This window comes from Camelus bactrianus, chromosome 12 (genome assembly GCF_048773025.1).
Source record: "Camelus bactrianus isolate YW-2024 breed Bactrian camel chromosome 12, ASM4877302v1, whole genome shotgun sequence".
Taxonomy (NCBI): domain Eukaryota; kingdom Metazoa; phylum Chordata; class Mammalia; order Artiodactyla; family Camelidae; genus Camelus; species Camelus bactrianus.
The window spans coordinates 35,227,513-35,716,510 of NC_133550.1; the positions used below are offsets into that span (position 1 = coordinate 35,227,513).

General features: G+C 36.5%; 7 protein-coding genes, 1 long non-coding RNA gene, 2 other non-coding genes and 1 pseudogene across 22 annotated transcripts; 5 read left to right on the forward strand and 6 right to left on the reverse strand.

Moving 5' to 3' along the window:
- Positions 1 to 5,825: 5,825 nt before the first annotated feature.
- Positions 5,826 to 5,932, reverse strand: LOC123619015 (U6 spliceosomal RNA). The gene has a single exon (XR_006727531.1). It is a non-coding gene; the product is annotated as a U6 spliceosomal RNA (small nuclear RNA).
- Positions 5,933 to 22,170: 16,238 nt separating this feature from the next.
- Positions 22,171 to 50,019, forward strand: LOC141579419 (uncharacterized). The gene is made up of 3 exons (XR_012510714.1): positions 22,171 to 23,415; positions 23,499 to 23,591; positions 48,350 to 50,019. It is a non-coding gene; the product is annotated as an uncharacterized LOC141579419 (long non-coding RNA).
- Positions 50,020 to 50,027: 8 nt separating this feature from the next.
- GAS2L3 (growth arrest specific 2 like 3) lies at positions 50,028 to 84,744 on the reverse strand. Of its 2 annotated transcripts, none has more exons than XM_010962780.3 (10): positions 84,593 to 84,744; positions 75,395 to 75,478; positions 74,439 to 74,486; positions 69,369 to 69,537; positions 68,117 to 68,232; positions 66,115 to 66,256; positions 61,884 to 61,947; positions 61,074 to 61,212; positions 57,330 to 57,437; positions 50,028 to 55,814 (listed from the first exon to the last, which is right to left on the reverse strand). In XM_010962780.3, exons 3-10 carry the CDS (start codon positions 74,460 to 74,462, stop codon positions 54,483 to 54,485), a joined length of 2,094 nt encoding a protein of 697 aa, XP_010961082.1. In that variant the 5' UTR covers positions 74,463 to 74,486; positions 75,395 to 75,478; positions 84,593 to 84,744; the 3' UTR covers positions 50,028 to 54,482. The 2 variants fall into 2 exon arrangements, with proteins under 2 accessions (XP_010961082.1, XP_074231332.1); XM_074375231.1 differs by lacking the exon at positions 84,593 to 84,744 and adding an exon at positions 84,379 to 84,520.
- A 3,143-nt stretch (positions 84,745 to 87,887) lies between these two features.
- Positions 87,888 to 152,806, reverse strand: NR1H4 (nuclear receptor subfamily 1 group H member 4). 5 transcript variants are annotated; one of them, XM_074375233.1, is made up of 11 exons: positions 152,591 to 152,806; positions 140,229 to 140,393; positions 139,472 to 139,597; positions 125,668 to 126,033; positions 110,078 to 110,230; positions 108,022 to 108,155; positions 106,245 to 106,343; positions 105,631 to 105,730; positions 102,258 to 102,404; positions 92,365 to 92,478; positions 87,888 to 90,770 (listed from the first exon to the last, which is right to left on the reverse strand). In XM_074375233.1, the coding sequence occupies exons 3-11, from the start codon at positions 139,548 to 139,550 to the stop codon at positions 90,532 to 90,534; spliced, it is 1,431 nt and encodes a 476-aa protein (XP_074231334.1). In that variant the 5' UTR covers positions 139,551 to 139,597; positions 140,229 to 140,393; positions 152,591 to 152,806; the 3' UTR covers positions 87,888 to 90,531. The 5 variants fall into 5 exon arrangements, with proteins under 5 accessions (XP_074231334.1, XP_074231335.1, XP_074231336.1 ...); XM_074375234.1 differs by having other exon boundaries at positions 152,539 to 152,806; XM_074375235.1 differs by having other exon boundaries at positions 110,090 to 110,230; positions 152,591 to 152,805.
- Positions 152,807 to 198,402: 45,596 nt separating this feature from the next.
- On the reverse strand, positions 198,403 to 256,545 carry SLC17A8 (solute carrier family 17 member 8). Of its 2 annotated transcripts, none has more exons than XM_010962778.3 (12): positions 243,614 to 256,545; positions 227,221 to 227,473; positions 221,459 to 221,577; positions 219,542 to 219,656; positions 218,045 to 218,132; positions 214,090 to 214,176; positions 213,589 to 213,728; positions 213,307 to 213,456; positions 212,204 to 212,336; positions 206,880 to 206,990; positions 202,349 to 202,476; positions 198,403 to 200,947 (listed from the first exon to the last, which is right to left on the reverse strand). In XM_010962778.3, the coding sequence occupies exons 1-12, from the start codon at positions 243,712 to 243,714 to the stop codon at positions 200,603 to 200,605; spliced, it is 1,770 nt and encodes a 589-aa protein (XP_010961080.2). In that variant the 5' UTR covers positions 243,715 to 256,545; the 3' UTR covers positions 198,403 to 200,602. The 2 variants fall into 2 exon arrangements, with proteins under 2 accessions (XP_010961080.2, XP_074231342.1); XM_074375241.1 differs by lacking the exon at positions 243,614 to 256,545 and adding an exon at positions 228,913 to 236,407 and having other exon boundaries at positions 198,404 to 200,947.
- A 131-nt stretch (positions 256,546 to 256,676) lies between these two features.
- On the reverse strand, positions 256,677 to 312,450 carry SCYL2 (SCY1 like pseudokinase 2). 4 transcript variants are annotated; one of them, XM_074375240.1, is made up of 18 exons: positions 312,235 to 312,450; positions 298,786 to 298,990; positions 290,236 to 290,393; positions 285,995 to 286,139; positions 281,530 to 281,679; positions 280,137 to 280,358; positions 279,579 to 279,695; positions 278,762 to 278,887; positions 277,661 to 277,837; positions 275,935 to 276,057; positions 272,661 to 272,774; positions 271,485 to 271,617; positions 269,561 to 269,679; positions 264,919 to 265,019; positions 263,438 to 263,504; positions 263,204 to 263,296; positions 262,095 to 262,214; positions 256,677 to 259,895 (listed from the first exon to the last, which is right to left on the reverse strand). In XM_074375240.1, exons 2-18 carry the CDS (start codon positions 298,960 to 298,962, stop codon positions 259,251 to 259,253), a joined length of 2,787 nt encoding a protein of 928 aa, XP_074231341.1. In that variant the 5' UTR covers positions 298,963 to 298,990; positions 312,235 to 312,450; the 3' UTR covers positions 256,677 to 259,250. The 4 variants fall into 4 exon arrangements, with proteins under 4 accessions (XP_074231341.1, XP_074231337.1, XP_074231340.1 ...); XM_074375236.1 differs by having other exon boundaries at positions 263,204 to 263,299; positions 312,235 to 312,448; XM_074375239.1 differs by having other exon boundaries at positions 263,204 to 263,299; positions 312,131 to 312,448.
- On the forward strand, positions 305,224 to 305,771 carry LOC141579321 (translation machinery-associated protein 7-like; annotated as a pseudogene).
- A 95-nt stretch (positions 312,451 to 312,545) lies between the features above and the next one.
- Positions 312,546 to 338,093, forward strand: DEPDC4 (DEP domain containing 4). Its single transcript, XM_045522460.2, is given in 10 exon segments — positions 312,546 to 312,722; positions 314,660 to 315,071; positions 315,647 to 315,792; positions 321,195 to 321,381; positions 323,618 to 323,694; positions 323,697 to 323,840; positions 324,479 to 324,621; positions 324,711 to 324,833; positions 327,639 to 327,717; positions 335,553 to 338,093. Coding segments are annotated over 10 exon segments (1,479 nt in total). The 5' UTR covers positions 312,546 to 312,598; the 3' UTR covers positions 335,597 to 338,093.
- A 1,316-nt stretch (positions 338,094 to 339,409) lies between these two features.
- ACTR6 (actin related protein 6) lies at positions 339,410 to 356,472 on the reverse strand. Of its 2 annotated transcripts, none has more exons than XM_010962775.3 (11): positions 356,315 to 356,472; positions 354,605 to 354,722; positions 353,584 to 353,652; positions 352,598 to 352,721; positions 351,012 to 351,147; positions 350,863 to 350,919; positions 348,140 to 348,238; positions 347,966 to 348,044; positions 343,355 to 343,526; positions 341,771 to 341,909; positions 339,410 to 340,099 (listed from the first exon to the last, which is right to left on the reverse strand). In XM_010962775.3, the coding sequence occupies exons 1-11, from the start codon at positions 356,380 to 356,382 to the stop codon at positions 339,970 to 339,972; spliced, it is 1,191 nt and encodes a 396-aa protein (XP_010961077.1). In that variant the 5' UTR covers positions 356,383 to 356,472; the 3' UTR covers positions 339,410 to 339,969. The 2 variants fall into 2 exon arrangements, with proteins under 2 accessions (XP_010961077.1, XP_074231343.1); XM_074375242.1 differs by having other exon boundaries at positions 354,605 to 354,698; positions 356,315 to 356,457.
- A 4,662-nt stretch (positions 356,473 to 361,134) lies between these two features.
- On the forward strand, positions 361,135 to 456,259 carry BLTP3B (bridge-like lipid transfer protein family member 3B). 3 transcript variants are annotated; one of them, XM_045522458.2, is made up of 22 exons: positions 361,140 to 361,420; positions 369,490 to 369,636; positions 400,473 to 400,635; positions 401,864 to 401,902; positions 403,012 to 403,103; positions 406,562 to 406,751; positions 407,296 to 407,436; positions 408,740 to 408,910; positions 413,311 to 413,491; positions 416,686 to 416,769; positions 418,212 to 418,394; positions 418,838 to 418,956; positions 421,557 to 421,698; positions 425,355 to 425,548; positions 426,900 to 428,401; positions 428,712 to 428,887; positions 432,586 to 432,728; positions 433,452 to 433,602; positions 436,931 to 437,184; positions 437,483 to 437,591; positions 448,888 to 449,081; positions 450,777 to 456,259. In XM_045522458.2, exons 3-22 carry the CDS (start codon positions 400,573 to 400,575, stop codon positions 450,894 to 450,896), a joined length of 4,248 nt encoding a protein of 1,415 aa, XP_045378414.1. In that variant the 5' UTR covers positions 361,140 to 361,420; positions 369,490 to 369,636; positions 400,473 to 400,572; the 3' UTR covers positions 450,897 to 456,259. The 3 variants fall into 3 exon arrangements, with proteins under 3 accessions (XP_074231344.1, XP_045378414.1, XP_010961075.1); XM_010962773.3 differs by lacking the exon at positions 369,490 to 369,636; XM_074375243.1 differs by lacking the exons at positions 369,490 to 369,636; positions 425,355 to 425,548; positions 428,712 to 428,887; ... (4 more) ...; positions 448,888 to 449,081; positions 450,777 to 456,259 and having other exon boundaries at positions 361,135 to 361,420; positions 426,900 to 427,061.
- On the forward strand, positions 423,035 to 423,137 carry LOC123619017 (U6 spliceosomal RNA). The gene has a single exon (XR_006727533.1). It is a non-coding gene; the product is annotated as a U6 spliceosomal RNA (small nuclear RNA).
- Positions 456,260 to 488,998: the final 32,739 nt, after the last annotated feature.

The following is a 488,998-nucleotide window of genomic DNA, read 5'->3' on the forward strand; positions in this document are numbered from 1 at the left end:
GAAAGCATGCCTAGTTTAATGCTTCTATAGGTCTGAGTGGTCTAAGGATAAATTCATCCTCCCTGGGTAGTGCTTGACTGAGATATTCAAATTTAAGTCAGTCAGCTCATGGCATTCCACTAGTCATGAGATAATTTGTTTAAGAATGAAGATATAGTTTTTAATTTCTTTAAAAGATAACTGTTTTCAGTAAAAAGAATAGCAAAGTATTATAAGATTTATAAAATGTATAGATATAAAATATATAATAACAATAGAAGACAAATGGAGATTAGTAGAATATAAAGTATTGATAAGTTCTTACATTGTATGTGAAGAGGTATATTATTAATTTATGCTGTTATATGATGAGTTCAAGAAAGTGCTAATCCTTAAGCAACCAAAGTACAACAAAGAGTTACAGTTAATAAACCAAATAGTGGAGATAAAATAAAATTCAAAAAATAATACTCAATCCAAAAGAATGCAGGAAACAAAAAGAAAAGGGAAACAACAACGACAACAAAACAGGTTGAACAAATAGCAAGAAAGTAGAATTAAATTCAGCAATATAATTACATTAACTGTATAAATGATTTATACATGCCAATTAAAGGGAGGAGATTTTTTTAGACTAAATAAAAAGGCAAGATCCAAGTATATACTGTTTGTATATGTGCTTTAAATATAAATGTGCTTTAAATATAAAAACACAGATAGGTTAAAAGAAAAAGAGTGAGAAAAATATAACATGAAAACATTAGTAATAGAAAAGGTAGATAAGGTATATATTAACATAGAAAAAGTAGACTATAAAACAAGGAGTGTTGTTAATAATAAAGATGGACATTTTCTGTTAAAAGGATCTATTCATCAAAAGAACATACCAATCCTAAATGTTTATGCACCTGGTAACACAGCTTCAAAATACATGAAACAAAAACTGACAGAACTAAAGAAATAAATGAATAAATCCACAATTACAGGTGACTTTTTTAACACACCTCCTCAATAATTGATAGAACAAGTAGAAAAAAAGTTTTTGGTAAGATTATTATATATTTGAAAACACTATGAATCACTTTGACCTAAGTGACACTTATAAAACACTTCATCAGACAATAACAGAAAGCACATCCTTTTCAGTTGCACACAAAACATTCACTAAGATAGACTGTATTTATGCAATAAACAAGTCTCAACAAATTTAAAAGGATTGGATCTTACAGAGTATTTGCCTCATTCACAAAAGAGTTAAATTAGAAATCAACAGCAAATAGATAATTGGAAAATCCCAAAATACTTGGAAGTGAAACATACACTTCTAAATAACCCACAGATCAAAGACAAATAACAGAGAAATTAGAAAATATTTTGAACTGAATTGAAGTTAAAAAAAATCATATCAAAATTTGTAGGGTACAGCTAAATCAACACTTCAAGGGAAACTTATACCTTTACCTGCTTATATTAGAAAGAAAGAAATGTTGCAAATCAAAACTACAGTGAGGTATCACCTCACACCAGTCAGAATGGCCATCATTCAAAAGTTCACAAATGAAAATTGCTGGAGAGACTGTGGAGAAAAGGGAACCCTCCTACACTGCTGGTGGGAATGCAGTTTGGTGCAGCCACTGTGGATAACAGTATGGAGATTCCTCAAAAGACTAGGAATACACTTGCCATATGATCCAGTAATCCCGCTCCTGGGCATATATCCAGAAGGAACCCTACTTCAAAAAGACACATGCACCCCAGTGTTCATAGCAGCACTATTTACAATAGCCAAGACATGGAAACAGCCTAAATGTCCATCAACAGATGACTGGATAAAGAAGATGTGGTATATTTATACAATGGAATACTATTCAGCCATAAAAATGACAACAAAATGCCATTTGCAGCAACATGGATGTCCCTGGAGAATGTCATTCTAAGTGAAGTAAGCCAGAGAGAGAAAGAAAAATACTGTATGAGATTGCTCATATGTGGAATCTTAAAAAAAAAAAAAAAGTAAAAGAAAGAAAAGGACAAATGAACATAAATACAAAACAGAAACAGACTCATAGACGTAGAATATAAACTTGTGGTTGCCAAGAGGGGAGGGGGATTGGAAAGGACAGACTGGGAGTTCAAAATTTGTAGATACTGACAGGTATATATAGAATAGATAAATAAGATTTTACTGTATAGCATAGGGAAATATATACAAGATCTTGTGGTAGTTCATGGTGAAAAAGTATGCAACAATGAATATATGTATGTTCATGTATAACTGAAAAATTGTATTCTACACTGGAAATTGACACAACATTGTAAACTGACTATAGCTCAATTAAATAAAATTAAAAAAAAGAAATGTCTCAAATCAATAATCCAAGTTTCTGCTTGAAGATACAACAAAAGAAGAATAAATCACACCCAAAGCAAGTAGAAGGGAGGAAATAATAAAGATACCAATTGAAACCAAAGAAATAGAAATATTTAAGGTTTAAGTGGTAAAGCCAATAGTTGTTTCTTTGAAAAGACAGATATAATTGAAGTCATCTAGATAAACTGATCAAGAAAAAAATGAAAGAAGACACCAATTACCAATATTAGGAATGAAAGGAGGGACATTACTGTAGATCTTACAGATATTAAAAGGATAAAAAGAGAATATTATCACTTCATGCCAATAAATTTGATAACCAAAGTGAAATATACAAATTACTTTAAAGACACAAATTACCAAAGCTGAATAAAAATTAATTCTATTTCCATACACTAGCAATGATTTTTTATTCCATTTACAATAGCATAAAAAACACTTAAGAACAGATTCAGTGAAAGTTATGCAAAAATCTGTATTCTTAAAATTAGAAGACATTGCTGAAAGAAGGTAAAGGAGACTTAAATAAGTGGTAAGATATATTATGTTTGTGGATTGGAAGGCTCAGTTGTTGAGATGTCAGTTTTCCCCAAATTGAACCATAGGTTAAATGTAGTCTATGTGAAAAATCCCAGCAGGGATTTTTTTTTAAAGAAATTAACAAGCTATTTCTGAAAATTTTACAGAAATACAAAGGACCTAGAAAAGCCAAAACAATTTTAAAAGGGAAAAACCATCTTGGAAGATGTACACTATCTGATTCAAGATTTATTCTTTAAAAAAAAGAAAGAAAGAAAGAACGAAAGAAAAAGACATTCTAAAGCTACAGAATCCAGATAGTGTGGTATTGGCATAAGCACAGACACAGAGACCAATGGGACAGAATAGAGCATCTAGAAATAGGTCCACACGTATTTGATCAACTGATCTTCAACAAAGATGCCAAGGTAATTCGATGTCAATGAGGAAAGACAGTCTTGTCAAAAATGGTGCTGGAATGTTTGGGCATTCATATGCGAGAGAAAAAAAGAAGAAAGGAAGGGAAGAAGAAAGAAAGAAAGAAAGAATCCTGACTTATCTCACATCAAACACAAAATTTAATTTGAAGTGACTCATAGCCGTAAATGTAGGAGCTAAAACAATAAAATTTCCAGTAAAAAGTATAGGAGATAATCTTTGTGATCTTGAGTTAAGTAACAATTTCTAAAATGAAACAAAAATTATGAACCATTTGGAATACTGATAAATTAGACTTTACCAAAACTATAAAATTTGTTATTCAAAAGACACTATTAAGAAAAGGAAAAAGGCAAGCCCCAGAATGAAAGAAAATATTCACAATACTCATATCTGACAGAAGACTTGTATCTAGAATATATAAAGAACTCTCACAACTCAATAAGACTAACAATTTCCCCTCCCAAAAAAAGGGAGGGGCAAAATATTTAAACAAACATTTCAAGTTAGTGCGGCACCAGTTCCATTCATAACGTGATAAATGATAAAATTCTTCTTCCAGCTGCCTCTCCTTGTCTATCCTCCTTAACCTCATTCTCATTATCAAACTGGCCTGTAAATTGACTGCTCTCACCAAATGCATCATTTGAAGTTGGAACATGACTTCATTTGTCCAGATTTAGGGAGGTGCTAGTTTGTTCCAGGCACACTGTCACTGCATATCTGTATATAAACCCATCTTGGACAGTGCACCAGATGGTCATCAGGGTTGAAACAAATAAACACATATAACTGTGTCATAAATAATATGAGGTTTTCTTTTTTACTTTTCTATGGTTTTCAAGTTTTCTATGAAGAACAGAATTTGAAAATACACTGAATTTTTAGAGATATGAAGGCTAAACAATTTAAAGATATTAGAGCAAAGATTCAGTGAAGAGGAGAATTATATAAGTAATAGAAATGTCCTACAAGTCAAATAGTTATATTTGTTTCACCCAGGACAAACGTATAATTAATTAACTTTAAGTAGTATTTAAAATAAAAATAGAATGAAAACCACATACTTAGGTTGTAATTTCAGACAAAGATAGTTTAAGACCATATAAATGAGAAAAAGCTCAGACAGATACTTGCACAGCTTTCACGATTTTATCTAGTTTTGAAGATGGATAATTTTTGCAGAATCAGGGTCCAAAAGCTCACGCTGCGGGCATCTCCCTAAGAAACTACTGAGGTATGGCCTATTTTATAATGCACACCTCAGGACTCTAAGATCTATTTATATTCTGCTTAAGCTCCTGATGTAGTTTGAATCTTTTCTAAAACTTAGAATTATATTGTGAATTTGGGGACAAAGAATTTCAGCAAATTACAACTGAACTCTTCAACAGATTCCAGGATGTACTTTTCACTAAACATAAATGTGGTTTCAGAGAATCAAAGCAATTTTATAGGAATCTCTGTTACAGTCTGCAGTTGCCAGTAAATCATATTACCATGACATTGTTCCAGCAAAAATTTCTTCATGACTAAGTGTAACATTTCTAAGTTTTACCACAAGTATTTCTCAGTATAGTGTAAGCTTACATGGAGAGAACATTGTGGACACCTCTCTGAAGTTTGTTGTGATGTATTTTGACCTCCACTATGTTCACCACCACATTTATTACTCCTCTCATTTTTCCCATGAAGAAAAAAGTCAGTGGATCCAAGACATAAACATCAATAACATTCCTGGCCTTGCCTCTCGGAGCAGATTGTGTGGGTTGCCTTCCCATTATACTCTCTCTCTACTTTCCCTTACTAATAGAATCCTGACTGTGCCCAGGCTGGAAAGGTGCCCCACTAAATTCTAATTTCCCAGCTTCCACTGTAGCTAGATGCAGGCCACATGCAGTCCTAGCCAATGAGACTTAAATCCAGGGTTTGCTCATACTGATGGTCTGCTGGGCATCTGCTGGAACTTCCTAGTCCCCACTCCTTCCTCCTTCTTCTTGCCTCGACTGCAAGCACAATGACTGGAATTCCTGTAACCATTTGGGGACAATGAAGGAAAGGCCAAAAGAATCTCAGGGAGAAGATCTTAGACACTGTTGAGCTCATAAACCAACACCAGCAACCATCTGTTTCCTGACTTCGTTTTATATGAGAAAAATTAATTCCCATTTGTTTACCACTGAAGTTATGTATTTTATCACCTTCAGCAACAACATTCCTGTTGGTTACCCCTCCTTAGTCTAGTCTTTTTTGTGTAATCAGGTAGGTAACAAAGCTTTTCTCTAATCCTTAACAGAAGTCAAGGATGGGGATTCCTAAGACATTAATGAGAGCAGCTGTCCTTGCACCTGTCCCACTAATGAGCTGCTCCAGAAGGTTTTTTGCTATCAAGCATAAAATCATCACTCAAACAAGCAATAATTTATTTTTTTCCCCTCTACTCCAGGAGTAGAGTTTTTATTTGTTTAATAAAAAACAACTATTTTGCAACACAAAAACAAAAATTAACGTGAAGAGTGAAAGTATGGAACGCTTCATGAATTTGCGTGTCATCCTTGCGCAGGGGCCATGCTAAACTTCTCCGTATCATTCCAATTTTAGTATATGTGCTGCCGAAGCGAGCACACAAGCAATAATTTATATTATTCAAAAGACCACCCTATTCGCAAACCTCACACACCTACATCTGCCTGAAATCGTCATCCATTTGAGATGGGCTTGTGTGAATGACAGACGCTTCCCTCAATTCTTCATGCTGCTGCTATGGCTCTAGTCTGAGCATTAAGGACAAATTGGCTGTGAAAGGAAATTACACAGGGGGGAAACACTAAGGGCAAGATTATTCCAGATGATTAAATGAAAGCTCAGGTGGTTACAAAGGTCTAAGCTCCAAGGAGTAGAGGTGTATTAAACACGAGATGCAATTTCTTCAGAAGGACAAACCATAGGATATTTAGGAAGGTAAGCAATACTATCTCCCATTCTCATAAAATAAGAGTTTAAAACTGTGACGTACACTCTAAACAATCTTTTAGTTAGAATTGAAGATGAATATACAAAATGAAACTAAGAATGGCTAATGATAATAATTCCAATGAACTTTTATGAAGCACAGTACTTTGCAGTCACTTTTCTTGTCTATACCCTCATGACCATACCACATGGAAGTCACTATTAGCATCTCCATTTTAGATGAGGAAACAAAGATTTGGGGAGGTTATGCATCTTGCCTGAACTTATGCAGCTAGTGAGAAGCAGAGTAAGGACTCCAACCCAAGTCTATCTGGTGCCAAAAGCCATGTTCTCAGCACTGTTCCTTAACCACTGGCTGTACTGCCCCTGCCGTGGACCAAAGGATGTCAGACCTGACAGACTGTGAGTGGGCATCCAGCCCAGTGGCTCCCAGTATTTTCAAGCATGAAGACCCCTACTATCGATCATTTTTTCAAAATTTACTGGTTGAAAACATACATAGTAACAAAAGTAGCTGTAAATTCAATAATGCTCTTAAATGACTCTACATTATATTTATCATCTATATTCATTTGGAAAGTAACCATTCATAGAAATGTGAGACCTAGGATTTATAGGCTCTAAAGACATTGCTTGTTGAACATGGAATTTCTGGACCCTTTGAAATTTTTCCTGTTCCCTCCTACCCAGGTAGGAAGTTGTCAGTTCTGGTCCTCTGAGTAGCAGATGTCAAGGCTGGATTAGATGTGCAGAAGATTTACTGAAGGAAATATCTGTGGGAGGAGAAATAGGATGTGGGCAGGAGCAGGCAGGGAGAGCCTTCCAATTACAATGCAGGTCCTGGGAAGGGATCTGGAAGGGAAGACTGGACAGGAAGAGCCTAGGATTTCAGTGCAGTCTTGGACAGCTGATGGGGAGTCCCTGAGCCAAATCTGCCCATTATAGGAAGCCCCCACTAGGCCAGTACCAGTGTCCCTGCCATGCTCAGTCACTGACTGGGACCTGCCTGGTATAAGTGTGACCTCAGATTCATGGGGACAGTAGCTGGGGGCTGTAGTCAACCAACCATGTTCCCCACAGCAGCTTGTTTTGTTGAGACGGGACAGCACTGGTTAGGAATCATGGGTAAGGTCCAATATTCTCACTTTATAGCTGAGGAAAATGAGGCCCAATTACATTGTCACATAATCAGGATGAAAATTTACTTGACCCAACTCTCAGGTAGGCAGAGTGCTTAAACAGTGTGACTCTGAAATTCACCTGCAAAATGCAGGACCTTGGGCAAGTGATTTAATCTCCCTTAGCTTCATTGTCTTTCTAAGGAGATGTTGTTTAAGGATACAAACTTGCAACTGGTAGATAAATAAGTCCTACAGAGCTAAAACACAGTACGGTGATTATAGACACAAAAACTGTATTATCAACATTAAACCTGCTGAGAGACTAGATCTTTAATTGTTCCCCCCACAAAAAGAAATGATAATTATGTGATGTAATAGAGGTGTTAGCTAAAACTACAATGGCAATCATATTGCAATATAAATGTATCAAATCAGTAGTATACACCTTAAACTTACATAATGTTATATGTCAAATATATCTCAATTAAAAATGATAATAGCATCTAATTCATAAGATTGTTGTAATTTTAAAAGAGAAAACACAGGTAAAAATGCTTAGCACAGGCTCTGGAACATACTAACTACTTAATAAATGGTAGCAATTAGTTTCCAATGCAATGTTTTTCTTCTAGATATAGATAAACTAAAAACATCTTACTATGTCCTTATATTTTCTCTCCAATTTATCCTCTCACAGGTACTCATAGAAAAGTAATCCAGTCACATGGAAATTATTCCTAAATTACCCTCGATGTCTGCAAAAATCTCCAACGTTTAAGAATATTATCAGCATTCCAAATCTCATAAGTGGCCTCTGTGCTCAGAAGAGACAATTAAAATAGTTTTCAGGAGACTTAACAAATATTTAGAGTTGAATCATTTAGTGCTTCCAATATTAATTCAGGTAAGTTTAATTCAGGATAAAAATAAGCCTCTGATATTTAAAATCCAATTCAGTGCCTTAAAATATTTACTAAAGTGGAGAACAAATCAATGCTGCAAGGTCAGGGAGAAATGTGCACATTCTTGGAGAGTCACCGCTGCTCCCAAGAGCGCATCTCAGGCCTTTCATAGAGTTTGGCAAAGGGGAGTGAGCCTCGGTCCAGCGGGGCTGCCGCCTTTGGGCTGCTGGCATGATCATGAGAGATAAGAGTCTTACTAAAGGCCAGGAGCTCTTGATTCCAGGGAGGGCACAACTTTTTTCCTCCCTGACTTGAAGACTACTCTTCACCCTATCTTTAAAAAAAAGAAAAAAGAAAAAAGAGTGTAATGGGACAACAATGGGGATATAGTTGACTCTATTGACTATACATATAAAAATAGTTAAGATGGTTAAAAAAAAAAGGCAATGGGGAACTCTGTGTTGGGGGCAGGGAAAGACAGTATGGGAAATCTACTTTCTGCTTGATTTTCCTATACACTAAAACTGTTTTTAAAAATAAAATTCATTAATTAAAAAAAGAAAGAATAAAAGCCCATATTATGCTAGGTGAAAGAAGCCAGAAACAAAAGGCTATATGTTTGATTCTACTTATATGAAGTGCCCAGAGCAGACAAATCTGGGACAGAAGTTAGTGTGGGTTTTTTTGGGGGGTGGAAGGAGGTGATAGGATAAGCAGATAAATAGAACACAGAGGATTTTTAGGGCAGTGAAAATACTCTGTATGATATTATAACAATGGATGTGTGTCATTATATACTTGTCCAAACCCACAGAATACACATCACCAAGAGTGAGCCCTAAGGTGAACTATGTAAACCACGGACTTTGGATGATTATGATGTGTCAGTGTGGGTTCATCCCTGGTTAAAAAAAGGACAAAAAGGACCATTCTGGTGAGTGATGTTGATAATGCCTGTGTCGGGGCAGGAAGCATATGGGAAGTGGGAAATCTCTATATTCCTTTTAATTTTGTTACAAACCTAAATTTTCTCTGAAAAAATAAGGGCTTTAAAACAAAAAAAACTAGACAGTGGTTGCCAAGGGCTTGGGAGGTAGAAGGAATGGGGAGTGACTGCAGTGGGTTTGGGGGTTTGGGGTGATGGAACTGTGCTGGAATTGATATTTGCCTGTCTCTGACTATACTAAAAGCCACTGAATTGTATGCTTTAATGGGACCAATTTTATAGTATATGAATGACATATCAATTAAAAAAAGAAAAACGTGTCCTGAGTATAATGAAGATCCCATCTTTTTTCATTTGACCAGGAGACTGGTGGATAGATTACGGGAGAGTGGGGTGTAGAGGGAAGAGAACCTGCAAAGGCATTTCTCTCTCCTGCCTTGGCACCTTGCCCTTCACCCGCTGATGACCTGTGTGGCAAGGCCCCTGCTGAACCCACTGTCAGTAATCTCACCCCTTCATAGCCTCTGTGGTTATGTCTGTTGAAAGGGCCACGTGGTCCTCTACTGTAAATAGCTTCTTCTGTGTGCTTTTATTTCTCCTTTTCTTACTTTATCCTCTAACAACATCTATTATCTCTTGATTTCTCTTTTCTCTCCTTCCTATTCAGTGCAGACTCCTTCTACTTCTCCTTCATCTAGTGTCCCTACAGATAGATAGAAACACAGATAGATAAAAGCCCCTCTAACTGGCTTATCCATCCTTCCAACTACTCATTTATCCATCTCTCTGTCTAACCATCTATCCATTATCTGTCTCAGGAATCCCCATCCTTTTGGAAGGAAAAGGCTCAGTTCCTGACAACACCAACAGAAACCCCCCACCCCCCCAAGGAAAGAACCACTGTTATATCCCAGCTTCTGTGAACAGGAATTAGTGAGTTTCTTCACTTCATATTTCTAGCTGCTACCACAGAAAAAGGAATGAAGTAACTGTTCCATCAAGGCCACAGTCTGTCCAGCTGACTCACAGAAATATTGTTTTAGCATTTTGACAATGGCTATTTACAGAGGATGGTTAGTTCACTGTTTATATGGTGATGAAGAAAGTTGAAACAAATTGCTTAAGTATTGTCTTGGCAAACCTATGAATTTCAGTTTATTGACAGACACTTATTGGCAAATACATATAGGCAAAACCAGAAGTTTCCTACCCCCAAATTCTTCCCCTACAATTTTACCAATTGCAGAGTTATGGAAAGAAGTGTACAGAAAGCAATTTGGTAAGTAAATTATTATTTATAATTTCAAATACCTCTTTGGAGGGATACATTTATTAGTGATTCAAATATTAGTATCAATTAATTTAATAATATCTACACCTGGATATAATCACCCTAGATTGAAGCTTTATCTATGAAAGAGGAAAGAACTGACCTAGGATTGGGTCATCCTTTGGTATCTTTAAGAAAGTTTCACCATGGAGGCCTTAACACCCTTGTACTTACCCACCCACTAAATCTTCTTCTTTCAGGTCTGAATTCAAGAGCCTCTTGGAAAATGTGTTTTTTCATATCTCTAGTTTGGGATTATTTTATTTCCCCTGTCCACCAATAGCACCCTGTACAAGACACAGACTAGGAGAAAATATTAGCGATACATGTACTTGACAAAGAATCTGCATCAAGAATATCCATAAAGAGCTCTTACAATAACAAGGCAAATAACCTATCTTTTTAAATGGGCAAAAATATGAAAAGGACATATGTAAATAGCCAATGAGCACGTGAAAATATGCTAAAAAATTAGTTATCAAGGAAATGCAAATCAAGATACCATCAGAATGTCTACAATTAAAAGACTAATGATACCAAGTGAGGGTGAGGATGTGGAGTAACTAAAACTCTCATTTGTTGCCAGGGGGGATGTAGAATAGTACAAATACTTCAGAGGACAGTTTGGCAGTTTCTTATAAAGTTAAACACATGTTTACATATGACACAGAAATTCCACTCCTAGGTATTTATCCAAGAGAAATGAAAATATATGCCCACACAAAACTTGTACATAAATGTTCATAGCAACTTTATTTATAGTAGCCCTAAACTGTAAACAGCTCAAATGTCAATCAATATGTGAATAGATAAACAAATTGCTGTACATCCAGACAGAGGATAAATAAAAAAGAACTGACTGCTGCTATAAACAACATGCTGAGTGAAGGAAGCATGACACGATGTGCGAATACTGCATGATTCCATTTACGTAAAACTGACAGGAAAGTTCAATTTAATTTATAGGGTCAGAATGTAGATCAGTGGTTGCCTAAGTTCAGAAATGGGAAGATGCAAAAAGGGAAACTTTGGGGATGATGGAAATATCTTATATCTTGATAGTGCTGGTGGCAGGCATGTACACATTTATCAAAACACTTCAAACCGTACATTTTAAATGGGTGCATTTGATTGTTTATAAATTATACCTCAAACAAGTTGATTTAAAAATATATGAATTCTTCAATGAAATTAGAACTCTCCCTCACAACAGATACAAAAATAAACTCAAAAATGGTTTAAAGATCTAAATATAAGACATGATACCACAAATCACCTAGAAGAGAACATAGGCAAAACATTCTAGGACATGAATTGTAGCAATATTTTCTTAGTCTCCCAAGGCAAAAGAATTAAAAGCAAAATTAAACAAATGGGACCTAATCAAAGCTTTTTCACAGTGAAGGAAACCATAAACAAAATGAAAAGATAACCTATGGAGTGGGAGAAAATATTTGCAAATGATGCAACCAACAGGAGTTAATACCCCAAGTATACAAACAGTTGATACATATCAATATAAAAAAAAAAAAACCCACAACCCAATCAAAAATGAGACAGAAGACCTAAATAGACATTTCTCCAAAGAAGACATACAGATGGCCAACAGGCACATGAAAAGATGGTCAGCATCACTAATTATTAGAGAAATGCAAATTAAAACCTAAGTGAGGTATCACTGCACACTGGTCAGAATATTATTATTAAAAAGTCTACAAAAAATAAATGTTGGAGAAGGTGTGGAGAAAAAGGAATCTTCCTACACTGTTCCTTAAAAAGACAGCTTGGCGTTTTCTTAAAAAACTAAAAATAGAGGTACCATATGATCCAGCAATCCCACTCCTGGGCTATATCCAGAAAAGACAAAAACTCTAATTTGAAAAGATACATGCACTCTCAATGAATCATAGCAGCACTGCTTATAATAGCCAAGATATGGAAACAACCCAAGTGCCCATCAACAGACAACTAGTTTAAGAAGATACTATTTTATATACACACACAGTGGAATATTACTCATCCATAAAAAAGAATGAAATATTGCCATTTGCAACAACACAGAATGACCTAAAGATGATCATACTAAGTGAAGTAAGTCAGGCAGAGAAAGATAAATATTGTAACACTTACACATAAAATCTTTAAAAAAAATACAAATGGCTCTATATACAAAATAGAAAAATACTCACAGACATAGAAAACAAACTTATGGTAACCAAAGGCTATAAATTAGGAGGGGAGGGATCAATTAGGGGAGGGATAAATTAGGAGTACAGGATTAACAGATACAAACTACTATACATAAAATAGATAAGCAACAAGGGTTTACTATATAACACAGGGAACTATATTCAATGTCTTATTATAATCTATAATGAAAAATAATCTGAAAAAACTATATATATAACTGAATCACTTTGCTGTAGATCTGAAACTAACACAATATTGTAAATCAACTATACTTCAATTAAAAAAAATATGAATCCACCTGCATCCAACTGTTAATCTCCTACAGTGTACCTGCACCTTATATCTTCTCTGTCATAATTATTTTATACCCTGGCAGTTACCCTTGTAACCTTCAAATCTGTTCCACAGAAATTCTGAGACCTCAAGTACTTCATTCCCTGGGGTCAGTGCTTACCTTTAGATAGTACCTATGGTTAGTCACTTTGACCTCAGCTTCAGTCAAGGGGATAACCCAGAGGGTAGGTGTTTTGCATCCTTCATGAGAAATCCTGAGTCATCCAATCCCCTCCATTTCCAACTGTATGTGCATTTTTGGCATGATTTCTGAGGATTGTTCTAATGGAGACACAATATTCTTTCTTCCTGCCCGTGAGTGAAAGTGGTTTGTGGACTAGAGATGTGAGCTCTCTCTCACCTTACTTCTTCGAGAAGGTGATTTTCAGATCAATAGGGAAGCTGCTGAGGCTCTTTCCAGACCCCCATCCCCACCCCCAGTTTGCTTCGCTGACTTCATTTGTGGACAGAGCACATTCATCTTTCTCTTTACTTAAGATCATGTTGACAGAAGGCCAATTTGATTCCTTGCAGAGCCATTTTATTTCAACTAAGGAGAATGATCCTTATTTTCCAAAAATCTTTCTCTGGGTCACAGTGTGAAAGGGTTGACTATTCTGCATTTGCCCAGCAGTAACTCCAATAATTCAACTCCTCTTGCATTTAAGGTTTGGTTTGCTAAGATTCTTAGCAGGGAACCTTTTAAGGAAAACGGCTGGACTTAGCAAGCATTCCAGATATTGGGGAGAGTTGAAGTTTCTTTCTGAATAAAAAGACATAAAAGCAAAAATTCAAAACCACAGAAGTAGCCAAGTGAACAGACCCATCAGACTGTGATGTTTCATAGCTGCTCCACCAGCCTTCATTTCCATCTCAGAGCTCCTTTTAGGCATAACTGTAAGCAGAAAACAAGTCAGGCTTTATGTGACAAATGTGGACTTCTGAGAATACTTATTAAACGATTATGAAGATGTTACAAGCTGCCCTTAGCTGGTGTTAATAATCTTCTACATGAAATATTCTGCTCGAGGTTTCTAACAGCATCAGACAAGATAGTTCATGCATATAATTGCAGGTACTCCCAAATTTTCCAGATTAGTAAGACAATCTTTGAAACTGTTCTGGTTCAACAGTGCTGTCCTTATTCCTTCTGAGGTTTTCAAAATCTTTTAGGATCAAAAAGATGACTTCTGAAAGTCTTTTGTAAATGCCAATGTTATAAATAGAATTCCATGATTATTAGAATGTGCATTAAAAACCAACCAGACAGAAAAAGATACACAAGAGGCCTTTTAAATATATTAATAATGCTCAATTTCACTCATAATAAGAGAAATGTAAATTAAAAGTGCACTGAGATACCACTTCTCAACTATCTGATTAGCAAAAACATCAAGACTTGATGATACATTTTATGACCAGACTCTGAGGAAAAAAGGACTTTCATATGTTGCTGGTGGGAAAGCAAAATGGTACAGCCATATGGAGGAAAATTTGGCATTTTCTAGAAAACTATGTGTGCATTAACCCTTTGACCCATCAATTCCACTTCTAGAAATTAACCCAGAAAATACACCTTCACAAATACAAAGAACAAAAGTACAAGTTATTCATTTCATATTTGTAATAATAAAATATTACAAACAACTCATGTGCCTATCCATAGGGCATTAGGAATAAATTATAGTATATTTGCACAACAGAATACTATGCAGCCATTAAAAAGAATGAGGATGATAAATCTCCTAGAAGAAAACATAGGCAAAATATTCTCTGACATAAATCTTAGCAATGTTCTCCTAGGGCAGTCTAGCCAGGCAATAGAAATAAGAGCAAACATAAACAAATGGGACCTAATTAAACTTATAAGCTTTTGCACAGCAAAGGAAACTATAAGCAAAACAAAATGACAGCCTACAGAAAGGGAGAAAATATTTGCAAACGATGTGACTGACAAAGGCTTAATTTCCAGGATATATAAACAGCTTATACAACTTAATAAGGAAAAAACAACCCAATCCCAAAATGAGCAGAAGACCTAAACAAGCAATTTTCCAAAGAAGACATACAAATGGCCAATAGCATATGAAAAAATGCTCAGTAACACTAATTACCAGAAAAATGCAAATCAACATTACAATGAGGTATCACCCCACACCAGTGAGAATGGCCATAATTCAAAAATCCACGAATGATAAATGCTGGAGAGGCTGTAGAGAAAAGGGAACCCTCCTACACTACTGGTTGGAATGTAGTTTGGAGCAGCCATTATGGAAAACAGTATGGAGACTCCTCAAAAAACTAAAAATGGACTTACTATATGATCCAGCAGTCCCACTCCTGGGTATATATCTGGAGGGAACTCTAATTTGAAAAGATACATGCACCCCAGTGCTCACCCAAAAGATATATGCAGCACTATTTACAATAGCCAAGACATGGAAGCAACCTAAATGTCCATCAACAGATGACTGGATAAAGATGTTGTGGTATATTTCTACAATAGAATAGTTCTCAGCCATAAAAAAGAATAAAATAATGCCATTTGCAGTAACATGGATCATCATTCTAAGTGAAGTAAGTCAGAAAGAGAAAGAAAAATACCATATTATATCATTCATATGTGGAATCTAAAAAAAAAAGAAAGAGAAAGAGAAGAATACTATGAACTCATCTACAAAACAGAAACAGACTCACAGATATAGTAAACAATCTTATGGCTACCAGGGAAAGGGAGTGGGAAGGGATAAATTTGGGAGTTTGAGATTTACAAATGTTAGCCACTATATATAAAAATATATTTTAAGAAACCCCAAATTTCTTCTGTATAGCACAGGAGACTATGTTCAATATCTTGTAATAACCTTTAATGAAAAGAAAATGAAAACAAATATATGTATGTATATGCATGACTGGGACATTGTGCTGTCCACCAGAAATTGATACATTGTAACTGACTATACTTTAATTAAAAAAAAGAATGAGGAAGATCTCCATGAAGTAATATGTAGTAATTTACAGAACATACTATCAAGTGATAAAAATCAAAGTATAAAAGAGTACTCATAGTAAGCTTTTTTGTATAAGAAAGAAGAGGAAATAAAAACATATATATTTCCTTATTTTTGTGAGAAGAATGTCAGGAATGATAAATCAGAAACTAATGAATATAGCTGCATATGGGGAGGGTGAGTGGGGGATGGTAATAGGGGTGCAAGTAAGACTTCTCTGATTAAATTTTTTACTAGTTTTAACTATTAAGCTATATAATTATTTTATATATTCAAACAAAATTAAACAAAAAGATAAAATAAAATCTTAACATTAAACACAGAAAGTGGATATTACTGTACACTAGATAGATAACAGCCACACAGCAAAATGAATTCAAACAACTTTTAAATATAATACTAAGATGGTACATCCTTAATAGAATATATCTTAAGACCAAAAGAATTGCAAAGACATCTTGAACTTTACTTAATAGATTCATAATTAATAGTGTTATTGGTTGTTGTGTTTCTGAAACTATAGTGTATTTATTGTATGACAGTATAAACAAGTAAATATATTGCTGTCAGAGACCAAGGCTTTCACTGTGGGATAAGGAAAATACATACATGGAATGGGGGAACAGTTTGGGGCTGTTTTTTGTTTGAAATGTGGAATCATTATGAATTCAACATTTAGTTTTTTTTCTAGCTCTGTCTATAAAAAGGGCCAGAAGCAATGCTACTCCAGTAGTAATGCGCCTACCTCACCCTCAGTTCTTTGTTTCTAAATAGTATTTCCCACTCAAAGAAACCAGGGCTTCTTGCAAACATAGCTGGCTCCCAGTCTGGGGCAGGGGAAATAACAGATAATAATGGAAACATCCTGTGCCAGACAGCAAGGAAGTGCTCAAAGATGATGAAGGGGGCTATGTCAAAAGGACAAAGAAGCATTGATTACAAACAAATAAACAAACGAACAAACCCATGAGTCCATAGTGACACTCAAAGAAGAAGGAGGGGCGAGACCCTCACTCTCCAATACCTCCCCGTAAATGTCTCCAGTTCTGTCCCTGAGAAGCACTAAGCTACCACCAGAAAAAGAGAAGCTACAGAGGAGTGTGGGGTTTGTGATTTGACCTTGGGTGTAATAAAACAGATTCAAAACAAGTGAGCTGGATCAAAAACACGAGAACCTTGTTAACAGATTCTCTCAGGGAGCAGAGAGATGTGAAGGAGGACAGAGCTGAGTCAAAACATCCCCCTTACATGACGCCAGGACTGGGGCTCAGGTGAGGGGGATTCTGGGAGGGGGGTGATGGCCTCATTTTGCTCACGTGGAGAACCTTGGCTCTCAGTCTCACCCTGGGGCCCCCAGGACTGGCATCTGTATTCTACAAAGCTGAAAACCTTCTTTGGCTCAGGAATTTGTATAGTTAACAAAATGATTTATTGAGCGTAACTGAACCCACTCTGTCAGGAGAACTATTAATAGCTGTGGCATAAACTCACCGTCCACACACTACAAAGGATGTACAGTGGGTTCCAATAAGAGTTTCCAGCCTTCCTCCTACGGATGTGGTAAGAGAACCTTCTTGGGGATAGGTTTTATCCAAATTCTCGTCTCTGTCCTGCATTGCCTTGACACCACAGATACTTTAGATAAGGCTCTTAGTCTTTCCTCCAGCACTTGCTCAAATTACAGCCCTTACTGTATCCACTGATTACAGGAGAAAGCGTTAGTGTCCCTCCAGCATCCCCTGCAAGATGCCATGGACTGTGACAATAGAGCTTCCACCTTGTCCCTTCCCCACCTTTCTCTCCCCCTCGCCCTCTCCCTCTTACCCTCCCTCTCTTCCCCTATCCTCTCACTCACCCAACTGCTTCAGTCCTGCTTCCCTCTGCAGAACTACCTTCCCTCAGCTCCAGGGACGGTATTGTGAGCATTTGAAAGTCTTACCAGAAGAGTTACCTGCTATTTGTGACCTCCCTGAAAATGGATCTCTCATCAGAAACAGGGGAGCCATGACACTTGCTATGTAGCTCTATTAATATTCCTCCGAGGCCGGAGGTCAAACGGTTTCTCTTTAATCACTTCATGCCCAACATCCTGTGGGCTCCCCAGGTGTTCTGCTTGCTCTGGAATGCTGTTATCCTAATTAGACCCAAAGCCATACAACTGGGATGTTCGAAGAGGCATGTGGAGCCATCCTGCAGTTTGCTTGAAGCGTCTTCTCTTAGGCTCAGCTGAGTATATTTGAGAAGTATGCTGGAGCTCGCTTATATGGGCTCACAAAGCAGACCGTTAAATTTTCATGAATTTTGCATGTCACTTGTAGAACTGTTGGTAGCTTGAAATTGGCCTGGTTGGAATATTTACACTAAGGACATTGGCAAACATCAAAGATCAAGGTCCTTTCTCCGGGCTCCAGCTGGCCGTTAAATCTTTACCAGCATGCTACTGTCAGTAACGGTCACCCCCACAGTCTATATAATGGATAAGCACATATAATCAGGCTGATTTGAACTAGAATTCTAGCTTTACATTTATATTACTTATCTTTAGTTCCCCGAGGTAAAATTGAGATTTAAAATAATACTATGTCGGGTAACACTAATTTCCCATTCCTCACTTTTCCATTTGGAGAACTTCCATTAGTCACACTCTTGGCTTTTCTCTGATCCCCAAGGGAGGAGTAGAAGCAGCTCAGCATGTGTGACTGCCATCATAGCATGTGGCGTCAAACATCACCAAGACAGTTGCTTGAGCATCTAAAGGTCTGCCTCAAATTCCAGTGTGGGGGTGGGTCTCCACACTGCCAAGTAGTTCTCGGACACCAGCCACATGTCCTACAATTCAGCTCAATTCTGAAAACATCTACCAGGAGAGAGCATCAGATTCCACAGGATAAGGGCGCAATCCCACAAGACTGCCCTCCGCATCAGAGGCCAGTGCCAAGTGCAAAGTGAAACCTGTGCTTCTGACTGACTGGCTATAAATCAGGTTCCCACGACCCCCTCCTTGAGTTCAATTAATTTGCTCACAGAACTCAGAGAAACATTTTGCTTACTAGATTACCTTTTTATTGTAAAAGGATATAACCCAAGAACAGCCCAATATAAAATATGCATAGGGCAAGTTACAGGGACGGGGGTTCAGAGCTTCCATGCTCTCCAAGCATGCCACTCTACTAGCCCCTCCATGTATTCACCTGAAAGCTCTCCAAACCTGCACACACATGAATAATTTCCAAACCTTGTCCTTTGGAGGCTTCATTATGCAGGCATGACCGATTATATCACTGGACATTGGTGATTGATTCAACCTCCAGCCCCTCTCCCCTCTCCCCTCTCCTGAAGTCAGGGAAGTGGGAATGAAAGTTCCAACACTTGCCCCTGATTTATAGATGCCTCTAAAAGTCACCTCACTGACATAACAAAAGATTTCTTAATCACTCTTATCACTTAGGAAATTCCAAGGGTTTTAGGAGTTCTGTACCATTAATGAGAACAAAGACCAAATATGTATTTCTTCTTATAATCACAACATCACGGCATCCTTGTCTACAAATACAGCCAGCAATAAGGAGGCAGCATCAAGATGGACAGGCCTCCTTCCTTTAAGGACACTTCCTAAATATTACACATGACACATGTTTATATCCCATTGGCCAGAATTTAACCATATGGCCAACCCAACTGCAAGGGAAGCTGGGAATTTTTTTACTCCAGCAAGCTGCATGCCCCCCTAAAAGCCAGGATTTCTTTTAATATGGGAGAAATAAATAACAGATACTGGGGGAAAATTAATAGTCTCTGCACAGCATACAAGCATTGGACACAGAACTTTGCTCACAGTAAGCAGTCAGTGAATATTACCTATAGTTATTGTCTTATTAAAAGCATCTAGTTTATTCTGTGTCTCTGTGTCTATAATTGTATGGAAAGTTAGAAGCCAAAATATTCCTTTACCTTAAGGTTTTTATTATTATCTTCTAGAGTTCTCTGTTTAAAATCAAAATACCCCTTAGAAGGGGCAACTCACTAAAAGGGAGAATTACTTGTGCCCCACAGGAAGCAGGGAAGGAGGTGAGACCTGTCAACCAAGCGTGACTAGAGTCACAGATGTGGGGCAGACACTGTCCAAGGCATGGATGCACAGAGGGCACTGGAGGGGGGGGCATGAGGGAACCTGGAGGGACAGGGGGCTGGACATTGAAAGGGGAGTAGGGTGGTGCTAATGGCAAACATCTTCCAATTCCTCATTTTGCAAAAAGCTGACCCTGAATTTTTTAATGAAACATAATCTGAACATTTCCCTATAAAATGAAGCTTTCCCTCATATGCCTCTCCTTCTATTCAGCTAAGACATTTTCTAGGTGAGTTTCTTGACTCACCCCCTACCAGCTGGGCTGGATCCTTTACTGCAGGGAGGATCGACCATATGCTATCTGTGTGAACTTGGTTTGTAAATATCTGTGTGCCTCTGTTTTCCAAAATGCAAATGGAGGCAATAACACTATCTATCTTATAAAGCTGTTGTGAGGATTAAATGATTAAAACATGCAAACCACTTAAAACAGAGCCTAGTACATATCAAGTACCACATACATTTTGTTATTATACTTAACTCGGGCCCATATCACACAGCACTATAATTTTCTAAAGGCAGGATTTTTTATCTCTTATCTAAAGAGGGATATCAAAATGATAGGTGGTCATTTTAATACTTTCTCCCAGGAGGTTCTGAGGGTTATTCATGTATAGGTCACCACCAATATGACATAAATGCATTAAGTATGACTCTGAAAGTTCCCGGGATTATCTGTGTCCATTTTAAGTTCTATAGCATTCTACTACAGCATTATATAGAGAAAGGAAACAATTCACTTCTTTGTTCATTCAACAAACACTATGCTAGTGTTAAAGATATACTAGTATATATGGGACAAGACATGATCCTTCTTTAAGAAACCCACAGTTTACATTATCTATCTGTCTCTGTCTCTCTCTCATCTATCAATCATGTAACAGCGAGAAAGGGTCTATTTAATAGAATACTCCCTGTTGCAAATGACTGAAACCCAACTCAAACTAGCTTAAATGACAGGGAGAATTTTATTGGTCATTCATTATTTAACAAGAAATTGCTGAATTATCTACAGGTAAATTTTTCAAACATTTCAAAGCTGGGTCTGCATGTTTAGAAATCTCTCTCTCTCTCTTTCTCTCCCTGCCCATGGCTCTGCTTTCCTCTGGCAGGCTCTCCTCACATAAGCCAACTGAACCCCAGGTTTGTCTGCTAGCTTAGCAACCTCAGCTAAATAGGGAGCCTCTTTCTCAACAGCTCTGGCAAAAGTAATAAAGCTGGTTCTCAGCGGTCTGGGTAAATCATGTGCCCATCCCGGAGCTGCACACAGAACTCTGAACTGGGACTGTAAGCTCAAGTACCCACTCTGTGGTGGAGCTGGAGGTGGGATCAGTCCCACCCAAACCTTATGGCTGAAAAGTGAGAGGACTGACTTCCTCAATGGAAAGTGGGGTGCTATTACCAAAAGAAAGGAGGCCGGACACTGAGAAGGCAGAAACAAAAGGCACCCACAACTACAGATCAGCTCTTGACCCAAGAGGATGATATAGGGGGAGGGGAGTTCAGGGAAAACCTCATAAAAGAGTTGATGTGTGAAATAAGCTTTGAAGGGTATTTGGAATTCAGCTGACAGACCAGAGAATTCAAAGCAAAGGGAAGAATGTGTACAAAGACCTAAGGATATGAGGGCTTAGAGAAACAAGTAGGGTTAGGATATGATTTGAGGGAAAAACAGTCCATGAGGCAGGGAAGATAGGCAAACATGAAGCTAGCACGGAGGTCTCTGTGTGCTCAAATGAAGATAATTTGGGCACACGTGTCTTCATACTTACAGAGATTCTTCCATGCTATTTCATTGACGTAAAAGAAACTGATTTGACACAGGAAACACAATAAGGGAAGAAAGAGGGAAGTGGAAGCAGACAATAGAAGGTTCTTTATCAAGACAGGTAACTGTGGGCCACTGGAGCACAATCCTCCTAGGAGTCTCTGAGAGCCAGTGAGAAAATGCCCCTCTGTTCCCTCCCACCCAAGGAGCAAGGGAGCTAGGGTATGGATACACCAACTCTATCAGTCTTGGGTTAAAGGCTGCTGGGGGCTGTGCTGGGATGGGGAATGGGCATGCTCCCCAGCACTTCTGGCCTCCTCCAGTGGCCAGGGACACAGATGGAGACCCTGGCAGTGCCCACTGGAATGGTGACATGGGGTGGGTGCTGACTTAGCTCTGTAAGCAGCAGTTTCCCCATATGTAAAGTGGAATAATGATGGCACCCCACAGGGTGGTTATGAAGATTAAATGAGATGATGTTTGTAACTACATGGCACACGAGTACACAGAGTTCGTACACGTGAGCACGTGAAAGAGACAAAGAGGGAAGCACATGGAAAGCCCAAGAAGAATGAGCAGGGAGAAGTAGGAGGTAGTGAACAGAAAAAAAAAAATAGTAACTTTTATGAATTAAAAATACACATTCCAAGAGCAAAGATGTTCCTGCAAAGGACTTTCAAGAGACTTGATTCTTGAGAGTCAAGAAGACACAGTGACAAGATCCTCCATTCCCTGAAGGTTGGTAAATGCAGTGACTTGAAAGGGCAAAAAATGGAGAAGATCTATTTTTGTGAAATTATCCTTCTACCTTATTGTCTTTACCAGTGAGGCGGGTAATTAGTTCTTTCAACATGACAGGCATACAAGTTTCTGCCTTTTTTAAGGAGGAAAGAAAATTAGTTCATAAAGGTATTAGCTCTATTTTTAAAAATGAAATGAAATAAAAGCTCTTTTTAAAATTTTAAATTAATTTACTTTTTATTAATTATTTTTAATAGGGCTGGGCTCTGATTTTTTTTTTTTTTTTTTCCTTTCCAACAAGTCCTATAGCTCTACCTCCTTAGGTGGGGGGGAGGGGAAGAGAAGAGAAACAATAGACAATTCATCAAATGTGAGTCCAAAAGTACCAAGTGCTGGAGAAAAAACAAAGGGCCTCAGCTGTTTGGAGGCGGGTTTGTTATTTTCTTTGAGGGTGGGAGAGAAGGCTCTCTGGCAAGGAGACATTTGAGCAGAGACTTGAAGGAAGTGAGTCAGCCAGCAAATGTGTGGAGAAGAGTATTAAACGGCAAGTACAAAGGGCCTCAGGCAGGAAAGTGCCTGTGTGTTTGGATTACACAAAGGAAGCCTCTGTGGCTGGAGTGGATAGAGCCTGAACACAGTTGAAGACGCCCTCGCAGAGGCTGAGGTGAGCGTAAGGGGAGGTAAGGGAGAGGGAGCAGAGGGGAGAAGAGTGAGTTGAGGAGTGATGCAATCAGACTCACATTTTAGCAGGATCTCCTGGCTGCTGTTTTGAGAATAGGCTGTCCAGAAGCAAAGGTGGAAACCGGAAGCCCTGGCAGGGAGGCTCTTGGAGTAATCCAGGTAAGTGATGATGTGGCCTGGACCAGGGTGGCCGTGGTGAAGGTTGTAAGAACTAGTTGTGTTCTGGATCTATTGTGAACAGAGAGCCAACAGAATTTGCAGATGAATTGGATGTAGGGTGTGAGAGAGTCAAGAGGAATCAAGGAAGACTCAATTTATTCAGTAAAACAACCTATACTACTTTCACTGTCCTGAAACAAAAATTTTTGCCTTCGTGAAGGTTTTCTCTAGTGGGGAAAACTGACCATAAAAAATATAAATATTAAGTATGTTGGATGGTGATTAAGTGCTAAGAATAAAACCAAAACAAGGATAGGGAATGTCAGGGATAGGGACTGCAATTATAAAAGAGGGTTTCAGGGAAGGCAGGACTGAAATACAAACATGAAGGAGGTAAGGGAGTGAACCATGTGGTTATCCTGAGGGGACAGCATTTTCAGAAAAGGAAACAGCAAATGCAAAGGCCCTGAGGTTAAAACACACTGATTTTGTGATGCCAATTAGACATCCAAGCAGGGTTGTCAAGTGGGTAGCTGGATGCATATTACTGAGAAGACCTTCTAAGTGATTCTCTTGGCTTTGGGCCCACCCTCTTCCAAGTAGGGTGACCAATTGTCCTGGTTTCCCTGGGACTCATGGGTTTTCCAGGACACAGAACTTTCAGTGCTAAAACCAGGACAGCCCTGGGTAACAGCTGTTCACCCTAATTCCAGGTCATTCTGCATCTTGCTATCAGGGGGATGCTTCTAAAATATAATCCTAAAAAACAGGTCCTAAAAATCCTTCAATTGTTTCTTCTAGCATGAAGGATCAAAGTTAAAGTTCTGTAGAACTCAGCACAGAAGTCCCACCTACACTGGCCCCAACACCTCTCCTGCCCCTCTCTCACCAGCACCCCGTTATCAACCAGCTGCCCCCACAGCCAACGCAGCTTTCAACAACCATCCAGCACTATGGCATCATTGCTTCCTGAATAAGTTGAGATCTTTTAAATCCTCCACACCAGCTTTGACACATTCCACTCTCTTTGCCTGTCCCATCCGGTGCCCTCCACTTCTTTGGGTAGCTAAATTACTTCTCTTGCTTAAGTCTCATTTCAAGCACTACCTCCTGGTGGCTTTCCTAGCTGATAGAGATGTTGCATCTGCACATCCATGAAGCTCACCGTATCCTGCTAAGGGCTAACTCTCGGCCTGATGGGTCCCAAAGCTTATATAATTTGAGGGTACTCTTTAAGAAAAATAATACAAAATTACAAATACAGATTTAGGTATAAGAGTGAATACTTATTTAGAAGAGACACATACAAATGAGGGGTCCTGAAGCTTAAAAGTCACAGTAAATTGCCCTCTGATCCCATCTTGTTCATCTTGTGCAGAAATGGAAGGTTCCCTTGTCTGTCTCCCTCCCTTGACTGTGAGATCCCTGTGGGCGGAGAGCTTACCTGATGGGTCTTTGCATCCCTGGTGCCTGGTATGTAGAAACAGCTCAGCGATGTTTGTTGACTGACAAAATGGTTAGGTTGGTGGTAACAAGGAACACTGGTCTTGGAGTCAGATCCTGGTTTTAGTGACACCTGCCACTGACCAGTTGTATCACCTGAAGACAAAGAACAAGGAACTTAACCTCCCAGAGATGAAAGATGAGCTACTTGTGTGAAACAGCTGGCCAGAAAAGGGGCTTAATAAATCCTTGTTTCTCCTCTTTCCCTATCCTTGGGTTCTGTTTGCTATCCATCAGTCACAGGCCCCCAGGGCTGGGACACAAGCCAGAAATAAGCTGCTGTCTGTTAATACATGAACTTATTTAGCTCCACTGTCTTATATCTCAGAATGAAGATCAATGTTTCGGCTGAAATATTTTCCCTGCCGCTGACGAGTTAAGATTATTTAATTGATCTTTTAACCCTCATATTTGTCTGCAGGTCAGCAGGTAAGCCTATATGTGCCATCGTGCACTTCAACTTAGTCTAGGGTCTGTAAATAAGGAAGGGAGAGTGCTGTTTCTGCTATTTAAGCCAATCAATGTTATTGTTGCAAAGGAACCAATTTCCTTCTTTGTAAACCCAAGCATATGATAAATAAATAATTCAGGTCCCTGAAATATTTATTATAGGCAGGTAGCTCTCTGCTCTCTGAGAAAAGCAAGTTGTCTAAGAATTGGATGCCGTTGGGTTTCAGCGCCTCCCCTCCACTAGTCGCAGCGACTCTGTGTCTGTTGCTTTCCGTCATTTGTCTAATGCCCACAGCAACCTTGGGAGTTAGGAAGAGAGTCTCCATTTTAAAGACGAAGAAACACAAGAGGCATTAAATAAGTTTTACAGGGCCAAAAAGTCTGGGAGATAGTATTCCACCTGGTCTCTTTTGGGGACGCCTCTATTCTCTGTGCAGGGGAGAAATTGCAATCTGGTGTCAGTTCTTATAAAGAACGACAATTACTGGGATTTCTTTCCAGATGAGCCATTCTGCTTCCTCTGTACTTCCTGGATTTATTATACCGTGCATCATGACCGACTCCCTGTCCCCCTGTCAGCAGCCAGCATCCCAAACCAGTCTCTGGTCTCTAAGGCTGAGTCATGTTTGGACTGATAAAGATCTTTTTTTTTTTTTTTTAACATTTTTTTTTATTGAGTAATAGTCATTTTACAATGTTTTGTCAAATTCCAGTGTAGAGCACAATTTTTCAGTTATACATGAACATACATATATTCATTGTCACATTTTTTTTCTCTGTAAGCTACCACAAGATCTTATATATATTTCCCTGTGCTATACAGTATAATCTTGTTTATCTGTTCTACATTTTGAAATCCCAGTCTGTCCCTTCCAACCCCCTGCCCCCTTGGCAACCACAAGTTTGTATTCTATGTCTATGAGTCTGTTTCTGTTTTGTATTTATGTTTTTTTGGGTTTTTTTTTTTGTTTTTTAGATTCCACATATGAGTGATCTCATATGGTATTTTTCTTTCTCTTTCTGGCTTACTTCACTTAGAATGACATTCTCCAGGGACATCCATGTTGCTGTAAATGGCGTTATGTTGTCAGTTTTATGGCTGAATAGTATCCCATTGTATAAATATACCACATCTTCTTTATCCAGTCATCTGTTGATGGACATTTAGGCTGTTTCCATGTCTTGGCTATTGCAAATAGTATTGCTATGAACATTGGGATGCAGGTGTTGTTTTGAAGTAGGGTTCCTTCTGGACCGATAAAGATCTTCATATGACATCCCTGTGCATTTCTTTTTGAAATCTCTGCTTTTGAGATGACCTGGCTCACCTTGCTGTTTGCTAAATGTTATTCAATTGGCTGTAATAGTCAGTCATTGCTTTTTCTTGGATGGAAATCACCTATCGGTGATGATGATGGTTGAAGCTGTCATTAATCCAGTACTCACTACATGCCAAGGACTGTGCTAACAGCTTTAGAAAATGCCATTTAATTCTTAGAACAACCCTTTGAGGTGGATGTTAATGTCCACATTTTTTAACTGAGATATTTGAGGCCTAAGAAGTTGCAGGAAATAACTGGTTCTAGACCACACAGGAAATAAGTAACCAGCATGGTCAGGATTCAAACTGGGGTCTTGCCAAGCATACAATAGTTGCCCTTAGCCACTATGATACCTCCAGTGGGAAAAGAGTCAGTATTTGCCATCCACTAGCATAACCTCTCATCATATTTAGAAGATATCTTTATTTCTAGGCAAAGTGGATCCATTCATCCATCCACTCATCCATCTAGCCATCCACCCATCCATCCATCCATTCCCTCACTCACATAGACTATTCCCTTTACCTGGGACGTTGCTCTGCTCTTCCTGTAATCAGGGAGCTAAACTCCTTCTCATCCTTTAAGTTTCATTTTTAAGTTTGCCCTCCTCCTGGAAGCCTTCCAAGCCTGACATCTTGTCCCATCTCTGTGACCCCATGGTGGTCTGCATGTCCTACTCAGGGGTGGGTCCAGATTTTGTGGGGCCTGAGCTACAAGGTACAGTCAAGGAGAATGACTTACAGGGTGACCAAGGGTCAAAATTCCGATTAAACAGGGCAACTAGACCTTAACTTCATTTCCTCTTCAAATTTTGCTTTTTCTGGATACTCATTGTATCATAATCGCGGCCCTTTACAGCTTAACATTTAATCCAAGTGTTAGAGTTTTATTTCTCTAAGGCATTGAACCATCTCACCTCCAGACAGACTAAGGTTCAAAGGACTTAAAGCTATAATTGTTGTGATTCAGGTTTAAGTTGCTGAGCCTTATATTCAGATCCTCCAAAGCTGCAGCCAATATAAAAGTGAGAGCAAACAGTGCTGACCTAACCTGAGGCCCCAAGTGCCAACATCTGTCATGATCATGTCAGTGGTCAGCTTAATTTGCAACGTGTGTTTATCAGAGCTATTTTTGCTCTACAGACTTTGTTAAAATCAAGTCACAATAAATATAATAGTGTTAATAACTCATGCGGAAACTTAGGGATGTTTATCTCTTACACACAATCATAGGAACTCAGAGAATGTTATTACCCACATTTTACCAGTATGGGAGCTGAATCTGAAGGGTGTGATCTGATCTCCTTAAGGTCACACAAGCTAGTAAAAACTATAGCAAACCAGGTCATGATTACAATGTCAATGTCCTTTGTACGGTGCTATAATGAATCTCCCAAGAACCCAATTAGAAAATGCAACTTCCTGGCTTCAGCAAGTATATTATAGATTTACACTTCTGTGTGCAAATTAGTCTCACTAGAGAATGACAGATGTACAGGGGCGAGCCAAGATAGTCAATATTTCTGCAAGTGCCTGTATTGGAGCCACCTCAGTAATAGTCCCTTTCGTTTACTTCACGCTGTTGTAATTATGGAATTACCCCACCACTGAGACTTGTGAGTAGATGATGCCCTGAAATCTTAGTTCGATTTAGACGTGACCATCTCTGTTGTTACTACTTCAGCTCAAACCTTCTCCCAAGAATCTTTCTTATAAATCCCTAGACATTTCTATAGCTAACTCTAGACTCTTGGCATGCAGAGGTGAGCTGATCTTCAGAAGTTCTTCTGGGATTCCCTGAAGCTGTCCAGAGCACCAGCGCACCAGATCAGGCTCCCTCCAAATTCTGCTTCTCTACCAATTCAGTGAAACAACCCTGTGTCCTTTCTCGTTTCTCCTTTTCCGTAGAAGAGTTTATCATCGGAATAAGTGGACTTGATATTACAGGTGGAGCCCAGTCCCCCCTCCTTCCTCCACCCCAGGCCACACTTCTGGGAGTAAAAAGGTTAACGATGGGGTTACATTTACAGCAACAAATCATATTTCTCTACATCTCTCCCCTGTTCCCCTGTCCCACCATGTTTCCCCCAATTACTTCTGGAAAGCCTGGGGTGGAGATTCGTGGTCTCACCAATACAGGAGCCTGGGCTCTTTTCTACCAGGCACCACTTCAGCCCTATCTTCAAGTCTCTGCCCAGGTCAAACCACATGGAGCCGGCCCAGTGTGGTACTTCCTCTAGTGTCCAGTAGAGGGCACTGTTTCCCATCACATCACTGCCTGCCTTTGCCCCTGGAGGCTCTGGGCCCCTCACTGTGGTGACCTCTGCTGCCACCATCCTTCATGCTTTCTGCTTTGATCCCTTCAAGTGTCACTGTGACATCACTACTGCTCTCCAAAGCTGGACCCATAGCAGGGCTGACTTTGTTCCAGACACTCAGAGATGTGTGAGAGCAGCTCTTGGGTTTTTACATGCGGCTTCTCCTGTAGGACTCTGAGGGGAGTGCTGGGAGATGGCCTGCGCTGTATTCAAACCACTCCTGCCTCAGGCTGAATGTGTGTGCCTACCCCTGATCTACTGGCCCCTCAAGCAAAGAGGATCCTGCTGGGCCCACCCACCAGTCTTTCCCTATGCAAGTGAATCCAAGTAGCAAAAAGAGGTGTGCTCAAATCACCTGCTTCTAGACCTGGGGTTACCAGCACTCAACTCCAAAACATGCAGGAAGTTGCTGGGAAACTGAGTTGGTTGACTCCACAAAGCCAGCCCTGCAGATTCTCCCCACTTGAGGCCAATTTTTCAGGTGTGAAGGTCATCGCTGCACCCTTGGCCCCTACTCGAAACACATCATGGACTGGGCGGAAAGTCCACACAGGCCACAAACTCATGCCATGGGACAGCCGACTTCAGCCAGCTCTTCTGTGTCACCTCCACTGACCTTCTGGCCTAAAGTCAGTCAGGACTACGGCTTGCTCCCACCTGAGGTGCCCCCTTCTTAGCAGTTGCTAAGGTACTTGGTGCAGGAGTCCAGAAAATGCAGCAATTATGAGAGTCTTTGCAATTCTGGAATCCCCGTGATGTGCCTGAGTTGTGAAGGTACTTACATAAGCCTCATGATTTCTTATCAGGAGAGTTTGCTTTTCTGAAAGACCCTTTGCAACTGGCCCCTTGACAACAACAAACACGAGGATACTGTGGGCTCTGACAGAACAAACTTCCTCCTGGAAACAGTTGCAGAAAGAAGACAAATGAGGCCAAGAGGAATAAAAAGGGTAGCCCCTAAAACATACCGACTCCAATGTTCCTTTTTCCCTGACCCCTAAGCTCCAACTCCAGTGCGTGTGGGGAATACCTGCTGCCAAAAACATCAGTGCAGTTCCGTTCTGCTTAGCCTCGCCCATGGCTTCTCTCTCACCAGGAACAATAATCACCTGACAGACGCCGAACACCCTCAAGACATAGTCAATGCTCTGTTTGTGTTCCTGCACTTATAGGACAAATGGAGAGGCTCTAACCAAGACGTTGATGGTGAATGATGACTATGACCTAGGCGAGCACTGTTCTCAGCACAATCTGGCTTAGTCTGGGCAGAGTGAGGGGAGATTCAACGGCACAGAGCCAACGACAGAAGCTTTTAGAGGTCCGGAGACTTCTGTACACGGCTCTAGCAATCATTGACTCCCTAATCTGAGCCAGGAACTATGAAGTGCTTGCTTAGTTCCCCCCTTAATCTGCACAACAGGTACCCGTGAAGTAGATGTTATCATCCCTGCTAATAGCCCAGGAACCTGGGACTCTTTCATGACTTGTCATGGTTTCCACAACGGCCAAGAAAAATATCCCAGAGATTCCAACCAAGTCCTTAAATCATGATTGCATTACTCAAAACTCAGCTGCAAGAGACAGAAACCCAACTCAAACTAGCTGAAGGGAAGAAGGGAAAAAAAAGAAATTTATAGGTGATCTAACTTCAGGCATGGCTAGATCCAGGGACTAACATATGTCACAATGAACCAACTCTGTCTCTTTTTATTGATCTTTCTGTCTCCACTTGCCACTGCTTTGTTTTGTGTGTGCGAACTTTATTCTCCTAAAGAGTTCCCTCCAAGATCAGAAAGATGACCATAAATGGTTCCAATCAACATTCTCATTTATCTCATGATTCCAGAGGAAGAGAGGTCCTTCTCTTTCAGAATCCATGTGTAACCTCTCAGAGAAGAAGCTGGCTCTGTTCGGGTTACATCCTGCTTATCCTTGAACCAATCACCAGGGTGGAGAGGTTAAGTCCCATGACTGACAGCTGACCAAGGCCACATGGAGAGGGATGTCTGGTTGCTCTTTGAAAGAAAGGTTCCTGTACAAACAACGCAGGTGTCCATCAGAAACAAAACTTCATTGAACTAGTAGGGACTTTACTTAGATGTAATCCTTTATGAACTTGTAGTTGCCAGTTTTCATCATATGATTTCCTTTTGTTTTACATGCTCTCCATTATCTGTGGTATACTTATGAACACAGGATCAGAACTGACAGAGGAGGAAGCACCAATAAGGTTTCTGAGGATGTGTTTTAAAATTAATTTAAGAGCCAGTAATTAGTGGTTTTCCTTCTAGAACAAAAAGCATATTGTTATAATAGAGTTGCTGGAATCTTTTAAAAGCTGTTTTAAGAGAATGCAGCATCATCTTGTGGTGTTCTTGCCAAAAATGTTTAACCAAAATTTAATCATGAAAGAAGAATCAGACAAATGCAAAAAATTGGCTTGGACGCTCCAAAAATGTCAATTACATAAAAGACCCCTTCCCCCCGGGCTCCCCCCACAGAGGCTGAGGAACCACTCCAGATTAAGTGACTCAAGAGTCATGACAATTAAACAATTAGATACAGTGTGATCTTTGATGAGATCCTGGTTTTAAAAAAAAATTATAAGTGGCATTATCAGGACAGAATGCAATAGTAAGATCTATATATATTAGTTAATGATGTCATTATCAACATTACATTTTCTGAGTGTGATTGTGGTTATGCAGAAAAATGTCCTTGTTTTTAGGAGAACATAAGGATTTATTTAGGGGTGAAGAGTCAGGATAATGCAACTAATTTTCAAATGGTTCAGGGGGGAAAATGTACACATAGGTGGGGAGAGGCAGAGATGGGGGAGTGCGGGAGTATAAGCATGACCATGAGGCAAAACGTTAAGAATTGGTCAATCTAGGTGAAAGGCATATGGGTGCAATTATGTATATTGTATTATTCTTATACTTTTTCCCTAGGTTTCAAATTTTCCCAAATAAAATATTGCTGAGAAGGGAAAAAATTAAGGTACAGCCTCATAACAATCTAAAATCTAACTCCCCAACCCATAGTACAGAAAGTGAAACCCAAAAACTCAGCCGTCTAAGTACGGGGTCATTATCACCAGCTTAGGTAAATGACAGGTGAGTTTTAACAGCCAGAGCTGGGATCCAAATCTGTTCACGTCCGGTCTTCTGAGGTTGGCGCCACCTGGTGGCAGTTGTCTGCTTCAGCTTCAATTAGGATGGTGACTGTTCTAGGTCCAGTGATTCCAGGAATCTCCAGGTAGTAGCATCACTTCCTTGACCCGATTCAGGAGAGTGTCCAGGAGTGTTCTGGGAACTAGGTGACCATATCTTGGGCAGAGGTCAAGGTGAAGGCAATCTGGATCCAGTCCACATGGGAAGTGCTGGCATCCAGAGGCTGCCTGGATGTGATAGTGGACAGCAGGCTTAGCTGCTCTCTGCCTGCAACAAGGTCCCTGGTTACAGGAACCTAATGTCCATCTCTGCAATAGGGAAGTAGCTGAAGAGTTTGACACAGCTCCTGGCTCAGAAGGGGGCATCATATATCCAGAGGAAACTCTGAATTCGAAAAGATACATACACCCCAATGTTCATAGTAGCACTGTTTACAACAGCCAAGACATGGAAACAACCTAAATGTCCATTGATAGATGACTGGATAAAGAAGCTGTGGTACATTTACACAATGGAATACTACATAAAAAAGGAAAAAATAATGCCATTTACAGTAACATGGTTGGACCTGGAGATCATCATTCTAAGTGAAGTAAGCCAGAAAGAAAAAGAAAAATACCATATGATATCAGTCATGTGTGGAATCTAAAAAAAGAAGACACTAATGAATTTATCTACAAAACAGAAACAGATTCACAGACATAGTAAACAGTCTTATGGTTACCAGTGGGAAAGAGGGTGGGAAGGGGTAATTTGGGAGTTTGAGATTTGCAAATATTACCTAGTATATATAAAATAGATGAACAAGTTTCTTCTATATAGCACAGAGAACTATATTCAATACCTTGTAGTAACCTATAATAAAAAATATGAAAATGAGTATATGTATGTACATGTATGACTGAAACATGCTGTACACCAGAAATTGACACATTGTAACTGACTATACTTAAAAAAAAAGAAACCACATTATTTAGGATGCTTTGAGCTACAAGGTAACAGAGGCTTAAAGAATAAATGCATTTAATAATAAAAATCAAAAATCAAAAAAGTTTATGTGAAGCAATAAACAAAGGTAAATATAGAATAACTTCCAAGAAGCAGCACTAATGTTGTTGGTGAGGAAGACAAATGTTGGTAAAGACTCTCACATGGTAGAAGATTCTAAGGCAGTATTTGAGAGAGTGTGGTAATCTTTCAGAACAGACAGATCACTGGACTAGAATAAACATAAAAGATGTAGATCCTATTACATATAAGAATTTAATAGATGATTTTCCACAAAGGCACTGCCAAATAATGCAGAGGAGAAAATAATTCAATCAACCATACTAAGATACTTGGTTAGCAATTTGGCAGAGAAATATTTATTTAGATCCTTATCTCACACATGCATCCCCATAAGTTTCAAGTGGACTAAGTCTTTATATACAAAACTGAGACTATTTTTTAAAAAGTAAAATAAAATAAATATTTATCAAACTTTTGGGGGCACTGCAACTTTCCCAACTTGGAGTAATTGAAGAAATCACAAGAGTGAGAGATTTCACGGCCACAATTTTAAAAGTTCTTCACGTAAAAAATATAACCAAGCAAAAGACAAGTCACTGAAAAAAATATCTGTACAACCAGGACAAAGACAGGGGTTAATATTTTTCCCTTTATGTCTTAACATTTATGCAAATTAGCAAGAAGACCACTAAGACTGTTGGGGATAAAAATGAGCAAAGGACCTTAACAGGAGAAATTTTTCCAGCCTTAGTAGTAGTCAAATAAATAAGAAGGAAAAACAATGAACAAGCATTTTTCAGTAAATGAGTAAAACTTTAGGGGAAGAAAGATTACTATCCAGATCTGGGAAGGGAGAGAAGTGATGGAGAAGGTATGTTCTGATCCCTCTGGTGGTGCTTGGAACCAAGAAAATTTGTTTGAAAAGTTGTTGGTGATATTTATCATGAAGTATAAAAATGTTTGTTAACACCGACCAGTAATCCTCATAAAATTAACGTGATTTCTGACAAATCAAAATATTTTTAGATTAGTTGCACTAAAGGGGTCTTCTTTTGTTTGCAGCCACTAGCACCTAATTAAAGTTGATGTGCAACTTTTTAGATATCAAGGAAAAAAATCCCTGTGCCTGGAAGTACTGTTCCCTACAGCCCAACGTCTTTGTTCTCTATGTGAATGCATTTGCGGGGTATCCTAAGCCTGATGGTTCATTAGAGTAACTAGTAAATCTCAGGGTGGCTCAGAGTTCTTCCCTCACTAATGTGACCAGTTTTTCATCTAGCAAGTATTTATTAAGCACAATCTGTATGCACACCACTGGATGACATAGATTAGTAAGACCTAGTTTGTGCCCCCAGGAAGTTTGGAGGCTGGTAGAAGAGTATATAAGTCATTTTTGGAGCATTCAGGTAAAAATCCGAAGTGGAAAAGAAAAAAAGTCACTATGAGAAGTATGAAATGCTTTGTAACACTTGTATTTTGAGATATCTACTATATGCACATCACAGCATCTTCAATGCAGTTTTCTAGAATGATGTACAGTGATGGTGTCATATTACTTCCTTAGTAACTGAAAAAGCAACAGAAACTCGGTAGAGATGAGCATCCTGGGGTGAACATCCTTGTCAGAGGCTCAGACGTAGTGAGCGAAAGATGAGCTGTGGACCACATAGGCTTACAGTTCCAGAAGCGAAGCAGGAGAGGTGGGAAGATCCAGAGAGATGCTGAAGTGCTCCTTTCCCTGTGGGTTTGGCTGTGTGATATCTATTCTGACCCAAGCGGAGATGTGTTAGGTGTTCTAATGCACGAATCCACAATCCACGAGAACCAGGACCTGCACATACACATTCATAGGCTCGCCAGCCCTGGTCCAAAAATAGAGGAACTTCTTTCTCATGGTAAATTCAGCTTCACTCCCAATTCAGAAGTTTGCTAAACTTCTTCCTTCAATAAGGAGCCACACTCTGCTTTTACCCAGGTATTTGTGTCTAGTACACAGTAAACACTTCTTTTTAAAGGTTGACTAGATAAGGTTAATCTCGGCAGGCTGCATCAAAGAGGTGAATTACATAATGCTTTCTAAGAAAAGAAGTTCATGTATAAGGCAATTTTATAAAAAATTTTTTCCCCCAAAGCTTAGTGCTTCACCTTAACATTCGTTTCTGATGCTATTTCCTAGAACCACTGCATGCTTGGTATACACTGATTTTATTTTTGTTTCCAGAGACTTAGGCAGTGAATAGAGATTAATTTGTTATCTGGTCCATTGATTTTTCTCCTAAGAGAACAGATTTCATTTTCAGCATTCCCTTCTATCAATTGCTACTCATACTTAAGTGGATTCTCCAAGCTAATTTCTGTTGACGTCTAATGTATTTTCTGAGTCATGCAATATTTCTGTGGTTTTGCAGTATTCAGTCATGACTGATCCTACACTTCATTCTGATTTCCAGACTCCCAAGAGTATTGCAGGCATGTGGGAAGTCTCCAGGGGAACCCCCTCCAAAAAAGTAACCCTATTCTTTGCCCAGGCTCTGAGCAAGTTGAGAAATAAAGCTAAGCATAGAAATCAAAATATCAATGTTATTCATAATAGAAGCTAGAGGGGAGGGTAAAGTTTCGGGTATTAACCAAATGGGCCTGCTGACTGGATTCTGCAAATTTAAGCACCAAATTCCAGGCAGAAATGATCCAGCAAAGCTTCCTGACTCTCACCCACCCACCTAATCCTGTACTCTCTAGAATTGCAGAGCAGAGTAAACTTTGCTCTGGGCAGACAGACTCCCTCACAAAAGAAATAAGGGGAGAATTCTTCCTCAATTTACCAATCAGGTAAATTACTAGCTCCCTGGGGTGGAGTGAGGAATGGGAGAGAGACCAGGTGTTAAACTGATTGAGTGCCTTTCATGGGAAGGAAATGTCAAAAGATGAGAAAAAGGGTTCTCCACTAGTAAGTTGTATATTGAGAAGTAATAATAAGAAAGGGGAAGAGCAAGGACATGGAAATCAAAATATTTGCCATATTTTCTAGCCAAGAAAACTTGAGCAAATAATAGCATCTCCCCAAGTCTCAGCTTTCTCATCATAAAATGGAGATAACATCTGTTCTTCTTACCCTCCAAAGTTTTTACTAGATGACACAAAATAATGCAACATAAAAAGAACAGTAAGCATGAGGATATGATATTAGCAGACAAAAACTTACACAAATCCCAACTAGGATCAAGAGTTTGATCTCTTAGTGGATGGCTTCTTTCAGTTTTCAAGCAGTGTGGCTAATTTTACACTTGTTTCTTACAATGCTTCTAAGTTCTTTCACCTTCCTTCTATGCATTTATTACTGTCGCTCTCAGGTGACAAGAGGTCCTCAGGGACCTCTTGGCCATTTCTGCCTCAGGGCCCCCATCTCACTCCCTGGACTGTGTGAGCACTTGATTTCCCCCCAGACACGCTTCAGATGAAAGCTCTGAATTGGTTCGTCTATGGAGCAAATGAGTAGCTCTTGGGAGGCTTGTTATACCTGATCCCTCACAATACCTTGATTCTCCTTAATTGATGGGCAGGAAGTCTGAAGCAAACCTGGTCCTCCTCCAAGGACCCTGTCTCCACAAGTAGCAGCAGCAACTTCTCAGCAGCTAAACCAGAAATCCCGGCTTCCTTGCTGGTTCCTCCAGCATCCTCCACGTCCCACGTGAAAATAATAGTTATTATTTATTGACATTTTCTATGAGTTAGATGCTCTTTTAAATGCTTTGTGTGTCTGGTCTCTTTTAATTCTCAGTATGATCTCATGAGTTATGTCCTACTTTTATCACTAGTTTACAGGCGAGGAAGTTACGTGCCAGAGGTCAAATAACTTGAGCGATTTCCACAGCTGGTCAGTGATCTTACTGGCATTTGATCTTCCATATTCTATCAACTGCCAAGTCCTATATATTTGATCTCCTAACTGTTTTTCAAATCTATTCCCATCTCTTCACTCCTACCATCTTTGTCTCATGGAGGCATCTCTCTGCCAGACTACTGCAGCTTGTAACTGCAAGACCCTTTCCTCTTTCCTTGGCCTCTGCCTATATCCTCAAATACACCTTCTCTAGCGCAACTCACCCCACATCTTCCATTCATCTCGAGTTGTTTTCAAGTCCCAGAATATAATTTATCGTGTCCAGTTTCCATGTCTTGAAAAGTGGTTTTCCACTTTTTCCAACATTTCCATTTGGCAAACTCCTACTCAATCCTCAAGACCCAGTTCAAGTGTCTTCTCTACAAAGACTTCCCAGCCATCCCAAACATAATCAGTCCCTTCTTTACGTTTTATAAAGTGTTTGTGAACTGAAGTACTTATTTACCTGTTTGTCTTCCCGAAGTGACATGATTTCTATGATGACAGTTGATTGATCGTGTTAATAGTAATCACAGCTGCTCCTATTTGTTAGATGCCTACAATGTACCAGATACTCTGCTAGTCACTTTATAATCATCATGTCTGCTCTTTACAACGAGCTGGTACAGTATATACCATGATACCCATTTTACAGATGAAAAAACTAAGACTTACTGGTCTTAGTATAACTACACTTGGAATACTTCTGGGCAGAGGCAGTCAATAATTATTGAATTCAAAAAAGAAATGAATGACTTCACAATCTTCAATTAGTTATTTTGGAAAAACACTGCACTTAAACATGCATAATCCTAACAGAGATAGAAACTTTGGTTCACATAGAAATGTTCTGGAGCTACAATCTATCTATTGTTTCATTGTGTCCTATTTATTTAACCCTACCAACACATTTGATTTATTTTTCTGCTTTATCTTTCCTCTCAGTATTTGATTTTTAAAAATCAAATAAATTGGTTTCTAGTCACAATAGAGAAGTAAGAGCACATGGAACCTTTTCTTTCCAACCCAGATACATCAAAATGACAGTTACATATTTTTTAATTTAAACATCTATACTCACAATTTTTTAAAAAGTTTCTATAGAACAGGATAGGAGTCATCCAAAGTAATAAGTGAGGGCTGAGGCCATGAGCTTACAAACTAATAAGGTCATCCAAAGCCACAAAATATATCCAATAAACCAAACAAACAGGAAACTACATAGTCAAGGAAATATAAATACAATAATTCCCAAAAGACTTTTAATTATGTTTAAAATCTTAAAAGAGATAAAAGATGGAGGTTATAATCAAAAACAAAGAATTATGAAAAACTACCAATAAAAAAATCATTGACATAAAAAATATATAAACAGTCGACTGGATTCAGTTAAAGAATCAGCAATTAAAAGTGAGGATGTGATCCAAAACACAGCACAGAAAGATGAAGTTAGAAAAAATATGAAAATGAAGTTGAGGCATGATTGCAATGCTCTGATGCAACTTTTCAGAATAAAAAGGTACATCAAAGGTATATAAAAAGGTATATCAAAGTATATCAAGCAGGAGAACTTTTTAAAAATTTTCCACTCTGAAATAACTTGTAGAAGTAGAACTGCAGAAGATCAAGAAAGAGAAAATTTTTAATAGCTACTAGAGAGAAAGTCCAAAGAATGATAATCAGACTGATGCAAAATTTCTAAGCAGCGAAATGCCAGGATAAATGGAGTTATATCTTCAAAGTGCCAAAGAAAAGCCACACTCAATCTAGAATTCTATACCCAACTAAAATAATACTTAACTTGAATTTTGTATCATGTGAAAGTATTCCTTATATGCAAAAGTCAGTATAATGTAAAAAGAGAGAGAGAAAGAATAAGATGGATAATTTCAGGCAAAGACTAGTTTGTTATCCAGAAATCTTCCCTGACAAAACTACCAAAGGAACAAGAATAATAAATCTATGAGGAAGGTAAAGGATGCACATTATTACTATAAAATAGAAATAATGACTGGCTGCAAAAATAGAAATAATATTTTTTCTTATTTAGAGACAAGATGGACATAAAATTCTAGATAATGACATGAAAGGTGGTAACAGTGAGATTAAGAGGGAAGATAAACATGCTAAGTTCCTTGTTTTCTTTGAGAGTGGTATTCTACATGTGTGTTAAAATTTTTAATATAACCATAAAAGAATAGAAATAGAATGTTTGCAAACTGATAGAAGAAGGAGGGGAAGTGAAGAGAAGTCAGGAAAGGAGGAAAAAAAGAGAAAATATGAAAAGAGAAACTCAGACTAAAATAGTAGAGATACTCCAAATCCATCGGTAATCACAATAAATATAGATAAGACTAAATTCATATAATAGACTTCTAGAGTGAATAAAACAAGCAAAATATTTGCATGTGACCCACTGAAGTGGAAACATTTTATTTCTTCTGAGCTAAGAGTGTGTGCGTGTGTGTGTACACGTTGTGTGTGTGTGTGTACGTTGTGTGTGTGTGTTTTGTGGAAGGAGGTAGAGACAGGTCAATTCAATCTAAATGCTCTTTGCAACAGATTTTGGTGGCACATAAAAGTTTTCGTTGAGCCCAGTAGCACAATTTTAACTTTTGCATACATTCTTTTACGAGGTGTAATTCAATTAATTAAAATGTTTTTTCACTGAAATTTCTTCATCTGAAAAGTGCAAAATACTACTATAAAGCAGATCATAGTGAATATTCAAAAGGGTGACATCTCTGAGAATGAGTAAGAGACACCCCAAAATATCAGCTGGTTTATTTACTCTGTGAGAAATAGGTCAACATCACCATTTTATTCAAAATGCAGCCACTAAAATCTCAAGGAGAAAAAATTTCACATATCACTGATTATTCATTTGACAATTTTAGCCAGAAGCTCTTCATTCTTTCCTGGGGCCTGTGAAAATCAGTTGTAACAAACTGTGCAATTATCATTCTTGCAACTGACTGCTTGTGGCAGATTTAAATTCCATTTTGCAAGAGAGCCAAAAACTCTCCTTTGCCTCCTAAGCTCAAAAGCCTTCTAGAAAGCAGCTGAAAGATGGTCACTGCTTTGTTCTTGAAGAGAGCTAATTACACAGTTGTCTGACAGGATGGGCTCTGTAGTCAGTGTGTAAATAGGAATAATTAGAGCTCATTTCAAGCAGACATTACTGCTAAAAAAGGAAACAGAACTTCAGATTTTAATTACTCTCATAGGAATTGTTACATTAAACAAAACCTGATCATTTTTTGCCTCGCACTTCAGTTCAACCAACATGACAATTGTCTGTCACAAGAATGTTCTAATTTTAACGTTTCTACAGATGGTTTGGTGGGAAAGTGAAGTTTATTCCTCCCTTCTTTCCTCACTAGATTTATTTGAATCCTACATCACAGTTTCAGATAATTTGCATAGTATTGAAATACATATGTTTTGTTCTCACACCTTTTTAGAATCATTATTTTTTCATGTAAGAAAATTCAACTAATCAATCATTTATTAAGCCCTACATAGATTTTCTAAGCATTGCACTTAATGCTTTGAAACATTTTCTTGCTTAGTCCTCATATTCACCTTAGGAGTGTTATTCTCATTTTAGGGTTGAGGAAATTGAAGTGTGGTTACTTGACTAAGGTCACACAGCTAGTGAGTGACGGAGCTGTGATTTAAATCTAGCCAGCTTCCACAGCAAGTTATCCAGGTTCACAGTTATGGGAACCAGGACTGGGAGGGTATCTCAGTGGTGAGAGTGGAGAGAGAACCAGTTCAAAGAAACAGCTCAGCTGAGGAAGCCCATGGTCTTGGCAGTTTTTAGGTTATATAGTCCAAGATCAAATGACTGACGTTTCTCCAAGATCTGTAAAGCTTATGGAGAGATGCCTGTTTTGAGATGCTCCTTCATTTTCTCATTTATTTTTACGGTGTCCATGTTCTGAACCTGACCATACTGCTTTATCTCATGACCTTCCCCTCCTCTCTGTTCTAAGAGTATTTATTACCCATAGCACACAAGTCAGTGGTTCATTATATATTGTTTTAGACTCTGTTTACTTTTTTCCAGAGTCACACACTTCTGCTCAGATGGAGTCATCTGATCTCCTTGAATGACTCATTTGGTGGGAACCACAAAACCACATGCCAGAATGTTCTCTAACCCACAAAATCCCTCTCTGGGAAGAAAAATTGTATCATTTTATTATTGTACCCTAAAAATTAATCAGTGGTTCTTTTTTTCTTTTGCATTATATAGACCTAGAATTTTATGTAGCATATAGGGATGAGATTTAAAAATCACCTGGGATACAAGGAGGGGTAGGCGGGTACTAAAGAAAAACATGGAGGCATGGGAGTTATTTTTACAATTTAACTGTGATCTCAGTCTCTCTCCCTCTTTCTTCTTTTTCTTTCTTTCTTTCTTTTTTTTTTTGAAGGACGGTGTCACATTCCTCTGGAAAAAAGACTTTGGGGTGGAGATTTGAATGCATCATGTCTACTGGGGAATGCTCTCAGGTCAACACCTGTAAGGGAAGGGAAGGAGGCAGGATTGGGCAGAAGTAGGTGGGCTGTGATGCTATCACAGCAGACATCTCAGCTGATCCTACGGGGAGCTCTGGAGCCTGGATGGCCGTTTGGAAGGGTCCCGGATTGAGTGAGGGATGACCCTTTACACCCACATGTCAAGCAGTCATTGACTGCAGGCATCCCCCAGCGATGAATGAAGTGGATCCATTCAAACAAAGGCAATTAGGAGTCAGGGAAGTTCAAAACTCAAGTAACAGTAAGATGATGAACCTGTCAGCTCTCAGACGGAGTGAGGGCTTCAGTCCTACAAGCTGGGGGTAAATCTGGGTGGCACACCGCAGTATCTATTTATAGGAGTTTTTTGTTTGTTTGTTTTGTCTTTTTCTTAATTATGAAATATTTCCGATACACAAATGGAGAATAATATAACAAACAGCCACCTACTTAAAATTCAGTTTATGAAATATAACCTTATGAATTCAACTGTATTTCATTATACCCAGTGTACCTTTACTCAAGCCCATTTCCTTCCCTTCCTCAAGAAGTAACCACCATTCTAAGCCTGATGTTTCTCTTCTTCAGGTAATGCAACCAGTCATCTTGGTTTGCCTGGAAATGGGAGATTTCTAGGATGTGGAACTTTCAGTGGGAAAATAATGAAAGTTCTAGGAAAACTGAGATGGTTGGTCACTCTATCAGGCATATTTTATACTTTTACTACTTTTATATCAATTCACAGATCTTGTATGATATTCTATGCTTAAACTTTGTATAAATAGGATCGTTGTGTATTATTATTCTACAACTTGCTTTTTCTAAGCTCAATGTCACATTTGTGAGACTGAGTCATGTGTATAATTATACCTCAAGTTCATTCATTTCACAGCTCTGGAAGATTTCCCCATTGGGATACAACCACAGTTTATTTATCCATTCTACTGTTGCTAAGACATGTGGGTTGTTTCTAGCTGTTCATTTCCAACTGCACTGCCATTAGCACTATTGTTTCTGTCTCCACGCACATGAATTGAGATCTTTTCTGTGTAGAAGAACCGCTGGACTGCCTTGTACACCCATCTTTACTTTTACTAGGTAACTGGAGAACTGCCCTCCAACGTGATTGGACCAATTTCCCTCCCCACTAGCTGTGTTTGAGGGTTGCTGTTATGCCACACCTTTACCAGAGTTTGGTATCATCAGAATTTGGAAACGTTGAATTCTAAGGAATGTGAAATTCTTGTCTTTTTTAAACAAAAATCTATTTGTACTGTCCCCTGATAATGTTTATGTGTATTAAAATGTAAATCTTCACCAGACTATGATTCTGTAGGAAAATGATCTCGTTCTGCGAACTCCTTGAGGATGGAATCCAGGTGTGATTATTTTTAGAACACATGGAAATCACCACAAAGCTTGTCACAGAGAAGTCACTCACTATATGCTTGTTGGCTTAATGAATGATCAAATTAATTATGTTCTACTTCTTTTTTTTAAGAAGATATGTATCTTTTAAATTTTTTAATTTTAATTTTTTGGACATACTGGGGATTGAACCCAGGATAATTATCATTCTTGATAATGTTTTCTTTCTTAAATATTAATGAAGGGCCTAATAATTATTTATTCATTCAGCAAATGTTTATCAAGTACCTACCATGTTCCAAGAACCATTCCAAGTATGGGAATATAGCAGTGAAACAGACAAAATCTCTGCCCTCCTGAGGCTCATATTCTGATCTTATGTACTTAGCTTCAAACCACAGTAGATGAAGACACAGAGGCTCAGTTAGCCATGAAGTGGTCAGCAGAGGCTGCAGGAGGGAGATGAGGCTGGGTTAGCCTCAGAGGATGCTTCACTGAAGGCATCAAGAGGGAAGATTCAAGGACACTGAGATTGAAAAGACAGCAATGAAAAGAGGAGTATTCAGCTTGAGTAGAAGGATTTAAAGTGGGAACCAGAGAGTAGACCCAACAAAGGGCCTTGGAAGGAAGCTCAGAAATTCTTATTTGTGGAGTAAGAAACACTGACTAAGTTTTGGATCAAGGAAGCAACACGGCAAAAGATCTGTTCAAGGAAGATAGGTGTCTGCTTGTCACCCACAGAGTGTATTTAGTATGAAAAGTCTGGAGTCTGGGGGTCGAATAGAGGCTGCTGCAAAAAGCCAGAAGCATGGGAGCCTCCTAGATCACCCACACCCAACACACAGCTGCATCCAGGGAGTGGCCAAGTTGCATCAATCTAGTCTCTTTAGTAGCTCCTGGAGTCACAATGATGTTAGATGGTTTTCCTAAAAGGCAAACCCAGTCATGTCACTTCTCTGTCTCACATCCATCAGCCACCTCCATAGGCCTCACAATAAAATCTGAGCTCCAAAACATGGTTCAGGAGGCCTCACATGACCGAGCTTTGCCCACCTCTTCCCATGCCCTCAGAGCTCTGCATGCCCAGCTGTGGATGATGTTTCCTGTTTCCAAACCTCAGCATCCTGCCACTCCTTCTACTCAAAACATGTTTCCCCAAATGTCTGGAAATGCTTGTTCTACCCTCGAGGTCCAGCTACTGCACGAGCTTCTTAGAGAAGCGTTCCTGGGACACCTGGAAGGACCACCGCTCCTTCCCAGTGAACATCTCCACACACTCATCATGCTGTGTCCGCAGGCTTGCTTGCCAGCTTGTCTCCCTGCCGAACAGGCCCACTGTGGCTTCAGTTTCCTGAGATGGAAAGAGAAGGATGGAGGATGGAGGAAGAAGGAAGAAGGAAGAAGGAAGGAAGGGTTTCTTTGTTGAGCCCCAGATCATTTTCTTCTTGAAGCAATAAGACATGCCTTCTGCAGTTCTCATCCATGTGAGCCAATATATTCTCTGTTAAAATGTTAAGCCATTTTGGCTTGAGTTTTCCCACTATTAGTAACAAATAGTGTTTATTAATTTATTCCCTCAAATGAAAAGTAACTTCTCACTCATCACAGAGGTGAAAGAAAAACTATCCTTAAATCACTAAATGGTAGAAGATGCCACTTGGTGTAGGAGACATGTGGAAGTTCAGAAGAGAGAGGGTGACTCCCATCAGGACATGTGCAGGCGTCCACCAAGGCATCTGGCCTCTATTCAGGTTGGAACGGAAGCCCAGGAAGGTTTCTGAGCAGTGGTGTGTCAGGAGTCAAGTTGAGCTCTAGTCAGATTACTGTGGACGCAGTGTGGGCCTGCAGGGCCACTACACAACTACAGGGGGCGCCATTCACCTAGAATACATTGTGAGTGGTGCTCCCAGAGCTGTACTGTGTGCAGCTTCGTGCCATGCAGAGAGGCTGAAAGTGTGGTCAAAGAGCTATTGGGAGGCTGCTATCTTCCAGGAGGAAGTTGAAAAGGCCATGAACTTGGGGAGTAACACTAGGAGGGGAGGGATTTGAGACACATTCTACAATTATTGGACCTTTTCAATGTGGAGAGAGGAAGGGAAGACAACAGAAGCAGAGGCAGCAGGAGAAAGAGTAGATTTGGTGGAGATGGAAAATTTCTTTTCAGGTAGTAATGGGAGAAGCCTGGTGGCTACTGACAATGGAACTGGAGCTCAGGGAAACAGGGCTGGAAATAAAGAGCTGGAAATCATTCCTACAGAAATGGCACTGAAAACTGGTTTGGAAGAAATGGCCAAGAAAGAAAATATTTTTTGTTAGAAGAGGACCATGGAAGAGTCCTTAGGAATAGCTACATGGAAAGGACAGAGAAGGAACACAAGTTAGAACAAGGAGTGAGGGCTCAGAGAATCATGAGAAAAATCAGACTCACATCAGGAAGACCAAGGGGGGGAGTTTCAAAAAGGAGGGTCTGGCCAGTCTCACACCCCCTCCTCCCTGCCACGGTGTTTGTCAAGATGGCACGTCCATCAGCCTTGGTCCCCAAGCTACTAAGATGAGCAGAGCCCTAGGTGGCCCTGATGGGCATCTAGCATGAGTGAGAAGTAACCTTTGTTGCTTAAACCATGAAGAGTGTTTTTTCTTTTGTGCACAAAGGCCTAGTGCATCCTGACTGGCATGGGGTTGCCGCTTGAGGATGACAGAGTGGGGAGAAAAAGAACAGAGAAAGTAGGATTAAAGTGGGGGAAAAAAAAAGAGAAATTGGATGTAAGAGGGAGCTATAGTTGGTTAGTCTTGGCTCCAGGAGAGGCCAAGGGCTGTGTTACTTCTGTACACACCGGATTACCGCAGATCAGACAGACCGGAGAGGGAGCCAACACACCTAACTAGGAGACATTTGTGACAGGCAACAACAGCACACTTTTCTACCAGGGAATCACTTCTGGAGAAAGCGAAAGAGCTGATGATCAAGTATTTGAGATGATTTAGTGCCAGAACTTCTTATTTAGTATACAGAGAAATGGAAGAAACATCTTCTCAGTGCCTCTGTTTTCTCATCTATAAAATGGGGATAGTAACAGAATCTACCTCACAGAGTTGTAAAAATTAAATGAGTTACAACATGTAAAACATTGAGAACAGCGTCTGGCACAGAGTGAGTTCAATTTAAGTGTTATTTCAGAACCCCTTCAGGTTTTAGGATAAAGCTCTAAATATGGTGGTGAAATTGGCTAATAGTTTTTTTTGGGGGTGCTGAGCAATCACTTACTTAGACAAAAAGGAAGAATAGAAAGGAGCAGCAAAATTCTGCTGTCCAAGAAGGCAAATAGGCACGGTAAGAAACATCTTAACATGTTTCAAAACAAGTGTTATTGAATAAAAACAATCTTAATTTATCTTATACTGCCATGCCATTTCATCAAATAGGAATTTCTTGGAAAAAAAACAAAGACAGCACAGATAAAAGCCCTTGAACACTTTCAAGGAGTCACTGAAAGTCATATGGGGACAGAATTTTCAGGGATAGAAATGATTGTGGCTGATAAAATACACTCTGGGCATCTGAGATGGTGTCTACAAAGTACCAGAACTATCAGCAGAAAAAGTCAAACAGTCTGTTGTTTTATTTCCGTGATTCACAAATGCTAGCTTGACTGATAGCATCAATGAGCAGATTAAATCAGTAGCTTGTTTTGACACTGCAGTGTTAAGGGTTGGAGTGGCTTTTCTAAAATTGGGAAGTGAGGGTCTAGAACATTCTCTGTCCCACTCATACAATAGGTTTGGAAGATCCCCAAGTAAGGCAATTCAGGGACGATTGGTGAGTCCAATCTCCTCAAAGTCCCCAAGACCTAGGGATGAAACAAACCTTGCTGATTTGAACATTATTCATACCCATCCTCAATCACATCTGTGTATTTGAGCATTTCCAGCCATCAAAAGCCACCAGATTTGGATTTGGGAGGACACAGGGGACATATCTGCATTATATCGGCCTCAATGATCTTGAAAGAAAAGGCCAATGCTGGAAATTGAAGGTTCCTTGATGCAAGAGACCTCCCTAGGTAACTCAGACAAAATTCAACCAAACTCTGGATTTGTTTACCAAAACTAGACAAATCAGTCATGCCCAGACTTTTAAGGAAAACTGGCTGTGGCTTCTGCCAAGACAAGTGAACCAAGCTATTCCTTACATCAAAGTAGCCATGCTCTAGACCACACAGCCTATCTGTTCACCACACAGGTTGAACAAAGAGGATTGTTATGAAGGACAGCCAACTTACTGGTTTGCTAGTGACCTATGCAGAAGCCTGAAGCAAAGAACTGTCCCCTAAAAGAAAAATGGTAATAAACTAAGCCATTCAGATTCCCTCTTGAGACTCTGAACTGACAAATGGCATCGGGTAGTTTTTGTTCATGGCAGAGCACCAGAGTAAAGGGGGGAACTTGGGCTGCAGAAGGGAGATAAGCTGACCTGTCTCTAGAGCTCCCTACATTTCTCGAAGTGACTCCAGTTCCACTTTCTGTGAGGCTCACTGAACAGATATTTCTGGGTTACTGCCAGATTCCTGTTGTCATTTTGGTTCTGTGTCTCCATAAAACAACCCAGGACTAGAGAAAACTGAAGTGAATCTGTTTCTTGTAACCAAGAGCAGACCTAACACACCAAGTCTTCTCAGGATGCCTACTGGTCCCATGGGGCTACAAGCCAGCCATGGAGATGTGCCAAGGCCCAGTTGTTCTTCCGTGAGTCAGCAATACATTTTACAGGACAAATTTCCTCTGTCATCTGCTGGAGCAGCAGGAGGAAGCACTGAGATGTCAAATCACAGGGAGCATATGCTTGGAGCTGTGTTCCTCTGACGCAACTGAGGTGGTCACACATGCAGCTGGTTTGAGATCCCATCTCTGTTACATGGAATACTTGTTAAGACTGAGGGCGGTGTCCATGGAGCAGTCAAGGCAGAAAATCAATCCCCAGTGTCACAGGAAATATTCTACAGAGTTAGAAGAGCATCCTCATATTAGAGCTGTGTGCTTCTTGATTTTTAAGGAATGGCTTGCCCAAAGAAAGCTCAGATTCCTTTCTACTTCCAGTCCTGCGTTCAGGACTTGATTCTTACTGCTTTATTTTGTGAGTCATAGTTGGTGGTAAGTGACTCTTATCCTTAAGGCTCAGATACAAATACCAGTTTTTCACTTTCTTTTAGAAACTCCTGATCTGAAGCAAGAAGAGAAAAGACAAGCTGTTCTCATCAAGATATCTTATCCTAGAAGAACTGAACTGGCTACAGTCAAAAAGAACACCATACTTTTTTTTTTTTTTTTAAAGCCACTTGAATGAAGATTGTTATCTGGAGAGCAGTGACCTGTCTTACCATTGTATCCCTAGCAGCCATCTTAGGGTCTGCCATGGAGGAGACACTCAGAAAAACTGTGTTAAATGAGCAAATGAATGAATTGGTGTTTCACTGCCTTGTGGTCAAGTAGATTGCTCTGGAACCCATCATAAATACAAATACAAGGAATCTGCCAGCCTGGACGCAATGCATTTAGGACCCATTGAAGGGGCCAGTGATCAGGGTGATTTCACAGAGGCCCCTGGGACGATTACCTCTACCATTTTGACTTCACTCTGCTGCTCATAGGTTGGTCTGAATCCAGTAGCTAACAGGCTCTATCAATGAACTCCTTGGCCTGAGTTTCCTCATCTGTTCACTGTGAGGATTGAATCTGGTAGTAGCAGGACCCTCACTAATCTAAGTCTATATGTTATACTAAGTATCCTCTCTCAACCCTGAAAATAAGTATTTTAAAACAAAAACCTGGATGGTAAGTTAGGAAGTTTCTAACATTTCTCTTCTGTAAAAGTGCAGCATTTTCTGTTTTGTTATGTAACAAAAGAAATCCATAGAAGAAAATATAGGCAAAACATTATCTGACATAAATCTTGAAAATGTTCCCTTAGGGCAGTCTACCCAGGCAATAGAAATAAAATAAAAAATAAACAAATGGGACCTAATTAAACTTACAAGCTTTTGCACAGCAAAGGAAACCATAAGCAAAACAAAATGACAACATACAGAATGGCAGAAAATATTTGCAAATGATGCGACTGACAAAGGCTTAATTTCCAGAATATATAAACAGCTCCTATAACTTAATAACAAGCAACTCAATCCAAAAATGGGCAGAAAACCTAAACAAGCAATCCTCCAATGAAGACATACAAATGGCCAATAGGCACATGAAAAAGTGCTCAGTATCGCTAATTACCAGTGAAATGCAAATCAAAACTACAATGAGGTATCACCTCACACCAGTCAGAATGGCCATCATTCAAAAGTCCACAAACGATAAATGCTGGAGAGGCTGCGGAGAAAAGGGAACCCTCCTACACTGTTGGTGGGAGTGTAGTTTGGAGCAGCCATTATGGAAAACAGTATGGAGATTCCTAAAAAGACTAAAAATAGACTTACCATATGATCCAGCAATCCCACTCCTGGGCATATATCCAGAGGGAAATCAAATTTGAAAAGATATATGCACCTCAACATCCACAGGAGCACTATATACAATAGTCAAGACATGCAAGAAACCTAAAGGTCCATCGACAGATGACTGGATAAAGAAGCCATGGTATATTTATACAATGGAATACTACTCAGCCATAAAAAATTAAAATGCCATTTGCAGCAACATGGATGGACCCAGAGATTGTCATTCTAGGTGAAGTAAGCCAGAAAGAGAAAGAAATATACCATATGATATCACTTGCATGTGAAATCTAAAAAAAAAAAAAAGACAAATGAACTTATTTACAAAACAGAAACAGACTCAGACATAGAAAACAAACTTATGGTTACAGGGGGGTGGGGGGAGGGGGGAGGAAGGGATAAATTGGGAGTTTGAGATTTTCAGATACTAGCTAATACATATAAAATAGATAAACAGTAAGTTCATACTATATAGCACAGGGAACTATGTTCAATATCTTGTAGTAACTTATGGTGAAAAAGAATATGAAAACGAATATATGTATGCTCCTATATGACTGACACATTATGCTGTACACCAGAAATTGACACAACATTGTAAACTGACTATACTTCAATAAAAAATATATATATACACATATACATACATATATACATATATATATAGAGAGAGAGAGAGAGAGAGAGAGAAATCCATAACTTCAAGTCCTCTCTTATAACTGTCCCCTTCTCTCCTCTCCATTTCTCTCCAGAAATAAGCAGGTCATATTTGCAGGCTTCTTCAAACTTTACTATGACATTTTCCCAGGGAAAAAATCCTTCCACAGTAGGTTTATCAACAGTATTAAACTAGAGGCTCACTTTACACATACTGGTGCTTATGTCCATCCGTAAGAGAATATTTCCTTCCCTCTGTCCTTTCTTCCACGTTTAGGCATTAAATGCAGGAGATGTAATCGTGAACAAGTGAGACACAGTGGCCCCACCAGGTGTGGTAAGGGATTTAGACAAATGAATGGGAAATCAGTGTTAGGTGACACTGTGACGACAGGAAACATGAAGGCAGGAAGTAAGTACAAGGGGCATCCAACCAGCCTTGGCGGGTCTGGAAGTTTCTAAGTGATGTTTAAGCGGTGAAGTGAAGGAGGGTAAAGTAAGAAGAACAGCACCTCCCAACTCCTGCTACATCCTCTGAAGACTCCCAACTCTTCTTGCTTAACTTCCCCTTTGAGCTTCATTGATTTCAAAGGCTGTCATCCTCAGCAGTGTTTTGTTTAATCATTAAGGAGACCTGGCACTTCCAGAACTTCAAAAATTGTTTTTGCTGATGATTCAGGTAAATGGAAACTACTACAAATTGCTGTTTAAAGACACTTGCTCCATTTGACCTCCGGGCTCAGGATTAAAATAAAAAATGTCACGTTCCTCTCCTCTTCCAATACACACGCACCACAATCTGGCCTCTTCCATGGCCGTTTACTGGATTCCCCAGCACCTAGCACAACGCAATGGATCACTGAAGGGATCTACAGGACACCACTTTGTACTGCAGTTTCAGGGCTGTGTGAGAGAAATTTAAATTTATTCATTTATTCCTCTTGGAACTTCTCGCATATGAAACATGTTCACTCGAAGGACAATTATTTATTTTAAATGTTTTTTAAAATGGAGGCTCTAGGGCCACTTGGGGAACAAATACTGTTACTTAATGGCAAAACTTTATAGTTTCCTGGAAGCAGTGAAATAAATTCCACAATGAGAAGAACATTTTAAAAAACAATAAAATTAAAGCTATTCTCAAATTATGAATGCTTCATATGTGCAATTTCTCACATGAATCAAGTGATTCGAATGTATTAAGAACACCCAAAAAAGCAAACGGAGAACTTGATATATATGTTTAAATTTTAATGCTTGAGAAAATACAAGTTAAAATTTGATACAAACACTGCTGGCACAAGAAAACATACACAAATTTGGATTCAGATAGAGTCAGTATGTAAACCTAGATGTAAGAATGTATCATAAACAATACGTTACTGAAACCTTTTAAAGAAGTAATAGATTTTTAAGTCAGACAGAGACAGACTGCAGAAGGAATAGTAATTTTTTTTTCTCAAAAAATTTCCCTTAACTAAACTCAGTGTGGAGAGGAAAGTTAGAGATCATCTAATTTACCAAGGCATTTTGAAGATATAAGCCTGAAAGACAACACTGTAAGTCCAAACAATGTAAAAATAATCAGCATTTCATTTTCCTCTGAAGATTAATTTGGTATGCTTGTCATGTTAACAAATTATAGCAATGAAAAATAAAAACTTACTCCATTCTTTCCTGAAAGCAGACATTATTTCTTCTTCCAGATATTTCAGTAATTGAAGCTCAATATTCATTTTATTAAGTATTAAAAAGAAACTTTAAAAATCTCACACTATTATTAAGAAGAAATGAAAACTTCCTTCCAACTTCAACAATGTATTTTTAAAATTGTGAAAACTGGATATACCAGCTCTTTAACAGCATTTCAAAATATATTGAATAAAGTATCTCTCAGCCATTGTTTATTTTAAAAAAATACTTTATGTTGGAAGAGAAAGCTATATAGAAATAAAAATTCATCCAATGTGAATATAATTGGAGAATTTCCCTGATCATGAATATAGGATAAAATGAGTATTTCAAAAATATTCTCACCATATCAAAGTGTAAAATCAAAACAGAATAACAGGAATTGGAAATTCGTACTATCAGTAGCCTGATGAAGAATAGGGCTACTTATAAATTAACTTCCAATTTTCAAAAAAAAACAATTCCTGGAATTTGTGTCAGATGATACTTTGATTCCTGATTACTCTCAACACAAAAGTTACTGTTTACAGTTTTGTGAAATCTACTTGGAATCAGTTACATCCATTTACCTTTTTTTTTTTTTAAGTTGTAGAATTTACTGATAACAGAAGTATTGTTTGGTCTTACAAAGGAATAAACTCCTTCTTGAAATTAAAATTCTTCCTCTTTAAAGATACATTAAATATTTCTTGTCACTAAAAATGTAAAACTTCCAGTACTTCTTGAACATTGACTCACCTTCCAAAGATGTAAATATTACCTCAATGCCCAGATCAACAGTGGAACTAAACTAAGTATTTAGGTACTGTCTCTCTCTTTTTTGCTGTTGTTATTTTTGGAGGGGGGGAGTAATTTGGTTTCTTTATGTATTTTTTAATTAATTTTTTATTTTATTTTTTTAGTGGAGGTACCTAGGATTGAACCCAGGACCTTGTGCATGCTAAGCATGCACTCTACCACAAAGCTATACCCTCCTCTGGGACTGTCTCTTTTAAGAAGAGAAGCATCAATTATTTCAAAAACTAGCCTGCATATAGCTTTGATTTTAACTGTATTCCTCAGACAAAAGATCACTTAGTTTTATACAAAGGTTTCTTGTTTTATAATCTATCAACATTAGTAGTCAGCTTAAGATGCTTATTCTATGATTACACATTTGTGTGAACCATTATTTTTCTTTAGAAAACACTTTTAGTTTGAAATAGAGAAATACAAACCTTAATAGTGAATATAACAACCTGTGATAACTGATAATACTGTAAAGTTATTAAACATATCCCTAAAACTTTTGAGAGTACATTAATCATTTTAAAATAGTTACAATCTCTTAAAAAACAAATTATTTACAAGTATCATCTTAGATTGATGAGGTCTATGTAGTCATTACATGATCTGGGTAAGTTCCTTGGAGAATCTGCCTACAGAACAGAAAACGATGCATATATACTATCCATTTGCCATTGGAAAACTGAAGCATGACTTTATTAAAGAAAGTTAACATAATTGGGAGAATCTAATTAAAATTGGTATTGTGCTCACTAAAGAAAAATTACAACCACATGATAGAATTTTTATATAGCAGCGCTTTAAGATTCTTTAATATCACACCTTAATTTTGAGATGGTTAAAACATAATTTTGATGTTAAACAGCATTATTTTAGTGTAAAAACTGGTATCTTCACTCACAGAAAATTACATTATTTTAAAAATATTTCTAATATGCTAAAAACTACCAAATCATTTCCGTTTTCACATTGCACAATGTCCATCTAAAATACAAGGTATACATTCTTATAAATAATATGAAAAATATTTTTTACAAATTTCAATTTATATGTCAATACCTTAATTGGTTTTACTTTTTTACCAAAAATATTGGTAACAAAATATTACCAATGTTAATGTGAGTCAGTTAAAAAAATCAGTTCCTTCTAATTTGGAAAGCTTAAAAAAAAATTTAGTAACAGTCCAACCAAAGCCAGAGCAACAGCAAGCTAATCAGCAGCAGCAGCCGTCGGTACCTGGTACTGTCCCATCAGGCTACCCTGGTCAGGAAACTGAATTAGGTGCCTTTTGTAAGACAAGTGCTGAACCGTTGCTTTTAAACTAAAATGCAGTAACTTACATTAAGAGCACCTCTGTTACTATTAGCAGGTAACAACCTCCATATTTAATACATATTCAAAACATAGCAACTATAGTTATAACTCTAGTAGTGTTATTTAACTTTATATTTCCCTTCATGGACAGACATTAACAGACAATAAATGTCTATCATTAATGACAGCCTCGTGGTAATTTCACAACCGTCTGCCTAAAAGGGGACCTTCTGGTGAATTCTGATGAGCCCTCTCATCACCCCAACCTCTACCCTCATCTTACTGTATTTAATGTCTGAACCCAAATGGATAAACACAATTAGGAGAAACTTAAGATGTGAAGCTAACACATTCCCTCTCTTTCTTTCCTCTGTTTTCTTAAAATGACATGTTATATTTATTTTCTAGGTTTCTTACTTCCAGTCATAACAAAATAATGGTCATCTTCCTTTTTCTTTGCAGGAGATTTTTTATCTCCACTAACTGCCTCCTTGCCAGAGGAAGGTGGTTTCCTGGTTGAGGCTGGGGCTTTGTCACTTTTTGGAGGCCCTTTGGCTGAGTCCTGGCTCCTGGTGGCAGTCTGTGTTGACTTTGGGTCTGGTTGTGTTCTGGCAGAAGACTGGGGAACACTCATGATGGACAGTGGGGTGCGGCCAGGGGACCTGGAGGCGCTGGTTCCTGTCTTCTGGGATGTGCTTTTATTCTGAGGCTGCTTTTTGGCAACTGAAACAGTATTTTTATCTTTCGATTTCTGTGCAGCTTTTGTAGGAGCAACTGAGGCTACAGAAAGTGGCTGGTTTAAATTCCAGGCTGACTTAGGTTTCGGGGCTGGCATTGCCCCCGCTTGCGGGGCTCTGTCACATGGCTCAGACCGTGTTTCCGGACCCGTGGTCGTGGTTTTGGAACCGGATGCCATCACTTTTGGAGGGGACCAGATAGAAGGAGAGGGGTTAGGCCTTACATGTAGATTTGCCTTAGGTGGCTTTGGACACTTTGATGATGAATTTAAACATGCAGCTGAGTGACACGTTGCATTATCCCTGGAAGATACATGACTGTGTTTCAAATGCTTTGGTTCAGTTTTTCCTGAACGCTTATCTGGCAAAAGTGTAGACTCATGCATCTCTCTTGACTCCTTGGCTGGAACAAACTTGGCCTTAGGAGTTTTGGGTGATAGGACACATTTTCTTAATGACTCAGACACACAAGGTGCAGTTCTTGATAAAGCTGGTGAAGCAGGGCTTTTACCTACGGGCTTTAGACAAGCAGGTGAAGATGTCACATTGTTTGAAGGAGCCTGTGGTTTCTTTGTTATGCCTTTTGAAGATTTGAGTTTAAGGTGAGAAGATGCAGCTGGAGAATTTGGAAGTTTAGAACGGACTGACCTGGAGGCTAGATCACCTCCTTTCAGGGAAGATGCTGGCAGCAACACAGCTGGTGAACATACCTGCTTCTCTTTGCTCCTTGGAAGACCAATGGGTGTGCCAGGTTTTGAATCCTGTTTCTGAAACATGCTAACTGCTGACAAAGGATTCATTTCAGGAGGCTGAGGTGTTCTGGCACACGAATCAGGCACACTTTCATTAGACACTCCTTTCTGAAATGCTAGAATTTTCTGTTCTAGTGTAGCAAACTGTAATATTCGACAGGGATCATACTTAAGCAAAAATCCTTGAAGAGTATCCCAGCCTCCACCGACACGGACCATGACATGTTTTCCATGAAGCATCTTTCCCCCAAAAGAAAGTAAAAAATAAAGCTGTAAAACTGTAAGGTGTAGTTACAATTCATTAGCACTCACAATTTGTGATGCCTGTGACCTGTGAATTCAGTTCAGTGTGTTTGCTAACAGCTTCACTAGAAATCGACAGTCTCTTTCTTATGTTATTAAAATAATAAATTTAATTCATACTGAATCATGCAACTAACAATAGAGAGTCCTCCATTACTAACATACAAAACTGTAAGGACAATATTGTTCAATAAAGAATTGAATATTGAAGGAAGATAGGAGAGAAGAGAAGGAAGGAGAGGGAGAGGAGAAATGGGACTTACAGAAAAAAGTCTCATAATAAAGAAAAAAATGACAGCAGAAAGAAAAAAATGACCAAAACTCATACTTTAGAATTTAATAAATCACGTTCATATATATCATATCAATTTTATGTTCAAAAATTTTGATACAACTTATTACTAGTTTTTCTTTGCAGATGAGAAAATTATGGTTCTCAGAGACTAAGGAAACTGTCCCAAATCACACAGCTTGGCCCAGCCCTAAACACACCAGGCTGCTCCAACCCAAATGGCGCTTTTGTGCAGATAAGACACATCCTGGGTCTACCAGCACAGCCCGAGCTGGACTTCAGGCCCCTATTCATTCAGTAAGCAAATTTGCACAATTGTATGAGGTTCCTCTGCAAATTTTAACTCTAATCCCACAATCTATGCACCATCACTGTATCATACTGCCTTTAAGAAAAGAAAGCTAATTAAAAGATGGAACATGCACATTTGTGTTTCTGTGTGAGTTCAGGAGGTGTGAGAAGGTAATGATAATATATGAAATGAAAGAAAATAAGGGTAGTGAAATATTTTTCATACTTTTATATTATATTCTTAAATTGGGAATAAAACAGCTCTTGCATCAGAAGTGGGCAGAATTCTGAACAGGTAAAACTTCCATCTCATCAGCAAATGATTAATCAACTGCAAATTGCAGATGGGACAAAGGAAGAAAATGAACATGTATGCTGGCATACTGATGCTGTGTCAAGGAAAAAAAAAAGGCTTTATTCTTAAGACCCAAAGTATATATTATCATAAAGTGCAATGTTTCTATTTATTTTTCTTCTTACCGATTGATATTTAATTTTATTAGATGCATTTGGTTTGCCTTTTTCTTCTTATGATGCAAAATTATTCCATTTTAGAAATCTGAGAAATGGAATAAGTTACCTGAGGTATACGGATTCTTTTTCCCCCCAATTATATTCAATGCCTAAATAGCCTTACTATCCTGTAGTTAGTTGTTTGCTATATTAAAGGTGTTTACCTAAACTCATTGTATATATACTCTTGAAAGTAAGTATTCCATATTTTCCCTAAAGAGTGAAGTTCTTCCATTAATAACATCCTCTATTCCAATTTTTTAAAAAGTAAAAGGAGAGCGAAAGAAGTTTGGTAAAGCAATAAATTCAATTCCAAAATGAGATCTCAATGTAAGTAGGATGTAATGGTGACTTACTCTTATAAAGAGTATTTTATCTCCTAGTCGGTACCGTCCTTCAGATAAGTACTCGATAGAAAATCGATGAGAACAACTACAAGGAGGGTCTTCTGCAATATGTTTAACCTAAAATGAAAAATAAAAGACAAAATTTAGTGCTTGTGACAAAAACTATTTTGTTTAATGTTAAAATGCAAGGTTATTTGATAGCTGGTAAAAGCAAACTCAAAGATAAAAATTTAAAGACAGTGCAACTATTTATTACCTCTTCTCTTTTACTTGTTGACAAATATTCAGATTGGACAGTAGCTAATCTAATAAAAGCTATCAGTGATGAAGTCTTGAGTCAGTTTCTCTCTGCCCAAGTGCAATCAAGCTGACTACTCACAGTAGTACACTCACTGACCACTAGAGGAGGCCTGTGCATGTGTACAAGAGTGAAGTCAATTCAAAACACATTCATTAAGGCACAGGAAACGTGTGAGTTCATTATTAAGCCTGAATTGTTTCAAGACCGGATTAATATATCTGTCAAACCAAAGGTCGGCCAGTCAGATAAAGTTTAACCAGGAATTTTCACTTGCCCCTTACCGTTATGCTAAAGTAATACAGATTTGTTCCAAATTTACTGTTAAAACAGAGACATTTATATCTAGTCGCCCCAGACCGGGTAAATTCAAATAATTTCAATTCAAGAGGCTTTTTTCTAAAAGTGCCACTTTGTTTCAATAGTCTATTAAGGAGATGAAAGTTGAGGGGAAAATTCTACCTCTATTCCTCAAGGGGCTTACAGAATTTTTAACTGTAGTAAATATCCAAAACATGGTAAAAACTGGAATAAATACAAAAATTCAGGAATTCTATATTTAAAACTATGGAAATTAAAATAAACCGATTAAATGAAAATATTTGCTGAGATAGGTTTGATTTGAAAAAAGAAGTCACATATCAGCCACTACAGAAAATACTTTGTTTTCCTAAAATCACATTTTTGAAAAAGCAAGGCCATATATATTTCTTTCAACTACTTGTCACACAGAGTATATCTGAACAAATTCATTTAATTGAATTTAGGGATGATGGATAAAGAAAGTCTCTTCAGATATACCCAGTTTATTTAGCTGAACATTAATAGAAATTTATGATTTTCTTAATTATCTAACCCAAAATTAATGCACACATGTAGATTCACCTGGGCCTGATCAGAAGGGTCTGGATTTATCTCCCTATATCATTCATTTAGCAAAATAACATGATCATAAATAGAACTGACATTCAATCAAGTTTATCTTGTTTACCTCCTGGGTATATGTGCACACTACACACACATTCATACACACACACATACACACACCACATGCAAAAAGTGGCTAAAAATAATCTGAACCTGGGTAAGGAATTTACAATTATTTAAAACATTTACACATTAGTTAACAAAGTAATTGGAAAGCAGATATATATTTCAGTCATTATTTTCCATCCATTACAGTTTCTTAAGTACACAGAACTACAGTTGTATACTTAATAGTACTCTAAATAATGAATCAGATAATAATTGTTCCTTACTTAAACATGACTCTAAGATCTCTGTAGATCATGTATGTAGAGGTGGACATTGAATATATTTATATAGCACAGATATATTTAAAGAAATGTGTTCCTTTTAGTTCTCATAACAAGAATGCAGACATGAAAAGTCACTTATTTTCTTTGTTTAAAATATACAAGAACCACTTATATTCAGCAGTACAAATCAGCACTAACCCACCATCTAAGGAAAGTGGTGAGGCTAAAAGAAGAGCTGTAAATAAAAAATGTTCTCTTCTGGCTTATCTATTGCATAATTAACATTACAACACTAAAGGAAATAGCTGAAGAAATTAAAATCATTTGTAAAGGCACTACTATCAATTATTTTCATTCTCCTTGTTCTGATACACACTTTTCACAAAATAAACATTTTTCTTGTTGCTACATGGTCTTCATAATGATTACATAAAATTATTATTCTGTTAAGATAATGACTCCTACTTTACCTAGCCACTGCCCTATTTGGGATTATTTAGATTGCTTCCAATTTTTCACCCTTATAAATAATAATGCAATAAACACTTTCATTCATGCTACCTTTTTCTCTCTTCAAATACAATTAAAAAAAAAAAGAGGAGGAAAGGTATAGCTCAAGTGGTAGAGCACATGCTCAGCACCCAAGAGGTCAGGGGTTCAATCTCCAATACTTCTTCCAAGTGAAAATCAATGAAGAAACTTAATTACTCCCCCCTCATAAAAACAAACAAGCCAAAAAAAAAAAAAAGAGGAACATTTTCGTGGCTGTTGATATCCATTCGTCAAGGCTGTTTTTCAGAAGTTTACATCGTTTTCCACTGCAAACAGCAATCTCTGAGTAGAGTTCTACCAGAATTTATCAGCACCAAGTTTCATAATTTTAAAAAATGTTGTTGATGTGACAAATCATATATCTGATTTCCTTGATTATCAGCAAATTTCAACATTGTATTTTCTTCTTATGTGAACAGTCAGTTACCTACTGGAAATGTTTTCCTTATCAAACTGTATATGGTCCTTATATAATAGGAAAATTAACATATTGTATTTCCTATTTAATAAAAAATGTTTTCCTTTTTATTTAATTACCATTATTTTAGGTTATATGAGATTTAAAATCAAGTTTTTACCTACTACATTATCACTGCATTGCATACTGATATTCATAGGCATCATATAAATCAGTAATATAATGCAGTAATATAATATTCAGGCCTGATAAAGAGTTGTTCAGGCTGACATTTTCTTAACCTGTCTTGCAAGGCTATCCACATGTTTTACTGTGGACTTTTATCATATTAAACAAAACAATCAAAACAACAGTTTATTAGTAATGACTTATTTATTATTTCTTGAATAATTTTGTACATTAAGCACTTTCATAAAATACTACAATGCAAAAAAAGACTCAATTCTAAGCAACAGTCTAAGCAGAAAAAAATGTTTTGAGGCTCAGTTCACCTCCATCACTTATCATACTGCAGTCACGGCAGAAGACACACAGCCTAAGCAACTGTAATCCTATTAACTTCTACCTAATGATGTACTGGTAAAGTTTTGAAGACTTTTCATTTGAGACCCATCATCTAGCAAGTCTGCAAATACTCTGTCAGGGGGAACAGTCAGAAAAATCCCATCAATTTGCTCTCACAACTTTTCCTCTTCCTATATTCCTCAATTATCAGTGTACCATTGACTTGAAACCTTGGAAATTCTCCTAGATTTTTTCCCCTCCCTATTAGAATTAGTATTCCTGTCAATTCTCTTAAATATGTCTTACATTACATTTGTTTCTTTTGCTCCTTACCTACTGTTGCTGCTCAAGTTCAGGTTCCCAGCATCCTTTGCCTGGATTATATAACCTCTACAAGACCAGAGTAATCCTTGTGATTTACAAATCAGATTACAGCACTATCAAATTTAAAAAGGAACCAGTGAATTCTTTGGCCTACAGAACACTTCATGATGGGTTCCAGTCTATTTGCCCCACTCATCCTCAAGTACACTCCCATTCCTCATCACACACAGGCAACAGCAAGTCACCTTTAACATACGACGCTCTGAACCCACCAGAGAATGGAAATCAGTACTGGTGTATATTCTGAATAAGAACATTTTCTTTTAAACATAGCATCGCCTGTGGCAAACTATGAGACTGAGGCATCACAGTTGAAAGATAGTATAGCAAGTACTTACAGCTTCATGCAGCTCTTCATGCTGACAGCACGATTTTGGAATGCTGATGGAATCTTCAAGTCCAGAAGTATTAAGTAAGGTCTCCTCTAGCTCAATTTCTTTCTCAAGTTTTACTAATACTGGGGGCTCAACCCCATATCTGAAAACCAATTATGAAATCTCATCAAGCAAGTGAAGTCTGACCCAAGCACTTCCCTGCATATCACAATAGGTTATACTTTATTTTAAAATAAAGTCCGTCTGACTCTCTTCTACCAGTTATTTCACTGGGACATCTGGAAATCATTTTTAATGTCCCACAGATTGCCAAAAATTCATATTATCATCTTTACATCACAGCATATATATTTGGGTTACTGGATGCTCCTAGTATTCAATCAAGGATCCTAAAAGGTGCCTTCAAATAAGCAGCTTGTGAGTGAAGATGGTTCTGAGCTAGGTACGGAGGATACCAAGCCTCGGCCTTATTACTACATCCTCTTTGTGTTCAAAGGACTTGCCTCGCCTTGAACTGCTAAAAGACTGCATACTCTTACTCTGCTCTTAATTAAAAAATTTAAGTATCCACTTTTACAGTGTAATATTAAATGAAGACAAGATATATTGAGCAAGTAAATGTTAACACATGACATGGCTCACATGAACAGAACAAAGTTAATAAAGAAACAAAAAGAAAGAAAAAATTGTAAATTAAGTTACTTCATTTCAATCAAAAATTATTTTCACTTATTAAAAAGTGTTCTAGCTAAAATAAAGTAGCCTAAAAACTGTTTATGACATTGAAATTCTGAAATATTGTGGAATACATACCTTGACACAATTCGACCAATTTCAAGAAGACAAAGATACACCTGTCTTGGATCTTTGTGCAAAACTGTGAAAAAATAAGACCACATATTTTAAGGGGCAAATTAAACAGGCAAATATATTTCTGGCATGGAAGAAGTAAAATAAAAGAATGATTAATACAGTAAGTTTACTTGTTTGGAGCCTTAGAAAAGATTTTTGTTTTCTCTACATATTATCATCTTCCTTAAATTAAAAAAGAAACAAAACTGTATAACAAGAAGACGAAAACCTACCATGGATGACCATTATATGCATAGTGTTTTAGGTCTAAAAAACTAAGGGCTTAGTACTATTACATTAATATTTCAGATCTCTCAACAGGAGATTCTATTTGAAGAGATGTATCACCTCAATTTTATTCTAAACAATCTTTAGCATAGGACTATGTGTGACTAGCCTTCTTAAACTCTTCCAAATGTAGGAGGGAGCACTTCCTAACTTATTCTATGAGGCCTATATTACCCTGATACCAAAGTCAGACAAAGACATCACAAGAAAACTAAAGACAAATATCCTTAATGAATATAGATGTACAAAATTCTCAATGAAATACTAAATCCAGCAGCAAGTAAGATTTAGCCGAGTAATGCAAAGTTGGTTCAATAAATGAAAATCAATCAATACACTATATTGAAAGTATAAATGAAAAGAATTATCTCAGTAGACACAGAAAAAGCTTTTGATAAAACCAAACATCCTTTCATGACAAAAAGGACTCAACAAACTAGAAATAGAATGGAACTTTAAAAATATGAAAATAGGCATCTCTGAAAAACTCACAGCTAACATCTTTATCAATGGTAAAAGACTGAATGTCTTCCTTCTAAGGCTAGGGAAAATAAGGATGTCCACTCTTACAACTTCTATTCAGCATTGTACTGGAGGTTTAGCCAGGGTGTTTACATAAGAAAAACAAATAAAAAGCATCCCAGGAATGGAAAAAAGGAAAACTATCTCTATTCACAGATAACATGGTCCTTTGCTTAGAAAACTCTAAAGAGTCTATAAAAAAAACTAATAGGGCTAATTAGCAAGTTCACTAAAGTTGCAGGATACAAGATTAATAAATATACAGAAATCACTGCACTTTGTAGATTACAATCTGAAAACAATCTAAAATATAATTAAGAAAATAATTACATTTACAACAGCTTCAAGAAGAATAAAATACTTAGGAATAAATTTACCAAAGAATTATAAGACTTGTATCCTGAAAACTATAAAATATTGTTAAAAGGTATTAAATTACATATAAATAAGTGGAAAGACATTCTATGCTCATGGATTGGAAGACATAATATTGTTATTATAATACTCTCCAAGCTGACTTACAGATTCAGTACATTTCCAGTCAAAATCCCAACAGCCTTTTTTTTTTTCCAGAAATGGACAAGCTGATGATAAAATTCATATGGAATTGAAAGAGACATAGAATATCTAAAATAAGAACAAAGTTGGAAGACTCATACTTCCCAATTTCAAAACTTACTACAAAGCTACAGTAATAAAGACAGTGTTTACTGGCATAAGGACAGACATACAGACCAATGCACTAGATTGAATGTCCAGAAATAAACCCACATGCTTATGTTCAATTGAATTTCAACAAGTGTGGCAAGACAACTCAAAGGGGGAAGAACAGTCTTTTCAATAAATGCTGCTAAGATAACTGGATATCTCCATACAAAAGGAAAAATTTAGACTCCTTCTTCACATCATATACAAAAAATTACTCAAAACTCAAGGACCTAAATCTAAAAGCTAAAACTGTAAAGCTCTTAGGAGGAAACATTGGTGAAATTCTGTGTGATCTTGGATTAAGCAATGGTTTTTTAGATATGACATCAAAAGCATAAGCAAAGAAAAGATAAACTGAACTTCATCAAAATTAAAAACTTTTATGCATCAAAGGACACTATCAAGAAAGAAAAGACAATCCAAAGATCAGGATAAAATATTTGCAAATCATATATCCAATGGCCTAGAATCCAGAATATAACTCTTAACAAGTCTACAAAAAAAGACAATTGACCCCTCCTAAAAAATGAGCAGATTTGAATAGCATCTCTCCAAAGACGATATGCAAATGGCCAATAAGCCCATGAAAAAAAGCTCAACAATATTAGTCATTATGGAAATTCAAATCAAAACCACAATGAGATAGCACTTCACACCCACTAGGATGGTTAATCGGTTGGCCCTTGAACAACATGGGTTTGAACTATATGGGTCCACTTAACACACGGATTTTTTTCAATAAATACAGACTACAGTATTACAAGATCTGCAGTTGGTTGAATCTGTGGATGCAGAACCATGGATACACAGGGCTGACTGTAAAGTTGTATGCAGATTTTCCACTGTAGGGGTTGGGGGTTCACTGCCCCTAGTCCCTGCATTGTTCAAGGGTCAATTGTACTTTTAAAAAATAACAAGTGTTGGCAAAGATATAAAGAAACTGGAACCTTTGTGCATTGCTGGTGGGAATGTAAAATGGTGTGGCCACTGTGAAAACAGTCTGGTAGTTCCTCAGATAAACACAGAATTATCATATGACCCAATAATTCCACTCCTAAGTATATCCCTGAATTAAAAACATGTGTTCACTCAAAAACTAGTACATAAACATTCATAGCAGCATAATTCATAATAATAATATTATTAAATAATAAAAGTAAGAACAATCAAAATGTCCATCAGCTGATAATGGATTAAAAAAATTGGTATACTCATACAAAAAAATACCATTCATCCATAAAAAGGAATGGAGTACTGTCAGATGCTACAGCATAAATGAACCATAATGTGAACTGAAACTAGCCAGACACAAAAGCCACATATTGTATGCTTCTATTTATATGAAAAGTACGCCAATCATAGGAAGAGAAAGTAGACTGGTGGTCGCCAGAGAATGGTAACTTGGTCCAATTGCAAGTAGGTACAGGTTTTCTTTTAGGAGTGATGGAAATTCTGGAATTAATAAGTGGTGATATCTGCACAACAAAGTGAATATACTAAAAACCACTGAAGTGTACATTTTGAAAAGACAAATTTTATGTATGTGAAACATATCTCAATTTTTCAAAATGCTACAACTAAAAAGAAATCTAATATGCTTAATGATCAGCACACCTGGATTAAAGCAGGGTACAAATTGGTGGGTAAAACAGCAATCCATTATTTTTAATTCTATACTGGATGGGAATCTCTAGAGGCATACTAAACAGGTAATAGTGGGAATAGCTACCCTGTTTGCAGACAACAGGGTGTGCATGGTCAGTAGAAATATTTAAAACAACAGTAACTTGAAACAATAATAAAACCAACTAACAGTTGGTTTGCTTTTTATTACCACCACGAACCAGCAATTCTGAGCAATGCCAGTGATAAAATACTTGTCTCTATCAGAGCAGACTACTACTTCCACGACCCCCGCACTTAGTATGCTACTGCTCCTAACAAAAAGTTATAAATTCTGTGTGTGGTGGTGTGTGTGTGTGTGTGTGTGTGTCTCTGTGTGTGTGTGTGTGTGTCTCTGTGTGTGTGTGTGTGTGTGTGTGTCTCTGTGTGTGTGTGTGTGTGTGTGTGTCTGTGTGTCTGTGTGTCTGTGTGTCTGTGTGTATATACATAAATACTTCGAGGAAACTTCGATGGTTTTCACTTTGGTCACTGCACAGATGCTTCTGTTGACTTAAAGTGAGAAAATACATCAGTAATTCTTTAGTAGAGTATGATCTTTTAAAACATTAAGTCAAAAACATTACTCCACTTAGATAACCAAGTTGGCAGCTGCTGTTTATGAGGTAAATCTAAGCACTGTGAGCATACAACATTTGGCCTTCTGTTATTTCTGTAATTACCTAAAGACAAATTACTCTACCAAGTAATTCTTGATGAAAACATTAATTAGTTAAGCATTATTAGTCCAGAACCTTCCGGTAGCCAACTCATTTAGGAAGTAAAATATGTCTAGGCCACTCTAGATATTTAGGATCTGTAACTATAAATGAAAAGCTTAATCATATATTTAATTCAGAATCTGATTCTCCAATTGTTTCACGTGTATTTCGAGTATAAATTTTTCTAGGGAAATGAGATGTGGCATTTGAGCCCTTATTTGGAGAAAAATATTCTACTGAGTTATATGAAAAATATCCTAATAAGCATTAAACACAACAACAATAACACTTACCTAAACCTTCAGATTCAAAGAGGTAAGTCTCATCCACTCCAATGTGCCTGCACCAGTGAAGGAAGTTCGCAGTGTTGTCTCTAGCAAAGAATGAACCTGACGCAGCATCTTTCTTACAGGGCACTTTTCTCATTGGAAAATTCTGGAAAAGACAAAAGACTAATTTCATACATGCATCAAGGATATTTTCATTAGATGTCCATTTTAACATTATTAAATAAATAGTCACTGCATCGAATGTTAACAAAAAAGTGCACAATACAGGGGGAAAGGCAGGCATCTTTGAAAATATTTTATTTTGCTTTTTTTATGTATATTCCAGAAAATGACTCCTAGGAAAACAATCTGGTCAAAATTAGAAGTAGGATCATGCATCTCTAACCTCTTTATTTTTAAAATAACACAAGAGTCTTAATTAAAATGAAAAATGACAGTCTAATAATTCCAAAGCGTATCTTTATAGGATGTCTCTCCATACATAGTTCAATACAAACACAAAATTACTGCTATGTTAAAGGTTTACAAACACACTTATTTTTGTTTACTTCCTTATTTGCAGATTCATAAATATGGTTGTGAGTTTCTTGAGGAGACTTTAAAATAAGGAAGTAGTAGCCCATTCTTAATTCAAGTTCTTTGAAAACTGACAATCTAAGTTTTACAGAATCCTTTTTTTTTTTTAATATTTGGACAAGAGTATTCAGATAATCATGCTGAGGCTGAGGGGTTTTTAGTTTTAAATTTTCACTTGAATAAGAAATTCACGCATATGATTTTTTTAAATGCACTAACACAGTGAAGTATAAGTCTTTCTCCCCCCTTTATCCCTCAGTTCCTCTCTCTTCCTAGAGATAACCACTGTTACCAGTTCCTTATATTTCCTTCCTGTTGCTATTATTTCCCAGAATTAAAATAGCTTTGTGAGTTTTTCTAATTGTATACAGAAAAAAAATCCAACACAGCCAAATACAAAGATAGTTAGTATCAAATGAAATCTTCTCATCCACATTTTATTAAGACATCTCTATACACAAGTATACCTGTACCTACAGAATGCCACAAGAACACACTATTCTGAACTCTGATTTCTGTGTGCATGTATGCATACACACTTAATGACAGGTTGCAAGCAACTTTTGGGGTAAAAAAAAAACATTAAAATAGTCATTTTTAATGAATAGATAATATTCTACTGTTAGGTACCATAATTAATTTTAAACAACTTCTCTACTGATGAGCATTTAGGTTATTCTTAATTTTTTTTGCACAATCATTTTTGTAAGTTTGTGGTTATTTTCTTAGAATAAATTCCTCAAAGTAGAATTATGTTATGTATTAAAGTTTCTGCTTTATTTTCAATGTGATATATATTACCCACTGTCCCCCAGAAAGATGGTACTATTATACTTCCACCAGCACTATGTTAATGTTCAGACCCTGAGAACACCCACAGACCTAAGGGCCTACAAGTGAAAACATCCATATTTGATGAAAAGAGAGGAGACTTTATCTACTTCAAATCATAACTTCAGGGTCAATGAAGGAAAACTGTCCTAAAAAAGAACTATTTATTCAACTAATATTTACAGAATTTACCACCAAGACAATATATAAAGAAGAAGAGGAAGAAGATGATAGCTCCTAACTGTGTACCAGGAACCATCACAAGCTCTTTTCTCATTCATCTCTCACAACAAGTCTATATTGTTCTCAGTGAGAGCTAGCTACTAGATACTTACTAGGCACCAGGCACTAATCCATCTATATATTATCCCATTTGATTCTGCTGAATCCTTGAAAATATATCCTACAAGGTAAATGTTAGTTTCTCCATTTTGCAAGTGAGAATATTTTTCCAGATGCTCAAAATCATTAAGTAAACTACCCAAGGTCTTACAGAATAGTTTGGGTGGAAGTTTATAACCTTGCAGAGATGATAAGAAACGTACATAAATCAGTATGTACCAAGGTATAAAATCACTACTGTCAAACATTTTCTTACCCTTGGTTCTTCAGAGTTGCATGTTTTCACCATGTTTTGAAGAACATTAATCAGCTGGCATAATAGTACTCCATTATCAAGTTCTTCCAATAATCTCTCTGCCTTAATTTCAATACCTAAAAACATATTTCAGACCTAAGATTCTTCTAGAAACAGTAAATTCAAACAATATGGTTAAAGTTGAATTAAATATAATCAGATTATAACTGAAACACTAGACAAATATTAGATCAGACTCCAAGTATTTATTCTTAGAGGATACACTTAGAACAGCAGATGTCAAATTAAGTGAAAGATAACTGGAAAAAAAAAAAACTTAAATACAGAAAAAATAAAATATCTACTTTATTTCATTTAAAAAACACCGAAGTGTTTTTTATATTTCAGTGTTCGCTATTAAGGTTAAGTTTTGACTCACAGCATATTACTACTGCTTGCACACAGAAAAAGATTCTCTATAAAAAAGATGGACTTTGTTGCAATTTAGAAATTAGAGATAACAACATAATAAGCACTCAGGAAACACCAACTTTTCACCTCTAAAATTCCTTCTTTAGAAGCATTGTCATTATAAATAAACTTTAAAAAACTATCCAAATCTTTAAACTAATATAAGGTAGAGTATTTACTGTGTTTTTAATGATCTTGAAAGGCCACAGATAAGCTTTATACATATATATTCCTTTTCATGAAAACCTTGGAATGCTACATGAAATTCTGCTTTTAAAAGAGAATTTTTTTTCTGGGGAAAGAGTTCAGAGCACTCATATCCTCTAAGTGAGTAAAGAAATATGATGTCATACATTGTCCAACCTGATTCTTCCTCCTAGGTTTCATATGCCTCTGCCCCTCAATGTCTCACAAACAGTAATCATTTTAACTACAGTATATATTCCATCAAAATCTTGTGCCACAAGATTAAGGGGAAAAAATCAGCAAAATATAGATCCCCAGTTAGACCTATACACATAAAAAAACCCACTAACAATGAAAATGTTGATTATTCACAGCTTTTACTACTGACTTCATCTGTTAAGCCTCAGACTAGCTTACTATTCAAGCCCCGAGGGTCAGGTGAATCAGAATATCTTCCCAACTAGAATGTAAGCTTGGTGAGAAAAGGGACATCAAATATTTCATTCATTAGAGGGTCCCCAGCCTTTGGAACAATCATTCCGTGTCAAAGAGTAAGAATCTAAATAAACATTACTGAATAACAGAATACAATTTTGAGTCACTTTGCAAGCCTTACCTAATAAACCAGATAACCAGATTGACAGATCCTCTTGCATGGGCAACAGGGTGGCTTCGTGCCTCACAGCTATCCACTCGTCATACTGACAAACATCAGCCAAACCTGGCCCATGTCTAGGGGTCAGCGGACTCCGTGGACTTAGAGGCAGGTCTTCTCCAAACCATACCTAGAGAAAACACCAACCAACTGAATGGATGTGACCTTGTTAAAAGTCAGCATGCCCAACATTTACATTTAAGTCATGAATTATAGACCATATATTTAATATACACACATACAAAACTGCAGCAGAAAAGTAATAAACTAAAAGCAAACTATTAGCCTAGATAATTGAAACTTTTTCCATATTTAATTTAGTGATAAATGTAAGTAAATGCCTAATTAATAAATGAATTCTACTATCGAACCAAGAAGATAAAAGTCAACAAATAATATTTTTCCTTCACTTGGAAAGTTAGCTGCGTAAGTTTAACAAGTTGCTTAACCAGAGTCTCAGTATCCTGGCTGTAAAATGAGTTAATGATACCTGCCTTACAAGATACATCTTTGGAGCATCTAGCATTGGGCCTGGTAACATTTATTGAATAATGGATAAATGAGTGAATGAATGCATAAATGGCATTTTGTAAACTTTAAAACATATTATCAGTGTTATCTGAAAAAACTAAATAATCTGGTCTGTCACATGATTTTGCATGGCCCACAAGCTAAGAATGCTTTTTACATTTTAAAACAGTAGTTATATAAGTACCTTCATAATTGCTTCAATTTTGCCTACTGACTCACAAAACCAAAAATATTTACTAACTGGTCAATCTCTGGTTTAGAATAAAAATTAACATAAATGTGCTATCAACCAACACTTACAAAATTTTGAAATACAATTAAATACACTTTTAATATAAGATTATTTAGAGAAAAGACTGTATCAAATCTCAATTAAGGAAGAAGTATTAGAGACCAAATGAAGTGACGAAGGGGTTCCCACAGGAGGGGAGCTTGAAATGGAGGATCAGAGCTTGAGTGAGGTGGGCATCCATACATGGGGACAGCCCTGTGCAGTGTCAGACCCTGAGTAGGACAAGGAGGGTGTCCACTGGGGCTAATGGGGGGAACGTCCCAGTACATGGTGTCAGAGCCCAAGTGAGCTGAGAAAGGCATCAGCTCACAGAGGGGTGGCAGCAACAACAGGAGACTGGTTACATACACAGGCATTTATCAGATGGGAGCCAGGTTTCTCACTGCCAAAGAAGAGACATACAACTATGGAATGAGAGGAAAACGAGAATGAACCCTATGGTGCTGGGCTGGAGTATCTTTTACCAGAAAGCAAAGAAGTGCTCAAAGAATGATGGGGACATGCAAAAGGACACAGAAGTCGGCTTGAAGGGACTTGTACTGGCTAAATTAAGAACAATTTAAGCATCAAAATAATGATATAAATGGATTATAACACATGAATAAAATAAACTGGAATTTCCATGAGGAAAAAGATTTTTATACAGTTTCAAAGTATTTCCCACAAAATACTCATTACAAAGAGAAAAAAAGAGTAATTTTACAGTAAAGAAACTCGTCAGGCAGCAACTTAACCAAGTGACATAGGTGAACATGGTTGATAATGGAACAAATCAAAATCATATGCCACCTGATAGGATGCAGTGAGACAACGCAGCATCCCTCTGTGATACTCCTACCAAGATGAATAACCTGAATCTAATCATAGAGAAGAATATCAGGCAAATCTAAACTGAGGGGCACTCTAAAAGATAATCAGTCTGTAATATTCAAAAGTGTCAAGGTCCATAAAGAAAGCAAAGATGAAGATACTGCTCTAGATTGATAAAGACTAAGAAACGGGACAACTAAACTCAACAGGTGATTCTGAACTGGACATTACTGAGACAACTGGCAATATTTGAATATGGTCTAAGTCTTAGATGGTAGTACTGTACTAATGTTAATATCCTTATTCTGATCACTTCACTGTGGTTGTGCAGGAAGAAGTTCTTGTATGCGAGAAATGTACCAAAGTATCAGAGGTATGGGGCATTAGATTGGCAACTTACTCTTAAATTGTCCAGCAAACAAGTATCTCTGTTTTATACTTAACAACTACTGTGCAGGTTTGTGATAACTTTAAAATAAAAATTTTAAAGCTTTTTTTTTAAAAAAAAAAAAGAGGCATAAGTATAGGTAATATGAAGTGAATCTAGTTCTTTCTTGATTTTTAAATGTAGATAACTTAATTTGAGGTTTCTTTGAGGCAAGTCTTACTGTACCAAATCAAAAGCCACAACAACACCATCGTTAATCCAGACAAACCTGGAGATGGGAAAAAAGCTGCTTCCAATCTCCTGTGATGAGAAATAAACATGTTTTTTAAAAATCTCAAAGGGAAAGAAAAAAAATGAATATATACCACAAGAGGCAAGCTGGAGTAATAAAACTTAATAAAAGTCACCAAAGACAAAGAGGAACATAGTTATTTGAGCAGCATTATTTCAGGTATAAATTGGGGAATGAATTCCTAAATATACGAGGATCCTATAAAGTTGTATGAAAAAGACAAGATGTTTATTTCCCTGAATTCTCTTAGAATTATTTCAAAAGGAGAACAGCAAAGATTTACTATCTAAGTCTTCCCTTTATAAGCTTTGTTTCTGTTTGTAATCCCAGTCTTCCCTTTGTTTCTGTTTGTAATCCCAGGACTCAGTATGAGACCTAGCACATGGGATGCAGTCAAAAATATTTGTTGAATAGTTGAGGAATAGGTATTAGTAAATGACTCTTTGTACCATCAAAATCAAGATGCATCTTACAATCAATGGTATTTTACAGTCAATAGAATGTTATTTGTCCTTTGCCCATTTGGCTGAGCCTACAAAAGGCAGAGAAGATGCAAATGTTTGACAAAAAAAATGTGAATTCATTAGAAAGGTGGTTTTGAGAAAATCCTGTGTGAAAATGTAGAAGCTAATATTAACAAAAGTCATTCTCATTTCTTGCCACGTTAGGGAGAAGAGTACTTGGATTTTCCTATAGTTGCAAGCAGAAGACCACAAAAACCTGGGCTAGTCAGTAACATATTAATGTTGTTAAAAGTTAGATGTTAACAACAAAACCTGCATGTATAAAGATTGTTCTCAAACATGCTGAAAGCTGTCATACTGTAGAGATTCATAACCACAGGTAGTCTATAGATGAACTTGAGTCAGTATATAAACTTACCGTACATTTAAACAAAATTTTATGCCTGTGGACAAACGGGCCTTTTCTCAAGACAGTTCGTAGCTTTTGTCAGATTCTCAAAGGGGACTATGACCCAAAAGAGATTAGGAACTATAGTTCATTGGTTTTTAGGCTGTATGCTTATTTACTAATCAGAATCAGGGATATAAAAAGGGGCAAGGAAGATCTTAATGTATTAAATTAATAAGAAACCAACTGAAAACAACTAAGTACTGGCTGTCTCCTCTCTTCAAGGCACTTATGAATAATGAAGCCTAATTAGCAAAGAGGTGAAAACCCTAGAAAGTTCTCACATTCACCAGGGAGAGAAGCAAAAACTTCATAAGAGACGTCAAGAGTGCACTCGAAGAAGACTCAATAGAGCTGCACCTGTGGAATCTAGATGAGAGAAGGGTTCATGGAACTAGAAGACAAAACTATGGGAAAAAAATCAATCAGTTAAGAAAATATTAATGGCCATTAGGATAGAAATGAGAAAAACACGGTAAATGTGGCAATGATATAAAACACTCTGTAAGGAATCAAGAAAATATAATCAACATGAAACGACATTTCTGAGACCTGGATAAAAAGAGACTAATAGAAGTAATCAGATAAAACGTGGTTTTGAGAAATAAAGGAGTTCTGAGCATACTCAGTGTGGATTTGAGAGGACCCACGGGGGAAGAATAAGACCTTCTGGGAGACTGCCATGGACTCCCAGTCCCAAAAGGAGAACAGTATGAAAGTGGTCTTTGTTAGTAGAGTAGGAGATACAGCTGCATAGCATAGTGGGGAGAAGACAGTATCACACTGAGTTGTTCTTAACCATTTGATAAATAAGCTATCCTCTCTAGGCTATTATTATCCACTGTTATCTTGATAAGACTTCTTTCTTAGTTAGAAAAAAACAGTAAAAAGACTTTCATGACACAGGAATAATCTCCAGTTTTACATCTGGATTATGGTGTTGAACCAATGACACAACCAAACTTCTGAAGTGCCTCCTATGTAACGTGTTATTTCATGGATTCCTCACAACCACCCTGAAAAACAAGTGCTATGATCTTCACCCAGAAGCAAGGAAGTGGAGACTCAGACAGCTAAGATAACTTGCCAGAATCTCACAATCAGAGTGGCAGAACTAAAATCAGAAACAAAATCTGATTGACTCGAAAGTTCTCACTTTCCAAGGCAAGTTTTATTATCAGCTGTTTGCATCTTCTAGGTAGACCTTCAATGTGATTTTTATCTTTAAGATCAAAAATTCAATCATGCTCCACTTATATCAAAAGAAAGAAAGGATGTAAGAATAACTGCCAACTCTGGAAATCATTCAAATGTAAGATTATTCTGGTTTCTCTGATTATTTCCATCTTGCCTCCCCTCACCCCAAACACAAACTAACCAAAAACCATTCTTTAAAGTTTTAATGTCAGGTTATTTACAGACATTACAAGGCACATGTACAGTTATCTAAAATTAAAAATCTGTATTCGTTTTCAAAGAAAGCTCTTTTAACTACAAATACATACTAGATAGTAACAAGAAGAAAATCACAAAATATTCCAATTCTTTTCCCAGGATAGTAAAAATAAGATGAACCCACCAATCCTAAGGTATTTTTGATTCTTACAAACATTCAATATAAATGAAAGCTTAAAATTAAAAACTTTTCAGAATTAGACAAAATGTAGTATTCCTGTTATTATAATTTGATGCTTAACAAAGGTACAATAAACACATTGTGCAGTAATTTTAGTATTTTACTACTTATTATAATCTTATTATATTAATCTCAATGTAAATATATACTTTTCCAAGAAAACCACTTACTTGAATTGCAGGCTGCATGGTCATCTATATTGAAATGAAATTGCTGTTCTGAAAATAGAACAAAACATTAATATGCAGACAACAGTAGTTTTCCTAGTTCCTAAATCCTCAAATTACAAAGAATCTGCTTTACTCTCCTACTTGACTGAAAACCTAAAACTTTTTCTTCTAGTTAAAATAATGTGACTATAGGAGAATTCAATAATACTCCTAGCTCCTGACTTCATAAAAGTACTCCTCATTGGAAAGAGGAAAACCTGCAATACACTTTAAAATGTAGTTTCTGGCACTAATATCAGAGTAATTCTTGAAGCATCTGACTAGAAAAATAAAATTAACAATAAAACTTAGCTCATATAAAAGTGTCCCAGAATTTCTCCCTATAAACACAATGCAAATATAATGTAAATCAAATATCACAGCAACTTAACTGAAAGTTAAGTATGTCTTAACTGATCTTTAGAAAGAGATCATACAAGTTCATCTGAACTTTGTATAAATTCACAAGCTTAACCACATAAGCTGCTTCCACCTGATAATAAGGTAATAAACATGAACTTTAACTATGAAACAATACTCAGTGCTTTTCTATAATAATTTTTCATAAGTTATCTTCTCCATGAGGCACTAAAGACAAAAAAAACCCAGCAATTTTAATTTTAAAGTACTATTCTTGAAATTTGCAAGAAAAAAACCCCAATTTTAATTAAGTTACATTAGTACAATTCCTTAATGTAGTTATAGAGGAAAAAGAATGAAGAGCTTAAAAACACCCAGAATAGACTATAAGACCTAGGACTTCAGATTACTTACAGTAGCATAATATTCTAGTCTATTTTTTATTGTAAAGCACAATTAAAACATTGTAAGAAAAAATATAAAATGGTTTATAAGGCTATAATGCTATCAATTTCCAAAGAAAAGTTTATTTTCTCCTCTAAGTTATACAAACATACCTCATGCACAGGGCCAACTACACACTCCACTTTGCTCTCAGGAACAGTTTTTCTGGTACCAGTGCTGAAGAGGGGTAACCCTAACTGAAAAGAAAAGTCTGATATTACATCTCACATTGTCTTTGCAAGAAGGCAAAGGACAGCAGAACTCCCTTCCTGATGTCATTTTTCCTTCTCTCTACCCTCGCAAAAGGCCAAACTACAACTGAGCATTACTAATGAACTTGTTATGCTTCCCACGAGCTAATTCAGTGGGGAATACATTTTCCTTTAGCATAAATAATCCTTTGTCCCCAACAAAGATCCACAGTAAGAAGCTTCTGAGACCATTTTTTTAAAATGCAGCAAAGAAGCTGCTCCCATTAAAATAAGAAGACCCACATAATCAGACAAGAGCTTTAACAGTTGGAGCTGCCAACCCAAAACAAAAGAAGGCCTAAATTATAAGGAGTGTGCAAATCAAGAACAGTGACACATTCACAAAGAAACTAACACAGGAATGTTTAGTAGTTGCACTTTTTATGGAAAATTCAGCAAAATTAGTTTTATAAAAGAAATGAAGAATTTGTGCACAACCTTCAGTCATAGAACTTTAGCAGAAGAATCTTATATACATATATTTATCTTATAAATATATATATATATATTTCCACATTATTCTTCTTACGTAATGGAAAGAACTGCCTTTAAGGTGACAAAACTATAGCCATCCAGATTACCTTTAAAAACAAATTATTTAATAAGTGGTACTCAGGTAAGATACTCATGTATCTTTATATGAGAAAAACTGTCATGCACACAAATATATGCTTTTATTGGAAAACATTTATAAACTGGTGAGACTGTATTAGTGAATCATCAGTTAATTCCTGAATATTCATTGTGTCCCAGATACTAAGAGCCAGTTATTGGTATTTTCTAGTCTTTCACTATTCTCTTTCTAAACCATTTTTGGGTCTCAGGCATTTAATTCCAATAGCAGCTTCTTTTCCATAGTTAGCCCAGTCCCCAGTCTGCATCACAATTGCAATTCTTGCCTCTTCCTCATTTTATTACCTACTTTTTCCTCTTATCTGTCTTTCCCTAAAAGTCTCAGTCTCTACACTTTTCCCCCCACATAAACCAATTATACTGAATCAGCAATTCTTCATTTCTGAAGCTGCATCCTAGTTAGCAATGTTTTGGTTTTGTTTTGTTTTTGTCTTTCTGTCTTTCTGTCTTTCTGAGAAGACTACTTTAATTCTTTGCCATTTTGAGGAGGTCTTTTCCCTTAGATTTAGGGGAAAAAAGAGCTCTCATGTGACCAAGTCCAAACTTTATGCTAACCCTGCTTGGAATCTTTCACAAGACAAACAGCTTATGCAGAGGTCGTAAGTAAAGAATAACATACTTAATCTTTAAAATCTGTAGAAAATGTTAAACGCACAGAATTCGTCCACCCACCAGAAACTTGAACAGGATTTGGGTCTAACCCACTTAACTTAAAACCAGTTTCAGCTATGAGGTCCTCAAGATTATTTACGGTAAAGCTCTTTGCACCAATTTGACTTCAGATCATGATGGGGAAAAAATGCCAACCTGTGGAGCTGCTCCTTTATCCTGCAGCTGGAGGCTCTGAAAATGAGTGCACTTTCATTCCTAACCTGCATCATAAGACACGGAGGGGAAAGCACAAGGTAGCCTGCCTCAGTCCAGGTACAAATCGGGGCACATTTGTAAAAGAATGGCAAAGAAACAAAGAAATAAGGTAAGTTTCTTCAGAAAAATAATAACATTAACTGCCACTGCCACTGCCACAGATACACATTCAGCACCCAGCCACCAGATTACCGCCAAGATCCGCCAGCTGCTGGGATACGATAAACGCCCAGGTTGGCACAGTGGTTACTGCTGAGCAGGGGGAAGATCGGGGAGGAACGCACAGAGGCCTTCCACTGTACCAAGAAGACTGTATTTAGATACGTGGTGAGAACACAGGTGTTATTATACTAGTCTGTATGCCCTTCTGCATGTCAAAAAACATTTTATCATTTTTTAATCCTTCATTTAGATACACAGTTGAAGAAGATATCCTCTCTGATTTGTTCAGGAAAAAAATCCAACTTTCTCAATTTTAAAATTTGAATTAAATATTCCCTAATTGCCTAATAGAGAAAGAACAAATGCTACATCCATACTAAACATATTTCATTTTTTTCAAATGTATACTAAAATAACTAACCATAAAGGCTCCAATGTGGTAGTAGAAAGTAGCAGGGGACTACTGTAAGCCTTAGACTGAGTGGTTTAGAAATGGTTTTGCTGGAGGAAAAACGTGAATTTGAAGGATGGTGGGAATTAGCCAGGGAGAGAGAAGAGGAAGAGTTCTATGCATAGAGAATAATTTTCGTGAAGACTCTGAACAGAGCAAGAATTTGGCACAGTCGAGAACTGAAAGGAGCCAGGATGGCTGAAGCATAGAGCACATGTGGTTTAGGATGGGGTGGAAAGTTAGGCAGTAGCCCCATCACAAGAGGCCAGGTTTAGGAAATTACATTTTACTCTAAGTGCAGTGGGAAGCCACGGAAGAGTTTTAACCAAGGGGGAGACATAATTTAATTCATAGATTTAACAGAGCTCCCTGAGGGGGCTAGGGAAACAGGGGAGTGAAATAGTGATGGGTTTAACAGAGAAAGCAGAGGAGAAAACAGCAGGAGAGGTGCATAGAGATGTGGGGGAAAGAATTAGGGGAAACAGTGAGAGAGGGAGAAGCAGAGAGTAGAAACAGTGAGAGCAAAGGAAACTGAGCACTCAGGAAACGAGATGGAGAGGAGCCTGGAAGGAGAAAAGGAGAGAACCCACTGAGCAGAACTGACGTCTCCACTGGAGAGAAGTGGATGGATGTGACGTACATTTTGGGGTTAGACTCAAGACTTGATGATGGTTAGAGATGGAGGGTGAAGGAGAGGGATGTAAGGGCAAAATGAAGTGTCAAGGACGACTCCTGGGTTTCCAGCTTAAGCAACCGAGCAAATAGAGAGTGGCGGCATTTCCTGAGATGAGGATGGCGGGAGTCTAAACAGATTGAAGCAGGGATGACACAGACAGGGCAAAAGTGCCGGGCTTCAGTCATGTTTAATTTGAGAAGTCTTTAAAGACACTCAAGTGGAAGTGTCAGGTTGGCCGTTGGAAATACTAATCTAGAGCTAAGAAGTTCAGGAGATAGAAATTGTCAGAAAATACTTAGGAGATAAAGCCACTGGAAAGAATGAGATCATCTGAAAAAGAAATGGAGAAAGAGCTGATAAGGGTCAAGTCCTGTAGAAATCCAATATTTAGACACAGGAGAAAGAGTCAGCAGAGGATCCCTCAACTCGACTAACCCAGGTTTCTAACTCTTGATTTACCTCCTCCCAGTAGCTCTTCCTGATTGGCCTGACTTAGTTCTGCTTACATGAGTAGCTCTTAAATTCACAGAGCATTTCTCCCAATTACTTGTCTTTCCTGTGCCTTGCACTATTTTCTGTTAGTTCCGTATTATCGTTTGACCAAGTATATTATAAGTTCCTGGACTGCTGCTCAAAGTAGTGTTGAGAGAAGTATTCAAGCTGAAAGCTGAGGAACTCTTTTGGTGGGAGATACATGAACATCCCTAGGAAAAACTGGGTGTTTCTGCCATAGGTGAAATATTACAGCAAAGCTTGGAAGCAGCCACACAGCAAACAAGTATCTGACAAGAGACCTTTTATTGGTATTATTTATTACTTTCACTTTTATTTATTATGTGACCTGAATTGAGAAATAATTTTGCCTCTCACTGAATACCTCACCAAATATGAAGGTGAAGTATGAGAGTAGTTACTAGTCAAGGTATCAGCAGGTCAAGTGAGCCGCCTGATACAGCAGAGGAATCACTGATAAAAAAAAAAAAAAAGACTAAAACTGATGTGTATTGGGCAGAGGGTCCAAATTAACAGAGTAGCTGTGCCAATGGGCAAGGACTCTGGGAGCAATGTGCTACTGAGGAATCCACACGGCTGCCTGGTGGACAGGTACAGTTCTATTACATATTTTAAATAAACTCCATTTGTGGTAGATGGCCTAATGATCCCCAAAGAAGTCTATGTCCTAATCCCCAGAATCTGTGAATAGACTGCCTTCCTGGGCAAAATGGACCTTGTAGATTGAGTAAATTAAGTGCCCAAGGAAATGGGAGATTATCCTGGTGGGCTCATTGTAATCACAAGAGTCCTTATAAGGTGGGGTGCAGAAAGATCAGAGTCAGAGAAGGTGATGTGAGAACAAGCAGAGAGAGAGAAGGAGATGACAGAAGAGGTAGAGAAAGAGAGAGAGAGGTTTGAGTTGTTACACTGCTGGCTTTGGAGAGGAAGGAGCCAAGAAATGTAGGTGTTCTCTAGAAGCTGGAAAAGGGGAAAAAATGGACTCTCCCCTGAAGCCTCTAGAAGGAATGCACCCTACCAACATCTTTTTTTTTTTTTTTAGCTTTTTTCAGATTTTTGAATTCCCAACTGTAAATAATACATTTATGTTGTTTTTAAACCACTAAGTTTGTGGTTATTTGTTCTAGCAGTAATAGGAAATTAATAAATATCTTAAGTGAAGGAAGATTTGCACAGAGGGTCAAGACATTTGACCTAGAGAAAGCAATATGTATCTAAAACATGAAGACATAGCAAGGCCAACATGTTGAAGCAATGAGAAAAGGGGCACCAGCTGCATATAGATGCTTAAAAAAAGAAGATGCAAAATTTATAGGTAGAACCCTTTGTGAGTGCTGTGCATTATTATTTATTATTTTTGCTTCTATTTATTGTGTGACCTGAATTGCTAAATAATTTTGCTATCATCATCAACAACAAATGGCCCTGTGTTTGTATATCTGAGATCATTCATTCACTCATTTAAATATTTAAAAGGTTCCTGGTGTTTACTATCTCAGGGAACAATACCAACATTCACCAACCTACTGGGCCACCCTGATTCCATCCTCTCTTTTTTCTTTTTTCCTTCTTTTCTCTTACCTCCACCTGCTCCCCAGGTCCCCACCTTACCTCAGCCAAAACAATCAATGGCCATTATCTTGTTGTCTCTACCTTTAAATGTTCTCTTCAATACCTATGACCACTCCTCTAATTCAAGCCACCATCATCCTTCTCCACGTTGACTGAAACAGTCTCCAACCAGTCACCCCTTCTCCATCCTTGCATGCCTCCCACCTGCTCTACATGTACTGCAGTCAGAATGATCCTTTACAAATTCTCATCCAAGGATGTTACTACTTCTACTTCACTGCTTAAAACCCTTAATGGCTCTCCACTGCCTTCAGGATAAAGCCTAAACTGCTTAACAAAGTTATTAAACCCTTATAGGATCCCCTCCAACCTCATCTCCTGACCCTTCCCCTCTTGCCATATTGAACTCCTTTTAGCCCCTTCAAGTGCCAAGTTTTCTCATCTCTGTGATCCACCTCCAGGGAATGCTCTCCCTCCTCTCTTCCAGACTCACTCCTACCTATTCTTCCGATTCAGCTCCTCTAAAAATCCTCCTCCCCAATTTAGGTTGTATAGCACTACATGCTTCTATTTTACTGTACTATATACTTACAAAAAAAAAAAAAAAATCCATGAGAGGGTAACATTCTCCATCTACTTCTATGTAGAACTCAGTACTAACATTAGTACCAGAATTACCCCTAAACAATAAATGCTGTATTTATTACTGAAGGAAATATGAAACAATAATAAAAATAACTCTGTGTTATTCTTTTAAGATAAAGGCAGCTTCTAAAGCAGGTGAAGACTTTTAAAAGAAAAGAGTAAGATTTTTATCATTTAATAAAACATCACATGCTATTTGCAAAATACAGAGGCTCTTCATTTGTTGGGAGTCTTTGCTTTTTTATTTTAAAATTTCCTTTTGCAATGTTTGGCAGAGATCCAACTTCAATAAGTTAATTTTATATTAGAATTATCAGTTTGTCATAACATTTTGTGGGACACAAAAATTTTTTTAAAAAACTTAAAAATCAGTTTGCCTTTCTATATGATAGACTAAAAGGCTATATGGAAAACAGACACATATACAAACACTAACATAAAGAAATGTAAAACATTAAGTGTTTATTAACAGGAAATGGCTAAAATAGCTTATGAGACATTCACACAGTGGATTCATTCAACCACTTGAAAGAGTAAGATAGAGCTGTGTCTACTGAATGAAAAGATGTCTATTATATGTCATGCAACCAAAAGCAACCTGCAGGACAGTATATAATTATGTTGCTGGGATTACAGTGTTTTTTAAACTGTGTGTGTGTGTAAAAAAGAAGAACTTCTGAACACAGTTAAATAATTTTTTCAACAATTTTTTTCATGTATCAAAAATATTAACAAGTCATCCATCAAGGAAAAACAAAAGTCATAATGTTTAAAACTCTATATAAAGTGAGTCTTTCACCATAGCTTATACTTTCTTACAGAAAAGTTTATGTTTTGTGAGAGTAGGCAGAAGTCTCTACCAGTCAGCGTGTCAGCAATATCTAGCATGTGACTGATAGTCATAACATTGTAAATTTCCATGACACTTTCAGCAACAAAGATGAAATTACATTTACTATATCTGCTATATTTTATTACATTCTTTGGAAATTAGTAATTCACTTATGAAATACATGGCAACTTCCTGTTAAAATAATCTACTCTAATAATGTAATATCATGAGAAAACTTTTTGAGTTTGTAGAAGGGCTACAATTATAATTATTGCCTATATCTTTTAAACATTACTTCTGAGGCATTTCTCTCTATGGCAGTTAAATTTCAATTAAAATAGGGCAATTCAAAGTGAGACAACTGACTGACAGACTCAAGTTTCTTTTCTCTCAAATTCTATGTACATCACATGGTTCATTAAGGGTGTAAAGGTATATCTGATATCAAAGTACAAGCAGCAACAAGTAATAGGAAGAAAGTAAGACAAACACACATACATACAGAGTCAGGTTACCGTAAGAAAGTAAAATATAACAGTATACATTAACCTTAACCCCTTACTTTCCTCATCAACAGTAAGCCTTTAAAAAGTATTGAAATAACTGAACTTTCATTCTCATCTCCAAACTTAAATTGAAATTGACAGGAAAGAAAAAAGTGCTGCTTAGTAAAAATATAGTAAATAAGGAAAAACTAAATGGGAAAATACAAATTAGGAAACATTACTTCTAAACTGACCAATTCTCCAAACATCATTGGACTCATATAGGTTTTAGTAATAGCATGTACACTGTTGATACTACTCTCTTATCACACACTTTGATTTACTATCACAAGTTATTACTCATTATTTTTAATGAAGTATTCAAAATAAACCCATACCCACTGCAGAAATGAACTTCTCTGTGCAGAGAAGTTGTTTAATGCTGGGAATATAAATGCAAGAGTAGTGTGATACAAAAAAAGAGGCTGGACAGTCTAGACTGATTCTGGGTGGACCTTAGTAGCTTAATTCCTTTCTCTGAGCTTGGGTTTCCTCATCTATAACATGGAGAAAACACCAACTACAATGCAGGTTTACTAAGAGGTTTAACAGTAATATAAGTAAAGCACTAAACACAGCACCTGACACATTCTGGGTAATAATGTATTCGATGAATAGAAATGAATGTTTAGTATGTGCCAGATACGATTTTAAGTGCTTTACATATGTGAACGTAAGCAATGAATGGTAACTACCACTACCCCTGGCACTGCCTTCATCTTCTGCTCCTCTCTGCTCTTTGGGGATAGCTTGAAACTTCTGATTCAAATTAAACAGCACAGAAATAGTAATAGCTAAGTGTCAGGTACTGTACTAAACTAGTTATATGGATAATTTCATTTGATCCTCACAACCTTCTCATCCATAAGGTAGGAACTGTTATTAACCTCCTTTTACAGAGTAGGAAATTTAGGCTTAGAAAGATTAAATAGGTCACACAATAAAGTCTGACTTCAGAGCCCCAATGCTTAGCAAATCTGTTACACTAAAAAGAAATATTACTTTTAATTCATTAGTGTCAAGATAGCAGAGATACCTATTATTCAAAGTCCGTTGGTTTTTACTGACTTTTTGAAACAGATGAGTCAGAGAAGCAACAATCTATCAGGATCTACGCTAGACGGCCACCAGAGTTTCCACTTTTTCTTTCAAACCCATTTCCATCGCCTCTAAAGGGGAATATGCGGTGGTGAGAATTCCAATTTCTAATCATTTAAGTGCCAAGTGAAGTGATTAGATAGCAGTTCACAAACTGCTCATTTTCTAAGAGAATAGTTGTTAGCACTCTCCATATAAAAGAAGCAAAGCCCAAACTCTGACCTAGACTGGTCCTGTGAAAAAAAATCGCTTTGCTTAATAACGACTAATCACCTTCTCCACTAGACGTACCACAAAGCACTCTAAATCCATAAAATTCAATCCCTTGGTTTGAAAAGATTAGTTAAGAACTAGGAGTGACTGCATGGAAAAGCACGCCGTCCAAAACTTTCCTCCGACTTCCAAAGCAATCTACAAGCTCCCCCGCAACGCAGTCCTTCAAACCGAGGGGTGTGGGTGGGAAAAGCATCGCGCAGAGCCTCCCGTTACAGCCCCTTGTTCCGGCCATCTGGGCTATGTGGGTGGGCCTTGCGTGGACTGGAGGGAACAACAGGGAAGAGACTGTAAACTCCGCCTGAGGGCAAAATGACTGTATTCTTTCAAGGTCAGTGACTTCAACAATACTTCTCAACGTTGAGGAATCAAGTGACCCTGTTATGTGCGAGGTGCTTGGAAATGAGGAGAGGCGACACTACTTCAGGCTCATCCCTCTTTGGATTCTGAGGCAGCGCGGCAGCGGGTCGATACCTCCTCCCCAGCCTAGCGCACCCACACCTGAGAGCCCCCGCCCCAGCACACCTGTAGCCCCTCACATAGCACGGGGTGGGAAGGGGAAGGCAGGCCTAACGTCACCTTGTCGGGCCCAAGGGCCAATCAGAGCACGCGACTCCCGCAGGGGGCCAATCGCACGGCGTCTTGGATCCCGCGGCTCGCGGCCCCGACCGAACCGCCGCTTCGACTCCGCTGAGCTTGAGGGGCTTATGGAACGCAAGCTGAGGCGCGGCAGCCCCGGGAAGGCTAGTAAAAGTTCTCGAAGATAAGAGAAGGCAAACAGGGAAGTACTCACCCGCCCAGGCGCAGGAGGGTCACGTCTCCCTGCGGGGCCACATCTCGCTCAATCTCTGCCTCGCCGGCACGCCCCTAACCAACCGCCGCCGCCGCCGCCGCCGCCTCTGCAGCCTGGGCCTCAGGGTTCTCGGCGGTTCGCCGCCGCCTGTTTCGAAGGAACCAATCAGAAAGCGGAGAGGGGCGTGGCCGTGTGCCCCGCCCCCAGGCCGCCCCGGGAGCACGCGACCTGCGCGCGTCTCAGGCAAGGGGCGCCCTGCCTTCCACCTCCTGGAGTCTCACAATCCTAAGGGCCAAGCCCCTTTTTTTCATTGAAAACGGCTTGGTCACAGGGCACGTCCTCTGATCTGGCCCCTCAGCGACAACAACAAACCCTCCCGTTTGTCTCTATTGGCAGGAGAAATAAATCGGCCTCTCTAAGCATCCTGAAATGTTGTGGGGTAGAGTTGCCCTGAGTTTTATCCTGATCTGTTAAGAGCCCGTCTCAGTCCTAAATCCACCCAAGATCTGGCTGTACTGAGGGCGCCACGGGTTTCCGGATGCAAACTGTCACCCTGAAGGCATGGGAGTCCTGTGAGCAGTGTGGGAAGAGAGACGGAGAGGAATCTAGCTCCAGGCCACAACTGAAAGCAAAAAGAGGATGTTGCCTTTTCCTTCTGGAAACCCCAGAGCAGGGCGTGGGGGGTGGGGGGAGGATTAACCTCAACATAGTGAGAGATGTTTGCTAGCTCCCAAGGTTGAGGTAAAGTGGGGACTGGTCTTGACTGTAACAAAAGATAGATCTGTGATAACTAAATGTGACTTGTTAATATGGGGGATGGGGGGGCGGGAATCAGTGCCAACAGCCTGGAAGTCCAAGCCCTTCCCCTCTTCTTAGTTTTATTTTGTCAAATCATGTCACCTCTCTGGGCCTCAGTTTCCCATTTGTAAAGAGTGGAATCGACCTGGAATGATGCTGTCTAGCATTTATTCCTTCCTTCATTCATCAAAAACACTGAGGAGGAACTGTTGCTCCCTGAAAAGACTAAAGTGAAGAAGACAGTCCTTGCCTTCAAAGTGCTCAGCAGCATGGCAAAGACTCAGTGGAAGGCTGTGAAAGGAACACCTCACAGGCTTGGAGGGTGATGGTCAGAGGCTTGAAAGGTTGAATTTTAAAGGATGAACAGGAGTCTGCCAAGAGAGAGGATAATTAGGAGGAAGGAGTGCTTGCTACGCAGAGAGAACAACCAGCTTCCAAGGGATGTGAGAGCACCTGCAGTGTTCTGGGAATAGTAGTTTTGAATGACTAAAGTTTGGGGATTCAGAGGTAGATCAGGCTGAAGGAGTAAGCACAGATTAAAGCCCTGGTAGTCACTAAGAAATTTATATTTTTCCTGCAAGCAATTGTGATATTTGTGTTTTAGGGGAAAAAAATCATTTTGGAGGATTTTTGAAGACTGGCAGCAATTGTAAAACTTAAAAGATGACAATTATGTAAAGTAGCTCAGAGTGGATAGTGAGAAAGAGGTGTCTGGAAATACCTAAGAGGCTTATTTACCTGGACTTAGTATCTTGTAACAGTGATGCCAGTCTAAGGAACACAGGGAAAACAACTATAGGGGAAAGAATAATGCATTTGGGTGTGTGGGTGTGTTAACTTTGAAATGTGAGAGGAACATGAAGGTAGAAGTGTCCAGAAGATGGTTGGAAAGTTAGGTCTGAAGCTGGTTGAATTAGTCTGTGCAAGAGATACAGATGTCAGAAGTTAATTCAAAACTGTTAAGCACTTTCTCTGCACCAGACTCCATCCTAAGCACAGGGGTCCTGTTCTCAGAGAGCTTACCTTCTGGGTTAGGTGAAGATGGTCATCAAAAAGTTGACATTTAAGTGCTAATTGAACCTGATGCTCAATAGTGGTTGCTCCTTTTTTCACTGATGTCTATCCCAGAACCTGTTGCTGCCCATGACTACAATAGACCTATTTTCACAGGACCGGTTGTTCAAATCAACCTGTTTTAAAATGCTTCTATGTGAAACTAAAGGGCAATTGGTCATACCATTTCATTTAGCCAAATTTCAAGTGGAGTTGTGACTTTAAATTGGATTAGTTGAGCCCTAATATCAAAATATGTACACTTCTTTGTAAAACCTTAAGTAAATTGTTATACAGATCTTGTTTGAGTCAGTAAACAGTTCCTTTAGTTTCTTACATGCATCTATATACCTAAATATTTTAATACCACTTACTAAAAATTGAAACTATGCTATATAAAGTATGTACACATCCTCTCTCCCTCTAACGTGTGCATGCGCGCACACTCACACAAACACACCACTTAATATTTCTCTAAACCATTTGCTGAAACTTTGGCAGCAGGGTATTTTTATGGTTGCTTTCTTTTTACTCTCATTGTCTATTTGATTTGTCTTGGTAACTCCTCTACCTTATAAAGGTATAGGACAGTGTATCTGGAAAGTGAATCTGGAGTCAGGAAATCTGTGCAAATCACTTGTAAGTCCATCTTCCTCACTGGTTAAACATGGGGACTGGGTGAGAAGTTCCCTTCTAGATGCTTTGATTCTTCTAATTCCCTTCTAGTTGCTTTTCCCTAATGTGTAAAAAAGAAAAAAGTTCTTGTTGCTCTCTCAACCTCACTTTTACTTGAATTCCCAGTTAGTACCCCACTCACTAAGCCACTCATCATCTTACTCACCTTGATTTTAACACTGCAATTAGTAATTGAGGGTTTCACCTAATAAGCTGCAATCTACTTTGATGTGTAGATTTTCTAATTGGTGGTTAGGTTAATACCAATGTTTTAGATGGTCTCATTTAAAATTGGCATGGTTGTAAAATGCAAAGCAAGCCTTACCAGTTTGCTTCCATCAGATAAAGTATTTTAGTTCTGACATTCTCAAAATTGTGATGATGTGCCTCACTTTAACAAAGCATCATGTTTGGAAATCTAAATTTTTAAACATATCACATTAGGAATATCCATTCACCTGACTAAACATCTCTATAAAATGCAGAAGTCTCTCATAATCATATAATCCTTGGATATTGAAATATGATTTGGGTTCTTCACAGCCCTACAAGAAAGCTCTATTGCTTTAAATATACTGTAGTTGTTCGAGGTGTTTTGTTTTTGTTTTCACTTTTGATTGGTTTATTAGTTATTTTGTTCTGTATTTTGTAGTTTCTGCTGTTGCTGTTTTTAATGCTTTGAAATTATGGACTATCAGTCTATGGATTTTGCCTTGTGTGAACTACTGGGTGAAATTTGGGGGCAATAGAGATCTTGATTCATTCACAATTAAACTACTCATTCAGCAGATAATTTATTGAGAGCCAACTACATTAAAAACAATACTAAGTTCTATCTTAAAGGAATGTTACTGATTTACATTAACAAATATTATCTGTAAGTAATTCAATGATATAAAATTTTTTAACAACAGTTGTGATTAATACTAAAATGTTACATCTATATAGTGGATTGAATATTGTCTCCTCCAAAATTCATGTCCACCTGGAACCTCAGAATGTGCCCTTATTTGGAATTAAGATCTTTGCAGATGACCCCCTTTTCAGGTTCAGTAATGTGCTAGATGGCTCACAGAATTCGGGACAGCAGTTAACTATTACCAGTTTATTGTAAAAGCTACATCTCAGCAACAGTCAAATGGAAAAGACACATGGCATAGGGAGGAGGGCATGGAGTTCACCTCTTAGCACCTCACTATGTTCACCAACCCAGAAGCTCCCCAAATGCTATCATTTGGGGGTTTATATGGAATCTCCATTACATGAGCACGATAGATTAAATCATTGGCCAATGGCAACTGACCTAAATCTCTGGGCTCTTCTCCCCTCCCCAGAGGTCTAGAGACAGGACTGAGAGTTTTAATGCTCTAATCACATGGCTGGTTTCTCTGGGAGCCATTCCCCACCCTGAAGCATCTAGGGGCCCACCAAGAGTCACCTTATTAGCATAAACTCAGGTATGGTTGAAAGGGGTTTGTTATGAGTAAAGAAAGATGCTCCTATCACTTAGGAAATTCCAAGAGTTTTAGAAGCTTTATGTCAGGAACTGGGGGCAAAGACCAAATATCTATTTCTTATTATATCACAACTAGTTTTCCACATGAGAAGCATTATTTGCTATTACAAGGCCTTAACCACTTGAATAAACCCATACCTACAAGATTAACTCCTAACTCTGCCTACTGTACCCCCTCAGTTCCAGCTCATTTCCCACCACCTTTTCTACAGATGCCTTAGGATCTGGAAACACCAAACCACACTCAGGTCCCTAAACAGGCTCTACTCCTTCAGGCATTCAGAAATTTACTTCTCTCTCTCTTAAACGTCCTTTCCCCACCACCCTCTTCCCTGGTGGGTCTAACTTCCGATTTGCTGTTCATTCATCAGCTAAAATCCCTTTACAGTGGATACTGATACCTTCGTTCTGCAGTGATGAAACCAAGGCTTAGCAAGGCACTGGGCACCCTCTCCCCTCGTCCCCCACCCTCGCCGCTCTGAGACTGCTTGTGGTCTCTAACATCAGCACAACTCCCCCACCTCCCTCCTTTCGCTCCTGTCACCCCTTTCACCTTTAATCCCCTTCCCTCTTACCGTGACCCATGGAGTCCTGACTATTCTTCCAAGCCCTGGGAAAAGGCAACCTCCTCTGTGATATTTTCCCAGGTGAGCCCAAAGCACTTTCCGCTGCTCGTCTTTGTAAGCCCCTCTAGGCAGTTACTGTGTCAATCATCTTTGTATCTCCCAAGGAATTTAGCACAAGGATCTTATACTTAGAGAGACTCAAGTCTTTTTTGTTGTTGTAGCAAATGGAATCCAGCTGATTTTAGCCCCAACTCACTTCCTTTTCTACTGACTAGCCTTTATTAGGACTTAAGGGTTGCCCTAGTATTTAATTTTAAAAAAGAAATAACAACAAAAAAACCCCAAAAACCTCTTTGCTTGCTAAGCAGGCTCAGTTTTGCATGATTTCAGGAGAAAGGGAGCCCATTATTTATAGAAGGTAATCACCAAAGGATAATGGGGATAGTAATGCAACAGTATGACAATGAAGGAAGGAAATGAACTAACTCCTGCTTTGGGGGTAAGTATACAGCAGCTGTGCATCCAGCTGAAGGAGTGTTTTCCAAAAGCAAAACAAACAAAAAAGATTAATTACATGCACTGAAGCCAATAGGGAGCACTTTTAAGAGAGAAAAGGGAATGTCCCATTGCTGGAGTTATCTGCATACTATGAATTTGTAAATGCTGCCTCAAGACCCTAACTTGGGAAAGCGTTTGCTTGAGCAAGGAATAATTTATTTTAGAATCATTAACTTTTCTGTATGCTACTCTCCTTGAACTTCAAAGAAAAGGAAATAATCAGGGGGCTATTACGAATGAATGACTATTTACCAGGGCTTCCAGGAAGGAGAAAAACACCATTTATGTTGGAAGAGTTTATCTTTTTGTAAATTACCCCCTCAGACTCAATAGGATGTCATTCATCATTTAAAGAAATAAGTTTGCATATGTTTCAAATCTTATTCCCAAAGAAAAGCCTATTGCCATTATGTTCAGTTTATTGCCAAAATTGAACACAACTCTTAATAAAATATATGCAATATGGTAAGATGAAGAGCAAAATGAGATTTTCCCTATTTCAGCAGATAGACTTGAAGTAATGATCACTTTAAATAGATAAACAGGGCATGCCAATTCAAATGATAGATTCCCTGAAGCCTTGTAAAATATAGTGTAGAGGAGGTATTTCTACCTGGCCCCATATTTACAATTGTGGAAGTTATAGAACTACTATATAAATATTGATGAAAATTCTTGTGTGAAACCAGGTACAAATGAAATAAAGGAAAGTTATATATAAGATTTATATTAGGAAGAAACTGAAGAGCTAGACCTTGCCCCTGCAATGCTCATCACTGCACGTCCCAGATTTCACAGAGAAGCGGGGTAAACTTGTGGTCATTCACTCTCCATGACATAAGCATTTCTGCATGGTGATGGTTGAATGTCCGCAACTCAGTTAGGCGACCCAGGAGACAGGCAAAATGTTGAGGATTTTCAGGCTGGTGAATCTTGCACAACTTTTGTAGAACATCAAGCAGTGGTTCTTGAAGCTTCTCTATGGCCTCTCTGTCCTTTATATATTGTCTATCTGTTTTGAGTTTAAAATAAAATGACCAAAAAAAAAGTCATCATTTGGAATAACTACAAGAATGTTAATTTTTTTAAGTGTAACTTATAAATATTGTACACTTAAAATGTACAAATTAAGTGTTCAAACTGATGAATTTTTATATATGTATAAGTGTTTTATATACATATACATAAATGAATATATATGAATCTATACATATATATTCATGTAATCACAACTAGATCAAGCTATAGAACATTTACTGCCCCCAAGAAGCCTCCCTAAATTCTCCTTCCAATCAGTGAATCCAAGGACCTCTATGATAGACGTAAGCATCATTTTTAGTGGGTACATTCTGAGAAGTGGAATTGCTGGGTCATAGGGGATATACACATGTAACTTTAGTATGTACTGCTGAAAAGTTTTTCTTTTTTTAACTGTAATTTCTTATGGTAAAACAAACTAACAACTAGCTCCTGCCTCAGTATCATGTATAAAATTCATTTAAGGCTAACATTGTAAGGGGGTGGGGGGTGGGAAGAGATAGACTGGGATTTCAAAACTGTAGAATAGATAAACAAGATTATACTGTATAGCACAGGGAAATATATACAAAATCTTATGGTAGCTCACAGAGAAAGGAATGTGACAATGAATATACATATGATCATGTATAATTGAAAAATTGTGCTCTACACTGGAATTTGACACAACATTGTAAAATGATTATAAATCAATAAAAAGTGTTTAAATAATAAATTAAAAGCCAAATTTAAAAAAAATTTAAAAATTAAAAAAAAAGGCTAACATTGTAATTAAGCCTTACAAATCATGAACACAGATGGCATCAGTTACTTCCAAATAATTAAAGTAATCAAAAAATACAGATTTTATGTACATAGGTTTTCATTTCAACATTGTTTAAAACAACAACAACAACAAAAGTTGGAAGCATCCTAAATATCCAAACATGGTAATAACTGAGTAAATGATTGTACATCAACACAATAGAATATGATGCACATATTACAACAAACTTTTACCAACATAATTTTTAATCACATGAGTAAAGTAAACTTAAAGTCAGTGTGTTCTTTATTATGTTAAAGAAAAAGTATGTAATTTCATTTATGTCCTTGCTCAGATTTCAACCCCTTAGAAAAGCCTTCCCTGACCACTGATTATAACAGCATTTTGCTGCTACTTTCTTTCCTTATACCCTCATCTTTCTTTTTTTTGCAGCACTACCACCTCCAGAAAATTATTTTCATTTGTTGCTTCATTTATTGTCTTTCTCACCCTAGTAGAATGGAAGCTCTATGTAGCTGTATCCTCCCTGTTCCATTGCTGCTGTATCTCCCAATACCTAGAACCATGTATAGTGTGTATAAGGTGTTCAAGGTGCAATTACTGAATGAATGAGTGTGATGCTTGGAAAAAGGCTGAGAGGAACTATACTGAAATATTAATGGATCAATTTGAGTGATGGAATTATAAGCTATTTTGCTTTTTCTTTATGTTTCTGTTTTGCAGATTTTTAGTGTTACTACTATACTTGGGGGGGAAGAAACCAACAGAAGGCATAAACATAAAAATGTAACGTTGAAATTACCTGGAGAGAGGATAACAATTGCTGTAAGCAGAGCATACTCTTCTTGAGTCATTTTCAATTCTGCAACACTTTTATAAAAACTAAACATAGGTGTTATATATTCATCAGAGATGCCTATGGAGGAAAGTTAAAAAATTGCAAAGGCATAGTAAAATTTTTGAATGACTGAAAAGTATAAAACTACACGTTATATACACAAACACATATTAGTATTTATACCCATATGCACACATTTAAGTACTGACTATATATTAAATGTCCCAGCCAAAAGCAAGGCATTGCAGAGAAGATCAGTTAACCAAATCCTCAAAGTATGACCTAATCAATGATTTGTATGTCTTTGATTTTGGCAGTGCCATTGTTTGAGTCACTACTGCGTGACAATAAATAGTAATCTTCATGAATTGCCAAAAGAATCTCTGGACTTCACTATGTTCTAAATGGGCCTTAGTTCAATCTTTTTAATATTACTACCTATAATCAAGGCAGAGATAGCATCTTAACCGACAAATAGAAGTATAAACAACTCTATTTCACTCCAGAAGTGTAAACAACTCTACTTAATACATTGGCTAGGGTTCTTATCAGAGTTCTGATTTCTCTCTGAAATACCAAAACTGTTTATCCATTGCCTACTAAGCAATGGTACTTGGCTATTCTCCAAACTCAGTGTATCCAAAATCAAAGATATCATGTATGGAGCTAAATTCTTCATCTTCCTCAAAATCCACTCCTTTCCTGCTGTTCACGTTCTCAGTGATTGGTGTCCTTGCCAACCCAATTGTCCCCACCTGCCCCAAGATTCAGTCTCCCTCTAATTCAGTCAGGTGCCAAATCCTGTGGATTTGAACCCTCTTCACCACGCCTTGACTTGGTTTAAGTCTTTATTTCATCTGGTTTATCGCAATTGCCTCCTCTTTGGTCTTCTTGTCTTCAGTGTGTTCCACTTCAATCCATCCTAGAATCACCTTGCTAAAATTCAGACCACACCCTGTCTCCCCCAATTCTAAGTATAAATAAATATAAACCTTCAAAAACTCTTTGTGGCTTTTGACATAAATGTTTTTCCTTTTTACACAGGAAACTCTATGACTTATCCACTGCCTTTCCTACCTCCCACTACTCACCCACATGGTAACAATAGGAGTTTACCTCTATTGAGTACTCATTATGTAGAAGGCACTGTTCTAAGCACTTCTTATGAACTCATTTAATCCACTCTATTATGTAGGTACAGAGAAGTTACATTAACTTACAGCTGGTGAGAGGTGGAACCAGGATTCAAACCAAAGCCAGTAGGCTTCAGGGTCTGGTTCTTAGCTGTGACTAAGAGGTACCATTTTTCTATTACACAGCCTTTACTCCAACCATGTTAAGGTCTTGGGAGTTCCCTACAAAATTCTCATTGCCCAGTTTTGTACATGTTGTTCTCTCTACTTGGAATACCTTCCTTCTCCTGTATAATTCACTCCTCTTCATAATTTAAGATTTCTTTCTGCCACTTCCTCCATTCATTCAATGACTATCAGTTTGGTGCCTGTTCTGTGCATGGCTCCACTCCAGAAGGGCTTTGACTAGGGAATTGTGGAGACAGAAAAAAAAAAAAAAAAGATGATGATATGACATATGGATGAATTAAGATGAGAATGAGTTCCTCAGAATTGGTCCACAGGAGAAAAGACTACTCCATTCCATCCCAAACCAGACCTAGAACCTTAGAGCTTTGGTTGAACCACATCAGAATAAAATAGGACTCCAGATGGTAAAAAGTATAATTATCACTTAATATTACACTTCACGGAATCACAAAGTCTGAATCCTCATCTTTAGACAAATCTAAATAATCTTCTTAAACAGAATCCTTGGCCTTTCTCTCGAGTCAAAATTGCACATTTCTCTCCCCTTTGATGTTCAATTCTTTAATTGACCCAGTGGGCTCTCTCAACAACAGGGTCTTTTTTTGAGCAAACTGGGGATGACATCACGTGGAAGATTGCTCTCTATCCAGCTGTTACAGATTAAACTGAATACCCATGACCAAACTAGATACAACTTAAAATGAAGAAAGTTGGAGTATGTGACTCTGGGACTACTAGTCCCGATTTCCAACAAACATGCTGGTTTGGAGGTAGTGAGCTTGAGTTTAAAATCTCACCTATGACTTGATCTTGGGCACATTTCTTAAACTCTTTAAGCCTCAGTTTTCTCATCTGTGCAATGTGAGTTATAACAATTGTACCATATAATATATGTAGACTGCCTAGCACCGTGCCTGGCTCATTGTAAACCTTCAATAAATGTTAGAGCAAATAATCATAATAAGAACTATTATTACTGTTATTCAAGACATTTGAGTCAACACTTTAGTTCCATCTTAATCTCCAATTAAGGTCATTTACTTTTGGGTTTACAAAGCTCTCTTTTTGTTTTGTTTTTACATTCTGCAGCTTCCTAGGGATATATATAAATTGGCTGATTGGTGATTTGCCTCAGTATTTTTCTAGGTATTAAAGCTAAGCTAAGGTCTGTATTTCTTGAGAAGGCTATTCTTTTTTAATCTTCAAATTTCAGTATTCAGGTACTATGTGCATTAGTTATGGTTATGTAAAATAATAATTCATGACTTTAAATAGTATATGAGGATTTGAAGATTAAAGGCAACTGATTCGAAAATATTTATGAATTCATCTTTGACTACCTCATGTCCTATTTTGTCTTTCTATATCCCCTCTCACCCTCCAAAGATCAATCTCCATTAGCTATCTAGTTGCAGTTCATAATTTTTAGAAAAAAAATAAGCTAAAATGTTTATTACAATTGGTCATCTTGTGCATGTTGTAAAGACCAACAGTGAATACAGAAAAAATACAGAAAATAAGTAATAGAGTTTTTAAAAAATTATTTTCCTACAGCATAGATAAAATATAAACCTGCTTTTGAATTAAGAGTCAATAAACAGAATTAACCACGCCAGCATAAACAAAGGGGTGTTTTTTAAGTGTTTATGAGCCAGCAGTTTCTAACGTAAGACGTGTAACAATAGCATCATCCTGAAGGGGCAGTCTTTTCCTGCTTTCCTGCTTCCTCCTTTCTGAAACTTGCTCTTTTGGCACAGTAGTTGACTTTTGGTCACAAGAGGGCGCTGTTTTCTAACTTAATCACAAAGACTCATGGAAAAGTTCAAAGTTGTAAAAAATCATTGTTTCTGCTTCTCTGTTTACTGTTTTCCTTAAAAAAAAAAAAAAAGAGGTCTGTGATTGATAAATTAATTGTCCAATGATAAGAAATATTCTGAGAGAATAACCATGTGATAGGATTAACCACTATGCTGTTTTAAGTTATTTTAAATGTAAAGTAACTTTTATTTTATTTATTTTCTTTTATTTCCTAATTAACTTTTTTGTTTTAATTGGGGACAAAAACAGAGCAGAGGTGGGTGTGTGTGTGTGTGTGTGTGTGTGTGTGTATGTGTGCATGTGTATTATACACACGTGTGCATATTACACAAGGTATCCTTGTTAGGTTAGGACACCTTACCCATGTTTTAAGGCCAAGTTCAAATTTTGCTTTCTCTGTGGAGCTTTCCTTGTAACCATGAAGCAGAATTACTTGATCCCTTCTGTATGTTCAGTTCTATTGTACCTATCATAATTCATATCTCTCCCTCCATTAGAGTGTGAAATACTGTACACATTTTATGAAAGGAAGAGTCAGCTGCTGTATCCCCAGTGCCTGGCACACTGCCTGGCACACTGCCTGGCCAATAAAAATGTTTCTTATTCATCTCTGTATCCTTAGTAACTAGTATCCTGCTGGAGACACAGCAGGAGATTAATGAATGCTTGTCAAATTATGCAATATTATGTTTTGTTAGTTCTTTGCAATGAAGGTGACATAGCTGTGAGATGTGCTAGGGAAAAGGATGCCATTAAGACAGTAGAAACATTCTCGTGGTGCTAAGAAATTAGACCTTGGCCTCTATGTCAATGGCTAACCTCTACTCAGTGAGTCATTTGTGCCATTCTGTTGGCCTTGAGTCAAAAGCTGCCATCATATTAACAATTCAAAAAATAACCACTTTCAATGTAAAATACTTAATTTAAGATATTTAATAAATAAGATATTTTCTGCTAGTATGAGTGGCTAAAAGTTATCTTAGGATAATGCTGCTCAGTAGTTGCCAGGGTTTGGGCTGTCAAGTTACAGATTCATCTCAATAAAATTCACCAAATTTTGTTGGTCTCATCTGTGCCAGAAACTGTGGCAATGGTGGGAATAATCCTCAGGCAGTTTATAGATGAAAGGGGGAGGATAAGTACACAATGTCCCAGACTGGACAAGTATGAAAGGCTTGGGGAGCACAGCTGAGAGGCAATGGAAAACTGACATCTGTATTAGTTTACTACTTGCTCCTGTTTTGAAGAGGTTCCTTCCTATAATTTGACCCCAAATTTTTCCATGCTGAAATTGAGGCGGGAAGCCCCATAAAAAGACCAGCAGGACCCCTAGTCAGGGCTGCTGCTCTCCTCCCACTAGCATCGGGTTCCCTGGCCCAGAGGCTCTATCTCACTTTTTGCCTCTAAAGTGGCTTACACCTAGAATTCTATTGGTTCCCTGAGCTCACTTCTGATTGGTTATTTCCTATTGGTTATTACTCTCACTCCTGATTGGTTATTACTCTCACTTCTGATTGGTTATTACTCTCACTTCTGATTGGCCCACTTCCCTAACTTCTGATTGGCCCATTTGTAGTACTTCATTTGCACAGAGCTCACTCCTGATTGGTCTATTGCTACAAAGCTTGTTCCTGGTTGGTCAACTTCTGTTGTACTTTATTTGCATATGATGTTGCAAAGTGTAAAACTGGCAGCCTATAAAAGGGCTGTGTAAACCTACAGACGGGGTCCAGAGTTTGAGGTGTTAACTCCTCTGGGCCTGCTGGCGTAATAAACCTAAGTTCTCCAACTCTCCGAGTGCCGCTTGGTCTCTTGCCCGCATCCAGGTTGCTGTCACAACTGAGCTGTAACACATTTTTCCGCAACAAAATTATCATGTGACCCCTTTAAAAGCAACACGAGAGGTGGTGAGAATTCTAAAGTTCAAGAATTAACCTTCCTTAGAAATCTTCAGTCATTTTTTTCTGTCCATTTCCAACCTTTCTTTCAAAGACAGACGATGAACTGATCATCAGCGTACATCTCCTTCATGAGGAAACTTAGTTCTTATCAGTGTTTTCATTCGTGCAAGCTGCCAAGGTTAAAGCAGCAAACTCGTATATATTTAAAGAGCAGGAAAAAAATAAGCACAGTATTCGACGTAGAATACAGTTTGCTACCATAACCTAGCTACAACTCCAGCACTCTAAGAAGAATCTCTCTTTCCTCTGACCTCCTTGTCTCTATTCATTTTATCATTTGCTTAAAAGCAATTTCAAATCACTAGCTGCTGCTTATGTTTTCTCACTCAACCAAAAGCCAGGAACCATGTCTTACTGGGTCTTTAAATTCCCTACGAGCTGATAGTTGGGCAAATATTAGATCTTAGCGAGTGACAGGTGCAATGTATACAAACAGTTCTGGGCTTTGAGTAGAACATTGTGTCCATCTTCTGGCTGATTAGCTGTATGACCCTGGGCGGGTCATCTAACCTATCTGAGCCTGTTTCCCCAGCTATAAGGTAGAAGCAGAGCACTCACTTTTAGGGGCCACTGGAAGTACTAACAAGATGATGCATGTCACAGCAAACCATTGCAAAATCACAAGATATATTGTCATCCTGATAAATACTTACTAAATTGAATATTTCACTTATGTCTGTTGTAGAGAATCAAACAAGGCCAAAAAATACTATAAATTTCAGAGGTTATTTGTCTTTGAAGTGAACAGAACAAGTCTGTGGGAAGTTATTGCTAATTTCTTAATGTGAAAAATATAAACCCATTCAGTGTTATTAAGCCTTTTTCAGTTCTATCATATTTTATGGTATCAAATGATTATTCCTATTTTTATTAAAAATTTTCAGTTTATAAATGTATTTTGCATAATACCACATTAGGAATAAAAAAATTGATGCACTATAATTATGTAGAAACAACTCAACCACAGGTTGTGTCAGATACAGGTTCTGAGGCCTCAATTATCATAAAGAAACACTGTAACCCTCATTACGTAAATGTATCTCAGGAGACAGCATCTTTGTGTACATGAAGGGATTTTATAATAGCAAACAAAAGAGTATGAATTTGAAGAACAAGAAAATAAATTTCACACTATACTCTCTAAAGAGTTCTCTAGGCTTAAACAGAATAACTTTGAGACGTTGTATTACTCTGGAATTAAACGTACAATAGAAATAAGAATGTGCTATATTTGCATAAAAATAAAAAGTTATTCTGAAAGGTCATCTTGCAAGATCAGGTTTTTGTATGGTGTGGAAGAGGCAATGTTCTGAGAATCCACTGGGAGAAGCAAATTCATAAATATTAATAAATGGAAGCATCATAAATATTAATAAATGGAAGAATCATAGATAATAAAATACAAAGCAGCATGTGACTTTGGATGGTTTTCATTGTCACAATATGTGGTTGATGTTTGGGTAAAGTATCTTATTATGAGCTGGAGGCATGCATATTTACTTATACAGATTGTATTCTGCAAAACTTCATTTTTGAACTTTTTTAAACTCGTAGCATCACAAGTTCTGAAACTTGTGTTATTAAACAAGGGGTTTTTTTGGTCTTTGATCACTACATATTCTTAACCTGCAAGACTCTCATTATTCCTCACCTAGTTGTTGTTGCCTTGGTCTCTTTACAGAGACCTGCTTCTTGTCTCAATTCCTCCAAACCTTCCTTCATATTTCTGCTAGAAAAATCTTTCTATAGTACTGCTATGGTCATGTCACATCTGCTCAGAATATTAGCAAGACTCTGCATTATATAAGAACTAAATTAAGCTACTTTTGTGGCATTCAATATCCCAAATAATCTAGCACTTACTACATTTTCAGCTCCACAAATATTATTTTCCAGCAATATCAAGGTATTTGTGAGTCCTCTACAGGGATACTCTCGTTTCTCTACATCTTTGCATTTGCAATTTTTATACTACTATATTGTAATGGCTTTATCTCTTGGAATACATTTGTCAGACAAGTTCCTAATTATCCTCTATGATTCAACTGTCAACTTTGCATGCGTTTTCCTATTCACCAAGTAGACTCACAAGAAGGCAGACACATCTTTATGCTTCAATTTCATTTACATACACATTCCTTAAAGTCGCTGTTACACCGCACATTGATTTGGAATCATTTGCTTGTACACCTTCCCCATTAGTCTGTGAGTTCCTGGAGAAAAAGATCATACATTCTCATCTCCACACCCTCAATATATCTTTACAGTGCCTGGCACAAAGTAAGTATCCAATGCATGTTTGTTGACTAGAAAGATCTCCTATAAAGTGCCTGTTGATTAGTAACTCTGCATTTCCTCCTCCTAATCAACAGGCATAAAGTTTCACGTAAGCAAGACGAATAAGCTCTAGAGATCTGTGTTCAACATTGTACCTACAGTCAACAGTACTGTGTCGTATGCTTAAAATTTTGTTAAGAGAGTAGATCTCCCATGAAGTGTTCTTAACACAATTAAAAAACAAAACAAAACCAGGACAGTTCCATAGTTCATGAGTGACTGGCTAAACCAATCGGAAATACTGAATCAGTTAAGAGAAGAAAAGTAGACTTGTAAAACTGAATGGTATCTTGGAGGTTACCTGATTCAATCCTTCTACCTTACCCCTAGCCTCCTGGACACGGACACACACACACACACACACACACACACACAAACAAACATTAAGGCCTAGAAGAGGTAAGTAATAAAATCTTTCCAGGACTAGAATCCACATTTCTCAACAATATACTGTCTTTCAAAGAGTGAAAAGCTGCAACAACATATTTCTCAAATTTTTCCCCTTCTCTCCATTTGTTCCTGGCAGCAAGTCCTTGAAATTTCTTGCCCCCTAACAGGTGTCTCCTATCGTGGCTTGTCCTAACATTGCTGCAAGATCTGTAAAGTATAAATTTGATGTTTTTCCTCCCCTGCTTAAAACTCTTCAATGTCTCCCCATTACTTAGGAAATGAAGAATAAAATCTTTAACCCAACATTCAAGCACCCACCCAGCATTCAACCATTTGATTCTGATTTTTAATTTTTTCCCTTTAATGTAATATTTAATCTGATCAAATTCAACAATTCAACTAATTGATTTTCCTTTGTGTCTCAATCCTTTGCTCTGCTGGTCCTTGATGATATGGACATCAAATATCATTCAAGACCTAGCTCAAATGCCAATGAAACCTTTCCAGAGCCCTCCCAGTAGAAGTCATCTCTCACTTCTTCTCTTCCATGTTTTATTACAACTATTTATGTACATAGTTCACCTCTTCCCATTAGACTGTAAGCTTCCTGGGGGAAGGAACATGCTTGATTCCTCATCATAGTACCTTGCCCTTCAATATTTGTTAAACCAACAAGTCAATGGATATACAAGAATACTGTGTCTTTTTAAAATGTCTATTTAAAAAATCTACCAATGATGTTACTTATGCTTTCAGTTTTTAACTAAGAGGAGAAAACATAATGACTATGGAAAGGCTGCTTTAAAGGGAATTTTTAATTTTTCAGTTATTTTACCTATATCACATTTGCAGAACTGCTGAAAAACTTTTCTTCAAATCTCTATTCTAAAATACTGGTTTTATAAGTATCTAAACTTGTTACAGTAAATTATGGAATGATAATACTTTAGGAAGAAAAGTTTGGAAAGTCATTTCATTTCATCTCATTCCCTCCCCTCCCAACCCATATATGAAAAGTCTCAAAACAAACTTACGGTTACCAGGGAGTAAAGGGGGTAAGAAGGGATAAACTGGGAGTTTGAAAGTTGCACCTCTTGGAGAGTGATGGAAATGTTAGGTATCTTGATTGTGATGGTGGTTTCAAAGGTGTATACATTTATCAAAACTCACCATGTTGTACATCTGAAATACGTGTAGTTTACTGTACAGAAATTGTACCACAATAAAGTTGTTTATTTAAAGGTTTCAGGAAAATAAGAACTTACTCTATTTTAAGGATCTCCAAGATAAATTACACAGAATTCCTGGTAATTCATTCTATCTCTTTGCCCTCTCTGTCACAGTATTCTTCCATAGTTAGTTAAACCATATTATTTATGCAATTATTTCATTTTATCTCTTGAGAAGCAATGTAGTATAGTGATTAAGACACATGACTTCTGAAGTCAGACTTCTTGTCTGCTTGGAAGAGTTATTTAACCACTCTCTTACTCAGTTTTCTCATCTATATAATGGGAATAATAATAGTATGTATTTAATAAGGTTTTTGTGAGAAGTTGATGAAATAATATAAAGTATTTAGAACAGTATCTGAAACCTAATAAATGATGTATAAATGTTGCTATTAGTATTATTTCTTCTTATTTTGCTCTGAATAGAGATGGATAATAGTTTAATAGTCATTCATACCTGAAGGTTTTGAATAAATGAATCTTTTTCTAGACTGAATAATTCCAGCTCCTTTATGCTATTTTAAAAGTCAGACTAATTTTCAATCTTTTAAAAATTCCTCCTTTGGTCCTTCATCTTAGCGTAGTGAAGAGTATTTTTGGCATTTTGCTATTACAAGAATTTTTGAACTAAGTCTCTAAGTCCCACCTATTTAACACTTTTCTTTTTAGTGCCATCCTTCATGCTAGTCACAATGGGCACATAACTGCATAAGATAGGCAAGAGGCCTGCCTCCATGGAATGTACAAATTCTTACTTACAGGAACAAACTCTTTTTACCATTAACCAAATTACTTACCACTCTTTCGAATTCTTTCTTCCAATAGGTCAGCATGTCCGGGTGGAAGTTTCTTATTGAAAATCTCAGCTGAACGGAGGAACATAGCTTCAACTGCAGATCCTTTCAACAAAGCAATCTGATCTTCATGGTCCAATGTCTGAAATCCTGAATGAAAATGATAATCAAATCAGTATCAAAAACTATGAATGTCACATAACAGTATTTATCATCACCATCATCCCCACTGATAAAACATTACCATAAAGTAATTTTGTAGTTATTTTAAAATTGAGTAGTCAAGTTGAGTCAGTAATTATCTATTGTACTCCTCCAAATAGAAGCTACTTTTATCTTCATTGAGCAGGATTTGTTGGACAAGCTGGGCAAAAGAGGATATCAAGTCCACTCCCAAATACATTTATTTACATATTATGGCAGAGATAGGCTGATTCAGATGAAATAATCCTCAGAAAGTGGAGGCAAAGTAGATTCTCTTTGAGCCATTATTTTAGTCACATCTAGTCACATTAGAGAGGGTCAACTCTTAGAATGGAATCATCCACAAGCCAGAAAAAAATTTACATGTTCTCAGAGGTTTAAATGAATATTTGGCCAACTCATGAATCTTTAATCAGTGTGAAGAATGGGTAACATTCCCCCCATCCCCAGACAAAAAAAAACCACCTAACGAGGGCCATGTTGAGGTTATCTGCTTTGAGCTCAGCTCTGCACATGCAGGGTAGGGAAAAATCAGATAAATATGGGAAGGAATTGATGACCAGAAAGAATATAACATTGCCTGGAAAAATTCAAAGTCCTTATGCAGGCTTATATGCTACAGTCTCCAGCACCCTCTGACCTTGTTTTCTCCTTCATCACCTCCTCCTCAATCATGGTGCTCCAGTCACTCTGACCCCTGGCTCTGCTGTAAACACACAAGTCTGATTTTGCCTCAGGGTATACACTCATCCCCAGCTATCTCCATGCCTCACTCCTCACTGTATGCAAGCGTCTGCTTCAGGGTGACCCTACCTAAAATAGTACTTCTCGGTACTCACCAGTCCCTACCTGCTTTATTTTTGTCCACAGAACTTACCACTATCTGACATGATATTATAGGTTTATTTGCTTATTTGCTAATTGTCTGCCACCTCTCCTGGAGTATAAACTTCTTGGGGACAGAGATTTTGCCTATTCTATTCACTTTTGAACCCCAAGTGCCTGGCATATGATTGGTATCCAAGCATTGTTTGTTGAATAATTTAACAATGACTAAATGAATGAATGGGAAACAAATACAAACTCACTTGCATATATGTTCACACACACACACAAACACAAATGAGATAAACTAACGCTATCAGGGTCTAAATGCCCTGGGAAAGCATTAAATAGTGATGGGAGTTTAGAGAAGAGAGTAATGTTAAAGGATTACAAGTCATTATCTTAGAGAATTTGAGAGCTCCTTTGAGGGCAGGAGCCCTGCTGAGTCTCCAGCACCCTGGACAGTGCCTGGCAAAGGTTGTGCTCAACGAACTACTGAAAGGAATTACTCAACTGAGTCACAGAATACCCTTTCACATTGGTAATACATCACTATTATTACTACATATGCTAATGTTGTCATTTTATAATTATTGTTAAAATGAATTTTTTCTTTCCCAAGGTTTTTTTGCCTTTTATTTCCCGTTGAATTTCTTGTTTTTTCCTTCTACTTTACTCATTAAACATGCATTAATTGTACTCTTTCTCTCCCTCAGGAACTCAGTTAGGTACTGGAAATGAAGAGGTGTGTAAGATATTGCCATTGCTTTCAGAGAATCTGCCTCCTTATGAATAAGATTTTTTTTTGTCTTCAATTGTTTCTTGGTTCAATACCAACTGACCATTTGAACTGAAAAACTTCTCATAAACAACCAAGAACATCATATTCTCTCTTTCCAAATTCTTCCCCCAACATTTTTCACCCTTGTGCAATCTCATTTTTGATCAAGATTGCCTTCAGCTAAATGAGCATATAACAAATTAAGTTCCTCTTTCATTGTTAATAAAGAAATGAGAGAATATTACTGTTTCAATGATAACAAGAACTTTCTCCCAATGTTTTATGACTTTTTTTAAGCTTATATCTATTCATGACACATTTAATAAAATAATAGCATAATGTGGGCAAATTAAACTGTCTAATTAAAATCCTACATCAGAAGTCACCTTCTGTAATTTAGTATTACAGTGTTATGCTGCTATGCAAGGTATTTGTTATACTCTACTAGACCATGGGGTTCTAATGTGCTAACATATTTTTTAAAGAATTGAAACAACTTAAATCTATGGCTTAGATAGCACTGAAAAAGTGACTTGAAAGAATTGGTGGGGGTTGGGGGGGCAGCGCTGGGAGATAAGAATCTTGAATTTCAGTTTCTATATTGATACCATCTGAATGACTATGGATAAGTACCTCTCCCTCATCTCACACCTATAATTGTTGACCAAGCTCTACAATTTTTGAATCTCTCTTCATTTTGTTTCCTCTTCTCCCTCTTGCTATTGCTTTATTTCAAGCCCTCTGCCCAGACTGGCGCAGTAGGATACTAACTAATCCTCCGTGCCTCCAGTACCTTCTGGTTCAAATCCATCTTATACAAACTCAATAAAACTCTATAGCATAAATCTCATCATGTTTCTATCAAAAAAAATTTAAAAAGCCACTCAAAACTCTTTACCATTCAGGGGATAAGGGTTAAATTCCTCATTTAGGTCCTTATCAGTCTGGTGCCAACTTACGTTATGTCCAACCAAGGAGCCCACCACAGACGTTATACTACAGCCACACAGAATTTTCTCCCCCATCTCTAATAATCCTATTCTTGTTCATGCCTCATTACATTTTCACAAGCAAATCTTTTGATTTAGAATGCCCCTTCTCTTTCATACCACCCAGAAAACTCCTTTTTTTTCTTTTAAACCCAACTCAAATATTATTCTTTCTGAAGCCTCTCCATCTTTCTCAGATATAATTAGGAACCAATTTCTCTCTGTTCAAACAGCACTTTGTGTATTTTTTTCTTTTATTTTAGCCTTTAATCACTCTCCTTGAAAGTAATTGCTAGGTATTTAGTATATAGTAGGTACCAAAAAATGCTTACTAAATGAATATAAGAGATACATGACAATTTTGCAAAGTCTCAATTTTTTAATCTATCAATTTGGAGAATTATTATAAACAATTAAAATATCCTGTCTGGCTCTAATATTTCATGTCTATAGTAATTAGACACATTCATTTAAAGCAGATGTGAGATGATTTCCACTTTAAAATGAACAGAGTTGCCTCTCAATGTCACAAGAATATTGCTCAGTGTAGCAGGGAAGTGACCACATGTAAAAATACCTGGCAGTTTTTTTGTGAATTCTACGAGAATCTGTACATGACTGGTAGCCATTTCAGTTAAAATGAGAAAATTTTCTTCTGCACTGAATTCTTCTTTTAACTAAATTTTAAGAAAAAAGAGCAAATGATTAATAAGCAGGTAGAAGGAGAAATCAATATAAAATTATTAGAGCATAGAATCATATTTAGATAATAAAATTTCAGACCCAGCTCATGTTTTTCAGATCCTTGGAGAACAATTACTATTACCAAGCTAGACATGAGACTTCTTACTCTTTGTTTAATGTGCCAAAAGTTTAAATGTATAACATAAATTCTAAGCCCTAATCATTTTAAAGTAAGATATTCATATAAAAATTTCATCTTGTGGAGGGTATAGCTCAAGTGGTGGAGTGCATGCTTAGGATGCTCGAGGTCCTGGGTTCAATCCCCAGTTTCTTCCATAATAATAAATAAACCTAATTACCTCCTCCCTCCCCTTGCCAAAATAAAATAATTAAATAATACAAGAATAAATAAATAAATAAAATATTTTAAAAATTTCATCTCCAAAGTAGTAAAAGCTCTAGCAAATACTGACTTTCAGCCCATGTATTTTCAGCTATTGTACATACAATTTTATTTGTTATTTCCTGAGGCATCCTCTGCTTGCTATATGAATCCATAATATAATGAAGAAGATTCTGTTGATCTGGGGTGAGTTCAGTTTTCTCCTACACTGGCAAAAAAATAAAAGATGTTAGGGAGGGTGGTTATAAGGCATTTTTTCTATATGTACACTCATCTGGAGTAAACCACTAGCAGAAATTGTTGAAAAAAGCCATAAATATGGCAGAAACTATGTGCTCTGTTATAATTTGTAATTGTTTTCTCTGGGTCCTTGTTCCAGCCATATCACATTTTACTAAATTTGTCCCAAGTAGCTAATTTTCCTATCTATAAAGTAGGAATAACAAAATATTCCTCTCATGTATCTCTTGTGAATAAATAATAAGCTAAATATGAAGCCTATTGGACCCATTCACAGAGAAGTTAGTGAAAGTTCAAGGTTTAAACATAACTAAAGACAAGTTCCCACATAAAAAATGGAGAATCCATGTAAGTATGGTCATGTGGAACACAAGTCAACCAAATGCAGCCTAAGAGCCAACTCCACCTGGTTTTGCAAACTTTTTACAATACAACCACACTCATTGTTCACGTATTATCTATGCTGCTTTTGCAGTAACATGGCAGAGTTGAGCAGTTCTCATAGAGACCATGTGGCCAAGGCCTAAAATATCTGGCCCTTTACAGAAAAAAGTTTGCCAACCCCTGAAGTAGTGAGTCATCAATCTGGACAATTCAGACCCAAACACCTCTTTCACCCTTACTAGCATCTTTTGACGCATGTGAATAATTGTGTCAACTTTTTGCTTCCTTTACCAGTGTTATCGATGAAGAAATATGGCAAAATAATGCAGTCGACCCTTGAACAACCTGGGATTTGAACTGCATGGGTCTGCTTATATGTGACTTTGTTTCACCAAAAATGTACTACTACACTATAGGGTCCACGGTTGGTTGAATCCGCAGAACTGAGTTTACTGGAGGGCCAGTCTGAGAAGTTATATTTCAGCTGTATGAGGGTGGGCACCTCTAGCACCCCGCCCTTCCTCCTGTTGCTCAAGGGCCAACTGCACTTTTTCTATAAAATTATTTTTTTCTGAAGTGAATACAAAATAACATATTTGCAAAACTAAATGTGAATGAAGTTTTCTCTGTCAGTAGTATAATGAATATTGAGAAGGGTGTCACTTGAACAATCATGGACTATTGGTTTTTCAACTAATGGCAAATTAAAATTCCTCCAAATGTCCTATGCATTATCACAATGTGTTTAGCTAAACCTCCAAGATGCTGTTCCTCTATTTTGTCCCAAGTAGCTCAAAGGATTTCTTGAGTGATCTGCAACCTCAGTGGGCAAGGCCTTTCTTATTGACCTGCAAATGTGTATCCATCCTGTTTCATCCCCTGATAATGACTAATCCAAAAGCCTCTATTGAGTCCACATCCTTTCCAGTCTGAGCCTCCCTTCTCAATGACAGGGAAAAAATGGTCATTAAAACTCAGTTTGAAAAGTTCGCTTTATACCCCAAATGACTCCACTGGTTAACCCTGGGCATCAGGAATGGAGTAGAGTCAGGATGATGAAGATACGTGTTTGAATTTTTACAATGCAGCAGGTATTATTCTCTTGATGAAAAAGCAAAGAAGAAACCCACTTAATGCACACTTGAAATGAAACTCTGCTTGTGGCGGTGGCCCTAGTATGAAAGCCCCCTGCCCATGTCACTATATTCTAGATGCTCAGCGGCCCTGGCTTTGGCAGATACCATAGCCCGTCATTACCCTGCATGACTTAGTTGTCGAGGTCACTTGCCGCAAGTCACGTCCTTCACTGTCCTCATTAATGGTCTGGTCTGCATGCTGCTTCACGTTTTTCCTCAGTCGCTTAGACTTACACTGAATTTCAGTTAACAAGCCTGAAAAAACAGAGAGACTTCACTAACCACAGAAAGTCCTGCTGGGGGTGTGATCACGAGGCTGCTGAAGTGGAGTCGGCTCAGAAGGGCTCCCTTGCCATTTGGCACAGAGCTAATTCTAGCCCGACTGACATTTTAAGATTTGGCCTTGAACAAGAAACATATCCTCTGTGAGTCTCAGTTTCTTCATTGGTAAAATGGGAATAGTATTTACCCCACAGAGTTTTGTGTAGATTAAATGTCATCAGGTTACTTTATTAAAATGAGCTTTATGCATAGAATTTGTAACAGAAAAGCATTGTACAAATGCAAGGTATTCAATAAAAAAGATGAATGACACAATCCCTCTTCCTAGTCTACGGGATCTTGAAAGCTAGTGCTTCAAAACATAGAATTAATATTATTTTTCACTGATGTTTACATAACTGTACCATAAGAAGTATATTCAATTTCACATTAAACACAAGAGTAAGCGTGTTGGGTAAAATGATGTCAATATTCTTCAGAGAAAATGTTAAGTCTTGTTAATTTTCAGCACTGTATAAATTATTGAGAATCTAGTTAAAGATGAAAATAACTCAAGGGGACTTTGTAATTTTCTTTTGAATAATCATACAATATCATTGTGAATTTACACTTAAATAGAACTACTGAATAACGTGCAATAATCTCCCATGTTCCCATTTAACTTCCTCATTCTCTCAATGTCAGTGAAACTAAGTTTCAGGAATTTCTTTGTCTAGGGCATTTATTTTATAGGACCATACAAAAGCTCCTGTATCTGTTACTACATGAGTTTGTGTTCATAAATAATATTATAGACTCTTATAGGAGGAGTCACGAAGAATGTCCTCAGGGCTTTGCTGGAACAGGTTCATATTTAAGTGGTAAGGAACATGACCCACCCAGGATGGAGTAAGGGTTTCCACTGCCAGATTGGATTCCAGTCGTAGCCCCTACTTCAGTCTCTTGTTTCATAGATGCTAAGAGGAGATTGTGATCGGCCGCTATAAAACTTTCATCCATCCAGAGCTGGATTATTTACACTGACCTATTTTTTTCCCCCTCCTGCACGCATTATTTCTTTGGGTCCATCCCAGTTGCCTGCAGTTCGGGAACAATAGAACTGGAGTCACCTTCCAGAGGCTTTTATTTCATGTGGCATTCCCTCTCTGAATGTTATCATCTCCTTGGTGACGTTTGTTTGTCTATTTGTGTTTTGAGGAGGAACAGGACATATCTCAGAATCTGAGTGGTCTGTAGAATTTGCAGAATAAAAAATTAATATGTTATATACTAGCATGCATTCCAAACTTTGATGAAGATTACGGTTTCTCACAAAGCCAGCAGTTAATACAGTGTCTCTTTATCTGATTGAAGGACCAAATTATATTAAAACTCGGAGTAGTTAATTTCCTGTGTAAACCTATACAGATTGGTTCAAAGCTGCACCAAGAGAAGGAATCTTAATAAAATGACTTGGTTTAAAAATCTATTTAGACAATTCAGAGGCAGTTATACCTTATAAAGCATTCTTAATTTTTCCCACAACTGAATTTTTATGCTAATTGAACAGTAATTAAGAAGGATATTAAATCATGCTTGGGGGAAACTTTTGGACTGTCATTCTTTGTAGCTTATTAAAACACATTATTTCAGCTGTATATTAATGTCATTTCACTTCACATATAATTCATTGCAACAATGAACAACAAAACACAGCTGTTTTTTTTTCAGGTAACTAAAATGCTCTTTAGCTGACAGTTGGGACAATTTCAGTGGTTCATTACCCTTTTCAAGAACATAGATGACTTAGTAAGTCCCTTCTTTAATACATGACATACCATTCTAATCGTGTGAATTACCTGACGTCTGCCTCCTTAAGAGATTTTTAGTGGTATTTAATTGCTTGATGCGAATACCTGTATACATACATTCAGCCAACATTCCCATCTCTTTGCATTTCCTGAGTCGACACTCTTGGCACTTCCTTCTCATGTACATGTCCATCACACAGTTGCCTCCATTTTTACACTTGTACACGGCGTTTTTGGTAATGCTCCTCCTGAAGAAACCTGTGGAACATAGAAAAGAAGCCTCCTAACAACTTCTCAGAAAAACACACTAGGATTGAGAGATGCCAGATCATCTTCTCACGAACCCCTCAGGGCACCCTGGCCACTCTTGAGCATACTGGTGACAAAGGTACTTTTACCTGCCCTGCATGGTCCGGATGTCTGCTGGTTTTAATTTACCTCTCAAAAATAAAGACACATTTGAATTACAGCCTCTCTTAGGAAAGATCGTAATTTGTTCTTAAAGATAGATGGCTTTCACTCATGTATCTTTATTGGGAGACAATTATGTGCTAATGAGCTCTAGGTGCTGGTGGTGCAGAGGTGAATAAATCATTCCTTGTCCTCTTACAGTTTACAGATTGGTTCAGGACAAAGAGATGCAAACAACCAGACAAGTGAAATTCCATGTTCTGGGGCTGCGCTGGGGCAGAGAGGCTGACTGAATGATCAGTTCTGGATGCAGAGGTTAGACTCGGAAGTGAATGTTGAGCCACATCTCAGGAAACAAGCAGCTGTTTTTCAGGCAGACAGGGAGAGGTCACATTTAAGATTTCAATTCAGTACTTATACCCAGTTTGGTATAATGATAAAAATGCCAACCTTGGTTTAAGAGCAAACATCTTCCTGAGAGGATGTAGCCACAACTACAGCTGCTACAGTTCAGCTCTCTAGAGCTAGGGAGGAGACTGGCTTCCTTTCTGCTTCTCCTCTTCCTCCCTTGTCCGTGGAACTACGTGGCCATAGTTCCTGACACTTCCAGAGTCAAGGTGGAGTGGTGAAAAAGGAGAGGATTGTCAGGGGCAGGGGAAGAAGTGATAGGAAACCCCTCACGTAACCGAGCAGGACCCTGCAGGGCTTTTCCCAGCACACCCTTCCCGCATATCCTCTGCTTTAGCTCCCCAGAAGTACCTAGATCTTAAGTACTGATCTGATGCACATTTCCTGAGTCATTGTATGGAATGTGAAAACCCCCACCAAATGGAAGACGTTAGCTACTTGATGACCATGAGCACAAAGCAACCCACCCCCTCCACCAAGGACTGATAACGTTAACCCCTGTGACACCGCCTTGTTACCTCACCAATCAGAGAATTCAGCACGCGCTGATCACATACCTTCCCCTTACTCACCTGGCCTTTAAAAATGCTTTGGTGAAACCCTCAGCAGGGAGTTCGGGTTTTAGAGCACAAGTGAACCTCCTTTACAATAAATGCTGCATTTTCCTTCACCACAACCCGGTGTCAATAGATTGGCTTTATTGCACATGGGCAAGCAGACCCAAGTTTGGTTTGTAACATTTACTTGCTTGGTGTTGTTAGAAGCTGGTTTGTACCTAGCAAGTTTCTGAAATTTCTCCCATGGGTTGGGTTCTTTTGAAAGCTCCGCCCACCACTGGGATACTTTCCTCCGCAGTTCCTTGATGAGGCCCATGGCTTGTATCTCCTTCAGTATCTGAATATTTGGCAATTGACCTCCATCCTCTTTATTCCGGAGGTACCTCCATGTGGCCCTCTTGGCGTGGACTTAACCCCATGTTGCCTTTCTCTGGTCCAACAAACTCAGAGAAAACTCCCACTTATCCATGAGCAGTCATCCACCCTCCCTCCTGCCTTTTCAACATCTCAGGTGAAAGTCAGTCACTAATCTCCCGTGCCCCTCAGTTGCAGGTGATACATATCAGTCTTCTTGAGTGATTCTGTTGAAGACACCTCCATGGGCCTGTGGCTGCAGGGCCTCCTTAGTGTACAGATTTTATCTGGGGAACAGGGACACCTTTTTCTAACTCTCCAGTGGTGGCCCCAAGGGACAGACACCCACACCCCTCACCCCTCCCTGTGCAATGAGGATATGGGATTCCTAGCACCCTAGTTACATGTTCCAATCCCTTTAAAGACTGCTCTCTAATTTCGAATTCCTGCCCACTTCATGGCCTCAAAGTAGGTGAGGTATTTAACTAGTTCTTGACTGCCCACCACAAGATGGGCTCTCTGGAAAATAGGATTTACTGTCTCCATGCCTCTGCCAAATTTGAGACAGCAGTGTCCTTCCTATTTTAACAGCCTGTTGGAATAAAAGCTGACATTAATTAAGAATCTACCAGCTGTTGTTCTAACCACTTTACCTGCATTTAGTTATGTAATCTTCACATCAATTTTATCATGAAGATAATACTATGTGTCCCATATTATAGATGAAGAAAAAAGGTACAGAGAGGTTAAGTACTTTGTTCATGGTCACATGGTTAATTAGTGGACTAGAAAGATTCAAATCCAGGTAGCCATGCACCAAAGTCCACACTTTTAACCACCATGCTGTAATTGCCTGCCCTGGGGCACAAGAGAGTAGAGTAACCTAATATTAACTACCTACTATCTGAAAGCTGCATTCTCTGATCGGGGAGACAGCAAAGTGAAGAACACATTCCTTGTCCTCAGAGCTTCCAACTTAGTGGGAAGACAAGTTAATTCACAGCATAATACAAGATAGAATGATAGGACAGTTAATTATTTAATAAATTATTGGAATGTAGATGAAAAGGTGATCATTTCATGGTCATGCTAAATGCTTGTGAAGGTTGTTCCATGTTAAATGGGAGACAGCAATTCCATCACAGACTTGGAGATCTGCACATTTGTTATGCCAGTTTTCCCAGCAGAAGGCAATAAAAAGTGTTCTAGTAAAATAAGTATACTATGACAGTTTCCCAACAGCTAGAAGTCTAGTGTCTTGACAAAAGGGCATTATATGGGCTGAGGATGACCCTGATTAATTCCAAGTAGAGGGAATCAGAGAAGAATTAACAACGGAAGTAAAATTTGAGTTGAATCTTAGAGAATAAGTAGGTTTTTGAAACATGGATTGTGAGGAAGGAAGGACATTCTGGGAAATGAGCAAAGGCACGGAGTTATGGAAATTTCAAGGAAGAGTAGAGAATACACCGTGATGGGAGGGGAGAGTGTGGGGAGAATTAGCAGTAGATGGATGAGGGTGTGTAGTGGGACAGAATAGGGTTAAATGCCCTTGAACACCAAGCAAAGGAGTTGAGTCTTTACCGAACAGAGAGAGAGAGAGAGATTTTAGAAGGTTTTGACCTAACCAGCATGTTGGGAAGGATTCTTGGTGCAAAGTCAAGAAAGGTGGGACAGGGAGACTCACAACTAGAGGCAGGGGACTGTTACCAGCCAGAGGTGATCAATGCTTGAACTAGATAGGTAAGAGGAAGGAAGGTGAGAACAGGGAGGAGGAAACAAAGGATCATTCAGGACTTGATAACTAACTCAATATGAAAACAAAGGCAGAAAAAAAAGTTAGAGATGACAAGGTTCAAAAAGTCATAGACTTGCTTGTGAATTTGTCAGCTGGTGTAACTTTCAGTGGGAAAGATATTACCGTTTTCCTAAATGTCAAATCCAACCACATCAAGTGTAAAAAGAAAAAGACTGTGCTTCAGATCAGTGTTGATGTTGGGAGTGCAAATAGCAAATCATGCATTTCAAAAGAAACTACTGGCGAAAAAAGAAAAATTATTTTCCCGGTACCAAATCATTGAGCTCAATGACCACTTTAGCCTATCTCAGTCAATCTTTCCGCTAATCTTCAGCCTCTCCCAGGAACAATTCCCTTTAAAACCATGATAGATACTGATAGCTTAATAATTAACGGAAATAAAATTCCTTATTCCAAGATGAGTCAAAGGAACAGCATTAGGACAATTCTGCATGGTTTTTTCTACTCTGGTATTAACTGAGAAAGAAATCATTATCATCTCAATAGCTGAATTAATTAGCATTCACTCGGAGATGGCAACACAATATTATCACTATATCACTTAAATATGGGTACATATACCGTGTTTATACTTATGCAAATCCATCCATCACATACCTCTGCCTCTATCTTGTGCATATTCAACAATGCCTGTATCAGAAAAGTCATTTGAAAATGAATGGAAAGGAAATTCACTAAGGAACAGAGGCTCCCTGGTTATAAAAGATGAGTAGACAGGGCTGGCACTGCCATCCTAGGCTTGTGTAGCACTAGGATTCCTGGGGTGGCAGGCGAATAGCTATCGGGTGGTACAATGAAGCTGTCAATTATGCAGAATATTGCACATCCTGCTTTTCTGCTTCTTTATACGGATAGAACCCATGTACAACACTCTATTCCCAACTCATACATACAAATGTGTGTGTGTGCTCACGTGCACACACAAACACACACGCACACACCAGACTCCAGAGACTGGCAATAGACTACCTATTACTTTGAAATCAATAAAATGTTGGTTTGTGTTTACACCTTTAAGGGTCTCCTTGCTGTTTAAACAGTAACCAACACACAGAGCTGAGCAACTTTATGTCCAACATGAACTAGATTCAACTTTTAGTTCTGCCTCAGCACATCGTAGGATAAAAAGGACTCTACCACCCACTTATATGACTTAACTTCGTATTAGGCACTTTTAAACACTTCGCACATGGCGTTTCACCTAACATTCATAACAATCCTATGAGGTAGAGCTTATTCTTATCTCCCTCTTACAGATAAGGAGACAGAGTTACACAGAAATTAAGTAATTTGCTCAAGGTCCTACAGATAGTAAATGATAGAACTCAGATTTGAACTCTGATAGGCTCAGTTCCAAACTCTATGCTCTATATCACTGGATTATGCTGTCCTTCTAGTAAGGAGCTTACATTCCTAAAAACTGTCTTTCAACACTCATCTCCCCAAACCCCATACTGCATGTGAAGTGCTCCACAGTTTCTTCTCTATCTCCAAAACTTCTTCAGAAACATCCCACCCTCACTCCCCACCCCCAGCTGTCTTTTCCACCTCTGTGTCACAGATAGAAAGCTGCAAAGTAGCCCAAACTGAAGAGCAGGGCTGCCAATAGTAAACCAGGTAAGCTTTGGCCCCCACTGCACATTTCTTAGACTTTAGGATCTCAATTCTTCTCCTTGAGTTGCTTGCTGAAAATTTTTAGAACTTGATAATAGACTCCTGATCACTTGGTAGGAGCTGTTTTAGATGGTTGTTTTTGAAAAAGCAAACTTCCAAACTTTTGAAATGCAGTTGATGAAATTTATCCTGACTATTCTTACTAATTGTTGCTTTTAGGTTTTTTTCTTCTTAATCTCTTAGGGAGCCACAAAAAAATGTCTACCTGACTTTTTCAGCACTTACTTTTGCCACTACAGTGTCTATGGTGGAAACTGTCCAGCCTATAACAGAGAATCATTATCTTCCCTAGTTTGAGTCCATGAATGTGTATTTTTTTCAACAATTTTAGGAATTTTAATGTGAAAGGATGATTTATCAAGCAATTCATGTGTGCTCTGTACTGGCTCCTATTGTTCTTTTCTTTTTGCCTTTCTTTCCCATCCCAGGAGGGTAACCACCTTCTTATGCTCAAGCGCTAAGACAAAAGCTGAAGTTGTCCAGATAAAGATGTCTAGATAAAGGTAACTCTTGTATAAGGCTTTTGTTTTCATTGAAAGGGTTACACTGTATCATCTCAAAGATGATGGAGGTAGAGGTCAACGCTTTTAGAGTTGGGGGAGCAGAGGGAGCTTAGCTGGAAAGAGGTATGGGGAACTTCCTCAGAGCCTGAGAATGGGATGAGTCTCACAGGTTCTGTGAGCATTGGACCAGTACCCACAAAGTACCTCTAGAGAAGTGACAGATCTTTAATGGGATGGCTCTGACATGGGAACAGGAAGATACCAACAACTATGACTTTGGAAACCTTGGGATAAAATACCCATGTCAAGAGGTGGCTGAGTTCTCCACTCTCAAGGGACCATTTCAAAGTCGGACAAGGAGCATATCAACTGATACCGAAACACTCCACCCTGTGTAAGACCCCAAAGAGTTGTGCATGTTCCTGCGGAAAAGAGCATCCCCAAACATAACCCCAGTGGAATTTCTCATCAGCCAGGGAGGCTATGAGCCTGGGAAAGATTAAATTTGATTAGAGAAATACAGAAATATAATATGTCTTACACTTAGTCCTACCTGTTTTAGTAACAAAGCATTTCTGAAAGGTTACACATAAAGTAAATCTAAGGTATAGAGGTGACTACAAAAGGAAGAAAGTAAAAATTAGCTAAATGAAAATGAAATACAACTGATCAAAATTTGTAGGATATAGCAAAAGCAGTGCTTAGAGGTAAAATTCATAGCATTAATTGCATATATTGGAAAAGAAGAAATACCTAAAATCCATAATCTAAGTTTCACCTTAGGAAATCAGAAAAGAGCAAATTAAATCCAAAGTAAGCTGAAGAAGAGAAAATAATAAAAAGTCAGAGCAGGAATCAATAAAATTAAAAATAGGAAAACAATAGTGAAAGTCAGGGAAACCAAAGCTGGTTCTTTGAAAAGATTAATAAAATTGAAAAATCTCCAGCAAGGCTATCCATAAAAAAAGAGAGAAGACACAAATTACTAGCATCAGAAATAAAAGAGGGCTATGACTACTAATCCCATGAATATTAAAAGCATAATAAAGGAATCTTAGTAAAAAAACTGTATCCTTCTCAACATTTAATTCTGTTTGTAAGGCAGGGAGATGGTTCTGTGGAAAGACTATCCTAAGTACCAAAAACCAAAATGCAAAACACAAAAAGCAAAAACACAAGTAGTTACCAGTGGTTGCCTCTGGGGAGCAGAATTCAAGGTGGAAATGGTTGGACAGGGGCCTTTCTACCATTTGACTTTTGAATCACATGTACTCATTGTTTTGACAAAATGTTTTAAATGATGAAGTTGTCTAAAGGAGTTGAAAGAAAAAAATCCACTGTCACCCTCACCCCCTACCCTGGCCCTGGGCTGTCTTTGGGAGAATGAAGATAGGGGTAATGTTGTTTTGCAGGAGTTTGGCTTTGCAGGTGTTTAAACTCCCAGGCAGGCAAACTCCCCAGAACTAGAGGCTTATACCAACTAGAGTTTCCTTTAGTCATTACTTTCATATTTATATATCGCTTATATTTAGTTTATACATTTTTTCTTATTAAATCTAATTTTTACTGTCTTCACTATGTCTTACATCATTGCCCTATATTTATTTGAAATATCAATTTTTATCCACTGGAAATCACCCTTTTATCATTTTTTTCCTTTACATTCTTTTAGATACAATTTTATTGCTTTTGTATTTTTTAATCTTTTTTGTTTGTTGTACTGATTTTTCTTTTTGTCTGTTTTAGCTCAGTTGTGTAAACCATTTTCCTGGTGACTGTGAGAGCAGGAATTTCATCTGTTTTGTTCACCACTGCATCTCTTATGCTTAGAATAGCATCTGGTATACAGTCAGTACTTAATAATATTTGCTGAAAAAAAAACTGAATTAATTATTCAAACTCCCAGGAGCTAGAGGCTTAATTAGTTAATTAATAAGAAGACAGATAGTTTTAAAGATACCACATGATCCAAATCAAGGAGGCTGGATGAACAGAAGAATAACAATAATAATAAAAATAATAAAGATTCATCAATGAAATAACAATAGCTAATGCTTATTGAGCACTCAAGTGTGCCAGGTACAGAGCTAGATGATTTAAAAACAATGTCTCATTTTTTTCTTTATGGAAACCCAATGATAATAGTAATAATAGCAGACATTTACTGAGAGTTTCCCATTGGCAAGTATTATGTTAATTGCTTTACACACATGACCTTATTTAAATCTCCCTCAAAGAGTTTTTTTCCTTCAGATTTGTTTATACATTTTTTAGTTATATATGTCTATACTACATGAAAATAAGTTTGAAAAGACATACATCAAACACTAAGATTGGTTATCTCTGGGACAAAGGGTTTTCTTGAAGATGAAATGAGTTAGTACATGTAAAGTCTCCAGAAAAAAACTGCACAGAATAATCACATGATGTATGTTATTTATCTGTTATCATCACGTTGCCAATATCATCATCTCACCCTCCTCCTCCTCATCTTTACCATTATCCTCACTTTACAGGTAAGGAGCCTGAAGCCCAGAGACATTGAGGCACTTGGAAGAGTTGGGAAGAGAACCAGCTGGGTTGGAATCTACGTTGTCTGCCTCAGAGTCCTACTCTCCCCAAAATTTTCGTAACACTTATTACAAAAGGCTTCCAATGCAGTGAAATAGTTTCAACCCCAACTCTTGTACCCCACTCTAAGATGATTTGACCTATAGAGTTCATTAGGATCGTTATTATATTTTATAAAACAGACGTCAAAATCAAATAGGATTTCTGTAAGTTTATACATGAGTCTGACTCATAAACAAAAGGCCCACTGGAAACACTCTACATCTATTTTACACACCAGAATTATTTCAATAATTCTAGAATCTTTTCTAAAGCTTCAGAACTAAATTTAATGCTGGTTCGCTACCTTACATAAACATATATTCAAAAGGATGAAACATTACCCATTTACTCATAAAATGCCTTTTACAGATGCTACCATTCTCTTCTGACAGGGGTATACTCTCCTGGCATGGAGACAATTGTGAGTGACACTGACCTATTTGGGAATGCAGCCATTTCAAATATCCAGCTAGTCAGATGCAGATCAGTTTTGCGAGCTGAGGTCTGAGGTTTGAATCAAAATTCATCCAGACATCAGCACATTTCCATATGCTCCACTGATAACTGAGGGGGAGGGAAAGCTCTCGATTTAATCTAGCGCCGAGGAAACGGCAGTCATTGTCACCCAGCATTATGCTTGTGTTCTGCAGTCGTTACTTAAGAAAAATCAGAATTTACCTCATAATACCATAAATACCTATGACAAATAAAACATTCAGAAAAATTAAAATATTTCTAACAAACAGATACAGAGATCGGTGAAATCAGGAAGTTTAACCATGATCTTTATTTGGTTTTTAAGTTCTAAAAAAATTTTCTCATGTGTGTGTATCACATTTATGAGAGAGCTGCAGTAAAATCCTAAGGTAAGAGGGGTACCAGGATCTTTACACATAAAAATTTTACTGAATCCTCACAAAGGCCCTGTGAAATAGATACTATCCTTAACTTGCAGATTGGAGGCTCAGGGAAGTTATGCACTCTGTCAACTAAGGATTGGCTGGCTGGATGTGTGCATCCTCTACTGCAAAGGCAGGACAACTGAACACAATCTTTCCCAGATTCCCTTGCCACTAACATTGTGGATGTGACTTCAGCTCTGCCAAACAGATGCTCTTGTAAGATACTTGAAAAGTGGAAGTGAAGCAAGAGCTGTGCTTCTGTTGTTTCTGCTGCAGGACTATGGAGTTTTGCTGTGGCAGCATCCTGGTTTCCAGTTGCCAGCTTCCAGGGCACTGAGAGACTAGACACAGGGCACTGAGAGACTAGACACAGGGCATTCATTTTTTACGTGGACAGATTTAGCAGGCATACCACGGCTCTGGAGCCTGTAGTGAAGGTACCTTGCAGTGAAGGTAGCTTTCTGATCCCTAAATGGCAGCTAAGGTGCCATCTTCCCAGAGTCAACAGTTCCTGTGTTAGCTTCCTGACCCCATATCTTCTTGAATAACAACTGCCCTGGCAAGCCAAGTTCTGCAGTGTGGCTCTGAACATCCTCTTGGAGACTCAGTACAGAACCTGCTCCTCTGTCCTTCCAACGTCTCCGGTATTAATTCCTCACTGCTTGAAATTTGGTTTCTGCTTTATTTTGTTCAACTTTGGCTACTACAGTAAGTGACTTGCTTACCCAGCCAAGAAGTACAGAGCCTAGATTCAATGCATGCCTGTTAAATGCCAGAGCCCACACTCCGTGATGGAAAGTTATGGAGTGAAATTCGTTTTGCATCTGGTTAAGTGCACATATCCATGTGGTGTGGGGCTGGGGAACCAAGTTGGCCAAGCTGTTAGGCCTGCCTAGCCCGGGACACTGGTTCTTTTACTTGTACTCTGCCCTCTTCTGTGCACCTCCTTCTCATTCTCTAAGCTGATTTTCATTTGTTTTCTTTGGAGAACATATAAAAAGCACAAAGAAGCCAAGTATTGGCTTTTCAGTCACCAAAGCCTAAGCCTCAGGATTGCCGACACCAACAAAATTTCCCCAAGTTGGGAGAGGCAATCAAAGAGCTAAGACATGTTAAGTATCTGAGAAGGTCCTGAGCTCTACCCCTCCCACCTCTAATCCTCAGACTGAGTCCTAGGATTGGGTTCTGTAGAAACTCCATTTGGAAATCCTAGAATAGAGGAATTCTTGGAATCTTTCCTGGAGAGGCCCTCAGGATTCCCTGCACCCAGCGAGGCATAGGAGCAGATGAAATGGCCACATGGTTTCTCTGGGCAGCCAGGCATTTCACTGAGACACAGCAGCAGCATCAGGAACCCACCTACCCAAGCAGCAGGGAAGAAGGCGGGGCCAGACAGGAAGGAGGAGTGTGCTCGGGAAGCCAGGATGGTGCTTCAGAGACCTTTCCCATCAGTGACTGAAGACCAGAGAGGGCAGCACCCAACAAATGCCAGACTGTGTCAACAGCACCAAGAACCAGAGCCCCACCCCCAGGGCCCAATCCCTCCAGACGCTACATAATCTGGAACTCAAACAAAACCTCAGAAGAACTGAGTAGAGTAATACTGAATTGATGAAACAAAGTTTCCACCACGGCTTGAAATTGAATTAAATCCAGTTATATAAAATAAGGTTATTTTTCTCACGCACCACACCCTGAGTGGTGGGCTCTCCACTACAGTCTCCAGTCAATTCTGACACTAACCCCCGAGAGTCACTGGCCTAGAACAGGGGTCTGTCTGTCCCATTGCCTATTTTTTATTTTCCTGCCTATTTTTGTAGGCTAAATAAAGCCACAGCCAGGCCCCTTTCTTATGTGGCTGAGTTTGCAGAGTTGTGTAATTCCAACAAAGACCTCTACGGTGCAAAGCCTACAGTATTTACTACCCATCTCTTTACCAAAAAGCATTGCCAACCGGTGATGTAGAACATGGGCTCTGCCTACTTCCGTCTCCTCTCCTCTCTTGCACTCTTGTCATTTTGCTGTCATTATGGGGGCAAAGTCTCAAATCAAAATCAATGAAAAAGCTCTGCCTTTCTCTGCTCTTAAAAATGTACCTATGTCCACAGCCAGCTTTTCCTCCCTGAACTCCCCAGAGGATCGGTTACCCTTTGACCTGTTTTCTGTACCCTTGTCTTGTGACTCTGCACTTGTCTAGTGGCCTCCTCTGACTTCTGTATCCTCCATGGGCTTCTCCTCCCTTGCCTGCCTTTAGAGTCGTTGTTTCTTAGGGTTGTCCTTGGGACTCTGCTCTCCCTCTATTTACCCTGCCAGGGATTCTGTTCAGGAGGATCAGTTTTCACCCCAGTGTTCACCTTTAAGGAGGTGAGCTGGCCCAGGTTACTGACAGCAGGGTTTTATTCCCTTGGCTTGGACCATATCAATAGCTTAACACCTCAGTGGAGCACTTGATTCTCTTAGGTTGGCCACCAAGTTAGTCCATATTAGCCTTGAACGAAGAGCTCAAAGAGTAGAATGATCACTTAATGGTTAATAATAGAGACTCTGGAGTTAGATTTAGAATAGGTAGATTTGAAGCTACACCCCCTTTTAGCTAGCAAGCCTTGAGAAAGTTGATAAACCTCTTGTGCTTCACTTTCTTCATCTATAAAATGGGGATAAGGTATGAGAATTAGTAAGTTTTCTACCGAAGTGTAGTTAATACATCATATAAGCTATTAGCCCTGGCCTCTAAATCTCAGCTTCTTTTTGAAATGATATGCTTATTCCTTACCATGAACACATTAATACCTACTTTCCATAGCTGCTGTAAAGACCCAAGAAAATGTTCATAGAATGTCTGCCTTAAGAATTGGCATGCCATGGGCACTGAAAATTGTAGATTCAAAAGTGTTTATAATAGGATCTTTCTTTTGAACCAGATTTTCAGAATAAACTATGCATGTTCTTTCCTATTTCTCTCTAAGCAGGAAACATGAATTATATTAGACTTTGTGTCTTTCTAGACGTACTTTTTTAATCTATTGAATTTTCCTTTTGATGACCTATGGAGAAAGCACTGCCACCCTTGAAAATTTCACAATCACAATACACAACCAAGCTGCTTAACCAGATGAGTCCCTTCAGGTGCCTTTTTGCATGTAATTTACACCAGTAGTTCTCAAACTTTAGCAATGAGGGCTTGTTAAATCACAGATTCCTGGGTCCCTTTCCCAGAAATTCTGGTTCAGTAGGGCTGGGTGGGGCCCTCAAATTTGCATTTCCTACAATTTTCCAAGTAATGCTGATACCGCTGGTCCAGGGACCACACTTTGAGTAGCACTAGTCTATACAGACAAGGTGAAGAGGCCTTTGGTAACCTGGGTCACTAGCAAATAGAATAGATCTTGTCAAACAGCTGATAAAGGGTAGGGCATCAACATTTACCAAGATGAGCAGAAAATAGTCCCATTGCCACTATGCTTTATGTTAGTAGATTCTAAGACCATAACGATAATAATGATAAGCATTTATTAAGTTTTGACTATGTACCAGACTTTTTTCTAAGTCCATCACACATACTAAATTTATTCTTACATTTTTATCTTATGAATGTCTTTAAAAATTAATACTGTCATTCTCTGGATCATCTCTATGACCATCTTATACTGCCATTCAAACTAATTGCCCTCATTTTAATTTGTGTCATGATCTCATTAACAGCAATAAGTATGATTTATTTGTCAAGAGCCAGGAGAAAATGGCAAAGGTAAACTTCATATGCATGAGGTGTATTCAGCTCAGGGATGGCCAGATGGAGCTCTAGACGAACCAAGGTTTGGATGAACCAACTGTTTGAACAAAGAAAAGTAGTGGGGAATTGAGGCCTCACATGCCATGTGCTATAGGCATACAAACTCAAAAGAACCTATGCTTTAGTAACATTTTGAGCAATAAAATAATGGACTATTTATAATCTATATAGTAGATTAGTTTATTTATTTTGTAGTTTTGTTTACATTTCATTTTGAAAATTTGTTTATGTTCCTGTGTTGTACTAAAAATAGCATCAGGAATTTGATAAAAGCAATTTGAATCAACATTAGAGACACAAGAAATGGCTTCCTTCAAGAAAGCTCAATACATAACAAGTTTGAGAAATTCTGTACTATAATAGTACTTTTAACTGAACAGTCTATATCCGTGGTTCTTGATGATGTGATTTTGCCCCCACCCCAGGGGACATTTAGCAATGTCTGCAGACATTTTTCATTGCCACAATTAGGGGGTTGCTACTGGCATCTAGTGGGTAGAAGACAGGGAGACTGCTAAACACTGTACAATGTATTTAAGACATGTCCCCACAACAAAGCATTATCTGGTCCAAAATGTCAGTAGTATGTGATTCAGAAACCTTGATCTAACATTCTCTTTCATCAATTTGTAGCAATAGGAGGGGCGAGATGAACTATACATATTTTTTGACTTATGCAATACAAACTAGGTTGGAAGACAAGGCACAGAGACATGAAATAACTAGAACATTATAAACTATGGTTCTATAGATTCAGAAGACTTAAAGAATGTCAGAGGCCAATCAGTACAGTTTCCCTTACAATGCAGGAACTTCCTGTATGAGGACTCAAGAGGTTCATCTAACCTCTTTTTGAATTCCTATAATAACAAAGAGCTCATTATCACCGGAGGCAGGAAGCCGCCAATCTCACTGTTGGAAGACTTCTTGTGTTAGAAAATTATTTCTTGAATTAAGCCCAAAATACACCAGTCTATAAGCTTCATCTTTTGGTCCTCACTTTGCCCTCCAGAGTAATGATCCAGCCACTTTTTGACTAAGAACTACTACAAAGTTCTACTTCTTTTATGTAGGTCAGCAGTTGCTTTCTCAACCCTATATGTAGAAATTATTTTTTACTTTAATCCAACTCTCAGGCTAGTCATTTTGAAACCATTTTACTTTTTCTAACCAATAAGCAATCCCTTCCTGCTTTATTTTCACCCTTTTTTCAAAAAAAACTCTCACATAAACAGATTTTCATCTCCGTAAGTCCTGCTCAAAATAAAAATTGTCACAACTGTCACTAAATATGAGGGTTGGTTGAAGTGTAGTATTTACTTTTATCATTTGGAGGTGGGGAAGAATATTGCAAAATTGCAAATATCATAAAAAATTGTGAATGTATTTTTATAAGGTAGAGTTATATATACTAAGTATCATTGATAAGCATGGATTTTCACTATTTTCATAATCCCATTTATTCCACATTTACTACCTACCAGACACTGTGTTAGAGGAGGAGCTATGAGGAGCAATAGTCGTAGAAGACATAATCTATGCCTTCAAAGAATATATGTTTTTTTACCTATACAAACTTTTCTCTCCACTGAAAAGGATGTATATTTTGAAGGCCATAAATAAGATCTCTTAAATTTTCTTTATAGATCTGTTTTAATTTTTAATTTGGGGGCATAAATACTACTTTGCTCTTTAAAAATCTAATGAACTCATACCAAATTTTTAAGAGGTGACTAATACAGTTTTATACAATCTGATCATGTGAACTTCCAAAGGCTTGAAATGTCCTAGAGCCATGCTCATGTGGCTGGGTCCTCTGTTTCTTTTTACGGCAAACACTGGCATCTGGGAACACCAAATTGACACACTGTTCAACAAATTCTGCTCAAGGGACAGTTCGTAATCAGTTTTCAATGTCCTAGAAGCTAACAGAGTGCCTAATACATGGTAGCCATCCCATAAATATTTGTTGAATGAACAAATACAAAATTAAATAGGTGAACCTCCTAGTCCACTATGTTTTTTCCTCTGAAATTTTACGAACTTATCATCTGTGCCCTTATTGGGAAAATGATCATATAGGACTTTATATAGAGCCATTTTCATATTTCACATGTTATATTTTACCCACCCTAAATGGATTGCAATTTCATTGATTTCCCTACAGCATTCATTGCTCACAGATCTATGTTCCTGCTAAGTGAAGTATTTGTTGAATATAGATAATTATTACTTCCTTTTTTGTTTCCTTTTGTTTTTCTTCCTCTTTTCTTTCTCAATTAACTAGAGTATTTAAAATGTATTTTAAAATATTTATTGAATAAAGTCTTAATCTCCTTGACCTTAATTTTAAGACATGAGTTCAACAATTTCTGTTTTTTAAAAACAACCAAAACAAAATCCACATCATAAATTCCTTCTAATTATGTGTGAGATTGTGAATAGGAAAAAGGTTACTTATATCCAAGATAAATACTCTAAAAAGCTTTTCCAAGAAATCTATGAATTCCCAAGAAAATAAAGAGATAGGAAGAAGTAGGAGCAGAGGATGAGAAAATGGGAAGTTATTTAGGAAAAGAGAAGAATCCAATTTGAGGGATTTCAGCAACCAATATAGAAAAACATTACTAAGGATAAACCTACCAATCCAAAGATGCTTACCTTTGCACCCTTCACAGGTCAGTGCATTGTAATGGTATCCAGATGCTCTGTCTCCACAAACCACACATAGCTCATCCCCTTTTATTCTTCCTGCTGATGTGCCCAGTCGGGCCTTCTTTGTTACAGGAATCTCCACTACCTCAGTCTCTCCTTGGTAGAGAGTCTCAGTGGGCATTCGCCTGAGTTCATATATTCCAGGAGAGTACCACTCTTCAGGCTGCTGGGGGTAGAAACCCAGGTTGGAATAATAGGAAGATGAGGAAATCTGTGGTTGAACTTGGGGAAATTGAACATTGTTGTATTGTGAGTATGGTTCCACTTCTAGATTCTGTCCCAGAGGACCTGTTGTTTGTTCTGTTAGCACACCTGAACAAAAGTGACAACAAAACTGGAATTAATGTCATCATTCTATAAATAAAAGAGGTAGTTTACCATATGGTTAGGAGTGTGAGCTTTAAGAAAAGACTGAAATATTTAACCAAATAAAAATTAACATTTTAATAGTAAAAAAAACTATGAAAAAGATAAAATTAAAAGCTCAGAAAAATAGCTGCAACATAGAGGACATACAAAACACTCATATCATTAATATGTAAAGAGCTTTTGCAAACCAATAAGAAAACATTCAACATGGGGAAAAAAGGAAGACAAACAGGAATGTTTAAAAGAAAAAGGAAAACCGAAAGGAATGTTAAAAAAACATTCAACATGGAAAACATTTGACAACCTATGGAAAAAAGGATAAAGGATGGGCACATACACAAGTGCTATCCTTTGTCATTTGTGTCTCACAAAAGCCTGTGAGGTGGGTAACAGTATGATCCCCACTTACAAATGATTAATCTGAGGAACAGAGAAGTTAGGCAACTTTACTCCTACCCACCTAGTAGCTGAGATAGGAACTTTGGGTCTGACTTCAAAGCCCATGTGATAACTTCAGATGTGTGAAACTTTAAAGCATGATAGTAAAACCTTTTCTCTTTCTCCCTCTGTACTTGAGTTCTTTAGTTTCTTCAAAGCCTCCGCTTGCAGGTGACCCATAACTATGACTGAAAGACTCTGTATGACCCTACCTTTTCTTTCTTTTCCAGCCATTTCCTAAGTTCTAACTTCCATATTCCTTGAATGTGCTTTGTTGCTTCCAGACTCAGCACCTTTCCCACATGCTGCTTCCTGAGTCTGGAACCTTCCTCAACACAACCATCTCCTCTGAGAGTGCCATCTCACTATTCTCCACTTATCTCTAAATTTCCTTTTAGGTAGAGCTTCTCTTGGGAAGTCTTCTCTGACCCCAGGTCCCTAGGCATCCTGGCCCTGAACCTAGTGATACGGTACTTATTACCCTGCCTGACTCTCCCTTTGCTCATCTGTAAAGAGAAGACTCCTTGTTGGAAGATCTTATAGATCTTCCTTACATCTAAACCTCTACAAGTATATGACTTAATGGGCATTAAAATTCAGGGCCTTTCTACAATAGCAAAGTGGAAAATACGTATATTAAATGTTTATTGAAAAAAATGTTTTCTGCATTGATCCAGGAAATGATTGATGGAACACAAAATATCCAATATCTGTGCAAAATCACTTTCCTCTCTTTCATGCCCAACTTATCCATATAAAACCAGCAATGAGTCAGTATATCTGGCAGACAAAAAGTTCTGGCAATGATGCTTTGTCTTATGACTACAAAATGGAAGAATATAAAAATATGGAATTATTACAGAAAAAATAAAAGATAAACTATAAGCAAAATCCTGATTTAATAACTAAATATGATTAAAATTCATGGAGTGAATACAATTAAAAAGAACTAAAGGCATTAAGAGCATTAGTTTCACTTATAACTAGATTTTATCCTCTAAGCCATCTTACCCCTCACTCAATTCCCTGTCCCCACCCCCAGCCCCAGATTCTCCCCACCTACAGGTCCCATAATGTTAAGTAACATGCCTAAGGTCAAATAATCAATTAATGACAATCTAGCTTCTGCAGAATCTAAGGAAATGTGCAACTGTTTTCTCCTTACGTGACAATTCTATGATCTTTGAGCATTATTTCAATGAAATAAATCTTTTAAAAACCAAGGGATACACTGGAGTCCCAACTCAAGTCAAATCATGTTATCAGTGTCATATCAATCTCTGGAATCATCTCAATTAAAATGAAAGCTTTCACAAAGACATTAATTCTACTAGATAAGAACAACAAAACATGGTAAGAATACATGATCAGTATACAATATTACTAAATAATGCCTCTGTTCCCAAAGCACATCCTCTTTTGAGTATTTCACAGTATCCCCACCAAATCTCCACAGAGACAATATACAGGCAACTTACAATTTAAAAAACCAGCATAGTGGGACTAGAATTACTTCTACCTTGAGCTGACTGTGAGACCTTGAACAACTGCCTAACATTTTTCAGTTTCAGTTTCTTCCGTAAAATGGGGTTACTAACACCCAGCCTTGCTATCTCATAAGGTAGTTCTGAGTATAATATAAAGTTGTTGAGAAAAAGTTTTGATAAGTTGAGTGCCAGAAAAAGACATGATTGTTTCCTGAAGAACCTAGCAAAATCTTGATTCTAATCATAACTAACTAATAGTTACTTAATAACTATTAATACATATCAGTCTGTTTTGATGATATGTTATAGGATACTTGTTTTACTTATATATATATTGAACACTTACTATTTGCCATACTCTGTGCTAGGTTCTGAGGATACAACAGTGAATAAGACAGATAGAAAACAGATAGATGAGGTCCCAGACTTTTTCTTGTTTGTGTGCTTGGGGTGGGGAGGGGTGAGGGTATGTCAAGGGCTGGGATAAAACCAAGTAAACAAATACAGAATTTTCTGACAGAGCATAAGATGTGGAGAGGACAGAGGTAAACTTTAGAGTGTACCTTCTGAAAATGTAAACCTAGTTCTACTTTTTTTTTAAAGAATGAGACAGATTTGTGGAACAGTATCAAAGCACACATTTTGCTTTGTTTGTTTTATGAGGGGGAGGTAATTAGGTTTATTCATTTATTTATGTTTGGAGGAGGTACTGGGGATTAAACCCAGGACCTCGGTCATGCTAAGCATGCACTCTACCACTTGAGCTATACCCTCCCCCCTAGTTCTACTTTAATACATTGTAAAGGGAAAACACATATATTTGAATTTATGAGTGATTCTTATGAATCAGAATATTTTTCAAGAATATTTATCAAGAAATAAGAGAATTTGGATTTCTTTATAACAGAAAATTCTCCATGAGAGTTTAGGGAAGAATTCTCAAACAGGAACTCTTGAATGACTCCGGGAGAGTCTGAGATCCCCTGCAAATGGAAGCAAAATTCTTCTGGGTAGAGAGTCTCTAGCATTTAATAGTTTCTCTAAAGTACCATTTAAGGTAACTTTCTGTGGAAGTGTTCTATATCTTCCAATATGGTAGCCACTTAACCATACGAAATATTGAACATTTGAACCACACCAATGATAATGAGGAAATAAAGTTTTCATTTTATGTAACTTTAATTAAAATTTAAAACTAAACAGATATATGTGGCTAATATTAGACATATTAAGACAGCACAGCTCTAAGGTATTTGTGACCAGAACTACTATGTACCCAAATGGGACAGTCGGGTTCATGTAACAAGGACGGCACTTTCCCATGAAACTACAGTTAGTTTCTGATGAGCCTGATAAAGGGTTCAGATTATATCCAGTTTTTCATCCCTGTCACAAAGCTGACCCTAGTAAACGTTTCATGAATGTTTGCTGAATGTTTTATGAATGGAAAAATTGCCTTCTATGCCTTCCTTTATTTCCTAATCCATGGTTTCTTAATAGATGAGACGACTTGGTCTGTGAAGTTGTTTCCCATTTGTGGTGCCAGGCCTTTGCAATGTTGGTGTTTCTCCCTGGCTGGCTTCTCAACCCATTGCCTCCTCTGTGAGGCATGTCCCTGTTTCCCTTATATACCCTCTGAATACACTTCTACTGCAGCACTTAGAAGCACGTACCAATATTTTTGTTGGTTTACAGGCTTATCTTTCACACTATACCATTTGAGGTGGTAGGACACACTCATTACAAGAGTCCTACTGCGTAGACAAATCTGGATTCAGCTCATCTGCAACTTGCTGGATGTGTGAACTTGAGAAAGACATTGAACTTCTTTAAGTGTCTGTTCTCTATAAAGCTGGGATAATATAGTAATTGAAACAGAATATAGTACCGAGGTGACAGGTTGTAATAAACTAAGACAAGGAATGTAAATGGAATAGTGCCTGAATACACATAAACCTTCAGTACGTTTTTGTTATTGTTGTGGTTAGTCTGTGAACTCTTTGGGGGACTACACTAGATTACTATATATTACATTCCCTTTTTATCTTCATTCCTGGCACCTTACACAAGCCTGACACAATGTAAATCTTTAATAAAGGTTTATTAAGTTGAAATAATGGAAAATTTACTTCTCCAGCCTTCCCACTAATTTCTATTTCTAAATACAGTGCTGATCAGTCATTTTTAAACATCACATCTCAACAAAACAATACACTGCCAAGTCTACAACCAAAAATACCTTCAAATTGTAGTTATTGTAGAAATGATTAGTTTTTCTTTTAGCTGGAAATTCAAAAGGTAAGATTCCATTTTGAAAAAAAATCTTAAAGCAGTCAATACTCTATTATACTGTCTATATTTAATTATAATCTGTATTTTACTTTACCAAAGACAAACAGCCTAGGCTTAAAGCTGAACTCTTTACTCACCTGATTTTCCATTGACTATTGGGAGAATCTGCTGTGAAACTAGTTCAGTAAATTAGTGTTTTTCTTGATTTAAAAAAAATGTTTCTCACCACAACTTACAGTTTGAAATACATCTCATATCATGACCTCTGCACACAATTATATACATGTGTCTAAGTAACTGAAGCAAAATTTCCATGAAATAACACTACCCCTTACCTCTTGATATACATTCTGATATTTCTATTCTATTCTACTTCTCTATTCTATCCTATTCTAGGTCCTAATGCTGGTCACAAGCCACAAAATAGACTTCATGACCCAGTGGGATTTGAAACTTGCCATTTTAAAAACACTACATTAAATAATGTACTGTAAATTTTTTTCTAGTGTCCACAAGCATTAATATTAGAACTGCCTAATGTTTAACTTGGAAGAGTGGTGTTAATTTTATGTAATACCCAGGGAAGAAGTATAGGAAAAACACACTTGTATTTAATCTTAATGAGATACTCACCTGCATGGAAACCCTATAAAAATCACCCCACCCCAACTTCTCACCCCAGTCTTCTGGTTCTGCTTGAGCCATCGTTGACAGAGATCTGTAACTGTAATCTCAAGCAAAAGTCCCCCATGTTCCTCAGTCCAGTGGCAGAAGCTTCACCACGAGCACCCGTGAACAGTCTCTTACCTTTAGCAGGCTTCACGCTCATCATTTCCATGGCAAATCCTGACGACATGGGGCTATGACAAGGTCTAATTTGAATTGGATTTTCTAACTCCTGAAACTGCATTACCATTCTTAGCTTACTCACAGCAACTGAAAATGAGACTAGGTAAGGAGTGACAGAGGCCAGAGGTTGTGTGGTTTACTGATTAACTTCATTACAGAGCAGAATATTTGTAAATGTTTATGAGAAAAGTCCTCGATGCCAAATTGCCTAGTAAGCTGGAAACAAGTCTCTTAGATAAACATTTTGGGGGAGTACTTTCCAGTTTAAGAACTTTTAGAGGACAGATTTCTGTTCAGGGCACTCAAAGTGGATCTGGGGGTCAAGTACTGTGTCCTAGGTCTTGACATTTGTTCCTCTCAAAAGGGTACAGAATGGTATGATTTTGTAATGTCAGGAATCATTAAAGCATAATGCTTAACAGCATGAGGCCAATTAATCTGGGTTTATATCCAGTGTTATGGGCGTAATTGTGTCCTCCCTCCCAAAAATTAGTGTGTTAAAGTTCTAACTCCCAGGATCTCAGCGTGTGGAGACAGGGTCTTCATAGAGGCAATCAAGTTAAAATGAGGTCATTAGGTTGGTTCCTAATCCCATATGACCAGTATCCTTATACAAATGGGAAAACTGTATTTCAGAGTCAGAAAGTCATTGAGAAAAGACCATGTGAAGAGACACAAGGAAAAAGTCACCTGCAAGCCAAAGAGAGAGACCAGGAACAGATCCTTCCCTCTCAGATTTCAGAGAGAACCAACCCTGTCAACACCTTGATTTTGGACTTCTAGCCTCCAGAATGGTGACACAATAGATTTCTGTCATTTAAGCCACCAAATTTGTGTTTGTTTTATTACAGCAGCTTTAGCAAACTATACCTGCAGGCTTCTTAGCACTCACTAGCAATGTGAACCAGGGACAAATTCCTGAACCATTTTCTGCCTCAATTTCCTCATCTGTACATTGGGACTGATCATCACACAACCTCCTAGAGTTATACTGAGGATCAAATAACAGAATATTTATAAAATGCTTAGGACCATGGGTGGCTCCCCACCTTCATTATACTGATATCATGATTATTCAGTTTTGGGCTCATGTTGTAGGGTGGCTTGCTCACTGAGCAGGAATAATTTCTGCCGCATAACTTGTAGATACCAAATTGTGGCTGTTGGTTATTTTTTTTGCAAGGGAGGGCTTCGGAATAGGACTCAGTAGGTCCAGGGTTGGGCTCAGGAATAATGCAGCCAGACACACTGTGTAACCTTAGGCCAGACTCTCAGCTTCTGTGGACCTCATTTGTCTCCATCAACAGATGGTAAAACATGGATAATAATTCCTGCTCTATCTCCCTCGTGGACCTGTTGTGAGGATAAAATGACATAATAAATATGAAAGCAGTTTTAAAGGGCAAAAGTGATCTATAGAAACATGATAATCACTGCTCAGCCATTTCTACAGCCTTTACAGGTTTATAAAGTAGTTCCACATGCATTAGCTCGTTTGCTGTTGACTTGCACCCTTTGAGGAAGGTACTCTTTATGATGCCCACTATCTTTCACCCTATTTTACAGCCTTGGAAAGGCAACTCAGTGAAGTTAAAGGATTTGTCTAAAGTCAGCCAGCTTATGATGGATAAAGCGAAGGCTTTAACCAACATCTTCTGACTCATAAACTTGTGGTTGAAAAAACCAAAGCACACTTGCCCTATTTGCCAAGAAAGAGGAAAGAGTGATGGTTCCTGGGTGTAGTTCAGTTTGGAACACTCAATCATGGATTACCATCTGCAAAACTATTCTCAGTCCTCAATCCTTCTGACCTCATTCTCCTCTCCTCACAACCAGAGAGCTATCCTTGCCTTCAGGGAATCTTAGGTGGAAGAGCTTTGAACCAAAGGCTATGAACCAGGACAAACTATCTTTGAATTTTACCTTTCAAGAATTCTCTACTAAGTTTTTTACTGGTCAAACAAATGGGCTTATCTGTTGCCCTCAGAAACTTCAATACTAAGAAGGAAATAAGCAGGATAATTTAGCTGATCCAGGAAACCCTTGTTGCTGAGTGAGGTTCACACAGGATGTTCTCATAATAAGACTGAATGGATCCTTTTGCTTCTCCTTCAGTGATGACCAACTGCCTCATGCTATTTTTCTTTCCCTAAAATACATTTTTCCCCTGTGGTCTGTGCTGTCTGAGGCAGTAGCCACTAGCCATATATGGCTACTTAAATTTAAATTAATTAAAATGAAATAAATGTAGAATAAATTCCTCAGTTACACTAGTCACATTGTAAGTGATCAGTAGTGATACGTGGATAGTGATCACTGCATTAGACAAAGCAGATCTAGAATATTTTCATCATCACAGAAAGTTCTATTGGACAGCACGGCAGTAGAGGGTACTTGGGAGCAATGTGAGTGATATGCCAGTCATGGCAAGTGGGAGCATCAGCCATGAAGCCATTTAAAAAAGGGACATCCTTTTTAAAAGCAAATGCTTTTCTGAGAACTCTCCTTGAGAAGAAAGAGACTCGAATGACATAATCTCATTGGAAACACTTTCTCCACTGAGAAGGTGAACAGTAATGTCCTCTTAGCCTGAGTGCTAAGGGATTGAATCCAGAGTCTGCTAACAAACCTAAAATGTACTTTGCAGGACACCTGACATGTAGAAAGCACTCAAGAAATGGTGGCTATGATTATCACAATTCCTTTTATTGCTGTAAATGTATAAAATTGCAGTCTGATCTCCACACCCTGGATAGCAATGGATTTGCCTACCAGCTAGCTGATTTGTCTATAATCCTTCACCTCAAAGTATGCCTTTCCCAAACTATGCATGCCTTATCTAAAAGAAGCAGTAACCTATTTTGTAATAAGGAAAGGCTCCGCTGATATTTCTTTGCCTTCTTCCATTTCCTAACTCCACTAACAACAGTCCCAGACCTGAGAATCCTCAGAGAGCAAAACCAAAGCCACAGTGAATTAATAAAAATCTTAGAGACTGCTTAAATCTGTGGGAGAGATATAGATAAGAAATGGTAGTGACAAAATATTTAAATTAAGCTAAAACAAACCTCCACTTTGTCTGAGCCAATGGTATCCTTCCATCTTCTGGAAACTTTCAGCTTTGAATCACCCATTAAGTCAGAACTACATTCACTTGCATTAAACTCAGTGAGATGGAAACACACTTGAAATCAATGTCAGAAATATTCCACAACACTGCATCTCAAGACCTTTAATTATATTTTAAAACATCTGGCTGATTCTGAAACATCTGAAAGATTCTTTTAAGTTAAGCAAAAGATATAGGCAAGAACCAGATTCCAAGAAAAATAAAGCTACCCGGAGAAAATAAGTATAGACAGCTAAGAAAAGCATATGTAATGAGAACTAGCTAAAGGAAATGAAATGTAAGTGGATAGGATTATATAGGATATGCCTCCTGCCACTTGCTGAGCTTCATTCAGGATGGGGCTTTGTTATTAGATACACTAACAAAAATAATACAAAAATGTGGATTTTATAGTTGTTGTTAGCAATGCTATAATGCCAAGATGAGATCAAACATATGTTTCCTGCCTTACAGCACCCAGAAATTTATTTCCATCCTATTGGTTTTTGTTGGCTCCTTGAAAATTCTTTGCACTCAACAATATTAAGGTCAATAGAACTTTCTCCCCTCTCTCACTTTAATGAGGAGAGTAGTGTTTCTCATTTCAACAGTTTAAATAATAATAGCTACATTCCAACCCTGGATTAATTATTCTGTTTTATGATGCCTTGAGGTTTACAGAACACTTTCCCACACAGCCATTCAATCCTCCCAATAAGCTGTGAAATGTCATTATTATCCCTGTTTTATAGAAAAGAAAACTTAATTTCAAAGAGTCTCATTTGCCTCTGAGACTTTATTTCTTTCAATTTTTTGCTTATTTCCATTCACATTTATTGAACATTTCCAGTATCAACAAGCTAAAGAAACAGGACTTATTGTTCTGGAAACATTCAGTATTGGAATTTAAGACTGTACCTTAATACTCTTGCTTATTCTGCGCTGTTATTAGAATGCCTTCCTATCTACTTAGTCTTTGAAATTCTGTGATTTTTTTTCAAGTTCTTAAGCCACTATTTGCTAAAAGAACACGTAGATTTTAATTAACATGCCACCTCCTACCCTATTCACTATGTCAAACTATGGGAAGCTGTGGACTTTGTCATTATTACCTTTTATTATGCACTAATTGCATAAAGACCCTGCCTTCTTCATTCATCAGAGAAGACCTTTCTTAACCCACTAAATTAATCTTTGACCAAAGATTTCCTGGCTTTCGGGATCTTCCAAAAGGAAGGAGACTTATCTTTCCTAGTTCACCACATCCTTCCATCATGAGTCCTGCATGTGGACTGAGTTACCAATGAGCTAGATTCCCATCTGGATTTGTTATGGATGCTTGGCAGCAGAATAAATGAAAGGACCTCACGAGGTGATTCCAGCCTCATCTCTATAATTCTATTCTGCCCAAGCTTCTTTCCTTCTTTTCCACCAGGGCCAGCTTAAGAAAACAGAGCTATAGAGTAAATCTGCTCCATTTACACCCCCACACCCTACATCTTAGCTTTCCTTTGAGTATTCCAATTGACTCTGGGGAGAAATCACACTGATACTGCGTGGCAGACCCCTCTGGTGACGGTGCACATCCTTGTGCCAACGTCTCATTTCAGCTGTAGCTGTAGCAGACGTGATCACACGTGAGCTAAGACCCACCTCACCTTGGCAGCCAGTCATTTCAGAGCATGCTGCTCAGCTTTCTGCTTTCTGCCCAGAACTTCCCCGATACCACAGGAGACCACATGGCTAGATTCCACTGGGAGTAGCAAAAGCACAGCCCAGAAGTGCAGGGCTCCAGCGGCGACCCCTCAAACAGTGGGAGCCAGGGGTCACTTAATAACTCCCCAGTCCCTAGGGCCTCAGTGGACAGTTTTCTGTGCTACTCCTAGGGGGCCCACAGCAGTGATCTTCATAACTCATCTCATCTTGGTCTTCCCTCCCTGTCAAATCACCTAGTCTTTCACTCCTGCTCCCCAGGATCACCTCTCAGACTGCCTGTACACAAGTCCTCACCTCAGGCTCTGCTTTTCAAGGTAACCAGTTATAGGGGTGAGATGCTTACCCCTTACCTTGAGCAAAGCCTCTAGGGTGTGAGGGGTCCACAGTCCTCTTTACAAGAAGCTGGAAGTCCTCACTCAAGAGGTTTATTAGTGTCTCCATTGCCCACTAGTGAGTGCTCATCAGTATTTGTTGAATAATCTTTATGGCACTTTCTCAATATCTTAAATTAAATCCGATGTTTTGGGATTTAATTATAGCCTTTAGCGTAACCTGCAGGAAGAGGGGCCATGCCCAGGACCACCTTAAAAGTCACGTCATGTGTCAGGTGAGTACCACTGAGTCCAAGTCACCGCTTCCTAATACAACAACTGTAGCAATTTGTGGACTCAAATATTAGATGTCCTAGAATTCCCAGCCTGGTAATCTCCTTTTACCAAAACCAGTTAATTGAAATATGGGTCCAGAGCCAGTTCTCTAGACTCTCCCGTCTTTCCTAAATAAAAACAAGAAAACAAAGTCCTTCCAAGTCATTCTAGACTTTGGGCCTTTGCATTTGTTATGCCCTCCACCTAGAATGTTCTATTTGGCTTGTCTTTCGGTCTCAGCTTAGTTTTCAACTCCCCAGAGTCCTCCCCTGACCACATTAGTTGCTCATTCTTCTATGACATCACCCTGTTTTGTTGTTTCCATAGCACTTACCACTACCTGATATTATTTCATTTATTTATTCCTTTGCATGTCCCATGTGAATCTACCCTCCACTAGGATCTTTCCTGTCTTATTCCCAGCTTTTTTCCAACACCCAGCATAGGTCAGTGCTCAACATTTAGATGGAAGAATGACAGCTATCCATATGCAGTACCATACACCTCACCTGCCCTTGTTATAACAACATGACAGCTGGTTTTGATTACACAGTTAGACCATTGGAAAAAAAAGTCCAGGTCTCCAACTAGTTGAGCCCGAGAGTTAACACTTCTGAATCTCTGGCATATCTCAAAAAGGAAGATGGGCAGGAGGAATAAAGGAGTCAAAATGCTCTTCATTCTCCACTTTGGAGGACCTTTAGCTCAGGTATATTGAATGGAGTGAGGCCAAGGTGCTGGGGGAAAGAGATGTGGAAAAGTGCTTAGAACTGGCTCTAGAACTTAATGGGGAAGAGGACAAGGAGTCCCAATAGACATGCACAGCTCAGATTAGTTTACTAAGGGACCAGATAAAGACTTGAAGAAATTGCTCTAGCCAGGAATAACAGCTACACATTGCATCTTGTGCTATATATTCTCAGAAACCTTAAACAAAGTCTTAAAAGACCAGATAAGAATGTAGTCCAGCAAAGGAGAGATGAGGGAAGAACAACATTGAAAGAAAGCATGAATCACAGTGCTTCCTTTGCAATCCTTTTCAGATGCTTCTAACTTGACAGCTCCTTCACAACTCTCTCTGCCTACTCACATCTTTCTCACTTCACAGCCACTGTGGTCAATTTTCAACCTGATGGGCTTGCTTAAGGTAGACTAGTTTATAAGAAAAAACTTACACTTTCCTCTTGATCTATATACAAATTAGAGCTAAATGGATTTGTTTAATATTGATGACACCAAAGTTTAGATGTGCAGATCTTAACATACAGTCATAAAAATTCAGAGCAGGAAATGGAGTTCATATGTGAAAAAAAAAATCATCTTAAGTGGAATTTTCCTTAGTTTATGATATGCACCTACAGTCCTAATCATCCTGTAAGTTCTGATAGGTTGACCAAAAATTATAAAGATGAATGAAAAAGAATATGAAAGAATATATATGTATAACTGAAACACTATGCTGTACACTAGAAATTAACACAACATTGTAAATCAACTATACTTCAATTAAAAAATAAAATAAAAAAATTACAAAGATGTCTAATATTGATTTTTTTTAAGGACCCATAGAAGAGTAGGACAGAAGCAAATGTCAAATGTCCAGACATGGAGGCAGATGTCCCACCACCCTTGACTATATCCACAGGATGAAGAAAAGCCAGCTGGAAGGAATAAGATGCAGCAAGTATGTCTGAGAACTGGCATTTCATAAATAATTACTGCTGCCTTTGGTCTCTCTGAGAGTTACTGATAAACATCTCTTTTTTCCCTAAACGTCTTTTCTCTTTTCCTTCTATAATTTATTACTTGATTCTTATTTATCAAGTGCATACTAGGATTAATAAAATACAGACACTGCCCTTGGATGCTCTTATACTGAGTGGGGGCAGTTAGACATGTAAATAGGGAATAAAATAATGATTCCCTCCTTGGAAATGACCTGATAAGCCACTACACATTAATGCTAAAGACTGGTAGGTAATACTGTAATATCTCCCAGGGATTTCTGCAACCAAATAGGGGATGGTGCCTTGACACACTGAATTTTGTAGAGTTTCAAGTGTTCGCATTTTCACCATCATCATCTATCATGGCTCATATACTAACATAGAGTAAAAAAAAACGGAGTATCCAAGCCTCCCAGCAGACCTATAATGCAGAAGGGAATTATTTAAAGAGTGGCAGAAAGCTGCCCTGCCCCACCCAAAGTATTGCCCCTGCTGACTTTTTGCTGATGTTCTCAATTCAAACTCTTTATAATGGGATATTTTTAATAAATGCATAAAGTGAAGCAATCGATCATTTTATGGTATCATCTAGTTACAGATCTACTGAAAACAACCTAGTACAGTTTGTCCCTAATCCAGTTTAAATGACTAATCCTGACACTGTGCCATATTTCCCCAGCACCAGAATAATGGTGGAAAGGAAATCTACTGCAGAGCTATAACCTACGTAACCTCAGCCTTTAATAGGTATAATATTAAACCATAGAATCATGATTTCATGCTTTAGTACCTGCTATAATAATATTAAAATTAGCCCTAGAACAGGAATCCATTTCTACTCCCAGCTCTGTTAATTATCTAGCCTCACGGCCTTGGACAAGTCACAAAGCTCTCTGAGTCTTGCAGTTCTCATCTATAAAAAAGAAGACCATTAGGTTCAATGAATCCAAGGTCCGATCTACCTCTAACCTTGCATAGTAGCTAACGTCTATTGAGTCTTCAGGAGGAACAAAAACATTTTCTGGACTCTCTGTTGGGCTTATCATCTAGGCTTTTTTATGTATTTCCAAACTGCAGTTTGTTTTTATTTATATTCCAAAGAACTTGACAACTTACCAAATAAATTGTCAGAAAGAGAAAATTCATCCGTGGCAGGTAAGTGGGAGTGCTCAATGAGATTCATTTTTGATCCCATCCAAACTTTTCTATTTGAAAAGTTATGGTGGTCTTCAGAAAAATCCTCTGAAAGGTAAATAAATACACAGTATGTTCGGGGAAGATGGGGCACAAGCTAATTTTAAAAAGCACAGGTGGCTCCCTCTGTAGATATCTTATCATAGCCTTTCTATACATATTTTTTCTCAATACTTACCATTTCTATAACTCACTTGGACTTATAAATGTCCAAGATACATACTTTTAGAACAGATACTCTAATTTATCTGGGAAAACACCATACGTTTTCATTTGTTTCAGCACTTGGGAGATTTGAGCAAGATATGATGATATTTTGGTTATGCCTTTACTTCTTTTACATGTAGGGAAAAAAAGAAACAAATATAAAGGCCTGGATTAAAAATGGGATTAATTGATGATTTATTATCTTAAATTTTATTCTAAATTTGAACAAGTCTTTGCAAAGACACGCAAGTCATTCAAGACCACTTCCTGCAGGAATTTTCTTAAAGTTGAGTAGGCACACCATGCCAGCAGATAAAAAAGTTCAGAAAGTGTTCACCTAAGATCTTTATTTTTGCCTTTTAGAGGACATTTCAGGGGCTTGCATTTTCACTCTCATGGTCTAACTTGGTCATAAATATTTATCTAAGGTAAAAGAAATTATGGTAAAAAGAAAAATAGTGGTAAATCTCACCAAAATGTCTGAAGTTTCATCCTGAGGAGATGTCTAGAAGGCATCCAAGAACCCAAGAGATGCAGTGTTCACTTTTAGCATACTTCTAGGTCTTCTTTTCTTCCTTGCTTCCTTCCTTCTTTCCTTTCTCCTTCGTTCTATGTCTTCTAGTTCTTGAAGAAGTAACTAGAAAAATTGAATAATGAAAAGATACGCTATCAGAGACTTTTTTCCAAGGCTGTTTTCTGAGGATGATTTTCAAACCTTTACTCCTATCTCCATCAAGAAATCATGTCATTTCCAAATAACTTTATATTTGCTACTCAGGAAGAGAATACAGGGTTTTTGTTGGATAAATATTTATTTCATTAGAACTTTCTTACTATTCATATCTCTATTTCTTTACTCCTTACTCAGCAAAATGCCCCAGATCAAGCAGAAGTAACAGCTCAAGCAGACATTTGGCTGCTGGTAAGTTGGTCCACCAGACCACATTTACTGCATTCACTCATTTATTCATGCTGTTAACAAATATGTACTGAGAACTTACTCTGAATGAAGTTCTGTGCTGGATCTTTGGAAATAAAATGGTAAAAGGAGGGGGGAGTACCTCTAATCAATGACATCAAACTTAATGAGGAATAGACTTCTTAAAAAGTAACCATACGAATACATAGATGAGTATATATTACCATGAAAGCTGTTGATGAAGGCAAAGATGAGGATATTTTAACAGAGAGGTCTGATATGAAAAGGAATCGAGATAGTGAAGTAGCTGAAGGATGATGTGGTTTTGAGGGTAATTTTTAAAGGTAGGCAGTACTAGGTCACATTTGAATTGAGAAGACACCAAAGAGATTGAAGAAATAAGAAAGAGAGAGCAGCTCCTGTGAAATGATAAAAGCTGTGTCCACTGAGGAAATGAAGACATTTCTGGGCCCATCTGCTAAACCAATGGCCTGGCCCTACCAAAGTCTACCAGTAAGTCAAAAGGCTTGTTAGGAGAAAACCCATCCTGAAGTCAGAAGGAACCAGGAACCATGACATTCACCTCAAAGTAAAGCGTCAGTCATTAGAGGATTGTGTACCTGTCAATATGGCACAGTGTTTGACCTACCCGTACTAGATTCAAGAGGACTTCTTGCCACCCTGAGGTAAGAAAGGAGGGGGCTGTAAGTGAAAATGAATCTGGAAACACTTAAGTATAAGGTGGACCTTCCAACAGAATGCAACAAGTAGGAGAAAGAGTTCATTTCAACTCCACCCTCACCCTCAAAAGCTCTGCCACATATCACAGTGGAACTTTGACTCCAAGAGAACTCAGGGCCTTTCTGGGGCAATTGTAAAACAGCAGCACCACTCCAGGGATCACCGTAACCCACAGAGAAGTGCCTGGCAGAGGAACCGTGACCACTGGTTGGGCACGACTGTCCCCTCTGGACACAAAAAGTAGTGGAAGAAGTGGCCAGAGTAGACTTGATTATGAACAAACACAAAATGACCCCAAGGCATTCCCGAAATATTTGCAGGGGAGGAGGGCTCCGATAGGGGACACAAGGTCCTAAGGAATAAGCCAGTAAAAGTTGAGTAGTCACCATTGATGGAACCTCATTCATACTCATAAGCTTGTAGAGAATTGGGGAAATTAACTTTCAATATGTGTGTGTGAATTGTGTGTATATATTCAATGTGTATATATTAATATATATATGAATTATGTATAGTAATTGTATATATGTGTCTGCATATTGTATAATAATTAGGTTGGAAATCTTCCCCAAATTCAGGCAACTATGGTTTTAGATAGAGTTTCTCCTAACTGTGGAGTAAGAAATTCCTTAGTTTCCCTTGATTATAATTTCCAGTAATTCACAAATGAGCAAAGTCAGGAATTTTTCCTAATATTCAATTCAAACTGTCATTTGAAACCCATTCGCTTTGGTCTTTAAAAAAATAGATGTCAGCTCTATGACTCTTTAGCTTTACCTCAGTGCTTTTTCTCACATTTGTCTTTTTTAACATTCCATCATGGTTACCAAGCTCCCCATATTCCATAGCATATTATAGCTCTAACATTTTTCAGCTACACTCATCTTCACTTTGGGATTCTTACACTACATTTTCCTCTATATGTGCAAAGAAATTTGGCACCTTCAATTCAAGTGCCTGGCACACAAGATGCCCTCAAGAAATGTTGGCTCAATCAAATGATCTGTATTAATTTCTTTTACTGATTCATGGTACCAAATTCCCTGACACTTGGCATGCTCTTCCTGGAGAAATAGCACAGGAAAAGGATTTTATTCTCCTATTGGCAAAGGGATATAATTTGCCACTTTATCACCCAAATGATCTTCTGTTTACATATTGTCTATGGCTGTTTTCACACAACAATGGCAGAGTTAAGTAGTTGAAATACAGTCCACATGGTGTGCAAAGCCTAAAATATCCACTCTCTGGCCTTCATAGAAAAAGCTTATGATCCCTGTCTAACCTATAGAGACATGCATGGAAGTGTTGAACCCACATTCAGAATAGTGGTACAGAATGACTGGGCAGTACATACTGAACTTCCATAGCTTCTGTAATGCCCTCCTTCTTAAGCTGGGGGTAAATATAAGGAAGATGATGACATTACTTAATGGTTTGCATGTTAGAAATCTTTCATAATGAAAAAGATTGAATGAAATGATGTATGTGAAAAGCATCCTCATCTGTAAACTCATAACAGGGATTCTCTGTTTCACACTCTTACACCCACCCACACACACATTCTTAAGGTTTTAAGGAGAAGGTAATGCCCTCTCATAAAATGTTTGGGAACTCTAGTGGTGTTCAAAGAGGTGCTATTGGAAAACTTGAGTGGAACAATGAAATCTATGTTCAAGAAGATTACTCTAATGAGAAGGTGGGATAAGGCAGATAAGCAGTAAAAGAAGGAGGAAAGTTCAGGAAATTCTCATTCAGGAAGTGAGATGATTAGGTGTACATTAGGGTGTTTTCTGTAGGATGCAAAGGAAGGGACTTGAGTAGAGTGTATACGGAGGAGGAGGAAGGACAAAAAGAAACCTGATGATACAAAGTTTAAGCCTTGGGTATTGGGGGAAGCAGGGACAAAATGTTTATTTTACTTTATGTTTATTTGTCCTATGATGCAATGTAAGCCTTACGACCCAGGAATAATTCCAGCAGTGCTAAGTATTGTTTGTTTTTAATGTGATAAGACACATAGTGACTGGTAGCTTGGACTCCTACTTTCTGTTTATCAGTTTGTACTTGTTTAGATACCGTGTGTCACAGGGAGTTCATGGTGTATGGAGAGCTCTGATTTGGCACAAACCATATGCAAATAGAGACCCTGGAAAGACCTTGCTCCAATTAAATAGCTTTGACTCTGAATCTCAGCTCTCAGAAGATGAAGATAAAACCAATTACCTATGTTGGTTCCCTATGAACTCTCCACACCCCAAGTCACCATTCTTGGTGACATTTTTCTCAGATGAACCTAGGTGTTGGTGGCAAAGCATGCATTTTGTTGGACATCTATGTCATCCATTCTTCAAGGGCAAGAAAAAAGTGAACTCTTTTTAGCTATTATCGTTTCACGCCCAGAGGATGCCCTGGATTCAGCCCAAGGCTGGAAGAATGTTCCTAAAGGAAAAGAGAAAGGAGCTGTAGGGAAAAAAAATATTTTATCTTTCCAGGGAGTTGATCTTCCCAGAAGCACTGAAACTGAAGTAATTCTCTCCAGGGCGAAAACACAGATTTAAGATAAATACATTCTTTTCAAAGTCCAGAGATTTAAAGGACAACATGTGGCCAGTAGTGACCACAGGTCAGGCAGGACAGCCTCCGGCCAATATGGCCATTGTGACCATATTATTCTGAGGGTGGTGCCCTTTAAGAACCAGACAGCCTTTCCTTCTATCATAATAACCATTATTTTTTTTGGTGTGTGTGGGGGAGATAAATTAAAATAATATCTACCATTTTATTTGTACTTAGTATGTGGCAGCTTTTGTGCCATGTTATTTTATTTAGTCTTTAAGAAGTCAAGTAAGTATTAATAATACACACTTTATAGACGAGAAAACTGAGGCTCAAAGAGATTAAGCAGACTTTCCAACGTTACACCACTGGTAAGAAACAGAGTGGGGATGTAAACCCACGTCTAACTCTAAATTCATGCTTTCTCAGGCAACTCTCCCACTGAAGCTCTCACTAACTACTTACCAGTGCCTACTGACGATGAAGTGGCATTCCTGTGAGGTCACTTCTGTCCAAGGCATTTCAACATTAGCTGTTCATATACACAATTCAGTAAGCCTGTATAGGGTTTGCCTGTTATATTGTTTTGTGTCTTTTCAAACTTCTTTTGCTGTTTCTAAAGTCTCCATTTAAAGGTATACTTTCTTCAGGTGTTGTACACCAAAAATACTAAGCCTACCAGACCTCTATAGCTTTTTGAGCATCTCTACTCTGGAAAGCCTACAATGGGGCCCAAAGAGTGGCTGGTCTTTATTTTCAACTAGATGTAAAAGAAGTCCCTGGAGTAGAGGCCCCTAGAGCCAAACCTGAGAGTAAGGACTCCTTCTATTTTGCACCCTAGGTATCTTGTTGGTCTCACTCTAGTGCCTGGCCTGTTTCTCAACCTCCTCGACCAGCAGCAATCTCTAGCAGATTTTCATAGTACCAAGTGCTTGTCTTCTTTGAGCACTTGTCAGTTATAATACTCCCTTTGTTTTTGTGGTGATGTGGCTGTCTGTCTCCCCCATTGGACTATCAGCACCAGAAGAGCTTGCCCTGGATCTCTGGTGACTAACAGCCTGCCAAGTACATATTTGATTCACAATCAATACTTGTCAACTGAATGAATGAAATGAATGAATAAACTAACTAAATACATAAATGAATGAATGAATAATATACATTATTAGATAACCATTTTTAGAATCAGTCTTGTTTAGGCTATAGGATCAATAGTAAATAGACAATAAGTTAGGCACATGAAAAAATGCTCAATATTGGTAATTATCATAGAAATGCAAATCAAAACAACAATGAGGTATCACCTCACATCAGTCAGAATGGCCATCATTCAAAACTCCACAAACAACAAATGCTTGAGAGGGTGTGGAGAAAAGGGAACCCTCCTGCGTTACTGGTGGGACTGTACTTTGGTGCAGTCATTATGGAAAACAGTACGGAGAGTCCTCAAAAAACTAAAAACAGACTTACCATATGATCCAGCAATCCCACTCCTGGGCATATATCTGGAGGGAACTCTAATTTGAAAAGATACATGCACCCCAGTATTCATAGAAACACTATATACCATAGCCAAGACATGGAAACAACCTAAATGTCCATTGACAGATGACTGGATAAAGAAGTTGTGGTATGTTTATACAAAGGAATACTACTCAGCCATAAAAAAGAATAACATAATGCCATTTGCAACAACATAGGTGGATCTGGAGAGCATCAATCTGAGTGAAGTAAGCCAGAAAGAGAAAGAAAAATACCAGATGGTATCACTTATATGTGGAACCTAAAAAAACGACACAAATGAACTTATATACCAAACAGAAACAGACTCACAGACATAGAAAACAAACTTATGGTTGGTTACCAGGAAGGAAACAGGGTGGGAAAGGATAAATTGGAAGTCCAAGATTTGCAGATACTAACTATTATATATAAAATAGATAAACAAGGTCCTACTGTACAGCACAGGGAACTATATTCAATATCTTGTAGTAACCTGTAATGAACAAGAATATGAAAAGGAATATAGATATGTATGTACATGTAACTGAATCACTATGCTGTATACAAGAAATTGACATAACATTGTAAACCAATTATACTTTAACAAAATAAATAAATAATATTTTTAAAAATAATAGACATGTAGAACAGCACACATAAGAGCTGAAGGATTCATCTTTTTTAGTCACACAAGAAACCTGACAACTAAACCTTCCCCACAATGCAGTCCTAATGAATAAACTGAATCCATTTTCTTGGAAATCTCTAAAGGAGTGAGCCCACACATCTCCCACGGGAACCATTTCATATATGAATTGGCCACCACAGGAAATAATTTTAATAATCATCCCAAATCTCCCTTTGTTAATTTCTCTTTGTTTAGAACCACCAGGAAGAGTTTTTGGTCTTCTTAATGTTTTCTCTTTATAGTCAGGAAAGCTTTTCCCCATTATCAGCTATAGTCAAAATGGTCAAGAAGTTGGAGAAAGTTATGCTTTCTCTATGACTGATTTGTCATTTAAAAAAAATAATTCATTGGATCTCCTGAAATTTTATGACTATTATTTACATAATTATTTGTTATTTGCAAAAGTGGTCACCACAACTTCTTCCATTCCACATGCCCTTTTGAAATGATAGTTTGCCACTACTCATCAATAGATAAAGGTTATTTCCTCAGCTTTTGAACCTGAACTGGTCTGGTGACTTCCTAGACCAATAGAATGGTGGAAGTTACATTGTGAGACTTCTGATCTAGGCCTTACGAGGTCTTGCAGTTTCTGTTTCCCCCATTTAGGAATGCTGCCCTGAGACTGGCACACTATTTGTACATGCCCCAGATACAAAACTAATGGAGAGAGAAGTCAGCTATCCAAATTGTCCCAGTTGAGAGCCACATCAAGACTCTAGACATGGGTGGGCCCATCTTGGACCTTCTGTTCCATTTGATTGTCCATCTGAACGAGTTACATGAGTGAGCCCAGGCAAAACCAGCAGAGAAACTGCTCAGCTGATTCACAGAAATTCGAGCATTAATGAATCATTACTCTTTTAAGTCACTAAGCTTTGGGGTAGTTGTTACAAAGAAATAAATAATTGCCAAAGAAGTCAGTACCTAGAACAGGGATGCTGTTTTATAAAAAGAAGGTTAAAACACATGACTGGGATTGGGAGGTACGCAGAACTTGAAAGGGCAGTTAGGAAACGGCTAGTGAAAACTGCAAGAGCAGTGAGGAAATTACTACAGGAAGCTGGAAAAGGAATGGGTCATGTTTTGCAGTCACAAAATAATTGGCAAAACTGTCACCTGTGGTAATTTGGAACACAGAAAGTTTCCTAATGAACTTGAGGATCTGATTAAGGAGATTTCCAAGTAGTATGGTGAATGTGTCAGGTGGCCTTTTTAGCTGTGCATAAGATACATAAAGAAAAAGATAAATTAAGGAAGAAATGGTTCATTTTGCAAGCAGAATTTAGAGTGAATATGAAAGATCCAGGATGTACTGGATTGAAAAATAAGACTGTTGTGCATTTTTTATCTATCTGGCATAGGAGTCTCAAAGAAAGAAATGACCCCAAGGTAAATATCAAGTCATGAGTATGGCTATAGGATCCCTTGTTAAGAGCTCAAAAAACATAAGAAGGTGCCAAGTAGACCCTCACATGTAGATAAAAGGGCTTCTAAGAATGTCAGGGGCATTTCTCACAACATAGTTTCACAATAGCTTGACACGTCCAAAGTAGAAAGAAGTCTGTCTCAAAAAAATTATGGATGTAGGTTTGCAGGCATGGAGTGAGTCCTGAGAAGACTTACAAGAAGGCCACCAAGTGTTTGAGCAAATTGATTAAGTGAGAGAAATGCCATTTTGAACCAAAAGCTGACTTTGCAATTCCTCCCATCAATAAGTGAAGTCTATTTCCCCATCCCTTGAATGAGCCGTTACTATGACTTGTTTTGACCAATAGAATTGTTATGTTTCTGGGGAGTAGACCTCAAGAGACTGATTTCTGTTTTCACCCTCCTGGAATGATGTCCTGAAACCACCATGAAGTAGCCAGGAAAGAAATACTCTAGGAGAAAGAGACTCAGCCATTCCAAATATCACAATCAACAACCAGCACTAAGGCCCCAGTCATGGGAGTGAGACTTAGTTGAGCCTCCAGTTCGTATCAGTTGCATGATTGAGCCCAGAAAAAACCAGCAAAGAGTCACCTAGCCAACCAAAAGAATCAAGAAATAATATATCTATCCTTTTAAGTCATTAAGTTTTGGGGTGGCTTGTTATATAGCACTAGATAACAGATACAAATCACTCAAAATGGACAATATGGTATGTTGGTTTTTGCCTTATTGGGTCTAAAGAAGTGAGAATTTTCTTAAAAGTACTGTATTTTCTCTTTAAAAACAGCATCTCAATGTCAATTTCCAATGTCAATGCCAAGTGAATTCATTCACTCACATATTTATTTAGTCATTATACGTTTATTGACTCTGTGTCAGGCACTGGACAGATAGATTAAAAAAAAATCATGATCCTTCAAGAGTCTTAGTGGAAAATTTAGCTGAGGACAATTCAGTTAAAACAGTGTGGGGATCACTACGATAGAGGAAAGCACAAGTCGCTTCAGGAGCACAAGCAAGGACATTCATTCATTCAACATTCATTATTTCTTCACTGTGTGTCAGGCTTTGATCTAGGTCTTGGAAATAGAGTGACGGATAAGACAGAAAAAAAAAATCCCTGTCTTCATGGGGCTTACATTCTAATGAGAGAGATGGATAATTTGCAAGTAAACAAGTAATAAGACTTTCAATGATAAAAAGAAATAAACAAGATAAAGAATAGAGTGATGCGGTTGGACATTATTTTGGAGAGGGTGCTCCGGGAAGAGCTCTCTGAAGAGTGGACATTAGAATTGAGGTGTAGAGAAGAAGGAGTAAACCACAAGCAGGAAATAAGTCCAGGCAGAGGGGTCAGCAAGTGCCAAGGGCCTGGGCTTGTGGTGCTGGATGGACAGTAAAAGCCCAATGGAGCTGGAGATGAGTGAGCTAAGGGGGAGTGTGGGAGATGAGGTCTGAAAAAGCTAGCTCTCTATGGCCTATTGACTATGATAAAGAGTTTGGATCTATTCCAAATGGGAGTCACTGGAGGGTGTGAAGCATGGATGTGACTAGGACAATAAAGAAAGTCTTCCTGATGGTGGAGGGCTGGTTCTTGAATATAATCTCGAAGCAGTGGGCATTAGACTAGGCAAAAGACATGGCTATAGGAAAGAGAGAGCACACTGTGTTCTGAGCAGCCATACCTGATCCTCTATGCTGTAGCCAGTGGATTCAGCTCAAATCTGTGGAGGAAGGCTGGCCCATTCAAGAAATAGCACCAAGAAAAATGACTGTTACTTTGTGGGAAAAAATGAAAGAGTTCTATCTTGTATCATTCTTGAAAATAAGCCTCAGGTGGAATCAAGACTTTAAAAATAATAAATTCATTGGTACAAAATACAGAAAAAAACACATTTATGCTCTTTATGGATTTAGGGATTGAGAATGACTTCTTAAACAAGAAATAAATAAGAAAAGAATCAATTTGACTACATTAAAATTAAAAAGACAGAAGTCAAGACATCATAAACAAAGCTAACTATATGAAACAAACTGGGAGAAAATGTTTACAACATAAACGACAGCTTAAAATTAGTATAAATAATACATAACTCCTATAAATAAAAACAGAAAAGATAAACAATCCAAGGGAGAAACTGGCAAAGAATGTAAAGAGGAAATTCACCCAAAGGGAAATACAAGTGGCCAATGAATATACAAAACATCTGAACCTGATTCATAATTATAAAAATGCAAATTAGTATAACTGGATATCATTTCCATCTATCAGATTATCAGCATTTTTTTGTTTGATAATATTAAAAGTTGAAGAAGTGTGGAAATATGTATTCTCACACACTATTAGTGGATATGTAGTTTTTAGCCTTATTGGAGGACTCTAGCAGTATAGATTAAAAACAAAATGCAATTCTCATTCTTGGGTATCTTCCCTAGATAAACCTTTGCCCATATGCACAAGAATGTTCATTGTAGGATTGCTTCTATTTAAAGTGGGAACTAAAATCTTGAAGTTTTATTAGGATTTTATCTTGAAAAATGAAAATTAGTAAAAATTCATTTTATAGCCACTCCTATTAATTTTGGTCACCAGAACTCTGTTGTAATTCTTAGACCTAACAAAGAAAAACAAAATTACGTTTTCCTGTGCAATACTTCCCTTTGCAAATCAGGTTGCATTATGTTAGCTTTGTATTGACACAAATTTACAAAGAGGAGAGAGAGTAAAAATAGCAGACATTCTTTTATGGCCAATATTGGAAAGGGGCAAACTGAGAGAGAAAATTACTCACTATGGAGGGCAAGGGGGTTTGAGGGCTGCAGACCGGGATGAGAGAAAAGGGAGGTGGGAGAGAGGAGGGAAGGATGGATATTTTCAGGTAAAGATGACTTCGGCCTCTCCTTGCAGCTGGGAGACTAAGGATACTCTTAGAGTGATGCCTTGTAGCTACATCTCTGCTGGTAGAAAATAGTGCAGCAGCAAGAAATACCTGGGAAGAAGAAAAGTGTTTCTATTTCTTTTAGTCCTTCATGATCTATGTTGCTAGGATTTAAGAGAAAAAGGAGACTGTGAGCAAAATGAAGGGGAAACACTCCCTCTCAAGAAAAGAACATAAACCTTCATTCTTTCCTTTATCCACTCACCTAATGACAATACAAGCCTCTTAAAATCTATCATATGGTGCTGTTATTCTCCTGGTGTTCATAACCCGAAGCTTCTGGGCACCACAGCAGTTCTGAGCGCCTCCCAGAAGTCCTCGATCACACCACCAGGGTGGGTTCACCGAGTCTTTAATTAAGATGCTGATAACTGAAGTCTCCAACCAGCTCTCCTAGACTGACCTCTAAGTTAAAGCAAACAGTGCTGAAAACTTTCCACTTCCCCTGTTCCTGGTGCAGTTTTTAGAAAATAACCCTAAGAGGTTTTGGGAATCTTCAAATTGTACTGAGGCTTAACAAGTCACCCCTGTCAAACTGAGACATTTGCAGGCTAGTCTGCCTGCTCTGCCATCATTCCAGACTTCAAGTTCTCCCAGCCTCCCACATCAGGGTAGCAAGGGAAGGACTCTGGAGTCAGAAAGATCTACCCTCGTATTCAGATCCTACTACCTCTGAACTGTGTGACTGTGGACAGGTTACTTGTTCTCTTTGGGCCTCAATTTCTTCATCTGTAAAATGAGTATAAGAAATTCCTTGCAGGGTTATTGTGAGAAGGAAACAGGCCATTTAGGCAAAGTCTGTGACGCACTCATGCACACACACAGTTCCCTTCTTTTCCTTCTAAAGTACTCAGGGCCTCACAACTATTGGGTGTTCCATTCCCATGTGGCCAGATTTTGGAGGTCAGAGGAAGGACAGAGATCACATTACTTTTCTTCTCCAAATGCGGAGGGGAGGGCAGAGGTGTGTGATGGAAAAACAAAGCTGCAAACCGTGAGGAAGGGTCTCAGGACAAGAGAGCGTCCTCCCAGGACAGTATTTTATCAGCTAACTTGGAGTTGCATCAGCCATATTGCAACATTCTCAGCAAAACAGAAAAGTCCACGGTACACATGGCACAGGTCCATAATTTGGGGGGGGGGGTGATTCAGAGATCAAGGCATCTATCATTTTTATAAAGTCACAGCTAGACCCGCCAGTGACAGCTTCCCAGACATCTTTCTCTATCCCTCTTGTGGATACTGCTGAGGTGGTTCTGAGGCAGCACCAGTGGCAACAGCAGATTTCTTTAAAGCTCAGGTGAGTTTTTCAGACAAAGAATCAGCAGGAGTCATTTGCAACCCCCTCCCCCGCCCCTCCCTTCTAAATAAAAACTCAATTAAGAGAAATGATCTAGGCTCCCCTCAGAGTTGTCTAACTCACTACGGCAGCAAGCAGACAAGGAGATACCTTATCTGCATATTCAGATCTTGGACATATTTAAAAATAAAGTTCTTCCTAACATTTTCCATCTTATTTTAATATTTCCAACTAATATTAATATGAGAAATGGAAAGCAATAGAAGAGTTTACAATAGAAGTCAGAAGAGAACGCTTCTACTCTTCCTTTCCTTCTCCTAGGAAAAATCTCGGTTTCAATTAAGCATAGCTGAAATGTCATCCCAGTCCAAGATCCCAAGTCACCTGATGTGAGTAATCCCCAACTCACATCAGGATTTGATCAATTATAGCACAAATTCCAGCATACTATACAGGTGAAGTTGCCTATGGAATCAGAATAGGACATTTTCAAAATTTCTGCCTCCAGTGATTCTTCTGGGTGACCATAATGTTTAAAAGATAGTTCTAAATCATTTTTCAATAAGGAAAGCAACCCATTTTTTTCAATAACATAAAGTTAGATCCATTAACTTCAAGAGTTTCACATCAAACTCCACTAGAACTTAGAATTCATTCATCGGCCAAAATGTTAAAGAGAAACTTCAAATGACGACTTACCCGCTTTTGCCTTGAGATAGACAGCCTTCTCCCAGAGAAATTAGGTACTCACCCGGATTGTCTTAGTTTGGAGGGGAGCTTTCAAGGCCCAGGGAGGGTTCTGAATCAGTCTTCCTCCCCCAAACCTGGTGATTTTGCTACTGATGCTCAGAATCTGAATTCGTGTTGGGGTGAGTCCAGGAGACAGTGGGGTGAGGAGGAGGAGGAGGGAATTCCAGCAAGAGCCGTGGATGATCACAGGCGGCCTTCCGTCCCAGCAGAAGCATCTCTGCCTTGGCTCCGTGCCTCATGGACAGAGATTAGTCATTAACAATCCTTTCCCTGCTAAATGATATAAACAGAGAAAGGAACCTTGGGATAGCCTTGAGACTTCCAGGACAAACTCCCAGAACCCCAGGGTAGGGACTGTGACAAAGCTGAGGAGCCCTGAAGCTCGCCTTTTAAAACACTTCTTTGCAGGCTGCAATTTTTAGGGTTCTGAGTACCCAGATTTCTGCACACATCATCTAAAACTGAACTGTCATCTTCTCTCCCTCTCTCCAATTTCTTTTAATAGCTCCACCACCTCCAGGGGACTGAAGTTAGCAACTCTGAGGCTTCTTGACCCTTCCTTCCCCGAGCCTTTCTCTATCAAGTAATAACAGTGGATTCTATCTTTGGGATGTCTCTTGACTTCCAACCCACCTTTTTCCTCTACTAATTTTGGCCTACCACAGCTTCCCTTCTGAAGAGCAATGTTGGCTCTATAACTCTTGTTTCCTTTTTCTGCCTTCCAAATTGCATAGCAGAATAAAGCGTGGGGCTCTGGTCAGATACCCATTCACTTGTCACAACCTTGGGCAGGACACAGACTCTCTGAGTCTTGGTTTCCTCGTCTGCAAGATGGGGATAGTCCAACCCTCTTATGTGCTGCGGTGAGAATTACATGCATGGTTGAAAATGTGTAAAATGTTTAGAAAAGTGCCTGGCATACAGCAAGCACTCAATAAATTTTAGGCATTATTATTTCTTTCCTTTATCAGTTGAACAGATATTGACTGCACACTATGTACCCAGCATCCTATCCTGGTAGATGTTCTCCTAATCAAAAATCCACAGTGGATTCCCATGGCCTAAAAAATAAACTTAAAATGCTATGGACTGACCCCCTCCACCTGCTGACAGCCCTAACCTATCTTTCTAGCATTTTCTCACATCCTGTCTCTTCAGAGACCCCAACTTCTTGCCCACCTGTGCCGAGCTCTCCTCCCTCCACATCATTGCCCCAACTCTTCCCTTTACCTAAACTGCCTTCCTTTCTTATCCAAATATCTTCCTGGCCTATCTCAAATGCTGAGTTCTCCCTGAAAGTCAACCCCATTTCTCGTCTGCCCCTACTATGCCCACCAAACTCCCCTCATCCTTTATTATAGTTCTCTCATTATCCCTTCATTCCTCTGACCTTGTATATTATAGTTATCTACTTATCTCTTTAACATTTCAAGAACATTTTTCAAGGACAAGCATGGTAGGAGACCTGCCTCTGTATCTATCCCTGGTCTTATTACAGTGCTTCTCATGGAAAAAGCCTCATGTAAACCTTAAAACCTATTTAAAACCTAAAAGTATTGCTTTTTCGTCATAAAAAAAGACAGTTGGGATTCACTTTTAATGGTGAAAGTGTTCACCATTAAAGAATAAGATGCATTAAAATCAGTCCTATTTTCTGAATATGGGGTTTTTATTGTGTACCAACTGTATCTGGAATAAAATGGCTACTTCAATCTGGATGCTACCTTTTTTTACTCAATTTTCAATAAAAAGATAATTGAGAGAGCCTGGAAGAAAAGCATCACATAACCATTTTTTAACTGAATCAATGAGTGAGCTGAGAAAATGATAACTTTCAAAAGTATCGTGCCTGTGCACGCACATGGGTGTGTGTGTGTGTGTGCGTGCCAATGTTCCCCATTGTAAAGTAAGTGGGAGGCCGGCACTCAAATCTGTTAGGAAAGCTCGCTTTTACTTCTCTGATTAAATGCAATCTACAGGTCTTATAGGCTCACACTCCCTCCCCCCGTGGGAGTACTGAAGCACAGCCCTCCACATTCTTTACCACCAGGAACAGGAGAACCCAGCCCCTGAAAATGCTCCCTTGCCCATTTGAAGAATCTCAGCCTTGACACTCACCGGGCTCTGCAGCTCTGGGCCACCCAAGGGACTCCTGAGTGACTCCCAGACCAATTCTTCTTGGATGGCAAGACCCTATATTGTGATTTCATTCTCTTCATCAGCCATGGAAGGTGATGGTTGAGGACACGGACTCTGAAGTCTACCACCTCTGCCACTTGTGAGCTCTGTGACTTTAGACCATAGGCTTTAACTTAACATCTCAATGTCTCAATTTTCTCATCTGTGAAATGGAAATATAATTACTACCTATTTCATGGAGTTATTATAAGGATTAAATGAATGAATATATACAAGGTGCTGATACACACAGAGTATCTGATATGCTGAAATGCTACATAACCATTAGCTGTTATTGTTTTCTCTGAGCATTTCACAGTAACTCTCATATTGACGCAACTGGACTGGAGCTGAAGGACCTAGAAGAGTGAAAGGTACTGAGGAGGAGAAAAGGGAGCAGGTCAGGGTAAGGGAAGGCTCTGGGGCAGGAGGTAGCTTGGAGAATCCCATGAAGTAAAGAGAAGGCCATTGTTTCTCAATTAAGAGCATGGAGAATCCACAAAGAAATAGGGGTAGGATGGGTGGGGGCAGTGGTGTGTTGGGAAATGTTTAATAACCAGCTATTAGAGTAGGGGAGGGGGGTACCTACACACATGTACACTTACATGTTTCTTTAAATTTTTCTGATATAATAGATGTGTAACACAAGTTTTACAAATAATAATATAATACACAATTTTGTGTATTATAAATTCCATGTAGCAAATTGATTCTCACAGGATGCTTTTGTTGAGTTTTGCTAAACTCTTGTATTGGTAGCCAATTTCTGGTTGCATTTCAACTGTGATTTGACAAATGGAACTGCATTCCAGTCCACTAACTCCTTCCCAATATAGTTATTGTCCTGAAATCTCACATGTGACGCACTGTTGAACTGTTAGTCTCACACAAACTATATTCATTAAACTGAATGCTCTTTCAGCTCCTATGCTACGTATGTTGGATTTCACTCACTCATCAGAGATGTGAAGAGCTTCTTTGCTGAATCAAATAATAGTTTCAAACACTGGAAGAACATTTCCTCAATTTTCTGTGTGCTTCACAATGTAAATACTCTGTATTATTAACATCTTCTCTACCACTTAGACCAGAGGTCAGCAAACTTTTTCTCTAAAGGGCCAAAAAGGAAATATTTTAGGTTTTGTGGCCACATCTGATCTCTGTCATATTTTTCATCCTTTGAAAAATATAAAACCTCTTCTTAGCTTTTAGGCTGTACAAAAACAGCCACAGGCCAAATTTTGTCTACTGGCCTTAGTTTGCCAGCCCCTTAGACTGGTGGCTCTTAATAGGGAGAAAAAGAGGCAATTTTGTCCAGCAGGGGATATTGGGCAAGACCTGGAGACAGTTGTGATTGTCATCACTTGGAGGGAGCGCTAGTGGCATCTAGTAGGTAGAGACCAGAGACGCTGCTAAACATCCTACAACGTACAGCACATCCCTCTACAACAAAGAATTATCCAGCCCCAAATGTCAATTGTGCTGAAATTAAGAAACACTCTGTTGGACAATCAAAAAAGCAGTAAATGGAGCACAAATTTGTAGATTTTACTCATTTCCATGGTGCAAATATTCTCACTGCGGCCTATTTCAAACTAAGAGCATGATGTCACTGAACAGAGCTGGGAAGAGATGTACAGAGGCAAACCATTACTTAGGATTTCCATCATTCAGATCCAATAGGCATGAATAGCCTATTTTTTTTTTAGACAGTTGACAAATTTCTTTTACTTTTTTTGTATCCACATGATTGTAAAAAAGCAAACAATGCTAATGGCCACTTTGGTAAAAACAAACAGTGTTTAAACCTAAGGAGGATTACATTCTTTGGACAGGCTTTATTCCCAGGATAGCAAACCCCTTGGCCACGACAGCACCTACTGCTTCGCACAACAGCATAAGTCACATGTTCGTGAAAGCACAGATAATTGTAAAATGTAGTAAAATAATTAGGATGTTATCAGTTTTAAGTATTTATTGCCTTTGTTTTAAAAATGTATTTAATTATAAGCTTATATAATTTAATTTTTAATAGTGGCTACATTTACAACTAGCTCAAATTACAAAATTGGCTCTTGTGACCCAGAGCAAGCTGACTCAGCACACCATTGGGGGAATGAGGACTTCTTACATATTATCCTTACAATTTAGGAGCTAAGAAGTATTTCTCCATTTTTTAAATGAGGAAACTAAGATTTAGATATTCAATGACTCAACAAAACAAGAAAGCTGGGCTTTAAACTTAAGTTCATTTTCTCCAAAGCTGATATATTTTTTCTCCTATACTTTGTTCCACTATCAACTCAGGCAAAGTGAGATCAAAATATTTATTCTATGAAATGCTTATCAGTACTGAGTTATTTTAATTAATTGCTGAATGGAATATAAATGAAGGAAGTCATTAACATATTGTTAGTGACCAACTCTGGTATGGTATTCTCTGTAGTAGGAAAGCCATTCTGCCAAAAAAGATGTCCATTCATCGACATTATTTCTTGATTAATGAGTTGGCTTCATATCTTCTCCACAATCCCTCTCTTTTTTGAAAATTTCTCCCCTCAACCCTAACGAATGAGTTCATCCCAGACCAGGGACTATAAAAGATCCTGAAGCAAATGGGTAAACAGGTAAACTTTGAATGTTGGTGTAGCAGGGGGGTGCAACCTAGCCAAGGACTGAGAGGCTTGGGTGATCACCACAGTCAGAGAACAGAGCCAAGGCACTCATGTTCACAGGGTGCTGACCACAGGGGACACTGAAATGCACAAAGGAAGGAAAGGAGGAAAAGCCTGGATAATCAAGCTGGCTTCTTTCCCTATTGGCTCAGGCCTGGTTGTGAGAATAAATCTCTGCCCCCACATTGAATCAATCTATCAGAAAGTGTCTGCAGTGGTCCTTACGCTATAGCCTTGAATAATGTCTTTTCTCTGGTTAGGCACACAACGCTCAAGAAGCTGTGCTTTCAGAAGGTTTCCAAGACTTAGGGCAACATGGTAGGGGTAGTGCTGAAAACACAGGTGTTAAAGACAGGGGCCTGGGTTTAAGTCCTAAATTGTCTTGCCATATAGCCTGAGCAAGTCAATCTCTGGGTCTTAATTTTCTCCCCCCTCCCCCACCCAAATAATAAAATAATGGGAAAAGAATGCCTACCTCATAGGGCTATTGTGAAGATCAACATGAAGTGTCACATGAAAATGTATGGTATAAAAACATCAAAGGGAAGCATCTGGCAGTCCCCACAGGATGTGAAATCTTCCAGAAGCTAGAAACCCTACAGGGACTCCACCCATCTCTGCATTCAGCTATTCTAGGTGACTCATTGAAGGTCACTGGGTCTACACGGAAGAGATAATCCTCCTATAGATGTTGAAGAATGCAACTGAAGCTTCATCTGAACTTGGATGGCCAATCTTAATGATCAAACTTTTTAAAAAGAAAGTATTTACAACCTGTTTTATGGAATATGTAACCCATAAGATAAAACACTACCATATTTTACTTAGGAAGGCTCAAATGAGTTTCTCCACTCATCCTAGATCAAATTCACTTTGCTCTCTGTATCTTCCTTGCCCCTCTCTTTTTTAGAGGAGTCCTTTGTTGTTGTTGTTGTTGTTGTTGTTTTTAATAACACAAGTAATAATGGTTACTGCAGAAAAGATAAAGAAGAAAATAAAACTCATCTATATTCCTATAATCCCATAGATTCATAGACTATGCTATCAAAACTTTGATGTTTTCTTCCAAACTTTTTAATGAAAAATAGATACATCCAAGTCTTCTCTTTTCATTAAAAAATGGTATCATGAGGTATATACTGCTTTGAATTTGCTTTTCTCATTTAATGCATCATAAATATTTTGATATTACTAAATATTTCATTACATGTATAAAATTTAATGGCAGTGTACTACTCCAGTTCATAGATATATGCCCTTGTTTAACCAATCCTACTGTTTAACTTTTGAATTGTTTCTAATTTTCCTCCATTATAAATGATTTTACAATGATCATCCCCTTTAGCTAAATCTTTGGCTTATCTATGATTATTTCCTTGGCTAGGTTTTCTAGAGGTGGAATTACTGAGTCAGAGTGAACATATATTTAAGATTCTAGCAAATTGCTTTCAGAAAGACTGTGCCAATTTGTATATCCCCAGTAGGATCCAAATGTGTCTATTTCCTGCCTATTTGCCAGCACATGGTGGCCTTAGTCGTTCTTTTCTCTAGAGAAGATTTCCTCAGAGGTGCCTCCACTCCTCACCTACCCTTCCCAGGAGAGAAGCAACATGGGCATTCAAGCAGGGTTTTCTGAACTGTGTGGTATGATCCATCGTGGTTCATGAAATCAATTTAGTTGGTCACGATCAACATTTGTTTCTTTTCAGTGAAATAGTATATATGTGTGTGTATATATATATATAAATGTATATATATATATATGTAATAGCATAACAAATATTTCCTTTGCAAGTAGAAAGGTAAGTACTGATTAATGTACTTAAGCACATTAAGTAGTTCTTGTTTCACTTATGTATGTGTGTATTGATGAAATCCAGATTTCAGTATAACACAGTTGTCAGGTCAAAGTTTAGAAAGTTTGAAAAGCACCAATCAGTCAAAAAGATCAATGAATCAGTGCCCACGGACTTAGATTCTCCACATAATTTGGTGGAGAAGGAAACCAAGGGAAAAAAGAATGGACACACATCCCATTTAGTTTCTCTAGTGGAAAAATGTTGATGGGAATGTGGTAAAACTCTCATAGGTACACAAAATTAGCTACTAAAATAGTGGAATGTAAGTCACGGTTTTACAGTAGGGGAAAGGTATAAATTTGGGGGCATGACAAGTAATCTGGACCTCTCTTCTGCACGTATTTTAGTCATATTATGTCTATGATTATAGGTCTGGTTCTGCCTCTGTCCAGTTATGTTTGGCACTTAATCAACTCCATCTCTTTAAGCCTCAGTATCCCTACATGTAAGATGAGGATATTAAACCAGATGAGAGCCAAGCTTCCTTCCACATCTGTGGTTCCAAGGGTCTGATGGAGGGATTAGCTGTGCTGTGCTGAGCCACTGTAGTGTCCTGCAGTCCGTTAACGGGGCTGCTTCATGGGCATGGGACCTGTTCAGTCACACAGGGACCTTCACTTAGAAGACTCTATGTTTTATTTAAAACTCTGCCATCATTCTTTGGAAAGTCTTAATTTTTTTTAGGAAAAAAAGGTCCTTATATTTTCATTTGCCACTGAGCCCCACAAAGTCTGTAGCTGGTCCAGTCTATGAATTCAGACAACGTGAACTCTTCCTGATAAGAAAGTGGAATTCTTTCCTTTGGCACTGCTGAGAGCTGAAGTGGTGACTCTCAGCCTCGGTGGATAAAGTACAAGCTGCTTAGAGGGTTTATGACATACAGCATTTCAAAAGTCGGCCATGCACCAGAACAATACATAAGAGAATCTGTTTAGAACTTTTGTTCTGCCCAAGGCTTGTGCTCAATTGTTCCAGCCCCAGCTGGAGTGGATTGTCCAAACTGCATTCAATTCATAAAAAATGGTCTTAAAATAGGATGACCCATTTAATGCCGTGTGCTACTATACGGGTTAATTAGATGTGAAATATTCACAGCAGGTTCTCAATAAAGGAAATAAAAGATACAATAGAAAGATGAAGGTCAGTGTTGGACCTGAGTGTTATATTATGTCCAACCTGCATTTAAAACCCAGAGGTTGCTAAAAAAGATTATTAGTGGTAGAACAAAGGATCACATTTGGGGACGAGGTCCACATTATATTTGGAAAAGCCTCCTTCTGTTTGGGAAATTTAGCTGATAGTTCAATGGTAAGCTATCTGTCTTCAATGGAGACAAAGCTACTTGCCATCAGGAAGGTATATTTATAGAGCTTTACAGTGGTGGTGTTTCAGGGGCTAGATACAGGTCATGACCATGGAATAGAATCACATATGACGAAATCATAATGCTGGTTTTCTTCAAAATGAGTCTGAAACAGAGGAGTCAACCAGGTATTTAAAACATCCATCTTTACACATAGAACAAGCATTTATTAAGCATCTGCTACTCAAAGGCTTTGTACACCCTTTGCAGATCCCTAATCAGACACAGTCTACATGAATATTATCTCTCCTCTGTCCCTTCAAAGCACCCTATGCTCACTCCCTCAAAGCACTGTTCATTCTTCATTGCAATGGTTTATGTCTTTAATCTGTCTTCTTCACTAGTCTGTAGACTCCTTGAAGGTTTAAGTACTGAGATTGTTTTCAAACTCTGTATCCCTAGTCCTAGCACAGCACCAAGGCTGCTGTAGGTAACCAATAAATCTCTACAGTTTAAAAGAATGAATGTCATATGATAACATGAAGAACTCCTACAAATCAATAAGAAAAGGATCAACGACACAAAAGAAAAATGGGTAAAGCATACAAAAAGATGGACAATAAAAAAGGAAACAGATGATCATTACACACGTAAAAAGACATTCAAACTCACTCATAATAGAAATGCCAATTAAAACCATACTGAGATATCATTTTTCACCCAACAGACGGGTAAAGCTAAAAAGTTCACTAACATATCATGTCAGTGAGGGTGAAGAAACAAGCACTTTTGTCATTGTTGATGGGGTGTAAATAGGTACAACCTCCAAGTAGGACAAATTGCAAGTGTGCATAAGTTTTACCTAGCAATTCTACTTCCAGGAATTCATTCTAAAAGATATATGCACAGATGTGTGAAATGATGTTTGAACACAGCTAAATTCCCCTGGTATGCTCCAGAACTGCTGTACAGATTGTTAAAATATTGAAATTATTACTTACTCATTGGTAAACACTGCTGACCTAAGCCTGCTAGGTATCCTACTGCTGCCCTGTCATCCAGCCCCTACCCCCAAATCTCCAGACCTTGCTGCAACCCGGCACCTCGGGAGGTAACGCTTAATACTGCAAGGGCCCCAGGATCACACTTCAGCACTATGGCTAGCCTTGTTCTGACTGGCCAGCACTTGTGCTGTAAGCGTTGTTAAATATTTGGACATCACTCCTAAGTTCAAGGTTATTCACTGCAGCATAGAATGCAATAGCAAAACTTGGGAAACAACTCAATCAACAACTAACATTTATTAAGAGCTTACCATGTGCCACACATTATTCTAAGTACTTTACATTGATTAACACATTTAATCCTCACAACAACACTAGGAAGGAGGTACTATTGTAATTCCTATTTTACAGATGAGAAAACAGAGGCACAGAGAAGTAAGTTGCCAAACATTACATAGCTAATAATTCTAGTAAGAATTCTACCAAAGTAGTCTGATTCTAAAGCTTCTCCTCTTAAAATCAAATGTCCTTTAGCAGGGATTGGTGAAATCAATTAGGGTACAGCCATAGAATGGAATATTATGCAGCCATAAATAAGATGGGGGAGGCTCTTTATTAGCTCATAATGGAAGGGTATCTGAGCTATATTACTAATTGAAAAGAAAGTACAGGAAAATGTGTGTAGTTGTTAAACACATATGATCACAAATTAGATACACAGGCTATGTCTGGAATTATATATATGAAACTGATAACACAGGTTGCCTGCATCTGAGGAACAAGGTATTGGGAAAATGTTTTCTCTGTGTGCCTTTTGTATATTATGTGCATGTACTGCCTATTTTAAAAATTAAACTGCAAATTAAATTTTTTAATAAATGATGTATGTACACAAAGATTCTGAGGCAGAAATAGAGAGAAACAGAAAAGGTATGCAGCTGGCCAGAGGTGCGGGAGAGTCCATCCTCCTGGTCATCAGGAAGGGCTGAGCCTTTGAGCAGTGCCTTTAAAGATGGGGAAGTTGTGAGGATATTTGGAGAATGGGGTAAGGGCATTACAAGGAGAGAGGCAGAGGTACAGAGACTGGGACAAATTTTAACACAAAATGAAATGAAGGTCACTAGAAGTCTGGGTGTCCTCTGCAGTTGTGAGCAGACACATAGGAAGCTAAGATCTGGGTGTGGAGGGATCTGGGAGGGGCTGTAAGGGGTTACTGAGGCTGACTGCAGGTTAGGAGTCAGCCATGTGATGCTCATTTTAGAGAAATTAAAAGGAACATAAACTAGAAGTGCCGGAACTTCACCCTGTCCCACATCCATTGCTGGTAAGGAGTTAAGATGTGGAGCTGTCCTCAAAGGACTGGGCAAGAAACAAAGAACTAATTGAAGGGTTGGGGGAAAATAGGACCAAGGAAAAATAGTTCAAGGAGCTGAGATTGTCATTTCTGAAGCAGGACAATTACTGTCCCCTCCTTGACGACGCATCATTGTCAGTGGGATGGTGACCAGCTGTTCTCTGCAGCCACAAAGGAGACAAAGAGAAAAAGGGCTTCAACTGCCACATGAGCAATTTAAATTAGATTCAGAGAAAAACTTTCCATCAGAAAAAAAGTTAAGTTGTTAAAAGATTCTGAGGGGAGATAGAGTATTGCTATCCTTCCCTCTAAATTAGACCTGATGATGCAGAAATCAACTTGAATTCAAATCAGTCATGTTTTCTGCATCCCAGACTTCATCTTAAGCTGTGGGTAATACCAACCTCACAAAGTTGTTACAAAGGTTGAAAGAGATTCTGTGTGTAAAAAAAATTAGAACAGGACCTAACATAAATTCTGAATAAATTACAGCTATTATCCTTTACGGTAAACTCGTGTCTATTAACCATGAAGGTCTTAAATGACTTAGATGGTTACTTGGAATGGTTCCTGAAGGCCTCTTTGATTCAAGCAAATATTCTAAATGCTTCATCAATAGTTTTATGTACATAGTTTTATAATGAAATTCTAACTTTTCTGCAATAAATATTAGGCCATTCACCTCATCTGCTTTGGTTGTAAAGAGTCCTAGTGTCAGCCATGTTTCCCTAAATCACATTTCTAACAACCTCTCCTCTGGAGTAGTGCCCTGGAGAACAGAGTTTTTCAGATATTTTGGACTGTGACCCACAGTAGTAAATAAATTTCATATCACAACACAGTATTCACACACACATTCACAGATACATAACCAAAATGCAGTTTGCAGAAAAGTTCTTAGGCTTTCTATGTGTCATCTATTCTGATATGTTCTATTTATTTACTGTAATTTAAAAAAACACTGGTCTTAACCCACTAGATTGATTTCATGACCTACCAACGAGTAGCAGGACCCATAGTTTGAAATATTTGTGTAAAGTCTTAGATCTGTGACTACATTGGGCATCACTGGGCAACTTTCTTAACTGCTCTGGGTCTTCTTGCTCATTAGTAAAAAGGAGATTATAGTATCTATGTCTTAGTGTCTCGTGAAGTTTTATTTAGGACACCAAGTACCATGCTTAACATTTATTTAATAGACTGTCCTCAATAAAAGGTGATTATGTATTAAAATGGCTGCCACAGAGCCCCTGCACTAAAGCTGGGCATAGATCCCAGTCCAGAGCCTTATTCATTGTTATTTGGTAGGTATCTTCCCCAGTTGTGGTCGCTTGGTTTCCCCACTAAGAGCATATGCTCATCAGCAAACCAGAAAAGAACTTAAGAGCAAAGTGAGAGGCAGCAGCAATGCAAGAGACAAAAGCACTCCCCAAAGTATGAGAAATGCACTTAGTATTACAGGCCAGGGAAGAATGAGTGTTCAAGAGCCACAGAGAGAGGTAAATTATGCCTTGCACCCTCCATTTAAAAGGCAGGGTAAGGGGGTAGAGTGCATGCTGAGCATGCAGGAGGTCCTGGGTCCTGCCATTTTTAAAAATAAATAAATAATTAATTAAGCCTAATCTCCGCCTCCTACCAAAAGTAAATTTTTTTTTTAAAGGCAGTGTAGAACAGAAAATATTTTAGGAAAAAAATTCCAGTTCAAATGGCAAACACACCAGAAAATAACTAAATATTTTGTTTCTTAAAGGAATATATCTAAGGTGTTAAAAAAATTAATGTGGAAGATCTCTTTCTCTAACCAAGACAAATGAAAGAAATACCATCCTTGTTTGAAATAAAATTGGCAGAAAAAAATAGTTGTGAGTTTCATCCATAAACATGCATCCCACAAGCCCCCATTAACCTGGCAGTTATTAATTCCTTGCCTTGGTCCCAAAAGAACTGAATACAAATGGGTTTTCAAATTTGGCTTCTGTCTTGACATTTATCACTTCTAACCACAACCAGGGCAGCAGGAATGGAATGATGCTTTGCCTGTGTTGTCCCTCTGCTCTCCAGTCTCCCTCCAAAAAGGCCACCACTCTAAGCAACAGGTAGATCTTATATATTTCCTTTCTTTGTCACACACAAGCCCATGCAGCTGAGATGAAAGCAGAAGCTGCTGGAGGACAGCCCTCTTCAAGGAGATTTTACAGGTACCCTGAGAGTAGAGAAAGAAGTGTGCCTTCTGGATGAGATTAAGATATTTAGAGACCCAGACTGAGAGGAATATGGTGCCAAGACTACCAGCCTCTGAACATAATTCAAAACAGAAATAATACTAACCCATAACATCAGTAAAAAGAAATCCAATTAAATTTAGATTTTTTTTTACTTTTGATTAATTTTTTTAACTTTTTTTTGAGTTATAGTCATTTTACAATGTTGTGTCAAATTCTAGTGTAGAGCACAATTTTTCAGTTATACACAAACATACATATATTCATTGTCACTTTTTTTTTTTTGCTGTGAGCAACCACAAGATCTTGTATATATTTTCCTGTGCTATACAGTATAATCTTGTTTATCTGTTCTGCATATGCCTGACAGTATCTACAAATTTTGAAATCCCAGTCTGTCCCTTCCCACCCCCCGCCCCCTTGGCAACCACGTTTGTATTCTATGTCTATGAGTCTGTTTCTGTTTTGTATTTATGTTTTTTTTTAGATTCCACATATGAGTGATATCATATGGTATTAATTATTTTTATAATTATTTTTATTTTTATTAATTATTTTTATAATATCAGTTCTTTTCAGAGTTTCTGTCTGTGTGTATATTTGTGTGTGTGGGTGCCCGTGTGAACACATGCACGTTCCCCCGCATTGCTAGTGCCCCAGTGACTGTTACTCTGCCTATGGGTTCTTCTAGCACTTAGTGCTTGAGAGGGAAGAATCCTTCCAAGACTGGAAAGTGGAAGAAGCTTAGTGAGAACTCATTCCCCACTCTGCCTTGGGTAGTGTTGGGAGGACTTCTGAGGGAATAGTTTCAAGGGTTCTCTAGAAAGTTTGGGCTCTGAGTCCAGCAGTTCCAAATCTTGCCAAAGATTCAGGTGCCCTGAATGTGGCACAGAAGCAACCGAGCTGCAGGGCCCCTGCAGGCTGGGACAGAGGGCAGCCCAACGGCGAAGCTTTGACTATGTGTGAGCTCTTGACACAATACCAGGGCAGAGTTCCAGCACTGACCAAAATTTAATTTCTTGGCAGCTTGGCAAAATGGAAAATAGAACTATTTTTCACACACTTGAGTTTCTGGCCTGAGATTTAAATCTGCTCATTCTGGATTCGATATCTCGGTGATATTTCTGTAGGAGTGGTTGAAGTCTTTCTTCCTGGACCGTGCAGCCTGTAGCTTTTAAGAGTATTGCTTATAACATGTCTGGCAAATTTCTACCCTGGTCCAGCCCTACCAATCAGACTCTACACCTTGGATATAAGCCCCTCAGGGTGGTGTCTTACAAGCAGGACAGGGACAACAGGTAAAGATGAGCTGAGTATCTATACAATCTTTGGAGTTTTATGTTTCAGAAATAAATTCATACTCCGACTATAATGATTCATCATCAACCATTATACTGGCAGAATATAGGACAAGGTGACACTTTGGGGAGACACATCTCACTGCAGAATGATAAATTACTTTAGACTTAGGATGTTGTCAGCCCATCCCCCTCTTTCCTGTCTCCAGACAAAGGAAGGGAGTGTGTCTGTATCAGATTTGGGAATCAGATACCGTTGATGAAGCTGAAAAGAGTGAATGCTTTGTTATTTCAATAAAGCCCACTTTCAAAGCATTATCCTTTCCTGCAACTGTATTTATCCAAGAGAATCAGATTATCATCAGAACAAGGCCCAGCATTATTTCATAAAGAAAGTTAGATCATTACTCACTGAGTTTTAATTGCTGAGTTTAATTTCATCGATGCCACCTCCTTTCATTTTCTTCTCCTGAAGAAAATCCTTGGAATTTTCTCCCATTCTTGCTGATTTTGCTATTCCATATCTATAGTACTGAACACCTGGTTTGTTAACATTTTTTCCTAATTGATTAAAAAATTAAGATTTCAATACCAGTCTCTATGAATCACTTTGGTAGTATCATCTCTGTGAACCTATTGCCAATGATCAAATACAACTAATTGTGGGCTTTTCCATTAATGGATAGTTTGTTAAAGCATTGCTGTTTAGCATAACACTAAACCAGCTCTTTGCAAATGTGGGCTTTCCTGGGATTAATTGCTGAGTGAACTGTACTGAAAACCAAAGCTACTATCTATGTGATAAAATGAGAAAATGTGACTATAGCAACAACATATAAACTCTAAAATTATAATCATACCTGGAGTTTATCTTCTTCCTCCTGAAAAGCGAAAGTAAGATGGAGGAGGGAATATTAAAAATCAAACAGATATTTGGCAATAGCAGAAAAAAAGAGCCTGTGACTATCAATCAGACCAGTGAGGGTGTGAAGAGGGTTCAGATTCCTTGGTTTCTCCAAAAATAGAAGACATCATACTCAGGTACAAAATAATATTAGAAGAATATATTACAATGTAATATTACATTGTAGCCTCAGGTACAATGTACTGTAATTCCAAATCAGTAATCTTTGTGCATAATGTGATGAGGAAAAAGTGTACTTATAAGCACAAGCCGTTTCCACTTCACCCTAATTCATTCAATCTTTCACTAGATGCATATTCACTGAGACCCTGCTCTGTGCCAGTGACTGGGTGTACAACAGTGCACAAGACTGATGCATTTCCTACCTTCATGAAGCATATTATCTAGGAAACTCCAAATATACTTCACATAAACAAAACAAATCATTTGAACATCTCAATAGATGAAGAAAAAGCATCTGACAAAATTCAACACTCATTTTTGATTAAAAAAGAAAGAAAGAAACTCTCAACAAAGTGGGCATAGAGGGAATGTTTCCTAACACAGTAAAGGCCATACAGACAAACCTACAGCTAACATAATACTCAACAGTGAACATGAGCAATACAAGGATGCCCCCTCTTGCCACTTTTATTCAACATAGTATTCCTAACCAGAGCAATTAGGCAGGAAAAAGAAATAAAAGGCATCCAAATAGGATAGGAAGAAATAAAACTGTCATTATGTGCAGATGACAAGATATTATATACAGAAAACCCTAAAAACTCCATCAGGAAATTGTTAGAACTAATAAATAAATTCAGGAAAGTTGCAGGATACAAAATTAATACATAAAAATCTGTTATGTTTCTATACACTAATAATGAACTATCAGAAAGAGAAATTAAGAAAACAATCCATTTACAATTGCATCAAGAAGAATAAAATATCTAGGAAAAAATTTAACAAAGGAGGTGAGAGACCTGTACATTGAAAGCTACAAGACATTAATGAAAGACATTGAAGAAGAAACAAATAAATGCAAAGATAGTCCATGCTCATAGATTAGAAGATTAATAATGTTTTAAAATGTATATCTACCCAAAACAATACACAAATCCAATGAAATCCCTATCAAAAGTTCCAACGGCATTTTTCACAGAAATAGAACAGTCCTAAAATTTGTATGAAATCATAAAACACCAAAGCAACCTTGGGAAAGAAGAATGAAGCTGGAGGTTTTATACTCCCTGATTTCATACCGAATTACAAAGCTATAGTAATTAAAACAGAAAAAAAAAAAAAACCCAGCATGGTGTCAGCATTAAAAACAGACACATAGATCAATTAAACAGAATAGAGAGCCTAGAAATAAAACCATGCTTATATGGTCAAATAATATATAACAAAGGAGCCAAGAATACACAATGGGGAAAGGACAATCTCTTCAATAAATGGTATTGGGAAAATTAGACAGCTATATGCAAAAGAATGAAAGTGGACTACTATCTTAAGCCACACACAAAAATTAACTCAAAATGGATTAAAGACTTAAATGTAAAATCTGAAACTTAAAAACTGCCAGAAGAAAATACAGGTAGTAAGCTCCTTGACATAGGTCTTAGAAATGATTTTTTGAATCTGACAAGAAAAGAAAAAGCAACAAAAGCAAAAATAAATGAGTGACTGTATCAAACTAAAAATCCTCTGCACAGAAAAGGAAACCATCAACCTACTGAATGGGAGAATTTATTTGCAAATCGTATATCTGATAAGGGGATAATATTTAAAATACACAAAAAACTCACACAACTCAACAGCAAAAATACAAACAATTTGACTAAAAAATGGATAGAAGATCTGAATAGACATTTTTCCAAAGAAGACATACAGATGACCAACAGGTACGTGAAAAGATGCTCTACATCATACTCATGAGGGAAATGTGAATCAAAACCACAATGAGATATTACCTCACACTTGTTAGAATAGCTATTATCAAAAGACTGGAAATAGCAAGTGTTGGCAAGAATGTGGAGAAAAGGGAACTCTTGCTCGCTATTGGTGGGAATGTAAATGGGTGCAACCACTATGGAAAATAGTATGGAGGTTCCTCAAAAAAACTAAAAATAGAACTACCATATGAGCCAGCAATTCCACTCCTGGGTATATATCTAAAGAAAATAAAAATACTAATTCAGAAAGATATATGAACCCCAATGTTCATTGTGGCATTTTTCATAACAGCCAAGATATGAAAGCCACCTAAGTTTTCATCAATGGATAAATGGATAAAGAAGATGTGGTATATACTTACAATGGAATATTATTCAGCCAAAAACAGATGGAAATTTTGCCATTTGCAAAAACACTGGATGGACCTTGAGGGTATTATGCTAAGTGAAACAAGTCAGACAGAGAAAGACAGACAGTATAGGTTATCGCTTTTATGTGGAATCTAAAAATATAACAAAAAAGAAACAGACTCACAGATATAGAGAACATCCTAGTGGTTACCAAAAAGGAGAAGGAAGGAGGGGAGGGGCATGACAGGGGTAGGGTATTAGGAGGTACAAACTACTATGTATAAAATAAATAAGCCACAAGGACACATTGCACAGCACAGGGCATATAGTCAGTATTTTATAGTAACTTTCAGTGCAGTATACTCTTTACAAATTTTGAATTACTATGTTGTACAATTGAAACTAATATAATATGTACAAATAAAATATATGCCAATAAAAATTAAAATAAATAAATAAAAATATACCTGGGGGGAGGCATAAGTTCATAGACACAGAGAACATACTGGTAGTTGCCAGAGGTGGAAGGTGGGGAGCAGGAGAAATGGTAGAATTTTTCTTTTTGCTTCATTTTGAGTTTAAATGAATTGAATTTAAAAATAAATAAAAGGATTTCCTCAAGAAAGGTTGACTCAAACACAGCAGTATAACTGGTGTTTCATGAGCTAAGAAAGCAAGATGAGGAAATTTCACAAAAAAAACACACACCATGCGGCAGAGGAAATAACTCCAACAGCCTTAATAAAGCTACAAATATTTTTTCATCTCCTTCTAAGCCTAGAAGCTGATGTCTACTTTTATACCTTTTCTTTTCCTTTTTGGATTGACAAGAACAGCAAGGTAAAAGAAACGGTTTCTTTAATAAATTGTTTGACTGCACTTCAAAAAGCCTAGACTAGATAGAAAAATACTTATATAGTCAATTTTTCTCCCACAGTTAATTGTTGCTTCCATTCTGTATATATAAATGTTCAGCAGGGAAAAAACAGGTGCGATTCAAATGTAGTCTCTCATTACACAACCAAAGTGATGCCAATTAGTGTTGTGCCTCAGTGAGACTAGGAATCAATAATTTAAGTTACCAGAAATCCTTTTGATGAAATAGTTACACAGAGGCAGAATCAGGCAAAATCTTGAATCCAACACATGCATCCCTATCCCCATTATTATCTTTAAGAGAGAAAAAAAATGACAATGTATATAAAGCATCTAGCACTACCTGGCATATAGTAAGTGTTTAATAGTCACTACTTGTGATTAAAGCAGGTGAAATATACAACAAATAATTCCACCTATAAATACCCAGTCTCTGAGGTGGGCTGACCTTGGTTTCCATGGAAAACAAATGAACATCTTTAAAACCTCAAAATTTAAGTTAATTTTACACTGTTTCCCTTGGTCCTCTCTAAGATTATCGGCAATGTTCCATCACCCCTGGTTGTTGAGTCCTCTTGTCTAATTATAAACTAAATTCTGGTTTGTTAGCAAGAAAGATTTTTCTCAGACTCTGTTCTGTAAACAATACCAGAGAAATCACAGATGCTTTGAAAACTGGGAAGGCTCTCACAATCTGCAGTTTTTTTCATCTTAAAGATCCCACAAATGATTGGCTTTAAAAGTCATATATTTGCTATCAACAATCACAGCACCTAAGTTTTCCTCTTCAATAGCATACATCCCACTATCTTGTGATTATTGATTTCTATGTCTGCCTCACCCACGGTATATCTCATTCCCCACTGGGCTGTTTTGAGCCCAGTGGCAGGCACATAGCAGGTACTCAGTAAATATTTGATGAATCAATGAATGAATCAATCAATTAATGAAAAGCTCCATGAAGGCAAAGGCCACATTTAATGCATTGTGTTATCTTTAATACATGTAATGCTTGTGACAACACTTGTCATAGTGAATGAACGAGTGAATATCATTTAGCTGAGTCTTTGAGATACAAAGACTTTTTAAAATATTAACAATTTAAACATAATTTTTAAGCTTATGCCACAAAATACTAACTTTCTAAAATACCAGAGTCAATCTTTAGAGAACTTTCAAAGTCTTGGCCAGCATTTAAGAGTTTAGACTTCTTTGTGACTATGTTCACCAAAATTCTCAAACAAATCTTATGACGTTCATCCAGTGTTCTCGTATGGAGGATGGTGTTACACACTGTCTCAGTGGTAAGAGAAGCTTGGATGGAGAGGGTGAATGGACTCCCCTAAGATCAGACTGAGTTTAGCAAAGCCTACAGCTGGAGCCTGGGTTGCGTTCTTCATAGAACTCAGGAGTATATGGAAGACATAAAAGAGGCCTGCCAGGGCTTCATTCACTATGAAAATCTAGAAGACTCTTGGGAAATAACTCTTCCAAAATTGGGTTCAAGGACAAAAAGCCAATGGAGAGCTGAGGGGTGATTCACAGTATTTCCATTTCTGAACTGTTTACTTTCACAAGCAATCTCCTTGTCACGCAGGATACCAGCTCACACAGAAACTCAGCCCTTTCCTAGATTTCCACACACATCAGTACATAAAACCCAACCTCACAGAGCCTTTCTTCCAGTGGCAGACTTGATAAAAGTTTAGAGTCCAGACTTCTGTCAAGTAATTTGATATTCCTCCCTCTCTCCCTCTTTGTAGGGAAAAAAAAAAAATCCACATACCTCCCTTTACCTATGAGGAGAAGCATCCAAACTCCTTTTATTTCTACCTTCGTTTCCTAGTCTTTGCCCTGCTTGTATTTTCATACCCAAATGACTCATAAAGGTATTTCCCTACACAAAGCACTTCCCTCCTTAAGAAGAATTTTTTACCAACTGTTAAAGAATGATTTTTGCCACTTGAGCTGAGATGCCTAGTTGTTTCCCAGTATTCATTTTCCCTTTCTGTGCTTAGAATGAGATCTCTTGAGTTTGGGTGGTCTACATGACACTCAGAATGAAGACTATCTTTCTCAACCTCCCTTGCTGCCAGATGTAGCCATGGATATGAGCAGAACTGATGGGGCAACTCACTAGTCATGTTCTTACAAGGAAGAAGCATGCCCTCCACTTTCTTTGTACCTCCTTCCTATTGAATGAAATGTGGACATGATGGTGACAGTTGGAGTGGCCATCTTGGAGGCCAAAAGAGGAGGCTGTGTGTTGAGAACAACAGAGAAACAAGACAGAAGGGGTCCAGGTCCCTGACACTGTGAAGCTACTGTTTCAGTCCTGAACTGCTTATATTCAGACTACAAATGAGAGAGAAACAGACTTTTCCCTTGTTTAAGCTACTTTTATTTTGGTTCTCTGTGACAACCACTAAAACTACATCCTGCCTAATACTCCTCTTTACACAGATACTGGCAAACATCAGCAACATCAATAAATACTGCGACAGGCATTCTAATCAGATTATCTATTAAAGTAAGCCCTGTTCATTTCCTTTCTATTGCTTTTTTGTTTTCCTTTTGCATGTAGAATCATTCTGCAGACTCTTATCAAGTTGACAGATCTCTATTATTTTGGGTTATAAATAAAAATCTTAGCATTTTATACGTGATGGGATTTTTTCCAACCATTTCCAATGAGTGCTTCTGAATATAACTTTAGTTTACACTTAAATTAAATTAAAATTTTCTATTTAAATTATATTAAGCTTACAATTTTTCTTTCAGATATTTTCTTTTATAAGTGTTTTTAGCATGAAGTCTCCAACCATACAGAAAAACAGAGTATCTTTTTATAAACCCCAAATCAGCAACCAACCAAATTCAAGAAATTTTAAGATTTTTGTCATGTTTGGTTCATTTTCTTATTTGAAAGAAATGAAACCTGCCATATAGTAGAAGGCCCTGAAAACCCCCAATCCCAATCTCCTACTTTTGTCTCTAAAGGTCGCCACCATAATGAGCTTTGCATGTTATCTACTCTTACACTATCTTTACATTTTTATTATATATTGAATCACGAACCATATATATAGTACTCTTGTGTGTTTTCTAACTTGAAATAAATTTTATGCATATTGTTATGCAAATTGCTTTTCTATGCAACATTATGCTCTAATTCATTTGTTTTAATTCTATTTTATAATTATTCTGCAATGTCTTGATTCTTCCATAGACAGACACAAAGGTTGTTTTCAATTTTTCACTATTTCAATCAGTGCTGCAATGAGCATTCTCACATCTAACTCCAGGCACAAAGGTTCAAATGTTTTCTAGGATATGTGTCCAGAAATGAAATTGCAATGTTGTAGTGTTTCAGCTTAACAGACTGAAGAATTGCACTACAAACTCACTCCACCAATTCATACTCTTATTCCCCATACCTTCACTAGCATAAGATATGGTCAGGTTTTTCACTTTTTGCCAGTATGATGGGTATGCTATGGTAACACATTTTATTTTTGCATTTCTTTGAATACTGGTTAGGTTTATTTGCCATTCAGTTTTCCTGTTCTGTCATTTGCCCCTTTATATCCTTTGTTCATTTTAGTATTGCGTTGTCTGGGTTTTTTCTGATTTGTTACTATTCTTTACATATTTGGGATCTTAGACCTTTCTGGTTATATGCATGGTAAATATCTTTTTTCCAGTCAATGGATTATCTTTTAATTTTGATACACAGAATTTAAACATCTTAACGTCACTTCTTTTTCTGTATGAATTGTGCTTTTGTCTTCTGATTAAGAAATCCTTTCCTGTCTGAAATAATAAAACTATTCTTCAATATTTTATTCCAATAATTTTGAAGTTTTGCTTTTCAAATACAGGTCCATGAAAAAGTAAGTATAAATTTAAATTTAAGTGTTCTAATTCTGGGAATATCAAGTTTTTTGGCTTTTATGACATTTGAGGGGTGGGGGTGAAACAAAAATAAATGTGATCACATTTTGAAAAAAGTAGAAATGACATCCAAAAGTATCCAGAAAAATATCAGCAGTAGCTGAAAGAATTCTCTCATGTGTACTTTTTTCCTTTTTTGTCACTTTTAAAGTACTTTCAGGATGTTTTCATCCATTTTCCATGAAGCATATGATCATGTGTTTACGCACCACTCCGGATCTGCTCATCCTCGCAGACCCTCCAGCTCTGGCCACTTGCCTTTCTTCCCAGGCTGGCACTGTCCCAGAGATGGCTCCCATCCCAGCTACTGCCACCATCACCTCCTATCTGAGCATCTCCAATTTTCTCAGCCTCCCCAGGGATGAGGGCTGAGCTGAGGCATGGACTCCCCTGTGCCAGCTGTACGGGAGCTGCAACAAATCTAGTGGGCAGTCCAAACCTGGCTGAACTCCACGGAGACTCTGGTTTTCTCAGTCAGTGTTTGCCCAAAAGGGCTTGAGTAATAAATAGGCAAGTGAGGGAGACTCAAGGCCTTGGAAGCACATTTTCACCAATAAGCCAGAAGATGGAAAGAAGCCTGCAGATAAATGTCATGTCCTTCTTCTTCCTCAGCAGAGAAGCTTGTTCTGAGAAGCAATGCCATTCATTTTGTTTCATTAAAGCAGGAGGAGGTTCTGTGTTGCGGGGTAGGGCAAGACCTCGGGGTTTCAGCAGAGGACTGTTAGGGAAAATGATGAGTTTATGGAATCGGAGAAGTCTGAGATGTTTTGTAAGTATTTGCTTTAAAGGGCCTAGACTTCATGAATCAGATCTGGGTTGAAGACACTGATTTTTGAGTGTTTGTTTGACACTATTTATTAGCCATCCAACAATCATTCCTCCCATCTTCCTTGCTAACAGAACTCCAATTTTATTCACGGAGTGATGTACTTGGTTCAGAGGGTGAATAAAAATTAGTTAAGTCAGCAATGGTAACCCCATTTTTCTTTGTCACTGGTGTGATACATGACTCATTTCTAAGGCAAGTGAAGTCCACTGAGAAGCTTCTAGGAAAGATTTTTCCTCTCTAATAAAACAGAGAGCGACATGCGAAGAAAGCATTCTTCTGCCTTCAAAAGCCCCTTTCTTCCCACTTTAAATGTGCTGTATGTGAGCCTGAGGTTTGGAGTTTCAGGGGCCACTCAGAAACTGGCAAGATGGCTCTGCCAGAGCCACAACTAAAAGGTGTAAAGAGCCTTGGTACCTGATGACACCCCTGGGCCCTGAACACACAATCTCCAGACTCCTCGTCCTGTGAGCGCCTTAATATCATTGTTAGGCCATTACTGGGTTCTCTAATGTTTGCAGCCAAAATCTCCCTAAATAATACAGATATCACCTGCACATCCTGGTAACTAAAAAGGCCTTAGCTAGAAGTCTGAAAAATATCCATGTTAAAAGAACAGAGGAGAGGGGAAACTACCAAGGGGTGTGAGAAAGACTAGCCCAAGAGATGTCAATAATCCCATATAACAAAAGGTAACAGCTGTCATAATCTAGCAGTACCACAAGGAAATAGATTAAAAGAAATGCAACTGAAAACTGTCAATCTGGCTTTTTTATTGCAAATCTGTTCAAATATTTGGCCAAAGATAAGGCAGAAAACAGGAGCCATAAGTTTTTATCTAAATAAAGGATTTTTCCAATTCTAAGAACTTTTCTTTTTTTTTTTAAATCACATTATCCCAATCAAGAATTTGTTTGGAGTCATTCATTGATAGATAAAGTAAACAACTTCAAAATTCCATGCTTAAGAGTTTCCTGTGGGTTTGGGTCATGAAATTCTCTTGGCCCTGCAGAAATTATCGCTTGTCTGCATGAGGCTAGGCTGATGAATAATTCTGACAACACCACACAACAAATCAGAGAACTGGCCAACTTCAAATTTCTCTCCTCGCTACTGTTTTTGCCAACTTTTTAATTGTGAATGGACATGATAAGGTTATCCCTCTCCCTTCATTTAGAATAAATATTTGTAGACTCACTGACATTACCCTATCCATACAATCCACTTACTCTTTTCTTGTGCTATTGGTGATTTAAGGGGATACTACTCTGCAGGACCATAGCATAAAAGATGAGGTCAGAGAGTACTCCATGGGAGATAATAATGCAATTTTAGAAATGTTCAAGGTAAACTAATTTAGCACTACGAACAGAAAAGGTCATGGGAAAGAGCTCTGAAGTCAAACAGAAATGGTATTAAATTTTGGTCCCACCACTTAGAAACTGTGAGAAATTTAGCAAGTTGCTTATACTTTCCAAATCTCAGTTTTCTCTCTGCCAGATGGGGATAATAATATCAACACCAATTAGTCCTCTGGTTCTGAGGACTATATCAGGACTGCAAAGAACTAGCACAGAGCCTGGCTTCTAAGTACATTTTTGATAAATAACTAAAAGTTATAAATCAGTACATTTGTAGATTGCTTTTAATATTGGAAAAGGTTATTAAGGCTAAATATCTGTTAACTATGTCGCAAAAATATTCTCCCAAGCAGTCACACATTTCTTAACTTTGTATAGAGTGTCTTTCTTTGGGTAAAAAACTGTATAGCACAGAGAACTATATTCAATAGCTTGTAATAACCTATAATAAAAAAGAATATGAAAAAAGGACATAAATATATATGTATATGTGTAACTAAATCACTATACTGTACACCACAAACTAACACAACATTGTAAATCAAGTATATTTCAATAAAAAAAAATCTCCATTTTTCTGCAGTCAAGCCTGTCCATTTTTTCTCTTCATGGCTCCTATGTTTGTTTTGCTTAGAAAACTTGTTTGTATTTTCAGTAATTAAATACGTTGTCATGTATTTTTCCCTAATAATTTCTCTGTTAAATATATCCCATTAATCTGAGATTTAGTGTTAAATCATGATCTAACTTTTCATTCTTTTCCAAAGCAATATTCAATAATCTCTTTCCCAATACTTTATTGAAATGATCATTTTACCACAGATCAAATTCTATAAATATATGCCTCTGTATCTAAATGTTGTTTTGTTTTGTTGATCACATTATCTATTTCCACATAAGTATCACATTATTTTAATTAATATTGCCTTATAGTATTTTTGATATGTGGTGAGGCAAGATACTCATTATTTTTCTTTCTTAAAATATTTTTTATTCTGGCCTAATTTTTTCAATCAGAAGAACTTTAGAATCAGTTTATTAGTTTTCCATTTAAAAATGTCCAGCTGTAATTGACACAACACTGTAAACTGACTATACTTCAATAAAGAAAGAATGAAAGATTAATCAATTAATTAATTGAAAATTTTTTAAATTAAAAAGTCCAGCTGTAATTGTTATTGGGATTGAATTAAATTGATACTTTTATGAAATTCAGTCTTCCCATCTAGTTCTAGTTATTCACTTTCTTTTGTGTCCTTTAAGAGAGCTTTCTGCACATTTTTTGTTACATTTACTCATATATACTTTATAGCTTTTATTGCTTTGTATAAATCTTATTAGCTTTTTAAAATATATATTTTATAGGTTTATTGTTAAGATAAACAGGAGTTTTATATTTTCTAATTGGTCATCACTCACATACAAGAAAGCTATAATTTCTAGCTTTTTGTTTGATTATTTATGTGACATTCTGAATTTTCAAATTGGTTTTACCAGTTTTTCCATTGTTTTTCTTAGATTTTTAAAAATAGTACATCAGCTTTTGCCAAAAATGACAATTTTATCTCTTTCACTCAAATATTTATACTTTCTTTTTTTCCCTCATTACATTGTGTTTTTAAGTCCTCCAGCACAATGTTGAAATATAGCAGTGATAACAGGCTTCCTTGGTTTTTTTCTGACTTTGGTAGGAATTTTTCTGACCTACCACCACTGCATACTATGATTTTTTTTTCTAACTCTAGTTTTGCTAAGAAATTCTTATCAGGAACAGGCACTAACTTTCATCAAATGCTATTCCAGGATCTATCTACTTTTATCTGTTAATAAATAGATTTCCGAATGTTGAAGCATCCTTGTATTCCTGGGATAAACCCTACTTTGTTGTGATATTCAATTTTTTCTACATTGCTAGATTTAATATGCTGATGTTTCATTTATGATTTTTTTCATCCAATTATAAATGGGGTGGGCATAAATTTTGCTTTGTGTGTGTGCTTTCTGTGCTCTCTCAGCTCCAAGCCCACTCTTCTATCCTCTGATATGTTATGCTAGGGCTGGAACCCTGCAAACCACATTTCTGCTTTGCCAGCTGGCTTCTTCCTAGTCTCTGACTAACAAAGGAGACTGCAAGGCTAGAAAAGGAAGAAGGGACTTGCTCCTTCCTGATGGCTTGCTGTCATCTTCCTGTCTGCTTCTTTTTCCTGTGTGTGGTATCCTGGCAACACTTCTTCACCCAGCCAGCAGCAGATCCTTCCCACAGCAACAGATGAATCCTGTCTGTGGTTTTTCCAACACTCTCAGTACCAGCCTCCATGTGCTCCATACCCCTTCACCTCCCCATCACTCAGAGACACCAGCACAGGTGGGGCAACAGATTCTCTTCAGAGATCTGAGTTTCAGTTCATGGGACCCTCCTCCATACTTCCATTATCTTAATACATTCAACTTCTTTCCTTTATTCCTTCACATCCTAGTATGTAAACTGTTTTCTGCAGCTGCTCAATTTCAATACCTTAGACTTCTCTATCTTTTCGGTTACCTGGGTAACAACTTTTTATCTAGTTACCAATTCTTTCCATTATTTTACCATTTTTCAGTAACTGGCAAGATTTCTGTCTCCTGACTGGACCTTCACTGGTCCACTATGCTTGTCTGGCTTTGGTAGCAGGGTCTGGTAAGCCTCTCAGAATAAGTTAGAAAGTTTTTCATCTGTTCCTTGAAGTTCAATAAAACTCTCCTACAGGTACTTCTGGGCCTGGTGACTTCTAATAGGTATATATTGAAATTAATTCTCAATTTCTTCTATGAATATAGGTCTATTTGATTTTTCTATATCTGCTTGAGTCAATTTTGGTAATCTACATTTTCCAAGAAAATCATCCATTTCAACTTTATTTTCAAATTTGTTCCTATTAAGCTGTTCATAGTATTCTCTTAAAATTTTACTTCACTCATTCTAATTTGCCTGATTATAGAATTTTAGATACAAAATCAAATTCTTTCAGGCCTCTGAAAATTTGGTCTGCTGCCTTCTGTCATTCTGCTTATAAGAAGTCTCTGACTATTCAGCTTCTCTTTCTTTTGTAAAGAAAACTTTCCTTTCTCTTTTCTTTTTTCTCCCTTTATAGAAGTTTTCCATTTTTTTCTTTATTATTTTAGAGTTAAGAATTTTCACAGGATGGATTTGGTTGCATTCACTCTGCTTGTTATTCTTTAGGCTTTGATAACCTTTGATAATTTCCTCTCTGTGTCTAGAAATCTTATCAGATGATTAGTGGACCAACTTCCACTGCCACCATTGATGGAGTAACAGGGACTGAATTCATGCTTTTGCCTTAACAACTAGAAAACTAGACAAAATATATGAAACAACTTTTTTTTTAGACATTGAATACTAGAATTCAGGACTATTATCCCTGAGAAAAGTGAAAGAAAGGAAGTGAGCCTTTTTGATTGGCTGCAATTTCCAGGCCACAGCGCAGGGAGGATGTAGCCAGATAGAACTCATTTGATAATCTTGCCGAGTTGAGGAGATGGAAGTCAGAGTTTGGGGAGGTATCATTCCTCAGCTTTCAGACTAACAAAAATTAAAAATTATAACTACACTTTCTGGTCACAAGACTGTGGGGAGACAGGTACCCTCATACATGCTACTGGGGATACAAATTGGTAAAACTCTTAACAAAGAAATATTGGCAACACTGTACAATAACTACATATGCACTTATCTTTGAACCGGCAATCCCACATCTAGAAATGTACCTTGAAGATACACCTCCAACAATAACATAAAATGTGGTTACTCATTACATCATTTACAACTGCAAAATACTGAACAACCTAAATGCCCAAATATAGGAGACTAGTTGGATAAACCAGGACACATCAACAGAATGAGATATTATGCTGCTATACAAAATAAGAGGAAGATTTCTATGAACTGACACTACTACGAGTGGTCTTCAGGATATATTGCCAATTGAAAAAGAAGCTAAGTATGAAAGGATGTATATAATATGCTATCATTATTGTAAGAAAGAAGTGTGTAAGAAAATACACATGTTTTTGTGCAAAAGAAATGCAGGAAGGTTAAACCAGGAACTAATGAGTGTTACCTGTGAGGAGTGGGTGGGAACGAGTTGGAAAGAATAGGGTGAAGGGAAGGGGGTCGTAGGGGTGAGGTTGGTAGTGATACTTCTCTGAACATACCTTTTGGATAACCTTGACTCTCAGAATCATGGTAATGTTCATATGCCAAAAAATAAATCATCAATTAACATCAACTGTGCTGAGTGTATGAATGGGAGCAGGGAGGGGGGCCGGGGAGGACACAAAATGGAACCCAAATAGTAATAAGTAAATCTAACTATATGACAGGTAAGTAATACAGCCACATTTGCTGCACCCCTGCAAGGCCAAATCAAGAGTCCAAATCACACAGCAAGGAATCACATTGTTCAAGCCTCAGCTTGCCTTTTAGCCAGAGACGTAACTTTGTTCTCATGCTTTTCTATGCCTGAACACCTAGAACCCTCCAATTGTTTTACTGTTTTTCAGTTATTTGTCAGTATCCTAAGTGACATCCTTAGTTAGCAGGAGAAGTTGTAAGTTTAGGAAAATTGTCATTATTTTGAGATTTGGCTCTTTATTTTAGAAATATCTACTATTGGGCCCAGGATCATGGCCTGCCAAGTAGGAGACAGAGAATGAAAGAGACTGACAGAGGGTTGGTGGAAAAGAAAATTCTTTTATGAAATAAAGGACACTGTGTTGGATGAAAAGATTTCACAGTCATCAGTTTCTCCACGACTTTCAAATGCTCTTCATGCTGATTACCACAGATTAATTATAGTTAGCCTTTTTAGTTTAATCAAAGTTGGAAGAGAAGTAAGCACTGGTTTTAAAGTCCTGGTGAGAAACTGAATACGTGAGTGTTTAAATGACTCACCGTTGGGGACCTTAAACTCTCAGCTTATCATAATGTGTTAGGTATAATGCAGAGAAATAATCAATAATCAAGAAGTCATTTTTTTAACCTTTAAAAATATTGACCTGCTGATTTCATGTTTAGCAATTTCTCATGAGGAAATCATGAGAGGCACACAAATATTTATGTACAAAGATTGCAGCATTATTTTTCATAGCACAAAAATGGAAAGTACCTAGATGTCCACAACAAAGAAACGGCTAAAGACACTATGTTATAGCTATACCGAGATATATTATACATCCATTTAAAATGTTTTCCAAAATAATTTAATGACATGGGGAAATACTCAGAATATTAGAAAATAAAGCTGTAGGAACTTTGCCTGCATTATACTACTTGCTAACAGAAAAATACTGGGTATCAATAGCTCAGAGATATTTTCATCATGTTAAAAGTTTTTTTAAAAAGCAGGATAAATATGTGCTCCATACAGCTAAAGCAAGCTATATGTATATAGATAGTTAGATTGATTGCTTTCTATATATTTAGATATTTTTGTATATGTGTATATGTACACATACATGGGGGAAAAGCCTAGGACAATTAAGAAGGAAGAAAAAAATGACTAGATGAAAACACATTGAAATGTTAACAATGGTTATCTTTAGATAGTAAGATCTGTGGACAATTATCATTTTCTTATATTTTAGGTATTTCCCAGATATTCTACATTAAACATAAGCTATTTTACTAATTCTAATTTTCCTGTTGCTCAAGCCAATAATCTTGGATCCATCTTGACCTTTTTTCTCTAAAACCCCATATCTAATTCACTAGCAAGCCTGTCAAGTTTACCTTCAAAAAAGTTCTGAATCTATTCGCTCACTTACCACCTCTCCTTATGAGGGTCCAAATCACCTACATCAGCTGCCTGGATTTCTGTCACATTCTCCTTTCTGGTCTTCCTGTTTCTGTACTTGCCCCCCACCCCACCCCTGTCTCTAGAAGGACCAGAAGGAGGGCTTATTAGATAAAATTACAGGGAGTAAAATAGGGTCCCATTTAGCACAACAAGCTAATGTCTAAAGAGGACCATTTCTAATGGGGAATTGCAGGATAGGCTGATAATTTCAAGGCATACTAAAAGTCTGACATTGCATATGAAGTTATGTCCCTACTCTGTCCTTAAATTACACACCCCTTCTCCCATTACCCACGCAAAACACAGTGAAAATCTCATAGCCATGGAAACCTTGAGCAGTGATGCTTTGGGTTGCTTTTGGTAAATACATTCAGATCTAGCACAGAAAAAGTATGAGACAAGATGACAAATGAAGAGCAGAGAAGAAATGGGAATAAGAAGTGACCAACAGGAATCCTCACAGAACTTAGATAGGGTGCTAAATTTCCCACAGTACATGTGATGGAGGCAGGAGCCACTTTATTCCCATGTAAAGAGAAAAGGGAAGGTCAAAAGTCTGGGGAACTTAGGGACTCAGGTATTTATGTTACATTAATATGTCAGGAAACAGATGGATTGGACAGATGCCATTTCCGCCTTTTTCTTAATTGGCTTCATGTGAATATCTCATGAGCAGAGGTAGTGTCTCATTCATCTTCATTATTCCCTACACCTATCATAGGACCCACCACAAAACAGATATCAGAAAACAGTGATAAAATGAACAAATTAGTGAAGTGAGAAGGAAAGAGGGAGAGAAGTGTGGGAGGGAAGAAGGCAGGGAGGAAAATGAATAAATGAATGAATGAATGAATGAACAAACAGATAACAAGAATGTCTAGCACTTCTGAAGCATTTTCTTACCATGTGCTTTCATGTATTAGCTCACTGACTATATCAAAATTCAGTTCCCCCTGGCTTTATGTACCATGTATATTTTCATTATCAGCTTTACCAGTAATCAGATTTATGGTGCAAAGAAACTCTCTAATGAGACTGATGGAAAAAAAGCTTATGTCCTTAATTAAAAAGAGGATATTCATCAAAGCTGCTCTTTTATATAAGTTATCCAGGTGCTGTTGGCTTATGAAAATGCGTATGAGCACCAGAGGCTAGAAACTGAGGGGATGTCCTCATTATTCCATTATATGAACAACTAGAAGTGACAGGCTAAGTCAAAGCAAAATAATTATCCTGTTAATTCAAGCCTCCGCCGAAGCGACTTGTCTTGGCAGTTGTCTAACTTCACTAATAATAAACCTAACATAGACTTGTATTTTCCCCTCAAGGTCTTTGAGTACATTCTCTTTTATTTAGTCATCTGAGTTTACTGAACACCTACTAAGTGACAGGCACCATTCTAAGTGCCAGGGTACAGCAGTTACCCAAACAAAGTCACTGCTCTCATAAAGTTCACAGTATCTCACAACTGAGACAACAGTAATCCTCACTTTACAGAAAAAGAACTTGGGGCTCTGAGAGATTAACTCTGATCATGATCAAAAAGAGAAATAATGGCACTAGATTCTGATTCTTGATACTTAGGATTTAAAATACTGTAACTTGTATAGAACAGTTGTTTTGATGAAACAGTTTATAGTATCTTGGTTTCTCCCCAGACTGTAAAATATTTTGCCACATGTTGCACACACATCGTGAAGGTTCTTGAACCCTCCTTTCCCTTGTGGCTGTTGCTTAGAGGATTCAGTGGGGAGATCCGTAAGCATCCTTGATTCCTCTCTTTCTCTCAAATCCCTCAGCAAGTCATATCCAGAACCCAATCACTTCCCTCAACCTCCGTCATAACCACTCTGGTCTAAGCCATCATCATCTCTTGTCTAGATAATTGAGGTAGACTCCCATCTGGTCATCCTTCTCCCCCTTCACTTTCCTCAACGTGACAGCCAGAAGGATTCTTTTAATGTGTAAATCTGATCTTATCACTCTTCTACCCAAAATCCTCCAGACTCCACCATTTCACTGAGTAAAAGCCAACAAACATCTTTACAGCAGCCTACAAGGCCCTGCACAATCTGACCTCCCTTTACCTGATGTCACCTCCTACTGCTCTCCTCTTTCATTCTCCCCATTGTCATCACACTAACCTTTTCACTGTCTCTCACATCCAAAGGGCATGTTTCCACCACAGGGCCTTTCCACTAGCTCATTTCTCTTCCTCAAACATCTCACCCCAGGTATCTGCATCTTCAACTCTTTCAAGTCTTTGCTCAAGTTTACCTTCTCAGTGAAGGTTGCCCTGACCACTCTATCTGAACTTGCCACACTGTCAGACACTTCCAATTCTCATCTTGCTTTATATATTTTCCTCATCATACTTACACTTATCACCTTCTTAAAAACTAGATAAATTATTTCTACATTATACTCATTTTCTTTCTTCCCCTACAAGGGCAGGAATTTTTCATCCTTTTTTAAAAAAACATATTCCAGAAAATAGAATAATGCCTAGTATATTTTAGGCACCCAGTAAAAATGCATCATCATCATCATTATTATTATCACCATCATCATTATTTGTGAATGTCAACAGGCAAGAACTCTGAAACCTACAGAGAAAGAGATTTTTGCCACTTGGAGACACCTGACTTCAAAGAAAGAGATCAAAGATTTTTATAGTCAAAACAGCAAGACTGGAATCCTAGCTCTGTCATTTACTTGGAACTTTGGGCAAGGTACTCATTCTCTGTGAGTCTCAGGTCTCTTGAACATAAAAGGAAAAATAATACCTATCTCACAGGATTGCACACCTGATGAAGTGATGTAATATACATGCAGAAAATGTCCAGGGCAATCAGAGTACAATCAGTATAACTCCTTCAAAGTAGTACTAAGTTTTGTTTTACTTAGGCAGATTCTTGTTTAACAGTGTGGCTTTGAAAACATTACTTCTACTTCTGGAGACTCAGTTCACACAGCTATCTAACAAAAAGATTCATTAAGATGTTCTCATTCACTGGCTTGGAGAGTTCCAAGGGGGCTGGTGAGAAACTTGGGCCTCACAAGACATTGCTTCACCCTTTCCGATGGGTTAGCTAATCTGCTGCTGTGCGTTACTGAGCCTTTTAAAAAGTCAACAGATAATAACAGGAGATAAATAAAACCTTTGTCACTTACTGCTGCCTCAGTTTTACACAAGCACTGCCAAAATGAGTTGCAACAGGAACCTTTGAACAGTAGACCAGTCAAATGGTATGTGCTGATAAAAGTTTGCTTAGAATGTAGCTTTTTTTTTTCTTCCTGGAATTTCTCAGTAACTAACCAACTGCATTAACCAAGATCCTTTTAGACAGCTATTTAAAATATTTGTTCCCAAACTTCTTATCACTAGGCACCCCCTGTGTTCCCTACAACCTGTCCCACATAAATCCAGTTTTCTGATGTTTTTTTCTACCAAATAAACTGATGCATCTAAGCGATAATTCCTGTATTTTTCACACTAGTCAAACTAGTGAGTATAGTCAAAGACATTAGAACTTTTGCTCAGCATGAGTTAGACATACGTTCATACTGCAAAAACAAAAAATTTTTTTTGATATTTTAGACAGCCTGAGCAACCTAATTTGAATTATATTCATTCAGTCATTCTGCATATATTTAACAAACACCTATTATCTGGCAGATACAATTCTAGGTGCTGGAACTACAGCAGCAAACACAGCAAATCAAAATACCCTCATATAGTTTGCATTTTAATGAAGACAGACAATAGCAAAATAAATAAATAAAGTATATAGACAGAGTAAGTTCTAAGAGAAACAAAGCAGGAAGGGAAATGGGACATGTAAAGTACAATGTGGGTGCAGAGGTGTTCTTTGCAGCAGTGAGATCACAACAGGTCTGACTAAGAAGGTGATATTGGAGCAAAGATCAGGAGGACGTGACAGAGTGATCTGTTGAGATTCCTGGGAGAAGAGGGGCCCCAAGGATGAAACATGTCCAGTGTGGTTGAGTGTCAACAGAAGGCCAGGGCAGCCGAGACAAAGGATGGAGCCAGGAGACACAGGTAGGAGAGCAGACTGAAGAAAGTCTTAGAGTTTGTGCTCAGGATTGTCTTTTGCTCTGAGTGAGAAGGGAGCCACTGGAGCGTCCTGAGAAAAGGAATGGACTGATCTTCGACTTCAGTGGCATCATCCTAACATTTGTGTGAGCCAAAGGGATGTTTCCAGTTGTATTCTTAAAATCTTAAACATGGCTCATGAACACAGTGAAGGCAATCTTTCAAATACAGAGTGTAGGCGCTATTCATAAAAGCCCAAAAGTAGAAACAACCCATGTGTCCATCAACTGAAGAACAGATAAAACAAATACGGTATGTCCATGTAATGAAATATGACTCCGCCATAAAAAGGTATAAAGTATTGATATATGCTACAACATGGATAAACCTTGAAAAAATTATGTGAAATGAAAGAGGTAAGTCACAAAAAGCCACATGTGATATGATTCCATGTATATGAAATGTTCACAGCAGGCAAATCCATAGAGACAGAAAACAGATTAGTGGTTGCCACGAGGTAGGGAGAGAGGAAATGAGGAATGACTGCTGATGGGCACAGGGTTCTTTTCAGAGTATTAAAAATGTTGTGGACTAGATAATGAATATACTAAAAGCCACTGGATTGTATACTTTAAAAGAGTGAATTTTATGGTATGTGAATTATATCTCAGTTTAAAAAATAAAAGATTTAGGCTTTTAGAAACTGGTGCCAGGAAAATGGCTTTTTCCCTCTGCTCTTTGCCCTGTGACTCAGGTAACACACAGCACTAAGTGAATTTAATTCTGTGAAACTGATCAATATGAATGCTCACTAGAATAATTTAACCCAGGAGAGTAAGGTCACCCTTCCTTTCTAGCCGTGACACTATTGACCCACTACCATGAGTTGTGACTTGCTTTTTTCCAAAAGCCTCTCACATCTACCCTTGATTTTATGTGCCCATCACCATAACCCTCATCCACTAGACATGGATAAATGCACCGCCAGCATGCCTGGGGTACCTACCTCTTTCCTTCCCTTGCCTCTAATTTCCAATCTGTTCCAACAGAACAATCTAAAGACATCACTTTTATCACACCTGTGCCCCACTTTATAGTTGCTCCCTTAAATGGTAAGATTATCCTATCAGAGTATATATTTTCAAAATAAAAAAATTCATCATTTAACTATGATTTTTGTCTTGCTTCTGCCTTAGAACAGTTTAAATGTCAAAATGTTAGAAGACATTTTGTTGATTTATGTGGAAAAGGAATATAATATTTCAAATCAGAGCTAGTTTGGAAAATTCAGGAAGAATGGTCAATGTACCAACTGCTTATTGAATCAGGTTTACAAGCCTATTCCTGGCATTACTCATTCTGCAACACCCACTTCCTCTCCCCCTTGCTCCTCCTATGTTCACTCTGACAAGGAGGCCTTCTTTCCTCCTCTTCTCTAACTTGTTTCTCTTTAAGACCCAGCCCTAGTTCCTGCTCTTCTCGGAAGTTTTCAGGTGAGGCTAATGGCCTTCCCTTTGGCTGCTCTTTGGGATCCCTTGGCATTTCCAGTTGTCTGGAGTGCAGCCTGGGCATCACCCCACACCCTCCAGGTGGTTCTAAAGTGTAGCCAAAGTTCAGAACCATTATGGTAGACAGATTTTCATTCCTGTGTGTATATGCTCCTCCCATCAAGAGATGAAATCTGTTTTGCCTCTCCTTGAAGCTAGCCCTGGAACCAAATGAATGCGGAAGGAGTAAAATTGTGGGACATCTGAGACTTGGCCTCAAGAGTCCCCTACAGCTTCCATTCTCTCCTTTGTATAACGCTGTTCTGGATCGATCATGTAAAGAAGCCTGGTCTAGCCAACTGGAGGATGAGAGGCCATGTAGTGGAAAATCAGGGCACCAAAGGCAACAGCTAGCACCAAAGACCAGTGTGGCCATCTAGGCCATCCCAACCAAGTCAAGCACAAGATGACTGCAGTCACAAGGGTGACCCCAGGGGAGACCAGCAGAACCATCTGGATGAGTCCAACCCAAATTGCTGACCCATAAAGCTGTAAGCCAATAAATAGTTTTGCATTTCAGAAACATAGAAATTTAGTGGTGGTTTGTTCTGCAGTGATAGGCAAGTAATGCAGAAATCTTTGAAGTTTTAAATAAGGAATATAATAACATTTTTACGTTTTAAGACTAGTTTCATCCCAAATACATTAATGAATCCATCCATAAGAACTATGGTCTTCAGTCTCTTTAAAAAAGATTAAAACATTACGGCTTTCACGAGGGAGAGAGTGAAGCTCACAGGGCTATGTTGGACCACTGGAGCCTTAAACCCTTCTCTTCAAAATGAAATCTTATCCTAAAGCATATTAAAACCATGTGAACCCACAAACACTAGACAAAAAAGGGCCAAAAGTCAATTGACTCTTCTCCTCATTTCAGCCAAAAATAGAATAAGACATTCTGATGAAAACCAGGATCACATATTAGACCAGAACTCATTAAAAAATGTATTCCTAAGGAAGATTAAAAAGGAAGTATCTGCAAACCCTAAACCATGGAGTTTCAATTCTGTTATGCTGAAATAATCAAGAAAGCATTACATCATTTTAAAAAATGTGGAAGATTGAAAGATGATCTTTGAACATGCAATCTTGGGAACAACTTTAAAACAACCAGCACTTTAAAATTTAAAAAGCTATTTTGTGGGGGAAAAAATTCTGTAATTAGCAGATGCTTGCTCTTGCTGTGCATAATTATTTGATCTGCAGAGCAATAGGATTCACTATAAATAGCCTTATTTTTTAATGGTTCTTTAAGTGATAATATTTAACCAGCCTTTATGGCTATTTATTCATAGTACCTCATAGTACTTTCCATTAATTTCTCAAGGATGTTAACGTTGTCTTCCTGGGGTATCCATCATCATGCTTTATTACATATTATGGTCAAATGTTATATGGCTTGAACAGACACTATGCAAGTACTTTCAAAATGCGTTTATCTACTTCATGCCAATATGTTATGACCACTACTAGGAACAGTGGGAAAAAATGGTAGAGGAAAAAAATTGGAGAAGTTCTCGCCTATCCGACCACTCCACCACTCCAAGCCAAGCTCCCCTAGCAGGTCGACAGAAGAAATAGAGTATGCAAAAGGACCAGAAAAAAGAGAAAGGAATCCAAATGAAGAAAGGAGAGGGGAAATACGATAGAAGATAAACAAAGGAAGTTAGGTGAGGGAAGAAAGAAGAAAGGGAGATGAGAGGGCCAGGTGCCTGAGTTAGAGTATCAGGCTTCCACAAAGGGCATCTCAGGCAGTGCCTACACATCATTAGGTTTCCTTCAATTTAGTATCTGTAGCTTATTCTGGGCAAATCTTGGCCTTTTTTTGCATTACGGACACCTTTGAGAATACAACCATAGCTATAGAAGACTATAGATAAATCTTCTCCAGGTAAAAGTGAACACATACAACTTACCATTTAGTTCATATTTTCTGGGGGTGTTCACGGACCCCAAAATGAGACGTCTGAAGGTCTCGCCTCAAGGCACTTGGGCAGCTACTCCCACACCAACACTCTCGGGAATAACAGTCTCGCTTCAGGATCCGACTTTAATCGTTTCTCCTTGCCTGTGATATTCTCTCCGTATCAAATTTGCGGCCATGTTAGAGCTTCGCCAACAAAAGCTCGGCCGGGTCTCCCAGTTCTGAGGAGAGAAGTTACTTCTGACTGGAAGGTGGCTCCGCCCACCGCGCCCGTGGCCTGCGAGGAGGAAACGGAAGTGGAGCCGCGCGGCAGCAACCCTCCCTCCAAGTGCCTGCGTTCTAGGAATGGGACTGCACTGGTGGCTGGAAGGTCTCTCACATACTTGAATGTCTAAGTTATTTGACTTCAACTTTACTTCAGACTCCAGACATCCTGAGTGGATACGTATACGTGAAGTGCTAAAGTTAATTCGTAGATCAGGACTCCAAAAGCGGAGGCTGCCCCGGGGGCCCTGCTCACATCACAAATCTGAACCTCCGTCAGCCTGCACTTATGGGATACATCTGTCCAGGAAACCTAACACCAATCAAACCTCCAGCTCGGTTTCACGGAGCTCACCTCAGTCTGGAAAATAGAACCGGCTTGCCTTATGGGGAAATCTCCGACCTCCTAGCCAACCTGTTTCCGAGTTGCCTCACCTAACCCTTTGTAAAACTCTCTTGTCCAGAATCCATCGGACGTGTGCTTCACTGCTAGTGAACACTGAACTACCCCCAATCCATGGATTGTTTTCCCTTGAATAAAGGACACCAAACTTGTTACTAAATTGTTCTAATTTTGTCACCTGACAGGATACAGACAGAGAGAAAGGAGGAGAGGAGGCAGGGAAAGGGAGGAAAGGCGAGAGATGAGCGATATTACCTTGTGCTACTACGGTGTTAGAAGTGCTTTCAAGCGCTGGAATTGTAATCATCTATCCACTTCAAACGTAACTTTTAAAGAAATGCATTTCAAAGCTACCCTGATACTGTTTTCAGATGGCACAGTTTTGCATTATTTGCTCTATTATTGTTGCTAATAATTTTAACTAACCAGTTACTTATTGGATGATAAATGATATAAAAATGGTAAGTCAGGTTAATTTCCCCTTGAAAATATTTCTTAGAGATGAAGTCAAGGACACAATCAAGAACTCTTATTTATAGCAGTGAAAAATTAGAAACTGTCTAAAACATCTGACAGCTGGTCTAGGCACATAATATGAAATAATACTATTAGGCCATTAAAAAAAAAATCATGTTCTCATTGGTTTGAATGTGGAGCAGTGGGAACTCTTCTTATTCATAGACGGTGGGAAAGTAAAATGGCACAACCACTATGGAAAAGTGTTTGGCAGCTTCTTACACAGTTACACATACACCTACCCTATGACCCAGCAATTCACTGCTGGAGAAATAAAAATGTATGTCCACAAAAACACAAAAGTCTTTATAGTAGCTTTATTCACAGTAGCCCTCTCCCCCTAAAACTGGAAAACAATCCAGTAGCCATCAATAGGAAAATAGATAGACAAGTTTTGATATAGCCATACAATATAATATACAGGCCAATAAAAAAGGAACTAGGGATAAACACAATAGCAAAGATCAATTTTTAAAATATTCTCCTGAGGGAAAGAAGTTATGATTCAAAAGAGTTGATTCTGTAAGATTCCATTTATATGAAGCTCAAAAATGCTCAAAAATAATCCACAATAATAGAAATCAGAATAGTAGTGGTATGCAGGTGTATACTTACACTAAGTAAAAAATCAATTGATCTGTAAACCTAAGACTTATGCCTTTTACTTTACATAAATTATAGCTATGATTACTTAAAATACCATATGATATTACTTATACTTGGAATCTTTTTTTAAAATGACACAAATTAACTTCTTTACAAAACAGAAACAGATTCACAGACATAGAAAACAAATATGGTTACCAAGAAGGAAAGGAGGCAAGTGGAGGGATAAAGTGGGAGTTCAGAATTTGCAGTATACTAACTACTATACATAAAACAGATAAACAACAAGGTCCTACTGTAGTCAATACCTTGTAATATAAAAAATGGAATATATATATGAATATATGAAATGAATATGAAAAGGAATATAGATGTATAACTGAATCACTATGCTGTACACCAGAAATTAACACAACATTGTAGACTATACTTCAATTTAAAAAATAAAATAAAATAAAGACATGGGAATTTATTATATAAGGCTAATTGCAAAAAGCAGGATATAAAACTGTGTATTGCAATATGATCCTAAATTATCCAAAAATACATATGTGTAGAGAAAAGACTGGAGGCACATGTGCTGAAATGTTAAGAGTAATTAAATGTGCTATAATATTAAGGAAATTTTTATTCCCTTCAATACATTCTTCTCTATTTTGAAACCTTCTACAAGGGAGCACATGTTACAATTTTTAGAAAAAAATATTTTGGAAGTTTTCTATAACTACCCTATCTTCCACATTTCATGCTCCAATCCTGACCTGTGCCCTCATTTCTAAGTTACTACGATAGACTCCTAACTGACCTCCCAGACTCAAAATTCTATCTAGTCTATCTGCTTCTCTGGATATTTCTTCCTTTTTAAAAAAATGGAATTCTATTTTTGTGTCACATATGCAATATGTTTTCTTGTCTTGGATTCAGGTTTGTTCTACTCCCTGCAATGACAGGTTTCCTCCAAGTACCTTCCTCCTTGTCTTTCGTGTTGGAAACTTTCCTGAACTCTCAGCAATCTTTGGTGTCTATTCATAAGTAAGAGGAAGACAGTAAAAAGTCCACCCATTATTGAATACACTCCATTAGAGTTTTGTCATCACTACTACAATGAAACTGCTCTTATTAAGGTTGTCACTGACCTCCACGCTGCCAAATCCACAGGTCCATTTTCATTTTACTCAGCAGCAGCTTTGACACAGCCGATCATGCCCTAAGCTAACTCTAACCCTTGCCCCTCCTCCAAGCCACTCTTTTTTTTTTTTTAATTTCCCATTCCACCATAGACTTCTAATGCAACTCCAAACTCTAATCAAAGAGGGATGGCCTCAGTGTGCTATTCTGCCAACGCTCTGAGCCATTCTTTCTTCACTTGGCCACAAGATGCCATCCTTTCTGAGTTCCTCCAACCACCCCCACTGCCCACCACCTCACTTTTCCATCTCTTCTGCTGACTCCTTCTCATCTTCCTGCTATCTCTGCTGGAGCGCTCCCAGGCCTCAGTCATGTTCAAATCTTGATGATCTCATCTGGTCTCAGAGCTTTAACTATCATCTGTGTGATGTGATGATGACTCACAAATGTACAGCTCCAGCTCTGACCTCTGCCCTGAATCCCAGCCTGTGTTCCACTGCCCATCTGATATTGCCACTCGGATATCAATAGGCAAATGAAATTCCAAAATCAAACATGTCCAAGAACCCTGATTCTTGATTCCTTCCCCCACCAATCCTGATCCTCCCCAGTCTTCTACCTCTCAGTAAATGTTCTGTCTGTCTTCGAAATATGTCCAGAACCTGACCACTTTAAAAGACTTGGTGTTCTTTAAATATGCCAAGTGTGTTCCCACGTCAGAGCTTTTGTACTTGCTTTTTCCTATTCCTGGAACCCTTTGTCCAAACATGCTCCTGAATTGCTCCCTCACTGCCTTCAGTTCTCTGCTTAAGGTCCACTGTCCCTGAACACTCACTATAACCCCTACGCTCCCTATCCCTCTTACCCTGTTTTATGTTGTCCTTAGCACTTAGCCACATACACTGGATTTACTCATCTGCTTATTTTTTGTGTCTGCCCTCTAGAATGTAAACTCCATTAGAGCAGAGACTTATTTTGTTCACTTATTTTCTATCTCCAGTGCCTGGACTGGAGATGGAAAATAGGTGTTCATTAATTGAAGTGCTCATTCTAGGTGGTAAATAATTTTAGAATGAATGAATGATGGAATTTCTATTCCCATTGGCAGGGCTTGGTGGGTGGCCTCCACAGGAAGTGACTGGGTAGGGATCTACTTGTTTCTATGGGGAAACCCCAAATGTCAATGACTGTAAGCCTTTCTCTTAGAGAGTGAGTTCCCACTCCTTACCCTATGAATCCTTCAGTCTACTGCCAAGAGAATAGGAGCCTGACCATCAACATTTTGGAAGCTTTGCTCACAAAGATGGCTGAAAGTTTTCCGTGTTTCATATGCAAACTTTTAATCAATTTCCCTGTGTTTAAAGAGATCCGTTCATTCATTCATTCACTCATTTGACAAGTGTTTACCAAGTAACTATTAAATGCCAGGCACTGTTCTAGGTACTTGAGATTCATCAGTGACCAAAATAGACTAAAATCTCTACCTTTTGGAACTTAGATTCAGCTGTGACAGGTGTTCTTGAATCCAGAGTTTCCTTGTCCAGAAAATAAAGCTCCTGTTTTCCACTAGGTGTGGGGAGGGCAGTTCCTTGGTTGAGCTGGTTGGGTAGAGACTCTGGAGTTAGAACTGCTCCTCACATGCCCTTTCAGTAGGGTTGCTAAATCAGGCAACTAACTTTCAACCAGTCCTTGTGTTTTCAGCCCCCTTCCTCCAATATCACTCTACCCACTCACTCTGTCCTCCCAAGGTACCTGGTCCTGGTGCCTCCAATTTTGCAGCTTCCCTGGGTGCAGTAACACAAATCATCTGTCTTCTTTTTTCATTTTGTTCTGCTGAAGTCAGTTAAGTTTGACGAATCCCCATTCAGCTTCCTAAATGTGACTTTCTCCTCCTGTCTCTTTGTCCTGGAAAGTTTATGTGCTCTTTGATTCCTTTATTATAATTTTAGAAAGTAAATATAATTACCTACATTTAACCTGCCATGTTTAACTAGCCAACCTGAACATCACCTCCAGCATAATCTTCCTTAAACACCACATCAGATTTTGAAGAATATACCCACTGAGCATCTATTCTGTGCAGGACATATACTGAGCATCTGGATAGTGTTTGTGTTTCCATACCCTGGATGCCTGGGAGAAGTACAGACCTCTGGGACCAGCCCCCCGCAAGCCACAACATAACGCGTGTGCGCACACACACACACACACACACACACACACACACAGTAAGTACTGGGTTCAACCTTCCTATCTTACTATCTGGGTTGCCAGGGACATAGGGAAAATATAGGGGCCCCTAGTTCTTATGTCTCCTTCTAGTCTAGCAGTTGGTAAGAAGAGGGATTCCACAGGTTTTTCACCTGTCCCTGTACTGGGGTCTAACTAAACTGCCAGTTTGCTCACACCTTACTGAAATTACTGGGAAATTCTCCTGACTTAGAGAATCACCATTGTCTGGAATTACTGCAGCCAAGAGAAGAGGTAGAGAATGGATTAAAAATTAAGAATTAAGGGGGTGGAGGGTGTAGCTCAGTGGTAGAGCGCATACTTAGCATGCACAGGGTCCTGGGTTCAATTCCCCAGTACTTCTATTTTAAAATATTAAGAATTAAGATTAATATTTAATTAAGATTAATATTTAATTGAGTTAAGATTAATATAATATTATAAATCAACTATACTTCAAATTCCAAAAAAAGAAGATTAAAATACGGCCATTAGAGTCTCGAGTTTAAGTTCTGCTCTGAAACACCATTTATTTATTAATAAATACTTGGGAATAAATAGTTAACCTTCCTCACTGAGTTGCCAAGAGAATTAAATGAGATTATGTACAGAAAGAACTTAGCATAAGGCCTGGGAAACAGTAATAAATGAAAACTAAAGGAAAATTCAGCTTCCCTGGCCCTTCAAATTGATCCATGCAGCAGTTAACGTCAGGTCGGAATCAGCCCAGAATGTATTGTACTGTAATGAACTGATATCTTTGTGGTCTCTCCTGGAGGAGGCCCAAGTATCCCTTTCATACAGGATTTGCTCCCTACAACTTAGTTCAGATCTCCCAGAATGCCACATAGGAGAGTCACCTCATTCTGGGCACTTGGGGTTAAGAGGCTTTCAACATGCTATGTGAGAGTTCTTAAGACCCTTACCTAGGCTAGAGCTGAGTGCCAGGTGTAATTAGGGCTCTCTCAGTAATCCACGTGCTCCCCTTATTCCCCGGCCACCTCTAAAGTTAGGTTGGAACTATTTGACTAGTGTAGGTTGATAAACTGGGAGCAGAAATGACAGTGTCATTTCCATGTGAGGCAGTGAAAAGCCAGTGTGCCTCCTTCTTCTCTCCCCTACTTCCTTTTTCATGGTGATATCATACCTTATATGCTCCAAAGAGTGAACTACAAGATGATGAGTGGAGAAAACATAAATCCTGGATACCTGAGTGGCTGTCTGGAACAAACCTCCAGTCCATCCAAACCATCCCAACCCTGGCTCGACTAGTAACACAAGAGAAAAATAAACATTTGTTGGATAAGCCACTGAGATCTGGGGTTTAATTTATTACCATACTAACTCTAGGGAAATAAATTTGTTTGAAAGAACTTTAGATAAAATTAAGAGGGACTTCAGCATCCATTAATTGCAGACTAAGTAACTCACACCATCTTCAAACTAGAAAAGACTAACAAAACTTTTTTTTATGTCTGCTCAAAAGCACTGTAGGGCCAACATTGCAGGGAAAAATTACCTGGCTACCATCTGGCCACCTGGGAGAAGATGAAAGTCCAGAGAAATGAGCTTGACATTTGAGACCACTTTTCTTCTGGGAGCATTTGTTAATTATAACAAAACCAGTGTTTGATAGCTGAATAGCTTGATAACCTGGAATAGAGACAAAAGTTGGACACTGGTAAAAACACAATAGTGTGGGGACCATGAAGTGCTAGGAATAAAGGTAAATTGAAACGAAAGAGCCGCCACATTGCCTGTAGCCCAGCTTGAAACCATCTGGGTGGCCCAGAATATCTCAGGTCTTTCAACTGGGTGAAAGAGATCCCAGATTGCTAATGCCTTAGGCTTCTGGAGGAAGGAAATAAAAATCCTTTCTGGAAAGAAAAAAAAAATTATTGTAAGCCTAAAATAATTTCTATAAACAATTTTTCAAATACAATTTTGGATACAATCCAAAAAAAAAACCCCAAAAAACAGGCAGAGACTGAGATAAGATAATGTGAACAAGAATAGCAAAACCAACAAAAAATAGATACAGAATAACATGATCTCCAGATATTGGCACTGATCACGCTTTAAAATAATTAGCTTCCTATACTCCAGGAAATAAAATACAGGACTGAAAGTCTCAGCAGAGAACTGAAAATATTTTTTTTAAGCACAGGAGAATTCAAAAAGAACCAATAAAATTTTTAAAACTGGAAATACAATAACTGAAATTAAGAATACAATGGATGGATTTTTAACAGATTAGACCTTGCTAAAGAGAGACATGAAGGACCTAAAAACAAGTCAGAAGAAGATATCTAGAATAACACAGACAGAGGCAAAAGGATGAAAGTACAGACGAGATAGAGTCCTACCCACTGTCCAGCATCTATTTAACTGGACTCCTGGAAAAAGCAAACAGAGAGAACAGAGCAAGAGCAGTATTGTAAGAATAATGGCTGAAAACATTCCAAAAATGATGTAAGACGTTGAGCCCAGGCTGAAAATAAAATTACATGGACTTGGCAGGGAAGAAAGGGCTACTTTATTGAAGGGAGGGAGAGGTAGTTATGTTTATTCATCTATTGTTTAATTTAGTTTTTTTTTTCCTAATAGAGGTACTGGGGATTTAACCCAGGATCTCATATATGCTAAGCACACACTCTACCACTGAGCTATATCCCACTCCTGCAGAAGAGGGTACTTTTTAAAAAATCAAAGATGACTCTAACATTGCTAGCTCCAACAAAAGGGTGATGTGATTAACTGAGGTAAGAAACCAGGAAGGAAGAACAGGTTGATTGGGCACAGGAGTCTGTGTGAAGCAGAAACTGTATGTTCCAATTTTTACCTGTTGAATTTGACACCCAGACAGGAATAACAAATGTGTCATTATTTCTTGAATAATTATTATTTTTCTTGTCATGTTCAGGAGCCTCCGAAACTTTCATTCTTTAAAAAGAACCAGTCAAACTTTCTTGTCTTAAGAATCCAGCACCCTCAGGCCTCCTTCCCTTCTTGCTGGACTCCATGGTCTGCCTAAGAGTTGATCTACAAATGGTTATTTGCAGCCAAGTGCACAATAACTTGTAAAATACATCTGCCTAGTGTTCCAATGTAATTATCTGTTCATTGCAACCTTCACTAAACCCATCACAACAAAATAATGTGTTTTCTAGTTTTTAACACCAGGATCCAGGGCTCCATTTTTAAAAATACTATAAGGGCAAGTTATAGGCACCCCAAATGCTTTGATTTATCAAAATGTGGAATTTCTACATATGATACTGACTTCACATGATGGAGTAAATACAACTCTGTGTCACAATCTACCTATTAACTTAAAGATTGTTATGAGTTTTTAAAAATATTTATTTGACTTCATTAACAGAAGAAAAAATAAAACACTGGCTACCACAAATTTCTCTCTCTCTCTTTTTTTTTTTTTACTTAGAAAACAGTATGACTTTCACAATAAATCTTGGGGCTAATGCATAAAAATAACATAGCATGCTTTCAACTGAAAAGCCCCACAAAAGGTTAAAAGATGATAATGATGATGACAACTAATGTTTACTGAGCACTTTCTACACACCAGGAGCTGTTCTAAGGAACTTACGTGGATTCATTCATTAAAGAGATTTAAAGATAACAACATAAGTGATATGCCAGTAACATAAAGAATATCATTTAATGGAGAATCAGGCCATTTTTTTTTTCAAAATTATTCTTTTTATAAAATGCACTACAATTCTGCTGGTACAATTAGGGACCAGAAATGTATACCTGGAGAAGTAAGAAAAAAACAAAAGCCAAACACTTTACAATAACAAACTACAAGTAAATCTATAATTTTTCTGCAATATTATATTTTTCTTCTGAAAGTAGAAATAAAATTTTCAAAAATAATAACAGGAAAATTATTTTATTTTTAACAACATTTTACATGCCAATATTAAGTTTTAAAATAGCATTAAACTTTAAAACATATGTAGAGAGTATCCATGTTATTGCCTTATGCAATCAAAGATTAATTCTTCAACACTAACTATGGGTCTAGTTGCCCCAGATGTTTACATTCTAGTATTTCACTGTTCAGTTACTGCTATATTATTATTGTGATTTCCCTGATATCATTCCAAATACAGTCATTAGGAATACTTCAATTATAACTTTGTATAATTTGATCAAACTTCCTAATATCACCAGCAGAAATGGCTAAAGGCATACATTTAAAAAAAAACAGACTCTTTCAAGATAATTTTACGTAATAAACTGCACGAACTGACTTCTTAAATTACTAAATGTCTTAAAGATTTATAAGTAATTTGGGATATTACTTAACCACATTCTTTATATTACAAAGGGCTGAAATTTAATTTACTTCTTCTCAGCCATTCTGACCATCAGATTCCTGGGAATTTGCGATCTTGCTTAGCATTTTCTTTTCCTTTTTCTTTTAAACCTATTTGAAACTCTCATAAAATTTGTGACCCTTTTTATTTGAAAAACTGTGAATTCACAGGATCATTTGACTCTTTAGCTCTCTTAGGGTCCTAAGGGTCTTTGAATCCAGACCCTTATACAATTTTTGAATGTTCTCTGCCACATCAACCCAAATGTTTTCCATCCCTCATGCCTGCCGAAATATGGTATTATCTACGCAACAACCCACTCCATTTTCAGTTTTAATTATTACAAATATTTTCTTCAACCTAAAGTGAAACCACCTTCTCCAAAACTGCCACTTATTTTGGACTCCACCAGTCTCGGCACTGTCCCTGGCAGGATGACCTTGGGCAAGTCAGTCTCTTGTTGCTTTCGTTTCCTTAGTTATAAAATGGGGATAAGAAATGTATGTCATAGGGGTGTGGAGATTAAATGAGAATGTCATAAAGCACCTGGCACGATGCAGGGCGTTTGTAAGTGGTGGCCTCTACTAGGAACAGAAAACCCCCCTCCGTGTGGCTGCTCTCAGAGTCAGTAGTGGCTATTGTTCTGTCTCCTCCAGGTCAAATAGCCCCATTTCCTTCCATTTTTCTTTGAAAAGCAAAGCATTGTCTCTCTTATTCTTCTAATCATTCCTTCCTGAATAAGTTTAGTTCTTTGAGAGAAGAGTCAACTGTCAATCAAAAAAATTATGTATATCTATATATACATAATACCCACATCCATTCTGTCAACTGAGAGCAAGTTGTCATTGCTAGATAATATTTCTCTTTTCCCTACTACAGATTAAATTTCCTCTCTCTGCTCCCCCACATCCAGTGTCCCTGTAGATGACCCTCTGGCAAGCCTGGCTATGGAGAAGGCAATAGGTATGGATACTATCTGGTTCTAAAGAGGGGAGAAGACAGAAGTGCCTCTCAAACATTAGGATGTATCTGAGAAGTTTCCCTCTTCATTCTGGTAGGATGTCAGCTCTTCTGCATCAAGGGTCACTCCTCTCTGTCCTCTCCACTCCTTCCTCTGGACATCACAATTCTGGATGGTGGCTCCATATGACATCTTCTTTTTGGGACTTGCGAAAGTCTCGTGGTTAAGTTCTGTCTCCTCAGCTAATTCATCTTGATCGATGATTCCACACTTCTCCTCAGAGAGGTTCTCGGGGTCAGCCCACTCCTGTTTCTCCCCAGAAGCAAAGACCCCATAGAAGATCACGCCACTGTAGTGCACCAGGGCAGCTATGAGGAACACATTCTGCCATTCCTCGCGGGTCTAAACAAGGAAACACGTGATGGATTAACGTGTTAACCAAAAACAGAGATTAACAGTATGTTCTGGAGGCCCCCAGTGGGACAAAAGCACTTGGTTGCCCCAAAGACAGTCTGTGCTTCGTGGGAAGACATGTGTCAGAAGCGTGCCCAGGATCCAAATGGAATCTGAGTGTTTCAAAATGAAACTTAAGACTAAAATGAATATGCATTTTTTAATTTAGAAAAATACTTCACAAAAAATAAACATCATGTAAAATCCTTGGGGCACCATTTCACAGCTCTTCTAAATACACAAGTGGAATTTCCATTCATATAACAAGTTAAATTAAACTCACTTTAGGAACCCACCATTTTAATTAGAGGTCTCCCTCTTGCTTGCTGTTGGATACATAACAATATGACCCATGAAAATGCGCAGTCTTGACTGTCAATGGCTTATTTATCATTATATTTTCTGAGAAAATATACTATATCAATAAATAATGGTAATTTGTGCTTAAAGCTAGGAGAAGAAAGCATCTGAGATTTAATAATCATGTTACCAATCCTACGAATAGAGACAGAAACCATGAATCCTCTGCCTATAAAATCCCCAAAGCCCGCTTTCCTTTTCTATTAAAAAAATTTAAAAAGTTATCCCACATTTTCTTCTCCAAGAAGCTGAAAGAATTTCTGAAGTCATATTTGTAATAGACAATCCAACCAAAAAAATAATTGGGTAAAAACTCCATAGTATCAAAATTTTGTATTTGCAGAAAGCAGCATCTAAAACCGTTTTAAAGACAGAGATGAAACCATGTGGCCTGTGGCTGGACTCTGGATGGATCTGGGATCCACCTCTACCATCCACCCTAGTCTAAATACACAAAGGTTCAGCAACAGCCTAGTGCCACACCCTCGTGGGTTCTTCGAAAGGGTCATTAATGTCTTGTTTATTTTTGTCATAATAAGGAAGTATAATAGCACTAATATTTTCATACTGGAACGAGCAAAGCAATAGATGGAGATGGGCTATAAAGTTTAATTACTGAGAATTATAAAACAATCTTGGGTAATTTATTGATCTTAAGTTGATTGCCTCAGTTTCCTCTTGTGTCTCTCAGCTTTGTGTCTTTATGGTATTCACACCTCCCCTCCGCACATACACATACACACACACATACACCTTTTATTTCTCAGTTGAGGAAACAGAACAAAACATTAATCAGTCCTGTTGCCATCAATAAACAATAATTAAAAAAAAAAGAAGAAGAAGAAAAAATAAATTAAAAAAAAAAAGTTCAAATGACTCAGCCAAATCAAGGACATACACATTTACACAGGCTTGGGTAGAGCCTTGAGAGTTTATGCAGTACTTCAGTCCTCTGAGATTGTAACCCACAGCCCCAAAGGAAACCATTACCTTGTGCTTGGTCATTGCACCCACAATGAGGGGACAGACCATTCCAGAGAGGGTTCCCACTCCGTTTGAGATACCCATGAGAATGCTGGCGTAGCGGGGAGCAATGTCCAGGTGGTTGACATTAAAACCTAGAGTGAAGCCAAAAACCTCAAAGTCAGACTCAAGAACAGAATTCCAAATACATTTTGGAAAATACTTATCTTTCCTCAACTCTCATCAATCTATATGTACTACATATAACTACTGGATACCTTTACCAAAAGGGCTGGGTTGAGGATTGTCAGGCAGTGTCAGCACAGCAAAAAAACATGCTGTTATTAATCAGCAGTGGCTACCATGGGTTTTCCATGGGGAGAATTACGGCACCTGTACCTTTTAGGTTCAAAACTCCAAAATAATGCCGTTTGGGGCAGTACTGAAATGCCCAAAGCCTGGATGATATTTATTCAGAGTAAACAATCACACAATCACACAATCACACATAGTGTGATTACAACCAAACCCTGCCTCATAATACCCTCCCTCCTCACTCTCAGCTCACACCCAAAAGGCCCGCCCTAGCAGCCACACGGCACAAAGGGAAGGATTCTTTTTTGATAATAAAGATTTACACAAACATTGGCAAGAGCCTCTGTAATTTACAAAACACTTTCACAAACATACTTGCTTTGGAGTCTGTAAGTCTGGATTTGAATCTTATTCCCACCTCTTAAACAAGTCATTTTTGGGACAATGTTTCCTCGACTCTAACTTGGGGGTAAAGTTACTACTTAATTCATAAAGATGCTGTGAGATGAGACTCGGGAAATATGGATGCAAGAGCTCTTGGCAAACAGCTAAGCTCTACTGTCAGGACTACTAATACCAGCCTATCCCTGCTGTTGCCGCTGCTGCTGAGCACGTCCCTCTTTGAGGTCTTCTATCAAGAGATAACACTGCTGGGAGTGGTCAAATAATGTCACCAACACCTCACTGTTAATCTCTTTATCAGAAGAAAAGAATGAGTGGAATGAAGGAGGACATGGGAAGGCAGGGGAAGGACAAGGCCATGAAAGAGGGGGCACCAGGCACTGGGGACCAGTATTGCCCAGGGGTGCAGTTTAGAGTCAGACAGACCTCGACTCCAGCAGCTTAGCTGAGATGCAAACCTGGACAAAGGATTTAAACTTTCTGAATCTCAGCTTCATCTATAAACTGGGATAATCATTATTATAAAATTGTTCTAAGAATTAAGTAACATATGTTAATTACATGGGTACATAGATGCTCTTTACTGTTTGTTGGTTACCCATCCATCTTTTATTTTATTTTATTTTTTAAATATATTTTTATTGAAGTATAGTCAGTTTATAATGTTGTGTCAATTTCTGGTGGTTATCTGTCTTGTTTACCACTAGCTTTCCTGATCTGGCAAAGGGTCTGGTGGCACATAGTAGGCACTGAATAAATAATTGTTTAATTATTTATCAACTTAAGCTCTGAAATTACAGCAGGGGTTGTAGTCTTTGTTTATTCATATTTTTGTTTCCTTTGTCTTACTTTTTAATTCCTGTTCTGTGCAAAGAACCTGAAAATAGAATTTTTTTAAAAATGTTTTTCTAATCTGGCCCATTAGCTGGTTGGTTTTTTTTTTTTCCCCATCTCTAATCAGAGAATTTTGAGAAAACCTTCCTGGAATAAACATACCTTCTCTTTCGGATATAAGGGGCAGAAAATCAGAATACAGAACAGCTGCAAGATTAATTAATCTCACTGTTGATTTGAATGCGATAAACACCTTATTAGAAAAGAATCTAAAGATAAGAAGCAATTAATATGATTGTCAAGTATTCTACTCTGTTACAAAGCCGAGACATCTGCGTTCAGCTAAAGATAATGTGAGAAAAGTCATTTACATCTCTAGCTGCACAATCCTGGCGTTTGGGGGAAAATCATTGAGAAACTGAGATATGTATAGTTGATTTTTTTTTTTTTTGAAGTAGACACACACAAAAAGGTTGCACAGAACTTAGAAGAGTCTGTCTTCTCTACACAGCACATTTTCTAAAGCAGGCATCACCCATCCCTTTTATCTTTCTAATCTCACCTGTCATGGCTCTCTTGTCTATAATCCGTTCCTAAATTGAGCAAGTCTTCCCTGACATCCCTATCAACTCCCTATAAAGTTGGCAGATAGTAAATCCTGAGGAATCATTATCTCCACGACCATATTCCTTCTGATAGTCTCACTGTTGGGTCAGACAATCCTTTATTCCAATCTCAGCCACTTAATATACCTGGGTGAGTTACCTGTGTCCTCACTGGTAAAGTGAACATAGCAATGCCCTTCTCATCAGGCTGCTACAGGGATAAAATGAGATCATATCTAAAAAGCGGCTAGCATGGAGTAAGTGCTAGGGAAAGAAAAGGCAGCTGCTGTGATTTGGGCTATTGGGGTTCTCTCCTTCAGACTGTGGCTTAATTGGCAATAGGGGGACAATATGAGCCTGAATATTTCAGTGTCTCTGGGGACAGGATATGAATCTCTTTTACATCACAGAGCTGTCAAAGGAAGGTGTTCCCTACCATCCTCCTGGAGACGAGTCCTGACTGCTCTAACCTTGCTACTCAAAGGGTGGACCATTAAACAGCAGCACTGACATCACTGGGGAGCTTGTGAGAAATGCAGAACCTCAGGCCCCACTCTGAACCTGCTAAATCAGAATCTGCATTTTGCAAGATCCTAAGGTGATTTGAATGCACATTATATTTGGGGAAGCACTGGACTAGGTTGAATAAAAATTGAACAATAACAATGAATACTTAATAATTTTTTATGTATCTGGCACTGGGCTAAGGCCTTCAGTATAGGTTACTATAAAATACTGAATATAGTTACCTGTGCTATATAGTAGAAACTCATTGTTTATCTATTTTACATGTAGTAGTTAGTATCTGCAAATCTCAAACTTCCAATTTATCCCTTCCCAGACCCTTTCCCCACTGGTAACCATAAGTTTGTTCTCTAAATGTCTGTGAGTCTGTTTCTGTTTTATAAATAAGTTCATTTGTGTCTTCTTTTTTCTTTTTAGATTCCACATATAAATGATAATACATGGTATTTTTCTTTCTCTTTCTGGTTTACTTCACTTAGAATGACGATCTCCAGGTCCATCCATGTTGCTGCAAATGGCATTTTGTTATTGTTTTTTATGGTTGAGTAGTATTCCATTTTATAAATATACCACAACTTCTTTATCCAGTCATCTGTTGATGGACATTTAGGTTGTTTCCATGTCTTGGCTATTGTAAATAAATCTGCAAGCTACTTTTAATGTAGACTTGTTTTTCCTAATTTAACTGCTCCTGAGCCCTGTTTACAGTTGACCCTAGAACAAAGTGGGTTTGAACTGCATAGGCCCATTTACAGGTGGGTTTTTTTTTTTCAGTAGTAAATACTACAGTACTACACGATCTGTGCTGACCGAATCTTCAGATGCAAAATCATGGATACAGCAAAACTGAGGATGTGGAGGAACATCTTATACAGAGGGCCAATTCCAAGTTAGAGGCAGATTTTTGACTGTGCAGAGGGTCAGCACCCCAACCCCCAAGCTGTTCAACAGTCAACTGTATTTTGATAAGACCAAGCCCCAATTTTAGGGTGGTTCAGACCAGAGGTTTCATGTTTTTCTGTTCTGGGATGTTTCCACTCTGTTTAATCTTTAAAACAGCCCAGAATTGTGGAAAGAGCAGAAGCATGGAGCCAGGCAGGATTGCAATTTAATTCTTCCTTTGCCACCAGTTGTGTGATGATAGAAAAGTACCCAGTTTTTCTTGTTTTAAGTTCTTCCTAAGTAAAATAATGGTATTACCTGGGTTCTGCTCTAGGGTACCTGTGAGAACTACAGAGGTTAATATACAGAGAGGGCTTTGAACAGTCCCCAGTACAGAATTCATGCATGATCAATGTGAACTCTTAACACCATTATTATTCCTACTTCCTGCTCTAGTCTCTTCAGAATGTCACTTCTTTCTCCACCTGTATTTCCTTGTTTGGAAAATGAAAACCATGGAGTAGACAAAAATCTAAAGAAGATTTCCACCCTTAAAAACTTCTAATTCTATGACTATATGTCAAATGACTACATCCTTTGATATTTGAGCTAATAGTAGCAGTTCTCCAGTAGAAGGTGAGGGGTGAAAACGTCACAAGAGTATCTGTTACACAGGGTGACCTGGTGTTGATGTATGAAAGTGCCACTTCACCCAGCGACACATGCTCTGTCCATGCCTCAGAGGGGTCCCCTGTGCTTTGTCTTTTTCCACTATGGAGAAAGTAGGGACAACTCCAGCTTGACTGGGCTCCAAAGCCCAGTCCTCAGTGATCTTACAAAGTCATCCCCACAAAATGAAAGTCTCTAGCCAGTGGCTCTGATCCTTGGGAATGGCCCGGCAATCAAAGGAAGTTGCTACAGTATCTTTTCCCTTCCTTTCTCCCAAATCTTGCTGGATCAATAGAAAAGATTTGTAAACCCAAAGGACACTTTACCTGAAATAGCAAAACCACTAAATCCTACGGCAAGCACCAGAAAGGAGATCGCTACCCCTTTGGTATGGGAAAAGCCAACCACCAGGAGTAAGGTTGCCTCCATGCCAAAACCTGCGAATGGAAACAGCAGGGGGAAAAATGTCATTTTCATGTCAGTCAACCTAAGTTCTTGAATTTATAAAATAAAGAATCTTTCCATTTTCATGGACCCAAGTTTTTCATACATACATTCTGGCACAATGTTTACAATCTTATTAGGGTGTTTCTTGACTATATGACAATGCTGATATTACTCAGGTGTTCTGAGAGCCTCCCAACATTTTCCTGGTGCACCTTGAACACTGAATGGTCCAATCATGGTACAATGATGCCCGTAGGATGTTCATGGGTAGCTCCCCCTGCTATTTCTAAATACTAAAACCATCAATGATTCTCCTTTGATTGCATAAGTTATGGTCTCTCACAGAAAAAGAAAATGACAACACTCTAATATTTATTGCCTAAAATGACCAGAAAGCTGTAGTGAGTATCTGAAACAAAAAGCAGAGCCTCACCACTTGTAAAGCATAAGGCAAACTCTTCCCTTTCAGAAGTTCACCACAAATCTAAGCGGTTGCCCCTTTGCTTAAAACCCTTGTCAACAGATCCACATGATCAGTACAGAGTTGTACAGTAAATCCCCCCTTCTGTTCCAGTTCCATCTTCTGCCACCCTCACCTCCCTGCTCACCACCTGTAGCCCACAGAAAGGCCTCTGTTGTCACACAGCTCTATCAGCTATTTCCTAATCACAACACTGTTTTGTACCCACAATGTATGTTCACAGGCTGTTCCTTCACCTGTGATACTCTTCTCCCACGACTTCTCTTTTCTGGAGAAATCTCACTATCCTTTAAAGTCCAGTTTAGATATTGCTTTCTCTAGGAAGATTTCCTGACAACCCTGCCCCTCACCCATCAGTGAAGTTGGCATCTTTCTTTTTCATTGCCTTGTAATTTTCCATTTGTGTTTCTGCCTTCCACACAAAACTGGGATATTATCTGGGGAAGGTACCTGGTATCTAGCACAGAGCCTGGCTAGTATGTAGTGGGCACTTGATAAATGATGCTTGATGAATTGATATAAAGGAAAGAAAGGAAACCAAGATAATTAAGTTGAACTACAAGCTAAAGCACTTTTTGTAAACCTTGGTAAGTTAATTACCTTTCTGAGTCCATTTCTTCAAAACTGTCATAGAAATAGGGCAAGAAGCAATAATTGTTTTAGATAGTCATCTAAAGATCAATGAAATTATGGGTGCAGAGATGCTTTTTAAACTATGGGCTATATACCATTGCTCCTTGTTATTAATTTTGTTTTGACAATTTAAATTATACATAGGGAAAAATTGCTAGTGTTTTGTATACTATTTGTGTTTTAGAAGGGGTCTGTCTTAACAAGGCACATGGCTGAAACTGAAGTAGAATAAAGACGTTGCATGAAGAAGAAAATTTACAAGTGATACATTAGTTCATCTATTAAAATAAAAATCTTTGCCAAATAGTAGATTTTCAAAGAAAGAAAAAAAAATTTAAGAGCCTAAATGGGTCCATCTACAGTGAAAATGCTACAGATAGGACTGTATGCTTCAGGCACCAAAGGATAAAATTTGAATTTCAGGGGTTATTAAGAGATCCTGGAAAGTGAACCTATTCGGAGCTGAGAAGAGAAACAGAACTAGGATGGAAAGGCCTGAGAAATATTTTTCATTTCATATTGAAACAACCTGAAGTTCACATAGGCAACATATTAAGCCAGACTAGACTTTCAGACTTTGGTCATACTTTCTGTGTATATAGAGGGAGGAACAAGATTTGATGTCTTTGAGGACTCTGGAAATGTGCCCTGATTTAGAATGAACTAGAATAGCATCATGTCTTAAGGTGATCTGTTTTCTTTAAATGATTCTAGCAGCAATACCTCTTGCCTATGGAAAGAAAAGAAGGAGGTGGCAGACTCCAAGAAATGTGTGATCTTTCTCAGATGATAAATGTCTTCTATATTTCAACTTAGAAAATAGGAAAAACTAAAATTCTCTAGAAAATCATGCAAGTGCTTCATTGTATACAAGTCAATCTGGCTTATTCAGTGATGACATAAAACTCTGTCTTTACCTCTATAGCATCTCTGTGTTTAAGCAAAATGGGACAAGCACGGTCATTGGTTTTAAATTCTCTATGTAGATCTCACTGGTTCTACTGCATCAAAGTATTAAATGACATGAATAGACATGTGAAGAGGTTTTTTTTTGTTTTTGTTTTTTAAGATGGGGGTAGTGACTGGGGCATTCTGGTTTCTAAAAAAAAATAATATATATTTATTCTCAGTGAGCACTCTGTTAGCACTTAAAAACCTTTGAGCGTTACCACCACCACCCACCACCCAAACTACCAATTATGAAGAAACAATGGCAAAGGTGATTGGGGCAAAATTCAATATGAACAAGACATTCCTATAAAAATGTAGTTAGGGTCTTCAAGGCATCTGTTTTTAGAGGAGGTTTTACAAGTAGAGTTTAAACCCAGAATTTTCTTTCAAGTTCTAGGTTTAGAGGTTGCATATTTTTGGTCATAGGAAATATGATTGAGTAGCAGATATTTATTGAATGCCTCCTTTGGAAAACTTCTGTTTTGTCAATGTCTTGAAGACAAGAGAATAAAAAGGCATTAACATATCTCATCAAGAACCTTCTATATGTTGGACCTATGCTAGGTGCATTTATACATTGTCTCATTTAACCCTTATCTGAGGTAAATATTATTATCCATAATTTAAAGAAGAAGAAAGTAAGTCATAGAATTTAGAAATCCATCCACTCTCTCCACTGCCATTGACTTGACTTTGGTTCAGTCTACCATCTTCTCTTGACAGAATGATGGAAATAGCCTCTTATCTGATCTCCCTTCTTTTACTCTTGTGTTCTACGCTCTACTATTTAGATTTGAAAACATAAATCAGATCATGTCCCTTTTCCTCCTTTAAACCTTTGATTTGCTCCCCAGTTCATTTCAAATAAAATCCAAGCTCTGCATATATCTGTCTATAAGGCCTCCCATGATCTGGCCCCAGCTGTGTATTCTGATCCTGTCTGTCCATCTCACTCACTAAGCTCCAACCATCCCGAACTTACTTCCTTCTGTTCTCTAACACACCACACTCATGCCCACCTCAGGGCCATTGCACATGAGATTCCCACCGTCTGAAACACTTTCCTGCAAGAGCTGTAAAAAGGAAGTAGATGATAAGTTGCCAACCAAGTGTATGGATAGGAAGGAGCAATCACTGGAGGTTGATGTAGCCTTAACAAAACACAGAAAAAAAGACTTGAGCTGATGCAGTAGGATGTGTGGGCAGGACTGTGGTGAAAGGTGATGGTGAGCAGAACTCACAGTAAAGGGAAAGAGAGTTAGCAAAGTCAGAGACAGAAAGATATACTCAGGGCCTGGTACGGAGAGCTATTCAGCTGGAGCAGAATCTGATAATTAGAGGAGTGGTACTTTGGCTACTATATAAGTTTCTGTGGTAATAACAAATTACCACAAACTTAGTGACTTAAAACAAACAAATTTATTATTGTACAGTGCTAGAGGTCAGAAGTCTACAGAGCTAAAATCTGGGTGTCAGCAGAGCCTCATTTCTTTTGGAGGCTCTGGGGAAACTCTTTTCTTGCTTTTTGAGCTTCTAGAGTCTGCTTGCATTCCTTGGCTTGTGGCTGCATCACTTTGACCTTTTCCTCTGCTGTCACCTCTCCATCTCTGACTCTGACCCTCCTGCCTCCTCTACAAGGCCTGTTGTAATTATATTAAGCACACACAGATAACCCAAAACAACCTCTCCATCTCAAGATCTTTAATCGAATCACATGTGCTAAGTTCCTTCTGCTGTGTAGGGAAGGAAATACATTAATAAATTCTGGGAATTAGGAGACAGACATTTTTGAGGGGGCTGTTATTCTGCCTCCCTCAGCTACTTTAGGGAAGATCCTGAATGCAGTGCTCCAGAAGCCCATCAGAGAGCAAGCCCACACCCGCCAACCCTCAGTTTCCTACAGAAAAATTCAAGACAAGCGTAGGTCCCCAGATCCTTGCTTGGGACCAGCAATCAAACTGCTGGGAGACCAGATGCTGACAGATTATTCCCAGTCTCTCTGATCAGATTTCACTCCTGAGATGCTGTGGGATCAGATCATGCTGCTCTTGTGTTCCTCCATATGACCTTCACTTCTAAAGGGCCCTGGCCCATCTAATCTAGAGTCACAGTGCCCCCATTCCCACTTCTAAACTTAGGATCCCAGTTATGACCTTCAGCCCACAGGTGACGCTGTCCTCTGCCTCTCACCTGCCACCCTGACCCCCAGTCCCTTTTGCCACAGTGACTGTAAGCATCCGCCCTGAGCTCAGACAGAAACCTGGGGTCTTGCACAGGATATGCCACTTGAGCAAGTCACTTTACCCCAGTTTCATCACTGTAACTTGGGTTTAATAATAGGACTTGCTCCACAGTTACGTAGTTATGAGGATTAAATAAAATAATACGTGTAAAGAACTTAGTATCAGGCACAGAAAGCATTCAATAAATGCCCGTTTTAAAAGTCAAACAAAAGAGATAAGGAGACAGTGTAGGGTTTTAAAAAGGTGAGCAGTCGTAAGCATTGTAGGGGTTCATGATTACTTTTACCTACCGCTTTTGGAAAATCACCCAACTTCCATTTTGTCTTTGCAAAATCAAAACATCAAACAGAAACTTAATAAAACAAGAAAGAGGATGGAGTGTGTGTGTGTGTGTGTGTGTGTGTGTGTGTGTGTGCGCGTGTGTACACACCCCATACACAAGCATATGTGGGGTGGGAAAAAGACTATTCAGAAAAAATACTTATGTTTCTTACCAAAACGTGTGTACATGTAGAAAGGGAAGAAGGAGATAAAGGAATAACTATAAAAGTAAAGGATTATGAATGTGGAAGGATGTATGGAAAAGATAAATAAACAGGTATGTGACAGGAAATTGTGCTGCTTCGGCTTAAGAGCGGATGAAAGAAGGGTTTCTGCAGCTGCCAGTGTGCACTGATGTATCAACTAAGTTGTCACATCTCAGGATGCGCAGGTCCAGGCTGGATGACCACTAGGCAGGGGTGTGATGGACACTCAGGTATCTGCTGGGGGAGGGGCTGAGGGGCTTGTAGGAGCCTTCCCAGGGATTAGACATAATCTCCAAAATATGGTCTGCAGTTCAGCTTCATCTCATTCTGCAAAAGCTGCTTGAGCCACCCATGAAATTCCACAGTACCTCCACAGTTCATGATTTTTCTGACAGCGGTTGTGGTCAAAATTTTTCTGCTCCTTAAATAATCAGCCAATTGTCCTCCGATGGGCACAATGATTGTCATTACCATGTGTGGGACTGCTGACAAGAGACCCACCTGGCAGGAGAAGAAACAGTCAGCTATTTTTAGCTACTTCTGAGAGCTATATTTCCCTAATTCCCTGTCCCCACCATCTCTACCACACCATCCCCACCACCAAGTTTAATCATCTAACTATAAGAGATCAAGATCGGCCTGAATTTTGTAATAAATCAACAGTGAATGAATGAATGGTTTTAAGGATAGACCTAACTGGCTCCTCCACCAGACTGGAAGCTCCTTGAGGGCAGGGATGAATTTTATTCCTTACAGAACCCCCAGCACCCAGCATAGTGCCTGGTACATGGTAGTCAGACACTCAGCACAGAGTGAGCTCTCTGATGGCATCATTATGACTTGGCTCTTCCATGGTCACTTTTACCTACAGCTGTGCAGACATGTATCTTTACTAGGCTGCCATTCTTTCCCTAGTGGGAAAGAGGCTTAATTCTTTCACAATGAGAGTTTACATTTTGCCATCCACACTCTTCCTCCCTGAAACAAAGACAACCTAATGGTAATGCCTGGAGACACTGAAAAAGGTTCTTTCCAAATCATACAAAGCACTGGTCGTTACTGCTATAATCATCATTATGGACAGAGGAGTGACCTGCAAAATGAGCTTTAAAGTTCTTACTGTTCCCCTCTGAATAATTTATAGGAAGAAAAAACCTCTCACTCTTAAATCTTTTGATCCTTGCCTACTATGCTGTCCTTGAATCAGTTTCAAAAACACTTTTGAGATGGGGTAGAACATAAATCTTTAAAAACAGCTTAATACAGTTCTGATCCTTACTAAGAAGAAATTAAATAGCTACATATATTGTGCAGAGAATGTATAACTTGTCTGGGCTCCAGTGTATTAGGTGTCACAGAATAGGTGTTATGAATTATGATCAGTAATTTCATTATTTTATCATGCAAAGATTTCCTCAGTAGAAGCAGGAGATTTAAAGTTCAAGAACATTTGAAGCCTCTGTGTGTTTACCTTACTTATTGCAAACCCAAAGACCTCTTCAAAATAAGCAGGTTGACTTATTAACAGCAAATAAAAGGTCCAGCTTCTGCAAAAATTTGCCACAATGATTGCATAAACTGGCAACGATGTGAAAAATCTTCTCCATGGTGTATTAAATTTCTGGAGAGTAAAAATACCATGAGATTTTCAGTGAATATACTGACATATCATTTTTCTTGAAAGGAGAACATAATCACTGAGAGAAATATTCATAGAAAAGAGGCAAGTCTTCATCTATCCGTGTCTACTTACACTGAGGCTAGCCAAGTTGGCTCCTTCTCCTATACTTGTTTCTATATAGGTCCTCTCCTCACAGGATATTGTTGGATGAGCCGCTGGGCACTCATAGGCCTGCAACAGCCAAAACATGTACCAAATAACCCCAAACATACCTGCAGTTAAAAAACAAAAGGCTTGATGATAGGATCTCATTTTCTTCCATCTCTAAATTTTTCAAATTTCAAAGTATTCTCAAACGGCACTATGTTCAGCTACAAGAAAGTATTTGGTTGATTTTCCTATTGTTGTTGTTATTAACTGGTATTTAAAGAAAGATAATGTTCTGCTCATTCAGACATTCAACTTTAATATAAACATTAAATGAATCATAGTTAGACAAGTATTTCATTTATATGATAAACTTGCCTTAATAATCTCGCTTTTCCTACAATAAACTCCTAGCCAATCCCTTTATGCAGTAAAATACCTTCTCTTCGAGTCACCCAGGGGAACTCATGAAATCAAATCACTCACCATAAATATAAAAGACAGAGGCCCATCCAATGTACTGTACCAACACCCCGGCCAGCGGCATGGCGATCACGGCCCCTGCATACGAACCTAGAATAAGACAAGGTTGAGGGAAACTTCTCAGTCGTCATGCAAGCCCTCCCAGTTAGAGTTCACGTGGTCGAGCTGAGGATGATCAAACTGAGCTCGAGTCAGAGTCAAAAACTTCCACTTTGCCTTAAAACAGGACTTCCAGAGAGAAAGGTCACCCGAATATCCTGTAACTTCATCCCAATACCATGGAGGGATTAGACAAAGATGGCCGAGCCACCACCATTTGGAATAGCATGAGAGAATGGAAAGAAAAGATGAGAAAAATCTAAGAGAACTTTGAAAAGTTCAACGAAGCACAATATTGGATGCTGAAGACAGAAAGTGAAGGGACATGTGGACCTGCTTCTCAGAGCTCACAGTTCGGAAGGATTATCTCCTAGGTCTTTCTGTATCTTTAAAAGATTTTTTTCTTCCAGTTTTATTGAGATATAATTCACCTAGGTCTTTTAATGAGGGACTTCAAACTATTAAAGGATCATGCATTAAAGAGTGTCGATTTAAAAAATATCAGGAAACAGTTAAATTCAGGATGGCAGGATGATCAGGATAGCAGCTGTCTCCATCCACCTCCTGAATGGGAACATTTTTTAGTTCATTCCTTACTTTGTAAATCCCTATCTTCGTAAATACTTACCTATGTGTGGATGTTTATCATGTCTAGACAAGATAATGAGGACTAGAAGCAGTGACCTTGCCCCCACTATCTCCTGCAGCTCCATGATATCTGCTAGGGAAACACGAGCCCTGTGAACTCCCAATAAATATTAACCGAGCCAAAAAAATTACTTTCTGAAATTCCCCCTGGGTAGAAATGAAACAACTCTTGCTTCAGAAAAAAGGAGCAGCAAAAGGAAATTCTGTATCCTGGAATCCAATGCCAAGAAGACCTTCAGCAAACGGGAGCTTGGGGATCTTCCAGACAAAGAGATTAAATCCTGGCTTTCCAACTGGGGCCTGACTGGCTATGAAAGGCCCAACTTGGAATCCCAAATCTGAACGTGATGACACCTGAGGAAGTCTCTCAGTCTCTCCAGATCACTTCCCTCAGATAGAAGATAGGAGTGATAGCTGTATTTCACAGGGTTGTTTTGAGGATCAAACAAACCATGTACGTGAAGACGTGTTGTAAGCTATAATTAGTGCTGCACAAACACCAACTATTACTGCTACAGTCATGTACAGAATGACAGAGCACTTTTTTTTTAACCTCAGACTTCCTCAAACCAATAAGGCAAGCATTCTGGGACATAGCATTTAGAAAGAAGAGCTGCAGGCTTGATTCCTCTGTGGGTGTGGAGAACGTGGTCTTCTCTCCTGGACCAAACACCCTGGGAGTGAAAGATGGGGGCTCCAGTTTACATAAAGTAAAGAAATGTCCAGTGCAGGGAGGGTCAGGGGACAACCATCAACAGCTAAGAAGCCCTGGGTGCTTTCTGTGTGCCCAGTACTGTGCTGAGTATTCTGGACTCGCGATTCTATGCAACCCTCTTTTCAATCTGATGATGTTGGTACCAGTATCATCCCCATTTTATAAGGGGGAAACCAAGGATGGGAAAGAGGAAGTAAATTGCCTGAGGTCACACAGGTATGAGTCACAGGAACCCAAGCTGGTAGGAATCCAAAGCCTTTATCCTTAACTCTTTAATAATTCAGTCCTACCTCCTCCACTAAAAAATGCCCAATAACTTGAAATTTTACAACTTGAAACTGTCCTTCCTCCCTGTCTACTAGGAGAACTCTTCCTCATCCTTCCAGACACGCTAAATGTAATCTCCTGTCACACCCACAGCCCCTGAGCATACCCCAGTAGGGCTCGCCACCACACTGCCCTGCGGAGCTGACCGCACCTGGACCCTCTGTATGTTCACCACGGGGGACAGAGGAGGCCCTCCAATGTGTGTTGAATGGTGTGGAAGGGGGGCAGTAGCTGAATTGGAGGTAGGAGGGTCCCCAGCTCTGTCCTCACTAGCCGTGAGAATTTATGTCTTTTTTTCCTCCCAGAGCCTCAGTTTCCTCCACTATAAAACAATGGGTGTGACTAGATATTTCCTAAAGTCCCTACCAACTCTAATATTTTTTAAGTGTAAGAACCAATTAGTCCAGGCCTGGGTTTCCGTCTAATGACATTTTCACTTGACTGTTCTTTGAAACCAAGGCCACACCTTAGCTCGGAAGTGTAATAAAGACTATGACCTTGATCGGGTAACTTTCCTTGAGAGTCAAACTATTTCTCAAATCAGCCCTTTTAAGGCTATAAAAACACTAAGAATGGGGAGTGGCTGCTAGTTGTTCTTGTTCTGCTGGCAAATCAAAATGAAAGCCCTTATAAAATAAATCATCCAAAGAAAATAAGGCCAAAGAGTTGACAATTCACAAGGTCGGCTGAAACAGAATCTTATATTCTTCTAGAGTTGGTATGAGATCAGTAGTGGAGGCAGAGATGATCTTGAACTGCAAATGAGAGGACGGAAATGGTTTCTAAGGACAAGAGAGACTAAAGATGTAAAGACATCTCAGCTGTGCCTGCAGTTCCAAACTAGGCACAAAATAGGCATGTGGGTGAATATTTCACATCAAATCCCCAAGGATGCTTTGTTATTGTTGTTGTTATTACTTAAGGATGTAAAAAGAGAGCGAAAGGGAGAAATAAATAAAAGTATTCAGAGAAAGAAAACCTCCTCTTTGGCTAAGAAATACAGATTAGCTTGTGTTAGGAAAAGCATGCTAGCTTGAAAAACCAGACCTAAATTCTGATCCTAATTCTATGTGGGCCCCATTGTGCCTTTTGTTACCTAAAGCACTTTTGTCTTCCTAGGTCCCTTTCTTCATTAAAAAAAAAAAAAATTGAAAATATATTCACACTTGTGTTGGTGGTGCCAGCGTGTGCTATCTTCGCGCAGCTGTTGATCAGCACCCAGGTAGGCCCTACCAAACACTGATCACTCTCAGAGATATACAGCAGGGACAGTCCCAACAGCGTGGCTTAGAGTGAGGCAACCTTAGCAAGGTGAAGTTTAGAGACCCAAGAACTGAGTCCAATCACTACTTAAGGGCCACTAATTTTCTTCCAGGTAAGATGGATGGTGTCCACTTCATTTTTATCTGGAAGGTAATTAATTAAAAGGCCTCCATGACAATGTACACATTGTAGTGTGTAGTGAGGAAAGTGCTGAATTGAGAATCAGGTGGTCTGGCTCCAGTTCCATGACTTAGGAGCTATGTGACCCTGGGAAAGTCAATGGATTTTTGTTTCAGTTCAATGAAACTAAACTTCAAACTTTAGTTTTAGTTTCTTCATTTGTAAGAAGTGGAGTGGGGGTCTTAATGGTCCCTTCTACTTTTGACGTTGGAAAATATCATCTCTTAGCTAAACTTACAACCAATTCCAACCCCTTCTTTCTTACCTTTCTCTATTAAAGATGTTAGAAAGGCTAGGCACTTGCTTTCCAAGCGTCCTTTGCAGTTAGTATAGTATATATGACACAATTAGGACCAAGGAAATAGAAAAGAAATGGGTTTGGGAAAGCTTTTGCTTTCCTAACAAAAGAAACTAATGTGGTTAGAACACCCACCCTCACTTCTTCCTGCCTTTAATGTGGACTTAATGCCTGGAGCTGTGGCAGCCATTCTGTGAACATGAGGAGCAAGCATGAGAGTAAGAAGTTATCACTTTGAGAACAGTGGACTAGAAAGTCAGAACATGCATAGGCCCTGGACAGATCACAGAGCAGCAGGACCAACACTAGCAACCACTCATCTTTGGACTTCTGTTATGTGAAAAAAAAATAGACTCTATTTAGTAGGGTCTTCACTTGAAGTCAAAAGCAGTCCTAAATGAAACTTACTATGATTCTAATACACTTACCACAAAAAGAGGTGGTGGCCAGTCGGCTTCTCTCCAAAGGTGGCGCCCACTTACTCCACATCCCATGGCAAGCTGGGTAGGTCACACCCTGGCAAAACCATTGAAAATAGATTATTTGACTTGACTCCAGTTTCTCTTTGTGTTTAAAATAAGGATTCTGCTTCTTTAACACTACAATATAAAAGCCTAGTTCATAGATATTAAATGACGTGTGTGCCATCTTCACTTGTAGTACAAATTCTGAAATTCAAATTCTAGTTCAAATGGGGAATGGGGAAGGCAATCTTTATATTTTATATTATGATAGAATTTCAATGTGGGAATTGACTTCCACAATCACCTGGTCCATCCCCTCATTTCAAGGTACAGAACCTGAGGCTCAGAGCCATTCAGTGATTAGACTCTAGTCTTTAAGGCTGCTAACAATTTGTTCTTGCTACCATATCAGTGTTTTCCAAAGTGTGGTACAGGTCCCTCTAGTGGGACTAGAGTTGGATATGAGGTGCTACAACAACCTATATTTTAAATTTAATTGTTAAGTGTCTATTCTAATATGCTCTAGAAAAAACTATCACTAGCACATCAAACCCATGATTTCAAAGATATTGTGGCTTATGGTGAGGTTTTTTTTCTGTTTTGTGTGTGTGTGTGTGTATGTAAGTGAATTGATCTAGGGAAACCATATATTAATAATAGTACAAATCGTACGTGGATATGACAAAAGTGACAAACGTAGAAATGACTGAGTTTTCTCTGCATCATGTGTTGGCACACTGGGGCCTGATTTGACCCACCATCTGTTTTTGTACAACCCTCGAGCAAATAACAGTTTCTACATTTCTAACTGGTGAGGAAAAAATGGAAAGAAGTAGAGTATTTCATGGCATGTAGAAATCATGTGAAATTCACATTTCAGCTCCCTTAACGTTTTAATGGAATGTAGCCAGGCCTGTATATATGCATATCCTTCCTGGCTGCTTTTGTCCTAAAACAGCAGAGTTGAGTAGCTGCAACTGAAACTCTATGGTCAGCAAAGTTCAAAAAATTTACCTTCTAACTCTGTATCAGACGACTGCTTTCCTCAAGTTAAGCCTCTATGTAAGATTATACCCTTGGAAATTTACATATTTATTAATAAATCCATGTAAATTGTTTTAGTGGAAAGAGCCCTTACTATGTGAACTGTAGTTTTTGGGCTTCAGTTTCAAAATTTATTAAATGAAAGGGGTTGGATCAGATTATCTCTAAGATCACTCTTGACTCATCTGAAATTCTGTACTCTATGCAATAGTCCTTTATTGTGTTTAAGTTTGAAATCACACAAGGCATTTTAATCAAAGTATTCATAATTGTAATCATAAGTAGGGGGAGGTGCTTAGCAGGACAAGGTGGAAGACACGAAAACTGAGTAAAGGGGGTTTTCTTCAAAAGCTGAAATTTCTAAAAGACCATGCTGTCTCTAGCAATATCAAATCTATTAAGAAAAGAATCTCCTACCTCTACTAGACCTTGCAAAATTCTGACACACATGACACAGCCATAATGCATTCTGGCTGCAGAAGGAATGAACATGTTCAAGGTTGATGTTAAGAAGATGGCGGCTCCGAAGACCCTGAAGGAACCAAAATACTGTGTTACTGGACAGGCTGCTGATAGATGTGTCACCTTAGTTAAACATCAGTTCATGGAAGATCACTATGGAAATTAACAGAAAGAGAAATAGATGTTGTGTTAAGGTCTGGTATGTTCCAAGCTAGATTGTTGAGCTGCTTTGATTCCTCAGCTCCAGTACCTGGACCAACTGTAGGAAGGTTTTTGGCAGTACAGGGATGTCCTGCCTGAATGAGACCCTGAAGCTGGAGATTAATTGCATGAGGTGAGCTTGCTAGAGACCCACCATCCTTCGGGGTCCCACCCAGCTATTCCAGTCTGACCATTACCTTGTGATGTCTATACACTCGTGTTGTGTCTCTTGCTTCCCACTTCTATTCTCCCTTTACCAGCTGGGGATACTGACTATTTGAGAAGCATGCTGTGTCCTGGGACCAGCCAAGCACAAGACAGGCTGTGTGCCTGTCTTAGCCCCCAGCTGTGCCTACAGTGCCACGTGCCTTCTCCCTGCCTGGACAGGAGTGTCCTGGGGGAAAAGAGCAGGCAGCATTTTCTTCCTTTCTCACACATGGTAATGATACTTCAGCCCTTCTCACATGCTGGAACATTATACTATGTGTTATTTCTTTTTAGGGCAGAAGTGTAAGCAGTAACTCCAGAGACCATAAAAACCAGTATTTTATCACTTTTTAAAAAGAATACAACAGGTAAGTGACAATAAATAAAGGACACAAATTAGACAAAAATAAGTAAATATGAGTTGTGCTTGTACTTGTTTAAATCTCATGGAGGTAACTTTCACACTTCTTGGTCCTTGACCCATAAAACAAAATATATTTTATGTTGCAACCCAACACATACTTATATACACAAATGGAACCAAAACAAGTTTCAAAAAACAGTATACTTATGTGTGCAATGAGCTAAGGTATGTTCTATTCTATCTTATTCTATGTGATTATCTTTTCTTCTGTTTCTCTCTTTCTCTTTGTTTTAGAAAATGCTCATCGGTAAATCACTATATTGATTTCATTGCCATCTAATGAGTTGTGTTTTAGAGTTTGAAAAACCCTGCTATATAAAATATACACTTTACAAAATCCATACATATAAAGTCAATTACAATTAGAAGAGACCTGGAATTAGTTAGTACACTCCTTGTCCGGTACATATACACCCTACATCTCCCCCAAGTGGCCATCCCCTTCTGCTTGAATACCTCTAGTGACAGAGAACTCACTGCTCCTTGAGGCAGCTCATTTTGTCTTGGACACTTTTAATTGCTCCAGCACCTACTAGAAAATCTCAAAGGGATTAAAGATAGTCTCTAGCAATGTAGAGGTAAGCCCTTACTACTCATAGGACAAAACCTGCATGGTTTAGGATGATATTAACATAGCACACAGGATGACAGAATGTCACTGGTCAGAGCACACTCAAACAGTCTAATCCATGCTTCATTTCACAGATGAGGCCCATAGAAAAAAAGGAAGTAGCTCAGTGGAGGTCCCCAAGTGAGTTACTTAGGGCCCAGGAACAGTTTCTCCTTGACTCAGAGCCAACTGATCTTTTTACTACACAATCACTTTAAAAAAAGGCAAGATAAATGAGACTAGACAAAAAAGTAAATAGAAGAGACTCTTAAGAACAGGATCATATAAGACCAATGAAATCACATGTTTAGGAATGGCTTCTATGTTTCATTCTGTACCCCTGCACAGAGAGCCAATTATGCAGATTTTATAAAAGTACAAGGTCATGTTATGATCTGTGCAGCACTCATGTTCTATCAATTTCTCTTACCTGTTAGCAGCAAACTTATTTGAAAAGAAACCACCTGGAATTTGTGTCACAATATAACCCCAGAAAAAGGATCCATGGATAAGGCCCACCGTCTCTGGATCCCAGTTAAATTGTGCTGTCTGAAAATGAGAAATCAGATAAAGTTGTGTTTGTAAGAAAGCAATTGACCGCCACTGTTCACCTATGAGCCTGCATAATAACCCCACAAGGTCTTTCTTTCTCTCCTTTACTCAACGCATATTTATAGAGCACCTCTTGTGTGCTGGGGATATATGACACAACAAAGTCCCTGCTGTCACTGAATTCACCTTCTAGTAAGAGAAAGGAGAGATTATGTACAAATTATATATATATATATATATATATATATATATATATATATATATATATATATCTCAAATGATGATTAGTGTTAGGAAGAAAATAAAACAATTTGTGAAAAAAACAAAAAATAAATTCTAGGATTACTAGGTTATTTACTAGTTTATTCAGACACCAGTTTAGCAAGAGCAGGAAGGGAATGAGAGCCTTAAGCCTGTCATTTCTTAATGAGGATGATAAAACCTATTCTACCTACCCATAGGATGCCTGGGGACAAACAGCATGACTATTTCCAGTAGGTTATTCCTCTGCTTAGAGATTTTGCATTTAACACATTAGGATAGTGCCTGGAACATTGTGTAGACTCTGTAAACAGGAGCAGCCATTGTTGTTATGATGATAACAATGGCAGCAAAATGCCCTTAGGCCATGGAAAACGTGATTCCCGGGGGCTGGAGTGCCTTCCCTCCTGTTCTTCCCCAGGCAAGGAAACTCATCCTTTTCGGACTCCTTACAAATGTCCTTTCCTCTGAGAAGCTCGCCAACTGCCCTGAAATGAAATGGTGACTTTTCCCTGCACTTGTCCCACAGACCTCTGTGTGCCCATTTCCCACACTGGGTAGCAATAACTCTAAGGTGGCAGCCATGTCCTTTTGACTTTATAGCCTCAGTACCTAAAACAAATGCCTGGAACAGAGAAGGTGCAGGTAAAGATTTGCCAAATGAATGAATAAATGAATGGCTTTGTAAAGCACTGATATCAAAACCCAAGGTGTTTCCATTATGAAGTAAGGATACTTACTTGTTAACATACTGCATCTTATAAACTTTAATCACAGTTTATTTTCCCATTACAAATTGTTATGTATTTATTTGCTCATTTATTCAACATGCACGTGATGCCTCCTCTGTGCCAGTATAAATACAGACTCAAACAAGAAATGTCTTTGCCTTCTAGGAGATCACAATCCAGGTAACAGTGAACTGCGCTCTGTACTATGGTTCCCATTTTTCAGATTAGGAAGTTGAAGCTCAACAGTGAAATGGAACTAACAATCACTAATTCAAAACAGATCACCAAATTTTTATTTCATGCTACTGTGTGCAACACATTGTTCCAGGCAGTGAGCAGTAATTACAGTCTCCACAAAGATGCCAGTGGGGATGTCAAAAAGTAACCAAGTACATACCGTGTTAGATGGCGATCAGTGATGAGGAAAAAAATTAAGTAGGGAAGGGGCAGGAAGTGTTTAGTAGGGGTGAAGTAGGGTGAAATTTCAGATAAAGTAGCCAGGAAAGGCTTCACTGAGGAGGTGATTTTTGAGTAAAGTTCTGAAGGAAGGAAGGGAGTAAGTCATGCCATTCATTATTTGAAAAGAAAGCTTTCCAGGCAGAGAAATAGCAAGTGCAGAGGCCCTGAGGTAAGGATGTACCTTTGAGGAACAGCAGGATGTCAGTACAGTTGAAGGGTAACGTGTGAGGGAGAGGACAAAGGCATTAAGAGAGGTTCAAATGATGAAGGGCTCTTTAAGGCATCATAAGGACCTTGGTGTTTACTCAGAGTTGGAGAGATGGAGAGCAGAAGAGGATCCATTTTAAGGCACTTTCCATATATTTCCTCCTCTAATCTTTACAACACCTAGAGGGGACGGTGCTTCTGTCCTTTTGGGAAATGATACATGAAGAACACTTGCGCCTGCCAAGAACTGACTTTCATTATCACTTGAGCCCCGTTAGAATCATAGTGACCCACCTGTGCGTTCATGAACCACCACTATAAGCCAAGCACTGTGTCAGGTACTGTATTAGGCTGAAAAAATGGCCCCCAAAAGATACACAAACAAAATCCCCAGAAAGTATGACTGCTGCCTTATTTAGAAAAAGGTTTTTGCTGATGTGATAAAGTCAAGGATCTTGAGAAGAGCTATCCTGGATTATCCAGCTGGGCCCTAAATCCAATGACAAGCCTCCTTATAAGAGAAAGGCAGGGCGAGATTTGAGACATAAGAGGAGAAGATGCACAGAGAGGAGGAGGCCACATGAAGACAGAGGAAGAAATTGGATTTCTGCTGCCACAGCCACGGAATGCATGGAGCCACCAGAAGCTGGAAAAGGCGAGGAAGATTTCTCCCCTAAAGCCTTTGGAGGGAGTGTGGCCTTGCTAGGTGTCCTCGATTTTGGACTTCAGGTCTCCAGAACTGTGAGAGTCTAAGTCGCTGATGTTTTAAGCCACCATGTTGGTGGTAATTTTTGTTACAGCAGGCTTCAGAAACTAATAGAGGTATTTAGTGTATTAGTACCAAATTATCTCACTTGATCTGCAAGCAGGACTTTCATTCCCATTTCACAAGAAGGGCAATGAATGTTAGCAGAGAACTGCTAGAAATTCCAGCTCCTGTCTCCCTGCTTACATATTTTCTAAGATAATTCTCCCCACTCCCCTTGGCGCCATGGGCCTCTCCTCTGCTAAGCAGACACTGGGATAGAGAGGGCCAAGGTGCCGGCTGGACTCAGCCCACCAGCCTCTCTCTCTCTCTCCAGTCTGAACCCAAAGATTCTAGTCAGGCAGCACTGAACACTGGAACTGAAACAAGTCCCACTGGAGTAAGGGCCAAGGAAGTCAGCTCCCCAGCAAGGCAAAGGATCAAGGAACTTCAGCTCTGGAGGGTAGTGAGAAGCCACGAAAAAGGGGCAAAAACACAAACAAAAACACACAAGAAACAGTCCCTGGAGAGACCTGGGAGAATGGAGTAGACTCAGGGGAGCAGATGCAAGAAAACCATGCCCAGCAAGCAAGCTGGAGACCTCAGCTAAGGACTTCCTAGTTCCCGTGAGGACCAGCTCCACTCTGCCCTTCCTGGCTCCTTCGCTCGCCATGATGGAGTACAGCCTGGATTTCCATCCCACCTCTGGCTGGGTCCCCCCCTGTCCAGGACACAGACTCCACAAACATACACAGCAGATTGCATTCGGTCCTTCACTTTTATGAGCTCCCTACAACCCCACAGTAATTTCTTTTTAACTTGCTCTGGCTTCCCTGCATTTCTACTCTTGGCCACCAGCAATCCCTGACCAGGACACAAGGGCAACTTGCTCAAGGTCTCAGAGCTAATAAACAACAGAGCCAAGCCTGAAACCAGCTCTGGTCAATTCCAAAGACAATTCTTCTTAACCATACAGGGCTCCTGATTCATGAGAAGGAGTTTGGACTTTTCCTGAGGGTAATGAGAACTAATCTCAAAGCTTCTCAGACTTCAGTCATTTATTGCTTGCCACATGCCAGACACTGTTCTAAGTAATTCACGTGTTTAAAAATTCATAATTATTAAATTTAAAGTGATGATTCACACATCAACTGAAACTTCCCTTTATACCACTAGTAGAATATATGCTGCTTGTTTGCAGAACCTACCTGTTCATATTGCTTACTTCTCTCCCTCTGTTGAAAATGAGGACTTCAAACTATCTCAGCACAAAATATCTAATTTCCGCCCCATAAAACAAACAAAAATAGCAGCCATTGAGAGCCTTTCTTGTTACAGTTAGTGAAATCTTTGTCATCAGGTTGAACATGCTTAGATATCTAAGCTTTGCTCTATTTTGCAGAAAAATGGCCTGCTATAAATTGGAGCTTCTGAAATGCTATTAAGTTCTTCTTTATAATACCAGAGAACATGATGTAAAGCATATTTTTAGATCTTAATCAGCTTCTCTTAACTCCAGAGGGCAAAACCGCAGAAACTGGAGAGCACACACAGCATCGTTCCGCAGGCCTTTCGAAGTGCCTTTTCTACATGCCGCAAAGCAAATTCTGTTGACCTAGGCCTATCTTTTCAGGCAACAAACAAATGCAAACCAGCGTCTGAGTTGGATCCAGGCCTTAGCAGACAAGTTTAATTAGCTGCCCTTGCTCACAAAAGGCTGCAAGAATGCATGTGAAACACATCTGAAAACTCCTTGCTAATATACATCATTCTTTATTTAAAAAATGCATGGCATGCCCCCCACATCTCTACTGCCCTCCCTCCCCCCTCAAAAAATAAACAACCAGGATATCCTTTCAGAAAAGATCCAACTGTGGCATCAAAAAGAGAATGGTTAGAAGAATCTCCACAGTGCCCTTTCCTTCTGGCAGAATACTCTCATGAAAGAAAGGAAGGAAGAAGGAAAGGAGGGAGGGAGGGAAGAAGGAAGGAAAGAAAGAAGGAGAGAAAAGGCCTGCAGGCCAACTAAAGACTTCTTTTTAATGAATTGAAATCAAACTTTCCCAAACCAGTTCTTGGCAGGAACGATACCAGGTAATGCTAATTGGTGTGACGTGAAAGAAAGCCTTCTGCAGTCAAGCCCAGGAGACCACACACACAATGGCCCCCTCTGGAGATTCTCCTAGGACACAGCACACTAAAGGCTCCCATTTCATACAACACCTTCTTCACAGCACAGCCTACAGAATGATGATCTGCCAGACAGCAGTTTGGGAAACTCTTATCTAATATGAGCAGGGACCAGAGAACTATTAGTTGTCTCTGTGCAACCGGATGGACTTCCACATGAGTCACTCCAGTGTGTGTGTTCAACACAGTGAAACATGTAGATAGTGGGCATCCACTGGGCATGCATTTTTGTTTTTGCTCTAGTCACCTCACTACTTCTCTAGGCCTACCATTTAAGAAACAAGCCAGATTTTATCTTTCCAGCAATTTATAAAAACAATACTATTTAAGTCACATCAGAATATGCTTGCTTATGACTTCAAGAGCCTTTGAACCAGGCCTTCTGCTTCTACTCACTCCAGTCCTCATCCACTGGGAGATGACCGGCTGGACAGTGATCATTCTGGAGCATGGATTTGACTGTACCACATCTCTGCTTAAAACCCCCTTGTGACTCCCCACATGGTTTACCAGGCTCCCTGTGACCTAACCCCACTTTACTTACTGGCTCCTTCTTGTGTTGTGTACCCTATGCTCTGCTCTTTTACTAGGAGTTCTTAACCTGGGGTCATGGATGGAATTCCTGTGGATCAGTGAACTTGGGTGGGGAAAAATCTTTATTTCCACTAACTAAAATTTAGCATTTCTTGCAATAATGAATGTAGGTGACAAACCCCAGTCATATTACCAGCACCTGTGACTCTATTACTAGTGGAAATTATAAACATGTTCATATCACATGACAGTTGTTGCCACTATCACGAAATATTGTTTACCCTTCAAATTTCAAAATTACAGTCATTATTAGAGATATTGCTAGTGTTTGTCATCTGATGTGTTTATAAGGAAGCCCATGTGTTTCTATACCACAAATTGATTTTTAACTATTTTAATATCTCAATTTTAAAAGAATTGGTTTCCTTTATAACCCTATGTATTTCATTTTAAGAATTTAAAACATTAATACAGCTGTGGCCAAAAGAACTCCCACCATAGACAGAGACTGACCTGAATTTCTGGTTTTCCATCAACATACACGGTGCTATTGTTGACCATTTCCACAATGGCGACTCCAAGATTGCACCGAATCCCAAAGGAAATGCAGAATCCTAACCCGCTCATGATGGCAATGATGTAACGCTTGGGGACACCACAGCAGTGGCAGTCGCAGAGTGGGGGGCTCTGCCTGGACGTCTGCACTGGCCTTCCTTCTTCATTCAGTTCAATGCTTCCTTCCTCCTCACTGGTCCCATCGATTTTTCTACAGGGAAAAAAGGAATTGGTAGAGAAGAAAGACCAGGATTACAGGGGGGAAAAATGTGTACTAGATAAAAAGAAAAGGTGTACGAAGAAAGAAAAAGAGAGACCTAAAGTAGGGTGCAGCCTGCATTTTTTGTTATTATTATCTTCATCATTATTACTAAAATAAATTATAATGGCTAAAATTACTAATATTGTGGCTATTGGGTTGCACCTTTATAGGCATTAGGTTATTTTAATTTCATAACAACCATATGAGGTAGGTAGTGCCATCCTGGATGCATTTCTTCTCCAATCCACATCTAATCTAGGAACCAGTGTGCCTTAGTTTGAATATTTACTCTTCCACTTACTTAGCTGTGTGAATTTGGCCTAGTTAACCTCTCTGGGCTTCAGTTTCTTCATCTGTAACCTAGGAATTATAGTAACAGTTTCTTCTTCATGGAGTTGTTCTTTGGATTGTCACAAGTAATTATTTTGTTTAGATCATTTAGAACAGAATTTGACACATGTGAGAACTCAATATATGCCAGGCATTTTTATTACATTAATCCTCATAACCATTTAATGAGTCCATTTCTGTAGGCTGAGCATTAATGTCATTTGTTGACATTTATATTGAGGTCTAAGAGTTATTTGGATCATAGGGCTATTTACAATGTGCAGCCCCAGTGATCTCCATGAATTTCTGGCATCAAAAAATACATCATTTGAATCAAGCTTGGAAAACTGATGCTCTAATACTGACAACATCATTATACCAGCATTATTAGCACTCACTAAAACAGGGATAATGTATAACAACTACACTAATATTTATATAAAGCAAGTTCATTTCTTCCCCTCTGCCCTTCCCTCTCCATGCACTTTCGTATAATGACCTTATTAGATGGCTAGAACAGCTCAGTAAGACAGGAATTCTAATAATTCCACAGAATATAACTGTAGTTCAGAAGGCAAGAGTGAATTGGCCAAGAACACCCAGCCAGTAGAGGGTAGAGGCGAGATGTAAAGCCTTCCTCCTGGCTGGCCAAACAGGTTCCCTTTCCTGTTTTATTTTTTAATATAATAATTAAAAGTTCTTTTTTTAATTGAAGTATAGTCAGTTTACAACGTTTGTCAATTTCTGGTGTCAGGTTCCCTTTCACATAAGGTTCCCAGCTCACCAGGCTGTGTTCTGTCTCAATGATCTTCCTCAGTCACTTTGTCATCCACATTCTGTTACTCTGAGCCCTTGCCCAGCCACTGTGGACCACCCAGTACAGAATATTTCCAAGAATGGGCTCTGGAATGCTGTTTTCCACATGTGACTAGCTTTGTGACTTTGGCTAAGTTACTCGACCACTCTAAGCCACAATATTCTGGTATCAGTTTGCCAGAGCTGTCATATCAAAGTACCACAGACTGAGCGGTTTAAACAACAGAAATTTATCTTCTCACAGTTCTAGAGGCCTGAAGTCCAAGATTAAGGCGTTGGCAGGGTTAGTTCCTTTTGAGACCTCTCTCCTTGGCTTGTAGATGGTTATTTTCTCCTTGGGTCTTCACGTCTTCTTCCCTTTGTGTATCTCTGCATCCAAATTTCCTTTTCTTAAAGGGAAACCAGTTATGTAGATTATGGTCCAACCTAATGACCTCATTTTAACCTAATTATCTCTTTAAAGACCCTAATTCCAATTACAGTCATGTTCTGAGATACTGGGGGTTAGGACTTCATCACACGAATTTGGGGGGAACACAATTCAAACCACAAGAATCCCTATCTCTAAAATGGGCTAACGATCATAGCAGTCCATAGGATTATTTTAAATGATATGATGTGTGATATTTAGTGCAGTGCCTGGTACATAAAAAAGCTTTCTATTAATAAATGGTGAGCACTATTATTACTATTAATAAAATTGTTGCAAGTTATAAACTTAGCATCTCTCTGTGCATGCAAATGATTTGGATAAAGAGTAACACAGACAAACATTATCAGGCCCCATGGGGTCTTGAGGAGCTTAATTGAAGGCTGATCCAGCTGTGGTGCTCTGAGTGCACTAGGGCTTTGGCTCGAGGATCCCATTTCTCACAGGCTGCTTGCCACAAGCACTGAACACAGCAGGGATATAAGGCAGGCTCTTTCCTGCAAGATGCAGGACTCCTCTGACAGGCAACTGGCTCCAGGACTCCCCACTGGCCTTGCCAATGCTTCCCAGCACTGTGGTGGAGTCCAAGACTCTTCTTAAAGAAACCTTCTTCCTTCTCTCTCCCACACAGATAGCATGGGGGTCTGAATACTCCTCCAGCCTCCTGTAGCTCTTGCCCCTTTTCACTCAGTAAATCTCTTATGCATCTATTCCTATTTTGGTGTCTGCTTCTCAGAGGACCTGAGTCAACACAGACACCCTCTGCATGCAAGGTGCCATCTGGGATGTCCTGAGTTTCCAAAGGGAGCACCCAGCAGCATGGGCGTGGGCGGATGGAGACAAGGGAAGAGTAGGGATAACGGGAAATATATCCTCCAAGGAAGGAGGTGCGGGCTCCCCAAGCAGCAGGACCTACAGCTGACTTGACCTGAAGCCGCCTCTTATAGTGCCTTCCCCAGTTGGAGACAGGAAGTGAGGAGTTGTAGAGAGGAGGCCCAGGGCATGGGTGTCAGTTTCTCTTGCCTGAAGTGGCAGCTGAGTCACAAGACTTCATGTGACCAAGGAACCAGGAACAAACATGGATCAACCACCAGAGGAAACTCCTGAGTCATTTGTGAGTCCTTGCACAACCTGGGTGTGGCAGGAGGGGTGCCCCTATATCAACTGAAATCACTTCCACCAGTCTGGGGGCTCAGAGTTATATTTAATTCACTTTAAAAACCAGTAAAATGGTGGGATATGACTTGTATAGCCAAGCTGCTCGGAGAAGAAGATACCAAACCACCTCACCCCATCTGATGAAATAAACCAGGATCCACGGCTGTCAGCTAACGCGAGTTTGCTCGCCAGCTCTGCCACATACGTACTAGCTGTGTGACTTTGGGCAAGTAGCTTGGCCTTTCTGAATCTCACATATCCTCACCTGTAAAATGAATATAATATTTATCTCACAGAGTTGTTGTTAAGATGAAATGAACCTACTCTACCAAGAGGAAAACATGACCAGCAATAAATGAGTAGGCACTGGTCTGGTGTTACGGCCTGCACCATCCCTGATGCTTCCTAAGCCTTTTATACATTCCTCTATTACCGCACCTGTCACACTGAGATACTCATTTGTTTCCATCAGCATAGTGAGTGTGGAGTAAATATTTGTTGACTTCAGAACATGAATGAATGAAGGCCTCTCCAATAGACGGTGAGCATGTTGAGGGCAGGAGCCATTTCTCCCTCATCTTTATTCCCAGGGCTCAGCCTGGTGCCTGGACACATGAATCCCTAGTTAACTGAATGAGATTGATGGATCCATTTCAGGTACCACTTCGGACTTGAAGCGCTTACAGACAAAGATAAGTATCTGTTCATTCTTGCCTAGAAACAAGTTATTTAAAAAAAAAAAAAGCGTGATTGGGGTTATAAGGATAAGTGAGAAAAACAACTCCTTCCTTAAGAAGTGGAAGACTTTAATCATCCCTAAGAGCTGCTTATCATATTTGGTTTTCTTTTGGTGTTTGCCTGCAGTTGGTCTTTTGGATCAGAGACTCTTCCTTCTTCCCAGGGTGACATCCATCACTGGATTCTCCAAATCCAGATAGCTGCAGTCTGCTGCCTCTTTATATACTAGATAAGTATGCGCCAGCTGTCCAGTAAACACCCAGCCCGTGGAGTCTAATTGCTTAAGCTATGCTAACTGGCCTTTAAACACTTACAGAACTATATTTACAATTCACATGTTCCCAGTAATTATGGAGAAGGTTTGGTTTGGTTTGGTTTTGCAGGTAACAAGCTTGATATATGGAGCATAAAGTAAGCAGAACTGCCGATGATTTTATGACTTTTTGAAACTTATTTACTCTTATGCTAAGCATTTATTATGTGTCTCCACTGCCCCCCATTCATACATTGAAGTCCTAACCCCCAGTACCTCAGAAGTGACTGAATTTGGAGACAGGGCCTTTTAAAAAGGTAATTAACATTAAATGAGGTCATACAGGTAGGGCCTAATATAATATGACTGGTGTCACAAAAGGAGGAAATTTGTTTTGTTTTTTCTGAAATTTTTTTGGGTTTTGGGTTTTTTTCAAATTTATTGATGTATAGTCAACAGGAGGAAATTTGGCCACACAGAGATGCCAGGAGTGCATGTCACCAGAGAAAAAGCCACGTAAGGACACAGGGAGAAGGTGGCCATCTGCAAGCCAAGGAGATTGATCTTGGACTTCCAGCTCCAAGTTTCTGTGGTTAAGCTACCCAGTCTGTGGTACGTTGTTTTGGCAACACTAACAGACTAATATAGTATTTTAATTTGCCTTCCAAAGGATCTCATTCACCTCAGATTGTATTTTACATAATTATGGAGTTGCTATTCTAATGGAAGAAGGAAGAAAGCTGAAGGATATTGACTACCTTCTACACTGCAGTCACTCCATGAGATTATATAGATATATATAGATAAGGAAATATAGATATAAATGTGGATATCTCCTCAAAGCAGTCTTGAGAAGTAGGATTTATCCTCATCTTACAGCTCAGGAGACCAAACTCGTAATAACTAAAACAAACAAACAAACAAACAAAAAAACAAAAAAACACTAGCCCAAGAGTCACCCAGCTTCAATGGGGGAAGTAAAAACATAACCCAGATTTAATATCAAGGTTGCTCCTATCAATATGCCACAGGAATTAATCAGAAAGCACCTTAAAAATATTAAGTGCTTCACCTAAATCAACATTTTTAAAAGGTTCTAGAGAAGCAATATTGAAGAAGAATTAAGAGAATATGCTCTGGAGTCAGGCAGTCCCAGGTCCAATGCTGAATCTGGTATTTATTAGCTGTGTGACCTTCAGAAAGTTACTTAACCTCTCTGAGCCGTAGTTTCCTGAATGGGGGATAGAATTAATTTGAGCACTAAATAAGATAAAGTTGATAAAATTCTTGATAAATAATCAATAGTAGGAACTTCTAAAGAAGGGAGGGGGTACTTAAAGTCTGACTCCTAGAGCTAGGTTGGGATTTGAAATAGGATCTCATCAGTGTGGCTTTCAATGCTCCTATCTAAAGGATCTCAATAAAATGTACCTGATCAACTCCCACCCAGCCAGTAATCTCACAATACCTGTTTTTGTGTTACTTCTCTTCCAGGAGGCTATAAACTCATAAATTCGGGAACCAAGTACCCTCGTACTCAGAATTGTTTCACAGATTTTGAAGTGTTAACCTCTGCTGTTTTTGTCTTCCTCCTGGAATTTCACCCTTTCCTGTCCACTCATAAAAGCAGAGAGTCAGTGCTCATTACCTGGTCAGAAAATGGTAAGAAGGAGATAAAGATGGTGGTGTTGGAGGAAGTGGACCTCACCTCCCCCCACGAACACATCAAAAATAGACCTACATGTGGGACAGTTCTCACTGAAAACTAACTGGAAATGGGCAGAAAGACTCTTGTACAACCAAGGCTGCAAGAAAGATCCACACAGAATTGGGTAGGAGGGGAAGAGGAGAGATCAGGTCGGGACCTGTACCCCAGGGATGGGACTCAGAGGAAAAGGGAGGTTACACAGAAAGAGATCCACTCTGGGAGTGAGCAGTTCAAGCCACATATTGGGCGCCCCAGTCCTGGGGTCCAACACAGGGAAGACAAGCCCCCTTGGCTGGCTGGAGGGCCGGTGGGGCTAACAGGCACTTACACAGAGAGTGATAAGATGGACAGAAGGAGGGAGGGGCAATATAGAGGTGGCGGCGTGGGAGGTACAAGCTACTGGGTGTAAGATAGGCTCCAGGATGTATTGTACAACATGGGGGCTACAGCAAATATTCTGTAATAACTGTAAATGGAAAGTAATACTGAAAGTTGTCTAAAAATGAATAAATAAAATTTTTTAAAAGATAGACGGTAGGACAAAAAGTCTTAATCTCTATGGCTTTTTTAATTCCAATAGCCTAAGCTACAGTGGCAAACCAACAGCCCAATGGCCACATCTGGCCCATGGACTTGTTTTGTTTATGTGCTATAATGTGTATATGGTTTGTTTTTTTTTTTTGAATTTGGATTAACTGTCAGAATTTAAAAACCAGGAGAGTGTTCCAAAAACAAACAAACAACAGCAACAAAAACCAAAAACACTTGGATTTCTGGCTTATTTTGAAAACTCTGAAAATCTGGTATTATTAGGTCCACATTCTCTCATGGCTACAATTAGCTCTCCTGTTTAATGCAGTCCCCATCACTCCCTAATGTCACCCCAGCACTGAGCTCAGTTGTCATTTAACATTAAGCTAGTGTTGTTTCTTTTCTTAGTTATAGGTAAGAAGAAAGGAAAATATATTTTGTACCCATATCTCTATAAGAAGTAGAAAAATAAAAATCAGACTGGAAACAAGCATACGTATTGGATAACCATCATTTTCAGCTGCCCAAAGTCTGAACTGCCTCTTGGTGTTTTGAGTCGGGCCTTACCAGCAGAGAAAACTACCTTTCCTATGCTCTTTTGTAGCTATGATGTTGGCATGTGATGTGGATTCTGCAGAATCAGAAGCACATGAGTGAGATTAGATGCTGAAGGAAGCAACAAGAGGAGGCTGCAGTATGCAGGGACAATGGCAAAGAAAATGTGGCAAATGCAGTGGTGGAAGCAGCTGGTTCCTCTGTCACTGCTGTGGCAGAATTCTGGACTATAATCAGTACTTAGAGGTAAGTATTGGTGGTGGCTGTGTTTTATCTAGAATAGTTTAGCAGTATGATACAATATGTTCTCTGCTGCCTTTTTATTGCAGATGGAGCATCCAGATCTGGTCCTCCCAGGAAGTCTGAAAGCTTACTAATGTGCTTTACTAAATTTCACTCCACTTTAGCTAGAGTGGATTCTGTTGATTCCAACTAAGAACTTTGAATGATGCCATATTTTTTTGTGGACATGGAGACAATATCTGTGTGCTGACATCTGAAGTGTGTCTTTGTCAGAAAAAGACAAATATCATATGGTATCACTTATATGTGAAACCAAAAAAATACAAATTTTATTTACAAGCCAGAAATAGACTCACAGACATAGAAAACAAAGGTTACCGGGGGGAAAATGGTGGGGAGGGATAAATTGGGAGTTCGGAATTATGAATATACATTACTATACATGAGATAAATAAACAGTAAGTACCTACTGTATAGCACAAGGAACTATATTCAGTTTCTTGTGGTGAGCTGTAGTGAAGCAGGGTATGACTATATAAATATATATATATATCTGAATTGCTTTACTATACCTGACACTAACATTGTAAATCAACTACAGTTCAATAAAAAATAAGAATGAAAAAAAAAGAACAAAAAATGTGTCTGTCAGAAAATACAATATGGCCAGCCTCACTCTGTAGGCATTGAGTCTATGGCCCTTGTATTAAACTTTAAGAAGCATTTAGAGAATTTGGTTATTGTAAAGACATTTGGGGGAAGTTGGAGAAAGAGAGAAAATAAACCCTAGATAAAGAAATCTACTGCCAGACTAGAAGAAAATGAGAGGTGGTTAGAAGAGAGAGGCTAAGGGACTAAAAGCTAAAGGGTCCTATGCCCTACTGCTTGGACAGACCTCTGAGATGGAGACCTCAGGAAGCAGACCCTAATAACGAGATCTTGGAGTCTGATTACTCACAAGCTGGCTGGCAATGAGGACCGCAACACTGGTGGTAGGTGAGTGTTGATAGTTCCCTGTATGCAGTACCAGGGCAAATGCTAAGATTTTCAGCTGTGGTAAACAGGGCTGGGATACAGGTGCAAGCGGATGCAGTGGTCCATGCAATATCACTGGTATTTGGGAGGTTTGGGAGAAACAGCAGTTTCTACAAGGAGTTGAGTGGCTATTGTTAAATGCCACTGATGCTTTGAAGAGAGAAAATGACAGGATTTGACCAGTCAATCACCAATAAAAGAAAGCATGTGAGTGTCAGTTGCTTCCTTGTCACCATTTAAAGAGACCCTCACCTCCTGCAGTTGGAGGGCAGATAGAACTAAAGATCAGGCACAAGACTTCACTGTAAAGATGGCAGAATCCCCTCTGGTGTGGGCTGCACTTAGTGACTTGCTTCCAAAGAACAGAGTACGGAAAGTGGAGAGATGGGGCAAACACTTCCTTAACCAAGCAATCAAGGTTAACCCCCTGATATGATGTGACGAGAAAGGCATTTCACCTCTGTGGTGTTCTTTCTAAAAGCTCACAATCCTAGTCTAATCACGAGAAAATTCAGACAACTCAAAATGAGGAACAGTCTGCAAAATACCCAACCAGTATTCCTCAAAACTGTCCAAGTCATGAAAAACAAGAAAAGGCTGAGAAACTGTCACAGATCAGAGGAGACCAAGGAGACACGATGACCAGGGCAATGTGGTATCCTGGATTGGATTCAGGAACAGGAAAAAAGATATTAATGGAAAAACTAATGAAATCTTAATGAAGTGTTAGAGTTTAATTAGTAATGTACCAATGTTGGTGTCTTAGTTTTGACAAACGTACAATAACAATGTTAAGATGTTAACATTAGGGGAAACCAAATTAGGAGAATATAGAAAATCTCTGTACTATCTTTGTAACTTTTCTAAAATTATTCCAAAACAAAAGCTGAGTTTAAAAAAATGAAACAGCAGAATTCCGAAGAAGGTAGAATTCTGAGCCTGGGTAGGTCTCTTACACCAAAGTCCAGATCCTGTTAAGAAATGGTACCCTGAGTGTGGCAGGTGTAGCTCAGTGGTAGAGCACATGCTTTGCATGCACAAGGTCCTGGGTTCAATCCTTCGTACCTCCACAAAAAATTTAAAAATAGAAAGAAATGGTACCCTGAGAGCTGGGATGGAAGGATACCTGAGTGCTGGGTTAGAGGACAGATGCACTTGAACCTCTGCCCTAAATGCCTCTGGACCTGCAGAAGAGCCATTCTTCTTGTTGGAAGATAGATGTCCCTCCTCTTCTTACTTGGACCACCCTAATCCAATGACTGGTGTCCCTATAAAAAGAAGGGAATTGAGCACATAAACACAGAAACTCAGGAGGAGAAGGCCATGTGACAACAGAGGTAGAGACTGAAGTGATGTGTCAACAAGCCAAGGAACACCAAGGAATGCTAAGGATTTACCAGCAACCACCAGAAGCAAGGAAGAGGCAAAGATGTATCCTCTTTCAAAGCCTTTAGGGAGAGCACGGCCATGCTGATGGCTTGATTTTGGACTTCTGGCTTCCAGAATTGTGAGAGAATAAATAAATTTAAGCCACCCAGTTTGTGATATTTTGTTATAGCAGCCCTAGGGAAATAAAACAGAGGGACTATCCCATGACACAGGATTCACCATCCTGGCAAAAAACAAGAAAGTGATTCTAATGAGCTGCTAATGTGGCTCTCAGAAGCTTAGACAAAGTAAGAGATGCCAAGAGGAGGAGACTGATGACTTAAAAAAAATTGTGTACTAGTTTCTAGTAATTATTGCATTGTGGTCAGAGATTATGGCCACTATGACTTTTTAAAAAAATGAGAGTTTCTTGTGGTTCAGTAATTAAGCAGAGCACATCTTTGAAGTGGATTTGACCATCAGTGACTTCCCCTTTTGAATGAGACCCTGAAGATGGGGACTGGGCAAAGTCAGGTCATGGTTTAATAGACATGGCCAACATCATTCCTCTTGCCATTCGTATTTATTTTGAACAGAGAATACCCGAGATCACAAGAGTGTTCTCCCTTGGGTCTAGGGGTCCACTTCCTCTCCTTTCCTTCGTTGTCTATATTATAGGCCTATTTCATCTTTTAATGCCTGTTATAATGACTACAGAATTTAATTTGTCCATAGAGATGCACTAGTGAGAATTAAATTGGTTATCTTCTGTTCCTGTAGCTAAAACTTTGATGTCTGTTATTTGAAATATAAAAATTCATGACATTTTTTATGTTGATCATGCTCTTCAATACATAGGACTTTTTAAACTGTTTTTGTTTTTTATGAGAAATGCCAGAGCTATCACGGTAGATTATAGAGAAAGGTATCAAAATGCTCGAAGAAGTGGACATGCTATAGTGGATTTGCTATGTAAGACCAGAAAACCCACAAGCTCACCATCTCCTTCAGGGGCCTGAGGGATACTGCCTTTACCAAGGCAATGAGGAATGTAGCAGTGACAGGCCACCCACACCACGGAGATGCTCAGCAGTGGCTGTCATCTGCAGGTTGGATCCGACAGTAGGAGGTGCTGTTCCAGAACTGGGCTCCCTAGTGGCAGTTGAAATGACAGAATCCTGGAGTAGCAGAGGCCAGAGGCAGCACTTAAAGATCAGCAATAAGGGAAACAAAGTCAGAATGGCAGGGGAGGGATTGGACTCACAGGAACTGCCAGACGGGCAGGAGAACCTATGAGAGTGGACACGAAGTGCCGGACCTTCACGCTGTGTGTGAACACATGCCAGACAGCTTCCATGTGGAAGAGGCACTAAGCAGCCAATGGACAGGCTGACTTGGCTGGTTGGTGTTAGCCAGCTTCTGTTCCCGGCCACCCAGTTCTAGAACAGTGGACTCCTGAAGCAACCATGGTAACAGATGTAGTCTAAGCTCGGGGTCCCACTCACCAAGACTGCTGTAGCTACCATTGCTGTCGGCAACAAAACCAGTGCTGAGCCCCTGACGTAGCACAATCGCTGAGGAGAAAAACCAGGCAAATTGTTTGTATCTGACTCCTTTCATCCTGCAAAGAGTGGCAATTCATCCTGATTGGGGTTGACATATATTCCACGTATGAGTTTGTCTTTTCAGGCTGCAAGCCTTGGTCAGCATCACTATCCAAGGATTCACAGCATCTTGGTTAGCCAAAATGGGATCCCACATAACATCACGTAAGACCAAGATACCCACCCAGTTTATGGCAAAGGAGGTACAGCAGTGGGCACATGATAATGGGATCCTCTGGTCTAGCATGCACTGCACCTTCCAGAAGCTGGAAGCCGACCAGAGCTGAGAAAACCTCTTGAAGAAGCAGCTGAGGCATCAGCTTAGAGATAAATCTCTGTGAGGATAGAGTGCTACCTTCCAGATGCAGTATATTCCATAAACCAACAGTTATCATATGGTGCTTTTCCCCCAGCAGGTACAATACCTGGGTCTGAGAAACGAGGAGTGGAAGTAGGAGTGGCCCCACTCACCATCATTCCCAGGAACCCAGATGAGGACTGCCTCATCTCCTCAACTTCAGGCTCTGTTGGCCTAGAAGTCCTGATTCCCAAGGAAGAATTCTTCCACTCGGAAATACAAAGAAATCCCGATAAATATAAGGCTATCACTGCTGCTCGGTCATGTTGGGATCTTCAAGCCAAGACCAAGAGGGAAGGCCAGGGGTCACCACGCTGGCGAGAGAAATTGGTCCTGATGCTCAGGATGATTTAGGACTGCTGCTTCATCGCAGGAGGAGGAAGACCTATGTCAGGCACTCAGGTGATTCACTACGACTTTTCCTGATACTGCCTTGTCTAGTTTAACAGAAGTACAGCAACCATAACTATAAGGGTATGTTAACCGAGGGTTTAGACTCCTCAGGGATTGAAGTCTGGATCAGCCCACCAGGCAAGATAACAGAAGTGAGGGGAATCGAGAATGGGTGGAGAGGAGGGACCAGCCAGAGCAGTGGGAGCTGGAGTTCATCCCACCAACTCTTCTCTTGAAGGTTCCTCAGGAAGTATGACCACGGAGTCTTGGAGAAGCTGTTCACTTGGAATGAACTGAATGTGAGAAGCAAGTGGATCTGAGTGGTGCAATGAGTGGGATGTAATGTACTCCCCAGGTCCTTTTTCTCAGGCCAGCACACTTCCAGAGAGGCTAACAGCTTGCAACTGCTCCCTTCTTAGGAGAATTCCCCACTGCTACATGGGCTCCATTATAAACCTCCATCCCTGCTAGGGCAGCCCACGGTCAATGACTGACTGATGCAAAGACACAGAAGGCTGATCCCCTTGCTCAGTGGGACAACCCACAGCTTCCCACTGTGACCTGGTCCCTGTGCATTACCCGAGATCACATCCTTGCTCAGTTTTCTCCTTTCCTATCCTGCTTTACTCCCTCCCTTCCAATTTTTTCAGGGAGAGCTCCCCCTCAATAAATCACATCCTAGGCTCATCCAAATCCTGACTCAGGCTCTGCTTTTAAGGAACCCTACCTAAGATAGAGGTGGAGTAAAATAAACCAGGGAAGAGGGTTGTGGAGTGGGTGGGAGGAGGAGGGAAGGTGAGCTTTATCTTTAAATAGGATGGTCCAGAAAGTCCTCCCTGGGAAGGTGACCTTTAAAGAGACTTGAAGAAAGTATGGGGATGAGCCATCAGGCTATTTGGGAAAAAAACTTTCAGGGTGCAAAAGCTGGCACAGGAGTGGGTCCAGGGAGCTCTAATAAGAGCAGGGTGTGGCTGGAGTGGGGCGAGGCAGGAAATGAAGGTCAGAGATGAAGTCAGAGAGACTTCTCAAGGTCCTGTGGATTATGTGGGGCCTTGAGGCCATTGAAAGGACACTGGCTTCAACTCTGAGTGAGATGAAAAACTGTAGGGAGGTTTTGAAAAGGGGAGAGATGTGATCTGACTTTGTTTTAATAGAATCACCCTGACTACAAGGAGTGGAGCCAAGTTGCCTGAGGTCTTAAATAATGTCACAGCAGTTGGAACCCAGGGCCACCTGATCTCAGAGCCCATTCTCACACACCTGCTTTTGTCAATGGAGCAGACAGTGCATATCTGGGACCTATGTTCTGTACACAACTGCTGAATGCTGAGGATGGACATAGTACGGGGATTGGTACCATCTCTTTAAAGGGGAGATATGAATACTTATAAAGAGACCAGACTCACCCTCAGTATCCCTTGAAGAAAGTCTCCCATATGACAACTGATTAGGATAAAAGCCCATACTTGCCTTAAGAGGCAGAGGTTGCTGGCTACATTGCAGCCCAAGTAACTCCAAAAACCTAAATAAGTGATTAGATTTCAAGACAGCAAGTAAGAAGAACAGAGACTTGATTAGAATGGTAGCATAGTGCAATGATTAAGAATGGTGGGCAGAGAATGTCTGATCTGAAAACCAGCTTTGCTACTTACAAGCTGTGTGACCTTGGGCGATTTACCTAACCTCTCTATGCCTCAGTTTTTTCATCTGTAAAATCGACCCCACCTCATTGGATTGTTAATAGAATTAAATAATTTTACAGTACCTGAAACATACTAAATATTTGTTATTATCATTTATTACACATAAGTAATTAGAGGACATTCATATTGTCATTTAAGTTTAACAAATCTCTATATCAATTCTTGGACATTAACTTCCAAGTGTAACACCGTCTATGTCATCTGTTCCAGTACTGGAACAATACTGGAACAATAATGCATCATCTTTCTTCCTATACTTCTAAAATATCATTGTACCTTTAACTGATTAACTGTTCAGCTGCTTCTTTTCAATGGCTGTTCTCCAAGAAGACTAATAACGCCTGACTGCAATCAGCCCCATGTGCGAACTTCAGATGCTTCCCTGTGCATTTGCCACTCCCCTGACCATGAGGAACACTCTGACTAAAAAGCATCTCAAAAATTCCATTTAGATGACGATCTCAGTCTCAAACATTATTAGACATCTATGACTTATACTGATTGCTAAATTATGAAGTGGGGTTTCTCACTTCCCAGTGTTCCTGCCCCTTACAAAACAGAAAACAGTTCCTTCCTTCCTTCCTTCCTTCCTTCCTTCCTTCCTTCCTTCCTTCCTTCCTTCCTTCCTTCCTATCTTCCTCTCTATCTTCCTCTCTTTCTTCCTCTCTTTCTTCCTCTTTCTTTCTCTTTCTTTCTTTCTTTCTCTCCTTCTTTCTCTCTTTCTTTCTTTCTTTCTTCCTTTCTTTCTTCCTTTCTTTCCTTTCTTTCCTGGATTCTGTCAACTAGTTTTATGTAAAAATCAACGAGGGGAGGAAAGGCTTTGGGGAAGCTACTTTATAATTATCCTAGAGACTCTGAAGTTAACACCAAGTGCATGGCAGAGCTGTTTTTGCTGGAGGAGCCCTAATCCTGGAGCTCTCCTCGGAGACCACTAGAGCTGAGGATCAACTTAGATCTCTGGTTAATTAGGCTTTTTTTTTCTTCCTTTGCCTATAATTTCTGTCTAGGGATTACTAAAAGAAGAGGTCTGAGTTTGGCTTTATTTATTCTAAAGCCATTCTACAATTATGGCGACAAAACATCTAGGATGCATTTAGTGTAATCTCTATCCCCAGAAATGTGGTAGATGTTGTTGGAGATTTTGTTTGTTTGTTTGTTTTTTAATTGTTCCATGATGCAATTCTGAGGAAACTGTTCAGAGTCCTAGACCCATAGCTCAATTCTGAGTTGAGGTCGCATAACTTGACAGTTACTAATTTTGTTATATCCCTAAGCAAACCAATCTGGTTAAATGAAAGCCTCTTCCAGTGGCTCATCCAATCAAACACAGTAAAACCAGCACTCAGGGTAAGTCCCTTATTGAAAAAGGGATTAATTTTTAGAAAGCAATCTAAATTGGAAAAGAACACTCCTAAGTCCTTTTTTTCGAGTATTTTCTAAATGAAGGCACAGAGTTTGGTGATGATAGTGACGACTATGGTCCAAAGTCATGGTTTTTATTTCTGACTTTGTCGGATTCCTTTGTCATCACTTGAATATGCCAATTAAGCCACTGTGCCCTCTTTTGCATTTCTAATCAAACGAATGCTACCATGATAAGATGTTACCTGGGAGTGCTTGACAGAAGGATAAAATATTCTTAAAAGAAAAGGTTATTGTAATCATTTCCTATGTTTTCCTACTGTCACTGAGGTGGGTTTTTGTCTATACATGATCATTCAGTGTAGTTCTGATGGAAACCTTTTTGTTTTTAATTACTAAATTAATAAGATGCCCAACCCACTCCTCTTGCTAAGCTCATCAAGAGTGATACAAAGGGAAATTTAATACTGACAGGAGCGGAACCTCTGCGTTATAAAACACAAGAAATGAAATCAATTTCAGTGTGCCTAGAGATAGTCCTTTAAATGCTAGTTTAAGAAATTAAAAATTTCTCTTAAATTTCAGAGAAAATATAGGTAGAAAATTTTAAAGGAGATGCCAGATGGCATTTTCACTCATCAGGATTATAAATAATCATAAAAGTCTTATCAAGGGTGTTTGCACATTTATTTATCAGAGAGATTAATGGAGTCATTTTACCTTGCACATAAGGACTGCTTATTAATTAATCTACAAAAACTAGGAAGGCATTTACTATTGTCTATAAAAAAATCATAAATTAAAATGTCATCAATTCATTCATTTATGGCAAATTCTTCCAATAAAAATATATCTTACTTTTTTAAAAAAAGATCTATTTTTTGGTTTGGCAAAAACATTCAATGATAATACTTAACACTTTCCCAGTTACTGAATCATGTAAGATTTTCTGCTTTAAAGAATACAAATGTTTTCAGTTACTTTCTTCAAACTATTGTAGTTTCCTTCTTTTTGAAATCTACACAATCAAGAACCACTTAATATAGTTTATAAGCCACATAATATGCAAATACCTAATCTTTGTGTATAGTGAAAAATGAAGTGAAAAATCTTAAAAATTATTTCAGCTCAAAGCATAACCATATAAATTGGTTCCTGATTTTGTTATTACTATTGAATTAACATGAAATATTATCTCCCTAAGTCTTTTCTAATTCAATGCCAAACACACAATATACAATATTACCATCTCCAACAAGTGCTAATCCTGCTGTATGTGCAGAAGCTTGTCTTGGTATTTTCCTAATTTAATCTTACATTTTTGATGCACCTTCTTTTCCTCCAGGCACAGCCTGCTGAAGCTGGAAGGGGCTCCAGAAGCCATCTAACTTTACCTACCCACTCCTTTTCAAAATGTGGCTTTAAAAACGTGAAGCAAGGTCTCTAAACACCAGCGATGTGAAGCTACTCAGAAATAAACCTAAAGTTTGCAATCAAACTTTACCTTTGTAAAATCCCCAATGAATCTCCCACAGCATTCTTCACTCTTTCCTTTCCAGGTTTCAAAATTTTTTCTTTGAAGATATCAAATGTTTTAAAAGGCATTTTGAATTGGGGGTGGGATACCTCCAAGCCGTCACCAATCAGTCTCGGAAACTGTCATCCTTTTTCCGCTCCAGCCTGGGGACCACTCTGCTTTCCTCGGTGAACACCTGGCAGTCAATTTTCATGAAGGTAACTGCTTAAAATAAAAAAGGAGATGAAGCCCAGCCCAGATCTTTCAAGATGAGACAACACCCCCGCCTCCAAAAAAAGGAGAGGCCAAGTGGTCTGAGACTGGAAATTCAGCCCCTTTCAGCAGCAGACGGTGGTGCTGTCTCAGGCAGCCACGCTCAGTCTGAGCGCAGCCTGGCTCCCTCCCTGGGCTGCAGCTGGAGAAGCTAAAGTGGGCTCTAGCCACGAGGTCTCCTGAGACCAGCGACAGCATCTGCAGCCTGTCTCCAGCCTCCCCTGCTGCCTCTGACCACATTCCCCTCCTGCCTCACTCGGCTGCTGTGGCTCTCACTGAGTGATCCTTTCCAAGGTGATGCCATAGTAACCGACACAATACCTGCCCCTCAGCACTGGGGCTTATTAATGGGCTCTCAGCCAGAGCTGGGTGAAGCGTGTAAAACAAGTTCTCTGCTTTCCTGAGGTCTGGCCCCAAAGACAGGCTCTCAGCCACTGCATTAGGGCCTCTTATGCCCCTCATGGGAGCCAAGAAACAGTTTTTCCGCCAGACACCAGTATGGATGTGGTCCTTAGAGGAACACTTGCACTTGAAGGAGGCTAAATGCAAAACCCAGGCCATAAACCTCTAGGAGGGCATTTATCTGCTCCTGACCACAGAGCAGGACCACTCAAGTTGTGATGTGCAAGTGCCAGTGGGACCATGGAACTGAAGATAACTGAGCCGGTCCTAGAACTCTTAGCACTCTTCACTGGTCCTCACTGTCCTCGGGATAAATCCAAGTTCTTTACCACAGCACACAAGGCCCTCCATGGGACCTCAGCCTTGTTTCTTGTCAATCTGCTCTTCATATCAGCACTTCACTGAATTCAGTAAACTCCCTATCACCTCTGGGGTTTATTCAGATTGTACCCTCTGCCCTGATAAATCTCCTCACCCTTCATCTGGGAAATGTCGAGGGATTCATAAGTCTCACAAAGACAAGGGTTTCTCTAGAAACCCTCATATACAAGGTTAGATGTCCCTCCTCTGAGCCCCCAAATCCCCTGTCCTCTGAGCCAATAGGACCTAGCGTGTAGTGGTATAACATAAATTGTTGTCAGACAGGGTAGAAATATCACATGTTGCTCCCATATTTATGGGCAGCAGGATGCCCCCGCCATAAATGATGCTGCCGTGAAGAGACAGCCTTCATCTGTGAGGCTCCAGTGCTCCAAGCCCCTGGCCTGCAACAACTGACAAGTCCCATGCTTCAGCTTCTCAGGCTCCAGGGAGTCATTTCCACAGACCAGTCACTGCCCTCTGCAAGGCACAGTCCAAATCCTTCTCCAGGACTTGAATTAAGTTGATCTAAATCAGAGCTGGATCCTTGGTAGGTTAAATACCACCACCAATAATAACCATTATTGTTATTATTATGGCTAATACTTACTGAGCTCTCTTTAAGGTCCAAACTCTATGTTAAGCATTGTTTACGTGTTATCATAATCTTTCCAACACTGCTTTGTGGGTAGTTAACTTATATTCCCAACTTCACTGACAGGAAACTGAGGCAAAGAGGGGTTAGACTTGCAGGGTTTCGGATCCAAACAGTCTGGAGCCAGCCAGCACTGTTCTCATTCTCTTTCTCTCCCTCCCCACTCCCTTCTCCTCACCCCCACCTCCACCCTACTACCTCCTCCAACCTTACTGAACTATATTTTGCATATCATATTTGCATTTCAAGTGGACAATCAGTGATTTTTAGTAAATTTATCATGTTGTGCAAGCATCACCATAAAACATAAAGCAGATAGAACATTTCTATCACCCCAATAAGTTCCCTCATATTCACTGTTAATCCCCATCTCCCAGCCCCCACACTGCCCCAGGCAATCATCAATCATTCTGTCTCTATAGGTTTGCCTTTACTGGACATTTCATATAAACGGAATCAACACACTGTATACCACACAATATATGGTCTCTTGTGTCTGGCTTCTTCCATTTCACATAATGATTTTCAGGTTTGTCCATGTCACAATTTGTATCAGTGGTTTGTTCCTCCTTTTTTGCTTTCTGCGAAATATTTCAGTGTATGGACATACCACACTGTGTCTAACCATGGACCTGTTGGTGGACATTTAGGTTACTTCCAATCTCTGGCTATTATGAACAAAGCTGTTAAGAACATTTGTGTGCAAATCTTTCTGTGGACCTATCTTTTCATTTCTCTTGGGGAAATATCTATGAGTGGAATCGGTGGATTTAACCTTTTAAGAAACTACCAGATTATTTTACAAAGTGGCAGCACTATTTTACAGTCCCACTAGAATGTATGAGGGTTACCGTTCCTGACATCCTCACCAATATTTGTTGTCTGTCTTTTTTTAGTATAACCATTTTAGTGGGTATGAAATGCTATCTCATCGTGGTTTTAATTTGCATTTCCCTGATGACTAATGACATTGACCAACTTTTCATGTGCTTATTAGTCACTGATACATCTTTTTTTTTGGATAAAATTTGTTTTCTTTTTTTTGAGTTATAGTCATTTTACAACATTGTGTCAAATTCCAGTGTAGAGCACAATGTTTTAGTTATACATGAACAAACATATATTCATTGTCACATTTTTTTTTCGCTGTGAGCCACCACAAGATCTTGTATATATTTCCCTGTGCTATACAGTATAATCTTGTTTATCTATTCTATATATGCCTGTCAGTATCTACAAATTTTGAAATCCCAGTCTGTCCCTTCCCACCCCTCACCCCCTTGGCAACCACAAGTTAGTATTCTATGTCTATGAGTCTTTTTCTGTTTTGTATTTATGTTTGTTTTTTTTTTTTTCTAATTCCACATATGAGTGATCTCATATGGTATTTTTCTTTCTCTTTCTGGCTTACTTCACTTAGAATGACATTTTTGATAAAATTTCTATTCAAATATTTTGTCCATTTTAAAAACAGGGTTTGTGTGTGTGTGTGTGTGTGTGTGTGTGTGTCTTATTGTTGAGGTGTAGGAGTGTATTTTCTCAGTACAAATCCTTTACCAGATAATGTGATTTGCAAATATTTTCTCCCAGTCTGCTGCTTGTCTTTTCATTTTCCTTATGCTGTATTTTGAAGTACAAACATTTTTAATTTTGATGAAGTGAGGTCCAATGTATCAATTTTCTTCTTTCCAAGACTGTAGTTTTGTTCATATACTTAAGAAATCTTTGCCTAACCTAAGGTCTTGAAGATTTTCTATTTTCTTTTTCTAATAGTTTAATTGTTTTAGCTCTTATATTTAAGTCTATGATCCATTTTGAGTTCATTTTTATGTATGGTATAAGGTAAGCATCTAGGTTCATCTTTTTGCATGTAGACATCTAGTTGTCTCAGCATCATTTGTTAGAAAGGGTATCCTTTCTCCAATGAATTGCCTTAGCACTCTTGTCAACAATCAATTGAATATAAATATAAAGAATTATTTCTGGACTCTCAATTCTATTCTATTGATCTTTATGTCTATCCTTCTCCCAATATCACACTGTCTTGACAGTCGCTTTATAGTAAGTTTTGAAATTGGGAAATCAAAGTCCTCCAACTTTGTTCTTTTATTAAAGTTGTTTTGGCTATTCTGTCTTTTGCACTTCCATTTAAATTTTAGAAGCAGCGTTTCAGTTTCTGCAAAAGCTCTTGTCCATCCCTGTACTTTTAAAGATATAGTTTCTGGCCACTAACCTTGCCACTCACAACCCCTCAAGGCTGAGAAGCTGAGACTCCAGGGAATCACACATCTAATCCCCTCAACAACAAGCCTTTACCTCTCACCAAAATGCTCACTCATTCATCAAAATCAAATACAATCAAAATAAGATAAACACAATCTCTTGCCACAGAAAGCATCCCCTGGTGAAGCTTCTAACCTATTCCTCAATCCCCAGATACCCTTAGATTACCAATCTCTTAGGGCACATAATGGAAGCACTACTAGGCAAAGACCACATGAATCTCTCTTAAGGGTCAATGACTGCCATGAGCACTAACCATTCCTGCAGAATGCATTGCTCATGAAAACACACTTGAATCTACAAAAGTCTTTTGGTGGCAGTTTAGATAGCTGATGATAGTAACAGCAAACATTTATGGAGCCCTCTCTCAGTGCCAGACATTAAGCACTTAATGCCCACAACAACTCTCTCAGGGATGTATCATCATTATGTCATCGACTGATGAGAAAACTGAGGTAGAGAGATTTTTAAGTAAACTTACTCAAGTTCACACAGCTAAGAAATCAGGCAGAGATGGGATATGGACCTAGGAAGTCTGGCATCAGAGCCTATACTCTTAACTTCTACACAAGAGCTGTTGATAGAAGAAACAAGAAAATATCAAGCCAGACTTTCCAGAATTGAGGCTCATTTTATTCATTTACTCATCTGTTACTTTTCTTGAGGGCCTACTATGTGGCAGATCCTTTTGAGGCACTGGTGGTATGAGTTGAACTGATGTTTTCCTTGAAGAAACAAACAAACAAAAACAGAAAATGAATGAGTCTGTATGGTATAGTAATTGTTACATACAGAGAAATGGGAGTACAGGTAAGGACACCTAACTTAGCTTGCTGATGGAAGTGGGAGAGGGTTTCCTAGAAGAGGGGATGATAAGGTAAGCTTTCAGGAATGATAAAGAGTGAGGCATATATGTGGGATATGAAAAAAAAAAAAGAAAGAAGACACTAATGAACTTACCTACAAAACAGAATAGACTCACAGACATAGTAAACAAACTTACGGTTACCAGGGGGTGGGAAGGGATAAATTGGGAGTTTAAGATTTGCAAATATGAACTATTATATATAAAATAGATAAAAAAAACCAAATTTTTTTCTGTATAGCACAGGGAACTATATTCAATATCTTGTAGTAACCTATATTGAAAAATATGAAAATGAATATATATATGTATGACTGAAACATTATGCTGTACACCAGAAATTGACACATTGTAACTGACTATATACTTCAATTAAAAAAGAAACTGACGCAAACAAAAGAAAAAAAGTATGGGAGAAAAGACTTGCATGAGAGATCATGGTACCAGGGAGGAAACTTGCATAGTTTCAGAGAGTTGGGTGAGTGTACCACATGGTAGAAAACAATGCTGGAGCAATGATCTTGAGCTTTATATAATTCAGTCATTACAGTAGAACATTAAAACGTGTGCTCCCCATCTCAAAATATCAAATACAGCAAAGATAGAGGAAATTATGTGCAGAGCAGAAACCCCTGAGGGCTATGAGACTAAAGCTTTGGTCTGTGCTGGGGATGTGTAGACTGATATTAGGAAAAAATCCAGCCATTGACATGTATTTGATGACTTCCCATCAGTCATTCTGTGTATCTTTAGAGGTGCTTGCCCAGGTCATATCAATTCCTCATTCTCAGGGAACTTCCTCCCTTCCCCACCTCTCCCCTTTAATAGTGACAGGTCTCCAAAAGTCCTGTATATGCTATAAGGTTTCCCATCTCCTCTGACCACTGTTGGGTGAACCACGGATGGACACCAGCACCCTACTGAGCCAATCAGATGCCAAATTCTCCTGTAATTTAACTTTGGAATTGAAAGACTGCAGTTAACTTTCAGGGCCCAGGAACTGTAACTGGGAGGGTGGCTACATTCACTTTATGGACTGGAGATGCAGAGAACACTGGTCTGACCAAGAGTGAGAGGAATGAAACAGAATGAAACTTTAGCAGGGCGAGGGTGTCTGTTTCTAACAGCCTTCTAGTTTCTGTCTGTCTAGACCCAGCTATCCTTCTACCCTTGGATTTCATGAAATACCCACATCCTTATAACAAACTGACCTCTTTTTAGTTTACTCTAGCTAAGATAGATTCTGCTCCTCATAAAGAATCTTGACTATATCAATAATGTAAAAACCCAAATTCTATAATGCTAAGACCACCTCTACTTAACACCATGAGGGCAAGCCTGACTGTCCAATTCAATTTTAGGTAGAACTCCAGTCTCCCAACAGTGAAAAAAGTGGGGCTCATAAGCTGATTGTAAGCCAAGTCATTCCAATCTAACTTGGCAAACAACAACCATGACAAAATGAACAAATTTCAAACAACCTGAAGATAATATGAATTCAAGAAAATAATTTCATCAAATCCAATCAAAGTGTTAGGTGGAGAATTTTAACAAAGCTCAGAGATAATGACCCAATTATTCACCTTTTAGGATGAGAAACTTCATAAAGAAACATAGGTAATGAAGACAACTAATCTTCCTGAAGTACCTTTTCTCCTCAATTCTGTGGCCGCCTTCCAGGCCCCATTGTACACTTCAGTTCCATACTCCTCTCCCCTGCTCCCTGTAACATACTGATACCAGCATAAAACTTTCTATTTTATCCAGGACTTCTCTCAATTCTTTACAATTTGTACATTGTTGATAACTATCATTAGTACTAATCTGACTGTATATAAAACTTGATTTTTTTCACTGCACTTCTAGACATTGTTTTACTAATAGTCAAACTTGTATCCAAAGCACTTTAAAGTATCTCATTTTTTTCTTACAACCACTTGTGTTACAAATAAGCATATAGAGAAACCAAGACTCAATTTTGCCCAAGGTATCCTGGCCAGTAGAATGTGGAGATTGGGGACTAAGTTCTTAAGCCCATTTCCTGGGCTTGTGTCACCACAATACACAGTACATTGTGATCCTATAAATCCCACCATGGGTCCTAAAGACTGGAAACTCAGGAAAGATGTTCTTAGAATTCTTGTGCCTTTAAAAACATCATTGAGCACCTAACTACAGTCTTCCCTCCATACCCATAGGTTCTGCACCTGTGGATACAGAGGGCTGGCTAAGGGACTTGAACTTTGAGATTTTTGGTAGCTATGGGGGGGGTCTGGAACCGATCCCCCACAGACACAGGGATGACTGTATAGGTAAGCTTGGGCTAGCAACCATGGACATTTTAGAAATAAAACAGGGTGCTGGTTTTGAGATTACATACTAATCTGCTGCTTTCACTAAAAAGTTCCACCCCAAAATAGGGAAAATCAAAAGTAAAATAAAGAGAAATTAACATAAAACACTGATGTACCGGCCCCTGGATTAAGATTGCTCCCATCCCCCCAAGTCTAAGACACTCACCCTTCCAAGGAGAGGGAGGCTAATGGGAACCTTTATCTTACTCTGTAGTAATTGCTTCCTTTCCTGTCTTTCCAACGTTTCCTGATCTCATTTCCTTCTCACAAAGGAGAATGAAAAACTAGAAATAACAAGATAGAATGACCAAACATATTATTTCCATTTTATATGTCAGCATACTGAGGCTCAAACTCAAGAACTTGTCCAAAGTCACAGTTTTTGTGGAGTCGGGATTTGAACCAATTAATTACAAATACTCACTTCATTATACAGCACTGCTTCCAGTCCATGATAAAGTACTGTTAATCCCATTATATTTCAGCTCATTGTGAGCTCGGTCCTGGAATTCAATTAATTTGGCTCTGTGTTCCTAAGTTATAGGAACATAATTTTCTACCATTATTATACAAATAAAATGTCTCTATAATACTTTGCAAACACAAGACTGGAGACCCTAGAAACACATCAAGTTCTACTTTCAGTTCATCAGTGTAATTGCTTAAATATTTTTCCCAGTTAATGAAAATTAAAATTTTTATCAATTAATGAAAAAAAATCCCAATCTTTCCCTATTCATGAAAATTTTATGTGAAGTCAAATAATCAAAATACAGAAATGTAGGATGTCTTTACACAGCATGGAATAATCTGAGTACTTTGCATTTTTCAATAGAAGAATTTACACAAACTCCTTACATTTATGAAACACTTAAACTTCATTCTTCACTGCTTCTTTGAGGTTGTAACTACCAAGAGAACTAAGTTGGGCGGACTACTCGACCTGACTGTAGAAGCCAACGGGCACGGAGAAGACAAGTGATGTACTTAGCTCTTTTGAGGTATTGGGCATAACTGAAGAAGAGATCACACCCAAGTCCTCATCTGTTGGCTGTCACTGGCTGCCTTTAACAAATTATTAATCCTGGAGAATCACACTCCACAGCCCCCAACACAAGACTCTAGATTATCAGTTTTTGAGTCTGTTTTCTGGATGTAAAGATAATTTATTTTTCTTTAACATGTTACTACCTATTATTTATTGGTATATATTGGTTCAGATAGACTGAAATCCCTATTTATGAATAATTGGGGAAATACTGGTTTATTTCATCCCATTAATACTATGTGGAAAAACATTCCAGTTTTGCTTTACACACCATGAACGCTGACCTAAAAAAAAAATACACACCTCAAGAATATCTTGGATTGTGTCTAAGGCCTCAAATCCTAGAAAATTGGCTAATTTAACAAATGCAGCTGCATCATAATAATGCAACCTGAAAATGTGGGAGGAAGTCAAGATCAGAGAGGATATTTTAAGAATGTTTTACCACATTCACTTTTTTTGAAAGCACAGATGAAACCCAGAGGGTCCAGGTAATTCCATTACATGAAGTGGAAAATAGGGTTCATTTATCCAGGGCATCAAGAATCAACATGGAACAAACCTACACACCTTAACAAGTATTTCCTGTGAGGGCCTATCCTTCTTAAAGATACGAAACTATAGGCCAGACATCAATCTGTCACAGCCTGTCTGTCAGTGTTTAAAAATGTACCTGAAAAAGAGCCAAGGTAATGGACCATTACTTGGGAGACAGTGACATCTTCTGGTGGCTTACTGACTACATACATTTATGCCATTTTTCCCCCCAGAAACCAGCCATTGTTTTAAAGTAGATTTATTTATCTATTCAGTGTACCTTTACTGAGCTCACAAGTGTGGATCCTTAAATTTCTGAAATGTTCAATGATGCATAAGTTATTATGAAAAAGTAACACTATAGCTCACTTATTTTACTTTGTGTTGGTGTCATCCCTAGCTTATTCAGCCAACATTAATTCCACTTTTCCTGGTAATCAAGTCATTTGATCAGACTTTCCTTAATTCAAGCAATTTTCATGTAATCTCTGAATTCAAAAGGAACTTGGGAGTTGCCTGCTCTAACTCCCTCCCCAGAGGGTCCAGCTTAATTTAGGGAAATGTAATTCCTAAGTAATCATTTGATAGCATCACAAACAATTTTCAAAAGGCTCTTGCCAAGGCTGAGCTCAGGCCCCATCTCCTCTGAAGAAGCCCTCCCTACTCCTCTAGTCTAGGTTGGCCACCTCGCCTATGTAGTCTTGTCACAGCATACGCTGCACTGTCCTGTAACTGTCTAGTTACTCAGCTGCCTTTATAAGCACAGTACAAATGCCTTGAGGGCAAGGCCTATATCTCATTACTATTCATATCCCAAGAATCTCACAGGGACAAACCTATAAATGATTTTGGGTTCATTTTTAAAAAGTAAATGTATTCAAACAATGGTGAAGCATCTGGTCTTCATGTAAGCAGATATTATTTTAGAGGTCTATGTCCATCATAAGCAAGGTAGGGATATCCACTGAGCACTTACCATATGTCAGGAGCCTTGTCAGGCGCTTCACACATGTTGACTTCATTTCATCCTAATAAGCCTGTAAGACATGATCCTCGTTCTATAGCTGAGAAAACTTACTCTGGTCAGTTAGTGAAAGAGACAAGATTTAAACTCATTCACTCCATATACTTATTTACACTCTACCTTATTCTAAAATAAGAATTTCTAAGGACATAATACAAAACTCTTTTTTAAAAATGGAAATCAGAGCAAAGGAGAAATAAGAATTTTAAAAATCACTTAAAGCCAAAAGGTAAGTACTGAGCAATACATACTACTAAATGTCCTATACATTTGCTACAGATGGACTGCCAATTTGGTTGAAACTCCCAGCTGTTAATATGTGATTTGTTATCTTATTTGGAGACTTTAAAAGAGAAGAGCAAACTAGTTGCTTAGAAGCACATTTACTCCTCAGCTGAAACCTGAAATTTCTCCTGTGGGTCCTCAAAAAGCTATTGTACGTTAGAGTGTACCAGCGTCATCCCTCGCACGAATATGTATCACAATATAGTCCAAAACAACTGATGTGTGGCCAAAACAAGGCAATCCAGGCATAGGGGTCTCCATAGAAGGTTTAATTTTTCAGAATTTTCCAGAGAAACAGATGGATTACTCAATTTTTGGCCTCCTCCATAAACATTTCTCAAAAATGAGATTTTGAATATTGGGCAATAGAGTCAAAAGTTGTTCTTTGTCAAGTATCTGGGTATAGATAAGAAGGCTGATTAGGGTCAGCTCCATATGATCATTGGAGCTGGGGTAGAGATGCCAGACCCTTCTGAAACTGGAGCAGTCTAGTGAGGATACCACCTCAGGGAGAGGCATCTCTATCCCTTCACAAAAGTGATCTTAAGAGACTTTCTTAAAAACAATTTTGGATCTATTCCAACATTAACAAACGTGTAGCATCCCATCCTACCTCCATAGAGCATGAATGCTGTTAAATGCCTGAAATTTCTTCTAAAACATGCCCCCTCAAGCCCCAACTTTACGTGGCTCCAAAGTCCACACACTCTCTTCTCCTAACGTGCCCATGGACATGCCTCACATTTGACTTTTGTTTGATCACTGCATGAATGTTGATTCCTACATTCAAACTCTGAACATTAGTCTCAATCTCATTTACTTTTATATGAAGGCCAAACACTGGCTTTCCCAGCAATGTAGGCCACCGCACAAAAGAACATATATTCAAAAAGTAGAGGAACAAAGATAAAAACTGAAACTGCACCAAATAGGTATAATTAGAGTCACTAAGTTATATTTCCACTAAAGGTATATTTCAAAAGAACTTTTAGAAAGGAAAGATTTAATATAGGCTACATATTTATAATTTTCTATGGCTTTTCTTAGCAGCATAAATATATATATCTATGGCCCCTTTTTTAAATGGCGTAGTAGATTGAGGAGTCTTATCAGAGGTGATGTCAGGAGCCCAAACCAGATATCTGGACAGGGAAATTTTAATGAAACAATTACTAACTAGTAGAAGGTGGCTAACTGTTTAAAGGCATCTTACGACTCTAAGGAGTTCAGAAGTAGCGATTGCAAAAACACAAACAAAAAACAGCTACTACCTCTAGGCTGGAAGAAAGTAAAAAGAAAAAATTAAGGAACTAAAAGACTGGGAGAGGCTCTCTTCCCCACTCCAACCCCTCAAGCTGAGCACCACACTTCCTCAGCAAAGGCGTGGTTTCCACTGGAATATTCAGCCCACCAGTGGTGAAGCATCTGTCAGCAGGCCAGCGAGGAGAGACCTGCTTGAGGGAGTGGCTGAAAGCAGCCCAATGGAGCTGCTCCAAAGTGGTAGCAGGGATGGGAGAATGTGACCCGAGGCAGTGCTGGAGCTACTACGCTCAGGCTGCTGGACTCCTGCAGTGAAATAAAATGGAGAACCAGAATCCAGGTGAGACGTGACTTCTTGCTGCTATTGCTTTGCAATGCCACTTTAGGGCCCTCTACCAATGAAGCCTAACATTCTGCCAGGCTGGCGGCAAAGGAGACCCATTTGTAGGGTCCAGCTCGAGTACCACAAAGCAGGGCAAAGAAGGATGCATTTGGAGCTAGGAGACAGTAAGTTGCTAACTGCCATAGTTCACTCTGGCTTCTTACCTTCTATATATACTTACCCTGTCTAACATAGTAGCTATTAGCCACACATGACTACTAAGTACTGAAAATGTGACTAGCAAGAATTGAGATAGGCTAAGTGTAAAATACATACTGGATTTCACGACTAAGTACAAAAAAAAAAAGTAAAATACATCATTAAATTTTGTATCAGTTCCATGTTGAAAAGATATTTCGGCTCTATTAAGTTAAATAAAATATATTATTACAATTTATTTCATCTATTTTTACTTTTTAATGTGGTTACTAGGAAATTTTAAATTACATATGTGGCTTGCACTCCAGGGTAGTTAAATCCTCCATCAGTGGCTGGAGCAACTCGGCTGCTTTGGATAGAAGTTTCTAATATCTAACAAGCTCTATTTTGGTTAAATGACTTTTTCCACTGTACTGCCCCCCTCCTCAAGGTTATATGCTTTAATTCTACTACATGTCTGGGCAATGCAAGCACTGCTAACCTGGCTCCCCAACCCCTCCTCATCGACAATTCACAGAAGTAGCCCAGAAGCTGATTTTGACTATTTGATCATTTCTATTTCTATCATTGTCCTCTCCTTCTTCAGTGCCAATGTTTCCAACATAAATATATCTATGGGACTGAAAAAGCAATGAACACACAATACTTACTACATTAAACCATCTCAACAAAAGCAACTCCAGAAGAATTCACACAGTAAAGAATATAAAGGATGTCAACATGGTAGAGAGATTGCAGACCAGGAGAAAAAAAAAATCTAGTTTCTGTCCCTGGCTGACCTCCTTGAGTTAGGCCATGTAAATCTCTGACCCTCTGTTTCTTCATCCTCTGGGAGAAAGAGAGTGCTGAATTATCTGTTTTACTTAAACTGTATCATGGAATCCTTTTAGGGACTGTAACCAGGTTTGTTTTTTTTTTTTAATTAATATGATAGAGTAAAAAATGTCAGACTATACTTATGTATTAAAGATACTCTGAAACTTTTGTTTCAGGTATAAATTTCACATACTGGTTTGTAAAGTAAGACATGTAAGTGTCATAGTTACCAGTTTGAAGGCCAACAACATAATCTTTTAAAATCCTATATAGTTTGAATTCTTATAATTTGTTTTGTTCTAAAATTATTTAGACCAGTAAATAACAAAGCATGAAATCACAACTTAATATGGAATGTTTTTATCAAAGCTAAAATTTATTTGGTGCATACTCTGTGCTTGCTATGAGGTACTTTCACATACACCTTTTCCTTTAATATGTAAAAGCAACCATGTGAGGTATTTTACAGTTAAAAAATAACAAAAACCTACTTTCTTAACTTATTCAGGTGGAAAGAAGGGTTATAAGCATTTCAAAATAAAAACAAAAACAGTCAAACCCCAGTCACATTACATAGTCTATTCCCATTTCCCTTGTTACATCCTCTACATATATCACACGCTTAAACATTAGGAGAATAAACCACCACTCAAAAGGGAATCTTTCTGGTAATTTTTATCTATAGGTGAGGTGCTTTGTTTAACCTACCAATTTCTACTCTAAGCACAGGGGATTTAAGCGCTGTCAATGTCAGAAATAATTTTAAGGTGATCTAGTATTGTGAATATTTTTCTTCACAAGGCTAAAAATAGCACTATTTCTTAGAAACAATTTCTCAACAGAAAAAGGCAATGGTAACAGTTCAACTGATTGAAACGACACACAAAATATCTTCAAGAAAGTAAAAAAAATTGTAGAAAATTTCCTAAAAATATAGCACCATTACCTCAATGAACAAGCAAATTTCAAGATGTGAAAATTACCTAAGAATTACATGTTTTCAAATAATCTATTTTATATCTAGAAGTTCAAATTACAAGCTGTTATATTAAGTTTTTCTTCTAATTAGGAGTTCAACACTGACATAAAGTTATTTTACAAAATAAAAGCAACTTCCTAATGAACAGTAATCGTTACAAAGAAAAATTCTTCAACATTAAGCAATTTTATTCCATAAGTAAGCTTTTCTCAATATAGATATTAATAGTGTGTTACAAACAAGACAGATAACCTGGTCAAGGTATGAATGTATTTGACAAAAACATTTGATCTTCCTAGTGCTTCATTTCTTGGATAAGTTTCTTCAGCATTCTTATGAGTCCTTTTTCTACAGCCATGTAACAAACTATAGCTCATACAGAAACCAGAAGAAAGCTTTTTATTTTCTGAAGTACCCTATTCCTGAATGCTGCCAGCAATATTATCATTAACTTACATTTTATAATCAAGTACTGTATGTTCAATGTATACATTTAGTCTGTGTGTATGTATTTTTTCCTTGAATAAATGTAGTATCAGCACACTAAACTTCAGATCATTTATTTTAAATGATCACTGGTTTCAGGTAATTAAAAATCACAAACTCTATGGCAGCAGTTATAATACATATAAAATTCTCTGAAAGATCAGTTTAAAGTTATAATGATGGAATATAATTTAAGAAAATCAAATGACATTTATAGCATAAGACTCTGGGGTTGGCTAATCAGCAATTCAAAGAAAAACTGGTATCAGAGAAAGGCTTTGAAAAAGAAAGTATGTTTCCTGTTAGAATTTATTTTCTTCCTAAAAATAGGTAATTACGGACATAAAAATATTCGAACAAAATGTCCTGAAATTCCTATAAAAGAATTAAACCTCAGTTGCAGTGATTGATGAAGTCAGACTTTATCATGACAAGCTGAAAATTTTATCTGTTGGTAGCCAGAAGATACAACTGCTCATTTTTAGAGAAGTAAAGTTTATTACCTTTGAAACAATACAGCAGAAATCTCAAAAGTTTACTCATTAAATATAGTTTAATTCTTACAAATCTCCTTTTGAAAATGCAATTCATATAGGCTGCAACCTCAGAAGTTTGAATTCAAAATGAAATATGAAGGCAGTAGTCAGGGAAATCACGCGGGAGGCCTTTTGTTAATTATCTGTACAAATCAGTACATACCTCTTCTGTCTGTGATACAGTAGGAAAAAAGTGATTCTAAACATATCCAAGTAAACGCAGAAAAATACATTACTATTTGAGACAGACCATGCTAAAATATAATTTACAATGATGAGTTTGCATTTATGATAGTTTACTTTAAGCCAATGAAATCAAGGTTAAGTTAAATTTTGCAGTATTTGCTAAGTCTTTCATACTAAACATTAGTTCATCTGAGAAGTGGTAAGATTGGAAAAAGCAAATGACCTGATCTTTTTTGTTATGCTTATCATTTTCTCACTCAGTCACACTAAATGCAAACAAATCAATACAGCATCAAGATTTTTCATGTATTAAAATGAAGACTAATGACTTGTGAAGGCAGACTATGTACCATGTAGTATTTGAGATGAAACTTGCAATTACCATCAATTCAATTTTTTAAATAACACCAAAATTTACAAGCCAAAATAAACAACTGATTTAAAAATCCTGCAAGATACTTAGATGTCTTTTTTTCTCGTTGAAACTGATATGGGTTGGATCTTTTTAAAACCTGAAGAGGAATTGGTAAGAGGAAAAAATCCTCAGTGCTTTAAAAACCTCAACTGTTAGTAGTCCATACAAGTACTATGCTGGAATGAAAACAGGTGTTTTCTGCCTCAGAACCATTCACTTTCCCATAGAAGTAGTTCCTCCAAGCCAACTATATAAAGATGTAAATCAGTTCACTCATGATTAAAACTGAAGTAATCCTTTAAAAATAGGAGCAAGACACCTCACCCAAAAAGATCTTTTAAATCATTGCTAGCTGAACTGCTACTGGTCATAGAAGTTGGTGGCTGTGCAAAGTTCTGTGGGTTAAAGAAAGGATTAGCCTGCATACCAAAGGCAGATTGTCCTATCATGTTCATTTGTGTTCCCATTACTGAACTGCCCATACCTGGAGACCCTTGAGGTGGTACAAACTGATTAAGCCACTGATTTGGTTTCTGTTGTGATAATTGGTTCATGCTAACTTTGGGTTTCTGAGGGCCAAAGAGATTATTAAGAGCAGACATATCTGTGGGTCTTTGTTGAGTCTGCTTCGCACCAGCAGCAGGAACACTCATAGCATTGAAGTTTGGCAAAGTGGAAGGTGTTCCCAGCGTCATCTTGGTCACTCCAGGTGTGCTTGGACTACTGAAGAAGTTCTGGTTTGTATTAACTGGCATGTTGAATCCTGAAGTCTGAAAGCCCACATTAGCATTTAGGCCATTTGTTAAATTTCTCTTTGTATTATCAATTGATGTAGAAAACATCATGCCAAGGCCCGTGCAAGGAACAGAATTGAAGGTACTTGAAGCAGAAATTTTAGGGGTACTAACAGAAAGACTGGTCAAAGATGACATATTATCCATCAATGTGTCTGTCAGGTCCTTAGTCTGAAAAACATGAGGAAATTACTTTATCTCCAAGAATTCCAAATTACTTTAAAATTAGTAAACATTTGATAAACTATATTATAAAGGACAAGTTAAAATTAAGCTCAACAGTCTACATGTCTTAGTGTAGACTAAGCAAACCACAGCTCACAGGCCAAATTCAGCCTGCCACATATTTTTATGTGGCTTTTTAAAGATGAACATTTGCAATCAATTTGATGATAAGGAACAGTGTTTATCATTAAATTTATATATTTACTTATGCATGTTTATAAATATGTATATTTAGATTACACATATGCATTCTGAATTCTAGATGGCCTAAAGGGAGTCCACAGACTAGCTGACGCTTTATATCAGGATGGAAGGACAGCTGAGGCTCATTTGATGTGGTACTGGCTTCACTGGGACATTTGTTTTTTTGAACAGCAACATTATTTATCATTGTAAAGATATGGAAGCATCCCAAGTGCACATCAATAGATGAATGGATAAAGAAGATGTAGCATATATATGCAATGGAATACAACTCACCCATAAAAAAAGGATATTTTGTCATTCACAACCTTTTATTCACTTTTTCCCCCACTTCAAAAACCAGAATTGTGTAACTGGCATAAACATTTCCATTGCATCAAAAATGACAAAATACTTAGAAATAAACTTAACTAAGGAGGTTTCCAATAGTCTGAAAACTGTAAAACACTAATGAAGGAAATTGAAGATGATACAAAGAAATGGAAAGATTGGAAGAATCAACATTATCAAACTGGCTGTACCACCCAAAACAATCTATAGATCCAATGCAATCCCTATCAAATACTGACAACATTCTTTACAGAACTAGAACAATTCCAAAATATATATGGAACCATAAAAGACCCTGAATTGCCAAAGCAATCTTTTGTAGGTTTTTTTCTCTTTCTTCTTTTTTTTTTTTTTTTTTTTTTTGTGTGTGTGGTTTGATGACTAGAGAAGTTCCTTTAACATATGTTGTAAAGGTAGTTTGGTGGTGCTGAATTCTTTTAGCTTTTGTTTATCCATGAAGCTCTTAATTTCCCCATCAAGTCTGAATGAGAGCCTTGCTGGATAGAGTATTCTTGGTTGTAAGTTCTTCCTTTTCATCATGCTACTCCCTTCTGGCCTGTAGAGTTTCTGCTGAAAAATCTGCTGATAACCTTATGGGAGTTCCCTAGTTATGTTATTTGTTGCTTTTCTCTTGCTGATTTTAGTATTTTCTTCTTATCCTTAATTTCTGTCAATTTGATTACTATGTGCCTTTTGGGGTTGATCCTATGTGGAACTCTCTGTGTTTCCTGGACTTGGGTGACTGTTTCCTTTCCCAAGCTGGGGAAGTTTTTAGTTATTAGGGAACACTAACTTTAAATTCCAGTTAAATGAAATGTTGTCTCCCCTATTACCCCTCCACTAAAAAACAGAACTGCATTCTTCTCTTTAGATAGATCTGTACTATAGAAAAGGATACTCTATTGTTTTTATATTTGGAATTTCATCAAAATTTTGTGGAAATTTATTTTCTCTATTCTTATATAAGTACCTACAAAATATTTTTTATTTTGCCTCTTGGCCTACAAAGATTTTTCCCAGAGAAAGAATTTTAGTGATTAAGAGGTAACAAAAAAATAATTTAAAGAAAGCTTTTAAGATAGTTATTTCTGAAACCAGTAAGAGTGTAAACTTTCTACAAGCAGAGACCTTAATTACTGCTATAACACCAGTACCTAGAACAGTGCCTGGAACACAGCAGGAAATACTGGTCAGGACCTATAGGTAAGTATTCCTCAGTCAAGCTACAAATCTGACTATAACTGAAAAGCCAAAAAGTGAAAATTGCTTTTTGCTTAAAAGTACATAAATGCATGAATATAATATTCCTGATCATTTCAAAAAGAACAGAGTTGAATTAATACGATGAGTCCTAATTATTTTTTAAGAAATCTTCCTGTTCATCTAGCTTCCTATTTACTGGTAACAAGCACTATCACAAAACATTATACATTAGGCAGGCTATTGAGGAGTTGTTGGAAAATCTGTTATGTCCATACTTCTTAGAAACTACATATTAAAATAATCTTTGAAATATATTATTATAAAACACTAGTAGGTAGACTAAGTTCTATACTACTTCACTCCTTAAGAGTTGTAGGCTTGAATTATGCAAAAGAAATGAACTCTGACCTGTTTGACCGGAGCAATAGGCGTTTGCACTTGGGGTTTAAGAGGCTGCTGACTCTTCAACTTCTGTGCCTGCTCCTGTTCTTTTGCTAATTTTTGTTTTTCTTCAAGTGTAAGTGAAGCCTTAAAACAAAATAAAAGAAAAAAATCAACTGGCAACACACATACTTCAACTTGTAAAACAGAAGATTTCTTTGTGGTACATCTGACAACACCAAATAGTTTGCAAACTAGTCCCGTATTAATGATTGCCACAGCATATTATTATAAGATTTAACTTTAGGTAGAAACTTATAGGATCTGTGCTAAAATATTTCCAGTATGAAAATCATAATAAAATTATTATTCTAAAACCATTCATTAGAATCATCTTCTTCCAGACAATGAGAACATAATTAGGTGATTTCACTTTATAAAACTGGGAGGTTCTTATTCAACTGTAATTTATTTCACTACGAAAATATTTTAGGAACTTATCAAAAAGCTAAAGAAGTAAAAAAACAACTTTTGTTTTACATGAACAAATAACTTCTTCCACTGCTAATGTCTGCATCAAATTTGATATATCTTTTTCTTAACATCAACTTTGCTAAACTACAAGCTCATAGTATGTTCCCTTGCAATTCTATAAACCACAATGTCCAGTAGTTCCTTGGCTCCATACATACAAGTACTCATATTTGTTGAATGAATAGAAAACCGTCATCAGCGGAAATTCAAAGCTGACATATTTTTTTGTATTGGATGCTAGCCAAAATTTCAATTAGAAAGTACAATTTTATAGTTTATTATTCAAAATCAGAAGCAGAGAAGAGACACTGTAGAATTTATCCAGGGATGTGACTGGCAAAGTGTAGTAGAAAGGACAAAGAAGTCATGCAATCTAGAAATGTTACCACATGGGAAGCTGAATAATAAAGGAAGTTAAGATTTTTAAGTATCTTTATTTTCAGCATGGGTCAGGTCATGTTCCACTGACAACTTAAATTTCACAAAGATAATTACAGAATGTGTCTTATTAAGCTAAATAGCATTTCCCAACAAAAATTTGTGGTTCATGTAAGTCGTAAATAAATAAATATGAGTACTAAAAGAACAGTAAAGAAACTTACTCTTTTATGTTTATTCTGTAACCCATCCTCTTTATTTTCTGCATCACCGCCAGTCAGAAGGTCTGTCCCAATGTTGTTAAAGACTTTGTCAATCTGCTGAAATAGAAAAAAATCAACCACTTTAATGACATAAAAATATTCTGATTTTATTGCTTAAAGACCAGAAGTCCCTGAAATGAAGCACACTGTCAAGCACTTTTTACAAAAATTAGAATAATCCAAATATCTTCTTACCTGAGACCCAACATTTGTAACTTTCGTCTCCTCAGAAGCATTCATTTGATTTCCTATATCCAAAGATCTGCAAGAGAATGGCATTATGACAAAGGAATAAAAAGAAATACATGAATGCATGTTTCTAAAACACTTGTACTAAAAAGTTCATCCACAAGGAACTGATTACAGTCTAAACAAAATGCAACTTCTTTCTTTAAAGGCAGTCGTAATCTTTTTCATTACTTACTATTAGTATCTGCTTGCTTCCCAAATTAACATCTGTATACAAGTCTTTTTTTTTTTTTAACTCAACATTTGAGATTTACTGGAGAATTCACTCAGTGAGAATTTATTTGCTTTATTTAAAACCAGGCGAGTATAGTTCTCACCATCAGAGAGTTTATAGCTCACTAAGAGACAAGATATGATATAAAGAATTTACTGTGATTAAGTTCAGAATCTGTGATTCTAACAATAAATGCTATAATCACTGAATGAGTGATGTGGGCAAGATCTATGCTTTGAAAAATAGGTTAGATTTAGATAGGAAGATGAAAAAGAAGGTTCATTTGCACCTTAAGTATAAATACTACATAGAAAATTCCTCTCTGTTATAAACGGTTAAAGATTATTTTTCAGGGTTCCTATGTTAATACAGTCAATCCATCAAACCATAAATATATACATCAAGGAATACTTAGAGCATACAACGGGCTATTTTGAGTCATTTTACACCTTGTGGATTTACTTCCATGAAGCCTTCATCTTACACTGGAACAGAAGCTAAAAAGTTTCTTTTGGGGGACCTTGCTCATAATTGATAGTAATTTTACTGATTTTCAGATGTCTTTTGGCTCAGATTAAATTTTAACAGGCATTCTAAAATCATGTGTTTTTCTCCGGGGCAAAGAAGATAGTGGAGATTTGATTATAAAAACTGGCATTTGAGAAAAAGAAAAAAAAAAACTGACATTCTCCACTGAATAATTTTCACCTTTCCCCTCTTCCCTTGAATACTAGTATTTTGCAAATAATTTAGAAATTTCTCCCTAAAAACAAAGAGATGGATATTGTGTTACTACATATGAAATGAGTGCTCTAGAAATGTATCTAGGGTTAGAGAAAAGAGAAAGGGAGGAATCAAAACACCAGGGTTTCACAGATTCGAAAAGTATTTTTAAGTGGCGCTCTTGGTGATCAGCATCCTGAGTTTACAATGTCAATGGCTAATGTGACAAGAGATTTTCTCAGAAACAAAATTTTCCTTATGTAGAGAAAATGTTAAGATTACATCATATTACACTTTTGTACTCAGAAATGAAATCAGATTTTCAACAGCTCAGTTCAGTTTAACATGTTGGAAAAATTTTATATGTTTTACATACAGTCAAATTGAACTCCTTCAATTTTTCTGTTCCATTTTCCAGAAAATCAATCATGGTATAACTTTAATATTAGTTACTCCTGGACCATGTGCAATTCATATGCAACCTACTTACTTCTGCTGTTCTTGCATTATATGAAGTTGCTCCAGTTTAGTCTTATGTTCAGACTCCAATCTATTAAGCATCTCTTTTATGACGGAAATGAAAGAATTAAACTGGAATAATAAGAAATTGATATGGTTATAATGTTTCAAGTTAGCAACAAAGGTAATCTAGTAAGATAATTCAAAGAGTTATTCACAATATTCTATTTTCACCAGAATAGACTCATTCATGGCACTGATGTCACAAAAATAATATCTTTAAACTAAGCATTATCATAGCAAGTTTTTATTTTTACAGTGTCCTTGTATAGTGGTGATATAGTTGATGAGACTTTTAAGTTCCAGAAAACATGCCTCAATGAGTTTTATATCGTGATTTGTCTTACAGTTATTATTTAGCAGGCTTATATAAATTCATACCCAGCAGTTATTACATATTGTTTTTTCTAGAATAATCCAAAATTGATCATCTAAATTTGTGCATATCTGAAAACAATCTGCTTAATAATGCATAAAAAGTTACTCTTTATTCAAATCATTATAAAAATGACATGTCTGGCTAAAATTAACCTTACCTTCTAAAAGTTGGAAGAAATACTAAATATAACTTCCAAATAATTAAAGTTCATTTAAGACATAAACAATGCCTTAACATAGTTTAAGTTTTGATTAAACTTTAGTTAAATGGTAATTTCTTATAGTACTTCAGAACCATCATAAATAAAAATTTTTTATCAGTTATAATGTATCAATTTCTGGTATACAGCACAATGTCCCAGTCATGTGTATACATACATATATTTGTTTCCATGTCTTTTATTAAAGGTTATAAGATACGGAACTTAGTTCCCTATGCTATACAGCAGAAACATTTTTTAAAATCTATTTTTATATATAGTGGCTAACATTTGTAAATCTCAAACTCCCAAATTTATCCCTTCCCATCCCCTTTCCCCAGTAACCATAAGATCGTTTACTATGTCTGCGAGTCTGTTTCTGTTGTAGATGAGTTCACAGTGTTCTTTTTTTCTTTTTTCTTTAGATTACCCATATGAGTCATATCATGTGGTATTTTTCTTTCTCTTTCTGGCTTACTTCACTTAGAATGGCGATCTCTAGGTCCATCCATGTTGCTGCAAATGGCATTATTTTATTCTTTTTTGTGGCTGAGTAGTATTCTACTGTATAAATGTACCACATCTTCTTTATTCAGTCATCTGTCGATGGACATTTAGGTTGTTTCCATGTCTTGGCTATCATAAACAGTGCTGCTATGAACACTGGGGTGCATGTATCTTTTCGAATTAGAATTCAGTACCCTTCAGATATATACCCAGGAGTGGGATTGCTGGATCATATGGTAAGTCTACTTTTAGTTTTTTGAGGAATCTCCATACTGTTTTCCATAATGGCTGCACCAAACTACATTTCCACCAGCAGTCTAAGAGGATAAACAACTTTTTGAATATCACATACTACAGGAAGACTATAGAAAGTGCTTTCTTCTCCTCCCCAAATCTTATAACTAGATCTTTGGGCTAAGTGCTTCTAAATATACTATTTTATTTATCTTCACAACTCTTTAAATTAATTAACATTTCTATTCTATAAATGAGGGAACTTAGGCTCAGCAAGAGAGAAAGTAACTTACTCAGAAAAAATAAATAACTTGTATGGCAGAATTAGAATTCATACTGTCTGTCTCCAAAGCTTGTGCTTTTTTGTTACATTAAGCTGTCTCTCACTATGCTCTATCATTCATTTACCCTTCTTTGTCTTACCATGAAAGTAACAAAAGGCCTATTTCCTTAGCAGTTTACCGTGACTGACTTTCTGGTGATTAGTTTTTAACTTTTAAACAAAATACAACATACTAGCAGAAAAGTATACATATAAATAAATGCACATTTCAAAAAATTCACAAACTGAATTTAACCAGCAGCCAGAAAAAGAAAAGATCATTTGGCAGCACCCCAGAAGCTTCCTTGTGCCCTCTTCCAATGACTTCCCACCCGCCTCACTGTATGAATAGACACTATTCAGACTTCCAGCAGTGTAGTTTTAACTGTCTTTGTGTTGCACATAAATGGAATCATTCAGTAACTCCTCTTTAGTGCCTGCTTCATTTGCTCAACATTATGTCTGTGAGATTCATCTACTGTTGAAGCTATAGAGTAGGCCTGAACTGCTATCTTTGGAAAAGCCTGCTTGTAAGGCTGTCCCTTGGCTGGTGTCCAGGAACTCATATTTTAGAATGGTTCGCCTCATTCACTGATGATAATGGCTCACTGTGCCTAACAGGAATTTGAGTACACAACAGGCTGGGAATGCTACTTGATCTGCCTCCAATAAAAACTCCAGGCACTGAGTCTCCAATGAGCTTCCTTGGGTGGCAACATTTCCAACACACTGTCACAACTCATTACCAAGGAAAGTAAGTGCATTCTGTGTGGCTCTACCAAATGACAACTCTGGAAGCTTGAGCCTGGTTTCCCCAGACTTTGGCCCACAAACCTTCTCCCTTTGCTGATTTTGCTTGGTATCCTTTCACTATAATAAATCATAGCTGTGAGTACAACCATATGCGGAGACCTGTGTCCTCCTAGTGAATCACAGAAACTAGGAGTGGTCACAGGAACCGTCCTCCAATACAAGTTGTGATTGTATTTTGATTGCTGCATGGCATTTGCTCTTTTAAAAAAAAAAATGCTAAAAATGTATTTTCCTAAGTTACTTTATCTTTTTCACATAATACAGAATATACTTAGATTATTTTAAATCAGAACTGGCAGAAGAGGGCAGTCTTGAATTAGGAAACTTGTCCATGAAATGAATAGGAAAGCAAGACTACATCCACGGTAACTATTGTAAAATACTAGAAGATATGAATCAAAATATTTCAGTTGATGAAAACAGGCCCCTAAAAAAAAATCAACTTAGCTGAAGAAAACTAACACATCTCAAATGGAATTATATATCCTAAAATAAGCATTTGAGACTATGTTAAAACACCCTAAATCATAAATATGAGAACTAATAACAGAAATGACCAAAGTTGAACACTATCTTAGGCATGTTATCCTATTTTTGCCCAATAGTACTGTCTCCCTTTTTGCCAGTCATAATTCTAACCCTGCCATCTAAGATATGAAGAAGCCATCAAGCCAAAATTTGAAATCTAAGGACACAAACCTTCAGAGGCTTATCCTACCACTTCAAGTGAAATTTTGGATCCAGTCAATTCTACAAATTTCTCAACTCCAAAACTCCATTCACTCAGCACTCTCCCCTATGCCAAAAGCTCTCTTGCTTAACTCTCAGCTTTCTGCTTTCCTCACTGCTCTAACTAACTTTCAGTCCTTAATTCCTGCCTATCCATTTCTGACACTCTCAGTTAAACAGTAACCCTTCCCAGTCTTTTCCCCTATACATCATTAAATACCAATTCTGTGGTGAGCAAAATGCCTTGTCATTACTCTGTACCTCAAGTTTTCCCTCAATTCAATAAAAATTTTTGCTTCTGGCACTGCACTAAGTGCTGGGGATATAATGAGCTGAAATAGCCAGCCTCCTGGGATAGTCAGGATGCTATGATAACTACCACAACAGAGGTATGCAGAGAGGTAATTCTATAATAATCTTTGAACACATAGTTCCTTTGCTCAAACATTTACCACATCTCAAAAGTTCAAACACCTAAACCAGACAGGCATTTAAAGTCTACCTATTCTAGTCTCAATTTATCTTTCTTTCATTACTCCCCTATTGTATTACAGGTATCTCTCAAACTGGAGTTTTCATTTCCTGTGGCAGACAGGCTCTAAAATCGTTCCCAATTATTTTCTCATTTTGTCACTCAGTCTTTGTGTAATCTCCTATCTTCAAGCATGGGCAGGACCTGTGACTTGCTTGTAACCAACAGAATATTGCAGAGGTAATGAGCTGTCATTTCCTTGATTACACTATAAGATCTATAACTTTCATATTTCTAGTGGATTCTCTCTCTTTCTGGCTTTGATGACACCCAGTTGCCATGTTGTAGAGATCCATGAAGCAAGGAACTTACAGTGGCATCCAGCTAACAGAAAGCAACGAACTGAGGCCCTCAGTCCAACAACCCGAAAGGAACTGAACCCCACCAACGACCACTGAGTGAGCTTAGAAATAGATCCTCTCCCAGCTGAGCCTTCAGATGGGACCCCAGTCTTTAACAGCAGCATTGTAAGAAACTCTGAGCAGAGAATCCATGCCCTGGCTTGGCTGACCCACAGAACCTGTGAGATAATAATATATGTTGTTTTAAACCATCAAATTTGTGGTGATTTGTTAGGCAGTGATAAATAATGAATACACAAACTAGACACATTAATTTTTTCCTTCATTCACCTCAACTTCCCAGCTCCAAATTTGAAGTAGCCCCAAATTCTACACATTTTTCAATATTCTATTCATTTACTATATCCCAATGAGGCCTTCAATAATCCATCCTTCTAATTCATATACTCCTTTTTTGAACCCATGAATTTTCTTCATTTAACTCTTTGGCGTAGTTTCCCTTGTTTTAGCAATATTTATATATAAAGTATTTATATGTTCAATGCCAAGAAAACAGTAAGCTGAATAAACTGAATAAAGCACAAAACTACTCCTACCTGATTGAGATTAAGATTGTTTTCAATACTCAGGGGAATCAGATGAGGTAATACTCTCCCAGCCAGCTGCTCTTTGGTGATTCCCAACTTCTTGTGAGTAAAAGTACATTTGTAAATACCTGATAGAAAAGAGTAAGACAAACTCCATAATTCAATGACACAAATTAACAGAAATTAGAAAAAAAGGGTATCTACATGAAATTTCTTGATAACCAGTGTAGTTACAAATTTTCCTTATCAATGCATAGAACAAGGTTCTTACATATGGGTCAGAATAATTTCAGCTTTATTGTCAGTTTGGATTTAATATACCATGACATATTTATCCTGTACTCTTTTGGTTTATAAGAGCACATTTTATGATAGTATATAATATTAAAAGCCTATCAGAACTATGTAGAGTTCTTACAGCATAGCAGTTTAAGATTACAGAATGTCTCTCTCTCCTTAAAACATCTAAATATGTATTTCAGATCTCTCACTCAATCTTGAGTCATCTATTTCAAAGTGTCTAAGATAGGTCCTACACCTTTATTCACTTCTTTACCCAATCAGACTCAACACCTCTGAACTTTGATAATTCAACTCCACACAATCCTTCCCTGTTGTCTCACCTATTTACTCAACTTTCAAGACCCTGATTGTTTATACCTATTCCACAAACTTTCATCTGGTACAATGAGTACATTTACTCCTCATTCCCTGAATGCTTTTGTGTTATAAGTGTTTTGCATATAATCCAAAGCTTTAGAATACACCAACTCCTTTTACTCTCCTACACTTCACTTATATACTCAAACAGTAACTTTATTGGGTGCCTACTAAATGCTTATTTGCCAGGCTTACTACTTTCCCTTCAGTTATCTCACTGAATTCTCACCAGACTCTTAAAATGATATTATTTTTATCCTCATTTGATAGATGAAGAAACTTCAAAGTCACTCCAGGAACTGGCACAGCCAGGATTAGGGTTAAGGCTCTTTCTACTATGTCAAACTCTTTCTCAAGAAGACTAATTTCTTTGAGCTCAAAAGTTTCATACCATATTACAAAAGCTCTATATTTACAGAGGTCCACAACAGATTACTTACTGACCATTCCTACAAACATTTACTGAGGACTTTCTATATAAATCAGGCATTGTAGTAGGTGTTAAAAATACATGGCTGAATAATACAGTTTTTCTTCAAAATTAACAAAGAACTTCAAACTTAGTAACTTGTTAATGTTTCTGTGATTCTGTTTATTTCTATTAGTACAGCAGACCCCTCATATTTCCAGACTGGGCTTTAACTATCTGTAAACAATTTCAGAGTTTATTGACAGAGTAATTTGTAATTATGCTGACAGAACAGAATGTGCTTCATCAGCACATCACTTAGCAGTGAAAAATACTTCAGATGTAAACATATCCCGGTTAAAAACCAGCTCTACCACTTATCAGCTGTGGTAATTTTACCTCTCTATCTGAGCCTCAGTTTCCTTACTGTAAAACAGAAATAATAGTACCAATCTTGCTGGACTTTGGAGAGGACAAAATAAGACAATGCAGAGAAAAGACTCAGTACAGTGACTCTTGCAAATCGGGTACCAAATAAACGTCAGTTATTACTATCAAGACTGGTATCAGCATTTCAAGTAATTCTGTTTGCCTCTCTTATTTAGTACCATTTTATAGGGTAAACTATATGCTATTATGGTATTTGTGAAGTTAGGATTTCCAAATGTCTTATTCCTTTGTAAATGTCAAGTTTTACTGCTTGTGCTAAAATTAACAAAAAGAAAAGTTGTATCATGGCATTTATCCCATCATTCTTCAGTTATTGAATGCTATATACATGAAAAGAGAGCAAAATGACTTTATAGATTGAAAAGTTTACTTGCATGACATAGTAGCATAAAAAGACATTAAGTTTTTAGCTACCTAAAATTCCCATGAGGACCGCAGGTTCCTTGGATGGAATCTGTTGTAAGAAGGGCAGAATATCATCAAGTACAAACCACTTATCCAAGTATTCCAAAATCTTTCCTAAGCACACTAATGAATTTACACGAACCTATTAAAAAAGAGGTAAACTGAATTAGTCATTTAAAGTCTCTGAAATCTAGAACAAAATACTTCAGTGTAAACATACTCTTCATATCAGCTTATGTTCAAATCTCAAGAATAAAAGCATGTTTAAGAGCTCTCATTCTTTACTAAAATAGGAAATTCACATCACATATTTATAATTTCCCTTGCCTTGTTTCAGAACGAATTTATGATTGCTTTATCAGAAGGCTAGGTAGCTAAAATAAGGAATGACTTTAATTTTGTATCATTTTAAATAAAGTAATTTGGATCTGAGAAGCTTTGCCATCTATGTGTTTACTAAGAATATTTCCTTGGGGTCATTTGAATTATAAAAAGGATTAAATTCTCCCAAGTGATCAATTTTATTGGGCTTTTAGTATTTTTCTCTAACTCAGGTTAAAGTCATTCTTAAACTAAATATTTTAACAACATCGGAAGAGTATCTATAATATTTGTCCTACATAAAGTTTTCTATTTCTAAATATATCCTTAATTTTGTTACTAAAACCTGACACTTAAGAACTTTATCAAAATTCTATCTATATTCTCTTGACTATTTTGATAAATATTTTACATCCTACTTTTTTTAGCTGGAATTTGTTAAGATACAATACTTTCAGTTGATATCATAGTATCAATAAAACTGCATTTTTTAAAAAAAAAAAAGTAAACTAAGAGAAGTAGATAACAATGTAGTTGGTTAAAAAAGTACCGTATTTCTGTAATAAAGATGAAAGAAAAATAAACAGTGACTTAAAACAGAAAAGTATCAAGAAAATAATTACCCAAATTTTCTACTGAAGCATTCAGTTAGGGAACAGGCGTGAAGGTCATGGATGGAATATTGTAAAATTTTACATCAGGGAAAACTACAGCTATTGCTCACTTTTATAGTACTATATATAGGCTACCAGTAGCCAAGACAAAATACATGAACAAACTGTAAAGGAGTTATTAAACAATAAGAAGATGCTTTAAACCAATGGGAACCGAAAGAAAAACAAAAATTAACACGCAATTACTTACAGCAAGAGAAGATGTTTGCAGGCATGCATTTTTAATTCTCGGTATCAAAGCATTTTTCATGGATGGGTAGTCAATAAGATTTGCAAAGGTTGGAATGATGTTTAGACAGAGTTCCTATTAAGAAAATAAATCAGATCAATCTTAGAGAAAGACTTTCACATATTAAACACTCCATATTTGTATAACTAATTTGTCACAAAGTTTGAAATAAATTTTTATGTATATCATTGGGTCCTTTCAACAACTGTTTGAAAGAACAATAGTTATTATCAATTTTCAATATTATAGATGAAGAAACAGGCTCAGATGATCTTACTCAAATTCACACTAGGTCATACAACTAGCATATGTACCAAAATTCCCTGATCTCATTCTTAATTTCTTTCCCTAAAAACACAATTCTTCATTTATTTTAAAAAATAGGAACATCTAAGTTTTGCTATCTTTCACAATGAGGGAAAATCAAATTATGTAAAATTATTCCTTTTAAATAAGGAATTTCTTATCCATTACATATATCCATATAATGGAATACAATACAAACATCTTAAACAGATATTTCCAAAGATTGTTTAATACTACTGAGGATAAAATGGAATAAGACATTATTATATGATCCCAGTTTTAAAAACATGTTATCTGTCTATAGGCTTAGGAAAGAAGATTAGAAAGATATATCTGGAAATGTTAACTGTGGGAATCTCTGAGAGAGAATTTTACTTTTTTTTTTGTATTTTTAAGTACTTCTAAATTCTGAAATTTACGTAAGTATAACTGATAGAAATAGAAAAACTTATTTAAAACATTCTTGTTAACTAATGCCATGCCATAGTGTAAATGCTCGAAACTGGGAACTATGAATGAGGATAACAGAGGAAAAAGGGGGATGATGGAGATTAAATGAGATAAAAAAAAAAGAACAAGAAATGGCTTGAGCACTAACTGGCTGAAGAACACATATCTCAGATACCTTATAAGGCAGAACGATCCTTGTAGGAAAACAAGAGTAAGGATTACTGACGAAAATGGAGGTATAAATGTGTATCAGGGAAGGAATTATTGATAATATTTGGTAAACTTAATGACATTCACTTGTAGTTAGCAGACAGAAATGAATTAACCACTAAGAATCTGTTATCAGAATACTAGCAAGTATTTTACTTGCTTTAACCTATTCTGAGATTTCCAAAAGGCAGATAAAAAGAAGAGTTATATGTTTGTATCCACTCAGAAATATAATAATTAAGTAGATGACATAATTTGAGAATAAGAAATACAAACTATAATTAAGGGACTATTTTCCACAGATGGTAGAGAAGAATGAGCAATGGTGAGCAATCAGTGAGAGATACTATGCTCTTGTGACCAGAGGGTGACAGGGAAGGTCAGCCTTTAATTGACAGGAAAGACAGAGACAGAGAGAGACAGAGAGAGAGAGAGAGAATGAACACTATGCCATATAATCTAGCAGTAGGTTACAAAGAGACAAACTAAAATTATGTCTAAATCACTTAGCTAAAGGAGGAGATAACTTTCTCCATAGGAGAAGACAGAGTGAAGAACTGAACAGGAGATCAAAAAAAAACAAAACATTAACAAACAAAAACTCAAGGAAGTCCAATTAGTATTTTCTCAGGAACTTTTGCCTTATTTTATACTTTCTCTGTAACTGGTGGTGGGGAGAGGAGAATGAACCCAAAGTCTATGTTTAATTTAAAGGTAAATAATTTTAAAAACTGGTTCTCATATACATTTCTATTAATGGCTCTAAGGATCCTTACTTTTGTAAACCATCGTCTACTTTTCCCAATATTTTTCTAAACTACTCCAGCCTCTTAAGTATTTCTAATCAAACTTCACTCTAACAGTATCACTCAAAAAATGAATTTTAAAAGTTACTTCCTAGCCTTTTAACATTTTTTGTTTCTTGCTCTTGCTCTAAGACTCTCCCAAAGCTTAGATAGGCTTTAATTTTATCAGACTCTTAACAAGCAATGTTGACACTAGTGACTGGTGACTAAAGATATCAGAAATGCTGTTTTCTAAAACTCAGCAAAGTCGCGGAAGTCAATATGAATTATATGTTAACCATTTCAATAAAATATTGGCTAATAATTTACTGGTCAAAGTAATCCCCTTATGAAGAAAAATGGCCTTTCATGTCACTCAATCATCCTTCTCCTCCCTAATGTCACTGAATATAAAACCAGTTTGGCTACACAGGGTCTGTGGGAATGTTTCAAGAAGCTATAATTCACAACTCCTTTGGAAAGGGCTAAAAAGTAATGGTAAATACACCTTCCCCAATTATCCCACGTCATCTGGACAAAGGCAGCATATCCTCACCTTGAAGAAAGGATGATCGTATAAGGAAAAAAAAATTTTAATATCAACTTCAAAACTTTGAATGAAAAAAAGAATTTAAAGACTGAAATGAGTTAAAAAAAAAAAAAAAGTGACCTTATACAAGTGTTATTAGGTTCACATTAAAAAAAGGCTTTGGTCAACAACTTTCAAAAATTAAAATTCTATGCTTTTATTAGAATCTCTACACTGGCAAAGAGATTATAAGCTTTTAAGTATGAGATGTCTTTAACATAGGTATTTATTTTACAGAGTGAAAAAAATCAAAAACCTAAATTACACTTTTAATGGCAATTCAAAGTTTTTTTTCCCAGATAACCCACAGAATCAAAATTCTAGTAGAAAAATTACAGAACTAAAAGTTTGGCAAAGTACATGATATTTTAACATCACTTTTGCAACACAAAGCATGACTATAAATGCATTAGGAATGGTCACACTGAATTGCTATGTGCTTTTCTATCTACGGGCTATACAAATTAACTTCAATGCAGAAGGAACAACATTTCTGAATAGAAGACTGAGTTACCAAGCATGAAAGAAAATTATGAGTATGGGAAGTACCTACTTAACTCATAAGAAAAAGGCACATATATCTTTGTCATTTTCATTCATATGTTACTCATTTAGCAAGAAGCTATACAGCAATCCAAACTATAATAAAACCTTCCAGAATTGTATATTTCTGATAGAGAAAAGCAACAGATCATTTTATTTCATTAATACAGGTCAACTGATTCTTCAAATTAGGAGTGGATTCATTTTAGTAAGCACATAATGCAAATCAATGGATTAATATATACTACTGAACTTTACATAAAAGATTTTATAATTTAAAATGTACTTCACGTTTTTCTCTTGCTTTAAGAATCAAAATCATCACAAAAGAAAAAAAAAAAACTGATTATACCTGGATCTGAATGGAAGGAGCCTCTAGGGCTCTGTAAACCATAGGGAGGACACTGTTCTTTATTTCATCAGGAGGAGTTTTGGTTAGTAGCAAATCCATTTTTTGGAGGAAAATTAACAAAATCTGTACAGAAAAGGGAACAATGTATTAAGTTCTAGAATCTTTATGACACTTTATATACGACAAAATTTAAAGTAGCTTCAAAAGAATAAGTTGTATATTTTGACACTCACCATGTTGCTAGCCTGAAGGCATGGAAGACAAAAATATACAAATCAAGTCTCTTATGTTTCTGGAGGCACAATATTTAACATCTGCTCTCAGTTTAAACATTTAAATAAAAAGTAATTTCCTAACTCTCACATATCTTCAGCAATACATCACTCACCCACAAGTACCAACTATCTGGAAAGCTACTGGGTAAAAAAATAAAAGCCTGAGGGCAGCAAAGTCAGATGTCCCAAAGAAGTAAATTCCATCACTCGGTTTCTATGAAGTTCAAGAGAAGAAAAGGTACAGAAATGAAAAGAACTGTCAGGAAAGATTCTAGAAAGAAACATTTCAATTGTCCCTGATAATCTGTTTGCCAGCACAAATTATAAGGAATAAACTACCCCTTCCATTTGCAGAATACTTAGTTTTGCCAAGGCTCAGTTAAAGCTTTTCAGAAGGGATTTTTAGCTAGACTACTAAGGGAAAGAATACCAAAAAATGAAGGCAATTAAGAATTTAGATGACAGGTTCCTTAAGATCCGATCTGACTGACACACAGCTTAGTGAACATATGACTCCACTCCTTTCCCTCTTGACACCTTGACCTTTGAAGGCTACAGCTCCCTCACCTGTCCCTTCCTTAGGTAGAGGAACCCTTGCCTTACCACCACAGACTTCCTTCTGTTCCCCTCCTTTCAAGAGAAGGACCACAAACAGCCTGTCATAAAACCATTAAATCAGGTAGTTGACAGTTTACTAATAAGCTATTGCCATGAAGTAGCAGAAATTAATAATACTTACCATATGCCAGAAAATTTCATTTAATCTTAACAACCCCTTTTATTTCAGAAATGAACAAAATAGGAGCTTAAGAGAGTAATGACTTGCCCAAGTTGATGAAGAAGGCCAAATTCAAACTCAGGTATGTGACCCTACTGCTCTTAAATTCAAGTCTACCTTAAATCTGGCAAATAAATATTGTAATAGAGTCTATATCAGAGACTAATTACATTTTTTCACTGACAATACACATATATTACTTCCTTGGTGCTATAAGCATTTTCCCTCTTCTGGTGAAACTATTTATTAGTAATGAAACAAAAAGAAACAACTGGTATAAATCATGTATAAATTAAAGACCCTGAATAACAAAAACAAAAACACTTAAAAGTGAAGGAAAAAAAAGAAATATTTCTTTTCCTAAACTTGTAATTTTCAATCAGGCCAATGGGAACAATATAATATATGCAAAATCTCATTACAATTTATTTTCTGAGACAGTAACTTATGGAGAGCTATAGACATTTACTTGCAAAGTTCAGTTATAATTTTAGGAATGGTTCACTTCAATATATGCAAAATAGCTTCTGACTAATGGAAAAGAAAGTCTCTCATACTTACCTCAATTTAAAAAAAAATTAAATATTCATTCCTTTTGTTTCCAATGAGTCATTATTGGCTAACATCACTGAGTAACAGCAGATAAATAGGAAAAAAATATTTACATACATACCTGGATTGGCTCCTGCTGTTTAAAGACAGGGCCAAGTTCAGGTAAAATTAGTTTCACATATTCTTCTTTGGTGCATTCTTCGGCAATGAGTAGAACATTGGGCAAAACAAAAGGTACCATGTCAGGGTTTACAAATTCTGAAGTCAAACAAGGCAAAATTCTCTGCACAATGACACGCTGAAAGGCAAAAATGTTTTCATAAAACTGGTTTTTATATCAGGTCTTTAGTATTAACATTGACGTTACAGTCTAAAATCTCCAATCCTTTTGGGTAAGGTGACTAGATAACTTATGGTTGAAATTGAGACACTTCTGAGAGTAAAACAGGGTGCTATGGCTAATCATGCCAGGACAAAAGACATAACTTGGGAATGTCACAGGTAAATGGGGAACATACAGTCACCCTTCCTTTAGAAAGCCTTTCCTAATTGGTCTTCACTAATATGTTTCTCTTCTTAATTTCTTCATTACTTATGATTCATACTATGCAACTTAAACACTGTCCTGCATTGTTAATTGTTTCATATATGTTTACCCTATGTAATTCTTACTATAAGGATCTTGAGAGCAAGGACAATATTTATTCTCCATAGCATCTCAGTACAGGGCTAGACAGACAGTACATAATGAATATCTGATAGATTAAACATTGGAGGTATTTCTGCAACCAGGAATTACCAGCTTTCCAGCCAGTGGCTTCTTTAATATTCACTAATATTTTTAGACCATATTACACTCATGATTTTATAAGCCAGAGAGGGTGACTAAAGGAATTGGAGAGACTAGTATCAATACAGAAGGATCCCTTTAATTGCTGGTAAGGTAGTGATTTCCACAATGACAGCTTAGGGATTTCTCTTCTGATGTTTAATTGTCCAAGTGTTACCTTTGCATTGGTAGTATCCATCTAATACTTTTACCCTGTTTAATTATTTTTGGACCATGCAAAAAAGGTCCACTAAACTTTTTACGTCAGTCTACAGACTTTTATAGTTATTTAGGCATCCAAGGCAAAAGTTACTTTTTTTTAGGAAGAGTTATTATAGTAAGTCAAAGTAAACTCTAAATTCTAAAATCCTGACTACAATAAGAATAACAAACCTTGGGCAGTTTTGGTAGAACCTTTGGCAGTCCTTTGAAAAACTGTGATTTCTGAAGGTTATCTCTTTGGAATAAAGTATCAAAATACTGCAGTGTTACTGCACCAACATCATCAAAGAAGGGAATCTAAAAACAGGGAAATAAAATTATTTTGGTAAGTATTAAAGTACTTGTCATATCTGAAACTGCCACATATGGTGAAAAAATATTGAGAAACATTTAGTAAAATGCTAAAGACCACTTAATAAAAATTCCAATTATAAAAATCAGAATAAGAAAGTAATAAACAAACTATTTTTCTTTCCAAGGTCAATTTTTCAGAGTCAGTACCTGTGACTTGGCTGTATAGTAACATTTACTTCACATAATTAGCAAAATACTAAAAGATTAAGTATGGTATACGTATCTACCAAAATTCATCAAACTGTACATTTGAAATATGTATAGTTTACTGTACAGGAACCATACCACAATAAAAAAATTTTAATTAATTAAAAAAATTAAGTAAGGTATCTTAAAGGCATAAACAGTACTATTTATTAAAATCCATGCTTACATTAGTGAATTAGAGGGCTATGAATTCTTGGGGTGTCTATAACTTCTGCACACCTAATTGTGACAATTAGGACTCTATCAGAGCACTTACATGCATAAATTAATTAACTGTTTAAGATTAAAAGAGGTTGAATATTTAATACATACAAGAACATAGATGTTATTTGTGGACTATATCTGACTAAATCTTGCTTCAGAAGCATTTAATCAACTTTAATTTTTTTGGTCTCTACATTTTCAGCAGGAATTCATGTGTACTCACCTTTGTCATTTGATCTGCATCTGGTCTTACAGTTGGAGTTACATTTAACAGCAGTTTTACATGTTCACGGACTTCCTCGGGTATATTTGTAAGTGAACTAGATCCTAAACGACTCAACTATTCAAAAGAGTGATAATATTAAATATTAATATAAAATATTCAAAAAGATAATGCATTTATATTGTAGATAGTCAATTTAAGAAAACTTCTTGAAATTTACTAAAAATATATTTTTAGATTGAACAACTTGCTAATTCTACTGTTGCAAGATAATCAAAGCACATCTTTAATACCTGAAATTGTTTCTATTCTTAAAACAAAATGCCCAGTATTTTAGACCATATTTTAATAATCACTGTAGTAAATAAATGCCATGATTTAAGTTGTAGTTTTAAAAAGCTTTAATTCTTACTTAAGAATTACTTTTGTTAAGTTGATTTTATGCAAACTTAAAATGAGACACATCTCATTTTAGAGAATTCCCTGAACACATTTTAGAAAAAGATCAAAGGAACACTTAAAACAATTTAAAGCAAGCAAATATTTAAGTGCAAATACCTGATCCAACTGTCTACTGAAACTCTTGTAAATATCTTGCTTGTTTACTTCAAATATAGGTTTCCCTTTATTAAATACAGCATACATGACAGTTCCTAAAGAGTACATATCACTGGCTGTTTCACAGCTCACAGAAAGTATATATTCAGGGGCCAAATATTCAGGATTTGGAAGACACAATGATGGTAAATTTGGGTCCCATTCTTTACATGGAAACTTAGGCTATAATAAGACAAAAAAAGGATTATATAGGTTAAATACTTCAAAGTAAAGCAAACCACTGTCAAATAGCAGCCATATAGTTTTTAATTCACAGTCATGCAAGTAAAAATGTCATCACCACTTTCAGTCCTCAACTTTCCCAAATCCCAAATCTAGAAAGTGCACGCAACAAATTGTGAGATAAGAATAAAAACTCATAACTCTGAGGTTATTGTAGCTCTCTTCCAGAAGACAAATTATCACTATACTATAAGATGCAATATGAACATGGAAAGGTCTGTCCTGTTTTGTGATACACAGGCTTCAAGTTTATGGGCTCAAATAGAATAGTTTGAAATCCTGTTCTTTCAGTAACTAGTTAGTTAACAGGTTCAAAAGGCTGTTTTAAGAATTAACAAATGTATGGAAAATAGACCTAGCACAGTGCCTCACCCATAGTATATACTCAACCAACACTTATTCTTTCTGCTTCCCTTAAAAATGTTTACTTACATTACAAATCTATTTTAGGTCAAATCATGGTCCCTTTAACAATTACAATAAAAACTTGACTGCAGTGTTTTCCTAGGTATAAATAGGCAGTAATAAGTGCTTTGGAAACAGAAAGACTGGGTTCAAATCTAAGCTCTACCATTTACCACCTGTCTAAACTTAGGCAGGTTATTTTATTCTATGAGCCTAACTTACTCATCTGTATTATTCCTATACCTCATTGAGTTGTTATGAGGATAATAAGTAAACACATAGAAAGTGTTTAGAAAAGTGCTTCAATAAATATCAGCTATGATTACCATTACTGTTATCATGCTCCCTAAAGAAGATTCTGTGATCCAATAAGTTGGGGGAACACAGCTAGAGATTCAAATGTTTGACAGTGTATTTGACATCCCGAGGGGGAAAAAAAACCCTACTTAACCCAATAGTGCTCAAACTGGCTTAACTCAAGCTAGAATGTCCTTCTCAAGTAACATTACTATGGACTTAATGAGTAAATACTCTTAGGTACAATGAACACTAGGCCTTTTCTATAAAGTTATACACTTAAACATACCATTGTACCACATAGCCTATTTCTACACATTTATCAGGCTTATAAATTCTCTAATCTATTCCAGATGCAATCACAAATTTCCAGAGCTCTAAAAAATTAGAAGACTAAAACCTTCACTACCTCTTGTTCAGAAGGATTGGTCGATGATACACAAAAATCAAAGCCCATTATTTTCCAGGCTCCACTTTTATTCAAAATTATATTTTCAGGTGTAATATTTCCATGAACCATTTTCACACTGCTGTGCAAAAATGACAACCCTTCAGAAACCTGTAAGTGGAAAACACAATGTTTTGACATTAAATAAAACTCTTTTTGATAATAATAATAATAAATGTCTTATAAAAATCATATTTTCTGCTTCTCCCAATAAAAGATTTTTTGCATGTCAGGTAACAATTAAATTTCATCACAAATGCAAAAGTGTAGATATTCTCAGTTGCCAGGGCAATCTAAGGATTAGCAGGAAAAACCCAATTATAAAAACAGAATACAACTATTTATTTTCTTTCTATGCATATAAACAAAAGAAAAGACAGTAATAAAAGCACTTTGTATCCAAATATATTCAGTTCCTGAGTTTGAAAAGTAGGAGAACCCTTGGTTTCTGAGTATCAAGAGATATCTTTGTCAGTTTGATTCTAATTCTTATATTTTTATATATTTATACTTAATATTGAATTAAGTTTTTCTGAATAGTAAATATTATGCTCAGTTTTCAAATATTAACTGATGTTCACTCATTCTCACAATGGATTAGTATTTGGTAATTATATATTTGTGCCTGACATTACCATGGAATTTGTTACCAAAAAATGAAGACTGGATTTGTCTCCAGGAGTAGATTTTGGCAAACCAACGCTCTCTAAATTCTAAGACCCCATTCTCCCAGGTTTTCCTCTAACTCCACTGGTTACCGCTTTTCAGTCTGTTTTGCTGGTTTCTCATCACCTCAACTTCTTGGACTCAATTTTTGGACCTCTGAATTTTCCATCTACTCTTTCTCAGTGTTCTCACAGCTTTAAATTCTAGCTGTATGTTGATTACTCTCAATATCTCTAGCTTAGGCCTCTGTTCAAAAGTCCAGACTTGGTTATCTGCCTGCTGCCTCGATTTCTCTCCCTTTGGCTGTTTTATAGCAACTCAATCTTAGAAGAACCCCAAACTGAGCTTCCTCTACAATACATTTTTACCCTCCTGCAGTCATTCCCATATCAGTTGATGGTCATTTCATTTTTCCAGTTGCTTGAGGCAAAGTTCTTTGAGTTATCTTGCACTAGCCTGTAATTTTCTTATGTAGCAAATCCCAATACCTTCACTATCAAAATACACTTAGATTTTGGTTCTGTCTTACCACCTTCCCTACCCTGGACCATCATCATCTCTGGTCTGTATGACTGTAGGAGCCACCTACCTTGTCTCTCTGCTTCTATTTTCCTACCTATTTAATTCTCAATATAACAGCTAGAGTAACTCTGCTAAAACATAACCCAGACCGTGTCACTTTACTGATCAAAATCTTCAAATGCTTTTCCTTTTTCTCAAAGTAAAATCCCAAGAATTCTTTGGCTTCCAGGGCCTAACAAGACCTAACCACTCATTAGTTCTCTGATCTTATCTCCTACTACTCATCTTCTTACTGGCTCCTCCACCACTCCAGGCATTTCACTATTCCTTGAACATGACATTTGTGATTCTCTCTCAGGGACTTTGCACTTGATGTTCTCTCTGCCTAGGTCATACTTTCCTCAGGTGTCTATATGGGTTGCTTCCCCCCCACTCCAAGTCTTTACTCAACTGTGCCCTTTCAGTGTGATTTCTTGACTACCCCATTCAAAGATGCAAGTCCCCTTTCCTCATCATCCAAATTATAACTTCCTCTCCCTTCCCTTTTTTCCTCCACAAGCACTTATCATAATCTAATGTACTATGTATTTACTTATTTTATTGTCTTTCTTCCCTGATGAGAATGTAAGTTCCAAAAGGCAAGAATTTGTGTCTGCCTTGTTTACTGCCATATTTTCAGCACCCAGAACCGTGCCAGACTTATAGTTGTTCAATAAACATTTGCTTAATGAATGAACAAATATGAGAATAAACTATCTAAAAAACCCTGATGGTTTACAACATGAAAGCAAGTCAACAGTAAAGAGGGTAAAGAGTACTATTTTATAAGATATCTGGATTCCGGTTCTCACTTCATCACTTACTAGCCTTGCAACTTTGAGCAAAGTTCTGAACCTGAGGTCCCAGCTGGTGAATTACTTCAAATAATGGCGTATTAACTTCTTAATAAATGTGAGAAATTATATTAACTCCACACCACTCCCAACTTCCAGCCCCTAAGTCAGTCATCAGGGCCTTTCTACCTTTGCATAATTTTACTTTGTACCTATAGTCCTTCTTATGATTTTTTGATTAAGACTTTTTAAAAAAATCTATAATTAACTGTTTTTTAACATGGAAGCACTGCTGTACACCAGAAATTAACATTGTAAACTGACTATACATTAATAAAAAGTATATATATACCAAAAAAAGGCCCTAAATAGACATTTCTCCAAAAGAGATAAACAAATGGCCAACAACCACATGAAAAGATGCTCAAATTCACTAAGTATTATGGAAATGCAAATCAAAACCACAATGAGATACCATCTCACTCCTATTAGGATGGCTACTATCAAAAACCAAATAACAAATATTGCTGAGGACATGGAGAAATTAGAACCCTTGTACACTACTGGTTGAAATGTAAAATGGTGCAGCTCCTATAGAAAACAGTATGCTGGTTCCTCAAAAAACTAAAAATAGAATTATCATATAATCTAGCAATTCCACTTCTGGCTATATCCAAAAAAGAACTGAAAGCAGGATCTTGAAGAGATATTTGTACACTCATGTTCACAGCAGTATTACAATAAACAAGAGGTGGAAGCAACCCAAGTGTTCATCAACAAATGAATGAATGAACATAATGTAAATACATACAACAGAATATTATTCAGCCTTAAAAAGGAAAGAAATTCTGACACATGCTACAACATGGATGAACCTTGAAGACATTATGCTAAGCGAAATAAACCAGTCACAAAAAGAAAAATACTGTATGATTCCACTTACATGAGTAGTCAAATTCATAGAGACAGAAAGCAGAATGGTGGTTGCCAACGGCTTGGGGGCATGGGAGGTGGGGTGTAGGGAGTTACTGTTTAATGGGTACAGCTCCAGTTTAACAAGTTGAAAAGAGTTCTGAGGATGGATAGTAGTGATGGTTGTACAACAATGTAAATATTCTTAACTCCACAGAACTGTACACTTAAAAATGATTAAGATGACAAATTTTACGTTATGTGTATTTTGCCACAATTAGAAAATATATATTGTTAAGAGAATAAAACAAGCCACAGACTGGGAGAGAATATTTGTAAGTCATGTATCTGACAAAGGACTTACATCCACAATATATATTAAGAAATCTCAAAACTCAATAATAGAAAACCCATTCAAACAATGAACAAAAGATCTCAACACTTTACCAAAAAAGATATTCAGATGGCAAAGAATCATACAAAAAGGTGTTCAACATCATTATTCATCAAAGAAATGCAAATTAAAACTCTGAGAGACCAGTGCACACCCATTAGAACAGCTAAAATTAAAAGGATCAACCATACCAAGTTTTACAAAAAGGTGAAAAAAATGGAACTTTTATATACTGCAATGGGAATATAAAACAGTACTACCATATGGAAAAGTTTGCCAGTTTCTTAAAAAGCAAAATATATACATACCATTTGATCTAGCCATTCTACTCCTAGGTATTTAACCAGGAGAAATGAAAGCATATGTCCATATAAAAACTTGTACACGAATATTCATAGTAGTTTTATTTGCAATATCCAAAAACTGGAAACAACCCAAATGATCATCAACAGGTAAATGGATAAGCAAACTATGGTACAGCCATACAATAGACTACTACTCAGCAATAAAAAAAAAAAAATACTGATACACACAACAACATGAATAAATCTTAAAATAATTAGGTTGATTATAAGAAGTCAGGCTCAAAAGAGTACATATTATACAATTTCACTTATAAAATTTTAGAAAATACAAACTGATTAATAGTGACAGCAGGTCACTGGTTTCCTGGGATGAGAGACAAAAGACAGCAAGGAGCAGGAGGGAAGAATTACAATGGGTATGAGGAAACTCTGGAGGGCCATGGATATATGCATTATTTTGACTGTGGTGATGGTTTCACTTATAAACTTATAAAACTGTATATTCTGAATATTTGAAGTTTATTATATGCCAATTAATTATACCTTAATAATGCTGTTAAAAATAATAAATAAAATGATCCCTGTCCCTCAAAACCAAAGAATCTACTGCATAAATTTACTCTATAAAGCAGAAGATGTTTTGGTAAGCAAGGGAAGAAATATCAGAAAAAGTGGAATGCACTTACAAAATGCAGTCACAGGTTTAAAAGTAAAAATACAAATAAAAAAAGAACCAACTCAACCACCAATCAACAAGTGCCCTTCTCCAAAGGTTGACGAATAAAAACACATACCTGAAGCAAACCATATTTAGTTTCTACATCATAAAGTTTATAATCCTTAATGTCTGGAGATACAGGGGAAGGTAGATTTTCCCAGTTACCCAAAACATTGGCTAAACTGGCAAAAACTGGTTCTGTACAAAATGCCAAGCAATCCCTGTTTTAAAAAAGAGAAAGAGTCATTTACTATTGTTTTTTCCCACATTATTAAAGTCAACTATAGATAAAATATCAATGGTCTTATTTAACTATCAACAAGAAGGTAGACTATTTCAGATTTATTTTCAAAATTAATATAACACACTTAAGACCAACAAAGCAAAGTCAGGAAGCTTTGTATATGAATCATACTGGATAGAACACTCAATTTTTTAAAATACATGTTAAAATAGTTGTTACACATTTTTTAAACCTAAAAAGTCAAAAAATAAAACATAATTTCAGTGGTGCTTTTTAAACGATTGATACTTTTTATGGAAAATGCAATGAATTAATTTAAAATATTATAACATTGTATCTATGATATTATCCCTATTTCTAAGGGTATAATTTTCAGAACATGCTCAAAGGACCCTATAGATTTCCCACAGACACCTCTGGAACAAGAGGAGTCAGGAAAAGGGACAGGGCATAGCTCCGGCTCCCCTGAAACTCCTTCAATCAGAGCAGCTTTGCCTTTATCTATTTTATCTATCATTTTTAAAGGTGTCACAACTTTCCAGTTTTTAAAATTATTATTCTTTGATTACAAGAACGTTTAGAAATTCAAAAAGTGTTAAGATATTAACATTCAATAAGCCTTGTAGAGTAATGATCAAGAGCTCAAGCTCTGAATACCCAACTTCTAGTCCCAGCATCCCCATTCCTGGACTTGGTATCCTGGGACATCATGGCTCTGAGCCTTACTTTGCCCATTTGTAAAATGGTAATAAAAGACCACCCTAAAGTGCTACTGAGAAGATCAAATGTATGTAAAGTACAAAACACACTGACTAACAAGTAAGCTCAATAAATGCTTACTATTGCTATTATAATTATCAAGCGTTTGAGATTCAAGTCCTAACATTTTATGCGTTTTGGGCTTAGGCACTGGCAGTGAAGAACTATAAGGTAGTGTAGTCATATAAAGCTATACCAAGCCTCTGCGCCTGGACAGTAACTGTTTAATGGCAAATATGCCCCTTGCTGTTTCATCTATCAGCAGTACCTGAGTAACATTTCTCCCACTTTGAACCCATTTTTCAAATGAAAGCATATGCAGAAGCCCAATATGCACGAGAGATGAAGACAAAGCTGCTTAGGTTGAGGGAGACAGTCACACTGTCTGCCCGCTCAGTTATCATCAAGGATGATGATCTCGATATCCTGTTCTTTATTCTTACACTAAGCCCATTACCACAGTGGACATCAGGCTATTGCTCCAATACTCTTACATCTTCTCCACGTTACCTATGATTCCCAGGACTCATTTATTTTAGCAACTCTTACTTTTTCCTTTCTGTCTTGACCCCAAAATCATCCTTGGTCATATCAATATTCATACGATTATTCTTCAAGCTTGAAGGCCTTATTATCTTTTATGAATATTCATTCTCAGCATTATTACAGTTACATACCAGAAGGGCTATATCCTCTCTCAAGGACCAGTTCCCTAACCCACAGCTATTGACGAGCCATTCACATCATACCCTTATAGCACCTCCACATAATCTAGTTTCCCAGTATCTTTATTCAACAAATTTGAAGTATTCAGTCCTAATTATATTTGATTCCTTTCTTTCTCCCTCCTACTTCAATAATAAACTATCACCCTTACTACCCTTTTTTGAGCAAACCCTTAATAACCCTGTAGTAACCATCACAGGTTTCCTTTACTCTCTTGCTACGTTATAAGCAGAAGGAAAAATAGAAAACCCAAATCTTTGTAAACTGATAGTCTAAAGTCACATAGTATACTTTAACCTTATTCTTTTTATTTTTCAACATCCAAGAACATCCCTTCATAGCCCTTTTATATACTCCTCATTCCATAGCACCCTTTACCAGCTACTCATCTGTTACCCACTTCCTACTTTAAAAAGTAAAGTTCATCTAACATGAATGATCCCATTTCCCTAAGTGTAACCTCAGTATATTAGTGATTTAGCTAGCCTCCTGAAGTCTCCTTTGAGTTCTCCTATGGGACTTTATTCACATAATGATGTCTTCTCTACTGGTTTCCTTTCTAGCTTCCAAATTGCCATCCTACTGAAACTGTTGACTATCACTAACAACATCTCACTAGTCAAGTGTAATGGATTCTTTTCAGTTCTTATTTTCTTTTCATTCAGTGGTCCCCAGTGTTATGGAGTCCTTTCTTCCCTCCTTCAGCTTCCATAACATGCAGCTGATTTTTCCCCTGCCACATGACATGATTCCTCTAGTTTCTTTCCATGGCTCTTCTTTCCCCTCTACATTCCAAGTTCTGTCCTAAGTACTCTGCTCTTTTGACTCATGCCCTTGAAATTCATTTTTTTCCCCATGGTTTTAATTACTGCCTCTATGTTACTCACCCCCACATACATAGTCAACTCTGACTTTCATCTGGATTACTTTTCTATAGCACATTTCTTTCGGATAATTCCAGTGTCTACATTATTAAGTCATTAAAAAACCGAAAGTTATTTTTTTCTTCCCTAATGTGTTACTATTTCTATCAATGTTATTGCAATTTTTAAACCTATCAATGAAAATGCCTTAATCTTTGAATTATCTCTCTTCATGAATGCCAATAAAGCCCTAGTTCTGTATTTAAACCACTATACAAGAAGCTGCAGAGACAGAGAAAAATATTAAACATTGGTCCTTCTCCCTTCAAGAGACTTAAAATTTAAGGATTTTAAATTTTAAAATACAAGTTAAAATAACAAAGGTAGGTAGGCTTCTGATAGGTGACACTATAAACACTGACAGAAAATACTCCAGAGGAAATAGAACACACACACACAGTGTCAGGAAAGCTCAGGACAAGCATGGCAAACAAAACTTAGTCAGCTTTGAGACAGCAGGTCCATAATAGTGAGTGTTACCGTAAGTGAAAACAACTAGTCTTTTTCTGGGTTTATGTATGCATAGAAGGGAAGTAAAATATTATGATGACAAGAGACATACATATAAGCATATTTCTGGGTAGGCGTAGCATGGGCCCAGGAATCAGGGTACCATAACTATGTGGCTTAAATACTATCTCAAATCCTCAGTTCTTCTAGTAATTGTAAGAACTAAATGAGTTAAACAAATGTAAGGTGTTTGGTACAGTTTTTCACATGGTAAATATTAGGCCTGGTTTTTTTAGGTTGAAAGAAAAGATCTTGTGCCTCTGGGGGAACTGGGTAAGTGATAGTGGGTTATTGAAGATTCTAAAGTAAGAACTATGTAGAAATCCAATATACGAAATAGATAAAAGTTAAACTGTTCTGGTTGAAGAGAGATGGGAAGCTTGGAATCCTGCCAGCTAGGTTCCTCCACCTGTCTGTTTTTCCCCATCCCTAAAATTCTAGGGTCCACAGAACACAACTGGCAAACCATTTGGTAAGATCTTCTGAATTAAGAGAGGGGAATACAGTTGGCCAAGTAGGAAGGAAGGAATAAATTAGAGGTTATGAGTAATGAGGAAAAAGCTTATATTGCTAGAGTATCTAAGGAGTATTAAAAGCATGACAGGCTTGGGGATCCAGTTTAGATTACAAAATCTACATTTCATTTTCTTGTCATTCTCAGCAACAGTTCCCAAGTTCATCTTGAAAAAAATAGATGGCAGAGTAACTGAGGATTATGGACTTACATGCTGGACACAGTAAAAGGTTAAACCTCTAGAATAGTACTACCTGGAACACACATAAAAATAACCTCCAAATACTCAATCAATGAAATGGGGGCAAGAAACTCTGGGAAATTAACAACTACTTTCAGGCAGGGACTGCATTCTATACTTCACTTGCATCTTCCATTTTGACTACTGTAGTCTCAAGCATAGAATAAGCAAATACAGACTCATGGCAAATGTGAAGAAAACTTTCTTTAATATTTCAAAAAGAGACATACATAGAATATGTAAATAAATTTCAAAGAAATAACTAATCCATAAGAACTCAACACTCAAGTTTACAAGAACTTTTCACTGACATTATACCGTGTAGACAGATTTCAATTATAAAGTTATTTTAAACTATTTGTTTAGGATGTCTCTTATGTAATTTTTCATAAAAATTTACCTGGATTCTTCTAAAGGATGCTGGACAGTAAGAAGTCGAGGGTGTCGTAGTCGAGTTAACTGCTGGACTCCTCTTTTTAGAGAATCAATGATTTGATCCTTTTCAAATTTTTGATATTTGTCAATCAGCTTTTTATCAAAGACAAAAACAGCCACTTCCTAGTAAAAGAATTGTGCAACAAATTTTAATCAGGAATATATAAAAGTAATAAAAATTTTATTTCAATGTCACATCAGTCTACAAATAGAAATAACTAAAAACTGAAGTTATGCAAATTTTAACACCATTGTGATACTTTTCTGATATCAAAAAGTTGGTTTCTTTTTTTTCTTATATTCTTCTTTTAATTGTTTTTTGGGGAGGGGTAATTAGGTTTTTTTATTTATTTGTAGAGGAAGTACTGGGGATTGAACCCAGGATTTTGTGCATGCTAAGCATGCACTCTACCACTTGAGCTATACCTTACCCCCAAAAGCTGGTTTCTTCATTATTACTAAATCTAAATATTTTTAAAGGTATGAGACTCAGAGACCTCACCTAAGGAGAACATAGGAAAATCTCCATCTTTAAATTCTGGAATTAGAGATACACACAAACTGTGTGGAATGTATAGTCTCTTACATAGTAGTAATCACCTACTTAACCAGAATTCAAATAAAAGTTAAAATGTTAACAAATTCAAAATGCTTTTCATAATGATAATCCTGGATTATACTACAAAATCCTGAAATGCTTTTTGAAAGTAATGTTGTTTATGTTAGGGAGTGCTTATTTATACAAATCTCCAATTTGTAAGCATCTTTTACATATGACTAACCTTCTCTGTCTCTTTCCACGCTATCCCCATCTTGTTATGGGCAGTAACTGTCAATAGTTACCAGTACATGAAGCTGCTTCCCCTGAGATCAGTCACAGCTTATTTTATAATACTAAAAGCACACAACCTCCATAGCCATCTTCTTCCTTTCGTTCTCTCTCGGATACCCAAAGAAAAACAGTTCCCATCCAGTTACCCAATCTTAACAAATCAGTCAAAAAAATAGCCATATCAAGGCTAATATACTACGACCATACAATGCATCAGTGGTGTTAGATCTTCATCATAAATGCAAAGAAAACTGATAAAGCTGTAAGTAAAATTAGCAAAGAGTCAATGGTAGCCCTCCAAAACTTTCTGAAAGATTCTGAATGACTCAGAATTTCTATGAGAGTCTCTTTCAAAAGCCTACAATTAAACCTACTGCTACGCATCTTTGAGTTGATATCAAGATAGTATCTTTCCATTCTATTGCTGTTCTCTAATTATTTTTGCTACATTATGATTATTGCCTTCACAAGTTAGCCTGGCAAACTAATCACCTATTAGAGATTCACTGCAGAATTCCAAATCAATAAATTTCTCAAAACACAGCTTGTTTTAAGTAGGAGGCTCCTTGTATGTATATAAATGAATTAAGGATTTTAGAGGATTGAGTCTCTGACAAGTTATAACATAAAGGGACTATTTAGTAACTCAAATTGAATGTCCCATTCCCCAAACATTTGTGTACTTTTAGGAATTATTCCATTCCTCACAGGCACCCATCAGACAAGTTATTATCCTCACTTCACAGATGAGGACACTGTGGAAAAGATAAATGTATTACTAAGATCTCACAATTGGTAAGATGAAGAATCAAGATCTAAATTCAGTCAGTCTAACTCTAGGGGTCATAACCTTAGCCAAAACCATGCTGTCTTCCAGAAATAACAGAGCCAGTAAATAAGGAGACCCAGTAAAACATGACATATGCCTCCAGGAAAACACCTATTTGAGTGAGAGCTTTAAACAGCACTCACGTGTATCTACATAATCTTAGCTGTTTTGATCATTTTGAGCTAAGAGTATTATGTAACATTAATCTGAACTAAAAACAAATGACCTACAAGCTCAATTTCTATCTCATTATTCATGTGTACAATTTTATTTTAGTAAGTTTTCTAACACATTTTATAAATGCATCTAATTTAAATGTGTTTATTTTTTCAAGATGCTTTAAGTCTTTAAAAAAAAGATACGTGGAAATGACTCCTGATTTCCTATAGTTTCAACACTCTGAAGGAAGAACACTACAGTTCATGAAGAAAAAGAAACAACACAGTCTCTATCTTGGACACTCATTTATTGTTTTAGGTCAAAAATGAAAGAGTCCTTTGTGGATCAGAATAGGTTATCAATTATCTTAAAAATATTTTCTCTTTGTTCCAATCAGTTAATTAAAAGTAAACAATGTCAACAAAGTAGTGACTAATTAACTAATGTTTAGGCCTCATACTGACCTCTTAAAAGAAAATTCTTAGCCTGTACCTCAAAATCTTTCATCTGAACAGACTATCATCTAATTTCTAACTTATGTCTTTCTTCTGCTATGTCACTATACTACCCACTTTGCTAACACATTATCAGTTGTATAAAAATCCTATCCATATATACCTTTTATGTATTACAAGTTTTTTGAAGAAACTATGCCTTAAGTGTCTCTATACCCACCAAAGGATCTATATCTAAAAGACACTTAGATGTTTATTGCCTATTGGTGGTCAATAAAGATAAGCAATTACTAGAAGCATTTCATTGTCATGTTGATTTAAAATCTTTTTCAACTTTTCATTAGGAAAATTCTCAAATATACAAAAAAGATGAGGTAGTGTAATCATCTAATACATCTTCCACTAAAGATTCAACAGCTGTTAACTCTAACTAAAATTTGAGGCTCTTTTTAATATAAAAATTACTAAAACAGATGTACACAATATTTGGTACACTACTGTTTATTGACATCATATTCTTTAAAATACACTGGCAAAAAGAATTACCCATAAATAAAATAATATTAAAAAATAATAAAATAAATAAAGAAAAAATATTTTTTCTCAATAGCATAAAGATAAACAACAAAGGCTATGAAATAAACGTTTTTCTAAAAATTAATATTTGTCAACGTGGAGGCTGTGTCTTTTGATCTAGATTTAATTTATAAATTTTAAAAGCTACTTTGCTTACTACAACTACGAAGTTTAACTCTTGCTGAAAACAAGATAGTTCAAGTAATAAAATCTGAGTTAATATATAACATTGTGAAGGGAGGGTATAGTTCAGTGGTGGAGTGTGTGCTTAGCATGCTCAAGGTCCTGGTTCAATCCCCAGTACTGCCATAAACAAACAAACAAACCTAACTACTCCCCAAATTTAAATTTTGTGTACACACACACACACTAATGTGTCTGGGATTTCCTAAGAACAATCATGAACTCCACAAACATATTCTTCAGAGCCACCAGAGATGGTTTTTGAAATAGACGTTCCCTGAAATCTCTATTTTATGATCTTTCCTGATTGGCCAGTGGTGACTGTCAAGCACCATATTCTTCACTTTTGATGTGACTTTGGGGACAATGTCCCTTTCTCAGGACAATAAAATAAAAACTAAATTTTTATTTAGATTAAGATAAGTTGATTTTTGAGATGACTGAGAGAAACAAGATATACCCCTTAAAATTACAGGAGACAGTCTATGATCATTTTTTACCTAGGCAATTTGACTACACATTCAACTTTGCACAATAATTTTCTTTACTTTAAAACCTTTAATTTCTTATAATTTACCGATTTATAATAATTCAATCATGCCTTTGTCTACACAATATTCGTAAGTCTCATCCATGATCACTGGCATCTGGATAACATAATGTAAACTTTGCAATAAGGGACTGTGTCCAAGCCTACATTTAGTAGAGCAGATAAATACGAAGTTAAATTTTTATTGCATAATTTTTTAGAATCAATCTTCATTATCCTCATTTAACTGGAGGTGTTATGAAGCTTATGAAGCAGTCAGAGCAGGAGAAACAGGATAACAAATAAAACTTTTAGGCCAAAATAAGACTGAAGTTGCCTTATTTTTTAAAAAAGGGTCCATCCCAAAACTGGGTAAAAAAAGATCATAATAAATGTAGGACACTAGAAGACTCTTAATAAACGTTAAGTTAAATCCATTTTGAAGAGCAGTCACCTGGCAACACAGAAACTTGTGTCAAGATAAACAGAAATGCCTAATAAATAAATGCTTGAACAGCCCGAGAACCAGGCAAAATTTTACACATAAACATACATAGATATTTTTAAAGACATCTTCTTCCAAAAATAAATCCCTTGGCTTGATATAGGAGAGCTGAAAGAAATTTTAAAAAGTTGAATTATTCTTCAACTTGAAAGGAAGGAGAAGTAAGGTACACAGGTGGGACAGGAACTACTTATGTAGTGTTTTTATTACAAATTATTTAAATATATTAGCGGCTTTTATAGTTAAAGTAGTACCATCTAACAGATAAGATAATGGCATTTCAATTTTTAAATTACACACACACACACACACACACACATATATATGAAGCAAGCATTTTTCACTTACATATAGTTTGGTCAAAAAAAATTTCCCTTTAGTGACATTTAAATAAAGTATAATTAAAAATTAGAAAAGCTACTGAAATCTAATCAAGGTCATTTGTCTCAGAAATCTCTCTTAAATAAATATTCTTTAAAAAGGAAATAAGGATATACTTGAAAACAGTTCATATGTATAGATAACAATTTTAATCCTAAATATGCTACTTTATAAAAAGACTAAGTTACAAAGCTGTAACAAAGACACAGCAGTAGGAATTCAATGCCTAGCAATTAACTACCAGACATTACAAAAATTCAGGAGGTAGGGGAGCAGGAAATATTTCACTGAATTTTCAAAAATTCAATAGACCCTCTGCTCAGAAAGTCTAAAATTAAAAAGACTAACTATAAACAGGTTTGGCAGGGATATAGAGAAACTGTAACTGCTGGTGGATGTGTACACTGGTACAGGCACTCTGGAAAACTTTTTGGCACTGAAAAAATACATACATTATTACCTAGTAATTCTATATTCAGGTATTGTGCCATATATGCCAAGAGCACACAACAATGTTCAGTGCAGTACTCTATATATCAATGAAAAGAAAAACTGCTATGTTCAACAACACAGATGCATCTCATGAACATAAATGTAAGAAAAAGGAGCCAAACACAAAACTGCATGCCATGGTTTCACTTAAATAAAGTTTGAAAATAGCAGGCAAGAGTGTTCTAAAATGTCGGAGGACAGAACTGCAGTTACTCCTGGGGACACGGGGTGAGGTTAGAGTTGGGGCAGGTAATGACTACAAAAGGACATGAGTCTCTCGACAAGAGCAATGTTTTCTTGATCTGGATGTTGGTTAACAGCGGTGTTCACTGTGAACATTTAAATAGCTGCCCATTCACAATCTGTGCATTATTCCATACCTAAGTTCTTAAGAATAAGTTTATATTTAAAAAACTAAATAGGAACTTAAATTCCCTAAATATCACCTTGAAATGTTTTATAGCACCTCTACTGAGATCCTAGAAAGCATAATGGTTAGGAACTAAGAGCTGCTTCTAAATGAACACTCAAAAAGGAAACTATATAGTACTTAAGCCTAAATAGTAGCTTCAAGTGTCAATAAGCTATAATTAAAGATCTATCCATTTCAACATGTTTACATATTGTATTTGGTGAAGTTTATCCAAACAATAGTTTTTTAAAATCTTCATGGCTTATTTTGTATACAAAACTGGCCTAAAAACTATTTTACTACAAAATATCAACTATACACTTGTCTTGAAGACTCTCAGGAATTCTTAATTTCACTTTCATAAATTATTCACTATAAGGTGGTTCTTCAATGAACATCTTTCAAAAACAGTAAAAACCAACAAAAAATGGTTTTTGGAAGCATAAAGTCAGAATAATAAGACAGATGTCCAATCAGGTACAATGAAGGTACAAGTAACTTTTTATTTACTAATTCTTTTTCTTTATTTTGTTGCATTTCATGTTTCATAAATATGTACTTTTCCCCATCAGTTTTGTAGGTGCTATTATTACTATATTCTTCTCAGAGGACTTCAAATATTTAGGTTAAAAAGTTAGTTGCACATGCTCTGAAAATTCATACTGTACTAATGTGAACCTGAAATAACCCTAGGAAAAAATACATAGATAACCTTTAAAGGAGTATGCAAATCCTGAAAATACTACTTCATACGAGGATTCTTTTAATCTGAAAATATTATTGTTTTGTTGGTTTTTGGGAGACAATGTTACATTATTACACTTTTCTTGAAGATCATGTAAAAAAAGTAAAATGTGAAATGGGGGGAAAGAACAGATGTAAACTTTAAATGCATGGTTTAAATATCATGGTACTTATTTCACTGTCATATAGCAATAGAAAACACTTTCATATTTTTAACTATTAAAACTATGAGACTCTCCTAGCCCAAAGTCTTTTACCTGGTATTTACCTCAAAGTCAAACTTATGATTATATACTCTGCTTATAAAACACAACTGCAATCAAGTACACTGTATGTTAAATCAAAATAGGCTGAGAGGGTAAAAAAAATGCCTTCGGTTTCAATATTCCTGTAAGGGAAAAAAAAGGACTAAGAAGAGTATCCTTTTTCATTATTTTCCTCCCACTTTCTCTAAGATCAGTACTGTCCATAGAAAGTTCTCTATCTGCATTGTCCAATATGGTAATACTAGGCATATGTGGCTATGGAGCATTTGAAATGTGACTAGTACAAGGAAGGAAATGAATTACACTTATTTAATTTTAATTAATTGAAAAAGCCATATATATGTAGCTTGTGGCTACCATATTGGATAAGTATAGCTGTAAATTATGTATTTTCTGATTACCTTTTAATAAAATGAGGCTATTGAAAAAAGAATTAAAACTTTTCAATTAAGGGAGAAATTAAAATGAGGCTTCAGTGCCAAACTGGTTAGAGACTTAGCTATTCCTTAAGGAATTAAGGAATAATTCCAGCAGTCCAGACGGGATTCTCAGAGTTCAGACCCCTAAGGCTTGAAAGAGGCAAAGAAAGAAAATTCAAAACCATATCCAAAGAAAGCACTGATATTCTAAAACTATCTTTTTTTCCCTTGAAATAAATTCAATGGAAAAAAGGACTATAGTAAAGTTTCATAAGAGAATTCAGTTCTGATAGTCAGCAGTTGAGAACTGCTGTATTGTTGTGCAATATCTAATCATTTACCTGTTATTTGTGCCTTGTTTTCATGTTCTATGAGCAACAATGGAAGCTCCAACATAACCAGAGGATTTCAGCATATGAGGTACTGATATAAACACAAACAGCTAGAATTCTTTTGGTTAAGTACAAAGACAGTATTATGTCATCACATTCTTAATAAATTATAAAAATTTCACGTTCTTTCATTTTTTCCTTGATATACTTCATTTTCAAAGCAATGTAGGCTAGTTTTGGAGGCCAGTCATTTATATAACTTTATGACCTCATTAATAGCTTTTAAAGTAATCAATACTCAAGAAACCATTTACTTTTGGGATGAGCTCCTGGTGAAAGAGAAAATATTCAAAAATGACAAATCAATCAGTATTTAAGACACAGATCAACTCTGGACTTAAAGACTTCCAACCAAATGGCAATAAAAACAAGATGTACAGGTCAGGTACAAACCACATACAAACAATTTATCACAGGACCAAGATTCCTCCTTCAAAAGAGGATAAACAAAGCCAATATTTATTTGGGAAATAAATCAATTTTAGAAAAGTCTCAATGCATACCCACAACTGTACAATTTTGATAGTCATTGGAAAACACGTGTAATAAATCTGCATGTTTTACTTGCATGACACTAAAAGTACTTTTGAAAACTGTGGCTTTTCTTTTTAAAGAATGCATTTCTACAGAGGTTTTAAACCTGGAGATTTTTCAATTCTTTAACAATTTCAACAGAAAGTTGTTAGTAAAATTTAACACTAATAATCCTCCACATTTCTAAGAACCATCTGTCAGTCTCTTAGGTCAAATAAAAAAATAAAAATACAACTCATTCAAAATACTCTTCACTGAACAGTTTTCAAATAACTTTTAAATCAGTATACCCCAAAATATTCCCACAAATGCATCCCGTTCTGATGGTAAAAACTATCAGGGTAATAAACATAAAAAATTACAGAAGTCCATTTTCTGGAAGGCAATAGAATAAAAGAGGGAATAAGGATGCACTAAAACAAGAATGCATTTAATGTTAGAAAAATTTAACTTGGTATTTTGCCACAATGTATTAATAAAGATGAAAAGGAACATGGTAATTTTTATTCTAAAACACATTGCTGAATATTAAAATCTAATATACTCATTTGTTCAACCGATATGTTTATGTTATTAAGTAAACAAAATTAAACTAGAAGATGAGATGATATGTCAAACAATGTATTTGTAACCAGCACATTCAAGGGCATGTTTAAAAGCATTTCTTTTTGTATGACTTCATTACATGAAATGAGTCCTAGAGAACCCATTACTTTTGGCATTTCTTTACATAAAAATGCATACATGCACATTATGGTACTTATCAGCATGTGTGTTTTTCCAATTGGACTCTAAATTAAAGCTTACCTGCTTGGTTGACTTTTTTGTGCCATTAAAGATCTTCCAAGCTAGCCCATTGCCACCACTGGCAATGTGTCGACCAACATCGAATTCTCTAGTGACAGGATTTCCCATCACAGCACTAGTGACATCAGCTGTTACTTTTGTAACAGTACTCTTCAACTTATTAAGCATGGACTCCATGGCTGCAATCCTGGATAGTTACAGTCACCTAAAACATAGGAGGATAGGAGAGCACTGACCATTTGTCTTTACTTTGAAAGCAATTATTGTTTAATCTGAAAGCTTAATATACCCCAAACAATGATCAAAACAACCCTACAGAGATAAAAGCTACATGTTGGTTTTGCCTTCAGAGAACACAATAAACTTGAGTACAAATTTAAGTCTAGGAATCAAGCTGCTCCTTTCAACCTCAATTGTCACAGACCAGTAAGAGAAAAGGCATATTCACATTTAACATGGACATGAATGTTGTTCAACTGTATAACATAGACCACTTAAGACATAAAATGGCATAGAGTGTATGAATCTTTCTTCACACTAAAAACTACTATATAAAACCTGAAAGAAGCTAATGCTATACTAAGCAATAAATTTTGTATTTTATTAAAGTTTTGTTCACTATTGAAATAATTACTGTTGAACTATGAAATCATTTAAGAATATTTTCTAAAAGAAAAGCATTGGTGGCAAAAGGACAAGAAAACATGGACAAGCAGTAAGTCATAAAATATTTTTTAAAGTTTTACACACTTCTGGTGATGCTGGAGGAACAAACACTAAATCTACCCTCTCACTTTGAGCAACTGGAAGCTGGACAAAACATAGGAAACAAACATTTTCAGATACTGAACAGGCAGCATAGGCATGTGATTCCAGTGAGAAAGCAAATTAACAAGGTGAACCCTAGGGTTGCCCAGCTTTCTGCATAGAGGCACACTGCAGATTAGAGTAGAGAACAGAATTCCAAGCAGCAGTCTAACTCAATTAAGCAGCTGAGGAAACAAATTGGAATTCAATGATGCTGATGTGGCTGGGAGTTCTGGGACTCAAATTTCAAAGACAAGGGGGGAGAAAAGGGAAAAAAAATTTTTAAAGAAAGTGAAAAACAGAAAAGGGAATAATGCCAAAAAGAGCTCCAAAAGTTTGCACTGGGATCCCCCTGATGCTCTGTTGAATACTAAGATGCACGTACATGGTATGAAACTTCATCAGGTGAGGCAAGGACCGACTAGAGAGCTGTGAGCTGCATAGTTGCAGAGTTCACACAGGGCTGCAAATCTTTTAATTTTTCAACAGCTAGAGTGAAGAGTCCTCGTTGATCACTGAAGGCATTCAGCAGAAACCCAGAAAGACCATGTATTAGTGGCAGGATAAACCATTCTTAAAGTACTCTAAACCTGCCTTAGCACACTAAAAAGCTAGCCTCAAATGATCAAACTAATCACATATTACTTAACTACCTACCAGAATGAAACCGAATACACAAAGGAAGGAAAAATTCAGATACTAAATGAGATAACATTTACAATGTTCAGCATGCGATCAAGCAATAATTATCAGCATGCAAAGAAGCAAGAAAATGTAATCATAACCAAGATCAAAATCAGTCAATAAAAACAGACTCCAAAATGACAGATTATAGAATTAGCAACAAAGACATTAAAAGCTATCATCTGTCCAAGTAGTTAAAAGAAAGCATGAACATAATAAAAGAAAATGGAACACTAAAAAAAAAAATCAAATGAACATTCTAGTGAAGAAAAATATCTCATATAAAAAATTTAGAACTCACAGACATAGGAAACAATCTTATGGTTACTGGGGGAAAGGAAGTGGGAAGGGATAAATTTGGGAGTATGAGATTTGCAAATGTTAACCACTATATACAAAAGTAGATTAAAAAAATATTTCTTCTGTATAGCACAGGGAACTGTATTCAATATCCTGTAATAACCTTTAATGAAAAAGAATATGAAAACAAACATATGTACATATATATGCATGACTGCGACATTATGCTGTACACCAGTAATTGACATATTGTAACTGACTATAATTGAATTAAAAAAAAAAAAAAGAGAGAGAGAGGATGTAATTACCAGATTAGACAATGTAGGAAAAAAAGATTAGTGAAACCTGAAGAGAGAGTAAAAGATTGGGAGAAAAAAAGAGCAAAGTCTCAGTGACCTGTGGGACAAAACCACAATCTAACATATATAACTGAATCTCAAAAACAAGGGGGAGGGGGGAGAAATAATATTCAAAGAAATAATGGCCAAAATTTTTCCAAATCTGATGACAACTCTACAGCACCAAGAAATTCAACGAACCACAAGCAGGATACACACAAAGAAAACCATGACTAAACATGTTATGTCAAATAGCTGAACATTAGTGATGTAAATGAATAATGTTTCCTGTCCTATCAGTGAACAAAGATGTTACAACCATCAAGCTACTACAGCCGCCCCCTGAGCCCTGAGGGAACTAAGGATGGGAAAGAACAAGACACTGGCCCTAGATAGCTAAGGTGCGTATAAAAGGAATGATTTCAATGAGCCCAGACTCTTGCATCTTCTCACACATAGAAAAGCACTAAATTCATTAAGGTGAGATATCTGGTTTTCTTTAACTAACAGTAATTTTTTGAGGACCCTCAAAGTTATCTGAGAGGCTGCCTCCTGGCTTGAAGTCCTCAGAAAGCCTACCAAATAAAGCATAATTCTCAACTTTCAGGTTGTGCACTTTTATCAGTCAACAGCGATTAAGAGGAAACTCTTAAAAGCAGCCAGAGAAAACAGGCAAATTATATAGAGAGGACCAAAGATAAGAATTTTCCCCAGACTTCTTGTCAGAAACTATATAAGCCAGGGTACAACTGAATGAGGTCTTTAAAGTGCTAAAATAAACTGCTGACCTAGAATTCTAAGTCATGAGGGGAGGAAAAAAAACTTTCAGAAATAAATGTGAAATACAGACTTTTTCAGGAAAACAAAATCTCGGAGAATCTGTTGCCAACATATACTTACTATAAAAAATTTTAAAGGAAGCCCTTCAAACAGAAAAGAAAAGATGCCAGATGAAAATCTGAATCTACAAAAGGAATGGAGGACTCAGAAAATAAAAATTATGCAGGTATATAAAAAACTTCTCATGTTATCCTCAGAAGATAGCTGATCATTTAAAACAAAAATAACAAAAATAATATACGTAGAAATGAAAATATGACAAAACAAATCAAGGACAAAAGAGGGGAAACTGAAGTACATTTCTGAAAGATTCTTACATTATATGGTGAGGTAATAGACTACTATTTGAAGGTAGATTGTGGCACATTAGAGACATATTGTAAATCCTAGAGTAACAACTAATAAAGAGATATAGCTAAGATGCTAACAGTGGAAGTAAAATGTAATCCTAAAGAAAACTGAATTAATTTTTTTTAAAAAAGAAAAGAAGAAAGGAACAAAGAACACATGTGACAAATAGAAAATAAATAGCAAGATAGCAAATCTAAATCCAACCAATAATTACATTTAGTGTAAATGATTTAAATTCAGTTAAATGGCAGAGACTATCAAACTAGAAAAAAAAAAGCAAGACCCAACTATATACTGCTTACAAGAAACCCACTTTAAACACACTTTACAAGATGATTTAAAAGTTTAAAAAAATGTGAAAATATACCAAGCTTAAGTGGCTGTATTAATAACACCCAGAACAGGCTTCAAGAGATACTTCATAATGACAAAGCTGTCAGTTCTCAAGAAGATGTAACAACACTTAATGTGTGCACATTGAATAAGAGAGCTTCAAAATAAATGCAGCAAAAACTGACAAAACTGAAAGAAGAAATACACAAATATAGTCAGAGACTTCATGGGTCCTGTCTCAATAGGAGAGATGGACAGACAAAGTAGACAGAAAATCAGTAAGAATACAGAAGACGTGAAAAATGCTATCAAACAACCTGACCTAAAATACTCCGCTCAAGAAAAGCAGGATGCATTTTGTTTTCAATGTGTGCATGGAACATTCATGAAGACAGACTATGTGCTGGGCCATAAAACAAGTTTCAACATATTTAAAACTATTGAAATAAAATACATTCACTGAGCATAATGAAATTAGAAATCTGTAATAGATGAATACCTAGAAAGATGCAAATTCTTCTAAATTAAACACTTCTAAATAACCCAAAGGCTAAAAAAGGAATCCTAGAGAAAATTTTAAAATATTTTAAAGTGAAGAAAAATAAAAAAATCTGTGGTACATAGGTAAAGCAGTGCCTAGTTGGAAATTTATAGCATTAAATGTTTGTAATAGGAAAAATTTCCAAAATCAATGGACTGAGCTTCCACTTTGGGACACTAGGGGAAAAAAGATAAAATCAAGCTCAAAATAAGGGTAGAAAGAAGGAAACAAAGGGTAGAAATAGATGAAACTGACTGAAATTAATGTAATTTAATACTGTTTTTAAGAGAGAAATGAAAAAGAAAAATTAATGAAGCCAATGTTTTTATTAAAGACAAACCTCCAGCTACATTAAGAAAAATTTTAAAAACACAAATGACCAATATCAAAAATAGAGGAAATCCTACAGATGCTAATCCTACATAAACCCTATAGATTCTAAATGAATCAGTTATTATATTATGAATGATCTTGTGTCAGCCAATTAATTCTACAACTTGGATAAAGTGAAAAACTTCCCTGGAAGCCAAAACTACCAAAACTGAAGAGAAAGAGTAATCCTGTATTAAAGAAATGCAATTCAAAACTACAACATTTACCACAAAGAAAACTCCAGGCTCAGATGGATTCACTACTGAATTCTACCAAACATTTAAGGAAGAAATAATACCAGGTCCATATTAGCTCTTCTAGAAAACAGAATACAATAGAACACTTTCCATTTCATGTTATATAGTCATTACTGCCCTGATGCCAACACCAAATAATGACATAGGTAAACTGTATATCAATATACCTCATCAACACATAAAAATCCTTAACAAAATATTAGCACATAACAAATCCAACCTGACAACCAAGTGGGATTTATCTCAGGAATGCAAGGTTGATTTAACACTAAAAAACAAATCCATGTCATTCACTATATTAACTGAATAATGGAGAAAATATATGATAATCTCAGTAAAGACAGAAAAAATTTTTTTTGACAAAACTCAATACCCATTCATGATAAAAAAAACTCTCAACAAACTAAGAACAGAAAGGATCTTCCTCAACCTGATAAAAGGTATCTCTGAATACCTACTTAAAATTTAAAGATTGATCACTTTCTCCTTAAGTTTGGGATCAAAGTAAGGATGTCAACTTTTACCACTTCTATTCAATATTCTAATGCAGGTCCCAGCCAAAGCAATGAAGAGAACAAAATAAAATGTATTCAAATTGGGAAGGAAGAAGTAAAATTCTTTATTCCCAGTAACATGATTATGTACACAGAAAGTAAGAAGAAATCCACAAAAAAAGCTACTAGAACTAATATGTGAGTTTAGCATAATGGCAGACTATAAAAACAATACTTTAAAAAAAAAGACTTTTATATACTAGAAATACATAATTAAACACTGAAATTTCAAAAATTCTATTTCAAGGACATGAAATTCCTATGGATAAATTTAACAAGATATACAATACTTGTACAATGAAAACAAAACTTTCTGAGAAAAACTGAAGATGACTTAAATAATTGGAAAGATTGTGTATAGGATTTGGAAAACAATATTAAGATGTCAATCTTCTCCATCAATCTATAGACTCAATGCAATCCAATCAGAATCTCAAAGGCTTTTGTAGAAATAGACAAGCTGAGTCTAAAATGTTACTTTGAGAAGAGGTCCACAGGCTTTACTAGATCGTGAACCAGTCTATGATACAGAAGGAAGTGTAAAACCCTGTCACTCTTCAAATCTTTAACTGCCATGTGTACGCTTTCCTAAAATTGATTTGCCTGAGAACAAGTCTCTGCCCTGCAAATTTTCCTTAACCAACTCTTTCTTCACAATTTTCTCCCACTTGACCAAACAAAAGTATTTTTCTCAGCCATCCCAGTCCTATTATAGGGCATTTCCCTGGGTATGAGAAGACTTTGGGAGGTAGGGAGAATGCAATTCAAGAATACACTAATCCTGAAAGTCTTTTAAGAGTAAAGCAAAAAGAAGTTTGGTAAGAAATTCTGAAGGGGGTTGTGCTTTATTTCTTCTAAGGCAGATTTTCACAGCAAAACCCCGTGCTTTATCTGTCACAGAACTAAATTAAGAAATAAGATGGTTGCGGGGAGGGTATACCTCAGTGATAGAGCACGTGCTTAGCACGCACAAGGTCTTGGGTTCAATCCCAAGCACCTCCAGGAAAAAAAAAATACAAATTTTAAGGTAAAAAAAAAGAAATAAGATGGTTGTTACAGGGATGTATAGGAACAAGCTTATTTCAATTAAGAAGCAAAAATTTCAAGGTTTTGATGAAAGTAAATCATAATCACAATATACAACAACTTAGAAATTAGATACTTTACAACTATCAAACTCTTGAGACACTTCCGGTGGCAGGGTCTGGGGAAGGGGTGGCAGGCGCCATTTCTGGCCATGACGCTGGCTAGAAGCCCCTGAAGCAGCCCAAGAAGCAGGCCAAAGAGATGGACGAGGAAGATAAGGCATTCAAGCAGAAGCAGAAAGAGGGGCAGAAGAAACTTGAGGAGCTAAAAGCGAAGGCCACGGGGAAAGATCCCCTGGCTACAGGTGGAATTAAGAAACCTGGCAAAAAGTAAGCTTTTCCTTGTGCCTGAGGCAATGATGATCCTTAATACCATTCCAGTTTAAATATCTGGATTCCCTGTCATAAAATAACATCTGTTGCCACCTGTAGCTAGAATGAAGTGGAACCTATTGCACATTTAAGAATAAACTTTTGTAAAAACAACAAAGAAACAAACAAAAAACTCTTGACAAAAAAAAAAATTCAAAAGCCATGAACTCAAAACACACAAAGGAGTACAGCAGATTATAAAATTACTAAGAGAATACACAAACAAAAATATTTGGAAGGCCACTAGACTAAGGTAGCACTAGTTTATATCCTATTTTCTCAGTTAACTGTATTTATGTAAGAATAACCTACTTTCTTCTATCAAAGTTTTGAACTGTCTGTAAATAGAAATAGAAATTCATTTCCTTTTTTAATTTAATGCTGCATTTCTGTAAGCAGTTAGAAAATGTTGCTATTGGCATTATGAAAACATTTATTGCTATGCCAAGTTGCTCTCTATGAACATCTGCTGCTGATTCTGATGGAGAGGTGGAAGAAACACAAAAACCCTATTTAAAACATATATTTCCATTCCTCTAACTCTGCCTGAGTAGCTATATATTACCTGCCATGCACTTGTTATACATTGGGAATATAGACGTAAATGGAAATATTTCTGCTTTTTAGGGGCTCAGTCCAGTAGCAGACTCAGATCTGCAAAGATTTGTAGCAATTAACTAGAGGTATGAATGTACCATGCTATGAGAACATGAAGATGGGCTAAAAAATAAAGTGTTTTTCAGCTAGGACAAAGGGGAGGGAGCTTCCAGAAAGAAGGGTTACTATGTGCGAAGACATGGAGGGGAGGAAGACTATGTATGATTTGATTTAAAAACTATAAATAGTTCATTATAAAAACAAAGGATATATTTACATTCGAGATGCCTATCCAATTCCAAACAGAGTCAACACTGGTGTACACAACAGACATGGAAATTGTCCAGTGAATTATTTAATATTTACTGAGTACCCACTATGTACCTGATACCACCTAAGAAACTGGGGAAGAAAGAAGTAAAGGAAAAATAAGCCATACAAATAGCTTACCATCAAAGGAGCAAGAGACAGAGAAGTAAACCAAACAGCATTATTCTACAGTGATAAAATGCTACAGAATATAAATGCACAGAGTGTTATAGGAACAAAAAGAAGAACCAACAGAAGAAAGATTCCCCAAAACAGCAATGCTAGAGATGTCTTTAAAGGTGAGCAGGAGTGAAGTAGATGGATAGAGAATGGGAAGGGTGCAGGAGAAAAAAAGAAAAATGCAGCTCAGATAAAAGCTAGAGAAAAAGAAGGAAGTATGGCAAAGGAAACTTAGAAAAGCCAGACTACCAAGGGCATTAAGTAGCAAGAAATCAAGCTATGATAAGCCACAGATGGGTTTCAGGCATGAAAAAAACAATCAATCACTGCATCATGCAAAGTGAAAGCAATACTAGGGGTAGAAAGTAGGGAATATGAAAGACTGAAGAGAATGTCAACATGTACTTCAGAAATTTTATATATACATAATTTAGAATGTATACAGGCAAAAAAAAAAAAAAAAACCAAAGGAAAGGACACTTAGAAATACGGACAGGGAAGATAGGAAAGGGATGGTAGGAGAAGGTGTTCTAAAAGTGCCAGTTACATGCATATTTATTTTATAATAACATATTAAACTTCATTATATATTTTAGTGTATTATATATCAAATTTATACAAATTCTAAAGGAGGGAGAGGTTGCTGAATTAAGGAAACAGCCGAAAGGAAGGAGAAGAAAGGAAAAATTTAGAAAACGAGTTAGAACTAAGAGAACTTAGTGATCAGTCAGATAATGGAAAAGGACAAAACTAGGAATCCCAATCAAGTTTCCAAGTTTAGACTCTCGGCGGTCGGTGAAGCCACTTCTTACCAAGGCAGGACTTACAGGAGACAACTGTTTTGTGGGAAGAAGAACTCAATTTTGGACATGTTGAATTTGCGATGCCTGAATGACATTAATATGAGTATACAGCTAGTAGGTTTAGATATGCAAGCCAAAAACTCAGGGGGAAATGTCTTGATTGAAGATAAAAATGTGGGCACCATGAGTTTATAAGCAGTATAGTAGTTAAGACTGTTGGCCTGAAAACGGTTACCCAAAGAGACCCAAGAGGAGTAACTATAATCACGAGAATAACTGAAAGGCTAAGGAGAGAATGAAATGAAAAAGTTTGTAAAATAAGACCCAAACTTAAATGAGATTTTGAATTATTAGCAATAGCCTTTTGACATGTAAGAATCCTAGAGTCCAACTATATTTTCCTAAAATAACTTTTCAAATTTTCACTTGATTAATAAAGAAACAAGTCTTATTTTTCTAAGACAAAATCATAAATGATAGAAATGTTTACTCTTGTGTTTGGCCCTTGTACACCATTTAGTAGAATTCACTTGAAATTCAATCATCTTCCCCTCCTAAATCCCTGCCAAAATAAAACTTGAGGCAGCTTCAGTAAGATCTCAAGATTATATCTCTCTACCATCTGATTCAGCCATCATTTGGCTTTTAGTAGAACCAGTAGATGAATCGGTTGTAATACTAGATTTTACAGGTACCCGGCAGACGGTGGGTTGAGTGTTAACAGCACCTGATGGCAGGCACCTGAAAAGAACTGGCAATTCTTTCAGTTCTGCCTACTCATAAACTCTAGATATAGCAGGAATATAGTATGTAAAATTGTATTTATACTAACTTCCTGGACTTTCAAGTAACAAAACTGCAAAAAGAGTCCCTTTTTTCCTTACTTCCCAGAGAATAAAATATTCTTTTATTAGTAATTTGATTACTAATTTGAACAGTAAATAGAATTAGCTTGCATTTTTGTTGGGAATACTGTAATGCAAATAAAAAGGTTACTTTAATTACATCTGATAGTGAAATTACATTTAGTAACTAACTGTTAATCTCATGGCACCTAACAGAGACTAGACTTTCAATAAGCATAGACTAATACACATTGATTATAAAAAAACAATAACACAAAAAAATACAAATGAACTCAAAATAGTTTGCTTTATTCCTTAAAGAGGCACAAGGGTCTGAGATTTCTAAGTAAATGCCTAAAAATTTTAAAATACCACTTATATAGTCGTTTATATAGTTAAACACTTATAAAATAAAATTTTGTAACTTCAAATAAGAGTTACATTAACATGACAAATAATTTTGACAAGATGCTTCATACAATTTGGTAAAAAAAAATTTATACCTGAACACCTGTATGTGGTGGTTATTTGTTTATGTCTAAGATGGTCCTGAGATACACTTTCAAAACACATTTTTTTTTCTTGTAGGAAGACTCAGAGATTACTGGAAGTTCTAAAAAGATACAGTTTTCAAAAATTAAAAACATTTTTTGGCCTATATAGAAGTCATGTTTAATCTTACCGAGAAAACAAAGATTGTACCACTTGAATACAATCATTCTCCTTGTAACTAAGGAAAGTATCTAATTATCAGTTGAGCTAGAACAGACTACTTACAGGGGACAAACTGATTTAAGAAACAAACATAAAAAAACCCATTCAACAGATTACTGTGTACCTAAGGGTTCAAAAGCACCAAACTAGATGCAGTAGGAGAAACAAGAAGTAAAACATTGTTTCCATCATTAAATTTGTATACAGTAAGATTTAAAAAGCAGAATGGTAGATTATAAGGCAATATATGCTTAAATAGCAAATTAGTAATTTGAACAATACGTAAAATTTGATGAGAGAGTACATGTAACTTTTTTGAAGGTACGTCTAGGCCATGTACTTCATAGTTTTTACTACAGGAAGTCAGTCAGATACTTGGAAATTATTGTACTTTTTAAAAAAAGTAGCAGCAGCACTTGGGTGGCAGTGTCTTACTATTCAGTTCCTCCAGCCAAAGAAGGGGGAAAGGAATAACTGAGTGGAAATTAGACTAAATGATCGCTAAGGTCACTTCCTCAGGTCTACAGTTCTTCCTTGATTTAAGAACATATAAAATCTGAAACAGTGTAGGACAATGTGTGAAAACTGATATTCATAAAACACTAAAGTGTCGCCTAAGACAATGGTTTTCAAACACCAAGCTAATGATTTTCAAACTCTGATGAAGACCTAAATACATCTAATAACATCCAAATGACTGGGTAACTTGTTAAAACATACAGATGCCTATGTACTGTCTCAAACCTTTGGTATCAGAATCTATAAATTTGTCAGGACATTTGCAATCTGAGCAGCTCCCCGGGTGATTCTGATGCACAGTATGAGAATTACATGAGTAAGAACACAATCTTCACTGGCAACGCAACCTGGGTTCAAATGATAGTTCTAATACTAGCACTATGACCACCAACTAGCCTCCCTAATACAATTTCTAATCTTTAAAAAGGGGGAACTGCCACCCATACCTCAAGTGACTGTTGTGAGGATTAAAGATGAAGATGCACAGAAAACAGTACAATTCCTAGCATACTTAGTAAATATTCAGTGAATCCATCCCTTTAACAAACATTTATTAAAACTTACACAGTATCAGAAGATGAGGAACAGCTCACTAATTTATTACGTATTAAGTATGGCAATTCTGCAGTGGTGTCATGAGTACATATAATGAGGGGAATCTATCCTAATCAGGAAAGTCTTCCCTGAAGTGAGTTGAATGATGAGTAGGCATTAGCTGGATGAAAAAGAAAGGAAGAGCATTTCCAGGCAAAGGAAGCATCATAACCAAAAGCCATGAACTTGAAACAGAGAACAGAGTGATGGGGGGGGGGGGGGAGTGGTATGCCAGAAGGCATTGTGGAGATAAGATGGAAAAGGCAGTTAAGAGGGGTCCGAATAGCCTGTTTTAGGATTTTAAGGATTTTTTTTTAATGTTTAAGGATTTTAGTTTCTCTTAAAAATAGTGAAGGTTTTCAAACATGGAGATAATGTGATTACATCAGTATTTTGAAAAAAATCACTCAGTCTGGTGTAGAAAACTAGAGGTAGCCACAGTAAATGCATGTAGACCCTCAGGAGACCAAAAGTACTTCAGATGAGAAATGATGGTGGCTGGAACTAGAGTACTAGTGTGAAGATGAGGAATACAGACTCCAGAGATATTCAGAGAGGCAAAATCAAAGGAGACTGATATGAGGCATGAGAAACAGGATGTTATCAAACTTTACTCCTATAGAAAAAGATGGATGATTAAGTTAGTGGCTTGAGTTAAACATGGTAAGAGGTCCCATTTTTCTTGGTGGGTAAGTCATGAATTTCAAACATGCGAGTATGAGTAGTCTCCAATTATGGGGTTGATTTTTACAGAAATATTCCAGTGTATGCAAGCACTGGAATTTTATTTTATTGGGTGTTTATGGATCTTACAGACAAAATAGGTTTCTGCACATGTGTACAGTGGATCTGAACAGAATGAAGATCTTTATCTTCCTTTAGGTTCCTTTCCTTTACACAGTCCACTAAATGTGTCTTTTATGACTACAGTTTCATAGTGTCTCAAGAATTCTATTTATAAACTCGGCTGACAAATTATTTTCAAACTTTTAAAAAATTAATATTTAAACCAAAAAATAAGACAAGAAGCCAAAAAAGGCCTGCAAAGTTCAGAAAGAAGCTTCAAGTACCTGGCTTGTAAGTCATTACAAGAACATGACTGGGTATTTACAGTGACAGGCTGGTTTGGAGCATTTACCTTGAACTATATTAACTTTCCAGAATGGAGAGGCTTGCGAATATGACTTAGAAAACTTCTTACTCACGGAACCCGATTTAAAAAAAAAAAAGTCATACAAATGATTCCTGACTTGGATCTACAAAAAACTAGCTTGCAACTTACAATTGTTCGTCACTACTGACATTGCACTTTTAAGTCGCTTGAGCCTGGAGTCTCAGGAAGACTGTCATAGGAGCTGACTTGAAAACACCAGTCCCCTTAATTACTGACCATAAGTATATATTCAATCGGATCCCAAGTCTTCGCAAGCTTCATCGATCTAAACCCTCCTCCACCCTTCCCCGCTTAGAAAACCAAGAGTGCAGGAGTTTCGGAGCGGGTTACTTAACAAAACACCTGCCCCACCCACCTCACAAACAAAAATCTTCCATTCCAGAACTAAAGCTACCGTCAGTAAAGGACGCCGGGCGGTAGGGCCCCAGTTGGTAACCCAGGTAATCAGGAGGACCTCAACACTGAAGGGATGTGTCTCACCCAGTCCCGGAGCAGTGTCCAGTTTCCCAAAACGGGACCAAGATCTCCACCACGGAAACCCGAGCTCCCCAGCAGAAGCAGGGGGCTCTCCCTCTAGCAGATGGCTCCAGCCCCGGGTCTCCCGCCGCTTCAAGGCCTCTTCAGCAGACTCAGGCCTCCCAGATTCGCTCCCGGGAGCTCGCGGCTCCCCCAGATCGGCCCCGCGCGGGCGCCCACGGCCCCGCCGGCACGGCCTGCAGCCGGCAGGCCCGTCGCCAGCCAACAGTCACTAGCCCCGGGGACCTTAGGAGGCCTACCCGGGCGCGGGTTCTTCCACATTCCTTCCTCGCTGGCCTGGGGAGCCCAGCCGCGAGCGCGGCCGGTGAAGGCGGTCGCTTGGTGCTCGGGGACGGTCACTCACCTCTTCTCCTTCTCCTCCCGGGAGGGGCGGTGCTGGGGCTTGTTTCCCCCGCCCCCCTAAACGCCTCCTGGGTGCTCCTGCTCAGCCTCGGCACCTGGCCGCTGCCGCCTGCTTACTCCATGTCCTCCCACACTCGCGCGGCCTCAAAGGCTGGAACCGGAGGAGGGAAGGGGGAGGGGAGGGGAGGGACCGGGGAAGAAGAGTAAGGGAGGGGAAAGAAGACCGAAAGGCCAGCCGGCCGGTGCATGACGTCACTTCCGGCTGGTTCGGAAGGGGCGGGACCGGGACTTCCTTGGCCTCCGCCTCCCGAGAGGCAGGTGGGGGCGGGATTACAAGCCGGAGGAGGAGCCTCGAGGGCGAGTTAATGGCGGTTCTTTTGACTCCGCGGTTCCGTACCCTCGACAGCCAGAGCGAGCTTCCGGGCCCAGGGAGGAGCGGGCCGAGTTTCGTGAGCTCTAGAGGTGTCTTCTGCCGGAAAAGGAGGACAGGTAGCCTATACATTTTAATCAAATGTGTACTCAAGAGGAGGACGGATGAGAGGAGCAGTTTGGACTTGTGCCTCAGGCCTCTGGAACCCCCCCTTTACGGGCCCACCTGTCCTTTCAGTCCTGGGCTGAGAACCGCCACTGGGCATTTTCAGGAGCTGCTCTTCGGGAGACTAGGAAAGCAGTGCTTCTCAAACTTTAATATAAACACAGACCGTTTGGGAACTTTGTTAAAACGCTGTTTGGATTCAACAGTAGGGTCTGATATTCTGCGCTTGTAATAAAGTTCCCAGATGATGCCAATACTGCTGGTCAGAAGGCTACACTTAGAACAACAAGGGATTAATAGTACTAGATGGCAAGTTCCTTGATCACGAGGACTATTTCTTTAACCCAGCGTATTTGTCAGTGACACTTAGAGAGGCAAATCGTCCATGGAAAATAATCCTTGTCTCCACCGTTCACAGACTCCTAGTCTTATCCACCCTACCCTACCCTACCCTAACCCCGCCCCTACCTACCCTCATTCACCCCTCCTCAATCCCTCCCCTTTTCCACTTCTCACCCTCCATTCTTCACTCCTTTCTGTGCAGTGTCCACCGTGTCTCGGACTAACAGTTCAAGGATAGACAGACCCCTTCTGTTACAGAAAGCATTTGAAGGTGATGGGCTTTTTATTCCTGCCCTTTTGTCATAAACATAAAACTAGCATGTAAAACTGGCCATCCTGTTTCCAGTTATCCATAGTCAAATGAAGAATTGTTAAATTCTTGAATTCTAACAACAAAAATCTAGAAACAACGTTCTAGATGCTTCAACTTATTCCCTTACCATTATTATAATTTTTTTTATTAAAAATGTACTGGGGTCCACCAGAATGTGGAGTGACTGCTAACTGTATGAGTTTCTTTTTGAAGTGATAAAATGGTTTGGAGTTAGATAATAAAGATGGTTACACAGCTTTGCAAATGTACTTAAAAACCACTGAATTGTACACTTCGAAAGGGTGAATTTTTCAGTATGTGAACTGTATCTCAATAAAAAATTGTATTGTATCCAGTTAATTGAAAAAAATTATATATGTACATTGCAAAAAATTGAAATAGACTAAAAAGTGAACATCCTCTTTCATTACATCTGTTTTCCAAAGGTTAGTTTGAAGTTTATCCTTCCAGACCTTTCTTTCTATTTACATATATTTGTGTGAAGGTTGGGAATTCATTTTTACATAACTAGGATGATAGTATACAAATTGTTCTGTCCAACTCATTGTTTTTTTGTTTTTACTACTAATGAAATCCTTCCATGCTATAAACTTCATTCTTCCTAATGGCTACTTAATATTCTGTAAGGCTGTGCCATAATTTATTTAACTATTCCCCAGGTTATACACACATTTTTTTTTTTATTTTCAGATTTTCATTATTCCTCAAAAACTTTCTTTTCCAACAAGAACGGCTGGCAGATAAATTGAGTAGGTTTTTTTCAGCTTCTTGCCATAGATTTTTTAATGCAAAACTTGTCGTTGGTCAAAGGGGCAAAAGAAAAGAAAGAGTAAAGAGTCTAGTGAAGACACAGCTCTGTAATAATCAAGACTCCAGTGTCTGTGTGCATTCCTTTTAAGTGTGTCCTAAAATAATATTCTTCAAGATTAAGCATAGCTAGTCATTAATCATGTAATATTAAGAGTGTATAAATTCACATAATAATATATATCATATCAGTAAGGCAAGTTCCCAGGTTTACTCTAATTTAATTGGCAAATGAATGTGGTGCAATCTTAGTAAACATGGTTTACATAAGATGAAAGGAAAAGAAACTTAAAGGCACTGGCAGCAAATATGTCACAAAAAAAGCATAAGGTTGTCAGAACTGAAAAACTTACATATTTATATGTATACCTGAAATTTGTTAAAAATATGTGTTCAATTTTTTTTCAGGATACTCTGGTCCTTTTCAAGCTATTCAGCTATGGGATGGTATTATTCACTCCCTTCAAACTCAAGTGGAAATAAAAAGAAGGAGGCATCATGTACGAACATACAAAGACTGTTTTACTGGTTCTGATGCTGTTGATGTAGTATTAAGTCATCTTATGCAAAATATGTACCTAAGTAGTAATGATATCTCTCGTCTTAAAGGAGTTCAGCTTTGCCAAGTTCTAATGAGCCATAAAATATTTGAACCTGTAGGAATGAAGCTATTCAAAAATGAAAAGGAATTGGAATTTGAGGATTCAAATAATAGTCTCTACAGGTTTCTAGGCAATAAGACATCTAATGTTTTTTGCAAAAGGAAAAAGGATTCTGAGAGTGGGTCAACTGATGAAATAAAAGCACAGGAATCTTTAAGGTTAGTGTTAATCAAGATACTGTAATATTTTGTGTTTAGATGCTGGCAGAATGGTCTTCATTGAGCTTAACTTGAACATTATGCTTTCAGTTTTTTTCAGTAATCAGTAAAAGAAATAGCCATGTAAAAATTAATCTATTTCTGCATTTGCTCTAAAGCTGTTACGGAGGACATGATCACATAAACAGGTCAGAATTTGTACCAAGAAAAACTTTATCTCCTCTGATAAATTGTATGTTCCCTAATTTTGAAAAATTACTAAGCCAACGTAGATAAAACCAAGGCTGTCTGGAAACTTAGAGCAAAAATTTTCTATTGTATCATAGTAACCATGGCAATCTTAGAATTAACATATACTTTTTTCTCTTTATTTACAAACCTATCTTCTTCTAGTGATATTCTGTTATCTAAAATTTACTACTTTTTTTTTTTTTTTTTTTTTTTTAGTGTAAGCTACCTGACATCCTTTTTGGTAATAAGAAATGTATAAATACATTTTAATAAGTAAACTAAAATGTATATTTGAATTTTGGTCCTGTATATAATGGAAAATTTCATGCATTATTTCTTATCAGACCAGAAGATGAAATGATTTCAAATCCTCTAGCATTGGAGATTGGTGAGGAAAGAATTGAGGAACTTATTGATACAATGAATGGGAATCTGGCTTTACCTCCAAACAACACAGCTGGCAAACCTGTTCTCCCACTTTCAAAAGAAGGTAATTTCAGTTTTCTTTCTTTTTTTTTTTGGAACTTTTTAAGGAAGAACTGACTTTTTAAAATAGACTTCATTTTTTAAGAACAGTGTTAGGTTCATAGAAAAATTGAGCAGACAGTACAGAGAGTTCCCATGCACTGCCTGCACCCACACATACACAGCCTCCCCCAGTAACAACATAGTGTACTGGAGTGGTACATTTGTTACAATTCATGCACCTACATTGATACATCATTATCACCAAAGCCCATGATTTTCATTAGTGTTCACTCTTGGTGATGTATATTATGTGAATTTTGACAAATGTATAATGATTGTATCCACCATTATACTATTATAGTATAATACAGGATGATTTCACTGCCCTGAAAATCCTCTGTTTCACCTATTCATCTTTCTCTTCCCCCCACCCCCTGGCAGTCACTGATTTTTTTACTGTTTCTAACAACTGACTTTTCAGATATGAAAGTCGTGTATTTGATGTACTGACTCTACTCCTCTGTACATAGTGATTACATCAGATGAGACAAGTGAGGCAGCGTAGATCCAATAACATTTAGTTAATTTTTTAGTGACCATGATCAGATTAACTGGAGGTGCTATAGTCCATACTATCAGGAAAAAACGTGCAGACTCATTACCAGTCCTTATTTATAATTCAAGAACATCTTCTTATGAGTGTATCCTTTGTCCACTGTGTAAGTCCCTCCCAAACATCTCCCTGACCTTTGCCTTTCAGAACAAACTAACTAGGCTACCTGTTGCTCTAATTCTCTTTACTATTTACTTCATCTACTTGTGGTTTTATCCTTATAATGACACTTAACAGTGGAAAGAAGGGGCATACCCAGGGCAATTAGATTGCACAATTCACTAGTGGTTACATCCTTTACTGCATGTGATCAAACCATGGCAGAAGCAAAACAAGCATGATCTGCACACTGGAGGAGCCAGAGTTACCAACAATAACTAAAATAAATGTGATAGGGAAAATGCAAGGTGCTCAAAGAAAGGTTGTAGTGTGAGAAGAGGGACAAGAAGAAAACTCTGAGGAAGATTAATATTTAGAGGAATATGAAGAGGAGGAGCCAACAGAAGTACAGTTTTATCTATTATAAATGAAGAGAAAAAAAAAACAATTGTTCCATCATTTTCCCATGAGGATACTGGGTACTTCTAGAAATTTCTAACCAAAGATGGGTGTAGTTTATCAGTAACAATGCTCATACATGTAATTTTCATTTACTGGGCCTTTCTCTTTGTTAAGCAATTTGTTATGTATTTTATATTCATTGTCTATAATCTAACAGTATGCCTGTAAAGTGAGGAGTAGAACTTGCATTTTATAGTTGGGGAAACTGAGACTCAGAAGGATAAGTAAGTAAGACACAGTAGAGAGGGAAAGTTGGCACTCTTATGTACATTTTTGGACGTTTTTATTTTTATCTTTGTTATACAAACACATAATATAAAACATTTAAATAGTCCTACAGGTTTTGTTACCAAGAAATAGCAGTTCACTTCCCTTCTTCTCTCACCAGAGACAACCACTTACCATTCATGTATACTGTAACTGATGTATGTTGTAAATGTATCTCATGTCTCTAAATGGCATGTTTATATTGCTACTTCATGCTTTTTCAGTTTTAGGGACATCTGTTAATTTTCTACACAGAAAAATAGGGTTTTAGGCCTCTTCCCTTCCTTGCATCTATCTCCCAAACACTTTAATTGATACAGAGATTTTTATGTACTCTTTTATGTGTAACATATTTAAGAAAAAAATGTTAGGTGGAAAAAGGAGGAATATCTGAAGACTTAAGACTTGTGTTTAGCCAAAGATTTTAAACATTAAGCCACAAACCAATAACTATTGTTTTATTTTTTTTAAAAAGGAGATTTTATGTTAAAACAAAAATCAGCCAAATCTGGGAACCACTACTTTATTTTGAATTTAGTTTAGTTTAGACTGTTTATTTTATATACAAGGAAACTGTCACTCAGAGAAGTTAGATGATTTGCCAGTATCTACAGTTAAATAATAGCATCAGGATTCAGATCTACATTTCCATACTCTTACAGTGTTTTATCATTATTGTGGCAACAAGGTATTGTAAATTGTAAAATAGGTACAAGTGAAGTATGTATAGTTGATACGTTTGCTCTTTGTTACAACTGAATATATCAGCCTTCAGAACAGAGAAACACAAAAACTACTTTAGTTGTTCTTTCTAAGAAAACATAGTTTTGAGAGCTGTGGTCTTTAATAAGTTACTAATAAGAAATCTCTTTATGTTCAAAATTCTTAAATCTACTAGGGTGGGGCTTTTGTTTTTTGTTTTGTAAGAAGGCTTGCAAAAGAGAAAAAAGTTGACTAGATGCTCCTGTGTTTAATACATAAAAAGAGCTCAGTTTTTTGGAAGTTACCTTTTCATACCAAAACTTTTTGGAGAAGTGCATTTGGAAGTTTCTCTGAACTCTTAACAAATCAGGCATGAATGGAGTTTTTGTCTTGTTGTTACCCACTGAAATCTTACTCTTCTGTGATCCTCAAGCACAAAAATAACCCCATCAGACTTATTAACAGATATAAAATGAGGAATAAAACAATATAGATACTATCTGGTTTTCTAAAATTAAATTAGCTGGCCAAGAAGAAAATTTAAGCCATTATCTATTTGGAAAAATATGACTAGTGAAAGGTATATAGGCGGCAACACTCCTATATAAATTTTAGCCAAGTAATAAAAGTACGGAGTACCTCTTTTTGTGAAAAATGCCATATCTTATTTCCCAAATAAGAGAAACCTACTTCACTTGAATTGAGTTGAAAATTGTGTCAGCAGTGGTGAAGCAATGCAGTCACAGAATTGCAGGCTTCTTGCAAATTTGCATTTATGTGACCAGAAGAGTTAAGGTGAACCACCTTTTTGGAGATTTATTTTTTACAGTTGTTTCTTACTGATAATATAATGACATATTTTTAACATATGTGTGTGTTGTTAATAGATATGTTAGGGGTTCTAAAGGCTCAGAACTTCTCCTTCACCTTGCTACAGTAGGTCTCGGGAATGCCGACATCGAATAGAACAATTTCGCTGTTAAGCTGTTTTACATGACTTCCAGAAGAATACATTTGTACAAAGGTTTCCTCAGCTGAAACCAAGTTTGAATCCTACTGAACGCACTGTACTCCTTCCACCAAAACATTTACATGCTTAATGAAATTGCCTGTTTACTTGTCTTTATTTCCCCCTAGAGTGTGAGGTACTTAGATAGGGATAGTCCTTGTCTTATTCACTGTTGGATACCCATTGAATGGCCCAGTGCCTTGCTATTGGTAGGTGACAGTGAATGAATGGCTCACATACAGCCTCCTCATTTTACAAATATTTTCTTTTTGTTTATACATCTATACATATAATACTCATGTGTATATATATATGTGCATCATGCACATGCATGCACACGTGTGTGTGCAGGCTATCCTAAATGATGGGTTATATGCTGCCCAAATGCAGAATATTCCCCTTATATCCCCTTCACTCAGCACAGTGGTATTTGCATATGAAGTGCTCCATAAAGATGATCGTGGTGAGTGTATGTGTTGCCATAGTATCCCTCCTGCGTCTAATTTCCTCACAGAGCTAGCTATTCTGTTTATCAACTCTGCACTTGAGTAGTATGTTCTAGACATGCACATTTCTCTGCTCCCTCTTCTTCAGCTCTTTGCTCAAATATTATCTTCTCAATGATAGTTTCCACACATCATATTTAAAATTGCAACACTACTTGCCTAGCACTTCTCTCCTTTTCTGCTTAATTTCTGTCTGTAGAACTTAACCACTGACACACTACATATTTCATTTTTTGTCTGTTTGTTTATTGCGTGCCTCCCTCTCCGCAGTAGAATATAAGCTCCATTCAGGCAAGGATTTTTGCCTGTTTTGCTTACCACTGTATCCCTGGTATCTAGAACAGTGCCTAGTACAAAATAGGTCACAATAAATATTTGTTGAGTAAATGAATGTTCTGTCTTGATACTACTGCAGAACAGTCTATTTTCTACTTTTGGATTTTTTCATAATATATCTATTCTTACTTTTTGGTGACTTGATAAAATTTGCCTTCATCCATTTCATGTTTGGCTATCCTTGCCTCTTTACATAGGCTGTGGCTGCTGAAGGTCCACTATTTTTTAGATATCTTTTTCTAGCACCTGGTTCAGTGCCCTGCCCAAAGGTTGTTATTGGCAAATGTGGACTGATTGATCTCAGGTCTTCACTAAAAGATTGTTAATTTGATTTATTTTTGGCCAATAAATCAGAAGTAGCAAACTCAGATGCCTTAATGAGCCAGGCAGATCAGAATGCCAGTGAACACTTCATTTTCAAACATGTGGGGAAAATATATACCGTTGTTTTGCTTGAAATATATGGCCCTCTCAACTGTTTTTCCTTTTCCCACTTAATGCCAAGATATAACTATAGGGAAATTAATTTCTGCTGTAGCAAAACCAATATGACAGTACCATGAAGATGGTAGCTGACATTCAACTTCACTGTTTGGGATATAATGGCAAATGGTAGGGTTTGTGGTGAGCTGGGAATGACATGCCAATGCAAGTGGGGTAACCACTAAATTATATCAGCTGACTTTGGTCAGACATTAAAGCCCAGTGTTATAGGATCTTATTTTTTTTTTTTTTAAAGAATCTTGAAACCCAGAATTTTATATGAAATCTCCCATTTTTATACAAGTTAATTCTATTCAAAATACTTTATAGCCAAACAAATCCTGGCTATGTTCCAAATTTAATACATAGGCTACTGGTTTGGGAGCTCTGCAAGAGATTTACTATACCTGTTGCTTTTATAATTTTATTTCATTTAAAAGAGAAGTAAAATATTAATGATGATCTGACAATTAGGATAATGTAAAACTATTAACCCTTAACATGAATGACCAGGAACCCAATTTAATAAATTAACCTTATACTGTATTTTAATTTAAAAACAATTTAACTACAATTAGCTCTACTGCTTTGAATAAAATTATAATTAGTGATCTCATGTCCTTTCAGATATGCATAATTTATATGCTTTTTATATTTGGAGTTAACCTACTGATCAACTTAAAAAGCTAGACACTATCACTTTATAATCAATATAACCAGAAAATAAAATCAATATGGCTCATAATCCTGATGTCCATTCAAGTCAGTCTTGAAAAGAAAAATAGTAATTTTGCAAATTTAAATTATCCTAGCATTAAATTAATCCACTGTGTTATATTAAGGTAGCTTTTCTTTCGTATCATAAGAAATGGAAGAGTTTTATAATGCTGATTGGATGTGTATATATTATTTATTAGTCTGGTAGTTACATTATTTTTCTTTCTAAGCTGTGGAAGATGTTTGGAAACAACAAACATTGTTACGTATTCTTCAACTGATTCACCTTCCATTCTTGGAAAATATTTTGGAAACTCCAGCTAAAACACAAAATCTTCAATTAAGTAAAAAGGAAGATCTCGTTATCTCAAATACTTGCCTGGACAGAGAGGTTATTCCAAGCTTATGTCTACCTGAGTAAGTGACCATTTTTATTGTCAATTTGTAACTAAAAAGTACTTTCACGTATTTTGCCATTGATATTTTAAGACAGAACACATGTGTAAGCAGCCACTGTCTTTGATTTAGAAATTAATCAGTGTGAATTCTCATTTAATCTAAACTAGAAAGTTACTGGTTCTGACCTGTGAGAAGATCACTGGAAATCAGAGTGATTTCATTTATATGAATTCAGTCATGATTTGTCAGTCATTTTTTCCCTGCACTGGCCCTGCGTGTTTTCCCAAAATTCTATTATTTCCATTTTATAACTGTATACAAACATGGTTCCTACTGATTTATTTATCCTTGTCCTAAAACAATCCACAGTCTAGTAGGGGAGACATTCATGAAACAAAACACTACAGTTCACAATGAAATAAGCCCTGTCATAAAATCACCCTCACTTGTGGGGAAGATGTTTGGGGAACCCTATAACCCGAATGAGGCTCCCTTCTCTTTCACTCCCAACTCCAGGATATCTGTCACTCCCGATAAACCAGCTGCTAGGAACCACAGGTGTAAGACCTTAGGTACTGTTGGGATTCCAGCAGAGAAAACTGATATAATGCTTTCTCCCACATGGCCAGATGAGAGAAAAACATAATAGACTCTATACCTGGAAACCAGGAAGCTTAGATCCTAAGAAGAGCTTGGTGATTAGACATCTATGAACCCTGTCTAGTGAAAACAAACAAACAAAAAAACAAAAAAAAAAAGCACAACTAAAAGTTGAGAATTATATTTTATTTGGTGGACTTTCTGAGGACTTCAAGCTCAGGGAGGCACATTCTTTGTTTACTGATATGGCAAGCAACATGTTTCATTCACACCACTTAGATAGTCAACCATGTTCCTTTTTGCACATGACGTGTTTGCTCCTAATTCACAATAGACCAAGAAAGAGCCCACAAAATGTTGAGTCCTCCCCAGCCCCTGAGTCAGGGAGAGTATAGGTACAACAGCAAAGAAACGGGATTTCTTTAGATGCCTCTGTAGGAAATGGCAGCCAGTCAGCCTTTATGAGCTTCCAGGCAGAAAGTGTAGCTTATCTGCCAGAGAAATGCAGTCTGACTGTCATTCGTTCTTTCATCTGCAACACCGGGAGCTAGAAGGTAATGAGTCACACCTATTAGGTAATATATTCCATTCGCCTGTGATGGGGGAGGAGCGGGAATGAAAAGGAAGGGGAAAGGGAAGAGGAGGGAAGAAGGAAAGATATTTGAGGATTATCAAGAATTCATAGAGTATATCACACAGGAATCCCATCCTAGGAAAATATTTGAGGAAAGACTTTAATCAGATTACAAAGAAATAACCAGAACCCCAAGATAGAGACAGATGAAGAGGAAAGAAAATATCGGTAGGCAGTGAACTTCGGTCTGTGCAATCTCACTGTTTTCTCTTCTCCCCAGTTTTGTCCCCACACATGTGCATGCATACAAACACAAATGCTCACACACGCTCATGCACACACACACACACACACACACACACACACACACACACACACACACACACATTCCAAGATGATATGGTAAGACTGTGTGAGAATGTACAAAATATAAGTGCTAAATAAGATGTCAAAAAAGAAGGGACATTGTATAAAGGGAAGTTATAATAAATACTAACCTATCTCAGCAAATCCTGGGATTGGGAAGGTGGCAGATGAGGAGAGGGAATTAGAGGCATCACTGAAGGGAGGGAGGAGTGAAAGGATCCTAAATTTCTTATCTTGTGGGGGTCGGGAGATAAAAAAGGGAAGACAGTTTGTGGGGGGATAAAAAGTGCATCGTCATGGGGGAGTATTAAGTATCTTATTTTCAAATAACAATAGAACCATATGCACCTAATGATCAGAGCAGGAAAAGGGAGAGGAACCACCAATGGAATGGAACAGTACACATGAACTCCTCTGAACAGAATCCAACAAAATTAGAAACACATAATGAAAAAGTGGCCCTCAAATATTTTAATTCCTTGAAAGGAAAGGTACAGAAAGGTATGGTGGTATTTGGTGAGGAAAAAAGCTATTCCCTCTTACTCCCTCAGTCATCCAGCAAAAATTATTGAAAGGATTCTCTCAAAAAATAGTTTCCTCTTTAGATTTGGTAAATTATAAGCTAGATTTTATATGTTTTATCAAACAATATTTTTAGGTAGTTAAATGGAAATGTTAATCATTGATTTATTTTACTTTGTTTTTTGCCTCCAGGGTTGATAACTGGCTTAACACAGCAATTGAATGCTTGGAATATTTTCCTGACCAGTTCATAGTTACAGTTAGTAAGCAGTACAAAACAGAAATGAAGAAGCAAGATTGAATATACAGAAGAAGTTACTTTTTGATGTCATAGTAAAATACTATAATCAACAAAGAGATTGCTTATTAACTGATGAGTATTTTGATATTCATTCAGGAATTATTGAACTTTTAGGTAAGATAAGATGTTTAAACTTTAGTGGGTTTTTTTGCATACTAATACATTTTTAAAGATACACGTTGCAGAAAATTTTATGTAGTATGTGAGTTTTACATTTTAATATGTTTCTTCTTTGATGTCAAAACTTCATGGAGTCTTTTTTGACTTCACTGCTTTTGCTTGCCAAATGTCAAAAGTAATACTATGGTATAGGATACTATGGTATAGGAATTAGATCTAAGGTAATTATATCACAGGAACATTGTAAGAAACATTTTTAGTATAGCACAGAATTAGAGAACTGAATTATCTGGAAATGTTAATTTCTGATGTATTAGTTTGGCAACCTTTGAGCAAAATAAAATTGAATGACATAACATGTCACTTTTTTAGCTATGTAGGTGGCCATATAATTTCATGTTAGAAACAAATTACTGTTCAACAATGCTGGCTATAATTACACAGGTATTTTTGATATATTGTATAGATAGTTTCCTGCGTGTTTGAAATATTTCATAATAAAAAATTTCGAAATAAAAAAGAATCTGCAAACCAAATACAGCATCACAGCATTTTAATTGATGGCCTAAGTACTATAGTCTCCATTTAATTTTTTGGCCCTTGCTTTGTTTTCTTGGTAACCCATGTAACAGAAAATGAGAAAAGAACAGAAGCAGTTGAAGCAACACAACTATACCTAAGATTGTTACTGCCCAACATTAGAGAAGAATTACAACGGCTACTTACTTTTATGGTGATTGCATCAGAACCTAATGCCTACAAGTTACAAAAACAGGTGAAAAACCTACAATAACGTTTTACATTTTTCTGCCTTTTTTTTTGTTTAAAAATGATTCAAGCTAATGTTAATCTTTCTGTTTACAGTATGATAACAAAACGGTGGTCCTGAAAACTCTTGCCAAAGCAGTTTTGCAATCCAAATCATTAAAAGTACGGGCAGAACAACTAGTCTGGTTTCTACTGGAGTTCCACTCTGAGCTCTTCAAGGTATCTCTGGCATTTTGCCTGGGCACATTTATTGTTAAGCTATTTGTGTCAAACAAAAAAGCAAATCATTCACTTATAAATAATTTACTGAGTACTTATTATGTGCAAAGTTTAAAGGAATGCTCTCTCCCCACTAAAGAGAAGGAAGCAGATTTAAAACAGTGTTGGTATTTGGAAGTATATTGATTAATTTCTTCAGCCCATTTGTGGTGTGTTACTAGGTGCCAGGCATTGTTCTAGGTGCTTGGAATACATTAGCAAACAAAACACAAATATGCAGGACCTGGAGGAGCTTATATCTAAATGAGGGATAACAGACAATAAAATTAAAAAAATACACCCAATACATCATTGTCACATAGTTTGATGGAAGGCAGTAAATGTAATAGAAAAAACAAAAAGAGTGGGTTAAGGGGATTCTGGGGTTGCCAACGTAGTGGGTAGTGGGAGTTTACAGTATTAAACAGCATGGCCAAGGTTGCGCTCACTGAGAAAGTGAGATTTGAACAGAGACTAGAAGAGGGAGAGTTAACCAGATGACCATGAGTGTAGGGGTAGTGGTTTGGGGCAGAGTAAATGGTTCATAGAGTGAGTCCCTGGGGGTGATGCGTGCCTGCATGCTGAGGAACAGCATGGAAGTGGTGAGCAGAGGGGAGAGTAGTATGAGATCAGGTAAGAGAGGTGGGGGCCCTTGTAGGCCACTGGAGAGAACTGTTTCTCCTTGGAATAAAATGGGGGATCATGGGAGGGTTTAAGCACAACAGTGGCCTCATTTGACTGACATTTGTAAAGATAACTCCGCTTTTGTGTTGAAAACAGGTTGTAGAGGGGAAGGGTAGAAGCAGGAACACCACTTAGGAGACTGTTGTAATAATCTGGGCAAGAAATATGGTGACTGGAAACAAGGGTAGCAATGGAGTTAGTAAGATGTGGTCAGATTCTTGATATATTTTGAAACATTTTAGGAAAAGATTATTTTTTATCCCCACTACCACATTTTAATACCCAACAGTGGTACTTTTAGTAGTGTTATTTCTCCAAAGCCTCTATAAAGAATGGTTCCCTTCTCAGTTTTTTTGTTTAAAAAATTTATTTCATGTCATTAGAAACATTGGTTTGAATTTTGTAGCAGTTCCATCAACTTTAACTGATGTTTCTTTTCCATTATTTGAGAGAAAAGGAGGATACTAAGTATATACAATAGAAGCAGCCTCCTATTTATTAATTTTGAATGAAATATATTCTAAAAGCTCATTTGAAAGTCAGTCCTTAGGTATTCTGCACCTAGTTTTTCATCAAAAAATATAATAAATTGAGGTTAGGGCCCAGGTTACAAAAATGTTTAATTCTACAGTCACTAAACCAAAATTCATGTGTATAGTTTACTTATAAAATGGTTCCCAGATTCCAACTAGGAATTTAAACAGAACATTTTCTCTCCCCTCCTCTTCCTTACCATTTAGCCTCTCCACTTTCTTCTTTCTCACCTTGCCTCCTCTGGGTAAATGAATTCTCCTTTCTCCTACATATGGTTGAGAAGTTATAAAGGATTTTTCTTTTTTTTTTTTAACTCCCCTCCTCATGTCAGAACTAGCAGTGTCATAAAGAAACATCCTGGCTCAAATTTTGTAGCAGGACACAAAGGGAGAAAAGGAACTTGATATGAGCTGAAGGGGGTGGCAGTACAGGATTCAGGAAGCAGGGAGAAGGGTCTCTGATGACTGCTTTCTAGGGATTAGGGGATGAGGTCTTTCTGGGAGATTGAGACAGAGGTGTTTATAATAAGGGATCTCAAACATGCCAAGCTTTTTCCCATTACAGGGCTTTACCAATGCTGTCTACTGTCTGTCTGGAACATCTCCCAAATCATTTTATAGCTCACTCCTTCACATCATTTCAAGCCTCTGCTCAAAATGGTACCCTTTCAGAAAGACAGAAGCCTTCCCCAACTAAGACAGCCATGCATCTTCTTCACTGTAGCTCCCTACCCTTCTTTATGCTTTCTTAGTGGCATTTATCACTACCTGAAATTATATTATGTATTTGCTGATTTTTTGAAATTATCTTTCTCTTCTATGGGAATGTAAAACCATGAGTTCAGACTTGATCTGCTTTTTCATCATCTACAACAGTCCTGGAACATAGCAATCACTCACTAAGTTTTTTTTTGAATGACAGTGAATTAATGGGGATAGCTTCATGTTTGGAAATTGTCACAGCAATAGAAGCAAATGGAAAGATAGCCTGGGGCTCAGGATGAAGGAGCTGTGTGGACATGAGGTTCAGCATTGGTAGGTCTAGGTACCAGTATTAGCTGAGGGATTATTTCCCCCAGATACATGTTGTAATCTGGGATTACCTTTGTACAACCAAAACCGGAAAGGGAGTATTTATCTATTTTTAAGAGAATTATGTTATTATGTATTTTAGAGCTACTATTTACATATGGACCATGTAATTATAATGTAAGATTATTTAGACCAGTGCTGTTATAGAAGTACAAATAATTTCAATTATTATAGGAGAACATTACACTAATGATTAACCTACATTCAGATATAGTACATATGTGGAAGTAGAAAATAGAATTATGAGAATCCTAAAAAAATTTTCAAGTATTTATACCCTTTATAATTCAGAGGCCTGCTGCTACCCACCCCCTCTCCCCATCTGCAATCCTCTTCCTCTACTAATTGGTCAAAAATATTGAGTTTCTTTCTTTCTTTTTTTTTTTTTTTTCTATATTGGATTACTGGCTAGAAAAAAATTCACATTAAATATTTGAAAATACTTGTTTTTCTGTAGACACCAATTACTTTATTGGATCTGGTTAGTAAGAAACTTAAGAAGCTTCTATGTGGAGAAGATCCAGATGCCATATCAGGTATTGATTCAGACTTATTCTTTATCATTAAGTGACCATTATAGCCAAGTAAGTTGGAAAGGAGCCAAGGGTGAGTATGTAAAAAATATATGTTATAAAAAGAGGTTATAGTAAGGTATTTTTTAATATCTCCAGAGCAAGTTCTTCTCTAGTTCTTATTGGAAGCCCTTTGTTTGATTACCTTTCTTCTAAAAAGGTAAAATCTTTTCTGTATCTCATTGTGCCCCCAGGTCTCACCTCCCCTTCCACTAATTACACAGCTGCCTACTGCTTGCTCCTACATGCTCTATTTTCTCTTCTTCAGATAGTCTCAAATTCTTTCTCGTTTTTTATTCTCCCCTTCCCAGGAAATGACCAAGTTTTATAGAGGAGCCTAAACCCCTCCCCAGCTCAGTTGTATAGACTCCATGATTCTTTTCACTCAGTGTCTTATAGCAATTGATCTGATTCCATAATTTCACATTTGTTTAAACTGTAAAATATTTTAAGTTCGAATTTTCTAGGATCGTCATGTGAGAGACAAAATAAAGTAACAGATGTAACTTTGGGTGCTAGGGCCAAGTTGCCTGGGCAAGTTATTTAACCTCTTTGTGCCTCACCTTTCTCATCTACAAAATGGAAGTAATAGTATCTACCTCATGATTGTTAAATATTTAGTATTTATATTAACAATATAGTATTGTTATAAATAATAAATTAAATTATGCTGTTATTATTTAAATATTAAATACTATTAAAGTTTAAAATTAGTTGACAGTAATATTGAGCCCTACTATCTATGAGACACTGCTGAGCACTAACATGGACTTATGAAATTATTTGTTCTATGTAATAATCTGTTACGTAGCCATTATTATCCCATTTTATAGGTAAAATAACTGAAACTTAGAGAGATTAAGTAACTTGGCCAACTAGAAATGTAGGTAGCATTTCTTTCTTTAAAAATGTTTCTAGGGCATTACTAATTTCTAGGAAAACATTCACAGCATAGGTATACATTTATTTGCCTGAACTACTTGGAATTTCTTAGCTAATGGATGCCATTTTCTCTCATTCCCTTCTTTGAGCATAGGGCATATGGCAACAGGTATGGGGCCACATGCATCCTGTCTGATGTAGTCAAACAGTGATACTAACGAAGTATTCTGAACCTAGCATCTGGAATCTTTTTATATTAATCAAGACAGACTTCATTTGGCTGTCATTACTGTGTTAGCTTTTAACATTCAATTTTTCATTATTTTTGGCTTTTGAGGAAAATGGAGAGATTGTAGGCATTTTAATATTTATTTCCATTCAACATTCACTCAACACTATGCTTTAAAGGGAGATAATGAATATAATAAGTGCTTCCCACAGTACCTTGTGCTTCAAGTGAAGAGTTATCTGATAATATTTTTCCCTAAATAGCTTAACTATTTTGTCTCTTCTTGAAGTTTATCCCTTATTCAGTAAAATTGTCAGACTATATCAGTATACAACTTAAATGAATTTTTAATTGAACTTAATTGAACTCTGTTTTGTGTTGTATGCTCTTTTCCCCATACTTGAATTGATCACTTGAAACTCTTGTGTTGATTTTAAATGTTCCTGACATCAAATATTCATCCATCCATCCATTCAATTATTCACTAAACATTATTTGAATATCCATGTGCCAGATTTTGTATAAGGACCGAAAAATACAAGATGTATGAGATAATGCCCCTGCTTGCAGTGAGTTTACGTTCCAATGTTCAAAGTGACTAGCACATGTTAGATATAGATATCAATAGATATTGGTTGAATAAAGTAATACAGTGAAAGAATTGATATATGAGAGAGGCAACCATTTCTAAATCAATCACAATAAAATATAACAGGGATAGATTCAAGCCAGAGAAGGTTATGGAAGACTGAAGGAAGGGGACTGACCTATTTTGAAGATATCAGGCTAGGCTTGTGGAGATAATGCCTAGTCTTAAAGAACTAGATACTAGCTAAATCAAGGGAGTGGAGAAGGGAAAGATACTCTGGACAGGAGGAACACTGAGCAAAATAAGTACTGGCTAGAAATTATAGTTGAGCGGTGGCAGGAATTGAAACTAGAGAAATAGAGGACAGATCTTGAAGGGCCTCGTTTAGCAACTAAGGAATTCACTAAGCAGTTGGGTAGGCATTTTTTAATTTTTAAAAAAGTGATATGTCTAGATTTATATTTTAGATAGAGAGTGCTTAGCAGCAGTTCCGAGGATGGGTTGGCCAAGGGGACTGGAGGCAGTGTTCTTAGGAGACCACAATAGTCCAGGCAAGAACTCGTGTAGGCCTGTACAGTGACAGAGGCAAGAGAGATGGAGAGGAGAGGACAGGTCTGAGAAATATTTAGGAGGTAAAAGTGGCAACCAACACTTGATTGCATCTGGGGGTAAGGGAGAAAGATGACTCAAAGATAATTCTCAAGTTTCCAGATGGGGTGACTGCCACCAATTCAGATAAAAAACAGGGGAAGAGGAATGTGTTCAAGGAGATGATTGAATCTGTTTTGCCCCTTGATTGAAGATACATGCAGGGCATCCTGACTGATATTTTCAGCAGAGCAACTGGATGTGCAATTTTGAAGTTCAGGGGAGAAATATGTACTAAAGCTAGTATCTGGGAACATGTGGAAACTGAGGTTATTTAGACTATGTTGAGTAATATAAGAAGTCCAGGATAAAACATTAAGGGACACTAATAGTCAATGGGTGAGTAAAGAGCAAGTTATGACTGAGATAGAGAAGAAATATTAGGAGGGGAATGAGGTGAAGTCGTGCCCATGAAGCCAAGGAAATGTAACATTTTAAAGAGGAGGATTCCATGTGGCAACAGATCAGGACTGTCCCTGACTATCTGGAGTCAATTAACAAGAACTGATTTATCACCTCCAGAGGCAAAAGCCAGGTTGGATCTATGATAAGAAGGGAAGAGAGAAACCGGGACAATGCTAAGTCAAGTCAGAGATTTGAGCATAATGACCAGCTGAGAGGAAGGCAGAAGAAAAAGGATATTGAAGATAAAAGATAAAAAGAGATGACTGATGGAGCCAGGCCCCAGAGGAGGCAGGAAGAAGTGTGTTCAAGGGAACAGAACCAAGAGTTTGCCTGGAACAGAGTGGGGATATTGGAGTAAAGTTGACAGTGTATGTGGATCTAAATAAATGTGTATTCCCAGGTAGAAAGTTGAAGGAGATCATTAAGTGATGAATCCATTTTCCTTGGCAAAGTAGGAGGAAGAGACCCTATTGTCTGAGAGTTGTAGGGGAACCACTGAATGGATGACATTAGAAAAAGGGAATAGTTTGAAATAGACTGGGAAATGGGAAAAGCAGTTGCAAGAAGACACATAAATGGATTGTTGAGTAACTCTGAGCACCTAGATGAAGTAGGTTACAAATTTTTGTGATGCCAATTTGGACAGTATAATTTTTCTCAGCAGAACTCATTTACTTGAATATCCAAGTGTGAAAGGTAGATTCAAGCATTGATTAAAATCTGAAATTTTGCTTTATCAAGTTTTGCAGAAAGATAAGAATGCAAAAGATTTGAGGACACAAATTAGTGAGAAAGTGGTTCAGATGTTCATGTATGTGTCTGACTCAGGATGGGAAAAAAGAGATGATGAACAAAGAAAAACAGCACATCAGTGGTTGATGTTCAGACTGATGAGAATTGTAACAGAGCTAAAGGCAGTATAGTGTAGTGGTAAAGATCCCCAAGCCCTGGGAATGGGACACAGTCCCAGGTTCAGATCCTAGCTTAGCCCCTTGCTAGCCATGCGGTCCAACCTTCTATTTTTTTTTTTTTTTTGTAATCAATAAGGCAGGGCTGATAATAATAGTACCTACACCTTAGAACATTGATGATTTAATGAGAAAAGGTACAAAAAGTTTGACACATGGGAAGCATTCATTGTAAGCTATTATTATGTTATTACATGAAAGATAATAGATTCTCAGTAAAGAGTTGGGTGTCGAATTTTAAGTTTTCAGAGGCAGTGTAATTTCAGAATATCACCATAGGTGTGTTTAAGTGAAGGCCATCATAGTGAAGATAGGCAAGCTCTTTAATATTAATGGACTTTAGGATTTCAAAGGTTAACCCTAGTTGAGGATTGTTTTGATATGCGTGGAGCCCTAGGGCATCCTCTTCAGTAGCTCAGCTTAGGCAGAGTCTTGGTTGACTGAACAGGCTAACACAGCTCGAAGAGCAGTGAAAAAACAGTGGTCATTTTCATGAAATTCTTTGTTCATGTTTTGAACATACTTCTGATAGGGTTCAGGACACACTACCCCAAAATACAGTACTTGACACATCCACTATTTTAAGCTGAAGGAGTTTGAGAAAATGGCAAAAGCAGGAAGATCCCTCTGACCTACGCCCTCCTCACCCTTCATCCCTGAAGCAGGCTATTCAACCCTGTATGAGAGATGCCCTCCCTATACCCAGAGAAAGGAGTATTCTTATCTCTGAAGACAAAGGACACCAAGAAGATCTGAACAAACAGGCCTTGCTAAGATTCCCTTAGTTTATCACAATTATGTCATGCTGCTTAACCTATCACATTCCTCCAGGACTGTGCAGCCTTCATCAAACCTAGCATACAAGTACATAGGTCTGTTTCTTTGAGTCTTCATTTCCTTATGAAGGCTCCCATGTCACGTGAAACTTAGATTAAGTGTATGCTCTTTTCCTCTTTATCTGTCTTTGTCAGTTTACTTGTCAAACCCAGCCAGGGACCCTAAGAAGATCAAAGAAAACTTTTTCCTCCCCTGCACCTCCAATTTATTATCCATGTCACTTAATTCCTTGTGTGTTCATCTTGAAACTGGGATAGTAGTCCTTGGTTCTCCTACTTCATGGGCTTATTTTGGAGATCAAAAATAATAATATATGTAAAATAAGACTATGTATGTTTTGCTAAAGGATAGAACGTGTGTAAAGAAACAGTATTACTCTGAAGCAAAGAAAATATGAGCATAATTAATATTATCTACCGTATTTTGGAAAAAAATAAGTCCAGCATATGGCCAATTTGGATAAGTACATTTTCAAGTTTTTTTAACTTGCTTTTCTAATTGTACTTTTTTTTTAAGGCTTCACATTTTGCCAACGCTTAACATACAAGGAATTTGAAAAACAAAAGGAAAGGACAAGTCAATACCTTCACCAGTTGGCACTAGAGATTAATAGTAATCCCAATATCACTTTGAAACAAAAAAAGAAATTAATTAAGGAATTTCAAAAACACCATCCAGAAGCTTTGCATTAACATTTCTGGGAGAAGAAACTATAATCTGTAAATATAAAGAATTCCTCTGAATGGTTTTCTCAAACTGCCATCTTACACTTCAGAGACAGGATAGCCTCTAAGCATTGTAAGTGTAATTATGTGTAATCATGCTTAAAATATGTTAAGGGAGGTGGTCAAAAAGTACAAACCTCCAGTCATAAAATAAATAAGTCCTGGGGATGTAATGTACGGCCTAATGACTATAGTTAATAATACTGTATTTTATATTTGAAAGTTACTAAGAGAGTAGATCCTAAAAAAAAAAGTTAAGGATGCGTTTAACTTTAAAAAGGAATACAAGTTAAATATGCCAATTCACTTAATTATAATGCTGCTAAAATCTCTTATTAAATGTGCTGCTATTGTTAGGGATCTGGTACAGTTAATTTCTTTAGAATTTTTTTCCACAAAAAAAAGAACATTTCATACATGAGTTCTCTGAAGCAAGCACCCATTTTCCTTACTATATATTATTTTTAAGCTACCCCCTTAGGCTACTGTAACTTAAATGCTGTGAATTATGTGAGTAAGACTTATAAAGTGGAAGATTTTAAAAGCCACAAATTTAAAGTTCACAAATATGTAAAATCATGATTTTTGCCTTCCATAGTTCTTTTTTAGTTCATATAGTATTTTATGGTTTTCTTCTTTCTGTTTGGCTTTCTTCTTTCATCCCTCCCTCCCTCCTTCTCTCCTCTGTAAGTTGTTGAGTTTACTTTATGGTATCATTCTTTCAATGTGACATAGGTTGAGGATTCAATCCCTGTTGAAAATTACACAGAAATATATTCTTTTGTGGTCTTAATTTATGCCTTGATCACAAGGAAAGAGAAGTGTATATCATGTACTGGAAAAAATACATACTTATGTCATCGGTTTTATCTTTTTGTACAAAAACTCTTATCAGTTGTCTTGAATTTGAATGCCTAGAGTCAAAGTTCTCAACTAAGATTCTGTGAAAAGATTTCAGGGTGCTGAAGTACAGTGTACCTTCTGAGACTGTATGGAGTGTTTTATGTATATATGCTTATGGCATTTTTCTAGGAAGAGAAACCATAGCTTTCACCAGATTCCCAAAGAGGATTATGGCCCAAGCACAGTAAAAACCACTGAGTTAGAGAATCAACACTATTTATTCTCTGTCTTCAGAGAATATACTGAAGGCCCTTATTGACATATATTTATATTTTTTCCAAAGTTTGCTTTTACTTTGTGGTTAGTCCAAATGTTCAGATGCTATGTTAAAATAAGGGCATTGGATAGATGAATTCTGAGTTCCTGCCATTTAAAACAAAACAAAAAACAAAGTAAGACAATTCTGACACTAGAAGATAAAACTGTCCTAATCTGTGTCATTATTTTGAGTTGGAGAGGAAATTAATATACTTCCAGTAAAAGACCTGAGATAATGGTTCTACAAAGACAGGAAAATACTGGAAACATGGAGCCAAACCCTCCTTTTGAAGGGTGTGTGTGGGGGGGTGGGTCCCCTTATTAGAAAATTCTTCATTTTAATGTTCCATGTGAATCAGGTGGGGAATTGGTCGCTTTCACTGTGAACGGCTGGCACATTGAGAAATGCGTTAAAGATATTAGTGTCCCTGGATCTGCTGCTCAGAAGAGTACTTACAACCTTAGGCAAATGTCTTCCTTCTGAGCCTTAGTTTTGTTTTGCTTTTAATCTCTAGAATAAAAAAATACATGCATAGAGTTGTATTTATAAGATAGGACCAGAAATATCAAAGGTACAAGGGAGTGTGTGGTGTAATAGGTAAAAGGGTACGACTCTGGAGTCAGAGACCTGGTTTTACTACCTGACCTATTTGGGTTTAGAAGAGAAAATGTTAGCGAGTTCCCTAGATTATGGTAAAATCCAACTTAGAAATAGAAATAGAAGAGTTGTTCAGCAATACTTGAAAGGTCTTTTAATTAAATTGAATGATAACATTCCCTAGTGGAGGAATAACATTCCCTATTTTGATCACCATATACACTACTGTCCATTAAACTTGTTTACAAAGAAAAATTGGCTTCTACTGTATGGCTTTTTGAAGGTTCTGAAGCATTAATTCCTAAAGAGAAATTCCCATCCCAGCAGTGCCACTCCACCTAGTGACAGCTCCATACAGTTATTAGGCTTAAAAAGAATTTCCAAGGGCATTGTCACTCAATTTTAGGCTAACCCTTTTTGAGGGACTTATTATGGGCAAAGTATTTTTTTTCTCTATATAAATAAAATCCATCTCCAATCACTGAAAAGCTTACCTCCTGTTAGAATATTCAGTAACGTATATTCGTGACAATTAGCATCCTGATTCATAGTGCTTAAGACTCTGCTTAAATTTCTTAGATTATTCGTATTCTTGGGTACTATCCAGGTAAATAAAAGATTTTTTAACTTGAAGAGATAATGTTGAGATAAAACTTTTCTCTTAAAATTTATATAAATAAATAATGTTCAAGACTGAATGTGATTCTTGAGAACTTTTATCTGGAAATTTTTCCTCCTTGTTCTCTCTTCTCTACAGATGGATTTGGAAGTACTTTTATTATGCACTTCCTTGTGTGCTAACAAGATTTTTGAACATAAAAACCAAAAAATTGCTACTGCAGTTCCGACTCTGTCACTTAACAACTCTGTGACCAGTGATACTATTAGGCAACTCTTCATTTACAGGTATAATAATTCAACATTTCATCTATGCCAGCATTGTACTTCTGGCTGGTGCCAGCCATAACCTGCATAACCACCTATAAACCAGGTTTGAATTTTTTCTCTTTGGTCTTAAGAGAACCTCCACGAGGTCAGATGTCAGTTGAGGGAAGGGTAAACAGTGCAGTAAGAGTAAATGCTCTGTGAGCTCATGGAATTTACTTGACCATCCTGCATCCAATCTTGTATAGACCACTTCCGCTTGACATGGCACGCCGCTGGGCAAGACTAACCTGCACTGGGAAGGGAAATGATCCCAGAGAGCAGAACTGAGAGCAGCATTTCTAGTTGTTCAATTTGCATAAAGATATGATTGGAGATGACAGCTAATGGTTTGACTAGAGGATCAGAGACTTGAAAACCACAGGATAAGAAACCTGGGAACTAGAAGCTTTAGGAAAGAAGTATGTGGATGGACATCTCAGAATAGGCCCCAAGTGGGAGGATATTTGTGTGCCAGGTGGAGGCTTTTCAAAAGGCCTCTTCTGTAGGAAGGTTCTTGTATCACTAGCCAACATAGCTTATACACTGGATGTTGTTTAGCCTCCTTCGCTGCCATCCCAGTGCTTGCTCACTTACACTACATTCCAGGAAAATTCCCCTAGCTTAGTTTTTCAGTCTTTAGTAGTGTCTTTTCTGCAGTTCAACTCATCAAGTAAGCATAAGAAATCCTATTTTTAATTTCTAATATCTGTCTTTGTTATAGCAACCTGTTCTTGTTGCAATAGATGCAACTGCCTCACCAACCTCTTAAGAGAATATTACTTACAAGGTTTCTTTTATTTTATTCCTTAAGGGTTCGTTCTTGATTGTTGTTTGGTGCCTCTTTTAGAGTGTTAAGTATCCTTCAGATGTTTAATGCTTGGTTATCTGTTCATTTTTTTCCCACTTATGAATTCCTGTTGACCTGTCTGTGAATCTAAGTTCAATTATGGTGACTTTCCTGGCAGGAGAAAGGTGTGCTAAGTTCCCTGGAGCCCTGCCCTGTCAGAATTCTAGTAAGTCCAAACTCTTGTCTTTAGCCAGAGATCAGAGCTACAATCAAGTGTTTCCTTAAAAAAATTATTTTTTTTTACTGATGCTCTTAGCAGATATGACATTATTTCAGGTTCTATTCTGTTTCTCTCCAACCCTTACACTTCAACTCTCTTACCGCTGAACATCAATTTTAAGAAAGGGAGTAGGGCTCAGCTGTTTCCAGTTCATTCTTTTAATGGCTTATCCATGATTTCCTACTCTATTTGTCCTGAATTAAAATGCCTCTGGAATCGTTCTTACGTCTTTACTAGTTTTCTCCTGCCCTGATCTGGGCATAGGTTTTCTTGTTTCTCTAACAATCTAATCCCATTTGTTTTCCATCTTTTAGAAATTCCTCCACATTTATCAGTGGCATCTTTCTTTGTTTCTCAGAGTCCACTTAAGGATTTACTCTTCTATCAAAATGTAGTATGAAAATATGAACAATTTCATGAACACAATAGAGATCCTAATATAATGAATACCCATGTGCCCACCAACCCAGCTTGAGAAATAATGTATCACAAATGGCATTGAATTAAGTGTTCCCTGTGCATTCCTCCATGTTTAAAGGGATTTGGGACAGGTAGAGAAGTAGGTGAACATGGTTAGTTTACTATGTCCACTGACCACTGAATTAAAAAATGCAAAATGCAGATAGAAAAGTGTTTGAGAGGGTATCCTATCTTAATTAGTCCTTGATGTAGATCCTAATACTCTATTGTCTTAAGGTGTATATTATGCATGGCCAATGCTGGAACATTGTTTCCATGCATGCAGTTTGCAATAAAAAAAAATCGTAAACTCTAATGTGCGTAAGTTCTCTACTTCTATGAATCTCAAATTAAGATCTTTAATATCTTTCCAAAATAATAGATACCTTTGTTATTATTTAGAGCTAATGTTAAATGTCCTCTTTGAAGTCAACTTACTGTATATTAAAATATTATCTCTAGCAACAAAGTTTCAAAATTAGGCAGGTGTTAAAACTGATGGGAGCTTCAATGCTAAAGGATTAGGATCTGTGTTCATTAATTTCACAAATGGATTTTTAGTGTCTCAAAAGTGAACACTATGAGACCTAACTGAATAAAGAAATTAGTTTACTGTAGTAAGTATGCAAAGACACATTATTTTCAGCAAAACATAATAGGAGACTTCCAGTTAGGGCATATTTTGGGAATGCAGCTTTGAGGAATGCCCCAGTTCTACATATGAAAAACACCGTGGTTGGCAATGATAATATTCTGCCTGTCCAGAATGAGGTCCTGGTAAGTCAAGGAAAGCCCTTTAAATGGGGACTTGCCTTTATACCTCTAACTGCATCACCTTGAAATTCTAGCACAGTTACACTGTTACACTGTACGGTTGCAAAAACTTCTTTTATGCCACCAGCATCTTTTTGCTACACTCTCCACGGAATATATGCTACTACTTGGGTATCACACAAATACAATCAATTTGCAACTCTGTAATAACCAGGAGTGCAACTAGCTCATCAAGTCTAGGACTGACAGGCCCTAACCCAATACAGATCTTCATAAACTGAAAATATCATTAAGTCAAAAATGCATTTACTTCACCTCACCTACCCCATCATAGCTTAGCCTTGCCTACCTTAAACATGCTCAGAACACTTACTTTAGCCTATAGATGGCCAAAATTGTCTGACATAAAGCCTATTTTATAATAAGGTCTTGAATATCTCATGTAATTTATTGAATATTGTGCTGAAAGTGAAAAAAAATGGAATGGTTGCATGGGTACTGGATGGCTGTAAGCGTACTGGCTGTTGACCCTCATGATTGCATGCCTGACTGCCGCTGCCCAGCATCACAAAAGAGTAACATATCACATACTGCTAGCCCGGGAAAAGATCAAAATTCAAAGTTGGAAGAATGGTTTCTACTGAATGCATTCTGCTTTTGCACCATTGTAGGTTGAAGAATCATTAAGTCTTCATTAAGAAATCATTGTAAGTCAGAGACTGTCCTTATAATCCAAACATAATTGTAGTAGACAGCTCCTTCACCCTGCCCAGCATCTGTCACTTGACCTTATCTTTCCCCTGGGAAACCACCTTCTTTGACTCTAGGCTATCTTAATAAGGCTGTCAAAGCCCCTGACGCCATGGGGTAGGCACATGATCCTAGCTAGGGTAGAGACTGGTGGAAATTTGATTCATGAGCACAATGACACAAGACTGAAAATACAGAAGCAGAGATATTTTGATGGCAGGGCCTTACAAGGATTGTCCCTCAGTTACTGTTACCTAGATCCCTAAGGTTATCCTGGTTTTTATTCTTCCTAAGGCTATTGGTCCAGCTTTTTCTTAGATTTTTATGAGCTGTCCTCTGTCTTGCTCATAAAATTTGTTTTGCTCAGTATAGCCCAAATGAGTTTCTACTGTTTGCAATCAGAGAAGCAATCCATTTATTACCTGACCCATTCATTAATGTTTCTGTTAGCTGTTTCCTTAAATTGGAAAGCTGTAGCCTTAATACCTTAATACGCTTACTTTGATTAAGAGTTTTAAAAACTAAACACTAACATTTGTATCAAGAGTTTTAATAATCCCAAGTTAACTTCAAATTTGTTTATCCTAAAAATGGTACAGTATTTTTATGAGTGAAATAATATGTTTCTCCAACACAGTAGTGACCAAAAATACTTTAATAAATTGGCTTTGGTCTCCATTCTTTCAAACTTACACTAAGTAAAAAATAAACATTAAAAAAAAACATTAAACACGGACAGATTAGTTTCTCCAACTTCAGTATATATAAATAAAAATGACAATTTAAAAATAAAATACTTAGTTCTAAAAGAAAGAAAGAAAACACTTTGGCCAATTCCTAGTCTCAAAACTACCTTCTAAGGAAAGCTAACCAGTGAGACAGCTAAATTTGTGCTTTCAACTCTGAAGAATTAAAACACATTCACTCTTTCATCTTCTAATGAAAGATAACCTACTCTCAGAAAAAGCATAAGCATTGTTATAGTAAGTCTAGCTCCTAAGTGAAAATTTGGGCTGAGTTACAGTCTACTTAACAACTTAGCTAAGAAACCTCTGAAAATTAGCCATGGATCAAAGAATTTACATAAGTGCAAGACTTTTATCTTAGGACGAAAGGTAACCCAGGTCCTTAACTTCCTTTAAAAAGAACACTGAAATTAAACCTTTGTTACAATCTCAAAACTTTCAGAAGTGTTTCTTAAATATCAAATTTCTCTTCACAGACACTATGTCCATTTTCTTCATAATCTTCTCTTGTTACCACCATATCTTCAAAATCATCATTCTCTGATATCAATTTTCCACCTTCCCAGGCATAAGTAATAGGGCTAAAAATAAAGGTCAAATAAATGAACCCAGATGATTTTACAGAACTGAAATGACAGAAACATTAATTAGTAACAAAAATGTGGCAGTCTCTACCCAATTTGATTTAACAGCAAATCATTTAATGTGTGAAAATAAGCATAAACTTAATAGGAGTAAAGCAAACTCAGAAAGAAACCATGGTCACCACTACAAGTAAGTTTTAATTTTTTTCCCCTGTGCCCTGTATTTATGGGCCTTATGCTTCTAATAAAAAACAAGAATACAAGCAAAAGATCAAAAATGCATAAAAGGAAAAACACTGTCATAACTGAGTCTAACTTCTGTATGTGGCAAAGATAAGTCATCTCATTAATTCACACAGAAACACATGAAATAGCTATTACAACTCCCATTTTATAAATCTGGAAAATGAGGTTCAGAGAAGTTAAGAGTTCAACGAGGATTTAATCTGAAACTGTTTTCACACAGTTTGTGCTTTTGCTGCTATATTCTGTTGCCTCTAATAAATGAGACATTTAGAAAACACAATGCCTGATAAATAGTTATAGGGTAGGATACAAGCAGTAAGTAAAATCAGAGCTCACCTATCTATTAAAACAGTAGATAGACAATAAAGATTTGATGAATAAAGAAATAAAAACTATTTCTGCAGATCCCTTGGCCTGTAACGTGTGCACGACTTGCACTTAAAATTTAGATAAAAATCCAACTGCTTCATATTCTAAGGAGTATTTGACCATTAAGGCTGATAAAAAAATCATTCCAATATCTAAGTTTATTCTTTTATCTGACAGCTGTAACATTAAGTGATCAGATGAAGGCTTTCTTATTAATTGCTATTAACTTTGAAAAAATTCTACTTAAGCTTTAAAACAAAACTCTGGAAGTCATGTACGTGGGCTCATGTTTACAACTCTGCCACTTAAAACAGTGGAGGGGAGAGGGGCATTATTTAGATATGTATTTGGTAAGAACACCTGCCTCCAGGTAAAGAGAAATGGATTTTAGCCTGGTAACTACTATTAACTTATCATAAGGCCTTTGCCAACTCATGAGCCTTTGTTTATTTACAAAGTATGCGGAACAGGATGCTCTGTAAGCCTTTCTCACAGCTCTAAAATTCTATCTTAATTTTTTTTACCACCAATGTAGAAATGATATAGACTTTTTCTCACAAAACAGGGTAGAGGGTATATATAAAACAGTCTGAATTAGGGGGTAAAAGGTGAGTTAAATGTAAAAGTTTATTTTAAATTACTTTAAAACATCCCAAAACAACTTATGAATTGACATAACTTATCTCAATGGTTAAATTCTTTAACTTCTATTCTTGATAGGAACTCTCAAGAAATGACACATCTCAGATGAATCGAATACATTAATAACCTAACTGCTTTGCCTGTAAAAATCTCAGGAATGAAGACTGGTTTACTATAGGGAAATGATCTTATATTAACTGGGTACCCATTGTGTACCAACCATTATGGCTGGTAATTTGCATAACTGAAATGTTACGTTTATCATTTCATTTTTTAAGAAAAGCAAAATGAGAATCCCAAACGTGAAATAAACTTGCCGACGTGGTAGAACTAGCTTTAAACTCGAGTCTCCCTATAGACCATTTTATCTACAAACCAACTTCCATATTTTGTTTCTAAGCCAACACTTACTTTTCAGGCAGCACAACAGAAACATCATAATCTGTTGGAGTGAGACATCGAACTTCTGAGTAAACCCGATCCCTAAATCCCGGGAAAAGGGAATTTCCTCCTGTCAAAACAATGTTCTTAAAAAAATGTGGCTGCATTTCTTTAAAAAACAAAAAAAAAAAAAAAAAAAAAAGGAGAAAGGAGAAAAGCATTAGAAAATCTATTTACTTATCTTTCTGGAAAAATAGGGATGAGGGCAAAGGTAAAGCAATTAGGGATTAAAATTACTAAGAAACCGTAATTTTTTATAACCATATAAATTATATAATTTCTAAGATTTTGTAATGAGGTTATAATTTCTACAAATAAACATATTAAACAGAAGTATGATCTTACAGATCTTTAAAAGGAAGGCTAAGGTGAAGGGGCTGAACTACTAGTGATTTACTATATATATATACATGTAAGCAATGCATAAATGAGTAAAATTCTAGAGGCAGGCATTTGAAAATTAAAACTGGTCTTTCCTAAAATGGAGGAAGTCTCTATGTAGCCTGAGACTGTTAGCTAGTGTAAAGATGAAAAGGTTTTTCATGACATTTTAACTTGGGATTCCAAGTTTCCATGTTATCTCAGTGAGACACATATATTGATTATGCAATAATTAAAACTGATAGTGGAAGATACTCAATCTATAATAATATTTAAAGAATCTTATGTTCTACACTCAGTAAGGTACATGATAACAAACATATAACATGATATGATAAGCCAGTATTAAAAGGCTACTAAGCACCACTAGGAAATTTATCAGGAATTAATAGGTACTGGCCATCCTTCACCTGATGCTTCTGTTCACAAAACAAGAGTACCTTTATATTAACATCTGAGTCTCATATACATTAAAACAGTGCAGTACAAAATGTTTTATATGTCTTGACTGCAACTTTATATAAAATATGACATCAATATGAAATACTGATATGAAAATATCTGTGAAATAACTATATTAAGGTGATGGCATTATTTAGTTTCTTTTTCATTCTTTTTTTTTAATGGGAGGAAAGGACATTGTATGTGCTAGATTTTCTCCAATGCCTAGACTGTTTCCTAAGAACTCGGAAGACACTTTCAAGATATAAAAGTACTCCTAAACTCTAAAACACTATTTAAAGAACAAACCAGTCTAAAAAACCCCAAACAAAAAAACAAAATAAATAAAATAAAGAATAAACCAGTCTCATCAACAGGTAAAAACCATTAAATAGTTAAATTATAAATGTCTATTCTGTCCAAATTTCGCTTAAAACTCTTCTAAAATGGATATAGAAGTTTAATACTCATAGAAAGATGAATTTCTTCAACTTTAAATAGACTATAATTACTTTTCCTATATCAAATCTGTAATCTAGGACCAATAAAGTAAGAATTAATCAAGTACATTATTGTACCTGGAAATCTGCAAATAAAACAGACTCGCCATTTACTGAATTTATTTAGAAGAAACAGGTAACTTCTCTAGGGCTCATAGAGCCTATGTTTTGTTTTTTTTAGAGCCTATGATTTTTTAAAATATCATTATTCCCCAATACTTTATGTATGTACCTTCAGGTAAGTTCTGAATTGAATAGACAATAGCTTCTGGAATTCCCATTTCTTGAATGCCTATATCAGAAGGATTAAAGAGTATTTCTGGAACAGCAAATCTCTCATTGGTCAGACGAAGAATTTGTTCCCCAGATTTATATTTTCCACTTAACACCATCTCTTCCCTTGGCTTAAAGAAAAAAAAAAATAAAATGTTTAAGCTACATTATCTAGCTCACATGACTAATAACATTTAATAATGTGTGATACTAATAGATTAACAATGTTTTGGAAGTTTCAGGATTCTCAAAAGTTAGAAAAATGTAGCCTTCTCTTCTGTTGCTTAAACCACCCAAGTAAACAATTATTGACACTAATATAGCTATTCCCCTAAAGATGATCTGGATTTATTCCACACATTTTAAAACAGAAAGAAAAGAACAGAGGAGAGGGATCTTCATAATCTACCTATAATAGCCTGATTTCAGTTTCTAAAGAACAAAGAACATACTTTAAATGAAAAACACTGTATCTTATGTCTCTACCACTATCTACTTTCACTCTAACCCTGTCTTAGGTGTTTACTGGACACTGGTTTTATTCTATTAGGATTTCCCCCTTCCTTTATACAAAAAGCCTATAAATTTATTATTTATTCAATTTCTACTCAAAATCAGTTTCCAAATGCTTTAAGCAAATACATGGACTGTATCACTGAAGTTCTTTTATTTATTTTCTAACCCACCCACTCTGTGAGCTGTGCTCCTGAAGGGGCTGGAAAAAATAATCTCCTCCTATAACATTCTACATCATTAAAATAATGGTCCCTCTCAATTTTACTAAGAATCATCGGCTCTTCTGGATTCAGTTACAGACGTTCACTTCAACTGACTCCTGTAACAGTTTGTCCCAATCCTTTACTTAACTATAAAAATACTTCAAATACCTGAAAACAAATATTAATAACTTAAAATATATAAAGAATATTCTAGATTCCTTAATGTAATCAGTCATATACTCTCTGTTCAGATTTCAGCTTCCTTAGGCTTTTTCTGACTCCCAAATAAAAAGTCCCTCCAGTATTCTCTACTAGAACCTATATTATCCTTCATATTCTGCATTGTTCGCCATCACACCCGCACTACTCAGCACAGCATAGCACCCAGTACACAATAATTATTCAATAAATTATTGAATAATGGGATGCAAACCAACAATGTGGTGTTTGTATTAGGCATTTTACATAAATTAACCCACTGAACTCTCATACAACCTTGTAAGGTAGGCATATTTCCCTTTTATTAATGATGCAGTTGGTGTCAGTAAGGTTATGTGACTTGCTCAGGATCATCATCTAATAACCTAAGGACACACAATTTATTCATTCCACTATATTGCCTCTCTTAACCTGGATAGGAATGATTCTAATTTCTATCACTTGGAAATTCTATGCTTGAGACATTATTTTTTAGTAAAAACATCCTAAAAGTTACACAGTATTCACAACATTCTAGGAAAAATGAGGAAAACCGCAAATCCCAATTAAAATTATTACACTAGCAAAGAGAATATTATTATTCCTTCACAGATAAAGTATTCTTCCTTCTCAGGTAGAATGGAAAATATATCCTATAAAGCTACAAATTCATTTAAAAGTGACATTGGCTTGAGTGTAAAGGGTATAACTCATTTTGTCAACATTCAAAATAACCTGAGACAGAGGTAGACTTGGAGAATTTCAGCTGACAAAACATGAGAGGTTATCTAGTACACAGCCCTGATTTAATAAAAGAAGATCATGTGACTGATCCAAGATCAAATATCCAACTAGGAGAAAGATCCAGAACTAGCTATACTTGCTGAATATTAGCTCTAAAGCCATTAATTGTTAATATGTAATCTGGAACTACAAGAAGTTTCTGTTTTTAAGATTACAATTCCAAAAAGATTTTTTAGACATAGACAAATGAATTTATAAGGGCTGCTGGGAGGTGCTATTTTAGTCAATGCAGGCCATGATTACTGCACAATCCTCATAAATTTCACTTTGGCACCATGAAAGAAATCATCAGTTTAAATTACAATGGCTCTGCTGAAAGTGGACATTATTATTTATGAGGAAAATTTTATCAATTTAGATCAGCCAAGCATTCATTATTATTTCAGTAGACCTCTTTCTGATAAGAAATAAAACTTGGATTTCTAATCAGTTGTAATCAGTAATAATATTATAGACCTTATTATTATTGTTACTACCATCAATACTAGAAAATCAAGATTGTAAGTTTTTCCTGAGTATTTAAAAATATTCCTGAATAACGTATCAAGGTCCAAGTTTTAACATATCCTAACTATAAAGGCACCCATGTAATTCTTTTCATTTTATAGTATTGTTTTTCTAATTTCATAAATATTTATCAGCTCTCATCAAAGATTTTGATTATCACACAACAGTGAAAACAAGTTAATCAAGTACTAAATTTAAAATAATACATTTCAGGAGTAATCCTAACGTATACAAAATATAACTATTTCTAAATCTTAAAAATCATTAAGAGATACACAATTTAACATGCATTGTGAATAAGGTATAAATTCTAACATTGACAAAGTAAAGATTAAGGCATTATGGCTGAAATAAACATCAACTGGGGGAATGAATAACCACACCTCTATTAGCTCACTATGTAAGGTGCAGGATTGAGAAAATGAGACTTATGACATGGCAAGGAGGAAACTAATAAACTGATAGGCTGTCATTTGCAGGGCAGGAGAGAACTACATTGTAAAAAAGATAAAGATTTCCAAACCTAGTTGATAGTTAAATCAACTGGAATAGAGTTTTTCTTTTCTTAAGATTAAGTTTTCAAACTTAGGCACTCAGCATTTCCAGGGACAGGAACTGAGAATATGGATACCAATTGTTCTTCAAGTGGCCCAGGTGATTTTTAGTCAGGTTTGGAAAAGCTGGGAATTACTGAGACTTTACACAGGGTCCATCCCTGTAGAATTACGGATTACTTTAGCACCACCATTAACTCTATGAGTGCCGTAAACTCTCCATAAAGTTTTTTATCTCTGGAGTGTTTTAATCAGCTCTAATATGAGGATGATCAAATGTGCCTAATGAGAAAGAGGCTTGGTATCTGTATGTTTGGAGCAGTTTTCCCTGTTTTGTAAAGAAAAAAATACACCTTCCATATCCTAAGTGGGACATGGGCTTCCAGTTTCTCTCCCTGGTTCATGTCCAGACAACCTGATCCCATAATCTGTCCCAATTTCCTGACTTCTGAAAGTCAGGCTCAGTCCTCCACAAGGATTTGTTTTTAAGGATATGACACGATGATTTCATTTTTACAAGGCCCTGGGTAGCCTACTCTGAATTCTGATTTGTTTTTCACCTCAATAATCTAGCCCCCCGAAATTTCTTTTTTACTTTCAGGCATATAAAGAAGTATAAATAATTATATTAAACCCATGTATCCATCAACCACTTTAATGCAACTTTTCAAATAAGTTAACATTCCCCCTTTAAATTTGGTATTATCATTCACATACATTTTTATACTTTTACTTCATACTTACAAATCCCTAAACATAAATAATTACTCTGCATACCTTGGAATGGTACATATACTTCTAAAACTTGCTTTTAGATATCATTGTGTTTTAAATGTTTTAGAAACACATTTCTGAGATTTATCCGATGATGCTGTTGCTCTACTTCACTTTCACTGCTTATTTTATAATATGAATATATTAAAATTTATCTATTCTTCTTCCATTAATGGATATCTAAGCTCTTCCCAACTTTTCACTTTTTAAGTATACAGCAACAAATATTATTATAAATGTCTCCTAGTGCAAATATTTCCTTGTGCTTAAATTTCTGACCAAAGATTTTTAACGTCCTAACAGTCCTCATCAAGCCAGTAACTAGAAGGGCAAACTTCACATTTACCCAAACATAGAACTGACAGTTTACCTGAGCTGATCAAAGATAGGGAGAAATTACTTTGTTTTGACAACCAAGATAAACAGCCTCTCAACACTTTGAAAGTGTACTGGATTTTGCCCTTTTCAACTACAATCTGATATCAGACCAAACATGAGTATAATTCAGCCCTGCGTCACTTGTGTCAATAATATTCACACAGGCAAATAACCAACTTATAACTGGACTTAAACTAATTCTTAAGGAAACAGAAAAGGGTTAACCATAATATAGGTAATGATACTGTTAATCTCCAGGTTTGTCCCATGTCCCATTCAGCTGATATTTTTTTCTAAATAACTTTAGTAGAGATATTTACTAATCATTTATACACTGGTGCCTGAAGAAATGGCCACCAGGCAGGAAGGCAGTCATCAACATCTCTCTAAGACTCTGCCAATCCCAGCTAGATACTTTTCAAATCTGACGGAGTGGTTGCTTGAAGAAATATCATTCAGCATTTATAAAATTACCTTACAAGGGGGAGGGTATAGCTCAGTGGTAGAGTGCATGCCTAGCACACATGAGGTCCTGGGTTCAAGCCCCAGGGCCTCCATTAAATAAATAGATGAATAAACCTAATTACCTACCCTGCTTCAAAAAAAAAAGATAAATTAAAAAAATAATAATATTACCTTACAAAAACCCTTTTTAATTGTACTAAAGTCAGGCAAAACATAGTCTATCATTACTGTATTTTCCTCTCCTTTCAACCTGAAAAACAAAATAGAGACTTATGAAATATTTTAACTATGTGTAACACTACCCAAGAATCAACTTTCCAGTTTTTAGATTATCATTATACATACCTGGCAATATCCATGTCTCTGTAAAAATCCTGAGACACATAGCATACATCTTCCTTCACTTGATTAATAACATGTGTTTCATCCATAACATGTAACTGCCTAAACAGAAATAAAAATGGTAAGATGTCAAATGGAAAAAAATTAAATATAACTTATAATTATCATTTAAAATATTTTTTCTGGAATTAAAATTTCAGGTAACTGATCTTTTAAAAATACTAAATTCTTGAATATGTAAAATATTTTTAACCTTATGGAATACTCATTCTATTATTTTATTTAATCTCCAGAACACCATCCCTCTGAGAGAAAACATTATTACAATTTGCAGAAGGAAACTGAAAACAAAGGTCTTAGGTGGCAAGGAATATCAAATTAAAGCACAAACTTTTTCTTCCAATCATTCTGAACAGAATCTTGCCAAAATGCCTTAACTCTAAGCACTATCTTTTCTGATTATAGAAGTATTGTTAGTCAGCAGCACACACTACTTGGCACAAAATAGATGTATAATAAGTTTGTGATGTGATGATGAGTGAATCGAAGAAAACAGGCTTAATGTAAAAATAGTTTTTTTTTAAAGGAAGGGGTTTTTTTCAATAGTTTTTAAAATTAAATTAAAAAAAATTTTAATAGAGGTACTGGGGTTTGAACCCAGGACCTGTGCATGCTAACTAAGCATGCCTTCTATCACTGAGCTATACCCACCCCTCCAATAAAGCTGTTCTTAAAAACAAAAACATGAGGTTATTTCAATTTTTCCCTCTGCACATGGATTACATACTATATGTTCACTTTTTTTTGTTTTAGACTAAATATTATCTCATGAATGTTTTCTTATACAGTAGCATATTCTTTAAAAATATGACTTAATGCCTTATCATGTTCAACCACAGAGATCTATTAAAATGTTATTTATCAATGTTCCTAATGTTGAAAGTTTAGATCAGGAAGGAAAGATACTCATATGTTTATAAACAGGGGCTCCAGAGTCAGAGACTTAGGTTTAATCACAACTTAGTAGCCAAGTTATTTTATCTGCTTGGGACTCAATCTCTTCAACTCTGAAAAGGTAATAAGGTCACCAACTTAACACAGCTGTTAAAAGTAAATCTAATCATACATGTAAAGTATTTAGCATAGTCCTTGTACTCAATAAATAAAAAACATTTTTATTACTTGTATCTTTTTGCTTTTGTTATAACAAATATCCTCATATATACCATATTTCACCTTCACTAAGATACCAATGAGAAGAAAAAGTGCTAATTAAACTATAACAATTCTAAGGTACTAACAATTGGATGATTCATCCCAGTTTCAGAGGTTAAAATGTTAAAAAAGTAAAGATCAGAATCAATGAAAAAGAGGCATTTTAACCTATATCTGATTATCTCATTATTTATTCATACTGTAGGACACAGGATATGAAATACTTTTACTCTCTTGGTATACTGCAAAACTGTTTACCAGAAAAGTTATTTTAAATTATACTTTGACCAGCAGCAAATAGGTATCCATACCACAAATCTACAATATCTTTTGAAACAATTCTATTAATTTGGATTGTAAAAATGGTATTTTAATTTGCATTTTCTCTACTATAAGGTTCTACACAGAATGTACACAAATGCATGTAAAAAATGGTGAAAACTGAATATAATCTGTAGTCTGGTTAACAGTAGTGTGCCAATGTCAATTTTATAATTTTTATATTGTACTAGTTAAATAAAATGTCACTTAAGGGTACACAGGGCTCTATGTACTCTATTCTTGCAACTTCCTGTGTCTATAATTATTTCAAAATAAAAAGCTTTTTTTCAATGTCCTAGAGCTGGGTAGGATGAAGACTGGACAGTGATGGCTAAGGGGAGTAGGCTTCTTTTGGGGTAACAAAATTGTGTGATGGGTATATACACTAAAAACCATTAAACTATATGCTTTAAATGGGTGAATTGTATGGTATGAGAATTATATCTCAATAAAGCTGTTAAAATAGTAATGGTACATCTGAGAGAAGAAAGAAAAAAGGTAGAAGTGAGATCCACTTATTTTCATAAATAACATGGTGGGGCTAAGAGACACTGTCAGTGTCATACTAGCCAAAGTTAATGTAATGAAAACTGAGATTTAAAAATTCTACTTATGTTTTTTAAATATAATAAGTTTAAAATAATAACATTAATAAAATTCAGGAGGCAAGAGAAGAGTTGGGAGATCGCTAAGTACACTAATTCTTCATCTTTTAATAGTGGACAGTAAACAAATATTGGCTAATCCAGAAACAGAAATATCAATATATTAAGGCTTATAGAGATTTTAAAAAATGCAGTTCAAATAGTTTACTTTGTATGGAGTAAAACTGACAAAGAGAAATGGAAAGGGGAGGCAGAGATTTATTTTCCTTTTATACCCTTATTTCCTTATATATATTTTCAAATTAGTTTTACAATGTACATGTACGTTTATACTTTAAAAATATTATTAATATATCAACCCCCTAGAATTTGAAAATGTCTTTTTGGTGGATACTATCACTTCACATGCTAGAAAGCTTTTCAACTTGAACATCATTTGAATTTATATATGTGATACAGTTTTTTAAGCAATAATACAGAATTGCCTCCTGAACTTAGAATTAAAGATAAGGAATCATTTTAAATTACTTTAAAAAGTTCATCCCCAGCATCCCATCCTCCCAAAGAATCAAAGCGAAGTATCACCTGTAAGATATGATTTCCTTTAGATGATTGGTTAGAAGTTTTCCTCCCACATTTATCCTAAAAAGGAAGAATTCAAATTTGATTTAGTTTATTACACATTTCATTCAGTTTTATTTTAAGAAATAACATGAAAATTGAATGCAACTCACCGAATAATTGCTTCTTTTTTCTTTTTACTTCTACAATAAGGAACTATATGTGTAAAGGAATATCCACTATCTACAATGATACAGCATAATTCAGAAGGATTATCTCGGAAATACCTATGTGCACTGAGAGCCCCAGCTATTAAAAAAAGAAAAAATAAACACATTGAATAAAAGTATAATTAAAGCAATAAATAAAGGTAGCAAACTAAGGCAAGCACAAAGACAAAAATTTTATTTATAAAAAATGTTAATTTAAAATAATATTCTTAATTCTGTCAAGTTTTTTACAGTTTAAATTTTGAAACATCACATTTTTGTGGTAAAGATGATAAAAAAGAATAGAGATCAACTTTTAAAGATAAACATCCAATTCATAGGTTATAATAATTATTTTAGTGTCTGAGGTTTTTTTTGGGGGGGGTAATTAGGCTTATTTATTTATATTTTTAGAGGAGGTACTAGGGATTGAACCCAGGACCTCGTGCATGCTAAGCATGCACTCTACCTTGAGCTATACCTTCCCCCTTGTAATAATTATTTTAATAGCAGATAATTTTACTGAGCATTTATTACACGCTGGACACTATTCCAAACTCCATAAGTATGTATGTTTTAATCCTCGCAACAACCCCATTTTACAGAGGAAGAAACGGAAGCACAGAGAAGTTAAATAATGTGCCCAAAGTCCCATGATTAGAAAGTAAGAGTCAGGATTCAAACCTAGGCAGTGTGGCTCTAGAGCAAGGTTTCTCAATTTGGAAACTAGTGCCACTTTAGGCCCGATAACTCCTCGTTGTTGAGGGCTTTACTGTGGGTTGTAAGATATTTAGCAGTCTCTGTGTCCTCTACCTACTAGAGGCCAGAAGCACCCTCCCGGTTGTGATGAAGAAAAATGTTTCCAGACATGGCCAAATGTCCTGAGGAGCAAAATTGCCCTGACTAGAAATACTGTTCTCAAGATTATACTCCTATTATAGATAGTATACTGAAGCTTACATAGACTTAAATTCAGCAAGCTAAATATTTGAATACTTTCATTGTGCAGTCACATAGTGTAATTCTAGCCTTTAATAAACTTACTTCTAGATAATATTTAGATTGCTTTTCCTCATATTGGTAGACTGAGTTAATAACATTATTTCAAACAATAATAACAACAGCAAACACATCAGTGACAGGAAAAACAATTATCTTTCAGAGATTGGAAATATGTGGCTAGTAACTTCATTAGGGAGAAATATCATGTTAGTAAAAAGTTAAGGGGGGAGGGTATAGCTCAGTGGTAGAGTGCATGCCTAGCATGCATAAGGTCCTAGGTTCAATTCCCAGTACTGCCATTAAAAATAAATAAATATATAGACCTGATAACCTTCCCCCACCAAAAAATAAAACCAAACAAGTAAAAAGTTAAAATGAGAGGAGTCTGACCAGATAATCCCTAAGGGTCCATCTAGTTTTTAAATTCCATGTTTTATTTCCTTCAAATCTAAAAGAATGTCACGTAATATTCTTAGATTTTAAGTGTTTCTTTATTCAGTTCATATCCATATTCACATAACTTAATTTTAATCAAAACTGTAACTCACCATTTACTCTCAATACTGCTTGGAACTGGTATTCTTCAAATAAGATTTCATTCATTGATTCTTGAATTGAAGTGAAGTTAAAATATGGTTCTGTGATAATAATATTAGTATCTAAAAAATCAACCTATGAGAGGAAAAATATCCCAAAAGTTTTATAACTTTGTAGTTATAATTATAAACACCTGTTTTACATATATACACAAACTTATTTAATCCTTACAATAATCCTAAGAGACAGATATTATTATTATCCCCTTTTAATAGGTAAGCAAACAGAGGCATAGAAGAGTTGAATGAGTTACCAAGGTTTGTATAACTAGTTAGTGACATACCTAGGATCTGAACTGGAAAAGTCTGGTTATAGATTTCATGCTTTTAACTATTATTTAATTTTAACTCTCTTAATAGTAGCATGGATAAAATGATACTGTCAAATTGTTTATAAAGACAATCATGCAAAAGTAATGAATGATGTAACTACAAGTATTGGGACTGTTGTTATTTTGTGTTTAAAAGTTGAAAGGCAAGAAGCTTTAGAATATTAAATGTTTACATAATTCTCTCCCACACACTCTTAAGAAGCATTAAAATTTGAACATTCCGTATACCTAAAGTCATGCTAAAGATATTAAAAGCACAAAAATTTCACATTGTAATATTCACACATTCAGATATATGATCAAAAATATTTTATTGTGAAAATAAAAATGAGATAGTGAACTGGCCTAATAATAGCAGAAATCTGAAATAAAATTTTAATCTTAAGTTTCAAAGACTATTTCCTCTCAACCTCAAATTCTACTTCAAAATGGAAATTCTATTCACTTGCACTTATTTAGAGAATCAAAGCTAAGCACAGTAGATTAAGTGACTTAAATATATATAAGAAACATTAAAAATTTTATAAATCTTAAAATTTAAATTCTAATATTTCATTTGAATAAGACACGGAAATAGAAATTTGAATACATACTCCAATTTGTTACCTGATACATTTCTTTTCCAAAAAGGTAATCCCAAACTTGCCTTTGAACATCCCAATTCACCAAGTAGCCCTAAAAAATTTGTTTTATAAATTAATTATCAAAAATATTTGAACAATCTTTAAAAATCAGACTAATATATTCTAAATCACTGCTTTCTATCTATTTATGGTTACCTTCATGAGGCTAGTGCTGTTTGAATTTCAAGCCCTCTATACTGTTATGTTTTTCTCCTTTTTTTGAGAGGGGGGAGGTATGATTTTCTCCTTTTAAAAATTCTAAATATTACAAATTTACAATAACCAAAATGTCAAGGGTTCAAAAGACACATCAATAAGAGGAGATGCCTCTCTATACTTTTCTTTTTTTTTAAACATTTTTTATTGAGTTATAGTCATTTTACAATGTTGTGTAGAATTCCAATGTAAAGCACAACTTTTCAGTTATACATGAACATACATATATTCATTGTCACATTCACATTTTTTTTTCCGCTGTGAGCTATGCTGTGCTATACCGTATAATCTTGTTTATCTATTCTACATATGCCTGTCAGTATCTACAAATTTTGACTCCCAGTCTGTCCCTTCCCACCCACCTCCCCCTTGGCAACCACAAGTTTGTATTCTATGTCTGTGAGTCTGTTTCTGTTTTGTATTTATGGGGTTTTTTTTTAGCTTATTTTCTTTAATATGTTCATTTCATTTCACTTTACCATAAACAAGTAAAATTCAGTAATCACAATCATTAACTAAATCATAGACATTTATTTTTACTCTTATTTTTAGTTTTTTATTGAAGTATGGTTGACTTTATTTCACTGAAATATAGTTGATCATGGTCATTTATGTTTAAGAAGACAATTTACAACAATTTTTGGTTGTAAAAAGATCCTACTGAAAATTTAAATAACTTCTCAGATATTTAAAAATATTTTCATACATAAAAAATCTTGTGTATATACACTTCAAATCATCTTTAAACTTAGGCCTTTGATGCTAGAAATGACATACAGTTGGATTACCTTCTGAAAAGGAAGGATGTAAAAGAGTCCAGAAGGGTCCTTTATTTCATCGATCTGGTTAGCAGTAAAAGTTTTAAGACGTGCTGTTTTTGACCTGAACTGACAGTTAGGAATAACTCTTTAAACAAACAAACAAAAATATATAATTACTTCTTAAATACCTAGTTCCTAAAAATACATTTACTTCACCACCACCCTTGATGTCAAAAAAAACATCCAAAACCAGTGTTTCTCATTTTGTCTTCAAATAATATTTTAAGTCTTTTTTAAAAAATGTTTTAGTATATAACAGGTTCTATACTGGACCCATTATCTTTCTCAAATAATCCTCAAGATATCCTCACAGGTGGGTATTGGTTCTGCCACTGCACACATACAAAGAGGGGTTTAGGTAAAGTTCCTGGTCCTTCTGGGTTTAATGGGAAATTTCCTAAGACCATCCTGGTAAAAAACCAAAAATTTTCAAGTTTAAAATTCTAGCCATAAAATTAAGTGTCCATGGAGTCAAAGATTTTCAATCAGCAAGGTGCTGTAGCGTAGAGAAGTAGGAAGTAGTTTGAAATATGGTTGCTGCCCCCATAAAGCTTAAAATCTGGTCAAGAAGACAAATTAGAGCCATTATCAACTACACGTGTATCCGTATAGGGGTGGGTGGGTGTGTGGGGTGTGTGTAGGTACATACGTACGTTTACGTACATATATACAGAGAGAGAAAATAAAGGGGAGCTGAATTTGTCACCCCAAAATATGCCACTTTGGCATGAGGATTATTTTGAGCTAAAGGCAATCAAAACCCTTGCGTTAATTGGGATAATCTGTAAAAATGTTTTGTACCTGATAATTTCACTTACTATATGGTCATTTTCTCTATACGTTTAAATAGTCTCTGAGGACAAGAGTCTTAAAAACTGCATTGTAGTCAATCTTATGGTTGTATTATAATTCGAGTCAATTTACTATTCTTGAGTATTTAGCTTGCTCCCCCGCCATTTTTGTTACCATACAGGAAGCCCAGATACAATATCCAGTATTCGGTATCTAATCTTATCAAGCACTTCTAAATTATTCCTTAGGTAACGGATAACAAAATTGTTGTCAAAGAATAAGAACATACACATTGCCAAAATGTTTTCCAGAAGACTAACAATTTATATTCCTATGCAATTTGTCCTTTTAAGAAAGAGGAGGGAAGCGAAAAAAAAACCCTTGTGAATATATTAAAAGAAAAGTGTGCCTCTAAATATGCTTAGTCTTTATTCAGATATGTAAATTTTATGAAAGCCACTGCAGTATTTGTTTAGTTGACTCAAATCAACTAGGTCAGCTAATGAGCACTTCTAAGGGCTTAAGTACAAAGCCTTCAAAGTCTCCAGCCACTGAGACAGTGGTTTTTTCACTTTTAGGAATCATAAAACTTTTTGAGGATCTGATTTAAGTTTTAATCGCGGTCCCAAGTAAATGCATATACACATAAAATGCTGCCCACAATTGCTGAAGGTTCAGGAACTTTGTGTACGGACCCCTCTGTCAGGAATCGCCTCCTTAGAAGCCTGTTTTCCTGAGCTATTTCCTGTTACGAAACGAAAAAAATCGTCCCACTTCCGGGGCCATAGAACCCCAAATTAATACCAAAGTCCCACTTCAAATCATCCCAACTACCCAGCTCCAACCAGAGCATCCCTCTGGCTGAGTTAGGAGGCGAACACTTACGATACATTTTCATGGCTGTAGCCGATTTTGGCGTTATAAGCTCCGTTATCCAGCACTAGGGTCGTCATTTTTTCATGAACAATGCGGTCGTTGCTGTCTCTTCCCGACCCTTCTGCTCACGCTTTTTCCGGCACTCTATGGTTTGCATGGACGGAACGTAAGGGCGCTTCCGGTCTCCCTTAGCAACTGAGGCCGCCGGCAGCCAGAGATTGCGCTGTCGTACCGCTTCCCAGCAAGAGTCGTACTGCGTTTTTAACCCTAACCTGTTTGCGTCGTGGCGAGAACCAATAAGACGCGAGGTGCTAAGTGCTATTTTGCCCAACGTGTATTTGTTCTTTACTTTGCAGGTTGGGTCGCTCCTGCGAGTTTCTTCTAACCCTTTAACGAATCAGCCCTTTGAGGGGGCGGAGGGTGGGGATGAAGGGGTTGTGGGTGGGTGTGTGTTCGAATAGTATTGTTAAGGCAGTGACATTTTTTTCAAGAATAAATTGCAAAACCATACGCAGTATGGAATTGGATATGAGGTCTCTTCAGCCTTATTCCCCACCATTGCCCACCCTACTGTTGGATCCAACCACTCTGAATTACAAATACGCTGTTTAGTAAACCGCCTTGCCTTTTTATTCACGCTCACACTCAACCATGTCTGTTTGTTCTTCAGGACGGAGCTGTGTCTTTCTTATCTAAAAAAGCTTCTCTACATCTGACATACTCCCTCTCTGTTCCCCTTCCTAAAATTAGGTGCTCCTCCTATGTGTTCCCGTAGTGCCTTAGGTTAACTCCTATCATAATGTATAAGAGAATAAATTTATATTGGAAACCGGACTTTGCCACAAAATGTCTGTGTAACTTTGGGCGATGAAGATGATAATGGTTAATACACAGCGCTTAATGCGTGCGATTACACTGTTCTAAGAGCTTTATGTATGTTAACTAATTTAATCTTTACAATTTATTAAGTGGATACTATAACTGAAATCAAAGATAGTTAAGAGTGCAGTCTCTGCATTCAAATTCCTGGTTCAAATCCTCACTCTGCCACTATATGTCTTGACATGTTATTTAACCTCTCTATACCTTAGTTTCCTCGTGTGTAAAATGGAATAATATAATCCCCCCCCCCCCGGATTATTTTATGAAGAGTAAATGATTAAAAGTATCTAGTAGTAACTAACATCATCATCATCATCGTTTTTATCATATGATCGTTCTGTTACCTTTGCCGTAGATGGCAAACTCCTTGATGTCAGGTATGCTATTGTCTATATTTCCTTTCTATCAAAAAGTCATTGAAAATCCAAACCTAGTTATGTCCAGTTTCAGTCATTCTATTTTCTCTAACTTAATATTAAATTGATAGGATCCCTTACTAAAAACAGGTAAAGAGTATTTTATCACTCGTTTATCATTGAACAACCATCATTTTCATTCATCTCGTCTTTTAAAATACACTCTTTCAATCCTATCTCTCTCAGATATAAGGCCTCATTTAAGCTTCCCTTTTTGCTTTCCTTAATATTTATGTGTTCCTGGATCAAGATCATTTTTGTTCTTGGCTCCAGCTATCATTAAATACTAATAAATCCTAAAGCAGATTTTCTACCCCCAGCTGTACACTGAATGTTTCTTTCCAGACATCCTGAGATAAACTTAAAGGTAATAAATCCAAAACTGAATCTTATCTCCAAAACTGTTTTTCTTCCTATATTACTTGTCTCAGTTAGTGGTGTACCCAATATCCACCCAGTGCCCTAAACTAGAACACTCAGTTACCTTCAATCCAATCCTTGACTTAATCTCTGGAATTTGTCCTTAACCTTTTATCTCTACTAATATTGCCTTATCTCACCAGAAATAGTAATGTCACTGCCTTCTCAAGACTCCTGTCTCCATTTTCTTCTCATTAGATTTGTTTTCTGTAATGCTAGCCCATTTATCAGCAAATATTTTTCTAAATCAGAAATCTGACCATCTTCATTCACCACAGAAGTCTTCCATGGCTTGACATTGCCTATGAAATAATGTCCTTACGTTTGCAATCTCATCCCCCTTCAACTTGTCCTACAGTGTGCTGGTAAATGTTAAATAACAGGTATCGAGGAAAAAAAGTCCTGATTTGTAGTGTTTACCACTTTCTGTAGTAAAAATACTGTCACACTTTTCCTTAAGTCACCAAACAATGGAACACAGAAATGGGAAGATATGGGCACAATTAGTTTTCCTGAGCCAATATGAGCCAGCTCCAGCATGGACTGTACAGGAAAAGCTTTAACTCTATTCACCTTCACATCATATACTCTCTCCTCCCCAGTTTTAGCACCAATAATCTCAAGTATGTAAGCATTACTTTTTATATACATGAATATTTTGGCAATGTGTAATATTAAAAGAGTTAAAAATATTACTCTAATATATAATGAACTTCTGACAGATTTAAGTCACATTAATGAGTGAACTAGCATTATACTCTCTCTTGTTGGTTCTTGCATTAATAAGTTAACAAATTTTTGATGCACATTCATTATATATTTGTATGACAGTTATGTTTTTAATTTTTTTTAAATTATACTTTGAAATTTAAATAGCAATGAACAAAAATGTAAATTAATTTAAAACAGAATTAACGGTCGCCTTATGACATGTGTTCTCTCAATCAAGGAAGAGTAAAATTGAAATTATTGCCATGTATTTTCCTAATAAAAAGATACTACAACTACAGTTATTAATCTGACCTGTACTTTATTACTTTATAAAGTTATTACTTTAAAAAGTAATGGAGGCTATAAAAAGCCACTTGCCTGGGGCGGAGGTTTGGGAAGAAACTACTATCACCACCCACTCAGAGGATGGTGGATCATTTCCTTCAGCCAGAATGCTTGCTGCTGAAATTTCTTTATTGCTTTATTTCCTTAGTACTATGAGAGAGAACCACTGTCTCATAGCACTTTGCTTCTGTTTTCAATTATGCTAATGATAATAATAGCATTATTAGAGTTTCCCATATGCTAGGCACTTTGTTGAACATTACCTATGCATAATCTCATTTAATCTTCACAAAATTCTGAGTTAGGTACTATTATCCCCAATAGATGAGGTAACTGAGACAGAGAAAGATTAAATAACTAGCCCAAGTTTACACAGCTACAAAGTGGCTGAGCCAGCTCCATGTCTTAGCATTAGGAATTTATCTTCCATGTTAGGTTAACTTTTTGATAGCAGGAACAGTTTTTGTTTGTTTTTTGTTATTTGTTTAGGCTACCCTAGTTACTTGAATTGTGCATCCTTTATAGTACACGATAAATGTTAAGTGAGGAAATCATCACCTCCGTGTATATCTCTTTTCCTTTGCTTGAAAACAGCCAGGTTATTGGACTATGTGTAAAATAGCCCCTCTCCACACACCCCCCACACTTATACATCTTTTTGATACATTATTAAGAGCTAGTGTAATTTTTCCCCCCTGTTTTAGACATCACTAAGTGATCATTTTTGTTGTGGGACAGCAAGCAGGCCGTTGGAGGCATGATGATGCTCAGGTTGGTAAAAAGAATTTACCAGAGATAAAGTCTTGGAATAGAAAGGAGTTTATTAGGGGTATGCCGTCATAGACAACAATGGGCCACACGGAGGAGAGGTGCCTGTGTGAACACCAAGGCGAAAAAGGGAAAAGTTTAAAAGATACGCTGCTATAGGCAATACTGGGGCACACAGACAAGGCGTGCCTGCGTGAGCACCAAGAGCTGGTTGTTGGGATCTTTCATATGATAGGGTCATAAGGTGCCTTTCAGCTTGTGCACAAGGCTCTAATTGGTTGCAGGTGAGGTAAGTTCAGGGTCTGTGAAGGGCAGTGGGGTTTATGACTGATAAGGTGGGCTGAAACAAGCCAGTCTGGGCTATTGTGAGATTAGGCATTACCTGGGGAAACACGCCCAAGGAAAGAATGTACTTCATCTTTTGAGGGATCACAGGCAGACATCTGAGAGCCCAGAAATGGGGGTTGTTGGATTTTGAAAGACATCAGTTGGCCCATCTCTGTAAAACGTTGGTTTGGGGCTGGATGCGGTGAATGTGTACAGCTGTAATAGTTCTCCCTGCTATTTCAACAATTTCCTTCCTTTATACAGAAATTTTTAAGTGAAATTTTACATCCTTATTCCTTTAGATACCACAACCTAGTGAGGTGGGTAAGGCTGATATTATTAACCTATTGTATAGATGATTAAACCAAGGCCAAAAGTAAGTAAATTATCTTCTTCAGGTTAACACAGGTAGAAAAATACTAGAGCCAGGACTTGAGGACTTGAATCTAGGCCATCTAGTTTCCAGGTCCTGGACTCTATTAAGACACATTGTCAACTTTTACTTCCCATGGGATCTCCAGGGGAAACATGAAATCACACCATTTAGCGGGGGAGAAAGCAAAATATCTAGGCTAAGAACAAACAGGCAAGAATATGAGGAAAGCTGAATAGGTAGGGAGAGCAAAGCAAGCAGGGCAGTTTGTAGAGCAAATTCTGAGGAAATGAAAAAGAAGCAGGAAGTGGATGATGCATTCAGTGATGGAGACGGGAACAAGACTGGAGGGTGGGTGTGAGGTCTAAAACCTAGCAAGGTTCTGGGATTGGGAGTCTAAACACCCGAAAGCTTGAGGGCAGTGGACTCTCGAGGCGAATGCGCGGGAGGCGGAGCAGCAACCCTCCGCTCCAGCCCCGAGCCTGCGTTGCCCCGCCCCCCGCCCCGCCCCCCGCCCCCGCCCCGCCCCGCCCCCCGCCCCCGCCCCGCCCCGCCCCGCCCCGAGCCCGCGCCGCCCCGGCCCTCCCCCAGGTCTCCTAGGTGATGTTGCAGCCAAGATGGCGCCGGCGAAGGCCCTGGCTGCCTGAGCGCGATGCTCCCGGTCCTTGGCAGCAGCGGTGGCCTCGGCCGGGGTCTCGGGTCTGTCCCGAGCGTGAGCGCTCAGGCGCCTCTCCTCCGGCCGGGTTAACCCGGACACAGAGGAGACGGCCGCGAAAAGAGGAAGCTGTGAGGAACGGAGAGGGAGCGCGCCGCCTCCCGCCTCGGCACCATGGCTGGGCTCATCAAGAAACAGATTTTGAAGCACCTCTCCAGGTCAGTCAGAGCCTTAGGCGTGGGGACCAGTCCGCCTCCGCCGTAGCCGGGACCCGAGGCAGCCTGTGGCTTTGGGGGCGGGGGATACTGGCAGCCCAACGGGAGGCGACCTTTGGGCTCCCCGCTCCAGTCGGGGCAGAGGTCGCTGCCCCGATTCTCCCGTCCCTGGACCGGTTCGCCCCTGGACGGGTTCTCCTCTGGCTGGCTCGCGGAGGGGCGTGTTGGGCGCCTGGGGGAGCGGTGGACTGGGATCGTCCCCGACGCGGCGTCTGGGGGCACGGGGAGGACTCCTTGAGCGGTCCTGCGCGGAGGCTGGAGGTGGTCTGTCGTTACCAGGTGCCTGGTGTGTGGCAAGAGGAACCTAAACTCGGTGCTCGCCTCGGTTCGAAGCTGAGTGGTTCCGTTAACCGAGGGCGTCTGGCGCAGTGTGGGCTGTTAGGACTGAGACTTGTCTTAGTGAAATGTTAACCTTGTTATTGTTCTGAGTTCACCCTACCTCGCGGTTCCCAGTATGATGCATTAAGGGTGTGCCTGTTTGCACTGTTAGGATTTGTTTTAGGTAATCAGAGTTACCAGCTTTGTCAAGTTCTTTCTGGAGTCGTTTTAGCCTCACATCATTCTTACAGAACAGTTTTTTTGCTTTTTAAAAAAATGAGACCCATAAATTCAGGGAGTCAACATCTGTGGTAATAAACCCTAAGATTTGTCATTCTTTCCGTTTCATAACGCAGGCAGTTTTAGTCAGAAACATGACTCAGTAAAGCTGGCAGTTTGTTACTGCCCCTGGCTTCTCCATGTTTGCCTCAAGACAGGCTAAATGTAGGATCTTATTTCTAAGTTGTTAACAGTGCCAAATTCAAAGTGCTTGGTTATAACCCTTTTCTCTGTAATATTTTTTCCCCTTTAATGGAAGTACTGGGAATTGAACCTAGGACCTCGTATGCTAAGCGTGCGCTCTACTGCTGAGCTGTACCCTCCCACCCCCTTTTCTGTTATTTTTAAGTTAATGATTACTTTTAACTGATTTTAGGAAAACATTAGGGTGTGACGATATACTTTCGTAGTAAAGACTTCTTGATTCTCCAAGTTGTTGTATACCACGGGTTATGTATTAGGGAACAAAATCAGTATTTTCTGTGATTCAGCAAATATTTTCCTCACTTATTACATTGAGTACGATATAGGTTTGTTTTTTTAAAAGCAACAAATTTTAGCAGCGTTTATGAATATACATTTCTTAATATTGTCGCTAATTGAAAAGTTTAAAATTGTAATTATGGTCCGATAATTATTTTATTTTGGAAGATTTTATCTTTATTGCTGTTTTTTATAATTTAAGTAAGGTCTGACGTATCAGATGTCCTCCAGCCTTTCTCATACTCAGTTCCACAAGAAAATTCAGACCTGTAGAAAATGATTTGGATTTCTATTTTCTCACTCTCCCAAGCATGATAGTACATAGCTACTCTAGATACATGTACATAGTACACTCTAGATGCACGGGAGAAAAGTTTATTTAGTCAATGAGTGCCTTAGGGCATTAGAGTTTAGTTCTCTTGTTGAACTCCCTTAACGTGAGAAAGACTCTTAAAAGTTAGTAGTAGAGGTAATGGCTCTACGTCACAAAACAGACACACTCAGAATTGAGTCTTTAGGATTACTTTTTAATCTATATGATTGCTAATAGCTGTGTTGTTAATAGTAATGATTTTTTTTTTTTGAGATGAGTTTATCAGACACTTGAGTTTTCAGTTATTTCATATATCAAAATTACCTTAAGTCAGGTGATTGAATAGTATCAAATTCGTATTCTTGGTTAATATATATGTTAGTGCTGTTGCTGTCATGTCATCTCCTAAGAAAAATACAGTTATTTATAAATCTAAAGTATGACAATAAATGTAACAAGGTGGGTGTTGTGATAAATTATAGTTATTCAAGTGGGAATAAACTTTTGAAATTACCTGAGTCAAGCTTAATTTTACGGATTATCTGGTAATGAAGAGGCCACCGCATGGATCTAATCATCTGGGTACAATTTAATACAGTTAAAAAGGAAAGACTTAGAACATACTATCTTCCAATAATAAACATTTCATATGGCCAGTGAATGGAACCCATGGCACCTTCTTAACAGAGGACTTAACCTGACCCTACTTTTCTCTGTGGCATTCATCCATACTTACCTATTTGCTATTTGTCTGTCTTCTCCATTGAATGCAAACTCCATGAGGACAGGGTTTTTGTTTTTACAAATTTTTATGTTATTTTTCTTTTATTTATTTTGTTTTTTAGCAGGTTTTTTTTTTTGAGTCCAGAATAATATAGGCACTCAACAACTATTTTTTTGAATGAATTCATGAATGACAATGAGCTCACTCTCCCTCATATTACTGTTTTTTAAAACTGAGAAGAGACTATAAGCCATCAATATCATCGCAGATATTTGGTCTGACCAGTTTAACTGTGGTTTGGGGAAGTCATGGATAGTTGAATCATTGAATTAATGTGGTGCCTTTGGTGTCCTGGAAAGGAAAATGGACCCTTTGTATAAGGGGTCTTCCAGTAAGGAAGACTGTCTAGGAACTAACAGGAGAAAGAGTGATTACACTGAGCCTTGAGATTGAAGTATAGTGAAAACTGTCAGATTAAAAGCAGTGTTGCTCAGATATAGGGGCTTCAGAAAATGGTATATTTCACTAGTATATTTCAGGGATGGGTCGGGTAGGCGGCTGTTGGTAACTAGAGGGGTAGAGGACAGGAATGGTGCTAAACATCCTACAGTGCACAGCACAGTCCCCCATAACAAAATTATTTGGCCCATATGTCAATAGTTTTGAGGTTGAGAAACTGGTTTAAAGTATACATATGTCAGATGACTGAACTAGGGCACTGTGCCAGTTAAGATTATATTGTCTGCAAACAACAGAAACCTGGTTTGTTTAACTTAGGTGAAAAAGGAAGTGTAACAGAAAGTTATTGGGGTGGGTCACAGAATCTGGAACTAGCCAACTCCTAGAGCCTCATTGGAAGAGTTGTTGAACATCAGCACTATTGACATTTGGACAAGATAATTCTTTGTTATGAGGGGCTGCTCTGTGCATTCTAGGATGCTTAGCAGCATCCATCTCTGGTTTCCATCTGCTAGATGCCACTAGCCATTTGTACAGTCTTGACAGTGAAAAAATGTCTCCAGACATTGTCAAATTTCTCCAGGGAGACAAAATCACTTCTGGTTGAGAACCACTGCTTTAGGGTGCTCTCCCATCATTCACAACTCCCAATCTGATCTTTTCTATTAAGTTTCAGATTCCTGGGACAGAGAAACTGTTTGACTCAGTTCTGTTTATCTGTGGATCAATTAGCAATGGCAAAGGGTTATGCAGCAAAGATATGGTCATGGGGAGAACTATTTCAAGTCAGGCTTGCTGCTCCACTTGATGTCTTTAATAAACATTGAACTAAATTAGATTTCACAGGGCCTCATTTGCTGTGTTAAGAAAATTGAAACTGAACTTCATCCCAGGAGGTGACTGCTAATAAAGGATTCCTGACAAAAGAGGGACGTGATCATTAAAGACACATGGTTATCAGTTTGGTTTGGGGTCCAGGGTTCAAGAGCAGTTGTCTGGGGTGGGAGTAGAGCATCTACAGAAGGGCTTTGATTAACTTCGGTGGAAAATTAATGTAGAAGGATATCAGTATCCCACAAAATTAATGGAAAGGTTAGAGAAACAGTCTTGGGAAGGGACTGGATCCAGACCAGCTATAAGGATCTAGGTAGGAGAAACTACTTGACCTTTTACTAGATGCTTTCCCTAAACAGAGGGGAAGGAACAAGTACTAGTGGAGGGTGGTCTGAGAAGCATGCTAAATATTTATAATATTTGTTAAGGAGATTAGGAGGGGTTGAGCACTTGTAGGATCTTGTGACTGAATGACAAAGTGATGGGAGGTTAGAGCGCCTCACAGTGTGTTGATGGGATGGCTTAGGCTGTGTAAGGGGGGTGGGGCAGCAGCTGATAGCCTGAGGAGAAAAGGAAAGAACCCTCAGAGGATTGGAAATTTTACCTATGTAGATGAGCAGTTGAGAAAAACAAATGAGAGAACTGGAAAGATTGGTTGTTTCGTCTGAAAGTGTCATATAAAAGTTTAAGATTTTAGATGTGGGGTGGAGGGTGGGAAGGGACAAAACTGGGATTTCAAAATGTAGAATAGGTAAACAAGATTATACTGTATAGCACAGGGAAATACATACAAGATCTTATGGTAGCTCACAGAGAAAAAATGTGACAATGAATATATATATGTTTATTTATAACTGAAAAATTGTGCTGTACGCTGGAATTTGACACAACATTGTAAAATGACCATAACTCAGTAAAATATGTTGGAAAAAAAAAGATTTTAAATGTGGATTAGGCCTAGCTTAGGGCAAGGTGTCAGAAGAAGCCATGGAAATGAATTGCTAAAGAGAAGTGAAGGTGCATGTAATTGGAGATGGATACTACTGAGTATATAATTGTTCCTGTACTGGACGTTCTTAAAAAGAAATACAACATAGATTATTTAGACTGTCAGAAATTATTTTCTAAAATGATTATTTCGTATAATTATTGATAGGCTGATTATTTACATAATTTACTTTTATGTTAAAGTTCAGTAAATAATTTTTGAGAATTTATGTGTACCAGGTTCTTGAACCCTGGGCATTAGAGATACAAAGATGGGCAACACATTATCTCAGCTCTTGGAAAACTAAAGTGATTCCTATTCTGTCATAAGAAACATGAGTAGGATCACTATATGTAACTTATTTCTAGAACTATACTGCCATGTGAAATTTGTGAGATTTGGTTTACTCGGATGAGGCAATTGGGGATTTTTTTGAAGTAATTTTGGATTACTTAAATTGGCTTATTCTTTTAAAAATAATATCCAATAATATTGATTTTTGACACTAGATAGCTAGTTTATTTAACAAATATTTACTGAGTGCTGCTCTGTAACAGGTACTGGTCCATAGTGCTGGGGCAAAAATCCCTGTCATCAGTGGAGTTTACATTTTAATCAGAGTTGAGAGTAAATAAATAAATAAGTGAAGTACGTTATATTAGTTTGTGATAAGTGCTATTAAAAAAAAAAAAAGAAACATGGGGGAAGGGGATAGGAAATTCAAGGAGGTGGTGATGAAGTTTGCAGTTTTAAATCTGGTGATTGAGAAGGTCATACTTGAGAAGAGACCTGAAAGTGGGATGGGAGCAAATGCAAAAATCCAGAAGTGGAAGCTACTTGTCATTTTTTTTTTTGGGGGGGGAAGTGTATTGAAGCCATCAAAATAGGTGAAGTGGGATACAGAGTGAGGTGTGTAGAGGAAGATGAGATCAAAGAGAAAACAAGGGCCAGATCTTGTGGGACCTCTTGTGACTTTGGCTTTTACCCTGAGTGAGATTGGAAACCACTGGAAGGCTTTGAGCCATTGATCATTCCGCAGCCATGTGGGGAAATAAATAATAGAGGGGCAGGGGCAGAAGCAGGAGCCCATTGGAAAATGTTAACTATTCAGATGAGAAAAATACTAACTTAGAGCTAGATGGATGCAGTGGAGTTGTTGAGATATATAGTAGTTCTAGATGTACTAAGTTGGAGAAGACTACAGGAGAAACAGGCTTACAGGAGAAGATCGGGAGTTTGGCTCTGGATACAGTAATTTGGATGCCTATTAAATATCTAAATAGAGATCCCTTTTATTTGTGAACTAATTTAGACTTCACATCTTATAGTCTGGCAACAACCATGTCTGTTTTTTTATCCTTTGGTTTATGCAATAGATAATTATAGAAGAGTGAATTGTGAGTTGAGTTTTAGGGGGCAGATTTTTTTTTCTATAAAGTACACTATGTAGAATCATCTGAAATTGAGCGTGGTGTTCATATCTTTCACACTGATTTCCAACTACAACCAGATATTGATTGTTGCAAATGTTACTTTCAGAAGATTGATTTGAAACATCAGCTAAAAATGAGATTGGATGCTTGGTCCATCGGATGTTGTATTATTATTATCTAGAATGAGAAAGTATTTAATCCTGTCTCCTAGAAGGAAATTATTAAAACATTGAACTTTTTGATTTTTCCAAGGCTTAACAGGTTGTGATGAGTGGTTAAGTGAGTGATCCAGCACCCTTTTAATTTGATTATTCCATATTGCCGGCTCAGGCTGTTGTTCCCACCTAACAGTTTGCTTTTCTTTTATTTAGTTCTCAGCATTTCCGTTATTACTCTTTTATGGTATTATCATCCTGATGTAGTATCCCTTAGGAGATTCTTTTATTACTTGGAAATCCTTTGACTTTGCAGTCCTTTGAAACTTGGGAAACATAGTCTTTTGACTCAGCAATTCTTTAAAGTTGGGGAAAGACAATTTCTCCATTCATTTCTTTTTACTTGCAAAATATTTTTTTTTGCCATATACTTTTTGCAATATTACACTTTGCCTTAATATATTTGCCTCTAAACATTTCCTTAGTAATTTGATCTCTTATCAGTTATATGTTTTAAATTCTGTATATTGCTTAGGATGAGTAATTTAATATTTCTATTAAATATTGGTATTTACAAGATGTTATTAGCTCAGATTGAATGTAAGTTATAAGTGAAAGACTGTATGACTATTTCTATGAGTGATATATGAGCAGTTATCAAGACCAAGTTATTAAAACAAAATTAAGATAAACAACAAAGTCCTACTGTATAGCACAGAGAACTATATTCAATACCTTATAATAGCCTATAATGAAAAAGAATATGAAAAGGAATATATATGCATAACTGAATCACTATGCTGTACACTAGAAATTAACACAGCATTGTAAACCAACTATACTTCAGTAAAAAAATAAAACAAAACAAAATTAAGAGCTGAGCAAATATGATTCAGGACATAGTAATTTATTGCTTGACTTTTTTCCAAGCATTAACCTTATTATTGTTCTGTCTGATGGTTCATTGACTTGTCTTGAGACCTTTCCCAGCCAAAGTGAATATTGTGTATAAATTTTGAAACTCTATATTAGCCTATCCTTTAAGACTTAATTTTAACTATATATACAGTATATTCTTTCTACCCCAAAATACTTTAATAGAGGGCTTTCATTTGCCACTGCTGTCATAGCATTGTGTTGTTTTTCTCTACCATTGTCTATTTATTAAAATAAAAGCTTCATGGTTGTTAGTTCCATAGACTGTCATCTCTTAAAGGGCAGAATAACCATAATAGGCTTTGAGGGCAGTGACTGTGCTTCTCTTGTTCACCACTGTATCGTTAGCATCTGCCACAGTACTGTGGTACATAGTAGTTGTTCAGAAACATTTTTAGCTGCCTGGAGAAATAAATTTATACTACTTTGGTCTTCATAGAATACATAGGGCATAAATACATGTTTTCATAAACCTGAATACATTTTTGGCAGGTTTAAGAAGTTGACTATATCCAAAAAATTTAAATTAAAGCTTTTTTCCTGATAGATGCTATAGTTCTTCAGTTTACGTTTGAGTATATAAATATAGCTTATTGCTGGATCTCTTTGGTTTGTGGGTCATTTTTCATAGGTAAATTTACTCTTTAGTGTTCTCTATGAAATGATATGAGGATTATAGTTTTAACTGGGCCTTTGGCAGTTAAAAATTTGATAATCTGTATTTGTAAGTTGCTTGTCTTTTAGAGTGCTTGTCCTATTTGGTTTCATTTAATGTTGAATTGTACAACTCAGTCTTTGTACAATATAACTATCTCACTTTTGTTAAATAACATTTTTACTATAGAATTTTTAAAATATTGATTTAATAGAGTAGTAGTGATACCAGTGGTAGAGAGAATGAAGAAAATCTTAAATGATTAATTTATCTTAGAATTTAAGCAACATTTACCTTTAGTTAATCCAATGTGAAATACAACTGTATTTTCTTTAAAGTGCATCACAGCTAAATATTTTTATCATATCATTCCTTTCCTCTTCCTTCCCTTAAACTTGCTCCCTTCTGTGTCCCCTGTGTACCCATTCCCTGCAGCGATCCCTGCTGGCTGTGGTGGAGATTGGTGTGCTGTGAATTTCATAATCACCCAAATGAGTACCAGAGGAGTCTAAGAAACCCTGGCAACTGACTACTTGCTTTCACCAGGAATAGGGAGCTTTTGTCTGAATTTCCTGCCCTCAGGTAATTCTTCTATTCCCCATTTTTTTTTCTTTCTGTAAATGGAAACACTTACTATGCCCCACATAAGGATATTTCAAGAATATTTTCTAATTCTTGTTTTAGTGAGACACCTTTTTTTTTTTTAACTATGTAGCTACAGGCTCATGCAATTCTTCTCTCAGAATGTCTTCTAATATATAAAGCTTGACAATACACTTAAAGTTATAACCAGTTCTTTCTGATGTTGCATAAGAGAGTTTTATAACTTATAGCCAGCTATTTGGAAATAGTAATTAGCATTTGATCTATTCTAATGAGTAAGGTATGATTGTTTAATGTAATTAATGAGGTATAAAGGCTCTTTTGATAAAGAGGATGTTTTGATCAATTTTCTCAATGAAGGACTTAGAGTTCATTTTGTGTACTTACTGTTAATTATAACCTTTATCAAAGATCTCTTTGATATCATTTGCTATCTAGGAATAATTCTCATAAACAGCAGTGAAAAGGTTTCATTTTTGAAGAATGTAAGGGCTCTCATCCCATTCTTTTCTTCTTCTTCTCTCCCCTGCCCCACTTTAGAAATCCTTATCAGGAAAAGCAATTATGCTATGTAAAACCAGATTCATGAAAATAGTACTAAATTTCTTTCAGCTTAGGACTCAGTGAAAAACCTGAAAACTTTTATCTTTAAACACTTTTGGGAAATTTATCTGCTTAAATACTTTGAACCTCTTCTAAAAGTCTACTGAGAAGCTAGTAATTACAAACTATGACCAGAATTGAGCAACTTATTACATACTTACTCAAGAAGTAGTGGGACAGTTGATAAACTTGTTGGCTGTATGTTAGCTAGCAATTGTATAGGTATGATGACCTAAATAGTGTTGTCTATTCTTGTTTGCCTTGATTCCATGCCATCATTTGGGTATCTGAATCTCAACCAGATTTGCCAAGGAAAGATGTCTAACTTTAACCTTAAACAGACCATTTGACATCCTCTCCAAGATACTGGTAGTTAAGGACTTTTATTCTTTATGATGGCATTCATGGGTGGTTCTGATTCTGTATATACCTCTAGCAAATCACCTGGGACCTTTGCTCTCCTGAAGTATAGTCATAGCTGTAATTCTTTGTTTTGTCTGGATTACACCTCCTTAGCATATCTTTTTTTGACCAGCTTTGTGCTTAGCTTATTGAAGATGAGGCATTTTGATTTTGTTCTAAGTTTAAATTACATCTGTCTGCATCCATTTAAGTCACCTACCAAGCTTAATTCTTTTTTCTTTTTAGCTTTCTCATTTTAATTAGTCATGATCCCTTTTCATTTAAATAACTCTTGAATTTATCTTCTTTATCCTGAACCTAGCACATAGCAGACTACTTGGCACAAAGTAGATATCAATAAGATTTGAATATCTCTGCTGTCACTGCCCACATTTAACTCATCATTTCTTGTATCAGTTGCTGCAGCTAAGTGTTCTCATTTCTTTCTGGTCTTGTATTTCTTTATTCCATCCTTGGTACTGTTACCAGAGAGATCTTTCCAAAATACTAATCTTATATAATTTCTTGGTAAAAAATTTTTAATGTCTCATGTTCAAGCTTTAAACAAATTTTTTTTTTGTTTATAGCAGCAGAATTTTTAATCCAAAGATACGTTAAAATAGAACTTTACTGCATAAAATAGAAGTAGAGCTCTAGTTGAATCAGTGATTAGGGGTGGAGGTCAGCTGTTATATTCTTTCTGTTTTTATTTCTTCTCCCACCTGGGTCGAATCATGAGCAATCTCCTTAGGGACACTATGGGAAAAATACTGATGGGTAGGATGTAACCCACATTCCTCGGCATGAGATACAAGCGTTCTTTATGATCTCACTTTAGTTAATCTTTCAAAGCATATTATTTTTTTCAAACTACCTGAAGTCTTATACGTCATCCATGCTGGCTGTATGTGGTCCTATAACTGTGAACATGCTGCTGCTTGTCTGAAATGTCTTCCTCTGCCCTATTCACCTGGCAAAACTTAACTCTCAAAAACATAGCTCAGATGCTGCCTCTTCCATGAAGCCTTTCCAAAGCAGTATGCTTTTTCACAGAGTTGATCACCTCCTCAAAGCCTTGTGTCTCCGTCTTATCTTACTCTCATTTTTACTGTAATATCTGTCACACAGTGCCTGGCACATAGTAAGACTATAATATACTGCAATAATATATTTTTGTGATTACCTCTAATAATAAACCATGGAGTCTTTGAAAGCAGCAATTTGTCTAAGTTATGCAAGAACATAATCAGAGCTCAGTTTTTGTTATGAAGGATGTATGTCTAATTATGTCAGATTTTCCAATGTTTCAACAAAGTTCGGAAGCCCAGAGTTTAATGTAAGGTCTACCTATTTTAAATGTTAGCTGCATATTCAAGTTTTTAAAAACACTGTCCAGGCCAGATAAAACATATCTGTGGGCAAAACATAGATCACAGACTGCCAATTTGCAACCTTTCCATTCTTTATGTGGAAAAACTGGTTGGACAAGATTGGTTGATTTTCTTTACATGCATATTATAAAAATAACCAAGCCAAATAAACTCTGTAAATTGAGAATGCTCCAAAGGAGGGGGGATTTATTATGACCATACCTTGATCCTAAACCCTTTAACCGTAGATTTCATTTAAAAAAAATTTATGCCTTAAATATTTAATAAGCCTCATAAATTGACATTGAAAGCTCCTTGAAAGTGAGAATTACCATATACTCCTATAATGCCTAGTAAGTGTTCAGTAAATATTGTTGAATTGAAAATTGATCAGTATGACAATGGAATTGTAAGTGATCCTAAAATACTTTTTAAATTAGAGTTGTACAAATTTGATTATATTCTTGGCTCTGCCTTGGTATGGCTTTGAACAGTTGACTTAATCTTTCTGGGCTTCACATTCTCTGCTATAAAATGAGGACTTTGGATTAGACGAACTTTTCAGGTGCTAAAATTCTGAAATTATTTGATGTTCTTTGCCTGTATGAACACTGCCTATGGCTCCACTCAGTTTTTTTTTTAAACTTTTCTTAAAATTGCTTCTAATGCCTTTAGATGCCAAATACATTGGTGTAGTTCAGATAAAAGCCATGGTTCAGATACCTTGAAAATTCTTATTCCCTTGTATTTTATTGAGTTAACTATTCATTCTTTTTTATCAAGAGATACACACATGCGTGTGTTTGTGTGTATCAAGGTATGCTCATAGTAAATTACCTCTTTTTGAGCATTCTCAATTTACAGAATTTGTTTGGCTGATTATTTTTGTAATATACAGATGAAGAAATTGAACAAATCATGTATAGCCAGTTATATATACATGTATATGTGTATCTGATTTAAACACTTATTGAAATATAATTGATTTATATGCAGTAAACTGCACATATTAACATATACAAATTGATGAAGTTTTGACATACGCTCTCAAATTTTTCTCATGTTCCTTTGTAATCCTCTCTCCTCCCTTCCTGCCTTATCTATTATTATTATTATGTGATCTACTTTATTTCACTTTGAAATTTTCATATGAACTGGGCATATACTTTTTTCTTGCCTTTTTCCCACAGCATAATTATTTAGCAATTAATCTATTTTGTTTTATACGTTCACTTTTATTGCTGGGTATATTCCATTGTGAATATGCCACAACTTGTTCATCCACTCACCTGTTGGTGGTCATTTGGGTTGTTTCCAGTTTGGGGCTATTACAAATAAAGCTGCTATGAACATTCATGTAAAAGTCTTTGTGAGGACATATGCTTTTCTTTTCTCTTGAGTAAATATAGAGGAATAGAATGGTTGGGTTATACATAAAACTTTGGGCACATATATAATTTTTTAAGAAATTATGTTTTTTATATTCTCACCAGGAAGTACATGAGAGTTCCACTTGTTCTTTATCTTCACCAACATGCAGTATAAGTCAGTCTTTTTAATTTTACTCATTTTAGTGGGTAAGTAGTGGTATCTTATTGTGGTTTTTAATTTGCAATTTCCTACTGACTGGAGATGTTGCACATCTTTCAGTGTGCTTTTCTGTCATCTGTATTCCTTCTTTGATTTGAGGGTCTGTTTAAATTTTTTGCCTATTGATGGGTTGTCTTATTTTTGAGTATTAAAAGTTTGTTATAGGTCACTCTCTCTCTGGCCTTCTGAGACAGCCCGCACTCTGTCTATGGAGTGTGCATCTCTTTGAATAAATCTCCTTCTACTCAAAAAAAAAAAAAAAAAGTTGTTATATATTGTTGATACAGATCCAGTTTTCAAACAGACCTTTTGTAAATATTTTCTGCCAGTGTGTGGCTTGTCCTTTAGAAACAGTGTCTTTTGATGGGCAGAGTTTTAAATTTTGATAATGTGTGATTAAATGCTTTTTTTCCCTTTATGATTTGTGAGTTTTTTGTTGTGTTACAGAAATCTTTGCAAAGATGGAAGTCAGCAAAATTTTCTTCTGTATTTTCTTACTGAAGTTTTAAAAGTTTCTGTTCTTAGATTTTGGTGTATGATCCATTTATTTATTTTTTATTTTTATTTTTTATATTTATGTATTTATTTTACAATATCATATTTTTTAGTTGAAGTCTAGTTGATGTACAGTATTATGTTACAGGTATACAATATAGTGATTCACAAATTTTTAAAGGTTATATTCCATTTATAGTTATAAAATATTGGCTCTATTCCCCATGTTGTACAGTACATCCTTGTAGCTTATTTTGTTTGTACCTCTTAATCATCCACCTCCATCTTACCCCTTCCCCTTTCCTCTCCCCACTAGTAACCACTAGTTTCTTGTCTACATCTGTGAGTCTGTTTTTTTCTGTTATATTCACTAGTTTGTTGTATTTTTTTAAGGCTCCACATGTAAGTGATATCTTACAGTATTTATCTTTCTCTGTCTGACTTATTTCCCTTTAGCATAATGCCCTCCAAGCCCATTCATGCTGTGCACCAGAAACTAATACAACATTTAAAATCCACTATACTTCAGTTAAAAAGCAAGCAAACAACCAACCCACCCATTTAAAATATTGGCAGAAGAACTGAACATTTTTCCAAAAGAGGAAATGCAGATGGCCAACAGGAACATGAAAAGTTGCTAAACATCACTAATACCACAGAAATACACAAATGAGACATCAAAATCAAAATCACAATGAGACATCATCTCATACCTGTCAGAATGGCAATCATCAAAAAGAACACAAATAACAAATGCTGGCAAGGATGTGGAGAAAAGGGGACTCTTGTACACTGTTGGTGGGAATGCAAATAGGTGCAGACACTATGGAAAACGATATGAAGATTCCTCAAAATCCAAAAACAGAACCACGACATGGCCCAGCAATTCCACTCCTGGGCAGATATCCTAGAAAAACAGTTAATTCAGTAAGATTAATACACCCTGCTATTAACACCAACACTATTTACAATTGCCAAGACATGGAAGCATCTCCCAAGTGCACATTAACACATCAATGGATAAAGAAGATGTAACATCTATATGCAATGAAATACAACTCACCCATAAAAAAGGATATTTTGCCATTTGTGGTCCTTCATTCACTTTTTTTTTGAAATTTCAAAACCCAGAATTTTATAACTGGCATAAACACTTCCATTGGATCAAAAATGACAAAATACTTAGAAATAAACTTAACTAAGGAATTTTCTATACTCTGAAAACTGTAAAACATTGATGAAGGAAACTGAAGATGATACAAAGAAATGGAAAGATATCTTGTGCTCTTGTGTTGGAAGAACTAATATTATCAAAATGGCTGTAGCACCCAAAACAATCTACAGATCCAATGCAACCCCTGTCAAAATATGACATTTTTCACAGAACTAGAACGAACAATTCCAAAATTTACATGGAAACATAGAAGACCCCGAACTGCCAAAGCAACCTTTTGTAGGTCTTTATTTTCTCTTTCTTCTTTTTGTTCTCTTTTTTATGGTTTGATGACTAGAGATGTTCCTTTAACCTTTGTTGTAAAGCTGGTTTGGTGGTGCTGAATTCTTTAGCTTTTGTTTATCTGTGAAGCTTTTGATTTCTCCATCAAATCTGAATGAGAGCCTTGCTGGGTAGAGTATTCGTGGTTGCAAGTGTTTCCTTTTCATCACTTTTTTCATGCCAATGAAATTTTTCATGCCACTCCCTTCTGGCCTGTAGAGTTTCTGCTGAAAAATCAGCTGATAACTGTATGGGAGTTCCTTTGTATGCTATTTGTTGCTTTTCTCTTGCTAATTTTAATATCTTCTCCTTATCCTTAATTTTTGTCAATTTGATGACTATGTGCCTTGGTGTGTTCCTCTTTGGGTTGATCGTGTGTGGAACTCTCTATGCTTCCTGGACTTGGGTGACTGCCAGGTTGGGGAAGTTTTTGGTTATTATCTCTTCAAAAATTTTGTCAGGCCCGTTCTCTCTCTCCTCTTTCTGGAACCCTTGTAATGCGAATATTAGTGTCCTTCATATTGCCCCAGAGTTCTTTTAAACTATCCTCATTTCTTTTCCTTCTTTTTTCTTTTTCTGTTCTGCAGTAGTGATTTCCACTAATCTGCCTTCTAGCTCATTGATCCGTTCTTCTGCCTCATTTAGTCTATTCTTGTTCCTTCTAGTCTGTTACTCATTTCAGTGATTTTATTCTTCAACTCTGGGTATTCTTTATATTTTCCAACTCTTTGCTAAAAACTTTGCTCTGTGTGTCTATACTCCTCTTGAGTTCACTGAACATCTTCACCATCACTACTATAAACTTTCTCAGATAAATTGCCTATCTCTTCAAAACTTATTTCTTCTTCTGGGATTTTATATTGTGCCTTGGCCTGGGAGATATTCCTCTGCTGCCTCATATTGTCTATCTGTCTGTTTGTATTTTTAGGTAGGTTAGTTACTTTCTCAACCTTGGAAAAGTGGCCCTCTGTGTGGGAGATGTCCGATGTGTCCCAGCAATAAACTCCTCTCGTCTCAAGAGCAAGGGTCCAGCTGGTCCCAGTGTAGAATCTGGCCTGTTTGTGGATTCCTTCCATAGGCTTTGGGATTATTGTTTTCTTTTTCTTTTCTTTTCTTTTTTTTTTTTAACATTTTTTTTATTGATTTATAATCATTTTACAACGTTGTGTCAAATTCCAGTGTAGAGCACAATTTTTCAGTTATACATGAACATATATATATTCATTGTCACTTTTTTTTCTCTATGAGCTACCATAAGATATTGTATACACTTCCCTGTGCTATACAGTATAATCTTGTTTCTCTATTCTACAATCTTGAAATCCCAGTCTATCTCTTCCCACCCCCTGCCCCCTTGGCAACCACAAGTTTGTATTCTATGTCTGTGAGTCTATTTCTGTTTTGTATTTATGCTTTGTTTGTTTGTTTGTTTGTTTTTCAATTTCCGCATCTCATATGGTATTTTTCTTTCTCTTTCTGGCTTACTTCACTTAGAATGACATTCTCCAGGAGCATCTATGTTGCTGCAAATGGCGTTATGTTGTCGGTTTTTATGGCTGAGTAGTATTCCATTGTATAAATATACCACTTCTTCTTTATCCAGTCATCTGTTGATGGACATTTAGGCTGTTTCCATGTCTTGGCTATTGTAAATAGTGCTGCTATGAACATTGGGGTGCAGGTATCATCCTGAAGTAGATTTCCTTCTGGATACAAACCCAGGAGTGGGATTCCTGGGTCATATGGTAAGTCTATTCCTAGTCTTTTGAGGAATCTCCACACTGTTTTCCACAGTGGCTGCACCAAACTGCATTCCCACCAGCAGTGTAGGAGGGTTCCCCTTTCTCCACAGCCTCTCCAGCATTTGTCATTTGTGGATTTTTGAATGACGGCCATTCTGACTGGTGTGAGGTGATACCTCATTGTAGTTTTGACTTGCATTTCTCTGATAATGAGTGATATTGAGCATTTTTTCATGTGCCTATTGATCATTTGTATGTCTTCCTTGGAGAATTGCTTGTTTAGGTCTTCTGCCCATTTTTGGATTGGGTTATTTTTTTCTTATTGAGTCGTATGAGCTGCTTACATATTCTGGAGATCAAGCCTTTGTCGGTTTCATTTGCAAAAATTTTTTCCCATTCTGTATGTTGTCTTTTTGTTTTGCTTATGGTTTCCTTTGCTGTGCAGAAGCTTGTAAGTTTCATTAGGTCCCATTTGTTTATTCTTGCTTTTATTTCTTCTAGGAGAAAATTTTTGAGATGTATGTCAGGTAATGTTTTGCCTATGTTTTCCTGTAGGAGGTTTATTTTATCTTGTCTTATGTTTAAGTCTTTGATCCATTTTGAGTTGATTTTTGTATATGGTGTAAGGGAGTGTTCTAGCTTCATTGTTTTACATGCTGCTGTCCAGTTTTTCCAACACCATTTGCTGAAGAGACTGTCTTTATTCCAATGTATATTCTTGCCTCCTTTGTCGAAGATGAGTTGACCAAAAGTTTGTGGGTTCATTTCTGGGCTCTCTATTCTGTTCCATTGGTCTATATGTCTGTTTTGGTACCAATACCATGCTGTCTTGATGACTGTAGCTCTATAGTATTGTCTGAAGTCTGGGAGAGTTATTCCTCCAGCCTCTTTCTTTCTCTTCAGTAATGCTTTGGCAATTCTAGATCTTTTGTGGTTCCATATAAATTTTATTATGATTTGTTCTAGTTCTGTGAAATATGTCCTGGGTAGTTTGATAGGGATTGCATTAAATCTGTAGATTGCCTTGGGCAGTATGATCATTTTAACAGTATTAATTCTTCCAATCCAAGAGCATGAGATATCTTTCCATTTTTTAAAGTCTTTAATTTCCTTAATCAATGGTTTATAGTTTTCTGTGTATAATTCTTTCACCTCCTTGGTTAAATTTATTCCTAGGAATTTTATTATTTTGGGTGCTATTTTAAAGGGGATTGTTTCTTTTTTCTTTTTCTGTTGATTCATCATTAGTGTAAAGAAATGCAACTGATTTTTGAACGTTAATCTTGTAACCTGCTACCTTGCTGAATTCTTCAATCAGCTCTAGTAGTTTTTGTGTGGACCTTTTGGGTTTTCTATATATAGTAACATGTCGTCAACATATAGTGACACTTTTACCTTTTCTTTTCCAATTTGGATCCCTTTTATTTCTCTCTCATGTCTGATTGCTGTGGCTAGGACTTCCAAGGCTGTGTTGAATAGGAGTGGTGATAGTGGGCATCCTTGTCTTGTCCCAGATTTTAGTGGGAAGCTTTTGAGTTTTTCACCATTGAGTACTATGCTGGCTGTAGGTTTGTCATATATAGCTTTTATTATGTTGAGATATGTTCCCTCTATACCCACTTTGGTGAGAGTTTTTATCATAAATGGGTGTTGAATTTTATGAAATGCTTTTTCTGTATCTATTGAGATGATCATGTGGTTTTTGTCCTTTCTCTTGTTGATGTGATGTATTACATTGATTGATTTGCATATGTTGAACCATCCTTGTGTCCCTGGGATGAACCCCACTTGGTGATTATGTATAATTTTTTTATGTGTTGTTGGATTCTGTTTGCTAATATTTTTGGTGAGGATTTTGGCATCTGTGTTCATCAGTGATATTGGCCTATAATTCTCTTTTTTGGTAGTGTCTTTGCCTGGTTTTGGTATCAGGGTGATGGTGGCTTCATAGAATGAGTTTGGGAGTATTCCCTCCTTTTCAATCTTCTGGAAGAGTTTGAGAAGGACTGGTATGAGTTCTTTTTTGTATGTTTGGTAGAATTCCCCAGTGAAGCCGTCCGGTCCTGGACTTTTATTTGTAGGGAGGTTTTTTATTGCTAATTCAATTTCATTTCTAGTGATCAGTTTGTTCAAGTGGTCAGTTTCTTCTTGATTCAGTCTTGGTGGACAGTATATTTCCAGAAACTTGTCCATCTCCTCTAGGTTATCCAGTTTGGTTCCATATAGTTTTTCATAATATTCTTGTGTGATATTCTGTATTTCTATTTTATTTGTTGTAATTTCTCCATTATCCTTTCTTATTTTGCTTATTTGTGCTCTCTCTTTTTTCTCCTTTGTGAGTTTGGCCAGAGGTTTATCGATTTTATTTACTTTTTCAGAAAACCAGCTTTTGGTTTGATTGATTTTTCTATGGTCTTATTAATCTGTATTTTATTTATTTCATCCCTAATCTTTATAATTTCCTTCTGCTGCCTTTTGGGGTTTTTTGTTCTTCTTTTTCTAGTTCATTCGGGTGGTGGGTTAAATTGTTTATTTGAAATTGTTCTTCTTTTTTGAGGAAGGCCTGTATCGCTATAAACTTCCCTCTTAGCACTGCCTTTGCTGTGTCCCATAAATTTTGTGTGGTTGTGCTTTCATTTTCATTTGTCTCAAGGTATTCTTTAATTTCAGCTTTGATTTCCTCATTGACCCATTGGTTTTTTTTTAATAACATATTGTTTAATCTCCATGCTTTCCTTTTGTTCTCCTTTGTTTCTCTGTTGTTGATTTCTAGTTTCATGGCATTGTGGTCAGTAAAGATGTTTGAGATAATTTCTATCTTCTTAAAATTGCTGAGGTTTCTTTTGTCCCCAAGTACATGATCAATCCTGGAAAATGTTCCATGTGCACTTGAAAAGAAAGTACATCCTATTTTTGGGGGGTGTAATGCTCTGAAAATACCCACCATATCTAATTTTTCTATTGTATTATTTAATTTCTCTGTTGCCTTATTTATTTTCTGTCTGGAAGATCTGTCTAGTGATGTTAATGCAGTGTTAAAATCTCCAACTATGATTGTATTCCCATCAATATCCCCCTTTATCTCTGTTAGCAATTCTTCTATGTACTTAGGTGCTCCTATATTGGGTGCATATATATTAATGAGTGTAATATCCTCATCTTGTATCACTCCTTTAATCATTATAAAATGTCCTTCTTTATCTTTCTTTATGGCCTTTGTTTTAAAGTCTATTTTGTCTGAAATCAGTACTGCAACACCTGCTTTTTTGGCTTTTCCATTTGCATGGAATATCCTTTTCCATCCTTTCACTCTCAATCTATATGTGTCCTTCTCCCTAAAGTGGGTCTCTTGTATGCAGCATATTGAAGGTTCTTGCTTTATTATCCAGTCTGCCACTCTATGTCTTTTGACTGGAGCATTTAGTCCATTAACATTTACAGTACTTAATGATAGATGTGTGTTTATTGCCATTTTGAACTTATCTTTGCAGTTGATTTGGTATTTCCTCTTTGTTCCTTTCTTCTTCCTTTTGTGGTTTGGTAATTTTCCTTTGTATTATCATGGATTTTATTTAGTTTTTGTGACTCTCTTGTAAGTTTTTGGCTTGTGGTTACCCTTTTTTGTAAGTCTATTAGCCCATTACTATAACTGTTTTTATTAAACTGATAGTAACATGATCTCAAACCCATCCTACCGAGAACAAAAAATTTTAAAAAGAAAGAAAAAAAATATTCTATATTTTCCTGCCTCTCTCTCCCACTCTCAATGATTTGTATGTCTTCTTTTATAATTTCGTGTTTACTTTATTTGTAATTCATGAGTTATCACCTTTCCAGTTGTGTGTTTCTCATTTCTGTAGCATCCTGTTGCTTTTCTATTTAGAGTAGACCTTTCAGTATTTCTTTTAGCATGGGTTTAGTGTTGCTAAACTCGTATAGCTTTTTCTTGTCTGTGAAATTCTTTATCTCTCCTTCTATCCTAAAGGATAGCCTTGCTGGATAAAGTATCCTAGGCTGCATCTTTTTTTCATTCAGGACTTTGAATATACCTTGCCACTCCCTTCTGGCCTGTAGTGTTTGTGTAGAGAAATCAGCTGAGAGCCTTACGGGGGTTCCCTTGTAACTCACTCTTTGCTTTTCTCTTGCTGCCTGTAGGATCATTTCTTTATCCTTGACTCTGGCCATCTTGATTATGACATGTCTTGGTGTGGGTCTATTTGGGTTCTTCCTGTTTCGGACCCTCTGGGCTTCCTGTACTTGGATATCTGATTCCTTCTTTAAGTTTGGGAAGTTTTCAGTCATGATTTCTTCAAAAACCTTTTCAATCCCCTTTGATGTTTCTTCCCCTTCTGGGACCTCTATTATGCAAAGATCGGCATGCTTTATATTATCCCATAGGTCCCTTATGCTAATTTCATTTGTTTTTATTTGTTTATCTTGTGGCTGTTCTGATTGGGTGCTTTCTATTGTCCTGTCTTCTAGGTCACTAATTTGTTCCTATGCATTATCTAGTCTGCTTTGCACAGCCTTTAGATCATTCCTCATCTCAGCCAATGAGTTTACCAGTTCTACTTGGCTCTTCTTTATAGCTTCAATTTCATTTTTGACATATTTTATATCTCTAAACGCTATCTCTTTTAGTTCCTTCAGTACTTTGAACACTCCTTTTTTGAAATCTTGATCTAGTAGGCTATCGGTGTCTATTTCATTGATCATTCTTTCAGGGGATTTCTCTTGTTCTTTTAATTGGGAATGGTTTCTCTGCTTCTTCATCTTGCTCCTACCTCTCTGGCACTGTGGTTTATGGAGTATCAGTTATCTATTGTGGTCCTTAAGGAGTTTATCTATCTAATGCCTATGTAGGAATAAAACTTAGAAAAGAAAAAAAGAGAGAGAGAGACAGAAAGAATTTTAAAAGAAAGGAGAAAAAAGGTTTGAAAACAGTGTATAATGAATAATAGAAGAGCAAATTGAAGCAGAATTTTTAAAAATATTAATAATAAAAATATTTTTAAAAATTTAAAAGGGATGAAAACTGGGGGTATATATTAATTGTTTAAGAAGTAAAAATTAAAAGGGTAATGGAAAATAGAACAGGTAAAAACAGAATTAAAAAAAAGGGGGGAGGTGGGTTGGTGTTCTCCTGGAGACTGTGTGCTTTTAATGTGAAGTCTTTCTGTCTACGTACTGTTTTGGAAGCACAGCTTGCTGTTTCCAGAGGCCCGCCGTTGGCGCCCTCGTCTGTGCTGCTCCCAGTGCCTGTTGGCAAGCAGATCGCGCCTCCTCCCAACACTGGGTCAGGTGCAGCTCTCCTTTGCTGTGGGTGGGCGGGTCGCTGCCCCTCCCGATGCCGCAGTCAGATGTTGCAGACTGGCCAGGTAGGAGGGGGGGTCGCGTCTCCTCCCAGCACCACAGTCAGGGGCTGCATTCCTGCTCGAAATGCGGGGGGCCACCCGCCCTCCCCCGGCGCCGGTCGCTCCGCTGCTCTTTGCCGCTGTGCTCCCAGCCTCGGGTTGGCGCTCCGCAGGCGGCTCGGGGAAGACCAAGGAACAGCCTTGTCCCTGCTCCAGGCCAAAACCCAGCTCCTTGTTTGTCTTGGCCGAGCAAGTTCTCTGAGGGACCAGGATGGAAGGATCCTATCTGCCTTGGGCTGTAGACAAGTCTCAGTCTGGCCCTTGAGGCTGCTAAGTCCTTAGGTGAGGATGCAGGTTTCGCCCCCGCCTCCTCATGGGTGCTCAGCGCGGAAGGATATGGCGGCTGTACCTGAGCCCTGCCTCTCTTCAACTGAAAACTTTCCCCCGGTTTTCAGAGATGGGGGTATGCACCCTTCCTCCCAGGGCACATCAGCCGTGTTGTTTTATGGAGGGCCCAGGTTGTTCTGCCCTGTGCACCCACAGCCACGGTGCGCAGCCCCCTGCAGTCCCCCAGGGCTGCCTCAGTGCAGCCGACCCGGTCCTCCACCCATCCTGGCCCTGCCCCCAATTGCCGGGCAGTGTCTCGGGCTGGGTGTCGTGGGGACCCTCTGTGCCCGTTTAACTCAGTTCTGTTGGTCAAGGGTTGTTCTGTACAGATTCGAGCCTCGGAGGCTCCCACTCCGTCCCGCTGGCCTCTCGGTTGGAGAGGGGAGACCCAGCGAGCGACAGTCCTCCTTTGCCGCTCCCTCCCTGCGGGACCCGTCCCACTCTGTTTTGCCTTTTCTTCTTTCTTTTTTCCTTTTCTCCTACCAGATTTTTGGCGTCTCTATCTTTTGAAGAGGACGATGTTCTGTAGGAGTTCCGCAGGTGCTCTGGTTGGCTGAGTGGGTCTGTGGATGTGAGTCTTGGTGCATTTGTGGGAGAGGGTGAGCTACCAGCGTCCTTCTGCTCTGCCATCTTGGCCTCCCCCCCCCCCCCCGCCACCGCCACCGCCACCGCCACCGCCACCGCCACCCCTACCCCGGGATTATTGTTTTCTTGTTTCTAGTACCTGCCCCTGGTGGATGAGGCTGGACTAGAGACTTATGCAGATTTCTTGGCAGGAGTAGCAGTGCCTGCCCACTGCTGGGTGAAGCTTGGTCCTGGCCCTCTGGTGGGTAGGGCCATATCTAGGGCCTTGTGTCTAGAGGCATTTGTGGCTCAGGAAGTCTGCTGATGGGTCAGGCTTTGTTCCCACCTAGTATGTTGTTTGGCCTGGGACTTCCCAGCCCTTAAGCCTATAGGCTGTTGGGCAGGGCTAGGTCTTGGGTGCTAATGATCCAGTCAAGATGTCAGCCTCCAGGATAGCTCATGTAGATGAACACTCCCAGAATGTCTCCTACCAGCTTTTATGTCCCCTGGGTGAGCTGCAGCCTTCTGCTGCCTCCCCAGGAGACCCTCAAACCAGCAGGCAGGTCTGGCCAGGTTCCTATGAAATCATTGCCTCTGCCCTGGGACCTGGTGTACATGCAAGATTCTGTGTATGCTTCCCAAGAATGAAGTCTCTGTTTCTCTAAGTCCTGTGGAGCTCCTGGAGTTAACCCCACCTGGCCTTCAAACCCAGATGTCCTGAGGTTTCCTCTTCTTTCCAATGCTGGAACCCTGGGCTAGGGGCCTGACATGGGGCTCAGAACTCTCCTGTGGGAGGGCCTGTGTGACTTAATTATTCTTCAGCTTGTCACCCCAGAGGGTTTGGGGCCTGATTATATTGTGAGCATACCCTTCCTAATGTCCCGCTGTGGTTCCTTCTTTATATTTCCAGTTGAAGATTTTTTTTTTTTGCTAGGTTCCAGTATTTTATTTTTTCCAATGATTGTTTAGCAGTCAGTATTGAACCCAGGACCTCATGCATGCTAATAAGCATGTGCTCTACCACTTGACCTATACCCTCCCCGGATTTAGAGTTAATTTTTTATTTATGGTGTGAGATAAGTGTCCAGGGTTCTTTTTTTTGGGGGGGTAGGGGGATTGTTTTTGGGTTTTTTGGTTCTTTTTTTTTTTTTTTTTCATATGGCTATACAGTTGTTCCAATACAATTTATTGAAAATATCTTTTTCTCATTGAATTGATTTTGCATCTCTGTTGAAAACCAGCTGACTATAAATTTGGGTCTATTTCAAGACTCTATTTTGTTCTGTGATCATTTGTCTGTCTTTACACCAGTATCAGACTGTCTTGATTACGGTAGCTTTTATTTTTATTTTTTTATTTTTTTATTGAGGTATAGTCAGTTTACAATGTTGTGCCACTTTCTGGTGTACAACACAATTCTTCAGTTATACATGAATATACATATATTCATTTATTGTAGCTTTTAAATAAGTCTTGAAGTTGGTGGTACAAGGCCTCTAATTCTGTTTTTCTTTTTCGAAGTTATTTTGACATTCCAAGTCTTTTTGTATTTTCGTGTGACTTTTCCAATCAGTCATTTCTGCTGGAAAGCTTACTGGATATTTGTTTGGGAACTATAAATCTGTTTGGAGAGAATTGACATCTTAACAATGCTAAGTCTTCTGATCTTTCTACAGGTTTTATTTCTCCATTTATTTATATCTTGTTTAATTTCTCTCAGCAGTATTTTGTAATTTTCAGTATATAGGTCTTACATACCCTAAAAATTTGATACTTGTTTTACTAATGTAAATGGTACTTTAAAATGTTCAGTTTCTGATTGTTGGTAGCATTGTGGAAATACAATTGATATTTTTATTGCAGTAACTTTTTATTGAGATTAATCTTTTACATTTAGTTCAATGATTTTTAAATAAGCTTTTTTAAATTTTACAATACTTTCAGATTTGCAGAAAAGTTGTAAAGTAGTACAGAGAGCCTCACACAATACACAAAAATGAACTCAAAATGGCTTAAAAACTTAAATATGAGACAGAACACTATAAACCTAGAAGAAAACAGTGGCATAACATTTTCTGACATAAATCTTAATGATGTTCTCCTATAGCAATGGAAATAAAAGCAAAAATAAACAAATGGGGCCTAATTAAACTTATAAACTTTTGCACAGCAAAGGAAACCATAAGCAAAACAAAATGACAACGTACAGAATGGAAGAAAGCATTTGCAAAAGATGAGACTGACAAGGGCTTAATTTCTAGAGTATATAAACAGCTCACACAACTTAATAATAATAAAAACACCAAAAATGGCAGAAGACCTAAACAAGCAGTTCACCAATGAAGACATACAAATGTCCAATGACACATGAAAAAATGCTCAATATCTCTCATTATCAGAGGAGTGCAAATCAAAACTGCAAAGAGGTATCACCTCACATCAGTCAGAATGGCCATCATTAAAAAGTCCACAAACAAAAAATGCTGGAGAGGGTGTAGAGAAAAGGGAACCCTCCTACACTGTTGATGAGAATGCAGTTTGGTGCAGCCATTAGGGGAAACAGTTTGGAGATTCCTCAAAAAACTAAAAATAGACTTACTGTATGATCCAGCAATCCCACTCCTGGGCATATATCTGGAGGGTACTCAAGTTTGGAAAGATACATGTACCCCAATGTTCATAACAGCACTGTATACAATAACCAAGACATAGAAACAACCTAAATGTCCATTGACAGATGACTGGATAAAGAAGTTGTGGTATATTTATGCAATAGAATACTACTCTGCCATAAAAAATAAAAAATAATGCCATTTGCAGCAACATGAATGGATCTTGAGATCGTCATTCTAAGTGAAGTAAGCTAGAAAGAGAGAAAAATACCATATGATAATGTTCAAGTGGAATTAAAAAAAAAGAAAAAAGAAGATGCTAATGAACTTATCTACAAAACAGAAACAGACTCACAGACAGAAAACAAACTTGTGGTTACCAGGGGGAAAAGGGGTGGAAAGGAATAAATCAGGAGTTTGAGATTTGCGAATACTAACTACTATACATAAAATAGATAAAAAACAAACTTGTTCTGTATAGCACAGGGAACTATATTCAATATCTTGTAGTAATCTATAATGAAAAAATATGAAAACAAGTATGTGTATGTATTTGTATAACTAAAACATTATGCTGTACATCATAAGTTGACACATTGTAACTGACTATACTTCAATTAAAAAAAAAAGATAGTACAGAGAGTTTTCATACACCCATATCCCATCTCCCCTATTATAACATCTTACATTAGTATGGTACATTTATCACAACTAATGGACTAATATTTATAAATTACTATTAACTGTAGCCCATATTTTATTCACATTTCCTTTATTTTTAACCTAATGTCCTTTTTTCTGTTCCAGAAACCCATTCTTAATACATTATATTTAATCATTATGTTTTTGTAGACTCCTCCAGGCTGTGAGTTTCTCAGTCTTTCCTTGTATTTGATGATGAGCTTGATTTGATGATGAGCTTGACAGTTTTTTTTTAACATTTTTTATTGATTTATAATCATTTTACAATGTTGTGTCAAATTCCAGTGTTCAGCACAATTTTTCAGTTATTCATGGACATATGCACACTCATTGTCACATTTTTTTCTCTGTGACTTATCATAACATTTTGTGTATATTTCCCTGTGCTATACAGTGTAGTCTATTCTACAATTTTGAAATCCCAGTCTATCCCTTCCCACCCTCCGCCCCCCTGGTAACCACAAGTCTGTATTCTCTGTCTGTGAGTCTATTTCTGTCCTTTATTTACGCTTTGTTTTTGTTTGTTTGTTTGTTTTTGTTTTTTAGATTCCACATATGAGCGATCTCATATGGTATTTTTCTTTTTCTTTCTGGCTTACTTCACTTAGAATGACATTCTCCAGGAGCATCCATGTTGCTGCAAATGGCATTATGTTGTCGGTTTTTATGGCTGAGTAGTATTCCATTGTATAAATATACCACCTCTTCTTTATCCAGTCACCTGTTGATGGACATTTAGGCTGTTTCCATGTTTTGGCTATTGTAAATAGTGCTGCTATGAACATTGGGGTGCAGGTGTCATCCTGAAGTAGATTTCCTTCTGGATACAAGCCCAGGAGTGGGATTCCTGGGTTATACGGTAAGTCCATTCCTAGTCTTTTGAGGAATCTCCACACTCTTTTCCATAGTGGCCGCACCAAACTGCATTCCCACCAGCAGTGTAGGAGGGCTCCCCTTTCTCCACAGCCTCTCCAGCATTTGTCATTTGTGGATTTTTGAATGACGGCCATTCTGACTGGTGTGAGGTGATACCTCATTGTAGTTTTGACTTGCATTTCTCTGATAATGAGTGATATTGAGCATTTTTTCATGTGCTTTTTGATCATTTGTATGTCTTCCTTGGAGAATTGCTTGTTTAGGTCTTCTGCCCATTTTTGGATTGGGTTGTTTATTTTTTTCTTATTGAGTCGTATGAGCTGCTTATATATTCTGGAGATCAAGCCTTTGTCGGTTTCACTTGCAAAAATTTTCTCCCATTCTGTAGGTTTTCTTCTTGTTTTATTTCTGGTTTCCTTTGCTGTGCAGAAGCTTGTAAGTCTCATTAGGTCCCATTTGTTTATTCTTGCTTTTATTTCTTCTAGGAGAAAATTTTTTAAATGTATGTCAGATAATGTTTTGCCTATGTTTTCCTCTGGGAGGTTTATTGTATCTTGTCTTATGTTTAAGTCTTTAATCCATTTTGAGTTGATTTTTGTATATGGTGTAAGGGAGTGTTCTAGCTTCATTGTTTTACCTGCTGCTGTCCAGTTTTCCCAACACCATTTGCTGAAGAGACTGTCTTTATTCCAATGTATATTCTTGCCTCCTTTGTCGAAGATGAGTTGACCAAAAGTTTGTGGGTTCATTTCTGGGCTCTCTATTCTGTTCCATTGGTCTATATGTCTGTTTTGGTACCAATACCATGCTGTCTTGATGACTGTAGCTCTATAGTATTGTCTGAAGTCTGGGAGAGTTATTCCTCCAGCCTCTTTCTTTCTCTTCAGTAATGCTTTGGCAATTCTAGGTCTTTGATGGTTCCATATGAATTTTATTATTATTTTTTCTAGTTCTGTGAAATATGTCCTGGGTAATTGGATAGGGATTGCATTAAATCTGTAGATTGCCTTGGGCAGTGTGACCATTTTAACAATGTTGATTCTTCCAATCCAAGAGCATGGAATATCTTTCCACTTTTTAAAGTCTTCGTTAATTTCCTTCATCAATGGTTTATAGTTTTCTGTGTATAATTCTTTCACCTCCTTGGTTAGATTTATTCCCAGATATTTTATTACTTTGGGTGCTATTTTAAAGGGGATTGTTTCTTTCTTCTTCTGTTGATTTATCGTTAGTGTAAAGAAATGCAACTGATTTTTGAACGTTAATTTTGTAACCTGCTACCTTGCTGAATTCTTCAATCAGCTCTAGTAGCTTTTGTGTGGACCTTTTAGGGTTTTCTATATATAGTAGCATGTCATCAGCATATAATGACACTTTTACCTCTTTTTTTCCAATTTGGATCCCTTTTATTTCTTTCTCTTGCCTGACTGCTGTGGCTAGGACTTCCAGGACTATGTTGAATAGGAGTGGTTATAGTGGGCATCCTTGTCTTGTCCCAGATTTTAGTGGGAAGCTTTTGAGTTTCTCACCGTTGAGTACTATGCTGGCTGTAGGTTTGTTTGACAGTTTTTTAAAACAATTTTTTCTTGAAGGGCAGGGAGGTAATTAGATTTATTTATTTATTTACTTTTAAATGGAGTAACTGGGGGTTGAACTCAGGACCTCATTCATGCTAAGCATGCACATTGCCACTGAGCTACACCCTCCCCCCAATCTGACCTTGTCAGTTTTGAGTAGTGTTGGTCAGATGTTTTGTTCAGTGTCTCTCTTTGTCTGAGATTTTCCCCACTATTGGATTGGGGTTTGAGTTTTTGGCAAAAAGACCACAAAGGTAAAGTGCCATTTTTATTATGTCATATTAAGGGTTCTTACTGTCAGCATGTCTTATCGGTTTTTTTTTTGTTTTGTTTTGTTTTGTTTTTTTCTTCCAGTTTTGAGATATAATTTACATACAGCATTGTATAAGTTTAAGATGTACAACATACTGATTTGACTTATATACATCATGAAATTATTACCACAAGTGTAGTGGACATCCATCATCTCATATACATACAAAATTAAAGAATAGGAAAAAATGTTTTTCCTTTTGATGAGAACACTTAGGATTTACTCTCTTGGGGGAAGGATATAGCTCAAGTGGTAGAGCACATGCTCAGCACCCAAGAGGTCCCATGTTCAATCCCCAGTACCTCCTCCAAGCAGAAATCAGTGAAGAAACCTTATTACCCCCCCTCAGAAAACAAACAATACAAGGATTTACTCTCTTAAAAACTTTAATGTATAAGATACAGCAGTGTTAATTATATTTTTCATGTACATTGCATCCTTAGTACTTATTTGTCTTATAATGGAAGTTTTGTACCTTTTGACTGCCTTCATTTAATTCCTCCTCTCCCTACATCCTCCATCCTTTGGAAACCACAAATCTGATCATCTATTCTGTGAGTTTGTTTTTGAAGTATAACTGACCTATAACACTGTGTTAATTCCTGTTATACAACATAATGATTTGATATTTCTACACATTTCAAAATGATCACCATGGTAAGTCTAGTTAACCATCTGTCACCATGCAGTATTACATCATTACTGACTGTATTCACCACACTGTACATTTCATACACATAACTCACTTACTTTGTAACTTTTTGTAACTGAATCTATACCGGTTAATCTTACTCACCTATTTTTCTTCTTCTCCTACTCCTCTTCCCTCTGACAACCACCTGTTTATTCTCTGTATCTATGACTCTTTCTGTTTAGTTATGTTAGTTTAGTTTGTTCATTTGTTTTATTTTTTAGACTCCACATATAAGTGAAATCATACAGTATTTATCTTCCTCTGACTTACTTCACTTAGCATAATACTCTCCATCCATGTTGTTGCAAATAGCAATATTTTAGTCTTGTTTATGGCTGAGTAATATTCCACTGTGTTTGTGCATATATCTGTATACATATGCATACATACATATATACACACACACATACATCTTCTTTAACCATTCATTTTTTTGATAAGGTACTTAGGTTGCTTCCATATCTTGACTATTGTAAATAATGCTTCAGTAAACATAAGAATGCATACATCTCTTCAATTAGTGTCTTAATTTTCTTTGGATAAATACTCAGGACTGGAATTGCCAGATCATATGGTAGTTCTGTTTTTAATTTTTTGAGGAACCTCCATAGTATTTTCCAAGGTGGCTGCACCCGTTACAGTCCCACCAACAGTGCATGAGGATTCCCTTTTCTACACATCCTCACTGTTACTTATTATTTGTGGTTTTTCTGATAAAAGCCATTCTGACAGGTGTGAGGTGATACTTCATTCTGGTTTTGATTTGCATTTCCATGATGATTAGTTATATTGAGCATCTTGTCATGTCCCTGTTGGCCATCTGTGTCCCTTCTTTGGGAAAATATCTATTCAAATCCTTTGCCTTTTTTGAAAAAGGATTGGGTTTTTTTTTGATGTTGAGTTATATGAGTTCTTTGTCTTCTCTTATTCATTAGGCTGCTTTTTCATTTTGTTGATAGTTTCCTTCACTGTGAAAAAGCTTTTTAGTTTGATGTAGTTCCATTGTTTATTTTTGCTTTAGTTTCCCTTGCCTGAGGAGACATACCACCCAAAAATATTACTAAGACTGGTGTCAAAGAGTATACTGCCTGGTTTTAGGCTATAAGTTTTATGATTTTTTGTCTTACATTTTTAAGTCTTTATTAATCCATTTTAAATTTATTTTTATGCATGGTGTGAGAAGTTAGTCCAGTTTGATTCTTTTGCATGTGGCTGTCCAGCTTTCCTGACACCATTTCTTGAAGAGGCTGACTTTTACCCATTGTTTATTCTTGCCTCCTTTGTTGTAGATTAATTGCCTGTATAAGCGTGGGTACGTTCTTGGAGTCTCTGTTCTGTTCCAAAGTGTCTTTTTTGGTGCCAATATCATACTGTTTGCATTACTATTATCTTTGTAGTGTAGTTTGAAATCAAGAAGCGTGATGCCTCCGGCTTTGTTCTTCTTAAAATTGTTTTGGCTATTCAGGGCCTTTTGTGTTTCCCTACAAATTTTATCATTATTTGCTCTCATTTTGTGAAAAATGCCGTTGGTATTTTGATAGGGATTGTATCGAATCTGTAGATTGCTTTGGGTAGTATGATCATTTTAACAATAGTAATTCTTCCAGTCCATGAATACAGTATATCTTTCCATCTCTTTGTGTTCTCTTCAGTTTATTTCATTGGTGTCTTATAGTTTTCCCAGAACAGGTCTTTTATCTCCTTAGTTAGATTTATTCCTAGGTATTGTATTCTTTTTGATGTGATTATAAATTGGATGGTTTTCTTAGTTTCTCTTTCTGGTAGTTTGTTGTTAGTGCATAGCAATTCAACAGATTTCTGTATATTACTTTGTATCCTGCCACGTTACTGAATTTATCGATGAATTCTATATTTTTTCCTTGTTGTCTTTAGGATTTTCTATGTATAGTATCATGTCATCTGCAAACAGTGACAGTTTTGTGCCTTCCTTACAATTTGGATTCCTTTTATTTCTTTTTCTTTTCTGATTGCTGTGGCTAGGATTTCCAATACTCTGTTGAGTGAAAGTTGTAAGAGTGGGCATCCTTGTCTCGTGCCTTATCTTAAAGGAAATGCTTTCAGCTTTTTACTGTTGAGAATGATGTTAGCTGTGGGTTTGTCATATATGGCCTTTATTATGTTGAGGTATGTTCCCTCTACACTCACTTTGTTTGAAATTTTTACCATGTTGAATTTTGTCAAAAGCTTTTCCTCCACCTTTTGAGATCATCATATGGTTTTATTCTTTGGTTTGTTAATATGGTGTATCACATTGATTGCTTTGTGGATTTTGAACCATCCTTGCATCCTTGGGTCAAATCCCACTCAGTGTCTGTGATCCTTTTAATGTTGAATTTGGTTTGCTAATATTTTGTTGAGGATTTTGTATCTATGTTCATCAGTGATATTTGCCTGTGAATTTCTTTTTTTGTGACTGTCTTTGTCTGGTTTTGGTATCAGGGTGATTTTGGCCTTGTAGAATGTGTTTGGAAGCATTCCTTTCTGTGCAGTTTTTTTTGGAATAATTTCACTGGGATAGGTTTTAACTCTTCTATGTTTGGTAGACTTCACTTTTGAAGCCTGGCTCTGGACTTTCGTTTGTTGGGGGTTTTTTTTTGTTACTGATTCAGTTGCATTGCTGTCTAGTGGTCTGTTCATATTTTCTGTTTCTTCCTGATCCAGTTTTGGGAGATTGTACATTTCTAGGAATTTGTCCATTTCTTCTAGGTTGTTGGTTTTATTGGCATATAATTGTTTGTAGTAATCCCTTATGAGTCTTTGTATTTCCGTGGGGGTCAGTTGTCACTTCTTTTTCATTTCTGATATTATTGATTTGCTCCCCCCTCTTTTTTATGAATCTAGCTAAAGGTTTATCAGTTTTGTTTAAATTTTCATATAATCAATGCCTAGTTTCATTTAAGTCTTTATTTCATTTATTTCTGCTCTGATCTTTATGATTTCTTTCCTTCTACTAACTTGGGTTTTTTGTTCTTTTTCTAGTTCCTTTAGATGTATGGTTAGGTTGTTTATTTGAGATTTTGCTTGATTCCTGAGGTAAGCCTGTATCACTATAAACTTCCCTCTTATTATCGCTTTTGCTGTATCCCATGAAGTTTGGATCATTGTGTTTCCATTTTGTTTGGAGGGTTCTTTTTGGCTGCGGATGAACCCTATGGTCTTTGAAAAGATGTAATTAGGTGCAGATTAATAACTGAATGTTCTTAGTCAAAGGACTTGTCAGACTGTCAGATTTTGGGAAGTCTCCCCAGAGATACACTGTCTTGTATAACTTTAACATGTGATCTTAAGATACTATTGTTTCCAGTAAAATCAAGCAGAAGCTGTTGTTAGATTTGCTTACATAAAGATTTTGGTTCTTATAATGTCTCTTCATATGCAATGAGAACTTAATCCTTGTAGGGGCATACAGTCTTGATACTACTAGCTAGTGATTTCAATTTTTAGTTCATTTCAAGGTTTTAAGTTGGGCCCAGTTTGGGAGAATGGAACAGTGTTGGGGGAAGAAAATCTACGGTACCTTTAAGTTCTGAAATACTGGATTTGTGTTTCTTTCTCAGTTGTGCTCCTTTATTATTTGTCATCTTGATCCTAAGGTAGTATGTTTTAGTTTCAAATTTCTGAAGGAGAAAATTTGATTAAATAGTCTAAATGCCTTGTTATCTAGCTTCTTGGTCAAATCAGCTGTAAGCAAGGGAGTATATTAACATGTCTTAGGTATGCAACTTTCCCCAATGTTTATATCTTTTCTCTCAGAAGAGGAAATCTGATAACCAGGCAGCCATCCTAAGAGGTGTTCATTATTAACAAGTTAATTAAATCAGATACCAATGATATTAATAATCAAATGACAGTATTGAAATAATTTATTTTCTGGGTGGTTAAAATTAACGCTATTACTTTAAGGCAGTGTTCTTAGCCTTTTTTGCTGTCCAAAAACCCCCTTTGAAAATTTAATGAAGTATCTTGGACCCCTTGAAGCCCATCCATTAACTTCAGGTTAGTGTGCCTACTTTAAACTTTTTAATTAAACAATTTAACATGCATTGTTAAATTTCCTGTAAAATCTGGTTTTTCATGCTATAGCATGAAATATTAGAATAAGAATGATTATTTCTAATTATAACTGTTATTTGAGAAAAATGTTGTCTAGTAGCAGAGCCAGTTTTTAAGTTTAGAATAGTTGGAAACCTGTTTGTATGTATTTAGTTTCAAAATATTTACATTGTTAAAAATATAAAGTTAAGCAATTAAATATACACATTCTTGTTAGAATTTATTCCATATAACACTAATTTTAAAATACAAGACACATGTTTATTTTAAAATAAGTCTTTACATGCCATAATATACATAGTAATGGAAAACTTGTGTGTTCTGAATTGTAAAAATTTAAAAAAAAATCAGTAAGAATTGTACCAATTTTTTCTTTATTATGTGGTATGACTTTTTCTGAGCAGTTGTTGTACCTTTGACATATTCAGGTCAATCAGCTTTCTCTCTTTTTATCCTTATTTTGAGTCTTTAACATGTTTACTTTGGTTTTATACAGATTTCATGCTTCTAGTCTCTCACCCCACCCCCACCTCCACCAAATAACTAATTACTCAGAAGTTGAATTCATTGACTTAGATTTCTACCATAGTTTTGGAAGTTCAGCTTTAAAATATTTATATAACTTTTAGAGCTTTAAATGATTCTTTAGTGTACTGTGAAGAATGTTTATTTCAGATAACAATTTATTATGTTTAGAATCAGGCCCGGTATCATAACCTTTCTCAGTTACAGTATTTAGTAGAATAATACAATTATCTGGAGACTTAACATGGCAGTTTAGTCCAAAGAGTCTGCAGCAACACTTAAAGCATAGGTAGACACATAGCTCTTTTATGTCTTAATGTTGTTTTGTGGTTCTTCCCTTTGTTCGCCTCGTATACACTTCCCTTTGTTCGCCTCGTGTGCTTTTTCTCTATCAATTAACTTATAACAAATGTGGCTGAAGAACCATTCTCCTGTCTCTGTTTTTGGAGGGAACATAACTATATTATTAAATGATTGGTAAACATTTGTGTAGAGCTGAAATATATGTAAATTAAAGTCTTACATATGACTAATAAAAGATAAATAATTTGGTATGTCCACTACCTACCCAGTATAAGAAACCAACTTTCTGATAGTTGTAGAGGTGACAGTTATCAATATATTTTCAGCTTTCTATTTAAAATAATAGATGAGCAACATTAATATAAGATGTTCTAAAGTTTAGCTCTAAAGCGCTGCCATTTTAAAGTCCTTTTTGGATAAGGCTGAACTTTTGATATTGCTCCAGTTAAAACTATAATCAATGCCTTCATAATTTAATCTCAATAAAAGGAGGACAGGAAAAAGAATTCTTAATTGGATATCTTTTGATTGATTCAACAAATCAATATTTTTAAAGTTTTAAAAATTGAAGTATAGTCAGTTTACAATGTTATGTCAGTTTCTGGTATACAGTGTAATAGTTCAGTCATACATACACATACATAGATTTGTTTTCATATTCTTTTTCATTATCGCTTACAACAAGATGCTGAATATAGTTCCCTGAGTTATACAGTATAAACTTGTTGTTTATCTAAAAAATTAATTTTTTTATTGAAGCATAGTTTATTTAGTGTTTTGTTAGTTTCAGGTGTACTATATATCTGTTTTATACCAGATACTTTACATATTATCTTTAATCCTCATAAAATCTTTTGAGGTTGGTATTATTTTCCGCATTTTACAGATGAACAAATTGAAGTAGAGAGCTATCACAGTAAGTGTCTTAAAGTAGAATTCAGACCTTTTTGTCTGACTTTGAGGTCCATGCTCATTGAAGATATTGTCCCTTTGGTGTGAACTAAATTGAAGATAGAACTTCTTGTGAATAACATGTTTTAATTTTTCCATCTTCCACTTTTACCAGGCCTGTCTTTTTAAGGTTCTGTAGAACTTTTGTCTTTATAAAGTTATATATATGCTCCTTATAGAATACTTAAACGTCCAGAAAAGTATAAAGACGAAGAAATAAATCTAAAATCTCACCAACCATAGGTACTATTGATATTTGAGATTTTTGTAATGCATTTTTTTTAGATAATTTTATTTTTTATTTTTTTTATTTATTTTTTTTTAGATAATTTTAGATAATTTTGTAATGCATTTTTTTAGATAATTTTAGATAATCACAGTGTGTAATTTTGAACGTTTAATTTTTACCAGGCATTATAGTATCATTTCTTTATATAATTGGCAACACATATTACTTGATATGTAAGTAACATAAAGTATCATAATTAAAAGGATTATTCTCCTTTGGAAGTTTAGGTACTTTGATTTTTTTCCTTTTGTAAATATCATTGAGATGAACATTCTTGTACATAGCCAGTCAAGATGTGGCCTGATTTCTCCACTAATCACCCACCTCCCTGCCCAACACTGAGGATGTATAGTCAAATGTTATGTTCATGAGTTACTCAGATTAGTTTTTGTCCATCTGTCCCTCAATCTGTCTTACCTTTCTTTCTGTCTTCCCGTTGAGTATGGTTACAATATTTTTGAATACACTTAAGTTCATTTGTTTCAGGTTGCTTTCAGTTTTAGGTGTTTCCCCTCATCTCATTGTTTCTTATTTTATTTTTTATGTATGTAGAGTATTAACATGCTTTCCAAAATCAAAACTATTAAAAGCCACCGCTCTTCCTGTGTACCCTATTTGCTGTCTTCTAATTGGGCATTTTGCTCCATCAGTTGTTTGTCCATCAGTAGTTTTTTTCTGTATCATTGCTGTCAACATGCAAGCCTGCTGAATTTTTTCTCACCTAAAAACCAACCTGATTTCTCTCTTAGGCCACTGGCCCTTTCTTCCTTAATCCTTAATCACCTTTACTGATTTTTTTTTATATTTCCTTGTCCTCTTAGTGGTCCCTCAACACAGTCCTTGAGCCATTTTATTTTCTGTCTCCATCTCGCAATCATAAATACCATCTACAACATTGGTGATTACCAAATTTGTATTTGCAACTACTGAATGAGATTTGAATATCCAACTACCTAATTGGTATCTCCTCTTGGATATCTAATAGGCATCTCTTAATTAAACTATTCAAAGTCTAAATTCTGACCCTTAATCCCAAATTTCTTTCTTTCTGTGTCTCTTTGCCCCCATGAATGGTGGTTCTATCCTTCTATTTACTCAGACCAAAAACCTTGGAGCCGTCCTTGTCCTCAGTCTGTATTATCAAATCCTGTTGGCTTTACCTTCAGAATATGTCTAGAATTGTTCCCTTCTCACCACTTCCTAATCTTCCATCTTGATCCAAGGCAACATCTTTTCTTACCTGTATTATTGTAATAACCTCCTGACTGGCTCCTTTCTTCTGTCCATGTCCCCTTTTCATATATTCTCAATAGAATGATCCTTGAAAAATCCCTGTTCTAGTCCCCTAGTCACAATCATCCCCAGTCACTCTCACTGTTACTCAGAGAAAAGCCAGAGTCCTTAGAGTGGCTTAAATGGTCCCACATGATCTGGTCTCTGTTATTTCTCTAACTTTGTCTCCTTTCATTCCTGTCCTTGTTCATTTCCTCCAGCTCCATTGGCCTTCTTGCTATTCCTCAGACCTGCCAAGAATGTTCCTACCTCATGTTTTTGCGCTTAGCTTTCCCCGTGCCTAGAGCATTCTTTCTCCAGATATTTGCATAGCTAGCTCCTTCACTTTCTTCAGACCTTGCCCAAATGACATCTTTTTAATGAGGCTTTTCCTGTCCACTCTTAAAAATTAAAAGGTCACCTGCTTGCATCTCCTGACTTACATTTTGCTTTGTTTTTTCTCCATAGTTATCAGAATCTGACTTACTATATATTTAACTTATTTTTTAATTCTGTGTACCTATCCGCCCCAATTAAGGTCCATGAAGGAAGAGGTTTTTTTTATCTATTTTGTTCATTGTCAAATCCTCAGTGCCTGTTAAATTATAGGTATTGGTTAAAATGTATTGAATGAATGGATAAAATGCTCAGGGCCTTATGTAATCAGTCCTTCTTTGTCCTTTCAGAGTTATCTACTACTCTCCTGGCTCTCATGCTACGTTCCAGATGCTGATCTTTTTTCAGTTCTATTTTATACTGTGCTCTCTCTTGCCTCAGAAGCTTTATGTTTTATTCTCTCTACTTGGAATACTCTTTCTTTCCTGCTCCCTTCTTCTACTGCTGTTCCTTTAGATATCAGCTCAGAAGTCTGTTTCAAAGAAGCTCTGGATTAAGAACCCCTACTGTATTCTCTCCTTGTCATGCTGTTTGAACTTTGTCTCACCCACTAACTGAACACTGCACAAAGGCAGGAGCCTTGACTATACTAGTCAGTGTATGTGTCTGAATAGTGAATCCTCAATAAGTACTTATTGAATGCCAACTTCTAGCTTTAATATTCTCCCCTGAGGCAGTGGCAGATTATTCCTATATGATTAGAAATAGCCTATCAGGAAGATTCATATCATTAAATCAAACATTGGTGGTAAGTATGAAACAACCCAGCATCATTGATCAAATATGGGTTAAATGTGAACTTTGTATTGACAAAGTCAGTGTGTTGACATTTTGTGAGAAGCCATGAATTCAGATAAAATCTGGTTCAACAAATTCTGGTTTAGAGTCAGTGGAGAAGCATGTGTATATTGATTCTTATTGATATGTAGGGCATGTAAATAACCCAGTGTATTTTGGTAACTTAATATTTAATGTCAGAAGACTGGCTGATGACTCTTTTGTTAGCCAATAGTTAACTTTGTCAATAGTTTCACTTGTGAAAAAGTACTTGCTGGGTAAAGTTAGCAATTTTTAATTTTTTAAGATTGTTTTAAGAATTAAAGTAATATATATGAAAGTACTTTAAAATGCATGTGTAATTTATCATTATTATTGTCATTATTCCTGTTATCATCATTATTTGTTGTGACACTGGGCAAATAAGTTAGTTTCTCATTGTATTTACTCATTTAAAAGTAGGGATAAAAATAGTGGTGACCCTAATGGGTTATCATGAGAATTTGTAAAGCATGCATGCAAAGAGAAGAGCCTGGTACACAGTAAACCTTTGGTAAATGTTCACTACTATTTTAACTTATTATTTCCAATCTTTTAAATTTAAGAACTTTCCTTTTTAAGTCATTTTAGTGAATCTGAGGACTTTAATTAGAATTCAGGGTCCAGTCCCCTGTTTGACTTTTGGCACTTTCATTAAGCACTTTATACTTCAATTTTCTTAACTCCTGTATAAAATAAAATTATATTTGTACAGCTAATTCAGGGTTGTGAATAATTGGTATTTTTAAGAGTTTCATGTAGAAAACTTCAAAATTGGCTGCTAAATAGAACTGTATAATTTCCTTCCTCGGAGATCTTTTAGAACAAGATTTATGTACTACAATTTATTCCTGGAATGATCTGGGTCAGTTTCTAAAGCTGAGAATCACTGGATGATCCTAAATGGAGTACTGATGTCCTTTAATCATCAATCTTGACATGATGAATGACTGGTGGCACCTTTTGCTGCTACCACTTCTGAAGGGTCCCGTCATTCTTTTACCTTCCTTGTAGATTGATTAATAAAATAAGAATATCGACTTCTGTGATATAGTCTGTGGTAAAGTGAACAAAATGTGGTAGGGGATGGCTCAAAGCATTGCATAGTACTTGAAAAATAGTAGATACTATTACAGTATTTATAAATTTGAAAGGCGCTAACAGCTAAAGCTTGGGTGTATATGGTAATATGGTATTTAAAAGCAAGCCAAAAATACTGTAGACTTTCTGTAACAGAGCAAAGCAATAATAACAAAACCACATTGAAAAACATGGATTAAAGTAGAGCTTATCATGTGGTTTTGTGTTTCTTAGTGATGCTTTTATACTTTTAGTGCTCTGTATATTTGTAAGAATAACTCAGGGGTACAGTAACTAACACTAAAATAAATGTCAATGTTTATTCTCTTTCAGATTTACCAAAAATTTGTCTCCTGACAAGATAAATCTAAGTACCCTTAAAGGAGAAGGTGAACTAAAGAATTTAGAGTTGGATGAAGAGGTGCTCCAGAATATGTTGGATTTGCCAACATGGCTTGCTATCAACAAGGTTTTTTGTAATAAAGCATCTATTAGGGTGAGACTTTGATATGGAAGACATTTCTGCTTTGTTTTATTTATTCAAACCTATCTTTTAAAATAAATATTTAATCTTAGATAATTCTGAAGAGAAGCATTATTAACATAATTTATAATAAAAATACCTTTGTCTAAATATTTGCATAAATGTATGCATTATAGAAGTCATATTCTAATATGTTAATTAATTTATAAGACTTTAAGTTTTATTTAAAATTTAATGTTAACATTTAAATAAAATTACTGATAGTTTATTAATAAAATAATTGGTTATATTTGGCATATATTTAAAGATTTTTTAAGGGTTTGTTGTCAAACGGGACAATTTAAATTTCAAATGAAGAGATACGACTGATAAGTTATCTTATTCTGACCATTATACTTTATTTGAAATTTTGTTCTTTTCCTCATTTGTTTCTTATTTTGAGGATTTAAAATTTTTCTTTTATTATTATTTCTACTTATTAAAACTTAGGCTTTCTTATCTTTAACTCCAATCATATGTCATATCACTTCTTTCTCTTAAAGATTAGGCTTAGTTTGAGAGTACTCAGTAGAAATACTGCATGCTAATTTGTTTCATAAAATTAAAATTGAGCTCTAAAGAAAAGATTGTGGAAAGGTTCCCATATCTTTTGATGGTCACCTTAAATTTTATTCTATCCTTCATAAACCCAAATGTCTACAGAAGCATGACATTTTTAGTGCAGGGTATGTTTGAACATTACTTACTGATATTGCTTGGCATTTAACATTAATGGTCTCACTTTTGTATTTGTTTTAAATATCTGTGAAGAGATTGGTTGGAATTCTAGAATTTAAAAAACTGTTCAGTGAACAAAACATTGATTATGCTTTGCTGGGAATTCTTAAATTATAAAAGTAAAGTGTGTTTTAAGAACTGGGGAAAAAAGATATTAAGAGAACCTGAAATTTTTATTTAAAAAGATGACCAAGAGATGCCTGGCTAGCTCAGTTGGTAGAGCATGAGACTCTTAAAAAGATGACCAAGAAAGTAAAGGTAGTAGTATTTTCTTGTGTAAAATAATTACATCTGATTTCAAGAGTATGAATAAATTGCTTAGTTTATTATTTTGCAATTTAAGAAAAAAGTCATCTGATATAATTTGGTATGTCTATCACTGTATTAAGAGAGCATCTGTGTTGATTACTGTTTTACATTTTTTTTGATTCATTTTAAAGGAAAAACATTTTTTCTTTTGTAGATTCCATGGACAAAACTGAAAACACATCCCATCTGTTTGGTAAGTTCTGCATTGCATCAGAAGTAAAGATTTATATATGTATATAATCTAACTACTTTGTTAATATTAATCTTTTGTTTCATATAAACATAATCTTCGGACTTCCCACTAGTTAGTTTCCACTTTCATTTTATTTTGATGGTACTTAGGTCTCTCAGTCCTTAAATGAAAAGTTTGAATTTTAAAATGGAAGGGTCTCTAAAGTTTTTCAGGTCTAGAATATTATGTTCTAAGTTGGTATATTTTGTTGCATTAATTTAACTCCTAATTGACATACTGTAAGATTCTTCTTTTAATAAAATTGATCCAGACTTTTTGTTTTCTGGTTTTATGGATCTAATAAATTAAATAATATGTTCTTTAATACAGTTTTCTTTTTAAGGAAAATTAAAGAAAGATTCATTCATTCCACAAATATTTATTGAACACCTCTCCTCTGCCCTGAGGGAATTTGTATTTTTATAAGAAGACTGACAATGAACAAGTACGCAAACACAAGAAGACAGTTTCCGATAATAAGTGCTGTATTAAAATGGAGAATGAAGAATAACTGGAGTTATGTTAGAGATGACTACTAAGGACATTTGATTTTTCTTCAAGAAAAAACTTAGCCTAAGAAAGTTTTTCATTATGAGAATATTTATTTTTTCACATTTCTTTTGTATTTCATATTTTTCATAGTTACGTGCTTTAAATCTCAGGTTTTAGATTAGGATAATCTTTTAGAGGTGGTTGGTTTAGTCCTGTTTATTAATAAATAATCTAATTTATCAATTAATGTACATTCTGGGATTAGCGATTATACTTTTATCAAACCTGATGATCTTATCAGTATATATCTCTTATAGTTTTTCTCTCCCATATTCCTGTAATGAGCATCGTTTTTCCACCAGCTAATAAGTGCCTTGAGAAAGGACTAAGCACTTTCTTTTTGTTTTTGTTTTTTCTATTTCTCCTTTTAGACCTTTATGGATACATTTAAAATGACTCAATTTACTTACTGTTAACTTTGCTACTAAAGAAATGAAAGAGAAAGTAGTTTTAAATATCTTGATAATATACATAAAATAAAATTTCTATTTATTATATTTTTCATGTATTTTTATTAGTCCCTGGATAAAGTAATAATGGAAATGAGTACATGTGAAGAACCACGAAACCCTAATGGCCCATCACCAATTGCAACTGCTTCAGGACAAAGGTAAGCTATTTCTATTAATCTGTACAACTGGCCAAGGGAATTTGTTTCTTTTGTAAGCTCTGTTATCAAGTAGTAATGGGACATAAAATAAAATCCCTTCACTTGAGTCTCTGTTTCAGTTCTTCTCCCATAAAACATTTTGCAGTTTTAGTAAATACATTGCAAAGCCGCAGAATTGATATTTAGCCTTTTTATTCATCTTGCTTCCCTTGTGTTAAATAATGATGATTAATCGAAGACAGAGCAGTAGCAGAAACTGGAAGCAGAAGAGCTTCGGCATTCTATAAATCAGTCTCTTACTTGGTCTCTGAATACTTTCTCTTCATAACATTTATCCTGTGCATCAATGAAAGTATTATGACCCTTAAGAGTTAAGTTTGTGCCTTAAAAAATTATAGATCTTTGGATTACACATGCTGAATTTTGATAGATAAAAATCAGATGCTAGTAAAGTAGAAGCACGGGGGCCATTTCACAAAGCCGCTTTGGAAGTTAGAATAGTTATTAAAAAATAGATCTTTTAAAAATTGCCTATTTATTTTTGCATTCAGTAAATTTGGGCCTTGTGTTACATATCATTTCCTCAAAGCAGGTTTTCTGCCCTACTTTTGGATTGTACAGCTATTCACGTAAAAAGTTCACATAGACTTTAATGTGATTAATTCCTCCTCAGATTGTACAACATGGCAGCCCTGAACATTTATAGTATTCTAGGTGCTGTATAAAACCCGTGATAAATTCTTCTTGAGGACGAACATACACATACAGAAACGCACATACACACTCTGTTTCCCTCTCTCACCCTTTCTCTTTCTCCCCCTCTTTTGTTTGTTTCTCTGTTAAGAGGAGAGCTTTTTCACCAGAGTTGAACCACCTTTACCTTAGTACATTCTGTGAGAATACCTTCAGCCTGATCAGTGACTTTTCACATGGGAATCTAATGGTGATCCATCTACTGCTCAGAGTTGACTGAAGGCCAGATTTATCAGCTATACAGTTTATCCAGCAATTTGAGATTTTGAAGTTCAAATTATGATTTCAGGCTAGAGTAGATTGGAGCAATTGGTCTTTAAATTGGCTAGAGTCTGAAACTTGGAGGAAAAACAGAGATGTTTTTAAGGGGAAAAGGTCAGGAAAATTGGTATAAATGAATGACATTTTAATTATGTGTGACAGAAATGAGGTATTTTGTCATTGTGTGCTAAGTGTAGTTGATAGTGTTCTTCCTAAGTCGTGTTTTTATAGTATCAACAACAAGCTTTATAATTTTGGCTTTGTAATCATATGATGATAATCCTTATATTTTGATGTATGGCAATATGGTTAATCTTTTTCTATATTTTCCTGACTTGCCTGATTGTTGCATTCATTTTAAGATGCTTATCAAATCTATAGAGTTTTTTAGGCTCCTTTTGAAATTATAATTCTAGAGGTCTACAATGGTTATCAAAAATATGAATATATATTTTTAACAATTCTTTACACTTATGCAATTTAGGGAAACACTGATCTATTTGATTTTGTTTCTAGCCAAGGATTAAAATAGAAGCAGATTAACAATTAACAACCTGGCCCTTTCTTCTGTGTAGGACCTGTAGGCTAACATTGCTCCCACAGATTGATGGTCTTGTAAACTTTGTAAGTTCAGAAATTTGATTTTATCTCTTCACTTGGAGGAGATAAATACCTATGTGAAGACTGACCAAACTCAGAAGAGACTTATTTGTAAACTGAAATTTCAACTTTTTAATTTATAATGGATGACATATAATGGATGACAGAAATATATAGACTTTAGTTATTGATTCAAGCTTCACCCTTCTGATTGTAAATCCTCCAGTACAATTGTAACACTCTTTAATGTGCATAGATTAGAGTAGATGGGGTTGGATATTCCAAAGTATGTTCCCACGTTATTATATAAATATTCTTCCAACTCTAGGAATTTTTCTGTTTAATTGACCCAACATTTGTCCCTAGAATCAAAGCAACTCCTCCCTAGGATGCTAATGAGTTCTTCCTCTTCAGTTCTCAATTTTCTAAACACAATGTAGACAACCACCTTTTTTTTAATAGCAAAATTACATCAGGCAAGCCAAAGATTATATAAATTACTATACCTGTATCATTGCATTTAAGGACCACAGCAACCTTTTGAAATAGGTATTGTTTTCATTTTACACATGAGGAAACTAAGCCTTAAACTTCCAATAGTATTAATAATAACATACTGTTATTTATAATATAATAAATAGTAGTTACTTTTTTTCAGTATCATGAGTCAAAAGTTGGGCTGTTTGAGTCATATGCATTATTTCGTGCAGTCCACATGTAACCTAAATAGTATTACCTGATTTAAAAGATAAGTCATCTAAATCTTAGAAAAGATAAATTATATTATTTATTCAATAAGATAGTGAATCAGGAAGTATAGCAGCAGGTATAGAGGAGAGATGTGCATGATCAATAAAGATGATGGGCTTACTTTTATACATGTTGGCTTTGAAATATGTGAGTCAGCCAGGTGGAGCTCTCTGGTGGACACTTGGATTTTACTGTCTGAAGTTCTAGCAAGAAATCTGGTTAAAGACAGATTTAGGAATAATGGTCACATTGATGATAATTGAAGTAAGGTACCAATTTAGCACAATTTTACTGCCCCCTGCCAAAATATATAGATAAGATAGTCTGTATTCCAGTCATACTGCACTACTTATTATTCTTGAAACATGTCCTCTACTTTCTTACTTCTCTGTATCTTTGCTCATGCTTTTCCCAATTTTAAGGTTTCCTTTACTTCTCATTTTTCCGTGTAGAAACTTCATCTTTCTTTCCTGGATATATTTCTCCCTAGTTATAAGCAATTTCTTCCTCTACCAAGTACACAGATGATTCCTTTTTTAGAGTACTTAATTACAGACTGCCTCATGTTTAAGTTACTAGGATATGTTTTTTTCCCTCCCTAAGTAACTTGCAAGCCCTGTAATGCCACAACTCTACTTGGATTTTCCTTATGTCCTAGCATCGTTCACATTCTAGATGCTCAATAGATATTTGTTGAATTGCATTAGGGAATGTGAACTTTTTCTGATCTCATTCCTAAATTGTGAGATTATATTCCAGTTGGACTCGTCAGCCTTCTTTGTGTCAAGAATTTAGCCCTAATTTAGCACTAATGCTTTTTAAGAGTAGGCAGCTTTGGATGGTGATTATAATTATGTAATTGAGAGTAACTTCCAATTTCGAAAACCTTTTATCATTTTGAGAAGAGCATTTTTATAACTTACATCTAACCTGAGTAGATTATTGTTTTAAGAAAAAATTTTTAAACAAAAATGAATAATATTATGGCAGTTTGTGTACTTTGTATGAGAATTTTAGCAGAAAACTTTTTCATTCTTAATTTTTTTTTTTTTTGGCTTTAGTGCATTATATTTTGTTTTGCTTTGTGTTCCCAGTGAATATGGCTTTGCTGAAAAAGTAGTTGAGGGAATTACTGTTTCTGTAAATTCCATTGTCATCCGCATTGGAGCAAAAGCCTTCAATGCATCCTTTGAACTTTCCCAGCTACGGATCTATAGTGTAAATGCAAACTGGGAACATGGAGATTTAAGATTTACTCGTATTCAAGACCCACAGAGAGGAGAGGTAAATTTTTTTTCTTTCTTTGTTTAGAAAAATGTTTTAGCTGCTGATTAACATAAAAGGATATTTAAAGTTACTTTTTATGGTTAGTTATATTCACATAATACTAGATTTACATTTGCCCTTTATACTTTCTCTGTATTACTTTTAATCATTTAATTATAAAATATGCATATTTTAATGTTTTTACTGTAATAAATCTTTCAACTTACAGAGTTAATGAGTCCTATTTTAACTTCTCAGCTACTCAGAATTAAATTTCAAATTTACAAAACTAAAATACGTTTTTTAAAATTCTTCTTGGTTACATGATTCAGATGTTCTTTATACTTTGTATTAAAATTAAATTACTTACAATAAAAGTGTTAACAGCTTTACAGATGATGAATGTAATCATGAAGATGTGTTACTGAATTTGGAAGTGTATAATTCAAAAAAAAGCATAGTGGATATATCTAGAATTTATTTAACTTTATTTTTACAAATCTACATTTTTCTCATTCTATTTTGCATGAGTAAGTGAAGCTAATCTCTGTGTTCTCTTTAGGTTTTGACATTTAAGGAAATAAATTGGCAGATGATTCGAATAGAGGCAGATGCTACCCAAAGCTCACATCTTGAAATTATGTGTGCTCCTGTTCGATTAATAACCAACCAGTCAAAAATCAGAGTTACACTTAAAAGAAGAGTAAGTCAACAGGGTTGCCTTTTTGATTCAGGTGATAACTATTGGAATTAATGGGAAATTTTAAATTTATTTTTTAGATGAAATATTGCCACATTAAAACAGCGCAAAGTAAAAGGAAATATGGTGGCCCAAGCGCTATTTGAAGAAATCTAGTGTAATGATAATACTTTTCAGGTTTCTCAATTTAATGTTTAGATTTTTATTTTTGATAAATTTGAATAGATTTCTCAGTTGCCAAATATTTTTGAACATTAACTGTTTTGTAATTTTATTTCTTCTATTGAATGTTGCTCAGGAGTGGGTAAACGGTAAAGCCTTTATTATTAGTAACCAAAACTACTAGCTTCAGAAGACTGTTCAGATATGACTGGTAAAATAGATAAAACTAGGGGAGATAGTTACTTAAGGATGTCAGAATTTGAGAGTCCACTGTGAATTGTGATGAAATTTAATGAGGGAAAGTAATGACTTTTTAAAAACATGGCTGAATTAAAATCTCAACAGTGTGTTTTGTAGTTATAGACACAAGTCACTATACTAAATTGAATTGAAAAGAATTTTTCAGAGTATGATAATACAAATATTCTGAAATGTGAAATATGGTTAAAATAGCATTTTAGTTTTTAATTAATTTTAATGCCCCCCCCCCTTTCTACTGGGATTATAGTTGACCCTTGGACAGCATGAATTTGAACTGCATGGGTCTACTTACATGCAAATATTTTTCAGTAGTAAATACTATAGTACTACATGGTCCAAGGTTGGTTGAATCCACAGATGCAGTGGAACTTCTGATATGGAGGACCAACCATAAGTTATATGCATTAATCCCTGCATTGTTCAAGGGTCAACTGTGGTTGAGTTAATGTAGGTAATTATATGATTTATTAACTATAAATGAAAAATTAAATTATGTAAGTATGTGTTACCTGTATGACTTGTACCTAAGGTACAGGCATCTGTCAGTCTTTTTTTTTTTTTTTTTACCACTGTATCTCCAATACTAAGAGATATTCCTTCCATATTATGGGAACTCAGTACATATTTGGTGAATGAAGGAAGAATCCATATTTAAGCCACTGAAATTTTAAACTTTTTTTTAGCCTAGGATGAGGAAATATATTTCATGTCTGTTGCAAATCAGTTCCAGTAATACAGAAAAATAACAGAAGTTGACATAACATTGTAAACTGACTATACTTCAATTAAAAAGAAAGCTAAAATAAATAAACTTTTAAAAAATACAAGTGTATTGTAAGTTTTATATCTTGGCTTAATTTTATGAATCATTTTGTCCTGACAGTTAAAGGACTGCAACGTCATTGCAACAAAGTTAGTTCTCATATTGGATGACTTATTATGGGTTTTAACGGATTCCCAGTTAAAGGCTATGGTACAATACGCAAAATCTCTTAGTGAAGCAATAGAAAAATCAACAGAACAAAGGAAGAGTATGGCTCCTGAACCTACACAGGTATGCTATTAAGTTACTAGCAAAAACACTTCATTTTTCATGTAAATGCTTTAAAATCAGAATGATTAATTGTTTTCTTTATGTGATATAGATTGTAGTACTTTTGAGTCCGAGAATCTTCTTATACTCTTGTATGTAAAATTATATGGTATCTATATGAAAACGTATGTGAAATATATTTGTATCTATATAGTACTTATTTTGTTTGGAGTTCTGTCCTTGGCACTAGATTAATGATAACATAAAAGTATTTTGATGTTATAAATACTTCTTTTCAGAAAGTTAAAGAAGTACAATTTTAAAATTACTAAAGTAAATGGGAAAGGAAAAAAACGTGGGTAATTATAGTCAAGTGAGGGAATGTGAGGGTTAGTATTAAAATAGAAAACTGAAGCCCTAGGGTATTGCTGAAGTTGAATACAAAACTGTTAGGATTGTCTGATGGCTGGGACAGAAATGGGGAAAGCTATTTAATGATCACTTTCTTAAAATCAGAAGCATTACTAGGTTTTTCTGAAAAGAAAAATATTTTCTAATATTTCCTAGTACTAAATTCTGAGAATTTAATATAAAGATTTTTGCAGAAGATTTTGTAGATTTGGGATTTTGAAAATTCCAGTGTATAGTGTCTTTTGGTAATTTTATAAGAAATACGATTGACCTTTTTATATCCACCTAATAAAAACTTAAAGGATATTGTGAAATCGTATTTCTATGAATTATTTCATTGAAAACAGAGTAATATATCTTAGATATATAGCTTGTTGGTGGTCTGCCTGGTACATGGGAATTTAGGCTTTCTTGTGACTATGTCAGTTGGCTGGCTGGCTGGCTGGCTGGCTGGCTGGCTTGCTTGCTTGCTTGCTTGCTTGCTTTGCCATAAGGTGCAGGGCTAGACACTGCAGATATAAAAATAAATATTGTCTGACCCTGCCCTCAAGGATCTCAATATTATGGGGAATCAAATATAAAACAAATTGCAGTTCAACATAAATGTTAGAGTGAAGAATTAAAGATGGCGTGAGGGGGTTGTATAGAAGCACAGAGAAGTCTTAATCAAGTGCTTGCAGAGTTTGGAAAGGTTTTACAAAGAGGATAATGAAGTTAAGTCTTAAAACTAAGAAGTTCGCAGGTGAGGGAAAGGGTATTTCAGATGTGGAAATAGAATCTGCAAAAGTGATGGTGTTAAAGAGCATGATGTTTTCTGATAAAGATAAGGTTTTTTTCTTTTCTTTTCTCTCTCTTTTTTTTTAAACTAGAGCACTGTTTTCTCGAGAATAGGTACTCATGCCTTGTATATATGTGACAGTTTTCCAAGTTTTAAGGAAACTGAGTTTCACATTTTCCATTTTGATGGATACTCTTTTAAACTTGGTCTATCTGAGAATATTCTTGTGTTAAGATGTCAGACTGGTTCTCCTTTTCCATAATTACTTTTATCCTACTTTACAAATGAAAGGCATTCTTCTTACTCATCTTCACTCTTACTATGATGGATTTATCCTGGAGGGTGGCCAGGTGGTGGTGGGGGGCCCAAAACCTCTGGGAAATGAGACAGGCAATATGATATATTGCTATCCATGTTGGAAGTGAATGACTAATGACAAACTAACCAATTAAGTAGTTTCCATTTTGTTGCCTTTAACACATTTGAAGAAGGATTTAATAAATGTCAGCTGCAAGACTATTAAAAATAAAAAATTTTTTATAATAGATAAGTTTGTGAATCCTGGCATCTAACTGGAAGGAGTTCAAAGAATCATGTCACTTTGCTAAAATGAAATTCATTTCAATCCAATTTACCTTTTATGTGAACAAAGTTTCCCAAAGCTTTTAGCAGTAAAAACAAACTGAATTGATTGTGAACCCTCTATCATTCTACCAATAATTAATATTTATCCAGTGAAATGTCTTCATAATTCTCTGAGAGAACCTAATTTTAAAAGTTTGATGAACAGAATACTGGACTGTAGCATAGAATAGAATTTTCCTGGGCAGGTAGCCTGTGTTTAGGCAGAAGTATGTGGTGACTAGACATGATGGGCATTATGTGTTGACTTTTTCCTATAGGCAGGAGGAGGTCAAATGGAAGTTTTTAAGTAGGAAAGGAAAGCCAGGCATCACATGGTGGTATTATAGAGGACGGACTGAAGAATAGGAAGGTTGCCAGTCTAGCGGAGGGGTGGACCTCTCTGGTAATGGTTTGAAAGAAGGAAAAATAAGCCAAATTGGGGAGAGATATCTAAGTCTTTTATCAGTTGAGGATAAAGGAGAGAAAAGTTGAGAACTTTTCAAATAATTGTTAATTCCGTTAGCCAATAAAGTAAATGCAGAAGGATTTTAAAGGATGATTAAAGGAGGTAAGGCTAAGAAAAGGTAATGATGAGTTCCATTTTGGAGTGGAAAAGAATTGAAGTAGTACAGGAGGTAATATTTTACAATATTACCACCATAGACGTAAACACTAGTCTGTTAAGGCTTGCAATGAGGATTTATGTAGCTTAGGATGTCATTAACAGAGATGGTAATTGAAATTAAAGACCAATACACAAAGTGTTAATGTTATTGTAGCTCTTATTTATATAATATGTGGATATCTTTATACAAAATAGAATATAGATCAGAAACTAGATAAAGATACAGATTAGGAAATTAGAAACAAGGACAGAATTCTATAATCCTACCACCAAAGCAAAACCAGCATTAGCACTTTGAGGTATTTCCTTACAGATTTTTTTACCTAAGCATCTGCATTTTTTCCTAGGTTTAGTAAGAATATAGTAAGTGCCTGTATATAGTTTTCTTCCGTGTCATTAGTATTTGTAATTAGTATTTTTTTGTCATTCCATAATATTTCATAGTAGTTATACTTAACTGTTCACATTACCATAGAGTTTCTTTCTTGGGTTGTAGTTGTCTTATCACTACATTAGGTATCATACAGAATGTCCTAATTATTTTGGGGTATAAAGAAGAGTGCATTAGAGAGACAAGTAGTTGATAGTGTTCTTTGCTCAGCTTTACAACTTAGCAGCTTTACAAACTTGAATATTAAGTTGTTAAGATTATTCATGAGGCAAAAGAGCTTATAGTATCCCACTTTTCCCCCTACAAATAGCATCCAAAAACCTGAATCTCCCTCAGTATGAAGAAAAGTGTTTGTAGGAAGGTTAATTCTTATGTTTTTATTTGTATCAGTACTTATCTTGATGAAAGAGAGAAAACATGCTTAAAGAAATGCAGAGTGTTTTCCTTCAAAAGAGTACCATCACAGACATAAGTAATAGTTTGTTAAGGCATTTGAAGTAGATGGGGGGAAAAAACCTAAGAAAGAAAAAGTGATTTTTCTGATAGAAATCCGTTTAATTATTACTTAGTAAAAAAAGCTTTACTTGAGCCTCTAGAATTTAAGGCTTCACAACCATATTTCATCTTTGCATTTCTTTAAATTCTATGGGCCCCATTAATTTTCACTGAGAGATTCTCATTTACTGAGTACTCTTTGAAATTCTTTTACATATGATCTTAGTTCTTAATAGATACTTGTAAATTGTATACAAGCTGTATATATGTGTGTATATATATATATGTCTTTTAATTTTTCGTAAGTAATTATACTTTTATTAGTGAATTGTTCTTAATTAGAAAGTTTTAAAAATACTTTTAATGAAAAATCTAGTCTTCATTCTGTTAATTGTTACCAAAGTTTCATGTATAGTTCTATGGTTAACATACAGATCATCTCACGGTATACTTACGTATGCAAAATTATTTTAGGCTACTGGAAGTTCACAAATGTCTTTATACTTCAGCAGTATTCTGTGTTTTTTTCTCTTTAGGGAGAAAAGAATATGAACTCATAATCTATAATAAATCTCTTCTGCTGTCTGGCTTCAAATATCCAAGTTCAGAGGACATACCACACCTCTTATGAAAAGCTCAAGAGCACTTGTACTAAATAATATCACAAGTGCTTTTACAAAGCAGGGATTTATTTCTACAGGATGTATTAATAGTCTATATAGCTGATGTATATGGGGCTCACATTTGTTTTCTTTTTTAATATATAGAACTAATAATATTTAAATAAGCTGCCTTTAATAGTTATTAAACATATTTTCTAAAACAAGAAGGGCTATAAATATGAAAATATAGCTATGCAAATACTTTCTAAAACATATTGAGTTTTTATTCATGTTCTTTGTAGTTCTCCAGTTTTTAGATTTTAGTTTTATTCCTATATAATTCAGAAAATGTTTTAGGGAAACTGAGTTACTGATACAAAAGAAAATGTTTTAGCTTATTTTTCATGACTCTTTTACTAAAAATATTTAGATTTTCTTGAGTGGGGAATGTCAGATATTTAACTTGCAGTGATAAGGCGGTTTTGAATCTTTTAGAGCTCTACTGTAGCCCCATCTACCCAGCAAGTGAAGACACCACAGACTTCAAATGCTCCTGATCTAAACGATGCAATTGTGAAACTATTCAATGACTTTGATGTTAAAGAAACCTCCCATCATTTAGTGATTTCTCATCTAGATCTACACATATGTGATGATATTCATGCTAAAGAAAAAGGTAATAAAAGCTGCTATTTCAAACTATTTTTAGTTTTTCTAGAATTTACTACACATCTAAATTGTTTATCATATGTAATATGTAGTCTGTACTGTAACAGGTCATAGTTTTATCATTCACTGAGGTGCATTGATGAAAGGTATAATTTTAAGCATTATATATTGGTATAAAATTTTATTTTGCTTTAATAGTTAGTACCTCAATGTAATTTATAGTTAGCTAACAATGCCAATGCCAACAGTAATGTTAGGTTGGTTTTTTTTTTTTTTAAAGACTGACATCCTTAGAGGATGATGAAGAATTAGACTTGCCTTTGAATTAACTTTTTCATAATTTTGAAATTGTTAATAAATTTTAGTCTATACTCAATTCATAAATACTTGCATATGTGTTTTCAGCATGGTGGTTTATCTATGTTTTTCTAACCCCATATGCATGTAAACACAACTATGTGACCATTCAGCATTCCTTGTGTCTCCTCTAAATCCTCCCTAAATTTGGTCAGGAAGCTAAATTCTAGTTAGGAAGTTTTTTCTGTCCTTTCAGCTTTTGCTTCTCTTTTTCCTTATTTAGTAGACACAGGTAATGGGATAAGCAGGGAGCTGCTCTTGGTCACTTTGAAAATCTGTAGTTCCATGGTCTAGGTGCTGGGCATTTATGTTTCTTATCCAGAGAGTGTCCCTGGCCCCGTAAGTGTTGGAAGGGTTCAGCAGGTAGTCTAACCTCTAAGACCGTGATTCTCAAACTTTGATAAGCATGAGAATCAAGCTGAGTATCTTTTTAAAATGGAGATATCCTCCCTGTGGTCCTTGGACCTGAATCCAGAATCTGTATCTGTGAAAACTGTTGCTATGGATTTTTAAAACTGTTAGAGTGAATATTGAGACCAACCCCTGAAACTTAGCAATAGAAGTTATCTTGTCTTCATCAGATAAGGCAGCCAGGTATCAACTACCAGCTAAAGGGTGGAGCAGAAAAAGTGAGGAAGTTTGGAGTTTGAAGAGTGATCTGTTGTCTTTTGTTTGTCTAGGTTTATGTCATTTGGCTTACAGTTGGCATCTTCTGCTTTAGTGAATTGAAAGGAAAATCCAAAAAAGTTAAAACAAACCAAAAAAAATGAGGAGTCAGGTTTAGGTAATAAGCAAAAGCACAGAGGAAAGTGTTTTCTAAGCTCTTTTGCCTTCCTCATTCATTATATTGCTTCATAGAATAAGCTAAATGATGTTATTTAAGGAGAAAACCCCTCCACCAAAATATCTTCCTCATAGTACAGATCTGTAATCAACTCTCTGCTATTCTGAAATCCAGAAGGGTCTGAAATGCTTTTTGATAAGTTTGTGAAGAATTCATTTGCTGGCAAAACTTGACCTAAATGAGCACGTTGCTATTTATCATCTTTATTTTACCCACTAAGTGTAAATATTTGAGTCCTCCCACAGAATTACTATCTTTTATTACTTAGTGCTGTGTCAGAATCTGTCGGCATAGTTGTATAATACGATATGATATTGTGTATATATATATATATATATATATATATATATATATATATGCCATATTAATAAAATCTAAAAAAAAAATTCTGAATTCTAAAACATTTGGCTCCAAAGGTTTTAAATAAGGGATTATAGATCTGTACTAGAAATTCTATCAGTTGAGATACCTTGAAGTTAACAAATTAATATAGAGAGTGTGTAAATAGCTGTATATTAATTTGTATTTGATTTGTACATGTTGTTTTAAAATTTGATTTTTATGTTGGATTTACACTGACTTTTGATCTACTTCTGATTTTTTTTTCACTTCTTAATTTTTTCTTACAGTTGTGTTAAGATATGATTGACATACAGCAGTACATAAGGTTAAGGCATACAGCATAATAATTTGATTTATATACATCATGAAATGATAAGTTTAGTGAACATTCATCATCTCATATAGATGCAAAATTAAATAAATTAAAAAAATTTTTCCTTATGAGAAGGCTTAGGATTTACTCTCTTAACCACTTTCATATGTAACATACAGCAGTGTTTATTATATTTGTCATGTTGCACATTGTATTCCTAGTACTTACTTATCTTATAACTGGAACTTTATACCTTTTGACTGTTTTCATCTAATTCACCCTCTGCCTCTGGTAACCACAAATCTTATCTCTTTTTCTATGAGTTTGTTTTTGAAGTTATCATTGACCCACAGCACTGTGTTAGTTCCTGTCACACAACATAGTGATTCAGTATTTCTATACATTTCAAAATGATCACCATGATAAGTCTAGATCTGTCACCATGTAAAGATACCACATAATTATTGCCTGTATTTCCCACACTGCACATTTCATACCTATGATTGATTTATTTTGCAACTGGAAAAAAACTTTTTTATTTTAAGGAGAAATAAGAGCATTTTATCTTAGTATTCAGAATCACACGCAAGTTACCTTTCTGGTTCAATTTACTATATAGAAATCATTTGGGTTTTATATTTTCAGTTTAATTCTGAGTCTTGTACCTCACTTATATTTTACCTCCTTTCCCAACCTTACCCCCCACATCAGCAACCACTTGTTGACAAATACTGTTATGATTTCATTTATATGTGGAATCTGAAAAACAAAACAAATGAACAATCATAAAAAAAAAACTGAAACATAGTTTTAGGTACTTCTGATCTTAATATAGCTATGCGACTTTAGACAACTTACCTAACCTAATAGATTCAGTTTCTTCTTCGGTAAGAGGCAAGATAATACAATGTAGTGGTTAAGATTTTCTGGGATCAAACCAGGAAATTATTGGCTGTATGACCTTGGCCTATTTACTTAATTTTCTTATCTAGGAAATAGGGACTATATTAATGGTTAATGATAATATTAATCTATCTCATAGGGTTGCTATGAAGAGCAAATGAGTAAGTATAACTAAAACATTTAAAACAATGTTTATCAGATGGTTAGGGCTGTAAATATAAAAGGTCTGCTATTTTTGTGTCCTCACCTTTTAGCCTAGTACCTTGCATATGATAGGAATTCAATAAATACTAGAGTGAATTGCATTTCCTAAAATTCTTATTGTATTAACCTTGACAATAATCGTTGCTTGGACTGCAGGTATGGTGAATGAAGTGTTTCTGATATTTGCTTAGTATTTCTTTCTCTTTCTCTCTCAATTTTCATCCTTTTATTTCCCCAGAGTCAAACAGACGTATTACTGGAGGGGCTATGCAACTGTCTTTTACACAGCTAACTATAGATTATTATCCTTATCACAAAGCAGGTTTGTATAACAATTTCTTTAAAAGATGTAAAGCTTGCTTTTAAATTATATAGCCGATTTATTTCATTTTGTTTATATTTTATTAGTTTTAATTTAATTTTTTAAGGAGAAAATAGATAAAGACATTTGTTATCTTTCCTCCCGCTGGTATCTTAGCAAGAAGATATAATTGTCATAGGAAATATTCATGCATTTTATTTTACGCTTTATGTAGATTATTAAAAAGTATAATTTTTAGAAATTGAGAATATCTTAAATAAGTGATTTAAAAAATAGAATATAGAAGATATATGTTTGTACTACTTAATTGTGACAAAATCAAGTTATTAATAATTTTGAATTTTTAAATGATATATATTAGAAAACAAAAACAGCATATAGAGCAAAAGGAGAATAGTGATTTTAGCTAAGTTGTGGGATTCTTGGAAACTTTCAAAGAAACTTTTCTGTATTTTCAAAATTTCATCAATAAATTAGATTTAATAGGTTCTTTAATAATCAAAAATTGATAGGCACTTTCCCCGCAAAGCATAAAAACAAAAAGTATGTATGTTATGGCCAAATTAAGTAATATTATACTTATACTCATATCTGCATTTTGGTAGTATATGGCTTTTTATCTTTTAATTCACACATAAAAAAAAACAAGTGACAGATTTTCTAGAACATTAAAAAATGTTAAAAATTTCCTGTTCACAGATTTCTGTCTCCCAATGTTTGTCATTAGTATATCAGTACCTGACAGAATTTAAAAGTTGTACTATTTGTTTAGAGTTTTGTTTGAAGGGCTTTGTCTCAGATATTCTATCTTCCTGATTTATAAATTACTTATACTGAAAATATTTTTTATTATAGAAATCATTCCTATTTGAGAGGTAAAACTTTTAGTCATAAAGTAGACTTTATTTTCTTAACCCTTTTATGTAAATATTATGTAATTACATATGCAATTACGTAATTGCTACAGAGAAACCTAATAATCCTGATTAAAAATTTTTCCTCCTTTATATGTTAAAAAATATACATATAGAAATAGATAGCTATAGTTACTCACTTTACAACAAATCTTTGATGAAGAGACTTTTTCCCATGATGGTATTTTTTGGGGATTCTGTCCAAAGGAGATATGCCAGGTGGTTGAGCATTCAAAGGCTGACCAGCAGTATGTCTTCTAAATGAAACTTTGAGTGATGTTCTGCCAAGTATGTTTTCTAGATAGAAACCCTCTCAGATTATTTGCTTTTGACACTCTTCCCCTCCATTCTAAATGTTTTACTTATATTTTCTAGGGGGATTAGTGTCTGTAGTAGGTGAAAGCTGCAAATTTATTGGAAGATAAAAGAATTTCTTGAGAAAATGAATAGATCTCATTAGAAGCATTGCTGTAATGGAATAAACGAAGTGTGCATTTTTTAGTGAAATACGTATTATTCATTTTACAGGAGATAGTTGTAATCATTGGATGTATTTTAGTGATGCAACCAAAACAAAAAATGGATGGGCCAACGAGTTATTACATGAATTTGAATGCAACGTTGAAATGCTTAAACAGGCTGTAAAGGATCATAATGTAGGTTCACCTCCTAAATCCCCAACACATGGCTCTCCCCAGCACACACAAACAGGTATTTTACCTATAACAACATTATGTTGTTCCCCTAATATTAATTGTGTGTGTGTGTGTGTGTGTGTGTGTGTGTGTATGTGTGAATGTGTGTGTGTTCATAATATGATGTTTTCTGTAAATAAGCATTATGTTTAATGTCTAAAAAGCCTGTACCTCATTAATATCTTAGGCTTATGGATCCAAGTACTTTTTAACAAGGATTCCAGTCAAAAGTTATTGTATGAGAGTATCTCAAATGTGATATGATTCCTGTTTAAAGAATAATCAGAGTAATCATCATAATAACTTACATTCTTATATCAGTTTCTGTATGATGTATTTCCACATATATTATCTTGTTTCAGAAACTAGGATTCATCTATATTTCTAGTAGCTGTCTTAGTAATAAGTGATTGTTAAAAATAATTTTGCAATAAACTGAAAAGTTTTTGTTTCACACAGAGAAAGACTCAACTCTGAAAGGGACTTCCAAAACACCTTCAGTATTATCTCAACAATCCAAAGCTAAATTAATGTCCAGTTCTGTCGTGGTTAGACTTGCAGATTTCATTATATACCAGGTATGTTTTATTTTTTAAATTAAATCTTCTGATAAGCCCCCTTTGTATCTCTTGCAAGCAACTCTTGTAAAACAGTGCTACCATTTTATTTAAAATTACCTTGACCAGTTTTATGAAAAGGCTAAATTAGTACGTAGAAAATACCAGTTCTTTAATTTTTGTTTTCATGGTTACCCAGAATTAGGCAAACTATGAGGTTGAGGACACAGTCTGCCATACTGCAAAGTCTACACAAGACTTCAGACACCAGCTGTAGGTTCAGGGGTTTCCCTAAACTACCCACAGATTGAAAAATTCACTAGAAAAACTGACAGAACTCAGTGAAATCATTTATATTCAGAGTCACATTTGTTACAAGGGAAAGATACAAATTAGGACCAGCCATAGAAAGAGAGCATAGGGTAGAATTCAAGAGGGCCCTGAATTTGGAACTTCCTTGTCCCCAGGACATATTAGCCTCCCAGGATGAATGTAACAATTTACATGAAATATTGCCCATGTAGTTGAAGTCAGTCTCTGTGGATGGACTTGGTACCAGATGACCTAAAGCTTTCACCCTCTAAACCCTACTAAGACTATCTAGTGTGGTCAGTCCCACTCTGAGTCATGTTGTGAACATAAACTATCAGTTGTGGTCTCAGGGATCTACTAGGAATAGGAAATACCAAGAGTTTAGGATTATCTCCCAGGAGCAGGGACAAAGGTATCTCTCTTTGGAGGCCAGATTCCTTATTACACTATGGTTTTAGTGGAAGAAATTAAAAACGATTTTTGCTTTATTGAACTACTAAGTATTGGCTATACTGTGAACTTAATTTTATAGCTAAGAACTCTGTCCCATTTATACTAACAATCTTATTCAGACTATAATCATACAGTATGATCTAACATCACAGTCCTTGAGACCAGCACAATAGAAATATGATCTCTTTTTTAAATAAAGGATTTCAAATATGTATCATCATTTGTGAATTCTTCTGGTATATTTTGATAAGTCTGTGGCTTTAAGACTTAGTTTTATCTGAAAAGTTTTCATTTTACTCTGTGGTTTTCAACTGGGGCTGTTTTTGCTTCCCAAGGGACATTTGGCAATGTCTCAGGACAGTTTTGTTTGTCACAGCTGGAGGGGGTTGCTGCTGACTATCTAGTGAGTAGATACCAGTGATGTGGTTAAACATTCTACAGTGCACTGCATAGCCCTCACAACAAAGAATTACCTGGCCCCAAAAGTCAATAGTTCTAGTTTTGAGAAACCCTGATTTAAGAGTTCTTTTCTTTTTGTGTAATTGTTTCTTTCTTAATATTCTATATATAATGCATCATATATTAGTCATATGGAAATGGGAAAGGAGAATTACCCATAATCCCATATACTTGAGGGTGAAATACAGTAAAGAAATCCCAAATACAAACACACCAAAACAAAACAAACAAAGTAACTGGAAGAAAATAAGATAGAATGTTCATCCTAATTTGAGTAACTTTTTAACTGTTAAAGGAAAAAAGAAGTAAGCTGTTGTCTACTAAAATAACTTGAGACTCTTGAATTGAAAAGAATTTGTTTCCATATATGCAGAGAAAAGCTTCCTCTAATTGATAATATAAGGAATTGACTTAATTTTATGAAGACTGTGCAAAAAGTCAGAAGGTTTGATCAGCAATTTATGCAAGAGGAAACATTGAAAAAACTTTCCACTTCATATGAGAACTATACATGTTTGTTGGATGAGTTTTTTTTTTAAAAAAAAAAAACCTTGAAATGCATTTTTGAGTCTACTGAGCAAGTATAAATAAGTAAAATTGATAAAATGATATTGGTTGAACTTTGGGAAATTAGTATACACATTTTTGTTGTAATTATAAATTAGCTGTTTTGAGGGGAGAGTGAAAATGTTAACAAGAACCTTAAAACTAATAGTCTTTTTGGAAAAATAATATAAATAATCAAACTATTTGACAGGAGCATTTATAGTTTTACTATTTTTTAATTAATTTTTATTGGTATAATTTATTTATAGGTCAAATATATATAATATATAAAATTTATCATTTTAACTTTTTTGGTGCACAATTCATTGACATTAAGTATATTCACACTGTTGTGCAACCATCACCACTATCCATCTCCATAATATTTTTTATTATTCCAAACTGAAACTGTATATACTTATATTATTTTTCATAATAATAAATTATGGCAAAGAATTATTATAAAGTACATACTTGGGAAGCAGGCTAGTCTTGAGGACTTGGATCTCTGTCCTGACTCTGCCATTTACTTATTTTTGTATTGTCTCACAAAATATTGTATCTGTTATTGTAATACTCAAAGTAGTAAGTTTGCAAGGAAAGTTGTACACAGTTGATTTTGTAATTGGTAGGATCCAAATAGGTTATCGTTTTCTGAATAAGTTAATTGGTATTATCTAAAAATAATTTAATGTGAAATTAAATATATAATAAAAATTGCATTGGAAATTAACCATTAATAAATTATTGGAAGTAGATTTAAGAGTTTGAAGTGATGTCCAAGTAGCATAAATTCTTTGGAAAGCAATTTATTCAGTGTTAACTTCAATAAACTTAATTGTTTTTTTCAGGTCTCTACAGCAGAACAGTGTCGTTCTTCCCCTAAAAGTATGATTTCTTGCAATAAAAAATCACTGTATCTTCCACAAGAAATGTCAGCTGTCTATATAGAATTCACAGAATATTACTATCCAGATGGAAAGGATTTTCCAAGTAAGAGAGTTTTCTATTTTGTTATTATTTGTCCATTACTTGGGTTGTTATTTTTTCTTGCTAAGTTTTTGAGTTTTATAAATGTGAAAAAAGAAACAAAAGTTCATTGTTCTTTACCCTTATAGTATAGCTCTAGTATAAAATTTTTATGTATTGCTATTATTTTTTCGTATGTTCTTTACTCATACTAATTTGTAGCATCCATAATGTTAGGAACCATGTAGTTTTCATGCTTCATTTTATCCTTAAAGTTTGTTTCATTTTTGTACTTAGTAACTGTGGTTAAATGAAAGAATGAATGAATGTTAGGTTATTTGTAAAATAAGGTCATTTTTTTCTTTAGTACTCCATTTATATTTCAGCTATATAATACTCTATATTTCACTGAAAAATGAATTGTGAAGTTATCCTGTTAGCTGTAGAGAATTTGAAGGATGGGTTTTGATATGCACATAAATACCTTAGACAACTTTTGGCACTTGTCTTTAGTTATAGAAACAATGACTTATATGAATTTTTATTTGTAAGCTACTTTGTGATTATGTATTTGTGTTCTTTGCTATTGTCTCAGTTCATCTAGCTCTTTGAACTAAAATTTGCCTTTGTTTATGTGGTACCTTTTTCATTATTTTGGTTGAAAAATTGTAGTTGAGAAAAAGTGTTTGAATGAAATAGATTATGTTATTGGAGGAAAAAATAATTACATCTTCTCTTTAAAAGTCAACTCCAAATTCTTTGGCCTACTTGCCCCTTTTGTTTAATATTCACTTAATATAGGTTTTTAGTTTCGAAGGGAATTTCTGATTCTCATGCTTTGGTTGTTAAATAAAAAAGAAGGTATCCTGGAAATTGCTTTGGAGAAAAGATGTCAAACTGTTTATCATTTTAATCCTCATATGTACCAAACTTTGAGGATTTCATCCTCACCATTTTCATGTTTTTCAATAGTCTTTTGTGTATTTCACATTTGTTTTCTTAGATGAAACAATGAAAAAATTAAGATGGGTTAATTAAGGCATTTGCTCAGCACTTTACAAAGAACAAAATGGCACAGCTGAAACTCAAGCATGGGTCTTCTAAATCGAAATTCTTCTCCGACCCTCCCTTACTATATTTCACTGCCTCCATAGGATATTTATCTGTAATAAAAACCTTTTATCTGTAATTGGGTAATCCCATTGTTTCCAACACACCCTGCCTCTCAAATTGTTTTCCTTAATATCTCATTCATTGAACTAGTAATTTTTCCTGGGAGTGAAAAGTATAGTTTGCAGGATTTCTGACTTCTAATCTAGATTTATTTCTATCAGTTTTGTTAACTTGTGCCAAAGGAATTGTTTGTTTCAGCAGTATATATACTAAAACTTGAAACGATACAGAGACGAGTGTGACCCCTGCGTAAGGATGATACACAAATCCATGAAGTGTTCCAATCTGCAATCTATACATTTTTCTTCTGACAAAATGTAAAATTCTTTCCCAGCAATTCAAACCCTAGCCTTCTAGATACCTAGGAGTGAAATTGGTAGGTTATGTTTAATTGTTTCTAATTTAATTTTTTATTATGGAAAATTTGAAACATACACAATAGTAAAGAGCATAGTATATTGAATTCTAAGTTATAGGGATCCATTTTCAGTTCTTATGTTTCACCTCTCTGTTAAGTGATCCAATCTGTAAAAATATATAACTTTTTACAAATAATTTAAACATAACATATGTTCATTATGTTAAAAAAGAAAGGAAATACTAAAAATTAAAAAATTGCCAATGGGCCTATAATTTTGAGACAACTTTTACTAACATAAGTGTATCCGTTTGCTAAGGCTGCTATAACAAAGTACCAAAAACTGGGTGATTCTAACAACAGAAATTTATTTCCTCACGGTTCTGGAAGCTGGAAGTTCTAGATCAAAGTATCGACAGGGTTGTTAGCTCAGAGACATTCCTCCTTGGCTTGTAGATGGCCGTCTTCTCACGTGGTTTTCCCTCTGTGTTTGTGTCTGTTTTCTAATCTCCTCTTCTTATGACGCCTGTCATACTGAACTGGGGCCCACCCATATGAACTCAGTTTTACCATAATTGCCTCTTTAAAAGCCCTATATCTAAATACAGTTAATTCTGAGGTATTGGGAGTTAGAATTTCAGCATATCAATTTTGAGGGGATGCAGTTCAGACCATAACAATAAGTATAATGTTGGTCCTGTTTTTAATGTATGTGTTTCTTTAATATATTTGATTTACATCCTGGCCTTTTTCCCTTAATGATTCTAGTTTTCTGCAAGTTCATTTTAAATATCTTTAATAGCTACTTACTAGTCTATTTCATAAGTAGACCCCATTAGTCTTTCTACCGCTTGGTGTACAGGCTTTCTTGCTCTTTCCCAGGTTTGCAGTCAGGGTTGTTCTATCCTTCTGAACTATGTTTGCTCTCTGGTTTTCTCTGTGGCTGCCATCATCACTCAGTCTATACTTGAAGTTCCCTCTCCTGATTCTTCTCTTGATGTGATCTCCTCAGCAACCCTACTTCCTTACTATTCTCAAAGGCAAACACATCAACGTCCCATTAAGATGTCTCTGTTGTATTTTAATAATAATTTTTCTGCTTTCATGTCTGTCTTGTATAATAATCTATGGACTTTCAAAGGAAAGGACTGTGCCCCTTTTTAAAATTCTTTGTGCTTCATTCAATACACAGAATGTAGCTAGCTTCATTGAATCTTTGCTGAAAGAAAGTCAATGAATGAAAACAAAACAAAATCTTAACTAAGAACATTGTTACAATGCTGTCTTCCTACTGGTATCCCATACCTTGGGTTTATTTTCCTTAAATTAATGTAGTCTAAAAGTTCTAGCTATTCATACTGTTTGCTTTGGTAGAAGTAAGTAGGTGTGAATTTTTGGAATAAAAAGATCTTTATCAAGATGCTCTGAAAACATTAATGGCTTTTATGAAACAATAGATACGGATTTCAGGAAGTGATGTATACTCTAATTATAAATATTAGCTTAATATAAATTATCATAAAAACATTTATTCAACCTCTAAGCATTCTAATATTTTCGAGGAGCTATGAAAAAGAATGTATTCATTTGATTATTCAAGAGATACTTGAGTTCTTACTTTGCACCCAACACTTCTAGGTTTAGGATTAAGTGGAAGATAAAACTGTGAATGGTCTTTCTGTTCTCAAGGAGAACTGCCTAGCTTACCACTTTCATAAGAAATTAGTCATTAGACTTGGTTCTGTCTTTTTAGAGAATTCAGATTAAGATTCGGGTACTAAGTCCTTACAGAAATATGTGATTAAGGACCATGGCTTTAATGTGATACTTCAAGAAGTCAACATTTTTTGAAGTTTGCTTCTTGGTGACTCTAACATTAGGAAAAGAAATCAAAACAGTACCTCTTATTTATACAATTAGTTTTAGATTGAACTGTATATTTTTCAGTTAGTGAAGCATAGAAAAATTTTTTTGTCTGTCTAGTAATGTGTTTGCTATTATCCACATGTGTCACTTTAATTTTGTAAATAACATCTCAAAGCCTTTTTATTTTAATTAAAATAGAATAAAACTTGTTAATGTATTTTCTGTTCTCAGGGAAGATTTAGCGCTGTTTATTAAGAATCTTTTTAAATTTTTTTCTCCACAGTTCCATCTCCCAACCTTTATAGCCAGCTGAATGCACTACAATTTACTGTGGATGAAAGAAGTATTCTATGGTTAAATCAGTTTCTGTTGGATTTAAAACAGAGTCTTAATCAATTTATGGCTGTATACAAGTTGAATGACAATTCAAAATCTGATGAGCATGTTGATATTCGAGTTGATGGCTTAATGCTAAAGGTACCATATAAACAAGTGGCTGTCAGAGCAAAATCATTTTTGCAGAATAAAAGTTATCAGCATTGTAATTTCCAGGATTTAAAATGGGTGCTCAGATATAAACCAACTTCACTGCAATTTTAATTTTGATTTTGAAATTTCAGTTTTGCTTTCAGTTATAGAATCTTTAAGAGACTATTTCCCTCCCTCCTCTTCTTTCTTTACTTTTCTTCTATTTTTTCCCCCACTACTCATCTATTTGGAGGTAAGCAGTAGGAGTAAATTTAAATATCATTTTCCCCTACCTCTTACCAGAACTGATTAAAAAAAGTTATTTTTTAAGAATGGTAAATGCTTTTAAGTTATATCTGGGTTTTATTTGTTTACACTTATTCCATTATTAATACCCAAAGGTAATAGAAAGTTGCCTTTTTATTACAATCAGGTAGTTGATTATTTGAATCCCATGGGTATTTAAACTTTAAAGGAAGGAATTTAATGGGAAAAAAATCTACTATAGTGTAGTAAACAGAATAAAATTTAGGCATGGATGAATATTTCAGTTTTAAGATCTGTTACTGGTAGACTAAATTTATGTACCCTTAACTTCTCTGTAAAATGAGGTTAACAGTACTAAACAGTTGCATTGCAGAAATGTTTTAAAGATCTTTTCAGAGATCTTAACATATTCAATATAAAGAGATACATTTTGTGACATTTCTAATTGTAATTTAAAATATGATTATATGATAATCTTTACATTTTCTGCTTATGCACAGTTTGAGTTTTAACATGAGTCACTTTGAACTCTTTGTTATGAATGTTTTGAAGACTGGGCTTAATAATCTGTAGAAAATGACTTTAGTAGATAATTTGACCTGTACTCTTAAGTTTACTTTCTTAATAGTTTTCTCCCAGAAAAGTGATTCTATTGGCAATTATCCAGTCATTCCATTTATTTATCTAATCATCCTCCAAATTTCTTGGATTTAAAATATCATAACAAAATTCCCTTTTCCAAACTTAGCACTTTCTTATATATACTCAGGGCATAGCAAGCATTTAATAATATTGATTTAACTCAGTTTTGTTGTTTTATTTTGTGATATGTTGTATGCAAATGTATATGTTATGTACATTATTCATTTTTTTTTCAGTTCTTTCTTAGTGGTTAATCATTTAAGTCTTTTTCACCTGGTATAATAAAAAGATCTGGGGGAAGGGAGTTAGTATTTTATGTCTGGATAGGAAAGTAGTGTTTTGGGGAGAAATGTCAAAAGGATTTCCTGAGCTAAGTAATAGTCTTGATTATTTTATCTTCAAGAGGTATGGATTTATAAATCAGACTAGATTAATGTTTTTGCTTTTCTAGTTTGTCATTCCTTCTGAAATGAAATCTGAATGTCATCGAGATCAACCACATGCAGTTTCTATTCAGAGTTCCGAAATGATTGCTACAAATACACGGCACTGTCCAAACTGTCGACATTCTGATCTAGAAGCTTTGTTTCAAGACTTTAAAGACTGTGATTTTTTCAGTAAAACATACACTAGCTTCCCCAAATCTGGTGACAATTTTAATCTTCTGCATCCAATCTTCCAGAGACATGCTTATGAACAAGATACCAAAATGCATGAAGTTTATAAAGGAAATATTATTCCCAAGTTGAATAAACACACTCTTAAAACTTCTGCTGCCACAGACGTTTGGGCTGTGTATTTTTCTCAATTTTGGATAGATTATGAAGGGATGAAAAGTGGAAAAGGACGGCCAATAAGTTTTGTAGATTCTTTCCCTCTTTCCATCTGGATTTGTCTACCAACAAGGTATGCAGTGTCACAAAAAGAGCTGCAGACTTGTAATCAGCTATCTCTAAATACATCACAAAGTGAATCCAGTGATCTGACTGGCCGGTGGAAGCGGAAAAAGCTCTTAAAGGAGTATTATAGTGCAGAGTCTGATCCCTCGACAAATGATAGTCAGAAACCTCCTTCGGATACATTTTTAAGATTTTCCTCTTCGTCATCAGATGCAGATATTCATGTCTTGGTTCGTGTTCATAAACATGTCAGTATTCAGATCAATCACTACCAGTATTTACTCCTGCTTTTCCTCCACGAGTCACTTATTTTACTTTCAGAGAATCTGAGGAAAGATGTAGAAGCTGTGACTGGCAGTCCTGCTAGTCAGACATCCATTTGCATTGGAATTTTACTTAAAAGTGCGGAAGTGGCTCTTTTGCTACATCCAGTGGATCAAGCAAATACCCTTAAGTCTCCTGTTTCTGAAAGTGTGAGTCCAGTGGTTCCTGATTATTTGCCTACAGAAAATGGAGAATTCTTGTCTTCAAAGAGAAAACAAGTTAGTAGTGGTATAAATCAAATTAGAAGTGTAGCTGTCAATCATATGTCAGACAACAGATCTATGAGTGTTGACCTTAGCCATGTCCCTTTGAAGGATTCTTTGCTTTTTAAATCAGCTAGTGATACAAATCTGCAAAAGGGTATTTCTTTTCTGGATTATTTATCAGATAAAAATTTAGGGAAAATAAGTGAAGATGAAAGTAGTGGAATTGTTTGCAAAAGTGACTCAGGAGAAATTGGATCAGAAACAAGTGACAGAAAGAATTCATCTTGTACAGATTCAAACAGTGTCTTAAACTACAGAGAAGATTCAAGTATGCTGTCATTTGATAATAGTGGTCATCAAAACATACTTTCAAATAATATAAATAGTAAAGGAAATGAAACCATAGGGTTGATCTTTAAAGGTGAAGGCTTGCTTCCAGAAACAGCTTCACTCTCTGAGAACCTGGAAATCAGTAAAGAAGAAGCACCCACAGTAAGGACACTTAAATCACAGTCATCTTTAAGGTAACATACTGTTGGAATTTGATGTGGGGGGAGGATTGTTTTGGTATCTGTGTATGTGCATGCACGCTTGTACATGTGCTTATGAGTGTATTTTGGTTTTGGACAGAAAACCTCATGACAAAATGTGGCATTGTTAGAGTTAACACATGAAAGAGTAGGCTTTTCAAAATATGAAAAGACTTTGAGCTTATACTTATAAGCGTAATTTAAAAACTTCTGGATACATATTTTTGTTTTATTTGAAGTATTTTTTTTTAAGAATTCTTTTCCTTATATGTGATGGTTTTCTAATAATTTTGTTCATTAACAGTGGAAAGCCTAAGGAATATTGCCCACCCACCCTGGTTCCACTCTCCGTTTCTTATAAGAACATGAAAAGAAGCCCCTCACAAACCTCACTGGATACCATTTCACTTGACAGCATGATATTGGAAGAACAGTTGTTAGAGAGTGATGGAAGTGATACTCATATATTTCTGGAAAAAGGTAAGGCAATACAGTTTAAGAATTCATATTATATATACATAAATCTTAGAAGTGGTGTTTAAGTATTATTAGTTATATTCAATAATTAATCACAGCCCCATAAAGACTTATTTATACACACATACATACACACTATAAAGAACATTGTACCTAACTTTCTAATGATTGTTCCATTGCTTCTTTTGACCAGATACTCCTTTTTTATGGATGACACCCAGCAATTATTTATATACAGTTGTTTATATCATAAAGCAGATACCATTAATATTACTAGCCTCTATCACAAAGACTCCTGTATCTGGAATTTTGATTAGGTAGGCTTAATTTGCATGATGAGTTCTCAGTTCTATGGTCCTACAATTGGAATTTTTCCGGACTGGATCTACTGATTCCTGTAACAAAGATTCTCTCTCATACATGATAGTATATGATGGAATTACATGATTCTCCGATTTTATTCAGAAAAAATTAATCTCCCAGTAAAGACCGCTGGGGATGACTTAGTGTTACATATATCCCCATCACTAAGGCATTAGGGACTTTGTGAACAGGAATAAAACCAGGGATACAACTAGAGAGTAATTGCCACAAACCCTGAAGCATGAGACTAGAGGCAAATACGAATTACTTTGTATATGGAGGGTAACAATCCTGTTGATGCAGTTGAAAACAGCTCAGGTAAGGAAAGGCTCATAGCTTCAGAAACTAAAAACTTAAAGAAATGAGTATATAGTCAGGAAGAGATGCAGATTTGGAACCCAGCTAATCTGACTCAGGAGCCTAAGCTTTTAACCAACCAGAATGCTATGCTAACCCCTCAGCCTTGGGAGAAGATTACTATATGTAAACGAAAAGTCCTAATCCAACCCTGTTATAGGCAATTCATAGCAGTCTCCTTTCCAGCATACTCTGTCAGTTAAATGTAGAAGAGGTACTGATAAGGGTCATAAAAATCTATTCTAGATTCACAGTTCTATTGCCTAATTCCCTTTCCCCCTTTATGGTTTAAAATTCTGCTTTAATAGAGGGTTTCTATTCTGTGATCAAATTATGCTTCAAAAACAGTGTTTCTATGGAAAATATCTACTTTTTCTCAAAAATTATCAGTGATTTTCTTTTTATTACTTCTGAAAATTAAGTAACAAAAGTGACTACCACTCAATGTGGAAACTTGGAAAATACAAACAACTATAATTTGGGAAATAAAATAATAAAAAAAATCCCACAATCTAGTGATACCAACTTTTATTTATTTTATAAATTTATATATATACATTTATATTTGGTATCACACCACATATGGTTTTTTAACCTGCATTTTATGACCTGTTTATATTAAATTCTCATAAGAATGCACCCTGGTCTTTTAATCATTTCCCTGATATTGGATGTTTAGATTGTTTATAGTTTTTCACAGTTATACAAAGCTATAATTAATATTGTTCATAAATTTTTGTCTGCATTTTTTATTACCATCTTAGAATAGATTCCAGCAGTGGACTGTTCTTAGGAACTTGAAAAAGACAAGGGCATTAATATTAAGTTGATATGTGACTCTATTAGTTCTCCTGAACTGTAATAATTTTCTTTATGTCAGAAGAATAGATTTTTATTAGGAAAAGATTCATTTTGTGGTGTGGGTTTTGTTTTAATTTTACTAGCAATATATGAATATTTTCTCATTGTCAAAAAAATATATTATGGAAATATCTAGAGTAAAAATTTAAGATATCACTTTAATACCACCCTTACTCTGCCCTTGATATCATTCCCAATTGCAGACATAACTACCATCAACTTTAGGTATATGTAATTCCAGACCTTTTTCTTTGTGTGTGTGTGTGTGTGTGTGTGTATATGTATATATGTATGTTTATACAATGCACACTAAGACATATATGTATACAGACATACACATGTATGTGTATGTGTATGTACACGTATTTTTAAATACACATACATATTTATGAACAAACGAACATAACTGGACTACTACCCCACCACAGGCTTCTATTCTTGTCAATTCCCTGTTCATGCTTCATTTTATAGGCTGAATACTCTTTTAAAAAGGTAATACTATCATGTCAATTTCCAGTTTTAGTCCTAATAACTTCTGTTGTAAGGCTGTTAAGTTTGATAAACAACATTACTGACCATGCTCTGTGTAATATGGCTTGAGGTTAACTTCTGCTGTTCCCCACATGCTTACTACACTTCAGGTGTACTATAGTATATTTCAGTCTTTCTCAATCTCTTCACTATTACTAACTTTCTCAGTCATTGTGCCTATGCCTAGAATGATGTTTTTTTCTGTTTACTTTAGCTTAAATGTTATTTTATCAGGGAAACTTTCTTAACCCCTGGCAATGTTAGGAACTCACTGTGAAATGGGAGTTTATTATTATCTCTTACCACAGTTGTATTTCTGTGTATTTTCCCTGGCTCTGAAAATTGTTTTATTTATTTATTCAGTAATTTATTGAACACCTATTATTTTATCAGTTGCTGGGTTAGAAGCTGATTATATAGCAGTAAATATAATGATTTAAAAATGATCAAATGATTAAAAAATTAAAAACAAGGTTATGGATACTTAGAACAGATTGGTGTTTACAGAGTAGGTGGGAGGATGAGGCAGACTGGGAGAAGGGAATCAATTGTATGGTTATAGAAGATAAACTAGACTTGGTGGTGATCACTTCTTAGTGAATAAAGATGTCAAATTATAATGTACATCTGAGAAAAAAATTTCTAACAAGCTACTTGGAGGCTGCATTGAGCAGAGTATTGTTTCAGTGAATGGAAGTGATACTCATTCTGTAATGCATGTAGTGAAGTGTTATGAGGACTTGTAATAATGTTTCTAACGACAGCAAAGAGAAGCTTGGTAAAATACTACCATTTAAGCAAAGACTGACTTTATTTCTTATATCATTTGGTGATTTAATCCTTGAAGTCATTTCCAGAATTATTAGCTTTTTGGTTTTTTGTTATAATTATTAGCTTTTTGTTTTTGTGTTGTGTTGTTTTATTTTGTGATTGTATAACATCAGAATCCTTGCAAGATGGAAGTGGAAAAAATGGTGGCTTTGTTTTGTGTCTAGGGCTCTTCTAATTTTTCTAGATTCATTTGTACTTCAATGTTTCTTTTTTCTGGTTTTTTTTTTAAGTATTGATCTGTTATGGACACAGAAATTTTAATTGTATTTTACCACAGAGAGTTTGAGAAATATTGAAATATAGCACATTAAGAAATTAAGGTAAGTTGATAAAGATGGAGAACAGTCACAATGACAGTAGTCGCATTAACCTCACGTAGATGAACTGTAGGCTACTGAAAAGAGAAATGAAGTGGTCAGTCTGGTACTGTTGAATGTAGAATGGAATAGAGGAGGCAAAGCTGGCTGACCAGGAACCTGCTAGTAATGCCGGCGCCATACCTGCAATGGGGAGAGCACAGGCTGTGGTCAGCTGTCTAAGTGTAGGGTTTAGTATGTCTAACATTTCATTGTGTGAAGTTTTTTCATATTATTTGCTAACTAACCACAATTTAAGTTTTCTTTGCTTAATATCTTTTAGACAAGGCTATGCTTAAGAAAGAGTTGAAGGAATAGTCTATTTTGGTTAGATAAATGTAGCATTGTTGGATCACATGTAAACTGATTTTAATTTTTTAGCTAATGTTTGTATTATTTCAGGTATTAAAAAGAACTCAACTACAAATTACCAGAGCCCAGAAGAGAGCGCAAATGCCAGTGCAAACCTACAGAATTATGGTAAAACCTCTCCAGATGCCATCAGTACAAATTCAGAGGGTGCTCAAGAAAGTCATGATGACCTGGTAATCATTTCAGAGACACTCTATGAAGAGAAATGCTACCAACTTTATTTCATATTCAATATGTATACATTTTAAGACATTAATATATAAAATGAATTGACTTAGATTATGGATGATTCACTTCACTCTTTCTACCATTGAAAATTCTTCCTTCCCTCTTACTGGATTGTTTTTCTCTAAATTTCACCTTTCTAAATTTTTTTTTCCTGTATTGATAAGGGAATGTTCTGCCTTTTTTCCATCCTTTATTTTTGACCTTTATTTTAGTTGAATTTAAGTACACTTTGAAAATGTTTGATGGTAAGGATGGTAGTCAGTCCTTATGAGGGGCTATCTACAAAAGAAGTATGTTACTGGTTTATTTTAAGCTCTCTTAACCCAGTGAAATACTTTTATGGATGACTTAGAAAATATGTTCAGCTTTTATTGAAAATAATTTCACATAGAAATGTCATATAATTAATCTTTGTGACCTAAAAACATTCTCTTGACCAAATAGGAAGAAAGCTATTTAGAAGCTTTCTTTCTATAGGTTTTCTTCCTATAAGCTTTCTTCTTATAAGTTGTCACTATAATGTAATAACCATTTTTTATTAATTACAACATTTTTCGTTTATTAGGCCACAGTTGTATTTTTAGAGGTTATAGTAGTTTCCTGTGTTGTTCCTAAATTTTGCTTTGAATGATTTGGTATACTAATATTATTTATGCAATCATTATTAGATGTCAGTTGTGGTGTTTAGAATTACTGGTGTTAATGGGGAGATTGACATCCGAGGGGAAGATATGGAAATCTGTCTTCAAGTGGACCAAGTGACACCAGATCAATTAGGCAATATCAGTCTTCGGCATTACCTTTGTAATCGTCCAGTAGGTAAGACTTTAATATGATTTAAACTTGTTTTGCGTTGTATATGAATGACTCATCAGCAGTTCTTTGATATGAGTGAATTCAAGGAAAATGACATTTATTTATAATAATGCAAGAGGTTTATTCTCTTAGATTACCTAATATCTGTACTTTAAGATTTTAGAAATATAAGCTGTTGAAGATGTATTCTTTAATTTCTTTTTGTTTCTGCTTTTAATAAGTTCCATCTTTAAACTTTTTCAGTCTTCCCATTCTTTGTGATAATAGGTCTGAGGAAACTAAGATCTTTTCTAAATGAAAAGAGTGAGAAAGGAACCCCAAAACGTCAAATTTAGTTCCATACTAGAATAAGTGTCAATTTCTGTATTCCATTATCTTGCTTATAAGCAAACATTTCCTGAGTCTGGCATGATACTTGGTATTTGGAAAAATCGTATATCCTATTCCTGTGTTCCTCATTCTAAGATCAACACATTTGCTTAGACATAGAAAGATATATGCAAGAAAACACACAGTGTATTAAGAGAAATACCACATTAAGCCATCCCTTTCTCAAAGTTTATATGGGATTATCACTCATGGTTTTCAGTCATTTAAAGAAATGCTAAATTGTGCTGAACACTGGAATTTGACACATTGTAAAATGATTATAAATCAATAAAAAATGTTAAAAAAATGCTATACCAAGAATTTTAAATGATAATGTTCAGTTTTTTAAGTCTTTTGAAAAGTCACTGAGCTGTAACATTTTTCTTTGCTATATACACAGAATGCTAGATCTGATATGTAACATGTTGAAATACATACAGTCCTGTATGATATCAAATAAGTATGCTATCACCTCACATATGAGAATTGCAGGTAAATGTGCCATTTGACTATAAACCAGCATCATAGGAAAAAATTGATTTACGGCTTTTTTCTTTGTGTAGGCCTTATAGTTTACAATATATTTGCTAAAAAAATTTCAAGAATTTTATATTAACAAGTGTAAATCCTAATAACATACAAAATGGAGGAAGCTAAGTATATAGTTAGAAAGCTTTCATAATAGACCAAAATAAGCAACATAAAAAGATTGAATGTAAAATTTCAAAAGCTAGACCATGTTCTATACCCATCCCAAACTCTTGGAATATTGTACACTCTTGGATTATTTCCAGCTGCACTGCACTTGTTTGCTTTTTTTTTTTAAGTTCTCTTTATAGCCCCTTTCTTAACTATGTCCTATTACTTTGTTTCATGTTGTTCCTAACTGAGGACATAAATAACTGTGGAAATAATTTTGAAATGACTTGTATGGATGGGTTATATAGTCAGTGCTATCTAATACCTTATTTTTTTTCCCAACTGTCTCAGTTGGTTGTTTAAAAATAAACAGATAGCAAGAAGAAAGAAAAGAAAGGAAAAGGGAATAAAGGGAAAGGAGAAAACAAAATTATTTAACTTGAATATTTAAAATATTAATAAGGCATACAAAGATTGTATTTGATCTATAGTTTATATACACTGCTGTCACTCTGATATGAACAATTAAAATTGCAAAGTTGTTTTTGCTTTTGTTTGTTTTTATTTTTCTATAATGTGTGAATATTGGACCTTACTAAAAGTTTCATGGCATAAAGGTAGTAGGAAGGAGTGATTTTTGACTAATGCAGATTTTGTTTTGTTTTATCTCTCCTCTGTACTGTTCTTGTTTGAAATTACTTATGGGTCTTAGTTCCTTGGAGTGAGTAAAAGTGTGTTTGTGTGTGTGTGTGTGTGTGTGTAGATAGAGATGTAGATATATAGATAGATAAAAAGCCAAATAAAGTTAAATTTACCAAGTTGTTTGTTTCAAATTGGTCTTACTGTGAATGAGGACAAGTTAATTAAGTCTTATTTTTATTGATACAGGAAAGACACTAACCATTATTAATTTGTGGACATTTATTTTACCTTCTATTTAAAAAAATAAAAATACCTGAGTTCTTAATTGTTTAAAGAATTCCTTGGGAATCTGTTTGTACTCTTCTGTATCTATTTTGAATGTTAATAAGTAGTTAAATAAATTAAATTAAATATCATTTTGTACCCTATTATAATAAAAGTTTTAAAATCAGCTCTACACTTTAAGTTGTACATGGAAGTCTATCTTTAGTGCCTAAATATATGTATCTTTAATTTATTCTACTCCTCTCCCCTTCATAAATATGTATACATTTGACTTTGGTAAAACTAAAATATTTACCCCCATACTGTGAGAAAATAAACACCTTTTCATCATGAATTTAGTTAGTGAGCTCTTCTTCTAAGGTCCCATGGGGCAGATAACTTTAAACCTCAATAACCCAAACAGCTTTACCTTTCTAGAATAGTTAGTTGTTTTTAACTCATGAGTTGTGAAACTGATCGTATTTTTCTCTTTGCTGCTAGGAAGCTATTTCTACCTTTGGTACAGAAATTTAAATAATGTATTTTGAGTTAATGATCTTACTGCCTATCTTTACCTTTTTATTCCCTACTTATTTTTTTTTTATCTGATTATGCGATGTGTATGTTGGCTCCTATTCTTTTTGGAGCTAGGTAGTGTAAAATAAAATAGTTACCATGAGGGCCAATTCACTTAAGTGGTTCCACTAGGAACATTTATTTTTAAAGATATTCTATGGCTGCTTTATTGAAATTTAAAAAAAGTTTTTTGAACTTGAGTATACCTAGCTCTGTAAGCCACCTCAAATTCTTTTTTGGAACAAGGCCAAGACATAAATAAATGTGAATATATATGCATATACATAAATGTTTCCTTTGCTATAATTTTAGTTTTAAGATTATCTTGTAATAGAAACATTTTAATGAGATCTTCTCTATTTATTGTTTGTTCCAGTTACTTACAGACCCAGTTTTAATGAAGAATGTACAGGCTTTTAGTCACTTCTTGAAGTGGCTTGAGTCATTTTAAGTGCCATGAGTTTTTTCATCAAGTTGTCTGTTATTAATGTGTACATAGGTACACACTCAGAGACACTCAAAATATCTGAGGTATACATTCTATCAGACTTATATTATGGCATGTTTTTCATGTTATCATGATTTTTAAATATATGAAAAATCAGGCAAGACAGCATTATTGCAGAAGATTGTGTGTAAAAATGGAAATTGAGAAATTAGGGTTGTATATGGTATGTTGTATATGTACTATAAATATAATTTAAGAGTAACTATTAAAACTTTAATCTGTTTTATTGCTTTAACATTGTACAAAGTGACAGCAACCTCCTAATGACAAATAATTGAGATTGGCATTTTTGAGTAGTGCTACAAAGTTGTAATTTTTGTTCTTTTTTCGTAGGGTCAGACCCTAAAGCAGTAATTCATTCTAAATCCTCTCCTGAGATTACTCTGAGATTTGAAAGTGGGCCCGGTGCTGTAATACACTCTTTGCTTGCAGAAAAAAATGGATTTTTGCAATGCCGTATAGAAAACTTTAGCACTGAGTTTCTTACATCTTCTCTTATGAATATTCAGCATTTTTTGGAAGATGAAACTGTTGCAACAGTAATGCCAATGAAGATACAAGTTTCTAACACAAAAATAAATTTAAAGGTATGTTAAATAGTTTTGTATTTTCATGTTATAAATGTTCATTTTGCCTACCTGGACTCTGATTCATATTAAGAACATGAATTCATTGGTCTTTGTTGTGAATGATGTAGTGATTCTTAGAAATTAGGAAATATGAAAAATATAATGGACAGTTTTCTTCCTATATCAACTAAAGCATGAAAAGATGTATTTCGAACTCATTAAAAGTATTATTGGCTGAAGTGATGTTTCAGGAAAATGATTAATTTTATCTTTTACTTTAATAACAACATGCCAATGCTAATTCTTTTTCCTGTAGGATGATAGTCCTCGTAGTAGTACAATATCCCTTGAACAAGCTCCTGTAACCGTTCATATTGATCATCTTGTGGTAGAGAGAAATGATGATGGCTCTTTTCATATCAGAGGTATGTATGAAAACAGTTTAAGTGAACATCTACCAAAATTTGAAATTATTTACATGCTGATTATTTCTATTCATCATACTTGTTGTTTTTTTTTGTATATATGTACATATGTAGTAGTAGATGATTGATGGACGCTCAGTATATAGTGGTAAAATATCATTCATGTATGAACCTCAGACAACTCATCTACAGTTGATTTAGTTCCTATTCTACAAATGTGTTTTGATTGAAAATGAGAAGGACTTTCATGGTCTTAATGTCTCTTGATCTTACTTGGGTGTCTTACTTAGTCCCTTCCATAGCTTTATTTCCACTGTTTTTTCATATATACTCAACCAACCTTGTATATTCCCTGTAATGGACTTTGATCTCCATGTTCTTTATATATATTATATATATATACATACACACTTTATATACACACACACATACACACATATATTCATATATTCTTTATATTATATATTATATATGTTCTTTATATATTATATATTTTTAATTGGAGTATAGTAAGTTTACAGTATTGTGTCAATTCAATTTCTGGTGTACAGCATAATGCTTTTGTCATACATGAACATACATAAATATATATTTGTTTTCATATTCTTTTTCAACATACTTATTACAAGATATTGATTATAGTTCCCTGTGCTATACGGTATAAACTTGTTTATCTATTTTATATGTATTAGTTAGTATCTGCAAACCTTGAACTCCCAATTTATCCCTTCACACCACCTTCCCTCCTTGGTAACCATAAGTTTGTTTTCTCTGTCTGTGAGTCTGTTTCTGTTTTATAAGTAAGTTTGTTTGTCTTTTTTTTAGATTTCACATACAAGTGATATCATACGGTATTTTTCTTTCTGTTTCTGGCTTACTTAACTTACAAATAACAATCTCCAGGTCCATCCATGTTGCTGCAAATATCTCCATGTTCCTATTTACCTTTTTATTTTTCATTAGAATTGTTCATTTCCTTCCAAGGTTATCTCAACCTTCTTTTCAGTGAACTCTTCCCTATAATTTAATGTGACTTATAATTCTTGTGTACTTATTCTCCATACATTAGTTACTTATAGTATATTGCTATGTGTTTAGTTGTGCTTTTAGTGTTTGTATCACCATTCTAACAAGATTTTTAATGTCTCTAATGTAAGGAGTATGTATTATAAGGTAGTGTGGAGTAGTGAAAAGAGCTTGAGTTGGTAGACTTAGGTGTTATAGTCCTCACTTTGCTAGTAGCTACTTGAGGGTGAAATGTGGGGGACTGATATATGCATCAACTTCATCTCCTATCAAAACCTCATGGAATGACATAAAATATGTTAAAAGAAGAATAAGATCATAACAGTACTACAAAGGAAAAATAAGTACCATCATCAGTAGGTCAGAAATTCTTAAAAGAACACAACCAGAGAGCAAACCAAAGAGACAAACCAGAACCTGTAGCCTTAAACTCAGGGAACAGTGGACTGTTGCTGAGTAAGGTAGGAGCAGTTTGTCTTCCTCTTTGGAATTGGGGACTAACTGAGCAAATATAGAAGTCAAGCCAACAAAAGTCAAAATGTCAGTTTCATAACTGATAAAAGCTTAAATGAAGATAGCCTAGGTATGAAAATATAGGTTTGCTGTATGACTTTTACTCCCAAATGCTTTAGATCCCCAAACTGCAGGTCTGTCTTGTAGAGAAAGCAGAAAAGAATGTACCCTTTTTGTAGGCAAGGCTTATACCATAGTGAGATGAAGCTGAATCTCACATACACATATAGTTTCTTTTTCTAAACTCATCAGTCAGATAAGTCATAGCTTCTTTCCTGTGAGAAAGTGAGACCAGGGGCCAAGAGCACCCAGGAGAACTACTCCTCAAAAACAGAATTCTTCCCAACAGGATGCTGAGATTAGAGTGGATCCCTGAGGCAGTAGGGTAAATAATCTAGGCACTTCTTTTTGAGACCCTCCCCTGTGCTCCTACAAGCACAACCTCTTCTCCTCCCACAGTCATTAGACATCAACTATGGTAAATAGAAACAACGTCTATAGTCAAGAAAATGGGATAAACACACATCCAAGGATTCTCAATCATTTGATAAAAGCACTACCAGGCAGCATTCTTGATTGTAAACAAGAAACACTCTCTAGTTAATTGAGTAGAAAAGGAGCTTTTAAAAAAGATTATTGGAATGGCATAGAATTGAGAATCTAGAAATATACTCTTGTATCTATAGTTAACTGTTTTCTTTTACCATGGTGCCAAGACAGTTCAATGTGGAAAAGAGTAGTAGCCTTTTTCATAAATCGTGCCAAAACTGCTGGATATCCGCATGAATGAAGCTGGACCTCTTCCTTATATCATCCACAAAAATTTACTCTGAATGTATCAGAGATCTAAATGTAAGAGGAAAAACTATAAAACTCCGAAAAGAAAATACAGAAGTGAATCTTCATGACCTTGAGTTAGGCATAGCCTTCTCAGATACCACAGCAAAAGCAAAAATGACAAAAGAAAAGGATAAGTTTATTTTTGAACTTCAACAAAACTTACAACTTTTGTGCATCAAAAGATACTATCAAAAAGTAGAAAGTAATAAGGTACTGGAATCCAGACTATATAAAGAACTCTTACAAGTCAGTGCTGGAAAAGATGAATAATCCAGTTGTAAAATGGGCAAGGGATTTGAACAGGTATTTCTCCAAAGAAGACATACAAATGGCCAATAAGCACATGAAAAGATGCTTGGCATCAGTAGCTACTAGAGAAATGTAAATCGAAACCACAATGAAATACCACTTCACACTTACTAGGATGACTAATCAAAAAGACAAGATAATAACAACTGGAGTGGTGGGGGGATGTAGAGAATTGGAATCTTCCTACATAGCTGGAATTGTAAAATGGTGTAGGTGCTTTGAAAATAGTTGGGCAGTAACTCTGACAATTAAAGAGTTATTTATGACCCGGTAGTTCTACTCAATACAAATAAACATAGGTCCATGCAAAATCATATACAAATGTTGACAGCAACAATATTCGTAATAGCCAAAAAGTGGAAACAACATGAATGTCATCATGCTATGAATGAACAAAGGAAATGTGGTATATCCCATACAAGGGGATATTACTTAGCAATACAAAGAATGAAATATGGATACATGTTACAATGTGGACACTTCAAAAACATGCTACATGAAAGAAGCCAGTCATGAAAGACCACATGTTATATGATTCTATTATGTGAAATGTCCGGAATAATCCACAGAGACAGAAAGTAAATTAGTGGTTGCCTAGGGTTGGGGGTGAGGTTGGGGTGGGTTTTGAAAGGAATGGGAAAGACTGCTGATAGGAACAGTGGGTTTTGAGGGTGTTGAAAATGTTCTAAAAGTGATTGTGATAATGGTTGTACCATCCGTGAGCATACTGAAAACCTTTGGATTTTACACTTTAAATGGATGAATAGAGCTTGTGAATTATTTTCCAATAAAGCTGTTAAAAAAAATAAGATTGTAGTTTTTCAAAACAAATAAATACGAAACAAATATGTTGTACATCTGAAATTGATAGAGTATTGTTAAGTCAATTATATTTCCACTAAAAATTAATAAAAAACAAAAGTATAATTTTAGAATCATGGGAGATCTGGGGAACCATTCTCAAGGCTTGCCTTCCAGGTTCCACACCTCCAAACCACAGTACAGTGTAATCTGTTGTGATGGGTAAGACTGCTGCCTACCACTGGACAGTTGATTAAATTTTACTGTCATTATTGATCCATAAATTGAACTTTACTGCAACTGCTGCAGCCAACACTATTTCAGCCTTAATTATGTACTGCTGCTGCCTTCAGAAAGAGAAAAGGTTCACTTCTCTTTCTTTCCTTCTTTTGTCAGTAGTATCTGAAGGAAATCTAGGATATGTGTAGTTTGGCAATATCTAGGTCACATACGTGGAAAGGAATCTGGAAAAATTAGTATTGTTTTCCAATATTTCTTGAAGGAAGCAAATTTTACTCTCCACAAAGCTCATAAAAAGTATTGACAGTCTCCAGGTATAGAAAGGGATTCTGATAATGCATAGCCAAAATAAATAACAAAATGTCAATTTCAAAAAAAAAAATGAATACAGTGAGAGAGAAGAAATAAATGAATAATACAGTTAATACTAAAGAAAAGCTGAGACTTTTAAAGAAATATATTTAATATCCTCAGACAAATGATAGGATTTTGAACTCAAAACAATAACAAGCTTTTATGGGAAATAATCAGTTAGAAATCCTTGAAAATTAAAAGCCCAATCTTTGAAGTAAAAAAATAATGGCTCACCTAAAATCTGCCCGCTTTACCTTCAAGAGATATTCAGTTAGATCTGAACCATGCAGTATGTAGCCTTCTCAGATTGGCTTCTTTAACTTAATAACTTGCATTTGAAGTTTCTCCATGCCTTTTCAAGACTTAATAGCTGATTTCTTTTTAGAGCTGAATAATATTACATTGTCTGAATGTACCACAGTTTATTTCACCTACTAGGACGTCTTGGTTGCTTCCATATTTTGGCAGTTTTGAATAAAACTGCTATAAACATTCATATGCAGGTTTTTGTGTGAACATAAAAGTTTTCAGCTCCTTTGGATAAATACCAAGGAGTGTGATTGCTGGTACTACTGATTAAAAGTATGTTTAGTTTTGTATGAAGTGGCTGATCATTTTGCATTCTCACCAGCAATGCATGAGAATTCTTGTTGCTCTACATACACACATTTGTTCTTGTCAGTGTTCTGGATTTTGGCCATTCCAAATAGGTGTGTAGTGGTATGCTGTTTTAGTTTGCATTTCCCTGAAGACGTGATATACAGCATCTTTTCATATGCGGATTTGCTATCTGTATATCTTCTTTATGTGAGGTACCTGTTAGTCTTTGGACCCGGAGAAAGAGATGTCATGTTGATAAAAGACCCCCCAAAATGTAGCTCAGTCATCAACCTTTATTTATTTAACAACATAACTGAAAAATATAAAATCTGTTTGAAATATAGAGAAATGAAATCATGTCATACTGATACTGCAATTGTATGGAGAAACTTTAACATGCCTCTCAGAGTACATAAAAATATTTTTAAATAAGTACATAAAAATTTGTGGAAAATGTGAACAACATGTTTAGCAACTTTCATTTTCTATGTATATATACATACATATACATACGTATTTTTTGAATTCAACAAACAGGAAATTTCAAATACCCAGGAAAATTTTATTTATTCAATTTCAAAGAAAATATCACCAGATTCCAAAACACAGAGTTATTGCCGGTCATTTCTTTAATTTCAGGCAATGACGTTTGTCATTAAGACAAAAGTGTAGCAGAAAATAAAATATTTATACTTGACACATTTTAAAACAATCCTTGAAATCATTCTTAGGGATTTATTGGCAACTGACTGAGGTTAATTACTGTTTGCTAAAGAAAGCAAAAACAAATACGGTTTTAAATGAGAGGTTTATAATATCTGAAGAAAAATATCCACATGCATACACATACTGGAGAAATACAGAATTGAACATCAATTTGATGAGTAAAAACTAATTTAAAATCAAGGTGCTTTGAAATTTATTTCCCCATATTTTCCCCTATGTTTCTCATCTATATTTTACAGTTAGTCAAGTACATATTTTACCAATTGTGAGCTGTATTTAAATCATAGCTAAAGGCAAAAGTAAATCACTGGTCAGGCAAGGGCATATATTTGCATGCAGATCATTTCAATATGAAAATTCCAATTGGATGTTGTATGGGTTAGAAAAAATCACCAGTCTACCCTAATAAAGTCAAGATAATATCTTTTTTTTTTCAACATGTGTTACATATTATATTTATTCACCTTATTTCTTACATTTTTGAAAACTAGAAGCTGCTCTTATTAAATGTTCTACATTTTAGGAATATATTTTTTCTTACTTCATGCTTTTATAGTGATGCTTCTTTGGATCTTTGTAGCAAAGCAGTTTAGGTAGTAATGAAACATTAGAGGAAAAAGCATATGCTAGAGTTTTTTAAATGGGCATCAAAACTCAGAATATTATTTGAATTTAATTAGAAGCTATCATATGTGTTAATTGTAGACGTACCTTTCAAAAGCTCACTGGGATGATGGAAAAGTTCGTTGTGTTATTTAGGATATGGGCATTGTACAGAATCTGAGATAATTTATGTTGAAAGTATTTTTCCGTTGACTCTGGAAAGAACAACATATTTTAAGCATAAGCAAATGTGCTTTGTTTTACATAGAGTGTCTCAAGCTTTATTTCATGAAGCAGATTGTGTTTTTTTTCTTACCATGTGGAAATTAATTGCATTAGGGTATTCAGTGTATGATGTATATAATGTAACAGTGTAATGTACACACATAGAGCTTGTTTGATAATGTATCATAAATATTACTGACTAATATATCAGCCATGATAAACAAGTATTTAATTAAGTTTTATTTGCTTCTTAGAATTGGAAGCTCTTGGGTGAATGATTTGAATGGTCCAACTTTCTCAAATAGCTCTTTAAGAAATTTTAACGTGTGCTGGTTTTTCTCCCTTGAAACAAATTTATTTAGCAAACAGGGGCATTCAAAATAATCTCACTAGCAGTTATTTCAGAAATTAGTTTTAGATGTTTGTTGCTGTGATAATGGCAGCTTACTTAATATTTTTCATTACTCCTTTCTGTTCTCTTAGTATATTCTGGGGTGTACTTGCAGCTGCTCTGGATGTGATTAAATAAAGTCCATTATGAAGGAATAGGCCCCTTTATACTTTTTTTTTTGCTGCTTATCATGGTACTTCACATTTCTTGGGAAAGTCTTAAAAACAATAACTGGTTTTGCAGTAAAAACTTTAAAGATAAACTTCAAATAATTTTTCAGAATATTACAAAGTTGCACTACAGTTTCTTCTTTCTCCAGTGAAATATGGCTAATTAGATAATAACACTACTAATAAGAGAAAAAGACAGAAAATGTTTGTTGTGTGTGTGTATATATATATGGAGAGGGGGTGTATGCTATGCTATCTACCGTTAATTACTTTTAATAGTAGTGTACTGGCTCTCAACATTTTTCCACCCAACACACCTGGGATCTGGCGTACTCCAATCTGGAACAGTGGCCATTATGGCATTGATTCTCAACCAAAAGGGTTGTGAGGTACTGCCTCCCAACAGATTATATCAGATTGTTGTGGGCAGGGGAGGCACTGCATATGTAAAGATCTGTGATGAGAAACTCTTTGCCATATACATCTTGGAATCATTGCCATAATGCTTCCAATCTGGGAATGAGGGAAGATTTTCTTTCTTTTTCTTTTTTTCTTTTAAATTACTAAACCTACAGAGAAGCATAAAACCTTAAACTCAGAAGAGTACCTGTATGACACTCAGGGAAGACAAATGAGTAGACATCTTCTATTTGAATCAACAGAGAACTATTAAAATCTAGATTTAAAGTAAAATATTTATTGAACACCTACTATGGTACTAATAACAATTAATATTTGAATAATGGTTTCCAGTTTGTAAAATTCTTTTATGTTAAATATTAACTCACTTAACTCTTAACCATAACTTTGAGATAATTAAGGTAAATATTCTTATCACCTCCATTTTGCAAATGAAGAAATTGAAGTTTAGACAAGTTGAATGTCTTGTTCAAAATGAAAGATCTAGAAAGTAAGTAGCAGAGCCCGTGCTAGGGGAATAGTATATGTTGCTGTAGGATGCTGCACATTTCACCCATGAGGGACATGGATTTGTTCATCAAAATGTGTTATAATAACTAGAAGGAAACTCTTAAAGTAAATAAAAGAGAATAAGTCTTCCTATAGTAATAGACTCCAATCATCCCTGTCATTCACAGGTTATCTCCTTTCCCATTTATTTCCAGTCCCTCCCATCTTTTTACTTTCTTCTTCCTGCCTCTTCTGCCCCATTTCCTCCCTTATCTCTTTTTTTCCCTTTGTGCCTCCTCCTACCTACTTACCTCCCTCTTTTTTTTTTTTTAATTGAAGTATAGTTGAGTCACAATGTTACATTGATTTCAGGTATACAGCATAGTGATTTAGTATTTTTACAGATTATACTCCATTAAAAGTTATTACAAGATAATGGCCATAATTGCATGTGCTGTATAACATATTCTTGTTAGTTATCTATTTTATACATAGTAGTTTGTATCTCTTAATTCCATACCTCTAATTTGTCACTCTCTGCTTCCCTCTCCCTTTTGGTAACCACTAGTTTATTTTCTATACCTGTGACTCTGTTCTGTTTATAACAGCACTATTTACAATAGCCAAGTTATGGAAGCAATCTAGATGCCTATCAACAAACGAATGGATAAAGAAGACATACACATACATACAATGGAATATTACTCAGCTGTAAAAAAGAATGGAATCCTGCCATTTGCAGCAACATGAAAGGACCTAGAGAATATTATGCTAAGTGAAATAAGTCAAACAGGGAAGGAGAAATACTATATGATTTCAGTTGTATGTGGAATTTAAAAAAATACTACAAATGAGTATATATGCAAAGCAGAAACAGACTCACAATCACATCTCCCTTTGTCTTCAGTTGCAAAACCAAAAACCACTCCTCTTCCTGTTTTCCCATCCTCCCTTCTCTTTCCTCCACTCTCCAACTCTCTCTCTTCCCTCCTTCTCTATCTCGTTCCTTCTTTTTCTCTCCCCATATTTCTTCCTCCTTCTTCCTCTCTCCTCCCCTGTTCATTCCTCATTTCACCTCGCAGTGATTGCAATAAAATAGGTTTCAGAATTGTTTGGTCAGTGTTTTTTTCATGATTCTTAGGATCCCTTGAGCAGTGAGATACAGGCTAAATAGCATTAAACAGAATGGGCCTCAGGTCCTACAGCCTATATAACTCAGCTTTTTTTTTTTTTTTAGTTCATATTTATATGTCAGGAAGAGTTTTTTTATATTTAAAGGAAGAGTTTTGCTCCTTTAAAAGTTTAATAACCAGAAGTATGTTATAAATTACCAATCAAGTAGTATTTTAGGAGTGTTTAGTTTTTTGAGGTTTGAAAGAATAGAGAATTTGACTTTACCATGACATAGTACTTTAGGATTTCTCTTTGTCACTACCAGGCTGAATGGTGTGCTGGTCTGAAGCAATACAACAGTTTTGGTAGTTTTTTTCTAGTTAATACTACTAAAAACATAATTGGTTCAGGGCAATACTGTAAAAAGTAGTTTCTAAATTAAGACCGTTATAATAAAATGAAATCAAGAACAGACCAAAACTCAACTTGATGGCACTTACCCATATAGATAGAACTGTTCCACTTTTGTATATACAATGAGGGCAGAATTGATTGAAGCATTATGGAGGGCAATTCGGTGATATGAACAAAAGCTTTCACAAATGTTTTTATTATTTATTTTGCTAACCCCTGTGGGCATCTTTTTAAGGGGGAAAATTATGTTGAGCAGATTTTCCTCTTTTGTCTGCTCAGTATAATTTAATTTGGTGAACTGCTGTTCTATCATGACAGTTCCATGTGATTTTAGTGGACCTGGCAATCATATAACCCTATCACAAAAGTGGGAATGAGCCCAGCTGGGCCAATTAAAAGATTTCAGTCCTTGGGACACTGTGAGTGATAGATGAGTTGACTGTATCTCAAGCATCCTTTTTTGTGAATTGAGAAGGACACTGAGAGAAAAGGAGTCACAGGCTGTAAAACTTTCTTGTTTGGGGTCGCCAGAGGCTACCTTTACCATCATATGATTGAACCCAACACAAAGAAGAAACATGGACTTGAGAAGTAGAGATAGTTAGGTTCCTAAAATGACACTCCTGAGGATATCATGTGAATTCCAGTATCTGGCCATGCCTGAAGGACTTGGACTCCTCTGTTACAGAAACAAATACATTTCCTTTTTTAAAAACAAGTTTGACTTGGGCTTCTGTTCATGTGGTCTGCCTATATGCAATTCAAAAAGTAAAAAAAAATGTTGATATGTAAAAATATTCCCTGCCTTGTTTTTTGTAAGTACTTCTTAACTAAAAACATTTTCGAGATATAATTCACATACCATACCATTCACCCAATTAAAGTATACAATTCATTGGCATTTGGTGTGCTCAGAAATGGAGCAGCCAGCATGACAATCAGTTTTAGGACATTTTCATAATCCTCAAAAATACCCATTCCTACTACCAGACTCTCCCCATTACTCCCAGCTTTAGGCAGCCACTAGTTTACTTTCTTTTTCTGTAAATTTGCCTACCCTGGACATTTCATAAAAATGGAATCATACAATGTATAGTCTTGTATTGCTTCTTTCACTTAACATAATATTTTTAAATTTATTCATGTCATTGCATGTATCAGTACTTCATACCTCTGTATGGCCAAATGATGTTTTATTCTATGGACATACTACATGTTGTTTATCCATTCATTGCTTGATGGTTTTGAGTTGTTTCCACTTTATGGCTGTTACGAATTTTACTGCTGTAAACATTCATGTATAAGTTTTTATTTCTCTTGGGTATATATCTAAGAATGGAATTATTGGGAAATGTGGCAACTCTTTAACCACTGAGGAACTGCCAGACTGTTTTCAAAAGTGGCTGCACCATCCTACATATTCACCACTACAGTATGAGGGTTCTGACTTCTCCACATCTTTGCCAACAGTTGTAATCTGATTTTTTGATGATAGTTATTCTAGTGGGTATGAAGTTGTTTATCATGGTTTTGATCTACACCCCTACTGGCATCAAGCATCTTTTCATATCTTTATTGGCCATTTGTGTATCTTTGGAGAAATATCCATTTACATCTTTGATTATTTTTAAATGGGTTATTTGTCTTTTTATTTGAATTTTAAGAGTTCTTTATATATTGCATAAATAAGTCTCTTATCAAAGATATGATTTGAAAATTTTTACTCTCATCCTATTGGCTTTTTAAATTAGGTATATAGTAATGTCCCCTCTTTCATTTCTGATCCTAGTAATTTTTGTCCCTTTTTATTTTTTGGTTTGCATAACTAAGGTTTTATCATTTTGTTTATCTTTTCAACAGACGAGCTTTTGGTTCTTATTTTGTTCATCTTTTCAGTGAATGAGCTTTTTTGTTTTATTGGCTTTCTCTGTTATTTTTCTATTTCATAATAATATCTTCATACTAAGAGATATATTCATTTTTAAATTCATTTTTCACAATAGAACTGAAAATTTATCAAGTATTTTGAACTGTTATCTGAGGATTGTATTTGTTTGATTAGATTCTCAGTTGCTTCACACTGGAAATGATTTGAGAGAAAATGTCAAAAGTGATTCAGTGCTGCTCACCAGTGGAAGGTGTGACCTGAGGAAACAATACAGTGTCACTCAAGCCACTCAGACGAGTCCGGAGGTTCCTTGGCCTTTCCAGTCATTTAACTTTCCTGAGTGCTCCATTGACTTCACTAGGGAACAGGTAATGGGAAAACTAATTCATTCTCTTTCCGTTACAGCAATTAAAATAAATATTAGATATTAAATAGTTAAGACATTATTTACTTATTTAAGTTATGTTTATTGAGCACATTTTGTGCGTGGCACGGTGGTAGATGCTATGGATATAGTGTTGAGCAAGGTGTAGGGACTTTCCCAGCCTTCACAGAGGTTCTAGTCTAATGGGAAGATAAAGGAGTAAATACAAGATTTTCTGGAATCTAGGAAGGCTTCCTGGAGGATGTATTCACTTTGAGGTCTTAGTTTTAAGTTGCAAAAGTATTGTAATATTTCAGAACTTTGGAAAAAATATTTTAAAACAACTCTAATAGAGTCTAACCTCTTGCAGTACTCAGTATTTAAAATTTTTCCTCTCAGGCTCTTTACATAATTTTTATAAACAATTATTATTCTAGTATATATACTGTGTTTTTTTACTTGTTTGACAGATTTTTCTATATTTCCATATATGCTTTGTATTTATTTTATTGTTGTTTTGAAGTATAATTGATGGTTCATATTTATTGTTAATGGCAGACTAATGTGGATGTGGATGTACTCTCATTTTCTGAAGGTTCCTCTTAACATTTGTTAATATTTGAGTTGCTTCTTATTTTTTACTGTTATAAGTAAAATGTCTAGCAAAATTTTACTTTTCTATGATAGAACCACAGAATGAATTCATTTTTTCACAGGATTTGTTGGATGTCAACTTTGAGGTAGGGATATAGAATTGGAACAGTATACCACCCTATCTACTGAGGAATTCAAAGTTTGGTGGAAAAGATAAGAGTGTGTAATCGGTAGTCACAGTGTACTGTGTCAAGTTCTGTATGTAGTAGAGTTTGGGGAATTATATAGTTAAATACCCATCGTAGTCTGTAAGGCAGTCACTCTTAAGTGGGACTAAAAGAAATCTGAGGACTCTTTGAAATTAAATGCATGTATTTTAATGTATCTGTGTAAATGCATTTTTCTTTGGAGAAAGTCCTTAGTTTTATCACATCTTCTTAGTTAGCGGTTGGGGGATGGTTCTAAGACGATAAAATGCTTGAACTAAGTCTTCAAATGAGGGAAGACCTGTTGACATCTAGATGAAAATGTCTAATGAGATATTCAGAATGTGGGTTTGGAGCTCAAGAGAGGCTTGTGCTGGATCAGGCTATCTATGATTGTTGGAGCCACAGGAACATATGAGATCATCTAAGAGTGACTCAAGTAATAAGAGAAAACCAAATATGGACTCTACTAGAATATAAAAAATGTAAGGGGAAAGATGGAAAAGTCCATAGGTGGAGAAGGATAAACACGAACGATCTGTGGTATAAAAAGCAAAAGAGGAGAGAAGCTTAGGAAGTAGAGAGGAAGTCAGCAGTGTGTAAAGCCACAGAGAGGTCCAGGGAAGTTGAAATTAAACAAAATCATGATTAGATTTGGAAATTAGGAGTTAATCAGCGTTTTGAGTTGCTGGATCAAAACTTATGAACATTTTAAAGTGCTTGATTTGTGTTTCCACATAGCTTCTCAAAGCAATTTTCAGCTTAAGTGCACCATCATCAGCATTGGGTAATTTTATTGTCTCACATGCCACACCTTTATATATATATATCTATATAAGTAGTCTATGTTTTCTGAAAATGGTTAAATTTTCTTATTTTCTCCAAATATATCATTTCAGCTCATGGAAGAGAATGAATCTCTTAAACAGGAATTGGCTAAAGCTAAAATGGCTCTTGCAGAGGCTCATTCAGAAAACGATGCTCTTCTTCATCGTATAAAGAAGATGACAATTGAATAGCAGAAGTGGCAATCAAAAGCTCAAATTATAGCTCTGGAGTACAGAGGTTATATTTATAATGTGATGTTACCAATTAGTGGAAGACTTTCCTTTTCATCAAAAGACAATAAAATGAAATAGAATGTGATGAGGTGGTGACTATTCCAAAGCCAGTTTAAAAAATCCTAGGTACGGGCCTTACAATCTTTTGGGTTGTTTTGTGTTTTGGGGTTTAACCCTGTTTTAAACTGGTGTGACACAGGAAAATCAACACATACTGTAAAATAATTACATGCCTAATGAATATGAGGTGTCATTTCCTAATTTTGATATTACATTATAAGCATTTTTTTAAAAAGAAAAATGAAAACCTGTTGTGTTCCCACAGATTGCTGAATTTATTTATCACTATTTGTTAATAATTTACTATTATTTACAAAAATTCAAAGGCTTTCAGGGCTAATGTAAAATAAAGGGTTACATTTTAAATGTTATTAAAATTATGTATTTAAATCTGTAACTATTTAATTACTGTAAAAAAGTCAAATCAGATTAATAAATTACATAATTACTGGGTTTGAAAATTATGGAAAATCATCACCCTACTGAACTTATGAAGTAACTTGGAAATGTGGAAGGAAATCATTTTAAATGATGGGTAAGCTGTATAAGTTGAAGCTATAATATACAACAAAAAAGATGGTACAAATTTTAAAATAAAAAGCACAAGCTGTGAAAAAGCAAAGCATTAGAGTTATATGGTCAACTGATTTAAAAGCATTTCTTGTACGTTCCTTTAAATGTTTATTCTTAGAAGTAGGAGAGTAATTTAACTATCCTGCTAAATTTGGCAGCATTTGTAACTCTAAGAATTTTAATTAATACTATTTGTATTATTTCTTTACCTTCATCTTTCCTCTAAGGAGGGGAATGTTTTCAGAGAATTTTCTTTTCACATACATAGAACAATTTCATACCATTCGTGTAATATCATATTAGGTGGATATTTGTACATATCAAATTTATAATACTAGTTTTGATTAAAGTTCTATGTGACATATATTATTGTCTATAAGAAGAGTAACTGGTAAATATTGAACTCTATTTTCTAGGGATTGTTAAGGTTGAAACCAGCATGAGAGAGAATCTCAATCACATATTATGAAATAAAAGTTCATGAGTGTTTAAGAAACAGAAGCTTTTAACAGTTTAAAATATATTTCTGATTGAATTAAACTAAGTGGCGTGTATTTTAAATTCATGATAGAACATGAAATAGCTGGACTACGCTTTCTTTAAGATACTTGAAAATTTTCAGATTTTCAGCCACATTAAGACACTTATTGGTGCTGTGTTTGGCATGACTTATATACCCATCCCTCTGTCTAAGTACTTGGAGGGGAAAACATATTTCATTTTACATTAAGTGCTGGAGTGATTTTAGATTTTATTGAAAGCATTGCTGGCCTTTCTTTTTTCTATAATGTCCATTTTTGTGGATATTATTTTAAAATGCCCTGTTTTAGGAGCTAAGGATACAGCAAAGAACAAGTTAAATTGTTAGTATTTTACCTCAAAGTATTTTAAAAGTCATGTTCAGCCATTTTAATCTAAGGTTATTATATAGTCTTAGATTAAAAGCATCGGTCTAATTAAGGATTTCCATTCTTAGTAGAGTACTTTTGATCTGTAGGTATATATTCAACAAAAGCAGTCTCTGTTACAGAAAAGCAGGATTGATGCGACCTTCAGTTCTTCAGAGTTCACAGTGTTTCTCAGGCTTGACCTATGTGCTCTATATAAATTTTAAATTATAATTTAATTAAAATAAATCATAAATTTTATGATATAATTATTTAATGTTATAGAAGCTGAATGTTTTTCTTATTCTTTTCAATTTATTTGGCCTTCTCAAGAAAATCATATAAATAGTAGAGATAATAATTAATATGGGTCTGAGCATTCTATATGCTTTGTTGGATTTTTAAAAATGTATAGTGATTACTATTTTTATAGAGATTTAAAATTCATTAAACACTTGCAAAAACATGATCTCATGTAATTCCCACAGCAAACCTGGGAGGTAGGTATTATTCATATTTTAAAAGTTGAATAAAACCCCTAAAGCTCAGAAAGAACAAGTGACTTGACTGAAATCATAATTAATAACCTGCTCTTTTGACTTCAATCCCAGTTATATGCTTTTATTTTACCTTACTCATTATTTCACAGATTTTGCCAGAGGTAAGGAAAGAAATCACTTCTGTTTTTCTTTTAAAGATAAGTAGAATACTTTTAAGGTGTGTGTGTGTGTGTGTGTGTGTATGTGTGTGTGTGTGTGTGTGTGTGTGTATTATTCAAATTACTTAAAAGATAAGGGAGAATTTTTGTTTGATGTAAAAAAACATTTTCTTGGTATCTTGTATATATTTTTCTTTTCTCATTTTATGCTAAAATTCAAAAGATCACCATGTGAAATTAGTTGTGATGAAGCATTATTTTTGTTTAAGCCATGGAAGAATGACTGTGTATGATTGCAGGCAAATATATATGGAAAAATTAACCAGAAACTCCTTCCTGGGTTTTTATTGTAGTTACTGTTAACTCAATACTTGTCAATACAGGAGTTAAGACTTCCTCTTTAACAGGTTTTTATTAGCATATCCAATCTAATCAAAGTACCACCATTACTCTGGTTCCCAAGCTAGTGACCTAGAACTCATCTTAGTCACCTTCATCTCCCTAACTGTCACCCCACCCCATCAGTTCATTACCAGGTCCTGTCATCTTACCTTGTAAATTTGTCTACTTCTCTTCACTCACTACCTTCCTCATCTAAGCTGTCATCAGCACTTTTTGCCTGCATTTCTGCAGTTGCTTCCTAACCGGTGTTCCTAAGCTACTCTGGCCCTCCTAATTCATTCTTTATGCTGCAGGCAGAATTCTCTTTTGTGAAATGCGGTTTTAACCAAGGCAATCCATCTACCCCCAGACTCATCTCTAGCTTTAAACATTTTAATGGTTTTTCATTGCTCTTATGATGAAAACAAAAATATTTTATGTGACCTATGAGATCACATATTAGGGCCACTATTTATAGGATAATTCTGAACATTAAAAGACTTAATGTCTCAAAACATTAAAACAGTGGCTGGACATCACCTTAAAAAGCACTCAATTCTCAATAAAAAAAAAGTTAAAAAAAAAAGCACTCAATAGAAGTTGGTTATTATTATTACTGGTTAGTCTCATTGTGCACCGTGTTTCACTTTCTGTTCTACCCTCATTGCCCTTTAAGTACTGGAGTAAGTGAGAAAAAAAGTGCTGCTTCCACCATAGGAATCTTTGTTCATGCTGTTTCTTTGGCTTGAAATACCTTTCCTGTTCATCGCCTAGTTAATTCCTCTTTGCCTTTCAGATCTCAGTTCATTTATCACTTCCTCAGGGAAGCATTCTCTGATTTCTGTCACAGACTGAGACCTGCTGTTAAACATTATCACATAAACACATACGCCTACTTAGCATTGAACATCTTTGTAATTTCATATATATTTGTTTGATTAATGAAGACCCTCTAGATTGTAAACTCCATGAGGAAAGGAATTGTGTTTTTGTTGTCATCATTCAACTTTGTATTCCTTATGTCTCATACAGTGTCTGGCACATAGTAGGTGCTCAATAAATCTGCTGACAGAATAAAATGAATGGATGAGGTATCAAGGATATTTTTCAGGTATTGAGTTCTTCCTCTCAGCTGGATTGGGGAGATGAAACATAGGCATAAAAGTAGGCAGTGGTAGTTATTAAAAAGGACAGACCCCTTGAGTCCATAGAGAAAGAAAAAAGTAGGGAATGGAGAAATTTGCCATACAATGTATTGTTTTGAATTTTGAATATCTGAAATTCTAGTTGACTTATCACAAATATTCACAAACAGACAATTAGCACATCACTTCACACAACTGCTACAGTTCCAGAAAGTCACCTGGCTTTCATTGTAACTCATGGTGTTGTGGCTGTTGAGAGCTGCCAGTCTTGTCAGCTAAAAAGAATGGAGATAAGGCCAAAAGAGTAATGACTGAAATAATTTTCAATTTTAAGAAATTGGTACACAAGATCAGTTGTGCCTAATTTCTTGAAGTGTAAACAGTCTCATTTTAGCTTGCACATAGAAATGCTAAGGAGAGTAAAATCTGAGCTATGTTTCAATTTCCTTTTAGAATAAAATACCAAAAGTTGGAATTATACAGGATATAGAGAAACACTAAGGCAGTACTGTTTTTAAAATACTAATTTCTTCATTAAGTTATCAGACTTGATATTTTAAAATATTTTTGCTGCTTTTTTGAGAAGTACTAAAATTAAGGTAACATGAAGCAAGTATGTAAGCATGATGGTTTTTATAAATCATTATTATCTAATAGATCATCATAAAGTGGAGGGAAATTCACGTTATTGTTACAATATGGAAATTTAACATGTGCTGCCAACACTACTGTGTAGTTTTGATAGGTTTGAGAATTTGAAACTTTTTATGAGAAAAATTTTAAGGGGTATGAAATCAACTGAATGTCTTTTTTTCTGTTTGTATAATATGATGATTTTTTGGTCTTAGAAGAAAATGTATCACTAAATCACCAAGAAGAGTAATCTGGGTTTTAAAAGATTCTGAAAACATTTAGACAAAAAGGCAATGCTAAATAACTTACACTACATTAACTTTTATTCTCACTTTGCTTGTGTCATCAATCAAAAGTCAATTTATTCTTTCCAAGAAGTTATACTAAACCGATTGAATGGTAAGTAAATTTCTCATTCTTGACTTTAATTCTTCACTGTTTGTGTGAAGACATATTTGATCATTTAGGTGAAGATACTTCGGTGTTTTGGAGGTTAGTAGAGTATAGTGAGGTAACTAACCATCTTGCAACCATTTAGCAGAATTGTTGAGAACTCAAATACTGAATCACAACTGTAATTAAGACTAAATGAGAATTAAAAAAATAAAAAGACACATGAATGAAGAGTTAAATAAACAGAGATAAGAATTATCCCTGAATGATATAGGTCAAATAAATTTATAAGGGTGTGGTCAAAGTCCATCTTTCACAATATTTAAAACCAATTAAAATAAATGTATAGTATAATCAGAGCTGGATCTTTAAAAGGTAACCATAGTGAACAAATCCAGGGCAATGTAATAATGTTGAACAAAACTGCAATAATTAAGCACGTGAGAGAAATCGATGACAAGGAATTCACTTGGTGTATCATGAATTAAAATCTAAAGCACAAAATTGAAATGGACAGAATTTCAGTTTAATGTATAAAAATTGGTACATGCAGAAATTCATTATTCAATAAATAATATGGCTACAAAAGAATATTGGACTCTTATTAAGGTTCTAATTTCGACTTGAAAACTGACACTTGCTGTTATTGGAGATATTTTATTGGCATAGCAATAATTTTGTAGCATCCTAGCATTTTGTCTGAAAAAATATACTTGCTTTATAATTCTTATTAGCATACTTAGCATAGGTATGATCAGTTGGTGCTTCCTTCACTCTGGTTTATTCTCACTTTCTCCATTCCTTGCAGTTGAATAAGAGATTTTCCGTACAGAACTTTAGAGCTATGAAGGCAAAAGAGCTCTGAAGAGAGATACAGAATGAGCAAGCTAAGCAACTTTTTCATATCCTTTTTCTATAAATTTCTAGAACTTTAGGCATTCCCATATTATCAGTATAAAAAACATGTCAAGGCCAAGTGTATCTTTATTAAAAGTGGTAGGTTTTTTGCTGCATTAGCACAGATATTTGAGACTACCTGAACATGTATGTATGCCTTTCCTATAATTTAGTAGGGGTCCATTTAATACTTTGCAATTTTTACATCTTTAGTTAAGTCCCCTCCTGCTTTTTTTTTACCTTCAGAATTCAGTTTCTTGTTGATATATTTTGCTGAGTAGGCTTCAGCTTTTATTTTATTTTGATCCACTTTTTGTGCAGTTCCATTAATATGCCCGGAGGCCATTATAATGTGACCCATTTTAGAAACTGAAGCACAAATAATATAAAAATACACACTGGTGATGTTATATTTTTCCTTTCTACTCATGCCATCATAATTGCAGTGCATATCACTAAGTCAAAGAATAAAATCATGGCATCTTAAGGGTTAAAACTTGTTCTGTAGCTAAACCTCCCACCCAGAACAATCCAGAATGCTTAACAACAACTTACAGCTAAAATTCTTTACTATGAGAAAACATACTACTTCATAAACCTTTCTGTTTTAAGTAGTTCTAATTGACCTTTTTTTTCCCCCTTTCTTGTTAGAGAATTGAAATATATCTCTAGGACAGATTGGTCCTACATTTTTCATTCATATTAGCAGAAGAACTATTGTATCTCCTACCAGATCTTCTCTTTTCTAGGCTTAACACCCCTGGTCCTTTGTTCCTCAAAAGACAATTTCCAGAGACTTCATCATTATTTGTCATTTGTATGGACCCCAGTTTGCCACGTCCATCTTAAAATGTGGTCACTTATGTGAGTTAGGAAGCTTTCTGTCTATAGGTAAAAGAAAACCCACCCAGGAGTAGTGATAACCTGAAAGTTTTAAATGGAAATAGTTTATTATTTCTCATAAAACAATACATCTGGTGGTTCCAGATACTCATCGATATTATCAAGAACTATATTGTTTCTGTCTTTCATCTCTGTCATCCTCAATGCAGGGGATTTTATCCTCATACTTGTGCTCTCATGGTTGCAAGGTACCACAGCAGCTCCAAGCAAGACCTTTACACAGCCACATCCAGAGGCAGGAAAAAAAGTACGTTTTTCCTTATACATTTCCTTTTTAGTGAAACTCTCTTCCAGAAATTCCTCAGCAGATGTGCCCTTGTGTCTCATACTGAAACACATCACATTCCTGCCTAAACCACCATAGTTAAAATTAATCACTCTCGCAGAGTTGAAACTAGGACTGCCTACCAAAAGGGAGGGAAGGGGATAGATTTAAGTAGGGAGTCAACAGTTCACTAATCACCAAAACCAAATACTTAACACCATGTGGTCTGACTGATGAGGAATATAATGGGATTTATTAATCCAAAACATGTTTAAAAATTATTACATGGCAAGCAGTGGATCTGGTGTTAGAATTACAGCTACATGTCCTTGCATATATGGATTAAATCTCTCACACAGGGAGACAGAAAAGTAAACTTCAATTTTAATATGATGAGTTAAATGCCATGATAAGATGAGTACATGTAACCCAGTATTGGCTTCCCAGATAAGATGACGTCTAAGCTGAAGTCTGAAAGATGTGTCAATTAACCATGGTGAGGAGGTTTTAGGCAGAGAACAGGTTGGCAACAAGACTGTATACTGGAGCATAGTTAATCCCAGGAGAACTGCAACTAATGGTCCAGATATTGCTTCTTTTAAAGTAATCTAAGAGTATATTTACTTGGTTTTTAAGTACTTTCTTCTTCCGTGTATGATTTGTGCTGATTTGTACCCATCAGGACTTTTTCATTCATGTGTATACTGCTGAGTCAGATCTCCTGTATATTTGTAATTTATTTTTTAAACCTCAATGTATGCTTTTCCATTTACCTAATTTCATTTAAGCTCTATTAGTCCAGGAGTCAGCAAACTTTTTCTGCAAAGGGCTAGATAGTATTTTGTGGACCATGTGGTCCTTGTTGCAGCTACTTAACTCTGCCATGGTAGAGTGAAAGCAGCCACAGACAATGTGTAAAGGAATGACCACGTTCCAGTAAAGCTCTACAAAAATAGGGAGTTGGCCATTGTCTGCCGGCCTCAATCTAAACCTAGACTGCCTGTAGTATTCCAGTCCCAAGGTAACTTCCACGTAGCACCAGAAGACTAAGATTCCTTGTCTCTTCCCAGTTAGTCTTCTCTTTAGAGATGCTGACGAGAAAAAAGTGAGACAATGTCGATCTGTAATTAAAGGATTTTATTAACCATAATGACTTGATCAGAGTCAGCAAAGTTATCCTCCCAAATAACTAAGCCCACAGGTTGGTTCAACATTCATGTATAACAGCCCATTCCTTCATTACCTATCTGAATTCCACACAGATTCCCAAACAGTGCCTTCTTGAATGGTAATACAGTTTGATCCTTTCATTATCATATCATTCATAATTTTAGAGAGGTTTGGTGCCCTTGACAACCTGGTTTTGTCCCTTTCCAGCGCTTTCTTGGTGATAACCTATTAATATTTTTTAATTGAAGTATAGTTGGTTTACAATATTATATTTCAGGTGTACAGCATAGTGATTCAGTATTTTTACAGATGATAATTCCACTTTAAGTGATTATAAAATAATGGCTGTGCTGTGCAATATATCCTATCTTGCCCCTCCCTACTCCCATCTTCCCACTGGTAACCACTAGTTTGTTCTCTCTATCTGTGAGTCTGTTTCTGTTTTTTTTATATACATTCATTTGTTTTATTTTTTACATTTCACATTTTAGTGATGACACAGTATTTGTCTCTCTGACTTATTTCATAATACTTTTCTTATTAAGTAGAATACTCTCTAGGTTCATCCATGAATACTATTTCTTTCTTCTAGAGTATGCACATTGTGTCTGATCAAAATATATGAAAATTGGATATGTGGTCCTTTCCTCTTATAGTGCACTAATGGCATTTATTATTAAACTGACCTCTTATGTTTCACCTCTATTAGTTTCCTACTGCTGCCATAACAAACTACCACAAAGTTATTATTTCACAGTTTAGTAGGTCAGAAGTCTGGGTACATACAGTGTGACTCAGCTGGGTCCACTGCTGAGAGTCAAAAAAGTCTGAAATCAAGGTGCCAGCAGGGTTGCATTCCTTTTTGGAGGCTCAGGGGTAAATCTGCTTCAAAGCTCATACAGTTTGTTGGCCAAATTCAGTTCCTTGCAGTTTTAGGACTGAGGTCCCATTTCTTTGTTGGCTGTCATTCTCAGCTGGGAATTGTTCTCAGCTTCTAGAGTCCACCTGCATTCTTTAGCTCAGGATCCTATTCCTCCCCATCAAAGTTAGCATCAGTAGGTTGAGTCCTTCTCACACTTCAAATCTCTCTGACCTCCCCCATTCTGTCTCATCTCTTCTGCTTCTACCTGGAGAAAGTTCACTGCTTTTAAGGGTTCCTATGATTAGATTGGACCAGCCTGGATAAACCAGGGTATCTCTCTATTTGAAAGTCTAAACTTAATTACATCTACAAAGTTCCTTTTGCCAGGTAAAACAATTTGAAGTTCTGGAGAGGGAGGTGAACCTTTTGGGGGGGTCATTATTTCCACCTATCACAAATTCATTGTATTTTTGCTTCTATTTCATATTTTTTAACATAATTGCTTGGACTGTTCATTTAGTTCTAAAACACCTTCATAATATGAGCATGCTAAATATTTTTCATTAATACATCTCAGTATTTTATTTCCTAATTACATAAATGTAAATGCCAAGTAATTTGTGTAATCAAGGAATACACTTTTTCTTCAGCATATTATGAACCATTTCCTCATGTCACTGAGTTTTTTATAAAAATAATTTTAATCATTGTATAATCCTTAGTTGAGTGGACATACTACAATTTATTTAACATTGCTCACTTATAAATCATCTGGGGTTTCCCCAGTGTTCCACTAGCATAAGTAACTATAGTGAACATTTTTGTGCCATAAGATTGTCTAGATGTTGGATTATTTTCTTAGGATAGATTCCCAGAAATAACTGCATCAAAGGCCATGAATTTCCCATGATAGAAACTACTTTCCAAAAGATTTGAACAAAGTTTGTATCCTCAGAAGTACTCTCACCAGCAGTGAATGTCATCATTCAAAACAAAGCACACACAGTTGAAATGAAAGGACATTAGACAATAACTCAAAGTAATATGAAGAAGTTAAAGTCTCAGTAAAAGTAAGTACACAGGCAATTATAAAAGCTAGTATTATTGTAACAGTGGTATGTAACTCCACTTTACTTTAAAAAATTTATATATATATATATATATATATATATATATATATATATATATATATATATATATATATATATATACACACACACACACATATACAGATCCTTTTCCATTATAGTTTATTACAAGAAATTGAATATAGTTCCCAGTGCTATACAGTAGGTCTTTGTTTATCTGTTGTATATATAGTGTAGCTCCACTTTTTTAAAACAAAATTTAAGAGACTAATACATTTTAAAACTAATTATTAGTCCAAAACTAGTATTATTGTAACTTTGGTTTATAATGCCTTATTTTGTTTTCTATATAATATTAAGAGACTTAAAATTACTAGTTTGAGCATAAGCCATGGACCTTCCATATTCGATTTGGGACAAAGTGAGGACAAGGCCTTAGCACTTTGCTGTAATTCCTGCTGCTTCCCTTTGGGCGGTGCTGCCGTGGTCTGAGATGCTGACTTGAATCCCCTATGGGAGGCTTAGAGGGAAACGGAGTCTGACTCCATGTCGAGTCAGTCATGGAGCCCAGGAGAGCTGCCCCTACGCATGGCCTTGGTAAGTGGATGAGTGGGCTGCACCCTTAGGGGGACCACCAACTAGGAATCTGAGTAGGGCTGACTTCGTTTGAGACATGTGGGTAGGGTGGGCCTAGGGAAGGGCCATAACCCACCATGAAATCGGGCTGCTATGCACAGAAGCCAGAGGAGCAGAGGTGAGGGTGACAAAATGTCTTGGGAGGGAGCCACTGAGTCTTGTTTAGTCAGGTATCATGTCTGTGTGGTTAGAGCAGGGGCCAAGACTGAGACAGCCATGTAGCTCTGGACAAGGTACATTTTCAGAGCTCTCAATTTCTTGTCTGAAAAATGAGGTCATTGTACCCCTCCTTCCACCACCACCATGGCTAGGATAGCCCAGTTCACAAAGTGGGAATGGCAAGCCCAAGGTGAGTGCCCCAGAACTTGGGGTCTTGCCACTACTGTGACAACTGAAATAAAGTCACACAACATGAAAAAAAATTATTTATATTTTTGGACAATGTAGAAAGATGTAATTCTGTGTGACATCACAGGTGTAGGAATGGAGCTGTTAAAGGAACAGAAGTGGTGAGAAGTTTTTGGAGCCTGGATATATTCTGAAGTTGCAGCTGTTGGGGATTTGCCTTTGGACAGGATGTGATGTGTGAAAGCTAAGAATCTATGGTTGATTCATGGTTTCTGACCTGAGAAATTTACTGAAATTACTAATGGAGGTTTCAGCCTCTCTGCACCTTAACCATTCTGTGATGTGTACCCACATTCAGCAAAACAAAATCCCTGCAGATAATTCTCTTCCTTAGACAAAGTTAGGAACCATCTATTGTTGCTTGAGCACATCTCTTTACTCTGTGTGTGTGTGTGTGTGTGTGTGTGTGTGTGTGTGTGTATTGTCAGGGAGGTATGATGGATTTTAGCTCCTTCCCTAAGTAGCTTGGAAGAATAGCAGAGGGGATGAATATATATAAAAAGCTGAAGAAGTTTATAAACAGCTCTTTTGCCAATCCAGTGTTCAGAGGTCAGGGAGGTGAGGAAAAACCAGGACAGGAGACAAGAAGAAGTGACAGGAGGAAAATCAGGACAGTGGTGCCCTGAGAGACAAATGAAGAAATTGTTTAAGAAGGAGGAAATTGTTGGCTTTGTTAAATGCTGCTCAAAGGTCAAAAGTGAGAAGTGAAAACTGACAATTAGATTTAATATTAAGGACGTGGCTGGTGACCTTGAAAACAATTTCAATGGAGTAGAGAGGGAAAGACCAGTTTGCAGTGAGGCACAAGAGAGAATAAAAGGTGAAAATTTGATACCAAAAGTGAAAAGACTCAATAAAGAAAATATACATTCTCATTTCCCTGTGCCCTGCCCTGTCCTTTAAAAAAGAATCTCTCCTATTAATTCGTATACTAAAAACAAAGCAAAATGAAATCTTCACATCCTAATGTATAAGATGCCCTTGCAGGAATTTACTAGATGTTTATTAAGGCCATACCATACATGAAAGGGAGAAGGGAAGCATGAAGCCTGTTTCACATATTGTTATAAATCTATAATGTTAGAATAAAAGGGAAAGCTGATTCCTACCAATTTAAAAGGGTGAAAAAGTGGATACAATGAGCATAGATAGCTCTTTCAAGGAGTTTTACATCAAAGTGTAAGCTAACCATATACTTTACAATCCAAACTGGAACACATTTGAAAAGGGTACCATTAATAATTAAGCCAAAATTTAATTGTAAGTATAAACTGGAATGTACATGACAAACAAATATTATTTTATGGAAGAAAGGGGAGGGAGGGCCATGGCTGAAAAGGGAGCAGAAGAAAAATTGTTGGTTTGTTAGTTTTTTAAAGAGGGGGGAAGTAATAGCTGATAGAAATGATCTGTTAGGGAGGAGAAGTTTTATGATAGAGCAGGGAAAGGACATTTTTGGAGCAGTTTCTTTGAGTAGACAGGGGATAGTACATTGTGTACATGTGGAAGAAGTGATTTTAGCCAAGAGCACAGACAGAAGGCAGAGAACATGGAAACAAATGAGTGTAGATGAGATGATGTCATGGGAGCTTGTGGAACTTTTCTTATGAAGGTATTTTCTCACTGAAATAGGACATTTACTAGGAGTGAGGATTAGGAAGGGGTTGTTGGAGGTTTTAAGAGAGAGAGAGATGAAATAGTTTTATAGGAGAAAGGAAGAATGAGTGGAGAAGAGAAATACAATTAGACACTATTTAGGTCCAATTGCAGTTAGTAATGTGTTTTAAGTAAGACCAGTCAATATGGTTGTGTGTTTTTCTCAAGTCAGGTTTTACTGTGTAGGTGTAGTCATAGAGAAAGCTGAAAATTGGACTTAATCAGGGTTTATTGTTTAGCCAAGTGCAATAAAGTAAGAGAAATGCAAGGGAAATGAGAGTGTATCCAAAGGAATGATTTTATCATTTGACCATTTAATAATTTTACCATGATTTTATCATCTGACCACATATAGTGTATTAGTTTCATAGGGCTGCTATAACAAAGTGCCACAAACTGAGTACTTTAAAATAACAGAAATGTATTGTCTCACAGTTCGGGAGGTTAGAACTCTACAATCAAGGTGTTGGCAGGGCCTTACTCCCTCTGAAGCTTCTAGGGGAGGAGCCTTCCTTGCCTCTTCCAGTTTCTGGTAGCTCCAGGCATTCCTTGGCTTGTGGTAGCATAATTCAGATCTCTACCTCTGTCTAAACATGATTGTCTTCCTTTGTGTGTGTGTTCAAATTTTCCTCTTTTTCTAAGGACACCAGTCAAATTAGGGCCCACCCTATTGACCTCATCTTAACTTGATTATATCTGCAAAGCCCCTATATTCAAATAAGGTCACATGCACAGGTCCTGGGAATTACTAGGTGCAGGTACTAGGACTTTGACAACTTCAGTGAGGATACAATTCAACCCATAACACCTGAGTAGAGAAGTAAGGACATGAGGGAGTAAGAGTGAAATGGTGGTAGGATCAATGGATTGCAGATCCCAATGGTGCTGAAGAGTGTTTGGAGTTGGTATTCTCGAAATAAGGTAGAAATAAGGTAGAGATTGGAGGATGGGATGTTTGAAATTAGATTATGTAGAGGTTAATTAATGGTAATGAAAGATCTAGAATGACTTCAGGAGTGAGTAGCTAACAAAGAGTGAAGAGCAATATCACTGGAGGAGGGGAAACCAAAGAACTGAGTGGCCAGTGTGTCAAATGGATCATCAATGAGGATCTTAAAATCCCCAAGAATAGTGACAGGAGGGGAAATTAGAGAGAATGAAGTGCCCCAGGAGCCAAAATGTTCAAGGACTAAGGAGGAGTAGACGGTGGGGTTGGAAGATAACTTCAACAAGAATGGGTAATGGGTGCTGTAGTCTGACAGTACAGGATTCAAAGATGGATGTTTTTTGAGAGAAGAGGGAGGGAAAATGTTCGGGAAGCACTAATAAAGTACAAAACACCTACCCCACCTCCAGGCTCTGTGATATGAAGGCTGTGGGAGGAAAAACTGCCACTTCTTGAAGTAGGGCCCTTAGTGAAGAGACAGGTTTCAGTAAAATGAAGTCTGTAAAAGGAATATTTAAAGAAGACATTAAGGGAAGATTTTGCTGATAACTGAGTTCTAGAAGGACTCACAGTGGAAAGGTTTTGGATGCTGGAGAGGGATGGAAGATGGGATCAAGAAAGGTGATGTACAGATCAGTATAGAGATTAATGGCTGGAGAGTGAGGGATGTGTTAGGAGACCATGGCTTGTGATTTGGAAGCTCCCATTTGATTCTTGCTGGTGGATAATACATGGAGGCTTGCAGAGCATGGTCTCACTCTAGCTCATGGACTCTCTTCACTGCTTTATCAACATTCACAAAGATCTTGTATATTCATTATATGTCTACATGTTTTCTTTCTTCTACACTGGAAAGTGTAGTCTTTGAAGGCAGGTTTATCGGCCGTCATCTTCATTCTTACAGCACTGGTGCCTAGAACCGAGCTTGGCACACAGCCCTCAGTAACTGTATTTACTGATGAATACCTACATTGATTTCATTCTCTCAATCTACTAATAGGTTTAAAGCCTTCTGAAGATACTCCTTCAGTTAAACTGCATCTCCCTCATGTCTTCAATCTGTAACTATCAGGTCATTTATCAGCATTCCATCATATACTAGTATCTCCCATCCTTCAAACAAAACAAAACAAAAACAAAAACTTCCCTTGAGCCTTTGTCTCTCTCTAATCTATCTCCACGATACTGCCCCAATCTTCTCCATGGCCAGACTTCTCAGGAGAGCTACCTAAAACAAGCTGTCTCAACTTCCTCACATTCTCTTTATTCTCAATTCCACTGCAACTTGAATTTCTACCCCTACAACACCACTCAAATGAAACTGCTTTTGTTACTATATCCAAGGAAAATGTTCATGTCCTCACCTTATTAACCTTTTTGCAGTTTTTGACATAACTAAATACTCCTTTCTTACTCTTGGCTTCCATGATTCCAGCATTCTTGGTTTTCCTCTTAATTCATTTCTTGTTTCTTTTCCTTCTTCTTTATTTTCTTCTTCTTTATCTAACCCTTATATGCTGGAATTTCAATTTTCTTTTCTTAGGTAATCTCATTCATTTACTGTAGTTTATATGCCAAGACTTCCAAAAATTTATCTCCACTTAGACCACTATTCTGAAATCCTTAACATTTTCACTTGGATGTTTCATAGGCATTTCATACTTAAAGTGTTCAAAATAGAGCTCTTGGTCCCCCTTTTCCCTTCACTTCTTCCCATGTTAACATGAAACATGATAATCTTTTGGTATTTTTCATTTTAGTAAAATGACACTACCATCCACCCAAAGTTTGGATCTTTGTTTCTACAATTTCCCTCAACTTATCCTCATATACATATAATACATCAGCTTGTCCTATTGCGTCTCTCTACATGTATTTCCAATTTATCAATTGCTCACCATTTTTTTGGACATTTTGTTTATTTTATTTTATTTTTAAACATTTTTTATTGAGTTATAGTCATTTTACAATGTTGTGTCAAATTCCAGTGTAGAGCACAATTTTTCAGTTATACATGAACATACATATATTCATTGTCACATTTTTTTTTTGCTGTGAGCTACCACAAGAACTTGTATATATTTCCCTGTGCTATACAGTATAATCTTGTTTATCTTGCTCACCATTTTTAAACTCCTTCCCAATCCATGCTACTTAATTTCTTACCTTCAATAGCCTATCAGTTTCCATCATTGCCCTGCCTCCCATCTGCCTTTTTAAAGAGCAACCAGAATGATCTTCTTAAAATAAGATGCAAATATGTCACTCCTCTACTTAAAATACTTCATCGATTCTCAGTATACTTGAAATAAAACTCCAAATCCCTAACGTAGCCCACAAGGCTCAGCACGATCTGACTCCTGCCTAATCTAACTTGTGTTCATCTTCACTCCAGCCTTAAGGAAATGCTCTCATGTTGTTTTTTCTGTCTGTAATGCTCTTCTCTTGACTATTCACTGTCTAAACACTGTTTTCAGGTCCCAGTTTAAATGTTATTTAAGTGTTTAGTTTTAATATAATTTGCAGAGATACTTATTAAAAACAAGTAATTAGACTTAACTTTGTTTTACTTGATTCATTGATTACTACAAGTTTTTTCATAATATGATTTTCCCTTTTTGAGTTGTTTTGATACTCTTCTCAGTAATCTGTAATATTTTTGAGAAAAATTTTCAGGACAGTATCTTCTAAGTATTTTTATTTCTGGTGATATACCCTCATAAAAAAATGATAGTTTAGTGTTTTTAAAAGGTTACAGTATTTTCTTCCTCTCATATAAGAGGCACTGTTGGTTGCCTACAAACAGTCTTTTCCCCTGCTACTTTATTAAGAGAATTCTGGCTTTGTTTATGTAATCCATCATTCACCACCCAGCCACGCACTGTACTAAGCCAACTGCATTGCCCTTGTAAGTGATTGGCTTAGGAGTGGACATGTGACACAACTCTAGCCAGTGAGATTCTTCTTCTGCTTGATATTGTCAGATCTATGTGTAATGCCTGGAACTGTAGGACCATCTTATGAAAAAGAGGATGAGTAACTCAGGATAAGACTAATCCCCTGAGCTTGTCAAAGCAGAATGATAGAAAGAACCTAGGTCCTTAAGCTACTAAATTAACCAATCTCAGCCGATTTTAGAAATTCTTATATGAGATAATAAATCTGTTTTACTGTTTGTATTAGTTGCATTCGCCTTTCTATTTCTTGGAACTAAAAAATTCCTTATACATAACTTTATATGTTGTTTTTTATTGCTTCTTCAGGGAAATATGAGGGCAGCATGATTGTTGTTCTTTGAAATATGACTTGTTTTTGTTGACTGATTGCTAGCAATATTTTTTTATTTAAAATTTAAAAATGTCTCTATAATGTATAGACATTTATCTCTATTTTTCTTGGCACTTAGCCTTTTAACTTGACAGATTCAATTCTAACACTAAAAGTTTTCTTCAGTTATATCAATAATTCTTGCTGCTTTTCCTGATCCTTCTGCTGATTTTGCTTTAAATTTATGATTTTGCTTTAAATTTACCAAACACTACTAAACCATCAGGGCTGCGTAGTTCACAGTTCTACCCATACTCTTCAATTCAGCTCTTTATTTCATGCTTTCCTCCTCTTTCTACAAACCTCCAACATTCCTTCTTCTCTCCTCCTAATGAAGCCCATGATTTTGCTTATTTCACTGTGAAGATGGAATTAATCAAAAGAGAATTTCTGCATCTTCCTACCCTGTGTCAGACATGAAGATGTGCCCACTTAGATCCCCCTTCAGGAAAGGACTGGTTGCCAGTTGCTTGGTTGCTAGCTGCCAGCTGTTAATGCCTTCAGTGTCCACTTCAGCTTTCAGGCTAAGGCCATGGGCTTCTCCAGTGGCACCTAGGCAATGAGAGAGCAAGATGGTGTGCTAGAATCTATCCATTTCCATCCAAGGTGTGACTCCTCTAATGGGCAATCTTAACTCAAGCTGGGCTGGCAGAGAGTGCCAGAACAGTATCACAGAAGTCTACATAGTAGTTTGATGGCTACCCCCTGACCCATGTCTTTTCCTTTCATAAGAGTCACTTTCCAATAATCATTTTAGGCTCCTCACCCTGTCTTAGTATCTGCTTCCTGAAACAACTCCTACATTGAAAGGTTGAACAATGTTCATACACTGTTTTGCATGAGTGAAATGGACAGGCAGCCAACTCAGATGAAATCCTCAATTTGTGCACCAAATAACTATTGTTTTGAAACCATTAAAGGCTTTTTCTCCTGAAATGTTTTCCCCATTTCTCCTATATCATCAATTTTTCTTTTTCTGTAGGATTATTTTTGCCAGCTTACAAACACATTGTAAAGTCTCTCAACCTAAAAAACAAAAAATCTTCCCTTGACCATACATTGCCCTTCAGCTTCTGCTGATGCTTTCTGTTTCTCTGTATAGAAAAACTCTTAAAATTATTGTTGGTTTCTTTTTTTGTTCCTTCTCATTTTTTCCTTTTTGTTTGTTTAAATTTTTATTGAAGCATAGTTGATTGATAATGTTAGTTTCAGGTGTACAGCAAAGTGATTCAGTTATACATATGCACACACATATATATTTTCTTTTCAGATTTTTTTCCATTATGTTCTTACAAGAGATTGAATATAGTTTCCTGTGCTATACAGTAGGCCCTTGTTGTTTATCTTATAGTAACATGTGTCTGTTAATCTGCAACCCCTAATTTATCCCTCCCTGCCCTTTCCCCTTTGGTAACCATAGTTTGTTTCCTATGTCCATGAGTCTGTTTTTAGTTTGTAAATAGAATCTGTCTTTTTTTTTTTTTTAGATTCCACATATAAGTGATATCATATGATATTTGTCTTTCTCTGTCTGACTTACTTCACTCAATATGATAATCTCTAGGTCCATCCATGTCACTGTAAATGGCATTACTTCATTCTTTTTTAAGGCTGAGTAATATTTTATTCTGTGTGTATGTGTGTATCTCACATCTTCTTTATCCATTCATCTGTTGATGGACATTTAGGTTGTTTCCATGTCTTGGCTATTATAGATAGTGCCGCTATGAATGTTGGGGTGCATGTGTCTTTTCAAATTAAGGTTCCCTCTGGATATATGCCCAGGACTAGGATTGCTGGATCATATGGTAAGTCTATTTTTAGTTTTTTGAGGACTCTCCACACTGTTTTCCATAATGGCTGCACCAAATTACATTCTCACCAACAGTGCAGGTGGGTTCCCTTTTCTCCACAGCCTCTCCAGCATTTATCATTTTTGGACTTTTGAATGTTAGCATTCTGACTGGTATGAGATGATACCTCATAGTGGTTTTGATTTGCATTTCTTTGATATTAGCAATACTGAGCATCTTTTCATGTGCTTGTTTGCCATCTGGAGGTCGTCTTTGGAGAAATGTCTGTTTGGGTCTTCTGCTCATTTTTTGATTGGGTTGTTTATTTTTGACATTAAACTATACAAGCTGTTTGTATATTTTGGAAATTAGCCCCTTGTTGATGTCATTTGCAAATATTTTCTCCCATTCTGTAGGTTATCTTTTCATCCTGTTTATGGTTTCCTTTGCTGTGCAAAGCCTTTAAGTTTAATTAGGTCCCATTTGTTTATTTTTAGCTTTATTTCCATTACTCTAGGAGCTGGTTCAAAAAAAAATATTGCTGAAATTTATGTCAAACAGTGTTCTGCCTATGTTTTCCTCTAGGAGTTTTATATTATACCATCTTACATGTAGGTCTTTAATCCATTCTGAGTTTATTTTTGTATATGGAGTTAGAGAATGTGTTAATTTCATTCTTTTACATGTAGCTATCCAATTTTCCCAGTGCTACTTATTGAAGAAACTGTCTTTTCTCCATTGTATATTCTTGCCTCCTTTGTTGTATATTAATTGACCATAAATGTGTGGGTTTATTTCTGGACTTTCTGTTCTGTTCCATTGATCTATGTGTCTGTTTTTGTGCCAGTACCATACTGTTTTGATACTGTAGCTTAGTTGTATAGTCTGAAGTCAGGAAGCATGATTCCTCCAGTTCCATTCTTCTTTCTTTAGGTTGTTTTGGCTATCGGGGGTCTTTTGCGTTTCCACACAAATTTAAAAATTTTTTGTTCCAGTTCTGTGAAAAATGTCATTGGCAATTTGATAGGGATTGCATTGAATCTGTATATTTCCTTGGGTAGGATGGCCATTTTAACAATTTTGAGTCTTCCATTCCAAGAACACGGTATATCTTCTCATTTTATTTTGAACCAACTCTGATTAGGCTCTGTTCCTACTTTTACACTGAAACTGTTTTTGTCCTATCTCTACTTTGCTTCACAGCTCGGTCCTCATATCTTATCTGATCTTTCAGGAGCATTTGACACAGTTAATCATCTTCTTTGAAACAGTTGCTTCATTTAGCTTTCAGGGCCCAGACCTCCTGTGTTTTTTCCCTCCACCCCACTGGCTGCCCCTATCCCCCTTAACCTTAATGAATCCTTCTTATTTTCCTAAGTGTCACAAGACTCCGTTGTTGATCTTCTCTGTCCATACTCACTTCCCAGGTGATCTTTTCCAGTATCATGGATTTAAGTACCACAAATGCATTGACTATTCCCAAATTCATATTTCTAGCCCTAACTCTTCCCTGGACTCCAGGCTCATGTATTCAACTTCTACCTGGGTATTTCTCAGCCTATACTTGGTGTCACTAGGCTTACTATGCACAGAGGAGGAGGCATCAATTTTGATAATTTGAGAGGAGTATATTTCATCAAGATTTTCTATTTTTTAAGTATAGAATTACAATATTTAAAAATAATTTTGTTTAGATTCCATTGTTTTTTACTTCATTTATTTTCTTTATTTCCATTATAGGATTTCTCAGAGAAAGGCCTGAGGTTGCTTTATTTTAAAAAAGATATTAACTAGTCACAGTAATTCAGTATCTGTGTTAGCCATTTTCAGGTGTGTAATTTAAGGGATTTAGTTTGGTGAACTATTTATCTTCTAGTGATCTTGAAAACACTTTGTAAAATATATGCTTTATCTGTTCTATAATTTTAGTGGCTTTCAATATCATGCTTATAAGCCTTTAGTTTCTGGAATCTTTTTTATGTTTTGAAAATGGGAACATCTGTGGATTTTCAGTCTTCTGGCAGGTCTTGTGTTCTCCACTTCTCAAAATTACTGACAATGATTCTGTCACCTAGTATTATGTTTTATACCCATGGATGTAATTCATCTGTGGCCAAAGACTTTAACCAGTTTAAAGGAACTATGTGTATTCTTACTATGCTTCAGTTGTTTCATAATCATATGTATTTAACCCTCTTATATTTGGAAATTATTCTTCTTAATGAATATAAGCAACACAATAGTTAATAATAGTTTACTACCTCAAACAATAGGCTTTCCCTTTAAAATTTTTCCACATCCAGTAAAAAAAATCCAAAATGATCTAAGTAACACTTTTGTTTTAAACTGTGTAGTAAAGAATACATTTTTAAGAAAGATTAATCATCCTTGTTTGCTTATTATTGTATTTAAATTTAGATAAATTGTATATTTCAGTGGAAGGTATTGAATATGATTATTTTCCCCTAAATATCCTGTTCTGCAGGATTAAAAATGAAAGACTTCATAAGGATAGACATAAATCAACAGAACAAAATTGGGAATCTAGAAATGGACCCACATTTATGCCATTAACTGATTTTCAGTAAAGGTATCAAAGAAAGTCAATTGGAGAAGATTAGTCTTTTCAAGAAATGTTTTTGGAATAACTGTGTATCCACATGGAAGAGAAATTAACTTTGTTCTTTCTTCACATCATACATCAAAAGTAATTAAAAATGGATCATAGACCTAAATGTAAGGGCAAAAACACATATATTCTGTAGAACAAAGCATAGAAGAAAAATCTTTGTGACCTTGGAATAATACACAAAAAGCATAAACCAAAAATTTTAAAAATGATAAATACACTTCAAAAATTAAAATCTTTTGCATGTTGAAATCATTAAGAAAATGAAAATCCAAGCCACAGCTTGGGAAAAAATTATTTATAAAACATGTATCTGCAAAAAGGACTTACGTCCAGATCTAACTAAGAACTTTTACAACTCAATAATGATATAAATAGTTCAATTTTAAGGGAAGAGATCTGTACAGGTGCTTAACAAAAAGATGCTCAACTTGACTGGTCATTAAGGAAATGCATATTAAAACCACAGTGAGATACTACTACACATATATTAGAATATCTTGAAAAGACTGAAATGCCAAATGTTTGTGGAGATGTGGTACAATTGGAACTCTCCTATATTGCTGGTGGAAGAGCAGAGTGATGCAACTACTGGAAAACAGTTTGTTACTGTCTTAAAAATTGAAACGTACACCTACTACATGACCCAACAATTTTACTGCTTAGATGTTTACCTAAGAGAAATGAAAATATATGTCCACACAAAGGTTTGTACACAAATGTTCATAGCAGCATTATTCATAATAACCAAACAATAGAAACAACTCAAATATCTATCAGCTGGTCAATATATAAACAAAATATGGCATATGCATTCCACAGAATACAATTTAGCAAATAAAGCAGAATAAACTACTGCTACACCGAACAATGTAAAAACATCTTAAAAGCATAATTATAAGCAAAATAAAAAGGTACAAAAGACATGAAATATGAACATGAAATTCTGTGAAAAGCAAAAATATAATAGCAGAATGCAGATCAATGCTTGCCTTGTGGCTGGGGGTGAGGGACAGCTTGACCACAAAGAGGCATAAGGGAACTTGGAGGTGGTGATTAAAGTGTTCTAAAACTTAATTCTAGTGGTGGTTGTACAGCTCTATACATTTATTAAAACTCATACAACTTTACACTTAAAATGAGTGAATTTTATGTTATGTAAGTATGCTTCAGTAATAATTTTAAAGGTGTATACATTAAACCTTAAGGAGATTTCTCTTAAAAAAGAGGATTGCTATTTAGCAAATAAGTTGTTGCTGATAAGCATAAATTTAAAATGCCTAACAATCCATTTTCTACAAAACATAATTATCTTTGTGTAGTACAGTTATAATATTTAAAAATATGTATCATATTGTAAATAATTTGATACCTATCATGATTTGAGTAACAGAGTATGAATTGTGGGATTATAAATTAATATAACATTAAAGTTTCCAGTAAAATTTATTTAAAGTTTAGTTGTCTCTTAATCTCCCATGTCTATAACAAATTCAGAAATGAGTAATAAAAATACATTTGTACAGCTGATTTTGAGATCACAATGTCTATACAGTAAAATTATAGACATTTTTATTGGAAATGTTGGTCAAGTCACTGTGAACAATATAGGACATTATTTGTCAAAATTAATAGAATAGTTTACACATAGAATAAAAATGTGTAAATAAATAAATATGTATTTAGTTATTTATCATTTTTCATCATCTTTGCCACACTATCATCATCTACTATTCAAAGAAGAATACATTTTTTAACATCTTATTCTGGACCAAAGCTTCTAATCGTATGCCTTTAGGAGCAGTCCAAAAGAATGGCATTTCTGTTTACAAAAAATGAACATATTGCCAACTGTCAAAATGCATGTCACAAGTCATTTTCTGGAATGATAGTTTATCAATTGTATTAACAGTCATTTAAGAAGAAATGTAACAATCTTTTAAAATTTAAAAATTTCCAGGGCTGTATATAAAAAAATTTCCCCTTTTTAGCTAAATATAACATAGATGAATTTGAAGTTAAATCTTACCTTCAAAATGCCATTTATTCTATGAGTGTTGTAATAGTCATTTGCCTCTTAGATCAAAATATAAAGCAAGTTTAAAGAATGAGGAAGAGTATGGGAAAATAAGAAGATGAAATTCAACAGCTCTTTAGTCCTATAAGATGGCACCTTTGCCAGACCTTTACTCCAAAACATTAGTAGACATTCATTGGACAATTTATTTGCAGGTATATAGGCAAGAATTATTCTGCATTGCTGTCAGTCATCTACAGCTTATAGAGTTGTGAAATAGCTCATAGGCAATGAAAGGCACAGAACCTCCATGTATTCAAAGTGATAACCCAGAAAAGTTTGCTCTCAACAATATATAATTTTCCATTAAAGCACATTCCCCCCACATACAATCCTAAGAAGGGGCTATTTACCCAGATGAGGAAAGCATTTGTTCAGATAAATTCATTTTAAGGAAGTTCTTGAAGGAAACACTGAAGTTATTTATTGGTTCATAGAATTGTCTTCCTGGGAAAGAATTTCCTGGTGTAAATTTAAAAGTCATGTTTAAACAACAAGTTTCTTCTGTATAGCACAGGGAACTATATTCAATATCTTATAGTAACCTATAATGAAAAAGAATGTGAAAACGAATATATGTATGTATAAGTATGACTGAAGCATGCTTTACACCAGAAAATGACACATTTGTAAGCTGACTAAACTACAATAAAAAAGAAAAAAAAAGTCATGTTGACACAGGTGAGCTCAGTCCTCAGTACTAATAGCTAAGCTATATGGATGTGGGTAGTCTCAATTCTCATACATTTGCTTTTCTGAAATTTTTCTATCTAACCCAGGAATATTTTCTATCCCAGGGTGGCAGGTGAGGTAAGTAACCCTGTTATCCTCAGTTCCCCACCTCTGCATTTGAAATGTCTCATATTTCTCCTAAGAGCTTAGGATATTAGAAGCCAAAAGCTGAGAAGAAAACTTAAGGTTACCTACCAGGTACCTCCTTTAAGCAATGGGATACTCAGGTTTTTTTTGTTTGTTGTTGTTGTTGTTGTTGTTGTTGTTGTTGTTTTCTGGTGGAGGGATAAGGTTGCTAAAGGGAGGACAAAAGGGAAAAGAGAAGGGGAGTAGGAGGATTTTTTAAAAAAGTTTTATCTAGCCACATTCTTACAAACACAAGTGATGTGTATCTAAAGAAGAAAGTTATACAACAGAATGAGTTTTAAATGTTTTTATGTGTGTTTGGTGGTGGGGGTGGTGTTTTTAATGTGCTGATCTCTTTCATAGAGTTTTAAGAGAAGTGGTTCATCAAGTCCCTACCTACCCTGATAGATTGAATGTCTCAGCATTTTCTTTCCCCATCCTTTCTTCATTCCCTGGACTCATTGGACTTTTCTCTCTGCTGCCTCTATAATTATAGATACTAGAATATAATTTCATTTTTTTTCTTTTTTCTAGACTCTAGATGTTTACAGTATCTTATCAAGTTGGGCTGCAACAGTCTGCTTGGCATATAGGTTTCTTCACCTAAAACAACACATTCCAAACAGGAAACATATAAGTGAAATACTTGTTTCGGGTTGCAGGTTCTGTAAATGATTTAATTCTTTGTCCTCCTTCATTCAGAATCTTAGATCAGACTTATTTGAGTCAAGTGATACCTGTATTTTTCTACTAGTATATGCGATGCTGTTTATTAAACGGTCACTTCATGGCTGCTAAAAATCATAAAATTGGGCTGATAGTTTTTAAGAAAAGTTGTTGGAAGAAAACTTTCTAAGAAAGGTGATTGAGAGTATTGGGGAGGTCTTCATCTTTTCTCTTTCCTGCCTATACCAGGTCCCTGCAAAAGTACTGAAAGTTTCATCTATGATTATGTATGAGTTACAGCAATAAGGCATTTATTTGATGTACTATTTATTGATTTTAATGTATTTACTAATACTACCACAGTATTTTTTCTAATTTTGTAGATTTTATACATGTATGGGAAACACATACATACATGTTTATACAGCTTTTGGATTTTGGAGTCAAGCTGTCAAAACTTAAAAGTTTGACTCTAGTTTAGAAATAAAGCCTTGAATACAATTAATTCCAGTTACTAGGATGTTTAAGATACTCAGAATTCCCCCAAAGAGAAAATTTTTATAATCCTCATGAACAATGTAATCACATGGATATTGAAGGAAAGTCACTTCTCCTTGATTACTGCTGAATCTCAAAGGCAGCAAAGGCATTAAGTCAAGCATTTTGAATTACTTTAATACAGGACTGCAGTTGTGCATCTCTACAGGAAGCACAGATTTCTTAATTAAAATTTACCTTCAACATCAAATGTTTCTGGATAACATTACATTAGATAAGAACACTATAAAATTATGGTAAATAATAACATAGACTGGATATTTTAAAAATTACCTGTTTAGATTTAATTGCCATTTATCATCTACTAAGAGTCAAATGCCTTCACTTTTTCAGTGTCATTTAATCTGATCTTCAAAACATCCATCAACCCTGCTATGGACTGTATTGTGTTTCCTCCAAATTCATATGTTGCTGTCCTAACCCCCAGTACCTCAGAATGTGATTGCATTTGTAGATAGGGTCTTTAAAGAAGTAGTTAAGTTAAAGTGAGGTTATTAGAATGGGCCCTAATCCAAGATGACTGGTGTACTTAGGAGAAGGGATTAGGACATAGGCATGTAGGGGGAAGACTATGTGAAGCACAAGGAGAAGACGGCCACTTATAAGCCAAGAAAAGAGCCTTCAAAAGAAAGCAACCCTGCCAACACCTTTATCTCAGATCCTAGCTGCAGAATTGTGAGGAAATAAATTTCTGCTGGATACTTTATTATGGCAGCTGTAGCAAACTGATATACTTGTAAAGGTATGTATTACATTTCTCTATGGATACTGATGGCTCTAGAAGTTTTCTAGGATAAGAAGAGGTCACATTAGGATTTGAAACCCAGGTTTTCTGACCACAATTCTAGTGGTTTTTTTTTTTTTTATTATTATTATTATAAACTAATTTTTTGTGGTATAATAGAAAGTGTGCTTTACATACATTTATCAGATAATGTTAGCTACTGAGTCCAGGGAAATCTCACAATTACTCCCTTTCTGTTCTTGGCTGCAAATCCAGCCCAGCTTGGTCCCCCAGTTGGCAGGCATGGGCCTCAGCTGGATAATAGGAAGAAGCTGGTTGGTGAATATGGAAGGTGGGAGGACTGAATTGTGGCAAATAAATAGAGAATTAATTGCACATGTTTCTTTGTTTGTGTAAGAGAATTAAAAAGCATATGTGTACTCAACAATTATAGTTAGAATTAACTATTCATTTTTTCCATATTCAGCTTAGGTTTGTTTTCAAGTTGTTTCATGCAACTAATTCCCATTCCTATTCCTTGACCCATAAAGTATACATAGACATTAAAAATAGTACAAACCATGGTTTATTTATTTTGGGTTTTTTCATATGAAGAAAGAGAGAAGCTTCTTTGAAGTGGGCAAATATCAATTAAAAAAGGAACCAGAGACCATATACAAGTGAAAAAGCAACTTATTTTTAGAAAAAGCATTTGTATAATACTTTATAATTTTGAAATTAAGACCATTCAGTAACAATAATAAACTTAAATTCTATGAACAATACAAACATGATTGGGAGATGTGAGTGATTAAAACAGAAGCAAAGATAAAGAAAAAGATGGCAGAAGGTTACATGGGGATTTAGTTCTGAGGGTATATTTCCCAGCTGCCTTCTAAAGAGCAAAGTGTACTGCCTCCCAAACTGCTTTCTGCATGAAACATTCTTCTTCCACCTCCTCCTCCTCTTTGCCGCTCTCTCTCAAGTCTCAGTTTAAATATCTCCTTTGGAGACAAGTCTTCTGCTCACCTCCCAGACTTAGTAAGCTGTCCCTCTTATTTACACCTATAGTCCTTATGGCATCTTCTTTATAACATTTATCCTTGTTCCATGTCTCTTTTCCTAAAAAGAATGTGAGCTCCATGACAGCTGTGGCCACACTTGCCTTGTTCACTGCTGAATCTCCAGCAGGTACTCAATAAGTGTTGAATGAATGAAAAGATGAGAAATCCATACTTTCTTTGTATCCTTTAAGACCAAAGAAGTTTGTTTCTTAAAGTATTTTTTGAAGGAGAAACTGAGCTCCAAGATATTCCCTATGCCTGCTTTTATGTGATAATAAATAATTATGAAAAGAAATTTTGGCATTTTTATCATTTCCAGTTGAAGGCAGGGACTATGTTTTTACTCATTATTCTATTACCTAGAGCACTACCTGACATTTAGCAAATTCAGTTAATACAGATGCACATGTATCTCTTCCAACAAAAACATACTGAATAAAATATACAACTAAATATTAATATAAATCAAGGCAGCAATATATATCTTTAAAGAGTTGTGATCAGGATGCAAAAAGTTCACAAATATGTCACACCTTAAATTTGGCTTGGTTTCCTGGGAGCTAAAGTGGAAAATGAGAAAGTCAATTTCTTAGTTATTATTGTCAGAAAAATGGATTCCTTGGAGGTAGCAAACTTGCCTAATGCAGTTTAATTTCAGTGGCGTTCAATATAGAATTTGTTAAATCAAGTAGGGGACAAAAATTTCAAGAAAATTTCTACATCCCATGTAATAACAGATGTCATATGGCTGCTGATAAAAGCCAAGGACATGACATTACAGTTCAATTCAATGAAAGCTATTCTGCAAGGGCAGAATTGGTCATATGTATAGCCTACTGGTTGCTCAAGGTTAGAATACCTAATCCAGTGTTCCTAAAGTTTCCTCCTGGCAAATGCTATGTGTGTGTGTGGGGGGGGGGGAGCCTACATTTTTTTAGATGCATATACCTCAAGAACTTGTGAGGACTTAATGAGATAACCCATGTGAAATACCTGGCACATACAAAGCTTTCAAGAAGTTATTTCCCATGGCATTATCACCTAATGAGGGTTTCTCTTACCAAGAGCCTTAACATCATTGTACCTTAGTCCTTCTACTACATCTACTCAACAAAAACTTCATCCAGGAACAATTCCACAATCTACTTTTTCTGCTTCTATATCTGGGTCCTGGAAAAAGAATGGCTGATATCACAAGTTCACATCTTCCAAAAACTATCTGGAATCATACATCCTTTAATCATTTACTTGTTCATGATTTACCTTTGCAATGAAGATCAACAGCTTCATTACCTTCCCCAAACTTGCCATCTAAACCTCACCTTCCTGGGTCATATTCTATTTTTAGTTTTTTGAGAAATCTCCATACTGTTTTCCACGGTGGCTGCACCAATTTACATTCCCATCCCAAAGGTGTACAAGAGTTCCCTTTTCTCCACATCCTCGCCAACATTTGTGTTCTTTTTGATGATAGCCATTCTGACAGGTGTGAGGTGACATCTCACTGTGGCTTTGATTTGCATTTCCTTGATGATTAGCGATACAGAGTATTTTTCATGTGCCTGTTGGCCATTTGTATTTCCTCTTTGAAAACATGCCTATTCAGTTCTTCTGCCCATTTTTTAACTGTTTTTTTTTTAATGTTGATTTGTATGAGCTGTTCGTATATGTTGGATAATAACCCCTTATTGGTCATATCGTTTGCAAATATCTTCTCCCAGTTAGGAGGTTGTTTTTTCATTTTGTTGATGGTTTCCTTTGCTGTGCAAAAGCTGTTAAATTTAATTACATCCCATTTGTTTATTTTTGCTTTTATTCCCTTTAGGAGACAGATCCCAAGTAATATTGTCAGGGTGTTCTGCCTATGTTTTCCTATAGGAGTTTTTATATTATCTGGTCTTACATTTAGATCTTTAATCCATTTTTATTTTATTTTTGTATACGGTTCTAGAGAATGTTCTAATTTCATTCTTTTACATGTGGCTGTCCAGCTTTCCCAGCACCATTTATTGAAGAGACTGTCTTTTCTCCACTGTATATTCTTGCCTCCTTTATTGTAGATTAATTGACCATAAGTATGTGGGTTTATTGCTGGGCTCTCTGTTTTGTTCCATTGATCTATGTGTCTCATTTTGTGCCAGTAGCACCTGTTTTGATTACTGTAGCTTTGTAGTATAGTCTGAAGTCAGGGAGCATGATTCCTCCAGCTCTGTTCTTCTTTCTCAAGATTGTTTTGGCTATTTGGGGTCTTTTGTGTTTCCATATAAATTTTAAAATTATTTGTTCCAGTTCTGTGAAAAATGCCATTGGTATTTTGATAGGGATTGTTTGAATCTGTAGATTGCCTTGGGTAGTATTGTCATTTAAAAATATTGATTCTTCCAACTTAAGAACATGGTATATACTGTTCCATCTATTTGTGTAGTCTTCAATTTCTTTCATCAGTGTCTTACGGATTTTGGAATAAGGGTCTTTTGCATCCTTTGGTAGGTTTATTCCTAGGCATTTACTCCTGGGTATATATCCAAAAAACCCAAAAACACAAATTTGAAAAAATACATGCACCATGCACCCCAATGTTCATAGCAGCATTATTTACAACTGCCAAGCTATGGAAGCAACCTAAGTGTCCACCAATAGGTTAATGGATAAAGAAGATAAAAATGGATGTGTGTGTGTATGTGTATACACACAATGGAATACTACTTACCCATAAAAAAGAATGAAACATTGCCATTTGCAGCAACATGGAGGGCACTATGCTAAACGAAATAAGTCAGAGAGAGGAAGACAAATACTGAATGATATCACTCATATGTGGAATCTAAAAAATGCAACAAACTAGTGAATATAACAAAAAGAAACAGACTCAGATATAGAGAACAAAGTAGTGGTTACCAGTGGGGAAAGAGGGAGAAGGGGAAAATCATGGGTGGAGGAGCGGGAGGCACAAACTATTAGGTATAAGATAGGCTCAAGAATGAATTGTACAGGGGGAGGGTATAGCTCAAGTGGTAGAGCACATGCTGAACATGCACGAGGTCCTGGGTTTAATCCCCAGTACCTCCATTAAAAAAAATTGAACAGATAAACCTAATTACCTCCCCTCACCGAAAAAAAAAAAGTAAATGAATGGATTGTACAACATGGGGAATATAGCCAATATTTTGTAATAACTGTAAATGGAAGGTAACCTTTAAAAATTGTATTAAAAATACAGAATTGAGAGGAAAAAATTTTTTTAATTAAAAGAACCCCCCCCCATCTCACCTTCTTCACTTTCAACAGACACTTTTACCTATATGCCATGGAGAAATTTAAACCATGTTAAATGGGACTAGACACCAAGAGTGACCATCTGTGTTAATTAGTCTTTGCCACATAACAAAATACCCCAAAACTTAGTGGCTTAAAATAAGAATCATTCATTAATACATGAATTACATTTCATGTATTAATTAACTATGTTAATTAATTAATTATGTATTAATTTACATTAATACATAATACATTTGTGGGTTATCAATTTGAGCTGAGTTCATCTGGGAAGTTCTACTGATCTTACCTGTGTTTATTCATGCAGCTATAGTCAATTGATGCTTCAGCTGGGCCTGAATGGTCTGGGATAGATTCATATATCTGTTGGTTGACAGGCTGTTGACTGGGATGCCTTATTTTTTTCCACGTGGTCTCTTCAACAAGCTAACTCAAGTATCAGGGTTTTCAGTAGATGGAGACATTGAGCTCCTAGATTCAAACTGTGGGGAAATGGGAGAAGCAGCAAAGTCTTACAGAAGGTGTTGGCATACAGGGATGGGAAGCAGTGAGACGCACTGGTTACAGGTTCTGAGGGAAATGTTCAGGACTCTGAAAGGTACCTCTCTCAGGAAAGGCAGACTGTTCTTCTCAGGTAGGCGGAAATGCACTGCTGGCAAAGCAAGATCAGCAGAATTTAGGGGTTCACAATCTTCATCCTGATTGGAATCTTCCAATTTTCAGGGTCCCACTGGTTCCCAAACAATGCCTTAACGTTAATAAAAGGGCTCTACAAAGATAGGAATACAATCTGTATTCAGCCACTCACAGGATTCAACTTTTGGTTATTTTGTAGATTGACCAATGGTCTGTCCCGTTTGCCCAAGACTGAGGGATTTCCTAGGATATGAGACTTTCAGTACTAAAATGGAAAGTCCAGGCAAACTCGATGATTTTGTCATCTAGTTTTTAGAAACATTTTCCCTGTAACTACCAGAAATAACTGTTTCTTATTAGGGCAGAAGCAGAAATTTTCTGGTCCCTTATCTGGACCTCAAGACAGGAATTTAAAATTTTAAGCTTATTTTCTTTCCTCAAGTTCTCCAGCATAGTTAGAGGCAAACATACAACCTCTTTATACTCTTAGTTTCACTAAATGTTCTATGATTATCAATTTCTTGATCATCAAAGCCTAGCTTTCTAAATTCCCTTAATTACCAGTATCTACAAGAGATAATTTAGTCCCTTTGCCATGGACTACCAATGTCCCCTTTACCACTGGCAGTAGGTCATTAATGCCTTCATATCTAATCAGATCAGACAATCAGTTCCAAATAAACCAATTCAGGGAGCCCATTCTTAAGGCTCTAGTCCCCTAGATATGTACAATATTAATTTCTGTATCAATTAGGGTTTCGTCAGAGAGTTATTAGTTATATGGAATATCACTAATGTAACATAAGATAACAGGATTTTTAAAATAGAAATTTACCTTATATAATCTTGGGAACTGGTAATGAAGTTTACATAAAGCTGTGCTTGAAGTTTTTGTAAGTCAGTAGGGCCAGCAGTTGGGAAAACTAAATGGGAATTGAGGGAGAGTAAGAATGCACTGGAACCCACAAGGACAAGTGGAACCTATAAAGACAAATAGGAACTTGTATTTGTTTCTTGTTGTCTTCAATGTCAGTGACGTGGGTGCCCTACAGAAGGATCTAGCAGCCTTCACCATGGAACTACACATGCACCTGGCTGAGCACTGACGGAATTTGAAGTAAGAGATATTGAAGGAGCTGAAGGAGGTAAAGGCTTGACTGCTGCCCTGCACAAATGAAATGAGACAGCAGATCAATGACAGTGGGTGTGAGCTTCAAAGGTGCATTGCAACTTACACTGCAGTTCAGAGTATAATGGCATTACTCTACGTATGCCTTCCAAATATCATGCAGATTTCTTTTGTGGCCAACCCTAAAGTGGTACTATAAAGAGAAGTTTGGGAAGCTTAGTTCCAGTTTGGTAATGTGACAGTACAAAAACACCACACCTATAAGTGTACTTCAATTTATTAAAATGTTTTAAAATGCCTGATATAAAAATTTATTTTCTAATACACAGTGCTCTGTGATTGACTTTGTTTATTATTTCTATAAATATTTTGTCGTAGACCATTTAAGATAATTTTATGAAGCACTTGGTTTAAGAATTATATTTTTCCTACAAAAAGGAGTATAAAACTTGTCTATGCTGAAACACACTTGCCATATGCAAACCCTTTCACCCAAATGGGCCAATTCCTTTGAATAGTTTTGCATTGTTCTTCAATTTCTGTTCTGCATCTGTTTTATTCCCAGCTAAATGGAAGGCATTATTTTTTATATATTAAGTCAATAAAATGATTTGAAGTGATGATAGCAATACCATCTTAATCATATTATATATAGTGTTCTTTTTGTTTTAAAAAAAATCCCAAAACAGTCTTCTTCTCCCTTGGTGTTAGAATTAGTTATTCAGAATTAATTGGTAAGAAATTTAATGTTTAACTTTTAAAATCTAATAAATTATTAGCATGTTACCAAATTATATTTAGTATCTCTTAATGAAGGTCAATATACGTTATTTAATTTGTCAACACAATTCCCTGACATTATTTAATTTCTTAACTTAATTACTTTATTTCTATGCTTTTCTATATCTCTGATTCTCTCTTTAGTGTAAGCAGCAGAATGACAACTTGAAGTAACCAGAATTTGATATTTTCAACAAGATCTGGTAAAAATAGATCATACATCTCTCAACTACAATCCCTTCCCTCCTTCCTCTCAACACACACACCACACACACACACACACACTCTGAAGAAGAGGTGACAGAAATGGTACAGTAAACATTCAGTTATAAACCCTTAGCAATTAATGAACATTTAGTCTACCACTTCTATACTGCCCTCTCTCTTGTCATTTATCTTCTGGCTTCAATTATAATAGAGCTTACCTTTATATCAAATTTTGGAAAAGTGAGAGCAAATTTTACTCTGACTTTAAAAAATCATCTGAGGAAATAATGATTCCTTGTATTATGTAAAATGCATACAAATAACACATTATCTAATGTAAACATTTCATTTTAACAGTAATCCTCCACATGTTTCATTATGCCAGCAACTGATGACTAATAAAAAATGGGATTCTGGAATGGTTTTCTACTTGGATCATTTGGACAAAATATCTAGAAAGGCTTTCTAATGTTTTATATAAATACAATAAAGATATGGCTCTAATATAATAAGATTAAAAATGCAATTTGGTTGGTAATCCTTGATTGTTGCTTCTTCTAACTTCCTAACAAAATGCTTATATGGACACTGTATCATTAATCTCCAGCTACTATCCATTTCCCTGTCACACTGTATTTTTAACAAATCTCTGAAGTTTCAAGGAGATGCCTGTAAGTTTCTTGTTGCAGATGTAATGAAATAATGAAAATATTATTCATCAAAATCTAGGGAGGATTGAAGAGATGATTAAAAGGCTTAGCAGGTGGTTGGTCAAATTCTGTGAGAAATAATGTGCCACTCTTCAGATTTTTAGAAAATGATTGGATTTTTCATGGAACTTAGTAATGGGTGGAGTTTCCCACCAGACTAGAACAAGAAGCAGAATCCAAATGATCCATAAATTTTAGGAGTGGAGATAGAAGACCAGGAGTCCATGGGGTGGGTATAGGAAACAAGGAATTCTCAAAAGTTGTGGGTAGGACATTGGTTGTGAAATTATTGATGGTGGTAGGAAGAGTTAAGACTAGTTTAACCTAATTTTCAGGGACAGTTATGCTAGTTTTTGTTTCAACTTTCAACCCATTCTCAAGTACTCTTTGTGTGTGTGTGTGTGTGTGTGTGTGTGTGTGTGTATTTTTTTTTAAATTGAAGTATAGTCAGTTTACAATGTGTCAGTTTCTGGTGTACAGCATAATGCTTCAGTCATACGTGACCATGGGTATGTTCTTTTCATATTCTTTTTCATCATGTTACTACAAGATATTGAACATAGTTCCCTGTGCTATACAGTATGAGCTTGTTGTTTATCTATTATCTATATATTAATTAGAATCTGCAAATCAAGTACTCTTTTGTGGTGTTCTGCACGCCTCATTACTGCTTTGCCACCTGGTTCAGTTAGGCTCTACCAACAGAGAGCACCTGAAAGACAGCACTTCCAGCCACACTTGAACCTGGCAGTGGCAGTTTGTTACAGAGCAGCAGTAGAATCCAGTTCTCAGTTTTTCTAATATGCAGACCCAGCCTTACTGTTCTCTCGCAGACACACCAGCACCAACCAGCTGGTGTCCCCTCCTAAGAGGTCTGGGTTGCAGCCCTGTGTGGCCCCTTGTCTGAGGTAAGAGATACCAGCATCAGCCCTTTCTTCATAGGTTGAGTTTCAGCTCAGTGGGGCCCCTCTAAGCAATTTGCTGTGATCATGGCAAAGAAGGACACACCCATAGAATATAAAATGCTTACTATAATGACCATGATAGAGATCCTAGAAAGGGTCTTTCTCTTGAGATATGAGAGAATTACAGAGGACTGGCTGATGGGAAGGGATCCTTTCTGTCCAGGCTGGGCATATTTGGCTGCCTGAGGGGATAATGTGATTCCAGGCTCCTGTCCTACTACCTGCTTCTAAACAATCAAGCCAAGCAAAGAAGTAGTTCCATTCAGATGTCTAATATCTTTATATTCTGTAACCTGGAGCTGCCAACCTTTGTCCCACAATCTATCATAGTCCCAGTTATGCAGAGTAACTGTAGAGATCAAGATGGAGAAAGTAGATATATTCCAAACCCACTCCCTAAATCACAGAGTTATTCTATCTTAGCTCCAGTTGATAACTTGATGCTATAAGACATCACCTTTTCTTCTTCCTCACTGCAAAGAGACCTTGGTATACAGTTCTAAAATTGATCTTGAATCATGTTCCTTCATTTTATATTTCCAAAGGCTTTTTGTGTGTGTGCAAACACTTCTATACTTGCTTTGTCTTTTGCTTTATCTCCCTTGTCTAGTCTCAACCCCTAGTTCCTTCTTTTGTTAATCAAGAGGAGTAATTGCAATTTATTCATTTTGGAGTGATAATTCTCAAGTTGACAAAAAGTATGCAGAATTACATCTGTGTATATCAGAATTCAGAATAAGAGATTCAGAGATTTTGCAGTAATTGTAATATCTACTATATATTATGCTGTTATGTATCAGGAACAATACTAGATTCTCTACTTTATCTCATTTAATCCTGATTGGGGTGTGTGTGTGTGTGCATAAAACATGTATACAATAATATATAACAATATATAATATATATGCAATGATATATGTACATATAGTATATATAACGTATATATATATGCAATATGTTATATGTATAAATAAATAAAATGAGAAAAAGTAAAGAATCCAGTATTGTTCCTGGTACATAATATGCATATACTATTATTAATACTCCATTAAGAACAGCAAACATAGATTTTGATGAAAAACAGGTTTAATTAGAAAAACCTGAGAATAAATATATTTTTATTTTTGTTATTGAAAACAGAATAGAAACTGATCCAAGTCTACCCCCATATTTGACTTCTAGCTTCATTTATGCATAGAACTTAATGTACTAAGACCATATTTTATCACAGGCACACAGTATAAGGCCAGTGGAGACCATCAGATATAACTTCATTTTACGTATGTGCCAACTGAGATCTAGCCTGTCTAATTTGTTCCCTAGATTTTCTGGCTCTTTGCACTATACACAGATGCAAAGTATCTTGATGAAATCTGGATGTTTTAAAAAAAATCTGAATTTTTTTTTTCACCTCTTCAGATTTTTGGAAGAATGTTTTCACTTTTAATTTGTATGTTAGTCCCATGCAGTCAAGCCTTTGTCTTCTTCAGCAAGAAACTATGATGTAACTACAAAGAGTTTGGAATTGAAAACTGGCTTTGAGTATCATATGCCACTAGAGTGCCTGAAACTGTGGAACTGATTCTTGGAGTAAATCATTACCTATGGTTTTCTCATTGCAGGTTGACACTCCCCATTACTAACTCAGCCATGATTAAATGTTGCTTGTCAAAACTGTGGGTGATTTTTAGCTCTGACCAACTAAATACTTAAAGTGTATTATGGGAAAGTTGTGTTTTGCTTAGGTGGCAACATAAGGAAAGTGGAAGAAGGATTTCTGTGTGCCATTTTCAAAATGAATTAAATGGCTCCTTACCTCTTGTTTCTTTAATTGGTCTGCTAATGTCGTTATGTCAGGGATCATATTATTATCACATATAATATCATCTTATTATTAAAACAGATTCAAAACAAAAAACCACTAGCTCAAAATCCTTCAGGAAACCTCCCATGAGTAACCATAATTAACCTAATACTTTGAACTATTCAAATAAAATCTCAGAATACTGTATTTCATAAAAATTAAAAAGATATATTTTTGATATTACTTATCTTTTGTATGTCTTTTAAGATTTCCCCAGTTATTTACTTTAAATTTCTGCCTATAGCAGGCAGTCTTCTTGGGTTTGAGTCTTGGCTCACTCTCTAGTTCCATGATTTTGGGCTAATCAGTTTACTCATCTGGGAAATAAGGATAAAAATAGTACCAATCTCATGAGATTGTTATGCAGGTTGAGATAACATATGGAAAGTACTTAGCACAGGACCTGGTACATAGTAACTGCTCATCAAATATCTGTGATAATTATTAGCTGTACATTTTTTTCAATGGGTGCAGTAAGGTATTTCGGGAGGAGCATGGGCTATGCAGTGAGTCAGTTCTGTGGTCCAGTTCTGTCAACTACTTACTGTGTGTGGCATCTTGAGGAATTTAACCCTCTGACCCACTATTTCCTCCTTACGAAAATGGATATATGTAGTATTATGCAGTTCACTGAATTGTTGTGAAGAAAGTACCTATTACGTCCCCTTCTTCCCAACTGATTATCAACAAGTTAACATTTATGAAGTCTATTCCAAGGGCAAGGGTAAGCACAGGGTGTCACAGGAAGTTTCAAAAGAAAATAAATGCGTGTTCTCCACCACAGGCAAGGAGAGCATCGAACAAAATCAAGCCAACCATGCACAATGAACTGGTGATGACATATGCAAATTAAAGTGGCTCTCTAATCCATGCTCATTTATATTTTTCCCATTGTGAATGTGGAGGAATTTTCATTGAGAGCCTTTTTCCTGGTATTTTCACAAGTCAGCAGATCCTCAACGCCGGACTGAAATATGGGGCTGATTTAAGACCCTAGAAAAAGACCTAGTGGCACAGAAACTAGGATAAAACAAACCTCGTCTTTCTAAGCAAGGGCAGGTCTCAGATGTCTCTGGGAGGTAAGCAGAAGGGCGAAAGGCCGGCCCAGTTGCCTGGACACGGATAGAAGCGGTGGCAGAAGGGCCTCTTCCCAGCATCACCAGCCTCCTCATCCCCGTCATGGAGGATTTTCCTCAAGCATCGTGACTGACCCGAGGCGTGGCGCCCGCCCCGGCC

Bases quoted from the DNA above. Each gene is read 5' to 3' on its own strand.
- SLC17A8 (XM_010962778.3), bottom strand. From the start codon at position 243,714: ATGCCTTTTAAAACATTTGATATCTTCAAAGAAAAAATTTTGAAACCT. The intron at 213,457-213,588 runs GTAAGTAGACAC...TTTACTCTCCAG, and splicing joins CCAACTTGGCTAGCCTCAGT to AAATTTAATACACCATGGAG. The intron at 206,991-212,203 runs GTACTGTGGAAT...TTCCATTCGCAG, and splicing joins AAAAATCATGAACTGTGGAG to GTTTTGGCATGGAGGCAACC.
- NR1H4 (XM_010962779.3), bottom strand. From the start codon at position 131,223: ATGGTAATGCAGTTTCAGGAGTTAGAAAATCCAATTCAAATTAGACCT. The intron at 110,231-125,667 runs GTAAGCATCTTT...TATGTTCCACAG, and splicing joins GACCTGTGAAGGGTGCAAAG to GTTTCTTCAGGAGGAGCATT. The intron at 102,405-105,630 runs GTATTTTTACAT...ATTTTCATTCAG, and splicing joins ATTCACAAAAAAACTGCCAG to GATTTCAGACATTGGACCAT.
- BLTP3B (XM_010962773.3), top strand. From the start codon at position 361,377: ATGGCTGGGCTCATCAAGAAACAGATTTTGAAGCACCTCTCCAG. The intron at 400,636-401,863 runs GTGAGACTTTGA...TTTCTTTTGTAG, and splicing joins GTAATAAAGCATCTATTAGG to ATTCCATGGACAAAACTGAA. The intron at 418,957-421,556 runs GTATGTTTTATT...TGTTTTTTTCAG, and splicing joins CAGATTTCATTATATACCAG to GTCTCTACAGCAGAACAGTG.
- GAS2L3 (XM_010962780.3), bottom strand. From the start codon at position 74,462: ATGACCATGCAGCCTGCAATTCAA. The intron at 69,538-74,438 runs GTAAGTGGTTTT...TGTTTTCTCTAG, and splicing joins CCATGCAGCCTGCAATTCAA to GTATGGTTTGGAGAAGACCT. The intron at 55,815-57,329 runs GTAAGTCACCAT...TTTGGGGGAAAG, and splicing joins ATAAAATACTCTTTATAAGA to ATGCTTCATGGAAAACATGT.
- ACTR6 (XM_010962775.3), bottom strand. From the start codon at position 356,382: ATGACGACCCTAGTGCTGGATAACGGAGCTTATAACGCCAAAATCGGC. The intron at 348,045-348,139 runs GTATGTATAATG...TTTGTTTTTCAG, and splicing joins AGAGACATGGATATTGCCAG to GTTGAAAGGAGAGGAAAATA. The intron at 341,910-343,354 runs GTACATACATAA...TGTTTTTTAAAG, and splicing joins AATTCAGAACTTACCTGAAG to AAATGCAGCCACATTTTTTT.
- SCYL2 (XM_074375236.1), bottom strand. From the start codon at position 298,962: ATGGAGTCCATGCTTAATAAGTTGAAGAGTACTGTTACAAAAGTAACA. The intron at 277,838-278,761 runs GTTTGTTATTCT...TTTGCCTTTCAG, and splicing joins TTCTACCAAAACTGCCCAAG to CGTGTCATTGTGCAGAGAAT. The intron at 271,618-272,660 runs GTAAGTAATTGC...CTTTTTTAATAG, and splicing joins TGCAAACATCTTCTCTTGCT to GTTCGTGTAAATTCATTAGT.